General features: G+C 44.8%; 4 protein-coding genes across 9 annotated transcripts in view; 2 read left to right on the top strand and 2 right to left on the bottom strand.

Moving 5' to 3' along the window:
* Positions 1-182,181, top strand: part of VEPH1 (ventricular zone expressed PH domain containing 1) — a 202,212-nt gene extending 20,031 nt beyond the window's left edge. For 2 of the 6 annotated variants that reach the window (XM_061565944.1, XM_061565947.1), the window contains exons 2-14: positions 33,614-33,883; positions 43,791-44,003; positions 60,279-60,453; positions 100,345-100,508; positions 120,368-120,829; positions 135,279-135,496; positions 156,279-156,491; positions 160,748-161,268; positions 170,922-171,061; positions 173,029-173,163; positions 175,329-175,446; positions 178,100-178,236; positions 180,660-182,181. In XM_061565944.1, coding sequence (XP_061421928.1) covers positions 33,746-33,883; positions 43,791-44,003; positions 60,279-60,453; positions 100,345-100,508; positions 120,368-120,829; positions 135,279-135,496; positions 156,279-156,491; positions 160,748-161,268; positions 170,922-171,061; positions 173,029-173,163; positions 175,329-175,446; positions 178,100-178,236; positions 180,660-180,896 — 2,871 coding nt within the window. In that variant the 5' untranslated portion in view covers positions 33,614-33,745 and the 3' untranslated portion in view covers positions 180,897-182,181. Of the gene's footprint in view, positions 1-25,554; positions 25,610-29,273; positions 29,412-33,613; positions 33,884-43,790; positions 44,004-60,278; positions 60,454-100,344; positions 100,509-120,367; positions 120,830-135,278; positions 135,497-156,278; positions 156,492-160,747; positions 161,269-170,921; positions 171,062-173,028; positions 173,164-175,328; positions 175,447-178,099; positions 178,237-180,659 lie in introns of those variants that run through there. The other 4 variants (XM_061565945.1, XM_061565943.1, XM_061565948.1 and 1 more) reach the window with 4 other exon arrangements.
* On the bottom strand, positions 63,192-83,196 carry PTX3 (pentraxin 3). Its single transcript, XM_061565931.1, has 4 exons — positions 83,018-83,196; positions 70,871-71,115; positions 68,954-69,194; positions 63,192-68,564 (listed from the first exon to the last, which is right to left on the bottom strand). Exons 1-4 carry the CDS (start codon positions 83,106-83,108, stop codon positions 67,927-67,929), a joined length of 1,215 nt encoding a protein of 404 aa, XP_061421915.1. The 5' UTR covers positions 83,109-83,196; the 3' UTR covers positions 63,192-67,926.
* Positions 182,182-192,257: 10,076 nt separating the features above from the next.
* Positions 192,258-199,315, top strand: LOC133351218 (neutral phospholipase A2 3-like). The gene is made up of 4 exons (XM_061566294.1): positions 192,258-192,699; positions 197,028-197,196; positions 197,781-197,887; positions 199,046-199,315. The coding sequence occupies exons 1-4, from the start codon at positions 192,651-192,653 to the stop codon at positions 199,186-199,188; spliced, it is 468 nt and encodes a 155-aa protein (XP_061422278.1). The 5' UTR covers positions 192,258-192,650; the 3' UTR covers positions 199,189-199,315.
* A 6,857-nt stretch (positions 199,316-206,172) lies between these two features.
* On the bottom strand, positions 206,173-573,960 carry LOC133351052 (1-phosphatidylinositol 4,5-bisphosphate phosphodiesterase eta-2-like). The gene is given in 24 exon segments (XM_061565942.1): positions 206,173-211,282; positions 211,284-213,046; positions 218,678-219,104; positions 220,546-220,625; positions 221,627-221,773; positions 224,945-225,029; positions 227,313-227,437; positions 230,829-230,936; positions 231,780-231,965; positions 232,889-233,040; positions 243,674-243,741; positions 247,454-247,540; positions 250,865-251,029; positions 262,435-262,542; positions 268,316-268,487; positions 269,407-269,527; positions 285,978-286,181; positions 295,801-295,894; positions 299,938-300,108; positions 302,120-302,249; positions 308,010-308,253; positions 311,540-311,686; positions 560,857-561,702; positions 573,830-573,960. Coding segments are annotated over 23 exon segments (5,874 nt in total). The 5' UTR covers positions 561,149-561,702; positions 573,830-573,960; the 3' UTR covers positions 206,173-210,484.
* Between the last annotated feature and the right edge of the window lie 2,756 nt (positions 573,961-576,716).

Genomic DNA, 576,716 nt, shown 5'->3' with positions numbered 1-576,716 from the left:
TGTAGATGCCACTGGTTCTTCACGTTCTGCAGATGTAGATGTCACTGGTTCTTCACGTTCTACAGATGTAGATGCCACTGGTTCTTCACGTTCTGCAGATGTAGATGCCACTGGTTCTTCATGTTCTGCAGATGTAGATGCCACTGGTTCTTCATGTTCTGCAGATGTATATGCCACTGGTTCTTCATGTTCTGCAGATGTAGATGCCACTGGTTCTTCATGTTCTGCAGATGTAGATGCCACTGGTTCTTCATGTTCTGCAGATGTAGATGCCACTGGTTCTTCATGTTCTGCAGATGTAGATGCCACTGGTTCTTCACGTTCTACAGATGTAGATGCCACTGGTTCTTCATGTTCTGCAGATGTAGATGCCACTGGTGTCTTCACGTTCTGTAGATGTAGATGCCACCACCACCATCTATTGCGCGGCGGTTGAACTTACGACTCTCGGTCCGAACAGGCAACTCGACATACGGACAGGTTTGTTCGTATCTCTGCAAGTTCGTAAGTCGAATGTTCATAAGTAGCGGAGTCCCCGTACAATCGTTCTTCCGTGAGTATGTATACATTTTGAACTTCTTTTATACCGTACGTAGCCAACCGTGCTAATCTAAGGTGCGGGGTAAGGATAACAAACGAAACACACAAAAAGCAGTTATAAAGAAATGCGTTTTCATTCTAGATTGCGTGACTATGTGACACACGAAGGTTATGATGTGAATCACGTATTTAAACAAAAATAGAAACACAACGCAGTTTCATGAACAATCCAGTGGTAACCCCAGCCATGAATTACAATTGTAAGAACGAGCGCGCGCACGAGCCTAAGAACAAACCACTTGGAGCTCGTTTGACCCCCACACACCGCACATGCTAAGCAGCTGTTGAGCTTGGAAAGTCCTTGGATAGGCGACCGCCGCGCACAGAATGCCGGCGAGTTCGGCAAATCATCGCCAACCAGCACGGACCAGCGCGGTGAAATATGGTCAAGTAACAATCAGCGTATGAATGGCGCGAGGGAGGTCCTCATCCAGCAGTGGATTGACTAAATGGGCTGTGCATGTTCGTGCCGTGCTTTCACGAGAACGTGTACTAGAGCATGTACGCATGCGTGACCTCGACATGCACCTAGCCTGGCATAGGTGCTGTGGTGATTGTCACCACAACGTCACGGCTGTTCTCTCCAATGTCCACGTGCGCATGAGTACACGGCAGACACGTGCGTGTGTGTCTGTGCCTGCGTGAGCGGGGAGCGGTGACGTAGCGGTTAGCGCTACGCTGCGCTACGAACCCGGCGACCCCAAGTTCGATTCCCGGTCACGGCCACCAACACCGGTGACGATTATCTGAACTGGTCATGGGCCTCCCCTAGGTCGACTCAGCCTCAAATGAGTACCTGGTGTGGAAGTGTAAACATTGCCACTGGGGAGACCGTTCCGGCCTTCGTAGGTGCTCGCTAACAGCACTTGCCCCTGCATTATGTTAAGGCTACACGGGGGAGCTTTGTCTTTTGCCTAGTGGGGAGCAGTGGCGCGGCGGTTAACGCACAGTGCTACGAGTTCAATTCCCAGCCACGGCCAACATCAGCGAAAAATGTATCCACGTTTGAACCGGTCCTGGACTTCCTCTAGGTCGACTCAACCTCAAATGAGTAACACGTGCGGTGTGCAAGCGTCACACATGGCAAGACAAAGATGGTCGGACGTGGTACCGGTGACACAACCCCTCTCGTGCACCATCACAGCACTTGCCCGAGCAGCCGATGCAGGCTACAGATGAGGGACGGGGGCAGGAGGGATCTTTGTCTTTTGCTTCTGCGTATGTAGGCTGCCCTTGTTCTGCCCGTGCCTTTGCCGATGTCCGTGCGTGCGTGCATCCTCGGTCAGTCCTCCGCGGCGGCCGTAAGCTGAGCCGGGCTTGAATAATGGCAGCATTGTTCACTGTTCCAGCATCGTCGGCCCGGTAACCATCGCGATTGGGGGGGGGGGGAGAGAGAATGCAGCGCTCCGGCGCGTGAATTATACATTTAGCACACGTGGTGGGTCATGCGTCCCTCTTCCACCCCCCCCCCCCCCCCAGTCAGCTTGCCCCCCCCCCCCGGTGTGCCCACGGAGAGTGACAACCCGCTTGTCCAGAGGCCGGCGATGGGCAAGGCAACCTCCTCTCTCGATTGAACCACGGGTAGCCCGCGAACCATCAGACGCGCGCATAAGAGAGAGGTTTTTTTGGGGGGGATTAGGTCGCGTTACACCAGTTCAGCACTCCGTCGCGGTTCGAGGGTAAAGCAGTTCTCGAATCGTACATGTTGTGGGTTAACGCTCCAACACACCGGTGTGCTGTACTCGTGACGAATTGGCACGTTCTGCTTCAGCGGCAAACCTTACTAAATGGCTGTGTCGGGTGGTGGTGGGTTTAACGACACAGATTTGAAGCTTTCGTGACTGCAAGGATTCATACTCGTAGGTTTTTTCGGTAAAGTCACGTAGGTAAAAAAAATCATCACAATTGATGTCATTTAATTATTTTTCATTTATTATTATTTTATGATTTTTTTTTCCTACGTGACTTTACCGAAAAAACCTAAGAGTATTTAACGACACATTTATATTTACGTGCTCTAACCCCAAAAAACCTCTTCTATTGATAATATTGGTCGCGAAAGTCTCAGTCTCAGAAACGTTGATCTGCGTGTGTGCGTCCGTCAGGGATGGTATGATTTTTGGGGTCTAAAATGCTTGTTTTTCTCTAAATCTTCCTCACTTTGTAATGCTAAGTATCAACTTGTGATGTGTCGCCAAGATCATAGTGTGCCATGATCGATCCACTGCTGGATGAATGCTTCCCCGCGTCATCCCCATCCCTCATGGTCGTGTGATACTGCGATCTGTTTGCCAACAACGAGCGGAGCGCCGGGTGGCTAAAGCACAGCAAGTTGGCACAGTAGGGGGCACAGGTGGTGCATCAGCTAGTCGTCTCGATCATCTCAGTCAGTCGTCTCAGTCAGTCGACCCGTGGCACTTGCTGGGTCTGCCCTGTGACCTCCTGCCAGCGGGCGTTCGACACTTCACGTGGTCTCAACGTGCACATAGCCTGGCACAAGCGTTGTGGTGACGGCACCACCACTTAGTGAAGAATGGCGGTTGTTGTTGTTGGTCTTGCTCCTGGACATGAGCTGAACTCATCGCTTGCACACCGTGGCGATTGTCCTCTTGGGCACGCATTATTCTTGGCTGTTATTCCATTACCAGTCTCGTCCATCAGCCATCATTTTTCTTCATTTGATGTGCCCTTCCCAGGTTCTACTTGATTTTCTTCGCAGTCAATACGATGTGCCTAACTTGCGTAACTTCTTCAGTCAATGTGTTTTCCATTATGTACCTTAGTGTAGACATGTGTGTATGTATGTTGAACTTATTTCGCACTGTGCGTAGCCAACCGTGCCAATCAGAGGTACGGGGGAAGGACAACAAACTCAACACAAAAGTAGTTTGAAAGAAATTCGTTTTCAATCTAGATTTGTTTTTAAATGCCATGCATTCACCTTTTGCACGCTTCTTGGTGCACCTTTCAGCTCTTGCTCCGATCCACGGAACACTTGGCAGTGAGCTGATTTCATAGCTCCATCTCAGCGGTGGGGAAAAACCACTCCGGCTGTCACTCTGTCTTTGGTACGAATTGGAGGACCTCGCTAATACCCGTGCCTTGAGGACAAGGAGATGGCGTTCAGAGGCATGCACAGATGTTTTTTTAAAATCCTTTATATTAAGTTCGCTTGCTTGCTTGCTTGCGTGCTTGCTTGCTTGCTTACGACCGTGTAAATCTTTCGGTCGTTTTTTAACCCACTTCCCATGATCCAATCGAGTTGACATTTTCCACACAGACTCGTTGTGCGTGACAATTAATGTTCGTGAACATTTTTTTCCAAAATTTTACACTTTTTAGGACAAAAATATTATATTTAATTACCAATTGTTTAATACTGCAGACAATCATCTGACCCATAGGTGGCAGCCATCTCAAGCCAGAGGACGAGAGGACTCTAGCCGCCACGCATATAAAGGATTTAGAGTGAAAAACTTTGTTTTTACGGGTTATCTATATATATAAAATCGTAGATGTCTGTCTGTCCGTCTGTGTGTGTGTGTGTGGATTTCGGACCATACGCACTTTCATTGGACGGCGGTTGCCCCTGGCAACGGCTAGCGACGCCTTCGCCGCTTTCATTGGACCTGGCAACGGCTAGCGACGCCTTCGCCAAGGGCTGCAGTTTCATTGGACGGCGGTTGCCCCTGCCAACGGCTAGCCACGCCTTCGCCACTTTCATAGGCTCCGTAAATAATTAAATAATAGCCATTACACAGTATTGTTGGAGCGCTGAGGGGGGGGGGGGGGGGAAGGCACGCCACCCGTACCCTGCCTCTGCCGGCTGGACAATTTTGGCTAGGCCGCAGGCTCTGCACGCTACTAGGCCTCCACACCCACCACGCCACTCTGAGGTAAATTCATCAAAGTTTTTCCTACTCTTCACTCCACCCCCACCACAATGTGTGCAATTAATATTACTTTTAAACCCAACGCGCCAACAATCGATTACTTAAATGTTCACTGTACAAATAGTCATTAAGCTGGGTCAGCGTACTGCCAGTCTATCATGTAGACTGTAGCCTGCTTATTAATCTCGGTGAGCGTACTGCCACTCTATCATGTACACTCTAGTCTGCTTATGAAGCTGACTGCGTGTACTGCCAGTCTGTAATGTGGACTGTAGCCTGGTTATTAGAATCGATTCTTTATATGTTCTTTGTACAAATAGTCATTAAGCTGTTTGAGCGACCCCAGTTCGATTCCAACTCACGCCCACCACCACTCAGCCTCAAACGCGTAACTGCTGTCGTGTGTGAACATCGTCACTGGGGAGACAAAGGCGGCCGGGCATCGTGGATCCAAGTCCCGGGCGAAGCCGGGTCATGTGTATGTGTGTATGTGTTTATGTGTATGTCTGTGTGTCTGTATGTATGTGTGTATGTATGTGTGTGTATGTGTTTGTGTGTGTGTGCATATATGTGGGTTTTTTTCTATGTCTTTACGTGTATGTCTGCGTGTCTGTATGTATGTATGTACGTGTGTGCATGTGTTTGTGTGTATGTATGTGTGTGTCTATGTATGTGTGTGTATGTGTTTCTGTGTATGTATGTGTGTGTATGTATGTGTGTTATGTGTCTGTCTGTGTGTCTGCATGTATGTGTGTGTGTATTGTGTATGTGTTTGTATGTGTTTGTGTGTTTATGCTCGCATTACACAAATGTGTTGCAGGTCTAAGGAGTTCCTTGCGCAGCATTGCCGCTTTATTATTTCAGTCGTTTACTGCCGTACGCACCCTGAAAGTCGTGTGTGTCTGCAGCAAGCGCGTGTATGTGTACCTATGGACGCGCGCGCGTGTGTTGTGTAGGGGGAACGTTAGTGTAGTGCTTAGCGTGCTGCCTGTGTCTGTGTGTGTGTGTCTGTGTGTGTGTCTGTGTGTGTGTCTGTGTGTGTGCGTGTGTGGTGTGTGGGGAGCGGTAGTGTAGTGGTTAGCGTGCTGTCTGTGTGTGTGTGTCTCTGTCTGTGTGTGTCTGCGTGTGTGTGTGTCTGTGTGTCTGTCTGTGCGTGTGTGGTGTGTGAGGAGCGGTGGGTGTGGTGCTTAACGCTACGCTGCGCTACCAACCCGGCGAACCCAGTTCCATTCCCGCTCACGGCCACCACCGGTGACGATTATTTGAACCTCCCCTAGGTCGACTCTGCCTCAAACGAGTAACTGCTGTAGCGTATTAACATCGCCACTGGGGAGACAAAGGCGGCCGGCCGTGGTGGATACAAATCCCGGGCGAAGCCGGGTAGTACAGCTAGTGATTGTATAAATTACATAAGTGGCCAAGAATTTGAAAAAAGATAAATACATTTCTACCATCCCATATCTGGTATATGTAATATAATTTATTAGTGTTTTTATTTTTGCTGGAAGTTTAAGTTACATGGCAAGTAAAACTATTTCGAAAACAATGCCTGTGCAAGAGTTTATTTGCGGTGTTTTATGGTGATTTTAGAGAGACCCATAAAAGTTAAATAATATCAAACGGCCTCCACCCCTCCCTTTGGGTTGAGAGCAACATGCCGATGTAGTGAGGCAGATGAAGATAGCCCAGAATGCACTGCTTCTCCACTCACCCTTCACATCGTGCCACGCCATGTGTTCCCTGTTGTGAAACGTGGTGTATTATTCTTGTGAAACGTAGTGTATTATTGTTGTGAAACGTAGTGTATTATTGTTGTGAAACGTAGTGCATTATTGTTATGAAACGTGGTTTATTATTAACCAACATATCCATAGGTTACCAAAAGCATGTATAAAATACTAACATTAAGCCAGCTAAAGTTGACCAAGCCACATCCATGCAAATATGTATTCGAAACAACTTATCAACCCATCTTAAAATACATATTTAAAAGCAAATGAAATGGTGCAAAACGTTGTTTATTAAGGTGTAGTATGATGGAGAAATCCACCATATAAACACTTTTCAAAAACAGCAGCTGTTTTGTAAGCTTATTTTCTCCAAAACTACTATATTTCATTCTCAAAATATATCACAGTATTTCAGTGTACATAATATCTTCTTTGAAGACAATGGTGAATGAATTGTTCGTTAAACTGCGTACACTTTGGCCAAATTAATTTTCCAGCATTTTCATTTTAAAGAATACAATTTAATAATACTTATTACACATCGCGGCAGCACATCATTACATTGGAAAGTCATAAAGCCACACATTGAAGAAAACCTAATACAAAATGTAAGAACGGATTGTTTGTTTAACTAATCCAGGCTACAGTTTGCACAATTTAAACATTCACAGCTGAGACATCATTAAACACAACTACATTCATTTCAGCAAATAATTACTTCTTCTTGAAAAGAAAACAGCAGTAGTTCCCTACTCAAACGAACGTGATGCGTGCACTCCTTTCTGTTTACAGCTCGAAGCCAGTCATGCACATTCCACATTCATATGGCAGAGCAATTTATTCCATAACGCAACCACTGATGTCTTACCTCATAATAGTACCTTAATGTATTCACCCTGGAAAGATGGGAAAAAATTAACCTGTAAAAACAAAGTTTTTCACTATAAAGCCTTTATATGCGTGGCGGCTAGAGTCCTCTCGTCCTCTGGCTTGACATGGCTGCCACTTATGGGTCAGATGATTGCCTGCCACCATTAAGCAATTGGTAATAAAATATAAAAAAATTCCTAAAAAGTGTAAAATTTTGGGGAAAAAAATTCACGAAAATTAATTGTCACGCACAACGAGTCTGTGTGCAAAATGTCAGCTCGATTGGATCACGGGAAGTGGGTTAAAAAACGACCGAAAGATTTGCACGGTCGTAAGCACGCAAGCAAGCAAGTGAACTTAATATAAAGGATTTAAAAAGCCAGAGTGGATGCCTGGTCAGGTATGGGACGTGGCTATGTTTATTGCCTGAGTTGAAATTATAATTAGAAAATAAATTCTTGCGAGTTTTACAGCTGTTTTTGTTTAATATATAAGGCAGTTGTGCTTTTTTTAATCAACAACAGCACCGTCTACCAACTAACAAGCATGTGCAAAGGTACATTAAGCTATTTCACACATCAATAGATAACCTTTGGTTTGAATGCAAGCACAGACGATATGCTGATATGGAAAGCTGCATTGTTGGAACTTTAGTGGCAGTGTTGGTGAAAGCCACCCCCCCCTGCCCCCCATCAAAATAAACTTTGTAGCAAGCCGTTGTTACGTTAGCTAAATAAAAGGCAGTGTTTTGAAAAAGGGCCGAGCAACATTTTCCAATATGTATCTCTTGTACGTTCGTGTCGAACAGTCTATGAAGTGCATTGAGAGACATTTAAAATTTCAGAGAAAATTATTCAATTATTACGGAGAAATATTAACAGTGAAGTCCACAAATATGATGAAAGTCCTTCCGTAAAAACATGTTTTTATTAAAACTATGGTTCTGAGCTTGAATTCATATTGATAATGAGGTTTTCTGTTAATGTTATCAATGAAAATGTCTTTAAATAATAGTTTGATAGTATGTATATGTTTTATTACTCTAACTAATTTATATATGAAAAACATTACATATATTTGTCCAAATGTTATGCAGGTTTCTATGCATAGTCTTGCTAATTTTTAAATGTGTTTTTTTAATAGGAATATTGCAGTCAACCCGTTTTATTACTTGGAAAAAAGTGCGTAATTTATTCTTCAACATGTGTATTTAATCACATAGTACTGTAAATGTATGCTACTCTATGCGCAACCACAAATAGAGGTAGGGGTTTGTGAAATGTACCAAATATCGTAAATGATATTGTAAACTTTTATTTTGAGGGGTGACTTGGGGGTCAAAGCAGTCAGGTGGGAGCCCCTGAGATATTGGGTTCAAATCCAGGTGTTCAGACCAACATGATTAAAATGGGTTCTCCATTTGTGGTTCTCCATTTTAATCATGTTGAAGTTCTCAACCTGGTAACCGATGTTTACCAAAAATAATTCAATTATGTGTTTAACTTCGGATGGCTTTTTTATAATATGTTATTTTTCCCGAGTTGGTTGACATGCAATCAAAATCAAATATTTCAGAACATTAAAATATCTGCTGCTGGTGTAAATTAACAGATAAAAGGCCTGTTTTATGTATTTCAGTGACATCTTCTGGGACCACTTTCTGACACAGCATGATGCCCTGCTAGCTTCAAGCGTTATCTATATATATAAAATCGTAGATGTCTGTCTGTCCGTCTGTGTGTGTGTGTGTGGATTTCGGACCATACGCACTTTCATTGGACGGCGGTTGCCCCTGGCAACGGCTAGCGACGCCTTCGCCGCTTTCATTGGACCTGGCAACGGCTAGCGACGTCTTCGCCAAGGGCTGCAGTTTCATTGGACGGCGGTTGCCCCTGCCAACGGCTAGCCACGCCTTCGCCACTTTCATAGGCTCCGTAAATAATTAAATAATAGCCATTACACAGTATTGTTGGAGCGCTGAGGGGGGGGGGAAGGCACGCCACCCGTACCCTGCCTCTGCCGGCTGGACAATTTTGGCTAGGCCGCAGGCTCTGCACGCTACTAGGCCTCCACACCCACCACGCCACTCTGAGGTAAATTCATCAAAGTTTTTCCTACTCTTCACTCCACCCCCACCACAATGTGTGCAATTAATATTACTTTTAAACCCAACGCGCCAACAATCGATTACTTAAATGTTCACTGTACAAATAGTCATTAAGCTGGGTCAGCGTACTGCCAGTCTATCATGTAGACTGTAGCCTGCTTATTAATCTCGGTGAGCGTACTGCCACTCTATCATGTACACTCTAGTCTGCTTATGAAGCTGACTGCGTGTACTGCCAGTCTGTAATGTGGACTGTAGCCTGGTTATTAGAATCGATTCTTTATATGTTCTTTGTACAAATAGTCATTAAGCTGTTTGAGCGACCCCAGTTCGATTCCAACTCACGCCCACCACCACTCAGCCTCAAACGCGTAACTGCTGTCGTGTGTGAACATCGTCACTGGGGAGACAAAGGCGGCCGGGCATCGTGGATCCAAGTCCCGGGCGAAGCCGGGTCATGTGTATGTGTGTATGTGTTTATGTGTATGTCTGTGTGTCTGTATGTATGTGTGTATGTATGTGTGTGTATGTGTTTGTGTGTGTGTGCATATATGTGGGTTTTTTTCTATGTCTTTACGTGTATGTCTGCGTGTCTGTATGTATGTATGTACGTGTGTGCATGTGTTTGTGTGTATGTATGTGTGTGTCTATGTATGTGTGTGTATGTGTTTCTGTGTATGTATGTGTGTGTATGTATGTGTGTTATGTGTCTGTCTGTGTGTCTGCATGTATGTGTGTGTGTATTGTGTATGTGTTTGTATGTGTTTGTGTGTTTATGCTCGCATTACACAAATGTGTTGCAGGTCTAAGGAGTTCCTTGCGCAGCATTGCCGCTTTATTATTTCAGTCGTTTACTGCCGTACGCACCCTGAAAGTCGTGTGTGTCTGCAGCAAGCGCGTGTATGTGTACCTATGGACGCGCGCGCGTGTGTTGTGTAGGGGGAACGTTAGTGTAGTGCTTAGCGTGCTGCCTGTGTCTGTGTGTGTGTGTCTGTGTGTGTGTCTGTGTGTGTGTCTGTGTGTGTGCGTGTGTGGTGTGTGGGGAGCGGTAGTGTAGTGGTTAGCGTGCTGTCTGTGTGTGTGTGTCTCTGTCTGTGTGTGTCTGCGTGTGTGTGTGTCTGTGTGTCTGTCTGTGCGTGTGTGGTGTGTGAGGAGCGGTGGGTGTGGTGCTTAACGCTACGCTGCGCTACCAACCCGGCGAACCCAGTTCCATTCCCGCTCACGGCCACCACCGGTGACGATTATTTGAACCTCCCCTAGGTCGACTCTGCCTCAAACGAGTAACTGCTGTAGCGTATTAACATCGCCACTGGGGAGACAAAGGCGGCCGGCCGTGGTGGATACAAATCCCGGGCGAAGCCGGGTAGTACAGCTAGTGATTGTATAAATTACATAAGTGGCCAAGAATTTGAAAAAAGATAAATACATTTCTACCATCCCATATCTGGTATATGTAATATAATTTATTAGTGTTTTTATTTTTGCTGGAAGTTTAAGTTACATGGCAAGTAAAACTATTTCGAAAACAATGCCTGTGCAAGAGTTTATTTGCGGTGTTTTATGGTGATTTTAGAGAGACCCATAAAAGTTAAATAATATCAAACGGCCTCCACCCCTCCCTTTGGGTTGAGAGCAACATGCCGATGTAGTGAGGCAGATGAAGATAGCCCAGAATGCACTGCTTCTCCACTCACCCTTCACATCGTGCCACGCCATGTGTTCCCTGTTGTGAAACGTGGTGTATTATTCTTGTGAAACGTAGTGTATTATTGTTGTGAAACGTAGTGTATTATTGTTGTGAAACGTAGTGCATTATTGTTATGAAACGTGGTTTATTATTAACCAACATATCCATAGGTTACCAAAAGCATGTATAAAATACTAACATTAAGCCAGCTAAAGTTGACCAAGCCACATCCATGCAAATATGTATTCGAAACAACTTATCAACCCATCTTAAAATACATATTTAAAAGCAAATGAAATGGTGCAAAACGTTGTTTATTAAGGTGTAGTATGATGGAGAAATCCACCATATAAACACTTTTCAAAAACAGCAGCTGTTTTGTAAGCTTATTTTCTCCAAAACTACTATATTTCATTCTCAAAATATATCACAGTATTTCAGTGTACATAATATCTTCTTTGAAGACAATGGTGAATGAATTGTTCGTTAAACTGCGTACACTTTGGCCAAATTAATTTTCCAGCATTTTCATTTTAAAGAATACAATTTAATAATACTTATTACACATCGCGGCAGCACATCATTACATTGGAAAGTCATAAAGCCACACATTGAAGAAAACCTAATACAAAATGTAAGAACGGATTGTTTGTTTAACTAATCCAGGCTACAGTTTGCACAATTTAAACATTCACAGCTGAGACATCATTAAACACAACTACATTCATTTCAGCAAATAATTACTTCTTCTTGAAAAGAAAACAGCAGTAGTTCCCTACTCAAACGAACGTGATGCGTGCACTCCTTTCTGTTTACAGCTCGAAGCCAGTCATGCACATTCCACATTCATATGGCAGAGCAATTTATTCCATAACGCAACCACTGATGTCTTACCTCATAATAGTACCTTAATGTATTCACCCTGGAAAGATGGGAAAAAATTAACCTGTAAAAACAAAGTTTTTCACTATAAAGCCTTTATATGCGTGGCGGCTAGAGTCCTCTCGTCCTCTGGCTTGACATGGCTGCCACTTATGGGTCAGATGATTGCCTGCCACCATTAAGCAATTGGTAATAAAATATAAAAAAATTCCTAAAAAGTGTAAAATTTTGGGGAAAAAAATTCACGAAAATTAATTGTCACGCACAACGAGTCTGTGTGCAAAATGTCAGCTCGATTGGATCACGGGAAGTGGGTTAAAAAACGACCGAAAGATTTGCACGGTCGTAAGCACGCAAGCAAGCAAGTGAACTTAATATAAAGGATTTAAAAAGCCAGAGTGGATGCCTGGTCAGGTATGGGACGTGGCTATGTTTATTGCCTGAGTTGAAATTATAATTAGAAAATAAATTCTTGCGAGTTTTACAGCTGTTTTTGTTTAATATATAAGGCAGTTGTGCTTTTTTTAATCAACAACAGCACCGTCTACCAACTAACAAGCATGTGCAAAGGTACATTAAGCTATTTCACACATCAATAGATAACCTTTGGTTTGAATGCAAGCACAGACGATATGCTGATATGGAAAGCTGCATTGTTGGAACTTTAGTGGCAGTGTTGGTGAAAGCCACCCCCCCCTGCCCCCCATCAAAATAAACTTTGTAGCAAGCCGTTGTTACGTTAGCTAAATAAAAGGCAGTGTTTTGAAAAAGGGCCGAGCAACATTTTCCAATATGTATCTCTTGTACGTTCGTGTCGAACAGTCTATGAAGTGCATTGAGAGACATTTAAAATTTCAGAGAAAATTATTCAATTATTACGGAGAAATATTAACAGTGAAGTCCACAAATATGATGAAAGTCCTTCCGTAAAAACATGTTTTTATTAAAACTATGGTTCTGAGCTTGAATTCATATTGATAATGAGGTTTTCTGTTAATGTTATCAATGAAAATGTCTTTAAATAATAGTTTGATAGTATGTATATGTTTTATTACTCTAACTAATTTATATATGAAAAACATTACATATATTTGTCCAAATGTTATGCAGGTTTCTATGCATAGTCTTGCTAATTTTTAAATGTGTTTTTTTAATAGGAATATTGCAGTCAACCCGTTTTATTACTTGGAAAAAAGTGCGTAATTTATTCTTCAACATGTGTATTTAATCACATAGTACTGTAAATGTATGCTACTCTATGCGCAACCACAAATAGAGGTAGGGGTTTGTGAAATGTACCAAATATCGTAAATGATATTGTAAACTTTTATTTTGAGGGGTGACTTGGGGGTCAAAGCAGTCAGGTGGGAGCCCCTGAGATATTGGGTTCAAATCCAGGTGTTCAGACCAACATGATTAAAATGGGTTCTCCATTTGTGGTTCTCCATTTTAATCATGTTGAAGTTCTCAACCTGGTAACCGATGTTTACCAAAAATAATTCAATTATGTGTTTAACTTCGGATGGCTTTTTTATAATATGTTATTTTTCCCGAGTTGGTTGACATGCAATCAAAATCAAATATTTCAGAACATTAAAATATCTGCTGCTGGTGTAAATTAACAGATAAAAGGCCTGTTTTATGTATTTCAGTGACATCTTCTGGGACCACTTTCTGACACAGCATGATGCCCTGCTAGCTTCAAGCGTTATCTATATATATAAAATCGTAGATGTCTGTCTGTCCGTCTGTGTGTGTGTGTGTGGATTTCGGACCATACGCACTTTCATTGGACGGCGGTTGCCCCTGGCAACGGCTAGCGACGCCTTCGCCGCTTTCATTGGACCTGGCAACGGCTAGCGACGCCTTCGCCAAGGGCTGCAGTTTCATTGGACGGCGGTTGCCCCTGCCAACGGCTAGCCACGCCTTCGCCACTTTCATAGGCTCCGTAAATAATTAAATAATAGCCATTACACAGTATTGTTGGAGCGCTGAGGGGGGGGGGAAGGCACGCCACCCGTACCCTGCCTCTGCCGGCTGGACAATTTTGGCTAGGCCGCAGGCTCTGCACGCTACTAGGCCTCCACACCCACCACGCCACTCTGAGGTAAATTCATCAAAGTTTTTCCTACTCTTCACTCCACCCCCACCACAATGTGTGCAATTAATATTACTTTTAAACCCAACGCGCCAACAATCGATTACTTAAATGTTCACTGTACAAATAGTCATTAAGCTGGGTCAGCGTACTGCCAGTCTATCATGTAGACTGTAGCCTGCTTATTAATCTCGGTGAGCGTACTGCCACTCTATCATGTACACTCTAGTCTGCTTATGAAGCTGACTGCGTGTACTGCCAGTCTGTAATGTGGACTGTAGCCTGGTTATTAGAATCGATTCTTTATATGTTCTTTGTACAAATAGTCATTAAGCTGTTTGAGCGACCCCAGTTCGATTCCAACTCACGCCCACCACCGCTGACGATTATTTGAAACGGACCTGGCCCTCCCCTAGGTCCACTCAGCCTCAAACGCGTAACTGCTGTCGTGTGTGAACATCGTTACTGGGGAGACAAAGGCGGCTGGGCATCGTGGATCCAAGTCCCGGGCGAAGCCGGGTCATGTGTATGTGTGTATGTGTTTATGTGTATGTCTGTGTGTCTGTATGTATGTGTGTATGTATGTGTGTGTATGTGTTTGTGTGTGTGTGCATGTATGTGGGTTTTTTTCTATGTCTTTATGTGTATGTCTGCGTGTCTGTATGTATGTATGTACGTGTGTGCATGTGTTTGTGTGTATGTATGTGTGTGTCTATGTATGTGTGTGTATGTGTTTCTGTGTATGTATGTGTGTGTATGTATGTATGTGTGTTATGTGTCTGTGTGTCTGCATGTATGTGTGTATTGTGTATGTGTTTGTATGTGTTTGTGTGTTTACGCTCGCATTACACAAATGTGTTGCAGGTATAAGGAGTTCCTTGCGCAGCATTGCCGCTTTATTATTTCAGTCGTTTACTGCCGTACGCACCCTGAAAGTCGTGTGTGTCTGCAGCAAGCGCGTGTATGTGTACCTATGGACGCGCGCGCGTGTGTTGTGTAGGGGGAACGTTAGTGTAGTGCTTAGCGTGCTGCCTGTGTCTGTGTGTGTGTCTGTGTGTGTGTCTGTGTGTGTGGGGAGCGGTAGTGTAGTGGTTAGCGTGCTGTCTGTGTGTGTGTGTCTCTGTCTGTGTGTGTCTGCGTGTGTCTGTGTGTGTGTCTGTCTGTGCGTGTGTGGTGTGTGAGGAGCGGTGGGTGTGGTGCTTAACGCTACGCTGCGCTACCAACCCGGCGAACCCAGTTCCATTCCCGCTCACGGCCACCACCGGTGACGATTATTTGAACCTCCCCTAGGTCGACTCTGCCTCAAACGAGTAACTGCTGTAGCGTATTAACATCGCCACTGGGGAGACAAAGGCGGCCGGCCGTGGTGGATACAAATCCCGGGCGAAGCCGGGTAGTACAGCTAGTACTTGTTATAAACCCATTTGTTGCACCGCCACCTCCTGACCACTGAAGAGGCCGTCAGTGACTGGGAGTTTCACACATCTGTGTGATCCACCCAAGGTCGTAATTATCATATATATTGGATACACACCCCCCCCCCCCCCAATATGTAAATATGGTCAAAATGTCCCCCCCAATATATTGCTATAAAAAAAATTTGCTATGCTGTGTAAATAAAAACAACAATTTGCTAAACCTTGGCCACAATATCTGGACTTGTCTTCATATAAATCAATGCATAGATTTCTGTTCATATGATTGTGGCTATGGTTGTACTTTATTACTCCCTAATCTCTGCCATTACATACAATGAAACAAGAAATGGTAAAAAAGTAAAAACAGAGCAATGTAATACAATACACTATTAGACATTGTAAAACATAAATAAAAAGTCCATCCCATGCGTTAGTGAATTTTTTAATATTTTAGGCAGGAAATGAGTTTTCAAATTTCGATATTTTTCTGGGTTGCGACCCCCAGACACCCTGGAAGATTTGGTCCCCCCCAAAATTGACTCCATGGCTACGGCCTTGGATCCACCAATCCCTTGTGTACGAAGCTCTGACTCACAGGGGTGCACCACCATACCCCGCTCAACATAATGCTCAGATGCAATGAATATATGCAAAGAATGTTGCACTGACAGAGAGCTAGCCGAGGTCACCAGAATTTCCACAACGTAAGGGGAGGTACAGCTCTGCAATGCCTTCTGCTCACTGCTGGCACGAGGGCTTCCACCAGACGGAGCCCTAGAGAAGCCCTCTCCAAGGGATTTTGGCCTACTCTTCATTGGCAGCCAGACACCTTCGAAGAGTTTGGAGTGCCCACACTCTACCCCAACTATCACAACCAACTCACGGCAGGGTAGACATTTTGACTGCTGGGTGAACAGAGGCGGTGATAAAGTGTTAACTACCTCGCCTGGTATACAGAAGGTCGGGAATTCGATGCCTGGGAGTTTGGGATGAGCCAAAAGTGTATCCGACACCTCATTAATGCAATTGCTTTCCTTTAGAGCGCAGTCATCAGTGGCTGGGTTAAGACGATCCGACCAGCTATACAGCACGTCGTATATGAGATGCCATGGTGGCGAGATGTTATCTCCCTCGCCCGGTATACAGGAGGTCGTGGGTTCAATCCCGAGCCTGAAGCCTGTATATTTGGAACTTGCGCGTTCTCCACGTGGTCATGTGGATATTTCTCCAGGTCCTCCGGGTTTTCCCCTCCACATTTACAAACAACGCGTTTAGAGTATTTGTCTGCTATAAATGTCCACGTTATGATAAGCCGCTTCCTAGAGCTATCGTTTGTGGCCAGGTTGACTTACCTGGTAAAACAACTAAAATAGTTTTTAGTGTAACTGCCACACGGGAGATCGAATCGGAGCTCCTCTAGAGCAGTGCTCTTCACTAGGTTTCAAAGGGGGATGGGGGGGGGGCACTTTCGCCGATAAGACATCGTCAGTGTGAGGGCCGCCACACCATTTGAAACCATTGGGGGTTGCACAGCACGATGGGGTTGTAATAACTGACGAAACGTCGTACTCGAATTGTAAATATTGTGGGTTTAATCTCCAACACACAACCGGTGTGCTGAACTAGTAACGAATTGGCACGCTCTGTTTACGTGACAAACCTTACTAGTTGGCTGTGTCGGGTGGTGGCGGGTTTAACGACGCATTTATATTTACGCGATCTAACCCAAAAGCCTCAATTATGCAGTGCGCTAAGCATCTCATCACACAACGACGTTATCGAACCTAAATTTCACAACGCGTTAGCCCAGAGACACACAGAGAGGCAAAGAGACAACGAAACACAATCCTTACCCCACCTCTCCCTCCCGCGTTCCGTCTCAGTGTTTTTCGTGGCCGTGTTAATTTACACCTCCGGATGGAGACAGCGCAGAGAAGATTGCGGCGGTGTCACTCGGCAGCGATTGCTAATTATCGCCTTAGCACGGGTTCAAGGGAGTTTCTTGGCTCGCAAATTAACGCCGACAGCCACTTAGGACCGTGGCAGCAAAGTCGGAATGCCCACAAGCACTGAACTGTCCGTGCTGAACACAAGTGAATCACTTTCAATTAGTGTCCGAGCAAATTAGCGCCGTCCAGCCTTTCAAATGATTTCGGTGGTCGGTCTGTTACGGAGCTTAATAGAGGCTACGTTATGAATTAATAGGATTTAAAAGGTTTATCAAATAATTATCATTGTCACTTTAGAAGGCGTTTCCTTGTAATATTTCTGGCAGAGGCTCCCTATCAGCTCAGCGCAGATCTTTTAACCGTGGCATGGATTTCAGTGAGAGGTTTGGATGAGCCATTTCCACTGAATAAAATGCCTCTTTATAGTCTACACAAGCTCGCCAATATATTTTATTTCTTTCAATCATCGTATTGCTCGCATGAATAGTATCCTTCGTAGAGAACCCTGTTCTACCATATCTCTCTCTCTCTCTGTTTGCTTAATAAAAAGTATAAAATACGCGATCAAACTATTTTTAAAGATGGACCGTTAGATTGCGATTTCACGAATAAATATAAAATGCTTACGATATTTATTCCCACAATAACAATATTCAAAAAGAAGTTGCCTTAACATCCTTTGCAGTGCGTCCACGAATATCAGTTTTTGAACACTCTGTGAAAGGTATAATTGTTGTTGTTGCTGCTACTGTGCTTCAAAAACCCCTAAAAATGTAATTTTTGTCGGTATCTTTACCGAAAAATCAAAGTACCCTTGTCAAACAACAAACTTTCATGAAGCCCTTCCCATTCATAGAGAATTATTTGGGCCAATTAAGTATATTGCTGAAAAAAACACACCTACGCATTAGGACACAGTGGGAGGTAATTTAAACGAAACATAAAAAACCATTAAACTTAGTTTTTTATTTTACCAGGTAAGGCCCACTGAGCTATTTCTCAAGAAGCGACCTGGCCACGGATGAAGTGGCTTATCATGGGGATATTCATCGCAGCCAAATACTCGAAACCCATATTTTTTCTAATGTGGAGGGAATAACTGGAGGACTTGGAAAAAATCCACACGATCACGGGGAGAACATGCAAACTCCAAACATACAGCAGGCGTCAGGGTCGGGGTCGAACTCACGACCTCCTGTATACCAGGCGAGGTAGTTAACATCTCGCAACCGCGGCAGTGGACCAGTATTGTGACAATATGCATGGTAATTATAATGCCCATGGTAATTTTTCCTGTATTGGATCCAAATTCTTGCTTTTATGATGACCGTACGAGAGCCAGCCGAGTGCCTTCGCAGTAGTGAGCCGCTCGCCGTCCAAAGGTTGAGAGTTTAATTTTGGTTTGGGGTTAACTCAGCACATCATCCCCCCAGGCTCCATAAAATAGGTACGACTTTGTGTGGAGGTCAACAGTGGTTGTCCCATGGAGAGACCACTGGCACCAGGGCTGTAAACGAGATAATTTGAGCAAGAAATAATTTTGATGTCGGCTTTGTTCTACGTTGTAATGTCATGTTAATTTGGCGCTTATAATAATTCATGCAAATATGTTCAGTGATATTTAACTCTGCAGGCTGGTAGTTGATCTGTTTGCCTCGGGGGTGACAGATTTGCAATCGTTCAGCCGTTCAAATCTAACCTCCACCTTCCAAGGCATTCGCACAGCGTGCAATTGGTTGGTATGTGGATGCGAGAGACCATTTGAATCAGAGTTTTTAAAGAATGGGGTCTGAGAAGCTCTGTGTTCTATATTCCGATTAGTCCAATCACGTGGTGCTGTGGCTAGAGTTACTCAAATTACAATTTGAAGGTTGCAAGTGGGAACGTTATTTCTCCGATGTATTTTAAGGTTGTTCCGAATTATGTCCGAAGTTTTGCTCCGTGTGCTGGGAGATTGCTCAGGAACTGAATTCATTTAGAGTATTTGGCTGCTATACATTTCCACATGATAAGCCACTTTGTTGAGCTATCATTTGTGGCCAAGTCGCTTCTGAAAAAGAGCTACGTAGCTCAATGGGCCTCACCTGGTAAACTTATAAGTTCCGTGTAAGTTTCATTATTCATTTATTTTTAGTGATTTTCTTGCCTTTCCTATACTTTGCGCTACTAAAGCTTTTGCATTGTTTGTTGTAAATTTCTGGCCTGCCCCTGCTGGACATGCGTGAAAAGTGCTTCATAGCTCATCAGATTTCTCCAGGATAAGTAAAGATTCTGATTGAGTTTATATTTATTTTCTAGGTTTATGAGTATCACAAATCCATGTTGTACACCAACCGTTGCCTTCAAAGCAATGGATTACATGCATGTGTCATCAGACCCGGCGGAATGGTTGTGCGTGTGTGTTATTGTGTGTGTGTTATTGTGCGTGTTTATGCATGTGTATAATGGGGAGTGGTAGTGTACCGGTTAGTACGCTGCGCTACGAACCTGGTGCCCTAAGTTAGATTCCCACTCACGGTCCAACACCAATGACGATTATCTGAATCGGTATCTGGGCCTCCCCTAGGTCGACTCAGCCTCAAATGCGTACCTAGTGCGGCGTAAAAGTATTATCATGAGGGAGACTTCGGCGGCCGGGTGCGGTGTTGGCCACCCATCTTCTCGTGGGCCATAGGTGCTCGCGAACAGCACTTACACCAACAGTCTGTCGAGGCGATACGACGAGGGATCTTTGTTTTTGTGTGTCCGTGCATGTCTCTCATAGGCCTCCCAATGTCGCTGTGGCAGAGGCTCTCCTTGCACGGCAAGGACATGTAGGTCGTAGCAGTAAGCATTATGATAATGTAATAATCCTTCCCGCCATCAGCAATATTGAGCTCGTGCACGTGCGCACGTGTCTGGTGTAATTACGAGCTCCGGAATTTTATGCGCCTTGTACGAGTAATCAGAATCCTGGATGTTCAACCGCGTGGGCTAAAACTTTGTCCACGAGATAAGGAATGGCTGCCAAGTTTTGTTTAAGACTGTGTTAAGAGCCGGTGTTGACAGAGCACGATTTTTAAAGAAACATTACTTTCATTAATTTTTGTTTTCCATTTAGGGTTCTATAACCTCTATCATTTGCACAGCTTCGGTGCACTTCTCTGTCGCGATTTAAAAAAAAGATTGTCCTGGTATTTTCCTAAAGGTGAGCATCAATTCCAACTACGCATCATCTGCTGCACGTCCTTTAAAAGCGCGCACCGCTCAGAGAGAATGCTTTTCAAAACCATTGGTAGATCGCTGCGTTTGGTTTCAAATTCAGTCGATGGATTCAAAACCAACTCCCCACTTTTGCCAAGACCTCGTCTCAGCTCTGCACGTGGTCTTATATCGAACTTGTGTTGTGTATCTTTGCGCTCGTTCTGAGATGCGTGCAGATTTTGCTGTGCGGCTCTCCGACTCGTTTTAGGGTTTGCTCTGCGGGTGTTTTTTTGGCCTGGACATTTGTGAAAAATAGCTTTATAGCTCATCGGATTCCACCAGTACAAATGCATATTCTGAATTCTGGTGTTTGTCTCTTGTTGCTGAGCTACACATGATACAACCTGCAGCCACAACGGATATTTATTACCAGGTATTCATAATAGTAAGCTCAACGTTGAACTTACTTTTTATTATAGAAGCATTGTTTTGGGGGGTGGAGGAGTGGGGGGATGAGGTGCGGTGGGGAATGGGGGATGAGGGGGGTAGGGGGGGATGAGAGGGGTGCTCAATGTGAGTGCTGTTGGATCCTTGCGACGGGCCGGAGGTTAAATGCCTGGGCGTACGGAGAGGCGAACCTTTGAAAGGGGCCTCATTGTGCGAAGGCTTTCGTGCGTGATGTCATCCCCGGAGTATGACATCACAGATGAAAAGCTCACTGAGGTGGAGGACCTTCAGCGTGCACCGCAGATTGACGGACTGTAGCCCTCCTTTCATGATCCACGCGCAGGTGTCGCTCGATTTACGAAAGGGATGCGTTCTTAAACAAACACAAAAAAACATGGCGTGAAACGACAATTTGTAAACTCGGAATGGCTTTTCACATTAATTTAATACTGAGAAAATAGAGATGTGTTTCGGACAGGCATTCCACCCCTGCTCTTCATCTAGATATAAGAACGTGAATGGTAAAATGATTAAGTATTCATTTAAAACAAAAATAATTCACCTTTTCAGGGAACTCACCAACGGATCTGGATGTTGGAATAACAGAACAATGCAACGGTAACATCTCCACATCACCGTTCCAGATTTGAAGCTTTCGTGACTGCAAGGATTCATATTCTTGGGTTTTTTCGGTAAAGTCACGTAGGTAAAAAATTTAATAAAAATTAATAAAAGTAAAATAAAATAAAAATAACGACGTTTTTTTTTTTAACTTGATACAGCAAGCGTGCTGTGACGGTTCCACCTGAAGACGGAAGCTTGTGTTGCCTCCGAAACGTCGTGATTTTATTTAATTTTACTTTTATTAATTTTTATTAAATTTTTTACCTACGTGACTTTACCGAAAAAACCCAAGAATATGAATCCTTGCAGTCACGAAAGCTTCAAATCTGGAACGTTGATGTGGAGATGTTACCGTTGCACTGTTCTTGCTTGATGTTGTGGCACGTGTCGTAGTGAAATTTTCTGTACGCGGAAATTCCGTTTCGTTAATCAAAAAGTGCCCCGTAATTTGTCAAGTTCAAGTATTAGGTATATCCCTGTGAGCCATTCGGCTCTTGAATCGGGTTCAACCGCAACAAACAAAAAAACAAAAACATGAACAAGAAAACATCTTAAAGTGACTATGTAACTGAGTGCAAACAGAAAATCCAAGAAAAGACAGCAAAATATTGCAGAAAAAACACCGCACACCAACGCTGTGTGCAAAAATCCCAGTGGGATGCAAGTCAAACAACCAACAACCAACACTGGTGAGTGGCGGTGGTGGTGAGTGGTGGTGAGTGGTGAGTTGTGGTGAGTGGTGGTCACCAGGGCGGCAGGCTCCAGCTGGGACAGGACGTGGTGATGGTGAGTGGTGGTGAGTGGTGGTGATTGATGGTGAGTGGTGGTGGTGGTGGTGGTGGTGAGTGGTTAGTTGTGGTGAGTGGTGAGTTGTGGTGAGTGGTGCTCACTTTTGTCAATTGCGTTTACGCGCTGAACGTTTGTAAATCGAGGGATACCTGCATAGTACTGTGAGAACGTCTGCCTGGGAGATGGAGCGATGAAATCGGATCGTGTGCACATGCCGAGTGGAGTCCTGCATCGCGGAACCGTGAGAGATGGCGATGGTATCAGGGGGCTTTCATTCAGCAGTGGATTGATCATGGCGGATTGGGTGCCTATACCAGTGAACACAGCACCTTCAACCAAAATGTATCACCACTGTTTCAATACAATAAATGCAACAAATGGCGTGGTTAATTGTGGCTAACTGTAAACGATCAAGGGAAGGCCACTCAGCCCTTGGTAGGTACATTAAGTACCATTTTTGTGGATAGTCGCCACTAATTCTAATAGCATTTGTGTGGATAGTCACCGCTAATTAACACATTCCTGCGGAGGGAGCCGGTCAATGGCCAGGGTCACCGGCGGCGTGGTGTATTCCGCAAATATGCCCGACTGTGAGGGCGGGCACAAGCCGGCGTGAGTAGGTTAAACGTTGAGTTTTATAAAGGTACCACGGGGTGACCAGCCCCTCCCCACCCTCCCCGCCCCACCCAGCCCTTCCCTTCCCACCCAAGCCTCTCCCTGCACGACGGACGGACACAATAATCCCCTGTGGGCTGGTGTAACCAGGAAGTTCCTACCAGTATAATCTAATTTGTTTAAGAGCAGGTTAGAACCCATTTAGACCGAGTGACTCTTTTTCAAGGGGAGACATAGGGACACAATCGGTTCCTGCCGTAGAAACGTGGAATTCCCACATCTGCCTCAGGCCCACCAGTTGGGACGGGTTACCACCCAATGCTCACCACGTGTGCTTAGGGAGTACCCTATTCGAGACACGAAGTTTTCTGGCGGCAGCTGTAAAACTCCCCGTAAGTCAACGATGCCCCGAAAGGAAGATAACCGTGCCATGGTTCCAGCTTGTTTGACAAATTGATTTGCCCTTGGGGTGAAGGGTGCTCACATTGCTGCAGGTTGAAATCTCAGGAGATTTCAAACCATGGTGATTCACGAGCCTCATGTGTGCGCTCCCCCTCTCTCTCTCCACGCACCTGCCCCACATCCCATAAAAGAAAGCTTACGGATTTAGTGATTCGCCAGCCACGCGGAACATTTGGCACGGGTTTAACTCGAGACACTTGAGGGCCACGTTCATATCTTTGACAAGATGGATGAAGCACATCTGACCCCCCCCCCCCCCACTGTTGATTTGCCTCATTGTCTGTGACAGAGGCAGGCACTCGGTACATTTTCGCCAGAGACTCTGACACATTCACAGCTGTTATTTTTAACTTAAGGATAAAGGTGCAGCCTTGTAATTCCTCGCGCATATGCCACTGTTGGTGGAGAATCTTCACACAAGAATGGAGCGCCAATGGAATCCCTCCGTGGGGTATTTGGTCTACTCTTCCATGCTGGCCAAAAGTCGTGGAAGAGGTGGAGTACCCACACTTTTTCTCGGTTTTCCCCGAGGTGTCAATTTACTTCACGGAAAATACTACGCTGTAATATTGAAACATCGAACACAAGATATCAATAATAATACTGCACCAACTAAGTATTGTCCTGATAGCAATCACTGCAGTCTTGTGTCCTCTTCCTATTCTGTAGTGCCACTGACAAAGGTCAATATGCCGGGTGCACATCTCTATACAATGCATCATCATAGTTCTTGTCTTTCTTGCAAAGGCACGACAGATCCAATTCCACCTGTGTGCCCTTGTGCCACGGCACATTATAAAAAATAAATGGTACACATTAGATGTTTCCATAGCATTCAGATGCCCTATAGATTCCTATTATATAACCGTATTATAAAATGACGTTAAAGTGGATGTGACATTGCTTGTAAGAATGTCAAGGGTATGAACTGCATTAACAAAATTATTTGCTAAATGTCTCGTATAAAAACCCACAATAGACCTCACAATGATGGACCCCTTGAGAATCCTTACCGATGTACACGAGCGATCATCTAGCAGACGATTAATCGATTAGTAAATATTTTTTCGGGCCAGATCGCCGCATGAGTAAAATGCCAATGTGTGTTGCATACCCTCCTCCGCCAGATCAAAGCGTTTGTTAAGTGTACAGACGTGCCAATTTGGTATTGCTCCAGCACCGGTATGCTGGAGAGAAATTCACAAACCATTCAACAATTTGGTACAACATTTCGCTGGTAGTGACTGACAAGCATCTTGTACGTACTTCTCTCGCGCCGTACGTAGCCAACCATGCTCATCGGAGGTGCAATCGTCGGGTGATCGCCATGAAATCTATGCGGATTGCTCTCGCAACTTGTGCTGAAACGATAATAAATTCGCCACTTTTTTTCACGTATGCAACTTCATTTATTGGGCTCTGTCAGGTTGGAGGAGGGTAGTCGGCACGCATTGGCATTTTACTCACGTGGGAAAGTGACCCAAAAAAAATAAAATCAATGCCCAATCATAATGACGGTCACGAAAGCCTACGCGTTAAAGATGACGAATTGGTTCATGTTTGCGTTTGTAGGAGGGTAGCCCGTCTCGACAACTCGTGCGCGTAGAGAGGTACCATTCATCATTATCAATGGCAGTTTCTTTTACGAAGAGATTGCAAAGCGGTGAACGTATTATTTGCATGCGAGTGATTTAACAGACGCGAACAATCTATAGATGAGTATATATATGTGTGCGCGGCTACGAGATGTAGTTTCGACCGGTGTACGCCTCGTGACGGTTATTAAAATTGAAATTTCAGGTCAGAGCACAGGTGGTAAAGCACGCTCTTGGAAGCTGTGTTAAGCTTTAATAGCCCTGTCACGCGGATTTATGAGAGTGTGTGTATCTATGGGAAAATGTGTCCACGGAAATGAAATACTTTAGGAGAGATGCAACAGCCCTCCTTTGTGAGTGTACTGGAATGTGTTGAGAAATGTCGCTCCCTTTCTCGAGCAGGCCATCTATATATATAAAATCGCAAATCTGTCTGTCTGTTTGTCTATCTGTCTGTGTGTGTGTCTGTTTGTCTGTGTGTCGCCGGACCATACGCAGTTTCATTGGACGAAATGTGAGGGATTTGCGAGACGCGATTGGTCCATTTGGTTTTCCACGGCGGTTGCCCCTGGCAACGGTTAGCGACGCATTCGCTGCGGGGTGGACGCCATTTTTAATTCCCGTTAAAAATATGCGCACGCATTAACACGCGACTCTGAGGTAAATTCATCAAAGTTTCACGTCCTCTTCACTCACCCCCCACCCCAATGTGTGCAATTACTATTATAGGGTCGGTAGATAATACAATTATAGCGATTAGACAGTATTATTGTAGCGCGGGGGGGGGGGGGTAACGGCCCCATTACCCAGCCTCAGCCGGGTGGGTAATTTAGGCGAGGCCGGAGGCTCTGCACGGTACTAGGCCTCGACACCCCACCCGTGTCAAGCGACGACTTTGTGGTATAAACTCGATATACCCAGCGTTGCCCGGGGGGAAAATACATTTAAAATCTTCTGAAAACTTTCAAACATTACATACCAATGAAAAAACAACTGTGTAATTACTTTTAAACCCGACGCGCCAAGAATCGATTCTTTAAATGTTGACTGTACAAATAGTCATTAAGCTGGGTGAGCGTACTGGCAGTCTATAATGTAGACTGTTGCCTGGTTATTAAGCTGGGTTGGTGTACTGGCAGTCTATAATGTAGACTGTAGCCTGCTTATTAAGTAAAGTGAGTCAATTTGTAACACGGCCACCACCGGTGACGATTATTTGAACCGGTCCTGGGCCTCCCCTAGGTCGACTCAGCCTCAAAACGAGTAACTGGTGTGGCGTATGAACATCGCCAATGGGGAGACAAAGGCGGCCGGGCGTGGTGGATCCAAGTCCCGGGCGAAGCCGGGTAGTACAGCTAGTGGGGTGTATAAAGCACTGCGTAGGAAAGGCTCAAGGGTTGACATATAAAACCTCCATGTTCGGTATGTTTACATTTTAACTACGTGTACACCTTTCCATTTAAAGCTTTCGTGACTGCAGGGATTCATTTTCTTGGTTCTTTCGGTAAAGTCACGTAGAAGGGAAATAATAAAATTATAAATGGTTTATTTTTATTATTTTATTATTTCCCTTCTACGTGACTTTACCGAAAGAAGCAAGAATACGCGTACACCGGTCAGGGTCAATGATATGTGTAATGTGTTTCCGGGTTTAACACAAAATACATGTTGAAAAGCTAAATTTAAATGACTCAACTTTGTTTTTTCACTGAATGGACGATTAGCACGGTTGGCTACTTACGGTGCGAAATAAATTCAACTTACACACGTGCTTGTGCACTGTGTGTGTATGTAAGTTGAACTTTTTGTTCGACAGCCTACCTAATGTTTTACGTACTTGTTGTCATCAATCCACTGCTGGATGAAGGACGCCAGCCACTGGGCTTGTCTGACCAGTTCAGAGATCACTGCCGATAGCCTTGGGGCTGGAAATCGAACTCAGGTCTGCCGGGTTTATGGCGCAAGTGGGCGCACTGCTCCACAAGTTTGAAGCAAGCATATGGCTCCATAACAAAACAGCCAAAACGACTAAGAAAAAAAAACCTCAAATTTTTTGTTCGCACTGCTAAAGTAAGTTATTCTTAGCATGTCATCATGACACGAGAACAAAGCGACCTGCTCTGTGAACAAAGCCGTGGCATCTCCCGTTCATGTCCACACAAATTAGCGATAGAATTTGGTTAAAGGACCGGAAGTAAGAGGGTGGCTTTTGCACTCTTCTCTGAGCGCGCGTTGAATGAACGCGGCCCACAGATGCGCTGCGACAGTGGTGTGTGTGTGACTGTGTGTGTGACTGTGTGTGTGTGACAGTGTGTGTGTGACTGTGTGTGTGACTGTGTGTGTGTGACAGTGTGTGTGTGTGACTGTGTGTGTGTAACAGTGTGTGTAACTGTGTGTGTGTGACAGTGTGTGTGTGTGTGACAGTGTGTGACAGTGTGTGTGTGACTGTGTGTGTGTAACTGTGTGTGTGACTGTGTGTGTGGCAGTGTGTGTGTAACAGTGTGTGTAACTGTGTGTGTGTGACAGTGTGTGTGTGTGACAGTGTGTGTGTGTGACAGTGTGTGTGTGTGACTGTGTGTGTGTGACAGTGTGTGTGTAACTGTGTGTGTGACTGTGTGTGTGACTGTGTGTGTGTAACTGTGTGTGTGTGTAACTGTGTGTGTGACTGTGTGTGTGGCAGTGTGTGTGTAACAGTGTGTGTAACTGTGTGTGTGTGACAGTGTGTAACTGTGTGTGTAACTGTGTGTGTGATGGTGTGTGTGTGTGACGGTGTGTGTGTGTGTGACTGTGTGTGTAACTGTGTGTGTAACCGTGTGTGACAGGGGAGCGGTAGTGTAGTGGTTAGCGCGCTGCGCTGTGAACCCAGCGACCCGAGTTCGATTCCCGCTCACGGCCAACACCAGTGACGATTATCTGAAGTGGTACTGGGCCTCCCCTAGGTCGACTCAGCCTCAAATGACTACCTGGTGCGGTGTGTAAACATCACCACTAGGGAGACAAAGGCGGTCGGGCGTGGCTCTGGCCACCCACCCCCTCGTGTACCGTTGCGGCCTTCATAGGTGCTCGCTAACAGCACTTGCCCCTACAGTCTGTTAAGGCTAGATAGGGGATCCTTTGTGTGTGTGTGTGCATGTATGTTACGGCATTAGTGTGTGTGTGTGCATCCACCCTCTCTGGACAGCCAGCCCTCCTGAGCATTCGCATTCCTCACATTCGTGTTCACTGACCCTCGACAAGAGCTGATAAAATAATAAAAAAAACGGCCAAACAGGTTAAATGATTTACAAATCACTCGTGTGTGACCAGTACATTAGACTTGCTTGTGTAGACACTAAACCAACTTTTTTTTTTAAAATCGTAGTTTTCAACAGACGCTGGTATTTTCACTGGCTGCTTGACGAGCTATCAATCCAAGCGAATAACCAGCACGAAGAAGCCTAGACAATTTAATCGAACCGATTTGACCAACCCATTGGTATGAGGTTCAAACAAACTATTCCTCAACAAGCACACGGTGCATTATAACGCGTCTCACACGAGGCAGCTTCTAATGCGAGGTCGAAATAAGTATAACCAGTAAAAACAAAGTTTTTCACTATAAATCTTTTATATGCGTGACGGCTAGAGTCCTCTCGTCCTCTGGCTTGAGATGGCTGCCACCTATGGGTCAGATGATTGCATTGCACCATTAAGCAATTGGTAATTAAATATAATATTTTTGTCCTAAAAAGTGTAAAATTTTTGAATTTTTTTCACGAACATTAATTGTCACGCACAACGAGTCTGTGTGGAAAATGTCAGCTCGATTGGATCACGGGAAGTGGGTTAAAAAACGACCGAAAGATTTGCACGGTCCTAAGCAAGCAAGCGAACTTAATATAAAGGATTTTAAATAAGAATAACCAGTAAAAACAAAGTTTTTCACTATAAATCCTTTATATGCGTGGCGGCTAGAGTCCTCTCGTCCTCTGGCTTGAGATGGCTGCCACCTATGGGTCAGATGATTGTCTGCCAGTATTAAACAATTGGTAATTAAATATTTAATTTGTTTTCCCTAAAAAGTGTAAAATTTTGGAAAAAAAATTTCACGAACATTAATTGTCTCGCACAACGAGTCTGTGTGCAAAATATCAGCTCAATTGGATCACGGGAAGTGGGTTAAAAAACGACCGAAAGGTTTGCACGGTCGTAAGCAAGCAAGCACGCAAGCACGCAAGCAAGCGAACTTAATATAAAGGATTTAAAAAAAAAAGCGGTGAATGCGTCGAGCGCATTCGCTAGGGTGGGATTGCAACGCGAATCTCGTGCCATCTCCGCTTTGCAGCCTGAACTACGATGGTGCTGGTGACGTTAGGCCGCGCAGAGTCCAGTGCAGGGGTCCCCAACCCCCGGGTCACGGCGGACCGCTACCGGTCCGTGGCCTGTTAGGAACCGGGCCGCACAGCAGCAGGAGGTGAGAGCGGTGAGTCCGCGCGTGGAACCCGCCCCAAGTTGTTTTATTATAATTGACCACTTCCATCCGCGCCTCTTTCCCGTACTTCGCACTTGTCTCAGTCACAGTGTTGGTAAGCCCACAAGCTGAACCCTAGTCGCCAAAATGAGTCAAGAACAAACGTCGCTGGAGAGCTTCTTTGAAAAGGGGGAAAGACCCAATGATGAATTCCCCCCCCCCCCCACCCCGGTCCGTGAAAAAATTGTCTTCCACGAAATCGGTCCCTGGTGCCAAAAAGGTTGGGGACCGCTGATCCAGTGGACAGCGACGAGAGTGAGCTGCGAGGAACGTGTGTGTGTGTGCTGTGCCACGCAGGCCGCAGTCTGCTTACGACTCCGAGGCTGAAAACCTACTTGCCCTATCACTATGGACTTTAGGATCTTTCATCATCATCATCATCATCGTCGTCGTAATCGCGGTTTAATTTCAGCTTGGGGTATTTTTGAATGCTGTTTCAGGATTTAAGCGATGATCTAAAACTATTAAAGTGAACAAAAACAACGAAACTATAATTTTGTATTTTACCAGGTAAGGCTCACTGAGCAATACAGCTCTTTTTCTGAAGCGACCTGACCACAATTGATAGCTCAACGAAGTGAACCGTCATGTGGAAATGTACAGCAGCCAAATACTCTAAACGCACTTTTCTAAATGTAGAGGGAAAATCGGAGGACCCGGAGAAAAAAACACGCGACCACTGGGAGAGAGGCATGCAAACACCAAATATAACACATTCCTGCGTAGGGAGCTGGTAGGAACGTTGGGTTGCTCGGTCAATGGCCAGGGTCAACGGCGGCGTGGTGTATTCCGCAAATATGGCCGACTGTGAGGGTGGGCACAAGCCGGCGTGAGTAGGTTAAACGTTGCGTTTTATAAGGGCACCACGGGGTGACCATCCCCTCCCCACCCAGCCCCACCCCTCCTACCCCCCACCCAGCCCCACCCTCCAAACCCAGCCCCTCCCCACCCTCCCCACCCAGTCTCTCCCCACCCCCCCTTTCCACCCAGCCCCACCCTCCCATTTTTGGATGCACGATGGACGGACACAATAATCCCCTGTGGGCTGGTGTAACCAGGAGGTTCCTACCAGTACAAGCGTTAGGGTTGGGATAGAGCCCACGACCTCCTGCACACCAGGCGAGGGAGTTAACATATTCGTCACTGTGGAGCCCCAATTACATTGGCACAGCGAATTCATTTCGCGTCATTTTGCCCTCGTGATGTGCAAGCAACGCATGTTAATACTTCACAAGATTATGGGAATATAGGGCAGAATAATAGAGGATTATTACGGATGGGAGTACTTTGTAGTCTGCCGGGTAGTGCCTTAAGCCAGTAATCCCAACTCAAAGTCAAGCCCAGCAGCGTTCCAGAAAAATGTCGAGGAAAAAATGTATAAGCGTTGATCATTATCACCGTCGTCATTCATTATTCATGGCGCGCCTCGCCATGCAGTAATTCTCGAGCCGTCAGGAAAAAAAAAGGCTACTCGAGATAATTACTCGGTAACTGCAGATGAAATACAGTACAATGTTTCAAAATTATAGCGTAGACAACACCCATAACAAACGAGAATGAACAACATTGAAACGCTCCACTCTGCTTGATATTACTGCCCCTTTCTGTCACCTTCATTTGAAGTATTCACGTGCTCTCAAAAAAAACCACACACCTGCCTTCAATTTAATGTTCAATTTGACGACTTTGTGTGCGCATTCGTAATATTTAACAGCCAAGCTGTTCCATAACGTTGGTGCCAAAACACCCAATGCCCATATCAGTAATCCTTCGCAATAAACGAAGCTCCATTGTTGGAAAAGCTTGACCGCCCGCTTGTGTTGTACCTCCTCGTGTTATCGCTCCTATTCAGCGAGCCATTATGATATCCGTAGCAAGCAATTTAGCGCTTGCTTTGCTTGCTTTGCGAACAGCGCGTAATTAGGGGCAGCATTTCCGGCTGTATCGCCACTTTATGGTTTTATTTTGAAGGGGGTTTACTGGTATTCACTTACTAATTGCCAGGTGCTTAAAAGTTGATTGCTAGTGTTGCCTGCGAGAAACTTGGCATCCCCCCTTAGCACCTTGAAATGGTGATTCCAAGCACTTTTATTTTATCACCGCGCATATAGTAAGCGGTTTATTGTCAATATGGTTATTATTACTCCCCACAGGGATCCTGTTTCTCCAGTTGGCATTCTGCACAAGTTTAGGTGGACGTGGAGTGAGGAAATGTGTTTATTCAGCAGATACTATACTCTTTGGTTCTTTCGGTAAAGTCACGTAGATGAAAATAAAAATAATAAAAATAAAATAAAATAAAAAAGTGAAAATAACTAAATAAAATCACGACGTTTCGGAAGCAACACAAGCCTCCGTCATCAGGTAGGACAGCCACAGCAAATTATTTCTTCTCATCAGGTAGGACAGCCACAGCAAATGATTTCTTGCTGTGGCTGTCCTACCTGATGACAGAGGCTTGTGCTGCTTCCGAAACGTCGTGATTTAATTGAGTTATTTTCACTTTTTTATTTTTTTTATTTTTTTCATTTTTACCTACGTGACCTTACCGAAAGAACCAAAGAGTATGGATCCTTGCAGTCACGAAAACGTCAAATCTAGAATCTGCAGATACTACTTATAATAATTATTTAGATTTATAAGGCGCCCTTAAACAATAGATCTCAGAACGCCATGCATATAAATGAAGATAATAATTGGGAAGTAACTGTGGAGAGAGAGACTAAAGAGACAAGATAGAGAACCAGAGAGTGGAGATCTTCATGAACAAGTGGTGGGGTCTTCAGACGGGAATTAAAAGCCTCTATTGTCTGTGAGTTCCTGATCTCCAGGGGCAGATGGGTTGGCACATTACTCTGGGAGACCGTCGTTCAGCAGTGGATTAAGCCTGGCTGATGATGAATGACTGATAACATATAGGCTTACATTACAGCTTATTGGGTCACTAACATCCAGGACATCGGTGCTATGATTCAGGGCCGTATTATCCAATAGGGCCTACGAAAACAAAATATGACCATGTTTTTGTTGTTGTTTGTAGTCACCAAGAAGAAATATATTTTTATGGCTGCTCGTTGCAGTTTTTTTGCATCGGTAACTAGTCGTTGATTCGTTGTAAGTGAGACATTACCCCTAAAATAACAGTAAAACAAATCGTGAAGCTTAAACGAAAGTAAAGCAATAAGGTGATCGCCATGCGGGCGTCTTGTCAGAACGTTGAATTTGTTATCGATGAAAATGAACGGCATATTTTCAAAGCTGCATTGTACGATATGATAACACTGGTCAACACACTTTTTCTGGTATAAGGTATTCCAACGGTTTTAAGGTAATTTTGGGGTGCTGATTCCAAATCTGGCATCAGTTTTTGTCTATCACATCAGGTTTTTGAGATATCAAATATTGCATTTTCAATATTAACTGCAGAAGAAAAATATTAAATAAATGTGGATATCTACATAAAATTATATTATAAACACACTATCCTAAAAATACAGCACCATATTTTAACACTAAAGCAGTCACTGACTCGCAACAACTTGCAATCATAAGTGACAGAGTTAATATCGGGTAAAATCAATGAAAATGGGGTATGCTGATAGCATAAAAATGATGTGATAGAGCAAATCTGAGATCAGATTTGGAATCAGCACCCTGAAATTAGTCTAAAATAGCTGCAAAAGTCCAGGCCAGAAATAAAAGGTTTTTTTGTTGTTGACCAGTGTATTTAATGTAAACATTAGTTGTCATTTTCGCTTATAATATTTTAGGCTTACCTTGTTTTTCTCTCTCAATAATTTCAAATGAAATCTGCGTATCTGCGGCACACAGTGCACTCCCATCGAATTATGGCATAGACTAAATAATGAACGCATCAGTAACGACATCTGTCCAGCGGCTGGACAAAGTTCGCGTGAAACAAGCGGAGTGACAGCGGCAGTAATAACATGGGGCAGCAGCAGCAGCAGTTCCAACTGTCGAAAGTTGTCACTGAAGGCCTACGAAACAGAAGTGCATAGGGCCTACAAGAACCTTTAATCCGACCTTTTTACAATTAAATATTGCACGTCCGTATTGAATTCTAATACCGCTGCAATCGAGACCACTGCTGTTATGCTGACGTGGCAATCCTTCTGACTTTCACACCTGCACAGGCATGAAGTGGAACCTCGCTGACGAGGAGCCTCACTCCAACGTCGCTGGGGAGCGTCGCCCTCGTTGACCTCGTTGACCTCGTGAAAATGGCCCACCTGACGAGCAGATAACTTGTCTCCGAGGGCCCGATCATGCACAAGCTGTTTGCTCTGGTGCTGGGGAAGAGGGACCTCTCCCTGGCAGGTGACATCTTCTCCCTGGACGATGCCGAGATAGAGGATGGCCTCTCCGACGCTCTGGAGCAAATCAAGGTCATCGTCTCCTCACCGGTGAGTGAAACGCGGCTGCGTTTGAGTGGGAACCCCCGGTGCTCGACGCAACTCCAATTTAGCTACGGTTGGCCACATGCGGTGCGAAAGAAGTTAAACATACAAAACAAGACAAAGGACACCCTGTGTAGCCTGACCAGACTGTAGGGGCAAGTGCTGTTAGCGAGCACCTATGAAGGCTGGCACGGTACACGAGGGGGTGGGTGGCCAGCACCACGCCCGACCGCCTTTGTCTCCCTAGCGGCGATGTTTACACATTGCCCCAGGTACTAATTTGAGGCTGAGTCGACCAAGGGGAGACCCAGGACCAGTTCAGATAATCGCCAACGGTGTTGGTCATGAGCGGGAATCGAACTCGGGTCGCCGGGTTCATAGCTCGGTGCGCTAACCGCTACACTGCCAGTGCGAAATAAGTTCAACATCAATACTTACATCGATAAAGCCACGATGTTTCTACCTTTTTAAAAATCATCCCTCGACGAATGATTTGATGAGTCATCCCCTATAAGTATAGCTTAGTTCCATTATGTCATCGATGAGCCCTTAAGTGAGCAGCTTTAGAAGCTTTCAACCTCCGTGGAAAGGCTTCTTGATCATCCAAGTGTTTGTTTTGTTGATGGGATGGTGGATGTATGGACGAGGTAAATATTCTGGAATGTGGAGCCATTCTCAAGTATATTGACTGGTGGAGGCCACTAAAGCCTATTGACGATGTTGATGATGTCCTAATATATACTAGATACACTCAAAGTAATGCCTCCTATTATTCCTCTCAATTACTTGTTAATGCCACTGATACAAAATAGTAGATGTTGTTTCATTGGATAGTCATGAACTCTTCTTCATATTTTTTATTTCATCAGTCTTCACATGGCAGTTGAAGCAATTTCTTCTTGTTCACCTGTCTATCTCTGTGATATCCTGGTCCTCTGCGTCAATACATCTCAAACGTGGACTAGCCTCGATTTTAGATTTGAAGCTTTCGTTACTGCAAGGATTCATATTCTTAGGTTTTTCGGTAAAGTCACGTAGGTAAAAAAATTTAATTTAAATTAATAAAAGTAAAATAAAAATCAAATAAAAATCACGACGAGAAATTCCAAGAATTCGATGAGTCATCCCCTATAAGAATTTCTCTCACTTGATACAGCTATCGTGCTGTGACGGTTCCACCTGAAGACGGAAGCTTGTGTTGCCTTTCAAACGTCGTGATTTTAATTTTAATTTAATTTTACTTTTATTAATTTTAATTTTTTGCCTACGTGACTTTACCGAAAAAACCTAAGAATATGGACAGCCTCCACTACTTTGCCCCTTCCACTTGGCAGTGCAAGGCCCCATGATGGTCATTTGTTGGCCCACATCTTATTTCCCTGTCCAAACCGAATAGGTCTGTGTCACATCATACCCAAATGTCACGAACATTTGTCTATTTTTCAACATACTCTACATATTTTCTATGCACGGTGTGCTGACGTTAAAACCAGGGGCCAGAATTCCATCAACGTAAAAAGGATTCACCGGTGTCACGTGAATATTTGTGGATCGACATCCTGTCAGTCGGTGCCATTTTGACGAAATCTTGCCAGTGTAGGCCATTTCTCAGTGGGCAGAATGTATTAACTTCTGAAGGTGCCAGGTCTGGACTGGATGGTGGTGGGTTGGGCCCAACATAGCTCGATTGAACTGCGAGTAGCTTTAGAAGCGGGCCATGTCTTTCTAACGCATTTCATTTTCACTACACAGTGAGTGGTTCTGTGATCTTCTCGGGCTACCGTTGTGGTTCTGGAATTGTCAATTTGGAGCAAAATTTATGCCTGGGTGCATTCACCAGAAAGTGAACGTTCAGCATATTCGGTATTTCAAAACACGATTTGTATAGCATTTTATTATGGAGCAATAAAATTAAGTTATTGAGAAAATACTTTTAGAAAAGTTAATTTTGGGGAATTTCTCTTTTAATCTGTGATGCTCTTTTGTAAAATCTCTGTGGACACACAACAGGCATTCAACAATGACAATGATTTGACTTTGAATGCATCGCCGTCACACAGCGTTCGTTCACTCTTGACAAGAGAGATCAACTCAGAGGCGCCATGGAGGCACCGACAATTGGGAAAGCAAAATGTGGTGAACCGGTGCCAATAATTGCCAAGCTCTACAGCCATCGGCATATTAAGATGTTTCTAGCTAATTATTGACTGTCTATACGTGTAGCAGGAAACTGGAGCACCCCGAGAAAACCTGCGCGTGCAAGGGGGAAACACTCTATTCCATACAAAAGTAACACGATATCAGCCGACATGTTTCTATACAGTCTCCTCCTGGCAAGCCAGGGTATGGCACCTCGAAGCACACGGGAAGTGAGTTTCGCAAAACTTGTGTGGTCCACCAATCCTTCCCTCCACAGTGCTGGATTAGGAGCATGTGCTACTACCACCAATCCAGTGAATATATTCTCAAATAATAATTAAAACGGCTATGCTACTTTCTTCTATTGTTCAACGGATATATACACTTACTGCTATGGGTATAACAATGCATAATTTAGTGATTTATCTTCATTATTAAGCTCATTATAAATTCAGCGAATCGTTAAGGAGGGTGCATTGAGGCACCTGTTCTAAGTTGAGTATCGTGTAAATGTATCGTTTCAATGCTTTGCACTAAAGCGCTGTACTTGTGTGCGGAGTTTCAATTGTGGTAAATATTGCCATCTGCTGCTCAAAACGTGTTAGTTCTGCCCATTGCTCAACACAAAACGTGCACGGTGTTTGGTTACTTGTCAGTTTGCAGGGCATCATACACTGGTTTACGTGGTGTTGAAGGCATGGTGCCTGTTTTGTGGATATTTCTGATCATCCTTTTAATTCTATGGTTTACATTAATGCATCGTCTCTCTCTCACTGCTCATCTGTCCAAATCTGCCAAGTAAAAAAAATGCCCGCGATACGGTAACTACCTCGCCCAGTATAACGGAGGGCCTAAGTTCAATCCCAACCCTGACGCCGGTATATTTGGAGTTGGTATGTTCTCCCCGTGGTCGCGTGGATTTTTATCCGGGTCCTCCGGTTTTTCCCCTCCACATTTAGAATCAACATTCGTTTAGAGTATTAGGCTGCGAATACATTTCCGCACAAGTAGCCACTTCGTTGAGCCACCATTTGTTATAGCCAGGTCGCTTCTGGGGAGAAAAAAGCTACATAGCTCATCTTCTTGGTTCTTTCGGTAAAGTCACGTAGAAGGGAAGTAATAAAATAATAAAAATAAAACATAATAATAAAAATAAAACATAATAATGTTTTATTTTTATTATTTTATTACTTCCCTTCTACGTTACTTTACCGAAAGAACCAAGAAGATGAATCCCTGCAGTCACGAAAACTTTAAATCGAAATTTTACTACATAGCTCAGTGGGACTTACCTGGTAAAATAACAAATATAGTTTAATAATAGGGGTTTTCCCGTTTTTACTGGCAACAAAACTGAAACCTTTTTACAAGGACTCATGTGTGCATTAACCACAATACTTGTGGTCAAAATGCAAACAAAAAACACACTCTGATAATATATGCATTGTCCTTGAAACTGATTGGTCTACACCAGAGACGGCTTTCTTTTGAGCCTCGTCTCAATTGGTGCTCGACCAGAGGACGCCAAAAGGCGTACAGCTCAAAGACAACGCACCATCAAAGTAATGAGGGCTCGGGGTAAGCATCTACATCACATGATTCCTTGTAAAAAGGTTTCAGTTTTGTTGCCAGCAAAAAGGGGAAAAACCCTATTATTATATTTTGGTACTGGCAAAGGAGGTCTAATAATGTAAAATATAGTTTGTTGAATAATTGGGATTATTTACAGAAATTATTACCTCCTACTGGAAGCCACTCTTGCAAACGAGACTCATTCTGGTTCCTCGAATTCTCACCTGGTTAAAACAAAATAAACTCGAACACGTGGTGACATTACACACACATTCCTGCAGTACCAACATACTTCAATGTGTAACAATAGTAATAGTAGGCACGATTGGAACGCACAGTGGATATGGGACCGTGCTCAAGATAGACTGCGAGCACAACAATGAAAAAATACATCGTTAAAAAAAAGCAAAATCTATTCTTGGAAGGTCACAGCTCTGAATTTTCATATTCAGTTAGAGTTCATAACACCAGAGTACACACAGAACAATTCTCAAAAGATTTAAATTAGTTTACCACTTCAGATTTAAAGTTGTAAGTGATTAACCCATTCAACAGGAATCAGCTACTCAGAGTGCCTTTCGCCTTGGGATCTGTGACGGGAGCCACGGAATTTCCATTATTTAACATTTAAGCATCGTGTGAGCTCGTTACCATCATTAGTCCCAGAGCAGAACGGAGACCAGCAGCAGCGAATGCCTCCTGTGAAGCGAGGTTGTTAGCAGCAAAAGGGCATGGTGTCACCATTGGAACCTCATTTGCCAGTAAAAAATATGATAATTGTTTTTTTACCCTTCTATCTGGCAACAAAACTGACACCTTTTAATGTATGCACTGTCCTTGAAGTTGAGACAGCTGTCTCGGGTGTGGACCAATCAACTTCAAGGACAGTGCATACATTATCAGAGTTATGTTTTTTGTTTGCATTATGACTGCAGGTATTGTGGTCTATGCAAACATGACTCCTTGTAAAAAAGGTGTCAGTTTTGTTGCCAGATAGAAGGGTAAAAAAACAATTATCAGGGCATGGTGTGTTAAAGTCCGATCACAGGCCACGCAGCGCTCCCTCCGTGAGATATCGCCCCTCCGTGAGCCTTGTACGCGCAGTTCTAAACACGGAACCAGTCTACGCCACGTCGAGATAGTGAGAGATATTGTGCGCAGAATCATCTGCCGATCGACCGGTACCGGCGTTACACGTCCGCCACCACACACGGGAGGGCCCCTTGCGCTCAAGACTTGCGGCTACATTTTTACTCCCCCCCCCCCCCATACCATTGCGGACACAATTTACCACGGTTTAACTATTTTACCCCTTGGTCAAGAGGCAACTACATTAGATGAACCAAAATGTTTCAACGAACCTCCTTCAAATTATAATACATCGATCATCATTAAACATATTTTTTACTGAAGACTGTGTATACGGACGGCTCTGTGGGGTGGCGGTATTGCGACGAGCTATGAACTCGGCGACCTAAGTTGGATTCCCAACCAAAGCAAATGTTAGCGGTGAGTGATATACGAACTGAACCCGAGCTCCCTGTAAGTTGACTCAGCCTCCGTTTAGTGCCTGGTGTGGGGTGTGTAAATAGCAGCACTGCTAAAACTGGAAATTCATTTGCATCTCCATGTGGTCCAACAACCCCAATGACCTGACATGACACGGGAGTGGCTTTTATTCAGCAGTGAGTTAATGAATAAAAGGCCGTAAAAATACAAAGACAAGATTTACATCTTCTTGGTTCTTTCGGTAAAGTCACGTAGAATGGAAATAATAAAATAATAAAAATAAAATAATTCTCACGACGTTTCGGCTACAACGCAAGCAGCCGTCTTCAGGTGAAGAACAGGTATGTTGAGAAGACAGACTCTGTGAGAATGATTTTATTATGTTTATTTTTATTATTTTATTATTTCCATTCTACGTGACTTTACCGAAAGAACCAAGAAGATGAATCCCTGCAGTCACGAAAGCTTTAAATCGAAAAAGATTCACATCATAGTGCACATCCACACATATAGACTGTGATTGCGGGCAACTCAAAACCAGGTTTGAAACGTAACAATGATTTCGCATTCGGTATCGCGACATACATTAGTGTGTGGGAAGATCATTTCCTCTCCTAAACACACATGTGTACGCTGGGTGCCTGTGTTTTAAAATGAAACTTGAATGACCCAGCGCAAGGCAGACTCGTTACCATCTCTCTGTCGCGTATTTCTCCACAAATGACAAATTAATTAGGGGCCGTCCATAAATGACGTCACGCACCTAGGGGGGGGGGGGGTGAGAAATGTGACGTCACATCAAAATGCGCAACTTTTAATAAATATAGACAACACGTTCTACTTAATTAAATCGACTTTTTCATAAATGTTTTCTCCTACAACATCAGAGTGCAGCGGCACATTAAATACGCACTACAATGACAACAGTTTAAAGCGATTTGAAGCATGTTTTTTTTGGGGGGGGGGGGGCAGAGCATTGTGACGTCATATTTGAGGGGGGGGGGTCTGACTTTTTGTGACGCCGTGTGACGAGGGGGGGGGGGGTCAAAAAGTCGTTCAAAATCGCGTGACGTCATTTATGGAGGGCCCCTTAAGAGAATTAAGGTCTCCTTCTCATGAACCCCATTCTCAACTCTGGCACCATTTCCGGTATGATTTAGCCTGATATTAATTTTCAGTAGAAGTCTTCTTTACAGACTGAAAATAATGAGAGCATAACTTCTCACGCACACCGGGCGCCAAACGCACACGCGCGCACACACAGCGCTGTGTAAGCAATTAGATGCAGTTGAATTGTAACGCATAAGTCATGATAATTTGTTTACACAGAAAACGCCGCGGTAGGTTTCAGGCGGCTGGGCCAATTCATTTCTGAGTATTTGTGTGTGCAAGGGGAATTCACAGTGTCGATGGGAAATCCACACACCGTCGTCGTCATCATCATCATCATACTACCACTATTGAATTATTCAAAGATATTTGTATGTTTGTCTTTCCATTTAAAACTCAAAAACTAAAAGTAGTACCGGGATGAGTAAATACGCCCACGATCAGTAAATACTATTTCCTCTTATAAAAATGAGAAATTTCGATTTAAAGCTTTCGTGACTGCATGGATTCATATTCTTGGTTCTTTCGGTAAAGTCACGTAGAAGGGAAATAAAAAAATAATTATCTTAAAAATGAGAAAGTTTGTTTTTTGAGAGGGCATGACCCGACCCTGGACGGTGGGCATACATGTTTTAAGGCGAGAACCAACATCTTCTTGGTTCTTTCGGTAAAGTCACGTAGAATGGAAATAATAAAATAATAAAAATAAAATAATTCTCACGACGTTTCGGCTACAACGCAAGCAGCCGTCTTCAGGTGAAGAACAGGTATGTTGAGAAGACAGACTCTGTGAGAATGATTTTATTATGTTTATTTTTATTATTTTATTATTTCCATTCTACGTGACTTTACCGAAATAACCAAGAAGATGAATCCCTGCAGTCACGAAAGCTTTAAATCGAAACGAGAACCAACACTTTGGCGGCCAACTGCGAGTTTCAAAGCTCGATTAGACGTTGAGAGAATGTCAGCGAGCATGCCAAACAGTGCCTGTGTCGAGAAAGCGATGAGAGAGTGAGAGAGAGAGAGTAGGAATTGCGTGCCATTCGCAAGGCGAACATCGCGATGAAGAGATGACAACCATGGGCACGGCTGCGGTAACGAGAGGGCACTGGAGCCAGAACTAGAGACTCAAACTCACTGGTTCGGCATCGCCGGCACGGGCACTTGGTGCAGTTGCAGCGCCTGCACACTCGAAAGCTATGCCCCCGTACGTACAATGTTTGACAACTCACCTTCTTTTAAACGTCATTCAATGTTGTACTTCGCGTATATTTTTCTTTTCTTCTTCTTGGTTCTTTCGGTAAAGTCACGTAGAAGGGAGATAATAATGCGTTGTGGCCTAAAAGTCGTGAGAATTATATTTTTAAATTATGTTTTATTTTTGTTATTTTATTATGTTTTATTTTTATTATTTTATCATGTTTTATTTTTATTATTTTATTACGTTTTATTTTTATTATTTTATTATCTCCCTTCTACGTAACTTTACCGAAAGAACCAAGAAGATGAATCCCGGCAGTCACGAAAGCTTTAAATCGAAATTTACTTCGTGTATGTTAAGCATGCAACAGTCACGACATGCGAGTTATAAGCGTTAGTTTGTTATACACTTTATTGCGCGCAATGTTTATCGGTTCATTGGAGCTGAGTGTCTCCTCTGTGATGTGCTGTGCTCCTTAACTATGTGAGTGCTTCGGGACTTGTTTTTAAATCCTTTATATTAAGTTCACTTGCTTGCGCGCTTACGACCGTGCAAATCTTTCGGTCGTTTTTTAACTCACTTCCCGTGATCCAATCGAGCTGACATTTTGCACACAGACTCGTTGTGCGTGACAATTTATTTTCGTGAAAATTTTTTCCCCAAAATTTTCCACTTTTTAGGAAAAAAAATATTTCATATTTAATTTAAAATACCAATGTGATAAAAATGAAACTCTTACTCAAGAAAAACAGAAATGAATAATAAAATAAAACCGATGCCACGCATATAAAGGATTTATAGTGAAAAACTTTGTTTTTACGGGTTAATTTTTTTTTCTTGTGTGAGGCGCAGTCAGTGACAAGTGTCGGTATACGCGTTGGGTGCTCTGAGAAGTGACGGTGCCGTCACGCACAAAGTGCTTGTCACACAAGTGAACCACGATACCTCGCTGATCTCGTCACGGAGCATAAAACATCACGCGAACTCCGGTCATCCCCGCTGCAGCGTTGGCTTTTGGCTAGAACGTCGAACAAAGACGGTGGTCACCGCATCGCACGTCTGGAACGCTCTTCCTTCCGATGTTAGGAAGCCAATGGAGCTAAGCACTTTGAAATTATCCAGATTGACAACTCATCTCTTGAGAACTGCTTTTTTGTGTTTAGTCTGTCGTCCTTCCCGCTCCACTCTTAGGTTTTTTCGGTAAAGTCACGTAGGCAAAAAATATATATTTTTTAAATAAAAGTAATAATAGAAATAAAATAAAATAATAAATCACGACGTTTCCCGCGCACCTCCGATTAGCGCGGCTGGCTACGTACGGCGCGAAAGAAGTTCAGCACACATACACACCGGCACATTTCGGGTGTCTATGCCGAGTTGTGGCGGCTATGTACGTGGCCTGCAATCTCAGCGCTGTGGAGGCGGGGGTCGGTGGCTCACACAAATCTCGTGTGAAACTCCCTTCCCGTCGGCTTTGAGCAAGCGCCATACACTGGTTTACCCACAAAGTTCGGACTAATGTCATCTGTTCGTTCTGTACGGGATAGAGTGTTGCACCCTCGCACGTGTGAATTTTGTCCAATCTGTTCCGGTTTCCTCCCGCATGCATGGACACTCACTAATTGTTAAAAAAACATCTTAATATGTAGAGGACTGCAGAACTTTGGGCAATCGTTGAGAGCACCATCTCACGGCCTCGCCGCAGCCTTCCAATTTGTCTGCGGATCCTCGGCGATTGTGAGATGCAAATTGCGCGAACAACGACGCAACATATATGAAACTCAACATGATCATCACTATCATTAGCAGGTGATGATGATGGTCAACTCGTGCCACCTTCCGCTATAGCAGCCGTGACAGTGGTGATGTGTGAATGTCTTCTTCTGTTCCTTGCCCTGCGCTCGATTAAAAGAAAAACACATTTGTATTTGAGCAGGCAAGGCCCACCGAGCTGTGTAGCTCTTTATCGGAAGCGACCTCGCCACAAATGATAGCTCAACGGAGTGGCTTATCGAAGTGGACATGTAAAGCAGCCAAATATTCCAAAAAGCACGCAGCTGAACGTGGAGGGGAAAACCCGGAGAAAAATCCACGTGACCACGGAGATAGAGAGACGCAAACTCCAAATATACAATCTTGATTTGAAGCTTTCGTGACCGCAGGAATCCATACTCTTCGGTTCTTTCGGTAAAGTCACGTGGGTAGAAATAAAATAAAACAAATCACGACGTTTCGATCGGCGGAACAACCACGGCAAGAAAACGCATTGCGTCGTCAGGGTTCGGCATCGAAACCCACGACGGAGACCCCCTTACAAGTTGCCCCTCGGGGTCGAGGCAATTGACATGTCCCCACCGTGGCACCCCCTCCGCTCCGCAGCTCTACCTGCGGAGCGACAACGACCAGGCGGTGGTGGAGATCTGCATCACGCGCGTGACGGCCGCGCTGCGCGAGACGCGCTCCGTGGAGCGGCACGCGCCGTCGCTCGCGTCGCTGTGGGGCGCCTGCCTCGAGAGGGCGCTCACGCACGCGCCACGCGGGGACTCGCCGCACGCCAAGGTGGCCGCGGACATCACCAGCTGCGTACTGCAGGTGTGGGTCGTCGTCGTCGTCATCATCACCGTCGTCATCATCATCACCACAGTCATCATCATCACCAGCTGCGTACTGCAGGTGTGGGTCGTCGTCGTCGTCATCATCACCGTCACCGTTATCATCATCATCACCACCATCATCATCACCACCCTTTATCATCATCATCACCACCACCATTATCATCATCATCACCACCATTATCATCATCACCGTTATCACCAGCTGCGTACCTCAGGTGTGGGTCGTCGTCGTCATCATGATCATCATCACTACCGTCATCATCATCACCACCATTATCACCGTTATCATCATCATCATCATCACCACCGTCATCATAATTTTCACCGTTATCATCATCATCACCACCACCACCATCACCACCACCATTATCATCATCATTATCACCGTTATCACCAGCTGCATACTGCAGGTGTGGGTCGTCGTCGTCGTCGTCATCATCATCATCATCACCACCGTCATCATCATCTTCACTGTTATCATCATCACCACCACCATCATCATCACCATTATCATCATCACCACCACCATCACCACCATCATCACCGTTATCACCAGCAGGATCCTGCAGGTGTGGAGGCTGCAGATGTGGTGCAGAGACTTCATCATCATCACCACCACCACCATCATCATCACCACCACCATTATCATCATCATCACCACCACCAACATTATCATCACCGTCATCATCATCATCACCAGCTGCGTCCTACAGGTGCGGTGCAGAAATGTCATCATCGTCAACACCATCGTAATTATCATCGTCACCATCACCGTTATCATCACCAACTGTGTCCTGCAGGTGCGGTGCTGTGGTTGTGGTACAGAGACGTCATCATCCTCTACATCGTCATTGTTACCATCACTACTATTATCATCACCAACACTACCACCACCACCACCATACCATCATCGTCACCACAGTCATCACCAGTATCGCTGGTCTGTGTGTCCAGGTACTGCTGGGGTTGATTGGTAGACAACATATGTTTGTGTATATCATCATCATTATTATGATCATCATCATCACTGTCATCATCAGCATTGTCGGTCTCTTTGTGCAGACACTGCTTTTTGCACGCAGTAATATCTCGATGTGTATGCTTTAGAAGACCTTACTACCAAGATCCCTTATTAATTTCTCATAATTTGTGACCTCACACTTGAAGAAATTATAATTTAAAAATTAAATGTTATATAGCTGAATTCATGCTAATTGCATCCCGCAATGCTGTACACTAATTATATATACGAGGGCCACATCCTATTTAGAGCAACTTCCAAACAAATAAAAACACTCCGAAAAAGATAAAAATCATAAACAAATCAAGAAATGGCACAAAAACAAAATAAGTTAACACAACAGAGAAAATTAGTCCATTCAGTCTCAACATCCCAGATCACAATCCCAGCGTCTCACACGAGCCAGGAAACATTCCAGGGGGGGGGGGCGGTGTCATCGACCTTCTGCCCAAATCACCACGTCTCTCTTTATTCACGTTATGTTACCAGGTAAGGCCCACTGAGCATGTATAGCTCTTTTTGAGAAGTGGACCTGGCTACAAATGAAAGCTCAACGAAGTGGCTTATCATCATGTGGAAATGTATTGCAGCCAAATACTCTAAACGCGTGTTTCTAAATGTGGAGAGAAAAACCCGTAGGACCCGGAGAAAAGTTCACGCGACCACGGGGAGAGAGAACATGCAAACTACAAATATACAGGTGTCACGGTCGAGATCGAACCCACGACTCCCTGCATAGCAGGCGAGGTAGTTAACATCTTGCTACCGTGGTACCCTTATCTTCTATCTAAGCTTCCGCACCACAACGCAGTCATCGCCCTGCTGATGCATCATCCTTCCTGAACCTTTCCCAAGATTGCATTGATCACAATGATCGATAGAACTGGAGACTGAACACTCCCCTGTCACAGACCTCTTTTTATCGTAAGCCAGTCCGACACTGCCATGGGCATTTGAACACGGCTCTAGCCAATGACGGTAAATTCCTCTCAACACATACTCTCCAATTCCCCCGTGCTCTTAGATGTTTCCAAACTACGTGTCTTGACAATCTGTCATAAGCATTCTCTGTCAAAGAGTGCTGTGTTTAAAAACAATTCCCATTGCATTTTCATTATCTCTCCTAAATATATGGTTGGCCGGCCAGATTTGAAAATCAAACATCTCCTCACTTGCGCTTCCTGCTATAGCGTTCCTCAATCCGCTGTCTCCTATTCTCCGCCCAACTTTACCGAGTGGCTTTCAAAGGACATTCTGCAATATACCTTTTTGGTCAAATAATTTTTCTAGCTATCCTTAAAAAAAAAACTTGGTGAATTTTCTCGAGTGCTTCGAGCTATAATTTCCCTTCCAAGCCGCTCTTACGATGCCATGAAAAATCCGCAAATACTCCACACAACAACGTTCAAGTGAATCCGCAGTGAAGACATCACAATTTTCACACGCTCAAACGAGAAGAGTGTGCTTGTTTTTGCTCGTGATCCAATACCCACGGTGGAAGTTCCATATTTTCATGGCAGGGGACGATTCTTCCCATGACAAACACTGCTGCCTCTCCAAAAAGTCAAGTGACAGTCAAAGTGTCTCCATTCAGCTTACATGAGTGGAACAAATGCGTGGAAGAAGAAGATTCAGCCGCTAATCCGTGTTCATAGACCTGAGCCAGTGATGGAAATTGCACATTACTATGGCAGGAGCCAGTCTTTATATACAGTATAATAATCACAAAATGGTATGTATTTTACCGACACCTGTAAAGATGATGGGCTCGGTCACCGCCACGCCTTAACTTTAAAAGTAATATTCTAATGTAAATGTACAACATTTCGTTCACAAAATGATTTTGTGTGTTCATTTATCTTGAGCCAGCAGCCAAAAATTGCGATCATCAGCACTTCCAGAGTACACGCGCGCCCGCCATTTCTCATTCTCTAAGCCAGACGCACGTGCAGTGCAACGGAAGGAGAGCCCACGTAGTTCTCTCTACGTGGACACCGCGAGAATGAGGACCTATCGGCGTGTGGAATTACTTGCCAGCCCTCTTACCGTGATAAATCTCCAGCTGCTCGCTCTGCTTGTGTCAACGGGCGAATTTTTTTTTATTAAACCCACGCCGGCATGGCCCCAGCAGGAAAGGTAATGGGAATGATCATCTACGCAAGGCTCTGTGTGTGCTCGACAGGAAAGGTCTTTTTCGATTTAAAGCTTTCGTGACTGCAGGGATTCAACTTATTGGTTCTTTCGGTAAAGTCACGTAGAAGGAAAATATTAAAATAATAAAAATAAAACATAATAAAATAATTCTCACGACGTTTCGGCCACAATGCAAGCAGCCGTCCTCAGGTGAATACCAGGTCTGTCGAGAAGGCAGAGTCTGACAGACCTGTTCTCCACCTGAAGACGGCTGCTTGCGTTGTGGCCGAAACGTCGTGAGAATTATTTTATTATGTTTTATTTTTAGAATGTTATTATTTTCCTTCTACGTGACTTTACCGAAAGGACCAAGTAGAGGAAAGCTCTTGCCGCCGGATAACAGGGAAATGGGGCAGCCCTGCAATTGCTTGATCGCACCACTGCTGGAGGAAAGGGCCTCTCTTAAGGGGAGCTCGAGAAAGTGTTTGTCTACTCTTCACATGCTGGACAGACGTGTTGGAAGAAGTGGGGGTACGCACACTTTATCCCACCACACACGACCAGCTGATCGCTGGGTGTACAGAGGCGTGATAGGGGTGTGGGGGGGTAATTCAACCGCTGCGCCGGACGACTGAATCGAACCGGCGACCTCTGGATTGTAAGTGAAATGTGCTGACAATTTCACCATGGATTATAATCGGAGCTGAAACAGTGTTAATTGGAGCAGACAGCAATGAGTGACCTTGTTCTCAGAGCATTATGGGTAAACGCATTTTATAAGCAGAACTCCGTTCTGTCTCCGCATGTAAACGGGAACGAATTCTGCGTTGAATGCGGTCCCCATAGTTTCGATAGAGTGCTCTTGCCAATAACCCCTGGGAATCCAGCAGCATTTGCTGAACAAGCCTGACTACTGATGACACCCAGAAGGTCGAAACTGGTCCAGAGTTTGTGTGCTTTAATACATTCTGCTGGATTATATTGGTCTTGAAAGCCAACATATGTTATATATACACATATTTTAGTATATGGAGACACGCCAAGAATGTGTCTGAGAGGATGGCCTCTGAGGAAATGGAGCGATGCAACTGGCTCGTGTGCACGTGCTGGGTGTGTTGTTGTCTCGTGGAACTATGAGAGGTGGTGGTGACTTGAGGAGGCCTTCATCCAGCAGTGGATTGACCATGGCTGATGATCATGATCATGTTGATGATGTGGAGACACAGAATGGAGTTTTTATTTGATTTGACCATGTTCTTGGTTCATATTTTTGGATCTTTCGGTAAAATCACGTAGAAGGGAAATGATAAAATAATAAAAATAAAACAATAATAACATTCTCACGACGTTTCGGCCACAACACAAGCAGCCGTCCTCAGGTGAAGAACAGAGCTTTTGGAAAGACAGCGTCCTGTCGTGAGATTTTTCTTATGTTTTATTATTATTCTATTATTTCCCTTCTACGTGACTTTACCGAAAGATCCAAGAATATGAATCCCTGCAGTCACGAAAGCTTTAAGTCGAAATGTTTTTGGTTCTTTAATATATCTTGGAGCCACAGGCCCTATGGGTCTGCTGGACTCGGCAGCATGGAGTCTGTTATGTCTAGGAGATATCTATAACTGGATTGTCAGACACCGGAGATGTATTTTGTCTGAATGTAAATTCTGTTCAATTCCAATCTTTTTCTTTATGGTTACAAAGCCTTCGACTGAATTACTTTTGACCTACACTTCCTTAAAAGCACAAAGCCGAAAACTATTTAACAGTTTTTAAGCTTTAAATAATTGTACAGCAACATGCATTACGTCATTTATGTCAGCATCATATCTGATACAATAATAATAACAGAACGAAATGTTACTGGGCATGTTTCATCAAGATAGTTATATCAACACGTAACAAAACTCAAATATTTATTTCATAATACTATTTTAATATCAGTGATAATATTTATGACACAATTAATCCACTGCCTTTTTTTGTTTCGTAATTACTAATAGAGAGAGTCCTTTGTCATGGCGCTGCTGGATAAGGGCCTCCTCACCCCTCCTGGACAATGCGGATTTTTTGGTGAAGGTGGGGAGAGTTAATGTCAAAGCATAGAAGTACAGTCTAACAAGGCCCTCACCCAGCAGTGGAGTGGATGTAAATGCATGCACACAACATAGCACACGTGCACTCTAACGCAACGCAGTCTATCTCTGCTGCTTTATGGTTAGCAACGGACATTGAGCCAGGGGCATGGATCCCCACCAAAGCCATTGTCCCAACGTGCCCCCCCCTCCCCTCTTTCAGCAGCAAAGCAGGGGTGTGGAAATACACGATAAAACCCCCAGCGGGGCTCTGGAGTAATTTATTGTTGCGTCTCTCTGTGCTGGGGAAAAAAGGGTCCACGATCCCATTACAGTTTTTTTTTTGCCACGGGAAGGTCACGTGACCTTGGGTAAACTTGGCGTAAACAATAGTAGGGGGCTTTTTGAGGAGTTGAAATGGCCGGAAAATGTTTGGGGCTTGCATAGGGCAACAGCAAGGAGAGGAGTGAGTGGGGTAAGTGGGTGAGGTGATGGTTTTGAGTCAAGAAAATAAATGCATAGCGTGTGTAATGGGTCATGTTTTAATGTCCGTAATAAAGTTTTTGGGGGGGGGAGTTTAGATCGCGTAAATATAAATCTGTCGTAAACTCCACCACCACCTAGATTTGAAGCTTTCGTGACTGGGGAACATACTCTTAGTTCTTTCGGTAAAGTCATGTCGGTAAAGAATGAAATTAAATTAATAAAAATAAAATAAAAATCATGACGTTTCGGAGGCAACACAAGTCTCCGTCATCAGGTGGGACCGTCACAGCCAGATTTGCTGTATCAAGTGAGGCAGGGATTCCAAGATGCAAGTTTTGCCTCATTTGATACAGCAAATCTGGCTCTGACGGTCCCACCTGATGACGGAGACTTGTGTTGCCTCCGAAACGTCGTGATTTTTATTTTATTTTTATTAATTTTAATTTCATTTTTTACCTACGTGACTTTACCGAAAGAACTAAGAGTATCCACCATCACCACCACAGCCAATTAGTAGGGCTTGTCACGTGAACACAATATGCCAATTAGCGATTACTTCAACACATCGGCGCGATGGCGGGTAAGCGCACGCAACGCGTTTACAATTCGACCTCGACGTTTCGTTGGTGATTGCAACAGCCGGCTTCATCAGGCGGTTCGCCAGCATTGTGAAGAAGCCTTCCTAGCTTCGTTCCGGTCTCCCCCCCCCCCCCGCTCAACGTTATTGACAGCACGGTTACAGCTCGGCTCACCAAAGGTTGACCAAGAGGCTCTGAGAAATAAATATTGGTCTATCCCCCCCCTTCCTTTATAATGTCCACCTCGCGCAGGAGAGAAAAAAATGAACTCCAACACATTCGTCAACAACACTGCAACCTTTATATGAAAAAATAATACGTAATAATATCATATCAGGCAACGCTAGGGGTAATGATCGTTCTTCGTAGCAGAGAGATAACGAAGAAGAATCGTTGCCGAAAACATTGCATATCGTACGTTTTGATTTCCTACACAGGGCAGTGTTATTTTGCCTGTGCACCACTGCCTGTGCTGTATCACTAACATCTGTCTCTTGCATAAGCGTGCAGGGCAGAGCTTTTATAGCCATGCTGACAGGGCCATTGGGAGGTCAGCCCGTGCTGAAAGCAAAAGTAATGCATTGCAATGAGCGCTCGGCTGGTATTGTGAGGTTTTCACAAAGTAAACGGTGAAGATGATTAATTGGAATCGATGGTATTAGACAAACATCTGTCAGCCTTTCAACGTGAACATCACAAATACAACGTGCAAAACATACACGTTTTACTGCTGTAAAAATCAGTTAAGGCTGAACTAATGTATTGACTATAAAATGAATGGATATATTGCTCAAATGTCTACTTTATTGGGGCGTTAAAGTTGTGTAATCAATTAATTATCATAAAACTATCATAGCACCCGTGAAACTAATGGAACACCGATTAAACTGATGATGCCAATAGCCTCTATATGGCTCAGAGTTTGTAAGTGGATATTTTTAGATTAGCCACAAACTGTTTAAATCCAAGCTAGTGTGAAAACCAGGGTGGAGCGGTGACGCGGTGGTTAGAACACCACGTCATGGATCCAGCGAGCTGAGTTCGATCCTGGCCGGGGGATAACATCAGTAGCGAGTGATGTGTATATATATGCCACGGCGGCGAGATGTTAACTATCTCGCCTGGTATGCAGGAGGAAGTGGGTTCGATCCCGTCCTTGACGCCTGCTGTAAATTTGAAGTTTGCGTGTTCTTTCTGTGGTCGCGTGGATTTTTCTCGGAGACTTCCGGGTTTCCCCTCCATATTTAGAAACACGCGTTTCGAGTATTTGGCTGTAATACATTTCCACATGATAAGCCACTTCGTTAAGCTATCATTTGTGGCCAGCTTCCTTCTGAAAAAGAGCTGTATAGCTCTGTGAGCCTCACCTGGTAAAACCAAATTAAGAGCAACATGGTTATTCGAGCACAGCATATAAAGCGAGAGACCAGAGAGAATGAGGTACTAAGATTTGAAGTCTGCACTAAAAATCATGGGGCCTGATGAGAACTACGTAAAAAAATATTTCCAATGGGCAGTTTTTTTTTAAATAAGCACATGCTTAGTGATGTAATATTCCCTATTGAGTACCAATAAAGTACGAAATAAATAAATGTATATTCCCACTAATATAACAAAAATTGCTAGCACAGTGTATTGTGAGAACGTTTGTTATTGTAAGAACAAAAAAGCTGCAACCCCCTGACAGTGCATTCCTGGGCCCAATCACCAATTCAATAAAATACATTTTGTTAAATAATTAATTAGTGTCATGTTTACGTCACCCGGAATGTGCCCGATCTCATCAGAGCTCAGAGCCTCGGCAGCGTTGAGGCCTCACCAGAAGGATGTCGTCATTGCAACTCATGGGGACTGCCTGGAAACTCCACGTATTGTGGAGATCCAGTCCGGAAGTGGAGTCGTGAATTTAACTCCGCCGAAATTTGAGCATGACCAAGTTACAGAACTTGAGTCTTCCCAGATACTCCGTTTGTCCTCCCACATGCCAAACACAAAGTACATAGAACTGTCTTCTTGGTTCTTTCGGTAAAGTCACGTAGAATGGAAATAATAAAATAATAAAAATAAAACAATAAAATAATTCTCACGACGTTTCAGCCACAACGCAAGCAGCCGTCCTCAGGTGAAGACCAGGTCTGTCGGGGAGACATCGTCTGGACCTGGTCTTCACCTGAGGACGGCTGCTTGCGTTGTGGCCGAAACGTCGTGATAATTATTTAATTATGTTTTATTTGTATTATTTTATTATTTTCATTCTACGTGACTTTGCCGAAAGAACCAAGAAGATGAATCCCTGCAGTCACGAAAGCTTTAAATCGATACATAGAACTGGCGAAACATCCCAATTCAAGACCCACTGGAAAAGGGGACTTTGGACCCATGAAGGCTTTCCTGGGTAAATAAATGACATTATAATTATTTTATAATTGTTACATTGAGGCGTTACATGATTTGGCGAGGTTGTGGCTTGCCGCGGTTCAATTTCCTGGCAAGGCAGCTGCAATAATGGTGCAAGTTTATTTTTAAATCTCCCACGCCTCTGTCTATCCAGCAGATTAAACAGGTACACTAGAGTCAGTCGGTATGCAGGTCCTGTGTGGTGGGGTAAAGTGCGGATACTTCGATCTCTTCCAAGACATCTGGCTAGCGTGGAAGAGTAGGCCAAAATCTCCACCCTCTATAGGGGTTCTCAAAGAGCTTCGTCTTAAACCAAGCGCTACGGCCAGCAGTGATGCGAGCAAGCGCTGCACATTTTTTAAAATCCTTTATATTAAGTTCGCTTGCTTGCTTGCGTGCTTGCGTGCTTGCTTGCTTGCTTACGACCGTGCAAATCTTTCGGTCGTTTTTTAACCCACTTCCCATGATCCAATCGAGCTGACATTTTGCACACAGACTCGTTGTGCGAGACAATTCATGTTCGTGAAAAACATTTTCCCAAAATTTTACACTGTTTAGGGAAAACAAATTAAATATTTAATTACCAATTGCTTAATACTGGCAGACAATCATCTGACCCATAGGTGGCAGCCATCTCAAGCCAGAGGACGAGAGGACTCGAGCCGCCACGCATATAAAGGATTTATAGTGAAAAACTTTGTTTTTACGGGTTATACTTGTTAAAAGTTTTTTTCACGAGTTAATCTCCACGGAATGCATAACATTACTTGACATATGTTGGCTTGGCACATTATGAATTCGTCTAGGACTCTAGGAACTGATTAATCGGCTTCCTCGGCATGACCTATGCATGTACGGCAATTTGAGCCATTAATCAGTTACCGTGATGTATTTAATTGCCCACGCTGCGAGGGGCTGTACTCGTACGGTTTGCCCCGGTGTCTCCCTGTACTCGATGTGGATTGACGACCTTTCGGTTGGCCTCATTTTGGGAGACTCCAAGTGCCCTCCTCCTCATCCCCCCACCTTGCTCCTGTAATCATTTGCATCTGTTGCCAACTCCTTGAAAACAGATTGCTCAACTCTCAAGACGTCCCCCGTTTTACAGGAACCGGCCGTCAAGAATCAGCAAATATGGAAACGATTACACGAAGACATTATTTTACGTGTGTGTGTACTCCACAATTGTGTTTTTACGACAGGATATTCCATTTGAAACGATCATGCAATTTGCGATTTGTTGGAGGTTTTTGTTCGAATGTTGTTAGGCAATAATTTGAGTGCTACAACTGAGTGTAGTTTTGTTCAATTACAGCTTCAAATGATGGTCACAGTGATTTATCGAGACGCGTGCTGCTGGTGTGGAGTCATCCACGGAACTCTGTGAAACAAACCAAAACTGACACCAACAAAGACATAAAATTAAATGATTACATGTACAAGAACTTACGTACACACATGACCGCATTTTCTTTTGAAGTTAAAAAATCTTTCACCCGGACAAACCCTCGCGACGTGGAACATCTCATTTGCAAGCGTTTCCAGGATGTCGGCTGACAAGTATTCTTCACACTTCTAAATATGCATCTCTGTTGGATGAGAAGGCAAACAGATGTTGTCATCAAACTCTTCTGCCGAAACTCTATAGGCACGCACGGAGGCTGGGACATCACTCAGTTCGGTAGAGCTATAGGCTTCAAGTGGTTGTCCTATAGAGAGAAGCTGCAGTGCTTATCCTATAGAGTGGTTGTCCTATAGAGAGAAGCTGCAGTGCTTATCCTATATAGTGGTTGTCCTATAGAGTGGTTGTCCTATAGAGTGGTTATCCTATAGAGTGGTTGTCCTATAGAGTGATTATCCTATAGAGTGAAGCTGCAGTGCTTATCCTATAGAGTGGTTGTCCTATAGAGTGGTTATCCTATAGAGTGATTATCCTATAGAGTGGTTGTCCTATAGAAAGAAGCTGCAGTGGTTATCCTATAGAGTGGTTGTCCTATAGAGTGGTTATCCTATAGAGTGATTATCCTATAGAGTGGTTGTCCTATAGAGAGAAGCTGCAGTGGTTATCCTATAGAGTGGTTGTCCTATAGAGTGGTTATCCTATAGAGTGATTATCCTATAAAGTGGTTATCCTATAGAGTGATTATCCTATAGAGTGGTTGTCCTATAGAGAGAAGCTGCAGTGGTTGTCCTATAGAGTGGTTATCCTATAGAGTGGTTGTTCTGTGGAGAACTTTGTGTGGATGCCCGAACGTCATAGAGAGTGGGGAGTGGTGGTGCAGTCGTAAGAGCGCTGCGCTATGAACCTAATGAAACAAGTTCGATTCCTGCTCGTGACCAACACCAATTACGATTATCTGAACCGGTTCTAGGCCTCCCCTAGGTCGACTCAGCCTCAAACGAGTACCTGGAGCGATGTGTAAACATTGCCACTCGGGAGATAAAGGTGGCCGGGCGTGGTACTGGCCTCGTGTGCCGAGCCGGCCTTCATAGGTGTTTGCTCGTAGCACTTGCCCCAGAATCTGGTAAGGCTATATGGGTTGGGGGGGGGGGTCTTTGTCTTTATTCTACAGAGAGAGAGCTCTAGAGGGCCCCTCTAGAGGTTGTTTTGGGCCACTCTTATATGCCGACAAGATATCTTGGAAGATGTGGGAATACCCATACATTAGCCTACCATACGCGGCCTGTCGATCAGCTAATGTTGCTATCCATATATATATTGCTCGGTGAACAGAGGCGATGGGATTTAAGAAACGTTCCCATTGGTTCAACTGACGCGCCGAAAAATGGAACCGGATAACTGTGAATTGCCAAGTCTGGCGTGTAAACCATCGCACCACAGCCGCATAGCCGCTCTCCATCGTGGGACCGAGGACATATCCAGGACTTGCTAACGGTGACAAGGTGGGGGGGGGGGGGTAATTTTACTCTTCAGAACAAACATGGCATCCAGTGTGTCGTGGCACGGTCTGTGCTTTCTAACCATATTTCCGCATCGTGTAAAATAACAATAATTTTTTTTTAAATGCTGTGTAAATTGATTGCACTTGGCTCTCAAAGCCATTTTGGACCCATGCGCTTAACCTTCAATGATGCGAGTTGAATGAAGTTCAAAGAACCTTGTGAAAGATCCAACGCAGAAAATCCCTGGGGTTTATCTTCCACGAAGCTCAAGATCTACTCTAAAACCGTATCCACTACACAAACCATGGCAGCCGATGCGGATACCTGACGATGCACAAATGGAAATTTAAAAATACTCTCCAGTAGCGTGCGACTGTGGTCATTCAGAACAGACCGTGCAACGTATAACGACGCAATGCTCGATCCACAACTACGAAGGAGACATCATCACAGCAATACACTCTGACGCGGCTGTCTCTGGCACGACCACACGAATGCGACATCGTAGTCGTAGATGCTCGCCATCATCTACATCGCCAGGCCGTACGAACCAAGAAAAACTTGGCTCGCTTGCGAAAGAGCTCCTCCCGGCATCTCCGGATTTGACATCTGGCCCAGCGAAAGACGTTCGGGGCTCGCCGCAGGATGCTGGACCCCACGTGGTGCTTTGCTCCAGTTGCGTGGTGATGCAACGCAGCGCCCGAGAGAGGAGTTGCTGGATGGCGGCAGGCAGCTTCCTGTGACGCCTGCGAAACGAATTCCACGGATCCATGCCTCCCCCCGCGCAGACGTAGCGCTACGCACGTGCGTTGTGAGATATAGGCGAGCGTCATGGGATATATATTAATATATGTGTAAAAAATACTTACTGCTGTAACCGATATTAGGCATGTGTCGATTCACCATCCACCAAGCGTTTTCATTATTTAGATTAATTTGGCTGCTTCACATTCCCGCATGATAAGCCACTTCGTTTGAGCTAGCATTTGTGACCAGGTCGCTTCTGAATTGGAAGCTAATAGCTCAGTGGGCTTTACCTGGAAAAATAAAATTGTTTAGTTTACTTTGTATATATTTTTGGTTATTTGCTTACCTTCCATATACTTTGCACTCCTATCGTGTTTTTGTATTGGTTGTTGTCGTAAACATTCTGATCCGCCCCTACTCGACATCTGTGAAAGATAGTTTTATAGCTAATCGAATTCCTCCAGTATACATACATTTAAACAAAAATAATGATATTCTTGGTTCTTTCGGTAAAGTCACGTAGAAGGGAAATAATAAAATAATATAAATATTAAACCAAAAAAATTCTCACGACGTTTCGACTGCAACACAAGCAATCATCATCAGGTGTGAAATCCACAGCAAGAAAATTTGAAAAAAGTGGCGGTTTATATATATATATTTACATTATATTCTTTTTTATTTCCCTTCTACGTGACTTTACCGGAAGAACCAAGAATATGAATCCCTGCAGTCACGAAAGCTTTAAATACAAAAATTATGATTCTGAACTACTTGAGTTACCGCACGAAGTTGGGCAGGCTTTTGCCAGAAACTCGCATTTACACTCGATCCAAATTCTGACGTAGAAATCCGAGCAGGCCCCGGGTGGCGAGATGAGAACTCAGGCTCTGGCACGAGTTGGCAGCCCACTTGAGTTGTTTAAAAGAGTAGAAATGGGGTGAGTGGTGAGGGTGGGTGGCTGACAATTGGAGTATATGCTCGAATACTGTGGTTCATTGAAATGCGGTGTTATTGTTGGATAATCCACCACGATTTGTCAGTGTGTGTACATTATTCTTCTGGCGCCTCAATGTTGATAAAAAAATGAGATTATATTTTGCGACAGGAACACTGTTTCAGTGAGCCGTCAGTTGGCTTTATAAAGAAGAACAATTGCTTTTCAAATTCAATGTACAAAGCAAAGTAAATTCAGTTTAAGTGTGTGACTGAGTGGTCAATGCTGCCACACGTCTTCTGAGTAACACACACACCGAGCATGCTTTCAGTGCGTGTGTCATTTGTGTTTCCTGCGAATTGTAAAGTACTGAACGTTTGACCATAAACATCTCCAGCGAGTGTTTACAGCAGAAGCTTGTGGTTGGGATGGATTTGGGGGAACCAATTGAAGAGGCAAGCTACCCGTGCGGATGTCACCGCAGGTTCATATGGCCTCAACCAAAACTAAACAGCTCTCCAAGTCTACCGAACTAATTCTAGATTTGAAGTTTTCGTGACTGCAAGGATCCATACTCTTTGTTTTTTTTTTCGGTAAAGTCACGTAGGTGAAAACAAAATAAAGTAAAAATGAAACAACTAAATTAAATCACGACGTTTCGGGAGCAACACAAGCATCCGTCATCAGGTGTGACTGCTCCAGCAAAATTACTGTAGTGTATGAAGAGAGCTCTTTAGAGACACGTGTTTATATAGGGTACTAGGGGGGGGGAGGAGCCAAGGGGTCGGGGGAGGGGCATGCGGCAGGCCGTGTGGTATCGTGGGCGGTTGGGCAGGGGATTAGCATGAGTTAAGTCGATAGAAAACCATCTCGGGGAGGGGAGGGTGAGTGTGGGTACGGTGCTTGTGCGACAAATGTGGACGTGAGGGAAACGGGGGAGGAGGGGGAAGAGTAGGATGGGGGGGACAATTTTTTGCGCTATTGAAACACTGTTATACATCAACATTTCTTAGTGATGGTGGTGTATCAGGCTGGGAGTAAAAGACTGGAAATATGGATATGGCTGTAAAATTATACGGCAGCTAAAGTTTGACTTGGTTGATGACATACTTCCAATAATTGCTTAAATTGAAACCATCCTCTCGGTTGAAGTTGTGCCTATGTTTGTATATCTACCGAACTACACATGCTATACGTGTGCTATACACGTCTAATATAGTATATATTTAGAACCTCCGTCGCAGCCCCCGTCATTTGGAACACCATCCCTATTCAAATCCATAACGAACATTAATTGTCTTCGTTCAAATACCACCTCTTCAGCTCGACATTTCACCGCGAGTCTCCCTGGAACCGCGCGACGCGACCTGACACTGAGCTCGCCTCCGTGCCTCAGAATTGGCTCTTCGGTCCGCAATGTTGCGCGCGTTATAAATTGTATTATTATTATTACAATTTTATGCTATACACGTGCATACTGCAGTGCCGACTGCGGGTATAACAAAACTAGCTCACGTGTTGCATAACGGCACCGAGAGAGATTTTGGCGGCAGCTTGAGTATTTCTGCTTGCACTATCTGCAACCCCTCCCTGTGGTCACGTGCGTTGTTCGCTTCCTCTGCCTGGCCAAGTTCATGAGTTAAGACCTTCCTCTGTTTTTCTCCAGTTCTCCCCTTGAATATGAGACTTCTGATCTCAGTGGGCTCTGACCCGGTAATAAATAAAAGTCACCATGAGCGCCATTTTGTTTCCTTTGCACGCGACTAACATCTTTCTCCACTCTGAACCTGACCCATTTTTATAGCACTGCGGTATAAATCCTGACCTTACCCCTGAGTAATTACCCCATATGCAGGTCTCCACATCGCCCTTTCCTGCTTCATCATTAATGGCCATCATCTATCCACAGCTGGATGAAGGGCTCCCCAAGCCACCCCTATCTCTCGCGGTCTTGCAATGCGACGAGTCACCTAGATCTCGAACATGGGCGTATTTTATGACTCCATCTCCATAGCAGGCTTACTCTCGGTCATGTTCATTCCTGATTGCCCCCCCCCCATCCCACACTTAATGTCCAATCTCTGATGTGCAGCATTTTCAGATATGCTCATCAACTCATTTGGTGGCAGCAATTTGGAGTGGCCATCTGAAGCTGGGAGCTGAGGGATGGACTTAGTAAATGCACCACAGAATTTAAATGTCAGAATCTGACCTCGTGCTCAAACGAGCAATGTGTTGTGCTCATCTTGTACTGGTGGCCCTTCGCCAGCTGTGGAAATTCCACATTCCTGGGATCAGCCTGTCCCTAGGTCAACAGCCATTGCAAAGTGGTATGAATGTGAATTATATATGACTAAGAAGGATGATGGATTGAATTTGAGGTATTACCTATCCACAGTGAGTGACATGCTCTGCCACTCTCTCACCCACCCAGCCGTCTTACACAAAGCAGACTTTGTTGTGGAAGGAGTGAGGGGGGGGGGTGTGGATATGCCCAAGGACTTTATTTCTTATTCCGTGGCCACACGCGGCCTACCACTCCCATATGTACCTACCACTGCAACCATCTTGATGTTCATGAGGATGACATATATCCATCGCTGGACGCATCTTAAGCCACACTAATCGGGTACTTGAGGGGAACACTGTGGTTACAGTGTTAGCGCACTCAAGCCACGTCTGTCATTGCAAGGGCCCCTTTACGCTCAGAAACAACGTAGCTTCGCGTCGTTTTCGGACAACGAACGTGTGTCCTGAAAACCTAATTTCTTTGGAACTGCTCTATTAAGTTTAGTTTGTTGTCCTTCCCTCCAGCACCTTCGATTGGCACGGTTGGCTACATACGGTGCGAAAGGAGTTCAACATGCACGTATTTACACACATCGCCAAACTCACGTTTCACGGCAAACCCTCTCCCCCCTTTGCCGCCCGTTTACACGTTTGCCTTTTCTCCGTCCCGATATCTCGCGCGTAGAACTACGGGCGTCCGGCCATGATGCGCGTGGCCGTGCCGGTGGCGGTGAGGTTCCTGCGGAGGGGCGACGCGGAGGTGTCGAGGAGCATGTCCAGCGTGATCGCCCTGGCCGCCATGGGGCAGGCCCCCCTCCTGGGCCAGCACGTGGAGGCGGTGGCTGACAGCGTCATCGCAGGTACCGCGCCACGGTGGCCACGGGGACGTTGACCAACCCCCGGTGTGCAAGGAGGCCGTGGGTTCGATCTCGACCCTGATGCCTGCTGTTATTTCTAGATTTGAAGCTGTCGTGGCTGCAAGGATTCATACTCTTAGTTCTTTCGGTAAAGTCACGTAGGTAAAAAATGAAATTAAAATTAATAAAAAATAAAAACAATAAAATCACGACGTTTCGGAGGCAACACAAGCTTCCGTCTTCAGGTGAAACTGTCACAGCAAAAAATCTGTATCAAGTGTGACAGTTTCACTTGAAGACGGAAGCTTGTGTTGCCTCCGAAACGTCGTGATTTTATTGTTTTTATTTTTTATTAATTTTAGTTTCATTTTTTACCTACGTGACTTTACCGAAAGAACTAAGACAGGCGTCGGCAACCAAAATAACAAGAAGAGCCATTTCTTTCCAATTCGGTACAAAATTCAGTATTTCAAGAGCCGCAATGCATCTGAGTACATACTGTACTCACGTACATATCGTCAAGAAGCAGCCCGTAAAGAGCCGCATGCGGCTCCGGAGCCGTAGGTTGCCGACCCCTGAACTAAGAGTATGAAGCCTGCTGTTATATTTGGGAGTTTGCGTGTCTCTCTCTCTCACTCACCTCGTGGTCGTGCGGATTTTTTTTCTCCGGGTCCTCCAGTTTTTTTCCCTCCACATTTCTTATCAACGTGCGTTTAGAGTATTTGACTGCTATACATTTCCACGTGATAAGCCACTTCGTTGCGCTATCATTTGTGGCCAGGTCGCTTCTGAAAAAGAGCTATAGAGCTTATTTATAGTTTAAACAGTTTTTAGTTTCAAACGTCTCCAGGTCCCCCTGAGCTGAGACAGCAGCGAGGTAAAGCCACAGCCCCTGCAATTGCCCGCGTACGACACTGTTACCGGAAAAGTCTGTATTTTAGTGGGGCTCTCGAGATCACTTTGGCCTTACTCTGCCATGATGGCCAGATGTCTTGGCAAATGTGGGAGTACACACACTACACCCCACAACATTGGTCATGTTGATCGACTAAACGTGGTCGATCGTATTTATACCATCGGATGGACGGAGGAGGCTTGGGGTATTTTAGAAACTTGCACCATTGATTCAACTACCTTGCTGGGAGGGAGATCCACCGGGTTACTTGCAAGGCCAGTGTGCTGACCACTGCGGCATTACATCATCCATGAAACAGCAGTGGAATTCCCTATTCCCAAGTGTTCGGCTATTTTCTTGACATTAAACAATGAGCCATGACTTACAACCCTCTGTTAAGCCACTGTTGGATAAAGGCCTCCCCATGCTGTTTTTGCTTGTTTTGACCAAACCTCACCACGTTGGTCATGGGGGGGCAGGGGGAGGGAGCAAACATGTGGGACCAGGACCAGGATCAAAATCTAAATGATAGAATAAATTGGATAATTGCATTTAATAAACATACAAATGTGCCTAAATAGGGAACATCTTATAATCAGTGCACCTCACCAGCCATGAAATATGGATCAGGAGCATATCACTCGACACCAGCGTTAGGCGTGGCTGGGAAGTAAGGTGGGATTTTTGGACTCATTGTGCGAGCGTGCTAACCACTGCGCCACCGCTCCACTCCCATATCTGTATATCTGCCATCTATACGCATTTACTTATCTCTTTTTTTGGGTGTTAGACTTGTCTTCCGGGTGAATCAAGTATTAATTTACACACTTCTACAGCATTTTGCTCAAACCAATTGGAGTTGCACACGGAATTGAGCAGACACGGTCCTTCCGATCGTGAAAACATTCCTGCGGAGGGAGCTGGTAGGAACGTTGGGTTGTTCGGTCAATGGCCAGGGTCAACAGCGGCGTGGTGTATTCCGCACCCAGCCCCTCCCCACCCTCCCCACCCAGCCCCTCCCCACCCTCCAATCCCCACCCAGCCCCTCCCCACCCTCCAATCCCCACCCAGCCCCTCCCTCCCCACCCAGCCCCTCCCCACCCTCCCCTCTCCACCCAGCCCATCCCTCCCATTTTTGAATGCACGACGGACGGACGGACACAATAATCCCCTGTGGGCTAGTGGAACCAGGAGGTTCCTACCAATATAATTTTTTATGCCTGAGCCTCATACTAGCTGAGACACTTGGATTCGTACGGATGTTTTACTCTAGGCCTAATAAGCAAATTATGAGGATGATGATGATGATGCTGCTGAAGAAGAGAATATATATGACTATAAAGCAAAGACGGATAATTGGATTTTGTGTATATGTGTTGCACACTCGAGATGAAGGACGTGGGCAGGTGCTCCAAATCGAGGGCAAGCACATTTATTTATTGTGGTTCATATGAATCTTGGGAAGAACAGCACCGTCACTCTGTAAAATGCAACAGCGCGTGTTACACGCAGCAAATCTTCCGAGACGCCATTAACCACGTGGCTGGTTTACACGTGCGGTTATTCATTAACCCTGCCAGCCACCTACAGGCCCGACTCAGACATTACATGCTGCTGTACACACTTGCATTGATGCACTGCACAGCACATCAGGACCTTCACAGAACCACACTCTACTCCCTTGCTGCACAAGGACATACTTAAAAGAGTGATCCATTCCTAATGTGCCACATATGGCATCTATTCATGGCCATCCATTCACAAAGACGTGTTGCTTCAGCAATTTCATTTCCGTTGTTTGCGCGGTGCACATGAGCACACACAGATAACACACAAACACGGGTGATTCATTCTACTTAATTTAATAAAGCTATGGGACACAGAGTGTGCATTAGGTACGGACATTTCCTCAAACAATACATTCCAAAGAGGTCTATACCTCGGTGACTAAAACAAATCACCATGCAAGACTAACAATTGTAACTCGTATCCAACCCTACGATGAACAACAACAACAACCATAACATGTTAAGTTTAAAAACAGTAAATACTTGCAAAGCACGGAGTGGGCTTTTGCAATTGAATACCACTTAGAAAGATGTCTACATATTTTATAATTGTTAAAACGTAACGCACCTTAGCCTCTGTACTAAAGCAATGTATTCAGGCGAAGAAAGCAGCTGAGCAGAGGTATGATTGCAGGTGACACGTGTATTACTGACACCATACCGAACGATTTTCGCATTCACCCCCAACACAGCGTCACTTGTATGAACACGCCACATCGCGGAAGGGATCAACATCGAGTTGAAAAAAAATGTACGCGGAAAAGAAAAATATACAAGAATAACTTCTCTCTCAGGAATTATAACTCCCGAGTGTCGAAAATGTCCGCTTTAACACCTTCTGCTTTAAAATATAGTCTTTTTAAAAAACACAATTGTTTATATTGTCATACATTTTTGCATTTATATCGGGTTAAGTTAGACGAACAAAGACAGTTATGTTGTTGATACCGTAATGAGCGGCACTGTCACCAATGTGTGGGACTGTTGCTAATGTATGTTGTTCGTACGTTGAATTTCTTTTGCACCGTACGTAGCCACCCGTGCTAATCAGAGGTGCCAAGTAGAGTAGGGAGGACTGATAAGTGGGACTTGTTTCACACGTGAACCACGTACGTACTCATGCAGTTGAATGCTTTCGTGAGCATACACATTTGAGTGTGTGCGTGTGTGCCATTTATGCTCGTGTGCCTGCATTTAGGTGTCCACTTTATTATCGTGAGTACCTGGCAAAAAATAAACATCACTGGGGAGACAAAGGTGGCCCGGCTGTGGTTACTGGCCACATCACCCTCTTAATTACGTGCTCACCAACAGCAAGTGCTCACCAACAGCCAATGTAAGTTAGAAAGAGGCAGTTTTTGTCTTCGTAGCTCGTCTGGTGATACGTCGGCATTCAGGAGTGTACTTGGTATGTGATTGCTAAGTCAGCACCGTGTTTAATGTCACCCTGATGGAAATGTTTACTTGACGTTGAGTTCGATAAGCTGGCTGAACCTATGCAACACTCACCGCCGTCTTCGATAACTTGTTAGCTAGCAATCTGTAGGACATGATTAAAGCATTGGCATTCTCCTAAGAAGTGGTCTCAAAAAGTAGTATTTTTAAAGTAGACATTTATGTGCCTGTATGAAGGCCTAAATCATCTCTTCTTGCTAGAGTCACATAGGTATCGAAAGCAAAAATGATAATGTTTGCTCATGGTCTCTCTGGGTGTCTTGATTGTTTTACATATATAATTGGTGTTTGAATCGAACACACCGTGAGGTGCTCATTCTATTCTCAGAATTTCAATGTAAGTTTCGATTTAAAGCTTTCGTGACTGCAGGGATTCATCTTCTTGGTTCTTTCGGTAAAGTCACGTAGAATGGAAATAACAAAATAATAAAAATAAAACATAATTAAATAATTCTCACGACGTTTCGGCCACAACGCAAGCAGCCGTCCTCAGGTTGAGAACAGGTCTGTCGAGAAGACTGCTGCTTGCGTTGTGGCGGAAACGTCGTGAGAATTATTTAATTATGTTTTATTTTTATTATTTTATTATTTCCATTCTACGTGACTTTACCGAAAGAACCAAGAATTTCAATGTAAGTGTTAGTGAATTACGTAACTTCATGGGCTTAAATGAATGCTTGCGGTTCCCTTGAGAAATAATCAACGTGTGTGTTCAGCCGTAATTAATCAGGCGAGGCCTTCCCTCTAAAAATAACACCATGGCGATAGGAGGCAGCGTTTTTTAGTCTTACAATGTTTTTTTTAATTGAACAAAAATATATTTTCACGTCCCTTTCTTCTGTTAAAATTACATAAAGTCAGAAAGATAAAATAGAAGTTATAAGAATAGTAAATAAGTTTGCTTTCAGTGCATTAAATGCCGATGCCATGGCCGTTTGAATTTAGCTCGTTACGGCTATATATTACTTTGGAAGTGTTTCTGCTAATTGCTGTGTTTTTTCAGTTTACAAACATACTTTTGGCTGTTAAAGCATATATCAATGTAAATTATAAAAGAAACATTTTACAAATAAATTGCTTTAACGAACAGTCATATACTTTGTTCCAGACATTCATTATCTGTCAAATTGGGCTTCTGGATTTTCGTTAAAGATACAAAGTACAACTCCTTTAATAAAATAAATTTTTTTCAGCCATCTCTCATGTACACACCTGTGGCTTTAATCATATTATTTCGAAGTAAAATTCCTAGTTTATAGAAACAAGTCATGTAGTCATGCATATAGATGTATACTTTCCATTGCAGAACCTTATTTATGACATCATGGCCTCTACAATATGTTACCGTTGAAAATATACACTTACAATGTATAGACGTAAAATCCAAAGTCTCCTTTGCATCCACTTTTTTCTTTATTAATTACAGCGAAAGGGAGGTTGGTAAAAGTACCGTATTATATTTTGAAAGAAGTTGAGCAAATATTTCAATTTAAAACGAAAGAGATAAAAACAAATATTGGATACAAAATATTAAGACAGGAAATATGGACTTATTTTTTAATCCTTTATATTAAGTTCGCGTGCTTGCTTGCGTGCTTGCTTGCTTACGACCGTGCAAATCTTTTAGTCGTTTTTTAACCCACTTCCTGTGATCCAATCGAGCTGACATTTCCACACAGACTCGTTGTGTGTGACAATTAATGTTCGTGAAAATTTTTTTCCAAAATTTTACACTGTTTAGGGAAAACAAATTAAATATTTAATTACCAATTGCTTAATACTGGCAGACAATCATCTGACCCATAGATTGCAGCCATCTCAAGCCAGAGGACGAGAGGACTCTAGCCGCCACGCATATAAAGGATTTAGAGTGAAAAACTTAGTTTTTACGGGTTTACTTGTTAAAGGGTTTGTTTTAGGATGAGAAACATTTCCACAAAACCCCCACATAATAGTCAAGTGTGGTCTCATTTTTAGGTCTGCTTTATAATTCATAAACATCTGTACAATTAGATTCATAATTGATTATTTTTTGGGTCAGATTGCATGAGTTAAATGTGTGTTGTAAACCACCTCCATCCAAACCAAACAATTCAACCTTTCCCGTTCTGACGATGTACGTTTGCATAATAATTTTCTCTTCCGATTCCGTTCCAATGACGTACATGTGTACATCATCAAAACGAAACCGGAAGAAAAACTAAACAACTGTATTGGTACCGAGGCTCCCGTGAGGGTGTGTGGCACAGTTTGGCGCCAGCTATCGCAGAGTGCCGGCGTGTCTCTGCGGTTCTCTGCGGCGAATTCAGCGTCTTTAACAACAACGGCGCTACGCCTCTCGAAATAAAATCAACGCTGAGCCGCTTGCTGGCTCCGAGATTCAGAGGGGAATGGGCCAAACGTCCTGCAACTTGCAGACGTCTCGGAACGGAAAAGGGTAAACTAAAGTTGGCACGTGAACAAATGTGCCGATGTATTACTGCTTCAGCGGCACCAGTCATGCTGTCGGGTGGAGGAGGGTGTACGACACACATTGTACTCGCGCGGTGTTCTGACCCGAAACACAAATCTATTACGGACCCAAAAGCCTCCGTGTCGTTATTCGTTTTTGTTATTTTTTGCTGTTGAATATATATTTGCCATGTGCTTGAAGTAAAAGCAAGGTCAACATTAGTTATATATATAAATATTCCCTCGAAAATAATATTTAATTAATCCATTACATAAATCTGAAAAAAAGTGACACTATTAACTGCCAAAACCTGGAATTAACAGTATGAAAGGGATGCTTATTTATTCTTTTCCATTTGCTTCCATCCAAATATAATGATTACAACTCCCACATTGGCGTCATCATTATCATCACCAGACAAAGACACTTCCTTCTGGACTTCGTTTGCTCAAGAGAGCGTCACATTGTTCAGGGAACGGGCCCCCAGAAGTTGCCCTCGCAGAACTACTACTTCTGCAGCCACCTCGACAGGCCTCTCTCATCACACCGCCTGGCGCTGCTCCACGCCCTGTGAACATTGTTTCATATTTGACACTCAAACTAAGAAAGACATTACTCTGCGAGAGATATCATTTGTTAATTAAGTAAAACAAAAAACGAACTTTGAACAATTGCGTGTTTTTGTTTGTTTGCTTTAACAGTCCATTGCTTATTGGCTCGTTGCATATATGAATTTCATTTAATCACAGGCGGGTGGCCGGATTCAAACCCAGGTACTTAGCAGCGCTGGCTCTGTGTCTCCTAAACGGGCATTACGCACTCCGCCCCCTCCACCCTACACCCATCCCAGCCACTCGGCCTCATCATTTTGACAATATCCCTCTTTTTTTCAACAAGGCAATTGCTTCAACATCCGCAACTTCTCCGGCAGAGCAACCGGCGACATTGGGCAACATCTATTCATTTACTAACTTACAGGCGAATAAGGGGGGCGGGGACGACAATTCCTTGCCATCTCACAGACAGACAAACGAGAAAACGACAAAACGCGTCGCGGGCCCGCGGATCTCTCCGCCACGGCATCGCCCTCCGGCCTGCGCCCGCCCTCAGTAGAGGTTGAAGACTGCGCCCCCCACGGGGTGCAGCTCCGAGACGCCCCACGCCACCACGTTGCCCTGCGCCCGGCAGCCACCCCGACCTCCGGCGAGCTTGGCGATCTCCTCCGACGGGAGCACGTGGTCCCACACGTTGAAGCCGGCGAGGGCGCCGGCGAACGCCAGCTCGGGGTCGAAGCCGCCGCCCGCGCAGCAGCCGTTCTTCTCCTGGCCCAGCTGCAGGACGCCGCCCGGCGGCACGACGAAGCCCCGCGCGACGGGCGAGCCGTTGTGCGCCGTCAGCTGCCCGTTCACCCACAGCGTGAGGTCGCCCGACTCGGACTCCCAGGCGCCGCAGTAGTGCGCCCACGCGTCGCGGTTGACCGCGCCGGCCGCCTCGGCGCGGCCGCCCCCCTCCGCCGCGTCGTCGCCCGCCACGGAGAAGACGGCGCGGTCGCCGCTCAGGTAGAGCTGCAGGAGGCGCGGGGAGCTCTTGTCGCCGTAGCTCGCCAGCACCGTCTTGGAGAGGGGCTCCGAGGGGCGCGCCCACAGGCAGAGGGTGACGGCACGCAGCTCCGCGCGCACCCCGGGGTCCACGCCCACGGCGATGGTGCGCGAGCGCATGGGGAAGTGCAGCGTCATGAAGCAGCCTGCTCGCGCACGCACAACGTCGCGACGGGCGGTGGGGAGAAGCACCTCGCCGTTAGGGTGGCGCCGTCCGCGCGACGGAGCTGTGCGGCGGGGGGAAAGGTTCGTTGATTTCGTGTGACGGAGACGTGGGCGTCTACGGATACGAAGGGACGTGGCGATCAAATCGGTTCGAACCCAGCTTCGCGGCAGTGACACAGCCTCGCAGAGAGGTGCCACTGCGGCTATCGAACCGACAAACAATACACAATGCCCGCCGCGGTCCTGCCCGCTGGCCACTCTCGACAGAAGACCAACGCGGCTTTGGCAGATTTCCTCGCCTGGTCGCGAGCAAGACGGAGGCACCTGTCGCACGGATCACGGGAAGTGGGTTTGGGGCGGGCGCGCTCACCTGGAGGAGGAAAGAGCGCCAGGCTCCACATCACCCGCTCTTCGGACAGCGCGAGGTTGTTGACGCCGAGCGTCTGGGCGATGTGGCTGGGCGGAGGGATGCGCGGCGGGTCGTGGGCGGCGGGGCTCTCGGTGGAAGACTCCTGCGTGATGCGCAGCAGCTCCAGGGAGATTGCCTGCACGTCGGTCACCAGCTTGCCCAGCAGGCGCTCGATCTTGTCAAACTTGCCGTTCGTCTCGCTCTGTCCAGTTGGAGACAAACGTTAGGCCCCGGGGTGGTGGGGGAGGGGGGGGGCACGTCGGAACCATTCACGTCCACACCACCCCCACCCGTTCCTGGTGATCGTGTGCGGGCGTTACGTTTCGGTTTGCGGTTTCAACTCGGGAATAATTGACGTGGGATTTTGTGCGGTTGGCGCCGCGCGGCTCTCCGATGCGGCGCTCTCGGGTTGCACTGCGTGCTGTCGTTCGGGGGCGGCGGAGTCCGACGTTTTGCTCCCACACGCTGGGGAGCTTCGTCAGGAACGGAATGGGGCGGCTCACTCTTTCCCTCGATTACGTGACGTTTGTGGCTGCTCCACACCAACTAAACTCATTTCTTTAAAACTGCTTTTAGTGTTTAGTTTGTTGTCCTTCTCCCGCACCTCTGATTAGCACGATCGGCTGCGTACGGTGCGAAAGAAGTTCAACATGCATACAACAGCGGCTGCCAATGCAGGAGGCTGTCGTTGTAAGATGCAAGCAGGGCCCGGGGCATTGGATCATGGACCTGGCTGTCGTGGGCTCTCCCCACCGTGGAAAGACCTCTGGCTTCTCTTATGCTTAACGTGATTGAGAACAGAGCCCAGATCATTGCAGGTTCCAGCCACCAGAGGCTGATTAACGAAAGGCAACATATTTAGTTATCTGATGCTGTGGCAGAAATTCTATGGGTTCAAATTTTTTCCCCGAGGTTGAATCAGCCCATTGTCTCTCCAAAGTTGATAAAGTATGAGGCCTCGTTAGGCTGGTGCGTCTGTTGCATCTCACTAATTGGTTCTTATTTGAACAAGTCCTGAGCCAGTAGGAGTAGGAATTTAACATTTCCACGACTGGGTTCAATCCCTCTCTCAGAAGGAGATGCGTACCACCCCCGCTGCTCGGTTGTAAGGTGACACACATCGGCTTTGTTGACTTGAGTATTTTATAAAGTAAATTAATGAGTCAATGATCTGAGAGTGGAAAACCCAACGCACACGGCAAGCCTTTTTAAAATTCCTGTGGCCGACACGGTTACTCGAATGCAGGAGCTGGCTCAGAATTCCGTGGTGGAAATTACCCACCGCTTAACCACATAAGTACGCCTTGTGTTTAACTAACATTGACTGGAAATGCAATACACGCGGGGTAGCTGTGATGCTGTGGTTTCCTAGTGCCCGGGTCGTATTACAAAGCAAACCGGCACCAAATACCGAGGTCCAAGTCCCACGTAGCCGCCTGAGATTAGGTTCTTGTCGAGTCTCAGCCTGGTCACCGATTTAAATAATAACTATAATAGCATTCTATATTTACCTCGGAAAGCCTCATCGGAACTCTAAGACTTTTTCGGGAGGGTCCAGTTTTGTCATTTCCCGTCGGAGTATTTTTTTTTACAACAGGGAGGTAGACCCAGAGTAGCCAGGCTCACAACCTACTTGCTGTACTGCATTACAGGCAATCCTCTTTGGCCTGCAGGTGGCTGTCACGTGAACGTGATGTTTACTTTACGTGATGCCTAGGATGTGCTTGATTACAAAAACTATGGTCGAAGTATAGCCGAGCACGGAATGTTACCGTTATCACTGAACGGGGGCAGCCGGGTTTGTAGCGCGAGCGCGCTAACTGCTGCGCCACTGCTCCCCACGACAGCCCCCCCCCCCCCACACGCACATTGCAATACCTGCAACTTGATGTCGATGTGGCTCAGGAACTCGCGCGAGGCGTCTCTCAGGGTCCTGTCGAGACGCTGCGCCGTTTCGTGCTTGGACTCCTCCATCACCGCTTGCACGTTCTGCATCTCGCTGCGGATCATGTTCTCCATAGCCTCAAGCATCATGGCCTCCCTCTTCTGAGACTTCTCGAGCATGATGAAGAGCTTGTCCCAGCGCACGAGCGAGGGGGACGGCTTGGCGGCGCACTCGCAGCCTGAAGTTCGCACGCGAAGACAAAGGTTCCCCGTGTATTTATTCTAGATTTGAAGCTTTCGTGACTGCAAGGATCCATACTCTCAGTTCTTTTGGTAAAGTCACGTAGGTAAAAAATGAAATAAAAATTAATAAAAATAAAACAATAAAAATCACGACGTTTCGGAGGCAACACAAGTCTCCGTCATCAGCTGTGACGGTCCCACCTGATGACGGAGACTTGTGTTGCCTCCGAAACATCGTGATTTTTATTGTTTTATTTTTTATTAATTTTAATTTCATTTTTTACCTACGTGACGTTACCGAAAGAACTGAGAGTATGTTCCCCGTGTAGCCTCACTCGGACTGCCGGCAACGCAAGGGTTGTTACAGCAGCGCGCAGCGTCAAGGGGGGCGGTGCGGATGGTTCAGATGTTGGCCCTGAGTGGGAATCGAACTCAGGCGAGCGGGTTCGTAGTGCTAGATTATAAACACTACATTCCTGCTCCCCACACCGTCTTATCTTGTTTTATATTTATCCAGCGCCATTCACTCACGGCGCCTGACCTGATTAAAGTGAAACGTTGACAAAAGAGCGATTGCGATGACAGGAGCGTGCAAGGATTTAGCAATGAGTGACAGCATCGCGGGTACTCAGGGATCACGGAAGGGTCGGGGAGGGACAGGAAGTCGTGGAGGGACGAGGGGAGGGAAGAGGAAGAGAATGGGCGATAGAGAAGAGGTGAGTTTTAAGAGAGGAATGGAATGAGGTCAAGGACACAGACTGAAGTTCATAAACACATTTTGCCTGGACATGATGCACTTGCAACCCGGCCTGTACTGCTCTAAACAGTAGTGAAGTTATCATCGGGCAGCTCATTAACAAAAAATAAGGGAGACTTTTAAGGCTCGAGTTTAATCATTAGAAGAACGAGAGTGTATGTATGTATGTGCCAACGATAAGTGTATGTCAAGGTGGTCTCCTTTTTAAAAATGACTTTTGGGCGATACTCATCTTTGTTGATGGTCCTGAACCAGTGGTGGAATTCCACATTCCTATGGTGGGGAACAGTCTACTATTCATAGCACAACTGCCAGTGGCTTCGCCCAAAGTATTAAAAGGTACTCATCACAAAAGGGTTTTGAGCGGTGCCCATGTGCATTGATGGCATGGATCATTCTCAATAAAAAAACCAAACCGCTTTTGAAGTGTCAAAATGTGGTAACTTATTGAAGCAACTCTAATGCGACCACAATAATAATTGTAATCTACATTCTGCAGAGCCAAACGCGCCATGTCTGGAAAGCGGGAAATCAACAGAATCAGGGTAAACGGCTCGAACTAGATGGGAGTAAAGGCCAATTTAAAGAGGTGAGTTTTTTTCAAAGACAGACTTAAATATATCGAACAACTCTGTCTCATTAGCAAAGCCAGACTCGACCCCGAACGAGGATTTAAGATAACGCCATGATCCAATGATAGGCTCTTTGCCCACTGTACTACCCGCCTAGCTAACTCTAATAGGAGTATGTATGTAGAACTTCTTTCGCACCTTACGGAGCCAACCGTGCTAAGCAGAGCTGCGGAATAATACATATTGTAATTCAAGTATAAGTATGCATGCACTGTGTTTTTTTTTTATAACAGGTGTGTGTGCATGGCTTGCTTCACCTTGTGTGAACTCACCGTTGCTATTAAAGTCACCATACTCTTTGGTTCTTTCGGTAAAGTCACGTGGGTAGAAAAAGAAAACTAAATAAAAAATAATACATTACCACGTTTCGATCGCAACATAAGCGGTCGTCCTCGGGTGGAAAAAATAATCCAGAAGTGGACATGCTGAACCAGCTCTCTCTCGCGGGTTCAGCAGTTTCACTGCTGGATTATTTGGGGCGACAGTGCCGTCGAAATGTCGTGATATATTATTTTTATTTAGTTTTATTTTTCTACCTACGTGATTTTACCGAAAGAACCAAAGAGTATGGGGATTCCTGCAGTCACGAAAGCTTCAAATCAAGATTCAAGTCACCTTGCTATACTCGTATAAAACAGAGTTAAAGGCGCAGCCCTGTAATTCCCTGCTCTGCTATCATATGATAACGCAGATAAATACACTGAAACCACGCTACAGCACTCGCGATAACGTAGTGTGCAAAATGCACATTATAAAAATGACACTAACAGCACCAAGCACTGAGAACACGTCAGATCTGTTCACGAAGCACGTGATTACTTGTTCAGCATGGTGGTGGTGATGATGGTGATGATGATGAGGCTCTTTGGACAACCACCACTTTTCCATCCAATATTCAGCAACCCCAAACGATTAGACATTTCTTTTGTTTTTATTAAATTCAGCGAACAGCAATGTCGCCCCAAGTGGGGGTGGGGGGCTCACAAATAGCCCTTGTGGTTCATGTCTGGCACTCTGCGTGCTCTGGGAGTGGGGAGGGATAGTCCATCTATGAAGAACAAGGCACGGGATTGACTCTGTGTGGGGCCCTCCCAGTGAACTGAAGTGCATCGCGAATCATTCCCTCTGAGCCAAAAATGCAGCCACAAGGAACATTTAGATCTTTCCCAAACATTTGGCCTGCATGTGTTCGCGCGCAATAATTCGTGGTCGGAGCATTTTGGTTTCTGCTGACACCTCGGTAACACTGCCGTACCTCGACTTGGGGAAGTGTTGGGAGGGGGGTATATATGGTGAATGTGAAATGTATCTACATCATGGGACCTCCTTTGCCAGTACCAAAATATGAGAATAAGTTTTTTCCCTTTTATCCGGCAAGAAAACAGGTGTTAAGTTGTTAAAACACCAAACTGAAACCTTTTACAAGGAATCATTTCTGTCTTCTTGGTTCTTTCGGTAAAGTCACGTAGAATGGAAATAATAAAAGACTCTGTCTTGTCGACAGACCTGCTCTCCACCTGAGGACGGCTGCTTGTGTTGTGGCCGAAACGTCGTGAGAATTATTTTATTATGTTTATTTTATTTTATTATTTCCATTTTACGTGACTTTACGAAAAGAACCAAGAAGATGAATCCCTGCAGTAACGAAAGCTTTAAATCGAAATTGAATCATTTCTGCATTAACCACAATACTTGTGGCCAAAATTCAATCAGTTTCAAAGACAATGTATATATTATCAGAGTGTGTTTTTGTTTGCATTCTGACCACAAGTATTGTGGTTAATGCAGACATGATTCCTTGTAAAAGGTTTCAGGTTGGTGTTTTAACATCTTAACACACCTGTTTTGTTGCCAGGAACCAGAGAGAGAGAATTTGAAGGCTGGAAAACGGATGGCTTGCGGCTAGAGTCTATCAAATGGTTGCTGCGGTTTGAGATAATATAATAGGTACTCAATAGGTATTTTATTTAGTGACATCACTTACTTTGTGACAAGATTACACAGTATATTTCATAAAGGGTATGCATTTTGATACGTTTTACCGAATTAACATTTACATTTTCATTTAACCATTACTATTTTTTTGGGGTTATTTAAACGTATTCCAACGCGAGAGGAGCGGTGGTCACAGCGCTTAGCGCGTTGCATTACGAACCCGGCAGCCTGATGTTAACTTACCCCGTCATAGCAAACATTGGCCTCGAGTGATGTCAGTGCCAGTTTTGACTCCCCCCCGCCCCCCACATTGTCCGGCAAGGTGAAGCATGGTCAAACCACGACGCACGACCAACACAGCAGGACGAAGCCTTCTTCATTCAGCAGTAGATCGTCAAAGGGGACTTGTAAATCAATGGGTATTCATTTCAATGTGCTTGGTGGATATATAAATTCAGCAGCCTACCCCTTGCGATAAGGGCAGTGTTGGCTTAGAAGGAGAAAGCATTTCAATGTAAGCAGATGGTATTTGACATAGTAATGCTTGATAATTGGTTTTTTACCCTTCTATCTGGCAACAAAACTGACACCTTTTTTACAAGGAGTCATGTTTGCATAGACCACAATACCTGCAGTCATAATGCAAACAAAAAACATAACTCTGATAATGTATGCATTATGCATTATCAGAGTTACGTATGTACTGTCAAGGACAGTGCATAAATGATCAGAGTTATGTTTTTTGTTTGCATTATGACTGCGGGTATTGTGGTCTATGCAAAAATGACTCCTTGTAAAAAAGGTGTCAGTTTTGTTGCCAGATAGAAGGGTAAAAAACCAATTATCATATTTTTTACTGGCAAATGAGGTTCCAATAGTAATGCTTTTTTATATAATCGCACAAGTTACTGAAGTGGCTTCTGCACGGGATTACACTGGGAAAACAGGGTCCAGCGAACGGATGGTGTGAGCGAGTTGTATGCCGTGCTGCGGTGTGAGTGTTAGTGGGGAGCGGTAGCGTAGCGGACCCGGCGACCTGAGTTCGGTTCCCGCTCACGGCCAACACCGACGATAATCAGAACCGGTCATGGGCCTCCGCCAGGTCGACTCAGCCTCAATTGAGGACCCAGTGTGAAGTGTAGAAACATTGTCACGAGGGAGACAAAGGCGGCCGGGCGTGGTGCTGGCCACCCATCCCCTCGTGTGCTGTTCCGGCCTTCATAGGTGCTCACTGACGGCACTTGCTCCAACAGTCTGTTCAGGCTATACTGGGGGGAACTTTGTCTTATTTTTTTTGGTGTGTAAAGGTGCACTCATGCACTGGGGTTTCTGCACACAAGAAGCACTTTGCGTGTAACTCAGAGGGGATACATCATGGCTGTCAAAAGGTGCTGCCCCCCCCCCCCCCAAAACAAAAGAGAAAATATACATTTTTAGTTTTCACATGGAAGTGAGACTAAGACTGTGTGACTGCACAACTATGTGGGATGAATGATTGCTTGACAAAAGAAGGTCATTACAGGTGAGAAGAAAATTACGCATGAATGAATTATTAGCTACTTAATCAAAATTTGAACCTGATGGCTAGACCAGGGGTCCCATAAGCCCCCGGCTCTCGCACGAACTGCGTTGCGACGTCATTTTATGCCTGTTGAAGGCGAACGACACGGCATATTAATTCTTCTCGACGAGCTCTACACGATGTGCTCATCAAAGTTTCAAAGTTTTGTTTCTTCTGCGCATTCGTCCTCGCTGCTGCGCTTGGACACGACAACAGAACGATCCGCGTCACGTGGGTTGTGGCGTTTATGTGCGCGGTGGGACGGAGTCGCCAAAAATAAATAAACTCATTACGATTTTGGCTTCCGTTTATTCGGGACCCCGGGGTCCCGCCATAAGGTGCAAATATGGACCGGTAGCAATGTGGTTAGATCATGCGACCCACAGTCAAATGTTTAAAGTCCCAGCCCTGGAGGTCATGGAGGTTAACTCAGCCCATAATTATTCTGGGATTCGTGAAACGAGTACCACGTAAATGGAAAGGCAATAGCCGTTAGGTCGCCTGACGGCTATTGCCTTGCAGTGCAGCAGTGGATTCTTGTATCAATCTGTGCAGTTACACCATTGGAACCTCATTTGCCAGTAAAAAATTATGATAATTGTTTTTTTACCCTTCTATCTGGCAACAAAGCTGACGCCTTATTTTTTACAAGGAGTCATGTTTGCATAGACCACAATACCTGCAGTCATAATGCAAAAAAAAACATACCTGATAATGTATGCACTGTCCTTGAAGTTGATTGGTCCACACCCGAGACAGCTTTCCTTAGAGCCTAGTCTCACATGGTGTTGAACCAGATGACGCCAAAAGTTCCAACCCATGCGAGACTAGGCTCTAAGGAAAGCTGTCTTGGGTGTGGACCAATCAACTTCAAGAACAGCGCATACATTATCAGAGTTGTGTTTTTTGTTTGCATTATGACTGCATGTATTGTGGTCTATGCAAACATGACTCCTTGTAAAAAAAGGTGTCAGTTTTGTTGCCAGATAGAAGGGTAAAAAACCAATTATCAATCTGTGCAGTGTTTGGAGTGTTACTGGCTCGCATGTGCGGGGTTTTGCGGGCGACTCCAATTGTCGACCAAACATTAATGGATGTAATTACTCATGAAATGTTCTAGCGCAGGACTCTCCTCAAGAAGAAAAGTCTGGAGACTCAGTGAGACTTATAGTCTCTGACGTGCGTTATTCATAATAAGAGTTTTTTTTGGGGGTTAGATTGCGTAAACATATAAATGTGTCGTCAAACCCGCCACCACCCGACACAGCCAACTAGTAAGGTTTGTCACGTAAACAGAACACGCCAATTCGTCACTAGTACAGCACTAACCGGTGTGTTGGAGAGCCAAGCCACAACATTTACAATCTGAGTACGACGCTTCGCCAGTAATTACAACTAGCTTCATCAGGCGACAGCCATAATTGGCACGTTTTGCATCACGTGACAAACTTTACTAATTGGCTGTGTCGGGTGGTGGTGGGGTTAACGACACATTTATATATTTACGCGATCTAACCCATAAAAAAATCGACTTCTTATTAATAACATTGGTCCCGATGGCCTACGTGTTAAACGGAAGTGCGCTATCTAGCGGGATGGAGTGTCCCCCACGGGAGTGTTCCGTGGAGCAATGTGCGAGGAGGCAACAGTCTTGCTTCAGCGGCTGCCTGCGAGTATCTGGAGGGAATGACCAAAGCTTGCTCAAGAGCGTCTTGAGATGCCAACTGCATTTTGTACAACTCATATCCCATGCACCCAAGCTGCAAAATGTGGTGCGCAAGTGGATTTTAGAGACCACGTGATAATAGCGAACAAGAGCGAGTGCAGATACAGCTTTTGGCCAAAATTCCTGAATTAGAAAATTACTTTCAGACAAATTCTAAATTTAAAAACGTGAATAATAACCGTTCCAATGCATGACTGCACGTGCTATGATGCGTTTCTGTCTTCTAAATAGGATACATACAAATATATATAAATCCTCACTTGACTCTTACGTTGGTTAAGTAAAGGACATTTGCTTCAGCCGCACCGAACCTCACAAAAATAATATTCAGGGCGAGATTTGAAGCTTTCGTGACTGCAAGGATTCATATTCTTAGGTTTTTTCGGTAAAGTCACGTAGGTAAAAAAGTATCACTTGATACAGCTATCGTGCTGTGACAGTTACACCTGAAGACGGATGCTTGTGTTGCCTCCGAAACGTCGTGATTTTTATTTTTATTTTACTTTTATTATTAATTTGAATTTTTTACCTACGTGACTCTACCGAAAAAAACCTAAGAATATAAAGGACATTTATTTAAAAAGAGTGCTGACTAAATCGGTTACGTAAAAACCCCAGTATGAAATAAGAATGAGTATTAAGCAAGATAAATCTGTCAGTCCCCTGCAAGTTTGACTGCACCGGTAATGACGCTTCAGTGTGGAAAATGTACGCTGTTCGTTTTATGGCCTTAATTTCTACACGTCATGCATGTATCCGGTGAAAGCATGTAACACATGTGCAGCGTCGAGGAATAATCTTCTACAGGGCGAGCACTTGTCAGCAAGCGCTACCCTTGTGCATTTTTAAATGCGTCAGTTCATGCACAGCGCTGGCATTAACACGCCGATGTAAGCTCCCAGTGTAAACGGTCGTAGTTGTTAATCTTGCACTAACAAGCATCAAACATGCTATACAATTAAGGCGCATGTGGCCAGGCTGTAAATTACTACGCGGGCAAATTCATCTGAGGAAATGTTGTTCATTTATAATTCTCACTGGGTTGTTTTTGGGTGAATTCATATTTTGCGAATTTATTTTTACATACAATAATTTAAAAGCTGTTAAATTCAAGTAAGGCTTCTGAAAATGTCTGCTTCCCCCCCCGCCCCCCCCCCCAGGGCTTAGCAGGATGAATGAGTGCAGTCCGTGTTGGGGTGTTTTATGTAACTTGGCGTTGAGCCAACGTAAGAATATCCAGCATATGGGCATGAATGAAAACTAGATACACCCGTATTGTACGCAAGCAGCATGTTCCGGACAAATGTTGGTTCTAGTGCGTAGGTCCAGTAACAGGCGATGGGAGAAACAAAGCCCTCTTAGTGGTCGCATGCATGTAAATAATTTTTTTCTGGGCCGTTAATGTGCCATGATGGCTTGTTTCTAACATTCAATTTAGATCCAGCTCTGCTTTCTTAAGTGATTCGGTACAAAATTGGCAAAATGCGTCAAAGTTGATGTGACATGTCAAGATACACATTTGCGTCCGCTTATAAGCTCTGCTTAATTGATCACTGAAGAAGGAGAAATGATGGAGACGTTGTCCTCACCACTGAACGCTGCCCCATGAAGGGTTCCAACCACATGCCAACGTTGGCCCAAAGTTGCATGTTTACTGGGGTGATAACACACCTGTAGGCCACACGACTCTCCAGTCAATAGGCATGCAGATAATTTATGTTACACGCACAGCCCTTTGCTGATCCGTTGCTGGACAAGGACCTCCGCATGTTGCGTGGGCCAGTCGAGGTCAGTGTGAGTGAGAAAAGTCGGGGAGCATAGACACGGAAGCACAATACAGTACAACAATGGATTTTGCTGCCCTGCCATCTGCTGTACACCACGTAGCCTCGCAGCAGCCTACAACAAAAACAACAATAAGCTGTTGTGCCCAAAATGTTGTTGGTTAAGACCGAGTGCATTCCTCGTGATTTGATCCGAGGCGACAATTACTGGGGGACTGTTTCGTGGTTGATTGGCGTAAGCGTTGTATGGAACACTTTTAAAGTACAGAGGGCACCTGATTCAGTGGGAAATGGCCCAAGTTTGAAGTTGTATGGGGGCACCTGCCTGGGCTCAAGTATATGCTCTCCTGCCACAGTGGTGGATGACAACAATTATTAGACACAGACGATCTGTGTGAATGTGCTGGCACGGTTTACACAGACTATAAGCACTGAACCCTACAGAGACCTCTTTGTAGATGCACTGCTAAGTCATTGAGGGCTCCATTCCTTGACTGAGGCTAGACAACTTTAGTAACAAATGACTGGCTGGCTGACTGTATGAATACAAATAATTGTATGTGTATGCGTTTTTTTTTGGTCAGCCCCCCTATTGGATGAGTGCCTCCCCATACCACGTGCGTCATGGGGGTTAATTGACCATACTTCAACGCACTGGTCAGTGGGGTTTGGCGAAAGCGGCGAGTGGCGGCGTTCGAGTATAAGTTCAGCACAACGATGCAATGTTGCCGCACGAACTGCTGCAGACCATTACGTAACGTCGCTATGTGAACGCATGGCCAATTCTGGTCGGCAAATTTCCAGCACTTGCCAGGTTCAAGTCCGCTTAGCTTCCAATCTCTTGACGAGATCGGGTGCATTTTAGTCTTGCGTGTAACATAACTTTTGTTGTATAAATAATCGTAGGTATATCAGAGCGTGGAAGAAGCAGGCCCAGTAGCCTTCAGGAGGGGTCCATATTCTTTGGGTCTTTCGGTAAAGACTTTAACGTACAGACCCAAGAATATGAATTCCTGCAGTCACGAAAGCTTAAATTCACGATTCAAGAGGGGTTCTCTATAGCGCCCTCGAGTGGAGTGAACGTCCATCAGCAGCGGCACGAGCGAGAAATCGCAGGGTTACACCTCTACCACTTATATGGAAGACCTGTCATAAAGTCACATCCTTACACACACATTACAATATACACATATCTCACAACACAGGCCCTCTGTTCATACATGCTTCCGTGACACCGCGACACGCGTTTTTTGGACAAACTTCCAAAATCCGTTGGGGCTGTTCGTTGTTGACCCAATAGTAGGGGCGACCTCTCGCCCGATGTGCCTACGTGCATGCGCGCGCGCGTGCGTGTGGTGTGTGCGCGCGCGCGCGCGTGTGGTGTGTGCGCGCGCGCGCTCGCGCGCTCCCTGCTGTGTTTTCCTGGAATGCAAGAGCGCGGAGTGGCCACTCTTTCCAGGGCGTTGGGCCCTCTCTCTCCCCCCACCCCTCCTGGTTGCGTGGCTCGTCAAGCATGCCGAGAGGCTCACAACTCCCCTTGCACGCGGGCTTCGTGCGTGCACCACCGTCGCTGGCGGTCGCAAATTTGGGCACAAAGAGCTCTTGCGATTAAAGGGCGCGCTATTAGATTGTCAGTACGGTGATGTGTATCAACCGATGCAATCAAATCGAGCGGGGGATCGTTCGAAATTTAATAAAGTGTGCGTGAATAACCGGCCTGAGAAGAGGCTTTGAAAGTAGCTCGATCACTCCCAATTGTGCCACACTTTTGTTTGTAATTTTTCTTCAATAAAAAATATATAATTGACTCGTATATTTTCGCTGGAATACTCTGCGCCTGTTTGGTTTATGTAATTCAGTCAAGAAACAGCTGATGGATTGTAGGGAACTGAGAACAGCGGAGAATAATCAGCAGTGACACTTTTTGTTGAACTTCAGTAATTCGTGCTTTGTATTCAATAAAATAAACACGTGTCCAGCCAGTCAATCGCAGAGTGCAGGTTATGTTTTTATCTATTTCTTACGCTGTGTTTTTGGAATGTAGAATGTATTGTGCAAGTGCAGTCAGTAGGAACCTTCCAACATTCATTACGTGCCATTCACGACTAGACATTAACGTTTGTGTTGCTTTATGGGGAAAACTGACTTGTCTGCTATGGAGGGCATTCTTAATCCACTCCAATAATTGCTGCTTACCTATGTAACATTAAACCACAATGTCAAAGCTTCCCCTCTTCGCCTATACACAAAGTAGGAACATCTGGCTTGAAAAATAGATCAGCAAAAACCACTGGCTCCTTAACCCAACTTACGCAGCTCTGTTGATGCAAAAGTTAAGAACGCACTCGATGTGATACGTTGAAATACTAGATTTGAAGCTTTCGTGACTGCAATGATTCATATTCTTAGGTTTTTTTGGTAAAGTCACGTAGGTAAAGTCACGTACCTACGTGACTTTACCGAAAAAACCTAAGAATACGTTGAAATAGTTCATTGATTCACTTGAGAAATGTAATTGTCAGCTTTGTACCGAAAGTTAATATTTACCTACAGACTCAGATTTTAGCATAACGAATTTTACCAGTGTTCTCTAAGCTAAAACTGAATCAAATACTTCAATAAGTGTTATTGCCCAAAACAGTAGCTAATTTCACGCAAATTATAATCACCCTTTTCCGTTATAAATATTAATTACATTATTCATGATCACTGTGGTAGCTACAGAAGTTGAAGAGTTTAGCTCGTTTAAACAAATTCTTACTCGATAAACATCGGTCTGCAAAGCCAATTGGCCGAAGAACTAAACACATATTTGTTGATATGTGGAGATCTGCCGATATATGCCTCCCATTCAGTACAACAACAACAACCGGCGTTCACCACTGAGTGGCGGTGATGTCACCACGCGCTCGTGCCATGCTAGGTGCACTTTGAGGCCACGTGAAAGTGTCGAAGTCGGTCGGTCAAGGAACCCGACCCAGGCGCCACGGGTTGACCGACCCAGATTGACCACCATCAGTCTGCTTGCTCATGCGCCTTACTGAAACCGTTGCGTAACATTACACAGCAAACCCGGAGCGCCAGTCGTCGAACTAGCGTGGGGGGCGCCTTGCCCCCCCCCCTGTTGGCCAAAGCTACTAGTTGGGCCCCCCCCACCCCCCCCCTCTTGACGACCACCATGTTTTCAACAACAATGTCAGAGAACAAAAACGTATTTAAAAAAAGGCGGTTTGAATGAAACATTTTTTTTGAATGAAAATTGCTTTCATTTAGTAGTGGCTGAGTTTCGTGAAATACGGAGCGTCCCCCTAACAGCGTTAAATGTTCGAGACGGCGAGCGTAACGACGACGTGAATTTAGGCAAGAGGAGCCGCGGATATCGTAATGGTCTAGGTGCGAGCGTGCGAGACGAATCAAATATTAAAGGGGGGCTCCCCCACCCTCCCCACCCCCTGAGCCGACCGTGCTGTTACAACGCCGCTGACGGACACGCAGGAACGCACCTTCGTCGACGTAGTTGATGGCATTGCCCCAGACGGACGACAACAAGAGGCAGGCGCAGGTGAGCGCGGCGCCGAGTGCCGACGGTTTCATCCTGGCAACGAAGTGCGCACGTGTGCGTGCGTGAGACTCTGACCGAGACAGAGAGAGACAGAGAGTGAGAGAGAAGAGTGAGAGAGATAGTGAAGAGATAGATGAGTGAGAGAGACAGAGAGTGAGCGGGTCGCTTTGAACGCGACAGAAACACGAGTAGGAATGAGGAGGGACGAAGAGGAGGAGGAGGAAGCTTTGCTCAGCGTTTAGCCCCGATGCAGCCCGAGGTACCCCTTAAATAGAAACGAGACGGAAGCGCGGAGATTTTCAACCCCTGCGGACGAAGCGGGGTCGGCGGGAGGGAGGGAGAGAGAGAGAATACCACCGGGGAAGGGTGGATTGGGGGGGGGGCACGTGCCAGGAGCCTTTTAACAAAGGTGTCCTGGGAATTGCGTTACGGCTGATGCTCGTGTGTGGGTGGGGGAATGTGTTGGCTTGGAGCGGGGCGGGGAGCTGGTGAGTAAGAGGTGGGGTTTGGGTGGGGGGGGGCATGGGGAGCGGGGGTGTAGTGGTTAGCGCGCTGCACTATGAGCCAGGCCACCCCAGTTCGATTCCCGCTCACGGCCAACACCTAGTGACGATTGTCTGAACCGGTCCTGGGCCTGCTCCCCTAGATCGACTCAGCCTCAAATGAGTACCTGCTGCGGCGCGTATACATCACCACGAGGGAGACACAGGGCGGTCGGGCGTGGTGCTGGCCACCCACCTCCCTCGTGTGCCACAGTGCCGGTAGCCTTCATAGGTGCCACTCGCTAACAGCACTTGCCCCGACTAGTCCGGCACAGGCTACACGAAGGGGGGACCTCTGTCTTTGTGTGTTGGCTTGGAGAGGGGGCAGGTGAGTAAGAGGGGTGGGTGGAAGCAATGTCGTGGGGGGGGGGGGGTCGTAGGGCAGAACGTGTAGGGAATTGTGCCGTTGCATTGGTCGCTCCCCCCCCCCCTCCCGCTTTCTCTGCTCGTTCGTGTGGGACCACGGGGCCTTTCTGAGTTTCGCAGGAGATTTTGCGGGGGAGGGTTTAAAAGCAAAGTGGAAAGAGAGAGAGAAAAAAAAAACAATCTTGTGTAATCTACCTCCAGTTTCCTGAATATCTGCGCACCCGAGTGGCTAATTATGATGGCACAGCACGAGCAAGGAGCCTGGGGAATTCGGAGAGGGGTCATCAGGGGTTGCGCGAGTAATCAAGAACACACCGCCCCCTTAAACTTGACTCCCACATCGAGAACACCAAGTTAAGGGGATCCGTTCTGGATCCAATAAGAACGAAAAAAACACCCCTCCACCTTTTTGGTGCTGTTATTTTACCCGCGCGTGCCGCTTAATTTTTTTTTAGATATGAAACTAATCATTCAAATTCTATTGACGGCTACAGAACAATCAGTACACATCCTTCTGTATTGGACGTCGTAAAAAATTTAAGATGCCTCTGGAGGTTTGCCACGCGATTGTTTTGTCCTCAGAATATTGCTGAAATCTGGCTTCTGTTAGCTTCGTAGGAGCCACTGCTCCACATTCTGTAACTTCAATCTGGGTCCCTTGAGGTCACCCTTTGCAAAAGTGCACGTACGAACAACTTAAATTTTGTCCAGAAACAAGCCTCAGACAAACACAACATTTTACCATTTCGGACTGCAGATTGTCCCTTGGCTATGCCTGGGATGACATTCTGAATCAATTGGCGATCATCTTCTTCTTGGCATTTCCCCAAATCATGTGGGGCCTGCCTTCCTGCTCCTCTTTCTCTACTCATCACTTCTTTTTCTGTCGTATGGCTGATGTAAATGCAGAGGAGCAGCTACAATTTCACATTCAGGTGGTCAAGCCACAGCTAACTGCGTCAGGAGCAGCGGAGTGTATCGCTGTGATGATGTCTCCTTCGTATTTGTGGATCGGGCTTTGCGTCGTTATACGTTGCACGGTCTGTTCTGGATGACCTACAGTCGCACACTGCAGAGTTTTGAAGTTTCCATTTGTGCATCAGGTATCCACATTTACAGCCATGGTTTGTGCAGTGGATGCGCTTTAGGGTGGACCGTGAAGGTTCGTGGAAGATCAAACCCAGGGGTCTTCTGCGTTGGGTCTTTCACGAGGTGTTTGTGTGCGAGTTCTTTTGAACTCCATTCTGTTCTCCAGGCTTCATCGGGGTTGAATTCGCATCGTTTGCTCTTCACTGTCCTAGACCATCTCATCCACATCCACCCCACAGGTCTCCATATTCTGGGGCTCCACTTTCAACCACCTGTTTTTAGGTATGTCCCTTGGTCGCTGGCCTGGTGCTTTCATGCTCATAACTTTCATCTGTTCATAGCCTTACTGACATTTCTTGACCATCTGAGTTGACGTTCAGTTTCTCTGACATGGGTACCACCGCCTTTGCCTTCTTCCTCATCTCTCCGTTCCTGACCCCGTTCCAGCTTGAATTATGATCCCTAAGACCCAATCTTGCCATCCTCATATCTGTGATGTGCATCATCTGGCTCCACCTTGGTTTTAAAATTGTCCAACAGTCACACTTCTATGTCAACACTGGTCTTATTACTGCCGGTTAGTGGAGCGGTGGTGCAGCAGTTAGCACGCAAATCGAACTCGGCGTCCCGAGTTCGATTACCGCTCACAATCAACACCGGTGAAACATTATCTGAACTCATCCTGGGCCACCCCTTGGTCGACTCAGCCTAAAAAATAGTACCTGGTGCATTGTGTAAACATCACCACTGAGGAGGTAAAGGTGGTGGTCGGGCGTGGTGCTGGCCACCCACCGCCTTCTTGTGCCAATCTGACCTTCGTAGGTGCTCGCTAACAGCACTTGCCCCAAACGTATGTTAAGGCTATATGGGGGATATTTGTTTAGGTATTACTGTCCCAAGTGCAGAATGGTGTGAATCTCCATTTATGGCCCTGGGCCAGAGTTGAAATTCCACATTCATAAGCTGGGTTCATTCACTCGATAATACAACTGCTGTTCAGCTTCAGCGCTACGGTACTTATTCCATTAACCACAGAGGGATGAATAGCTGAGTTGACCCAGACAACCGGGATTTGAAATTACAGGCCTCAAATTGCAAGTAATTATCGTCATCTTCTCCTGTCCTGCCAATGTACAGAACCTGCTGGGTCCACAAACTTACGGCAATGCTCTTTGGTTCTTTCGGCAAAGTCACGTAGGTATAACATAAAATAAAATGTAATTTAAATCACGACGTTTCAGAAGCAATAGTGCTCCACTTTTTAACTATATCCCACCTTTTGCTGTTGTTTCCATGTCTTTAGTTTCCCTTCGAGTGCCTTTTCCACTCCATCAGTCCATCATTTTTCCCAGTCGTCTTGTTATCTTTTCACGAGCGTCGACCCACACTTTTTTTTCTCGATTCCTATGTGGTGCCATTCTTATGATATGACCATGCCATAGGAGTCCACTGTCACTGACACGAATTGCAAGTTACATGGTATAAACGATCTTGATTTGAAGCTTTCGTGACTGCAGGAATCCATACTCTTTGGTTCTTTCGGTAAAGTCACGTGGGCGCCTGAAACGTCGTGATTTATTTTATTTTATTTTTATACCTACGTGACTTTACCGAAAGAACCAAAGAGTATGATATAAACGGTACACTGCTCCGTTGGAGTACGGATCGTGTACAGCAAAGAGAATATTTCTTATCCTTTGGGAACATTAGGCCACAGTTTCAGGCTACGTGGTTTAAAGGTCAGTTTATTTGGCTGCTTTAAATTTCCACGTGATAAGCCACTTTGCTGAGTTATCATTTGCAGCCAGGTTCCTTCTGAAGAATAACACTGGTCAACAAACATTTTTTTTTCTGGCCTGGACTTTTGCAGCTGTTTAAGACTAATTTCAGGGTGCTGATTCCAAATCTGGTCTCAGATTTGCTCTATCACATCTCATTTTTTATGCTATCGGCATACCCCATTTTCATTGATTTTACCCGAAATTAACTCTGTCACTTATGATTGCAAGTTGTTGCGAGTCAGTGACTGCTTTAGTGTTAAAATATGGTGCTGTATTCTTAGGATAGTGTGTTTATAATATCATTTTATGTAGATATCCACATTTATTTAATATTTTTCTTCTGCAGTTTTTATTGAAAATGCAATATTTGATATCTCAAAAACCTGATGTGATAGACAAAAACTGATGCCAGATTTGGAATCAGCACCCCAAAATTACCTTAAAACCGTTGGAATAAGTTATGCCAGAACAAGTGTGTTGACCAGTGTAAGTTAATAGCTCAGTGAGATTTACCTGGCAAGATAAATAAATAGTTCAGGTTTAATTGTATATATATATTCAAAAGTGATTTGTTAACATGTTCCTATACTCTGCTCCACTGTCGTGTTTTGTTTGTTGTTGGTGTTACGTTCCGTTCCGCCCCTACTGGACATCCGTGAAAAATATCTTCATACCTGCATTTCCCATAAATATGCTAAATTACTCTTGATATGCAAATTATTTTGTCAAGGCGTTCTTCCTCCTCCATCCCAGCTTAAATAGACGCTCCAAGCCTGGGGTGTGTCATTCAGACTCTGTCTTCTCGACAGACCTGTTCTTCACCTGAGGACGGCTGCTTGCGTTGTGGCCGAAACGTCGTGAGAATTATTTTATAATGTTTTATTTTTTATTATTTTATTATTTCCATTCTACGTGACTTTACCGAAAGAACCAAGAAAAAGATCTTCATAGCTCCTTCGGATTCCTCCAGTATAAGTAAATATTCGAATTCTAAGGAGATGGAACGGATCAGATATTAGTATTTCAACCACAAGCTGCAGGGAGCCCCGCTGATTTCACACAGTTCCACATCCAACTGCTATAACCACTAGAAATTGATACATAGTAAACTAAGAAAAAAAACAAGGTCACAAGGTCCTCCTAATATTCACAGACAACATGTACGATTGAATTGTTTGGAACCAAGAGTGGCACAGCGGTTATGTTTAACACGTAGGCTTGCGCGACCAATGTTATTCATAATCAACGTTTTTGGGTTTAGATTTTGTAAATGTTGTGGCTTCAACACACCGGTGGGCTAAAGCAGTGAACTATTTGTCTTTTGTCAACGTGACACTTTTTTACTGATTGGCCGTGTCGGGTGGTGGAGGGTTACGACACATTTATAAATAACGCGATCTAAACCCAAAAACGTTGATTATGAACAGCAGTTATACTTCACGCTGTCGGCATGCAAATTAAACAGCGCCCAGGGACATCACCGCCGCTGTTCTTTCACATTTTCACTTTGCGTCTCATTTGCCCTTTTAGGGCAGAGCAGCCAGGTCCTAGAACCAATGCTGCTTGTCCTCCACAGCTAGAGTACACAGGGGCCGTCCATAAATGACGTCACGCAATTTTGGACGAGTTTTGACCCCCCCCCCCCTTCGTCACACGACGTCACAAAAAGTCAGACCCCCCCCCCTCAAAATATGACGTCACAAAGCTTTGCCCCCCCCACCCGAATTTTTTTTAAACATGCTTCAAATCGCTTTAAACTATTGTCATTGTAGTGCGTATTTAATGTGGCGCTGCACTCTGATGTTGTAGGAGAAAACATGTATTAAAAATTTCGATTTTAAGCTTTCGTGACTGCAGGGATTCATCTTCTTGGTTCTTTCGGTAAAGTCACGTAGAAGGGAAGTAATAAAATAATAAAAATAAAACATAATAAAATTAAATAATTCTCACGACGTTTCGGCTACAACGCAAGCAGCCGTCTTCAGGTGAAGAATGAGACAATGCCAAGCTAGGAGCTTATATATAAGCTGCGTTGGAGGTGGAAGAAGAGCGCCTTAACAAAAGAATGTGCATATGAAGAGGAATTTAGCATATTCATGGAAATGCGTAGGAGGTGGGCGGGGGGGTTTCAAAGTCATATTATGCCCATGCATTATGCAGGATCAGCAGCACCAAGGGGGGGTGCAGGGATTAGCAGTAACAAAGGAAAGGAATGTTAATGATATGTAGCTGCAGTTACTCAACAACACGTAGAAAACTAAAGTATAAACTACATAAAAAACTAAAGTATAAATTGCATAGCACCATCAGTATACTTACTATACTCTACAATAAGCTGAGTTACTAACAGCAAGTAATACATTACAATTCTACGTCGTAAAAATTATATGATATGCTTCCATCTAAACTTTATTCTATTGCATCACACGAGCATAAACCGTACTATATACTGTCAACATTAAATTATATACTGTATTGCTGTAAACCAACCTATACCTTATACATTTAATATAACACTATGTATTATTCTACCCACCCTAAACCATTTCGACACACATTAGGGTGGGTAGAATAATACATAGTGTTATATTAAATGTATAAGGTATAGGTTGGTTTACAGCAATACAGTATATAATTTAATGTTGACAGTATATAGTACGGTTTATGCTCGTGTGATGCAATAGAATAAAGTTTAGATGGAAGTATATTATATAATTTTTACGACGTAGAATTGTAATGTATTACTTGCTGTTAGTAACTCAGCTTAGTGTAGAGTATAGTAAGTATACTGATGGTGCTATGCAATTTATACTTTAGTTTTTTTTTAATGTAGTTTATACTTTAGTTTTCTACGTGGTTGTTGAGTAACTGCAGCTACATATCATTAACATTCCTTTCCTTTGTTACTGCTAATCCCTGCACCCCCCCTTGGTGCTGCTGATCCTGCATAATGCATGGGCATAATATGACTTTGAAACCCCCCCGCCCACCTCCTACGCATTTTCCATGAATATGCTAAATTCCTCTTCATATGCACATTCTTTTGTTAAGGCGCTCTTCTTCCACCTCCAACGCAGCTTATATATAAGCTCCTAGCTTGGCATTGTCTCATTCTTCACCTGAAGACGGCTGCTTGCGTTGTAGCCGAAACGTCGTGAGAATTATTTTATTTTATTATGTTTTATTTTTATTATTTTATTACTTCCCTTCTACGTGACTTTACCCAAAGAACCAAGAAGATGTATTAAAAAGTAAATTTAATTAAGTAGAACGTGTTGTCTACATTTATTTAAAGTTGCGCATTTCGATGTGACGTCACATTTCTCAAACCCCTCGTCACACATCGTCACAAATGTCTGACTCCCCCCCCCCCAGGTGCGTGACGTCATTTTTGGACGGCCCCATAATCATAATAAATAATAATGAGACCCCCCCCCCCACCTCCTACGCATTCCACAAGTAGTGACTAATCCCATATCTGAATTTTCCATAAATATGCTAAATTCCTCTGTTGATATGCAAATTCCTTTGTCAAGGCGCCCTTCCTCCTCTAATCCAGCTTAAATATACGCTGCCAAGCTTTGAGTTGTGTGCCTTTTGGCGTCATCTGGTTCAACCCATGTGAGACTAGGCTCTAAGGAAAGCTGTCTCGGGTGTGGACCAATCAACTTCAAGGACAGTGCACATTGTCAGAGTTATGTCTTTTGTTTGTATTATGACTGCAGGTATTGCGGTCAATGTAAACATGACTCCTTGTAAAAAGGTGTCAGTTTTGTTGCCAGATAGAAGGGTAAAAAAACAATTATCATATTTTTACTGGCAAATGAGGTTCCTATAGTGTAGATGCTTGCCCCGAGCTTTCATACTCTGATGATGCATTGTCTTTGAGTTGTGCGCCTTTTGGCGTCATCTGGTCCAACCCATGTGAGACTAGGCTCTAAGGAAAGCTGTCTCGGGTGTGGACCAATCAACTTCAAGGACAATGCACATTATCAGAGTTATGTCTTTTGTTTGTATTATGACTGCAGGTATTGCGGTCTATGCAAACATGACTCCTTGTAAAAAGGTGTCAGTTTTGTTGCCAGATAGAAGGGTAAAAAAACAATTATCAAGCTTGGTGGTGTTCATTCAGACGCTGTCTTTCCGACAGCCTTGTTCTTCACCTGAGGACGGCTGCTTGCGTTGTGGCCGAAACTTCGTGAGAATTGTATTTTATTATGTTTTATTTTTATTATTGTATTATTTCCCTTCTACGTGACTTTACCGAAAGAACCAAGAAGATGTATCCCTGCAGTCACGAAAGCTTTAAATCGAAATAATAGTGACTCATTATGCACAGCCCCATGTTAATTCCCTGTTCGACGAAGGCATCGCCAAATAATGTCGGTCCATTTTGGGGGGGGCGGCACTTTGATCACGTGTCACCACGCCCGGTCAGTGCAGATCGGTCGAGGGAGGAGTCCACGTCTGTTTATTCTCCTCGCCTTCACCAACCCAGAGACTGAACAGCGTGGCGAAGCACCGTGCAACACGTGCCACGACTCTCACGGCCTGGAGGAGGTCATCTTGCAGCACAGGATTGACAAGAGGCTAGAAACATGGCACTGTTGTGTGCATTGTACGTATGGCGAGTGGTAATGCAGTGATTGCGCGCGCATTGCGCTATGGACCCGGTCACGACCAATACGCGGCAAATATTTGAACCAGTCCTGGGCCTCCCCTACGCTGACTCAGCCACAAATGAGTGCCTGATGCGGCGTATACAAATATCTGCACTGGGCAGATAAAGGCGGCCGGGTGTGGTGTTGGCCACCCAACCCCTCGTGTGTCGTGTTGACTGTCATAGCACTTGCACCAAGTTTGTCAAAAGCTACACGGGGGATCTTTGCCTTTGTTCGATATATTTGTGGACTTGTTGATGCTAATGAATGCATTGCATCCAAAAATTGTGATGTTTGATGATTTGGTTGTTGATATTGATGAGAACTTCAAGTTATATCCAATTATGTAATATAGTCTGCAATGTCGTTTCGGGAGTAATACTGGCACGCCACATTAATCTCACCTTATTTTGTCCTCATGGCATAAACCTTTTCATAGGATTATAGGAGTATAAGGTACAATAATATAAGATTATTATAATTATGGATAGGTGTACCTTGCACTCTGCAGATAACATCCCCACCCTACTCAAAATATCGAGTGACATTAAGCCTGGATTATGCCCTTTCTGCAGTATATTTCGCTATTTAAACGGTCGATCGCCCTCGCGAATGAATCTCTGCAACGGCACAGACAAATCCACTCGTATAAATGCCTTATCACGTACAAAAAAAACCAACAGCTATTCGAAATCGTGATGTTACGCACGCGTAAAGCATGCAATGTTTTTACAGGAGGGCCCTTCCTGCCTCAACATAGCTGGGCGCCTTACGGTGGCATTTTTAGAAGTGGGATTTTTTCCCCCTTAGCCCCTTTTGTTTTTAATTATTATTTCCAGATGGCCTCTGCTGTGCTCAAAGATGAAAAGGAAAACAGACGAATGACTGCAACACACCCAATGGGCCACACCTAACTCTTAACTTATTTCCCGAGCTGCCCATGTCCGGTGTGTACTTTGTCGCATAGGCAATGAAAACAAACAGTAGTAACGGAGATAATGTCCTCCTCCTTTAATTTGCAATGAAAATGTTCTATTTGACGCGTATAATGAGATCTAAGTAAGATACGTTCACGAAATGTTTAGATGTTTGACACAGCTTCACTCAATAATCATCATAATCATTGGACATGCTCTATCCACTGTTGAATTAAGACCTCCCCAAGCCCATCGCTCTCTCTCATGGTCTATGATTTCAATGCTCCATCACCTCGGTGGACGTACTCCTAGACGTATTACATCCTTTACCATTTAATAAAATAGTACAGGAATAACAAATATAATTCAGCCCCTTTGTTAAGTGACTGCTGGATGAAGGCCTTGCCTTGTTGGGCGTGTGGGTTGTTTTAATATATTTCACCATGCTGGTCAGTGCGTGCTATTGAAGGGGGGCATCCAATACCAGGTCCACACAAACCGTGTTCTATTTCGGTGCCGCGGTGGCGAATGTGATTTGCCTCGTCCGGTATGCAGGAGAACGTGGGTTCGATCCCGACCCTTGATGCCTGTTGTATATTTGGAGTTTGTATGTTCTCCCCCACGGTCGCGTGGATTTTTCTCCGGGTCCTCCGGTTTTCCCTTTCACATTTAGAAGCAACACGCGTTTAGAGTATTTTGCTGCTATACATTTCCACATGATAAGCCACTTAGTTGAGCTATCATTTGTGGCCAGGTCGCTTCTGAGAAAGAGCGATACAGCCCAGTGGGCCTTAACTGGTAAAATAAAAATAGTTTTTTAGTTCATAGTTTTTATTTAAACGCTAGAAATGCAAGTCACGATTACAAATACCCCATCCAGTTTTCATTGCGATGTAGGTAAATACAAACACATTCAATATTTGACCAACTGCGAAAATGCTACGCTGATATTACATGAAAACTCTTCACTGTTGTTATCGTCAATTTAAACAGCAAAAAAAAAACACTAGTGGGAAAACGTCAAGTGTATTAGAATGCACAAGGGTAATATTTGTGTTCCACTTTGTGTCTAATGCTTGTTGTGTCATTTATAAACAATTGGAAACGGTTAGTTTACACCAAAGCCGTAGCCATGCAGTCAACATTGGGGGGACCAAATCTTCCAGGGGGTCTGGGGGTCCCCCCCAAGAAAAAAAATCTAAATTTGAAAACGAATTTCCTGCCTAAAATATTTAAAAATTCACGAACACATAGGATGGACCTTTTACTTATTTTTTTACAATAATGTCTAATAGTGTATTGTATTACATTGCTCTGTTTTTTTTACCTTTTCTTGTTTCATTGTATGTAATGGCAGAGATTAGGGATTAATAAAGTACAACCATAACCACAATCATATAAACATAAATCTATTTCATAGCAATATATTGGGGGGGACATTTTGAGCATATTTGATAATTACGGCCTTGGTTTACACTGTTGTATGGGCTGCACGTGAACCACATGATCAGTGCGGCTTATTCTTTGCAAAGTGTTACTATCTTTCTAAAAGCTGGTGAGATGAAAGCTGTGCGTGCGTGAATGGCATTACCGACACTAATTTACGAATCACAAAAAATGTTTTGTCAACTCGGGAAGCACCACAACTCAGCATTTTGACAATTTCATTCCGCTTGCTGTTATGCGCGCAGAAAAGTTTTATTTTCCTAAACGGCGGGCACGGTATTTTCATAGCCCTCCTAATTTATTACCAAACAACTAAAATATATCCGTGCGAAATTATGGCACAACTGTATTTAGTTTACCACTCTTAGCTGGCTGGCAACTTTTTAAGTGTGTCACACACTGCATCGTAGCGCTGATATTTTATCTCGTCGACCAGTTATTAATCATCGTTAAAAAATTCTACTGAAAACAATGTTTGTTATTCCACGTGAAGCCCTGAAAATAACTCTTACAATAACAGCAAGCCGCATGCTTGTTTAAAAGATAAAAGCGGAGTGGCTTTGCGAGGCATGCTTTTCAAGAATCTCAGAAAGATTTAAAATTTGTATCCAATACTTGGAAGAAATGTATTGGCGGAAAATAAGTAAGTAAATAAATGGATGCATTTAAATCAACACAAAGATTAAAGCAATGGAACGCTTACTTTGGCAACACTATTGATTGATGTGCTCGTTTACCAACAGACATGAATGCATAGGAATTATGAAAACAAATTTTATTTATTTTTAAAGAACACATCCTTAATGTGATGACCTCCAGTTGCGATATGCATCTAATAAGCACCCCATGTTATGGAGAGAGTTAAAATAAATATTGTCAATTCTATGGTTAGGGAATTTTTTATAACAACGCAAATGTCAGGAACGGTGGTAACATGGGCTATTTTATGTGAACACACCAACCACTGCTGTGTTTGAACATTAAACAAGTGACATGTATGTAATTGGACAAATAGTATTAACCGTCAGATTTGAGTTCATAGTCCAGTGATGTAACCATTGCTCCATCACTTCCCGGGAAAAAAAAAACTGAATGATTGTGTAAAATGTTGCCATCAATGTATCGTGTTCAGTATGCCATGCTGTAATTCATTCCTGTGGAACTCAACATATAGCTTTACAAAAGAAAACCACTGGTTTACTCAGAAAAGTCACACTGAGTCCAATGAATCTTTTCCACGAGGGTCATGCATTGGGAAGGGTTGGCCTACACGAATTACACTGTACGTTTTTTTTTTTTAGCTCTGTGAGGAAACCAGAGAACACGGAGGGTAACTCATGCAGAACAGAGGGATAATGTACAAACGCCACACAGATAAGTGCCCGAGTCAGGAATTGAACCTCGATACCTCTTGCTGCGAGAAGACACGTGCGATCCTACCAGTATCAGAGCCATGTGCACTCCCCACTTCAACGACCCCATCATGCTTGGGTAACGCTGCGGTGGCAAGATGTTAACGACCTCGCCGGGTATGGAGGACATTGTGGGTTCGATCCTGACCCTGATGCCTGTATATTTGGAGTTTGCGTGTCTCTCTCCCCGTGGTCGCATGGATTTTTTTCCGGGTCCTTCGGTTTTTCCCTCCACATTTATAAATATGCGTTTAGAGTATTTGGCTGCTATCAATGTCCACGTGACAAGCCACTTTGTTGAGCCTTCATTTGTGGTTGCTTCTGAAAAAGAGCTATTTGGCGCAGTGGGCCTTACTTGATAAATAAGAAGTTTAATTTCACAAGTGTCCTTTTACAGGAAGAAGGACCGTCTTCTTGGTTCTTTCAGGTAAAGTCACGTAGAAGGGAAGTAATACAATAATAAAAATAAAACATAATAAAATAATTCTCACGACGTTTCCGCCACAACGCAAGCAGCCGTCCTCATGTGAAACCAGGTCTGTCGAGGCGACGGCGTCTGAATGAAACAGCACACATGCTTGGAGCATATATATATAAGCTGGGTTGGAAGGGGGGGGGGGAAAGGGGGCGCCTTGACAAAATAATTTGCATATCAAGAGGAATTTAGCATATTTATGGCAAATGCAGGTATGTGATTAGTACTACTTGTGTCCGTGCATGATGCAGGATTAGCAGCATCACAGGGAAGAAGGACCGCTTGTGTTGCGCCCGAAACGTCGTGATTGAATTTATTAAAAAAATTTACCTACGTGACTTTACCGAAAAAAACAAAGAGTATGAATCCTTGCAGTCACGAAAACTCCAAATCTAGAATTAAGTTTAGTTTCGCCTGAATTTCTGGCTAAATGTAGGTAATGCACGTAAGTGGAAATGCATTGCACTTTAATCTGAGAAAGATAAGTACCATTCGTAGCCGAGCATACCTCTAGAAATGAGCAGAAGTTGTGCCTACACTATGATAAACCTTAATGCTGGTTCACCTTTACAAGTGAGCTACTTATGCTTTGGTGCCAGGTTCTTTGATGCAGTAAATGCAATATCAGATACCACGCTGGCCCAGCAATCTCACTGTGTGCGAAAGCAGTTGTAATAGGTTCTTGCTGACAGCACTTACTACCGTTGTGTAAGTAGGCTTTCAAAGAGGATCTTTGTATTGATTATTCCTGCACGTGCGTTACTCTTGCTGTGGGAACTAGACTATCCATGATGTTTGTATACCTGACACAAGAAGCCTAAGCAATGCTGCTTTTCATTTAATGCTACATATGGTGGCTTTGGAAGGAAGTGGTGGCGCGGTGGTTTGCACACTGCGGCATGTTAGCAGACTACACCATGAACCCACGGGCCTGCGTTTGATTGCCGGCCATGGCGAGTGGTGACATAATCCGCGATAGATATCGGAGCCTGTTCTGGCTCCCCCTTTCATCAACCCCCAATCGCCGGTGTGGTGAAGTATGGTCTAGGACAACCCCCATGTCCAATGCAGCATGGGGAAGCCATCATCGAGTGGCGAGTGATGTCTGGACTGACGCTTCGTCAAGCAGTTGAGTGACAAAGGGCTGATTATTATGATTGTTAATCTTAGGTTTTTTCGGTAAAGTCACGTAGGTAAAAATTAAAATTAATAAAAGTAAAATAACTCTCACTTGATACAGCTATCGTGCTGTGACGGTTCCACCTGAAGACGGAAGCTTGTGTTGCCTCCGAAACGTCGTGATTTTTATTTTATTTTACTTTTATTAATTTAAAATTTTTACCTACGTGACTTTACCGAAAAAACTTAAGAAAATGAATCCTTGCAGTCACGAAAGCTTCAAATCTAGAATTATGATTGTTGTTTATCTCACTATTATGACATGATAAAGATGGCTTCTTGTTAAGTATGCCCAGCAGAGTGAAGGCCCAACTCTCAAACGTGAGTGGAAATGCCACCGTACTCTGGGAGTACAACAAGATCCTGGCCAACCAACCGACAACTGCCGATGCACCGGGACGTCAAATCTGCACCGCCGAGCCAGCTAAAGCCTCGCAACCTTTTTTTAAATCCTTTATATTAAGTTCACTTGCTTGCTTGCTTAGGACCTTGCAAATCTTTCGGTCGTTTTTTAACTCACTTCCCGAGATCCAATCGAGCTGACATTTTGCACACATACTCGTTGTGCGTGACAATGCATTTTCGTGAAAATTTTTTTCCAAAATTTTACACTGTTTAGGGAAAAACATTTAAATATTTAATTACCAATTGTTTAATGCTGCCAGACAATCATCTGACCCATAGGCGGCAGCCATCTCAAGCCAGAGGACGAGAGGACTCTAGCCGCCCCGATGCCACGCATATAAAGGATTTATAGTGAAAAACTTTGTTTTTACGGGTTAATTTTCCTGGACTCGCTCAAAATCTCGATGGCCTGCGATCTTCCGCAACAAGCGGCTAATCGAAAGATCTGACGCAGGGAGTGAGCTGGCTTTCAGGCCTGCGGTGAGGGCAATTGGCTCACGCTCAAACGTGTACGAACAACGCAGGGCAGGTGCGGCTAATTCCTTCACAGAAGGGTTTATCATGAAAGAGTGGCCCCATTGTGAGTGCGGTGAAGTGCAAATCTGCTCATCGCGTAACCGACCGCTGCACATCACGCTGACGCAGGCGATACGGACGCTGCGCGTTTAAGTGACTCCCGGTGCCATGGAATTGGATTTCCCCGACTCAACGTACAGCTGGACATTTTCGCCAGTTGCTTTTCAGATGAAATATGAAATAAGGAGTAGGAGATTTTAGATTTGAAGCTTTCATGACTGCAAGGATTCATATTCTTAGGTTTTTTTTCGGTAAAGCCACGTAGGTAAAAAAATTAAATTAATTAAAGTAAAATAAAAATAAAATCACGACGTTTCGGAGGCAACACAAGCTTCCGTCTTCAGGTGGAACATCACAGCACGATAGCTGTTTCAAGTAAGAGCAACCTTTATTAATTTAAATTTAATGTTTTACCTACGTGACTTTACCGAAAAAACCCAAGAATAAGGAGTAGGAGAATGATAGGTTCTTCTTGTGTGATATTGTTTCAATATCTCTCAGGGACCCGTGGAGATGTTGTGACCGCTGACGTAAAGGCATGTTTTGATTCGGCACACGGCCGTTCTCTCCAGCAGAAGTGGCTAAATTGAAAACACGCCGTGAAATTTAAGATTACCCCCCTACGTAGTGCACGTTTCAAACATTATCCAGCGCGTGGCCCAAGCTGAAGGTTTATTGCTCAGGAATTCCTTTTAAATCTGCTTTATGGATGTCACAAAAATGTATGCATTATATCTTGCAGCACTAAAGAGCAGTTGTTTATCTAATTTAACGTTCTCTTTTTTAATTTTCTAAAAGAAGACTTAATTAGTTATTGAGATCTGAGTTTGTCACGGGTGACATGTTGTTAATGCCTAAGCTGTAGTTTATCAGTGTAGGTACGCTTATTGGCTCATGAAGGAAAATAATATCTCATGGAAAAGGGTGACATACACCTGCAATTAGCAAGACTTGAGATCACCACATCACGGGGGGGGGGGGGTCTTTATGCCTTTGGTTATTATGGCCGTAGGTATCAGTTTTCCCATTCCCTGCTAATGATGGATGGACGAATGCTGTTTTGCAACAAAAAATAAAGGATATACGGTTTCTCGATGTCAATTCACCCTCCCCCCCACACACTTTTAATAATAGAATTGATGGATAACTACGTGTTTCTCACGGAGAAGGCCATAGCGTGTGTCCAATAAGCTCTCACTCATGATTTAATAAAGGAACTGATGTATTTATCTAAACCTGGGGGTTTTATAGTAGTAGGTTTTTACCCTTTTAAACTGGTACAAAACTGACACCTTTATTCAAGGCATCATGTTTGCAATGACCACAACACAAGTAGTCAGAAAAGCAAACAAAAAGAAGCAACTCTGATAATGATAATAATATGCACTGTCCTTGAAGTTGATTGGTCCACACCCGAGACGGCTTTCTTTAGAGCCTAGTCCCCATTGGTGTTGGACCAGATGGACCAGATGACACCAGAAGGCGTACAACTCAAACACAGTGCAATATCAGAGTATTCTGATATCAGAGTATTCTGATATTGCACTGTGTTTGAGTTGTACGCCTTCTGGTGTCATCTGGTCCAACACCAATGGGGACTAGGCTCTAAAGAAAGCCGTCTCGGGTGTGGACCAATCAACTTCAAGGACAGTGCATATTATTATCATTATCAGAGTTGCTTCTTTTGCTTTTTTGACTACTTGTGTTGTGGTCATTGCAAACATGATGCCTTGAATAAAGGTGTCAGTTTTGTACCAGTTTAAAAGGGTAAAAACCTACTACTATATTTTGGCACTGGTAAAAGAGATCTCATAGTGTAAATGCTTACCCTGGGGGTTTTCTTTAAAAAAGAAAAACCTACCAACATATCAGCTGACTCTAACCTCGCTACAATTAGCTCTTTAATTCTCAAATATTTATCTTAAAAAGAGGAATAGTATAGCCGTTTCCCGCTCAGTTGTCAATTCACATCAATCACCTCGGGTAAATACAAAGAAAGCATGCTGGGTACCAGAAGTCTTTTCAAGGTGTGCGCTAACCATTGCACCACCACTCCTCTCCTTAGATCAATATTATTGTGCTATATCTGGATTTGTTTATGACCAGATGACTCAGCAGGGCAGCGAGTGGCTCGCAAATCAAAGCAATCCTGGTTGCAGGCTGACGCAGCCCATCATTCGTCTGGGGTCGATAAAACAAGTACAACTTTGTGGGGAAGTCATCATTTGCTGCCCTCTGGGTGAAATCGCCCCGACGATAAGAACGTGGGAATTTCCATCGCTCGCTTAGTGCCGTCAACAGGAGATGGGCACAGGAAGAGAGAGGCTTTTTCACTCCTTCAAAATTCTGAGTCGACGACTCCACGTGCAATCGCCCGCTCACCTGTTCGTTGCGTCCCCCTGTTCGCCGTTCCCTGCAGGCAACCTGGCGCTGCTGCGCGTGCTGCCCCAGGTGTACGAGGTGCGCCCCTCCCCTCTGGACGTGCGGATCCCGGCGCTGCTGGCGCTGCTGGGACGCCTCACCCCCTCGGACACGCAGCACCTGCACCGTCTGCTCTTGCTTGTCGTTCGACGGAGGCCGGAGGTAAAGGGACCCTCCTCCCCCCCTCCGCGTGAAAAAAACGGAACCCTTTTCGTTGCCGCAAGGACGCACAGGCGGACGCGCTGGCCATGGCTGTCCCGGCGACACGGATGTGTAAAACTCATTCTGCATTTCGATTTAAAGCTTTCGTGACTGCAGGGATTCGTCTTCTTGGTTCTTTCGGTAAAGTCACGTAGAATGGAAAAAAAAATCATAATTAAATAATAAAAATAAACATAATTAAATAACTTATTTGATTATGTTTTATTTTTATTATTTTAAATAAAACATAATAAAATCATTCTCACGACGTTTCGGCCACAACGCAAGCAGCCGTCCTCAGGTGGAGAACAGGTCTGTCTAGAGGACGGCTGCTTGCGTGGCCGAAACGTCGTGAGAATTATTTTATAATGTTTTATCATTTTATTATTTATTTTTTTCCATTCTACGTGACTTTACCGAAAGAACCAAGAAGATCATTCTGCGTTGTTGTGCAGCAGCAGCAGCAGCAGCATCATGGTCAGATAGGCCAGTCGGTGTCCACGGCACTTTTCGTCATTTGGTTCCACTTCCTCTGCCTCGTACCAATGTGCTCAAGTAGCGCCCCAACCTTCTGGCACCGATCTCACGGGTCGTCGTCGTCGTCAAGTCATTCTCTGTTCGCTTTTTAAATCCTTTATATTACGTTCACTTGCTTGCTTGCTTGCGCGCTTACGACCGTGCAAATCTTTCGGTCGTATTTTAACCCACTTCCCGTGATCCAATCGAGCTGACATTTTGCACACAGACTCGTTGTGCGTGACGATTTATTTTCGTGAATTTTTTTTCCAAAATTTTACACTTTTTAGGAATTTTTTTTAAATATTTAATTACCAATTGCTTAATGGTGGCAGGCTATCATCTGACCCATAGGTGGCAGCCATCTCAAGCCAGAGGACGAGAGGACTCTAGCCGTCACGCATATAAAGGATTTATAGTGAAAAACTTAGTTTTTACGGGTTTACTTTTTTTTCTCCTTCTGGTTCCTTCCATTTTTGCAAACAACACTTTACATTTTTACTGTTGTTGTCCATCCTACATGTGTGTCCAAATAGCATCACGGGCAGTCATAGATATGCATAGATACACACCTCCCTTCTGTGACTCCACATTTCAGATCAAATGTATTTTAAGTCATCGGCCTGTTGGCTGTTTAGACCAAAGTAGTCAAACAGCATTGGTGCAATAAGTAAGCAAACTCTGGACTGGTTTTGACCTCCTGGGTCTCATCTGCATCCTCGGCTTGTTAAATGGCGTCGACTTACCCGATGTAATTGGCAACAGTACTCTGTCTAAACGACGTGAGGTTGTGGGAGCAGTTCTAAAAGATAGTCCAGCAAGCTGTTTTTTTGGCAGGTTATGTGTGTGATGTTTTAGTGTTCTACCTTTGCAAGTGTGGGCTTTATTCAGGCACTCTGGTTTCCGCTAGATAAAGAGGAAACCAGTGTGGGATTGCTCCAGTCACGTAGATACAGTGAGGGAAAAAAGTATTTGATCCCCTGCTGATTTTGTACGTTTGCCCACTGACAAATAAATGATCAGTCTATAATTTTAATGGTAGGTTTATTTGAACAGTGAGAGACAGATTAACAACAACAAAATCCAGAAAAACGCATGTCAAAAATGTTATAAATTGATTTGCATTTTAATGAGGGAAATAAGTATTTGACCCCCTCTCAATCAGAAAGATTTCTGGCTCCCAGGTGTCTTTTATACAGGTAATGAGCTGAGATTAGGAGCACACTCTTAAATGGAGTGCTCCTAATCTCAGCTTGTTACCTGTATAAAAGACACCTGTTCACAGAAGCAATCAATCAATCAGATTCCAAACTCTCCACCATGGCCAAGACCAAAGAGCTCTCCAAGGATGTCAGGGACAAGATTGTAGACTTTCACAAGGCTGGAATAGGCTACAAGACCATCGCCAAGCAGCTTGGTGAGAAGGTGACAACAGTTGGTGCGATTATTCGCAAATGGAAGAAACACAAAAGAACTGTCGATCTCCATGCAAGATCTCACCTCGTGGAGTTGCATTGATCATGAGAACGGTGAGGAATCAACCCAGAACTACACGGGAGGATCTTGTCAATGATCTCAAGGCAGCTGGGACCATAGTCACCAAGAAAACAGTTGGTAACACACTATGCCGTGAAGGACTGAAATCCTGCAGCGCCCGCAAGGTCCCTCTGCTCAAGAAAGCACATATACATGCCTGTCTGAAGATTGCCAATGAACATCTGAATGATTCAGAGGACAACTGGGTGAAAGTGTTGTGGTCAGATGAGACCAAAATGGAGCTCTTTGGCATTAACTCAACTCGCCGTGTTTGGAGGATGAGGAATGCTGCCTATGACCCCAAGAACACCATCCCCACCGTCAAACATGGAGGTGGAAACATTATGCTTTGGGGATGTTTTTCTGCTAAGGGGACAGGACAACTTCACTGCATCAAAGGGACGATGGACGGGGCCATGTACCGTCAAATTTTGGGCGAGAACCTCCTTCCCTCAGCCAGGGCATTGAAAATGGGTCGTGGATGGGTATTCGAGCATGACAATGACCCAAAACACACGGCCTAGGCAACAAAGGAGTGGCTCAAGAAGAAGCACATTAAATGTCCTGGAGTGGCCTAGCCAGTTTCCAGACCTTAATCCCATAGAAAACTGTGGAGGGAGCTGAAGGTTCAAGTTGCCAAACGTCAGCCTCGAAACATTAATGACTTGGAGAAGATCTGCAAAGAGGAGTGGGACAAAATCCCTCCTGAGATGTGTGCAAACCTGGTGGCCAACTACAAGAAACGTCTGACCTCTGTGATTGCCAACAAGGGTTTTGCCACTAAGTACTAAGTCATGTTTTGCAGAGGGGTCAAATACTTATTTCCCTCATTAAAATGCAAATCAATTTATAACATTTTTGACATGCGTTTTTCTGAATTTTGGTGTTGTTATTCTGTCTCTCACTGTTCAAATAAACTTACCATCGAAATTATAGACTGATCATTTCTTTGTCAGTGGGCAAACCTACAAAATCAGCAGGGGATCAAATACTTTTTTCCCTCACTGTAGGTTACTTTGAACCTATTTACGTGACTTTACCGAAAGACCCAAGGATATGAATTCCTGCAGTCACGAAAGCTTGAAGTCAAGATTTATCATCATCTAATATCCACAAAGACAAAGATTCCCCGTATAGCCTGTAACAGACTGTTGGGGCAAGTGCTGTTAGGGAGCACCTTTGAAGGCCTGTACGGCACACGAGAGGGTGTGTGGCCATCACCACGCCCGGCCGCCTTTGTCTCCCTTGGTGGCGATGTTTACTACACACAACACCAGGCACTCATTTGAGGCTGCATCGACCTAGGGGAGGCCCAGTACCGGTTCAGATAATCGTCACTGGTGTTGGCCATGAGCAGAAATCGAACCTGGGTCGTCGTAGTGAAGCGTGCTAACCGCAGCACCACCGCTCTCCACACACCCACACACACATACACTTTGTTCTGAAGGCGAGAGTACAATTGTTATGGTTGCTGTTATTTTAAATGTTCAACTTTGGCTGCTGCCAAATCGAGTCCACGTATCAATTTACGGTGAATTTTGTGTGCAATCCCTTTACGCCTGTGCTGAGGTCATCCAAATCACGATACAATGGGAACCCTTTTTCACTCCGATGAATAACGCCGTACTGAATGCTGACATGCCAAAGTTGCTGGCTCAGAATCATGGCACTGTCACCCAGCTACAATATATACGCACATATTTGTTGGGTTATATTTTGCCTGCATGTACGTATGTTGAACTTACGCAGCCAACCGTGCTGATCGAAGGTGAAAATTCTATTGTAAATACCTGAGGTGTGGACTCGAGTCATGTGACTTGGACTCGAGTCAGACTCGAGTCATGAATTTGATGACTTCAGACTCGACTTGGACTTGCATAACAATGACTTTGTCCCACCTCTGAGGTGTGGACTCGAGTCATGTGACTTGGACTCGAGTCAGACTCGAGTCATGAATTTGATGACTTCAGACTCGACTTGGACTTGCATAACAATGACTTTGTCCCACCTCTGAGGTGTGGACTCGAGTCATGTGACTTGGACTCGAGTCAGACTCGAGTCATGAATTTGATGACTTCAGACTCGACTTGGACTTGCATAACAATGACTTTGTCCCACCTCTGGTAAATACTATAGTAATAATAATTTACACTTCTAAAGCACCTTTCAAGTCAAGTGAAGGCACACATTTACCACTCAAAGTGCCATCGCATTAAAAGTCTAACTCAACGTAACATTAGAAAATTCTAAAGAATGAGAAAAATATATATACGTATATTCATATATATATTTACAAACTATCTACCCGGAGATCACAAGGTGCTGTACAAACACACGCACACATGCAGGCTCACTCCAATTAGAAAAAACAACCCCAAAAACAAAACATTCAAGAAATATAAAAAGCCCTTCAAAACAAGTTTGCGTCTCGAGGTGCAATTTGTGTCTATGCATGTTGAACTTCTGTCGCACCGTACGTAGCCAACCGTGAGTGGGTCAGTGAGTGGGTCAGTGTATGTATGTTGGATTTCTTTTGTACCGTACGTAGCCAACCGTGAGTGGGTGAGTGTATGTATGTTGAACTTTTTTCGTACCGTACGCAGCCAACCGTGCTAATCAGAGAATAATACGAGGTGGGGGTGGGGGGCAGTTAGCAGAGCGAAGGCCCAGTAGAAGTGAATTCCACAGCCTAGGGGGGTGGGGGGGGGCACTAGAAGAGGCCCGGTCACCCATCGTCGCCGTACAGAGACTTGACCTCGGCAACACACAACGGGCCGGGCTGTGTTGACGTTTTCACCATGTATGGTGGCGCAATGGAAAAGCGGCCGAACACACTCATTTTGCAGGTTTCCCACTGCGCGCGGCTCCGCAGTGTGTATACAGATGTCACGGAAAGTTTCGGTTTGGTCCCCAAGACAGCTGGACCTCGCCGATGAAATTCAACAGCCAAAACACGTGCGCGTGGTGCACATATGCACGATGAGCAAATGCTACCTCGATTCGTGTGCCACGTGGAGATCGTATATTCTAATTTTGAAACCCCTTAAAATAATGTCAGTCTCAGTAAATTGGTCAAAGGTGTTTGTTTCCGTCTTCTATTGAAGGCATTAAAGCATTTACAGTCCTGCGGTGGGTATAACGAGTGTGAATTCTGTGCTCATCAAAGGTTTATTTCAAAACAACTCCTCCGCACGAGTTTGAGTGGCAGGATGGCAGTAATGGCAAATGAAAAAAATACAGAGCAGAAAAAGAAAATACTTTCAACATTTAGGTTTTCAAAGAAAGAAACTATTGATGCAGCTGTTTAAGGAGGGGGAAAAAAACTCGATGTCACGTCGCCAAAATAACCCCGTTTTGCGTGACCTTAGCAGCGTAGAGATTAGCAGCCAAGAGACTCGGAGGATTAGGCCATTGTATCAGATACGCTGCGCTGGTACTCTAGAGATCAAGATCAACTTACTGCCGAGGACGAAGCAATTAGAACGTTCATGACCCTGATCTCGAAAGACCGATCTTGAGACCCAAAGGGGTTCGTTGGCCCCTCTTTTTAAATCCTTTATATTAAGTTCACTTGCTTGCTTGCTTGTGCGCTTACGACCGTGCAAATCTTTCGGTCGTTTTTTAACCCACTTCCCGTGATCCAATCGAGCTGACATTTTGCACACAGACTCGTTGTGCGAGACAATTAATGTTCGTGAAATTTTTTTTCCAAAATTGTACACTTTTTAGGAAAAAATAAATTATATTTAATTACCAATTGCTTAATGGTGGCAGGCAATCATTTGACCCATAGGTGGCAGCCATCTCAAGCCAGAGGACGAGAGGACTCTAGCCGCCACGCATATAAAGGATTTATAGTTAAAAACTTTGTTTTTACGGGTTAATTTTTATTAATCTGGCTTGTACTGGTGATCACCAAGCCTTAACCAGCTTCACGACTGCTTAGCCTCCGAGATCGGACAAAATCAGGCCCTTTCAATACAATACAAAACACTTTGGTTTTCTATGGAATCTAATTGTAAATGCACACAGCATCTGCGCCTAAGGCCTGCGGTCAACTCAAGCTTTGTTTTCATAACTACGTGAGGGATAATAAGAACGGCTTGATTTGAAGCTTTCGTGACTGCAGGAATCCATACTCTTTGGTTCTTTCGGTAAATTCACGTAGTTAGAAATAAAATAAAATAGAACAAATCACGACGTTTTGATCGAAACACGAGCAGTCGTCATTAAGCAAAGAGGCCTCTTTAGAGGCCAAAGAGTAAGAACAGCTTGTTTCTTTGTAACACGGTATTTTGTAAACAGCTACATAATAGGGTCATTAGAATGTTTCATGAGACACTGAAAACCGACAGTGGATCACTGAGCAACACTGGACCTTCTCTTCGTGGGACGGGTTCAGTGTGTTGAAAAGTTGAAGTTCCTGAAAGCGCGACCAGGCCTGCGCAAAGTGACCTCAGGGTTGTATTATCTAAAACAGATGCCAATAAGCGAGTCAACGCACGCCTGGCATAACGGATAACAACACGGTAGTGTGATATTGCTGACATCGCATTCCCTATTGTTGTTGTTGTGAATATGTTTGGGTTTTGAGCATGACTACGATGAATCCACTGATTCAGAAGGCGTCACAGGCATGTGGGATGGCTGGAAGGCCCAGCCAAGGCTGGCTCTGGGGACTTGTAGCTGGGGGCTTTCGTGGACTCAGTGATGGTAGCGTCAGCCAACAATCTTGGGGGCCACAAGAGTCAGGGACACGTATCTCCCTCGTTCTTTTTTTATTCTCCAGGAGTGAACGTTGAACTATGGTCCTAGTTACTAGACATTGAAGAAATGTGCGGAAGTTAATTTAAATGTTCATGCCATCAGATGGCGACACTCATATATACAAGAATGAGGGCCAGTCAAAACATATGTGGTTTAGAGGTTATAAATAATATGAGTGAGCAGTCCGTTGAAATTCAAGGGAAATTTATTCATGGAGGGGGTTTATTCATTCCACGGTGAATTGGTGGATTTAATTTGATGAATTTAAAATGACACATTGAAACAATAACTATAAACGAATTTCTTTGTTTTACCAGGTGAAGCCCACTGAGCTATATAGATATTTTTCAGAAGCGACCTGGCCACAAATGAAAGCTCAAGGAGGTGGCTTATCATGTGGACATTTATCATAGCCAAATACTCTAAACGCGTGTTTATAAACGTGGAAGAGAAAACCGGAGGACCCAGAGAAAAATCCACGCGACTACAGGGCGAACGTGCAAATTCCAAGTATACAGGCGTCAGGATTGGGATCGAACCCACGACCTGCCGTATACCAGGCGAGGCAGATAACATCCCACCACCGGGGCACCCCATAACAATTACAATTGTTGTGTAATAATAAAAATAATATCACCTTGATAACACAATCTCTGGCACAATAATGTTTAAAGGTAGGTTCCGGAGACAATTGTAACAGTTGCAAAAGAGCTACAGGAAAATATTACAGCTTTACCCTTTCTGGTGTGATTTCAACAGTAATAAGAAAGTATCTCTGGGATACATTTGCCAGCAGCAATACACTGAATGCTTTGGCATTTACATTGTCTTTGTACTGTTTGACTTTGGAGGCCTTTGGTCTATCACTGGTGAGACAAAGGAAAGAGGCTGTATCTGGTGTAGGCCAATCACTGTCAAGGGCAGTGCAAACACTATCAACGCATATTTGTTTGGTTCATGCGGACTTGATGCACACTTGATGCCTTGTGGTAGGTGTCTATTTCGTGTTTGAACATCTTAACACCTCCTGTATTTATGCCAGAAAGGGTAAATCCTTTACATAAAAAAACAGTAATTACATTTGTGATGCACACAGTGTCTCACAGACATAAATGGCCACAACTCAGACAAAGGGCACCGGGTCAACAAGAGGAATTGTTTGGGATTATTTATTCTTTAAAATTAAAACATATACTAAGCTTTCAACGGATGCTTCATTTAATGGGATTGGCAGAGCGGTCTCGGAGTTCTCAGAACCAACAGACAAACAGCTGCTCATTATATAGATGTGAGATGACATGCAGCGATCTAATATTATACAATTAGTAAATAAAGGCATGACTTCCAACCAGGCCGAACACTGGGTCAGCGTGACTTTCTGAATTTTTGCGAAAACACTAATTTAAATGCCCCCTCTCACCCCTTATATTTAAGGACAAAGAGCTCTTTGTTAGGCAACTGGTACAATTGCTCTTAATTCTCACCTCTTACGGCTATTATGGGTTGGTGTGATCATTTCTATTCATATGCACCTCCTCAGTGCTGATGTTATTGCCCTGAACCAGGTACTTACAAATGACAAGATATTTTACTCAGGAACGTAGGATTATTCTTCTTCTTGGTTTTTTCGGTAAAGTCACGTAGAAGGGAAGTAATAAAATAATAAAAATAAAACATAATAAAATAATTCTTACGACGTTTCGGCGAAAACGCAAGCAGCCGGCTTGCCGGCTGCCGGCTGCCGGCTGCTTGCGTTGTAGCCGAAACGTCGTGATAATTATTTTTATTCTACGTGACTTTACCGAAAAAACCAAGAAGATGAATCCCTGCAGTCACGAAAGCTTTAAATCGAAACGTAGGATTAGTCTTGCTGATGGTGGAACAAACTCACGACTGTCGAATTCTGCTGTTGGGTGTCCCTGAGTAACGAACAAGGCCACACAAACCAATGGGCAGTTCCCAGTCCACGTGTAACGTGGGTTCAGTGCTTTGGCGGCGAATTTTGCTTAACACATGGACAGTGTTGGGGCATTCGGTGTTAAAGTTAATTGTTGGCTTAAAGGCCCCATTTGTGACTTCCTCTGAGGGGGGGGCGAAGGGCTCTGGAAATCCCTCAGGACACTCGTTGGTGAACAACTCTAAAATCAAGTATAAACCCTCATAGCAAAGGCCTGCGCGCGCACAGGCACACACACGTGCGCGCGTGCATCCACACACTCCTGCGCATGTGCATGAAGATGATTGGCTTTCTTGCGAAAGGCAGTTAGTTGGATTACGGGCTTTGTGGGTAACGACACTCGTGACAGAGAGATCCACTGAAATTCAAGCATCTCAATGACATGGATGTCGAGGTTCCGTATTATTTTGGATATCTGCCAAATCATTTGCACACCGACAGTGGCAAACGATAACAGATTATTGTGACTTCATTGGCACCGTGTTTAATAACTACTTTACACATGATGACAAGCTTAGGCAATGCCTCGAAGCAAAAGTGCAATAATAGACAAAAAAAACGTGATTTAGATGAACACTTGAAGTCTCGTACTTGAGCTGGCAAATTGCACGTAATAGGATACGCAGTGCAGATATGTGTCCATGTCTTGTATTTAACCAGAGATGGAGGGATACAATCAGCTTACGTGCAGGAGCTAGTGGGATTGGTGTGGTGTGAGACCGAGAGTGATAGGCTTTGGGAGGCCTACATTCAGCAGTGGATAGCTCATGGCTGTTGTTGACGATGTAAACAAGCGAGGACGCATTTGAGGTTCGAAATGTTATTTTGCGGTGGAAAACTGACTCATGATAATTACATAGCAACTGTTGTAATTTTGTTAAACTGGTTGAAAATATCATTTGGTTACAGACAGTTTCACTTTTGTATGTAAGCTCAATCATTAAAGGACCTGCTCTTGACAAATGATGTCACACTGGGTCATCGGCATCAACCTGATTGCGGACGTCATGCCTTTGGACATTCCCAGCAAAAGTTATGGGGAGGCTGCCAGGGCAAATTGAAACGTTCAATTCCACGCACAGCAGTGCAGTGGCATACGAACCCTTTCTCGTGTCTGCCAGTGATTTGCACGCATGAACGTTCTAGGATCAAAAGATTCGTGTACGTGGAGTGTCTGGGTACAAGAAGCCCCAGAGCAGGGCCTCACCATGCCCCATGTGTCAGCCCCTATATACAGGACCCATTCACGCCACAGGCTTGAAGCCCTTTGTATGGCCCCCACACCACAGCTCTGGGGTCCTCTTAATTCTCTTCGTGTGGTGGTGACTTCTCAATAAACCGAACCACACCCCCGGATTGTTTTAGCCTTTATGCATTTGGCGGCATAAACGTATTTTTGTTCATTGTTGATATTTGCTTACTCTCTCACTTTATTCCTTGGCGGTTGATAAAATGTGGTACCGCTTTGTGGGAAGTCATAATTTTTGGAGTATTTGGCTGCTATACATTTCCACATGACAAGCCACTTCGTTATCATTTTGTGGCCAGGTCGCTTATAAAAAAGAGCTGTATAGCTCAGTGGGCCTTACCTGTTAAAATAAAAATAGGTTAGTAAAAATATTGCTTAGTTCAAATGTACACCGCACACGTGAACAGCCGTGCATGTATGTATGTATTCACGTGGGGAGCGGTAGTGTAGCGGTTAGCGCGCTGCGCTCACTGGCCAACATCAGTGATGATTATCTGAACCGGCCCTGGGCCTCCCCTAGGTCGACTCAGCCTCAAATGAGTACCTGGTGCGATGTGTAATCATCGCCACTTGGGAGACAAAGGCGGCCGGGCGTGGTGTTGGCCACGCACCCCCTCGTGTGCCGTGCCGGCCTTTATAGGTGCTCGCTAACAGCACTTGCCCCTACAGTCTGTTAAGGCTATATGGGGGATCTTTGTCTTTATGTGCACATATACATGCAGCTTGATGGTCTTTCGGGCCGAGTGATGTTCGCTAAAGGGCTCAGGGCTCAGTAGCCCTTACCTGACAAAATAAAAACATAGTTTAGTTGATCCTGCTGATTGGGCCCCATTGTGGGGGTGTGGAATTTTCACGTTTGGCTCAGGACCATCAATAGAGATGAGCTCAGCCTCCAATCGTCTTTGGAGTACAAGGATATATGAGCACAAGACCATTCTGTATCTCCACATAGTCGTAACGATGTGTTTTGGTCCATACGTCTACTGACTTTCCAGGCAAATTTTATTAAGTAGCAATTGTCAACTCTGGACTGGGTTTGACATTCTGCGTTTCATCGGCGGAAAATAACATGAAAAATGTAATCTGATTCTCAATCCACCAATAGATGAAGGACTTCGCTGGTCATGTTGGTGATGGGCTTTGTTTGACGAAAGCTCACAACACTGGCCAAAGTGGGTTGGGGAAGGAGGGGAGGGAGTACGTGTAGAGAATCGGTTCTAATATCACTTGTCATTGACTGTTAGCCCTGACTGTGCATCGCTCGGGTCACCGGGTTCATGGCACAGTGGGATAACCAACGTACCAAGGCTCAACCTCGTTTGGAATATACACCACACCGAAATAAAACTTTACATTGGCACGTGAGATTTACAAATGCAGCAATCACATTTAATCAAATTGTAAAATCGTATCATTAAGTAGATGCGCATCACCGCTTGTGACAGATCCATCGATGATGCCGTAATTGCAGGCACTTTCCTGTTATTTACGCACTTTACTGAGGTTACGTGAGGCCACATTTTCCCATTTCCACATGGGCCAAATGCAGGTATTTCAAGTTCAATTTCACAGTCTCTGACTGAAAATACCACTGGGGGCCCTTTACCAACCACTTTTCAGGCCACGTAAACCACCTACGGATACTTACAGCCATCGACATCGTTCGCGAAATGTGCACTTTCCACAATATGAATGAATAGATGTAAGTAATGTCACGTGTTTTTTAAATCGTTCTATCAATCGTATTATATGGCTGTGTGAAATGAGAATGCCATTTTCTGTACTAACGCTCCATCGTATTTTGTTGGTAACCCTAACCACCCGTCGAGAAGCCATGTAATGCTTTCATTATAATCAGCTTCCATCATTAGGATCTCAGTGTGGCGCCTTTTTCCAGTCGACCAAGTGGCGTAGAATCCCTAATGCTTACGACCGCCGTGTCTCATCTCATGTCGCAAAAAGCGTGTTTCATAATTACCCCGGGGAACTGATGATCACTTGTGAGTAATTGGAATTCAGGAAAATGTACTGCAATTTGTTGCGTGTAGATTTTAGTTTAGCTGTAATGAAGGGGGACAAAAACCAAGAAAAGCCTTGGTAAAGCTTTCTAATATGATACAAAAAACCGATTTAAAATAATAAAAATTTTTAATCAAACGTAGCCCACTGAGCTATGAGGCTCTTTTTCAGAAGCGACCTGGCCACAAATGATAGGACACCAAAGTGGCTTATCACGTGGAAATTTATATCAGTCAAATACTCTAAATGCATGTTTCTCAATGTGGAGGGAAAAAATCGGAGAGCCCGGAGAAAAATCCACACAACCACGGGGAGAACATGCAAACTCCAAATATACAGGCGTCAGGGTCGGGATTGAACCGACGACCTCCTGCATACCGGGCGAGGTAGTTAACATCTCACTATTGTCCTCTAGTGCTGGGCTATTTATATATTTTAAGTAATTGATCACTTATTATTGGTTCGGATATTCGACGAATCATTCAGTCATTATTGAAAATAAGCCTCACCTCTGTTCCCACGTGACGTTAGATGGTCAGGTGATGGGCGGGGCCTTGGTGAGGTCATTGGCATCAGCAGGCGCGTCTCGCTGGGCGTGGCTTGTAGGGGTTTCCGGCTTTCGCCCAGACAGGTTATGGCGGCATCTGCAATGTTAAAGGAAACTCAAATACACTTTGGTTCTTATTTGATACCTACGTGACTTCACCGAAAGAAGCAAAGAGTATGGATTCCTGCAGTCACGACAGCTTCAAATCAAGATTGAAACTCAAATAATAGACCGTGAACAAGGAGGCAATTCTAATATTTCAATTGATCAGTTCAAGCTATACAAGGCTTCTTATCAATGCCGAAGCAGCAATCTCTGCTGACTCTTCCAAACACCCTTCTCCAATAACATTCTCTGATCTGCGAATGATACTAAAAAACATTTTTTATTGGCTTAAGAAACAAGTCAGCCAACAGCAGTTGATCCTCAAGTTATTGATTTCCATAAACAAATATTGTCACGATGCTACGGGCTTGAGCATGCAGGATTTATTTGGCGGTTGGAAAAAATAACAGCACTACGACGATTGTTTTATAACTGAAGGGTACCGCGCAACAAATGATTTCCCTGGTATTTAGCATAGTGATACTGACTGCATCCGGAAGAGGGAAATTTGCAGACCCCATAAGCAGATTACTCTGTCCTGATGCCAAAGCAGACACATGGGTGCTCCGGGCTATGCACATTCTACCACTGATCTTTTATTTCTTCCAGCGTGTTTCTTTTGGTCTTGTTACATATCCCGTCAATATAAAAACGTCTCTGTACATACTTCCAACGTAATTGGGTTATGGCTTATTGCAGAGGTCGCAAACAGGTTTTGATTCCTTACCCGTACCCGTACCCGGCCACACCAGGGTCGCAAACGGGTACCCGTACCCGGCCCGTTCCCTACCCGTACCCGTACCCTACCCGAAATGAGTGACAAACGGTTACTCAACCAGTGACTCACGGCCTACCCGTACCCGGCCACACCAGGGTCGCAAACGGGTACCCGTACCCGGCCCGTTCCCTACCCGTACCCGTACCCTACCCGAAATGAGTGACAAACGGTTACTCAACCAGTGACTCACGGCCTACCCGTACCCGGCCGCTCCAGGGTCGCAAACGGCTACCCGTACCCGTACTCGGCCGGGTACGGGTAGCCGGGTATCGGGTAGGGTACGGGTGTTGGGTACCCGGTTGCGACCTCTGGAGGTTATTGTGAGGCTGATGCTCAAACCAGACGTGGAACGCCATGAGCAAGACAAAAACAAATGCAGCTTCCCGCTGCCTTGCAAATCATCTGTGGGTTGCAGCAGTCATTTTGAACACCAGTCTCCCTTTATTTTTCCAGTTGAGTTTGAATTGCAATAATAGAATAGATAATACGGATTTTAAAAATATATATTATGTAATAGTTTTTACAGCACATTTCCATTTCCCATTTCTTTATTCACCCCCCCCTCCCCTCCACATTCTCACTATATTCTGTTCTACGGTGAATACATTTCAAATCGTAATTGTTAGATGGTGGCACCGATAAAATGACAGTCCCTTCACTCGGCCCTCTTAATCCACGCTCGTAGCAAATTTCCACGAGAATTTAGTTTCTCGTTTTCACATTTAAGCACAATGTCACGAGCACGGGCCCTAAACGTCCAGCAGTTGGCAACAAGCAGCACGATTGAGGTCGCAATAGACAAGAGTGAACACGTTTATTGTCGTCGAGCGAGGTTATAAGAGCCTGGGCAGAGAGGCGGTGGGAGAGAATTCCAGAGTGGAGAAGTGCGGGCGAAAAGAAGCTGAGAGAGAAGTGTGGTGGTTGAACACAGCGTGGGTGCATCGAAACAGTCTGGTAGGCTAAGTTCGATTAGCATGGTTGGCTACGTACGGTGCGAAAGACGTTCAACATACAGGCATACATATTATACATACGAGCTTTCAACATGGGTGGGGTTCACGTGAACAGTAACCATGGCAGTCGCGACAGAAGAGTGATACGGAGGTGACTGATTGCCGGTGAGCGAGCGACTGATGTGAATGAGTGGGTGAGTGACTGGGTGCGTGAGTGGGTGAATGAGTGAGGGAATGAGTGGGTGAATGAGTGGGTGATTGAGTGAGTAGTTCAGTTATCGAGTGACTGGAGTTAATCGTTGGGTGCTGGATCATCAATCACCCCCGACCGCTTCACTTTCAATTCAAACAAAGTGCAGCGAGGCAGGAACTGGGTGCTCCTCCTCGGATATGCTTCGCGTCGGCACGGTCGCAGCAATAATTGTTCGGAGTTAGAGAATGCTTCAACCCGTAGGGAGGCTACATCCTCTCAACCACCACACAAGCATGCCGAAAACAAGGGGCGGCCGTGTCGAATGCTTATTCGGTGGACCGTTCGTTGGTGGTGCTGTTCGTGCAAAGCGCGCGGCCACGTGGCGCGAATTCGATCTCCGTGGAGTCGGGTCGCTACGGGGCAGGGCTCGAAACAAGCGTCGGTCACAATTCCAGGTGAGTCGTAGCGGCGTGCTGTGACTGCCGCGTCAAGCCTTTCACCAGTTCCCCGCCTTCATGTGCCGCTCACAGCAGGCCGTGTGGGACTGTGGACAATATAAACCTCCGTGGGACGTAGAGCGTGTTCTAAGTGGTATTTTCTGGATGGGTTGCACTTAAAAATATATATATATCTGAATGCCAACACCCAGTGCAGAAACACCGGCGCAACCAAGTCTAATCGTTGGCGATCCCCAGCGGAAATCTACGGAGCGTGAGCGAGAGAGACACACGAGAGGCCACTTGTGCATTTAACAAACGGTGGCCAGAGATCGTGCATGAAAGTTCGGTACTTCAAAGTGACGCAGGCCCGGATTAAATATAGGTGTCTGGGACAACTGCGTCAAAATCATGCAAGAGTAAAAAAAAACGTATTTTCGCACTGATTTCACCCATGTTTGATTTCCAGCCACGGGTAACATCAGTGGCGATTGATATATTAAATGGTCATGGTGCCTTCCCCACCTCACCAACAGACCCTGACCAGCGCCGTGCTGTATGGTCAAACAACTGCCCATGAATGACGTGGCAGGGCCAGCCCTTGCATCCAGCATCGGATGAACACAGGGCTGTAAGTTATTATAATCAAACGTAATATTAGCGACCGATGTCGTTAATTACAGCGCAATTATTTAACGATTAACATCTCGTTTATGTGTAAACAATGGATAATTACGATGGAATTACTTTGTGATTGAAGTTGTGGCTCGTTGGTATTGCGTACATTAATTTTTATAATACTTAATATGCAGGAGCATGCGTGCAGCATTGGATAACCAAGAACATATGTTGCCTTAGCCCTACTGCAATCATAACAAGCCACGAATAAGTAGTATATTACTTACATACTGTTGCTAATGGCCAATTAATCAAATCTTGTCATATAAAAAAACAAGAAAGGCTAATTTAAGAAAACACTATTTAAACAAAAGTGATTTTTGCTTTATATTCAATTTTTCTTAACAACGTGATAGTATCCAGGCATTTAACTTTTTGAGGGTGTGTGATGCCTTGCAAAGTTAAATATCTTCAAACATTTCTCTAATAAGTATTTCATGAATAGAACATTAAAGACAAGCCACAGGTGCGATTGTGGCCATGCAGCCAACACTACGGGCCGTACATTGAACCCCTGTACTCTGCACTCCTTCAATTAAGGAGGAATAGCCAGACTACATGAACTCTATCTGTCCTGAAGCCCTCTCGTCGTGGCTAGCAGACCTCGACATTGACATTTAGCTCCCGAACATCTTGCCATTCGCAAGAACAGAATAAGAGGTGGCCGAGGTGGCTCAGAGCAGCCATCCACAATGCAACTGCTCAGGTGTCATTAGTTTGATGACCTAAGGCCATTAGATTAACTCCGTCCGATGTCCAACGTTTTGATCCACATGCTGAGAGCTTCATGCCAAACAGCAAGCGGTACAATGAAACACACACACACACACGCACGTCGAGTAGCAATAAGGCACTAACCACGAAGACCACGCGCAGGAGCATCCTATTGAACTTGGTTTTGCACTTCATAATATGTTGGAAAGTGTGATCCCTACTGTGTAAAGGATAAAAAAGGGCGCGTGAAGAATTTCTCAGAAGACCTGACTAAAAATTCTCGTCCGCAGGCGTTCTTTGACACTCAGGGTTGCACCGCACGGCTGTACAAGATTTCCAAATGGAATCTTATTTTCACGACACGTTGCCAATTGCGTAATTAGAGGTGGTCCAGGAGAAAACAAAAAAGACAAAAAAAGAATGGAGCGCTTGTTTTAATTAGGTCCATCTGCATTTCCTCCCCGCAACCCTAACAGTCAACAACAGTTTTTATGATCGGAATAAATCACAGCCTTTATGCGATGCTTTCATGTGCCCGCGCGAGATTTTATGCATTGAACATCAAATTCATAAACACGAGTGATCGTTCCTTCACATCAAACAACCGTGTCGCGTGCGCACATATCAAGCGAGGAACACGCAGTTGCTGTATTTCCAGGCGTGATTTAGTGGCCAATGTTTTGCATTGACAACTGCACTGAGTCACACACATTTTCTATTGCATGTTATTCTAGTTAGTCACCATGTTTTATGGAGCACTAGAGATTTTCATTTTATCGTAACGTATTATTTCCAGATTAAGTGCAGCAGGCAATAGAATACGCTTGTGACTCATTCTAGATAACGCGGCTACGAGAATTGGTTCCATGTATCCCAGTAATGTGTAACAACTACAAGTGGCATTACAACATGCGCAGATTAATACCCAATGACAATATGTCTGTGTGTGCGTGTGTCTCTCTCTCTATTTTGAGAGAGAGAGAAAAAAACCGAGTGTAACAAGTGACATTACAAAATGCGCAGATTAATACCCAATGACAATATGTCTGTGTGCGTGTGTCTCTCTCTCTCTATTTTGAGAGAGAGAGAAAAAAAACGAATGTAAATGAAATTGATATAACTTTGGCTGAAATAATACAATTGTGGGGTGGAACCAGAGGGACAGCGGTTCATGCAACAGGCCATGAAGTGGGAAAATCCAAGTTTGATTGCCAGCCATGGCTCAATATCAGTCGTGATTGTTAATGTGATGGCGCGTTGAGTGGCAGACTTGTGCCAAAAAAAACATTTACTTGACATTTGAACCACTCCCGAGCGCTCTCCCCCCTCTCCCCTTCGCCAACTTGTAACGACCATCATGGTGAAGTATGGTCAAACAAACCCCCCCCCTTCCCGTCACTGACGCAGGGTGCCATGGCATTCGTTCACCAGTAGATTGACAGGAGGCCGTACATGATATACTTATACTGATATAAAATTGTCCAATTTTCTGCCGTTTGTCAATCATTAGTGTGGCGGCCATAACGGGTGTGGGGGGCGGTGTTTATGTTATATTTCTTATTTTTATTAATATTTTAAAAATAATTAACTATTTGTACAGCAGAATAGTGTCATGGGATGAGAGGAGTCGATGAGAAGCATTGGTAGCGCATGCTGGACAATGACGACGCGTGAAATGAACGATGACGAAAGTGACAATGAGTGGGTGCATGATGGACGAGTGTGACGAAACGTTGCGGGGAAGTTGGGAAGAGGAGTGGTGGAGTTAGCGATGGGGAAGGGAGATTGAGTAAGCGAGTGATAGTGAGTGAGTTTTAAGGGACGAACGAAAAGTGGATAGTGAGGCCGATTGTTGGACGTGTAGGGGCAAGTGTGTTCCAGTGTGAGAGAAAGGAGGGATCGTGATTGGGCACAGGGAGGAGGTGGGACACAGAGACAGCTGGGATTGTGAACGGAGAGTGCGAGAAGGAGCGTGGAGTGAAGCGAGAGGATACTTTGGGGCAAGACCGTGGAGAGATTTATAAACTCGGGTGAGGAATTAGAAAAGGCAACGGTAGTAGATGTGTAGCCAACGTGGCTGGATTAGGAGAGTTTGATGTCTGGGAGTGGTTTAAATACGTAGGCGGGGATTCTTCTTCTTTCATTTGGCATTTTGAAAGGCAACAGTTTTTATTTTTTCTTAATGATCATCATAAATGAATGCAAAGGTTCCTTATCCAGTCCAATGGTGTGGTTGACGCAGTGTGGATTTCAGCGATACCGCCAGGATGTGCATGGATGGAGCATTCATCGGTGATGTTCTTGATGGTGTGGACTTCTCCACAGTTACAGTTGGACGATTCTTTGATATTCCATTTATTGAACGTGCACGCGCATCTGCCGTGTCGTGTTCGAGCGCGGTTCAGCGTGGTCCATAGTCGTCGTGGAAGAGAGAATCCCGGTACTTCCACCGTCGGATCGTGAATCATGTTTTTGTTTGCCCTGTCCAGAGCCCCCCGTGATTCAGACCACCGAGTGGCGGTGTCATTAAATTTGGCTGCTAGAGCGGAGGCGCTCATCCAGAACGGTTTCCTGGATTTTAGCCTTGGGCGGCGTGGGGGTTCCTTTAGATCTTGACGGAGCGGCAGAGTGAAGTTTTTCATGATCTTGTTGTTGTACTCCCGTGTCGTCGCATCATCGCGTCGGATGTTGGCCGGAGCGATATTCGCCAGCACAGGAAGCCACGGGAGTGGAGTAGACTTTACGGAACCGCTGCTGATACGAAGCGTGTTGCTAATTTCGGCGTCGACAAGGTTCGCGTGAGGGCTTGCACCCCACACCAGGGCACGGTACTCGACAGTGGAGTGAACAGGGGCCTGCGTCGATATCTTCAACGTGCTGGCATCGCTTCCCCAGGTTGTTCCTGCAAGTTTCTGAATAATATTCACTCGTGCTTTCGTTTTGCCTTTAGCTTGTTTGAGGTGGTGATGGTAGTTAAGCGTCCGATCCAGGATAACTCCTAGATACCGAGGGTGTTCATCATGCCTTAGCTTCCCTCCGAGTGAGTATGAGGGAGTTGCAGTAATCTAGTCGTGTGAGTAATAGGGAGTGAATTATACATTTTATGGCCGTAATTGAGCTGAGAGGACAGACTCTGCAAATTTTGTGTGAGGTTTAGCCATACTTCATCACTTTCACCGGACCCGCCACTGACCAGCGTGGTGAGGTTTGGTCAAACAACCCCCAAGACCTGCACGGCGTGGGGAGGCCCTCGTCCAGCAGACAGCGTATCGACAAACTCGTGCCGCACCACACCGCACGCGTGATCACGTGCGCGCGTGCCATCGCCCGCCCTGTGACGCGCTGCACCGCCGCCCCTGTCTCGCGCGCAGGTGCTCTCCGAATGCGTCCCCCAGCTGCTCCCTCTCCTGAGGATGGCCGAGCACAGCGACATCGCCTTCACTCTGCTGGGAGAGCTGGCCGAGAGGGCGCCCGCCCTGCTCGTCACATCACTCGCCGTCGCCGGAGCAGCTGCGTCGTCAGCAGCCGCCGCAGCAGCACCAGCAGAAGCACCAGCGGTGGCAGCAGCAGCAGCAGCGGCAGGAGCGGCAGCAGCAGCCGAGAGGGGCCCGGCACTCCCGGAGAATCCCTCGGCCGACCCGCCTCGCGGTGCTTCGGGGGACACCGTCAGGGCTGCCGGAGGCTGCGTAGGTGGCGATGGAGCCGAGGGAGCGGACGTGGAGGGACGGGGGCTCGACAGGGCCCTGCGCGAGGTGCTGCAGGCCTCCGCGTGGTTTCCCGCACGCACGGGGCAGGCGGCAAGGGTCCTTGGGGTCATCGGGCGAACGCACCAGGTACGGATTTTCTCACGAATGTTTCTTTTTTACTTAAATATTTTGGGGTATTTTTCCCCCCCCCCCACAAATGTTGTTCCGATTGTCACGAGACAATAATTTGGATCACTCCCGGAGCAGCGCAACCCTTACCTTCGTGTTAAAGAACGGCACATGAAAGTGGATTTTGCAGGGCTACCTCTGAATTTATTATGTTTTTTCATTTGCACAGCAGAGGGAAAGCACTTTCCCACCCACCCTGCATATGAGAGTAATGTTCATCACACGATGTGCGTTGGCAGACGTGTGTGAGCGTATGCATGCATGCGTGGCCTTATGCACATTTTGTGTATTAGGGAAGGTGTGGTTCATGTGCTACGCAATAATCCTCACAATCCAGATGCAATTATAACAATTGGTATCTGAACCCAACTGGGCATCCATTGCATCAACTCAGCCTAAAACAAGTACCCGCTGCAGATAACGGTGGCCATGATTGGTCCTAGCCACAACAGGGCCTCTTTATCCATGTCTTTTGTAAAATAGATACTCGCGAACATCACTCGGCCCGAAAATCCATAAAGCTGAATGTGCACATGAATACATACATACACGACCGGTTGTTCATGCGTCTATTTGTTCATTAGGAGCGTGCGGTGTGCATTTGAATGCTGTTGGCTCACAGAATGAAGCGAAACTAAACCAAGCAATATTTTTACGAAACTATTTTTATTTTAACAGGTAAGGCCCACTTGGGCTATGTAGCTATTTCACAGAAGCGACCTGGCCACAAATGATAGCTCAACGAAGTAGCTAATCGTGTGGACATTGCTTGCAGCCAAGTACTCATGTTTCTAAATGTGGAAGGAAAAACCGGGGACCCAGAGAAAAATGAACGTGACCACAGGGTGAACACGCAAACTCCAAATCAGAGGTCGCAAAAGGGTTTTGATTCCTTACCCGTACCCGTACCCGGCCGCACCAAGGTCGCAAACGGGTACCCGTACCCATACCTTGCCGGGTACGGGTAGCCGGGTATCGGGTAGGGTACGGGTATCGGGTACCCGGTTGCGACCTCTGCTCCAAATATACGAGATCAGACCCACGATCTCCTGTATACAAGGCGAGGTAGTTGAGATCTCGCCACCGTGGCGTTAACATAATGAGTGCCGGGAGCACCTCGGGTGCTCTCACCGTCTAAGGAAGGAAGCACGTGACATTCCATTCGTTATCATTCCTCTCGCCGGCTTGCTTTAGTGGAAACACCTATGGTGGCTACGTACGGTGCGATAGAAGTTCAACATTCATACATACATAATCCATTGTGCACAATACTCTATCGCACATGTGGCTGTTCGTGCATGTGTAAGTAATACATATGTGTAATTCACAGGAGCCTCTGTCCCTTGGGAAGCAGAAACTAGAGCACTGGTCCTGCAAACAAAGAATGCCCTTTAAAGTAGGTTCGGTCAGAGCCGGAACTGAGTGAAGTATTCCACACATCTCAGTGGGACCGAGTACATTACAGGGGGCGTCGTGATAATTTACCGCGGGGGGTGATCATAATTGCCGACGAATGGTGACGTGACCCAGGGCTGCCCGCGCTGTCAGGGCGCACGGCGCGATTGGACTCGGGACAAATACGGCGCAGTCACGGGGGCCTCACGTTTTCAATCAATTTTTTTTCGAAACACGATAAGTACTTTTTTTTGTTCACCCCCCGCGAGCGTGACTCAGGCACGGGGCAGCCTACGCGCTGCGCTCGGCGGGGATCGTTGTAATCTCTTGCGCGCGCGGGCCTCACACGCCCACACAGCGGCCGCCACCGCCGCTGTGTGGGCGTGTGAGGCAACGGATTCACTTAGCAGGGTTTGGGAAGCGGGGAGGCTTCGCAGGCAGTTCACAGGGCAACAATGCGAGTGACCCCCAATTCCATTGCTGGCCTTTTCGCACGAAGTCGATGGCGTAGCCGTCGGGTGTGTCGGCAACGGCGGCGGGTGGACCCACGGGCCAGATGGGGGCTCGCCTGCCGGTCTGCGGAGAAGGGGGCACATCGTTCACCGCGGGCATTCCCTCGTTTATTCACGAACTTGCTGTCCGCGATTTTGGCTATCCGCGAATCGCATCTGGAACTCTACGCGAATGCATCGAGAGAGAAAGAGAGATGGGATGAAGTGATAAAATAAAGTGATCAGATAAAGTGATGAGAGAGAAAGATTATTTATGGTTCTTCTTGGTTCTTTCGGTAAAGTCACGTAGAAGGGAAATAATAAAATAAAAAAATAAAAAATAATAAAATCGTTATTATTTTATTATTTCCCTTCTATGTGACTTTACCGAAAGAACCAAGAAGATGAATCCCTGGAGTCACAAAAGCTTTAAATCGAAACTTATTTATGTATTTATTTAATGTTATTCATTAAAAATACGTTTTTGTCGGCCAATGTCATTATCCATGAAATTTGCTATTCACAAGCATCTCTGGAATGTATCCGTCACGAATAACGAGGGGATACTGAACTATTATTTTTTATTTTAGCAGGTAAGGCCCACTTACCTATATAGCTTTTTTTTCAGAAGCAACCTGGCCACAAATGATAGGTCAGCAAAGTGGCTTATCATGCGGAAATGTATAGCAGTCAAATACTCGAAATGCATGTTTCTAAATGTGGAGGGAAAACCCGAAGGGCCCGGAGAAAAATCCACACAACCAAACTCCAATATACAGGTGTCAGGGTCAGGATCGAACCCACGACCTCCTGTATACCAAGCGAGGTAGTTAACATCTAACCACCGTGGCACCCAGCAGGATTGGACAAGGGGGGCCCCAATTTAATTTCGTGCACCAGTGCCCATGCCAACCATCCTACACCACTGGCACAGAAGTACCGTACAATAATGGAGTTTGCTTCAATGCCCTCTGTTATCCACCACTGACAACTGTTTTCGTGCATGGTGGTCACCCCCTTTTGCGATCTGATGAGATGTGGTAAATTCCGGGTGACATGGTCATAGGCTGTATTAACATATGTGTGGGTGAATTCTCGTGTTTGTATATACATGTCAAGCACATTATCCTGTAGTACCCATTTCTACGAAGCCTCATTAGACCAAATATTGACTCCTGAATTCCTTTCACCCGTGGTGTTGCTTTAAACTCCAGTTGTTCCACAAATCTGGCATTGTACCGAGTCGCAAAAAGCGTTGGACAATGTCAAGCCCAAGGGTTGTGGGGAGGGCTTCTCAGTTCGAGTTCACCGAAAACAATGGCGCTGAATGCGTGACTCAGAGTCTGGGAGAATAAGGCTTGGTCCTTGGAGGGAGGTGCACAGTTCAAAGATGACTGGTTCACGAAGAAAATTCTCTCCATTGCTGCCTCAGCTGGACGGTGGTGGTGGGGGGGAGGGAAGTGGAGAGGGCTACGTGGCCACAGTGTTGGTTACTGCCACGGTTTGAACTGTGGACACCTATGCGATCATATGTGTCCCCTTTTGGGTTGGCACCTGCGACGGTATGAATGCAATTCAATATCCGTCGCAGTATTTCGTTGCCTCTGTGGTCGCGTGGGCGAGAGCTGGCCTTCAAACAAAAGCAACCTGACATCTCGATTTAAAGCTTTCGTGACTGCAGGGATTCATCTTCTTGGTTCTTTCGGTAAAGTCACGTAGAATGGAAATAATAATGCTCTTGCTTGTCGTTCGACGGCGGCCGGAGGTAAAGGGACCCTCCTCACCTCCTCCCCCCCCTCCGCGTGAAAAAAGCGGAACCCTTTTCGTTGCCGCAAGGACGCACAGGCGAGCGCGCTGGCCATGGCTGTCCCGGTGACACGGATGTGTAAAACTCATTCTGCGTTTCGATTTAAAGCTTTCGTGACTGCAGGGATTCATCTTCTTGGTTCTTTCGGTAAAGTCACGTAGAATGGAAAAAAATAATAATAAAATAATAAAACATAATAAAATAATTCTCACGACGTTTCGGCCACAACGCAAGCAGCCGTCCTCAGGTGGAGAACAGGTCTGTCGAGAAGACTGCGGCTTGCGTTGTGGCCGAAACGTGGTGAGAATTATTTTTATTATGCTTTATTTTTTATTATTTTATTATTTCCATTCTACGTGACTTTACCGAAAGAACCAAGAAGATGAACCTGACATCTGTGAAAAATATGGTATGACTGTAAAATATAGCTTCACAGCTCATCGGATTCCTCGAGTATGAATACATATTCTGATTCTGAAACTGAAAAATAACACTCGTGGCGATTGAATTTGGATACTTGTGGACGATGCTAAGAATGCTGCGGCAGAAAACAGTAAGTGACTCGGCATACGTAGAGTGCGATAGAAAGTGTGGTGGATGCAATCGGGTTGAGGGGGTCGCGACGAGTGGGACACTGTGTCCGTGGTCGAGGGGGCCGGTTAGCGAAGGCGGGCGTCACAGCATCAACCCGCGATCGACGACCAAAAGGAAGGCCCAAAGCCGGACGATACCGTCACGTGAGACCAGACCCCGGAGGTTGGGCTGTCGACTTTGTTACCTGTGAGGGATTTAGATGAAGAAACAATTCAAAGATTAAGTGTGTTGGCATCCACAGCATTGGCTACGATGGCCTCTTGGCTTTATTGAACCGTTCAGATGAATTATTATCTCTTAGAAGTTCTGGTTGTGTTTTTGATTTTATGCCGAGAAAAAATCCTGGTGTGAATTAAATACAATTAAAGACACATTTTATAAGCGAAGGATGGACGGTACTTAGTTGGTGTTCAGAGGCCCAAACATTCAACACAATTATGCAGAATTGCTACATTGATAAGGTACATCAATACGCATGTTTTAAATGATAGCATTGGGTGCAGATATCCCACTGAGGAAAGCCAAATGTTTATGTTTTTAGGGCCAAGGTTAGGTCAAAAGTTTCAGGATATGTAGGTTTATTTTGACCAGACCAAGACCTCCTGAAAGAGTTATTATTGAAACTAGTTTTACAATTTTATGAGCACTCGGTCATAGCAGAAATATGAATTCAACAAGTATAAAGATTTTTACACATCAAGAATAATTACATTATATCATAATAAAAAAATATATTCAAATGAAACTCACTCATTGTCATTTATGAATCTCAGCGTAATACATAAACATATTTCCATGTACCCATTAAACAAAAGGTGATTTCTTCATCAATAATAAAAAAAAAATTGTAATGGTTTGCATTCATAAATCATGGCTCCACAAATCAACAACTTTCACGTATCAAAACCAAACAAAAGCTCTCTTAATCAACCAAAAAACTCCCCTTCATATTAAAACTCATTAGTTAGCATCACAGTTTCTCTGAAGTTCAGGAACGTCTTTTTGGAGGCTTCCATCTTTGTCTCCGTCGGCTCGGAGACCTTGGTTTCAATTACAGGAGTGAGTGAATCCATGTGGCGTGCCGTCGTTTGCAAGTAATTGGCAGCAGCACGTATTTACAGGGCGCACAAATGTGTCTCTGTAGTCGACGGCTACAACTCCAGATGTAACCAATGTCGCGTGGGTTGTACGTCACTGCAGTGTGAATTTTCTATGGAGAACACCCGAATGCAAGGCAGGCAGTAGCCTCTGTGGGTAACGTCTGGCATCTATTAGGGAGCTGTCAATTGCTGTATTGTTATTCACATTTTTTGTTCTTTATTGCAGGAGCATGATTAAATGTGTTCCTTACAATAACAGAGCACAATACGGAATCTTCCAGAAGCGACGTGGAATGTTCTTGAGAAAATAGAATAAGGTGTTTGCCACAGAATATTGTTCGATATTTTTTCAAGGATATATTACCATTTGTCTTTCAGTTGTCACAGATTTTGTTTATAATGTCTTGGGAATTTTCAGGGGAAGCTCATGACGAATTTGGATTTTCCCAAATTTTACTTATATTTAGGAATCACATTAGGCCATTACATTTGTTTTGTTAAAATGTCTATCATTACTACATCTGCTACAAGTTTGCTATTTTTTTATGTTTTTAGTTACAATCATGAGTCATTTATGATTGCATGAGGAAAGTCTCACTACCGTGTCAAGACTTATTCAACAGGGTTATAATACTGGTAGGAACCTCCTGGTTACACCAGCCCACAGGGAATTATTGTGTCCGTCCGTCGTGCATCCAAAAATGGGAGGGGTGGGGCTGGGTGGAGAGGGGAGGGTGGGGAGGGGCTGGGTGGGGAGAGTGGGGAGTTGCTGGGTGGGGAGGGGAGGGGCTGGGTGGGGAGGGTGGGGCTGGGTGGGGGGTGGGAGGTGTGGGGCTGGGTGGAGAGGGGAGGGTGGGGAGGGGCTGGGTGGGGAGGGTGGGGAAGGGCTGGGTGGGGAGGGGAGGGTGGGGAGGGGCTGGGTGGGGAGGGTGGGGCTGGGTGGGGGGTGGGAGGGGTGGGGCTGGGTGGGGAGGGGCTGGTCACCCCGTGGTGCCCTTATAAAACTCAACGTTTCACCTACTCACGCCGGCTTGTTCCCACCCTCACAGTTGGCCATATTTGCGGAATACACCACGCCGCCGTTGACCCTGGCCATTGACCGATCAATCCAACGTTCCTACCAGCTCCCTCTGCAGGAATGTGTTTTACAATCAGAATTAGAATATTTATTTATATTGGAGGAATCCGATGAGCTATAAAGCTCATTTTCACAGATGTCCAGTAGCAACGTTTGTCAAATTCCTGTTTACTAACACTCATTTTGACACGTGATAGATAACACATTATCATAAATATAGTAAGCACATGTATGTATGTACGTTAAACTTCTTTGGCGCCGTTCGCAGCCAACCGTGGTAATCGGAGGTAAGGGGGAAATAACAGCAAACTGAACACAAATAGCGGGTCACGTGAGTGAATAATGGTCATTGATCCTCAAAGATGGGTTCATGAACCCGCTTGCTGCTGTCCTGTCTTCTGGCCATCTCTCAGCAGATATGGGAGACTTCACAGAAATGCGATGTGATCCACTGCATGATAACAGCCGATCATAATTAGTAAATAATCATCATAACGACAAAAACAGCCACCGCCGTTCACCATTGAGTAGCGGTGATGTCACCACGGTGCTTGTGCCAGGCCAGGTGTACTTTGAGGCCACGTGAAGTGTCGAAGGCTCGCTGACAGGAGGTTGTGGAACAGAGCCAGAAGTCGTGGGTTGGCTGACTGAGATGACTGGCAGATGCACCAACTGTGCTCCCCACTATGCCAACTTACTACTGAACACTCACATTGTCATTTATATACAAATGAATAACGTTAAGTTATAGCTTTAATAAAACACAAATACATTATGGCCTAATCTATTTAAAACCTTTTTTATAACAAAATAATTAGCATTGAATTTCCCCAATTTAACAAACTACCCCAAAAACGAATTTCGTGGGCTAATACAAACCCTAAAATTAAACACATTTAAAAATAACATTTAACACATTTTTCAATACATTCCAGCAAGAATGATGAATTTCCAGATGCTCGAAGGAACGTTGTTATGCATAGCAGGCTTATACGTAATGCACTTGTTAACTTCCCAATGAAAAGTAAACGCTGAAAGAATGCAATAGACCCACTGAATATTTTATTTTAATTCTCTTTCTCCAATTTTTTTTTTACATTAATTGCTTGCTCATACAAACGAGGCTGAAACAAAAACAAGCCTCAGTCGAGCGATGTTACCGCACTGCGCTCTGGGGGGCCCTGCCACCTATGCGATAATACCCGTTTATTCTATAATTGAAGCTTTCGTGACTGCAAGGATACATCCTTTTTGGTTTTTTCGGTAAAGTCACGTAGGTAAAAAAAGAAAACAAATAAATTAAATCACGACGTTTCGGAGGCAACACAAGCTTCCGTCTTCAGGTGAAACCGTGTTGCCTCCGAAACGTCGTGATTTCATTTATTTGTTTTCTTTTTTAACCTACGTGACTTTACCGAAAAAACCAAAGAGTATAAATACCCGTTTAGTTTCTAATCGCAAAAGTAAACTCGGCGAAAATGCGGCAATTTATTTAACATGATTAATTTTAGTTTTACAATACATGGTTAAGAAGCATAATAACCCTGCTGAAGACATCGCTAAAAAACAGTTGAGAATGATGCTATTAAAGGCAGCGAGAGATTATTTTATTTAATTCACGTGGAATATGTTTTGAGTTCTATGAGGCATTTACACTTTGTCCCATGTGCTGTGCAACGGACCTTGAGTAGCCCGTGACTTCACAGACATAGTCCATTGTGCACCAGTACGGTGGGCCAAACCCGAAAATTATACAAAGTTAACATTCAGAAAAAAATTGGTTTATTCTCTAAATGCTTTACATAATTTTTCTCCTCTTGGTAAAACTGCCACTTTGCATTAACGGGGAGATGGATGATGATGGTCATAGCACCCTTGAGTATTCTGCGAAGAATCTTAAATAAAATTACATTTAGTTCTGATAAGATTCCAGGGTGTATTTCTTCACTATGCATTGCTCTGTAAATAGCAGTCTGCTAGCATTTACAGAGGCCTGCATTTGGGGACGGGGTGGGGGTGGGCATAACGGCCATCTGGTATACATGGAAATTTCCACTTTCTTCTGGAAATTCTCTTTCGTATTTGTAAATTCACCTTTTCACGTCAATCCATCATGGGGCCCCCGGTGGCGAAGCAGTGCGTACGGCTCACACTTGTTACACCCCCGGGTCACAGATTTGAGCTCTCGACTTAGCCAAGAGCGAAGAGAAGACATGGATCAAGCCTTCGTATGGCTTATATTTACCATCCGAGACTGGGATTGATCTCCGACATCTGAATAGCAGGATCGTCCTGACAAAAACGACTCAGTGAAGCTTTCCTGCGTATCCACAGAGCACTCCTTTTCGAATGTCTGCCACCACCCGATCCTATTCGACTTTGAAAGCCAAGCAGGTTTGAGCCTGCACGGCGAGTGGCTTGCACGGCTTGCCCACCGTGTGTTTAACAGGTCGCTTAAGAGCTGCGGTGTTATCTGGTGGGGAGAAGGGGCAGTGCAGCAAAATCCGCGGTTGTACTCTACTTATTCGTTCCCGTGTCTGTGTGTCCCTTTTTTTTTATTACACGCTTTTATTTAACTCACTCTGTCTGTTGTATCCTCAAATCTTGTAACTAAATTTTTACCCACTTCCCAATCTGGTATCGACTGCAAACTTGGTATACTTATGTCATACTGATGTCAATGCTATATTCTATCATAAAAATTAAAATAAACATTTTAAACATTATTTTTATATGGTATGTTCGGCTTGGGTCTAATTGTCCACGGTAAACTGATGTTGGCTGTAATTGGCCACGGCCACTTACGTGATGGCAAGCCTCGAGGCCACTTCCTGGAGTCGTGGTGTTCTGCCATTACTAGTACGGTACATTTTATGAAAGTTTGTTTAAAAAAAGTTTTTGTTAAATATTACTTATTTTTTTACCGACCGGCCTGGTCAAGTTTGGTCAAATGATCCCCACGTCACGACAACGTGGGAGGGGGTGAGGGGGGGGGGAGACCCACATCCATGAGCATCGACATTTGATTTAAAACTGGCTCTTATTTTTTGAACACGTGTTCAGCAGTGGATTGGCACAAACAGCTGTACTCGTACATACGTTGTTCACAGTACTTTATCTTTCCTTATAAAAAAAAATTTTGTCCGTCGTCGCACAACGCGTTGAGATAATGTAGCAGGTTGAGGTCACTTGTATCGAGGGAGTGTTGTCCATTACTTCAAATGAGTAACTGGGTTAATAGTGTATACTTATAACGATAAATAAGTGGCATGACCTGGGTCTTTATACCCACGACGCAAGAAATCCCTTGCAAATTGCAAATGTCAACGTTTTGTTTGCTGTCCCTTCGCTATGGAGTGTCAGCGTAAGAGATTGCGAATGGTGGCCCAGAAGCATGACTTGTATAGAAGTAGGTACAGTATCTTGATTTGAAGCTTTCGTGACTGCAGGAATCCATACTCTTTTGTTATTTCGGTAAAGTCACGTGGGTAGAAAAAAATAATGAAAAAAATAATGATTATAATTATTTTTATTTTATTTTATTATTATTATTTTTATTTGATTTTTCTACCTACGTGATTTTACCGAAAGAACCAAAGAGTATAGGTACAGTATCTTTTATCATTATGAAATAAGGTCGAAATGCCGTATCGTATTGGATAATTGCATCGGTAGAGGTAATACGTAAGAAGATGAAGGTACAGGACTGCAATGTTTTGCGTCAGCGACTGTTGGCAGAAGAGCCTTCACTAGAGGGAGCTCTAGAGAGCCCCTCTAGAGTGCATTTGGCCTACTCTTCCATACCGGCCAGACGTCTTGGAAGTGGTCGGAATACCCAGGGGCGCAAGTATTTATTTCACCGGGGATTTGCAAGATACGGACGTGGGCCCCCATCCTTTCCTCCTACTCACTTTACTGAAAGAGTTACGGATGTTTTTTTTTATCCCGTTTACAATAATATGTAGGCTGTAAGTATATATAATTATCATGTTATTTAAAATAAAATGTCTTAACATTTTGTTACTGATATTCTTGTTTCTCTCGGTAAAGTCACGTAGAAGGGAAATAATAAAATAATAAAAATAAAACAAAATTCTCACGACGTTTCGATTGCAACACAAGCAATCGTCATCAGGTGTGAATCATCAGGTGTGAAAACCTGATGATGATTGCTTGTGTTGCAATGGAAACGTCGTGAGAATTTTATTGTTTTATTTGTATTATTTTATTATATCCCTTCTACGTGACTTTACCGAAAGAACCAAGAATAAGAATCCCTGCAGTCACGAAAGCTTTAAATCGACATTTTGTTACTCCTGTTGATTCGGGGCCCCCTTGTGTCCGACTGGTCCCCTATGCGTCGCATTCGCTGAATGCCCCACTGTTGCGTCTCTTCGACTACTCACACTTCACCCTACCACACACAACCTGCCACTCGAATAGCCGAGCTGTTACACATCTCTACTGCTTGGGTGGACAGAGGTGGCGGAAGGGAATTAAGAGACTTGCGCGATCGTTTCAGCTGCCGCGCCTGGAGATCAATACTGTATGTCTGCCTCTGCATCGCAAGCCCGGTAGGCTAACCGCTACAAAACACGGCAGCAGCAATCATAGGGCATAGTTAGGTGGCCTTTAAGCCAATTGAGATATTCAGCTTAACACGTAGACTTTCGAAAACCAATATCATCCATAATACAGGTTATTTTTTTGGGTTAGATCGCGTAAATATAAATGTGTCGTTAAACCAGCCACAGCCAACTAGGAAGGTTTGTCATGTAGAGAGAACATGCCAATTCGTTACTAGTACAGCACACCGGTGTGTTGGAGAGCCAAGCTACAACATTTATAATCTGAGTACGACGTTTCGCCAGTAATTACAACCGGCATCATCAGGCGGCAGCCAGATTGTTGTGGATTTGCTCTCTAACGAATGGCATGTTCTCTCTACATGACAAACCTTACTAATTGGCTGAGTCAGGTGGTAGCGGGTTTAATGACACATTTATATTGACGCGATATAACCCAACAAGAAACCTGTATTATCAATTCAGATATTATCGTCACTTCGTTTCTCGTTATGTTGCAGGTGAATTCAGTAAATGAACACATTGCAATCGCGTGTGTTTAACTAAAGCGAAACACACAGACCCACGTGTTTATCTACAAAAGACACATACAGTGTAATCGGTACTGTGTTGGCCAAACAAACCCAATCCTGAAAAATTATCTGCAAATCAACTTAATTTGGATTTGTACACAGCAACACCATTGCCCCCCTGCTGCAAAAACTTGGCAGGACCCTCTTGAAAGAGTCCTGAGACTCAGCGAGGTTTTTCCTGGCTAAGCAAGCGTAGTAGTAGTAGTCGTGGTAATATTAATTGACATGTTATTTGTTGAATACCCTACATTGTCCACACTCTGCCGAAGACACTCCATCCCAGAGATTGTACGAAGTTTTACTTCCCTACAAAACATGTTTACGCACTCGGGAATATCCCGAGGATCATAAAATTAAAATTGATGACGGAAGATTGGAAAACACTCTTTTGTGATCTCAGCGCTGCGCATGTGCAAATGTTTAGGGGGTGTGACACATGCTGCGCTGTTATAGGCCGAATGAATAGTCCACGGGTATCCATGCTCAACATATGCCTACAGCAGGATCGATCACGAATGGGATTGTGGGTCATCCGGTGAAATGCATGTTGCTGTTGTGCCCAACCGATTGTTACGAGCTGCCCTTTTCTTTTCGTCCCTTGAGCTTTGTCTTGTTGATGTCCACAGCCCATTCGGGCGTGTGACAATCTTATTGTGAAAATTCGGTCTCAGTTCCTATGATCACTGTTTCATTGCTTTTATGGCTTTATTTTGGTGATTTTCGAAAAGTTTTTTGGTTTGGCCAAGTTTGTTTGTTGTAGTACAGAGTAAGACTGATGGCCTTAATCTAAGTTGTCTTGTGGTTGTTGTTGTTGTTGTTTGACTTGCATCCCACTGGGATATTTGCACAGGGTTGGTGTACGGTGATTTTTTCTGCAATATTTTGCTGTGTTTTCTTGTATTATCTGTTTGCACTTAGTTACTTTAAGATGTTTTCTTGTTCATGTTTTTGCTTTTTGTTTGTTGCGGTTGCACCCGATTCAAGAGCCGAATGACTCACAGGGCTATACCTAATAAATGAACTTTGAACTTTGAATCTGCAAGGCAATGTTTGAGTACATGTCTGACATGTCTGCGGTTGACTGAGGACAGAGTGATAATAATGTTCAGGATTCAGCTGAGGATATTCTCATGACATCCCATCAGCTGCTGAAAGGTGCATGAGTCTGGCAAGGTGTCGTTGTGAAATTGTGTGTGAGCGCTGTGTTGAATTCTAGTGTGATTTAAAAATTTCAGCTCGTTCTGGGACAGCGATGTTTGTGTTTCATCGAATGTGACTGGATTGACAGCTGTTGAGAAGACAAATTGGAGATGGTGTACTCTACAAATAATCCGAGCGTTTGGGATGTGTTTCTTCTCAGTTTGAATCCTTGTCAGTACAAAACTTTACCCATGACTCCCCATTGATATAAAAACATACAATCTACATCATTGGCTATTTATTTATTTCTTATTTTTGATGTCCACATTAATGCTGACGTAGAGCACGTGTAACACGGTAGAATTTAAACTCGCTGCAACATCAACATGAGACCTCAGGGTCACCAACAGCAGAACCACCAAGCGACCGACACGATAGATCAAGCGATGTCGTGTCAATTATTCAGACAATTCATGTCCAAAGACGAGCGAAGGCAAGGTTGCCACTTGAAGTGTACACGGCAAACCCGCGCCGTGGTGTGCGTCAGGCTACCATATCCTCTGCTCGTGGCGAGATTGCCCTCCCTCATTTTAGGACATTAAAACGTGAACGAAACTAAGAGATTATTCTTCTTGGTTCTTTTGGTAAAGTCACGTAGAAGGGAAATAATAAAATAATAAAAATAAAACATAGTAAAATAAATTATTTTATTATGTTTTATTTAAAATAATAAAAATAAAACATAATCAAATAAGTTATTTAATTATGTTTTATTTTTATTATTTTATTATGTTTTATTTTTATTATTTTATTATTTCCCTTCTACGTGACTTTACCGAAAGAACCAAGAAGATGAATCCCTGTAGTCACGAAAGCTTTAAATCGAAATTTAAGAGATTATTTTTTTCATTTAAAATTAAATCTATATATTTCAGCGGTCCAATCTTGATTTGAAGTTTTCGTGACTGCAGGAATCCATACTCTTTGGTGCTTTCGGTAAAGTCACGTAGGTAAAAAATAAAATAAATTAAATCACGACGTTTTCGGGCGCAACACAAGCATTTGTCATCAGGTGGGAAAGCATGGTTTGCTGCTGATGCAGATTGTTTTAAAAAGGTTTGAAATGGGTGTAGCCCATGGGTCATAAAGAAGTGGCTGGGTCTAGTGATGTTAATGTGAGAAATTAACATGTAACTGGGAACAGAAGTAGCTATGATAATGTGAGAGATTAGCATGATGTTAATGTGAGAAATTAGCATTTAACTGGGCACGGAAGTGGCCATGTTAATGTGAGAGATTAGCATGAAATAACAGCTGACATAGGCATGTTGGATGGAAACATCACAGTTAGTTAAGACTTTGCCTGGTTAATAACGGTCCGACAAAAAAAATATCTCGGCTCTCCGCATAGAAAATGTTTGTTGTTGTTTGACTTGCATCCCACTGGGATTTTTGCACACAGTGTCGGTGTACGGTAATTTTTTCTGCAATATTTTGCTGTCTTTTCTTGGATTTTCTGTTTGCACTTAGTCACTTGTTCATGTTTTTGTTTGTTTGTTTGTTGCGGTTGCACCCGATTCAAGAGCCGAATGGCTCACAGGTCCTACACCTAATAAATGAACTTTGAACTTCTGTGCCACGCAGGACAGGGCGCGCCAGTGCCTGAACCACATGGTGTCCCTGCTGTCCAGCACGGAGCACACGTCACACCACGCCCTCCTGCTGGAGATCAAGAGCATCACCGACAAGTTCGGCCTCCTGCGCATCCACGGCCGCGAGGTCTACCGCATGAGCAACGGCTACGCGGCCATCGCCTCGCTGCTCGCCGGACAACTCGAGAGGGGCGCCCCTGAGGCGGACAGGTGGGCAGGGCTTCATCTTCTTGGTTCGTTCGGTAAAGTCACGTAGAAGGGAAATGATAAAATAATAAAAACAGGGGCGGTTTCTTCATTAGGGCAATTGGGCGACGCACCACCAATGTCATTGAACCACAGAGTCACGCTAGCCGTCACTGCAGCCTCTGGATATAGTCCAATCAGCGTCATGTCACGTTCTGTGGAGTACCGCCTCTTTTTGGGCGATTTCACTCTGGCTGAGAATCGCCCCGAGTGGCCCCATAGACTTACATTGAAAGATGTTTTTTTTCGACCGGGGTGCGCTCCAATGCATTCTCTATGGCTTCCGGGAGGGCTCGCCCTAACGTGATTACGTCATCATACGTGCTAACGTCATCATACGTAAGCACGTTTCATCCAACAATATAATTTATCGCCACCGAGTGGAATCTTTAATAAAATAAACTTGAGTGGTTTGTTTTAATAGTGAGTATAGAAACAAACAAGATGTATTGTAAGAGTCACTTTATTTTTCATTAATATTAAAGAAGTGAAGTTGCCTTTACATGCTTAAGCTGTTAATTTATCCATTGCATGGGTGGACCTTATCCTTATCAATCATCCAGACATTTGCCCCCCTGAGAGATTTTGCAGGAGCCGCCACTGAATAAAAATAAAACATAATAAAATACATTTATTACGAAGGGAAATAATAAAATAATAAAAATAAAACATAATAAAATTAATTTATTGTGAAGGGAAATAATAAAATAATAAAAATAAAACAAGACATTTATTTTATCATGTTTTATTTTTTATTATTTTATTATTTCCCTTCATAATACAATAATAAAATAAAATAAAACATAATACATTTTTTATTATGTTTTATTTATTTTATTTTATTATTTACCTTCATAATACATTTATTTTATTATGTTGTATTTTTATTTTTTTATTATTTCCCTTCTACGTGACTTTACCGAAAGAACCAAGAAGATAATAAAAATAAAACAATACAATTAATTTATAATGTTTTATTTTTATTATTTTATTATTTCCATTCTACGTGACTTTACCGAAAGAGCCAAGAAGATGAATCCCTGCAGTCACGAAAGCTTTAAATCGAAATTTAAGGTGGGCTGGGGCTTCACGCGCCGGGGATGACGGGCAGGAAGGGTCTCCTTCAACGCTCGTGCGATGGCGGTGACCACGATTGTCGACGACGATTGTCCTTACCCCCCCCCCCCACGCGCACATCCAATCAGCGTGGTTGGCTACGTACGGTGCGTAAGAAGTTCAACGTGCATGCATACGTTCATCCTCGCTCCGAGCAGCATTGGATGCACAACTGCCCAATATCATCACCATCTGTCACAGTTCTGAGATGCCACAATGCAAATCATGCCCGCGCATGAATTGATTTCATCGCTACGGCTTTGGGTTTATTGCCCCAATGGGCACATTCTTCCCTTTCCCTCGGCTTTAATTCCGTGACCAACTTTGTCCATCAGCCTCAATCCCTTCTCGTAATGTGTTCTGACCAAGCCCACTTACTTTCCTAACAAGTCAATACGATTTTGCTGATTGGCATTTGTTTGCTGATGCTTGCGCATAATTTTTGCATCTCAATGTAATTCCAAGACCTTTGTAGGTTTTGTTTTTTCTTTGTCATTGCCTATGTTTACAATACACACATCACAGTGGACAATGTGCACTGATTGGTGGCGAGATGTTAACTACCTCGCTTGGTATACAGGAGGTCGTGGGTTCGATCCTGACCGACCCTAACACCTGTATATTTTAAGGGTACATGTTCTCCCCGTTAGTTAACTTTTCTTTAGTTCTTTGTCAAGTTCACTTTATTTCTGCATTTCATGTTTAAACTCAGTTTAAAAAAACACTATATGATGATCTTATTCAAGTAATTATTTCATAATTTTTTATTCCAAGCCACCCTCGATATTTTGCTAGGTATAGCTAATGATAACGGTCCTTTTTCCAATTGTGTCCCTCCAACAATACTTTTTTAAAATATATGAACATGAATATGAATACTGGAACAGTGGACCAGGGTATTGTCTGGCCAGAGCATGCTGCAGCTGAGCGTTTGACGCTCAATTGGAAAGCTGCAAAGTTGAAACCCGTAATAGGGTCAACTCCGCCGATTGTTCCTTCAGGGTCAATATAATGAGTGTAGTACAACTTTGTGGGAGGCCAATGGTGGTCATTCTATGAAGAAGATGGCCTCTGCCGTTGGAATTGTAAATTCTCGCCGTTGCTTTAGGGTGGACACGCAGATTTTTTGAGAAAAAAATGTCCAGAATGTTTAAATCATATCACAAATAAACAAACAAAAAACACCTTTCAAACAGAGTGAAAAAAAAAACTACGAATTTCCAAAAATGAATGCTGCACTTCAGATGAAATGCCTTCAACAACAAACGGGCTTTGGTTATTAATGTCCGAGGCAATTTGTTATATGCCTGGAATGACTAAGCCATTCTTGCAGGCTTGTAAACGTCTGCTTTACAATCCATATCGGATACACTTGAAATGTTGAAGGATTTGTTTAATGGAACATTCATGAGGGATTTTTTGTGTGTGATGGGATTAGGGTCCTTTCCCCGAAATGCAAAACACTTTTTTTTCGTTTTCAGCATCATTAGTTTAATCTCCCTCCGGAGAGAGTGACAAAATGCTTTCGTTATTATTATTATTATACCCTGTACGGTGCATATGTGCATGTATGTAAAAGTCTATACAAGCAAAGGTGATAAGCCCTGGATTAACCTCGTGATGGACTAGAAACTCAGAAATAGAACACGCTTTGAAGTGTAACTGAAAGGGAGACAGAGGGATGAAATCGATTTGTAAGATCGAGGGAGATTGGATTACAGCTGAGCTACTCCTTCATCCAGCAGTGGATTGCAAATTGACCGCGTACATGCGCAATTAGCCTAGAACTTATTGGTGTTTTACTCTCAGCGTCTGGCTGAAAGTATTCTCACCGAGTTACAAATGAAGGTAATTGATTAATTGAAATAATAATAAGCACTGGTAATGGTAAGTGTTTGATCTCATGTTATATAAATATAAATAATTCATTTGTCACGTTAATTGCATTTTGCAAGGTTATGTATTCGTTATTTATTTTCATAATGTGGAAAATAAAACATTAGCAATGGAGTACATGCTGTACACAGACGACTTTAGCATTGACAGATGGATGGGCGTTCGAGGCAGGAGGCGTGTGTGTATTGCTGCGGTGCTGAGTCACAGGTGCTCGCTAACGGCACTTGCCCCAACGGTCTGTTACATGATGATATACGGGGGATCTTTGTCTTTGGTGCTAAGATAGCTCCGTCTCGAGCGAGTAAACTAAAAAAACCCGAGCTTATCAATGCACGTGCATTTGCAGGATGTCAAACAAAAAAACCCATAGTAGGCACAGGCTTAAGTACCCTTTTAACGTGGCAAAAAATATTGCAGATGTAATCAGGAAGATTGAGGCTCGAAGGTGGGGAGGCTACTGAGACAGGCATTGGAGAGACACCCAGAGGTCACGAACCGATTTTGAAATCACATGTCGACTCTATAGCTGAACACGTAAAAGCGGCGCTTGCAAAGGGGCGGTGGCATCGTCAAAAGCGGCGCTGGTCGCGACGACCTTCTTGACCTTGTGTACGGAAGAAGAACAGAAAGTCACGTTACACTTCTCAGAATTGTGACGAGTGTGCGGTCAGTGCTCGGTGTCTTAAGTCATTGCTAGGATTGCGAGAGATGGCAGCAGATTTGGGGAGGCCTTCATGCAGCAGTGGACCAATCATGTCTCATCGTCGTGATGAAAACACGCGCGGGAGATACTATTCTTAGATGGGAATTGCAGCAAACATGTCATTTCCCTGTTTAAGGCTGCTTGATGTCCATTGAGGAAAATCATAGGCCGCATAAACTGAGCGACCTGACATGCGAATCGGATGAAGTCATGCCGCATTAGCAATGTGTGATGGGCGTTGCGGTACACACTTGCAGGTCCATTCCAATAATCCATCTTATGCACATGTTGCAAGCAGATGGCTCCCACGTGGCTTCTGAGGAATTATAATTACAATATGCACGGGGGTTTGGGGGGGGGGCAGGTTGCAAGTCCCGGCTTGCAGGTGCACTGGTCTTCCAGGGAACTTGAAAATTATCCCACTGTGCGCGCAAGTGTGTGTGTGTGGTCAACGAGCTAATTGTCGCCGCAATATTCGTGGTTTACAGCCGAGGCCTCAATTAAGACGCTTGTCGATGCTGTGATTCATTTGTTCCACATTCATCTTCGGGCTTCAAGTGTCTCTCAAGAGGTCTTGGGCCATGATGCAGAATTGCAGATTGAATTAAATACTACCGATTGATTGTTACTCCTACATATGCTCTCTCTGTCTCTCGTGGGATCATAACCAATGAGTGCCACGCGTGGAGGCAAGGGTTGGTGGATATTCCCAAAACCTGCTTTGCTCCGAGGTGACCAGCATATGGCAGTACAGCAAGCGGGTTAGTAATCCCATCGGTGTAAAGCTCAAAATACTATCCACTCTCATGCACGGGGTTTCTCTGTGTTAGCCTAGTTTCCTGACGAAATCGGAGAGTCTTGCATTGGGATGTTTGGCAAGTTCCAGTCATGAGTGTTTCCGCAAAGCTGTACACATTTTGTGTACCCTGTAGCAGTGGCAGACTGAGTCAATGGCTCCACTGAGTATTTAAACTTACACAATCTCCTGATTGCGCATAATCACCGTGTCCCCCGGCCAGATCAGAGAAAAAGCATTAATAAGCAGAACCGCGTTTGTTGTCTCCACGATATACATGTTGCATTGGCTGGGCCATGTAGCTCACATGCCCACCTCCATATGCCCGAGCAGCTTCTATTTGGCTGGCTAGAGGGGGCTCAACGGCCTAATGGATTACCAGACCAAATACTATTTAGCAGCATGTGTTTAAGCAAGCGAACTCTGGCAGGTTTTGAATTTCTGAGTCTACTCAGCTAGAGGGATATCTAGTCAGAATGGTCGCGCTATGTCTCCATACAATGTTCCACAGCAATTGTAAGATTTAAATTTAGCAAGACATTGAATAACCACGCATCCTCTGCTCACGTGGAGGAACTGGAGGGGGTTGGAATGCTGTGTTTGCCCAGAGCCTTTGACTATACTCGTAATACCACATTCAATGTGTGTGCTTCTTTGATAAGGATAACATTTGATCTTCAAGGAGTCAATTTTGATAATAAACATATTTCTTTTGGTAAACAATGTCAAAGGTTTGACTTGACTGCCACTTTTTTACGTATTTATTTTCTTAGATATTGTTTGTTTACGTTGTCGTATGTGGACATTTGACTTGACGAGATAAAGAGGGGCATTGTTTTGTTAGTGGGTGCCTAACAGTTGTATTCAAAGGGGTTGTAGATTTTGAGTGAAGGCCGTTGGAGATGTTGCAAGCATAAAACGTCACGTAACACTTAACGCTGTTATCAATTTCTCTAGTTTACATTTCATTTCATTTGGATCATATTCGTTTTCTAAACATCTCATTCCACGTGCCGCTAAGCTTCTCCAGCATCCACCCCGCCCCATCTTCTCCCGGCACGTGGACCGAAACGTCGGACGTCGTGCCTAAAACAACACGCGGTAGCAACCCGAAAACAACGTCGCAGATAAGGCGGTACAGATTCACGTGCAGTTTGGCGGTGAGTGGGCTTCTCCATCACGGCGTCACGTGTACGCACGTGACGTCGTTTAGCCGTGACGTTGGGTAAGAATGATGTTTTCCCTTCCCTCCCGCAAAGCTGAAGGAGGTCCTTCCCACTCGCTTCCTGTATGAATCATGTGTTTATTTACAATGTGTGCCAAGACGCGGTCTTGGCTTTCATGCTCCAGGGAGCTCATGCTTGAAGCGGCTCCCTCCCCACCACCACCCCCAGAGAGGCCAAACAGGGTGAAGAATCACCCCCGCTGCAAGCCAACGCCTTCCTGAGATTTCATGCTTGGGTCTTATTTAGGAAATGCGATGAGGAATAGGTGACCTTTTTGAGTTTTTGGCTGCTATACATTTCCACGTGTTAAGCCACTTCGTCGAGGTATCATTATTCGTGGCCAAGTCGCTTCTGAAAAAGAGCTGCGTAGCTCAGTGGGCCTCACCTGGTAAAATAAAAAAAAATTGTTTCGTTTTAGAGAATGATTTAGGGACGCTGAAAAATGGTGCGATGGTTCGCAAACTGGACTTGCAATCTCGAGGTGGTTCGTTTGATCTTCCAGCACGGCAGTTTAAACGGCATCTCTCTCCCACTTCAGCAAAAAAAAATTATTGCTGTGGTTTTCCCACCTGATGATGATTGCTTGTGTTGCAATCGAAACGTCGTGATTTTATTTATTTTATTTTATACCTACGTGACTTTACTCAAAGAACCAAAGAGTGTATGTTTAAATAATGGTCAAGTTCTCAAATCTCCCACACCTCTCGTCTGCCCAGCGGTGTAGTTGGGTACATCGCAGTTAGTCGATGGGCAGGCCACGTGCGGTGAGGTGAACTTGTTAGTTCTCCAGCCTCTTGTGGAAGAGTAGGCCAAAATCGCCTGCAGAGGGGGCTCTCTGCGGCCCTCCCTCTCGTCGTGGCACGAGCGTTCACCTTCGGACTGATGCGTGAATTAATTGGACGCCTTTCATGAAACGGTGCATGTCCTCAATGTTGTCCGCTTGCAGCGAGTTTTAATGATTTGCCCTGTTGTAACGTGCGCACGGCATCACTGCACTACCGGCATCACTGCACTACCGGCATCACTGCACTACCGGCATCACTGCACTACCGGTGCGCGCTCACCCCCACGTCTCTTTTGTGCGCTTTTTGTGTGCCGTCCAAACACGGCTGGATTTGTGACACTCGCCCTCTTTGTGTTGCCTGCATGCTAAATAACCTTCCAACGCCGCGGTGGGGAGGGGGGGGGGGCTATAAAAATGCAAATCACGTTGTTGTATACCGACGAACAATATATTCATGACACAAATAGAGATGCATGATGGTATCGAGGTGGAAATCCAGGTTGGGTTCCCAGACTCCTCGAGACATCGTGGTTTGGAATGATTAACTTTCAAACCACGATGTCTCGTCAAGTGAGAGGTTCTATAGCGAGAAAACATTTCCTATGTGCACATTCACCTCGAGTAGATTGCGCATACAATTCCCGTAATTTAGATTTCACATTCAGCGTAATGAATTGCGCAGTGGCATTCGCGTGATGAATATGGCCGTGCCTAACAAAAGCCAATTTTGGGTCTAAGATAGGATTCAGAGTGTGGCTCCTCACGCCTATTTGACTAAATGTCCATGGCCATGGGCGATGCTGTTGTGGTGGACTAGTTAGGCACACTGGCCTTGCAATCGAATGGTTGCAGGTTCGATCGCCGACCCACTTTTTGAGTTGCCATGGAAATGCTGAATGAGAAGGCTGCCCCCAGGTTCCTGCATTAATTAAGGTTCCAGGACCTTTGTTGACAACCCTTTCAATGTTCTCCCCGTGGTCACGCGGATTGTTTCTTACAGGCCCTCCGGTTTTTCCCTCCACATTTAAAATCAAGACCACGCGTTTAAGAGTTATTTGGCTGCTATACATTTCCACGTGATAAGCCACTTCGTTGAGCTATCGTTTGTGGCCAGGTCACTTCTGAAAAAGAGCTCAGTGGGCCTTACCTGGTAAAATAAAAATAATAGCCACCTATACATTTTTGGTGGTCTAAATATACCAATTTGCAGACATTTTATATAGATGTGTTGGTAAACACACACATTTAATTGATGAGTGCAAAATCTTAATTCCCGTAGCAGCGTTCAATACTGCACACGTCTTCTTGAAGTCAGAGCAAGTTTAGGCTGCCTTGTACACTTGCAACGTGCCTCCTCGTGTGCGGCTCATGTTTAACTACTTGTGCCCCACTGCAAAAATAACCCCAGTCACGCCACGCATGCTCTTCACCGTTGACTGAGCGAGCTGTTCAGAGTTTGCTTTTCAAACCTTCCTGGGCACGGAGCTAAAGTTGCCTCGAGATGTCGACAACGCCCTCGCACACCGCCCGTCTGAAGCGGCAATGATGACAACCAAGTCAATACGGCCAACAGAATTTGTAATGGCCCTGGCCACAACGCATGCCCCCATTGTGGATGTTAGCGGGTGGCTCAGCTGGTTGATTAACGCCTCTTGTCCGAGTATTGTCATCCTAGCTTACGAATATTGGGTGGGACTGGTATACATTTGTAAAACTTATTTATAGGCATCCACCCGTGATTAGAACATGTTCTCAAATGTAGTGAGTTGACGGTTTCAGCACAGTCGCCCAATGACTGCGCAAAAAAAAGAAAAGTCAAATTAAATGTGGTTCCGCACTCATTTGTTTCCGCACTCATGCGGGAAAGTGTTGTGGATCAGAGGTCACTTGAAGAAATCTCAATACTAGCCCTGTGAAATCTGCATACTCTTACTCTTAGGTCTTTTCGGTAAAGTCACGTAGGTAAAAAATAAATAATAAAAATAGCTAATAATACAAATAATATAAGAAATAATAGAAATAAAATCTAGAACTGTGAAAGAACTGTGAATTCTGATTCTGGGGGCCGTTGTCTAACATGAAGGATCATGCTGCTCTGGTAGAGATACCAATGGATTATTCATCTCGTGGCCTGACACTGATCATTAAACAAATGTTGTCATTAGAATGAAATCACTCAAATGGCACTCATGTAGTGCATCCATCTCACAATCAACCGCAGTAAACTCAACTAATCATCCCCCTGAAGGTCGTCATAATAGCACAACTTTGTAGGGAGACAGTGGTGGTCATCCTATGGATAAGACTGGTACCCACAAAGTAGAAAGGGCAATGTGGAATTTTCACCGCTCGCTCAAGGCCATGACCTGTACGTATGTACGTTGAACTTCTTTCGCGTGGCCGATCGTGCTCATCGGAGGTGCGGCATGAGCACCGCACCACCCTGAGTTGAGCAGCGCCCCACCCTTGTCTCTCGTTGTCACTGCAGGTTCACTCACCACGGAATCCACGCCATGAGCTCCACAGTGCACGTCAGAGATCCCCTGAAGTCACTGGAAGCGAGTGGGCCCATTGTTTGCACGCGGCATGGTCCAAATTTGCTAAATTCGGAAAAATTACCCGTAAGTTATTCAATTTCGTATTGCGCATGGCTCCAGCGTCTCCGACTGCGAAGATATTGCAGACTTCTTAATATTTATAATGATTGGGATACTTTGATTGACATCTACCTGGAAAACAGCACAATTCCATCCTCTTCAATGCATGCCCCATCTCTTGCTGTTAAACCATCAACGCAGAAGTTCCACGTGTCAGGATGGCACTTTAAAGGCTATGGCCGGAAGATTAAATCCGAACTCGAATATTACTGGAAACCTTTTCAATTATTTTCCCTTGGCCGCGTGTGGTCTCCTAATTCCAATAAAATGAATGCAGGTCGAAGTCCTAAAAAAGGTAATTGTAGCTCCCCACTCACACGGGCAATGGGGCGGCACTTATCACCACTGGTGGGCCCTGACCACAATAATTCTATTGAAGTCTGGGACTATTCCCAGCGAGACTTCGTTCTGGATCTCGCGACAGAAAGCAGAGGTGCGTTGCCCTCGTCTCTGGGCACGAAAACCCATTTGCTTGTGCGAATCCAGTCACCCATGCAAATATATACGAGGCTCCTTGACAATCTACATTCTCCCCCCCCTCCATATGACTTTCATCGGCCCTGAGTGGAGGTTTATGTGTTGCACCGTGAGATGGAAAACAAGTGTTCGCAGAAGTGCAATGGTGCGCGTGGTCTTTCTTTCCCTGGGCGTGCGGTGTTGGATTACTTATCTACAATTTATGAAGGAAGTCATTTGGCAGGATGTTGATAGGTGAAATAATGTGAGCGATCACATTTCTCCTTTCTAGGAAACCGTAGTGCGTTATTCAATGTAAGTGTTTTCAGAACTGGTAATAATGACATTAAGTCATTCTTCAAGTAGAACTGGAATGCGCACTGAAATATAATTATTTTAAACAAATCAGACGGTCTTGCCATAATAAATGCAAACGGCAATTATCATTAATATAACCGTTAACTTTTTTTTAATAACGTATGTGTTATCCTAACCAATAATTACAATTCATGTCAGCGTGAACACGTGCTTAAGATCGGTCAAGACATGGTATTGACATAATCCAGTTTCAGGGAATGTTAAGTACTTAATAAGATTCTAGTTATCAGCGGTAAATAAATCAATTAAATCAATTTTAACTGACCAGTATGGTTAAGTTGACAATTATTCTTTAACTGGTACTGATCATGGAAACAAAACATATATTCATAAAATAAAAGTTCACAATTTCCGATACGTATAGGTCTTGACAACACATTTATTCGTGGACAAGGGAATTACCATGTATACCCTCTCCTCGTCTTTTTTCCTACCTGCCTATTATGTTGTCGAAGTGACAGTTCTCAAATTGTGCAGGGAATATGGAAAGTAATTCCTTAATTAAAGATCATTAGGCAGTTCATTACAGAAAACTGTTTATTCATATTTATGCATGTCGGTTACATGGAAGTGAGTGGTAATGATTCATTTATGACAAGGTTAATAGATAATAATAATAATGCCATTTATTTACAAAAAGTACTTCACTGAGCCTCAAGCCTCTTTTTCAGAAGGCATTGGACTGAAATGTTTGCTAATTTATATTTGGGTGGTTATCAAAATACAATACTTCGGCATACCTATATATTTCCTAAAAATTATGAGAAGCAAACACAAAAAGCATCTGGCCCTCCCCTTCACCAACATGACGAAGTATGGTCAGACAATCCCCGTGACTCACGTGGCATTGGGAGACTTTCATCCAGCAGTGGATGAACGAATGCCCAACAACATGGTTGTTCCTAAAGTGTGTTTGTAAAACAAACTGGAAAGGAAAGAAAACAACCCTCAACGGGTTGCGTTAACTCAAGCGTGCGCTGCTATATGTGTAGTAAGTTCGAGGAGACGATGTCGAAGTTTGAGGCACACTCTGTTTATTAAGTCCGGGACAGGTACAATAGTTGAAGGGGTATCGGCCCCTTCACCCATACTATGGGAAACCCACCCTAGTCCTAAGCCCTCTGTCCTGTCCCCCAGTCCTCCTCTACTGGGCTACGGGAGGCTGACTGATCTGGCCCTGGCAAGCACAGATCTCGGCACCAGCTAACCAGCCTTGCCCTGATAAGGGCAGCGGTCTGGAAGCTCTTGGGCCGCGCCACTGGCTTACCCGGCTCGGCCCTTATAAGGACGGCGAGACCGGGGAGTCCCAGGGCCTAATCTCCGAGTCTTGGATCTTCACTGGTCAGCTTCGTGTCGAACTGCCTCGAGCTCTTTGGGTCTCCACCTTTTATAGGGATCGCCTCCGAGGGCTGGGGGCGTGGGCAATAACTGATGCGGACGTCGGTGTGACCACCCGTGTATGTGAGTGCCGACAGCCCTGTGTTTGTTGTCCGCCGTTTCTCCCGTAATAACCCCTACATATGCAAAGATTGACAATGCAATTCTTGAGACAAAAAAAAAACACAAAGCCCCCATTGATAACGGTGGGAAGCGTTTCACAAAATCGTCTGAGAGCCATTGCACACCCTGCAGTCATCGCCAAGTCCGGTTTTGCAATGTTGCGCTAAATGTCTCGGCGGAGACTCGTCTGCCCATGCCCACGCATGCGTGCCTGCATATCCCTGACCGATTACACCACAGGAGCAATCAGGTCACACGCAGCCTAGTTAGTTAATTAGCCGAGACATTGCCAGGATGCGTCCACGATGGGAAATGTTCTCGCAGAAAATTCTTAGGCAAATCCGTGAGCTCAACTGGTCTAGTGGGCACGCAATCGTCACTATTATAAATAATCTGTGATTTTATTAATGCACGTAAAAAAATAAAAATCTTCATTAACATGGTCAAATGTAAAGGTTAAGGTACAGCCACGCAATTGCTTGCTCACACCCCTGCTGGCGGAATGACCACCACAAGAGGACACTCTGGAGAGTTCCTTGTAAAGGGTAACTCTTCCATGCTGGTGATATGTCTTGGAGAGGTTTCATTTGTACTCTTAGGTTTTTTCAGTAAAGTCACGTCGGTAAAAAATAATAAAAGTAAAATAATAAGAAATGAAAATAATAATAATAAATGAAAATAATAAAATAAATGGAAATAAATCATTTATTATTTTTTTTTACCTATGTGACTTTACCGAAAAAAACCTAAGAGTATGAAAGCTTCAAATCTAGAATTAGGTTTCATTCGGTATACTGTAGTATACATAATATAATGATTAAGTTTAGGATTCCAATTGTTGAGAGTGGCTTAACTATTTAAGGCTGTACTGGCTTTTGACGGATTGCTTTTGCCTAAACAGACGTCGGGGGTTTTTACTGCTCACTCCAAACGAACATATGGAATTTGTCAACTATGTTTTTTTTCATCATTGTTAAATGTATGTATGTTGAACTTCTTTTGCACCATACATAGCCAACGTGCTAATCGGAGGTGCGGGGGGAAGGATAACAAATGCAATTTCAAACAATCCAACAACTAAGTCCACCAACAAAGACATGATCAATACAAAATAAAATTAACCAAATCGTAATCCAATCCAAACTAAATATTTTTTTTTATACATCATGGTTCCATGCGCACGAGGTATGTAACGGTGTATAAATTCATCAATCGCAGTCCATTGTTATGCTCACGATACATTTATAGACCAGCATGTGTGACGATTAATTATTTTCGGTGAATGTCTATTACGTGCAAATGTTTGCTCTTGTTTTACATTTAGGCCTATAGAGGAAATAAGGCCGTATGATTGAGACACACAAACAAGAAACAGTATTCATGTGACAAAACAAAGGATATAGTCTTGGATCAAACCTTAGCCCTTGAATTGAGACAATGCATTGAAAACACTGGTGTGGAGGGGTGAGATTGTACATTGTACAATTCACGTTTTGATTGTTTAACTCCTGCGTACAGGACATCATATCAAGCGTGCCCAGTCTAATTTAAAGACACGTATTCAAGACACCATCACTGGCACGGCTAAATTTGATTCTCTGCCCCGGGGTTGGTTTTCTTTGGACTTCTTCAGTCGCTTTTACGCAAATTTGTTTTTTCGCGTTAGAACAAAAGCTATCCTAGAGATGCCCTCCAGCCACCGTGTATGTGGCCGGGATTAAGGTCGTCCGTCGTACGGGCGAATTGGTACCCTTGCGGGGTGTTTATACATTACCGCTAGTTCTACGCTTGGTCTCTTTTGTTCTATGCATTTATCGAACTTTAAGTGACATGTCGGGTTAATGCATAATGACAGGGCTGTGGACCAGACAGTTCAAGTTCATTTATTAGGTATAGCCCTGTGAGCCATTCGGCTCTTGAATCGGGTGCAACCGCAACAAACAAAAAACATGAACAAAAAACATCTTAAAGTGAATATGTGACTAAGTGCAAACAAAAAATCCAAGAAAAGACAGCAAAATATTGCAGAAAAAAACACCGTACACCAACGCTTAACAATCCGCGCATGGGCTCCGTGTGGGAACGCACTCATGGCATTTCGTGACAGGTGAAGAAAGATTGGGGAAAGAGGGGCTGTGGTGCAGGGTTGGTGTGGTTTTTTCTTAAGAATGTCTTTTCACATTTTCGAAGTGATGGTACACGTCAACCACACGCCTGTGGTTCGATGTTACAGCTCTTTGTGGCGCAGGGTTTTAACGCAAACTATTAAATCGTGGCCCTTGCCATAGGACTGTGGATTCTTGTTGTTGTTGTTTACTATTGCTTTAGTGGGAATCAATACTGGTGACCACCACCAAATGTTTGTTTGAGTAGGGAGATTTCTTGAATTTCCTTAACGTTGACTTGACGTTGAATTGACGACGAAAGTGTATGGTATATTCATAATTTTTTTAGTCTTTCGGTAAAGCCACATAGATAGAAAAAAATAAAGTAATAAAAATAATAACAATATCACGTCATTTTTTCCTACCTCAGCAGCTCTCACCTGATGACGATTGCTTCTGTTGCGATCGAAACGTCGTGATATTGTTATTATTTTTATTTAATTTTTTCTATCTACGTGGCTTTACCGAAAGACCCAAAGAAGATGAATTCCTGCAGTCACGAAAGCTTTAAGTCAAGATTCAAGTGCATGTATGTTGAACTTCTTTTGCACCGTACGTAGCCAACCGTGCTCGTCATAGGCGTGGGGCAAGGACAACAAACGAAACAAAAAAAGCACTGCACTTGTTGGAGATTTAATGATACATCAGTCGATTCCATAATATCGTTTCGTTCAGCTCATGAAACATACAACGAATTGTGCGCGTGAGAAAAACTGTTCGACCCACGTACATCGTTCGACAAAAATCAATCCTCGCATTTGCTCGCAGCCCCCGGAATCTCGACAATTCATCGAATCGCCGTCGAATCGAACCGTTTACACCTCGAGCGCTTCATCCCGCACAGCGTAACGAGAGGGGGTCGTGAGTTCTTAGAACGCGCGCGATTTCGACTTGCACGGGCACCTGGCGCCGCTCGCAATGCGCTCCCCGCTCCACGTGTTTCTCATCCCCTCGCACGGCCGAGGGACCTCGCGTGATGAATGGCTCCTGGCTGCGCTGCGAGCAGCTTGGCGGTGCTCCACATCGCATCCTGCGGTGGGTGGGGGGGGCTACAGGGGGGGGGGGTACGGAGGGCTCGCATTCTACGGGGGGGGGGTTACGGGGGTGGGGGCGCGCATCTTATGGGGGGGCTACGGGGGGGGGGGGGTACGGAGGGCTCGCATTCTACGGGGGGTGGGGGCGCGCATCTTATGGGGGGGCTACGGGGGGGGGGGTACGGAGGGCTCGCATTCTACAGGGGGGGGTTACGGGGGTGGGGGCGCGCATCTTATGGGGGGGGCTACGGGGGGGGGGGTACGGAGGGCTCGCATTCTACAGGGGGGGGGGTTACGGGGGTGGGGGCGCGCATCTTATGGGGGGGGCTACGGGGGGGGGGGTACGGAGGGCTCGCATTCTACAGGGGGGGGTTACGGGGGTGGGGGCGCGCATCTTATGGGGGGGCTACAGGGGGGGGGGGTACGGAGGGCTCGCATTCTACAGGGGGGGGGGGGTTACGGGGGTGGGGGCGCGCATCTTATGGGGGGGCTACAGGGGGGGTATGGAGAGGGGGGGGCTTGCATCCTACAGGCGGGGAGCTTCCTTAAACGGGCCGCGGGTGGGCGGCGTGTGAATGCCTGAAAGTTGGCGCCAAACCCCGCGTGGGTTTTCGCGAAGCTGGTGACAGCTGAGCTGCTGACCCGCCGTCAGTTCCACTTGTGTGTGACGCCGACGACGGCGGCGGCGCTGAAGGGTGCCGAAGCCACCTTGAGCCGTGAGTGCCCAGTGGTGTAGGGCAAAGCTAAGCGGAGCCTTGCCCTCGCATGCGTTAAACGATACCCTTGCTTTCGATTTAAAGCTTTCGTGACTGCAGGGATTCATCTTCTTGGTTCTTTCGGTAAAGTCACGTAGAAGGGAAATAATAAAATAATAAAAATAAACCAATAAAATAATAAAAATAACACAATAAAATAATTCTCACGATGTTTTATTATTACTTTATTATTTCCCTTCTACGTGACTTTACCGAAAGAACCAAGAAGATGATACCCTTTCTGTTCGTATTGAATGAACCTAACGTGGTAAACCAAATACTCGCATTCATTTAAACTCTGCCAGTGATAGTTGGCTGAATAGGACCAGGTGAAGGTCAAGAGGTCATAGCAGCCGTTGCCGTTGATGCCACCGTATCTCAATATAGAATGCCACAGTTGTTTTCGCAATGTCCACACATGACCTGACATCCACGGCATTCAATTCCATAAGCGATGGATGAAAAGGATGATATTTTCTTCCACCGCGGTACTATGCTTAAATAAGCTAACATTACTTAAGAAGTAGTGCAGATAACTCAATAACTAGTTCTGTGGTGTGACAGTTGAAACATTTCGACCCCTAACTGATACTTGATGACACATGTTATAATTACACTGCACTTCATGCAATAATTTACAAGTGCTGTAAAGTTGCCTTGTACAATTTACATAATCAGTTAGCATGTTGTTAATACATATGGTTCAATTAAGTTACGGGATAGAATGAAGGTCAGAATATTTAAAGAGTCGCATGTAATAATGGTAATGCCCTTGCCTCTACCGAAGACAGCCTCATTGAGTCTCATGCCTCTTTTTTAGGAGGGTCCTTGCCATTGATAAATTTGACCAGTTCCACGAATAAATGTTTGTCTTCTGGGAGGAGATTGGAAAACCCAGAAAGACCTCCTGCACATAGATGGGAGCTGGTAATACTCAAAAGTGCCACAGAAAGATGAAATAATGAATTGCTAAACCTCATTCCCCATGCCTATGTAACCTGGTTTACGCAGGCAGTCTCAAATCCAAGCACCATCTAGTCTCAGCTTAGCTTCTGAAATCTGATGAGATCACATTCAGGCTGATTATTTAGTCATAGGTAGGTGCCAAAAAATACAACATAATTCAAGAATGCACCATCATGTTTCAAGGCAATGCAAAGTTTGCAGTCAAAGACATGTATACATAATACACATGTGTTGCGGACACATTGACTATAATTGTACAAATATACAGCCTAAGCGTGCACAGGAAGTCTCCTAGTAATGAACAGACATGCATAAGTGTGAGAAGCATTGGGGAAGACTAAACAGTGTCTGTTCTCAAAGATATACAACTTCAAGTACACTGATCAACTTAAATATAACGTAGGATCACTGTAGAGATCTGCAGCCAAGTATATTTCACCTCATGTTTAATTCTGGAAGAGATATCCTACTCATTGCTATATCTGTAATAAAGTACACAGTTAAATGTGGGATGTTCAGACATCACTCAGACACAAGAAACAACAAGTCACGAAACTTGTAATTTTTGTCTTGTTTATATTTTATATTTGCAGTTTCCTTTCCACCAGAATTTAGTCCAACAGCAATGTTTCACTCATTTATTTTTATTGCATTTTTTATAATGTTACTTTTGGTGCAGCCCGACGAAAGTCACACAGATTTCTCACGGTTATAGCAGCTGCACTGGGGTCAGTGCCAGTCCTATATTAAGAAAGGAATTATTTATTTATTACACAACAATATTCAGATTTAATACGTGGCCCAATGAAACATGTAATCTGATTAGGATTAAAAAAAAAGTTATATTGTGATTGTTATATTGTACAATATTGGTCAAGACTTGTTTTTTTTGTTTCTCTTAACTTAACTGTAAAGTACAGAATATTAAAACATAGATTTTATATTGAAATAAAATGTTTTAACTCATGCAAAATTTTTTTCCCAGAGTCTCAAGGCTCTTTTCACAAGGGTCCTGCATTGGGATGTTTAGTTTAATTGATTACATTGATGATCCAGCTGGCGAGGATTGGTAAAACTTAGTTAATAAATTTTTACCCAGGGAACTGGAGAGCAGTGCAGACTAAGTGTTTATAACCAATTCTGTTTTCCATACATCTTAGATTTGCACGGTATAGCCGAAATACATGGGGATGGATGAGATAGAGACGGGGTTTGTGACCACATTACTCTGCAGTCGATAGCCTGGTTGCTGAAGTTGTTATTTATTTAGCTTTTCCTCAAACTTTATTCCATGAATACCATTATACCATGGCACAAAGTTTCCATTTTCACCCGCGTCAACACGTGTTAGAAAATGTCCCACAGAAGCGGACTTCACAGAGCTTCTGCTGAAACCCTTTGAATCGATCTTACGTTTCATACACATGCACTATCCTACACTCCCTGATAGAGAGATGTGTGTGTTGTATGGTTGTCTCACTGGTATTTAAATATCACAGCTGGAATGTAATCAAGTTGAGTGGAAGACGTAATTTAACGACAGTTTTTTTTTCGAACGGCGACCATTAACTTAATACACCTAAGCACCCAGTGGAATTAAGGGTGGCTGCCCAGATTTGAACCCAATATCTAAAAGTTGCTGGTTCACTGCTCTGACCCCTGAGCTACCCAACCACCCAACGTAAATTTTAAAGTGATATATGCATGTAAAGTATTTACTTAGTGCTGGGGACGTTTTAATGGGTGACCAGATGACTCAGTGTCAAGAAACCATTTTAAAGAGGGCTCAGCAGAGAAATTGAAATAGCCTTTGTTCAAGTATATCCTCCACCACCATCGCAACTAGTGTCGGTGTGAAACACCGCTATGTTCACCATTGGTGCCTCATTTGCCAGTAAAAAATATGATAATTGGTTCTTTACCCTTTTATCTGGCAACAAAACTGACACCGCTATGTTCATACACATTTGCCTTGCCCAAGTGAAATACTCAATACCGTTACAGCAGCATCAGTTCAGACCGCTCGTCATTATAGCATCGCCATTATTTTGTTAACAAAAAATGTTTTTGTATTAATGACAGCAGTCCTACTCAAAGATACGTTCTTGTACAGATCTGTTATGCTTGGGTTTGTCCCAATCAGGTTTAATGAACACCATTACATTAAACGCTACCGAACTTGCGCAACACGTGGAACCCATTTGCGATGCATGTGGTTTCAATGGCTTTGTACTTGGCTCGCTGTCATTTTCCAAAGTGGACATCCTTGAAGAGATTATTGTAAGCACGTGCCATTCCATGCAGTGACCGACTGTAACATCCACACAGGAATGCCTGCGTGTTTACGTGGTTGCAGGAGGCTTGTGAGATTTGATTTGCTTGCAGTGGTAAACTATGTGGTTCAATTTGAAGAGAAAGCAAAGACAACGAAGACGTATTTTCGTGAGCGAAACTGCCCCCCCCCCTCCCCCACAAAAAAGAGTTTAATTAAGAAAGAAGTAACAACGTTTTGGGCAAAACATCCTTCACTTCGATTGCAGTGTAAATTATCTTCATCGTTACACTCTGCGTCACCTAGTTTGTATCTTACTCATACTTTAACCACTGCAAACAATTTAACTGATATCTGATTTATTTTTGGCATTTGCTATTTTTTGCAACTATTGTACTTTTTGCTGTCGCTGTGTTTTTTCAATCGCTTTTGTAACCAAACTCTCCCCTGAAAATACTATTTGAAGTGACAATAGGCTCTTACCCAGTTATATATATAACACTTTTTTTGTTTAAATCATTCTATGCTACTCACTGTGTGAAGACCGGTATTAACACACCAATACACTAATTGGCTCCATTTGTTATGGACAATAAATGAAATTAAATCTTGTCTCCCCTAAACGTGACTCAAAGTCTCACCACTGAGCATACTGTGACAAAGCCTTCCAACAGGCCTTGGTGTAAGACTGAGCTGTAAGTAAATTCAAAACAGTTTACAACAGCGTGGAAATGTTACCACTGGCAAAGAACATCCTTTTGGAAGCCAGCACAACTGGTAACTAAAGCAGATATTGCCTCTGTGCATCATCTTTCCAGCAACTGGACTGATCAGATAAAGTATTGTACATCTTGACGAAAACATTTGCCTCTGTTTTATGTTCGAGGGGGAATACGATATAAGTCCTCCGCCACCACTCGACCACCAGGCTTCGGCCTACAGCCATGCCATGCATGGACATGGCACAGATGCAGGAGGACACCGGGACACGGAGATACAGAGACACTGGGGCACGGGGGAGGACATTGGTAGATGGAGTCATGCATGAGCTTTTACTGGACCAATTTAGCACGGAAAAGTTTACTGGATGGCCAATGAGGCCCGATGGGGCATCCGGGAGAGCCGAGGCTATGTGGACAGGAGCAGAGTTCGGCACATATAAGGGGTGCCATGGTGGCAAGATGTTAATTACCTCGCCTGGTATGCAGGAAGTCGTCGATTCCATCCCGACTCTTCCAGTGGCTGCTTGGAATCTTCTCCTGGTCTTACCAGTTTTTCCCTCCACATTTAGAATCAATGTGCGTTTAAAGTAGTTGGTCGCAATATGTTTAACTCAGCTTCGTTGAGTTATCATTTGTGGCCAGGCCGCTTCTGAACTAAGAACTATATATCTCCGTGGGCCTCACCTGGTGAAATAAAAACAAAATAGTTTAGTTTGTTAGTTGTATAATGTGGAGGAGGATCGTTCTCTGAGAAATTGAACGGAGGACTGAGAGCACGAAGCACTGCACATGACACTGTAGCCTGACTCAGCCAAGTACGCATAGGTGGGCATGACTCGCTGTAGGTGTGTGCATTAAATTCTAGATTTGAAACTTTCGTGACTGCAAGGATTCATACTCTTAGTTTTTTTTTCGGTAAAGTCACATAGGTAAAAAATGAAATTTAAATTAATAAAAATAAAATAATAAATAATCACGACATTTCGGAGGCAACACAAGTCTCCGTCATCAGGTGGGACCGTCACAGCCAGATTTGCTGTATCAAGTCACATAGGTACAAAATGAAATAAAAAAAATTATAATCAAAAATCACGACGTTTCGGAGGCAACACAAGTCTCCGTCATCAGGTGGGACCGTCACAGCCAAATTTGCTGTATCACTTGATATTACTTTTTTATTAATTTTATAAAAATTTTTACCTACGTGACTTTACCGAAAAAACTAAGAGTGTGTGTGTGTGCATTTGTCTGTGCGTGCATTCGCTTGAACTGTTTGCAAGCAGTCTTATGTTTCTCTTCGCTGCGCCCTTCTGCAAGCAGACCGCCCGCGTTCCCAGGCAGCGAGCGTCCGTTACGCGTCGGCCAGCCGTCCACAGCTGGCGAGGGCTCGGCCCTGCCGAGGGATCACGGCGAGGGGAACCCATCGGCTCAGGAGAGGAGCGAGGGGGGTGGCGAGAGCCCCCAGGCACAGACTCGGAGATACAGCTGCGGGGAGGCACGCAGGGAGGAGCGCCGTGATCTTCGGTTTCATAGGTGCTCACCTCTGCTTGTGTCGCTCCGATCATCCGTCTGTTCATCAGTCCATCTTCCTGTCATTCCGTCAGTCCGTTGCCCGTCCGTTCGCCCATCCGTCTGTCCATCCATCAATCCACGTCTCTTGCTGCCACTCCAATAGTCTCTTCTGTCCACGGCAGCCGTTTTCTGTCACTTCATCAAAATGTCCATTTGTCTAACTTATTGGCTGTTCGGCCTGTCTATAAATACATCCATCTCTCACTGCATTTGTCCATCTGTGTTACTCTACGTATGTATGTACGTCTGTCTCCCTGTCTGTCTATCCACGGTGTCTATCTGTCTCTCACTCCTGTCATTGTGGGCTCGACGGCCTTTGTTGAGGTGTCTTTGGCAAGGGAATCCTCGATCTTGTTTACTGCACGTTCGGTTCATACGCAATGAGCAGCTGAGGGTCGTGCAGCAAAATGCACAAACTCACACTGACAAGCGTGGTGAAGTATGGTCAAATATCTCCCATGAGGCTACCATTCAGCAGTGGCTTGACGTAGAGCTACGCATGATTACGTACACATACACATCCGTTCATATGCTTACTCGTGAGATTTCCCTGTCGAGCTGGTTTTGAAAAAGATAGTGTAGAGGGCTTTTTGGCAGGATCACATTCGAACTGCAGTGACTTTACCACATTTATGTTTCCCCCTAAATGTATAATAAGTGAAAGCATAGCCCCTGGAAAAATAACATTAGAGCCTGATTAGCGTACTGGAAAGTGTTTAAAGTCAGTGGCAAAATATACATTTAATCACAACAGAGTGAGTAGCAAGGCTCGGTACGACGCAATCATTGCACTTTCATTAAACGCAGCGCACATTAAACAATGCATCATTACCCAACTATGACCACCATTATATATAATTAGTGACTAACGGTGGGCAAATCTGTGCACCCCAATTGAGAAAATTAGTGAGCAAGAAAAGCCCACAATTGCTATGAAACGAGCGTGACACAAAGTGCAACATGCACACTCACAATAATAACAAGGCCGTTAAGGTTATTGATATCCGGCCAAATTTGTCACATTTACACGTGGTTGTGGTGCGTGCCTGTGACGTACTCCGAATGAGGCCGGTAAACAGCGACGTCACCAAACCAAGGCAGCCAGTCACACATCATCATGGCAAGTGGCCGTCACGCCATCAATGCTGCACGCGCGCGTGCGTGCGCGTGCGTGTGTTCTGCTTGCTTCTAATAAGTATAACCCGTAAAAACAAAGTTTTTCACTATAAATCCTTTATATGCGTGGCGGCTAGAGTCGTCTCGTCCTCTGGCTTGAGATGGCTGCCACCTATGGGTCAGATGATTGTCTGCCAGTATTAAGCAATTGGTAATTAAATATTTAATTTGTTTTCCCTAAACAGTGTAAAATTTTTGAAATTTTTTTCACGAACATTAATTGTCTCGCACAACGAGTCTGTGTGCAAAATGTCAGCTCGATTGGATCACGGGAAGTGGGTTAAAAAACGACCGAAAGATTTGCATGGTCGTAAGCAAGCAAGCAAGCGAACTTAATATAAAGGATTTAAAAAGGCTCATGATCACCTCCCTCTTTCACTCTCGTACCATTTTTCCAAAGCCATCGTCGATGTGCCTGTTTAACACGTAGGCTTTCGCGACCAACATGATTCACGTAAATTATAATATAATTTGGGTTAGATCGTGCCTATATATAAATGTGTCAAATCACCTGATGACGCTGGTTGCAATCACCAGCGAGAAACATCGTTCTCGAATTGTAAAATGTTATGGGCTTACTCTCCAACACACCTGTGCTCTGAAGTAGTAACTTGGCACTTATTTTGTTTTCGTGACAAACAATACAAATTGGCTGTGTCGGGTGGTGTTGGGTTAGCGACACATTGATTTTCACCCTATCTAACCCGAAAAGCCATCGTTGATGTGTCTGTTTAGTCCGAAGCGGAGTTCTTGGCCACTTAGAGTACATCAAGATCACAAACATGCAACCACAATTATAGATTGTCCCATACGAAGTAAAGTATTGCGACAGCTGTCACGTGTGTTTGCTGGGATGTTTCGCATGTTGTTCTGAACCATGTGGGACTGGAGCAAAAAGTCGGACATTGTGGCAAGCAACACACATATTCTTAGTTTTTTTCGGTAAAGTCACGTAGGTAAAAACTTTAAATTAATAAAAGTAAAATAAAAATTCAATAAAAATCACGACGTTTCGGAGGCAACACAAGCTTCCGTCTTCAGGTGGAACCGTCACAGCACGATAGCTGTGCCTCCGAAACGTCGTGATTTTTATTTTATTTTTATTTTACTTTTATTAATTTAAATGTTTTACCTACGTGACTTTACCGAAAAAACCTAAGAATATGAATCCTTGCAGTCACGAAAGCTTCAAATCTAGAATTAAGCAAAACACAACCCAACATAACATGAAACGGCTAGATAGGATATCAGCGAATAATAGTAGGATAGATAAATTAAAATGCTATTTGTTTTCCCCAACTATAATTCATGGGCATTGTGTAATTGTGTAATACGGTATATGTGCAACGGGATGGGCGTGACAGTTTTTGCATTTGCCACTAGGCGAGGCTGTGTGGAATTCATGTGTACAGGGAATTATCAAGCCTGAGTGTTCTGCATCAGGTAAAGGGGCAATAACATTCCCGTTATACTACTGCTTTTGAAGGAGATGCCCAATTTGTGTGCCAGCGTCTTCCTCATACATTGCCTAAATGTAAAAAAAAATACACACATTAAGACTATAACATAAAACCTGTCAAGGTTAAGGTGCAGCCCTGCAATTATGTGCTCATGCCACTGCTGTCAGAATGGCCTCCACCAAAGGGTGAGGCCCTCTAGAGGGTATTTTGGCCTACTTTTCCAAGCTGATCAGATTAAAACAAACAGTAATGTATGCGTCATAGATTTTCAAACGGCTTTGAGATTAAGATGTTAAAATTACATCAACGGACATTTATTTTTGGAAGTGTACAGTAGTATCATCAACACACACTCATCAATATTTGATTGCGTTAACGTCAAAATTTTAATTATTAAAACGCTGTAAGGCTACGAATGACGCAGGAAGGCTTTTTAGTATCTCACCCTCAATGCTGTAGTGCTACCCAACATTTATTTACGTGGCTTATGGGAGCTAAATCACCTCTTCTGACTGGGTTTCCAAAAATTCTAACGGCTGCACCTATCCAAACCATCCATCTCATAAGCAAATCTTTCTGAAGATGACTCTGCGCCACTCGGGCGAATTCCAACCCACACGTTCGTGCCTTTGAATTTGTGTCAAAAGCCTCAAGGGACCCCCGGTTCAGCTTAACGTCTAAACGGCCCACTTCAATAACGGGCCGAGCGCTTCATGGAATAACGCTGGTAAAATAAACGAAACGCAACAATGTCCCGTAGTGATTACAGGTACCACCATTACCCGTTGCTTTGCCGCGAGGGGGCAATTCATGTGGTTTGGCTTACAATCAGATTTAGTACGGGCGCTGTGTCTCAACCGCCTTCTTCTGAGCGCCTTAATGAGCTGCGTAGGAGAGGGGTTATTAAGAACATAAATTGCATGTTATTCTGCCTTTCCAAAGTCAGGAAATGATTGCACGAGGGAGTGTTTTTTTCCCCCTCACACAATGGGACTCAGTGTTTCTGTGCTGCAACCCCCCCCCCCCCCCAGCCTTTTGTGAATTTGTGAATTATTTATTTTAGAAATCTCACGAAATTTTCTCTTGATATACAGTATTCCATGGCACGGGCTCCCAAAACCGCAGTTGATGTAAAACAACAAAGACGGCAACGTGTTGTGGCGTTTTAGACGTTGCTTCTTCATGGGACTTGCGCACACATTTCGATGAGTTTTTTTAAAGTTAAAAACAGATTCACTGAATGTTCTACTAAGGCCTCTTAATGATTCCTCATTTGTGGCTTTCTTAAGCTTTCATTTTCTTAATTCCAGTTAATTTTATTTTATAGTTTTGTGCTTTCATAATTTGTAAAGATCCTAACGACAACTTGCGAAAAGCGTTTTAAGAAATAGATATTAATGGCTTTTAAGACATTTTTCATTCATGAAAGTCAATGTGTGATTCACACTTTCATACTTATGTACACTTTAAATACGCTAACGTGCCGTTACCAGTCACTTGTTCGCTGGATTTTCCAGACACATGTCCCTTAAAAAATATTTTTAAAACATGAGTCTCACTGCATCGTGTGCTATTTGCCAGATCTAAAAGCCTGGGCCTCTACGCCTTGCGCTCCAAAACCATTAACTCGGACGACGAGAGGAACACAGAGGACGATGCAGAGAGTGGACCTCAAGCTGAAGCTCATGCTGATCAATCTGCGGACAAGGTAGACGCCAGTGGACCCTCGGAGGAGCCAGTGGAAAGGAGTGAGGCAGCGCCCGGTGCCTCCGTGGAGGAGCAGACGGACGTCGTCACTGCTCCGCCAGCGAACCAGAAGGCCGATGGCAGCCCGGCATTGGCGGAAGAGAAGGACACAAAGCATGTGGATGAATCACACGAGGGAAGCAATGGGTCTCTTCCCCACCACACTGCACGAGGGGATGAGGAGGTGGAAAATGCGACCGATGGAAGGGACACAATTGTGGAGGTTGAGACCGTCGTTGAGATCGAGCCCCAGGATGGTCTCTATCGCTACATGAAGGACAACCTGAAGCACATACGAGCCTATTGTGCTGATGTCACCAAGAAGATCCCAGTTCCTGAGCGCTGTGTTGTTGAAGGTAAGCTTTTGTCTAATTTTTGTCACGTGGGAACTTTTGCAATCTCTTTCTGCGTCGTCATTGCTGTCATTTTCATTGTAACCGCTGTCACCGCCATTTTCATCATTGGTTCAGGAAGCATCACCATCAATGTCCACATCATTATAGTATTTAAAATAGTAATTATTTTATTTATGTATGAAATCATCACTGAGTCCCAAGGTTCTTTGTCAAGAGGGTGCCACGTTCAGATGTTAGGCAAACGCCAGATTTTAAACTCAATGTTTATTATCATGGGACCTATTATAATTATCAGAGTTTATTTGTTTGCATGTTTACCGCAAGTACGTGTGGTTAATGCAGGCTTGATTCCTTGCAAAAGGTTTCTTTATGGTTTTATTGGCAGAAAGGGTAAAACCAATTCTTATTTTTCAACGTTTAATCTTTGTTCATCAGTACAATAACCATTGTCAAACACGTGGGGGATAATCGTAATTGTAAAAAAATTCGATTCATATTATTTCTCAGCTTCATAAAATAAACTGTAAAAATTAGTGGATACAAAAAAAACGTCGTACACTCGCGGTGAAACGTGCGATCATTGCGTTTATTTCGCCGTGCCCTCGATTCGCACGCGGCATTACACTCAACGTTACCGTGCCCTCACGATTGCAGGCGACGTTAAGCAGCTGCAATTACTCGCAAAGCAGTTAGTGCCAAATGAATACCAACAGTGGCGTGCGTATGCTGTGCCTAACTTCGCATTGCCCGTTAAGCCGTTACGTGAGATCATGCATTGCATCATTGGCGGGGGGGGGGGGGGATGCTGTGTTTGTGGATATGTAGTGACTGACTCAGAGCCACTAAGAGTAGGAGGCACTCTGTTTATTAACACGGCCTAACAGTTAACACTTTAGTAACTACGGTCCCCAGTCAGGACAGCTGGTAGACTGCCTGACTGGCGACGCCGAGATGGTGAAGACTCCAGCAGCACGACGGAGATCCACTCCAAACGACAGCCCCGAGGTCCCCTCCCGGGGCCCCTTTTATACTGTCAGCGTGGCCTGGCTCCGCCCCTAGACACGCCCCCTTCTGGAACCTACCTGCGGGTTCTCGATGTGCCCCTTCCGTAACCTTTCCCCTACATCCCTCTATCTGGTCTATCACGTGGCCTGCTGTCAGTCAGGGCTGCTGTAAGCTGCAGATCCCCTTCCCTGCCAGCAGCCAGCGCTATGCTGCTACGTACTGAACTGTTTAGTCACAGGGAAGGTCGGGGTAGGATTGTGATGTCGTCCATTCAAAGGAGAGAACAGCGACAGCTGTGACAAGGGCCCGCGCCTAAGTGGCACTCGCTGCAGAATAATCGGGCAGTGAGTTCACGAGCGAGGCGACTGAAACACAGCCACCATTGAGCACAGGGTGCTGGTGATGCGTGAGTCTCATCCGGCAGCGCCAGGGGTTGAAATAAAACAGCTCAAGGAAACCACCCCCCCCCCCCCCATTTTTACTACAACGGCGGGCGCAGTCAAGCAACAGACCTGTGAGCTTTGCAAATCGGGCAATGTTCCCTCGTGTTGTAGTGCACGTAATTCTTGGCTGTGGATGATACGTTACAACATTGAGGGAAGGAATAACATGGAGCCATTATCGTACCACGCAAAACAAGTGAGATTTGTGACATGACACGGGGCAATAGTCGCCGAGGGTATTACTGTTGGTGGTGCTTATATAATTTGCTTACCACCAGCTAAAATATATATATATATATAATTATTGGAAGAGCCATGTCATGTTTTACAAAAGAGCATGTTCAATGTTTCGGTCATGTTTTGCCGTGGTTAGGCTCTGCCTAAAGAAACAAGTGAGGAATATGGCCCTTTGCCTAACTAACATTTTGCCAACGTACCATACATTAATATAGATGTAATAATCAAACGCCGTTCACTTATATTTAGCCTCCTACAGGTTTTTACTGGCTTGACAGACAAGCACAGTCTGTGCCAAGCACGGGTACTCTGACCTGTTGGTTTTGCTGCACAATCGTGGTCATTATGTGCACAGAAAAAAACTTTCCATTGCTGGGAAATGATCAAAATTTCCATGCTGGTGGGGGGCAGGGGGGTAAAAGTGATTTTTTTTGCAAACATAACTGCGGAAACACAAACTTCCCATGGAACTTCACGCCAAAACAAACTGCCCGCGGAGCGTGACACGTGACGCATTTACCTTTGCTACGATAATTGAAACATTGATATATGGAACAGGTTCGTCTGGAAACTAATTTTGGTAGTAATCCTCGTTTGAGTGAAATTATGGGAGGCAGAAAATGTATCTTTGGCAAAACTAAACTCATCAAATTGCAGTGCACTTCCTGACTCGTTGATTTACAGATAGGGTGGTAATTCTACACACGAGGAGAGGCAGGTTATGCGTTTTAATGTTATGAAAACAAAAACGTATAGTTTAAATCGTATAAATATTTTTATTAAAATCTGGGCATTTTGCAAACTTTCATTTGGCCCCACGTATGCTTATAAATCATGTCATCTGCATCTCCTCAAAATGCTCTTAACAACTTTTACTCTATGACATTTTGATCAAGTGATTTCTCGTTTTTGATATCATTTGCAACGCTTGGTCGGTTTTTCTCAATTATTAACCTCACAATGCACAAGCGCTTTTCCTTGTTTTAATTAGTCGCCTGACCTACTGTGGTGCTATCTGATCTCGCCGTTCCATATGTTTGGCTCTTATTAAATGTCAATGAATCTGAACGTCATTAATCGCATACTTTTCAGATTATCCGATGCCCATGCTAACCGACCGGGTGGGCCCGTGTGGTTAGACATCGTGGCTAACACTCGGAAAGCGGCGCATTCTTAACGTTCGTCGCGGGTCGACTCAGCCCTTCGTCCCTCCAGGGTAGTAGTGCTTCACCTGGGTTGCACGCGCCCCTCCGGTGTGCGAGATGCCCTTTCTGGGGGTGCGACACACGCCAGATTTTATTTAGTAGGTAAATAATCGTCGGAAACACACATTAAGCACGGGCATATAAGTCCAACTGCTTTGTTTCATGAAACCCTATGTAGTTCTCACATTAACATCACTAGCCCTGGCCACTTCTCTATGATCCTTGGGCTACACCCATTTCAAACCTTTTAAAACAGTCTGCCTCAGTAGCAGACCAATGCTTTCCCACCTGATGACGGACGCTTGTGTTGTGCCCGAAACGTCGTGATTTATTTTCTACCTACGTGACTTTACCGGAAGAACCAAAGAGTATGGATTCCTGCAATCACGAAAGCTTCAAATCAAAATTGCGACTATGTAGTTATTAACATTATAAAAAAAAATTTACGATTGAGAACCAAAGGGGTGCAAGGCTGCAGCTGAGGGTAAGAACCACTGCTCTAGGGCCTCTAAATGAGTACAACTTTTGTGGGAAGTCAACATTGTTTGTTCTATGGCATAATTTGATCTTCCCCTCGATAGGAATGTCTAAATTCCACCTATGGCCTTGGACTGCAAATATAAAATGAACACCATCCCATACTCATTTCAGCAGGAAACCACTTTTAACTGTTAACGTAATGCCTATGTGGCACAGGGTGTCAGGCAGGGCTCTGAGATAAGCCCCCCCCCTCCTTCCTTCCCATTGATATCCACATCAGGGTGTAATTCATTACATCCCTTGCCAATATGGGCGGTCAGGACTCGGCACGGCATGTGTCCAAGCTGTGTAATGCCGAAGCTTCCACCCGCCTTTCAGGCATGCACATCCTTCAAGTTGTGCAGCCTCTGATCTGGCTGTCACCAGTTGGGGGGAGCCATTGGGGATACACGCAAACCTCTGTACATTGCAGACTTAGGGACCGAGTGTCACACTTCTTGTGTACAGGTTTTTGGTTGGGAAGTTTTGAGACAAGTTCAAGTTAATGTATTAGGTATAGCCCTGTGAGCCATTCGGCTCTTGAATCGAGTGCAACCGCAACAAACAAAAAACAAAAACATGAACAAAAAACATCTTAAAGTGAATATGTGACTAAGTGCAAACAGAAAATCTAAGAGAAAGACAGCAAAATATTGCAGAAAAAACACCGTACACCAACACTGTGTGCAAAAATCCCAGTGGGATGCAAGTCAAACAACAACAACAACCACAAGACAACTTAGATTAAGGCCATCAGTCGAACTCTGTACTACAACAAACAAACATGGCTAAACCAATACACTTTAGAAATCACCAAAATAAAGCTATGAAAGCAATGAAAAAGCAATCATAGGAACTGTGACATGGAACGTACCTGGAAGAAGCGTTTGCATCCACCGCTGTGCGCATGCCGACACCCGAGTCAACTGACAAATTTGATACGATTTTCAATGCGGAGTCACCGAACTGGGAAGTGATGCCTTGATAGTGGGATGAACAAATACGGGACTTCAACTCCAGACTGCAGTAGTTTTCTCTGGACTAAGTCACTCAAACTACAAGCTTCGTGAGGCAGTGCTGCTTTTCGTCTCCTCTCGCATGTAACGACCAAATGTGTCAATCCACTCTGCTGGATGAGGGAGTCCCCACACCGTCCCGAGTGTGGGGGTTGTTTGACCACACTTTACCACACTGGTCAGTGCAGATTAGTGAAGAACTAGGCTCCAAAGAAAGCTGTCTCTGGTGTGGACCAATCAGTTCAAATACAATGCATATATTATCAAAGTATGTTTTTTGTTTGCATTCTGACCACAAGCATTGTGGTTAATTCAGACATGATTCCTTGTATAAGGTTTCAGTTTGGTGTTTTAACATCTTAACACAGCTGTTTTGTTGCCAGAAAAAAGGGGAAAACCCATTCTCAACGGTACCATATTGACACGTAGGCGTTTCGCAACCAATATTATTCATAATAAAGTTTTTTTTTGGGTTAGATCGCGTAAATATAAATATATCGTTAACCCGCCACCACCCGACACAGCCAATTAGTAAGGCTTGTCACGTAAACAAAACGTGCCCATTAGTTACTACTTCAGCCACAACGTTTACATTTTGAGTCCCGTGACGTTTACAATTTGAGTACGGGCTGGATGTAATCATTCTGGCAAAAAATTGCCCGATGATGCTGGATGTAAATGACAGCATAGACTTTGTAGCGTAGGAGTAGAGCACAATAAAAAAATTTTCTCTGTGCTACGCCTTCCGCTGTCCACCACCTCGCCCCACGGTCTATAACACCTGTTATGCATGGTGGTCGACTATCCGAGCACTATCCCGACTTGACTCCCTCCACTTAGATGCTGAGATGTGACGAAACGGGGCGCATTTGCAGGTGATTTAGTCACATGTGGGTTGTCTTCTTGCGTGCCCGTAACAAGAACCACACCCGGCACCTGCCAGAGGTCGCAAATGGGTTTTGATTCCTTACCCGTACCCGGCCGCACCAGGGTCGCAAACGGGTACGGGTAGGGTACGGGTATCGGGTACCTGATTGCGACCTCTGGGATGAAGCCATGTTGCAGGCGCGGGTGGGTTGATTCTAGGAACTTGAATTGTGAGAAGAGACAAGACGTTGGGAAATGAGTGACAAACGGTTACTCACCAGTGACTCACGGCCTACCCGTATCCGTACCCGGCCGCACCAGGGTCGCAAATGGGTACCCATACCCGTACCCGGCCAGGTACGGGTACGGGTACCCGTTTGCGACCCTGGTAGCCGGGTATCGGATAGGGTACGGGTATCGGGTACCCGGTTGCGACCTCTGGCACCTGCTCCCTAAGCCACCCCATGTCTCACTCACGCTCGCACCGAGTAAATAAAACTTGCTCGGCTAATTCTTGATGAACCGTATTTCCGCAGGGCGGATTAATGCTGAGCAAGGTTTCGGAGGAACTACATAGTCGCAATCTTAAAAAAAAATTAACACGTGTTCCTCATTTTTCTTTCGTTTAGTTTATGGTAATCATTAAAAAAACATTCTCTAGAATATTGCTTCGGAATAGAAAACAGATTTTTGTGAAACGTAGTTTATGGCAGAATTTTGTGTATGTCTAATCACGGAAAGACACCCATATGTCGGACCGGTGGGATTTAAGACATTGTCTTTCATTCCAACGTAGACTTCACGACATAAAACATGATATTACTGCGATTGGACACTTTTTAAAACAATGCATTTTGCTGCACTGCCCCTGTGGTGTTCACCACAAATAAGTGGAACATGTTGATGGGCATCAATTTGGAACACAGTTCCACCAGGAATTTGGAAAATGTAGCAAGAGTATCGTACATTCTTGCAGTTTTTTGTAAATGTATTTAAAAAAATCAATTATCCTTATACAAAATATCATTGCGCATTGCAGAAATATGTTCAGGAGCTAAATTCCAATGTCTCTTGGTCACGACGAGAGGGCTTTCAGCAGAGTGAGTTTGTGCAGTTTTGCTTTGCCTCTTCCGTTGACGCAGCGCGGACCCCACAGCGGTTTACTATGTGATCCATCTTCTCGACAGACCTGTTCTGTTCTCCACCTGAGGACGGCTGCTTGCGTTGTGGCCGAAACGTCGTGAGAATTATTTTATTATGTTTTATTTTTATTATTTTATTATTTCCATTCTACGTGACTTTACCGAAAGAACCAAGAAGATGAATCCCTGCAGTCAAGAAAGCTTTACATCGAAATTTATGTGATCCATATTTTGGGTTGCGTGGTTACATTCGGACCATGGCTTATCTTTAGTGTAACTATGTGTATCTCTATGAGCCTCTGTGTGTCTGTATGAGTATCTCATCTTAAATGAATGTATATAGCACCTTAACCAAGGTGCTATGTACACATAATTAATAAGGGTACATATGAATGTAATGGTAGAGATGAGGTGAATGAAATAGATGAAAGGGAGCAATGGGGGGGGGGGGGGGGGGCGAATCTGTGACGCGTGAATTCGGTGAAAGTGAAATTGACGGCAGTAGATGATGGTGAATGGATTGAATGAATGAATGGGGAATGGGTGAGAGCCATATAATGGGAGTATGAAGAGGGAACAGTAGCGGTGGTGGTGGTTACGAGGGGGAGACTGAGGGGTCGTGGGGTGAGCGAGTGGTAACGATAAGTGAGTTTTGAGTGCGGAGTGGAAACTTAGTGAGCGAAGGTGACTGCTTCATGTGGAGGGGGGAAGTTTGTTCCAGTGAAGGGGGGCGAGAAGAGAAAGAGCGACGAGCGAGATTGAGCACAAGGAGATGAAGGAGCAGAGAGAGACAGCAACGATTGTGAAGGTAGAGGGCGAGAAGGCACGTAGAATGGTACAAGCGTGGCAAGAAATGGTGGGGTAAGTCCATGACGGGATTTGAAGACCAAGGCGAGGGAATTTGAAACGGGAGCCAGTGCAGTTGCGCGAGGAGGGTCGAGGTATGGGAATTATAGGGAAGGTTGAATATGATTGGAGCAGAGTTGTTTTGGAATTGTTGAAGAGGAGCCCGAGCATAAGAGAGTTGCGGTAGTCCAGACGGGTATGGATATGCATCTCCTATGAGCCTCTATGGGTTCACTGTACTGTCCGTAGTTTGAGTTGCATGGCCACAGTCGCACCAACGTGGCTGTATGTTTAATTTTCCTTTTGTGAAGGTGATGTGCGGGTCGGCCAGCTGTTGATGTAAAACAATTAAAACGTTATGTTATTTCATTTTAAAATATATTTTTTATCATGTACCCTGGCACAATCAACAAAAGTGTTCCTATTTAAAGCTTTCGTGACTGCAGGGATTAATCTTCTTGGTTCTTTCGGTAAAGTCACGTAGAAGGGAAATAATAACATAATAAAAATAAAACATAATAAAATACAATTCTCACGACGTTTCGGCCACAACGTAAGCAGCCGTCCCCAGGTGAAGAACAGGGCTGTCGGAAAGACAGCGTCTTCAGGGCCGAAACGTCGTGAGAATTGTATTTTATTATGTTTTATTTTATTTATATTATTATTTCCCTTCTACGTGACTTTACCGAAAGAACCAAGAAGATGAAAAAGTGTTCCTATCAATAAATAATATTGGAAGTAATAATAGTAATAAATATGGAGCTGCGACATGTCCTGGTGGTAGCTCGTTCACCACTTGTTGCAGAGGTTCACAGTTCGAATCCAGTGGGCCGCCCTGATGAATACTATGCGCGTATTAACCATGAGATGCGTGACATCTGCTTTACAGCGGACGTTTTATCGGATTCCCGTGACGTCATTCGCAATAATAAGCCACTGTGTGCCAGCGTCAGGGGTCCACATTTTGGGAATGATACGTAACGGAAATCATCGCCTCCCTGTTCCAAAATAACTTGGCAGGACCTTCTTGAAAAAGAGTCAAGCGACTCAGTGAGGCTTTCCTTGGTAAACAAGCACAATAATAATACTGTAGTAATAGGTTTTTACCCTTTCAACTGGTACAAAAACTGACACCTTTATACAAGGGATCATATTTGCAATAACTATAACACAAGCAGTCAAAATTAAAACAAAAAGAAACAACTGTGATGATGATAATGATATGCACTGTCCTTGAAGTCGATTGGTCCACACCTGAGACAGCTTTTCTTAGAGCCTAGTCTCCATTGGTGTTGGACCAGATGGCGCCAAAAGGCGTACAACTTAATAACAGCACACTATCAAAGTATTGAGAGCTCGGGGTAAGCATTTACACTATGAGACCTCCTTTACCAGTGGCAAAATATAGTGATAGGTTTTTACCCTTTCAACTGGTACAAAAACTGACACCTTTATACAAGGGATCATGTTTGAAATAACTACAACACAAGCAGTCAAAATGCAAACAAAAAGAAACAACTTTGATAATGATAATGCTATGCACTGTCCTTGAAGTTGATTGGTCCACACCCGAGGCAGCTTGTCTTAGAGCCTAGTCTGATTTAATTTGATTTAATTTATCAAATGCACAAACTGCAGGGGGAGGGGTGGCGTATGGGCCTAACACCTTGTCAAATTCAGGCAGCCACCCATGAACCTTGTTCTCAAGTGGAGCCTTCTTGCAGGCACGAAGCGTAACATTAATATTCGGTTGTCACTGAAATGGGCTCATTCCAGTTTCTAAAACATTGAGTTTCATTGAAATGCGGCAAACACGCCTAGCATGGTTTATGAATGTGTGCCACAAAGTGTTCATGAAGATGACTGTTGAGGGGGCTTGAGTGGGTTGTTCTCTGATGTTAGCTTTCAAAAGTTGTGACCGAGTGTGTGTTCTCAATGGAAAGCTTTGTTTGTTCCATGGTTAATACCACGGTTGAAGTGTGAAATTATTTAGAGAAACATGCACGCACGAATGTAAAAATATACAACTGAAAAAAAGAAATCCTCTCCTGTGGAAAATCTACTTGCTTTGACTTGCCTGAAATCCGGTGTATGTATGTATGTTAAACTCATTTTGCATTGATAATTGTTTTTTCTTTACCCTTTTATCTGGCAACAAAACCGACACCTTTTTTTTACGAGGAGTCATGTTTGCATAGACCACAATACCTGCAGTGCAAACATGACTCCTCGTAAAAAAAGGTGTCGGTTTTGTTGCCAGATAAAAGGGTAAAAAAAAAAACATTTATCGTATTTTTTACTGGCAAATGAGGTACCAATGGTCATTTTGCATTGTACGTAGCCAGGCGTGCTAATTGGAGGTGCGTTCCGCAGAGCTTGCATCCCGCTGCTTGTTCAAGCTGAGCTTCGGGTGTCCCAAGAAATCTGAGTACTGCCTCTACTCCAAGTCGCACTTCTCCCTCCCATCTCGGCAGCCACAAACCTGGCTCCACCTCATGACCCTCTTCTTACAGGTACCCACACTCAGAGCTGTGAGAAGAGCACTGCCACATTCCATCCAGTAACTATGAAACTATTGAAACTCATTTTATTTTACCAGGTAAGGCCCACTGAGCTATATGGCTCTTATTCAGAAGCGACCTGGCCACAAATGAAAGCTCAATGAAGTGGCTTATCACGTGGACATTTTCTTAGCCAAATATTCTAACCGCGTGTTTCTAAATGTGGAGGGAAAACTGGAGGACCCGGAGAAAAAGCCATGGTACCATGGGAAAAACATACAAACTCCAAATATACAGGCATCAGGGTCGGGATCTAACCCACGACTTCCTGTATACCAGGCGAGGTAGTTAACATCTCACCACCCTGGTGCCCCCACGGTGGCCACGTGTGCCTACACGCACGTGGCAACTTATGATATGATTCACTTTCTGGGCAGTTGTGGCCAACACTGTTGTACATGTCATAAAATAAATAAACTGTAGGTTATATATGCACATTCATTCATAAATGCATACATTTTATTTGAACGAGGCAAGGACCTGTTGGAGAGATTTCGTTTCCATTTTTCCAGTGTAATATATATTTTAGGTTCAGAATATAAATGCTATGAAATGACATTTGTTGGTATAGACGAGGTTATTGTGCACAATGAGTTGACGATCTCAGCCCAATCACCAACGATTTCACACATTATAGTAGCATTGCAAAAACAATTATTACGTTCAATTTGGTTTTCACTTTAACATATTTCGAGTTCTGAGGACTTAAAGATATTTATTTACCTGCCATGCAATTCGCAAATCTTTAGCGAAGTGTGTGAGAAGGCTCAGCACACCTCATGTGGGTGAGAGGCAATTGAAGAGTATTTGGCTACTATACATTTCCACACGATAAGCCACTCTGTTGAGCTATCATTTATGGCCAGGTCGCTTCTAAAAACGAGCTCTATCGCTTAGTGGGCCTTGCCTGGTAAGGCCGTTCCCCAACGCAGGGTGACAGACTGACCATGATGCACTGCAAGAGTTTCCGATGGGAGTTTTGTTGCATCTCACGGCATAACTACAGTCGAACAATTGGGACGTGACTGAGGGAAAAGATGAAACAAACCAAATATTGCGTACTATTGCAGCCATTTATCAGTCCACTGCTGGATGAGAACCTCCCCACACACCTCGTGGGTCCACGCTGGTCATTTCAGGTTTGCGAAGGTATAGAAAATAGCCGTGGGATCATAGAAGTACAGAACAATAATGGATTGTGTTACACTGCCCTTTGCTGCTCACAACCTAGGCCAGCAGCCTGTAACAACCTGCTTGATCCAGGCTCAACTCTGCTCAGCGTCCAAGAGCTGACGAGATCAGATGCTTTCCAAGTAATTTAGGTCAAATGTTATAATGATAGAAAATTACACGTGCCCCATTTTTACCACTCGCACCTCCCCTCACTTCCCTGCACGTACGTCCGTGGAACTTCTCTCGCAACGACCATGGCCAACCCGTGCGAATCATCCCGGCAACCGGGTAAAGGGGCCGTCCATAAATGATGTCACGTACCTGGGGGGGGGGGGGGGGGTCAGACATTTGTGACGATGTGTGACGAGGGGGGGGGGGGGGTGAGAAACGTGACGTCACATCAAAATGCGCAACTATAAATATAGACAACACGTTCTACTTAATTAAATAGACTTTTTTATAAATGTTTTCTCCTACAACATCAGACTGCAGCGCCACATTAAATACGCATTACAATGACAATAGTTTAAAGCGATTTGAAGCATGTTTTATTTTTGGGGGGGGGGGGGCAGAGCTTTGTGACGTCATATTTTAGGGGGGGGGTCTGACTTCTTGTGACGCCGTGTGATGATGGAACGGGGGGGTCCAAAAATCGTCCAAAATCGCGTGACGTCATTTATGGACGGCCCCAAAGCATGCGAATGCTGAGGTTTGTGCGACGTTTTGTTGTTGTTGCTGTGGGGCAGAGTCGGTCTCCGTCGCCGCTGTCTGTGCACGATGCGGTGGTGCGCACGCTGGCCCAGCTGTGGGACAGGGCCCGTCAGAAGGGTGGACTTGCCTTCGAGACGGCCGTCATCCACTTGCCGCTGCCCTCCGCAAAGGTCAGGCATTGTTGTGCTCGCCCAGGCCTTGCTGTGCTCGTTAGCCATAACGCAAGCGGTTCCACGAATTGCCACGAATCGCTCTCATATTTGCTATACTTCTTCTTCTTTAGTGCTGCCTAACGGCGTGTGCGACTTCACGATGATATTGGTCCCGGTCTAGCACGGCATGTAGAGTTTGTGCTGTTGTTAATTGTAGCCATGTTTTGATGTTACTGAGCCATGTCCTTTTTGGCCGTCCTGGTCGTTTTTTCCCTTCGATTTTTCCTTCCAGGATTTGCTTTAATAGCTGGTATTTGTGGTCGTTTCGGGCAATGTGGCCTAGGTAGTAACACTTCCTGCTAATGATGGTATTCGCTATACAAGATCCAATAATTTTTTTGTCGATATTAATATCCATGATAGAGAGTTTGTTTGGGTTAGAGCGCGTAAATATAAACGCATCGTTAAACCCTGCCACCGCCTGACACAGCCAATTAGCAAGGGTTGTCACGTAAACAAAACATGCCAATTCGTTACGAGTTCAGCACATCGGTGTGTTGGAGAGTAAAACCCACAATATTTACAAATCGAGTACAACGTTTCGCCGGGTAATTACAACGAGCATCATCAAGCGAACACACAAACATCTCTATTATGGATAATATGGGTCGTGACAGCCTACGTGTTAAACATTATTAGCATCCCCACTTGTATTGCTACGTCTTCTCTGTACAGCCTCATCTGTTCGATTAACATTTGCATATCCTTTGAATATATTTTCTTGAATTGCAAATATAATATTCTCACGTGCATTATTTAATGCATGTACAGTGTATCGTGCAGTAATGCATTGTGCCACGCATAGTGATGTCCATTTCATGTCACGGGATAAAATCTCACCTGGTGTCACTTAAAGTCTGGGCTTATCCACCCCTTTGCTTTCAATAGAGAGAGGGCACCTAAGTCGGCCCTCATTGCCCTGGACATATCAGAACCCTCCTTAAATGTAAGATTTGCATCGAATTTCATGTTAATACAGTCTGCTTTGCGAAAAGTGCGTTGAGGTAGACACGCCATTAATTGCCATTTTAGAGTTCATCAGATGTGCCTAATGCTCAGAGAGCCAGTCCAAGACACTCCTCCATAAGATATTAGACGATACTCATTGGAAAGGAACTAAAACTGTAGTATATTACAAAGAGAAACACAGGCTGCTGGGAAATCTAAATTTTCAAGGGCCGCTATGGGTATCAATTAATTGATTGATAATGTGAATGAGCTTTCAGCAGCATGGTATAGTGAATCTGTGGGGAAAAAAACAGACCACCTATTGCCACGATGGCTGTGAAACAGACCAGCCTATGAATCATACACCACCACCACCACCACGTGTTACTAGAGTGACACTTCTATTATAACATTGATAACACAAAATCCTATTTTGCGTGCATCAGTTCTTCCCATTATTCCCAAATGTCTATGGATAAGGGGATTGAACGGAAGTGGCATCATATTCACACAACCATCTGCGTTTCTCCAATGATCGGAAATAATTTCCATACATAAATGTGCACAGGATCTGCCATTAGTGCCCCCCCTCCCACCCACATCACCACAGATGAGATGAGGTTTAGAGTATTTCTCCGAGAGACAGGGTCATACTCGTATATTATTTAAACGAGACATCATCCTGTTCGCATTTTGTAATACATGGATTACAGTGCAGATGTCTTGTGACCCCCCCCCCCTATTTAATTCTCTAAAAGTTAACATTTTAACAGTAAGGTAAATTTAAAACAGAAATGAATGTGCAAAGGGAAAATAATGTTCGAGGTTGGAGGTCACAAGACATCTGGAGCACCTTGTAGAGTGTATCCATGGAGGAAAGCCATTTGGAGACAGCTGTCGGACAGTTTTCTAGAAGCTCGCGCGATTAAACGCCCGCTTAAAGGAATCAAATCAAATTGTAATTTTCTTCTTTTTTTCTCCAGGCATGGTGTGGCTTCGTATACACGTTCTAACCTGAATATGGCCATTAACAAAATAAAGTGTGTCCCGCCGTTTTCCTCAGTAGAAAGGCCCCGTCGAAAATGTCACGAAGCGCCTTAAGTTTGCGAAGTCTTGTGTCTGCTTCCAGTCTCTGATTGAAGCAATTCGCGCGGTCCCCCCTCTCTGCATTGCAGGACGTTGAGTTCCTGAGGCAGCAACTGGGAGAGGTGTGTTTTTTCGACGTTTTTGGATTCGATGAAGAGGCCGGCAGATGGGGTTGTTACATGTGTAACCACCCAGACAAAGCCCTTGGTAATACACGCCCCCCTCCATTTACCATACAGTACCCATTGCCGTGTGTTGTACTCACCTAACTACTGAACACACAGCATTCGACTGGCACAAATATTACGTCGAATCGAGTTGTGAAATGTTCTGTACTAAATCTGTTGCTGCTTAATACACAGCAGAGGTATTTCAATTCGCCCTCACCGAGTGTCTGGAAGGAGTGCTATTCGCGAGTGCCTATCAAAGATGGTGGGTCGAGCCAAATAACGCAGCCACCTTTGTCTCTCTGGGACTAATTTTCAGCTGAGTTGACCTAGGGGAGGCCCATGCCGTTCAAAAGCAGTTCTCCTCAAGTGCCCCCCCCACCACCAACCTCTTCTTGCCACATCCCTTCGGTGGGAGATCAAAACCGTTTCAGGGGGTGGGTGGTGGGTTGATGAGAAACTACCTGTATCCAAACACGCCCTAGCACACACTTGCGCACTGATCGACTGCACACACACATGCACACACCACTGATAGATTACTTTAAAGTCCGAGAGATAGCACCCCGCTCACAGCAAACCACACGCACCGACTTTAACGGTAGCCAAGAATCACGTCTGCGAGATCTGCAGGAGAGAAAGCACGCTGAGGTGCATTAATCAGTGCGTTGGGCCTTCATTGACCTCACAGTTCTACCACAGCTTGCTTGTATTGTAAATTCTATATATAAAGACAAAAATACAGATCCCCGGCATAGCCTTCACAGACTGTCGGGGCAAGTGTTCGTGAGCGCATATGCAAGGCCAGCAGGGCACACGTGGCCAGCACGACACCTGGCCGCCTTTGTCTTCTCCGGTACTCATTTGAGACTGAATCGACCTAGGGGAGGGCCTGGACCTGATTCGGATAATTGTCACTGTGTGTTAGTGGCCGTGAGCGGGAATCGAACTCAGGTTGGCAGGTTCGTAGAGCAGCACGCTAACCGCTACACTACCGCTCCCCACATTAATGTACTATATATATTCTATATATATACATTTACACACAAACACAATCTGTAGAAGCTTGGTCAGCATCAGTAAAATCCATCGTGACAATCGGAAATGTACTTCGAGCTGGGTGGTCTGGTTCCTTTTGAGCGTCATTAAAGTGCATCACTTCAGAGACTTACAAGGCCGTACATTGTTCCTCCTAACATCGTCACGGTTAAGAACGTGCACGAAAAATGTGCCCAACATAACATTGACCGTAAAGTAAGGGGCCATCCATTGAGTAGGTACGCAAAAATCTGTCAAAACCTGACCCCTTCCCCCTCCCTATACGCACGCAGACTTTTTACACCCCTTCCCCACCTACGTGCCTGACGCACCCCCCCCCCCGAATCCTATAGAACGGCCGATATTTAATCCATGCAGAAATGATCAAGGATTAATAATATTCACGTGTTTAAGCAAACAGATAGTCCACTCATTTGAAGGCCAATGTAGACAAATTATTATCGAGGCTTCACCCCCCCGCCCCCCGTTTCCTATCCGTACATTGTCAGTAGACCCCCCATACGCAAGCGTATGCATTTGGGTTAACCCCCCTCCCTCCATGCATACGTACTAAATGGATGGCCCCTAACAAAAAATGTTTGTGCACTAATCATCCACGGTGATTTTGCTTACGTTAAGCCCTCCACCGCGTGTTAGCTTTTAACAATCGCTAAAGTGTGTGTGTGTGCTTGGATGTCATTGACAAGAGCCAACGCAAACAGCAAAAACCGCACATTTTGATTGTGCTGATTTCACGAAGTAAAATATTGCTGTTTAGTATATGAACATTAGGTTTATCAATCGTGCGTGCAGTATTTAGCGAGGCCGTCCGTATTTAGAGGATACAAATCTATAGATCATTTAAAATACTCTATAGACAATACACTAGGTACTTAACACAGATTATTTGGCGATTTCTGCATTGGCAGTGGCGCACAAGCAATATGTAAAATAATAATGATAATAACAAAAAGCATTCGTCAATATAATATTCTTAACACATTCCTGCGGAGGGAGCTTGTAGGAACGTTGGGTTGCTCGGTCAATGGCCAGGGTCAACGGCGGCGTGGTGTATTCTGCTAATATGGCCGACTATGAGGGTGGGCACAAGCCGGCGTGAGTAGGTTAAACGTTGCGTTTTATAAGGGCATCACGGGGTGACCAGCCCCTCCCCACCCAGCCCCACCCCTCCCACCCCCCACCCAGCCCCACCCTCCCCACCCAGCCCCTCCCCTCCCCACCCAGCCCCTCCCCACCCTCCCCACTCAGCCCCTCCCCACCCTCCCCTCTCCACCCAGCCCCACCCCTCCCATTTTTGGATGCACGACGGACGGACACAATAATCCCCTGTGGGCTGGTGTAACCAGGAGGTTCCTACCAGTATAAAGGAATATATATTGGTGACGTTTCAGCCAATGGCCGCTGTCCAAAAATGTGCCTATTATATTTTGTTCAAGGCAGTGTTATTGCTCAGAATGTGTTGAGGATCATAAATACTTTGACTCGAGCAAATCCTAAAATTACTACCAAAAAATAGATATCCTCGACAGGACCTTGATAACCGATCAGCGACAGCTCACTCTGAGCAGTAAACTCTTCTAGCACTGACCATGCCCAACCCAGGCATCTCCTAACCTTGTCCCTTCGCTGCCAAGATGTGAACCAGGAGGGAAGGCCGCTCATGGAAGGGAAGCTCAAGGAGAAGCAGGTGCGGTGGAAGTTCATCAAGCGCTGGAGAACGCGATATTTTACTCTCGCGGGCAACCAGTTGCTCTTCCGCAAGGGGAAATCGGTGAGAAAACCTCCTTCGACGCCGAATAACAACACATACACACGTACAGCTCCAGCATCGGTGGTCGCCCGTTTGTGGGCAATTCTAATGGATCTGCCATTCCATCACACATCTCATCCACCAGTCATCTTGCCTGCTAGTCATGTCCTGCTCAAGCCCACTGACTTCCCCTCGTAAGATCGTGCTCGTTACACACAACGTGCTTGCCACAAATGAACCGCAATACCTTGCTGAGCATAAACCATCACGCGAACTCCGGTCATCCTCGCAGCAGGTTTTTGATAACCATCGATCAAAGACGGTCACTGCATCACGTGCTTTTTGATGTGCTTCTGCGGCCGTCTGGAACGCTCTTCCGATATTAGGAAGCCACTGGAGCTATACACTTTTAAACCTAAATTGCAAACTAATTTCTTTAGAACTGTTTTTTGTGTTTCGTTTGTTGTCCTTCCTCCGCACTTACGATTACCACGGTTGGCTGCGTACGGTGCGAAAGAAGCTCAACATACACACGTACAGCTCCACGCCGTCATTAAATCAACCAATGCTGTTGGCACAGTCAGCCTTTAACTTCCCACTCATGGGCAAAGACCTCCACCATTGTCTGTTCCATTCCATCCTTCCCTTAGTTTTCTTAATTAATACAACCCAATACTTGATAATTGGTTCTTTACCCTTCTATCTGGCAACAAAACTGACACCTTTTTGCAAGGAGTCATGTTTGCATAGACCGCAATACCTGCAGTCATAAATACAAACAAAAGACATAACTCTGATAATGTGCACTGTCCTTGAAGTTGATTGGTCCACACCCGAGACAGCTTTCCTTCGAGCCTAGTCTCATATGGGTTGGACCAGATGACGCCAAAAGGCGCACAACTCAAGGACAATGTACCATCAGAGTATGAGAGCTCGGGGCAAGCATCTACACTATGGGGACCTCATTTGCCAGTAAAAATATGATAATTGGTTCTTTACCCTTCTATCTGGCAACAAAACTGACACCTTTTTGCAAGGAGTCATGTTTGCATAGACCGCAATACCTGCAGTCATAAATACAAACAAAAGACATAACTCTGATAATGTGCACTGTCCTTGAGTTATGTCTTTTGTTTGTATTTATGACTGCAGGTATTGCGGTCTATGCAAACATGACTCCTTGCAAAAAGGTGTCAGTTTTGTTGCCAGATAGAAGGGTAAAGAACCAATTATCATATTTTTACTGGCAAATGAGGTCCCCATAGTGTAGAAACCCAATACTTGTTTTTATAAAATACAAAAAAAAGACTCCACTGAGATTGGTTATCACTTTTGAGGAATACGATTGGGTCAGGGTAATTGCATAGAAATATACGCTGCTAAATATGTTTTTATTTTAGTAATCCGTTGAGAACTCACATCAGATATGTTTTTTTGCGTATGTTTTTGTGGGCCATTCTTTTTTTTTTTTACATTAAACGTAAAATGTGTTTTGAGAAAATAAGTAAGACATTGCAGATGTGAAGTCAACAACATCCATCTTTTAAACTGACAATCAATTTAGAGATTGTTAATTAGTTGCAGGCCATTTTGAAATGCAGCACTTAACATGCCTCACACACGGAACAGCATCGGCGGCATACATTGTGAAAGAGAGCTTTATAGCTTCAGAGCTCTACTGGACATCTGTAAAACAAAGAACTGTATAGATCATAGGATTCCTCCAGTGTAAATAAATATTCTGATTGTGAATGACGGCCACATGGACTTTCCATGCCCATGGTCCAGCATGCATTTCACTTTCGCAACAAGGCCACACAAACTCACCAATTCTATCCCTGTGCCCAGGCCCATATTTTCTATATATTTTTATTCACAGTTTCTAAGCAGCCTAAATACCAAGCAGCTAGCAACAAGCAGCATTATTGAAGTCGTAATAGATTAGTGCTAATAAGTTCCTTGACTTGAATTAAAACTGAACTATTTTTATTTGACCAGGTAAGGCTCACTGAGCTATATAGCTCTTTTTCAGAAGCATTCTGGCCACAAATGAAAGCTGAACGAAGTGGCTTATCACGTGAAAATTTATATCAGCCAAATACTCGCATGTTGATTCTAAATGTGGAGGGAAAAACTGGAGGACCCGGAGAAAAATCCACGTGACCATGGGGAGAACATACAAACTCCAAATATACAGCAGGCATCAGGGTCGGGATCGAACCCACGAGTTCCTGTATACCAGACGAGGTAGTTAACATCTCCCCACCCTTGACCCCTCAAATGGCCACGTGTGCCTACACACACGTGGCAACTTGTGACAAGACACACTTACCGGGCAGTCGTGGCCAACACTGCTGTACACGTCTTAAAATAAATAAAATGTAGGTTAAGTACGCACATTCATTCGTACATGCATACGTTCTATTTAAACACGTGTCTCTCAGAAGGACGAGGGCGAGGAGTGCCCTCTGGAGCTGAGCAAGGTGCAGAGCGTGCGAATCGTGAGCCGCAAGCGCAAGGAGCGCGGGCTGCCCCGCGCCTTCGAGATCTTCACCGAGAGCCGCTCGTACGTGCTCAAGGCGTGCGACGAGCGCGACGCCGAGGAGTGGCTGCAGTGCCTCAACGTGGCGGTGGCGCGCGCGCACGAGCGCCAGAGCCAGGAGACCACCACCTACCTGTGACGAGGGGCACCGTCAGGCTCATAACGGTGGTGCGCACGTGGCAGAGGCACGTGGCCCGAGGGCTGCCACCTGTCGATGTAGAAGAAGAAGATGAAGACATATCATAGGAGGAAGAATATGACACTTTGTTGCAAGAGGGGAAATCAGGACAGATGGCAACCATACCTGGGATGTGCGGCAGGGCCAGAGTGATAGCTGCGCGGGTGGAGCAGGTGACAGAGCCCGTGCCCGGGAGGCAGTCTTCAAATTGTGCCGTTAGGTGCCGCAGCTGTGCGCCGACCGGCGAACCTTAAAGTTTGGTTGGAGGCCCTGTGTGTCCCCTGCATTGGTCCTTCGCGACGGCTAAGCAGCCCGGCTCCACAGCTGCTGATGTTTCTCTGAGAGGGGACTCACAAGTCTGTGTCATGTACCAGAGCTAACGAATGTGTGAGGCTCAGCCGGGTAGGGGGAAGGCGCAGCTATATGGCCAAGGGCATCGCAGAACTTGAGGTCACTTCATTGCCACCGTGTAGCTTCAAGTTCACTCACGGACTAGTTTTCAGGCCACATTGAAGACAATCACACGGTGTTGGCTTCATCAAAAGACTTGCCTGTCTCAGATTGACTATTGTGTCTTGTCCATCAGGTTTGTGGGAAATATATGGAATTGGAGGAATGATTTTGGGAACATAAATCTATCACAGATTTTATTAAATACGTATGTTAAGCTTAAATAATTTTCCGTTTAATGTTTTTGGTTTTTAAATTTTAACAATAATGGATTTGTTCTATCCATATGCTTGCCAGAGTCTGCTTCCTGTCCCACAATGATGGGACACAAACGCTCTGCAGTTTGTTTTATTGGTCGTTAGGGATTCGTGTGACTGTGAAACTTAAACAGCTGAGCTTTAAATCCATGTTTAAATACATAATGTCTCATTATATATATGTCGTGCAACTGCTAGTTATACCCGTTGTGACAAAGAGCACTTTATTCAAGGGAAGGAACAAGTATAAACCCCTTTAAATGAACAAGCGAGCTTTCTCCACTTACATTAGCTATGTTAATTTGTAATCCACGTAGATAGCTGTACATTACAAAATGGTTGTTGTATTTTATTTGCATATATGTCAATAACACAATAACTGACAATAATGACAGCGTCAAATGTGTTATTCTTGAGCAACACATTGGCTTATAGAATCGTGGATGTTAATAATCTTAACGGACTGATATCACCATTGGAACCTCCTTTGCCAGTATCAAAATATGATCATTGGTTTTTTACCCTTTTATCTGGCAACAAAATTGACACTTTTTTTTACAAGGAGTCATGTTTGCATTGACCACAATACCTGCGGTCGGAATGCAAACAAAAAACACAACTCTGATCATGTATACACTGTCCTTGAAATTGATTGGTCCACACCCGAGACAGCTTTTCTTAGAGCCTCGTCTGCGCCTTTTGGCGTCATCTGGTCCAACACCATGTGAGACTAGGCTCTAAGAAAAGCTGTCTCGGGTGTGGACCAATCTATTGCAAGGACAGTGCATACATTATCAGAGTTGTGTTTTTTGTTTGCATTCCGACCGCAGGTATTATGGTCAATGCAAACATGACTCCTTGTTAAAAAGGTGTCAGTTTTGTTGCCAGATAAACGGACTGATATCACATGTTTATCACAGCTCAGTCGGTAGAGCAGCAGAGCTCTCTATCACTAAAATATTCGCTGGAATCCAGTTCAGGTCATCTCGGCCCATCATCACTTTAGGGTTGATGAAATGAGCAATGCCTGGCGAGGCTGTGCATCTCTGGTAGGAAGTCAACAGTGGATGCAATATGCAGACATTAGGTCCAACCATCTACACGTGTAATTTCCATTTTGACATTGTCTTAATGCTAACCAGTGGAAAAAAGAACAATCCTGAACTAATTTTATACTTTCATAAAGTATTTATTACTTCCATACATAATGTATTAATAGGAAAACAGTTATTTTTCACGGATCCTATTGAACAGGGGCGGTTTCTTCATTAGGGCGATTGGGCGACGCACCGCCAATAGCAAGGTAATATCCAATTGTAGCGAGCGACTTCCGAGACACGACTTGTAGAGGGCTCCTTGTTTATTTCTTACACTTTACAGGCAGAGTCACTGAGCAACATTTACACTGGGCTACGTATAGCTGACACCAGGGGCGGTTTCTTCATTAGGGCGATTGGGCGACGCACCACCAATGCCATTGAACCACAGAGTTACGCGAGCCGTCACTGTGCCTCTGGATATAGTCCAATCAGCGTCATGTCACGTTCTGTGGAGTACTACCTCTCTTTGGGCGATTTCACTCTGGCTGAGAATCGCCCAGAGTGTTCCCATAGACTTACATTAAAAGATGTTTTTTTTCGAACGGCGGGCACTCCAATGCATTCTCTATGGCTTCCGGGAGGACTCGCACTAACGTGCTTACGTCATCATACGTAAGCACGTTTCATCCAACAATATAATTTGTCGCCACCTAGTGGAATCTTTAATAAAATAAACTTGAGTGGATTGTATTAATAGTGAGTATAGAAACAAACAAGATGTATTGTAAGAGTCACTTTATTTTTCATTAATATTAAAGAAGTGAAGTTGCCTTTACATGCTTAAGCTGTTAATTTATCCATTGCATGGGTGGACCTTATCCTTATCAATCATCCAGACATTTGCCCCCCCTGAGAGATTTTGCAGGAGCCGCCACTGCTATTGAACACAATCTTTATTGAAAGATGTGCGTAAATACTGCATTGCTGACAAATAGGTGTCTCTCATGTCTCTTAGTTCCTCCACTCAGAACTATTGTTTAAGGGTGTAGTGGGACGTATGTATGGTGAACTTCTTTTGCACCGTACGAGCCAACCGTGCTAATCGGAGGTGCGGGACGAAAGGTCCATGCACTCACTGTGCACTGCATGTCAATTATTATTTATTATTATTTAATTTGACGTGAGATGAAGCTCAAAACACCACTTTAAAGGTCAACCGTGTTCTTAAATACATTTGAGAGCACACATATACATTAACTGTAAATTACCTATCCTAATCATCTCTGTTTACTTACACGTGTTGTCTCAACACCGAAAACTGACAAAATCACCACAATATAGAATGATACTGGTAGGAACCTCCTCGTTACACCAGCCCACAGGGGATTATTGTGTTCGTCCGTCCGTCGTGCATCCAAAAATTGGAGGGGTGGAGCTGGGTGGAGAGGGGAGGGTGGGGAGGGGCTGGGTGGGGAGGGGCTGGGTGGAGAGGGTGGGGCTGGGTGGGGAGGGGCTGGTCACCCCGTGGTGCCCTTATAAAACTCTACGTTTAACCTACTCACGCCGGCTTGTGCCCACCCTCACAGTCGGCCATATTTGCGGAATACACCACGCCGCCGTTGACCCTGGCCATTGACTGAGCAACCCAACGTTCCTACCAGCTCCCTCCTCCGCAGGAGGAATGTGTTTGAATATTGGGGTGGAGCAGTGGCGCAACGGCGAGCACGCTGCGCTGTGATCCTCTCCGATTTGAGTTTGATGACTGGCCACAGCTCTGGCGTCAGTGTCGAGTGACATCTGAGCCAGTCGTGGGTACCCCCCTCTCACGAACTGACACTGACCAGCACGGCGGAGTATTGAACAACCAACCCCCGTGACTGACAGCATGGGGAAGGACTTGATCCAGCAAATAATTGACACATAGGACTGTACATGTACAAGCTATAACACAGCAATGTGATTTTTTTTACATCGTATATATGTTTTAAACTGTGTGTGAATGCTCACTAAACATTTTTTTAAGCATTCTGAAATATTTGTATACACTTTGAGCCACGGATATGCAAACCCATTTGAGAGCAAAATGATGACTTTAAGATGATCACGCTTGCTGGCCACAACACTCGTACAGCCGAATGGGCATTTTCAGTTGCGTTGCTGTCACAAACCCATCGCAGAGGCGTTAAGCCCAGCTCAATCGTCCATGAAGAAGCATGGCAATGATCGCTCCTCTCTGGGATGAGTTAAGGATTTCATGCCATTTCATATCTGCAGCAGGATCTCGCAAGCTGTCCAACCGTGCCAATATCGTTAAGCAACCTCAGAGATGGAGCTCTGCCTTGTGTCTGTGTTCATGAATTTCAACCAAGGTGTGTACAAGGACATTGAAATGAGCACATTTTATTACAATAGTACGATTTTGGGCCATTCAGACCAAAGTATATACAGTACTACAATTTCCCATTACTACTCAGACACAGAATTACCCAACTATCTAAAATCGCCCTTGCATCCCACAGCAAGACATTCATAAATATTAGTCTCGAGTCCACTAATAATCATATTAGTACTCCTATCTGCAAAGCCAATGCGGTGCAAGCAGCTCGTATTTTATGAAATGCACGATAACTCAGTTACTCGACAGACTGTGAATAATTCTCTCCTGGTTTGTTTTTACGGCAAATGCATGTATGTATTAAGATATAAAATGGGTGGAAAATAGTTGTTACACCCTTAAAATAAATGCTGTGTGCCAGGATAGAAAGAGGTCTTAATGTTACAGTTTGGTTTATGAACGGACATTTGTAAAACAGCAGCACATGGACTGTTAACATATTGATCTAAGTACTTATTGTAATGTTGGTTGAAATGTATTTTATTAATCTAACATTTTTATGTATAGGTAATTGGTGTCACGATTAAACGTCTTTGTACAAATAGTGAGATGTTTATATTCTTGAGGGTTTTCTTCGTAGATGAAGTGGAAATGTGTGTAAGTAGAAATTCGTGTTTTTAAGTTCATAATGACTCGTGTAGCAAGCTGTTAACATGCTTTTGTTGCTCATGAATACACGCCTTAGAAAATGTTCGTACTTTAATCCACAATTACTGTACTGTAATAATATGATATGGCATAGCACACTTGAATCTTACTTTGGATTAATGGACACTTATCGTAACGAAATGTATTTTTTAAGTATATTATTGTTAAAAGTAAATGGTTCCACTGTACTGTATATGTGTATATTTTTATATCTATGAGAACCTTAATCAAGATATATAGTCCTATGTTTGGTGTGTAATTAGACATTGGAGGAGACTTAAGAGGCCCCTATTAAATATAAAACTACATTTACGGTCCTGGAAATAGAAAAAACATACGCTCGTTATACGACCGTTACTTTCTTTACCACTTTGTTTCTACTATGATTAGGCTTACTGTGTTACTGTGAAATTGACTGTTATTTATGTGCGTAAATAGAAAAAATTCATGTTTTTACACCAGCTTATGCAGTGACCTCTTTAATTTGAAGGGTGAAACGCCTGTTTGATTTACATTATATTTGGAAATGATACTATTAAAAATAACATTTCAAGGGTTAAAGGTATAATATGGTTTAGAAAAAAATGTAATTGCATTAGGCGTGGGTTATGTGCCCAATGCAATCAAATCGTAAATTACGTTGTCAAGAGAGATGGAGCGATAAGCTGAGCTCGTGTGCGCGGGAAACAAAGAGCGTCATTCTAATGCCGTGAGGGATGGCAACGGTGTGGCCTTCGTCTAGCAGTGGATGTATCATGGCTGGTAATGATGATGTTGATGTTTTAGTAAGACGTTTTGAAGGACAAACGCCCTCTGATAGCTCCAAGTGGATGGAGTGGTGGCGCATTGGTTAGCGCACAGCTATGCAAACCCGCTGAGCACTGAGTTTGAACATCGGTTGTGAGCGATATTGGGAACGATGTTTGTCACGTGATGTAACAGTGGCATGTACCGAGACTTAGTTCGTAGCTTTTGGCATTGCCATTTTGTCGCCAATGTGTGATCAACTGCGTATTTGTAAAAGAAGCAGATATAACATTGTCTCGCTTTAAATATCTGCACCTCGTATTCGTTAAAAATGAGACTCACACCTCTCTGTGGCATCAGGCGCATAGAGTTACAAAAGCGTTTCGTTTTTTTTTTAACGAAGGCGAACATTCAAAATGAGTCGGTTTTCAAGACGTTTGAAGCGTGGAAAAGTACAAAATCTGTACGGAAAATTAATAATAACTACCCATGGGGTGTGTGAACAGTGACGCCCATGCAAAAAAAGCAAGGCTTAAAAAATGCAGTGACTGTAGTTATATTCACGATGATTGGGAGGTGTTTTGGGCCCATGCTTGCACATCACTGCCAGCGCAGTCCCTTGGGTTTTTACTTGCGTTTGAGCAAATAATCCCTACGAGCCACAGTTTTGTGAAAAACAACATAATAGTAATGGTTTCTTTGGTAAAAAAAAGGGAAAAAAAATATGTAGAATGTAACCTTTTTGTGAAAATGCTACATTGTGTGCTGGCCGCTATGAGTATGCATTTGGGAGCTGATATATTATTCCCAAAGCACAGAGACACACATACACACACACAACAGTGACTTTTTATACAGTCTTTTCTCACAAACCCACGGTTAATCTCACGGGAAGCTTTAACCCACGACTGGAGTCCTTGAGCCTCTTTAAATATACCACCAGCATGGCAAATCGACATCTGGTGTTGTTTCTTACAGGGAGGTAATCACAAACGATTGGAGACTGCCAATATCGGTGGGATAAGTGAAAATGTGTGTATGTTGAACTTCTTTCGCACCGTACGTAGCCAACCGTGCTAATCGGAAATGCTGGGGAAGGACAACAAACTAAACACATCAAGGAGTTCTGAAGAAATTAGTTTTCAATCTAGATTTAAAAGTGCATCGCTCCAGTGGCTTCCTAATATCAGAAGAGCGTTCCAGACGTCCTTCTAACCGCACCTCCGATTAGTAAGGTTGGCTAAATAAAGTGCGAAATAAGTTCACATGCATATATGTGTACAAAGCGAGTGATGCAGTGACCGGTTTTTTTCGATGGCTAGCAAAAAAACGCTGCGAGGATGACCGACTGGAGTTTGCGTGATGGTTTATGCTCAGATATTTGTCAGATATGTGAACATCCCTGGAAAATGACAGTTCCACCGCGATACACGAATAGGATTACTGAACAACACGTGAAGCGCAAACTGCTTTGAACGTGGGGGAAAAAAGTTTTGCTGTGCTTCAGAAGCAAGCAAATGCGACGTGAAAAACACATGGCCACATTTGAAAATGTGAAAAGTCATGTTTTGTAATTCTACTTTGGCAGCCGTGCACAAGCACATTTGTGAAAATCTATGGTTGGTTTTTGTGAAGTGGAAAGGTGCACCACACACCAATTCGGTACAGCAATGCGTGTGGGTAGTGAATCGGTCAGTGCGGATATGTGATGGATTTGCGATGTTGTAAAGTACCATACTTAGTGTAGTACTGCATCTGCCACAGTGTTGATGGTAAACACTATGGGGTTTTAATGATGTTAAAATTAGAGACGCTCATTACAGTGCCATTTATGGCATTTGTAAATAGAACTAGTGACGAGATGTTCATGAGAAAAACTAAAAGTGTATACACTTAGATTAATATATGATGGCTATTAGATGTAATTTTCCTTTTTTGGTAAACATTTTTTTGTAAATATTGTACCGTGAATAAAGACAAACAGTTGATAACGATTATACTTTTGTACGTTGCAAATATTATTTTGATGTCAATAAAATAATAATGAACAATGATATCACAATGCTCATGGCAGTCGATGCTAAACATGTTGTGTAATACAGGTAGGAACAACAGGTTCCACACTGCCCACCAGGGATTATTTGTCTGTCTGTCGTGCATAGCCACACCCTCGATTTGTATTTCGGGCGGGCTCAGCACCACGTGACGCGCCGCCCCACGCAGCTTGCGCCGCGTGACACGGATCGCACGAATGCGCTGTCCAACCAAGTGCCTACCTGCCCGCTCCGAAGGAACGTGTTGGCTGATAGCAATGGAGGAAGAAGTCACTATGCGCAGTCCGCGGGTTACGGAAGGGAGTTAGGTTCCCGAGAGCGACCCTTAACCCGATTTTTTCGTATGTCGGAAGCTGAACAATTTTCACCCCTCTCCCCTGAAAAATCTAAATAAATTCCATTTACCTTAATCCGAGTGAAACTCGAGCTCCACGGTATTCATCTGCAACCTCGCCGCGCTGCACTACTTGCGCTAATGTGACGCAAACATTTCCGCGTAATGAATTTTTGGAACATGATTTACGGCAGAATTTCCGTAAGGCGGATTTCCGTAAGTCCTGGTCTTCCACAACCCGGGGACTGTCTGTGCTTCGAGATATTTATATGAAAATGATTATCAATTTGTTTTAGGAGTGGAGCATGGCACAATGGTTAGGGCATTGCTCTATGATTGCAAACCCCTGAGTTGGACTCCCAATCACAGCTTAACATACATTTTAGGGCGCCACGGTGGCTAGGAGATGTTAACTACCTCGCCTGGTATGCAGGAGGTCGTGGGTTCGAACCCGACCCTAACGCCTGCTGTATATTTGGAGTTTGTAAGTTCTACCCGCGGTCGCGTGAATTGTTCTCCGGGCTCTCCAGGTTTTCCCCTCCACATTTAGAATCAACTTGGCTTTCGAGTATGTGTCTGCCATTTGTGGCCAGGTCGCTTCTGAAAAAAGTCTTCATAGCTCAGTGGGCCTTACCTGGTAATTTTGTTTTTTTAAGTTTCGTAATATATGAAACATTCAGGGGCGCACCTTCACTGACCCCCCCTACACTGGGCCAGTGTGTGGCGAGGTGCAGTCACACAACCGGCATGGCTAATGTGGTATTCTTCTCGCGGTGGATTGATAACGGGCCGTGAAATCATTGATTTGTTGGTAAACATTGTTGTTCTGAGACTCTGCCAGATGTGTCGCTGCAGTCCATGTGGGGAGGGCTTTACTGTACTGACGAGCCCTAAATATGATGAAACTGGTATGCAGTTGGTTTGTGCCCATTCTGCTGTCTAGATTTTTTTAAATACCACGTGTACACGAACAGGCCGCGTTCATGTAAATGTTTTCCATTGGCTGTACTATTGTGTTGTTATTAATGTATTTTTTAAAATTTCTTTTGAGTTGGTTGGCCATTACAAGGCTGTCTGCATAAAAGGGAAATAATGGTAATGTCATCGTGACATGCAGTTCACGCGGTGATTCCTGTTGTTTTTAAGTTCAAAGCTAATTTTGTAGGTATATATTATCGTTACAAATGCAAACATTGCATCCCACCTAATCTTAATTGAAGCCCTGTTCGTCCCTACGGTGGTTGTTGTTCCAGTGTGAGTCACCGTGGGAAGGGTTCCAAGTGAGGTACGTTTATTTGGCAAGAGTTGTAACACACAAGTTGTGGACCAGTTGCTCACCCATAATTGCATTTGCAACCTCAAGATTTATTTGCATCATTTTAACGTGACCAACACGTGGTCAGCGACTTTGCGCGTGAGTCTCCTTCCCACACAACCATTTCACGTGAACAAATGAGCACGGGCACTCGTTCAACAGAATATAATCGTATTCTTAGGTTTTTTCGGTAAAGTCACGTAGGTAAAACATCAAAATTAATAAAAATATAATAAAATATTTTATTTTATTTTTTTATTTTATTTTATTTTTATTAATTTTGATGTTTTACCTACGTGACTTTACCGAAAAAACCTAAGAATATGAATCCTTGCAGTCACAAAAGCTTCAAATCTAGAAGAATATAATCGTCTCTGGTCCCACAAGCAGTGAGTATACGATGCTGCAGGTGCATTCCCATTCAACACCGTGCTCGGTTATTACAGTTGTTGGAAACATGTCGTTAATTATAAAATTACAGATGAAACAATTACGGATGTTAAATGTCAACAGTTAATGCATGAACCATTATCTGGATAACAGAAGGTAATCTGGGGAGTTGTAATGTACCGCACGGTACCGCATTGTGAGTGGTCTGATGTGTTTCTTGTGGATTAGTTGAAGATATTAGATCAATGGGAGCTTACACTCAATAAAATAAATGATCATTTTAATCTAACCCAGGATGTTATCGCATGGCTCGGACATTACACACACGCTGAATGAATGCAATTCAAATACAAACGAATGGTTGGGGCGTATATGTAATTCCATCAATGTATACTCTTAGGTTTTTTCGGTAAAGTCACGTAGGTAAAATAAATAATAAATAATGAAAATAATAGAAATAACAATAGAAATAAAATAATAAATCACGACGTTTCGGAGGCAACACAAGTCTCCGTCATCAGGTGGGACCGTCACAGCTACATTTACTGTATCAAGTGAGGCAAAATTCCAAGAGACAAGCCCTTAAATACAAGTTAAAGCTTGTCTCTTGTAATGTTTCCTCACTTGATAGAGTAAATCTAGCTGTGACGGTCCCACCTGATGACGGAGACTTGTGTTGCCTCCGAAACGTCGTGATTTATTATTTTATTTCTATTATTATTTCTATTATTTTCATTTATTATTATGTATTTTTACCTACGTGACTTTACCGAAAAAACGTAAGAGTATGAATCCTTGGAGTCACGAAAGCTTCAAATCTAGAATCCATCAATGTGTATTATCTCAGCCATACAAACAGGCATATGAAGGAGGCAAATACGTCTCCTCCATAGTCTCTCCACATAAAACTAAGTAAAACAAAGTATATTTTTCACAGTGGATAATTTTAGCTGCATTGATTCAACACGAGCAATACTCTGGTCCGAGCTCACGTTTACATTTACACGGATGTACAAAGAGGTATTTTGTTTATAGTTCACGCCACTTAAATCCATCACAGCTACACGACTAATAATAAAATCATACCTTCCAGAAAAGTCTCAATTTAGCATTCATCAGTCGCCATCTACAGTTCAGTAGATGCAATACAATGCATTTGGGTTTCTGCTCATAGACTTACAGCGGCGATAATTCACTGTGTAACAAAAACATTTTTACCGAGGTAGTAAGTGTTATGTTTTAATTGCTTATGCGTCAAAAGTACAGAAAATGGCTATTATTTCCCACAAACTTTGCTTCTGTGACCAGGACACAAAAATAAAGTTAATAATCCACTCCATTAATAATAATAAAAAATTTAAGACCGCTTGTGTTGCGATCGAAACGTCGTGATATTTTTCTTAGATTTTTTCTATCTACGTGACTTTACCGAAAGACTCAAAGAATAGGTAATTATATATCAACGATCCCTGCCCTAGGAGGAGGTGGGAGGGCGGAAGAGGGTCATTTTCCGGAACTCTACCCCGGATAGATCCCACGGAGTACATCCCCGAGCAGAGTCTATTCATTGCCACGCGTGGCATTTCAAGATCGAACATTGCCCGTCTTCAATGACCAACGAGCCAAGCGAAGGTGCGCACCCAGGTGGCATGCGATGATCAACTCTTCCCACCAGGGGGCAACACCTCTGCGGACGAATCTCCGTTGCTGCCGATCCGGCCACCACGGAACGGACAACGAACACGTTTGAAGCGACCGTTTGCAAACCTTTGTTCGTGTAACCAGGCCACGATTCTGTATTTTTTTGTGCACAAACTGCAAAATAAAAATGTGTGCGGGGCAGCAAGCCAGGCAGGGTTGATACTGCCAGCAAGCATAACATCACACGTACACGACGCGTGCCGCACGCTTACGCTGCAATTTGTGATAATAGACCCGGGGAGCTGTTGCAATTGCAGATTGGGCAAACTGAGCAAAGCTAGCGAAGAGCTTATAACGAGCGGCGGCAGCGGCATCTCTCCATCAGGGTTATCTGGTTTAATCAGGGCTGTCTGCGCCAATATATCTCCCCAGGAATCAGCAAGCATGTCCGTGTGGCTCAACGTGCTCCTGCTTGCCTTCATATTCACCCAAGGTAGAGTATGCCGTCTCCGAGGGAGGATGCGATGGTGTTCGCCGTGGGGATGTTGGGTTTCATCCGGATTGGCAGTGGCAATGATGTCGCTTGTGAGAGTGATGGCGAGGCCTGTATGTTTTTATATATCAGTGTTATTGTTGCTTGTTGTTAATTTTGATGAATTTATTAATTTTGAATAACACTGCTGATGTATGTCTAAAAATATATGAATATTGTCGATGTGTTTTTGTTTATGTTCATTAAGGAATATTTTGTCATGTAATAAATTATATGGTGATATGATACAATTATACTCATTTCCTTATCTCAATGATTAGAAAGAAGCGATGTTTTTGTTTATTACAATACAAATAATGTGAATAATATAACTGTGTTAGAACATTCAGTACCGTATACGCATTGGCTTATGCACACAATGTTAATATTACACATGATACCACTTTAAATGTATTGGTAAAAAAAAGTGAGTGTTACTGGGTGGCCTCGTTCTCGATTGGCAGCCACGAAGACAGCGACGGAAATTCCACGTTCATATGCCAGGGGCCAGTATATAGAATCGACCGCGAACGTTCCAGAGAATGGTACTACTGATTCCAATCACCCCGAAGGGATGATGGTTTAGGCTGACTGGTGTCACACTGATATATGTTACTCCAGTATCATATATTTGTAACATACATTACATCAATGGGTATCGAGTGTAGAAAATCAGGTTGTTATTATCTATGTCCTCTCGACAGACCTGTTCTCCACCTGAAGACGGCTGCTAGCGTTGTGGCCGAAACGTCGTGAGAATTATTTTATTGTTTTATTTTTATTATTTTATTATTTTCCTTCTACGTGACTTTACCGAAAGAACCAAAAAGATGAATCCCTGCAGTCACGAAAGCTTTAAATCGAAATATGTTAGTGTAGTTACTTCTTATTAGTTATATTGTATATATCTCTTAACGCTTGTTAATTTATTTCTATATTTTTTCGTAGAATACTTTGATATTTTAGATGCATGCATGTTTATTTGCTAATTCTAAAGCATTGCCATCCGTATCTCTGACATTTCTCGATTTTATCACAACCGCATGACAAACACTGCCATTTCATTGCAGCCCTGAGCTTCTCCAGACACAGGTATCAGGTTTAAGATCCATCAACGTTACCAACTATCAACATTTCCAATGCTGAAATGTAAACTGTCACTTTTGTGATTGTATTCGTAATGCTGATTGGCCGGTGTGCAGGTTGCTTAACGACTTTCCCGTGGTAGGAACGTGAGAGATGGCAGTTGCTCAAGGAGCCCTTCGTTAAACTTCGGATTGATTGGTAACGACGATGATACAACGATGGGTTTTGGCATTTCAGCAATTCCAACGTCGTAGCCCACGGCTTGCTGACAATTGTTCGCTGCCAATTGCGGATTTCAGTTTTTCTTTTTTTTTTAAACCACGTACTGTACAATCATATCTGAAGTGGCTCGTTACATTGAATTGGTAAAAGTGGAATATTGGGTTGTTTATGGAGCAAGTGCGGAAACGATTGGGCGCATAATTCGACATTATTACCTCGATTAGAAGCGGTCAAGATCGGCTGTTCCAACTATACAATTAACAAAATTGCTTTCGAAGGGAGCATGTTTACACGTGCCATTTATGTCGGCGATTGCCTGGGCAGTGGGCAATTTGTACGGTGTCATTGAAGATTAGGATGGTTTCAATAAAAAAAACACAACCATTAAGTAATTATAAATTATCCTCACAATAACGCCGCTCTTTGACGTTGCCCGTCTAACGTGCCCACGTGAATTGTTATCCACACACCGATGCAAATGACCTGTCCGAAAACACCTTTTGGTGATTTGAAAAGTCTCACCAGAATAGAGCAGACGTCAAAGGACGTCAAAGTATCTTCTTGTCCAAACAATAACGAGACCGTGTGTGTCCCTTTTTGGTGGCCCTGAGCCTAAACTAAAACAAAAACGAAACTATTGTATTTACCAGGCAAAGCCCACTGAGATAATAGCTCTTCTTCAGAGGTGACCTGGCCACAACTGATCGAAGTGGCCTTTTTATAGGTGGGAATTTATGGTTGCCAAATAATCTAAACCACGTTCCAAAGCTGTAGGGATGATGGAAAAATAAACGCAGTCCACTTGTCGAGAACACTGCCTTAAAAAGAAACAAGTATACAATTGACGATATTTCAGCAAAATTGCCCTTCTTTACTATATATAGAGGCCAGACTCTACATGTGTGACATATGTGCTTTGAAGGGCCATTTCACGAAATGTCAACCTGTTTTTACTTTTCTTTTGAAGGCAGCGTTATTGACGAATGTGTGGTTTTTGTTTTTGTTATCTGTGCTTCTGGACCACTGCCAACGCAGTTTCACTACATCAGTTGTTTAAATTGGAGCGACGATGGGCTGTGTGCCAACCCCTGGCCAGAATTTGAACGGACAACATTAAGGCCATGATAAAGTAGTGCAATTTTATGGCCATTGTTGCTGGCAATTGGCAACTGCAATTGTTGCTGCATCATGTTCTATTGTGTCAAACAAAATAGCTGCCTGAATCTGGACAAGCATGCATGCTGTTCCCTCTAGGGGGCGGGGGGCACTCGGATGACAACTTCCCAAAGAAAATCACAAACGTCACATGATTTCCCAAGGTTGTGCGCTCTGTCGGACCAGTCATTGTTCATCACACTTTTCAACAAACTCCGCTTTCATTGGCTGCACTAAACTCGGTCATCTATTGCCATTGCCAGGTTGTCGTAGCTGTTCACAGTCAACGCGTTTCCAGTGTCAATTGGTGACGATTGCCCTAAAATTGCCTTTCACAAATATGCTTTATCTACCAACCGTTGCCTTCAATTTAACACTTAGGCTTTCGCGACCAATATCATCCACAATAAAGGTTTTTGGGTTAGATTGCGTAAAATTTACGTTGCCTTTACATTGTTTGAATCAAAGTCCTCGGGGTTATACATTGCAATTATTGCCTTTTCCTTCTACACTCATTGTCTATTTGCAGACCAGGTGCTGGGGTTAAAACGAAACTTTAAAAATATATATTTGTTTTCTTTTTACCAGGTAAGGCACATTGCGCTATAATCGCTATTTTTTGAGAAGCGACCTGGCCACAAATGATAGCTCAACAAAGTGGCCCCGATCGTGTGGAAATCTATAGTAGGCACAGGGACGGCTGCTACTGGGGGGTGGGTGGGTGAGTGGGTGCCTTTTCAAGTAAAGCGTGGCGAGACGCCACGGCATCGTCGTCGTCACATTTCGGGGGTCGTGTCCTTTCCGAGGGAGCAGCTACGGGGTTGAGACTGGGGCTGCCTACCCAGGAGCGTCCCAGAAGTTAACCGACCTGCATCCCACTGGGATTTGTGCACACAGCGTTGGTGTACGGTGCTTTTTAAATCCTTTATATTAAGTTATATTAAGTGCTTGCTTGCATGCTTGCGTGCTTGCTTGCTTGCTTACGACCGTGCAAATCTTTCGGTAGTTTTTTAACCCACTTCCCGTGATCCAATCGAGCTGACATTTTGCACACAGACTCGTTGTGCGAGACAATTAATGTTCGTTTTTTTTCCAAAATTTTACACTGTTTAGGGAAAACAAATTAAATATTTAATTACCAATTGCTTAATGGTGGCAGACAATCATCTGACCCATAGGTGGCAGCCATCTCAAGCCAGAGGACGAGAGGACTCTAGCCGCCACGCATATAAAGGATTTAGAGTGAAAAACTTTATTTTTACGGGTCATACTTATTTAATCCTTTATATTAAGTTCACTTGCTTGCGTGCTTGCTTGCTTGCTTACGACCGTGCAAATCTTTCGGTCGTTTTTTAACCCACTTACCGTGATCCAATCGAGCTGACATTTTGCACACAGACTCGTTGTGCGTGACAATTAATTTTCGTGAACATTTTTTTCCAAAATTTTACACTGTTTAGGGAATTTTTTAAAAATATTTATTTACCAATTGCTTAATGGTGGCAGACAATCATCTGACCCATAGGTGACAGCCATATCAAGCCAGAGGACGAGAGAACTCTAGCTGCCACGCATATAAAGGATTTATAGTGAAAAACTTTGTTTTTACGGGTTAATTTTTTCTGCAATACTTTGCTGTCTTTTCTTGGATTTTCTGTTTGCACAGAGTCACATAGTCACTTTAAGATGTTTTCTTGTCCATGTTTTTGTTTTTTTGTTTGTTGCGGTTGCACCCGATTCAAGAGCCGAATGGCTCACAGGGCTCCACCTAATAAATAAACTTGAACTTGAACCACGTGGTTGTTATCCGCTCTCACCCGTCTCAGCCGGCGGGCACTCGTCACACGCAGCGTCGCCGGTGAAGGAGCGGCGGAACATTCTGCAGTTCGGGCGTCTGATCGAGTGCGTCGTGGGCATTTACCCTCTGGAGTACAATGGCTACGGCTGCTATTGTGGAATGGGAGGCCACGGACGTCCGGTAGACAAGACAGACTGGTAGGTTGTGTGTGTGTGTAGGTCGACTCAGCCTGAAATGAGTACCTGGTGTGGTGTGTAAACATCGCTACTGGGGAGACAAAGGCGGTCGGGCGTGGTGCTGGCCACCCACCCCCTCGTGTACCGTTCCAGCCTTCTTAGGTGCTTGCTAACAGCACTTGCCCCTACAGTCTGTTAAGGCTATACGGGGGATCTTTGTTACACTCTATATTTTCCTTTCTGCAAGTTATTTCAAAGGCATGTTGGTGCCATACAATACTTTATTTTTTATTTTGCCAGGTAAGGCCCACTGAGCTATATCACTCTTTTTAAGAAGCAACCTGGCCACAAATGACAGCCCAACGGAGTGGCTCGTCACGTGGAAATTATAGAAGCCACGTAATCTGAACGTTTGTTTCTAAATGTGGAGGGAAAACCCGAAGGACCCGGAGAAAAATCCACGAGACCACGGGGAGAGAGGGACACGCAAACTCCAAATATACAACAAGGATCAGGGTCGGGATCGAATGTATACTGTCACGTAGGTTTTCGCGGTTGTGCTGTACAATTCCATGTCTTAAAATATCGTGTATTTTGATTACCAGGTGCTGTCATGCCCACGACTGCTGTTATGGGAAGGCGATCAAAGCCGGCTGCAATCCCTACATGAAATACTACAACTACGAGTGCAACAGCATGCAGGCCACGTGCAGTGAGTTGATATAACAACAATAAGTACATTTTTCGATTTAAAGCTTTCGTGACTGCAGGGATTCATCTTCTTGGTTCTTTCGGTAAAGTCACGTAGAATGGAAATAATAAAATAATAAAAACAAAACATTGTTTTATTATGTTTTCTTTTTCTTGGTTCTTTCGGTAAAGTCACGTAGAATGGAAATAATAAAATAATAAAAATAAAACATTTTTTTATTATGTTTTCTTTTTCTTGGTTCTTTCGGTAAAGTCACGTAGAATGGAAATAAAAAAATAAAACATTATTTTGTCATGTTTTATTATTTTATTATTTCCATTCTACGTGACTTTACCGAAAGAACCAAGAAGAAGAATAATAAGTACATTTTGTATTTGCCATTCTTGCAGTGCAAGGGCTATGGTGAAGGGTGCTATGTTTCACAGACGGACACGGGTTTTGCTAGCAAGGGGAAAATGCGTAGAAATGCGTGTGAATATTGCGTAAATACGGTGTAAATGTTGAAACCTGGCCGTGACGCCTTGCACACACATGCCCCCGACCCCCCATTTTCAAACGAAGTCGCGGGATATCCCGACGTCCGCCGTGCAGTCGGTGGCGTTGCAGTGTTGTTGGGGGTTCACACTCCCCCCGCCACCCCCACGGTGCCTCGTACCGCGACGGACACTCGCCTCGAACGGCGAAAGTTCTGAAACGAGAGGCACCCCCCCCCCACACCACCACACCACCATCGCCGCCAGCGTTCGGTGTGAAGTGCGCTTCACCGAAGGACAGCGAGCGGCAATCCGGTGATCACCTGGGTTTATTTGGTTTCTTTGAAAATCTAGATCGAAGACTCGTTCTTTTAGAACCTGCTTTTGGTGTTCAGTTTTTTGTCCTTCCCCGATTTAGCACGGTCGGCTACGTACGGCATGAAAGAAGTTCAACGTACATCCGCACACATACCATAAATCACACGGGGGGAAGGGGGGGGGGCTGGGCGAGGTGTATCGATCGAGTGCCAAGCCCAAATCGATCTGCGAACCGACGTGAGCAGAGTTGCATCGATACGCTTCGCACGGAGCCTTGGTGGGGAAAGGTGAGACTTCGTCTGAACCGGAGGTCGATGATGATGATGATGATGAATGTCAACCCACTCGCTTTCTCGCCCCCAAACAGGTCAGCAGAACGACGAGTGCGCCAAGCTGGTCTGCGAATGCGACCTGCAGGCGGCCCGGTGCTTCCGCTCGGCTCAGTTCGACAACAACTTCGTTGCTTGGCCCAACGAGAACTGCCACGGGGCCACACCGGCTTGCCCCTAAGCCGACTGCGACGCGTTAGCCTCGAGGTGGACTCAAATGAGACGTTTTACTACACACGGTTTGTATTGCTCTTCGTATGGTATTACTGTTCACTTAAGGGGCCGTACATGAATGAAGTCACGCACCTAAGGGGGGGGGGGGTGGGGGTCAGACATTTGTGACGATGTTTAACGAGGGGGGGGGGGTTTGAGAGATGTGACGTCACATAGAAATGCGCAACTTTCAATAAATATAGACAACACGTTCTACTTAATTAAATAGACTTTTTAATAAATGTTTTCTCCTACAACATCAGAGTGCAGCGCCACATTAAATACGCACTACAATGACAATAGTTTATTTTCAAAATGGAAATATGGATTTGGCGGGGGGGGGGGGGAGGCAGAGCTTTGTGACGTCATATTTGAGGGGGGGTCTGACTTTTCGTGACGCCGTGTGACGAGGGGGGGGGGGGGGGTCAAAAATCGTCCAAAATCGCGTGACGTCATTTATGGACGGCCCCTAAGCCGACTGCGACGCGTTAGCCTCGAGGTGAACTCAAATGAGACGTTTTACTACACACGGTTTGTACTGCTCTTCGTATGGTATTACTGTTCACTTAAGGGGCCGTACATGAATGAAGTCACGCACCTAAGGGGGGGGGGTGGGGGTCAGACATTTGTGACGATGTTTAACGAGGGGGGGGGGGGGGGTTTGAGAGATGTGACGTCACATAGAAATGCGCAACTTTCAATAAATATAGACAACACGTTCTACTTAATTAAATAGACTTTTTAATAAATGTTTTCTCCTACAACATCAGAGTGCAGCGCCACATTAAATACACACTACAATGACAATAGTTGAAAGCGATTCTAAGCGTGTTTTATTTTGGGGGGGGGGGATGGGCAGAGCTTTGTGACGTCATATTTGAGGGAGGGGGGGTCTGACTTGCTTGTGACGCCGTGTGACGGTGGGGGGGGGTCAAAAATTACGTGACGTCATTTATGGACGGCCCCCATAGGAACATTATAACTTTTTTTGTCGTGCGGTAACGATGTCGAACCACACACGCCAGTGAGCAGCGAGTGTTCGTCACCGCAGAATGTAAAATTCGTTCCCAACGGCCGACGTAGGTTTTATTTCTGTGTGCGGTTGTGCGGGTTGTGCTTCCTCGATGTGTGTTGCGGGTTGTACGGCGCGATGTTCGGCACCTGTTGACGATCCGCTTGCACGTGCTGCGAGCTCGTTCTTATTCAAGAATGGATTTGTTGTTGTTGTTGGAGCTAAAACGTCAGACGTCGTGCCGGACGACGCGCAAGTGCAACCCGAAAACGCATCGAAGAGCTGCGGGAGTTCTGAACTTTGCCTCCTGGAGCAAGTTTTGCACCCTCTGCGTTTACCTGGCAATGAACGAATCATTTTTCACAGTTGTGTAAACCCAGTTTTGGAATTCAGGGAATTATAACTACAGGGAAAAAAAAGAATTTGTCAGCATAGCCAGCCTGCATTATTATAGTTGGATGTGAATTAAACTTCATTCAGCTGAACGTTATTTACAAACCAAAATGTAATAGTCAACTTGTGTTTTCAGTACTGCCATCTTTTTGAAATTCAACACCCACAAGGCAAATCGTAACGCTCGTGTGAGCAGAGAAAGCCTCCTCGTGTGTGCTTCATGAAACCAAATTAACTACACTATGGGACCCTCATTTGCCAGTAAAAATATGATAATTGGTTTTTTACCCTTCTATCTGGCAACAAAACTGACACCTTTTTACAAGGAGTCATGTTTGCATAGACCGCAATACCTGCAGTCATAATACAAACAAAATACATAACTCTGATAATATGTGTGGACCAATCAACTTCAAGGACAGCGCATATTATCAGAATTATGTCTTTTGTTTGTATTATGACTGCAGGTATTGCGGTCTATGCAAACATGACTCCTTGTAAAAAGGTGTCAGTTTTGTTGCCAGATAGAAGGGTAAAAAACTAATTATCAAACCAAATTAAGTTGACACGCGAGTTTAAAATTGGCAGCAGCTGCCAACATGCACGATTTCGACTTTTCATTTGAATCTGCCTCCTGTTAAAAGTTGTTTATTTCCTCCTAAGTCTAATTTAAACCTATCCCATAATGCTTTTCACAAGCGTAAAATACAAAATGTTGCATGCTGCTCCACGTGTTCTTCATAAAAGTATCAATGAACAGTGTTGGCTTAAAGCTTTCGTGACTGCAGGAATTAATATTCTTTGGGTCTTCAGGTAAAGTGACGGAGATAGGTTCAAAGAAAACACGTGACTTTACCGAAAGACCCAAAGAATATCAATGAACAGTTTAATCTTTCTTGATTTGAAGCTTTCGTGACTGCAGGAATCCATACTCTTTGGTTCTTTCGGTAAAGTCACGTGGGTATAAAATAAAATAAATCACGACGTTTCGGTCGCAACACAAGCGTCCGTCATCAGGTGGGAAAGCATTTTAGTTTAATCTTTCTCTACTTTCTGATCAACAAGACTCCATTCCATGTTCATAGTGTACCCATTTCAGGCTTTAGCATATTCGCAGCATGATCACGTGTCACGTCAACTGGTGCTGTACACATACACTCAAATTTCGGTACACTTTTAAAACTCGAATTGATGACCATGTCACGTGCGTATGAACGGAGCATCGTGTCATCATCGCTGCAGTAGATAAGCAATGTTCCAAATGAAAGTGCTGACATTAAGACCGCGATCTCCACGATGTGTTTTAACGCAGTGAAAAGCAGAACGCAGGCGTGCGTCTGCATTGGTGTACGCTTTCTTGTTCAATAAAAACTGGGCTTTGATACATTTGCACTGAGTCTTCTTTCTCATGCGCACATGAGGATGAATGTCCCCTGTGTAGCCTCATAGACTAAGCCAGTGTTCCGAACGGGCACGTATCCAGGTCGGCACAGAGCACGTGGTTGCTCCCCTGAGCATCACCCAATGTTATATTCACACATGATAACACAGCACGAGGTGGGGAGCGGTGGTGCAGTGGTTAGCACACTGCGCTATGAACGCAAACCCCCGAGTTCGATTCCCGGGCCACGGCTAACACCAGTGGCGGCTGATATCTCAACTGGTCCCCGCGTTCCACCTGCCACCTTCACCAACCTGTACTGACCAGCATGGTGAAGTATGGTCAAACATCCACCATTACACGGGGGGTAACCTCAATCAGTGGATTTACAAATCAATTTACGTTCGATGAACCTACGGGAAGCCCAGGACCGGTTCAAAGAGCAACTCCCATTGATGCTCTACGTGGCCAGAACTGATTTCACGTGCCCAGGTTCACACGCATGTATTTGAGTCAATAATTATAATAATCATCATCATCTACAGCTTTGTCAACGCGCTGGCGGATGAAGTCCTCCACACGCTGTCTCTCTCACTATAAGTCATCTCGTTTGTCAGTGCGGGCTGCCGAAGGTGTGCTTAGGATCGGATCGGAAAGCTTGCCACTCGTGTTAGCTGTGGTGTGGAATCAAAGTGAGGCCACTCGGTTGATAGCGCAGCGCACAAATCACACTTTGTCAAAGCTCTACCCCGAATAATACATTCGGTGCTTATATACGCGTGTGTGTGTGTGTTCTGGGACATCACGTACAATGTGTTGTTTTAATTTATACTGCAATTCAACGCATTCCTTTCGTGGTCACACATGGGCGCTGTAGGCAAGGCGTAAACGGCTCACACGAGAGCATCCCGAGTTTGGCACTCGATTAGCACCTTTACCAAGATTGCGCATTGCTATTTACAGCTTGCCAATTCACCGATCTGCTCCGTTTAAACGGAGCACCTGCGAGGATTGGGAGTCCGAGTACAGGAACACTTCTTTCATCTTGCGACATTGGGGGGTGGGGGGCAATATTGCGGATCCGATTATCCGTGGCATTCATCCGCGATTGTACTCTCATCCACGGGCGTAGAATTTGGGGATAATCACGGATAATACATTTCATGGAGCCTCCTGCTGCCGTGGGTAATAGGGTCGTGGGTGAGAGGAGTTCTGGAACTCGACAGGGACTCCTCTACTTACGAACGAGCCAGGTTCCAGAGGTCTGTTCGTAAGTCCAACTTTACTCCTGTCGATTACAAACATTGTGTACGGCATGTACACTAAACACGGGGAATGACTTTAAAAGTTGTATAATTTCCTGTAGATGTAGATGCCATCACTGCCATCTATTGCGTGGTGGTTGAACTTCGGTCCGCACAGGCAACTGGACATTAGGACAGATTTGTTTGTATCTCTGAAAGTTCGTAAGTAGAATGTTCAGAGCGCCTGTATTGTGATCCAATGCTGGCGTCACAGTTGATGCTGTGACAAGCGGGAGGCCCCTTCAAACACATTCCTGCGGAGGGAGCTGGTAGGAACGTTGGGTTGCTCGGTCAATGGCCTGCAGAGTCAACGGCGGCGTGGTGTATTCCGCAAATATGCCCGACTGTGAGGGCGGGCACAAGCCGGCGTGAGTAGGTGAAACGTTCCTTCGGAGTGGGCAAGTTGGAACTTGGTTGGACAGCGCGGCGTTCAGGGGGGGCAGTTGGATGAGTGGGCGTGTTTACCCTTCCCCCCCACCCTCCCCGACATCGTCAACCAATCGCGGCGTCGCTCGGTGTTCAGTGGGGAGGAGCATGGGTGGGCGGAATTCCGGATATGCATGACAGACAAATAATCCCTGGTGGGCAGTGTGGAACCTGTTGTTTCTACCTGTATAACACTCTAGGTAACTAAGACTCACACACACACACTCACTCTCACACTCTCAGACTCACACACACACACTCACTCTCACACTCTCAGACTCACACACACACTCTCACACTCTCAGACACACACACACTCACTCTCAGACTCACACACACACACTCACTCTCACAGTATCAGACTCACACACTCTCAGACACAGACACTCACGCTCACACTCTCAGACTCACACACACACTCTCAGACTCACACACACATACACTCACTCTCACACTCTCAGACTCACACACACACACTCACTCTCACACTCTCAGACACACACACACTCACGCTCACACTCTCACTCACACACACACTCACTCTCACACTCTCAGACTCACACACACACTCACAGACACACTCACTCTCACACACTCTCAGACTCACACAGACATACACTCACTCTCCCACTCTCAGACTCACACACTCACACTTTCAGACTCGCACACACACACACTCTCAGACTCACACACACACATACACTCACTTTCACACTCTCAGACTCACACACACATGCACTCACACTCTCAGACTCACACACACACATTTTCACACTCTCAGACTCACACACACACACTCACTCTCACACTCTCAGACTCACACACACACTCGCACACTCTCAGACTCACACACACTCACACATACTCACACACACTCACACTCTCAGACTCACACAGACATACACTCACTCTCAGACTCACACACTCACACTTTCAGACTCACACACATACACTCACTTTCACACTCAGACTCACACACACACTCTCAGACTCACACACACTCACTCTCACACTCTCAGTCTCACGCACATACACGCTCACACTCTCAGACTCACACTCAGCACGGCGTTCAGGGGGGGGGGGGTCAGTTGGATGAGTGGGCATGTTTACCCTTCCCCCCCACCCTCCCCGACATCGTCAACCAATCGCGGCGTTGCCCGGTGTTCGGTGGGGAGGGGATTGCATGAGTGGGCGTGTTTACACCCCACCTCTACCAATGGCGGCCCCGCTCGGCGTTTGCGGGGGGGGGGGGGGAGTTGGATGATTGGGCGTGTTTACCTTCCCCCCCCACCCTCCCCGACATCCTCAACCAATCGTGGCCCTGCTCGGCGGTCTGTGGAGGGGGTGCACGGGTGAGCTGCATTCAGATGCACGACAGACAAATAATCCCTGGTGGGCAGTGTGGAACCTGTTGTTCCTACCTGTAAAACGTTGAGTTTTATAAGGGCACCACGGGGTGATCAGCCCCTCCTCAGCCAGCCCCACCCCTCCCACCCCCCACCCAGCCCCACCCTCCCCACCCAGCCCCCCCCACCCTCCCCACTACTGGCCCCTCCCCACCCTACCCTCCCAACCAAGCCCCTCCCTCCCCTCTCCACCCACCCCTCCCATATTTGGAATGCACGACCGACAGAATAATCCCCCGTGGGCTGGTGTAACCAGGAGGTTACTACCAGTATAATAAGAGACGTACATTGTGTACCTATGCACACGCCATGCGACAATATATTCCATTGGACTAACAAACGAGAAAATGCATATAAGTATTTATTTGTTTAACAGACAGTTGTGCATGGATAACATGGAAAAATTCTTGATTTTTTTCTATCATTATAAAATCGACCTTACTTTTTTATTGCAAAATGAGAGTTTTTGCTCTTAATATTAGCGTTACATAAAATGTATTCATCAAATGCAGGATACGTACAAGCAATATGATTTTAAGCTATGAAATGCATTAAAAATAACAACAATTTCTGCTTCAACTAAATGTACACACAAGGTTAAAATCTTATAATTGCAATGCCAAAGCTATAATTAGTGCAGATATATAGAAAACACACAATTGCATATTTAAAGTGGTCAAATCAGCTTAAGCGGGGCAGGAATAATAACCATTACACACTGATATGACCCTTTCAAAAACCAGCTACCTTTGTGTATGTTCATGCAACAAATGGAAAATGAGCACAGCCTATGGTACTTTTTTTAATAACAGTCATGTAAGTAGTTTTGTAAAATTTCTATTTGGCTGAGAAGGCATTTTATAAAGAAATCTTGACAGCAGATATGTTCACGAAAAGCTCGCTGTACTAAGGTTAAAAATGGTAATGTTACATTCATGAAACTGTACGCTTTGTATTCTCGTACAGCACAACACCGTGATATGAAAGTCCTTAATGAACAAGAGTAACTGTTAATTTGATAGTACTGTGGTTCTTTTTTGCCATATTTGTGTTAATATTCACAGAATACAGGTTGTATACAATGTGTATCGAATGCTGTAACTACTTTCAAAGGAAGGTGAAATTAATCAAGGAAAGCAATACTAATGGTTACATTCAAAGGATGTGTTAATGAATGTACATGTTTTGTTATACAAGGTGATCCCTTTACAGACATCTTCAGCTTTCTAACAACCATCTTACTAATTACATTGGCTATGGTGAACAAAGTATTTTGGGGAGTATTAAAATGTCTAAGAAGTGTATTGTCATTGGTGTGAGACTTGCCAAGGTTTTTAATTAAAATGTCTCTATCCCCGACCCCCTCTTCCCCCACACGTTATTTGAGTGAAGTGTCTACCAATGGATCAGCCTGTATTATTACAGCAGAGGTGGGTGCATCTATAGCTGCGTCGTGATTCATTCCACCTGTGCCAACTTGCTCAGGGTCGCAATTTCAATCGAAGGATCGATCCTCTTTATTAACATTGCAGTGACTATAGCGGCCTCTCGTGGCTGTAGGAGGTTGCTTGTATCATTACACCATCAGTAGGTTAGTGGAAGTGTCATGATTTGTTCAAATTAACATTATGGGGCCAATGTCAAAAAACGTCAACGGATTGACTTCTTAATATTCTTAGGTTTTTTCGGTAAAGTCACGTAGGTAAAAAATTAAAATTAATAAAAGTAAAATAAAAATAAAATAATCGTGCTGTGACGGTTCCACCTGAAGACGGAAGCTTGTGTTGCCTCCGAAACGTCGTGATTTTTATTTTACTGTATTTTTATTTTACTTTTATTAATTGTAATTTTTTTACCTACGTGACTTTACCGAAAAAACCTAAGAATATGAATCCTTGCAGTCACGAAAGCTTCAAATCTAGAATTGACTTCTTAATGTGGTGCTCACCAAATGCCAGGACCATCGCAATGTCTATGGGACGACGTTCCTGCTAGAATGTATAATGTTGCAATATTAGATTGGAGAAATGTCGAACACCGGTCCCAAAACCTCACACCCACTTGAACAACGTGCCTAGACAGCTCTTATGTACAAAGGTCTCTAATGCACGCTGCACATTGCTCAGTGTTACTCGATGAGCATCGTTGATGATTAGTTCACAGTACCGTTGAAGTATTCTATATCCAGATTTCTCTCATCACAAAAACACTGGATTGTAATGCATCATCATAATTCCGAGTGTTTAGATATGCTTAAGCGATACACTTTTAAATGTTTCTTCTTTCGCTCTGTGTTTTCGATGTACGTGACTCCGTTAAACCAATCACTGCCATCAGTCCTGTTGTTGGGGTACACGGGGAGGTAGGGGTAGCAGGGCAGACATCTAAGACACAAAGCTGAGGGACCCTGAAAGTGTCTTAAGTGGGCGGCAGGGGGGCGCAGTGGCAACACTTGCACATCGCAGCAACAAGGCCCTGGGTTTGATTCCCAACTCGGGTGCCTTTCTGTGTGGCAGAGGTCGCAATCGGTACCCGATACCCGTACCATACCCGATACCCGTACCCTACCCGACACCCGGCTACCTGCCCGGCCGGGTACGGGTACCCGTTTGCGACCCTGGTGCGGCCGGGTACGGATAAGGGTAGGCCGTGAGTCACTGGTGAGTCACCGTTTGTCACTCATTTCCCAACGTCTTGTCTCTTCTCACAATTCAAGTTCCTAGAATCAACCCACCCGCGCCTGCAACATGGCTTCATCCCAGAGGTCGCAATCGGGTACCCGTACCCGTACCCTACCCGATACCCGGCCGGGTACGGGTAGCCGGGTATCGGGTAGGGTACGGGTACCCGTTTGCGACCCTGGTGCGGCCGGGTACGGGTACGGGTAAGGAATCAAAACCCGTTTGCGACCTCTGCTGTGTGGCGTTTGTATGTCCTCCCCAATGTTCCTCCGGGTTCTCCAGTTTTCTCCAAAAGTAAAACAAACACAAAAGTACAACAAGGTAACTGGTAATGGCCAAAACATCCAAACGCATCAACAAATACCGGCAAATGACTCTTACTGGACTTACAGAGAGCAGCAACATCGCCCCACACTGTGAAAAACTTGGCAGGACCTTCCCGAAAAAAAGAAAAAGAGTCTTGAGATTGAGTGAGGGTTTCCTGGGTAAACAAGCGTAATAACAAGAATAAGCACAGGTAATCTCGTGGACTTTATCCAGTTCTACGTGTACACATCATGGGCAACACACACCGAGTTACAGGACGGATAACAAATGAGAACAAATGAGAAGGGTCATCCCCAGGAAATTGATTTAAATGATTACTAAAGGTCAGGCCTGATAAATAATAATGATGAAAAAAGCATGTGTGCCAATCGCCTCTACCTTTGTGTAAAAACGGGATGAAGTATAACACATATTAAGCATTTTTTTTAATTTCTACTCGTTACTGCCAGTGGCAATGATTGGAATGGTTTCTGGTGCAAGGAATTGAATGTCCCCCCTCTTCGTAGATCTGCCTCTGGGCCCCTCCAGCCGGTAGGAGCTGGAGCAGTTGCACCGCCTGCACACTCGATGGCTACGCCACTGATTACTGCACACGCAGTTACAGGCAGTCCTCGACTTACGGGCGAGTTACGTTCCCGAGATGCGTTCGTAAGTCCATTTGTTCGTATCTCGAAAACTCGATATTTACGGTCAGTGTCATAAAATGTGTTATGGTTCAACAATAAAGGGGAGCACTGTCATTGTACATCATGCAGGATGATGCTAGGACTCATCACATCTTGCGGAGGATTGCTTCGCCGAACAAAATAGTTCCGCAGTTCGGTTCGTAAGTACGAACGAACATTTGCTAGCCGGATGGCTAAAAATAATAACATCTTATGGCGGTTCGTTCGTAAGAGCTGATGTTCATAAGTCGTATTTCTGGGACTGCCCGTATAATAAATATTTAGGATCACATTTAACAGCAGCGAATGCAGTCACCGTTACTGTTACTATGATTAGCCATGTTCTGTCCACTACTGGATGAAGGTCTCTTCACACTGCCACCATCCACCACAATCCTGCGATGCTCCAATTGGTCTCACTCCTGCTCAAACTAATCTCATCGCTCCATCTCCAGAGTGGCCGTAAACCTACTCAGGTGCAGTAACTCCTCTGCCATGATATTCTGTTTGTGTGCAATGTCACAATGTTTTTTTATGTTTTAGTTTCATGGGATGTATTTTAAAATAAAGATTGTTAAAATGCTTTCAACATGCCTCAAGAATAATGAACGCAAATCTAATAAATTATCTGAGCTGTCTTATTGGCCTCATATTAATGTGTTTTTGTTCACAAGTAGATTTTGCTTTCTTATACATTTTATTACATTAATACTCGACGGAAATATTGGAATTTTTACGTATGCATGTACGTATTTTACACAAATGTATATACAATACAGCACAATATGCATATATAATCTACCATATGTACACACACATATACATACACGCATGCATGTATATGCAGATACACTTTTCGTATATGCACACACACTTGTGTGTATATTAAGATGAGGGATACAGCAACATGTGTTTGCATATAAAGAAATGAAAGCTATGCATTGGGGTGTAAGCGATTGATTGGTTGGCTGTATGAAGGCACTGTCGTGCAGTGAAAGGTGGTAGCGCTGGTCTGCGAACAATCGCCGTTGTCCGTAATAATATCGATTAAATGCCTTGGAAAACCAATCGGAAGTACCGCCGCACATGCTGGGGCACGTGTGTTCTCTGCTGTGTCGTACGCATCACACATTCCGCTACTCTGAAAACTACAGCACTTGGCAAAGACTACACTTACTTGGGGGACACTTAAAAACGGGATGGATAGCTCTACGAGTTAGTCTCAATGCCCATTTGGGTATCAGCATATATTACAATTTATATAAAGAGATGGTCCAGCCCTGAATGTACACATTTATAGGAAGTGAAGATAATGTAGCATCAGTCCCGAATTATACTAAAAATACTATGTTTTTAACTGTGTGGGATTAATTTAACTCTAAAGTTATATCTGCTTAAATAGCATGCTATTAAACAGGTTCCAGTAGATAACGATGATCAATGTCGGGATTTTGTATTTAAAACAAACTGCAAATACACTATACAAATGTACGATTTATATGCATACTCTACCAATGACTACTTTATATTAGTAAAAAAAAAAACATTACAATGCCACCCCTTTTTTTTGCAATTCATCTGCACTAAAAAAAAAATCCAATTCTAGTCTCAGCCTAAACTAGGACACCCGCGACTCGCCGCGAATTTTCATGCGCGTGATGCATTCATTTCACGTGCCGCCACAACCGCATGCACACTCCCGACCGCACGGCCGCGCTACAGGTTGAGCATGAAGAAGACCTCTGGTTCCTCGCTGAGGTTCGGCTCGGAGTAGGACGGCGCCTTCCCGACCACCGAGGGCTCCTCCATGAAGCGGGCCTTGGTGAGTGTCGAGCAGGCTCCGTCCGGTGCCTCCCGCCGCTCCGTCAGCAGCGGGTTGACATTGATGCCATCCAACGAGCCCACCGAGTGCCTGAACAAGCCGTAGCTCGACGCGGGATACCTCTGCGCAAACTGACTCCGCTTGAGCGCGCTGCTCGGCGGCTGTCCGCTCGGCAGCCTCCTCTGTGGGCCCGAAGCGCCCTGCTGCTCCGTGGAGACGCTTCTCAAGAGATTCACCGGCATGGTCGTTCTGCGGTGGAGGGAGCTGCCGTCGCTGATGCTCCTCGACCGGGAGCCAGAGAACGCGGGACCGTACGAGAAGGACCTCTCTCGCATGGCTGGTGGGGCTGAGGTTCTGCGTCCCGGGCGACCTCAACCTGGGAGAGGTCGAGCCTTCAGGCGCACGTTGGGGGGGCGACGACGTGTACTCGGGCACCTCGTCCTGAGTCAGCGTCGCGAGCTGAATAATCTGCTCGGTCAGCGGGTTCTGTGGTTGGTTCGGAAGGCGCCCGAGTGCCACCATCCTGCGCTGCTCGCGCATCGACTTTGTGATAAAGCTGCGGCAGATGCTCTTGTACTTGCTCTGGAAGTTGCTCACGATGTCGTCCGATGTCAGGTCCCCCAAGCTCTTGGACTTGGCTGCGGCGCTGTCGCCCCGTGGGGCAGTTCACCTCGGCCGCCGCCTTGCTCGACTGCACGAGCGTCTGCATGTACAGCCTGTTCCACGACGGGCGAGCGGCCGCCACCGTGTCGCAGCGCGCGCGGCGTTCGTGGGCGCCGGCGGCCGCCCTCTTGCCTGCGCTCATCGACGTGGCCGGGTCGAGCGACAGCGTCCTGAGCAGCACGCCGCTGTTGGGCGACGGCTCCTGATCCTCGCCGATCGTATCGCCGTCCGCGCTCATCTCCCGCACTCGCGTTCCGTCGCAGGGATCCGGCCCAGACGTCTCGCCATTGGTGGATGGTGGAATCTCTTCTGCTCCCCCGAAGACGGTTGTTGCGCTGAATGGTGGTCCGTTAAGTTTGTCTTTACGCATCACCGCAGCCGAGTCCGGGCTGAAGTATGCGACATCATAAGACATGGACCTTTTAAAAGGTTCATTTCCACTTGGCAATGCGGAGCAAGTTTCCATAGCAGGTGTAACTTGAGGATATTCATCATTCGTTCTATTTCCCGAATCTACTTCGTCGTTCCACTGGTGTCCCAAGATGCCCATGAACTCCCTTTTCAACATTGCTACCCTCTCAAAGCTTGAAAGCGATTGCCTGTTATCGTACGGCCTCTCCAAATCATTATTTGGCTTTTCTGATGGAAAACGAAAGTGTGGCACGTTGCTTTCTATTTGGCCTTGTGAATCAGGCATTGTGGACTTCTTCTCTCGAAGCTGGACAACACCGAAAGGCACCTTTCCTTCATTAGAGCCAAGAGCTGATGATGAATTGTCCTCATTTCTCACATTTATGTGGTTGTTATTTTGATTATTAGACATGCCATTTGCATCCGGAATTAGCTTTGCAGTGAAGTCCGATCGAGCAGCTTCCAGTTTTGTTTGATTTCCAATGGCTACGTCGTTTTTCCCACCCTCACCCACTCTACTGTCCACTGCCATTTGCTCGTTCAGGCGAGACGACGCTGGGGGAGACACCAACTCATTTGCTCCGGACAATTCACAGGGAACACAACGGGGATCTGGGCCCACCGTGTCCCCTCTGAGGAACACATTTTCCAGGTGCTTCTTCTTCAGCATTGCAATTGACGAGCGGCCTTCATACGAAAAGGCGTCAATGACCGTGTCGGCCGATGAGACGCTCGACGCGGATGCCACGCTGTCGCGCACGCTCTTGCCGTCCAGCGGTCTCCACAGCTTGTCATTGGCAGTGACGTTCACCGAAAACATTGGCGACGACTCAATGGAGCTTCTTTTCATGCTCTTGTCTAAGGGATCTGGACAGTGTCCCGCTCTCCGTGTCACCTCTCCGGTAACGAGACCGTGGTTTTGCGAGCCCGGGATTGGCTCGGCGCGATTCGCCAGTGTCTCGTCGGAAGACGACTCTGAACTCGTGTTGATGTCCCCGTCGAAGCCGTTGATGGAATCGGCGCTGTCCGAAGCCGCCGACAGATCTCTGTCCTGGGACTCGATGGAAGCGTGGTGGCTGAGCAGTGGGTGGCTCGCGTAATGTCGTGCGTCGGGCCGGGATGTGGGGCCGCCTGCCGCCGGGCTCGCATCGGGGTTGGCCCCGCAGGTCGGCGACGGAGGGTCACTGCTCTGAGATTTTTGAGAAGAAGCCCTCTTCAGAGACGCACGGTTGATCATGTGGAGAAGAAGAGGATGTGGGGGAGTGCTCGAGCGAAGGTCGCTGGAGTGTGCATGGTTGTCTGGAGCAGAGTGCGGGCATGCAGAACCAATTCCACCTGCTTTGAAAACAAAGGGAGATCTCGGTTAGAGCCCGCACCGATCAACTTCCACATTGACTGCTCAAGAATATTTATATAACCCGCAATGTTTACACCATGACATCAAGTGGAGTTTTACTAAATAGCGTACCCTGGATCTCGCCCGGTGGTGATGTGCCAGGATTTCTGAGAGAAATCCAGTGCGGTTGATGAAAAGGGGTAATAGATAACGTACGGTATATGTTTTGAACTTATAATGATACCGTCTGTTACAGAGATAGCTTTCGGCTACATTAAGGATTTCATGTCATCAAAGGAGCTTATTTTGTTATTTAATTAACGTGCCATGCCAGATGTGATGAACCAAACCAATGTAAATTTGCTTTGTAAGCCGAATCTTAATTGATCTATTTTCCTACACCTGGTGCTGCTAACAAAATGTAATGTTAATCACTTCGCAAATTTTAATGACTTTAGTTTTCCTGTGTTAATAAACCTTTGTAAATAATTAATTATACAAAGCAATCACGGTAACTTTGTCTCGTTGAATTATGAGACAGATTATAAGTACAGAAAAAAAAAGTATGATGAGTATCTATGCAAATATAAACGGAAACATCGGTGGCATCACACAATTGCTCACCCTGGCTGGAAATGTAGAGTGCAAGTACGTCTACTTTATTTGAAATTCTAATAATTAGCATTTTCTAAAGGAAGAGTGGGTATGTGTTTCATGTAAGCCCACCGAGAGCCAATTTGATTGGCCCAAATGTGCACACGTGATATTTTTTATTTAGGCATTTCAGCCAATTAAATTATTGGCTGCAAGCTACTCCATTTGTTTGGGTTAATGACTTTGAAGCTAGGATGAAACATCGTGTGAACGTATAACACCCATCTGAGTAATTATATTAGATTAATAATGTACGCTCAAAGGAAGGTCAGTGTTTTCCCGCAATATCTGTGTATTGTATTTGTAAATGTAATCACATTTTAAAATGTAAGTGATTTTTCAAACCTACATCAATAATGCTGAACCCCATAAGAATACATATAATAATAATAATTTTTTTTGATAATACATTATATCACACAGTCAGTGTTTCAGTAAATGAATGGGAATGCAACAGCAATGATACCATGCGCACAAACGAACGAGGAAAACCACGGAGAGAAATGCATGTACACATTCGTTACCTGTACGTTGAGTTCCTAGTCAATCCTGAGCTATTTTGCAAGCGTTGGAAGAGACATAACAAAGACAGCCTATTACAAGTAATGCTTAATCAGTGGAACACTCTGGCAGACACAAAGCTCGCTCTGGAATTATGATACTGGGAATAGTTTTAAAAGGTGCATTCGTTATTCGACCAAAAGTTTATCACTGTTTGCAAATTTGCCAATGAGGAAAAATTATTTCCCACCACATATTTTTTAATTTTTTTTATTTTACCAGGTAAGGCCCACTGAGCTATATAGATAATTTTCAGAAGTGACGTGGACACACATGATATCTCAACGAAGTGACTTACCACGTGGAAATTTATAGCAGCCAAATACTCAAAACTCATGTTTCTAAATGTGGAGGGAACAACCAGGACCCGGAGAAAAATCCACGAGACCACGAGGAGAGTGACATGCAAACTCCAAATATACAGCAGGCATCAGGGTCGGGATCGAACCCACGACCTCCTGCATACCAGGCGAGGTAGTCAACATCTCCTAGCCACCGTGGCGCCCCTTATTGAGGGAACTCCTTTGAGCTGGAGGCTCTACGAGGTGAGAGGAAAGGATCGCAGGCCTATCCTGGCCAATAATAAACATTATAACCGATCTCGGTTGTGATGATGACTTTAAGTGGAAAATAAATGAACACAATTGCTTTCCTGCAAATGTGTCAGTGTGGGGGAGTACTTCAAATAGATGTCCCTCCAGACGGGCTCTCTAGAGCTCCCTCTAGCGGAGGCCCTTCCACCAGCAGGAGAACAAGGCATTGCAGGGCTGCTCCTTTGCCTGAACGTGTCCAGTGCAATGCAACATTTTGATTAAAAACATACACATAAACGTTTTAAAACGTTCTATTCTACTGCCAGTATTCTAACGTTACATTCTACATTGCAGCATACGTGACTAAACTACTCCCGTGAAGTTATACCTAGTGGTGGCAGTCATCTGTTTACATTTCTATACTATGATTACATTCTATCTGTTCAACGTTTCTGGCACCTTCATCTTGTAATTGTACAATGAGTCTAAAAGCAATCTGCCCTGAACTAATTTGCACTTTTGGGAACGTAATATTTAATTTAGAATTTTATTTAAAGCTTTCGTGACTGCAGGGATTCATATTCTTGGTTCTTTCGGTAAAGTCACGTAGAAGGGAAATAATAAAATAATATAAATATGTGTGGATTTCACACCTGATGATGATTGCTTGTGTTGCAGTCGAATCGTCGTGAGAATGTTTATTGTTTTATATTAATATTATTTTATTATTTCCCTTCTACGTGACTTTACCGAAAGAACCAAGAATATTTAATTTTGAGTTAAGTTTGGGTAAAAAAAACTTCAATCATGCACGTGAAACGGTTGCTTTTTGTTCTGATTTCAATTTGTTTCACTGCTGCGCATTTATTTATTGAGCTTTGATGCTTTGCACCGGATTGGCTCACAAGTGACGACATCGCATTTATCCCTCTATCTAAGACCGAGACTGGAGGATTTGTCCACAACTCTGGCTGCCGCCTGATGAGGCTGGTTGTAATTACCGGCGAAACGTCACGCTACTCGAATTGTAAACGTTGTGGGTTTACTCACCAACACACAACCGGTGTACTGTACTAGTAACGAATTGGCGTGTTCTGTTTACGTGACAAACCTTACTAGTTGGCTGTGTCGGGTGGTGGCGGGTTTAACGACACATGTATGTTCACGTGATCTGACCCAAACAAAAACCACTGTTATAGGTAATATTGTTCGCGTTAAGATGCTCACGCTTGTAAATGAGACTCATTTCTGGTCTCTTGAGTTGTGCACCCGGTTAAAAAAACGTAAAAACTTGAGACCTGACACGTGACAAACAGCAATCACTCTAAAAGGGTTCCCACACAATGCGTGCTAGAGTCACCCGTTAACCAAAAGGACCGGCGCTAACAAAACGCATCACTAATTCAAGTGGCCGCGCGTTTATCGCTCCATAACTCTGAGTATGTTATTAACAGCAGCTAGCCTACAGACGAGAGAGTTGTGCATTCTGTATGACACCCACGGCCTCTCTCTGCTTGTGTGTCTGTCTTTGTGTCTCCTTGTCTGTGTTTTATCCCTCTCTCAAATTTAGCAATCTTTGGAAGAACGTCATCAAACAGGTGGGGTGTTGACTGTTGTGTTGGCCGACTCTGGTTGGATTGCATTGTATTTCTGAGTTTACTATGTTTTTTTCTCATTCATAACGTACCTGATGATGGTTGCTTGTGTTTCAATCGAAACGTCGTATTCTATTATTATTTAATTTATTTTCTTTCCACGTGCCTTCACCGTAAGAACCAAAGAACAATCTCATCGAGTTTATTTGTCCTTAAATTTGCCACCGCAACCACTACCACAAGTCAATGCCTCATTCCTTCACCACTGAGCATACCTCCATAGAAGTGCGATGTTCTTTCACAAGGACATAATTAAACCATCGTAGGCCTGCATCCAGTTGATAAGCAAAGTTCTCCCGACAACCTAGCAGACCGATCGGTAACGCCTCACTGAGGGACCAGAATTCAGTGAAAGACGACGGGACTGGAGAAATGTGTGCCAGGATGTGGGGCGAAGCTTGCATATCAAGTTGCAGTGAATCTGAGAACTTATAGGCATCATGATGATGCCGCACGAACGTTTATCATGACGCGCGTTTATTGGATGGGTCATTACACTTCGTTACTGAAGTGTTTAACTTATGAGTAGAAAATATGTATTTTTCCCCGTTGTGTGATGTAGGATGAGGTGGTCGGTATAACTTGTTTTAACGAGTTAATCATTCTCCGAAAAAAATGGATGGCTGTTTTTTTAAAAATATGGAAATGTTGCTCAGAGTTTTTGTGCAGAAAGATAAACAACAAAAATTGCGGCCAAAGGTTGAATATACAAAACAACAATAGTTTCCACATGAACTAATTTGCAATTTGTAAATTAGCATCGTGCATTTCTTACGGAAGCCAATTGCAACTGTGGCTTTAAACACGAAAAAAGAGAGAAGGAAACGTTTACAAACTCACTTGCCATAAGCGTTAGAAATGGTGAGGATTATATAATTAAAGCTGCTCTGGCATACAGTACGCCAAAGAGCTACACTTTGACATTTGACAACGATTTAAAGTTTAAACACGGTGCTTATACTCGCGTACACTGAGGTGTCATGTCGCTTTTCGAATTACATTTTTGTCATATACAATGCCAATTGAAATGCATCCTATGAGGTGGCTTTGTTAAATGAAGTCATACGTGAGGAAATATATTTTCTTTCTTTTTTCCTTACACAGCCATGGAGACCCAACCAATAAAGTGCTGTCATACTCACGGTGTGGCAGACGCATGGCAAAAGAAGGCGATTGTGCAGTTGCACGTACGGGCTCATTTTGGAGAGAAGCCGCTGGGACAAACTCGGCAACGTTCGACATTCCCATGATATTGAGCAAAGAAGCGACATTATTGCCCCATTTCCCACGGTCCCTTTTCAATAACCTGCAAAGAACTGCAGCGCACTTGCTGTGCTGGACACGTGCTTCGAATTTTACGTCTGGCTGATCCGCAAGGTCACGGACATTAAAAAAAGTACAATGACATCGATAAATCAATCTCCCGCTCTCCAAAAGGGACGTGCTTCTGCCACAATCCATTCCGGCCATGCCTAGAGCCACCACGACCTATAGAGTATCGCTGCCCAGTGCTAATTTTAGTCGGCATTTTAGTCTGAGGCAAATTATTGAGAGAAATCCGCAGACTAAGATTCGACTAAAACTTCATAGGTTGTCGTCGACCAGACTACGGCTAAAATGCCTACTACATTAACACTGCTGCTGCCCTTACCACGACGGAAGATGGGGGATTTGCTCCTGATCTCCTCTATCTTTTCAGTGAGCAGCTTATCCATTTCCCTCTGCAGAGTGCCCACGGGTCTCTGCGGTGCCTGCGGGGCCCAACACGCCGCTGGCTGCAAGCCGTCAGAAGCGGCTCCGTTGCTGACGACCGAGGCCCCCCGCCAGTGCACATCAACTCGGCCCTCCTCGCCGACGGGCCAGGCCTCGGCGCCGCCTACCGGGCCCCGTCTAGCCGAGTGCGACCTGCTCCTCGGCCCGAGCTTCCGGAACGACGCCGGCGGGGCCGCGTCGGACGGGGCGGCACGACCGCCGCCGCCGCTCGCGCCGCGGTCCCTGACGTCCGCGTACACGAAGCTCCTCGTGGACATCCCGGAGCCATGGTCGTCGAACGACACGTGCCTGCGCCTCGGCCTGCCGGCCCGCTGCCGCGGAACCTCCGTCTCCCGGCAGCCGAGCTCCAGCGCCAGGCTGCACCTGACGCAGTTCTCCCCGGCGCCGAGACAACCGCCGAAGCACGCGCCCACGGGGCCGCGTGCCAAGCGAGCGCGGCCGCGGGCGTTCTTACCTCCCTCGCGGCAGCCCTCGCCGTCCGCCCGCGCCCCGCGGGAGCTCGCGTCGCGGTCGCCGCCGCCGTCGTCTTCCTCCTCTTCTTCCGCGGCGACGTCACGCCGCGACGGAGCCGAGGTCACCGGCGCCGCGGTCGCCGTCATCCCGTCGGCCGCGAGAGCCTCGCCGGGGTTCCCGACGACGGCGCCGGCGGCGGCGGCCGAGCCGCACGCCGGCTGCTCCGCGACCTCGCCCTCCTTCTCCATGGTAACCAGCAGCGACATGGACTTGTTCTTCCTGCGGCCCTTGGCGGGGACGCTGGACGTGCGCCGGAGGAAGTCCTTGCCGAGCGAGCGCCGCCGAGAGAAGTAGGACGTGCGGCTGTCCAGCGAGCCGTGCTTGACGCTTCTCGAAAAGAGGCTCTTGAGACCGCCGACCTGTTTGATCTGGGAGAGAGGGTACAGGTATTCCGTGGCTCTCTTCTCCACCGCCCCACCACACCTCCCCACCACCACGAAGACCGCCACAGGCAATGGTGCACAAGCTCTGTTCTTTTAGTTGTTTCTCGTTACTAATGCATGAGCACTGCCAGAGGATAAACTGACAACAAAGGGTGGGCCATTATTGAAATATTAATTTGGTTTTGTGATGGCTTGTATGCTCGTGTTCTTTTAAGCAGTATATGAACCTTATGGCGGGACGCCTGCATCCCATAAGCTCCCGGCTCTCGCGTAAACATTATGTTATAATGTAAAGAAGAACTTTGCTCTTTTTCACCAATGGGTTTGAAGGATGGTGGCAAGTGTTGCCTTGTTAAACGATGCTTTTAAAACTGAAAACTACTTACCTGCAGTACTTCTATTTAAATACACTATCGAAAAAAATGTACACCCCTCTGTCAATCATCGTGTTTCTCAGTGTGGATTTGTGATCACGCTTTGCAAACAGTACATAAAATAGTACGCGTTTTCAATGCGCTGTCATGTTGTAACAAGCGTTTATACCAATGTTACTCTACAGAGTAGTGGGTCGCCGCTCCTCTTATCCGCATTGATACGAGCGGTATGTGGGGACAAAATAAAAAAACCTATCTGCACAGATACATACGCACAAGAGAAGTATGATCAAACAGGAGGCATTAACGGTGCAACACATCTCATCTGTTAAATATCTGCAGGTAATAGGATTGTCATCGATTGATCCTGGCTGCAGACATTGGTAGGTAACAAATAATAATGAAGGTAAGAGAGCAGTTTCACTGTATTATGCATACCGTGATGACAAATAAAGGACTTAAGTCGTGTCGGCAGTTTGAGCAGCTTTGGATAAGACTTACGATCCTGCCCATACCCGAGCATGGAGTGCATTCGCTTGTTCAGCTCTTCTGCGCATTTGTCCTCGCTGCTGCGCTTGGACACGACACGACAACAGAATGATCCGCGCCACGTGGGTCACGGCGTTTATGTGCGCGGTGGGACGGAGTCGCCAAAAATATTTAAAATCATTACGATTTTGACTTCCGTTTATTCGGGACCCCGGGGTTCCGCCATAAGGTTCATATGTAATATGCATGTACGGGTACGGGAACTTTGCCAGTCCGCTGCTATATGAGGGCCTTCTCACGCGATACGGGTCGAGGAGGTTATCTGACCATACTTCACCACTCTGGCCAGTGCGGGGTTAGTAAAGACGAGGAAGCATAGACGTCTCAATGCTGACTTCTAAGCCTTAATCAGCATTTTTTTAAGGAAGCCCCATAATTGCTAAGCTAAAAAAACGTATTAAATCATTACAACTTGTCTAGAGTATGTAGCCGAGCTGCCAAAACTTGACGCCGTGTTGTAGTCGATGGGGGATTGCTTTGTTTTGTTTTACAGTGAGACCAACCTTTCCAGAGAACTCCTTGATGACCACGTGCACAAAGACCGAAGCCTCCGCTACTCCCTCCAGGTACACGTGGCGATAACCTGCGGGCCTCGCACAGCGTTGCGACGTCACGGCGAGCGTTTGACCGCATTAAGAATTTTCATATTTGGAACACCGCCGGCGTCGTTTCAACCCACCGCCTCAAATTTGTATTCAGTGATTTACACAATTAGTCATCGTCAGACTCGGTATTCATTCGTAGATCTTTCATGCCAGCTGGCATCTCTCCCATCTGTTTTTGCACTTTGGACACTCAATGGAAGTCCATATCTAGGTATGAGTCTTTATGAGCAACCATATACAGAACCTTGTTGTTTGAGGCAATCCGTAACTCATTGTGGCTCACTGATAAGAGCTTATAAGGACCAATATAACACGATGGGTTTACATGGCCATCTACAGTGCCATTTCCCGCACCTCCAATTAGCATTGTTGGCTAAGGACGGTGCGAAATAAGTTCAACATACATATAGTGGAATGTTTCTCTGAGTGCAAAGAGCAAACATGTTTTTGATGCTGTGAAAAATTGGTAAAACGCTTATGTATAGGTATATATGTAAATGCTACTGACTATATTGTATGTCGGGTGTGTAGGTATATATGTAAATACTACTGACTCTATTGTATGTAGGGCGTGTAGGTATATATGCTTACAAAATACATTATTTTGCGGGAGTTGACAATTGTTGTTAACCTGTTGGATCAACTTTTCACCCCCACATCTGGGGGAGGGGGGGTCCACTTTATATAACGTTTTGATTCAGGCCTTCTGAAAGGCTCTTACAATTTAGTTGACGGACAAATGGAACGCCGGGCTTTTATAATAAGATATTTGATTAAGCACGCCGATGGGAATTCAGTTTCTGAATAAGCTACGGGCACGTGAAGCGAAACGTCGGACGTCGTGCCGAACAACACATGCTGCAACTCGAAAACACACAAGGAGCTGAACACAATGCATCATTATTCTCATGATGATGAACTGCAACAGAGCAAACACGGTTCACAGCACGGCTGCAGGAGAGGGTGCCTGCCAGCGTACCGGGCATCATGCCGTTGAAGGAGATGGTGCGCTGCCCGATGAAGTCTCGGCCGATGGGGTCGTGGTCCCACACGAGGAATCGGATCAGCGCCATCTCCGGCATGTGCAGCGTGAACACCAGAGTCTCGTCCCACACGGGGTTGAAGCCTGCTCAAGAGGCGCGCACAAAGCAGGCGGCATTACGGAGGGGCCGTCTTAACGATCCTACGTTGAATTTCGATTTAAAGCTTTCGTGACTGCAGGGATTCATCTTTTTGGTTCTTTCTGTAAAGTCACGTAGAATGGAAATAATAAAATAAAACATAATAAGATAATTCTCACGACGTTTCGGCCACAATGCAAGCAGCCGTCCTCAGGTGAAGACCAGGTCTTCACCGCGTCTCCTCGACAGACCTGGTCTTCACCTGAGGACGGCTGCTTGCGTTGTGGCCGAAACGTCGTGAGAATGATCTTATTATGTTTTATTTTTATTATTTTATTATTTCCATTCTACGTGACTTTACCGAAAGAACCAAGAAGATGGATCCTACGTTGCATCGTTAGTAAGTAATGTTAATACTCAAACGGCACCGACATGAGTGCACCATCCAAAACTTGCAGCGCGAGCACTGGTCACGGTGATAAGAGGGACATTGATGGGGAAGACCTTGCCAAAAGGATGGAAGACAGGAGTGGGCGACAGTGGTGTTTGACCAAAGAGGAACATCAGGATGGGCAGCAAGTCAGCAGCACAACGTATGGCAGAGAGAGTGGGAGAGCCATTGCCAACGAGCCACTGGCCTGTAGTCTGGGAAGGGGCGATAAGCAGCATTGTGTGAATTCACTTTGTGCTGCACAAATTCCCACATTCAAATGCAATTTGAATTTATTAGCATTCTACTGCAATGCAACCGCATTGCAAGGCGGCCTACAAAGAGAGCGTGACGTGTATCGTGGGGAGGGGGGGGGTGCGGTATATGTGCACGTGTATTTGTATGGTTCTTGTCAATCCACTGCTGAATGAAGGCCTACCGCATGAAGCGTCAGTCACAGGAGTTGTACTTCACCGTGATGGCCAGGATGGGTTTGTGAAGAGCCGGGTGAGAAGCGGTGCCATGGCAGGCACCACTCATTGTTGATGTTGGCGTGCTTGCTCCGATCCAGTTCATCATCATCATGTGTATTGTGGGCGCCGCTATGGCGAGATGATAACTACCTTGCCTGGTATGCAGGAGGACGGGTCCTCCGGTTTCTCCCCCCCCCCACAGCCCCACATTTTGAATCGACGTGCGTTTAGAATATTTGTCTGCTATAAAATTGCTCGTGATAAACCACTTCGTTGAGCGGTCAATCGTGGCCAAGTCACTTCTGAAAAAAGGGCTTCGTAACTCAGTGGGCCTCACCTGGTGAAATAAAAATAGTTTATAATTTTTTTACAGGTTTAGGCTTCTGGGTTCATCGTACATTGCGCTAACCATTGTAACACCGCTTCTGCTTATAAACCCCAGAGGAATGATGTGATTTTTTAAAATGATTTAATTAACTATGTATTTGTCCTACTTTGCTTACTTTTTCATATATAGAAATGTAACAGCATATTATATCTTGGTAGAAAGGGAAGTGGAAAATTAAACGATTTAAAAACCTTTATTCCTTCAAAATTTAAATAGCAGCATCCTCCTCGGTGTCAAGCTATTAAATATAATCCACTTCAAGCCCTTCTATGATGAACAGAACCCAATTCCCCCGTTTCCCTTCTTGTCTCTGAACTTTCCTCTGTATTCCACGCCCCCCGCCCTTAGGTTCTCCCTGGGCAGAATTTACGTGTCAACGTGTTTTCACCAGACTCCTTTCATGGAAGTCAACTCAGGAAGACACATGTGGGCCATGGTGGTAAGTGTCTGAAATTCCGGGGTATAAAACCTGACCGACCCTGGAATTATATTTTGCGAGGGTTACGTGTGAGTCCGAGCCGCAAAAGAAAGAGATTGCAACAAAAACGATGTCAAAATAATACAATAAAGCCGCATGTGTATTGAAGCAAAGCTCACAAATAAGAGGAGAATGAGGCATGCTGAGAATTAGACTGTGCAACAGACAGCTTTACACATGGATCAAGGAACACGTGTAAATCAGAGACATAATACTGACTGTTACTGTGTATGTTTGTTTAACTTGTTTCACGCCGTAAGTAGCCAACCGTACTGATCGGACGTGCGGGAATCGGAAAACAAACTAAACGCAAAAAGCAGTTCTAAGGAAATGAGTTTTCAATCTAGATTTGAAAGTGCTTAGCTCCATTGGATTCCTAATAAAAGACCGTTCCAGACGGCCACGGAAGTGCATCTGAAAAGCACGTGCAATGCAGTGACCGTCTTTGTTCGATGGTTATCCGAAACGCCACTTCTGCGAGGATGACCAGGACTTCGAGTGATGGTTTATGCTCCTTGCCGTGATCAGCAACGTATTGCGGTTCATTTGTGGCAATCACTTTGTGTGTAACGAGCCCGACCTTACGAGGGGAAGTCAGTGGGCTTGAGCAGGACATGGCTAGCGGGGAAGATGACTGATGGATGAGATGTGTGATGGAATGGCAGCCAAAATAGAATGCCCCCAAACGGGCGACCACCAATGAGATCAGTTCCTGTGGAAGGGTGGAATTAATTGTAGCATCCCAGCAGGACTGTGAGGGATGGCGGTGGCAGTGGATAGATGATAGCAAAATATAATGTAGTTACGACTCCCCGCGTACGCAGACTTTAAACAAGACGGTATATCTCAATGAGCCGCCACTCCATTCATGCATATTGAACTAGGATATGTCTTACACTGACAATGTGGATTACAACATTGCACTAAAAACACCCGATGACGACAATAAAAAGAAAACACGAATGCAGATGCGTGCACGTGAAAAATGACACACGCTTGATTTGAAGCTTTCGTGACTGCAGGAATCCATACTCTTTGGTTCTTTCGGTAAAGTCACGTAGGTAAAAAAAAAATAGCTCACGACGTTTCGATCGCCACACAAGCAATCGTCTTTACCACCTGAAGACGTTTGCTTGTGTGGCGATCGAAACGTCGTGAGCTATTTTTTTTTCTACCTACGTGACTTTACGGAAAGAACCAAAGATTTATTTACACACGCATCAATGAATAACATTCAAGACTCTTCAGAGGGGAGAAGGTGAAAACTCCCAACACACACTGATACAGCATCACCCTCAGCTGTGAGGCCTTTGTGGAAATGCTGATAATTGTCATGGACCCTTTGGGCTTCGTGCGTTGCCTGTGTGTTTGTCAGTGTGTGCGCAATGAGCGCGTGCGTTTGTTTACCGTTGTCGTCGATGACTCGAGTCTGTTCCTTGCAGCAGTCAACCGGCAGCCCAATGATCTCCACCTCCACAAAGGGGTCAATGATCTGAAAGAGACGAGTAGGCCGTCTGGAACGCTCTTCGACGTTGAAGCCAATGCCATTGAGAAATAAACCGATACAGAAAGCAGTCGTTTTGGTCGAAATTGGACTCGTGTTGTTATTCAAACAAAGACGGTCACCGCATCGCGTGGCGCTTTCAGATGAGCTTCTGCGGCCGTCTGGAACGCTCTTCCTTCCGATATTAGGAAGCCACTGGAGCTGCGCACTTTAAAATTTAGATTGAAAACTCATTTCTTTAGAACTGCTTTGTGTTTAGTTTGTTGTCCTTCCCCCGCATGTCATATTAGCACCTGGCTATGCACGGTTCAAAAGAAGTTCAACATAGAAGGGAAGAAATAAAATAATAAAAATAAAACATAAAATAATTATTTAAAACATATAATAATTATTTAATGTTTTATTTTTATTATTTTATTACTTCCCTTCTACGTGACTTTACCGAAAGAACCAAGAAGATGAATCCCTGCAGTCACGAAAGCTTTAAATCGAAATTTAAAAGTTCAACATACATTCATGCATAGGAGGCTTCGACTTACAAGTCAGGCGGCTGATTGAGAGGGGGGGGGGGAGGAGGGAGTGAGGGAGGCAGGAGTCTGGACTAAGGCTACCTAAAGTATGAGAACAGCAGCAGCTGCTGCATAGAGATGCTATAGCGGAGGGGATTGAACACAAGGAGGATTAGTTAAACACGCAGGTTTCAATCCTGTAATATATGTATCTTCCAAACCTCATATAATATGACAATTGAAAGAGCTTTTTGATATCTCTCCTATGCCTTCTTTATTTACCTTTGTATTACAGGCCTCACTGGCTGGCATTTGCTTAGCAACTGAGATAAATGCGGTGAAGTGCTGGCTGCTCTGGTTCTCTGTTCCTGGATGTGAGGGAATACGCTCAGGTATGTAGGTGTAGTGACGCCAGCACACGTTCTTGCTTTACTCACGAGCCTTTATTGTGGACACTAACACTAATTCTAGGCCCGGTGTAACAGGCCGTAGTATACCCGGGGTTAAAACGGCCTAGGCTAGATTATACCCGGGTATATTATGGGCTAGGCCAAATTATGCCCCTCTAGGCCAAATCATACCCCCATGATAGTAATCGTGTTGAGCGATATACACATTTATTCGCTGTGGCCATGATCTCGGCATCTGTTGCCCAGACTCTATCATGAGAGATGCCAGAGGTGTTTACATATTCATTGACATATTGGTCCAAGTAGTCCTCTAGTTCTTAGTTCCTAACCCAAACCCTATTCCGTGACTTCCGGCAACACTTCAATGGAACTGCGCTCGTATTCGACTTCACTGGCTTCGACTGCTTCTAAAAATGCTTCAATTGATCAAATTGAGATTCTCACTTCCATTTATACGCTTTTTAGATATCGATTGAAGCTCGTTGTCGGCTGTTCTCTGTATGGATAATTGCCTTTTAACTTTCACATGGGGCATGTTCTGGCCTGGATGGCTATGGTCTGGCCCAGTCTAGTTTAAACCCCCGGGGGGTGTAGTTTAGCCTAGGACACTTTATCCCCCTGGGTATACGCTGGCCTGGGCCAAACTATACCCGGGTTTAATTGGGGCCGGGGTTAGTTTAGCCTGTCACACCGGGCTTCGGTTCGTGATGCGTAAACTTTGTCTTCTCTCCAACTGTCCCTTGCCCTTGTGCGCTCCCCTTTGACATTCCTCGAGCCCCCTTTCTCGAAGGTTTGCTCACCCCATTTCCCTCGGGCGATCCTCCTCTTTCTTCTCAAGAGGTTGTCAGTCGTTACCCCGACAGTCCATCCTGGTTTCCCCGCCTTTTACGTTTGAATCTTTCCACCAATCAGTTCAACTCTCTGGTCCTAACCAATCCTCTTTGAGGCCTCCCTGCACCAAACAGAGGCCCGTAACACACTTCTTGACTATCCATTTGCACACGTACCGTGTCAGATAAGTGGTTTGTTGTTTTCTGTCTTTACATATGTATGCTGAACTTCTTTTGTACCATACATAGCCAACCGTGCTCATTGGAGGTGCGGGGGCAAGACAAGAAACCAAACACGAAAAGCAGTTCTAAAGAAATGAGTTTTCAATTGAGATTTAGAAGTGCATAGCTCTAGTGGCTTCCGAATATCAGAAGGAAGCGCGTTCCAGATGTCCGCAGAAGTGCATCTGAAAGCGCGCGATGCGGTGACCATCTTTGCTCGATGGTGATCCAAAAGCCGCTGCTGTGAGGATGACTGGAGCTTGCGTGATGGTTGACTAGATCAGCAAGGGAGACACTCACCTCTCCTCTGTCGCCGAGCATGGAGTCTGGGGGTTTTGGGAGTTGCTGCCCACTGATCACCTTCACGATGAGCTGGGTCTTGGGGTAGCCTGGCAAGGGGTCTTCTGAGAACGGGCGGAAGGTTCCTAAACACACCCCAAACACAGAGACACCGGCGCTGCTCTATATACCCAACGTAGCAACACTCGCCACACCGTTTGCAGAAAAAGTAATGCTCATATGTGACGTTATTGATGCTTAATGCTCTTTACTATGAAGAACAATTAAAACAGTATTACTATTCATCATCATGGTGCAGGGCCTAATAAAAAGTGAAGCTTAAAAAAATGATACACGTTTTTTTTGTTTTACAACAATCCAGAAACACATGCTAATTGTTCACCAATTTACCACGTAATATGTTTCTGAAGTCTTTCCTGAGGAGTCGGTGCCCGGTGTATTTTGTTTTCCTGTGTGCGGTGGATCCAATTCACGTGGTTACTACAACGGCTACGAATGAAGAACCGCAACAGTCTGGAGAGTTTTTCCTGGATGCCGTAACAAAACGCCGCAAGGCCACTTCAGGTTTGATGGAACTCCAAAAAAATCAGAGGTCGATGTAAATCAAATAAAGAAATAAAATCGCGTTTTGGAGAAGACGTCCTCTCAAGCTGTGAGCAGCTGGGGACGCCCAAAGGTCACGCTTGCGCGCGCGTGGATTTCGGTCGCGAGCCTTGTTGCGAATTCTGCGCAGAAGAAAATGACAACGCGTCCTCTGAAACGGTGCCCTTTTTCGCGCGGCGAACCACCCTTCAACACGCGCGCGCAAGTTGGCAACGGCGCGTTTGCACGTCTTCCGCCCCGTGCGACCTTTTTTTTTTACCGTCAACACGTCTGGCGCAACGAGTTAAAGCGGTCACCTGACGCAGCGGCTCCGCGTGTGGCTCAGTGTGGGCAACAGAGGTTGGCTGTAAGTGCCGCATGAAATCCACTGTGTGTGGGTGTCGAACACGGCCGTCTGCTGTAGGGGCACCTATCGCTGGCACAAGTTGGCTACCGTATTCCCCGGATTAGAAGATGCTCCTGAAAGTCAGGCACACCCCACCCCCCTCCTCCCTCCAAAAAAAACCTGTGTCCGGGCGTCAATAAAGCTGTACGAATCTGGTGCACACCTGCCCGGATGATATAATACCGTACCTCAACCTTTGTTTTAAAATAAGAGAGAGCACGATAGTGTGTCTCAAAATCAAGAGAATACGTGAAGTGAGGGCTTGGAACTGTATTTTTTTTTCATAAACTATACGTCCTTGTGTAGGCTTTGGAAATTCGTTATAATTAATGTTGAGTCACTCGGCAAGTACGCTGTGGGTTGTTTATTTTGTGACCAATCTGATGTGGGTTTCTTTGTGCATGGGGAACTCAAATTTGTATCGTTGATAAAAACAAGAATAGACGATCATTTCCATTTTGTTATCCTAACATTGCCCAACGACGTTATGCGTAGATCCACTTCGGCACGGTGACCAATGGAACTGGGGGAAACGTCCCGAACGTAGGACACTGAAAACGTCCTGAGACTGAGAGGAGCTTTCCAAAATAACATTCAAATTATTTAATTAAAAACTCTTTACCATTTCTTGTAGAGTAAATCGCATTGCCATTACCAGCAATTCTAAAGAATCATTTTTACTTTCAAGTCAGGCCAAGGTCAATGTGCCCACAGGCTCAAAGGAGCAATCGGCATTTTGCTCATCCCAGCTGGTGGCTGTAGCCCACAATATAAGTTCCCCAATCGTATGACAGGGATATTGACCCGTCCCAACTGGACATCTGTGAAAAAGATCTTTATAGCTCATCGGATTAATTATTCAAATAGGAATAAATAGTCTCATTATGAAAAATAGTCTTATCAGTTTCTCCCATAGGACAGCCACTGTTCACTGCCCAGATAGTGGTAGACGTTGGATCAAACCTCGGTTGAGCTGACTGCAGACTGGGATTTAGACTTGCGCCTCTGACCTAGGTAATCAGAAGTGTGTTGCATTGTGTGTATTTATGACGGTGATGTTAGAGGTGCAGCCCTGCAAAGGTTTTGCTTTCGTCACTCCTGGCGGAAGGGCACCCGCTTGAGGAAACTTGAAAAAAACCTTTACTCAATCCAGGCTGGCCAGACACCGTAGACAAATACAAAGATCCCCGTGTCGCCTTAACAGGCTGCTGGGGCTAGTGCTGTTAGCGAGCACCTATGAAGGCCAGAACGGCATACAAGGGGGTAGGTGGCAATGTTTACACACCGCACAAGGTAATATTAGAATAGGTGGCAGGACCAACACTTTACGTTATCACAGGCGACCTACCAATTGACTAACGATGATGTCCTCATTGATATTGCCGGATGTCGAGAGGTTTGAGGGTTTCAAGAAATTGCCCCAATGTTATTTTAACTGTCGTGCCAGAAAATTGTGGTGCAAAATAAGTTCAACGTGCATACGTACAGGAAATAAAACCGAAAACCTCTGCATTGAAACAGGAGTGTGCTGACCATGGTGATGATGATCATGATATATCCATAAAAAACATGTACCCATGGCCATACACCATGGGAAGGGGAGTAGAGTTAAGGATTGGATGTACGTGTGTATGTTGAACTTCTTTCGCAACATATACGCATCCAACCGTGCTAATCGGCGGTGTGGGGGAAGGACAACTAACTAAACACAAAAAGCAGTTCTAAAGAAATGAGTTTTGAATCTAGATTTGAAAGTGCATCGCTGTAGTTGCTTCCTAACATCTGAAACTGATTAAAGGATATAATAATGAAAGGACAAAGGAAACGGGAAGGGAAGAAAGAAAGGATGTGAAATGAGAGAAGTATGGTAAAGGAACAGATAAGCGACACCAAAGGGTCGGGAGAGACGGGGATAGGGAAGAAGAGGCGACATTCGTGCCTTGCGATAGACGCAGAGGATGGGGAGAGGGGGAGGGATGCAGGGCAGGCGTGGCCACGCAGAAGTCACGTGAATGACGGGAGGCTTGAGCTGATACATGTGTGTAGATATTCTTAGGTTTTTTCGGTAAAGTCACGTAGGTAAAACATTTTAATTAATAAAAGTAAAATAAAAATAAAATAAAAATCACGACGTTTTGGAGGCAACACAAGCCTCCGTCTTCAGGTGTAACCGTCACAGCACGATAGCTGTATCAAGAGAGATAAATTCCAAGAACACAGTATTTGTATACATACTGGTTGAGGGTGGGAGGAGCCAAGGTAGGCCCTGAATATTATTGTTGTGAGGTTCGGTGCGGCTGAAGCACGCTGTTAGGAATGAGCCTTTGTTGTGTAAACTATGTGCGGATGATGTAAAGGTGCGTGTTAAAGGGACTGAGCCTTTTTGTTACGTAGAGTTGATGCGGCTTTATTTTACTTTTATTCATTTTAATTGTTTACCTACGTGACTTTACCAAAAAAACCTAAGAATATGAATCCTTGCAGTCACGAAAGCTTCAAATCTAGAATGTGTGTAGATATTTATGCACCATCGAAAATGCAGTCGGGCTTGAGGACGTATCCGCAGTTGCCATTGTCCATGAAACGAGCCCTGTTCATCTCCATGACCCGTCCACTTGTCTGATAGTTCAGAGCCACTGGAAGGAAAAGCATTGAGACGCACACGCACGGGATTCAGATTCAAACCCATTCGTTTGGCAGCAACACGAGATGACAACCCTGCAGATCCGCAGGGCCTCGATACCCGGCCTTGCTGTCTCAGCATTGTACATTAAAGTGGAGACTAAAACCACCTCTGGTTACGATTCAGGGGGTCACAATTTGGTTCAAGAATCGGTTCTTTACTGTGTTATTTGCCAGTGTTTGTTTGTGTCGTGTCCTTCGTCCATTTCTTTGGTCCCATCAGCTAAAGGTAATACGGCAATAGCGTACAGTGTGAATATAATTTGCATGAATAGTATTCATATTTGCATGAAGATAATATCTGCTCCTATGACATGATGCATGCATCATGAGCCCAATATGTTATTTTAGACATTCATCATTTTCATCAGCCATTATCTATCCACTGCAATCCCACACAAGTCCTGAGATGGTAGAAACAATCCCACTCCTGCACATGAGCTAATCTCATCGCTCTGTCTCCAAGGTGGCCATCCTCCCAGGTGTGTTCTCTCCATTGGCTACAATTCTATCACCAATCTCATCCACCCTCGCCACAAACGATAGCTCAACGAAGTGGTTTATCATATGGACATTTTTATAACAGCCAAATACTCTAAACAGCACGTTGATTCTAAACGTGGAGGGAAAATACACACGACCACGGGGAGAACATGCAAACTCCAAATATACAGATGTCAAGATCAACCCAGCCAAGGCCAACATCACAGATGATTGCCTGTTACGTTTGCCTTGGCTGGGAATCAAACATTTGCACGCAAAAATTCTCCCCCTGGGTAAATGGGCGATGTTCACACCCATCTGGCAGCCCACGTTCCAGTAGGGCTGCGGGTTGAAGTTGCTGGAGTCGACGCGGTAGGAGGAAGGGTAGATGCGTGAGAGTTGCCGCTGGTTGAAGGCAAGGAACGCCTGCGATTTCTGCTGTAGCATTTGGCTCGCCTTGTTCTCACTGAAGGACGACACTTGCCAGCTGCTTGCCACCGCTGCAGACAGACACAGAGAGAGAGAGACAGTGAAATACCCCCTCGCGAGGTTCCGAGACATCAACACAGCCTGTACAGGAATATACCACAATGTGATCACTTTGAAAATAGGACAATAATTTTAAAAAATTGCAGCCTGAAAAACTTTACATTCGAACAAGCGTTGGATCGTGTTCATCTCCAATGGGGTTGTTATGTGCCAGCGGTGGAAGTTCATCATTGCCATCTCCGCAGAAACCGCTGTTGAATTCCCACGCAAAGCAGCACCCATTTAATTGACCCCGATGGGGATTTGAACTTATGGCCCTTCCTACTGAAAGTTAGGTGGTCTAACCACAGAACTGCCCAGCTGGAGTGGATTAACACTGCATTACCCCAGATACGAAAAAGAAACAGCGGTCTTTTAATAACACACATTTTTTAGGAATTCATCAGAATCAGAATATGTATTTATACTGGAGGAACCTGATGAGCTATAAAGCACTTTTTTTCACAGATGTCCATTTGGGATGGGTTAGAAAGTTCAAACTACACACAACACAAAAACATAACAGGAGTGCAATTTAAAGGAAAGGTAACCAAATCACTAAAAAATAACAAAAACATTTACGATTTTTATTTTACCCGGTAAGGCCCACTCAGCTATTATCTTTTTTCATAAGCGACCTGGCCACAATTGACAGGTCAACGAAGTGGCTTATCACGTGGATATTTATAGCAGCCAAATACTCCAAACGCAAATGTGGAGGGGAAAACCGGAGGATCCGGAGAAAAATCCAAACGACCACGGGGAGAGAGACAAAAACACTCCAAAAATACAACAGGCATCACGGTCGAGATCGAGCACACGACCTCCTGCAAACCAGGTGAGGGAGTTAACATCTATCCACAGCGGCGCCCAGGGGACTCTAGCATCCGCGTACCGTCGTGATCGACGTCGTGCACGGCGACAGAGCGCGTGTACTGCACCAGGTCGGACAGTGCTCGCGACAGCTTCATGGTTTTGCCCGGACCGCGGCGAGGGGAGGCGCGGTGCGAGCAGCTGCTCCGGCTCTCCTGCCCATTGAGTCGGGCGCTGCGCACGTGGTGGGGAGAAGCCCGGGGGCAGAGGGGCAGGAGGGTTAGAGAGACGAGCGGGGGCGTTACGCACGGGGACCGCCACAGAGGTTCATGCTGGAGGCCCTGGGGCAGACAACCCACGTGGGTCACCTCATTGCACCATCCACAGGCGCGCAGTGGGGCCCTCTTGCGTGAGCCCTGGTCATGAAGAAATTGAACATTTAAGCTGATGGCTGATCTATAATGTCAATGCCAGATGTATCACCTTGTAGACAGCATGTGGCTCTGCTGTCTACAGGGTGTCCTCATCGAGATTGAAAACTCTTTAGAAGTTATTTGAGAGTTTAATTTATTGTCCTTCCCGCACACCTCCGATTAGCACGGTTGGGTACAAAAGAAGTTCAACATATTTACATGATCTGTAAAAAAAATGCTTCCACTCTGTCCACTGATGATGGGAACACATCTTAAATGTGCACGGTGATCCATTGAGTGACAACCCACTGATTTTTAATGACCCTCGTTCTTCTCAAAAGGTGATTGAATGTTGCGGAAGCAATGGCTTTGTATCCTACAGAGGGGAGTGTTACTAGATAAGAGTGTATCGCGATTGATGGGAGACACGTGGAGGCTTTTGAAATGAATTTGTTGTTTTCTCTCGCATTTCTCCCTCGTCATTTTAGTGGCGCATCTGTGGATCGATCACCCGGTACGTGGTGAACAATAGCAAACAAGGGGATGGACATGTATGGCCTTCTTATCAACACCCATGCTGGGTGCATGTATGTTGAACTTCTTTCGCACCGTACGTAGCCACCCGTGCTAAGGGCCTCCCCATAGGTCGTGGGGTCATGGGAATTATTTGGCCATGGGGGCTGGTGAAAGTGGGCAGCATGTAAGTGGGAGCATACTACAGTACAGTACAACAATGGATTATTCTTGCACTGCCCTCTGCCGTCCACAACGATAAAGGGGAGAACACGTCAATAAAAATACAACGAATGTAATGGGCTGAAGTGGGTGGGTAAAGTTAGAGGTTTTTATTTGGACTGGAAGACCACTGCAGAAGAGCAGACTCATTGTATACTATTCTTATAAGCACATACAATATGGCACAAAGTCTATTATGTGCGAGTGTCACCAATTACAAGATTAGACCATTAGGTGTCAGTGTCATAATTTGACAAATTGTAACAAACATTTTTTGAAGAAAGCGAGAATGGAAATTACATTTGCTTCATTTGGCTAAACAAAGTATGTGTGACCTTTAAAATGGCATTAAGTGAACATATCCTGTACATATAACACAATAATCACATGTAATTAGATGATTGGCATTATGGTACTGTAGCAATGTAGTACTTTTATGACAGCTCATGACGGTAACAATACCAAAAAGTCTCAATTTGTAAACGCGTGGATGCAAAAATGTTCCGTCGCTTTCAAAGCGAGAGAACAACTCAGCGATGCAAGGAATCAGACGAGTAACGGGATGCACCAAATCCCGCCCCGTCCCCCCACCACATGTCTGCGGTCCTCTCTATATAAAGATGTTCTCTACTTTTGATTTAAAGCTTTCGTGACTGCAGGGATTCATCTTCTTGGTTCTTTCGGTAAAGTCACGTAGAAGGGAAATAATAAAATAATAAAAATAAAACATAATAAAATAATTCTAGATTTGAAGCTTTCGTGACTGCAATGATTCATATTCTTAGGTTTTTTCGGTAAAGTCACGTAGGTAAAAACATTAAAAAGTAAAATAAAATAAAAATCACGACGTTTCGGAGGCAACACAAGCTTCCATCTTCAAGTAAATGAGAGAGATTGAGAGAGATTGCAGGAGCTACCACTCCTGCAATCTCTCATTTACTTGATACAGCTGTCGTGGCTGTGACGGTACCACCTGAAGACGGAAGCTTGTGTTGCCTCCGAAACGTCGTGATTTTTATTTTATTTTACTTTTTTATGATTTTACCTACGTGACTTTACCGAAAAAAACCTAAGAATATAATAAAATAATTCTCACGATGTTTCGGCCACAACGCAAGCAGCCGTCCTCAGGTGAACAACAGGTCTGTCGGAAAGACGCTGTCTTTCATACAAGACGCTGTCTTTCCGACAGACCTGTTCTTCACCTGAGGACGGCTGCTTGCGTTGTGGCCGAAAACGTCGTGAGAATATTTTATGATGTTTTATTTTTATTATTTTATTATTTCCCTTCGACGTGACTTTACCGAAAGAACCAAGAAGATGCTCTCTACTATTAATGAATGTTAATGAATGTTGCCAGTGGGGCAACACTACATCCGATGCAGATGGAACAGGTGGCGTCCACACTTTGCTGGACCGTGTTCTCCTGGCAAGCCAGGGTGTGGCACCTCAATGTCAACGGGGAAGGCAGTTTCGCGACGTTCGTGTGATCCACTAACCCTTGCCTCCAAAGTGCTGACTTGCAGGCGAGCGTAACCACCGCCGCCCGACGGTGATTACGATCGTGCGCGTTAAGCTAATTGTGCAGAAGAGCCTCGTGCCGTTAAAAAAAGTTAGCAATTGCTCATCTCTGCAATGTGCCACATAGAAAGAAGAAGATCGTGATGATGATGTTGATAGGGACATTTGAGACAAATATTAAAGTGCAAAAGTCCAACATTTGTATCACTCGATCGCTCGCACGTTCGCTGCCGTGAGGATTTGCGACATGACAGTGCGATAATTGGCACCCTTTCAACAGGCGGGAGATTTACTTTCAGACTTTGGCATGCCCCAACTTTTATGTCAAAAAACCGAAATTAATAAAAGCAGATTACAAAGGAGGTCAATAGCAGGCACCCAATTAATTTTCTTTTAAGAATCTACCAGGTTACTAGTGAAGTACCCGTCGAGGACGCTTGACAACGGAGTTGAGGCACACGTATATTTATTTAACAAGTTGCCAGTACAGGACAGCCCTAGAGGGGGTAGCGGCCCCCTCACCCGTATAACTCAGGGAATACCCCTAGCTATCCATAGCCTATCCCCTGAGTCCTCCACTAAGAGCTAGGGGAGGCTGTCTGGCCCGACACTGGTAATCGGGCTCGGTACCCGGAGTCCCAGAGCACTGGCTCTGGTTCACGGGACCACGCCACTGGCTCGAGCCTGATCCCGTGGGGCCCTGATAAGGGCGGCGATCAGGGGGAGTCCAGGGCTCTAGCTACGACGTCTTCCGACTTCTTAGCTTAACTATAACATAACTGACTAAGCCCATATAACGACCCCTTTTTATACCCAACCCTCCTTGAGGGGTGGGGCCCCGGGGGATCGTAACGCCGAACCAGCCCCCCCCCAGGGTGTCTGGCTCGGACGTCGCAGAGGGCATCTCCCTGTGCACACACGTAGCCCCGCCCACTGTGTTTCTTTCCCATAGGCTGCCATGCATAACGGCCCTCTCTCCAACGTCCCTACATCACTCCCCCCCCGCATAGCTCGCAGCCGTCCCGGCTGCAACAATTTCAACAAATGAATCTTTACCCCTTGACTCCCCCCGTGTGTGCCCCATTTTTTTTCCATTTAACAGAACGAGAATTAAACAACAACACTAACAATGCCCCTAAAGGGAGAACAAACCGACGCGCCCCCCCCCCCCGAATAAATACGAAATCCGTAGAGGCAAGATATGTACATTTCCCGGAACCCTCAGCGCACGCACAACACGCACACAAGACGCACACACACACACAGCCATAATACAACAACGCGCCAAGAGCGCCACACGAACGCAGCGTCCAGCAACAATAGCACACGAAAGTGTACCAGAAAACGCAAAAAAAATAAAAAAAATTTTCTTCTTATTTTCGTTTCGTTTTCACTTCTTGTTCGCGTTCCAGTGTTTTTATAAGAGTCTGCGCATTTTAGCGCGCGTCCTTGCCGCAGGCCCGTCACAAGGGCCAACCTCAGATGGCGGACCATTCGGTGGCCGCTGTCCCATCCGAGGCGAGTCCGCAATTGGAGTGGCGGGACCCTCGGCATCCCCCGTGAGGGATGTGCGCGAGCCCGTCATTCCGGGAGAACCTGGGGGCGGGGCAACCGGCAAGACGTCAGGTGAGATCAACAGAGGCGGACCCTCCGGGTCGGTCGACCCCTCACATGCTTGGCCCTGCGCGTGTGGAGCAGAGTCCCGCACCGCAACGAAGGGTTTTAGTCTAGAGGGGTGAACGAACCACCGGCGCCTCCCCCACTTGATACGAACGCACTGCGGTCGCAAAACCTCGACCACCTCGACGGGGCCCCGCCATGGCCGTACCAGTTTCGAGGAGGTCGCAAGCGGTACCTGGGGACAGTGCAGCCATGCCCTGTCCCCTGGCTTCCACTGCAGCACGTGCGCGCGCGCAAGTCTGAGGCGCTCATTCGCCTTTTGGCGCATGCGGGAATTGAGCATGGCAGCATCCCGCGCCTCAGTTAGCTTTTGAAGGTTAAATTTAACGTGCTCGTCCAATTTAATTTTACCTAGAGGCGCGGGGATCTGCAGCTGTGCCCGAACAGGTGGGTCATGTTCGCGACCATACATGAGAAAGAAGGGTGAAAATCCCGTGGCAGCATGGGGGGCCAATCGATATGCTGCCAGGACCCCTTGAATTTGCAAGTCCCAATTGGTCTGTGACTCCGAAACCAGGTGCGACAACATAGACGTGATGGTACGATGCAGACGCTCGACCATCCCGTCAGTTTGTGGGTGATAGGGAGAGGTACGAATCTTCTTTGTACCTAGGAGATCACAGACTTGTTTGAGGAGGTTCCCGGAAAAATTTTTACCCTGGTCGGTCAGCAGCCGCTCCGGAGCACCTTTGTCCATGACGTAGCCTTGGACAAAGGCGTCCACGATGGCTGCTGCCGACTGATTTGCCAGGGGCCAGGCCATAGGCCAGCGTGTGAAGTATTCGACCCCTGTTAGCAAATATCTATTGCCCCTAGGGGTGGCGGGAAACGGCCCCAGGATATCCAACGCTACGAGTTCGTTCACCCTGGAGACTGTGATGGACTGCAACGGCGGGTTCGACTCCCGAGCTGGTGGTTTGCGTTGCGCACACCGGGGGCATGCTGCCAGGAGATCCGTGACATCCCGTGTCATGCCCGGCCAAAAAAAATCCAGCTGGAGCGAGGCGAGGGTCTTTTGGGTACCCAGGTGGAGGAGGCGCTCATGAGCAGCCCACACCACCTTACCCCGTAACCCCGCAGGAACTACCAGCCGGTGACGGTGGGATTTACCGTCCCAATGCATGAGCAAGCCCGCGTGTATTTCCCAATTGTCGGCATCACCCGTCCCACACCCCCTCTCCCTGGCGCGACGACGCAGCGCGAGGAGGGAGGCGTCCTCCATCTGGAGGCGTCCCCACTCAATCACAGGCAACCCAAGCAGGGAATCCCTTCCCTGTTTCCCGATCTCATCGGGGAGCGATGTGTCAACATCGGCGGCGGCCGCCAGGACTGGAACCGTCATGTCCCCAGCTGGCTTGCAACGCCCCGACCCCAGGAGGCATGCGCATTCGGAGGTGGTTGGCATGCGCGACAGAGCGTCCGCATTTGTGTGGCGAATGCCCTTACGATAGGTGGTGTCAAAATCGAAATCCTGGAGGACCTCCAGCCATCGGGACAATTGTCCCGATGGCTGTTGAACCTTCAGGGCGTACTGCAGTGCCGCATGATCCGTACGGACAGTGAAATGCTGACCGTACAGATATGGGCGGTACTGTTGGATGAAGAAAACAATTGCCAACAGTTCTCTACGGGTGACACAATATTTTTGCTCCGCTGGAGACAACACCCGACTGCCGTACGCAACCACCCGTTCCACGCCATCAACCACCTGGGAAAGCACGCCTCCGATACCTGTGTTGCTCGCGTCGGTGTCGAGCAAAAACGGCCTCGAAAAATCGGGGTAAGTCAAAGGAGGAGCCTTCACCAATGCATCCCGAAGGGAGCAGAAAGCTACTTCCTCCTCCCGACCCCAGTGGAACCGAACCCCTTTTGATGTCAAAGCATGTAGGGGTTTGGCAATTGTAGCAAAATTAGCGACGAACCGTCGGTAATATGAAGCGAAGCCAATAAAACTCCTCACCTCCCCCACCGAGGTCGGAATTGGCCAGGAGCTGACACACTGCGTTTTGGCGGGATCGGTAGCAATACCCGAGCGCCCCACGATGTGCCCCAAATAACGCACTGACTCGCGAAACAAATAGCATTTTTGGGGCTTAAATTTCAAATTAGCAGCCCGCATCCTTTGGAAAACCGCCCGCAGCCTCTGGAGATGTTCGTCAAAGGTTCTTCCAAAAACAATTACGTCATCCAAATAAATCAGGCACGATTCCCATTGCAATCCAGCCAAAACCAATTCCATCAACCGCTGGAAGGTTGCCGGCGCTGAGTGTAAGCCCATCGGCAACCGGTTGAATTGGAACAGGCCGTGCGGTGTACGGAAAGCGGTTTTAGGCTTCGAATCATCGTCCAGAGGAAGCTGCCAGAATCCCGAAAGTAAATCTAGTGTGGAGAAGAATCGCGCTCCCGCCAAGGCGTCCAGCGATTCGTCCATCCGTGGGAGCGGGTATGCGTCGGCAACCGAAACCTTATTAAGGCGACGGAAATCTACGCAAAACCGCAACGAGCCATCCTGTTTCTTAACCAGGACAATCGGTGCTCCCCAAGGGCTGGTAGAGGGAGAGATAATGTCGGCGGCTAACATGTCATCGACAGCCGATTTGACATGGTCCTTTTCGGCGGGACTCAACCGAAAAGGATTTTGGCGAATAGGCGCGCTGTCACCCGTGTCAATATGGTGACGCAGCAGGTGAGTACAACCCAAATCGTATTTATTCCGACTGAAAACGTCGGAAAATTCCTTTAGCAGCGATCTAAGCCGTTGGCGCTCTAAATTGGACAGGTTCGTCGATCCCGCACAAAGCGCGTCGAGCCACCCTTCATCGCCGTCCGAATGCGGGTGCGTCCGAGCAGCAGTGTCAATGTGGTTCACGGCAGGTTCCTCGCAGGGCACCGGCGTCGCGTGAGCGAGCACAGTCCCTTGGGGAACCACTACTGTCTGCGACCCGACATTGAGGACCGCGATGAAGGGATCCTCGTCCCCCCTTACGATGGTCTGGGCCGGAATTAAATGAGGCCCATTAACCCCGGCCCTAGACGGCCCCAGCACAACACCCTGATCCCCAACACCCTTAGCGAAGGGCCTACGAAGTTTAAGAGGTACCAGCATTTGTGCCCCCGGCGGCACACGCACTGTTTTTACGACGAACGCCGGTACCGTCGCGAACGCCGTCCGAGTCGCTACAGGGGAAGGCAGGAACGCCATACGTCGCCCCGACGGAAGCTCAATGCATCCTTGGTCGATCAAAATACGAATTGGCATCCTGCCCAAGAAGTCCGTCCCCAGCAGGCACGGAACTGCCAGTGAGGAGGAGACAAAAATCGGCCCCGACAATTTGATGTCCCCGATAGAAATTTGCGCTCGAATCTGTCCCACGATGCCGAGAGAGCCCCCGTTAGCGGCATAGAAAGGGACATTAACCGGTAGCAAAGGACGGCTCTGCACCGGTAGAATATTGTAAATTAGTTCCGAAATAATTGTCGCCGATGCCCCTGTATCGACTATGATGCGTACCTCCACCCCATCAATGTAACCGACCACGGCCGACGATCCCGACGCCGCGGCCACCACGCGATGGGCCAACACGGACCACCGCTCGGGCTCGATTTGAGTCCCCGCAGTGATCCGCGCCGGTCCATCGCAGCGCCCCACCGGCCCCCCGTTCGTTACGGTGCGAGAGTGTGCGACAGGTGGGTGCGTTGGCCAAACATGTGAGGTGCCGCGACTCGCCGGATCATGGTGCTGGAGCTTGGGAGGAGTAAGAGGAGGGCCGGCGTCCTGTCGAGGCGTCGTCCCCCGCTGTCGAGGAGAACGGCACCCCGAGGCGACATGGCCCCGGATGCCGCAGTTGAAGCACCGCGGGAGCGCCGATGGAGACGATGGACGGTCGAAACGCCTCGGCCCGTCCCGACCCGGCCGCGCCCCCGTCGTCTGTTGCCGTCGATGGTCGACGGCATAAAGTTCTTCTGACGGAAGGGTGGTTGCAGCCACCGCACGCCCAGCCGATGCCCTGTTTGCCTTTCGCCGCTGCTGCAGAAGGTTGGCGTGGAGGAGTCGCGCAGCCTGGAGGGAGGTCATTTCTGCATCCCCTTGTGCGATGACGACGATGTCGAGGTCGTCCGCCAAGAGGAGGATCTTCTCCGCGACCATTGCGTCCACGCCGTCGTCGTCCATGCGGGGAAAGGCTGTTTTTGCCAGCGCCAGAAGACTTGTCCGGAAAGCCAGAGGCGACTCTTTTTCACCCCGCCTGCGATCGTAGAACTGCTGACGGCATTCGGCTGAAGGTCCATAGACCCCGGCCAGCAGCTGTAGCGCCATTGGTAGTGTAGCCCGCTTCTCTTTTGGCGCCGACGTGAGTGCGGCGAGCGCGTCCCCATCGAGGAGCGCCGGCAGCGCGCAAAGGGCCTCCTCGTCGGACCACCGCGCCATCTCCTGATGGGCGAGGAAGCGTCGCCGGAAGCCGCCCCAGTCACCCTCCGCACCGATGAATTCCTTCAGCGGGGGCAGCCTTTGGTGAAGCGCAGCGGTCGATGTGGACTCCCGCAGGTTGCTTTCACCTCCCTTTGGCGGTGCCTCGGCGCGACTGGCCGATGGCATCGCCTGTCGCGGCAGCGATGACGCATCCTTCGGCTGCGATGACGCTGCAGCCCCGGCGACGGCGATGTCGGAGCCGATGTCTGAGCTGGCCACGCCCCGAACAGCCGCGGCGTCCATGGCGGGAAATTCAAATTGTGAAGTCGCTGAAATGGCGGGAAAGTGCTCCGGCCGCCGGTTCTCCTCGCCCTGCGGTGGACCACCAGCCCCCAACCGCGTAATGCCTTCCAGTGTGGCGGCAGCGGCATAAAGTAGCTCCGCCAGCCGTTCGTGAGCCAGTCGTAGTGCATCTGGCTGCGGCCCCTCTCCATGCTGACGTCCCGGTGAGAAGGCGCCAGGCTCCGGCTGCACCCCATCTTGTTGCTCTGTCTCGGGCTCGGCGATCTCCGCGGCGTTCTCCTCTTGTGGTACCCTGGTCCGAGCTGTATGGCGCGTTTCCATTTTTACCACTTCTGACGCCAGATGAAGTACCCGTCGAGGACGCTTGACAACGGAGTTGAGGCACACGTATATTTATTTAACAAGTTGCCAGTACAGGACAGCCCTAGAGGGGGTAGCGGCCCCCTCACCCGTATAACTCAGGGAATACCCCTAGCTATCCATAGCCTATCCCCTGAGTCCTCCACTAAGAGCTAGGGGAGGCTGTCTGGCCCGACACTGGTAATCGGGCTCGGTACCCGGAGTCCCAGAGCACTGGCTCTGGTTCACGGGACCACGCCACTGGCTCGAGCCTGATCCCGTGGGGCCCTGATAAGGGCGGCGATCAGGGGGAGTCCAGGGCTCTAGCTACGACGTCTTCCGACTTCTTAGCTTAACTATAACATAACTGACTAAGCCCATATAACGACCCCTTTTTATACCCAACCCTCCTTGAGGGGTGGGGCCCCGGGGGATCGTAACGCCGAACCAGCCCCCCCCCAGGGTGTCTGGCTCGGACGTCGCAGAGGGCATCTCCCTGTGCACACACGTAGCCCCGCCCACTGTGTTTCTTTCCCATAGGCTGCCATGCATAACGGCCCTCTCTCCAACGTCCCTACACTAGTGCCAAGAAATCAAACTTCGACGGTGACATGCACACCAATCTTTTCTAGATGTCACAAAGTGCACAATTAATCAGCACGTGTGAAACAGTGAATGCAAAAGTGTCAAAACGCGTTTTAGCACGCGATATGGCGTCTAATAAAACACGCACACGCTGCAGCGTTGTCTGCACTTAGCGGCCACTTAAATGCTGCCGCTGGCGTCACGGTTAGCACACACTGGGCTTGCAGTCCAGAGGGTTGCAAGTTTGATCTGTAAGCACGGCATATGAAACGATGGTGCACGTTTCTTAAATTCCCCCACTTCTGTCCACACCAAGCAATTAGTCAATTGGCAGGCCGCGTGCGGTGGGGTAAAGTGTTGGGTAAAAACAAAGATGCCGCCACCTGATGACTTCAAGTGAAACACATGCTAGCTCCACATCAGGTAGAAAAAAGGGATTCGAGCCAAATACCTGTCGTTGCGCAGACGACTCTATGCAAAATAATGTTAATCTTTGAGTCTTTCACAATTTTAAATACCATACATATCTCATCTTTCCATGGTGTCATCATATGAATACTAGCTATTGCACGTGACAGTTTGCCTCGTAGGGCTTCTAACAGGAAAGGACTTCGGCATTAAAAAAATAATTCAACTTATTTTTTCTATATAAGTATGTTAGCTATCATCTCAACACACAATGCCAAACGGACTCTAATAGAATGACAGACAAGGCGTGTTTACAATGCCACTCTGCGTTGTCGAGCGCGGACACGCTTTGAAGCGTTGTACTCTTGAGATCACCTCGGTAGCATACACTCTGTCCGCCAGATTAACCTAGCGCCCTGTATACGTTTTAAGTTACGTAAGTCGATAACGAGTGCTGTGGTGCAATGGCTCTCACCAGTCCGACTGAGTGCCATTCTCTTGCTCGGCCTCGTCTGCCGCAACCTTTGGCTTCACGTTCCGTTTCTAAATCAGAGGAGAGTGCAAAAGAAACTGACATTACCGCCCCACACGTTAACATTCACAACCAGATTCACGCGTAGGCTCTCGCGACCAATTCTATCCATAATCGAGGTTTTTTTGGGTTGGATCGCGTAAATATAAACGTGTTTGTTAAACCCGCCACCACCACCCGACACAGTCAATTAGTAAGGCTTGTCACGTAAACAGAACGTGCCAATTCGTTACTAGTACAGCACACCGGTGTGCTGAATTGACAATTCTGGCTATCGCCTGATGAGGCTGGTTGTAATTACTGGTGAAACGTCGTAATCAAATTGTAAAATGTTGTGGGTCTGCTCGCCAACACACCGGTGTGCTGACCTAGTCACTGATTGTCATGTTCTGTTTACGTGACAAACCTTACTAAGTGGCTGTGTCGGGTGGTGGTGGGTTCAACAACACATTTATATTTACGCAATCTAACAACAACAAAAACCTATGTTATGGATTAACAACCAGAGATGTATGACGATGCTATTTGGTGATCGAGTATTAACACATTCCTGCGGAGGGAGCTGGTAGGAACGTTGGGTTGCTCGGTCAATGGCCAGGGTCAACGGCAGCGTGGTGTATTCCGCAAATATGCCCGACTGTGAGGGTGGGCACAAGCCGGCGTGAGTAGGTTAAACGTTGAGTTTTATAAGGGCACCACGGGGTGACCAGCCCCTCCCCTCCCCACCCAGCCCCACCCCTCCCACCCCCCACCCAGCCCCACCCTCCCCACCCAGCCCCTCCCCACGCTCCCCTCCCCACCCAGCCCCTCTCTCCCCACCCAGCCCCTCCCTGCACGACGGACACAATAATCCCCTGTGGGCTGGTGTAACCAGGAGGTTCCTACCAGTATAACCCTTTCATGGAGATAACCTGCATCATCTGAAACAACTACCAACAGCATAACGCATATGTATATGCGACTGGCATTTGTTTTACTCTGAAACGACTCTTGGTCCACCGCAGAGGTTTGCTTTCAAAACGCGTCAGAGAGGACGTCCGGGGAGGAGGGGGAGACGTGTACACACGCTCACAGATCATCACATCGCACCACCGTAAGGGACAGCGACAGTTTATGGAGGCCCGCATCCAGCAGCGGATCAATTGTGGCTGAGGGTGGCGATATGATTAAGTTCTTGGTACGGGCTGTCTGTTGTCACCGCTCGCAAATCTCCCACTTTGGCACGGAACCGGCAGTGTTACTAATTTAGCACGTGCCAGTTTTGTTAAGGCCATTAATGCAGTCGGCGCAGGATCCAAATAGCTTGCGGCAGACGCAGCATCCACAGAGACAGCGATTTTGCAATAAAACACACGCGGCATTTGATGTGACTGCTAAGCCACCGTCTCAACGAGGGGGGGGGGGCATTGCAGTGCTTATATAACGGTTTTGATGAATGTTTTCACATTGACTGAGATTAGACGTTGTGAGATGTGGCTGGGAGCCTCGGGGGGGGGATGATTCTACCGTGTTGTGAGCCGGTCCGCCACCGTCACTGCGATGCTGAATGTGAATCTGGGCAGACATCCGTGATTAAACCAGATTCTCCAGTGTAATACGTTGAAGGTCTCTGCTCAGTCGCGAATGCCTGCGCACAAACCCCCCCCCACCCCATCCAAACTCTAATTAAGGAATGTATATATATGTAATAATCCTTCTGAGACGGCTTCGGAATCGGTCCTTTTTATTTCCACTTCCACAAATACACTTTATTCACACACTCTCCGTTGCTGGCTGACAACGGAGAGAGGGCAGACTTCACACCAAGTCCCCACCGCGCACGTGGCACCCAGAGCCCCCGTACACGCGTGACCCCTGCTCTTGTCGTTCCCCAGTCTGCTCTCGATCGCTCTCTCTCTCTCTCTTAATCCCTTCGTCACGTGGTACCCCCCAGCCAATCCTCCATAGACAGCATTGACCGTTCTCGATGGTTCCCTGTCAATCCCGGGACCACGCCTCTGATCCGGCTCCCCATTAGCTGGGGCCCCGAATGGCCAGGCCAATCACCCCTGCTAACATGCCGTGATCACGCAGAGGCCATGCTCCCTGTCCTCAACCCTTATTGGCTACAAAGCAGGACCGGCAAGCCAATCCCCACGTGAACCCTCTATGGCTGTTATTACATATACAAGGTGCTTTAAAAAAACGTGAACGATTATATGAGACTCTCGTTTTTAATGGGAAAAGAACGGAGAATACACTGTAACATGATTTAAGAAATGTATGTTTATAGTTTAAAATAGTCGAAGAGTCTCCACTTGTTCGCCATCATTGTCAACGCGTTGCCTGGAATCTTCTCCAGGTGGTCTCCAGAGCCCGGAGGCACATTTCTTCGTGGAATTGTTGCAAATTCTCAGAAGTGTTCACATCTTTTTTGAGCACCCTGTATGTAAAGTGTGTGTATGTTGAACTTCTTTTGCACCATACGTAGTCAACCGTGCTAATCGGCAGTGAGGGTGAAGGACAGCGATCTAAACACAAATAGCAGTTCTAAAGAAATTAGTTTTCAATCTAGATTTGAGAGCGCATCGCTTTAGTTGCTTCCTAATATCCGAAACTAATTAAATGATATAATAATGAAAGGACAAAGGAAACGGGAAGGGAAGAAAGAAAGAATGTAAAATGAGAGAAGTATTGAAAAATCTTAATTTTGGAGCTTTCGTAACTGCAGGAATTATTCTTTGGTTCTTTCGGTAAAGTCACGTATAAAGATAAAATAATAAACTAAATAATAGCATATGACGTTTCGATTGCAACACAAGCAATCATCATCAGGTATAAATGAAATACCAACAAAAATCTAACCGAAATCTAACAGATATATGTCTGTCTATAGTTTTCTGGTTAGATTTTTTGTTGCTATTTCATTTATACCTGATGATGATTGCTTGCGTTGCAATCGAAACGTCGTATGCTATTATTTAATTTATTATTTAATCTTTATACGTGACTTTACCGAAAGAACCAAAGAATAAGTATGGAAAAGGAACAGATAAACGGCACCAAAGGATCAGGAGAGATGCCGCCAGCAACAAACTAAATGGGAAACTATTAAATAAAGTGCACATTAACGACTGTGACACGTGCAAACATTGAACAAATAAGCAGAGATCTGTGCAAGATTAAAATTACATTGATGGACAAAAAAAAAGAACACGTGCGTGAGAGAAAACGTATGAGAGTTACACAAAATATATTCACTTGCTGAGAAGAGTAGTGGGGCAGAACACGCCAGCAGAAAAATACTTTACGTCGGATTGCCAGCCAAAGTAGGGGAACTCAACCGAGAAGAGATCCTCTGCCAAGACGGAGCGATGAGATTCGCCCGTGGATTACTAAGTCACAGTTCTCCGTGAGGCGGCAAAGGCTTGGGGAGGCTTTCATCCAGAATTGCAATGAGCATGGCTGATGACGACGGTGATGGTGATGATGATGGTGATGAAACCTTAACGACCAGAGTCGTTACGGTGCACGAAGCATTGCCAATCATGTGATTACTGGAATAGGCCAATTGCAGTGACTCCCGCGGCGTTCTATATTGCCATCATCCAGGGCGACTCACTGCCGAGCAATCCTGTTAGAGTTCCAGAAAGATGCATTCTCCATAAGGACGCGTGCGTCAGTGATTTGCGTTTGCGTAACATGCGGGCTAAAAATCCACTGTCTACTAAAGTCAAGGGTTACCTTTTCCTTTTGAAATGCTCGGATGATGGAGCGTCTCTTTCTCACGGCAAACTCCTCCGTTACCTCTGTTCCCTCCGACTTCGGCAGCTGCAGTGAAGCGAGAATGTTAATAATCAAACGAGCTTAAATAACGGTTAAAGCCAAGGTGTCTCCCTGCTCAAGCAAGCAAGAGGCAAACCTTTTGTTCAAATGATGCCCTTTGGTTAGTAAATATTCTACATTTCTATAATCAAGAGCAGTCACAAAACAAACATAACTGGTCAAATTTTATCACAAACCGGTGCCATTTTTATTTAGTTGATGATGGGCTGCATCAACCTCTAACTGGGATTTCGACTCGCACACAATTGTGAATCATCTGTACAAGCAGTGGCCAGAACAAAACCTGCGTAGCTTCTCCAGGAGCTGGCAATGTTTTAATCCTGAGTGTTATGGCTGGTGTGCCAGAATTAGAAAAAACTCTCCCAGGTCACCATTTCGTGTGGCACACGTTGTACCTAAAACCTGTTTCGATCTTTGACTCTTTAGCCCCAATTATGCCAATGGGTAAAGTTTAGCCTCGAAGTTCAGCTGTATCCCCACTGAGAGGCGAGCCAAAATTTGCATATAACACAAAGAAGCAGGCTCATTTTCATAAGCATAAACATGTCCAGCTGTACCCCCCTGCTGATCTTGAGAAAATTAGATTTCAGTGAATATTCCTGTGGGAAATTATACAAGGCCATGTGTCTCACTCTTCAATGCAGACGCAGGCACGCCAACTCAAGAAGGCAGCTTCTCACTGTTGCACAGTGTTTCAGTTGTTCTCAAACAGCACTTCCAGTTGAGTTTATGCCATCACGTTTCATGTTTAATGTTACAATATGTATCCCACGTTTGTAAGTGTACATGCAGTATCTAAGTCTTAGGTTAAAGCTATTGTCTTTATGCAGATACTAATAATAAAATGCATCATGTACTTGTTTTATTACATTATTTGAAAGATTAAAAGGCCTGTACCATGATATGGCTTTACTTGGATAGAATCTCATTTCATATGGGCACTTTTGAATCAGATCACAGTATTTCATATCTCAGGTTTAACAAAGTAAGAGTATCTTTACGATGCAGCTTTATAAAGTCAACGGACATATTCAGGCAATAAATATAGTACATTCGTTAGCTTGTTAATGTTGAAAAAATGCATCTATCGCCAGGAGATGTAATTATTTTTTGTAAAATAAACAAAGTAAACTAATAGATGAATAAGATTTAACTTTATCATATTTTCATGTCACGGAAAGGCTGCAAGTTTGATTGAAATATTCCAAACTTGCAGTAGTTAGGGGCTGGGTAGATTGCTGAATATAGACAAATGGTTGATACCTTCAGACGCTGTCACCTCGACAAACCTGGTTTTCACCTGAGGACGGCTGCTTGCGTTGTGGCCAAAACGTCGTGAGAATTGTTTTATTATGTTTTTGTATTTTTATTTTATTACTTCCCTTCTACGTGACTTTACCGAAAGAACCAAGAAGATGAATCCCTGCAGTCACGAAAGCTTTAAATCGGTTGATACCTTGTCACGAGTGTCGATTTTTACTCGCTCCTCTAGAGGCTGCATATCTAAAAAAATTATAGAGAGTGGATATGAAAACTTTTCTCGAATAAACCTTTTTTCCTCAATTTCCAGCAGCTTTTAGCCTAATTTATTTTTCCTTGGACAACTTTACCCATTTCAAATGTTGTTAAATATTTGTTAAGACCACCACTGTAAGCAAAATATAAATGTGCTTTACATTCACGGGGTTGTTACCTCCTTAAACATAAAATAGTAAGTGGATTTTCACATTTTCACTTAAAGCTTTCGTGACTGCAGGAATTCATATTCGTTGGGTCTTTCGGTAAAGCCGCGTAGATAGAAAAAAAAAATATCACGACGTTTCGATCGCAACACAAGCAATCGTCATCAGGTGCAAAAATAGCGAGAGAGCTGCTGAGGCAGGATGTTATAAAGGTTTGAGATGGGTGTAGCCCAAGGGTCATAAGCGAAGTGGGCGGGGCTAGTGATGAAATTTGCATGTCAATGTAAGATCGGGTAAATCGGAGAGCTACCTCCACGACGACGAAGCTGTGGAGGTGGCCATTGTATTGTGAGAGATTAGCATGTCAATGTAAGGGGTGGCCATTGTATTGTGAGAGATTAGCATGTCAATGTAAGATCGTAGAGCCACCGCCACATCGAGGAAAACGAGCAACGGTGGCTGTGTTGGTGAGACATTTAACCCGTTAATGTAAAGACATTTAATCTGTTAATGAAACACCAGAGAGTCGAAATTAGGAATTTTCACTCCTGGTTTAAGGTCACAGAGGTAGTCAAGCACTGCCTAAATGCGTATCTTAGCACGGACAAATACGGTCTTGTAGTAATCAGGTAAAAGGTAAATGTGCAGCCCTGCAATTCCTTGCTCGTGCCACCGCTGGCAGAGGTGCCTCCACAAGAGACAGCTCCTAAAGAGGCCCTCTAGGAGGTATTTGATGTATTATTTCTTCCCACTGGCCCAGCTATCTTTGAAGAGGTGGGATTACTCGGATGTCACCGTACTACATGTGTAGTGGGTTCGAATTAGGTGCACACACACACAGCTTGGAGGCAACACTATTTATTAAACGGTAAGTAATATAACACTGTACATGAGGTGGTGACCACCTTCCTCAACTCACTAACACTCTGGAACACGACACAGAGTGGACCAGGCAGGCGACGGGCTGCCTGGTCCAGGACGACGACCCGGGACTTAGGAGTTCAACAGCCCCGCTCTGCATCCACACCCCGCTTATATCTGCTCCGCTCAGGCCACGCCTCCCTTCCCAGGCCACGCCTCCCTTCCCCCACTTAACGGGAAGGTCTGGGTCCCTCCACCACATGACCCCCCCCAGGCACCCCCTTGGGGCCCCCAGCCCTCGTACGGGCCGACACAGTAGTGACGTCCTATGTCACTACACATGTGACCCGCTGATCGACCAAGTGTGGTGAGCCCATGCATACTGTTGGGGGACAGAGCTACGGCTGGGGGGAGCGGTAGTGTCGTGGTTAGCACGTTGCCCTACGGCCAACACCAGTGACGATTATCTGAACCGGTTCTGGACCTCCCCTAGGTCGACTCAGCCTCAAATTAGTACCTAGTGCAGTGAGTAAACATCGCCACTGGGGAGACAAAGGTGGTCGGGCGTGGCGCTGACCACCCAACCCCCTCGTGTGCCACAGTGCCCGGCCTTCATAGGTGCTCGCTAACAGCACTTGCCCCAACAGTCTGCAAAGGCTATACGGGGGATCAATGTCTTTATCTTTGGGGGGGGGGGGGTGGGGGCATTTAAAGAAACAAATACCATTGTTTCAACGCTGTGCTAACCGTCGCAAAAGTGAACCACCTGCTCTTGCTGGAGGCAGATGGCGGGCTTGGTGGCACGGGGCAGGGCTCCGATGGTGAATTCCTCAACCTCCTCCTCGTGGCTCCTCAGCTTGGACTCCTTCTTCATGAACTCGAGGCGCCTCTTGGCGAACGACTCCACCAGCTTGCGGTGGGGGCTGCTGTTCTGCACGGGGCAAGGGCGGCACAGAGATGGGTTCGCAGCCGCCGCTTGCCAGCGCACTCGGGCGGCACAGCTGCCACGGTCCACGAGTTAACAGTAAAAAAGGGGTTCATCTGCTCGGTTCTTTCGGTAAAGTCACGTAGAATGGAAATAATAAAATAATAAAAATAAAACAATAAAATAATAAAACATAATAAAATAATAAAAATAAAACATAATAAAATAATTCTCACGACTGTTTCGGCCACAATGCAAGCAACCGTCCTCAGGTGACCTGTTCTTCACCTGAGGACGGCTGCTTGCGTTGTGGCCGAAACGTCGTGAGAATTATTTTATTATGTTTTATTTTTATTATTTTATTATTTCCATTCTACGTGACTTTACCGAAAGAACCAAGAAGATGAATCCCTGCAGTCACGAAAGCTTTAAATCGAAAAATAAAAAGGGGGGTGAAGGCGCAGGCCCTGCAATTGCTTGCTCACGCCACTGCTGGCGGAAGGGCCTCCACTAGAAGGAGCTATGGAGAGCTCCTCGAGAGGGTATTGTGGCCAACTCTTCAAACGCCGGCCAAATGTCTTGGAAGAGGTGGGAGGACCCACACTTTACCCCCCCACACACACACGAGGCCTTTCATACTGTTGGGCTGAGTCAGGGTGGATGTAATAAACTTGGACATTTTTTTCAACAGCCCGTGTCGCAAGACCGAATCAGCGACCTCTCACCGTGTCTCATTGACCGTACATTTTTTTCTAAACCTGCCAATGATAGTACTTCGTCAATTCACCTGACAATCGTATCAGCGGAATAAGCTACTGGACATTTGTGACATAGAGTTTTACAGCTCGTGGGATTACTCCAGTATAAATAAAGATTCTGATTCTGACAGGTTAGTTGAATTTGTAGGCTTGCTAATAGGCTATCAGCAACCAGTGTTGAAATCTATCTGGCTGTGGCAGAAATTTAACGACAATGTCAAAAAGTATAAAGCTACTTTTTATTTTAGCAGGTAAGGCCCACTGAGCCACAACTTATAGCTCAACGGAGTGTCGTATCATGTGGAAATTTACAGCAGCCAAATATTCTAAACACGTCTCTAAATGCGGAGGGAAAAACCGGAAGACACGGAGAAAAATCCACGTGACCATTGGGAGAGAGAACATGCAAACTCCAAATATACAGCAGGCATCAGGGTCGGAATCGAACCCACGACCTCCTGTATACCAGGCGAGCTAGTTAACATCTCCTAGCCACCGTGGCACCCGATTGAAGGGGTAAGAATCCTTCTTAGTGCGTGCTGCTTTTTTTTCGCGGATGGGGTTGTTTTGTTCAGCCCTTGGTGGCTCTCACTTTGCTAAGCGACAGCCAAATACAGGAAGTCAATGGCAGGCAATCAAAAACACACATGTATTACGATTGTATGGCAGTACATCCATTGTTGGACTTTCAATGTAATCTGAAATTTAACCCGGTACATTTGTCCACGTGGTTATTTCATTACTGGCGTTTCTCTGCGCCCTTTCTCAAATCGCTGTGGTCACCACAATAGTGCAGTTCGAGAATATGAATGGATGGCCACGCGGACACAAGGAAACCGGATAACAGTAACCTCTCATACATTTTCATTGATGACAAAAATAACGTTATGTGCCTGCCGATTTAAGACTCGTATTTCAGGTCAAAATTTTGTAGCAATATTTCATTTGTAAAAAAAAAAACCCAAAGGGAATCGGTAAAAATCAAAGCGTAAATTTATTTACAATAAAAAATACAGAAATTTGGAATTCTAAAGATATATTTTTCATCACCAGTATAATTTATGTGTGTGTGTGTTATATTGTGTCTCTACTTCATGAAATCGTCTATTTAATTATAAATAGGTAGCAATGCGTTGAGATGTGTTGTATCTTGTACAACAGATCCAAAAAGAGTATAAAACAGATTCATACAAATGCCAATAGTTATTGTGCTATGTGAATGACCTCCTGCCATATGAATGTGGAATTTCTACCTCTCAGGACCTCCGCTCGTAACGAGCTCTATTGAGTGCACCGTCCGATATTTTTTGAAAGAAATTTAATAAACAAAATTACTTCCTTGTTCAGTTTAGTTATCTATAATATTCAAAGTTTGCAACATGGGGTATGAGCTGGACTCTAAATGTCACAGGGTGTGTGATGCTGTCCACTGTTAAGTGCACGGTGTTCCATGCTAGTGTCCTGCCGAATTAGTTGTAATGCAGACGAAATTGAACAATCGACCCCATGCAGTGACAAGCGCTAACCGCCAGGCTATCCATCTGCCAAATTACCTCAATGAAAGGCTTACTCCTTATGGTTATGAGAGTTGACGGAAGTGCAGCAACAAGAATTGCGCCATATGGTTCCATTAAGTAAAAATGTCACCAAATACAAAATAGTTTTGTTGTTTTTGTTTAAATTCCCCTTGGGTTTTTTTGGCCAGCTGCCATTTAAAACAAATCTGCAAAAACGGGATTTTTCAGCAAATTAAATGGTCATTCGACAATAATGGCAGTCCTCTCCATTCATCCAAACGTCTTGGGCAACAGTTGTGGAATTCATGATGTTAGACGGAGGCCAATACCATTACTGCAGGTCACATGCACACATTTATCATTCAATTAGCCGTATTGACAATGCCTGATGTGACCAGTCCATGAAACTCAGTTAGACCTGTAGATGGAGGGGACAGGCGAGTTCAAACTCTGGTTAACACGGCCCTGGTATGCGATTGTCATGAGTTCACAACTTAGATATGTCCTTCAGGATTAATTCTAACTGGGTTTTATCGATTTTGGCAACAACAAAAATAAGAACGATTTGTGGTCGCCAAACACAAGTTGTGCTGAATCGTACTTTTAATAATTTACTGTGTGGATGGTTATAGATTACAAATCCTGTGAATTCAAATGGGAGAATGGGTGGAAAGGACTTAATATTTGTTTTGTAAGTACATGTGATTTGCATCATATCAATATTACATTCCAAACAACATAATGTAAGGCAAACTAACTTTGCAACGTAAACTTATATTTGGATCAAACTCATATTCGGGAAACAAGCAAAACAAATGCAGGAACAAGATCAATATGTGTGTATTTGCATAAGAACTTAAAACCAACGAAACTATTGTTGAAAGGAAGTACAAAGAGAAAACAATACATTGTCCCACCATCACAGCCACCCAGCAGAAAAAAAAGTCAAATTCTCAAATGTTTAAAAAAACGTGAGCCATACTGTACCTTAACCTTCAAAGATGCGTACGTTTGGGCAAAAAGTTAAGAAAAAAAACTACGTTAGTAAAATTTAGCCAAATAGCAACCCGCAACTTTAGCTACGACGATAAAGCGAGGTCAGAACTACAGAGAAAGAATCTGAGCATGATTTCATCTCATGCAGCAGATGGTGTCGTGCGAAGATTTAAGGGGGAGTGAAATATGTATATATAAAATGTAAACGAGTGCAACAAATAAAACGTGGCAAACACCGTCAGGCGTTTTTAAAAATTTCAATGGGATTGATGGAATATTTTGAAACTGTTTGTCATTCAATTAAACGGGTCAACCGGTGGTGCATGCGGGGATTATGTACCAATGTCCAGCCTGAACATTCCACGTGGGGATAAAAAAAAAATATTTGACTTGTTTATGGTAATGCATGGCAAGTGCTCCGTTGTCAGAATGATGCATCTTACACATTGCAGGAATAAATCATTAGGCTGGAATGTGCCTCCGCACATTAGCTCTGCCTGGCGTGTGCAGCGGGCAGACGCAGCCTCGCCCTAACAAGTTGGGTAAGGAGGTGCCGTAGCTGTCCGTCACCGGTAGAGTGTGTAGAGAAAACGCACGCGAAATGGTGCTGCAATCTTGACGTGCAAAGCATGCCGGGACTTACTAAATTGTCTGTTTAAAGTCACTGCCTTGTTTTACACAGTGACCAGCCGTTGGGCGAGGTGGAAAGCGCGGCGATGCACCTCAACAGGATCTTAGGGCCTTCTTGAGTAAGTGTTCACGCTAATTGCTGCTCGCAGGCCCACCGCGAATAAGTTTAGTAAAACATGCACAATCTATATATTAAAATCTAGATACAATCTATATCGTTGCGTAGTTTTACGTTCTTTATGTGCATTAGTGGCAGATTTAAAAGGCAATGCACTCTACCTGTCTTTTTCCCGGTTGCATATAGCGCACACATGATATTACCTATTTAAGACCGAAAGAAGAGCATTTCTCCACAATTCTGGCTGTCGCCTGATGAAGCTAGTTGGAATCACCGGCAAACCATCATACTCGAATTGTAAATGTTGTGGGTTTACTCTCCAACACACCGGTGTGCTGAACTCGGAACTATATTTTGTTTTTGTGAAAAACCTCACTAATTGGCCGTGTTGGGTGGTGGATTTAACAACACATTTATATTTATGCGATCTAACTCATTACTTAAATACATTTTAGATTGTATCATTTTAAAATAATAATTATAATACTAATAATACCTTCCAGAGGGGCCCTCGAGGTCTGCTTCGAGTGGAGGCCCTTCCACCAGCAGCAGCATGAGCAAGCACTTGCAGGGCTGCACCTTTACCGTTTTAATAATTTAGTCCTTTGTCTGCGAGATGAAGGTCCCCCCAGGCTAGACTTCAGAATAACATTCATTCGTGTTATCTATATTTTGTTGAAGCCACCATAGCCTTTCATTTCATTCTGAAGGGGGTTGGGGCTATGGTAAAAATAAATGTGCACTGGGAATTTAAGTTTGTTCATTTTAAAAGCCCTACGAATGAGATATTGCCAAGGATCAGCTTTCACATCCAGGTACCGAGGATTTTAATAGTTTCCTAAGGGCAATCCATAGCCATAACCAACCACACAAGATGGCATCTGAGTGAGGCTATATCCCCAATTCAATAAGCAGTGCCAGTATTAAAGTCTACATTGCATTATCATGAGATGGCAATGCTCACAAACAATTATGACCAGTACCCAACAGGCATGTGTTGGGTATTGGTTATATGGCCGCTGCGGTGGCGAGATGTTAACTACCTCGCCTGGTATACAGGAGGTCGTGGGTTCCATCTCGAACCTGCAGATGTATCTTTGGAGTTTGCATGTTCTCACCGAGATCACGCGGATGTTTTGTCCGGGTCTCTCGGTGTTTCCCCCCCACGTTAAGAAACATGTGTTTAGAGTATTTGGCCGCTGTATATTTCCACGTGATAAGATACTTTGTTGAGCTATCATTTGTGGGCAGGTCGCTTCTGAAAAAGAATTCGATAGCTCAGTGGGCCTTAGCTGGTAAAATAAAAAGTTTTTAGTTCATACATATTTGACAAGTGCTTTTAAGGGTTGGGAGAATTGAGAAAATTGGTATCTGCCTCAAAGTGAATCTGCGTGTGTGCAAAATGCATCAATTGCTGTATCTGTATTTAATGGCTCGGGTGAGCATGTGAGACAGACGATCTCATAGGAAAATGACATTAATGCTTGTAAATGGCATTAATGCTTTGTATCAGCAGGCAAAGGAGAAGGCATAACCTACTCAGGGTGCAATGGCTAATTTTTATGGAAAACATAAATCGTCTTAAATCATTGGGAATGTTTTTTTAAGGGTTGGGTTGAACATGCAAAATAAAATGTGCGGGATATAACACGAAACCACACGTCAGATTCGTACAACACAATTTAAACGTATATATAGATATTCGCTATACAATTGCAATGTTAATATTGCTGTTGATAAAATACACGCTAAATTAAATACACAACACATCGTAACATTGCAGCAAAAATATTCCCATTTCCTATTCAAATACATAACAAGCAATACATATTAAACAACACCACAATAAGTGAATGCGATTGGAGAGAGCATTACAAAAAAAATGTTGCAATGTTCAACAAAAGCTACCCTGATTGTGCTCTTAGCATTATGGCATGAGACAAAGACTCCAATCTGATCTCTTACAAAGCAGTCCATTCATTCATCTTGTTGGAGAGTGGCGCACGGAAGTCAACATCACAGATCCACTTCTGAGATCGCTTCAAGGAACCCATTCTGCTTATGAGAGTAATCTTCATTTCATGACCATCAAGTCAATAAATTGAGCATAGAATCAAATTTAATGTGAATGTGTGTGCAAACATCGGTGACCAATTTTAGATCTCAAGCTTTCGTGACTGCAAGGATTCATACTCTTAGGTGTTTTCAGTAAAGTCACATAGTAAGATATAATAAAAAAATAAGAATAATAAATGAAAATAAATATATTTATTTAATTGATTTATTTTCATTTATTATTATTGATTTAATTGATTTATTTATTGATTTAATTGATTTATTTTCATTTATTATTATTATTATTTTATTTTTATTATTTTTTACATACGTGACTTTACCGAAAAAACCTAAGAGTTTCGGTGACCAAGCTGAAACCATGAACTCGCTAGAATTGAGAACCTCGTTGAATCACGGGTGATAGCCTGGATTTGAACCCAGGATTTCAGCGGTGCCAGGACCAGAGGCTCGAGTGGCTGAATGGGTTGCTGTAGATCGGTGCGATCTACAGAAAAATAGATCAGTCTGATCTACAGCAATAAGCAACAACATTAGCCGATGTATTGTTATGCAACGAGTAATTTGCACATAAGGAAGAACAGGACGGCTATTGAAAGAATGAGAAAAAAAAGCAATGAACGGAGATGTCAGTTGCATTTTCAACACCACGTTTTGCCATGTCGCTTATATATGTGTGTGTATGTAAAACCAACCGTGGTTTACCCAAGCATAAAGAGCAAATGCAAATCTTGTCAATTTGCAAGGAGATTCAATGTAATTTTAACAATTTACTTACCATGCCAATTCATGCCAAAAAGACCCTTCTAATTGACAGGATACCTCTCACAAACCATGGCTTGTAAGCGTGTCATTTTTAACGAGTGACCCACACAAATCAGATGCACATCCCCATTCATTCTGCGGCGGACTATCGCACAACCCACGTCAAATCATCGCAGGAGCTCTGAAAAAGAAAAGTGAAAGTTTCGGAAGATACGATTCATCCGGCACCGTCTAGGAAATGCAATCGTACACCATTGTCAGTGCGGACGGGACAACGGCACACTTCACAAGGCAGATCCAGATCTATTGCAGGCACTGTGAGCGGGGAAACAGAAAACAAATTACTGTAAGAAAAACAAAGGCATTATTCCACAGGCATTACCTGTACCTGAATGTTCATTGATTGCGAGGCAGGTGCAAAGTGGGGTCGCATTCGGATCCTTCAGCAAATAGCTCCACCCTGGCCGTTACAATATTGCAAGACTCCATCCCCCCAAAGTGAATTACAATGCAGTACTAATCAATCGATAAATGCATTAAGCTGTTACAAATAGTATGAAATACATTTACATTTCCCGTAATGAGAAACCACACACGCTTTTGTTCAGAAGTAGTTCATGTAACTCGTTCTATCGCAGTGCCTCTAATGATTCCCCCCCACAATCAATGTGACACATTTCCATGATTTGGGGTTCTGATTCGATTCGAGGATGATTTATTTTTGCTTATTTTTGGCCACACCGCTTGTATTGTTTCTAGTTTTCCATCTCGTTGCCACCTGTTCGTTAAACAGCATTAGCCTAAATATGACGATAGTATGTCACTTGACTAAATATTTTGCACAACTCGTAAATAATACGTTGCAATGCAATTGGGATTTATACAGCGTCTAAATGCATCCGCATCTCAAGGTGCTACTCTCACACTTAAGATTTGTACTATTAAGCTGGAATAGAATTCAATGAATCAATATATCGTTACATACCTTTCTTGTTACATTCCTATAACCTCTATTATTAGCGGACGATGTTAACATGTTTAGCGTGCTCTTCGGTGGAGAAACACTCTGGCCTAATTCGGAACACAACAGCGCTTTGTTTACTATTACCTCCAGCAGGAATCACGCTTTGAAGATGCGCTCCCACATCATTAGACAGTGGGGGGGGGGGGGGGGGGGGGAGATTTGGAATGATTGCAGTGGCATCGGCATGCGAGCTGGTCAATAGCTAATTGCTCATTAGAGCTAATAGGATTTAGAACATAACGCACGGGTTAATTTGAAAGCTTTGGTTTGAATGCAGTCAAACGTTGCCTGGACTCCACAGTGCCACGGTGATTTAGGGAGCGCTGTGTGTGCCGGTGAGTGGGAGATACCGCATGGACAGGTAGAAGGATAAAGGGACACAGTATAAGCAAAACAAAAACAAAAATCCCCCGTATAGCCTTAGCAGACTTTTGGGGCAAGTGCAGTTAGCGAGCACCTATGAAGGCCGGGATGATATATTTTGAGATGCTTTGTTTATAAAAGATGTTCCTATGCGGAACGTATGTTTTTTTTAGAATAATCATTTTATACGGCCCTTTTCCATTCACTGCCGGATGATGGACCCCCCCCCCCCAAGCCATGTTAGTTATGAGGGTTGTTTGACCATGCTCAACCACTCTGGTCATTGTAGGTTGGTCAGGGTCAGGTGGTGTGGGATGGGGGCTCGTTCAGACACCACTCACCACGGGATTCAAACACAGGTCACCGGGTTCATAGCGCAGTGCATTAATCAATGTGCCACCACAATCTGTTATTCGGCTGAAATAATATTCACAAATATGGTCATGGTAATATTCCAGACATTCAAAAACATTCCTGAGAATGTGCATATTAATTCCAACGATGGATTTAACCGAATGCGTACCATTGGTTTGAACGATTGCTTTTGTTTGTAAAAAAAAACGTTTATTTATTTATTTTAAAAACCCATAAAAATCCAAGCAGAAAGCCACAACTTAATTGTTTGTCGCACGCTAATCACGCTGAAATAACTGTAAAAGAATATAAATTATAAAATGTGAAAGTAAAAAAAGTTTAATTACATTACAATCACGAGCAACGGAATGTGCATCGCATGTGTCTGCTTCGGTTATTTTCTGACGGCGCATTTAATTAGACAACGATCCCTCCTAAATTTGGGTCGACATTCTAAAGTAGCAGCCCACTGCGCCCGCGCTTATTTTATTAAACAGAAGTGAAAGCTGCCAGACGGTTTAAATGACGTTGACTATTACCCAACAGTTAAAGGAAATTTACTTAAATCCAATTTGGCCGAGGCAATAGGAGGTAGAGAAAAATAAAAACACATTCCAATGTTTTGCCAGAATGTCACTGCTAACACTCAACATTCAATTTACTATTGTTTACCGACAAACTTTTTTGCCAGCACGAAGCAATGTTTCCTGCTTTCACAATGCCAGATCGGTAATGTGAGACCGGCGAATTTTATTCGATGTTTGTCGAAGCCACATTTAAACAACCGGCGATAAAGTGCCAAATTCCCCGTGTGAAATAATGCTCGCGGCGATCATTCGATGATGCGTTTTTGTTTGACGAAACTGCCGCACGCCGCCACCCACCCACCTGCCCACACGCCCACCCACCCACCTAACCACATGCCTACCCACCCACCTACCCACACACCCACCCACCCACCTATCCACACGCCCACCCACCTACCCACACGCCCACCCACCCACCTACCCACACACCCACCCACCCACCTACCCACACGCCCACCTACCCACCCACCCACACGCCCACCCACCTACCAAACACGCCCACCCACCTATCAACACGCCCACCCACCTACCCATACGCAAACCACTCACTTACCCACACGCCCACCCACCTACCCACACGCCCACCCACCTACCCACACGCCCACACACCTACCCACACGCCCACCCACCCACCTACCCACACGCCCACACACCCACCCACCCACGCGCCCACCCACCTACCCACACGCCCACCCACCTACCCACACGCCCACCCACCCACCCACACGCCCACCCACCACCCACACGCCCACCCACCCACCTACCCACACGCCCGCCGTGACTCGCCGTTATCCACCTAGGCATCGCCACGTGCGTTCCCAATTGCAAATCCGCGGTGTCAGCCGCGCGCATTAATTACACGGGGCAATGCCGGATGCGTTGGGTGAGAAGCAAATCGACGTTTTGTTGTTGTTGTTGTTGTTGGGTGATAGCGATGGGGGCCAGCCTCTGCACGATCTATGTAGTCCCATCCAAAAGCCTGAAGATGTTTATCTGTCACGACAGAATTTGCACGAGATACAGCCGACGTCCATTGGATTGTGATAAAAGCGTCCCGCTGTAAAATCCGAGAATTTCCTATGAGAGATGTTATCTCAACTTCTACTATATGAAACACATGCCGTATATTCGAAATGCACATTGCAAGAAGTGTGCAGTTGATAATGACATTGTACACTGGAAAAAGCTCCACGCTGCTTAATGGTGAAAGATAGCAATCATTTACATCCCTTTATCAGCTCACTGTTGGACGAAGCCCTCCGCGCAACTATTCAATCGTAAGGCTTATTTGACCATACTTCACCACGCTGGCCAGTGAGGCTCAGTTAAGGAGGAAGTGAAGATTGGCCAGGGCTGTTTGGGATAACTCGCCACCTCCTAGCGGTAGCCGTGGCTGGAAATCGGACTCGGGTCACCGAGTTCATAGGTCAGGGCCGGAACCACGTGCATCAATCCTCCCCTCCCACGAACTTTACACTGCAGTGTTACATAAGAGCATTCATATGCGTGCACACAAACGCATATGTTGTGTATGCATGTCTACAAGGAACGTGTACGAGTACACACGAACATGCTTGTGTACACACACACACACAGCACAGTGTAAAACGTTGAATATGAAGATTTGAATACCAACAATGTCCATCCATTTGATAAAACTAAAAATACATTGGAGCATTTATCTGTGTATATTCAGTACATAACAGCCAGATGTCAACATGTATGCCATACTGTGTGTGTGTATGTATTGTGGGAGCGGTAGTGTAGAGGTTATTACGCCGCGCTACGAATACGGCGAACCGAGTTCAATTCCCGCTCACGGCAAAAGCTGGCGACGATTATTTGAACCGGTCCTAGGTCGTCTCAGCCTCAAATGAGTATCCGGTGCGGTGTGTAAACATCGTTACTGGGGAGACAAAGGCAGTCGAGCGTGGCGCTGGTCACCCACCCCCTCGTGTGCTATGCCGGCCTTCATAGGTGCTCGTTAACAGCTCTTGCCCCAACAGTCTGTTAAGGCTATAACAGGGGGATCTTTGTCTTTATTGTGTTTATATATGAAAGAAAATGGTGTAGTGAACAATATTTAGCACCTTAATCAGGCGCAAGAGTCAGAAATGCCCAGGGCGGACGGAATGGCAAGTGATACGAGAAAAACGACACTTAGGAGAAGAAAATGAAACCAATTAGTGGGTCGCGACGTGTCCTTGCGATAGCGCCACAACATACGTCTCCGTTGATGAGCTTGCACGCCTCCTCGATCTCGTCAGCGCTGTCCTCGTCCGAGACGTCTCCCTCCTCCGCGTCGTCGCTGATGTTCGCCGGCAGCTTCTTGCCCTGCGAGCGCGCACGCACGGGGAGCCGCAGACACATTTATGCACGACGCTACCCCTGGATCGGAGGGCTCGGTTCCGAACTCACTGCGCTCGACAGAATTCGACGTGGAGCGTTTTCAAGTTTTTCATTTTCAAGTTTCATTTATTAGGTATAGCCCTGTGAGCCGTGCGGCTCTTGAGTCGGGTGCAACCGCAACAAACAAAATATGAACACAGAACATCCCAAAGCGATGACGCGTAACAGAAACATCCTAGAATAAAGCAGCAAATATCCCCCCCCCCCCACCCCCCAAAAAAAGTATTAAAACGCTGTGTGAAAAAATCACAATGTGGTGCAAGCCAACAACAACAACCATAAGACTATTTAGATTAACCGTATGTTTTCAAATCACTAAAATAAAGCTATAAAAACAATGTAACAACTAATCATAGGAACTGTGATTTAAATTGAACAATAAACGATATACATAACACGTACGACCAAACTTGCAGCCAAGTTTGGTCGTACGTGAGGTCGACCGACGATCCGATGCTTGCCGATGCGCTCCAGTCACTCGCTCACCGGGCGTAAGTCTATAAAGCGAAACTTTGTTTTTATGTTACCAGGTAAGGCCCACTGAGCTATGTAGCTCTTTTTCAGAAGCGACCTGGCTACAAATGATAGCTGAACGAAGTGGCTCATCACGTGGAAATTTATAGCAGCCAAATCCTCCAAACGCATGTTTCGAAATACGGAGAGAAAAACCGGAGGACCCGGAGAAAAATCTACACGACCATGGGCAGAACATGCAAACTCCAAATATACAGGCGTCAGGGTCGGGATTGAACCGACGACCTCCTGTATACAAGGTGAGGTAGTTAACATCTCTCCACCGTGGCACCCCACCCAGTCACCTCCTTGGTGAGGGTTGCCATCAAGTTCACTAGTTGATTCCCCCACCCATGTTGAGACACTGACCGTTTCGTCCCATCCACGTCGCACTCAACCACCACACTGCAGGCCACCGCACTCCTGCTTCCTGCCTCTTTCCACGCACTCCTCCACTTTGGAATTCCCTCCCATCATCATCTATTGCCAAGTTCCTCTAGCCTCGGTCAATTTAAGAACAATTAACCTGTGCATTACACCTTCAGCAGTGGTTATTCGTCGCTTGCCACGTGGAGTTTTGAGACTTTGGATCTGTACTCAGAAACAGTGATGACAAAAAAATAAATCCGTCCCACCATAGCAGTTGAAAACCCCTTCAGGCTCAGTGCAGGAATCATCGTTATTAAATGCTGGTGGTGGCCCATGCCGGCAACCCAGCACTGTGGAGGTGAGGGTTTTTGTGGATCGCAGAAAATGTTTCAAAACTCCTTTCCCATCGGCATCGAGGCGCCACACCCCGGGTTGTCAGGAGAATGCGGGGCAGCAAATTGCGGACTAATTTCCATCTGTTACATCTGTACGACAGAGTGTTTTTCCCTCACACACAAGTGATTTGTTTTTCAGGTGCTCCAGTCTCCTTCCACATCTATAAACACCCATTAATCGGATTGTGCAGGATTGCGAGCTGTAATTCACATGAATGATGCAACTAAAGAAGAAATAATGTCTTCTTGGTTCTTTTGGTAAAGTCACGTAGAAGGGAAATAATAAAATAATAAAAATAAAACATAATAAATAATAATACGTAATAAAATAATAACAATAAAACAATAAAATAATAAAACATAATAAAACAATAAAAATGAAACATAATAAAATAATTATCACGACTGTTTCGGCCACAACGCAAGCAACCGTCCTCAGGTGACCTGTTCTTCACCTGAGGACGGCTGCTTGCGTTGTGGCCAAAACGTCGTGAGAATTATTTTATTATGTTTTATTTTTATTATTTTATTATTTCCATTCTACGTGACTTTACCGAAAGAACCAAGGAGATGAATCCCTGCAGTCACGAAAGCTTTAAATCGAAAAAGAAATAATGATTATAATCATAATCAGTATTATAATCAGTCATTTTTTATATAGTCGCATTATTCGCACAATTTGGTGAGCGCAATTGCGGCCTGTTATTGCTCAGGTGTTGCTAAAATGAATATACGGTGCCACTCTGTGGGAAGCCATCAATGGTTGCCATGTGGTTTGACTCACCCACACCATGGACATGTGGAACTTTCACCGCTAAAAAGGTGCTCGGTGGATGATTATGACACTGCAACTGCAGGATCGTGAAAAATGGTGGAGGCTTGGGAAAGCCTTCATATAACAGCGGCAAATGATGATGGCCATCGAGAATATGAGTAATGAGTCATTCTTGTTTGCCGTGCAACATGGTAATTCCAGGGAACGATAATGGGAAATATCATGAAGTAATTATTGTTTTAACCAAGAGCTTTGTAAGTGGAGTTAGTGGATCAAGCAGAGATCATCAAGTGGTATGAGACTCCCAACTTTCGGGCCTGTAAGAAGATCAGCGTATGATCAGCGCAGCACGTTTTGGCAGTAGAGCAAATGAGTTGTGACCAGTCTGTGTGGAGTTTTAAGTGCTTTTCCTTTCATTCGTGACTTTTCTCCGAGTCCTACCTTCTACACTTTAATGGAACATGCAAAACACTCAGAGGAAACAAAGAGAAAAGAAATTGGCTAGGAATCCTGAGGCAGAACAACTCCTGAATGATGAAACTTGGCAACAGTTTCCTGGCTCAAGGATTGTTTTATATTATTATTTAAGTATTCCCTAGTTATTCACAAGGGATACGTTCTGGAGATGCTAGTGAATAGTAGATTTTGTGGATAATGATATTGGCCTCTGAAAATGATCTTAAATACATAAAAAAGCTATGAAATAGATAAAAAAATATATTTAATCACTTTACCTCATCACTTTCTCTCCCATCACTTTATCGCGTGCCTTTCCTTCTCTCCCTCTCGATGCGGTGGTCGTGTAGAGTTCCAGATGCGATTGGCGGATAGCCAAAATTGCGGATAGCAAGTTTGTGAATAACGAGGGAATACCGTACTCTGTGTTTTACTTTGACAAGTGAATACTAACAAAGCACTGGTGAACATTGGGACCGCCCAACCCTTTGCAAATCGTCCACATCATTGGCAAGCGCACTTTCAAGCAGGCAGGCAGGCAAACGTACGCAGCCCAGCGTCTAGACGAAGAGAGCCTCGCTTACCCCTTTACTTATTCTCTTCTTATTTATTTGGGCAGAGACGAGAGAGAGAAAGAAGCAATGAACTCAGCAGAGCGCTGCTTGTGTGCAACGGTGCAGTCAATCAAACGATGGCCAAATTGGAACATTATGGTCCATCTATAGACCTGAGCTTGCAGGTGAATAATGAAACAACAATAAAAAGTGGTGCTCGGAGTAAAAACACATTCCTGTGGAGGGAGCTGGTAGGAACGTTGGGTTGCTCGGTCAATGGCCTGCAGGGTCAACGGCGGCGTGGTGTATTCCGCAAATATGCCCGACTGTGAGGGCGGGCACAAGCCGGCGTGAGTAGGTTAAACGTTGAGTTTTATAAGGGCACCACGGGGTGACCAGCCCCTCCCCACCCAGCCCCACCCCCCACCCATCCCCACCCTCTCCACCCTCCCCATCCAGCCCCTCCCCACCCTCCCCACCCAGCCCCTCCTCACCCAGCCCCACCATCCCCACCCAGCCCCTGCCCAACCTCCCCTCCCCACCCAGCCCTCCCTCCCCCTCCCCACCCAGCCCCTCCCTGGACGACGGACGGACGGACACAATAATCCCCTGTGGGCTGGTGTAACCAGGAGGTTCCAACCAGTAAAAGAAAAACTAAGGGAATGTGGGTAAACAACAAAACGACGATTGTAGTGCTTAAAATGTCGCATTGCATTTCATGTATGTTTAGCACATGTCACATCTTCCTCTTGCCCAAAGCACTGTGGGTAGAGGTGAAATTTGAGGCCACCACAACCGGGAAGTCGACCATCTCCCGTGGCAAGCAAGTTAACCACATAGTTTTATTTCGATTTAAAGCTTTCGTGACTGCAGGGATTCATCTTCTTGGTTTTTTCGGTAAAGTCACGTAGAATGGAAATAATAAAATAATAAAAATAAAACATAATAAAATAATTCTCACGACGCTGTCTTATCGACAGACCTGTTCTCCACCTGAGGACGGCTGCTTGCGTTGTGGCCGAAACGTCGTGAGAATTATTTTATTATGTTTTATTTTTATTATTTTATTATTTCCATTCTACGTGACTTTACTGAAAAAAACCAAGAAGATTAACCACATAGCTCGCAAACTATATCATGGAAATAATATTACGAAAACAACAATGACAACAGCTTTAAAAACACACGCAAAAACCCCATCTTCTACAGATGAAAAGATGTTCCAAAATACAAGATGCACCCCAAACTTTTTCCGGGCGTCAATAAAGTTATACAAATCCTACACACACACACCTGGATTAGCAGCCGCGCCAACCTCACAATAATAATAATACAAAGCTCCGATCCAGGTGCCTGCCTTGGCTCCTCCCACCCTCAACCAGTATATATGCAGGGACGGGTCTCTTGGAGTTTATCTCGCTTGATACAGCAATCGTGCTGTGACGGTTCCACCTGAAGACGGAAGCTTGTGTTGCCTCCGAAACGTCGTGATTTTTATTTTACTTTTATTATTTTTAATTTTTACCTACGTGACTTTACCGAAAAAACCTAAGAATATGAATCCTTGCAGTCACGAAAGCTTCAAATCTAGAATGGATTAGCAGGCTTTATTTATATAACTTGCTAAATACAGAGAGGGATGAGCGAGCGAAAGTGCGTCATAATCAGGAGAATACAGTGTCGTCTGTTTCCTTACTCGGCACCGTACTAACTTGTGCAGTCAAAGATGATCGAACTGAGGATGGTCTGGTATCAATGGAACTTTTAAATAATACTGAAAACCGGGAACAACCAAAAAAAACACAGCTTACTGCAACTCACTAACATAGTTCCGCCCTAAATTTCGATTTAAAGCTTTCGTCACTGCAGGGATTCATCTTCTTGGTTCATTCGGTAAAGTCACGTAGAATGGAAATAATAAAATAATATATATATTTTTAATTTCCATTCTACATGACTTTACCGAAAGAACCAAGATGATAGTTCCGCCCTCACTAGCCCAAAATGGTGTGGCTGCGGCCCTTTGACCATGACGACAAAATGTAAATCGCCTACAACGGTAACAAGGACGATTAATAAACATTTGATAATTGTTTTTTTACCCTTCTGTCTGGCAACAAAACTGACACCTTTTTTACAAGGAGTCATGTTTGCATAAACCACAGTTATGCAAACAAAAAACACAACTCTGATAATGTATGCACTGTCCTTGAAGTTGATTGGTCCACACCCGAGACAGCTTTCCTTAGAGCCTAGTCTCACATGGGTTGGACCAGATGACGCCAAAAGGCGCACAACTCAGAGACAATGCACCATCAGAGTATGAGAGCTCGGGGTAAGCATTTACACCATTGGAACCTCATTTGCCAGTAAAAAATATTATTGTTTTTTACCCTTCTATCTGGCAACAAAACTGACACCTTTTTTACAAGGAGTCATGTTTGCATAGACCACAATATGATTCCTTGTAAAAAAGGTGTAAGTTTTGTTGCCAGATAGAAGGGTAAAAAACCAATTATCATATTTTTTACTGGCAAATGAGGTTCCAATGGTAAAAAAAACATTCGTTTAAAGACTTGCAACAAAAAAAGGTGTGCGTGCGTGTTGGGGGGGAGGGGGGGGGGGGGTGTGGGTACCTTGACGAGGATTTTCCCCATGAGGCTCTGTGGAGAAGGCAGCCGGCTGGGGTCACCGTCCGCCACGCGCGACAGGTCGAGCTTGTCGGCCAGGATCTCGCGCATGCACTCGGCCATCTTCTTCTGCTGCGGCACGCTGCAGTGGTTCTCTATGGACAGGATCACCGGGAACCTGCCACGTGCCAAGGTTGGGAGCGTCAACGTGCGGCGGTTTCAAGGGGCGCGTCGCGGTTTAAGCCCGCTCTCTCCGCTTTCCGAGAGACGTCCGGACGCGAGTTGCAGGGTGCGGGTGTCACGTTCACCGCTGCTGCATCTCGGAAACGCGCAAGCGGTTTGGCGTCAATTCAGTTTGGAGAGGCGATGCGCCGTTGTTTTTAAAGACATACTGCTCACCGCAGAGGACCGAGGTGACATTATACGAAGCTATTTGTATTTTACCAGGTCAAGCCCATTGAGCTGTAAAGCTCTTTTTTAGAAGTGACCTTGCCACAAAGTGGCTTTTCACGTGAAAATTTATAGCAGCCTATATAATGGGGAGGAAAAAAACCTGAGAACCCAGATTTAAATCCATCCGACCATGAGGATAACATGCAAACTCCAAATATACAGGCGTCAGCCTCGCCAAAAATCCACTCAACGGGGCGACTGTCCCGAGCCCCACGCTTTGGGGGGCCGCGCGTTTTGGGGGGCCGCGCACTTCACCATCACAGTGTCAGATATAATACCTCGGGTTTATCATGCGACCTGTTTGCCAGTCTCAAAGGTATCCAATGATACAGCTGCTCACCACAAGCGATAAATGCTCTGATGCGTGCATTGTTATTGTACTTTTTGCATTTTGCCATTCTCTGGTCTGACACTGGTGAGACAAGGCCATATAGACTTGATTCCTTGCAAAAAGGTTTCTATTTGGTGTTTGAACATCTTAACACCTGCTTTAATTTCCAGGAAGGGTAAAACCTATTCATTTTTTTTCCACTTCTGATTTAGTTTGAAGGTGTCGGGGAGTGGAGGGGGGGGGGGGCACATGGTGTGATTTGCCCCGGGCCGCACGCCCCCCCAACCCCATGGTCGACCCTGGCGGTACTCACTGTGACTTGACGAAGGCATACTTGTTGATGATCTCGATGACATCGCGGAAGAGGATCTTTGACGTGAGCGTGTGGCCATGGTAGACAATGGGTTCTCCATCCGGTCCGTCCCAACAGTCCACTGAGAATCAGAATCATCTCTATTTAGTCTGGAGGAGGAATCCGATGGGCTATGAAGCTCTTTTTTTATTTCATTGTTTTTTTTATTAATTTTAATTTCATTTTTTACCTATGTGACTTTACCGAAAGAACTAAGAGTATTTTTCACAGATGTCCTGTATGGGTGGGTCAGCAAGGCTTACAACAGCAAACGATACACAAAAAATAACGATAGGAGTGCAAAATATAGAAAATGGGAAAGCAAGTCACTAAATATTAATAAATAATGCATTCATGATATAAGTCCGATTTATCAAGAAACGATACAGAGGACGGTGGGAAGAGATTAAATGTGTAAGGTGGTGTTGCTTCATTCCTTGAATTATAGCATTAATGCGCTTGAACAATAAACCAAGCATAACTATGCACACAGTAATGGCATTACTAATATAAAGCAGTGATGATATCACAGACGCAGGATCTCTTATGCAACATTTAAATCTGCTGTACAAGCACATTTAAACTCTTCAATCGCAGCAGGTCTTCACTGCAATGTTGATATGGGGGGCCACAATGGCGAAAAGTTAACTACCGTCCCTGATATACCGGAGGTCGTGGGTTCAATTCCAACCCTGATGCCTGTATATTTAGAGTTTGCATGTTCTCTCCGTGGTCGCACGGATTTTTTCTCCGGTCCTGTGGTTTATCCCTCCACATTTAGAAACACGTATTTAGAGTATTTGATAAGCCACTTCATTGAGGTATCATTTTTTGCCAGGTCACTTCTGAAAAAGAGTGATATAGCTTCATGGTCCTTACCTGGTAAAAAAAGTTAAATAGTTTATAGGTATGGTATAATTGATCATATGCAGGTAAAGTCACAGCCCTGCAACAGCTTTTTGCACGCAACTGCTTGCAGAAGGGCCTCCACTAGAAGGAGCTCTTAAGAGCCCCTCTCCTCTCAAGGCTATGATGGCCCACACTTCCACACTGGATACATGTCTGAGATTAGCCGGCAGTACCCGCACTCTACCTCACTATATGTACTCTGATGTCGCATTCACAATTCAGTCATGTTTAAAAATACATAAAAACACAGGATATACATACGCATAATTTTTATGATGCGTACACAAAACTTCCAGATCTTCCAAAAAACGTAACGGTTTCCAAGTCCATGAAAAACTAAGAAATTATGCTTTCATTGACAAAATCGCAGAAAGTGGTTTATTAGGGCAATTACATTACCATGTTTGTCTCTCGATCCTGAACCCAGGGACATACTTATGTACAAATGCATAGAACTCGTTAACGGTGTTATTGCCGCTCAGCCACTGCACACCCACTAGGAGCCAGTGTAAATGATCAATGTAATGGCATCTTATTAGCCACTAATTCGTATTAAAGATATCTGCAGGGAATCGCATCTACAGCGGACCCCTGCCATCAATACAGCTGGCTCATTGGGCACTTAGTGCGAGAGAAAAGCTCTCATCCTCATGATCTCGGATCCCACCTTTGTGGGTCTTACACTGCTCTACATTTATTATGAATTCGTAACGATCACCTGTCACTCCCAAACACATTACAGCAGAAAGATGTGTGTGCGTGTGTATGTATTATATATATATACCGCGAATGCATTAGCATCAACTAAATGGACGGTTCTCTTGATCTTTAAACATGACTTACGTACATAATGGGTCCCATACATGTGCTCAGGCTAAATTGCCATTTCTTATATAAATACTAAGCGGCGTAAAAACCTGTCAAATGTGCGTGCGATTCCACGCGGAAATTCCCACCATGCCATAGTAGACATTGAGTTGTGTGAGTGTGCTTTAGCACATTTACCGTGTGTGTGTGCGCGCGCGCGGTAGTGCAGCGGTTAGGTACAAACCCGGCGACCCGAGTTCGATTCCCGCTTACGGTCAACATCAGTGGCGAATATCTGAATCGGCCCTGGGCTTCCTTTAGGTGTGTAAACATCAGCACTGCGGAGTTGGAACGCTGGCCACACAAGCCCCATCGCGTGCTATGCCGGCCTCAGAATGTGATTGTTCATGGCACTTGCCCCAACAGCCTGGTAGGTCTACACAGAGCGAGTCATTGTTATTTGTGTGCGTGCGTGTGTGTGCGTGCGTGTGTGCACGAGAACAACGGCAGGGCCCTTTGCGCGGTCACGAATTGGCAGGAACCTTACGTGCGTCAATGACGCGTCAAACGGAGAGAACAGACCCTGAAGTTGGAGTTCACGCACGGTGCAATGCCAATATCGTCATTGCGTGTCGATTGTTGCGACTGCGCCACGGGAACGGTGCAGCGATTGCTGGGGACGGATGCGACGACTCTTTTACGAGCTCTTCTGGCGGCGACGCAGCGATACAAAGAAACCGGCAGATGCACGGCACGGATATCGGCGCCCTCTTTTGTGATCGCTCGCCGTGCTTTCTCCGAGGACCATAAGAGGTCTGGCGTAGGTGGTATATTTTAGCGAGCGTCCGTGAATGCACCTTGCAACTCCGCGGCTGTGCGTCTATGATGATGAGTCACGGGCTTGGCCGATGGCAGCCAAACGTTTGTCACCGTGACATAATTCCCCGAGCAACTTTTAAACCGGTCTGATTTAAGCCGCACACATTGTCGGCAACTCCCGTGGCTTTTTTTCCCCTTTTATCCACATAACAAAGCCATGCCGTTGCTTTTTGGACAATGAATGTAATACTTATATGCTTGGTTCTTTCGGTAAAGTCACGTAGAAGGGAAATAATAATAAATATAAAACAATAAAAATTCTCACGACGTTTCGACTGCAACAGAAGCAATTGTCATCAGGTGTGAAATCCATCAGAAAGAAAATTTGAAGAAAATTTGAAAAAATATTTTCTTGCTATGGAATTCACACCTGATGATGATTGCTTGTGTTGCAGTCAAAACGTCGTGGGAATCGTATTGTTTAAGTTTTATTATTTTATTATTTCCCTTCTACGTGACTTTACCGAAAGAACCAAGAATATGAATCCCTGCAGTCACGAATGCTTTAAATCAAAAAGAATGTAATACTATTGCACAGGCCCTTATAATGACGACATATGCACACATATTGTATTTACTGTAATTACATACGAAATAAAAATAATAATAATAATGCTTGTAAAAATCATCTAAAAATAGGTGAAGCGTTTTTTATTTCAGTACCTAAAGAAATAATACTTAGATCAATCAATTGGCCTTGTATTGGTCTGCCAGGTCTTCCAAGGCTTACCTTGTTAACACAAATTCTACTGGGATACATTGATCACAAAGAGCGATTTGCTGATGGATTATACGTCACTGCATCTCGGCAATGAAACAAATACCTAAGATGTTTAAATATATATACCTACTATATAGAGGAGGTTAATGATTTGCATGCCTCATTGATTAAATTAATTTTCAGGGTCACAATTCAAATTCAAGAATCCAATATATATTTAATTATAGTGAGTATTGCTGCATCTCGGAGCTGACAGGGTCACTTAAACCCATTACATGCAACATGTGAATCAAAAGCATGGATTCTCACACATGCCATTCGATACATGTATTTTGAGATTGGCAATAAATATTAACGGGTAATTGTCACGTAAATGCATGAATGTAATATGCACGATATTACGTGTGTACATGGAATTACAGCGATGAAATGTGTTGAAAGGAATATCTGCAGAAGAATAATTTAGAGGGAAAATAATAACCTATATGTATATACATTACTTTACAGATAAATGTATACTTTTTCTTTATGATGTCCCTTTGCCTTATGACAAACTGGTAAAAATTTACACTATGAGACATCTCCTTTACCAGTGGCAAAAATATAGTAGTAGGTTTTTACCCTTTAAACTGGTACAAAACTGACACCTTTATACTATCTTCTTGTTTCTTTCGGTAAAGTCACGTAGAAGGGAAGTAATAAAATAATAAAAATAAAACATAATAAAACAATTCTCACGACGTTTCGGCTACAACGCAAGCAGCCGTCTTCAGGTGAAGAATGAGACACTACCAAACTAGGAGCTTATATATAAGCTGCATTGGGGGTTGAAGAGCGCCTTAACAAAAAGAATGTGCATGTGAAGAGGGATTTAGCATATTCATGGAAAATGCGTAGGCGTTGGGCGGGGGGGTGTCAAAGTCATATTATGCCCATGCATTATGCAGGATCAGCAGCAACCAAGGGGGGTGCAGGGATTAGCAGTAACAAAGGAAAGGAATGTTAATGATATGTAGCTGCAGTTACTCAACAACCACGTAGAAAACTAAAGTATAAACTACATGTAGTTTATACTTTAGTTTTCTACGTGGTTGTTGAGTAACTGCAGCTACATATCATATCATTAACATTCCTTTCCTTTGTTACTGCTAATCCCTGCACCCCCCTTGGTTGCTGCTGATCCTGCATAATGCATGGGCATAATATGACTTTGACACCCCCCCGCCCAACGCCTACGCATTTTCCATGAATATGCTAAATCCCTCTTCACATGCACATTCTTTTTGTTAAGGCGCTCTTCAACCCCCAATGCAGCTTATATATAAGCTCCTAGTTTGGTAGTGTCTCATTCTTCACCTGAAGACGGCTGCTTGCGTTGTAGCCGAAACGTCGTGAGAATTGTTTTATTATGTTTTATTTTTATTATTTTATTACTTCCCTTCTACGTGACTTTACCGAAAGAAACAAGAAGATGAATCCCTGCAGTCACGAAAGCTTTAAATCGACCTTTATACTAGGCATCATGTTTGCAATAACCGCAACACAAGCAGTCAAAATGCAAACAAAAAGAAACAACTCTGATAATGGTAATGATATGCACTGTCCTTGAAGTTGATTGGTGCACACCCGAGACAGCTTTCCTTAGAGCCTAGTCTCACATGGTGTTGGACCAGATGACGCCAAAAGGCGTACAACTCAAAGACAGAGTATTGAGAGCTCGGGGTAAGCATTTACACTATGAGACCTCCTTTACCAGTGGCAAAATATAGTAGTAGGGTTTTACCATTTAAACTGTTTAAAGAGTAAAAACCTACTACTAAACTGGTAAAGAATAGTGTCATATACTCCTTAATTTCCACGACGTAACACTCTGGCTGGTTAGCGATGTGCTTCGAGTGCTTGGCTCACAATGGGAAAGTTGAAAGTTGAATTCCTTGTCAAGGGCCATCCTTCCCCCTGGGTTAATGAAGTACTACTTTCATATTATTAATTCATGCGAAATGTGAGTTGTTTACGACAACCAAAAAGGTGCAATTGTGAACACGGCATTGATTCTCCCATCATGCCTTGATTTTTTTACAGAAAATCACGATACTGCCTGCATAATGCACAAATCTACGGCCATGACATTACAATAAACTCAGTTTACTCTATTTTGAGATGTTTTTTTACAAGCATTATTATTATTTTTATTTCGTATGTAATTACAGTAAATACAATATGTGTACATATGTCGTCATTATAATGGCCTGTGCAATAGTATTACATTCATTGTCCAAAAAGGAACAGCATGGCAGTATTTTAAGCGCTCTGAGGCCTTCTGAAAATTGCGCTAAAGAAAACTGAATTTATTATCAATGTTAACAATCCTCAGCAGAGTATAGCCATCACCGCCTACTGCCTCTGCCGTTAGCTGCAGGGTCTGCATGTGGACAAGCCCCAGAGGTCGCAAACGGGTTTTGATTCGTTACCCGTACCCGGCCGCACCAGGGTCGCAAATGGGTACCCGTACCCGTACCCAGCCGGGTACGGGTACCCGTTCCCTTCCCGTACCCTACTCGAAATGAGTGACAAACGGCTACTCACCAGTGACTCACGGCCTACACGTACCCGTACCAGGGTCGCAAACGGCTACCCGTACCCGTACCCGGCCGGGTACAGGTAGCCGGGTATCGGGTAGGGTACGGGTATCGGGTACCCGGTTGCGACCTCTGACAAGCCCTCACCTCTGTCACTGTGTGGACAGTTTGGCACTGCCTAAGAGTGACAATGAACCAATTCTAACACCATGGCATTACACATTCTGTTTTTTGATGATTTTTTTCTGATGATGATGCAATGTAGAATGTTAACTGCAGGCTCAGGGCTGCCAGTGAGGGATGAGCATCATCCCAATGCTCATTTGATCAGAGAGAGGCAAACTCTTTGACGCGTTGGCTTCATGGCACGCAGCACACATGCGTAACCAACTCTGCTGCAGAATTCACGAAGCAGCGGCGAGAATCAAAATCATGGCAGTAATTTTCGTGAAAGTACACCCAGACAATGTTGGCAGCCTTTTTGTAAGAGTTAATGGAAGCTTTTTGAAAGAAAAAAAAACCCCGTCATGCACGTGTCCTGCTGCTCAGCTGTGTCAAGTCAAGGGCAACATCACTGGGGGGGGGGGGGGGGGGAAGGATGTGGAGGTGCTGGCAGGACACACGGCCGCCCATTAGATTGTATAAGTGGCACCCGCACACAATGCCTTGCGCTCCCCCATGCATACTCCAGGCGGTGTAATTAATCTGAAAGAGACATTCCTACAGGAAGCAGCCCCCCCCCATATGCAGCCAAATTAACGGATCACCTGCGTTGCGTATAAACACTGGATGAGTGGCGCTTAAACACACCTGTGCATAGGGCACGTGCTGATTTAATGCACCTCTTTGTGGGGGACGGGAAGGGGGGAGGGTTACAAATAGTTGTAGGCAGTACTTGTATATTCTCTCTACAGCGTGGTCCAGATGTCTGGTGACCCCCCCCCCCCCCCATTCTGTAAAAGTATTATTTTTGTATACCAATGTGTGTGAAAACAAATGAATATGCAAAGTAAAATGTTTGGGGTCAATTAATTGCGGGTCGCAAGACATCTGAACCACCCAGTATGATGAGCATGGGCACAATATGGAGTCATTATTGATATAGTTGGGATTAATTAACATGTGTTTTTTAATGAAACAAAACATGCACAACGTGGGTCAAATTATGAGGGCGAATTTGAAGAAGTCATTACGACCAATGTCACTGATGCCACCATCGGTCCTTCCGTATGCTCGCTATTGTAGCTGTCGCAGTCAACAACGAACCCCCGAGGTCTCTTCTTGCCGTGTCCCATCACGTGACTCTAGAGTGATACAATTTTTTTTTACTTCAAATGAAATCCACACGGAATGCTGAGATCCTGGGTTTAAATCTGGGCAGGCACATGTGGTTAAAATTGGGTAATTGTAAAAATTTCATTGTCTTCAACCTAGTCGATAATTATTGCACACGAAATCCATAACATTAATGTTGAAAAGTAATGATAATTCAGAATGTTCCGGTTTCGAGGACTGAACATTCTTTGGTTTTATTGGAATCTGATGAATGTCTCTACGGTAGTGAAATGGTGCCCCACCTCATGTGGATCAGAGGCAATTGAAGGAATCTCAGAAGAAGTTCTCTGATATCACATTCCAGAGATAGTCGCCTTACCACGTGGTGACAGCACTGCTCAATGTGAGCATTCTTAAATGAATTGCATTCATCTCCAGGGAGGATGCCAAGAGAAAGATTTTGTTATACAAGACTGCAATATGGAAAAAATAATCACGATAACTTTCATACGATTTCGATTTAAAGCTTTCGTGACTGAATGGATTCATATTCTTGGTTCTTTCGGTAAAGTCACGTAGAAGGGAAATAATAAAAAATAAAACATAATAAGATAAAATTCTCACGACGTTTCGGCCACAACGCAAGCAGCCATCCTCAGGTGAAGAACAGGGCTGTCGGAAAGACAGCGTCCTAATGAACACTGCTAAGCTTGGCAGCGTATTTTTAAGCTGGGTCGGAGGAGGAGAGAGCCTTGACAAAGGAGTTTACATATCAACAGAGGAATTTAGCATATTGATGACAAATGCAGATATGGGATTAGTCACTATTTGTGGAATCTGTAGGTGGTGGGGTGTCTCAAAGTCATATTATGCTAGTGTAGCAGCAATAAAGGGAGGGAAATTTTAATAGTAAAGAGCTGCAGCAGCCAAACCACAGCATCTTAAAATTATATTCAACTACTCCTTATGTATATGCAGAATCACCGAATGTAGATGTTGACATGATAGTTCATTGACAAATTCACCAGCGTACAATTACCAGCGGGGTGAAGTTGGTCAAATCACTTCCACAACGGCACGGTGTAGGGATGCCCTCACTCAGCAGTGGATTAAAAAGAAAAGTACTCTTTGGTTCTTTCGGTAAAGTCACGTAGGTATAAAATAAAATAAATGACGACGTTTCGGGCACAACACAAGTATGCACTTATGAATTATAATACTTTTAAAGAAATAAAAGTATTATAATTCATAACTATGCACTGAACTTTGCCAAATAACTTTTCGAAATTATCACATTCGCTTCCTGTGATACTAAATAGGGCAAAAAAGGGTGTATAAAATTACTCTTCTGGTGGCAAGATTGGCATCAATTAGTATATTCTGGAAATACTTCAGGAATTCATTCATTGAGTGTGCGACGATTGCAGCTGCGCTCGAAGTCAAACATTAATTAGGATCATCATATACATTATTAAGCAGCCACTACGGCTGTATAAATTAGACACCCTTCCCCTTTGCACTGTACAAGTACTGCCAGCTCATTAATTTTGACTAATTGACAAATCTGCGGAAAATAATGCACTACAATTATGCGTTAATTTGCTTAATTAAAGCTGATTTTGCGGATGTGATCAAACAATTGTACATAACCAAGCCAAACAGATTATTACGTAGTTTGGGGATTTTAGAAACGTGATTCAAAATAGTCAGCCGTATATATATACGGCAGAATATTTTAAAAGCGGCGGGTGAACAACCCAATCGCTTGCACTTTTGAGAACGAAAATCGTTGACCCCCCATTTATGGTAAATGCTGGTGCAGGATTTTGTGTTTAGTTTGTTGTCCTTCCCCCACACCTCCGATTAGCAGGGATGGCTACGTACGGTGCGAAAGAAGTTCAACATGCAATCATTCATTGTCGTGAGACTATCTGCAGCAAGCCTACATTTCCTGCTTTCAATGACAATGCCTGACACCCCTGCGATGGCTCTGTCTGCCCCATTAAGACACGTGCATTTTCAAATACACCTTCGCCACGCACAAACACAGGCCTGAACCTGACCCCAGAGGGGGAAATAGTCAAAGGACAGGGCCGTCACCTTTAATCGCTTCCCGCTGAGAAATGCCCCCATTGTCCCGGAGAAAATTACAAGTTTCACGGAGCGAAAATCAATGGCAGGACTGTGTCTATTGCCCCGAATGTCGAGGCTTCCTGTGCTGTAATGAACATGCCCCACCGTTAACCTTTCTCAGCAGAAGGCCGAGTAACCTGTAGGGCACCTTTAGGAGGAACATTTGTGGCACACATCCCAGAGGATGTGAGTGAATGCTCTGGTCAGATTCCCCAGAGTGATTTCAGCATTGCCGAATTATTTTTTTACTTACATCACCTAGCCTTGTAGACCTTGCTTCTGCCCCGTGTGACAGGATTACAGGTCAAGTGATGTACATCACTGCTGGGTCATCCTGTAAGGCCAGGGAGGGGCCCTACCAATACTTGCCACTGGAAGTTAACTTCGTGCTCATTCAACTATATTTGACCATACTATTGTTATGAATGTACAGCGCAAGCTTTGAAAGTATAGGCACAAATACGTACATTCAGTGCAGTTGTAAAGAATACTGAAAAACACGTAGGTATGACTGGATGTTCATATTTTACAATGGATGTGTGAAGAACTCCAACATATATTCGTCTCAAATGAGATTTTCACAATTGATACTGAAACTGTATTCCAAGTATAAATATATATATTATTAAAATCCATACCAGACTGGAAAATAAGTGGATGAAAAAGTAAGAATGGAGGGAAGGCTAAGAGGGACTGTAGGACATGAAATAATAAGCACTGATTAAAATATAAATTTAATTCAGTGACATAAAACAGGGCTTCCTCCATCATGAAGTTACCAGTGCTAGTCAAATTACGTAACGGTTGCTAGTAAATTTCGATTTAAAGCTTTCGTGACTGCAGGGATTCATCTTCTTGGTTCTTTAGGTAAAGTCACGTAGAAGGGAAGTAATAAAAAAAATATTATATTATAATAGTATATTATATTATCATATTATTTAATTATATTATATTATTATATTATTTTATTATGTTTTATTTTTTATTATTTTATTACTTCTTTTCTACGTGACTTTACTGAAAGAACCAAGAAGGTTGCTAGTAAGTTAATCATGTAACCTTACAATCGGTCCAAACACATACTGACAAAAACAATGCCCCATAGACTCAATAACGTGTGTAGTATGTATGAATATGACCAAGTTAAATTTAATACCGCGCTTGCAACAATCGCATGGTATGGCCTGATACGATTCAGACAAACATGCTGTCCCCTGAGGGGCTGGCTGTGGATAGCAAAATGAGGCGAAAGCCACTTACAGATGTTTGGGCTAAGGCCCCACAGTGCAGAGGCATCTTCTCAACGATTAGCACAGTAATTGGTAACACCATTCACTCATCCCCAGAGTCCATCCTGCTGTGGGAATTATCTGCCCATTGCTCTATATTTGTTGCAATATTGAAGAAATACAACAACAAAAGTCCGTACAGTTGCTTTTTACATTCGAATCGTTTAAAAAAAAATGTGTCCAGCAACAAGAAAGCCATATTTTGAAATGTCATAAGCTAAAATATCTAGTTAGTATTTTAGCCTCCCACTGCATGCATGTTTAGGTCTGTACACAGGTGGTGTAATAGCAACTGCTCACCCTGGGACAAAGCAGCAAGTTAATGACACCACACATATGTCCCAATGTACACACACAGGTGTGTAGCAATATGCGTTGGAAAGTAAGAGCATCCGCAGCATCATGCCGTTAAAAGCGGTGATAAAGAATAGTTGTGCCACACCAATGAATCTTAGGAATTATGGTAAGATCATTTGCCCAATGTAATATGCTGCCTTAACAGCAAGGCAATTAACATGGGATTGTACAAACAGCAGATGATATTAAGAATAGTTGTGCCACAAAAATGAATCTTAGGAATTATGGTAAGATCATTTGCCAAATGTAATATGCTGTTGTCTCACATCCGACCGCATAGCCGCGTGTAAGTGAATTCAAACAACACGGAGTGAATTTTGGGTGGAAATAGGTTCAACCACATATATTGTGAGAGCGCACAAACCGAACCTGCATTTAAGCGAGGGAAACCTGGAGAAGCATCTTATGAATTACAGAAAGATAATTATATAATTAGCCTCATATAATATTTCTGCAGATGGGTAGACTGCCCAAACAGCAAGGAATTTAACATGTGATTTTACAAATAGCAGATAATTTTATATACTGCCCAACAAATATAAAACGCTTCTAACCCTGTTAAATGCTTAGGCAAAGATCTAGATTTGAAGTTTTCGTGACTGCAGGGATCCATCACTCTTTGGTTCTTTCGTTAAAGTCACGTAGGTACAAATCATCAGGTTTTCCCACCTGGTGATGATTGCTTGTGTTGCAATCGAAACGTCGCAATTTAATTTATTTTATTTTATACCTACGTGACTTTACCGACAGAAACAATGAGTATGCTTAGGCAAGACTTCACCTATTACCAGTGATAACCTCGAGGTAGCTGTGATGATTGTTAATTGACAGTCATTTTCAGAGCTGAGATGGAGTCGAAGGAACGGGACACATACAATGCTCTACGCACTTGTGAATGAAGTAGATACACTTTAAAATTGGCGGCACAGATGTGGTAATGCCGCAAGAAAATTACCAGGTCAACGAGAAGTTGTATTTTAATGCCATGAATATTCTGAAAATGTAAATGCACTATTCACTATGCCTCTAGAGATACCTTACCACAGAAGCCTCAATGACAAATCTAGAGAGAATGACATTTATTGCCAGGCACACGTTTTGAGCAAAATACATTTCTTCTATACTGTTTGGTTTTTTCGGTAAAGTCACGTAGGTGAAAACAAAATAAAAAATAAAAAAGAGAAAACCACTAAATTAAATCACGACGTTTAGTTGTTTGCTCTTTATTTATTTATTTTTCACCTACGTGACTTTAACGAAAAAACCAAAGAGTATGGATACTTGCAGTCACGAAAACTTCAAATCTAGAATTACATTTCTTCTCTTTGTGTTTCATTTTCTGCGTAAAGTTCACAGTGTTCTCTGTTTATATGACCGAGAATGGCAATGTCTTTTTTCTTTATTTCCATTTCCACCTTCATCAGATCTATGAAATGGCTTTTCCAGTTGGCACAATGTAAAAGGGCGCAGCGATGGTGACATGTTAACTCCCTCGCCTGGTATACAGGAGGTCGTGGGATTGATCCCTATCCTGACGCCTGCATATTTGGAGTTTGTATGTTCTCCCTGTGGTCGCATAGATTTTTGTCCAGGTCCTCTGGTTTTTCCCTCCAAATTGAGAAATATGCGGCGTTCAGAGTATTTGGCTGCTATAAATTTCCACGCGATAAGCCACTTCATTGGGCTATCATTTGTGGCTAGGTCACTTCAGAAAAATAACTATATAGCTCAGTGGGCCTTACCTGGTAAAATAAAAAGAGATTCGTTTATACGCACACGTGACAAGTGGTTATTCAATGAAGAATGTGTATATTGTTCTCATAATGTCTTTTCCTATATTCCCCAATTTATTTCACACAATGAACGTTGTCACGCTATTGTTTGTACACCAGCAAATTGTGTGTACTGCACGTTTATATCCCAGCGTCCATAAATTATGTCTTGCAGCTCATTTATTATGCATTAATTTTCTTTCAATGGCCTGTGTCTCCAATAGGCAACATTCATTAATGTTCAATGAAACGGACGAATTGCACATGGCACTTAGTCCTGTTGTGATTTCGTTAAACATCAAGGCATTATTTTAATTAAAGGTTTTCACGGGACATTAACAAATGAATTTAAGCTTCATTTTTTTTCCAACTGTAAGGTTGTTGAAAATTACGTGAAAAAAAACGTGTGTTGTATCATGACGCATTACAGCGTCTAATGAGATCACAATGGTTGCCTACAATGACACATTTAAATTCAACATTTAATGTCCACCAGTGAATATCACATTGAAGTGTTATCCAAGACAACGCAAAAAAACACGTAATCATCTTTTAATTACAGTTGGTATATTTAACAAAAGGTGTCGTTTTATTTCATTATATTTGTGGACTCTTCAAAACCCAATTAACTTGCTTTGTGCCATAGTTAAAAAAATATATCTATTTTACTTTGCTTGGGAAATATCAGGCGCAATTCATACGATAATGGCCTCAATTTAATGCGAAATCAGCTTTTACACGATTCCCACTCCACAAATTATGGTGCAAAATTGGCGCTCGGGCCGTGATCATAATGTGCTCTCCGCACTGTTGGATCAACCTCATTAAGTTAGCAACACACCTATTACGACCACTAGGGGAGATTATGTAAATGTCTTGGCCAGTATGCTGTCCAAGCAACCGTGTTTACACATTGCACCAGGTTACTAATCTGACATCACCTGAAGAATGTGCCCGCTCTCGTCAAATCTCGCAAAACTTAAGCAGTTAATTTAGCTGTGACGGTCCCACCTGAAGACGGAGACTTGTGTTGCCTCTGAAACGTCGTGATTTATTAATATTTTATTATTTATTTTTACCTACGTGACTTTACCGAAAAAACCTAAGAGTATGAATCCTTGCAGTCACAAAAGCTTCAAATCTAGAATTAGGCAGGGCTTAAAGACTTGGACAGCGCCTGCATTTGGTTGGACACAATTTGACGGGGTGCAGAAGTAGGCATTGCGGGCAGCAGAGAGCATTGTTGTTCTGCTCTCACTCCTACCTTCACCAACCCGCACTGACCAGTGTGGTGAAGTATGGTCAAAGTATCCCCGTGTCCCCGTCCTCCCTGCCAATGGAGAATTTCCAGCCACTTGATGCCACCGTGCAGCGCTACGCAGGCTCCACGTTTCGGCAGCCCTCGGGGAGGGCCGATTGCAACGCGGCATGGCACGCGGCGGTTCTCATAATGAGGGAGTTAGAGGGGGCCCTGTGTGTGGTAATGATGCACCCCACACTCAAGCTGTGGTGCAGCCTCAATATCGCAACCAGCACGACGACGGTGGCTGCGGTTCTCGCGAAAATAATTCAAAGAGCATAATTACTGGTGCATTGTCCAAATTGCCAGGTTTTCATTATTTGTGAAGTATTACACAATTACCTCATGACAAGTCTCCCCCCCCCCCCGACCCCCTTAGTAGGAAATGAGTGCCACTGTACGAGGGGGTGAAATTTTCAGACGACGGCGCAAAGTAAAAAAAGAAAGGGCAAGTGCTGAAGTGAAAAACAAAAATGATGAACAACGTAAGATGCACATATGAAGATAACACGGGTACTGTACACCTATAAAACGGCAAATAAATAACGGTATTACAGAAAATCCCAGTTAAGTGCATATCAGTATCATATAACTACTGCATGTATATTTGCTACATCTAAATATGCATTTTGTTGATCATCTTTTCATACAATTGGATTTTAATTTTAGTAAATCTAATAGAAGAATCAATATACACTCCGATCATTTACTGTAACTCAAATATCAAACTTCCAGTAGTTTTGCCAAACATATACGTGTATTAAACACATCATCAGGCTCTGCACACTTTATATGGGCTTCACCATCACACTCCCCTGGAGAGGAATTAATTGGTGTAATTAAATATTACTCGACCATTGATATGACCGTTGATATGGGTTCAATAAAAACAACATTGCCCATCAAACTATTTGTTATTTTACCAGTTAATACCCACTGAGCTACATAGCTATTTTTCAGAAGCAACCTGGGCACAATTGATAGCTCAACAAGGCGGCTTATCACGTGGGAATTTATAGCAGCCAAAATACTCTAAACGCGTGTTGATTCTAAACATGAAGGGAAAACCTGGAGGACCCGGAGAAAAATCCACCCGATCCTGGGGAGAAGATGCAAACTCCAAATATACAGCAGGTGTCAGGGTCAGGATCGAACCCATAATCTCCTGCATAACATGTGATGTCGTTAACATCTCGCCAACTTAATGATAATGACCATCACATATGATTACATTTTAGTACGGTAATATAGAACCTTAGGCTTAGCCCAACCAATTGATCTCCAGGCCATACATTTTAGGTGGCGATTTTTTTAAATATTTAGTAATACTGTAAGCATTAATTATACTATATCTCTGTCAAATTTAAACTTTCTAGCTCTTACAGATGTTACATCATCAGCCATGGGAGTCTATACCAATTAGGCTCTCCATAACAAGCTGCTAATCTGTACATTGCAATTCTTGTCCTGAGAAATGATCCGAGGGCACTCCACAAATTTCAATGAACGAGGTGTCATTTTAAATCTCATGACACACAATGTATGCGAATGAGGTTAAAATTACAGTCGACTAACTCGGCGTAATTACCCGGTGCTCCTTATCCGTTCAACCATTTACAACAGCACGGCATTTGACATGAGCTCCATTTCAAAAAGGTGGCCAGCACCCACGCCCGGTCACCTTTGTCTCCCCTGTGGCGATGTTTACACACCGCACCAGGCACTCGTTTGAGACTGAGTCGACCTAACGGAGGTCCAGGACCACTTCCGATATTCGTCACTGGTGATGGCCGTGAGAAGGAATCGAACTCGGGTCACCGGGTTTGTAGTGCAGTTGGCTAATCACTACACTGCCGCTCTCCTCAAGACACATATATATACACAGTCTGTAGTTGCCTTCTTGAAGAACATCGCGGTATGAAAACATTGCGCTGTAATAAATAATATATAACATAGGGTATAAAGCCCAGTTCGCGATAACACGTGAGATGCGTAACGCAGGCTGAACAAAGACTAACGCGCATGGGTAGCATCTAGAAGCATCCAGCAGCATCCCGCCTCGTGTGCTACTACACCGCGTGACGTAGTTCCGTTCATTCGATTGCGTTATATCCAATTGGCATCCGCGCGTAAATTAAAAAAAAATGCGTTTCCTGATACATTCATCGCGTTACACACAAAATTCGCGTCGTGAGAAAACACGCGGCGGTATAGGAGAACGTAGCGTGGACACAGAGAACACGGGCAGCGCGTACCTTCCACACAGCGGCAGCTGGCCTGTAGCACCCAGGCGTACATGTATATACAAAATTCGCGTCGTGAGAAAACACGCGGTGGTATAGAAGAACAGAGCGTAGACACAGAGAGCAGGGGCAGCGCGTACCTTCCACACAGCGGCAGCCGGCTTGTAGCTCCCAGGCGTACATGTACATACAAAATTCGCGTCGTGAAATAACACGCGGCGTTATAGGAGAACGGAGCGTGGACACCGAGACAAGGGGCAGCGCGTACCTTCCACACAGCGGCAGCCGGCCTGCAGCACCCAGGCGTACATGTCGGCCCGGGAGTGCGACATGAGCTGGTCGCCGGTCAGGTACGTGTTGTGGGACGAAGCGATGAAGTAGTGAGACAGCGGCTGCTTCATGTCCTGGTTCAGCTTGTAGTGCTCCATGTTGAAAATGTCACCCTCCGGACTGCGCATGTAGTTTGTGAAACCTGGAAAAGCGAATCGGATCAACAGTACGCATGGGTTTCGATTTTAAGCTTTCGTGACTGCAGGGATTCATCTTCTTCAACCAAGAAGAAGTACGCATGGGTGTTCAGAATCAGGGTATGTATTTATACTGGTGGAATACGATGGGCTTTAAAGCTATTTTTGTCACGGATGTCCAGTAGGCATGGGTCAGATAGGAGTGCAGAGTATAGGAACGGTAGGCAAATTACAAAAAAAAAATTAAACTAATCTTGATTTGAAGCTTTCGTGACTGTAGGAATCCATACTCTTAAGGGTTTGTTTCAGCAGCCTGTTTCTCTATCCCACCTGAGGACGATTGCTTGTGTGGCGATCGAAATGTCGTGATCTATTGTGACTTTACCGAAAGAAGCAAAGAGTATAAACATTTTACTATTTTAATTTTTATATTCTTGGTTCTTTCGGTAAAGTCACATATGAAGTACCGGTGAAGACGCTTGACGCCGAGGTTGAGGCACACGTATATTTATTTCACAATACGACAGTGGGCATATACACACTCGAGGGGGTATCGGCCCCCTCACCCGTATAACTCGGGATACACCCCTAGCTAACTCTGTCCTAGCCCCGAATCCTCCACTAATGGGCTAGGGGAGGCTAACTGGCCCGACACTGGTAAGTCGGGCCCGGTACCCGGAGTTCCAGACCAGCTCTTACAAGAGCACCGGCTCTGGCTTTCGGGACCACGCCGCTGGCTCAGTCCTGTCCGGCCCTGAAAAGGACATCGAACTAGGGGAGTCCAGGGCTCTATCTAAGACGTCTTCAGTCTTCTTCCCTTAGCTTAAACATAACTGACTCGAGCCCTTTGAACATCCCCTTTTATACCCAACCCCTCCCTGAGGGGTGGGGCCCCGGGGGATCATAACGTTCGAACCAGCCCCCCCCCAGGGTGTCTGGCTCGGACGTCGTAGAGGGCACCTCCTCGTGCACTTACGTAGCCCCGCCCACTGTGTTTGTTTTCCATAGGCTGCCATGCATAACGGGCCCTCTCTTTAACACCCCTACACATAGAAGGGAAATAATAAAATAATATAAATATAAAACAATAAAAATTCTCACGACGTTTCGACTGCAACACAAGCAATCATCATCAGGTGTGAAATCCACAGCAAGAAAATTAGAAACGTCGTGAGAACTTGTATTGTTTTATATTATTTTATTATTTCCCTTCTACGTGTCTTTACCGAAAGAACCAAGAATATGAATCCCTGCAGTCACGAAAGCTTTAAATCGAAAAATGTATTTTATTGTTAACAGGTAAAGGGCCCACGGCGCTATTAACTTCTTTTTTCAGAAGCGACCTGGCCACAAATGATAGCTCAACGAAGTGGCTTATCACGTGGACATTAATAGCAGCCAGATAATAAAAGTAATCTCAACGCATGTTTCTATTGAATATGTTTACTCAAGCGCAGTATCAGCCCTCTACAGCCACCCCCTTGATCCCCCCCCCCCCCCCGCCATGCTGCGGGGATGGTTTATCGATGACTTAAAGCTTTCGTGACTGCAGGAATTCATATTATTTGGGTCTTTTAGTAAAGGATGGCAAGTTACCATTCTTGAATGTTTTAATCGTTCATGAAGCCATCCAGATATACAAATACGAACACTATTTCAACCGAGAAGATGGGTACAAACTGAGCAATCATTGGTAGGACGTTATTAACCAGGTTAAGTCATAACTGGCTGTGATGTTTAGCAGTTATTTTCTACTCTCTGGTGTTACATTAACATATTAAATGTCTTTACATTAACAGGTTAAATGTCTCACCAACACAGCCACCGTTGCTCGTTTTCTTCGATGTGGCAGTGGCTCTACGATCTTACATTGACATGCCAATCTCTCACAATACAATGGCCACCTCCGCAGCTTAGTCGTCGTGGAGGTAGCTCTCTGATTTACCCGATCTTACATTGACATGCAGATTTCATCACTAGCCCCGCCCACTTTGCTTATGACCCTTGGACTACACCCATCTCAAACCTTTATAACATCCTGCCTCAGCAGCTCTCTCGCTATTTTTTTCACCTGATGACGATTGCTTGTGTTGCGATCGAAACGTCGTGATATCTTTTAAATTATTTTTTCTATCTACGTGGCTTTACTGAAAGACCCAAAGAATATGGTTTATAGATGTTCATATATATGTAGGACCTGAAATACACGCGCCACGCGTTCGGTTGTTCTGTTGCTATGCAAGCGAGCAGAGTACAGTAGGGGTATCCGGGGACGGGGTTGTTGTTGTCGGGCGCGGGGAGGAGACGTCGTTAAGATGGGTGACAGGTGTTAGGGCTAACCGAGGACACAGGCTGGTGATTGGTTAAGAGGGTGATTGCTTAATGACTGGCGTCGCTCAGGCGGGAATAACAAGGCCACGCGAGGCTGGGGGCCTGGGGGGCGAGGGGTAAAGCGTGGGGTGAGATAATTAATAGGGACTAATTGATACGGGGATAAAAGGGACAGCGCGACAGAGAGACGGGAGTCTTGGTAGAAGCTGGAGTCTGGATAGGAGTTGGAGTGATGGTGCCCAGAATAGCGAAGAGCAGGAGTAAGAAGATACGATAATGGTAGCAGTGGATAGAGGAGACAGAGTGAGGGGTAGCAGTGGTAGCAGTGCATCGGAGAGATACAGAGTAAGGTAGCAGCGGAGAGAACGGAGAGTCATAGAGCGCCGTTGATGGCGGATAGCATGACGGAGCGAACGGGTAACCACGGAGCGGTGAGGAGGAGAAAGTGAGGACTTTAAAGAGCAAATAAACGGAACGAGAAGACAACCCGAGTACGAGTCCTACATATATATATAACCCAGATAATGATCCCACCTTAATAAACACGCATTGCTGGGGAAAAGAGTGATTTGGAGAGCACCTATCAGCACGGTTGGCTCCGTACGGTGCGAAAGAAGTTCAACATACATATATGAGGATCTGGTGGGGGGGGTGGGGGGCGCTTACCAGCCTATTCACAATGAGTATCTGAATGTGGCAAGGGCCTCTACTGAGTGATGTCATCCTGAAATTACGACCAAGGGACAATAGTGCGCCAACATCAACGCAGTGGAGACAATTGCGTGCGGCCCTCGCTTGAGGCCGAGGTGATGTACAGGGGAAGCGGTGATCCGGAGAAATAAAATGCCGATTTTTAACAAGAGCATCAACCATCGTCGTGTCTGTAAACATTCTTGACCAGTGAAGGGCTCTCACCATCATCATCATCGTGAGTTGAGAGTTTTCGTGAATTAAAAGAATGTCGTAAAATTGAGCTTCAAAATACATCTGACTTGGATGACAAGTTGGTCTATCAGCACCGTTATAAAGTAAACCTTTATTCCATCGCTATAAACCTATTGGCGGTCCGGCAACACATCCTGGCAGAAAACCATTCTTCTAAATAATTTCTGTAGTATATACTATATGTGTAATGATTCATACCCACCAGCAAGCTGATGAATATTCACAATGCGGGGATATCATTTTAATGAAGTCATGTATTGTTAATTTATAGGAATTCTCTACTTGCATTCTGTTTCAATGATTTCTGTGTCATGTGTACAATTTTGATCGTAACATTACCATAAATGTATCATTAGCATACCATTTCCATACACTTTACATTAATGGCATATAATTTCTTGTCACACACACAATTTGTAACATGTAATTTGAGTGTAAAATATCATTATTAATCAAAATATACATAAATATTGCCCTGCAAGCAATATACACCACCTCCAATCAACCCTTTAAAAGTAACTATATATTAGGAATGTAATTATGCATCCATTCATTGATTAAAATCTATTCTTACCCTCATGATTTACGAATTCAATGATCTGTATAAAAATCAACTATTTTTCAATCCCTAAATGTGCAATTGGTTCATGTAATTGCTGCAGCCACCGGAGGCGCTAAATGCACTACCACATCAAATTCAGAATTAAATTGTGACCCTACATCATGAGAATTCAACAACTGGTTGGGGCAATTAAGGCAAAAGCATTACACAATAGAATTAATATGATTCTCATTTAAATTTGATAAAGTTATACCAATCAACCATTTTCAAAACCCATTTTAAAGAGTACTGTAGTTGTAATCTTGAGACTGCCGATATGTTTGGGAGATTTAAAAAAATGCCAGTGTCGAGGTCTTGCGGGACATGAGAGAGTTCGTGAGTTTTGTTAATCCTCCATTGAATGAGTGCATACGATAATGGTTTAATGCATGGCTCATGGTTCGAATCGCATGGCCACAGTCACACTGTGGCTCGTGTCTTTAATGTGTCTCTATGTATCTCTACGAGTCTCTGTGTCCTTATGGGTTCACTATAAGGTCACCCATAGTGTGATTTGCATGGCCACAGTCACACTGTGGCTCGTGTCTTGAATGTGTCTCTATGTATCTCTACGAGTCTCTGTGTCCTTATGGGTTCACTATAAGGTCACCCATAGTGTGCTTTGCATGGCCACAGTCACACTGTGGCTCGTGTCTTTAATGTGTCTCTATGTTTCTCTACGAGTCTCTGTGTCCCTATGGGTTCACTATAAGGTCACCCAGTGTGCTTTGCATGGCCACAGTCGCACCGTGGCTTATGTCCTCAACGTATCTCTACGCATCTCTATGAGTCTCCACGCCTCTATGGGTCTCCTATAAGGTGACCAACAGTCGAACCGTGGCACCTGTCTTCATGCAAGGTGGAACGCAACTTCGTGGACATCGAGGGTCACTAAACAATCCCGGGTGGTGGTGGTGTGTCGCGTGTTCTGGGGTTGCGCCCTCGAACCCCGCTCCCCCAGCCCAAAGCCACGTGACAGAATCGGCAAGGTCAATGTCTTCGGCAGATTGCCATTTGTAGCAATGGAATTCCACGTCTCACTGAACGGACACGGTTTCAATTTTTTGAAGGGCCCGTCATATATTCCCGCTCAGTGATGTGTGTGTTTCCCACCTGTTACTGCTATGAAAAAGTCTGAAGCAATTTGTTTTTTACCACCAAACTACAAATGGTATCACTTTTAAACCTCGTGTAAAAAAATGAACAGTATAGCCCTGTGGCAATATATTGCTGGGTGAAGGCCTCGCCATGCCGTTTCAGTCGCGGGAATTGTTTTGACCATACCTCACCACAGCTGTCAGTGCAGGTTGGTGCAGTGCAGCGCGGCTCAGGGCAAGTTAAAATACCACTCGCCAGTGAAGTTAACCATGGCCAGGAATAAAACTCAGGTCGCCGGATTCCTAGGACGGTGAGTGACCCACTGCGCGATCGTTCCATCTTTTTTTTTAATGAAAGATGTGATGCGTTAAACAGCACAGCATGTGCACTGTAGTGTAGGAGAGATTACCCTGTGATGTTAATACGTGGCGTGATGTGATAAACAACAGCTTAAGAGTAGTTCTGCATGGTTAACACACCCCTGGGCGGGAGAAAATCCTGCTTAATGAGAATATAATGGTGTGCAGTCGAATGTGAACCGCTGTATAAAGTATAACGCCCAGGCACAGCAAGCAGCGGCATGACCTTATGAAATTCAAGCAGGCCATTTAAATATTGCATGCCCTGTACAAAGTGCTTCGGGACAGCACGTGACGAACACTTTTGCCGTACTCGAGGTTGGAGGCAATTCATTCGGCGAACACGGGGAATTCAATTACTCTTGAATAATGTTAATGAATTATTTTACTAAGAGTATGATACGGGAATAAAACATGGCCAATTATTTACCAAGGAAAAGCCTCACTGAGTCACGAGACTATTTTTCGGGAGGGTCCTGCATTGGGGATGTTTAGCCAATTCCCTTCATGAGAATGACAAAATAAGAATAGGTTTTACCCTTTCTAGCAATAAAACAGCTGTGTTAAGATCTTGATTTGAAGCTTTCGTGACTGCAGGAATCCATACTCTTTGGTTCTTTCGGTAAAGTCACGTAGGTATAAAAATAAAATAAATCACGACGTTTCGGGCGCAACACAAGCGTCCATCATCAGGTGGGAAAGCATGGTCTGCTGCCCTCATCTATGAGACCTCTCTCCTATCTTACAGTTACATGCTAATTTCTCACATTAACATCATGCTAATTTCTCACATTAACATCAATGCTAATTTTTTTTCTCGATTTAAAGCTTTCGTGACTGCAGGAATTCATCTTCTTGGTTCTTTCGGTAAAGTGACGTAGAAGGGAAGTAATAAAATAATAAAAATAAAACATAATAAAACAATTCTCACGACGTTTCGGCCACAACGCAAGCAGCCATCCTCAGGTGAAAATTGTCGCCTCGACAGACCTGGTTTTCACCTGAGGACGGCTGCTTGCGTTGTGGCCGAAACGTCGTGAGAATTGTTTTATTATGTTTTATTTTTATTATTTTATTACTTCCCTTCTATGTGACTTTACCGAAAGAATCAAGAAGATCAATGCTAATCTCTCACATTAACATAGCCACTTCCATGCCCTCGTCAAGCAAGCCTCTCCCTTATCTTACAGTTAACATGATAATATCTCACATTAACATCACTAGCCCCGGCCACTTCTTTATAACCCTTGAGCTACACCCATTTCAAACCTTGTAAAACAGTCTGCCTCAGCAGCAGACCATGCTTTCCCACCTGATGACGGACGCTTGTGTTGCGCTCGAAACGTCGTGATTTATTTTATTTCATACCTACGTGACTTCACCGAAATAAGCAAAGAGTACGGGTGTTAAGATGTTCAAACACCAACTAGATGCCTTTTGCAAGGGATCGAGTCTGCATTCACCACATACAGTACTTGTGGTGAACATGCAAACCCGTCCAGTGGTCTGACACTGGTGCGACTAAGCCCTAAAGAAGGCTGTCTCTGGTGTAGGCCAAAGACAATTAATATATTATCAGAGCATGTTTGTTTGCATGTTCACAAGTACTGTGTGTGGTTAATGCAGACATGATTCCTTGCAAAAAAAGGTTTCTATTTGGTGCTTGATCATCTTCACACCTGTTTTATTGCCAGAAAGGGTAAAACCTATTCTTATTTTTTCATACTGTGATACTGACAAAAAAGGTCCCATTTTGTAGATCACTTAATGCGTATTTGGAGTGTTCGTGGAAACCAGAGTTCCAAGGCAAAACCCTTGGATACGATGGGATAACGATGCAAGCTCCCCACGGATGCATCCAAGCTCCCCCACACACAGAGCCCACATGCATTCGATGCATCAGTGGACTGAGCCCATTTCTGTGCTGTCATCTCCTGGTCACCTCACAGCCTCCAGCTTTATACCTACAAAGCACGGTAAGCAGTGATGGTCACCCATCCAAACACGACCGAGGCTTAATTCTCCTTAGCATCTGGAATCTCATGAAATTGGCCACATTCTGGGTCACGTGATTTTTTATAAATTCCCGCCTCGGGGTACTCTACACAATCCAGCTGTAAATGTTTACGTTACTTAAACTACCAGGTGATAATTTGTGTATATGAGCGCGAATGACCGATGTGCTTATATAGTTTCTCATAATGACAATATGGTTAGCATACTGCTGTTACAGCAATGTGGATAAATTCAAGTTATTAATATCTCGATATGCTCCTTTGTGTGTGTATATGTATGTTGCATTGTACATGAATGTGTAAAGATAAAAAGTGTGTGTGTGTGTGTATACAGTATACATATGCACAATATATGTACATAGCCTGCATGAACATATATACACACTATACAATGTAGAGTATATGTGTGTGTGCACATGTGTGTTTTGACAACTTCTTCTCTCACCCTCTCTAAAATAGAAGCCCACAGCGATGTACGAGGGACAGGCACCATCAATCATGTCGGCATGATATATCACTCTGCGCGGCTAAATTAATCAAATGAATAGTGGCAGCACATGAATGGTGGGGAAGCAGCAATGATAGCGGTGCGTTGTCATTCTTTACGTTATGGATTGTAAGAATCCATTTCAAAGGTACATTTTGATCATCGGCAGTCGAAGGTGATTAACTTGTGTGTGTTACAGAAGCCTGTGGAGTCAGACGCCGTCTTTCCACAGCCAATGGGAAGTGGGCTCAACCTGGATTCCCGGTGTTGGCCATGTCAGGCCAACGAGACTCTGGTAGCAGGGCCACCTTTGAATAGTGGCCAGCAGCTGAGAAACAGACCAGAACAACATGGGTGGCAAAGACGGATCAAATAGCCGCGGGTCAACTTCTGAGCTTCGTGAGTGTGTTAAAAAAATAGTATAGCTCGGTTAGCATAACCTAACCCAAGTACGTATTAAGCCGTGTTTTAGAAATGTCAAAAGACAAGTGACAAATAAACAGCTCGAAAACATCAAATTCGTTGTGATTGGGTATCGCACGATTTGAAGAAGCTATGGTCAGAGGCAGGCGCGGGTTGATGTTGGACATGAGTGGGCTGCAGCCCACCTGTAAGTCAATATCACCGAGTGAAACATCCAAAAGTACAACATTTTATTTCCCTCTGGCTACGGACAGGCAGGAGGAGGGAGGGCCCAAACGCACAGTGCCTAGCAGCTGTGGAAGCACTGGGACGAGACACGAGGGGAGCTGGACCATCCCTGTCAAGAGTTTGATTTCTCATGGCTTCTGGAAAGCAGGGGCAAACATAGACACCTCCCAAGAGGGTGAGGCGGTCCTGAAATGTCAGGCTTTTCAAATAGGGCCCTACATTAATAATAATAATACAACATTCCATGTATTCTCTTTTGTAAATAACAATATAGAAATGTTCATTGCACCCCCCCCCATCTACCCCACCATGAAGGAAACAGAAGGCAGCGATTATCTCCACAGGTGACCCTGATCGAGCGGTGGAAATTCTAGCAGTCCCTTCACATGAGAAGTTATTGTTTGTTTTGTTGCACAGAGTGGAACACACAACTCTATCGGACACAGGGTGATGGGGCTGAGTCGACGGCAGTGAGACAATATTGCTAGCAAGGCCAATGCACTTTCTACATTCACGTAAAAAAACGTACCCATTACCAAACCACAGGCTGCTGTATATATATAGATGTGTACATTTGTCATGTTTTAGTTTTGTTGCGGGGTAAAAGTGGTGACACATTAGCATATTAAACATTTGCTATAGTGGCAAAAGCCTGCCTTGCTTTTAATATGTTCGATGCATTCACTTTTATTACTTTATGGCCTTAGATTATTGCCTATGCTTTTATTGTTCCTCGCGCTACATTCCTCCAAGCTTGCTTCGGCCATGCATTAATTTTCAGCATAAATCCCGGCACTTTGCATGCGACTTTGAAAAACGACCCTGTGCAATTTCGCAGTGTACGAAAGAGGAATACGGCTGGAACAACAACACTGCAGTTAGTTATATAATGGACATGACACTGAGGATTTAACACACTTTTAAAATTCAGAATGCACTAAGAAATACGCATGAAAACAAACCAATGGATGGCTTGAATACAGTAATTCAGAAATAACAATAAGCATGTGATATTCTACTGCTGCCTGCATGCCAGTGTGGCATCCGCAGCAATCGTGCGGGGACTATCCCTGCGTTAATATAAAATGGTACCGACGTCCGCCCAGATGTTGAGAGATTGTTTTTTTTTGCTGTTACCGTCAATTCCCAGAAGGCCTTGCTGCTTGTTCTCCTCGCATGGCTCGAACATGTTGACGACGTCCACGCAGTGCTCCCTGCTCACGTCCGTCATCTGCAGCACGTGGGAGACAGCGTTCACATCGTTCGCTGCTTACCCCCCCACCCCTTCTTCCTTATAGACCTAAATTATACTCTTCTCTAACAGGGCAGCATTACCTTGATGTTGCAAAAAGCTGTAGTGCCTTGTACATCAGAGGAGCTACACTGAGATAGTTAACTCTTTCCCGTTCCGATGACGTATGTGTACGTTATCACAACGGAACCGGAAAAAATTAAATAAAATAAACTTTATTAGCACTGAGGCTCCCAGAAGGCCATGCGGGAGGGCGCGTGGCACAGTTTGGCGCCAGCTATCATAGAGTGCGGTGATGTTGCTACACTTCTCTGCGGCGAGCACAATGTCTTTAAAACAACGGCGCGATGCTTCTCAAAATAAAATGAACGCTGAAATGCTCGAGATTCAGCGGTAAGCGGGACACCCGTCCTGCAACTTGCAGACATCTTGGAACGGCAAAGGGTTAAATGAGCATTGAGTTTAAAACTCGTCTGTCCTTGACAGCCCGGAAGCCAGTGGTGGAAAATATGTTTGCTTCCCCATAAAGCAGTACTTGTTGTATAGACCCCCACAGAAATGATGGGATAAGTCCACCCCTCAACCAGGAATATTAAACCTTGCAATTGCAAGCCACTCGCTCCACTGCCGAGCCAACCTCACTGGCTTGACTGGATCGGGTCACACAATTTATTGTCCCCAATAGGATGATGGGCCGAGTCAATCCCTGACCAGGACTTGAACTTGCGTCCTTCTAATTGACAGTCGAATGCTCTATCCATAGGGCAAACCCAGATGGATTTGAATTCCATATTTATCTTTAAAGACGGTCGGGGCAGGTGCTGTTTGCGAGCACCCGTCAGGCGTGGTGTGACCAGCACTGATCTGACATATCTACGTTTCACAAAGCAGTCTCAAGGAAATGACTCTGCTGCAATATCACCGCCAGTGGGCATTGGATGCCAATGTAAATAAGATGTGTCTAACTTATTGAGGATATTTCCAATCGAAATGAGTTTCACACATCTTTGGTACAACATGTTTTTGAATGCTCCGCATTGAATAGGCGCACGCAGAGACACGGGGTACAGTGCAATAAAGCATCATGTAAATCTGTAGATCAAGCAATGGATTAAGAGACCCAGGTTGTTAATCCATCCGTCTGTTGCCACATCGTGGTTTGTGACTAGTAATCAAATGGGTTTTACCCTCCCCCCGCCCCGTTATTGCTGTTATTATTTTTTTTCTTCAACTCACTCAACGAGTGGAAAATAACGTTCGCAAAGATTACGCGGTAAATGTCACGTGCAGCTGAACATGCAACGTGTGGCTCAAATTTAGGCCTAGAGTTTTTCAGGACACTCATGGCGAGGTACGTCCCGTGCAGTCACATATGCGGCACGGTCAACGGAACTTGCGCTCCGTACTTTCCGCCAGAGCTGGAGCGATGCATTGATTGATCAATTCAACTTGGCTCGAACACTCCTGATGATACATGCATTGAATTGAATGTGTAAGAAATTCAAGATTTGATCTTTTTATGAATATATCCAGGATATGGAAAAATAGGAATAGGGTTTACCCTTTCTGGCAATAAAACTGGTGTTAAGATGCTCAAACACCTAATATAAACCCTTTGCAAGGAATCAAGTCTGCATTAACCACACGTACTTGGTGGTCTGACACTGGTGAGACCAGGCCCTAAAGAAGGCTGTCTCTGGTGTAGGCCATCAGTTTCAAAGACAATGCATCATATTTTATCAGAGGATGTTTGTTTGCATGTTCACCAGAAGTAATGTGTGTGGTTAATGCGAGCTTGATTCCTTGCCAAAGGTTTCTATTTGGTGTTTGATCATCGTAACATCAGTTTTATTGCCAGAAAGGGTAAAACCTATTCTTATTTGTTCATAATTTGATACTGACAAAAAGGTCCCTTCTTATGTCCAGCATATGTTTGTCAATCCACTGCTGACTGGGTGAGGGCCTCTCCGCACCACGTGGGTCATGGAGGTTATTTAGCCATACTTCTCCACGCTGGTCAGTGCATTTTTGGTGCAGGCTAGTAGCATAAATCTCGAAGCAAGTACAGTTCAACAATGCTCTTTGCTGACAGCAGCAGCAGCAGCCTGTACAGCACCTTTGTTAGGCATGGTAGTCACCCATACACGCACTATCCATGCTCAACCTTATCCTCCTGGATCTAATGAGATCAGGGCTGATTCAGGATAAAATGTTGCCAAATATTTCATTGATCTTGCATATATTTCATGAGTTTTCAGTCCAATTATTGGATCCACGAGAGGGAATCGCCATTTAGAGAAAAGCGAAAACAAAAATTCCTACCTATCGTTTCTTGGCTGCACCGTAACAATTCACCGAAACACAGTGGAGGGTCAATTGCTTCCCCGCTCAGGCAAATGAAACGTCTCAAGGTGCATTCCACTCTCCCCTTGCCGCAAGTCACCTCTGGTCGGAGCGTCTGTCCCCATCATATAGCGGGCATTAAAAGCTCTCAGAAACAGCTGCCTCATCTATTATTCACACCTTAAAGCCAGGTGAATGAAGAGATAAGGGAGAGCCTGAACGCAGGTGACGACGCACGCACACGCCCGACTCTCTCGCCCGTTACGTAGTGTGTGGTGCCAGCGTCTCTGCGATGGCCGTCATTAAATGGGATGACTCTTCCCCACCCCCTATCGAAAAGCATTTCGCGAAGTGTCCCGAAATGCGGCAGCGTTTAGACGCTACGCAAGTTGAAATTGTATTGCATTTTATTTTTACAGCATCTAGAGCTGCGGTCACACTGAAGACACGTTGTACATTCAACGTATGTATGTATATGTATATAGGTAGGTTTTACGTTGAATGGGCCTTGTTGAACAGGTTCCGGACAGGGCAAGGTCTCTCTGCGCAGCCAACCTCTACCCTAAGGGGTCTTCACGACAACCCAAGCTGCAGCCGTGGCACCGTACAAACGATGTTGTCTACTGGCGGTGACCGTCCAAAGGTCAAGTTCAGCTGAGGTCCACGTGAACCGCACATGGCCAACGAGGACGCTACTGGCGCGGCTCGGCGATTACGCACTCGCTGAGTGAATGCTGGCGACACACGAATGGGGATTACCCCTCTGAGTGAGTGAGCCCTCATTTTCCTTCTATCAGAGAAATAATTGTATTTTAAATGTAAATTATGTACAGCCAATATCACTAACACAGGTGCAATGGCAAACACGAAAATATGGACTCTGAGCAAGGGCAACATGTTAATCACCACCCTCTGTGGTTGACATTCACTGTCAAAATATTTCCATTGGAGGCGCTCACGTGAGCTTATTGTTTTCACGACTGATGTTGTCGTTTAGGAGATCCCCTGTGAGACTCTGCGGCATACACAGCGAGCACTCTCCACTTCGTCAAGTATTGTGCCGTTTCGACTGCTGCTGCATTCATTCCTGCCTTCTCATTCACGCTCTCTCCCCCGTCGTGTCGGCAAACTTGCACTACACTTCTTCCCATCGTACTTTTCATTGCATGGTTATCTTTTCCAGGCCTACTTAGCCCTCTTCTTCGAATATAATTTGCCCAAAGTAGCTCAGCTTTCTACGATGTTCATCCTTCAGTGTTCTCTGTTCTATTTGCGATTCGTCGAATAAGTGGCCCGCTTGTCATTCTTTCCACCCAGGGATTTACGAACTTTATTTCTTGTTGTATTGAATCTCAAAAAATTGTACCCTTTATCCGATGCCCAAGATTCAATTTACATACAACGCAATTGGGAAGAGCATTGCAATTAGAACTCTCAAGTCTTAATTAGTTTAATTAATGCTTAGTTCTTGCGGATGTTTAACATCCCGCACATCCGATGAGCATGACTGGCTACGTACAGTGCAAAATAAGTGTAACATACATTCACACGTGTGTGCAGTTACTCCTCACCACAAGCCAATTTCCTTAATTAACTATTCTGGCCAGCCTCCTGTTGGTGTTCGTGTTCAATGCCAAAGTGTGTCTGTATCCAGTATTGACGCAAGGCGAGCGCGGCACCTGTTGCTCTATCTGCAGGAACCGCTGAAGCTCATCGACCGTCAGGTGGTCCTTGCGGTTGCTGTAGCGCAGCAGGATCAGGTAGAGGTCACGGCGGGTGGACATCTTCTGGTAAAGGGCGCAGAACTCCTCAAAGGTCAGCGTTCCCTTGTCGGTGTCTGTGTCGGCCTCCTGTGGAGCAGAGGGTTCCGTACGTCGATAAAAGACATGCGGGGGGGGGGAGGGGGGGGAGAGGCGCGCGTGCATCGTGCAAGTCCGAGGGCAGTATTCTCGAATTGACAAATGTTCACTCTGGTCAGGTTTTTGTTGGTGTTTATTGGTAACGCGGTGACGTCTGCACAGCAAACGGTATCGGTGAGATTTCCAAGGCAATGTGTTTCTCAGCTGTGTTGTTCACATTGTAATCTCGGCCAATGTATAAGGTGTCAGTGAAGGCACCATCCATGATTAAATAATTCTCATTAGGCAGCAGTTTGAGTTGGGTTGATAAAACTTAACAAAGATGAAGACACATATCTCCCATATAGCCTTAACAGATTGTTGGGGCAAGTGCTGTTAGCGACCACCTATGAAGGCCGAAACGGCACACGAGGGGGTGGGTGGCCAGCACCACGCCCGGCCGCTTTTGTCTCCCCAGTGGAAATGTTTATACACATCACACTAGGTTCTCAATTGAGGCTAAGTAGACCTAGGGGAAGAGGCCCAGGACCGGATGAGATAATCGTCACTGGTGTTAGCTGTGAGCGGGAATCAAACTCGGGTGGCCAGGTTCGTAGTGCAGTGCGCTAACCGCTACACTACCGCTGATAAAACTCAATACGCATACGCACATACACTTTATAGGATGAAGATTTTATCATATGGGTTTCTATAATTCTATAATAAGGGTTATGACACCTCTTTAAGCACCCTATATATTATTGCTTATTAATTGAGCATGGGACAACCAAGATCATCTCGGAATATCCCAAGCCAGTGGCATAAGTCCATATTGCAATAGTGAGGGAGCAGTATTTCTTTCAGGACCATCAACACCCCCACTAATAAATGCTAAAGTAAAGAAAAAAATAACCCAAATAAATAATGCACGGCAAAACAATCAAATAACCAAACTTTGCAACAAAATGTGTCATTTCTGGAAGGCAATAATGTGTGGGAATAGAAATGCAGGTCTGCAGCAAAGTTGCCCCCGAAATTTATGTTTCAACAAACAATTGGATATCCTTCCAGTTTGACAGACACTAGGGGCACGGTTGTTGAGAAATCTCCCACGTGCAGTGGACCCAAACCACACGGAGGGAGCAGCCATCATAATTTGGCCATCTGACTGCAATTTTCATATTACTGGTGTGATCACGACAGCTATTAGCAGAGTGCCATTACTAGTCCACCACCGCTCGCCGAATGATAGTTGTTTTCATTTACGTGAAAAGATGACGCTGTTGACAGTAACAATGAAAATAATAGATGCAATTATAGGGCACTTAAATGCCTCAGCATCTCAAAGTGCCTGAAATCATATCTCATCTAAACTAAACTATTTTTTATTTTACCAGGTAAAGCCCACTGAGCTATACAGCTCTTTTGCACAATTGACCTGGCCACAAATGATAGCTCAACTAAGTGGCTTATGTGGAAATGCATGATCAGCCAAATACTCTCAACATGTGTTTCTAAATGTGGAGGGAAAAACCGGAGGACCCGGAGAAAAATCCACGTGACCACGGGGAGAGAGACACGCGAACTGCAAATATACAGGCGACAGGGTCGGGATCGAACCCACAATCTCCTGTATACCAGGTAAAGTAGTTAACATCTCGGCAACCGTGGATTCAAAGGGACCCCCCCCCCCCCAGAGGCAGCAGTTCATGTGCAGCACAAGCAGACAAGAGTCTGCTAGTAGGGGGCGATGATTGTTTTGTTTATTCACAATTGAGTAATTTGTGGGTAATTTTTTTTACATTTGGAAATGTGTACCGTTACGCTGGCACACAACGGTCTACTCTTTTCCAATGACATTACTGTGAAGCAGATAGGCGCATGTTTTACGGTTAACGCACAAGCAGTATTAACCAGGGCAGCCTGCCGGGTTTCAATTCGACATACGAGTGGCAATTTTTCCCGCAGCGGTTGTAGCGCCGTGCAACAGAAAGGGCATGTGTGTTGAAACGCCACCTCTCACCTGGAACATTTGCTTAACCTTCCTGCGGGGAAGGTTAACGTTGAGCTTGTGCATGAGAAGCAGGACTTCGTCGATGCTCAGAGATCCATCGCCATTCTTGTCGGCCTCCATGAAGGTCTGCTTCAGCCACCTGAACGGTCCGTTATGGATAACGAGTTTTCCCATTGCGGCCGCAACGTGTCAGCAAATGTAGGACTGCGTTCTTGCTTTATTGTTGCTTGCTTGCCTGCCACGTCAACACTCCATAACAACTAAACACATACCGCTTTGTGGGAAGACAACAGCAGTTACTGTATAAAAATACTGCACGCGCTATAGGAATGTGGATGTTCTGTCTCGCTCTGTAGGAACGTTGACATTATTCGTATTATCAAACACCACGGGTATAAATGAATATTTTAGCACGTACATGCAGGGTAATTCATTGGTGGTTGGCTATATTTGCGGGGGGCATGCACGTTGTGGATTAGGTGAATGGTGGTAAGAGAATAAACATATCTAGTGTGTCTCAACAGGCCACTTTGGAACACCTGAACAATTGAAAGCTGCGAAAGCAGTTGTTGGAACGTAATCGTGAGGCAACCATGGAATAACATCAAGGCCCAATTCACAATGGGCAAATGTTATTTTTGCTGGCAGAAATAATTATTTTCTATTGTATTCTGTAATGCATCGGCGGTGGCGAGATGTTAACTCATATACAGGAGGTCGTGGGTTTGATCCCAACCCTGACCCCCTGTGCTTGGAGTTTACATTTTCTCTCCGTGGTCGTGTGGATTTTTTCCTTGGTCCTTTAGTTTTTAGAAACATGCGGAAAGAGTATTTGGCTGCTTGAAATTCCACATTAAAAGCCACTTCATTGGGCTATCATTTGTGGCCAGATCGCTTCTAAAAAAGAGCTATACAGCTCAGTGGGATGTATCTGGTAAAAATAAAATGTTTGTTTATCCTAGGCAGATATCAAAATGTAAATTTAGCTAGAACCTCTGATTTCTAAATAGGATCATAATGTGTGATCTTACTTGTTTTATCAGTATTCACTTTCACCTACCAGCTAAATCAACCATACCCACACCTCCATGAACAGTGATATTTCTTTTATCCACGTTAATGGTGGGGAAATGATTGCCAAATCATATTTAATCCGTGCTTTTCTGCGAACATTATTCCTCTTATTTGACAAATTAAATAACAGATACACTTGAATAACAGATATCAGCAAAATAATTGTGGATAACGGGACTAACTCAGCAATTCCATGTGACGCCAGTCCATGGATAGAGAGGGATAATGTGCTTATTTGTCCACATTACTCGTGGATAATAACTTGCTATCCATATACACCACCTCGAGGGTGGACCTCCGTGCTCAAATTTGTCGTGCAATTCCTTGTATCTGTACAAGTAAAAATGTGGCCAATGGGAAGATTTGAGGACGAGTTAGAGGCCCCAGATGGTGGAATTTCTGACACGAACCTAGGACCACTTGATGGAGACAATCGGCCCCAACGCACACGTGACCAGTGAGATACTGCAGTGTACCTCGGTTTAAAATGTACTGCCGATTCACCTTGTGTTTGTTCGTGGTATAATATTACTTAAGGGCCCTGCCATGCTCGTTCCCTGCAATGTAGATGTTATTGGCTTGTTGTTGCTGCTGTGCTCACGCACCACCGTCTGTGTAATAAACACAAATAAACTCACAGTTGTGATCATTTATAATGCACTCCTGAGAATGTTTTTTTAATCTCACTCATAATATACAGCCGTGCCTAAATGTGTGCCATGTTAATTAAAGGAGACATTCCCAAATGAGCCAAATTGTATGATTTCAGAGGGCCTATCATTTAGTTTTCACTTTTAGTAATTGCAATTAACATAAACTCAACATATCTGGTACCCGAATCCAATTTCCGTATTGTAACCTTTTCACCTGGAATAATCACAGCCGACATAGTGCAAGAAAAATGGATACTTAATGGTCGTAATGTTCACGATCATTACACTTGTGCAAAGTACCATTTGCAAGATTACAATTACAGAATGGAATATTACTGAAATACTGAAGAGAAAATCAGTGGCCAACCTCGAGCCTGTATTAGAATGTGCGATGATTTGCTCAAATTCAAATGCAACCATGCATCTTCTGTGGGGCGTTTCAGTTGCCGAGCATGCATTCATATAGACGTCGTAGTGACCATCTAAATAACTCGCGAAAGAGGATTTCATGGATGCAAATTACACGAAATAATTTACCAATAAATTATAATTCCGCACTGCTTAAGGGAAATAAAATATTAAATCGTGTCTTATTATTAAAACGATAAAATTGCAGGCACATGGACAGCCATTAAGAGTTTAATGTCTAAAACTGATTAAAAATAAATGATAGATTTGAAGTTTTCGTGACTGCAAGGATCCATACTCTTTGGTTCTTTCGGTAAAGTCACATAGGTGAAAATAGAATAAAATACAAATATTTTATTTTTATTTTATAGAATAAAATACAAATATTTTATTTTTTATTTTATTTTATTTTCACCTACATGACTTTACCGAAAGAACCAAAGAGTATAAAAATATATGATTTGTGAAAGTCAAGTTTTGTACATATGGTAATAACATATTTCAAATACACTGCTTTTATGTGAATGTGTGTTTTTTAATATGATCTGAGGGTGAAAACTAGTTACTGTTTTTTTTACAATCCATGCCTTTACGACACTCGTGATTTGATCACTGTCACACATTGCTTATGGGAAATAGCGATTTTAAACTTGTAAGTGAAGTAAATATGGTCCTGTTGCTAGTACTTGGATGTATAACTACCAGGGCTTGCGAGGTGTTGGAGGCTTAGGGCTGTGAGGTGGCCAGAAGATGAGTAGTGCGGAGTGTCACCCTCCTCGTATGTGCGGGGTTTCCTCCAGGTACACTGGCTTCTCCTATCACATGCCAAGCAATCCTTAAAGGAATTTGCCAAACATCCCACTGCAGGTTCTTCTGGAAAAATACTCTTTGCGACTTCGTCAAGATTTTTTGGGTAAAAAAAAAACGTAGTTTCTCAACAGCCATATGCATGATCACGTTTGTCCTCAATTTCCTACACTGGCAAAGATGTCTCAATCTCTCACATCCATCTCACAAACTCTCTGGCTCATTGTAGACACGACGCATCGTCCATAACGGTGGATCATATTGGTCGCGAAAGCCTACGTGTGAAAATGAAGCATCGTGTCTCTCTCTATTGGTGGTCTTGAGGAAGATGTGGAAATCATGCTTCTTTGAGTCGAGTCCTGGAACTCTATTCTAATTCGGATTTATATAGTGCCCTTTCTAGAGCGCTTTACAATGCAATAGGACGAGCTTGACTTTCCTCAAAGTGGAACATCTTTTGAACAACCCTAGATTGATGATGGGCTGAGTTGACACCAGACTAGAAAGGTTGTCAACTCAGAACCTTTATCGTGAACTCATGACCTTCCGATAATGTAAGATGTAGAGATATCACTCGATAGATAACGTTACACTAAACTTACACCACACAGCAACTGAACGCGCTTCCTGGCTGACTGAGCCCTCGCTCCGCACCTCTGAGTTCTCAATTGAACAATTCTGTCCATGCGCGCGTTATAAATGTTTTATTCTTATTTTAACTAAATCGGACACTGACTTATGAGTTGCTTTTCATTTGGACAAACGCGATAGGGAGTTGGGTGGGGAAACTTTTACACTTAACAAAATCTGTTGACATTCTGTCTTTAAAAAAATATATATATCCCTGTCATGTTGGAACAGAGTGTGAGGCTGTGCTCAGATTTGTAAAAGCCTTCTCTGGGTCTGAGTTAAATGGGATCAGGACTGTGCAGTAATGACAACACACTGTGCTTGCCGGTGCTAGGTGACATCTGCTGAAGTTATCAGAGCTGCACTGTAATTATTTTAATATGCAACCTAATCATCCTGGGCGCCTCTGCAATTCAGCAAAAATGTCATGCCCAGCAGCTCTGATCTGACTCAGCAAGGGACGTGTGCATCTTGATTTGGACAAAGGTTAAAATTAATATTATTATTTTTAACGCGTGTTATACGATAGGAATGACATTTCAAATGGAACGCACAGTTTATGAGGGTGTTTTAAAACAGCATACATCATTATAACAGGCACATTTAAAATTAATAAGGGCAAATATTCAGTCCATATTCCTATGGCTGGGGCAGTCTCTCTGTAGGACAACCACTTGTGACTTCCCACAATATGGAACTATTTTTCTGTGCTCCGGAGAAATAATGATGATGATGTAATATGTGAAAAGAGAATAATATTCATGGGCAGTAGTGACTTGACGAGGGTGTGTTGATGCAATTAGACTTGCTGCCATAATAGGCCATCGTGTGGTTAATATTCACAAAAAGTTTTATGCTCGAGCCTTATATTTAAACCTACAGCAGCGAGGAATCGTAGCCATTAACCAGCTTGAAATTCACCCGCTGTTTGCTGTAGATTTAAGTCGGGCCACAGACACGGTGAGGGAACAAATAGGTAAATGGGAAATGAGGCAGGGGGGGCTGTTATGTTCAGGGTGTCTGCAAATGTCCCATTACCCCGAAGCTACCCAAGTTTGCGTTTGGCAAAATGGGCTTAACAGGGCATTGTGGACAGGCTTTTATAAAATCTCATTAAACAAAAGGCTGCTGTGCCCACGCTCGTTCGCTCAACATTCACATTTCCATCCACATTTCGGTGCGCCTCATTGATGTTCAATGCCAAATATACGAATTTCCAAGTTGATCTATTCGTAAATTCTGCATTGGCCGTGGTGTAAAATCATAATAAAAAAACAACAACAACAACAACAATAAAAACCTCACAATTATCGATAATACTTCCTTTAAAAGAAAAACACATTTCAGGGGCAATGTTTTTCGGGCAATGGCTTTTCTTCCTAGCACGTGAAGGGATTTATTTCATATAAACGGGTTTATTATTTATGTGCTATATTTCCTGAAAGGTTGCCGATTACATGAAAATATGTATGTTAAGGCCACATTGTTATTGATGAAAGTTTGAGTGGAAAAAAAAATCTGAAGTGCTATAATTAATTAATACTTGCAAAGTACTGAGCCTCAACCCAATGCACTGCACAGGCAACAACAAGAGCCACCATCCGCCACAAAGTGGCAGTGACATCACCACAGTGCTTGTGCACTTTGAGGTCACGTGACGTGTCAAAACGGCTCACTGGCAGGAGGTCACAGGCCAGACATAATTACGGTGGCGAGATGTTTACTACTTCGCCTGGTATACAGGAAGCCACGGGTTCGATCCTGACCCTGACGCCTGTATATTTGGAGTTTGCCGTGTTCTCCCCGTCGTCGCGTGGATTTTCTCCGGGTTCTCCGGTTTTCCCCTCTGCATTTAGAAACACACGTTTACAGTATTTGCCTGCTATAAGTTTCCATGTGATAAGCCACTGCATTGAGCTATAATTTGTGGCCAGGTTCCTTCTGAAAGAGAGCTATATAGCTCAGTGGGCCTTACCTAGTAATATAAAAGTTAGTTTAATAGTTAGTTACGGTTTTGATTTAAAGCTTTCGTGACTGCAGGGATTCATCTTCTTGGTTCTTTCGGTAAAGTCACGCTTGCGTTGTGGCCGAAACGTCGTGAGAATTATTTTATTATGTTTTATTTTTATTATTTTATTACTTCCCTTCTACGTGACTTTACCGAAAGAACCAAGAAGAGTTAGCTATGGGTTAACCGATCGAGATGACCGCTGGCAGATTCTATTTTTCGCGGGGTTCTTGAGCCTCGGCTCACACCTTAGGCATTCACGCACGCGCGCAAACGCGCTCCGACGCACGCTTCCCACGCAACGCATGCGCAAGGATACTGGTCGCGCGTTCGCTGCCGCTTGGCCAGGCAGTCCTCGTCGTTGATGCCGGCCATGAGGTAGCGCAGGCCCGTGAGCCAGCTGCGAGCCTCGTCAGGGCTGCCCGTCACCACGGCCAGCCACTCGGTGTGCGAGCCGTGGTAGATGCAGAGGCAGCACGCCGGGTCGAAGGAGCCCTCCGGGTAGCGCTGGAAGATCTCCGAGTTGCGGCCCTCGCACACCTCCCGCACGGAGTCGATGGCGACTGCGACACGGGCAACGCGCGGCCGTTCAAGCGATAGGCAACGAGCGGCAGTAGCGACGTTCAACAAACGACAAGGCATTCTCAAGCCAGCGATTGCACGCACGGCCGTCCACAAATCCACGTGTTCATATGACAGGATTATGCAATGTGGCTGAAATTGTCTGTTGGCCAGAGACGCATACTGTTTTTCAGTGAATGTTTTAAGTGAAGCCGATATTATGCCTGCTTACAATTACAGCCCTTTGTCAATTAAGTGACAGCATGAAGGCTTCCCGATGTGATCACAGTCATAGGGGATTTGTTTTACCATACTTCCCTGCACTGCTCAGCAGGTTAGTGATGGATCTGTGGAGGGCAGAGGTGGTTTTAATGACTTGCCACTGACCTGAGGCATTGAAAGGAATCGAACTTGTGGACAAATTTTAAACACCGCTAACTCAACTTTAAACGTGTTGTGTAATTATTAAAACTGCAACTCACACCACAGGAATTACCCACAATGCCTCGGATTGCAATTAAAATGCTTCGTGCGAACGAGCTTTCAGAGCTCGATAAAGCCACTTCGTGTAAAGAACCATCTTGTTTAGAATATCCAACAAAATTAAAAAGTAATAAACAATAAATGTAATTAGATTTGGTCTCTTCACTAATTAGTGCAGAGGGACATTATCTGATTAATTCCAAACAATTCATGGTTGTTGATTATTGATTGCAAACTATCTTCGACCGTAGTTGTTTATTTCTCATTAATGGTTAATGAGGAACACTCTACGCTCTTGTTCACACTCATCAATCATGCCATATAAAACACACTTTTAATAAATTCCATTCATATTGAGTATGATTAACAGCTCCACCGCATGTAATATGACAATATTTTGCATTCTCTACAAACAAACGTGGTGTTGCTCTAACGTTTTTAAACTTGCAATGCCTCTATATCCGTTATCCGTGTGACTGAACGCTCGAGGGGAGAAAAAATCAGCCTCCTGCATTGCCCAAATCAGATGCAGATAAAATGAAAATTCGATAGCTCCCGAGGTATTGACCGTACATCCGCCATTCCTATGGTGCGGATAAGAAAGTGAGGAGTTGTGGGTAACGGACGGATTAAGTCTACTCTGTGCACGTTCCGTGACCGTGCAGAAATACTAAATTCTAAATGACCGAAAAAGAAGAGCTCATGTGGACGGTGGCAACGATGGAGGGATACCTTTCATCCGTCATATTTTGTCTCAACAGATGTGTGAAAAAAACAAATTTCTTCGGGAACTGCTTTTCGTGTTTCGTTCTTTTTCCTTCCTCCACACCTCCTATTAGCGTGGTTGTCTACGTACGGTGCGAAGAAAGTTCAACGTATATACTGTAGATACTAAGAGACTAGTTTGCCAGCTCACTGTATTGTTCCCAATTTGCCTGTGACTTAAAATTATTCGTCCAATCCGTGTGTCAGTGGTCACGAGGTCATGGTCACGTGGTCTGGTGACGTGGGCTTATAACCCAATGCTGTGGAGGTAACGAGTGTGGAGCAGTTGGGCTGCAAGGTGATCAGAAGATGGCAGTATTGCAAATGGATTGCTAAACCTATCTGTGCAGATTTTAAATGTTACCCTTTCACGTGGTATAGTAATTCCAGATTACAAGAGTTGGCAGCGCATTCGTTTAACAGGTCTCATTCTGCTGATGAGACATGGAAATTCAAAACCAGTTCAAAATTTGCCCGCTAAAACAAATGCTGGTTTAAAAAATGGTTCAGAAGGCCCATAGGCTGATTTACTAAAATGTCGTTTTTCGCACTTGGCAAGGTAGATCCATGTCTGTTTATTTATGAATGAATTGCCCACAATCCACCACAATAGTGTACAGCGAGTTTCATTCAAACATTCTCTCGAATATATGTTCTCAGGTTGGACCACACATTGTTCAGCACGATGTCCGGCGTAGCTTCTCCGTGAAATGAACGAAATTAGCTCTTGAAGAAGCTCCCAGCAAATAGTACGAGACGACAGACATTGCTCCAAATGCACGTGGTACAACCAGAATACCGCAACGGAGAAACACACAACATGACCACGAAAAAAACCTGTGCAGTAGCCGTTTATTCATACAATATTAGTTCCATGAATTTGCTTTGTATGGCACTAACATACTAACATCGTCAAGGCAAAGTGTGTCACTGCTCAAGCACGTAGTGGCGTGGAACATAATTTATTTGGCAGCCCCGAGGCCACTTGCCACTCATTTCAACTTCACATATCACTCCGAATTTCTCACCCGTGCATGTTCACGAGGTGGCACTCATTTACAGGCCCTGCTGGGATGAAAGCGCAGCATTAATAATAATAACCCCTCTACCCTGATGGCGTTACGTAGCTGGGTGGAACTGTGATTACAGCATTCTGTTCATTATCAAGATGCAACAACTTCGCGTTGGGTGAACAACTCGGCACATTATACCTCAAGCGTAAGTTACAGCAAGTACCATGTTGCCGTGAAAATGTGTCCATTTCCACAATTGGCGCTGAGCTGCTGAAGGGGGATAAGTGCCACCGCACTGCACATTTGATCAAGGAGACAATTTACCGTGGGCCTCGTCTCGCTGGACATTGTTGCGGGAAAATTAAGAAGCGAGTTGTTGCAGGTGGCTGGGGAGCTCGTGGGATTGGAGCGCTGAGCCAGTACCGTTGGGATGCTGGGTTTTGCATCATGCGTAGTGAGTTGATGGACTCAGCCCCAGTCAAGGACAGAACGGATTAAGAGATTAAACTTATTTTTGGGTTATTTCGGTGAAGTCACGTATAAAGATAAAATAATAAATTAAATTATATTTATACGTGACTTTACCGAAAGAACCAAATAATAATTCCTGCAGTCATGAAAGCTCCAAATTGAGATTAAACTTGTGTGTTTTTTTACTCAATTTGGCTGAAGTCCAGGTCTGAAAACAATGATTTACACTTTGCACTCCTGTGTTTTTTGTATTGTTTGTCGTTGTAACGTTCTGACCTGCCCATACTGGACATCTGTGCAAGAAGAGCTTCATAGCACATCGAATTCTTCCAGTCTGAATCAAGATTTAGGGCAGTTCTGCCATTTCATCTCCCAGGTGATTTTTCTGGCACAGGGTGATGCACTGCTGGCTGCAGAGTTATCATCAGAAACGTCTTCGGCTCGTAACATGGGGCCAGTTGCACAATTGTCACCACAACCGTGGCACAATTGGAACATGATCGGGGAAATAAGGAGGCTCGCATGAAGGCAATGTCCGTGGTGGAGCAGAACTTACTTTTTGCTTTCTCCTGTTTCCTCGAGGGCCTCCAGCGGATGCAGCTGCGCTGCTCGTCCAGGTAATAGAGGCGGGGAAGGCCCTTCGGGCCCCCTTTGAGCTTGATCATCTGCGTCCCCGACTGCATCGCCGTCAGAGACTTCTCCACTGCAAGCGAAGGGGATAGCGGGAATTAAGTTGTTGTTGTTGTTGATCAAATCAACAAGTGGAATATAACGACTGATACTTGATGTCACATTAAATCATAACGTCCGTGTTATATACGGGTTTACCCGCTTGTTTGCTACATAAAGTAAATACAGTAATGGCTGAAAGTTTATAATGGCGTTGCGTCGACCTGGTCAAAATAACTTGACATAAAAACAGCGGTCCCAATGTAATATCGTCCAACCTATAATTCAACAAAACTATTCAAAATGTTCTTTATATTATCCAAGTAGGAGGCCACTTGTATTATCTTTTGGAAGGGACCTACACAACAGTTGCAAATGTCATGTAATGTTTGTTTTCAATTATGGGTTAAGCCACCCCTTTCTTGTTTCGTATGAGGGTCAAGAGGCACATGTTGCTGATTGTGTAAGGTTTTAAAAAGGGACAATATCTTGCCTGCTTAAAATGTGAATTAATCGACAGCACGGTACACATCATTGGGGACATTGGTAACTTCGTGTGCTTAATTAAGACCAGATTAAACGTCTAATGAGACCAGAAATAGCTTATTTCAAGGTAGACCTGGGTAAATATAATCGTACATTGCAACAACAAAAGTTAGAGTGCGACAAACACAGCACGAAGCGCCACATGTAGTGTACAGCACCAGCAATCAGCTTCGAGAAGAAAATGACTAAAAGTGACTTTTCTGCAGATATGTTTCCACTGTGCTTAATTATAATGTGCACGCGCGTGTGTGTGTGTGCATGAGGCCAACCGCATTATAATATTTCCACATTAAACCTATTTACGTAAACGTGCGGTGCAGCATTAGTGATGTATGATGGCCAACAGCAGGTCGTTGTGAAAAGTCTCTTTATTTTTGCTGTAAATGATAACAAGGTGCATTTTCCCCAGGGTCTTTTATGTTATAAATTAGCCACGATTCACCACCAAGGTACATTTAGTGAACCATGAGGGCCAGGCAGTGTTTAAAGATTTCATATCGCGGTTTCCTCTGGATGACAGAGCGCTTCCAAAGTCCCGTCAGCCTTAATATCTACATGTTGATGCGGATTCGATATAACTTTGATAAATGTCCACTATTGCACCAAGCTGTAGTGCATCTGGAAGTGTGTAACGCCCTATTTCCTACCCCGAAACGCACACTTGACCCAGTAATTCCAGCGAGGGCAGACTGTAAATAAGATTTAGCGAATTTAGTTTTTATACTTTGGGGAGTAGAATAGTTCACCCAGCCAATTTAAGCTGACAGAGACAGGCACAGATAGAATGACATCGCTCCTCTTTCAGAGACATTCATGCGCACATTTAAACGTGAGCTCTTATTTCTATGCCACGGTGGCTGAATAGAGGGCCCGAAAGCTGAAAAAGCCAAGCAGCTTGAAACAAACAGCGCAACTGAAGTTGCCATTGATGAATTAATACATTTCTTGAATTGAGCACAGCTGCAGACAGCGGTCACGTGAAAAGGCCCAGTAAAATGTATTCAGAAGTTAAATAGCCATTGAATGTTGGTTTATTCAAACAAAAGTTTGCAACACAAATGCTCAGACAGATTAAACAGGCATTGCAGTCAAGTAAAAAACTGGTTCAGTACATTCACAGGTAAACTGAACTCTTTTATTTACCAGGTAAAGCCTACTGAGTTAAGTGCCTTTTTCAGAGGCGACCTGGTTACACATAATAGCTCACCCAAGTGGCTGACACTGCGTCATATATGGTCATTTATAGGAAGCAACCAAATAATCGAAATGATATTTACCAAAATTGCACAAAGTCTACTTGAAAACACTGAATGTTTTGTTTTGGACAGGGGAGAAAAAAATATATATATCTACAATTTCTGCTTCGCTAAACAAAAAGCCACGTGCTCTCCAAACATTAGACGAACGTCCACCAGTGTGTTGTTGTTGTTGATTAAGGTGTTAATGCATTGGCAACAACGGCAATGGGCATGTTCTGCTCACGGAAATAGTTCAATGGGGCGTGTAATGGAAAACACGCAGACGGAAGACTATCATTTACAATCCCATTTCGTATCACCCCCCCCCCCCCGACTTCCCACTCCATTAAAATTCCGCATTATTATTTCGCCAGTGCAACGATATTCTACGGCGACGTGGGTTTTGGCGTTTTCCATGCCGAGTGGAGAGTTTCAAGTGGAGGAAGGGTCACGGTCGCGTTCACGGATTGATGCCGCTGTTCGTCTTTACCCGACTCGTGTGGTAATGACTGGGATCAAACGGATTGCTTGCGATACCACCACTTCGCCTGTCCGTCACGCGGTGGCTAAAAAAAAAATGTCATTCAAATATCTTACGGTGTATGGATCGGGATGCTGGTGCAGGACAAAGGAGCAAATATATTTCCATCAGCTCGCATAGGGGCCGTCCATAAATGACGTCACGCGATTTTGGACGATTTTTGACACCCCCCCCCCCTCGTCATACGGCGTCACAAAAAGTCAGACCCCCCTCAAATATGACGTCACAAAGCTCTGCCCCCCCCCCCCCCAAATAAAACATTCTTCAAATCGCTTTAAATTATTGTTATTGTAGTGCGTATTTAATGTGGCGCTGCACTCTTGATGTTGTAGGAGAAAACATTCATTAAAAAGTCTATTTAATTAAGTAGAACGTGTTGTCTATATTTATTTAAAGTTGCGCATTTTGATGTGACGTCACATTTCTCAACCCCCCCCCCCTCGTCACACATCGTCACAAATGTCTGACCCCCCAGGTGCGTGACGTCATTTATGGACGACCCCTTACGTGTAACATTCAACGCTCGTCGATTTTTCTTTCCCCCCCTCTCTCTCTTCCCTGATTCGTCAACCTCAACTTCCCATCAACCTCTGCACGGCAGGAGGTCACCCCTTCGCCTTTGCTGCTCCCAATGTCTGAAATTCGTTTTCTCTTCTTGTACAAATATGACTCTCCCGTCTCTGTTGAGACATTAATTACAGTAAGTTACACGTATAATAAAGACTCCCCTCTATAGCAATGCTGGTGCATGTGTTTCTATCAGGCAAGAGTTTCCAGTCTAGCCAGGAAAACACCCAGCCACCTTTGTCTCCCTATCACTGATCTAAACATTACATCAGGTAAATTTCGATGTAAAGCTTTCGTGACTGCAGGGATTCATCTTCTTGGTTCTTTCGGTAAAGTCACGTAGAAGGGAAGTAATAAAATAATAAAAATAAAACATAATAAAATTATTCTCACGACGTTTCGGCCACAACGCAAGCAGCCGTCCTCAGGTGAAGAACAGGTCTGTCGGGAAGACAAGAGTCTGAATGAATCATTCAAGACAGCGTCTGAATGATTCACAGCGTCTGAATGATTCATTCAGACGCTGTCTTCCCGACAGAAAGAACCAAGAAGACTACATCAGGTACTCATTGAGTCGACCTGAACATATGTCGGCATCTTGTACATAAGCACACACACATTAATACATTATACAATTTGTTCCTAGACAAAAGTAAGCTTTACATTTGTTAACATCAGCACGCAATTTGCTCGCAAGTATTTACCCATAATCACTGCCTAAACCAATGAAAACATCCGAATTGGACTCCGCTTGTGTTTGCTAAATCCACTCCTCGAGTAAGGTTCATATTTTGCGCCCCACATGAATGACTGTTTAAGTGATCCCCAGGGGAGTCAGTTTCACATCGGTGTGCGGGCAATGCAATGGATCACAACACAAGACGACAAAGAGACCCCCCTCAGACTTTTACTGAGAGTCACACGGTGTTTTTTTTTTCCCGAGGCTGCACGTATTTTCCTTTTCAAGGAATGAATAGGAAATAATAGTTTACGCGATCTAACGCCCCCAAAAAAACTCTATTATGGATATTGGTCGCGAAAGCCTACGTGTTCATTCTAGATTTGAAGCTTTCGTGACTGCAAGGATTCATATTCTTAGGTTTTTCGGTAAAGTCACGATTGCTGTGACGGTTCCACCTGAAGACGGAAGCTTGTGTTGCCTCCGAAACGTCGTGATTTTTATTTTATTTTTATTTTACTTTTATTAATTTACATTTTTTACCTACGTGTTCAACTAAATAATAGCAAGTTTGCCCTTCGCATGCTCGCTTTTTACCTCTCACTTCATTACCGTATTTATTTCCTTGCTTTACCCCATTCGCTAACATGAGGGTGGTTAATTCATCACGTTAACGACGCGAAACAAATCTTCACACAACAAGTGTGCGCGTCCACCCGAATCCGTGACTGCCCCCCCCCCACCTGTCCCCCACCTGCCCCTCACCTGCCCCCCCACCTGCCCCCCCCCCACCTGCCCCCCACCTGCCCCCCCCACCAGCCCCCTCCCACCTGCCCCCCACCTGCCCCCCCCATCAGCCCCCTCCCACCTGCCCCCCACCTGCCCCTCCACCTGCCCCCCCACCTGCCCCCCACACCTACCCCCCCACCTGCCTCCCACCTCCCCCCCACCAGCTCCCCCCACCTGCCCCCCACCTGCCCCCCCCCCACTTGCCAGAGACTTACCTGCACGCTGAACACGCACGCGCACGCGCTGAACACGCTGAACACGCGCGCATGTACTTCTGATGAAACTATCTGCATTACAACCGAGACGGTGCCGAGTTCTTGAAATTAAGTGTGTTAGCGGGGGGGGGGGGGGGGGGTGCCTTGTACCGCACTCATCCCGTGTACAATCCGTTTCACAGAAGTGGCAGCCTAATTACATTCCGTGTAATTGCTTCGCTCGTTTGTTTCTGTTATTTTGTCTCCCTTCCCGGAAAGCCGTGCCTATACTGCGTAAAAGTTTTTTTTTTCTCTCTATCTCGGACAGGTATTCATTACAGCAGCACTCTACGAATGCTTCTCCCCACCCCCCCACCACCAAAAAAAATCCAATAATTAAAAGCGTCACTCAGAAATTGGGGACACACGTTCAGGAAAAGTGAAGGAACGCAACAGAAACGGCCGAGCAAACTTCACGACCGAGTTCGTTTTCGTGGAGGTGTTTTGGATCCCGTCGCAACGATCGTCGTCGGAGGTGGCGGCAATTTGGGCCTTCATTCGGTCGTGGATTGACCACGGCGGACGCCGACGATGATGATGATGTTGGGGTTCGTTTATTGTGTATCCGTATTGTGGCGGCGTGCGTACATCTGTCACCCAGCCACTTTGGCACAAGATTGGTGGATGCTGTGGAGAATCACGCGTGGACGAGACGTCCATGTCCAGGGTACCGATGTATGAGGCAAGTACAGCCAGTGTCGGATTATACTCGGAGCAAAAGTAGCTACAAATGCTACAGGCCCCGCACTTTCAAGGGCCCCGCGCTAAATGCTTTCAAGCTATCAATTTTGGTTCAGTGATTCTGCACTTGCTCTATTACTATAGTACTATACCGCCTTCAACTTTTATGGACGACTGGGTGTTTGAGGTTAGCGATTTGTCGTATTATCTAGCTGTATAGCAAATGAAAAAATACAATTACTTTAATATGGAAGAAAAAAAAAGTGTGTTTTAAGATGTATGTGAATATCTATTTATTTAGGCCCCCTTTATAACATATGCTGCAGGTCGCGCACTAGCTTAATCCAGCACTGAGTAGAGCAAGTAGGTCGCTATTCGACATGTGGAGTTTGAACATCGTCCCGAATACGTGTGACATTCCGCTGGCTATTATGTTTTTTTACTTCGGGCAAAATGTAGTCAATAAGGAACGGGGCGAACATCTCAATCAGGAGCATCCTTAGGTCTTGAGGCACAGCTGGACTTATTCGTAGGTTTGCTCGTAAACCTAGCTAACTTATGGACACACGTTTGCTCAGGATTTTTGCCTCATTTGTAATTACGGTTTCCTTTATATTACTGCTAATTTCAGTGCAAAGAGTTTGAAGAGCAAGTGCCTTTCAAAAGCTGAACAGCTAGGAAGATGATCATAACGCTTTTGAGAACGTTATTGAAAACTGAGAAAATATTAAAATATACATAATAAAAAAGAATACTTGGGAAACACTGCAAACAAAAGGAAATAACGATAGGATTCCGACGCTGTGTACTCAACAGTTGATCAGAGTGACAATGATTGTGTCAGTGGCCTCCGACTGCAGTGGAATCGTCGTGAATGCTGGGCTTAGGACGTGAAAATTCCCCAAACCAGAAAGAGAATTCAGCTGATGGGCTGTGAGGCAGATAACAAAGGACACTGCCCCAGTAAAACAAAAAATATTCACACAAATACTTGGCATAGATTTGGTTAAAAAAACCCACAACGTTCTATTGCTTTTCAAGACCTAAAATAGTTGTACAAATGTAAGCCAATCTTGCGTTACTATATAATTGTCATTGTGTAACGCCGTCGTGGTTCGGGAGTAATTAACAGCGTTAAATGATCCCTTGTGCAGTCACTAATCCTGACGTAAATGGTTTATGTATTCGGAGCTCAACGTGGAATGTTTATAATTTTAGCGAATATAATGCAGCACCTCCAGTCGAATTAAAGCCATATTTATTATACATTTACGCGCGTTTATCTTATACCGCATTAATATGGAAATATTAGTATAGATTCCGCAACAAATGATGTATGAAATGGGACTTTTATATTCAAGTCTATATATTAATGTTTTATTTGCCTGTGTTCATGAGGCAATAAGCCCTCAGTGCTATATAATTAAATACTGAATATGTTTTTTTTTTGTCTCTGGTGAATAACAATGTTGAAATAAACCAAACACTGTATCATTATTAATACAACAGGAAGCCAAAAATACCACTTCGTGTAATTCGTATTTGAGCCACAACAGAATTAAAGCTAAGTTGTTTGCCGTTGACATGATATTACTATATTTGTTTACAGAACATTGCATTTATTACATACACTCACCGCTATATGAACATTACAAATTCCCAATCCTCAAACCTGATTTGATCAGACCGGAGTTACTAGATCGGTAGCACGGTGCATTAACCACCACAGCATTGCACAAAGGCAAAGATAAAGATCTCCTGTATAGCCTGCACAGGCTGTTGGGGTAAGTGTTGTTCGCGAGATTCTATGAAGGCCTGCACCATTCCCGACTTACTTTGTCTACACAGTGATGATGTTTACACATCATACCAAGTGTGCATTTAAGTTTGAATGAACCTAGTAGAGGTCCAGAATTGGCACAGATATCACTCATCACTTGTGTTAACTGTCGCCAAGGATCGAACTCAGGTAGCCGGCTCGTGCACTTACCACTGCATGATTGCTCCCCATCCTCACAATTGCACAAATGCACGTACACATGCCAAGATCCCCCCATATAGTCTTATAGAAGTTAGGAGGCAAGTGCTGTTAGCACGCAATAATGAAATATAACAACAGGCATGATTTGCCACGAAGTGCTGTGGCCCTCGTACCAGGCTAAGTGCACTTTAAGGAAATTATGAGGCGAAGGCTTACTTACAGAAGGTCCATGGGTAGACCTCGGCATTGTGTGTTAACTGATATGACTGGCAGATGCTCCACCCTACCTCCTTTTGCAAATAGGCTGATCTTGACATCACTTACACCCGTCAATGGCAAGTCCACTCTTCCATAGGTCCTTCTGTTCCAAGTCATCTACTCTCTACTCGAGCTCATGCTATGCACATTTAGCCCTCTCGATGTTGCCAAAGAGGAGTTGCTGGGGCATGTGGCGACTAAGCCGTGCGAGCTATGCGACGCAGCTAATACACCATTGCCTGCCAGTGGAGCCCAACGATAGGGGTTGTGTCCAAGTATCTGTAAGCGCCTCGCAATGCAGCCTGGACAGACTCGGGATGGACTCTAGGCATGCTGGCGTGAATGCTCTAAAATCAGCACATACGTTCCTACAAGTGGCTCCATGTTACACAAGCAGAGCACAGAAAGGCAGAGGTCGCAACTGGGTACCCAATACCCGTACCTTACCCGATGCCCGGCTACCCGGCCGGGTACGGGTACCGGTACCCGTTTGCGACCCTGGTGCGGCCGGGTATGGGTACGGGTAGGCCATGAGTCACTGGTGAGTAACTGTTTGTCACTCATTTCCCAACGTCTTGTCTCTTCTCACAATTCAAGTTCCTAGAATCAACCCATCCACGCCTGCAACATTGCTTCATCCCAGCGGTCGCAATCGGGTACGGCCGGATACGGGTACGGGTAACCGTTTGCGACCCTGGTGCGGCCGGGTACGGGTACGGGTAAGGAATCAAAACCCGTTTGCGACCTCTGCAGAAAGGGCGCGACCACGAGTTAGACTAGCTGAAGCTTTGTATGGAGTGGCAGGTCGGGCAACTTACACATAGTATTACACAGCACGTGCAACCATAAAAAGACAAAGACCCCCCATATACCCTCAACCGGCTATTGGGGCAAGTGTTGTTAACAAATTTCTTTGAGGTCCGGCATGGCACACAAAGGGGGTGGGTGGCCAGCCCCACGCCCTACCGCTGTTGTTTCTCCAGTGGCGACGTTGACACATTGCAATAGTTACTAATTTTAGGCTGAGTCGACCTAAGGGTGGCCCAGGACCGATTCGGATAATCGTCACGAGCGGAAATCGAACTCAGGGCGCCAGGTTTGTAGCGGAGCGTGCTGACCACTACACAATCGCTCCCCAACCCATTCACACAGAGATACACACACATACACACCCAAAGCACACACATTCACATGGATGCAATAAGCTGGGTTCCCTTTAAAACGCACCACCACCATGCAGAGCGAAAAGCATAAATATGAAAGCAAAGGCCCATCGTGCAGATGATGAAAAGCAGCCCCCTAGGATGCAGCCTGGCGAGCCGATCACAAGGTGCACAGGTACTTTGGCAAATTAGCTCAAGCCATGATATCAGAGGTAAAAAAAAACAATAAGATACCTCCACGATTTACACTTCACCTCCAGCCATGCACTTAATGAAAACTATATTTCATCGCGGTGACGTTCTCCGCATGTTTCATGTCCCCCCCCCCTCCCCCGTGCAGTGGAGTAATGCAAATATTGCATTAGGCGTTTGGAATAAGAAGAAAAAAAGTATTTTTTATTCATCGCACAGTGTGCGCAATTAGATTGCCTTATTTAATATTGGTCTGTGGAAAGGGAGGTCTGCTGTGGTGCTATCACTGTGCATGTAAAACACGGGCATTTTACTTTCACGGCTAATACTGCCTGCAATCAACTCGTTGAACCACTCGCACACACACACACACACGACAGACACGAAGGGAAACAAATGTGTACACGTTAGAGCTAGGGCATTAAAAAATTAAACCATAAAAAAAAAGTTTTTCTCTATAAATCCTTTATATGTGTGGCGGCTAAAGTCCTCTAGTCCTCTGGCTTGAGATGGCTGCCACCTATGGGTCAGATGATTGCCTGCCACCATTAAGCAATTGGTAATTAAATATAATTTATTTCTTCCTAAAAAGTGTCAAATTTTGGAGAAAAAAAATTCACGAAAATTAATTGTCACGCACAACGAGTCTGTGTGCAAAATGTCAGCTCGATTGGATCACGGGAAGTGGGTAAAAAAACGACCGAAAGATTTGCACGGTCGTAAGCGCGCAAGCAAGCAAGCAAGTAAACTTAATATAAAGTATTTTTCAAAAATCCCCACCTGGAATTGCAATTCCATTCTTCGAGCATGATTCTGAGCGGGATCACCACGGTAGTGAGATGTTATCTCCCTCGCCTGGTTTACAGGAAGTCGTGGGGTTGGTCCCGACCCTGACATCTGGAGTTTGAATGTTCTCCCCGTGGTCGTGTGGATTTTTTCTCCGGCTTCTCTGGGTGTTCCCTCCACATTTAGAATCAACACGCGTTCAGAGTATTTGGCCGCTATAAATGTCCACGTGATAAGCCACTTCGTTGAGCTATCGTTTGTGGCCAGGTCGCTTCTGAAAAATGCATGATAGCTCAGTGGTCTTTATCTGCTAAATAAAAGTTTAGTTAATAATTATCAGCAGGGTCGTGCGTTGACCTGCGATTGGCACCGTTTGCTATGTACGGTCCGAAACAAGTTCAACATATGTACGTGTGCAGTGGCATCGCTGTAATGTCACTGTACGTCACTGTGTGAAGCCGGCTTGGGAGAAGCCGGTTGTGCAATGTTCACATTGCAAACATCTCTTCGAGTGGCAGTGTTGGCCGAGCGGGGCACGGCCAACACTGCGGGACAGTGATGGGTGGCAACGCGCTCTGTGTGTAGTGTCAGCCCCTGCAGGATAGGGGGCGAGAGTGCCCGGGGTTCAGCGGGGGCCATGGCACTCTGGTTGAACCCGGAGGTCTGGTGACCGGACGTACCGACCCGGGGACCCCCAAAGAGGAGGCTGGGGGGACCACGTGTCCAGGGACAGGTCCTTCTCGAAGCTTCGAGAAGGTGGGCATGGCTAGGGGCAGAGCGAGCCCCGGGATTGGAGATATAAGCCGGAGCCCTGAGCGGCGCCGGCTGCTGTTGTCCGAATGAAGATCTCCATGTCGTCGCCTGCGAGAGGAGCTCCAACTACGGGATCCGGACCCGAGCTGGGGTTCGATCCGCGATAGCCACCCCGTGTGTTCAGAGTAGCTGGCCCGGAGGATATACCTCCTCAGGTTATCTGGTGGAAGGGGCAGTTACCCCTTTGTGTTAGGGCTATTGTTAAATAAACGTGTTGCCTCCAAGAAGAAGTCTCTGTCTCCATCTGTACCCACTACACATGCATTTGGCAGGGTGGCCTGGCTGCGCAGAGCCCGACATCCCATTCAGGCAAGAACGGAAGGCCCATGAGGCCTGCCTACCCTATTAGCATCTTCTTGGTCTATTGAAACGTATAGTGCACAGTAGGACCGATTCCACCCAGATCCCAACACGGCATTCAGGCAAGATGGGAGAACCCATGTGGCTTCGTCAGCCTATGCTATACATGGATTAACTAAGCGTATAGCTTAGCATGTTCACGGGGCAGCTGGGTGTGTATGTTGCATCACAATAACGACGCTGACACCATTGGGCTGGCAATGCCCTCCCCCCAAAGTGTTCCTCGCAATAAAGACACTGAAGACCTTGGGCTAGCAATGAGGTGTCCAACTGGACCACAATACATGTGCTTGTACCAAACGGAGTGGGTATTAGGAGGGGTTCTAGATTTGAAGCTTTCGTGACTGCAATGATTCATACTATTAGTTTTTTCGGTAAAGTCACGTAGGTAAAAAATGAAATAAACATTTATAAAAATAAAATAATAATTATTATTTTATTATAACTAATTTTAATTTCATTTTTTACCTACGTGACTTTACCGAAAAAACTAAGAGTATTAGGAGGGGTGTTCCGTGGGCATTAAAACAAATCTTGCGGTGGCAGCTTCAATAAGTACTCATATGTCCAAATCACATTCATGACACCTGTGCACAGCCTGGAAGGTGGAGACTTGCAGGGGAAGGGGGATACTGGACGCGTCAGCTGATACGCGGTGTACCAGCGTGTTCAATAATTATCCACGTGTCAAGTCATCGTACGAGACGAGATGCAGAGTTTGCAGTGGGGTTTTTGGTTCTGGTTCTTTGATTTATGGCTCCTTCCTAATGAACAATATTTGAATAAAATTTCGATTTAAAGCTTTCGTGACTGCAGGGATTCATCTTCTTGGTTTTTTCGGTAAAGTCACGTAGAAGGGAAGTAATAAAATAAAAAAAATAAAACATAATAAAATAATTCTCATGACGTTTCGGCTACAACGCAAGCAGCCGTCTTCAGGTGAAGAATGAGACACTACCAAGCTAGGAGCTTATATATAAGCTGAGTTGGAGGTGGAAGAAGAGCGCCTTAACAAAAGAATGTGCATATCAAGAGGAGTTTAGCATATTCATGGGAAATGCGTAGGAGGTGGGCGGGGGGTGTTTCAAAGTCATATTATGCCCATGCATTATGCAGGATCAGCAGCACCAAAGGGAGGGGGCAGGGGGTAGCATTAACAAAGGGAGGGCATGTTAATAGTATGTAGAATAAATACGGACGCATTACATTCTTAGCACTTGTTTTATTATTATTTGTGTAATTCTGCGTGTGTGTGTATATACATATTAAATGTGGGGGGGGGGGGGGGGGGGGCTGTGGCAATGAACAACTTTACCTAATTTAGGACTTTGCTTTGACCACCTCGTCCTAAATGTACCAGTCAACATCAGCAGTGCACACTGGGGAAATACACGTACATTTATGGCCAATTTCATATCCAGAAAGGCCAAAGTGCATTCCTCGGGCGATCTGCCTCGCTGTTGGAAATGAAGACATTGCGACATTTTGCTGAGAAATCTGAACCAAAGGGGACAGTTGCCAACATGTAAATCGGAAGGTCACTCGAATTATTTGTTTGTTGTTCTTATCAACTGAAATGAGATTACAGACCCTATATTTGAAGCTTTCGTGACTGCAAGGATTCATATTTAGTTTTTTTCGGTAAAGTCACGTAGGTAAAAAATTTTCATCAATAAAAGTTAAATAAAAAAAATCACGACGTTTCGGAGGCAACACAAGCTTCCGTCTTCAGGTGGAACCGTCACAGCACGACAGCTGTATCAAGTATTGTGATAGCTGTATCAACTTTACTTGATACAGCTATCGTGCTGTGACGGTTCCACCTGAAGACGGAAGCTTGTGTTGCCTCCGAAACGTCGTGATTTTTATTTTATTTTTATTTTACTTCAATTAATTTTACATTTTTACCTACGTGACTTTACCGAAAAAACCCAAGAATATGAGATTACAGACGTTCAGGATGAGCAGAGCCAGGAAGAGCAGGTGACCTACGACCATAAGAAACATTTAAAGGAGATTGAGAAAATATCTATTGGTGGATATTATATAGAGCTAAGCTGGAGAAAGCTTAATGAATGTGAAGATGATGCATGTTGGTGCAGTTGGTTGGTAGGGTGGTGGTGGGTAAACGACACATTTATATTTACTCCATCTAACACAAAAAAAACCTTTATTGTTGATAATATTGGTCGCGAAACTCTACGTGTTCATATTCTTGGTTCTTTTGGTAAAGCCACGTAGAAGGGAAATAAGTAATACAAATCATATGTAATAAAATAAAATTCTCACGACGTTTCGGCCACAACGCAAGCAGCCGTCCTCAGGTGAAGAAACAGAGCTGTCGGAAAGACAGCGTCCCAATGAACGCTGTCTTTAATTTAGAACGCTGTCTTTCCGACAACCCTGTTTCTTCACCTGAGGACGGCTACTTGCGTTGTGGCCGAAACGTCGTGAGAATTTTATTTTATTATGTTTTATTTTAATACTTATTTCCCTTCTACGTGACTTTACCGAAAAAACCAAGAATATGAATCCCTGCAGTCACGAAAGCTTTAAATCGTAAATTCTACGCGTTAAAGAGAATTCAAAACAAATGGTGGGACCTGGGGAAGTGAGACATGTTATGTGGTCTCTCTCTTACAGATGTAAGTGAGAACTCTAAGTGAGGCGATAACAATCGCCTAATGTTTGAAAGTTATAGGCATCATCAATAGATGAATCTACGTCTATCTTATAATCGGTGCTCACACCATTGTTCCCTGTGCGCAGGCTGCCGGAGTTAGATAAACCCCGAAGTGAGATAACCCCTCGCTTGTAGGAGATGGCACCAAGTGCTCTTTCACTCAGTCAATGTTTGTCATCTAACCGTGTCCCTGCGTTGTAAAGTCACGATGCGTGCACGCGGTTCCCCGTATCGACGACCATTCAACTGTCCAAAAATACAACCGACGTATAATAGATGTTTAATACAGTGATCCCTCGTTTATCGCGGTTAATGGGGACCGAAACCCCTCGCGATAGGTGAAAATCCGCGAAGTAGGATTGGCCCCCTAGGAATTTCCGTATATGTGTGTGTGGGTACCAGAATGTTTAAACTATGTATATTTATACTTTATATATATTTTACTTAAATCTATTTAATTATAAAACCTTAATATTATACATTCACTCTCTCTCTCATACGATACGTATTATGGTGTTCTACACTCACCAATGACAGTAGTATCTAGAGACTTGACTCCAGTAATGACGACGACGACGATGACAATGACGACGATGACAGACCTGTGCAGTTCGATGAATGTGATGATGAATGATGATGATGATGGTGTTACTGCACAGGTATAATGAGGCCTTTAAATCAATTTGAAAAATCCGTGATGCACTGAGGCCGCGAAACTTTAACCGCGAAGTGGCGAGGGATTACTGTAACGCTATTTCATCCGATATTCTGCCCGACTGACAGAAATTATTCTTTCATAGATGACAGATGTATGTTTGGGCATTTGTAGACTTTGCAAAGGAGAATGATTGAGGCGGTGAGGCACAATTGAGGTATTCCACGTCTGTGTAAACATTTCGGAAATAGATCCACTAATTTTGTTTGCAAGAATCGGCTTCACTTCTTAGATGGGGTACACAGCTATACCAAGAAGATGAATCCCTGCAGTCACGAAAGCTTTACATTGAAATTTATACCATCTGGTCAAGGAGTTGTGTCTCTCTGCGGAATGTTAAGAGGAGTGTTTACGTCTTCAAGTGTGACATCTGCAATTCCCGGGTTAGATGTCACCCGCGTTGGGTATTGGCCATGGCTGGGAATCGTCAAACACATGTTGTTGAAACAAGAGCATGAGTAGCACCCCATGCAGAGTTCTCGAGATTGGAGAGGTAAGTATGGTACAGTAAAATCCACTAACATTTTACAGTGGGCTATTTATTTTTGTCTATTTGTATGTTCATTTACGTCAATTTCATCCAGCAAACACATTTAGAACACTAAACAAACATATGCACAACACCTGAAACATGATCTTATGCAAGAATGTGCAAAAAGAAGTTATGTTAAATAATAAGGATGTAGTGATTATCCGGCGTTTTTTTAAAATGCGGAGCTCCATTTCCCCCAAAAGCTGCCGGACAATCGATGATCTACTTACAGTGCAGCTGAATGCATCATGCATGTAGAAATCACGACGAAGTTTAATGTAGCGGAAGTTCAACTCACTGCACATCATCCAATTACAGAAAATAATGCCCTCATCAATGCTTCACCCTGCCTGAAGACCCCCACAAGACCCACTTCCTTGCTGCAGTAATGAAAACGCAGACAAAACACCGAGACACCACAAGCCCTCCCAACACTCTCTCCAATGTCTCTCAATATTTCATTTTGCTTCGCGAGCTCTCCACGGGCATCCACAAAACCTCTCCCAGTGCTGGTGATCTTTTTGGACTGCCAAGAGCCCCTTTCCGGCATTCCCTTGCGGTATCATTACTGCTTTCGGCCAAGGCTATATTGACATACATACTGTATATATTAATTAACTTGCCTATTCCCCCAGAGTGGCATTGTCATTCCACGGGAAAATTATATTCCTGCGAGCCGAGATAAAATTGTGGGCATTTCCAATGCTTTCACACATGTTAGTTCTACCACCCCGATTTTTTTGTTTAATAGGTCTCGTAGAAGTGTGTCAAATGTGGCATCGTGTTTGCCTAATCCTGTCACTAGCACAGCTGGCCTTGCTGAAACACCTCGATGGAATGGCTCAAGGCTCATTGAATTTGTGTGTGCATCATTACTGCAGTACTAAGTGAGTGTGCAATTGTGTGTGTGTGTGACTCCATGCATAACTTGCATGTGAGCAAGCACAAATCCATTTCATCTTTTAGCATCCGGATTGTTCATGGCGATAACTAAATGAACTGGCCTGAATCCTTTCAGCTTCTGGGATTGCACGCGATTGAGCAGAAGGGATTTCAGGTGACCCTTGATTGACGTACCGGGATTTGAGCATTCAAGTTAATTCTGTTAAACCCAGGTGATAACCCAACAGGTCAGGAGGAGTCTCACTTGCAAGAGTGACTTAGGCTGAGTGCCGTGGCACAGGGTTTTCAATGTACGCGCATGTGTGTATACAAGTGTAATGTGAGGATATATCCGGGTTGCTGATAGATCACACCTCGTTACGATGATTGGCTCTACCGGTCCTGGCCCATAGCCAATGGGGGGAAGTCTAGGGGCGTGGCCCTGACATAATGGGAAGGTGACATCTGTAAGTAGAGGATTGGTTCTGCTGGCTTTAGCCACAGCCAATGGGGGGACGAGTCAGGGGCGCGGTCCTGGGAACGTACGATGGAGTCTCGAAGATTCCATAGAGATTAACCAGGATTGGTGGAAAGGTACCACGTGACCCGGGTATTAAAAGGGGTGGAGACGGACAACACGTGGTCAGATCTGGAACGAACGGAGGGTGAGGCCACGCTGGAGCGGGGTCCAGGCTGCCACGTGGCCGCGCGCGTCTCTCTCTCTCCCTCTCACGCTGTCTGTCAGCAGCGTGAAGGAGTAAGATAGGAGTGTTGTGAACGAAAGACAAATAAAGACCGGATTCCAGAAGTCGCTTCCACGACCTTTATTACACAAGTATTATGTATAATGTGTTGCATGCGGTGTGGTGCTTAGAATATGTCAAAGCGGTTAGCTGCTCGAGTGAGCGAGGCATGGTGCTAAGTTCCCATTAACTACTTGGAACTCAAAAACAATGACATTTCCTCGCCCAAATAAGCATTGAGGCAGTACTTACTTTCGGTTTAAATCCGCAAGCCAGTGTTTAAAATTCCACATTCTTATGGTGGGGCAGAGTCCGTGTACAGGACAACCACCAACAAAGTGGTACCTATTTTATCGAACCCAGAGAGATGATTGGTCGCACCCAGAGAGATGATTGGCCGAGCCAATCCACCCAACAAGGAAATTCACAATGAGCCTTCCAATCTCTAGCCGCTCACTCTCGCCGAGCCACCTGGTTGGATGCAGCCTCGAGCCGATGGTGGGAACTCCACAGTCGCATGGAAGCTGCGAGTCTATTCATAGGCAAAAGTGGCATTCATAGAAAAAAGCGTAGCGAACAGCGCTGGTGATGTGCACTCGACTAAGTGACGGCGCATTATCCTGCGCTATAAATCAAACGCGAGAAGCGCATCTGCATGTATATTGCATTGCTGAGTTATGTTTGGTGGCAAAGAAAAATATGGTGCTTAATATCGATATCAATTAGAAACTGCACATTGATTAATTGCACGTGCACAGCCATGCTTCATCCGAATAAGATGGAGTGAGAAGCTACGGATGAGGTTGTCGGTATTACAGCTATTAATGAAGCGTTGTGGTTAGGGTTTTTGTTAATTTATTACATTGTAATTACACGATGCTAAGACATTGCATTTCCCATTTCACAGGATCGCATGAACTTATCATTTAGCCGTAGGTTTATAACCCCATTCGTTGCGAGTGTAATTCCAATAATGTATTTTATTTATCCACGAAAGACCGACTGAGCCTCAAGACTGTTTTTTCAGGAGTCTTGCATTGAGATGTTTTACAAATTATTTGATGATTGTTTACCATGTGGGTTTAAACTAAAACGTAACTATTTTTTTTATTTTACCAGGTAAGGTCCACTTAACTATATCACACTTTTTCAGCACCTACCTGGCCACAAATGATAGTTCAACGAAGTGGCTTATCGCGTGGAAATGTATAGCAGCTAAATACTCGAAAGGCACGTTGATTCTAAATGTAGAGAAGAAAACCGGAGGACCTGGAGAAAAAGCCACACAACCACGGGGAGAGAGACATGCAAACTCCAAATATCCAGGCACCAGGGTCGGGATCGAACCCACAACCTCCTGTATACCAGGCGAGGTAATCAACATCTCGCCATCATGTAGCAGTTTCTGGAATAATTTTCCCTTATGGAATAGGAATCTGAAATTGCCACCAATTGCTCGGGGATGCTAATTGAGATGGGCAGCAATCTCCAAATATACAGGCACCTGGGTTGGAGTTGAACCCATGCCCTCCTGCATACCATGTGAGATAGTTAACATCTCACCACCGCGGTGAGTAAAGCAGAGCACATTGATAAATCCCATATAGACTTACGTTATAACACTCGGAACTCTGCACGGATTCATGAACCCGCTGCTTTACCACCGTCTCCTGGCTTTCCAGCATCCGATGCCTCCACAATCGAGCGTCGCTCATTATGCTTCCATGCAATTGTAATAACACGCTGGAGACGCCTTGTAGAATCGCTCCTTTTATTTCACTTCTTGCAGTTCACAAACACTCCCCGTTGCTGGCATGCAACGGGGAGCGGGCAGACAGCCACCAGAGACACACCACCACGTGGCACCCGGAGCCCCACTCACGCGTGGCCTCTCCCTCTCTTAGTTCTGTCTGACCCCGTGTCTCTCCTCTCTCCCCTTATTTAATGCCTGGGTCACGTGGTACACTCCAGCCAATCCTCAATAGCCTGCGCCGAATGTTCCAGATCCCCCATCAACTCCCGGGACCACGCCCCTGACTTGTCTTCCCATTGGCTGAGGCCAAGACCAACGAAACCAATCACCGAGCTGACATCCCGTGATCACGCCGGGGCCATGCTCGCAGTCTCTCCCCCCATTGGCTGTAAAGCGGGACCGGCAAAGCCGATCACCACGTGAATCTGACATAGGCTCTTATTACACAATTACTTGCCATGCTCACTCCTGCTTTGCTTGTGAGTACTGATGAGATGAGGCACACGTGTTGTGATCTTGTAACGTGTACTTCGTTTGTGTGAACCTATTTGCAAGCCAACGTTTCTGCCAGATAAAACGAGCAAAGGGGCGTGTGCATATCTGCAATGACATCCATTAAGTGGAGGAAATTCCACATTCCTTTGACGGGAGCCAATATTTACAAAGCATGATCACTGTGTACATGTATTTTAAGTAAATTACTAATGAGTACAACTATTTACCGTTTTACGTTTGTGTGTTTACTGTGTGTAATTGACTACCAAAGATGCACTGAAATCAATTGTATAAATTGCATGATTAGCAAAATATGGCAATAATAAACGCAACACTGTGCATGCTTAGCCAATTAACAGCCCGCAAGGGGGATCGAATGTACTTGGGTCCCAAGGGCTGGCGCTGGTGTGAAGTTAAGCTCACGGTTGCGTTAAACTCCAGTTATTTTAGATTCAACAGGCACAGCACACCGTGTCCTGCCACCACGAATCAAACGGTGGCTGCAATAATAATCGCACCACGAAGCGGCACACCCCCGTACTGACACTGCAGGTAAAGCGTCGGACGATGCTGGACACAAGGACGTTGGGTACGGTTTCATTGAGGAGTTGGCTAAATTGGCGCTGCCCTGCAAGTTACTTAGAAAAATGCCTTTAGAGTATTTAGACGATTTGGCTGCTATACATTTACACGTGATAAGCCACTTCGTTGAGCTTTCACTTATGACCAGGTCGCTTCTGAAAAAGAAGCCAATAGCTCAGTGCGCTTTATCGGGTAAAATAAAAAATAGTTTAGTTTTGTAATTTTAAATTGATTCGCTCACCTTTCTTATACTGTGCACTCCTGTCATGTTGCATCGCTTGTTGTTCTAACGTTCTTACCTGCCCCTACTGGACATCTGTGATAAAATAGCTTTATAGCTCATCGGATTCCTCCAGTATGAATAAAATATTCCGACTCCGATACTTGCTGACGTCACTGCTGCCCAAAGTGCCTCCCCTCGAGGGGAGCTCAAAAGAGCCGTCCTCTTCACGACATTTGCCATGTCCCCTTCCACGCTCGTCAGTTGTTTTGAAAGAATCAGGAGCACCCGCACTTTACCCCACCAACATGCCGCTCGGCGAATTGTGATGAACCCATCGCCGCCGCTGGGTGGATGGACAGAGGCGGGGTGGATATTGAGAAACTCGCCCCGTTGTTTCGTCCGCCGTGCCGTGAGACGGATTCGAACCAGCGACCCTCTGGATCGTAAGTCCAGCGCTCTGACCGTCACACCACGGCAATTTTAGAAGCACGCGTTGTCGCAAAACGCCCGATTAAGTGCTCGCGTAAGTTATTCATGTCCCTACCGGTGGGGGAAGGGCGGTGAGGGGGAAAAGGATTGGGATGTTAAATATGAAGTGTGACCAATTCCAGGTTCGGGTCATCAAGTGCATCTTAATCATGGCTCATCAGCACAGGATGTGACACTTAATATTAGAAAGTAGATTGCAAAGTGCGCACATACTGGGCAGAATGAGAGACTCTGTGAGAAAGATGTTTCATAGGTGTGCATATTCGCATGGGGTCAACGAGGCAATTCATGAACATCACCACTTAATATTGTGAGGTTATATGTCACTGCTACGTAATCTTCTACATTGTAATGCTTTTAATCGGTAAAAGTATACATTTTATAATAGAGTCTAATTTCAAGTCGGTATTGTTTAAAAAGGTAATCACACACAGGTTTATCATTGTGTGCTATCTATTACCCCCTATCTACTTAGACACTGCAATGTCAATTGGAATGTTAAACCTTTTGCACACACACCGAATGAAAAAAAATACTCCCTTCAACACAACGATCATAACAGCTGTGACGTGACCTCTTGCGATTATCGGTCCCAGTTAAAAAGTGAAGCTAAAAACAAAGGTTCATTTTGGCAGATCGGCCAAACACACAAACACTGTTTACGCCGACTAAAAACGCTCCAAACGTTATTCTACTAAAAATTGCAGGAAGTCACATGGCTGGGCGACAGAGCTAGTGGCTCGCAATAGGGAGCTTCCGAGTTCAAATCCTGGTTGCGGGTTTGACTCAGACCCTCATGCCGCTTGGGTCGAGAATACGAGCACCGGCTTGAGAGGATGTCACGCCCCCCCCCCCCCCGACCATAGGAATGTGGAATTTCCACCACTGGCTCCAGGCTTGAGCACCGGTGCCTCGACGCTCACATGAGCAAGCAATCACGTCGACATTTCGACTCAACGGCTTGCCACGAGGTGCTTTGTGTTGAGGCCGCGAAGCGACACAAATAAAATCAGTGGCAGAAATCCCCTTAAGCCACAAGCTAATAATAACCGGCGCGACCCAGAGACGCGTTTTAAATGCGCCGTGCACTGTGAGGAAAGATTAAAGCAGTGTTGATGTTGTAATTGCCTGTGTTGCACGATTACTTACATGATTGTTGGAAGACTGATAAACAACCCGGCCTGGAAAACCTATTTTTTTTTGTTGCTGCTAATTTTGTAATATTGGTTTTTAAATATATATAGTGAAATACATATTATTACTCCTACTTAAAAGTGAATAGACCAAGCTATTCATTCAAGTTCAATTGTCTCCACTACGAAACAAGTGCAGAGGGTGCTGCCCAACTCAATTCGCATCCCCAAGCAATTGGCGGCAATTTAATATTCCTATTCCATAAGGGGAAATTATTCCAGAAACTGCTACATGATGGCGAGATGTTGACTACCTCGCCTGGTATACAGGAGGTTGTGGGTTCGATTTCGACCCTGGTGCCTGGATATTTTGAGTTTGCATGTCTCTCTCCCCGTGGTTTCGTGGCTTTTTCTCCAGGTCCTCCGGTTTTTCCCTCCACATTTAGAATCAACGTGCCTTTCGAGTATTTGGCTGCAATAAATGTACACGTGATGAGCCACTTCGTTGAGCTATCATTTATGTCCAGGTCGCTTCTGAAAAATATCTGTATAGCTCAGTGGGCTTTACTTGGTAAAAAAAAAGCAGTTTGTTTGATTGCTGACTCATGCTAGAATTTTGCAAAAAATGCGAACACAAACGCGATGTGAATTGGGCCCTCGTGTGACTAGCAGAGGTGGGACAAAGTCATTGTTATGCAAGTCCAAGTCGAGTCTGAAGTCATCAAATTCATGACTCGAGTCTGACTCGAGTCCAAGTCACATGACTCGAGTCCACACCTCAGAGGTGGGACAAAGTCATTGTTATGCAAGTCCAAGTCGAGTCTGAAGTCATCAAATTCATGACTCGAGTCTGACTCGAGTCCAAGTCACATGACTCGAGTCCACACCTCTGGTGACTAGAGAGCACGCAAACGCATCTCTGGTCGCCTCTCCTCGGGAATGGGCAACAGCAGACAAAGCAGGAACACAGCAGCGCCATGGGAGCCCAAATGGTGGCCGCATTACGAGCCAAAAGGTTTTCCTTGATGGGCCACTGATGGGAGGTAAGTCTGGGCCAGCAACCAATGCCAGTGGGAAACGGATAATTTCTCCTTCTCACCGTGGTCATTGCCTGGATTACAAGCGAGACATTTGGACCCACTTATTCAATTCCCGCATGGCATGTAATCAATGCCGCTGTCCATGCTGAAAACTGACACCTTCCAAGACCATTAGTATGCCTATATTGTGTTTGGAAATATGTGTTTTGAATCGCTTTATAATCATGCCAAGCTGACACGGCACGAAAGCACCTAAATGTCTGTTTTCACGAATCAATAGATTGTCTGGTAAATACTCCACAGGGAATACATGTCAATGAATCGAGGCAGCTCTTGTGATGGCCTAGAGGTTAAGGAATTTTGACGTCTGACTGAGACAACATGCAAGGGCTGGACAATTCAAATCCTCTTGCCACCGAGTTAATTCTGTGGGACATTTAGTAAAGTGTCGTATTCTTTGAAGTAACCATTCCAAGCAGATATTGCATCAACACAGACCACGGTGAGCCATCTCACTGTTGATATACAAAAACACATTCTACAAACCGTCAATGAAATTGCGCATGTAATCGTAACATGAGATGTATCCTTGGAATTGCATTGAAAGACAGAAAGAGGACCACGTGGATCAGAAAACGTCCCCAGACAAGTGACAGAATTCAATCTGCTCACAACAGTAAGTGGGCTTGTGCAGGACACGTCACTAGAATGGATGATGGCCTATGGTCAAGAATAATTACGCAGTGGCAGCCAAGGAATGGAACGCATCGGAGAAGATGCTCACCGAGAGAGACGTAGCAATGCAATCTGCTCGTATGCAGTGGTCTCGGTGGATTATACCATCGCAGGATTGTGGGAGATGGCGAGATGGTCTTTCGCGACCTTCGTCCAGTCATTGATGGGTTACGGGCAATATTAGCGGTGGCCAGTGATTGTTTGTAAATGTAGAAACGCGCATTCCTTTCGAATGTGGTTCAATGACGTTTGCTATAAGTACATCGATTTAACTGTTGTAAAGAAACATATTAAAGGTCCATCTTCTTGGTTCTTTCGGTAAAGTCACGTAGACGGGAAAGAATAAAATAATAAAAGTTTAACATAATAAATTACAATTCTCACGACGTTTCGGCCACAACGCAAGCAGCCGTCCTCAGGTGAAGAACAGGTCTGTCGGAAAGACAGACGCCGTCTTTGTATTTTATTATGTTTTATATTGATTATTTTATTATTTCCCTTCTACGTGACTTTACCGAAAGAACCACAAAGGTGAATCCCTGTAGTCACGAAAGCTTTAAATCGAAACATATAAAAGGTGTCACGTGACCTGAGCTGCCCTGACTGTGCATCAGCCAGTCATCTCGGTCATCTCAGTCAGTCGACCCGTGACAACTGGGTCTGCCCCGTGACCTTCTGCCAGCGGGTGTTCGACACTTCACGTGGCCTCAAGGTGCACATGGCCTGGCACAAGCGTCGTGGTGACGTCACCGCCACTTAGTGGCGAATGGCGGTTGTTGTTGTTGACTGAGCGTATGCATATGTGCCTCCCAGGGCGCCCGGTGAATGAACGCAGAATAACAAATGCAAAGACAAAGATCCCCCATACAGCCTTAACATACTCTTGTGGCAAGTGTTTTTAACGAGGGAGAATAAAACCTTACAGAGGTATAAAACTAAAATGATAGCACCTCGTAAAGCTCAGTAGGTTTGAGATATTGAACAAAGATATTTTATTCACAATGAATCACAGGGTCCGAATTATGTTCAGTTCTAGGGATGCTGCCGTGGTACAAAGGTCAGCACACTGACCTTTGCAACCGTCGCCAGTTCGGTTCAACCCCACACCTCCAACTGTATCCACGCAGCAGCATAAATTCGTACACCGCAGTGAGTGGATCGACATAGTCGCATAGTAGGGGTACAAGTGTGGCTACTCCCATCTCTTCCAAAAGTCTGGCCCGCGTGAAAGAGGAGACCACATACCCTCAAGAGGGGGCTCGCAAGGCCTTCCCCTGGTGGAGGCATTTCTGCCAGTAGTTGCACGAGCAAGTAATTGGAGGGCTCCAACCTTGACCTTCACCATACCTTGACCTTGATATTGGAACTGGGTGTTCCATCAAAAACGCATCCGAGAGCATACGTTCCTGCAGCTCACGCAACTAAAAATGCTGAAAACGCTTCATGTATGCAGGTTAAAATAATGTTGCAACATATGTAGCCAGCCATTCTAATCAGAGGTGTAAAGTCTAATCCATTCAGGGCTCTTCGAGAATCAAAACTAATTTCCGAAGGTTTACAAATATTTTGATCGCACGTGGGAGGAAACGAGAGCACGCAGAGAAACACTTATTGCATTTTACAGGATAACAAAAATGTAATTGCACGCAGACAGGTTAGAAACACTGGCTGCCTTCTAGCAAGGCATCTCATTTCCCCATCCGTGTGCGGATTGATCGACCCAGAACAGCCGCTTTCGAAGAGCGCGACAACAAGTCGACAGGACGCGGAATGTCTCCGCGCGTCGCCGTGTGTGCGACAAGGCGACATTCGGCAACCGCGTTCTTTGCAAGGAATCTCTTATTTCGTCCGCCGCACAAATCGTTGCACGTTGCGGGAATTATCAGACGCGCGATCCTTCCCGTACAGAGGCCTTTTTTTGTGGACGCGGGGCCCACAGGACCCCATTCTGTCGCCACAGTCGTAAAACAGCACCTCGGGGATCAATAAGAAACGGCTTCACCGGGACACGGGATCCACTCGTTGAGACGCCATCCTACACATTTTGACACGCTATCGGTCAATCCGTAATAAAAACAAATACGCATTTACAGATACATCCCACACATGGATGCAATCTTAAGCCCCGTCAAGCACATTTCAGGCGAGGGAATGATGGGGGCACAAGCAACACCGAGATGCTGAACCCAATGTGATACAGCCCCGTGTGGTAGGGGGGCTGGGGAGTGGGGGATGTGGGGGGGATGGGGCATGGGGGGGGGGGGTGTAGGTGGGGGGGGTGGGGGGGATGGGGCATGGGGGGGGGGTTGTAGGTGGGGGAGGGGGTAGGTGAGGGGGGTTGGTGGAGGGATGGAGGGTAGGTGGGGGTGGAGGGTAGGTGGGGGGGGGGGTAGGTGGGGGGTGGAGGGTAGGTGGGGGGTGGAGGGTAGGTGAGGGGGGTAGGTGGGGGGTGGAGGGTAGGTGGGGGTGGAGGGTAGGTGGGGGGTGGAGGGTAGGTGGGGGGGGGGGGTAGGTGGGGGGTGGAGGGTAGGTGGGGGGGGTGTAGGTGGGGGGTAGGTGGGGGGTGGAGGGTAGGTGGGGGTGGAGGGTAGGTGGGGGGGAAGGTGGGGGGGTGGAGGGTAGGTGGGGGTTTGGTAGGGCAAGTGGGGGGGTAGGTGGGGGGGTGGAGGGTAGGTGGGGGGGTAGGTGAGGGGGTAGGTGGAGGGCGGGGGGTGGAGGGTAGGTGGGGGGGGTGTAGGTGGGGGGGTAGGTGGGGGTTTGGTAGGGCAGGTGGGGGGATAGGTGGGGAGGTGGAGGGTAAGTGGGGGGGTGTAGGTGGGGGGGTAGGTGGGGGGGGTGGAGGGTTGGTGGGGGGTGGAGGGTAGGTGGGGGGTTGGTAGGGCTAGTGGGGGGGTAGGTGGGGGGGGGGGTAGGTGGGGGTGGTGGGGTTGTAGATGGGGGTAGGTGGCAGGCTAGGTGGGGGGGGGGGGGTTGGTGCCAGTCAGCTCAGTGCCTGTGCTATGTAGCTCGAAGCGACATCGAGAAGATGAAGAGCCGTAAGCCATGCTCCATTGAGTGAGGAAACGGCAATAACACGCGACAGCGTCTTTGGGGCCGTCCATAAATGACGTCACGAGATTTTGGACGATTTTTGCCCCCCCCCCCCCTTCGTCACACGACGTCACAAGAAGTCAGACCCCCCCCCTCAAATATGACGTCACAAAGCTCCCCAAAAAAAACATGCTTCAAATCGCTTTCAACTATTGTCATTGTAGTGCGTATTTAATGTGGCGCTGCACTCTGATGTTGTAGGAGAAAACATTTATTAAAAAGTCTATTTAATTAAGTAGAACGTGTTGTCTATATTTATTTAAAGTTGCGCATTTTGATGTGATGTCACATTTCTCAACCCCCCCCCCCCTCGTCACACATCGTCACAAATGTCCGACCCCCCCCCCTAGGTGCGTGACTTCATTTATGAACGGCCCCTTTTCCTGTTCTGCATTTTCACCGACACATCCCCGTGGTGCATTACTCCCAGCATGTGCGCGTTATTACCACTCCTGCGAGCCGTGTACACATTTACCAAACAATATTAATAATCAGTGCAAAAGTAACCTTCAAAAATTGCAACGCGCCACTACAGAATATAAATATCTTCGGTCATACACTGTATTGTAAGCAATTCATGCTGTATAGGGAATACAATTTACAATATATTAATTGCGTCTAATTGGCTCGTATTTTTATTTAAACAAAGAAATTCCGTTGATACGTATTTAAAAAACAAAACACGTGCACCACGCGCACGCATACTGCAGCTCATTGGTCAGCAGGAGCTGAGAGTGTACCGCGAGTAAGCGCCTACTCAGACCATCATGGAACACGGGGGAGTGGTGATGGGTTATTTCAAGGTGCTCATATTCAGGCTGAGTTAACCTAGAGGAGACCCTACGCATGTGTGAACTTATTTTGCACCGTACGTAGCCAACTGCGTTAATCGAAGGTGCGGGGTAAGGACAAGCAACTAAACACAAAAAATCGGTTCTAAAGAAATTAGTTTTCAATCTAGATTTGAAAGTGCAGAGCTCCAGTGGCTCCCTAACATCGGAAGGAAGAGCGTTCCAGACGGCCGCAGAAGTGCGATGGCTAGCAGCCAAAAGCCGCTGCTACCCCCAAGTAGGAGCGCGATTATCACCAATGCACATTGCGAGACAGCGGACAGAAGCCCGCATGCGCGCGCGGGGATTTTAATACCCAAACAGTAGCCGGGTTGAGGGGCCTTCAAAAAGCCTGTAGACCCCGCGTGAGAATAATGTGCATAAAGATCAAGCAAGAGGTACGGTTTTACAAAGTTTTGCCACGTACAGATTCATGAAGGGAGGTAATCCAATTGCAGAGATACATTTGCAGTAGCGCAATGTTCAGACCCGTCCCACGCCATCAAGTCAATCATGAGCGCCTCATTTTAACAATGCACTAATGAAACATTTTCTTACGCACTGCAGCGTGGCAACATAACCCAAGAGGTGATACTGATCATTAGGCATCGGTAGGTGACTTTACATTGTCCAACCGAAGCACTGTTTTCTAATTCAACAAAACGATAATATTTCCACACCGCTCATCTTGTCAAGAAGCAGTTGTAAATATGCCCTGCGCAGATCATGCTTTATTAGCCTGACACTAATGCCCATCTTATCCTGTGCAAGTGTTCGGTGTAATTTAAAGATTCATCATGAAAATAGTATTCATGCCCTATGTACACGGATAATGATCAACCCTCAAAGAGACTGCTCGTACATAGCCAGACCTAAACCCATTTCCAGCAAGTGAAAAGACATTGGTCGCACTTTGATAGGAAACGTAGCGGCACACCTTAGCTTGCGTGGCAGCCCAAGATAGAGACAAAAAAGCCCTACATTTAGTAGTAGGTTTTTACCCTTTAAACTGGTACAACACTGACACCTTTATACAAGGCATCATGTTTGCAATAACCACGACACAAGCAGTCAAAATGCAAACAAAAAGAAACAACTCTGATAATGATAATGATTTGCACTGTCCTTGAAGTTGATTGGTCCACACCCGAGACAGCTTTCCTTAGAGCCTAGTCTCCATTGGTGTTGGACCAAATGACGCCAAAAAGGCATACAACTCAAAAACAGTGCACTATCAGAGTATTGAGAGCTCGGGGTAAGCATTAACACTATGAGACCTTCCTACATTGCTAACCAAAGCTTTTAGCAGCATCTCCAGCTGCAACACGAGCGCAATATGAGCGGGGTGTGAGGTGTGCGACGTTCGTGCATTGCTCTTGTGTCTTCCTTACGGCGAGGGTGGATGGTCAGCGATCATTTTACGACGTTCGTGTGCCCAAGTCGGTGAGTGAACCAGTGGACGGGCACCGGGGTGGCCTCGCGGTGGATATCCTGAGCCGCTCTCGGCAAAACGATTGAAGTTGGCAGCGGCAGTCGCTGCGCGACTCTCCGGTTGGAGATCAGTGGCCGCGCTCGCGCCGTGGGGCTACCCTCGATACGCCCAGCTGCCGCACGGTGTTACGGTGCGGTTCAACGCGGGCCATCTATTTGCGAGCTAAATCGAAACCAGGGGATTCTTCGGCGCGGTTGGTAATTAAGCGCTTGCTCAGGGAGGTTGGGGCATCGTCACTAAAGTACTGTGGGAGGGCGGTGTGTTGTATCTATGCCCTGTTTTCCAAAAAATATTATTAATTTTTATTATTTTTATCAAAATTTCATAATCCGGCATATACGACAGGTGTGTGGAAAGAATCGTCAGGGATTCATCCGACGAGCAACTGGACGCTTCTGTGCGATGTTAAGCCTGAGCTGGGTGAAGCGCCCACACGTGGAATGGGGCCACACAGACAGGTGTGTACGACGCAAATACATAAAGAGAATTGGGCCTCAGGGAGGAGAGGGCATATCGCAAGGCGGATGAATGGAATGAGTTCTTGCTTAATACTCTTGGCAATAACACGGGTCTATTCAGTTGCACAGCCAACTAAAAAAAAATTGCTTCAATTATACCATTGTAATCACGGCACACACACAGCAATCTTTTTTTTAAATGCAGATTTCGGTTTGGAAATTGCAATATATTACATGTGCTATTTGAAAAAGCATGCGATTGGGATTTTACTATATTTTTTGTAGATGACCCCCTTTCAATGGTTATGGAAAATTCTACTCGAGCAAACATGTGTGGTGCAATGCAAATGATGCAGGGAAGCCATGTAGCGAGCAAAAAAAAAAACTCATTCGTAGTGCTTGCACAGAGGTAAATCATGTTTACAAACCACTACATTCATCAACAATGGCTTATAAAAGAAAAATATATGACTGTGGTGATATTGTGGCAAAGGCACTCTTTCAGCAGAGAGAAAGGGCACGGGGAATGTAGTCGGAGATCACTCCGTACACTCTTGAGCCCTGAGAATAAGGCGACAAATTCAACAATTTGTTACGAAGCTCAGGCTCAGGCTGACACGTCTGATCAGAATCAGAATCGGGATTATTTATTTACACTGGAGAAATCCGATGAGCTATGAAGCAATTTTTCATGTACGTCCAGCAAGGGCAGGTCAGAACGTTACAACAACAACAATAATAAACGATGCCAAAACACGATCGCAGTGCAAAGTATAGCAAAGGTAAACAAAGTATGGGAAAGGTATTGATGGTTCAGTCGTAAAATATCCACGCATCAGAAGATCTTGTCCCAACCCTGCTGCCTTTACAAATTTTTTTTAATGTTAAGAACTAACACAACAGCAGCAAAGGGTGCACTGTGTGTTGTCGGGAGGTGGCACACGGGTCAGATGTTTTCCGGTTTTGGAGCTCAATTATGGCCCAGGAGACATGTGGCAGAGAGGGGAAAAAACCCGATCTCAATGTATTCCATCCTTCGTAGGGAACATTAATCCTGCTGCTTTATCAGATTCCAGAGACAAATCAGTGTCATGGCCAGGAAATTCCATTTAAGGCCAAATGTGGGGGGCAGACTTAATGTTGAGGGGGGCATATCCCCTATTTGTAATGCTCAAAACACAGACTTACAAAAATAGCCATATCCGGTCAACTGTGGCCTCAAATGCCCTCATACTAGGAATAATAATAATAAAAGAGAAATTAAACGTGTCACTTTACGTGATCGTACCAATGTGTGCCTGGTGCCATGGGATATGATCGCACCCATGTGTTTCCTGTGCCATGGAAACATTAAATCGGAGGAGGCCGGGTGGCTCCAGGGAGACAATTCCCACATTGGAGCACTGACTCAGCACCCGCGCTCAGGCCTCGGCTGAGCCGTTCCACATTCAACGGGTTTTCATTGTACGGAACAATGTCGCATACCTGGCCACCGCGTACCCATCATGACCATTTCGCCACTCAAACCCGATGTGGTTATATGTGCGCGGTGTAGGTGTCATTTCTAGATTTGTTTGCAAATCCGATCTTTTCATATATTCAGTGTCATTTGCATTCGCTCGCTTCTAACGCTCAGTAAAGCATTCGCCAGAATTTAAAGTAGTTTGCGATTTACTTGTGTCCAATAACCTGTTCATGTGTGACGTAACTACCATTTCAATATATGTTCACATATCTGACTTTTTTCGATTTAAAGCTTTCGTAACTGCAGGGATTCATCTTCTTGGTTCTTTCGGCAAAGTCACGTAGGACGGCTGCTTGCGCTGTGTCAGAAACGTCGTGAGAATTATTTTAGAATGTTTTATTTCTTCTTATTTAATTATTTCCCTTCTACGTGACTTTACCGAAAAAACCAAGAAGACATATCTGACTTGTTCTAAAAGAAAAAAATATACTTTTTTTTTAAACACGCTTTAATGAAATGTACTGTCCGAGCTGCCCCTCCCCCTGACCCCTTCCCCCATCGCCCCTCCCCTCCTTCCACATCCCCCGCCCCTCGGCGTGGCTCCCCGAGGCTTGCCGTGACGTAAGGGACCACGTGGTGATTTACAGGCAACGTGAGTTGAGCGTGGACAATTAATGAAATATAAATAAAAAATTTTTACGATGGAATATAGTATTGTCATCAGTATGACATACCTATACCAGGTTTGCAGTCGATACGACATTGGGAAGACGGTTTAAATTGAGTTACAAGATTTGAGGATACGACAACAGACGGAGTGAGTTAAATAAAAGCGTGTAATAAACCAACATTTTTTTACTATTTTTATTTTACTAAGTAAGGCCGACTGAGCTACACAGCTCTTTTTTCAGAAGCGACCTGGCCACAAATGATAGCCCAACGAAGTGGCTTATCGCGTGGACATTTATAGCAGCCAAATACTCTAAACACATAGGGAAAAACCAGAGGACCCGGAGAAAAATCCACGCGACCACGGGGAGAAGATAAACACCCCAAATATACAGCAGGCGTCAGGATCGGGATTGAACCCACGACCTCCTGTATACCGGGCGAGGGAGATAACATCTCGCCACCATGGCATCTCATATACGACGTGCTGTAAAGCTGGTCGGATCGTCTGAACCAAGCCACTGATGACTGCACTCTAAAGGAAAAGCCATTGCATAAATGAGGTGTCGCATACACTTTTGGTTCATGATGTAAATATTGGCAAAAAAAACCCATAGAGTACACTGGTCACACTGTGTGTTGTTGCCAGTAGGACAAATTGGAATATAATTAGTCACCCTGACTCATTTAACAGTTCTGTGCATCCCTTGCCACGTAAAAAAAAAAAGTGTCACGTTCACAATTCTTGCAAACTGCATTCGCACCTATGAGGCGTGGTGGCAACTGTTGTGGGGGGGGGGGGCGGTGGCGCAGTGGTTCATACGCCGCTTCATGAACCCAGTGAGCAAGAGGTCAATTGGCGTCTGAACCAGTGCTGGGCGACGCTTCACCAGCGCACAGTGAGCAGTGTGGTGAAGTACGGTCAATCAATTCTAGATTTGAAGCTTTCGTGACTGCAAGGATTCATATTCTTAGGTTTTTTCGGTAAAGTCACGTAGGTATAAAATTTAAATTAATAAAAGTAAAATAAAATAAAAATAAAAAAATCACGACGTTTCGGAAGCAACACAAGCCTCCGTCTTCAGGTGGAACCGTCACAGCCACGACAGCTGTATCAAGTAAATGAGAGATCGCAAGAAATACCACCCCGTATATATAATGGTTGAGGGGGGAAGGGCCAGGAACGGCACACTTTTTTATTAATATGGTAAGGTGAGGCTTAAGACTAAGAATAGACTGCATAACAAAGGACTGAGCCTTTGTTATGGAGAGGTGCGGTTTGTAACTAACACCTAGCATACATAACAAAAGTGTGAGAAAAGAAAGCAAGTAAAAACTAAAACTGGTAAAACAACAAACTGGTCAATCAACCGCCATAACCGGCCCACCACGGGGAGGACTTCATCCATCAGTGGATTGACAAAGGGCTCTAACAAATGGAAATCGTTCTTTTTTTTTTATAACGATTACACAGCTGAGAGATGCACTGCAAGTCCACGATACATATCCAACGGAGGCAAATGATAAATAAACTACGACGAGTGTAAATGAGCGTAGCAATTCAATAATAAAGAGTGTTAAGAATTATTTTTTTAATATAAGAATATCACTTTGGTCTGGTTTTTTTTCTGAGATTTTGGAAATTTTCATTAAGTTATAAATGCGGTCATATCCTTTATTGACAATCCCATTTTTGTATGATTGTTGTAAAGTACATTTTAAAGGTAAGTGATCGTTTCGCACTGCTCTCATATCTGATGAACTGGATGTGCTTGCTAATTCATTTACAAGCACAAAGCTAAAAGGCATTCACGAAAGCCATTGACAATTTCACACTGGAAGTACTATTAGTATTATTCATATTAGATCGTAAGGAAGAAAATAATGCACACGTACACGATGTGAAATTTCCAAAAACACGCACACACGGATGCATCCCAAATAATGCCACAGACTAATTTCACACCCTTTTAGTCGCTTAGCAGTTGCGGAGTACGCAGCGGCAATGCTACTTATCCAACTAAAATCAGTCACTTTCAATTTAACGTTGAGGGTTATTTCCTGCATGCCATAACGGCAGCTGCGATCAACCCAGTGTACAATCAGCGCACCACAGCTCCCTGTGAAGCGTGCGCTGTTTATACATGGGTATCGTGAGCTGTGTTGCAGGCGCATCGATCGCAAGCAAGCCCTCGTGTTTAGCTTCAGGAGTGCTTTCGATTGCTTCTTTCACACGGTGCACCGCCAATTAGCCCGCTGGCACGCAGCAACTGTTTTTCTTTGACACCTGCTTTTGTTGTTGCTGCAAATTCTAAAAAACCGAAAGTGTCGCCTCTAACGTGCAACAAGACTCGTAACGGCAGCAGCACGGCGGGGCAGGTGTTATACATCCTCCGTGCGCTTTACGTTCAACAGAGGGACGTCAACGCTGCTAAAGGATGATACCGGGAGATGGGAATGTGTTGAGAATACCCTTGACGCTCGTTGACAGCTCAGTTCCCTACCCCTCACTCCCCCTCTCTATCTCCTGTTTAGGCTAAAACACAACAACAACAACCGCCATTCACCACGAAGTGGCGGTGACGTCTCCACGGCGGTTGTGCCAGGCTATGTGCACTTGAAGGCCACGTCAAGTGGCTAAAACACGGAGCTTACTTGCACCTGTACGTACATTTATTCCTGGTGATTCCATAGTGCAATTTTTCGATTCGATTGTGTTTAGGTTACTGTTAAACGAACATATGGAGTTTACCTTTACCGAACTTTTTCTGGCACCTCTTGCTCTACTCTTAAATATTTGCACTGTTTTTTGTTATTTGCGTGAAAATTGTTTGCGACCGTTAAACACCTCGTTTGTTAGTTGTGTAATATTCCTTAAGGATCCTGTCCTTGTTCTCAGCAATATTCACGATGTTTTTGTCTCTGTTTTCTTGTCGTTGCTGTGCTCACGGCACCACGGATCTCCCGTGGAACATAGCCGGGCAACTGGGTCAAACTGGACCGTTGTCCGTGTCACAAACACAAATACACTCGAACACCACGAGATGTGGGCTTATGTGGCGTCCAAATGAGACACTCAGTTGGTTGGATGGAAGAAAGCGTAACGAGTTAGTGCTAGGGCAGGTTCAGTGGATGAAACGTCCAACTGTAACAATTCAGAGAACGCGTAAGATCTGGATTGTACACACGGCATGTCAGAAGGTGAAGGCTTGCTGGAGGAAGGTCGAGGAGGTTGGATGTTGTGGAAACGGCCGAGGGGTTAAAGAGGGAAAGGCACCGCTTGATGACTTAAAGAAAGGCCGGCTGTTTGCCGTTATGCAGAGCAAAGCACAAGGTCGTGTGGTACAGAGATCCTTCAACTGAGAACCCTTAGGTAGAGAACTCGAGGGAGGGATTTGAAGTTTTCGTGACTGCAAGGATTCATACTCTTTGGTTTTTTCGGTAAAGTCACGTAGGTAAAAAAAGAAAAATATATTTTTTTAAATAAATGAAATTAAATTATTTATTTACATTTTTTACCTACGTGACTTTACCGAAAAAACCAAAGAGGTCGAGGGAGGGACTGTGCCTGCAAACCGATCGCCCTTTGTCGCACCATTGCCGGATGAAGCCCCCACTGACGCATTGCCAGATACGGGGGTTGTTTGACCATGCCTCACCACGCTGGTCGGTGTGGGAGCGGTGACGGGAGGTCCGCTTGAGAAATGACTCAACACTGATGTTAGCCATGGCCAGGAATCACACTCGGGTAGCCGGACTCATAAATCACAACAACAAACACTGCGCCACCAATCCCCCCAACGTGCCCACACTGCAAATTATATTAACGCAGTATTTAATTGTGCTTTTTTTTGCAAACTGCTGTGTTTTCACATTTTCTGCCCGTGGCCAAATAATGCTTATGAAACCTTCATGAGAGGAAAATTTTAAACACTGCCCTTGTGCAGTTTGTGTCTTTTTGTTTCACATCAATATAATGTTGTATATATTGACTTAACATGCCTCCAGCAGTCAATGTCCTCGGTACCAATGACCCATTATTACGATGTATATTTGTACACTTAAGTTAACGGCAGTTGTATGTTTTTACATACACCTCACCGTACACCGTGCATACATAGAGAAAGATAAAAAAAAAATAGTTTAATTTCCAATTTATTGTCATAGCCTGACAATTGTCGTGAGTGAACAACTATCAGAGTACATAGCCAAACCGCACCTTCGATAAGCGCGGTTGGCTGTGTACGGCGCGAAAGAAACTCAACATACGTGCATACATACGATGAGTGGGCATCCACAGAACAAGTCACCATTGTGGTAGTGGTAGTCGAGCGATAAGGGGCCGACTGGCTGACCGGCATGCGAGTGGCTGGAGAGAATCGGCGAGGGCTCGGTCATCAGTCGACCTGACCGCTGTACGGCCGTTTGTCAATCCACTGCTGGATGATGGCCTTCCAATGGCACGTGAGTCAATGGGCGTTGTTGGAGTGTACTTCCCCATGCTCGCTACTGACGCGAGGCTCAGCAGGGGCACGAACTCAGGCGACGCGGCTCACAGCACAGAGCAATAAACAGCAACGTTCTCCTGCGGTGTATACACTGAAACATTTATATTTATTCACACTATTTTCGACCACTTGCTTCGAGCGTATACAACGTACAATATATACGCGTTAAACTTGTTATGTATAAAAGGTAATTCGTTTCGGTCAAAGAAAATGCATCCGTGTAAAGTATATATTGCACGGTAGTTTCTACCGTGTGTATGCAATGTGCATAATAGCATACTGCACAGCATTATTTTGGCAAGAAAGAAAAGCGATTTGTATATGAAAGGTATGTCAAAATGTGCCGGCTGGTAACGTAGAAATGCAAATGCGATGCAGTGAGTCCTCAGGGGTGTTTGTGAGACAACGTGTAGAATGCAAGTCCCACACAGGCGACAAATAAACTGTCAGCCTGGCGATTTGGCGTCAACAAACGCCGCCTTGTCGGGGTGCATAACAAAGCACGGAAATATTGTGTCCCTTGCCTGCGCAGTGCTAGAGCAAAGCTTGCGTCGGTCTCTTGTATTGCAATAGAGGCCACTTTAATTCCCTAATCCACTCAATCATATGATTGTGCCATTGTTGACCTTTGATTTCGAAAATAAGATTCACGATGCTAGCTTTTTGAATATGAAATATCATCATCATTGTGCATTTAGGCACCCATTTATTTCCGCCCAACGTTATTTTTTTCCCATGACGCTTTGGGGGTAATCCATAAAGTGTTTGCCTGGGCAAAGGATTCGGGTGGAAATTGCGGTCAGGACCTTATGATGCCGTTAATCTTATAATCGGCAACGTCAAACTGAGGTCCTGGAGATCGGATCAGACTACTGAGCCGAAACTAAATTTTACGTCGGCATTATTTTTTGTTTACTAGAATTGTAACGATATTTATTGATTTTTCTGTATCAGTGACTAGTGTTTGATTACGGGTAAGCAGGGCCTTTGTGTGCTAATAATATTGTTTCATTCTGTGTTGTGCCCTCCGTCATTGTCTTAACCCCATGGGCCACAGAGGGAAGCAGTTTGCTCAGGCTGATTGGTAAGTGCATCCGAGTGAGTGGGCTTTAATGTGGTCTTCGGCCCTGGCATCAGTACGGTGAATAGAGAAAAAATTAACCCGTAAAAACAAAGTTTTTCACTCTAAATCCTTTATATGCGTGGCGGCTAGAGTCCTCTCGTCCTCTGGCTTGAGATGGCTGCCACCTATGGGTCAGATGATTGTCTGCCAGCATTAAGCAATTGGTAATTAAATATTTTTAAAAATTTCCCTAAACAGTGTAAAACTTTGGAAAAAAAATTTCAGGAAAATTAATTGTCACGCACAACGAGTCTGTGTGGAAAATGTCAGCTCGATTGGATCACGGGAAGTGGGTTAAAAAACGATCGAAAGATTTGCATGGTCGTAAGCAAGCAAGCAAGCACGCAAGCACGCAAGTGTTGTATACTAACCCTTCTTCCATAATTGAGATTAATAATATTTGATGATTTTTATATATTATCTTTTTACTTGTTTTTTTTAATGAGTGAAACACACCAAGCGCAGCAAACTGCAAAACACCAGGTGTTGTTAAGTAATGAACTGGAGGAGGGCTAGGATGGCAGAATTTGCAACCTTGCTTCAAGGAAAGATAAGGCCTGATGAACGGGCACATGTCACCCGTGCAGGCGGCAGAGACAGTGGGAGTGTCAGCCAGACATAGTTAAGGCAAAAGCCCAATCATCCTGCATGGTTTTAAAGTAACGTCAAAATTCGAAATTCAACAACAGAGTAGGCTAAATTATCGATCCTCGCGCTCGCTCAAATTGGAGACCAGGCTGCGAGCTACATCAATGAACCATTGCCCATTTGCTAATCCAATACTGAATGTTAATATTACTGAAGTCAAAACGAATTCTATGACCTCAGCACATAGGCAAATAATAGGGCAGTGTCGACTCAAAGGCAATGGAAGAAACAGAGGCGCCTTTGTCTAAATCACAACCACAGAAAGCCAGGAATCATCACTGATTGTGTGTTCAGGAATTCCGAGCTAGTTAGAACACGTGCACAGGGGGGGAGCTGATGTAAACAACCTGCGCGTCTGGATGTGAGGGGGCCTTGGACCTGGAATCAAGAATAAACACTCCCAGAGCAGAAGGTGGACAGGGGGAGAGGTGATTTAAAAGAGGGTTGTATATCTCTCAAGGCACAAGACCCAGCTGAACAACACGGCTGCGGGGGTCACCAGAAGTTCGCATTCGCCTAGTTAAGACAAAAAGCTCAATTATTCTGTATTGCTATTAAAGTAACGTTAAAGTCGGAATTTAACAACAGGGTAGGCTAAAGTTATCGATATTCACACCCACTCCAATTAAACCAGGCCACAAGTTACGCCTACTGAACCATCACCATTATTAAGTCAATATGAAATGTTATTTCCATACTTCAATACTTTCTATACAATTCGACCCGAAGCATATGACAATCAGAACCTTCCTAAGTCAAAATTGAATCGCACCCAGACAGGAGCGAATAGTCAATATAAGGTTGAAGAGGGAAGGAAATCAAGAGCACGGCGAACTGCAAACGTAAGCAAAAAGCCGGGAACAACACCAGCCCAGCAACAGCGAGTGGGGCTTCGACAGGCCATAAAGTAGAATAATAACTCCCGGGGTCAGGGGACACAAGAAGAAGCAGGCAGACAAAAACCAGAACTGACTCCAAGGTTCAACCGCCCTCACCTACTCAGGGGTGACGGAAATTAATGAGGCCTTGAATTAACGGCAGGCAACAACAACGGCGAGCAGAGATAGGGTGGGGCAAAGACTGCGGGCTAGGAATGCAACTTCGTGTCAGTAAAGCCCTGACAAACAAGTTAAGTTAAAGACATCACAATACATAATATCGCACATAACATCAATGTTAACGCTATTCACCGTAAACTATATTCCGCTTATATAACCATCCAGGCACCAAGGAATACGAATTCCTAGGATCAAGAAACTTACCCCTTAACCTAAGATATCGGAAATAAATTAATAGTAATAAGTATATGCATGAAAGACAAAGTAAAACTTATGGAAAAGCCAGGATAACGGGATGAATCACCACCAGGTCGAATATAAATACATAATAAAAAAAAACGATGTTAAACCCAGGGTCGGAGAGAAAGGGAGATCCCGGCCGTCTTTGTATCCCCGCAGCGCGGGATAGGAGTGTGTATACGCTCGGGGAAACACCTACACTTGGGTCGGGAACCACGATGGGAAACGACAGACCTTAGGTTACATACAGAATCATAACTGTGAAATAGTAAGGGACAAATGTTAACTTAAAACTTTTAACCATTTCTTTGTGCGCCGGGTCGGAGAGAGTGTTGCCCCCCTCCAGGTTGTGCAACACGAACAAAGACGCCTATGAGACGATTTGTAACGTCTGTGTTTTGGGTTCATGAAGAAGGCCAGACAAGAGATAAATTGCACCCAGACAGAGAGACGACTTCGAGACAATTTGTAACATCTGGTTGTTTGCTCGTGGGTTTTATGGAGGGAGTTGACAACGGAATATACCGTCAGTGATGCACACAAGGACATACGGACACACACATGGACACACCTGCCTACGGACAGATCCTGACACAGCAAAAATCGGAAGCCCCGCCTTGTGGGCGGGATCCAGGGGGATTTTTCAGCATAAAGGAACGGATCCTGAACATTGGAAACCAGTGCGACGGGAGGGTCCACTCAGAAGCTCGACCGGGAGGGTCGACTCAGGAACGAGTGCGACGAGAGGGTCCACTCAGGAGAGCGACCGGGAGAGTCGGCTCAGCAGGAGTGCGACCAGCGGGTCCACTCAGGAGTGCGACCAGAGAGTCGACTCAGGAGCGAGGGCGACCAGCGGGTCGACCCAGGAGCGAGCTCGACCGGGAGGGTCGACTCAGGAGCGAGCTGCGACCAGCGGGTCGGCTCGACTCATCTTCAGCTCGTCAATCTCTGCTGCCGCCGGAGATCTCCGCTGCCGCCGGTGGTGAGCGTCGCGACTTGGCGACGATCCAACGCTGCACGCTACGAGCGAGTTGTGGGCGCCACCTACCGACCGGGTTCCGAACTGCGACAGCGTATCAACAGCCATCCGAGCCAATTCACCACGGTGACAGGAGAGCGCCTGATACGTATGACGCGCACCGCCCCCTCACCACACGACCACCAGGCGTCTGTTTGACATAAAGAATCGACTCCGAACACTGACTATTCAAGACAACTCTTACCACTCAAACACACTCGAACCCATAAGTCATCCGTGGCTGGGAAGGCATCACAACGAGACCGAGTGGTGGCCTCCGTCGTATAAGAGTATTCTTAATTTGTATCTTTAATATTTAGTGGGCTGTACTCTTAATCGCATAAATTCCCAACAGATCCATCAATACGAACTGATTCTTGGCACCTCCTTCCGCCGAGCCACGCTCACGTGGGGAGTGGTGGCCCACCGGATCCTTATCAGGTGATCTGGTCCCCAATTAGTAAACTTGGTATAAGATAACGATCTTCGGAAAAGGAGCACCGTCGCAGGCCCTTACTCCGAGCCGTTCTGCTGTCAGATAACCTGCCGATGTATCTGTTGAGATTGGTGCCTTTAAGAATAGTAACTGTTTTGATTGTGTTTTTTTTTATCGCCGTATAATCTTTCAAGTATCTTTCAGTCATAATCGCCGCACGTACTCGCATCCTCTACAGAATATTCAACTGTTCCGTGACCCAAGGTGTTAACAACGTGATAAGGGTTGCGTATGATCAATAAGGAGTGCGGTACTGCGTGAACAATATTGAGTATAATCATTTATTAACGTTAAGGTTTTCTTAGCATAGTATTTGCACGTTTTAACGACTCTCTCTCTCACTAACAACCATCGCGTTAGGCGGGATCCATGTGCAGTTGTCGAAGTGAAATCCGACAATCGTTGATGATACTGTATTGATGCCGTATTGACGTTCCGGGATTGAGAGTTCGCATACTATATCATAGTTAAGGTTGAATTAGTAATAAATTGATCAATACAGAAGTGGTTGTGTGATTCTTTCCTGAAATCTATGCATAAGATCTGCTTCTGCGTTGAGATTTGAACTTGGTGACCTTAATAAACACACTAATACATACTCAGTAAATGTTAAAGCGATAACGGGGTGAACCGGGGTCTGGTTATCATAACGACTTGCGTTATCATAATTACACCCACTCGCATAATTAATACGATTACCTCTCGAATTGGCATAATTAAAATGTGCGTAATTACATAATTAACATATTTCCGGATAATTACACATTTGGCCAAATTTCATTAATTATTATTATTTCCACTGAATATTCATAACCCACACATACAACATAATAATTCACCCACGCACGCATACAACATAACAAATTTTCATAACCAACATATACAACATAATGGGGGCTCGTCTTCCGGGATCTCTCGCAGACAGTTATGCATGAATTCAGGAACGAATCACTGATGTGTTAATCAAAGTGTTGTGAACTAACGTTGCCTTGTGATTGTAAACGGGGGTATACAAACAAAACGCGCTCTGAAGGGAGGTACCAGAGTAGCAGAGTATAAAAAAGACAGCTGGGCTGAGATTATTTGCTCGAGTTAAACTGACGCATCCTGTGATACAATTGTTTATATGTGCTCTGAAAGGGAATTCTAGAGTAACTCACGACGCACATGAGATGTTAGAATTAAGATACACTCTTAAGTCTATTAACCACACTACATAATAGAGATGGCACAGGATCCACAACATTCTGAGTTTGACACACCAACGCATAACACTGATACAGAGTGGACCTCTGAGGAGGAGATGGAATCTATGGAAAAACAATATCGGGAATTTGTGTTAAAACGTACTGGACGGACTGCTAGCCAGCAGACGGAGCAGAGAGATATATGGGAGGGGAGCCATACAGAAGATGTTAAGGCCCATAGAAGGAAACTACTTAAGGACGTGATGAAATGTGGCAAAGCCAAACGTGACGTAAAAATTGCAGAAATAGCGAGGGTAGACTCGTATCTCCTCGCACAGACAGACAGAGAAAGATTATGGAATGAGGAAAAATTTGAAAGGGAGAGACAAGAGAAACTGTCCTTAATGGTGCAGGTAGAGCGTCTGCACGCCCTCGTGAGAGAGAAAGAATCCGCACTAAATGCACCAGTGAAACACCCAGACGTTGATACACAGAACACATACGGGAGTAACAATTTACCACACTCCGAGCCACGGGGACGTAGCCCAGGGCCAGATCCCACAATGAGTGTGGCTACTATGCAAAGCAATTTTGATAAAGTAACACCCTCGCAAATCGAGGAGAGAGAAGAGGAAATAATAATACAAACGGGAAAACATGAGGCCGACCACCCCAACGTTAGAGAGAGACAAATAATTAACCCTAAGTCATCAGGATACACTGTAATGATAGAGCGGGAAAGGGCGGAGCTGGTGCAAGACGGGAAACATGACATAAACAGAACACCAGGCAGACGCACGCTACGCAAGTATGACCGACATGATGCAGATGACAGAGACAGCTCACCAGAGAAACGCACCTCGCACAAACACGACCAACACGACACACGTAACAGGAGCTCACCAGAGAGACGCACATCACACAAGCATGAGCCATGGGATAAGCAGAAATCACCGAGCCAAGTTGACCCACGTAACAGGTGCAAAAGGCACTACAAAAGTTATGTTAAGCAGAGCCATCGTGATGGTGACGGCTCATCTGACACTGACTTCTCTGACAATGACCAACACGACACGGATAACAGGAGCTCACCAGAGAGACGCACATCACACAAGCATGAGCCATGGGATAAGCAGAAATCACCGAGCCAAGTTGACCCACGTAACAGGTGCAAAAGGCACTACAAAAGTTATGTTAAGCAGAGCCACCGTGATGGTGACGGCTCATCTAACACTGACTCCTCTGACAATGACCAACACAACATGGGTACCAGAGAGAGCTCACCAGAGGGACGCATGACATGTAAAAATCACCCACGCAAAACCACCCGCACAAAAAATCCCAGAGACAGGAATCCCGATAACCATGAAGCACGAGACAAACATAAATTCAACACCTCACCTAGCAGGCACCACACACGTAGTAGGCAGCATGAAGGTCGAGGACAAAAACACTCACCACATAGACACCGCTCAAGGAGATCACGCACACCAACCCACAAGCACGAATCACAAGACCCACATAAGGAAAACAAGAGACACAAGCAACGGGACAGATACGAATCCTCGGACAGAGGGAGATCACGACACAGACACGGGACACATGACAACAGTGATAGTGGAGACAAGGGTAGCTCAAGGGAGCACTCCTCAGGAACCGACACCACTGATGACGAACAACACACTTTTAACAGTAAGACACTAAAACTAATGGACAAAGCACTCGTGAGAATTCCCTATTTCGATCCACATAACAAAAACAGGGATATCCACACTCACATAACTACAGTAGAACAGGAGGCTAAGATCCGGGGTCTGGGTAAATCAGCAGAAAAGGCATGTTTATTATCAAGGAGCCTACATGAACCCGCCAGACCATGGGTAGCCTCCCTGCCAAATAGGGTGAAGAGTGACTTTAAACAATTGAGCCGAGCAGTAGTTAAGAGATTTGGGGAATACTCCACACTATCCGAGGGATTGAACGCGGCAAAGTTGATGACCCAGCGTGTAGACGAAGACCCACGAGATTATCTCCTGCGCCTTAAGAAAGCATATTACGCAGGGGACGTGGACAATGCCCAGGGAGATAAGACAGTCTTAAAAGTGATGTTCTTCCAATCATTGAGACCTGAAATAGTGAGAATAGTAGGAATGATGTTGGACCCCGAGACTGCCTCCCTACGCCAGATTGAAAGCAAGGCCCACACGGCCTGGGTGAACGGACGGAAAACCACTGGCATAGCCAAAACCCACATCGTCACCAGAGATAAAGAATGCCTCGATCTGGAGGGAAGCGAATCTCCAAGGAATAATATTAGCGCCACACGGGGTGAACATGAATTCCCCCAGGAGAGGGCGCCTAACCCAATAGAATCAACACCCGTCCACAACACGCTGAATAACGTTCCACGTGAGAGGAGGAACGAGGCCAGAGGAACATGGCACCCACAGCCGCCCCCACCATGGAATGCAGAAGAGGGCGGAGGCTGGAATTATGGAGGAGGAGGAGAGAGTGACGGGCCATACCTACACCGCGGAGGCCGACACCCACCAAACCAGTCACCATATCGTCCCCTACTGCCGCCTCCACCAGCAATAGAGCATAGACCACCGTTAGCTAACAGGAATCGATATGCTCACCACATTAGGATGGAAAAAGAGCTCCTAGGGAGTATGAAGACTTCCATGCAAGTAGCGAAGGGAAGAATACCAACTATACCCACACAGGAGGAGGACACACCCAGAGCAAAGGTAGCCCAAGTGAACGTAGAGAAGACAAGAAGCCTCGAAGCAATCACCGAAGTGGTACCAGAGGGAAAAGGGTACCATCTGGGGGAATTGATTCCCGTAGGACCAGTCGGACGAGTCCACGTGGAAGTAATACTGCAAGACACCCTGACCAGCCAGGGCCTTTGTGATACTGGAGCAGAAATATCCATGATATCCAGAGAATTATTTGACGAACTCCAGACTGCCCTCCAGAGGAAGAATGAAACACTACAAATGATGCCAAGTAAACTTACCTACTCAGGATGTGAAGGGACCCACATGCGACCTTTGGGCAAAGTTATGACGAAGTTGACGTTCAACAAAATCAACATGAACCATCCCCTATATGTCGTACAATACCCAGGTAAAGAACTGATTTTTGGGATCGAACTACTGAATCGCCTGAAACCCATTGTGAACCTTGAATCCCGACAAATTTGGGCACAGTCAATGCCGGAGAAACAAAGGGACTCAGAAGATGAAGACGTTATGAGAGACTCCACGGGAATCCAAGTGATAACACAAGAGCTCGACGACCTATCAACGACAATCAGGAACGAAGACAAGCTCCCCGCAGGAATTCGAATCACTCAGCTAATGACTAACAGACTGAGAGAAGTCCGAAAGGAAGCCGACTTAGAGTCAGTATCACCGAAAGACCGTCCCCTCATGGAGTATATACCGCCCCCTGGAGGCCAAACCGACGAACTGCAAACTGATGAAGGAGAACCCAAGGGCAAGAGCGTATTACCCTCGGATGAAGCCAAGGCAACTCAACCGATAGTAACGCAAAAGGAACTTTCAATTGAGCCGCCCGAAACCACGAAGGCCCTAGATCCAAACCAAGAGGGAAGAGTCCTTACAATAGAAGAACAAATAGAACAACAAATTGAAGCAGCAGACGCCCTCGAGAGGGAGGAGAAGTCAAAGCTCGCGACACCAGCGAAACTCACAGACGTTGAGCCACAAAATAAATATGGAAGTAACATCAAATCACTCTCTTGGGTACGTGGACAGAGTCCAGGGATTGATCGCACAAAAGTTAAAGTAAAATCGCCAGGACATGGTACACTAAGGGCAGAGGCAAAAACTGAAGGGAAATGGCAACACGAGCGACACGGCCCTGGGCGCGCACACAGAAAATGCACACCACTTAAACACAAGAGACACAGCACAGACCAAAGTGACAGATTGCCTGATGATAACTTGTTTGATGATGACGCTGTCAGCAATCAACTTTCGGAATACCTGTTCACCAGTAAAACCCTTAAGTTGATGGACAAGGCTCTAGTCAGAATTCCCGATTTTGACCCCCACAATAAGACTATGGATATCCACACACATATCGCGACAGTGGAAGAGGAGGCAATGATTAGAGGGCTGAGGAGACGGGATGAAAAAGCGAGTTTGTTGAAACGGACCTTACATAAAGAATCTATTCCATGGGTAAAGTCACTACCACACAAGGTTAGAAATGATTTTAAACAATTGAGCCTGGCAGTGATTCGGAAGTTTGGAGAATATTCGACACTCACTGAGGGGTTTTATGCTGTAAAATCGATGACCCAGGGCATGGACCAAGATCCACGTGACTACCTCGTCCAATTTAAAAGAGCGTATTACGCAGGCGATGTGAATCAATACCACGAAGGGGATAAAATGTTCAAAATAATGTTTTTTGAATCCTTGAGCCCAGAGATTACAGAAAGGGTGAGAATGGTTTTGAATCCAGAAACCGCATCCTTACGCCGCATAGAGAGCAAGGCGTACATGGCATGGTTATACAGAGCTAAGAATCATAATTCGGATCCAGAACACAGGGAGAGGGATGAGGAACCCAGCCTCTCAGAGAGGAATAAAAATCACCGAGCAGTCCCACCATGCAGAGAGCAGCAGAAACGCACGCACACATGGCAAAATAACCCAGAGAGAGGTTGGCACGAGAATGAGAGCGGCACAAAGCCGAACATTCAGGAGAATCGCAGGAGGGGGAGGTTCAGAATAGAACCATACCAACACCCCATGCCCCGACATGCGCAAGGTCAAGATTACCCACAGGGATGGCGAAGTAACAATCCAGGAAAAATTTGGCACCCAAATGGGAAAAACACTGGGCCAAGGGTGCAGGAGAATCGTAGGAGGGGGAGGTTCAGAACAGAACCATATCAACACCCCATCCCACGACACACGCAAGGTTCAAATTACGCACAGAGATGGGAAGATAACCACCTAGCGGGAAGGTGTTACACATACCGCGGAGGTATGGATGCGAACATTCACGAGAATCGCAGGATGGGAGGTCAAACACAATCGATACAATTCCGACCAATTCCTCCACCGGCTATACCAGGAGGGAATAGAGGAATAACACAGAATACGGTCCAAATACGTGATGAACCATCCACAGTGATTGAGAGCGGGCAGCCCATACGCGCCACACCCGCCGAGGTGTTAAACCCGGCGCTCAATGTGAAATACAGGCAGGCTGCAAGTGACAGGGCGGGCAAAAACGTGGACAGTGCTCCCGTAAATGACGCGCGGATCGAATACAAGGACAGGGTTGCATTGAAGCGTGATCGGACAGTACAAAAACAGACAGCAGGGACACGCCCTGAGGAGCGCAGGCATGAGCCTTTGAATGGAAAATATCCAAGGGAAACCAAAAATTATGTGGATCGGAGTGCTAAAATGGAGACGAATGTCCATGACGTATCGGGAATGGTGTTGAAATCCAACACACTAGTAAAAACAAAGAGGGCAACATTACGAGGGACAGAATTAAATCGACACACGGACTCGGCAAATGTGCATGTAATCGCAGAGAGAGCGAATGCCTCGAACCAAGGGTCAAAGTGGGTCGGGTGCGCGAATTCTGGTTATGTGCAGCACAATTTTTCACCACACACTCCCACGACACAGAGAGTGAGAGAAGAAACTACAAAAACGAACCCCGAAAACCGTGATCGAATTATCGAAGTGATAAGTGGTGAACGAGGCAACATGAGGAAAGTAACGCATAAATGCGTTCGAAACCGCTACCTAGCGTTTCCCAGGATTTAACAAAAACAAAAATGAATATTCGTCGGAGTCATGATGTGTCAGAACCGATGTAACGCAATATCGATGTTTAACGCTTGTTTAATTTTCTTTGCTCAATTCAAAATAACCATGTTAAGTTGTGACACGTACGCGCGCGTTGTAAGGAATAGCAGCAAAACTTGAGGACAATCGATGGTTCATGATGGAAGAAGGGTATACATTTTTTTAAAAATAACCCGTGGCCATTTGACCACTGGTCATTTTTAAAAGGGCGGAATGTTGTATACTAACCCTTCTTCCATAATTGAGATTAATAATATTTGATGATTTTTATATATTATCTTTTTACTTGTTTTTTTTAATGAGTGAAACACACCAAGCGCAGCAAACTGCAAAACACCAGGTGTTGTTAAGTAATGAACTGGAGGAGGGCTAGGATGGCAGAATTTGCAACCTTGCTTCAAGGAAAGATAAGGCCTGATGAACGGGCACATGTCACCCGTGCAGGCGGCAGAGACAGTGGGAGTGTCAGCCAGACATAGTTAAGGCAAAAGCCCAATCATCCTGCATGGTTTTAAAGTAACGTCAAAATTCGAAATTCAACAACAGAGTAGGCTAAATTATCGATCCTCGCGCTCGCTCAAATTGGAGACCAGGCTGCGAGCTACATCAATGAACCATTGCCCATTTGCTAATCCAATACTGAATGTTAATATTACTGAAGTCAAAACGAATTCTATGACCTCAGCACATAGGCAAATAATAGGGCAGTGTCGACTCAAAGGCAATGGAAGAAACAGAGGCGCCTTTGTCTAAATCACAACCACAGAAAGCCAGGAATCATCACTGATTGTGTGTTCAGGAATTCCGAGCTAGTTAGAACACGTGCACAGGGGGGGAGCTGATGTAAACAACCCTGCGCGTCTGGATGTGAGGGGGCCTTGGACCTGGAATCAAGAATAAACACTCCCAGAGCAGAAGGTGGACAGGGGGAGAGGTGATTTAAAAGAGGGTTGTATATCTCTCAAGGCACAAGACCCAGCTGAACAACACGGCTGCGGGGGTCACCAGAAGTTCGCATTCGCCTAGTTAAGACAAAAAGCTCAATTATTCTGTATTGCTATTAAAGTAACGTTAAAGTCGGAATTTAACAACAGGGTAGGCTAAAGTTATCGATATTCACACCCACTCCAATTAAACCAGGCCACAAGTTACGCCTACTGAACCATCACCATTATTAAGTCAATATGAAATGTTATTTCCATACTTCAATACTTTCTATACAATTCGACCCGAAGCATATGACAATCAGAACCTTCCTAAGTCAAAATTGAATCGCACCCAGACAGGAGCGAATAGTCAATATAAGGTTGAAGAGGGAAGGAAATCAAGAGCACGGCGAACTGCAAACGTAAGCAAAAAGCCGGGAACAACACCAGCCCAGCAACAGCGAGTGGGGCTTCGACAGGCCATAAAGTAGAATAATAACTCCCGGGGTCAGGGGACACAAGAAGAAGCAGGCAGACAAAAACCAGAACTGACTCCAAGGTTCAACCGCCCTCACCTACTCAGGGGTGACGGAAATTAATGAGGCCTTGAATTAACGGCAGGCAACAACAACGGCGAGCAGAGATAGGGTGGGGCAAAGACTGCGGGCTAGGAATGCAACTTCGTGTCAGTAAAGCCCTGACAAACAAGTTAAGTTAAAGACATCACAATACATAATATCGCACATAACATCAATGTTAACGCTATTCACCGTAAACTATATTCCGCTTATATAACCATCCAGGCACCAAGGAATACGAATTCCTAGGATCAAGAAACTTACCCCTTAACCTAAGATATCGGAAATAAATTAATAGTAATAAGTATATGCATGAAAGACAAAGTAAAACTTATGGAAAAGCCAGGATAACGGGATGAATCACCACCAGGTCGAATATAAATACATAATAAAAAAAAACGATGTTAAACCCAGGGTCGGAGAGAAAGGGAGATCCCGGCCGTCTTTGTATCCCCGCAGCGCGGGATAGGAGTGTGTATACGCTCGGGGAAACACCTACACTTGGGTCGGGAACCACGATGGGAAACGACAGACCTTAGGTTACATACAGAATCATAACTGTGAAATAGTAAGGGACAAATGTTAACTTAAAACTTTTAACCATTTCTTTGTGCGCCGGGTCGGAGAGAGTGTTGCCCCCCTCCAGGTTGTGCAACACGAACAAAGACGCCTATGAGACGATTTGTAACGTCTGTGTTTTGGGTTCATGAAGAAGGCCAGACAAGAGATAAATTGCACCCAGACAGAGAGACGACTTCGAGACAATTTGTAACATCTGGTTGTTTGCTCGTGGGTTTTATGGAGGGAGTTGACAACGGAATATACCGTCAGTGATGCACACAAGGACATACGGACACACACATGGACACACCTGCCTACGGACAGATCCTGACACAGCAAAAATCGGAAGCCCCGCCTTGTGGGCGGGATCCAGGGGGATTTTTCAGCATAAAGGAACGGATCCTGAACATTGGAAACCAGTGCGACGGGAGGGTCCACTCAGAAGCTCGACCGGGAGGGTCGACTCAGGAACGAGTGCGACGAGAGGGTCCACTCAGGAGAGCGACCGGGAGAGTCGGCTCAGCAGGAGTGCGACCAGCGGGTCCACTCAGGAGTGCGACCAGAGAGTCGACTCAGGAGCGAGGGCGACCAGCGGGTCGACCCAGGAGCGAGCTCGACCGGGAGGGTCGACTCAGGAGCGAGCTGCGACCAGCGGGTCGGCTCGACTCATCTTCAGCTCGTCAATCTCTGCTGCCGCCGGAGATCTCCGCTGCCGCCGGTGGTGAGCGTCGCGACTTGGCGACGATCCAACGCTGCACGCTACGAGCGAGTTGTGGGCGCCACCTACCGACCGGGTTCCGAACTGCGACAGCGTATCAACAGCCATCCGAGCCAATTCACCACGGTGACAGGAGAGCGCCTGATACGTATGACGCGCACCGCCCCCTCACCACACGACCACCAGGCGTCTGTTTGACATAAAGAATCGACTCCGAACACTGACTATTCAAGACAACTCTTACCACTCAAACACACTCGAACCCATAAGTCATCCGTGGCTGGGAAGGCATCACAACGAGACCGAGTGGTGGCCTCCGTCGTATAAGAGTATTCTTAATTTTTATCTTTAATATTTAGTGGGCTGTACTCTTAATCGCATAAATTCCCAACAGATCCATCAATACGAACTGATTCTTGGCACCTCCTTCCGCCGAGCCACGCTCACGTGGGGAGTGGTGGCCCACCGGATCCTTATCAGGTGATCTGGTCCCCAATTAGTAAACTTGGTATAAGATAACGATCTTCGGAAAAGGAGCACCGTCGCAGGCCCTTACTCCGAGCCGTTCTGCTGTCAGATAACCTGCCGATGTATCTGTTGAGATTGGTGCCTTTAAGAATAGTAACTGTTTTGATTGTGTTTTTTTTTATCGCCGTATAATCTTTCAAGTATCTTTCAGTCATAATCGCCGCACGTACTCGCATCCTCTACAGAATATTCAACTGTTCCGTGACCCAAGGTGTTAACAACGTGATAAGGGTTGCGTATGATCAATAAGGAGTGCGGTACTGCGTGAACAATATTGAGTATAATCATTTATTAACGTTAAGGTTTTCTTAGCATAGTATTTGCACGTTTTAACGACTCTCTCTCTCACTAACAACCATCGCGTTAGGCGGGATCCATGTGCAGTTGTCGAAGTGAAATCCGACAATCGTTGATGATACTGTATTGATGCCGTATTGACGTTCCGGGATTGAGAGTTCGCATACTATATCATAGTTAAGGTTGAATTAGTAATAAATTGATCAATACAGAAGTGGTTGTGTGATTCTTTCCTGAAATCTATGCATAAGATCTGCTTCTGCGTTGAGATTTGAACTTGGTGACCTTAATAAACACACTAATACATACTCAGTAAATGTTAAAGCGATAACGGGGTGAACCGGGGTCTGGTTATCATAACGACTTGCGTTATCATAATTACACCCACTCGCATAATTAATACGATTACCTCTCGAATTGGCATAATTAAAATGTGCGTAATTACATAATTAACATATTTCCGGATAATTACACATTTGGCCAAATTTCATTAATTATTATTATTTCCACTGAATATTCATAACCCACACATACAACATAATAATTCACCCACGCACGCATACAACATAACAAATTTTCATAACCAACATATACAACACAAGCAAGCAAGCGAACTTAATATAAAGGATTTAAAAAGTCATCAAGTTGTGCTGAACCAAACAAATTTTATTTACCAGGTAAGGCCCACTGAGCTACGTAGCTCTTTTTTTCAGAAATGACAGCTCAACAAAGTGGCTTATGTGGACATTTATAGCAGCCAAATACTCTAAACGCGCGACGTTGATTCTAAATGTGGAGGGTGAAAAAAAACGGAGGACCCAGAGAAAAATCCACGCGACTACGGAGAGAACATGCAGACTCCAAATATACATGCGTCAGGGTCGGGATTGAACCGACGAACCTGCTGAGTGCCAGGCGAGGTAGTTAACATCTCACCACCGAGCTCTAGAGGTGAGCCCTATACTACCTGGGTGCAGTGGCCAAAGGTGAGTTTGCACAAGATCACATAACCCACGAAACAAAACACGATGACCACGCAAGTCTAACCTAAGTGACATCACGGGGTTACAGATGAGCCTGATGACGTCAAATAATGTTGGACCTTTCACTCCACCAGCTGAAGTTGGTCCCAGTACGTGGAGCGAAACGTCAGACACCATGCCCCACAGAACGCAGTGCAACCGGGAAGCTCATTGTCGAGCTAAAAATCCGTGCATTTCCTCGTGTCCCCCATGATCCCTGCGGATTGAGCAGACGAGAGGAAGGTGGCTATGACAAATGGCTCCCGTTGCTGTTGTCATGCTTCTCTTTCAAGGGAATGATTGCCTAGTGGCAAGACGCTGGATAGATGCCGCCTGCCAGCAGAATACAGAGAGCTGGGTTTATGGCTATTGCAGTAAGGTGAGGGAAGCAGGCTTAGCTTAATCTCAAACTTTTCTACCCCCTTTTTTTTTCTGAAAGCCAACATCAAGAATTTTTCTTTTTAACAATGGGAGCCAATGGAACCAGATATTAAACGGTTGCACAACATATCGTTAAGAAAGCCTATGTGTTAAACTAACATATCGTTTGTTATTTTAAATAACTAAATATTAAATAAAACATAACCGCGAACTGCGCAGCACAACGCGAAAATCTACGCAGTTGCACGATAGCTTTGGCTGGCAGCATGTCCTATTTGTATCTATGTCATATTATATCTCACCATACCCCAAATGCACCACTGGCAATGCGCACAGGCCAGCTGATAATTGTACAACGCAAATATCCATTTGTAGGTTCCACGGACTATCATATGCCGACCATCTCCAAAATGACAACGGATGAAAAGTTACAACAAATTCCGTCTGTGGCAGTGAAGCCTACAAAGGGAATTGGGAGGGGGGCAGTGGGTTGTGAGGGTGTCGTGGTGGTGTGGGGGGGGGGTCAGCAGGGGGGGGGGGGGGGATGGCAGCTTGTGCTTCATTCCACACACGTGCCTGGCTTTTTAACAACACCGCTGCAGCGTGAACAGGTGCAACCACGATAGCTCTTGAACCCGGCGTCTGGGTTCTCGTGATTTCATCGTTGATGCATACGAAGGGGCAGAGGGTCTCCGGAAAAGGTTTGCATTATGTGTCTGTGGACCGAAGATTTATAAACAAATCAAGACAGATAAGGACGGCCTTCAAACAATTTATTTTCCAAAGTGCTATTGTTGTGTGGGAAAATAACTCCAAGAACATTTTATTTTTTAGGTATGAATTTTTTTTTTGCTTAATATTCGTTTCCTTCATCTCCCACTGCCACCCCACCAAAGAAAAAAAAATTGCAATCGATCGATATCCTTTTTTTGGGACCGAAAATACGTTTTCATGATACAACCGCTACGGGGCTTGTTGCCTGTCAAGTGGATTTTTTTGCTAGCGACGCTGCAAGGTTTTCACCCTTCCCTTCCTTCCATCGGAGGCGATCGCGGTGGCGAACGTCGACTTGCTCCCACAGCTGAATAAATAATTGTAATATATTGCACGCGTCAACTGCATTTCATATAACAATATATATATTTTTAATTGCTCTCTTAGACACTCGCCATTTATTCTAATTAACTACGTATAGAGCGGGCAGTTTAAATTATGATTATATTTTTGTACGGGGAGTGTTTTTTTTTTGAGGATGGAATTAATGGCAGCTTCAACACACACTCGGGACACGCGATTTGCTGGGCTGTTGGTAATTTTACGATGGGCGGGGGTGGGCCACGCTTTCATCGCACAATACTCAGATATTCTAACAACTTTGGAGCGTATTGGCTCATAATTCAGCATTAATGCTCTTGGCGAAGGTCAAAATCAGCATCTTCTCTCTCGCACTCCCCGTGGTTCAATCCCGAAAAAGTCTTGCACATTCAAAAGAAAAAGCATGACCCATAACTCTATACACGGCAATTTTCCACAGATGAATACAAACGGAAAAAGTTTCTCTGTAGCACCTTGATATATCCAGCATCCTCCAAAATTAGCATAAACTAAGTCCTTATGGACATGAAGTTGTAAAGAAGTGCAATCGTAAGCATTCTAAAGCAAAACTTTTTACTATCACTGCATGGCCGGCTGTATGCTGGCACGTTGCAGTGAAAGTACTGGTATTAATACCTAGGCTTTCGCTACAAAATATTATCCATAACAGAGAGGGGGGGTTGGGTCAGATTACGTAAATTTAAAGACTTAAACAGGAGGATTTATCCACAGCTCTGGCTGTCGCCTGATGCTGGTTGTAATTACCGGCGAAACGTCGTACTCGAATTGTAAATGTTGTGCGTTTACCCTCCAACACACCGGTGTGCTGAACTAGGAACTGATTGGCATGTTCTGTTTACGTGACAAACCTTTGCTAATTGTCCGTGTCATTTATATTTCGATTTAAAGCTTTCGCGACTGCAGGGATTCATCTTCTTGGTTCTTTCGGTAAAGTCACGTAGAAGGGAAATAATAAAATAATAAAAAATAAAACATAACAAAATAATTCTCATGACGTTTCGGCCACAACGCAAGCAGCCGTCCTCAGGTGAAGAACAGGTCTGTCGAGACGACAGAGTCTGAATGACATTGCGTTGTGGCCGAAACGTCGTGAGAATTATTATATTATGTTTTATTTTTATCATTTTATTATTTCCATTCTACGTGACTTTACCGAAAGAACCAAGAAGATGAACACATTTATATTTACGCGATCTAACCCCAGAATAAACTCTATTATGAAAGTACTGGTACTACACAAACTATGTACAACAACAAACTGCATGGAACTTCTTGGAAATATTGTAGCTTCTGGCACAACTTGCTCTTAATAATTGATCATATAGTTTCTAAGACTCCCTCGAACATGATGGCTCTAGGCTGTGGCAATGCACGACAAACCACAGTGCCAGCACATTTGTTCAAATGTATATAAGAAAACCAAGCCGATTAAAAGTGCTCGTTGCAGAGATGGGTATTTCATTTTAATTTCATGCCAGCTCCAGGACTTACTTGTAAGATGGCAATAGTTGCTAACATTTAATGAAATGCATAGATTTTCCTCGAACGTTTCGTACATTTTTGCTCAAATTTGAAATTCCCTTTGTTTCTTTAACCATAACCCATTTTTAAAAATACGAAATGTAATATATAAAAAATTACGTATTATTATTTTTTATCAGATATACCAACATCTTTTTTGGAAGATAGAACACAATACAACAAATGATGGCCCATTATACAGTATTGTAATTGGTTTACGTCCATGTTTTATAACAATAATATAATACTAATTTAAATGTATAAAGTGTCCTTAAACAATCGTTCTCAGGGCACCTTTGCATGGAAAGAAGGGAATAGTTTAACATCAACCAAGGAAAGAAGAAAAAGAAGTGAGAAAGACGTCTGAAAAGTAAATAAAGAGAGAAAGCCACTAAAAAAGCCGTTTACGAACGATTTAAAACATTCAGACAGAAGAGCAATAAAAAGCCGGACATGAGAACAAAAGGAAATAAAACAAAGCGCTGAACAAGAGGAGAGGGAAGGCAGGAGAAGGTGGGAGGCAGGACAAGACGACGCAGTTCCCTGCCAACCCAGAAGTGATATATATACACCTTGGCTTGAACCATCAAGGTTAATGACAATGCGCTAAGGAGTGCTACCGCGTGGATTTTCACCGTTGTGCTCTACAGCTCTCCGATAAATTCTCAGAACTCGAAATCAGTTCGCGAAGAAGCTCCCGGCATATGGAGCAAAATGGCAAAAACATCAATACAACCCCAACGAGTGGAGCGAAACGTTGGACATCAATCCAAAATTGCAAGTAGTACAAGGCCAACAACAACAACAACAGAGAGTAATACAGTAAAAATGTCCAACTCAATCATAAACGTGTGGAATAGAATCTCATCGCAGGGGTTGATTCAGTCCATCAACCGTTATTCTATCAGAGAATAGCCCTTGCCATAGGAAAGTTACATTTCCATTACTGGCTCACGAATGACAGTGGAGTTGAGTGCCAGCCCAATTCTCATTTGGGCATTGCCACACTCTGACCTTGACTCTTTTTTGCGCGAGCATTTTTGCACCATACTGAGATTGTAAACCACAAAAGGCAAGGCAGAGGCAACACAAGAATTCCATCATTCTGCCAGGTAGCCCCCGTGGCCTATGCCCCACATCATTCCAAAAGTTGGAAATGTTGTCAGTCATCAACAAAGACAAAGATCCCCTGTATAGCCTCAGCAGACTTTTTTGGGCAAGTGCTGCTAGCGAGCACCTATGAAGGCCGGCATGGCGCACGAGGGTGTGGGTGGCCAGCACCACGCCTGGCCGGCTTTGTCTCCCCAAGTGGCCATGCTTACACACCGTATCAGGTACTCATTTGATGCCGAGTCGACCTAGGGGAGGCCCAGTACCGGTTCGGAGAATCGTCATTGGTGTTGGCCGTGAGCAGGAATCGAACGCGAATAACCGGGTTCGTAGCGCAGCGCGCTAACCGCTACACTACCGCTCATGGACACCCACATCTCACATTAGCACGATTACATCGCAACTGACTTGAACCCACGCGTACAGGACAGTATCTTAATATTCAAGCAGGAGCCATTCTATTTTTTTTTCTCCAAAGCCCTCTAGGAGCGATTTGCAGCTAAATTTGTTTCCTTTTATTGGCCAAATAAGTAATTAAAGGTTGGCTGCATATGTAATGCTTCGTTAGTCTGTCTCGTGGTCACACCTGGCAAGGGAGTTCTAGGCGCCTGCAGGAACCCCCCTCCCCCCACTCACTCTTCTGAGCCCATGGTTGGTCTCAGAGGAGCCTTTTCTTCAGTGATGATGGGAGGATCAACTGGTGGAGAAACGCTTAATGGAAGGGATACACTTGGCACTTCTACAGGCTGCAGGCGCCAGACATCAAGATTCACGTTTCAGAAGCTGCCAGAAGTGAGCAGGTGGTTGTGAGACAGTGGCAGATTCAACGGGAGGGTCGAAAGTGTTGCCCCCATTGACACCACAAAATGTTTGTAATGAATATTTGCCAGATAAAATGTATGTTTTTAAGTATGTATGTTGAACTTATTTTACACGGTTAACAATCAAAGCAAGCAGCCTTTTCCATATGCTCCGTAGTTTGAGATTGGTGACCTTTTTGGTGGCTTTTACTTGAACAAAGTTCTCCTGTCACATAAAATAGACTTTTACAATTGTTAGAACTAATTTATTCCATGCACAAGATAAGTTACAAGAACACTAACCACCAATGTAGCCTTTCACCATGCAGCATACATATATACATAGTTTACTTTCATTATACAGTTTATTTTCTGCCTTGTTTCGCTGTCACGTACTAATTTAAAAGCATGGACATTTAATTACATATATTTTCACGAACCATTAACATGTAAAAAAGCACTCTGTCACTGACCCAAGCAATGTGGACATGACCCTTGTTTTACAGTTAAAACGTCGCTGCCATTACAACGCTGTTTTTTGACCCAGTGTATTTTTTCACATTATGTATTTGTCTGCTTTTGTGTGGGTGTGATGAAACAAAGAACCGAGGCTATCGCTCCGCACACCATTAGAAGCGAAAACGCTCAGCCGTGCTGGTGACTTAGTTAATGCGCTCGGCAGCTAAATCTTCCAATGCAGAGGTCACCGGTTCGATCTCCTGCCGCTGCGATTGAAACAAGTTTCTCAAATCCGCCCGCCTCTGTCAACCCATCAGTTATTAAACTGAAACTAAGCTATTTCATTTATTTTACCAGGCCAAGTCCACTGAGCTATATCTCTCTTTGTTCAGAAGTGACCCAGCCACAAATGACAGCTCAACGAAGTGGCTTATCACGTGGAAATGTACAGCAGCCAAATGCTCGAAACGAAAATTGATACTAAAAGTGGAGGGGAAAAACTGGAGGAAAGTCCACGTGACCACCAGGAGAACATGCAAACTCGCTTATATCTCGCCTGCATACCAGGCGAGGGAGCTTATATCTCGCCACCGTGGGGCCTCATGAGTGCACCACATTTAGTCGATTGGAAGGTCCTGTGTGGTGGGGTAAAACGTGGGTAATGCCACTTCGTCCAAGGCGTCTGACCAGCAGAGAAAAGTGGCTAAGAATTACCAACCCGTGGGGTTCTCTCAACAGATTCCTCTCTCTCGTGGAGGCCCTTATGCCAACGATGCTGTGAGAAATCCATTGTTGGGATGCACCTTTACCTATAAATAAATCAATACAACCGTGAAATCACCATTCCGGTAAAGCTAACACAGAAATTGCCTAAGAAAGAATCTGCCTCGTTTTTTTTTTCAATCGTCGAGGTGGCCAGATGGCTCAGACGGTAAAACCCTGTGCCAGAACACCGAGTCAGCACTGCTGAGATCCTGGGGTTTAGCATCCCACTCTTCCAACTGGGATAAAAACAAGTACTCCCGTGTAGCACAAACAATGGTCTCATTCCAGCCACTCGTGGCCATACGTAACTATGAGTTCTTATGTTTCTCTTTGAAATGAAATAAATTATTCTAAATGGACTCCCAGTGACACTGGTATGGTAGCAAGAGCAGTTTATGTGAATGCTGTCGCAAGAGGTCACACGTTGGGTGAACATCCTTCGCTGACTATGCGCGACGGATGAATGCCTCTCAATGAGTACGCACATTCTCTTCAATGGCCTCTACTCTATGCACATAGTACGTGTGTGAGAGCTTTGAGGAGGTCTTCATCCGACAATGGATTGATCATGGCTGATGATGACAGAGGATATGTAAAAAACAAAGGAAAAGTCATGGTAATAAAAACCCGATAAAATTCTACAATAAATGCTCCTATCGTACTGCTAGGCTTAGACCCCAGTAAAAAATACCGCTGGATGAAGGCTTCTTCACGCTGCGTCGGTCATGGGGGCTGTTTGACCATACTTCACCACGCTGGTAAGTTCTGGTTGGTGAAGGGTGGGTGTAGGGAGGGGGGGGGAGCAGTACAAGTTCAGGTATCGCTCGCAACTGATGTTAGCCGTGGCCAGGAATCAAACTTGGGTCATCAGACTCATCGTGTCAAAGCACTGTCCACTGCAACACTGCTCTACCCCCCAATAAAAAAATATATAAACCTATGCATTATTTATTTTCTAATTAGGTGCACCTTCATTAGTCGCATTAGAAAACACTGCACGGGCTTTCTTGGGAACGACTGACGCACCGTGGGTTAGCAATATTTTCCCATTACACACCCGAGTTCATGTTAGGTCATTAAGAGGACAACGCGGTTCCAGCAAAAAGCTCTGGCTACGAATGATTCCAAACCGAAAGCTCAGGTGTGCATCATCACCACGTACGTCAGGATACCTTGAATGCGTGTCGCACATCTTCGTATGGATGACGTGGACGTAGGGAAACAGCTGTAAATTGTACACTGGAGTGGCGATGCCTCCTTTGGATTTGTGAATCGGACCCCGGGTCACCAGGCGTTCCGCGGTCTGCTCATCTGTGCACTGAGCAACCGCATCCGCTATGGTTTGTTGAATTCAGATGGCAGGAGGCACAGTTGGTGTGCGGTCACCTAGTGCAAGCGCTACGACATACACGTCTTCTCAGCTACAAGCTTTCACTTATAATTGTTGTAGAAGTGGACTGGGTTTGATGCGTGTGGCGTATTCATGAGAGTAGGCTGTTGCGTACCAGCGTGATGCGGTCAAAATTGTCCGCATTTTTAAATTGCCTCCAATTTGAAGACGCGTTTTTTTTTTGCCGGCCAACTCTACGAACGAGATGCATGAATTTTAATTGGAATCTCCGGCGTAAATGTGGCTTTCATTTTTAAAGCAACGGAATCGTGAATAACTAGAGTAAATGTGAATTGACCAAAAGAAAAAAAAATACCCTGCCCATAATCATAAATAAGGGAGCGAGCATCTGAGTCACTGGGGGGGGGGGGGGGGGTGGGGGGCTTGAGGAGGCTGGGTGGCCCCCCTGAGTTCCAATAAGGTCGGAGCATTCCGACTGAGAAATAAAAAAAAACTGTGGTTTGTGCATGGGAAAAAAAGGTCACGCAGTTCCCCGTGCCTTTCCACAAAGGTGAGTCTCACCTGCTCCTCCTGCCTTCCCGTCAAGACCAATTATTATTATTCATTGACCTCACTGCGTACTTGTGTGTATATTCCTTGTTCGCCTCGATGGCAACATTGCAGAGCCACCGTTATGCGTACAACGACTCTTCCCCCCCCCCCCCCCCCCCGCTAAAGATCCAATCGAACACACCTTATTTGCACACATCAAAAATGCTGCTCACCTGTGATTCAACGAACGTGTTTTTATTGGTCAGGTTTTCCACGTCGAAGTTAGCGTTCCCGCGTTACCGCGGTACACGGCAGTCGTGTGACCGAGTGCCTGTAACCCGATCAACCAGCATGGGGCCGTTCCCATCAAAGCGCACGAGGAGCTGAGCAGCCTTTATCCTGCATCGTTCTTGGATGGTTAACCACCGAGCACAAAAACACACACGAGCGCTATAGGCATCGCGAGCAGCAGAGTGCAGTGCAGCAAAAAAAAATGCAAACCCCCGTTGCTGTGTTTGCACTTCCACCAACCCGCCCTGACCAGTGTGGTGAAGTATGGTCAAACAACCCTCAAGACCCGCACGGCATGGGCAGGATACTCGTCTGCACAGAGGATTGATAAACGGGCTGCGTATTTGTTGTGATTTATATGAAAACACCGACTCGCTGATGAGACACTGGTCATCAAATACAATTGATACCTATGGAGGGGGGATGACTGAAGTGCATTTAAACACGAGCTTGTATAGGCCCAGAACTAGATTTTTTTCGAAATGTTGGTTCACAATTGAATAGTATGCCCAAGATTTACACAGCTGGCAATTACCAATACACCCTCTTGAGCAGTCCATGCTGTTCATCCTAAAATATGAAATAGTTATGGAAAGATAGATGATGAATATAATATAAATAAACAGGGATGAAACCTACACAAGTCAATGATCATCCGTGGTTGTTTAGTTCGCACAAACTGTGTTTGTTGCATTTCTTTGCCACAGAGCTCCATATATGAGACAGATAATACACGCTTAGAAAATACTTGGGTCAAGTGCTGTTTATGGGCACCTATTGAAGAAGGCCCGCAGAGCACAGGAAGAGGATAGCGTGGTCTGAACCACAACCAAGGACCTTTGACACACACTGCATTCAATTCATATCTACGGCAGAAACCAAATCAAGGGGGAGGCCACGGCCAGCTTCAGAGAGAAATTGTCAACGATGCTCACCAGGAATGGGACCAGCAGTGGAGCATGCTGACCACCACTACGCAAAAGACTCTTCCCGACACACACGCGCACACACAGATCAGCTTTCAAAGGCAGAGCGGGCCTACAATATTGGCGGTGTCTCTACTGTCACATCCTATTGCAATGATGCACGGTCGCCCGACCCGTAATGCAGACCGCAGAAAGGATGTGGGAAAATGATGGCATGTGTTTCCACCACCACACACACCATTAGGCTCAAAGCGGCGGCAGCGCACGCAATTGGCATGCCCCGGAGTCTCTCCGGTTATAAAATGCCAACCCGCCCTGACCAGTGTGGTGAAGTATGGTCAAACAACCCTCAAGACCCGCACGGCATGGGCAGGATACTCGTCTGCACAGAGGATTGATAAACGGGCTGCGTATTTGTTGTGATTTATATGAAAACACCGACTCGCTGATGAGACACTGGTCATCAAATACAATTGATACCTATGGAGGGGGGATGACTGAAGTGCATTTAAACACGAGCTTGTATAGGCCCAGAACTAGATTTTTTTCGAAATGTTGGTTCACAATTGAATAGTATGCCCAAGATTTACACAGCTGGCAATTACCAATACACCCTCTTGAGCAGTCCATGCTGTTCATCCTAAAATATGAAATAGTTATGGAAAGATAGATGATGAATATAATATAAATAAACAGGGATGAAACCTACACAAGTCAATGATCATCCGTGGTTGTTTAGTTCGCACAAACTGTGTTTGTTGCATTTCTTTGCCACAGAGCTCCATATATGAGACAGATAATACACGCTTAGAAAATACTTGGGTCAAGTGCTGTTTATGGGCACCGATTGAAGAAGGCCCGCAGAGCACAGGAAGAGGATAGCGTGGTCTGAACCACAACCAAGGACCTTTGACACACACTGCATTCAATTCATATCTACGGCAGAAACCAAATCAAGGGGGAGGCCACGGCCAGCTTCAGAGAGAAATTGTCAACGATGCTCACCAGGAATGGGACCAGCAGTGGAGCATGCTGACCACCACTACGCAAAAGACTCTTCCCGACACACACACGCACACACAGATCAGCTTTCAAAGGCAGAGCGGGCCTACAATATTGGCGGTGTCTCTACTGTCACATCCTATTGCAATGATGCACGGTCGCCCGACCCGTAATGCAGACCGCAGAAAGGATGTGGGAAAATGATGGCATGTGTTTCCACCACCACACACACCATTAGGCTCAAAGCGGCGGCAGCGCACGCAATTGGCATGCCCCGGAGTCTGTCCGGTTATAAAATGCCAATACTTTCGTTGTTGCAACACGCAAACACAGATCACTCCAGAATTCCCCATTAAGGAAAGGCGACGCACGGAAACAAATGGAGAGCAGCCCATTAATACACGCGTGAATGGCGCTGACTGCTTTACTCATTCATTTGGAATATGACAATTACAGGGAGTACAAGCTCCATTGCAGACGGAAACAAAGTTTCGTGATTTTCAATGGGGTTCAATATTCACAAGCAATACGAGTTTGATTATTAATATATTTATCGTGGTGACATTGTCGAGTCCACGTTCTCCCAAGTGTATGTGTGCGTGCACTGCTCCATTACAATGGCGTTGTGCGCGACATTAGGCAGTTCTGTTGTGGGTGACGGCGGTGAGATGCGTGCAGCCTAATTGAGTAGCCAATGAGATGTTCAGAGTTGTATTCTTTACTGGTAGGAACCTCCTGGTTACACCAGCCCACAGGGGATTATTGTGTCCGTCCGTCGTGCATCAAAAAATGGGAGGGGTGAGGCTGAGTGGAGAGGGGAGGGTGGGGAGGGGCTGGGTGGGGAGGGTGGGGCTGGGTGGGGAGGGGCTGGGTGGGGAGGGTGGGGCTGGGTGGGGAGGGGCTGGGTGGGGAGGGTGGGGCTAGGTGGGGAGGGGCTGGTCACCCCGTGGTGCCCTTATAAAACTCAACGTTTAACCTACTCACGCCGGCTTGTGCCCGCCCTCACAGTCGGCCATATTTGCGGAATACACCACGCCGCCGTTGACCCTGGCCATTGACCGAGCAACCCAACGTTCCTACCAGCTCCCTCCGCAGGAATGTGTTGTTTACACGGGAGACGAGGATTGACAGTGCATGAAGGATACAATTCTGAACAACGGGAACAGTGCAACGAGTGCAACATCAACATAAAATAAACAATAACAAAACACGACATATACAGTGTATATTAGTTCACTTGAGTGGAGAAATCGGACGGTGGTGTGCTGCACTTTGACCTCAGCTATCTGAGTTCGAATCCTGGCCAAGGCTAACATCAGTGGTGAGGGATTACTGAACCAACCCACACTGACCAGCGTGGTGAAGTATGGTCAAACAAGCGGCCATCAGGCAGTAAAATGACAAAGAACTTTCATTGTATTTTTCATAATTTAAGTTAACTTTCTCCAAAGACATAACAATAAATTATTGCTATACACATTTAAACGTTTTATGACAAGTTATATAACTTTAAACATGTGCAGAGAAGTACAATATATATCGTTGAGTGTGTATTTGTACCTGTGTGTCATACTATATGTGTATTAAAAAAACACTCAATAGTTGTAATTCTGAATGGTTATGCATGGCAGAATACGGGGATGTGTATTAGAATCACTACAGAGTCTGGCTTGGAAAACCACAAACCAACTCATCTGTTGTATGGGGTACTGTGCAGTGACCACTAATCGACAAATAACTTTGTATCTTGACTTAAAGCTTTTAGCAACTGCTTTATGTGGCGCTGTTTTTTTAACAGGACATTTGAGAAGTAAAGGCAACATCCATTGCTGCAATGCAAATATTTACAATTACCATCAAGGGATAATTAACACATTGAGCATCTGCGTTGGGATGCATGGCCAATGTCAGGTATACAAGGGAACAAGATTTGAAGCTTTCGTGACTGCAAGATTCATATTCTTAGGTTTTTTCGGTAAAGTCACGTAGGTAAAAAATTCAAATTAATAAAAGTAAAATAAAAATAAAATAAAAATCACGACGTTTCGGAGGCAACACAAGCTTCCGTCTTCAGGTGGAACCGTCACAGCACGATAGCTGTATCAAGTGAGAGCTACTCACTTGATAGCTCTCACTTGATACAGTGATCGTGCTGTGACGGTTCCACCGAAACGTCGTGATTTTTATTTATTTTTATTTTACTTTTATTAATTTTAAATTTTTACCGACGTGACTTTACCGAAAAAAACCTAAGAATAAGGGAACAAGACTCAAAGCTGTGCAGATATGGATTCAATAATCGACCTACTCTACGACCATCTCCAGGCCACCACATAGGCCAATATATTTTTTAGAGTTTTACAAATGTCTCGATCCTCCAAGCTTTGCCTACGCAGCTGGATTAAAGGCATGCGGCATAACAGATATGTAACAAATTAGAGACAATTACTGCATATTAAGCAAACAAACATTTATGCTAACAAGTCTTAGTATAATTGGCCATTAGGAGCCTGTTAACTAATACACTCTGAATAGTCAATCGGCAATATTAAGTGGGAGGCAATGCAGCTGTTGATGTATTTATTGCATTAATGAGGATCACATGCCAGTTACAGCGAGGTAAAATATTAGCATAATTCTACGGCTAATAAGGCCGCTTAAGCAGCTACAATTAAATTACCAAGCAGTGTCCGTTATTGTTCAGCTATTGCCGAAGCATTTGCCGCGTGTTAGCGAACAACCACTTGCAATGGCTGAAAATATATTGGGACGTAAAATGTGTTTACCCTTGGGACTACATTCAAAGCACAAAGTTGGGTTTGTTGACATTGTCTCTGAGGTTCGCTCTCAATATGCACAGTGGGCTGTTTTGGAAATGCCAAACTTGTGCATTCATCAAAGACCTTTGGCCATCTGTCTGTTTCCTAATACGTGTTCTATTTCCATGTACACTTTTGCAGTCAGAAGCTTCAAAGATACACTGTTTAGAGTCATTTGTATAATTATGGGTTAAATAACCCACCAAAATATGTATTCCAATAAGTTATGTGCATCATGCCCTGTATTAATTAAATGCATCAGTGGCTCATTTGGTAGTTTAAAGTAATTAAATTGTGCATTTGGCACTGCGTCATGTGACTCGTGGCTTAAATTCGTGACTCTCACACAGCAGTGGACACGCCCCGTTGTAGAAAACAGCCCACTGAAGGAGACGTAGCAGAACTAATTCTGAGATCCCCTCGAGTGACCATTCATCCACAATCAGTGTGCTGCTCCGTCCCACATGCCCTGCCACGGAGAGGTCTGTCGTATGGCAGTTAAACCGATACATTATGTTTGTTTTCTCAAGAGGTGGATTTTATTTTGAGTCAGAATTTAGTGAAATATCAATCATCATTTTTGAAAAGATGATTCTGAACACTCACCATGATGTAAAACAACAAATCAGTCGATACTTTTCTTCATAGGCAGACACATTAATATCTGAAGTAAATCTCAACAGCATCAACATGAACCTCATAAATGCATACTACTCCTACGTATCGATGTGGTCAATGTAATAATAATGATAACTTATTTATTCAGGAGAGCCAAACTGAGTCATTGGACTCTGTTTCAGGAGGGCACTGCATTGGATTTTTATTTTAACATGTTTTCAGCCAATGAACAACGAGTGTTTATTACACTGGTCAACACACTTTTTCTGGCATAAGGTATTCCAACAGTTTCAAGGTAATTTTGGGGTGCTGATTCCAAATCTGGCATCAGTTTTTGTCTATCACATCAGGTTTTTGAGATATCAAATATTGCATTTTCAATAAAAACGGCAGAAGAAAAATATTAAATAAATGTGGATATTTACATAAAATTATATTATAAACACACTATCCTAAAAATACAGCACCATATTTTAACACTAAAGCAGTCACTGACTCGCAACAACTTGCAATCACAATTGACAGAGTTAATTTCGGGTAAAATCAATGAAAATGGGGTAAGCCGATAGCATAAATGAAATGTGAAAGAGCAAATCTGAGATCAGATTTGGAATCAGCACCCTGAAATTAGTCTAAAACAGCTGCAAAGTCCAGGCCAGAAATTTTTGTTGTTGTTGACCAGTGTTATACAAGAGGGAGCAAACCGAAGCACCTGGAATACAACCCATGGGCGCGAGGGGGCAATGCTCTATTCCCGAACAAATGGAAACAGGTGGCGATCAGTCCACTTGCTCTACTGCCTTCTCCTCGCGAGCCAGGTAATGGCACCTTCTCGACACCCACAGGAAGGGAGTTACACAACAACTGTGTGTGATCCACCAAGCCTCGTGTTGCCTCCACAGCGCTGGATTACAGGCAGCCGTGTGCGTTGCCACCACAGCCCAAGAAGACAACAATATCTGTAGGCTTGTTTGGCTAAATCGGTATCACTCAATGCTCTGGTCCTTAAGGTGTTAAAAGTAATCATTTTGAAAACTGCCTTTACTTATTTTTCTGCCCAGATGATTGATAATTCAGTAGTGTCGCCTCTAGGGTAGAAACAATAAAGGCTTAGTTGTCATATTTCCTCTGAAAGATACAAGACGGGTGTGTTTTTATGGTTAAAAAAAAAATCCGATCTATATTAAGAAAAGAGGAAGTGTGTTCAGCACAAAATGAACCGGAGTACATTCGCAGGCTGCCGCTGCCGAGTTAAATGCGGCGGAAATGCGACGATGTAGAAAATGCCTTTTAACGCAGCGAACAGAAAATGCACGGAGGATTATTCCGGCAACTCTTTGGCCTTCTCTGCCAAGTGATCGGTATATATTTGTTTAATTTGCCGCACAAATTATTAAAATAAATGAGCGAATCTCAGGGCGTTGAAATCAAGCCATGCATGTTTCTGGGCTCGGCTTTGTAAAAGGCTGAGCTCAGGCGGATTGATGTGAAATTGGTTTTAAATGCGGCAGTGACCGGAAAACTCATGGACACAGCGTCAAAAGGGAAAAAAATGATTTTGGCAAACAAACTTCTCGTATTTTTCGATTTAAAGCTTTCGTGACTGCAGGGATTCATCTTTTTGGTTCTTTCGGTAAAGTCACGTAGAAGGAAAATAATAAAATAATAAAAATAAAACATTATAAAATAATCCATCCCAGCATAAATAGTCGCTCCAAGCCTGGGGCGTGCCATTCAGACTCTGCCTTCTCGACAGACCTGTTCTCCACCTGAAGATGGCTGCTTGCGTTGTGGCCGAAACGTCGTGAAAATTATTTTATGATGTTTTATTTTTATTATATTATTATTTTCCTTCTACGTGACTTTACCGAAAGAACCAAGAAGATGAAACTTCTCGTAGCGTGTGACTGAATCCCCACTCAAACACAGAGGCCTCGTGGGCCTGCTTGAACTGCTTGAGCGAGTGCAGTTTGCGAGCACCTATTTTCGAATGAAGGGCACCACCGGGGGAGATGGTGTAGGGACGCACTCAGACTCGCCAACATGGTGAAGGATGGACAAGCAAGTCCCATCACTGACACTGGATGGAGAGGCCTTCATCCAGTAGTGGATTGACCAAGGGCTGTATATTTTTAACAATTGTATTGGTACAGCATTGTCATGCACTCTCTGCCCTTGGAGATCCAACCGAATGTTTTGTTAATCTCAGAAACTAAACTAAACCATTGGAACCTCCTTTGCCAGTAGCAAAATATGAGAATTGGTTATTTATCCTTTTATCTGGCAACAAAACTGACACCTTTTTTACAAGGAGTCATGTTTGCATTGACCACAATACCTGCGGTCAGAATGCAAACAAAAAACACAACTCTGATAATGTATGCACTGTCCTTGAAATTGATTGGTCCACACCTTTTGGCGTTATCTGGTCCAACACCATGTGAGACTTGGCTCTAAGAAAAGCTGTCTCGGGTGTGGACCAATCAATTTCAAGGACAGTGCATACATTATCAGAGTTGTGTTTTTTGTTTGCATTCTGACCGCAGGTATTGTGGTCAATGCAAACATGACTCCTTGTAAAAAAATGTGTCAGTTTTGTTGCCAGATAAAAGGGTAAAAAAACAATTATCTTAAACTAAACTACGTTTTTTTTCTCCCAGATAAGGGCCACTGAGCTTTATAGCTCTTTTTCACAAGCAGCCTGGCCACAAATGATAGTTCTACGAAGTGGCTGATCTTATAAGCATTTAAATGTGCAACTAGTGCCACCAAAGTGCAGCGATGAACCCTCGTGAACTTTGCATTAATCATCCCACACTTCAGCCTCCTCTCGTCCTGAAAGAATTTGCTATTTAAAGTCTTAATGTCTGTTTTATTTACGCTACACATCAAACAGCATCCCGCAATCTAATTCAATAAACTGTAAAGACCACGTGGTCTTAAATTCAGAAATGATTGCTTGTAATAAAATAGAAACGAGTACTTATCCCAACGATGGTTCTATTTATAATCAGTTTACGGCCCTGATTTTTCATGAAAAGATAAATCTTTGAATGTAGAAAGAGTTATGTGCAGAGGTTGATTAAAACGCAGCCTGGAAAATTGAAAGCTTTAGCAAAACCATCTTAAAAATGTGTCAAAACCAGCTTGAGCAGAGCGCTTTAGCCGGTCAATAATTATAAAATAAGAATGCTGGAAGATACAAAAGTGCTATTACCTTCTTTTATTAAATTTTGATTGATTTTGCTAGAACGTCCACAGCACACAAACCTGCCTCAAGGCTCGTCTTAATGAGCAGCGTGTTATGCCTTAGGAATTTTAACCTTTTTACTGCTCGACTCCCAGTAAACTCACTGCCTCGTTTAACATCGGCTTCCTCGTTATAACGGTTCCAAAGAGTTACTCCAAACTCGAGTCCTATCTTTAGTTTTTTTCCCCTCTTAATCGTCTGAAAAAGCACCCAGCACGTGCAGCGAAACGTCGGACATCGTGCCAAACAACAAATGGCACGAACTGAAAACACATCGCAGATCAGCAACCGAGTGCAACAATATTCAAATTATCTTACGAATTCATCATTTGGCAAATTCACAATTACGTGCTAATTGAAGAGATGGGTGATTAAATGCTGTGCGTCTCTGCGTGAGTCTTGCTTTAACAATAAGCAGCTGTGCTGATTTTAACATCATCTACGTTTCATTTCACTAACAGCAGGTAAAACAAATATCTGTTTACAAATAAAGGCAAAGTCTCCCTCTGTGCTCAAGCACGGGGACGTATTAATCTCTGTTGTTGGGTTTTGATCCAGTGGAGCAGATTCCATATACCTCTGGTGAACATTTGTTTCTCAACTGGAAACCACTGTTGACCTTCCCCTGCGAATGTCACTAATTTTATCCACTACAGAGAAATTATTGCGCTGAATTTCGCCCGACTGGAATTTTGTCTCGCGTAGTTTACACACACACACACAGAGATCTGGCAGCTTTCTCACTCTCTCGATTGGGTGGTCTCGAGCCACAGCTACACGTGCAATAATCTCGTGCGCACATTAAATAAAAACATTTTTTAAACAACAACCAGTGCCCTTTTTTAGGCCGACAGGTATTCAAAGCCAATATTCTCAATTGACCATTGAGCATTGCATCAGAATTAGGAGGGTGTTTTGTTGTTAGGGTTCACGGGTAAGCCACGACAGTAACCACTGCGATGCCGTGCATTTATCTTCCAAAATAATTATTTTAATGGCGTTACAGAGGGGATGGAAAGCTGAAATGCAGCACAATTATAGCAGCATGTTCATATTTGAGTTATTAACAATGATGCCTGTATATTCCTATTGTTTACCACCTATTTGTTATAATTTACCATTCTCATTTCATGTTTAAGCTCGCTTATACACTGTTATGAACTCGATTAGCGTTAAAGTAACAATGAGCATGTAATTTACATATAATTAGCATAAGCTACACATATTAGATTCGCACACAAACGTATTGATGCTTCGTTACATATCTAATTCGTACATTAATTGTGAATATTAGTATTCATATTCTTGGTTCTTTCGGTAAAGTCACGTAGAAGGGAAATAATAAAATAATATAAATATAAAACAGTAAAAATTCTCACGACGTTTCGACTGTGCTCCCTTCTACGTGACTTTACCGAAAGAACCAAGAATATGAATCCCTGCAGTCACGAAAGCTTTAAATAAAAATGTAATATTAGTATTGTTTACGCTATGTATGTGCGACTTTATCATAAACACCGAGGCTCATGTCTACCAGAAATAGCATCTTCAATGTGTGCATTCTGGCTTGTTACTCCGCAGTATTCTTCTGAGTTGCCAAAATTCCTGTGCCAAAGTAATAAACCCCTTTGGGCTTTGTCGCAAATGGGTACCCGTACCCGTACCCGGCCGTACCCGTACCCTACCAGAAACCCGGCCGAGTACGGGTAGGGTACGGGTATCGGGTACCTGATTGCGACCTCTGGGATGAAGCCATGTTGCAGGCGCGGGTGGGTTGATTCTAGTAACTTGAATTGTGAGAAGAGAAAAGACGTTGGGAAATGAGTGACAAACGGTGACTCACCAGTGACTCACGGCCTACCCGTACCCGTACCCGGCCGCACCAGGGTCGCAAACGGGCACCCGTACCCGTACCTGGCCGGGTACAGGTAGCCGGGTATCGGGTAGGGTACGGGTATCGGGTACCCGGTTGCGACCTCTGGTGTGGGATGAAGCAGTCCCCTCCACCGAAGCTCTGAGTCACAGAGCAGCCATGGTGTCGTAGTGGTGTACAATCACTTGCTAGGGTCCTCGTTAGACTTTGGCAGAGTCTTCTTCTTGGTTCTTTCGGTAAGGTCACGTAGAAGGGAAGTAATTAAATAATAAAAATAAAACATAACAAAATAATTCTCACGACGTTTCGGCCACAAGGTGAAGACCAGGTCTGTTGGGGAGACAGCGTCTGAATGACGCTGTCTCCCCGACAGACCTGGTCTTCACCTGAGGACGGCTGCTTGCGTTGTGGCCGAAACGTCGTGAGAATTATTTTGTTATGTTTCATTTTTATTATTTTATTATTTCCCTTCTACGTGACTTTACCGAAAGAACCAAGAAGATGAATCCCTGCAGTCACGAAAGCTTTAAATCGAAATTTGGCAGAGTCTGTTTATTAAAGAACATCACTTTGGCACATTCTGGGAAGCACTTCAGCTGTGTGCCTCGAACATTATTATATCGCTCTGTCGCGTGCTGAAACCGTGTTGCCTAGATCAGGGAAATGTCATGTCCTGCGCTCAAACCCTCTTAACCTCTTTAAAGGTGCATTTTAAACTGCGATAAGCCTGCTTGAGGTGGGTCTCAATATTACCCCATCACATGCAATCGGCAAAACTGCAGTGCACAGATTCTCAATCTGGGTGAACCGATGTGAAAATAGATAACACAATCTCAAAGTGGGTTGTAACCCCTTTGGAATACAATTAATGCGTTTTTTTTTTACCTAAAAACAAGAACCGCAGCATAGTAAGGTGGCCAAATGGTTGAGAGGTCTGAGATATGTTTTTAAAAGTATTGCGCTGGCACTGCTCAAGTCCTGGATTTAAATGTAGGTACCCAATGCGATGATTAAAAACTGGCTTCCAAACGGTGAACAAGTTGAAAGTCTCAGCTCCACTGATCAGTGGGGGGGGGGGGGGGGGGCGGAAATACCCCCACCAGGTTTTCACATAACTTGAGCACATTACAACTTTGGCAATGGCAATAATAATTTACCGTTATTCAGCCCCTTTCATCGAGACATCACTATGCGCTGTAGATATGAACATTTCTAGACTCTATTACAAAAAAAGTGCGATACAAGAAAATCGAATTATGGTAAATGGACTGCACCAAACCATTGGCCTAGTGGTCCGCAAGCGATGGGAGAGAAGTTTGTTTATAAGTCGCGACTTAAAAGGCATCGACGGTGTTTGGTAATATTCTTTGTTTGGTGCATTCTCTGCCCTCCCCCCTTTCCTTTGCGTTCCCTTCCCCTAAAAACACCACGCTCTCGATTCGTTGTAGGGCAGAGAGCCCAACCTTTTCCTTTTTCTCCTGCCCTGTGAGCACGTGCCCTCGGGCTTTCATCCGCGAAATATCTGTGCTCCCCCCCCCCACCCCATTTCATCGATTGTACCAGGCTCCTTTTCAATGAAAATATAATCATAAAAAAATTAACCCGTAAAAACAAAGTTATTCACTATAAATCCTTTATATGCGTGGCATCGGTTTAATTTTATTATTCATTTCTGTTTTTCTTGAGTAAGAGTTTCATTTTTATCACATTGGTATTTTAAATTAAATATGAAAAAAAATTCCCTAAAAAGTGGAAAATTTTGGAAAAAAAATTTCACGATCATCAATTGTCACGCACAGCGAGTCTGTGTGGAAAATGTCAGCTCGATTGGATCACGGGAAGTGGGTTAAAAAAACGACCGAAATATTTACACGGTCGTAAGCGCGCAAGCAAGCAAGCAAGTGAACTTAACATAAAGGATTCATAAAACATCGACAGCGACTGAGTCACGGATGCTGCTGGTGAGCAGGGCGACCCCCAGGTGGGGGGTAGGGGAGGAGCCACATGCAGAAGGCCCCGGCGCTTGGAACAACGACTCGTTCATGGGATGCAGAGAGGAAAAGAGATTGTGATCCGGAATTCAGGGATGCAATAGGTTCCATATTCTTAGGTTTTTTCGGTAAAGTCACGTAGGTAAAAAATTAAAATTAAAATTAATAAAAGTAAAATAAAATAAAAATCACGGCGTTTCGGAGGCAACACAAGCTTCCGTCTTCAGGTGGAACCGTCACAGCCACGACAGCTGCATCAAGTAAATGAGAGATTACAAGAGCTACCACTCCGTATAGCTTGTGTTGCCTCCGAAACATCGTGATTTTATTTTACTTTACTTTATAATTTTAATTTTTTACCTACGTGACTTTACCGAAAAACCTAAAAATATGAATCCTTGCAGTCACGAAAGCTTCAAATCTAGAATTATGCAATAGGTTCTGAAGGTCAGGTGGGTGGTGGGCACAAGGCCCCTCAGAGCGCTTTGCAGGTTCGACGATGACCTCTTTGTTGAGATCGCCATCTCGTGAACACGGTTGGGCAATTTTAATAAGTATAATCAGTAAAAACAAAGTTTTTCACTATAAATCCTTTATATGCGTGGCGGCTAGAGTCCTCTCGTCCTCTGGCTTGAGATGGCTGCCACCTATGGGTCAGATGATTGTCTGCCAGTATTAAGCAATTGGTAATTAAATATTTAATTTGTTTTCCCTAAACAGTGTAACATTTTGGAAACATTTTTTCACGAACATTAATTGTCTCGCACAACGAGTCTGTTTTCAAAATGTCAGCTCGATTGGATCACGGGAAGTGGGTTAAAAAATGACCGAAAGATTTGCACGGTCGTAAGCAAGCAAGCAAGCACGCAAGCAAGCAAGCGAACTTAATATAAAGGATTTAAAAAGCGTCCAACTAGTGCGGGGAAAAAGAGGCCCCCTTTGTGAAGACTTCAGGAACAGCTCTCTGATGTTATCCTCCAGCGGCCACTCTCTGCCACAAGGTGATACACTGCTCACGGTGAGGGTTCTGAATGGATAATGTACACATTGGATCACAACACAATTGGAATATAATTGGGAAGCAAAATAATACAATTATATATCTCGCATGGTACTTTTCAGCAAACACTAGTTTATTGTTTTATCAATTAGCTTTTTCAAAGTGTAATAATTTTCCTCACGTCTAAATGCATCGCGTATACATTTGCTGTCGATGTTGAGGTCAATACGCTATCATGACACTTCGTGAAGGACTATTTAGCAATATATTGATTCCTCTTCAGTATTGTTAATTACTCGCCATGTGCATTACCGTCAATGATAATCATTCTTTCGCCGTCACAGCGGGATCATTTTTAAAGGGGAAAAAAACGCGTAAAAACACATTCCTGCGGAGGGAGCTGGTAGGAACGTTGGGTTGCTCGGTCAATGGCCAGGGTCAACGGTGGCGTGGTGTATTCCGCAAATATGCCCGACTGTGAGGGCGGGCACAAGCCGGCGTGAGTAGGTTAAACGTTGAGTTTTATAAGGGCACGACGGGGTGACCAACCCCTCCCCACCCAGCCCCACCCCCTCCCACCCCCCACCCAGCCCGAGGTGAGTATTTGGCTGCTATAAATTTCCACACGATAAGCCACTTTATTGGGCTATCATTTGTGGCCAGGTCGCTTCTGAAAAATAGCTATATAGTTCAGTGAGCTTTATCTGGTAAAATAAAATTGTTTAGTTTCGTTGTATGGTATCGTAGCGTGGAGGGTACCTCTCACTGTATTTTGCTCCCAACAGGCCTTCCTTCACCGACCGGCCCTGACCAGCATGGTGAAGTATGTTGAAGTAACCCCCACTCGACATGCACAGTGTAGGGATTCGATTTAAAGCTTCCATGACTGCCGGCATTCATATCCTTGGTTCTTTCGGTAAAGTCACGTAGAAGGGAAATTATAAAATAATAAAAATAAAACATAATAATACGTGACTTTACCGAAAGAACCAAGAATAAGTGTAGGGGATTCCCTCATTCAGTAGTAGATTGTACGAAGACTGCTCTCTGCTTTGGATAACACAGCCCAGACTCTGTTGTTTTGGTGTAGGGCAAATTCTCCGATACTTGATCAACATTGGAGGAGAAGTTTGTAAAAAAAAATTACGTGTTCCTTTAAAACTCACATTATGTAATGCAATAACAATCAAATCCAGGGTATTAACAGATGTTTACTGATTTACCAAACTATTATACATGATTTATTCGTAGACGTACCATCTAACAATATGCAATACCACCGACTGCTAAGTTAATTAGTTTGTTCGTATTAAAAACTATCTTCTAATGAACGGATGCTGCTTCTGTTGTTCCACAGTGTGCGACAGTTGTGCAGGAGGCAATTACTTTTCTGTAAAATATTTGTGACAATGGAGCATATTTTAGCAATATACAGCAAAAGGTTATTGAATGTGTTGCTTATTTTGTGCGGCTCATGCAAATGTTTTAATCGCACCGCTCAACACGCCGCTGCTGAGACCCTAACCAGGACAAGCGGACTGAGAAACGAACGAACAATTGTCCGTTACGATTGTGCAACTGTGTCCACACTTGTGTATATTATATACACTGACTAGATTTTCTTCTAAATTGCGTGCCAATTTGCATCCCAACTGCACTCAAGGCAAACGGGTCACAGAGCTGAGTATTCCACGCACGAAATGACCTTCAACAGAAGATCTGCCCAACACCACCACCACCACGAGACTGCCCTGTTTGTGATAATGAGTGGTCCCTTATGTTCATATCCGCTGATTATGGCCGTAGCTGGCCCCTGTCATAGAAACGTAGAATTGCCACCTCTGACTCCGAGCCACTAATAGATGGTGATATGTCCGAGCGGTAGCGTATTTGACTCCTGTTGTTGAGGGTTATAGCTGCCCTGTGCTGTCCGCTGCAAAGTAGATTTTAAAGGTCCCGTGACGTTATGTGAAATAGAGTTGGCCACATGTGCTGGATTAACAGTCCACATTTGCCATGTTAAAAATTGACTCGATACTTACTAAATTGGGTAGAACCAAATAGCAACTTCACCCCCTATTGGAACACTATACTCATTTGGAAACATTGTCCCTTCGCGATAGTCTTGCGCGATAATAATGGCATGAATATTAAATCAATTATTATAAAGTATTAATGGAGTTGTGCGCCATGCTATTGAACTTTTGAGCCAGTCTGACACTTTGGCCTTTATTTGCTTTTTTGATGATTGCTCAGAAAGCCGAGACCATTCATTTGCGATGCAGGACAACCCGATTGACTCCTACGGAGGAGAAACCCAGGATCTCAGTGGCACTACTTCGGCACTCATGAGTGCAGGTTGCACATTGCGCGATCAGCCGCGGCCACCTCGCTGCCTCAGCCTATTGGTGGGAAAATTCTGCAAAACTTACCCCACCGTGTCAAAATGCCAGAGGTGGGACAAAGTCATTGTTATGCAAGTCCAAGTCGAGTCTGAAGTCATCAAATTCATGACTCGAGTCTGACTCGAGTCCAAGTCACATGACTCGAGTCCACACCTCAGAGGTGGGACAAAGTCATTGTTATGCAAGTCCAAGTCGAGTCTGAAGTCATCAAATTCATGACTCGAGTCTGACTCGAGTCCAAGTCACATGACTCGAGTCCACACCTCAGAGGTGGGACAAAGTCATTGTTATGCAAGTCCAAGTCGAGTCTGAAGTCATCAAATTCATGACTCGAGTCTGACTCGAGTCCAAGTCACATGACTCGAGTCCACACCTCAGAGGTGGGACAAAGTCATTGTTATGCAAGTCCAAGTCGAGTCTGAAGTCATCAAATTCATGACTCGAGTCTGACTCGAGTCCAAGTCACATGACTCGAGTCCACACCTCAGAGGTGGGACAAAGTCATTGTTATGCAAGTCCAAGTCGAGTCTGAAGTCATCAAATTCATGACTCGAGTCTGACTCGAGTCGAAGTCACATGACTCGAGTCCACACCTCAGAGGTGGGACAAAGTCATTGTTATGCAAGTCCAAGTCGAGTCTGAAGTCATCAAATTCATGACTCGAGTCTGACTCGAGTCCAAGTCACATGACTCGAGTCCACACCTCAGAGGTGGGACAAAGTCATTGTTATGCAAGTCCAAGTCGAGTCTGAAGTCATCAAATTCATGACTCGAGTCCAAGTCACATGACTCGAGTCCACACCTCAGAGGTGGGACAAAGTCATTGTTATGCAAGTCCAAGTCGAGTCTGAAGTCATCAAATTCATGACTCGAGTCTGACTCGAGTCCAAGTCACATGACTCGAGTCCACACCTCAGAGGTGGGACAAAGTCATTGTTATGCAAGTCCAAGTCGAGTCTGAAGTCATCAAATTCATGACTCGAGTCTGACTCGAGTCCAAGTCACATGACTCGAGTCCACACCTCAGAGGTGGGACAAAGTCATTGTTATGCAAGTCCAAGTCGAGTCTGAAGTCATCAAATTCATGACTCGAGTCTGACTCGAGTCCAAGTCACATGACTCGAGTCCACACCTCAGAGGTGGGACAAAGTCATTGTTATGCAAGTCCAAGTCGAGTCTGAAGTCATCAAATTCATGACTCGAGTCCAAGTCACATGACTCGAGTCCACACCTCAGAGGTGGGACAAAGTCATTGTTATGCAAGTCCAAGTCGAGTCTGAAGTCATCAAATTCATGACTCGAGTCTGACTCGAGTCCAAGTCACATGACTCGAGTCCACACCTCAGAGGTGGGACAAAGTCATTGTTATGCAAGTCCAAGTCGAGTCTGAAGTCATCAAATTCATGACTCGAGTCCAAGTCACATGACTCGAGTCCACACCTCAGAGGTGGGACAAAGTCATTGTTATGCAAGTCCAAGTCGAGTCTGAAGTCATCAAATTCATGACTCGAGTCCAAGTCACATGACTCGAGTCCACACCTCAGAGGTGGGACAAAGTCATTGTTATGCAAGTCCAAATCGAGTCTGAAGTCATCAAATTCATGACTCGAGTCTGACTCGAGTCCAAGTCACATGACTCGAGTCCACACCTCAGAGGTGGGACAAAGTCATTGTTATGCAAGTCCAAGTCGAGTCTGAAGTCATCAAATTCATGACTCGAGTCCAAGTCACATGACTCGAGTCCACACCTCAGAGGTGGGACAAAGTCATTGTTATGCAAGTCCAAGTCGAGTCTGAAGTCATCAAATTCATGACTCGAGTCTGACTCGAGTCCAAGTCACATGACTCGAGTCCACACCTCAGAGGTGGGACAAAGTCATTGTTATGCAAGTCCAAGTCGAGTCTGAAGTCATCAAATTCATGACTCGAGTCTGACTCGAGTCCAAGTCACATGACTCGAGTCCACACCTCAGAGGTGGGACAAAGTCATTGTTATGCAAGTCCAAGTCGAGTCTGAAGTCATCAAATTCATGACTCGAGTCTGACTCGAGTCCAAGTCACATGACTCGAGTCCACACCTCAGAGGTGGGACAAAGTCATTGTTATGCAAGTCCAAGTCGAGTCTGAAGTCATCAAATTCATGACTCGAGTCTGACTCGAGTCCAAGTCACATGACTCGAGTCCACACCTCAGAGGTGGGACAAAGTCATTGTTATGCAAGTCCAAGTCGAGTCTGAAGTCATCAAATTCATGACTCGAGTCTGACTCGAGTCCAAGTCACATGACTCGAGTCCACACCTCAGAGGTGGGACAAAGTCATTGTTATGCAAGTCCAAGTCGAGTCTGAAGTCATCAAATTCATGACTCGAGTCTGACTCGAGTCCAAGTCACATGACTCGAGTCCACACCTCAGAGGTGGGACAAAGTCATTGTTATGCAAGTCCAAGTCGAGTCTGAAGTCATCAAATTCATGACTCGAGTCCAAGTCACATGACTCGAGTCCACACCTCAGAGGTGGGACAAAGTCATTGTTATGCAAGTCCAAGTCGAGTCTGAAGTCATCAAATTCATGACTCGAGTCTGACTCGAGTCCAAGTCACATGACTCGAGTCCACACCTCAGAGGTGGGACAAAGTCATTGTTATGCAAGTCCAAGTCGAGTCTGAAGTCATCAAATTCATGACTCGAGTCTGACTCGAGTCCAAGTCACATGACTCGAGTCCACACCTCAGAGGTGGGACAAAGTCATTGTTATGCAAGTCCAAGTCGAGTCTGAAGTCATCAAATTCATGACTCGAGTCTGACTCGAGTCCAAGTCACATGACTCGAGTCCACACCTCAGAGGTGGGACAAAGTCATTGTTATGCAAGTCCAAGTCGAGTCTGAAGTCATCAAATTCATGACTCGAGTCTGACTCGAGTCCAAGTCACATGACTCGAGTCCACACCTCAGAGGTGGGACAAAGTCATTGTTATGCAAGTCCAAGTCGAGTCTGAAGTCATCAAATTCATGACTCGAGTCTGACTCGAGTCCAAGTCACATGACTCGAGTCCACACCTCAGAGGTGGGACAAAGTCATTGTTATGCAAGTCCAAGTCGAGTCTGAAGTCATCAAATTCATGACTCGAGTCTGACTCGAGTCCAAGTCACATGACTCGAGTCCACACCTCAGAGGTGGGACAAAGTCATTGTTATGCAAGTCCAAGTCGAGTCTGAAGTCATCAAATTCATGACTCGAGTCCAAGTCACATGACTCGAGTCCACACCTCAGAGGTGGGACAAAGTCATTGTTATGCAAGTCCAAGTCGAGTCTGAAGTCATCAAATTCATGACTCGAGTCTGACTCGAGTCCAAGTCACATGACTCGAGTCCACACCTCAGAGGTGGGACAAAGTCATTGTTATGCAAGTCCAAGTCGAGTCTGAAGTCATCAAATTCATGACTCGAGTCCAAGTCACATGACTCGAGTCCACACCTCAGAGGTGGGACAAAGTCATTGTTATGCAAGTCCAAGTCGAGTCTGAAGTCATCAAATTCATGACTCGAGTCTGACTCGAGTCCAAGTCACATGACTCGAGTCCACACCTCAGAGGTGGGACAAAGTCATTGTTATGCAAGTCCAAGTCGAGTCTGAAGTCATCAAATTCATGACTCGAGTCCAAGTCACATGACTCGAGTCCACACCTCAGAGGTGGGACAAAGTCATTGTTATGCAAGTCCAAGTCGAGTCTGAAGTCATCAAATTCATGACTCGAGTCTGACTCGAGTCCAAGTCACATGACTCGAGTCCACACCTCAGAGGTGGGACAAAGTCATTGTTATGCAAGTCCAAGTCGAGTCTGAAGTCATCAAATTCATGACTCGAGTCTGACTCGAGTCCAAGTCACATGACTCGAGTCCACACCTCAGAGGTGGGACAAAGTCATTGTTATGCAAGTCCAAGTCGAGTCTGAAGTCATCAAATTCATGACTCGAGTCCAAGTCACATGACTCGAGTCCACACCTCAGAGGTGGGACAAAGTCATTGTTATGCAAGTCCAAGTCGAGTCTGAAGTCATCAAATTCATGACTCGAGTCTGACTCGAGTCCAAGTCACATGACTCGAGTCCACACCTCAGAGGTGGGACAAAGTCATTGTTATGCAAGTCCAAGTCGAGTCTGAAGTCATCAAATTCATGACTCGAGTCTGACTCGAGTCCAAGTCACATGACTCGAGTCCACACCTCAGAGGTGGGACAAAGTCATTGTTATGCAAGTCCAAGTCGAGTCTGAAGTCATCAAATTCATGACTCGAGTCTGACTCGAGTCCAAGTCACATGACTCGAGTCCACACCTCAGAGGTGGGACAAAGTCATTGTTATGCAAGTCCAAGTCGAGTCTGAAGTCATCAAATTCATGACTCGAGTCTGACTCGAGTCCAAGTCACATGACTCGAGTCCACACCTCAGAGGTGGGACAAAGTCATTGTTATGCAAGTCCAAGTCGAGTCTGAAGTCATCAAATTCATGACTCGAGTCTGACTCGAGTCCAAGTCACATGACTCGAGTCCACACCTCAGAGGTGGGACAAAGTCATTGTTATGCAAGTCCAAGTCGAGTCTGAAGTCATCAAATTCATGACTCGAGTCTGACTCGAGTCCAAGTCACATGACTCGAGTCCATCCCTCTGCAAAATGCAACGCCATTACGAGCGTGGGATATTTGCAGAGACCCAATTAAATGACGGTGTGGTTTGAATTTAACATTAAAGGAATACGCAGGTGACAAAGGTAAATCCTTTGTTGTAAAAGCCATTTAAAAGTCAGAGGATTGAGAAATAAAAGCAGCAAGTGCTTGCCCGGTGTATTTGCATATGAACTATGGAAAGTGAGGTGACAGACATGAAGTTGGGCAGCAACATTTTAGATTTTGCCAGTGTTTCAATTTAAGTTATGTATACAGAATGTCAATGCCCCTTCATCTCGATCGGGGCCACTGAAAAAAGATTTTTGAAGGCCAGGGATAAAATGCCAGGTGAGGTCCCCTCTGAGAGCTCTTGACAAAGTGTAATCGGCGTGCCCCTGTTTTGATGCTGTTTTTTAAATTAGGCGCCAAATGTTTCGATGAAAGGGTAAATATAAAAGTAATGCATTCATAAATGGATTGAGTCACCTTGTGCGAGGTTACTTTGAGTACCACCTGCTCGTTTTAAATGAGTTATTTTTTTGTCAGCATCTATCACTTTTATTTCATCATGTGCTATACACACTCGCACGCTTCTTAACATTGAATGTGAGTCAAAAGTCACGGTCTCCATGCTCAATGATGGCAGTTCTCAATTCCACGAGAGGTCCTGAACCAGTGGTGGTCTCCAAGGTACTCATGTTATTACCGAATACCACTGTGAATATATATCCGTGTGCCGCTGTAATAGTACCGCTGCGGGTGCCTAGCAGTACCATTGTGGTGTGAGTGCCATTATGAGTACTGCTATTGGTAGCCACTGTGAGACCTGTTTCTCCGTGAGATACCCACTCGCGACTTTGATGCAGCCTCACCCGCTGCTGCTCACTTGCCTGACCTATGAGAGATGATCACGATGACGAACTGTGATAATAGCATTGCATTAATGTGCTCTGGAATTTGAACTACAGCATCACATCATTGGGACCCCTGCTGCTCCACCAGTTGCTTTATATTCATAGGGCACCTCCGATTAGCACGGTCGGCTACGTAAGGTGTGAAAAAAGTTCAACAACACGTATATATATATCCAGGCCTTATGGAGTATTTTAAGCCAGAGTCAAACTGCCTCCCTGCTCAAACAGGTTGTGTCGCGCGCTCATATCCATCGGTCGCTCCATGTGCTGGCAGCATCTTTAATCCCAGGCAGGGTTTTTTCATCTTCTTGGTTCTTTCGGTAAAGTCACGTAGAATGGAAATAATAAAATAATAAAATAAACATAATAAAATAATTCTCACGAGTCTGTCTTATCGACAGACCTGTTCTTCACCTGAAGACGGCTGCTTGCGTTGTGGCCGAAACGTCGTGAGAATTATTTTATTATGTTTTATTTTTATTATTTTATTATTTCCATTCTACGTGACTTTACCGAAAGAACCAAGAAGATGAATCCCTGCAGTCACGAAAGCTTTGAATCGAGGGTTTTTTCAGTTCCTGAAACCCACCGTTGTCAGCTCTGAGTCTACAGCGGTAATTCCACATTCTCACGGCAGGCAGGCAGGCAGGAAGGTCGTCTTCGTGGTGACAACCATTAACACCTCTCAAAGGAGTTGAGCAGTTGGGGGACGGAATCCCTGGACGGGATTTTAACTAAAAAAACCTTCCGATCGTGAGTCAAGCGCCAGAACCGCAGTGCCAACCAGCTGGATGAAGCTGAAGGAGGGTGAGATGTATTACGAATATATTGGTATTCATTCACGCAAACTTTTTATGACCAAAAATCTACTATTATGGGCCAAATTATATTACAAATGGAAATTACCTACATATGCTAAATTATGGATAATGAATGCCAATGGTCTGCATATGAGAGCCTGATGCACATTTCTGGAATAAGAAGCCATCTGCACGGCAGCTACAAAAAAGTTCCCCATTGCAATGCTTACTTAAGTTAATCACAGGCACCATCTGACCACAAATGATGAATATCCATGCAACTATATGAACACACATTGAAAGAAACATCTCATAACATGCATTAAGCGTAATGTGCTCTAAAACACCCCTGACAGACGTAATTACGCGAGCATTACTTATCTATTTACGGAATTTCCATATCACGTATCTGTCCGTATCGCATTTTTTTCTGGGTGGAGTGTTTTGTTGATTTGATGTTTTTATTTGGCTGCCTGTCACAGTGTGAAAGAAGAATGAAACATGTTGAAGCATGCAAATTCTTATTCGGTAATGAGATTTCAATTGTCAGGAACATATTGATGTGTGAAAGATGGCAATGGGTCATTATCTATAAAAAATATTTTTACAAACAGAACATTACGTGTGAGAATATTAAAAGCTTTAATGATGACATACTGTACAACCGTGTGGGAAGGTTAAAGTTACGAAGATGTTACATTTACAATTATACACGTTTCGTAAATCCTTGTGGCATGGCACACACGGCATTGATGTGGCCAGCAGCAAGCGCTGCTGATCGAAGAATCGAATCGAACCAAAAACCGGAGCGAAAAAGCGGTTTTAACCATTTTTTTCCGGAGCGAAATCCAAACCACAAAATATTGGAACCGGAATGGAAACCCAGTTTAAAACCGGTTCAGAAAGATAAGGAGTGTTGCAGCTTGGATGGTAAAATCGTTCACGAAAGGGTGCAATTCCTAAGGCAATAACCACCACGGGACACATTGACCGTGGCCCCTCGGCACAACGCGTGGCCATATACGCAGAGCCGCACGAGGCTGCACACAGCCAACACGGACGCTGAGGGTGAGCGGCTCACGCTGCATGCCAGAGCCGCACTCGCACGCAGATAAACATAGGGCTCGATGCACACATTTGCCAACGGTAAATTTAATGTCACGGGGGATTCACTGTCTCTGCATCTCCCTGTGCCATTGCATCTCCCGGTATATTTTAAGCTCCCTTTGCATTTGCATCTCCGCTTGCATTGACAGCTCTCTTTTGTGTTTGCATCTCCCTGTGTTTTTGCATTTGTACCGCCCCTTGCATTTGCATCTCCCTTTGTCATTTTCTCTCCTTTTGCATTCTCATCTGCCCTTGCATCTGCATCTCCCTTTCTTATTGCATCTCCCTTTGCATTTGCATCGCCCTGCGTCTTTGCATCTCCGTCTCACCATTTCTTGCAAGTTGCAGCAGAGAGGGACGCGGCGTGTTTGAAGCGATTCAAGCATGCATCGTGTCTCTCTGTGTTGCAATACACGTTGGTATATTTGCTAAGCAACGGAACAAAAACACAATAGCAAAGCAAGAACCTCTCCCGTGTAGCACTACGTTGTAGCCTGCAAAGTAGGCTACACGGGAGGTCTTTAATTTGCTAACTTAGAGTAAAAGTGCAAATCTTAACCGGTTCAAAACGGTTTTCGCAAACGGTTCACAGGTGCACCCAAACTGCACCCAAAAGCCGAACGGTTGATTCCCTGCACCTGACCACCTTTGTATCCCCAATAACTGGTGTTAGCACATCACTCCAGGTGCTCATTCAAGGCTGAGCTCACCTAGGAGAGTCCCAAGCAAGGTTCAGATACTGATTTACACTTGTGTTCTGCTTGCCCTGGAATTCTTACTTCAACACAAAGACGGATCCATTATATTGCCTTAAAGAGTGGGTAAGTGTAGTTAGCGAGCACCTATTAAGGCCAAATGGCCTACAAGAGGGTAGTTTAGCCAGCACCACAGAGGCCACCTTTATCTCCCTAATGATAACGAATGATACTGATAGGGTTTTTACCCTTTTTTCTGGCAACAAAACTGACACCTTTTGCAAGGAATCATGCTTACATTAACCACAATACTTGCAGTCAAATGCAAACAAAAAACAATACTCTGGTAATGTATGCATTGTCTTTGAAACTGATTGGTCCACACCAGAGACAGCTTTCTTTAGAGCCTAGTCTCATATAGTGTTCGACCAGATGACGCCAAACGACGCAGAAAAAAGGGGAAAAACCCCCTATCAGTATATTTTGGTACTGGCAAAGGAGGTCCCATGATGATAACGAATGAACCTAGGGGGTGCCGAGCACTTGTCTCAGATATCACTCACCACCAGTGGACATTAGCCGTGGGCCAGAGATTGAACTCGGCTCTGCAAGGTTCGTAGGAAAATGCCCACTTGTGTTGAGACTCTGCGGTTGCTGGGAGGTGGGTTGGTGATGGCAGCGCCGCGTGTCACCCCCTCGTTTGTGTGGCGCCTCAGCTGGTCGCCTGCCTCGAAGCCAAACCGCACTTTGAAGGAATTGGCCAGACGTCCCAATTGACAGGAACTTCCCGTAAATGAGCATTGAGACTCCAATCGCAACAGAATAACATCATTCACCGCGAAGCGGCGGTGATTTCACCACAGCGCTTGGAACAGGCTAGTTGCACTTAGCGCCTGGTGCACCGACATGCTTGTGCACAGCCGAACAAATAGGGCAGGATAAATGAAGAAACCAAATGGTATAAAAAAAAACATTTGAAAGCACTTCAAATTGAATTTCGATTTAAAGCTTTCGTGACTGCAGGGATTCATCTTCTTGGTTCTTTCGGTAAAGTCACGTAGAAGGGAAGTAATAAAATAATAAAAATAAAACATAATAAAACAATTCTCACGACGTTTCGGCCACAACGCAAGCAGCCGTCCTCAGGTGAAAACCAGGTCCGTCGAGGCGACAGAGTCTGAATGAAACAGCACACGGGCTTGGAGCATATATATAAGCTGGGCGCATTGACAAAGGAATTTGCATATCAACAGGAATTTAGCATATTTATGGGAAATGCAGGAATGTAATTAGTACTGCATATGCATGTGCATTATGCAGGATTAACAGCATCAAAGGGAGCTGCAGTTACTGCTGCTGCAGCAGTTGCTGCTGCTGCTGCAGTTTCTGCTGCTGCTGCAGTTGCTGCTGCTGCTGCAGTTGCTGCTGCTGCTGCACTTGCTGCTGCTGCTGCTGCACTTGCTGCTGCTGCTGCAGTTGCTGCCTTATCCATTTTAATATAACACTATGTATTATTCTACCCACCCTAATGTGTATCATACTGCTATATGTTTACTGTACAATTACGACACCATACATTACTCTGCACACTGCACCATGCCAGTGAGTGGAACGCGGTCTGAAAGTCACCGTTGACGTGAACACAATCAGTTAAGATCCGAAATGGTTTATTACGTCCTTCCAATGATTGCTAAGCCAGAATCCATCTTCTCGGTTGAAATTGTCATCTGGCCACATGGCCGGCCTGCTCTAGACCAATTTCTCGACCACATCAATTCCATACACCCAGCCATCAGATTCACCATGGAAGTCGAACATGATGGCAAGCTACCCTTTTTGGATGTCCTAATCAAAAGGAGACCTGATGGTTCAATGAGCCACTCTGTCTACAGGAAAGCCACCCACACGGATGCTTATCTAAAACCGGATTCCCACCACCATCCATCCCAGAAGAATTCCCTCATCAAGACTCTATATCATAGAGCCCAATGCATCTCCGACCATGAACACATTTCCAGTGAACTCAAACACGTACGCCAAGCTCTTAAGGCTAATGGTTACTCCGACTACACAATCCGCAAAGCCATCACTCCAACCATCAAGAAGGATCCTGTTGAGGAGCCTTTCAAGACCATCACCTTACCCTACATTGCTGGGGTCACAAAAAAGATCTCCAAAATCCTGATTAAACACAAGATCCAGGTCCGATTCAACACAGTACATAAAATCCGTGATCTGGTCCCGTCTGTAAAAGATGTGGTTCCAGACATACAGTACCCTGGCGTCTACAAACTAAGCTGCCTCTGTGGTAGCAGTTACATTGGAGAAACCAAACGACATGTCTCGGACCGCATCCGTGAACATAAGGCAGACCTGAAACACGGTAGGACAAACACCTCAGCCGTGGCAGATCACTGTTACAATTCAGTGGGCTCACATGACATTGACTTCTCCAAGACAGAGGTTCTCTGCAAGCCATCTGGCTATCATGAGAGATTCGTTCATGAGGCGATCCACATATACAAACACAGAGACAATTTCAACCGAGAAGATGGATTCTGGCTTAGCAATCATTGGAAGGACGTAATAAACCATTTCGGATCTTAACTGACTGTGTTCACGTCAACGGTGACTTTCAGACCGCGTTCCACTCACTGGCATGGTGCAGTGTGCAGAGTAATGTATGGTGTCGTAATTGTACAGTAAACATATAGCAGTATGATACACATTAGGGTGGGTAGAATAATACATAGTGTTATATTAAAATGGATAAGGCAGCAACTGCAGCAGCAGCAGCAAGTGCAGCAGCAGCAGCAGCAAGTGCAGCAGCAGCAGCAACTGCAGCAGCAGCAGCAACTGCAGCAGCAGCAGAAACTGCAGCAGCAGCAGCAACTGCTGCAGCAGCAGTAACTGCAGCTCCCTTTGATGCTGTTAATCCTGCATAATGCACATGCATATGCAGTACTAATTACATTCCTGCATTTCCCATAAATATGCTAAATTCCTGTTGATATGCAAATTCCTTTGTCAATGCGCCCAGCTTATATATATGCTCCAAGCCCGTGTGCTGTTTCATTCAGACTCTGTCGCCTCGACGGACCTGGTTTTCACCTGAGGACGGCTGCTTGCGTTGTGGCCGAAACGTCGTGAGAATTGTTTTATTATGTTTTATTTTTATTATTTTATTACTTCCCTTCTACGTGACTTTACCGAAAGAACCAAGAAGACACTTCAAATTGCTTCGAGTGGTTTATCCTCGACCATTATAGCCGTTCAGCCAATGACAATTTGATGCACGCCACTACTACATCTTTTGTGAACCTGGCATTTAATGCTGCGCTTTTGTTCCTGCGCTATTTATTACATTTCAAAGTCCGACTGCGCATGGAGAATTCGGGGAAGTTTCGCTGTGGTCAACAGCGAGATGCGTCTTTCGATGCAACACGCAAGTTTGTGGGTGACTTTTGGATAAACACACGAGGCCAAAGCAAAAATAAACCACTTAAAATGCCTTAAATAGCATCAGAGCACTCAGTCCCCATTCATGCCTCTCTTCAAACATTAAAAAATATGTATTTTTTCTATTTCATTTCATCACCCGTTGTGAAATTCCAAGCGGTTTACCAACAACAACAAAAATGATTTGTCAACAAAGGTCCACCCACAAAAGAAAGGTCAGGACATTAAGCTGACAACTGGAATACATTGCCCTTGAGAATAGAATATTTTGACCACTTGACGGTTCTGCCTACATTACTTTTATATATGTATAGATAAACACTGCCATGGGTACCTGGGAGAAAAAGCGGTCGAGCTGAGTGGCGAGCGCACACTGCTCGTGAACCCGGTGAGCCGAGTTCGAATCCTGGCCACGGCTAACATCGGTGGTGAATGACTTCTGAAACCGTCCTGGGCACCCACTTCACCCACCTGTACTGATAAAATATGGTGACATTTGGTCGTACAACGCTCACGACCAGATGGCACGGGAAGCCCTTCATCCAGCAGTGGATAGAAAATTGTCTCTGCAGTATTACTATTATTACATTCAAGGGGAATATCTGAGCTGGCTTCCATGAAACCTCAACATTTGTCAAATATATTTGGTCACTGTTGAGCTGCGGTGATAACAAAACACGCACGTAAATACGTCGAAGATGTAGCCGATGCAATACATGTGAATTCCACTGGGCCACCATCTCCCTTTCAATCATTTCGTGGTAACCAAAGGTGGTAAGGGATTTTGGTAAGGGGGGTGGTAAGGGAGGGCGGTAAGGGAGAGTGGTAAGGGAGAGCGGTAAGGGAGAGTGGTAAGGGAGGGCGGTAAGGGAGAGTGGTAAGGGAGAGTGGTAAGGGAGAGTGGTAAGGGAGAGTGGTAAGGGAGAGTGGTAAGGGAGAGTGGTAAGGGAGGGTGATAACGGATTGTGGTAAGGGGGGTGGTCAGGGAGAGTGGTACGGGAGAGCGGTAAGGGAGGGTGTTAAGGGTGGGTGGTAACCTGCATGGTTTTGGAACCAGAATAATTGTCCAGGTTGACGGTGCACACTGGGAGGAAGACCTAACTTCAAAACACAAATAAACTCTGACCTAATTCAAAAAAGTACCGAAGCATACTTCATATAGAGAAAGACAATCTTTTAACGGAGAGTAAAATATTATCAATGGAATTGTAATTGAATTTCGTTGATTGACTTACAAACAGAAGACAATACATAAGCTTAAAAATATGTCACGTGGTATATATATCGTTGCCAAGTTGTTTGGAAATGTTTTTCTCTCCAATGATGTGAAAGCCTCCTATGTCATTAACATGACGACCTAATTAATGTTGAATGCATTAAGATCATTAAGCCGTGCTATTAGAGAGTTTAAAATAGAATATTAATGTGTGCTATGACACGGCAGTACATTATCTAGAATTTTGCTGCTGTATAGATGAGATGGATCAAGCTTAAGTTAAGAGTTTTATCAAATTATAGGCTTCACATGGTCCCATTTTGAACAAACCAGCACCATTTTATGATAATTGTTTTTTACCCTTCTATCTGGCAACAAAACTGACACCTTTTTTTACAAGGAGTCATGTTTGCATAGACCACAATACCTGCAGTCATAATGCAAAAAAAAACATAACTCTGATCATGTATGCACTGTCCTTGAAGTTGATTGGTCCACACCCGAGACAGCTTTCCGTAGAGCCTAGTCTCACATGGTGTTGGACTAGATGACGCCAAAAGGCGCACAAAAAAAGGTGTCAGTTTTGTTGCCAGATAGAAGGGTAAAAAAACACTTATATTTTTTACTGGCAAATGAGGTTCCAATGGAGCACCATTTTAATTGAGGGAATTTTTGTTACCACCAATATAGTATCTAGTGTTCATAAAGTACGTTTATCAAGTCGATCACGGGAGTGCTCTAAACAATTAAATAGTTCGTGAATTACGTTTGTATTTTAACTGAGCAAGACAAGAGAATGCAGAGCTCATGGCAAGAAGATAATAAAAAATGAAATGCCGGAAAGTAATCTTGTTTGGCACTGAATAAGTGTCATGATCAATGCCAGAATACAAACTATGACGTACATCTTTCACAGACATAAAATGACCGTATTTCTGGAGCCAAGCTCAGAGTCGCTCTAACGCCAGGTGAGAGAGGGCGGGGCCTCTAAATGTCTCGTTGTCTTTCCCTCGCACCTCCGATTAGCACGGTTGGCTACGTACGGTGCGAAAGAAGTTCAACATACATGCACACGTCTTTTACTGGTAGGAACCTCCTGGTTACACCAGCCCACCAGGGGATTATTGTGTCCGTCGTGCAGGGAGGGGCTGGGTGGGGAGGGAGGGACTGGGTTGAGAGGGGAGGGTGGGGAGGGGAGGGTGGGGAGGGGCTGGGTGGGGAGGGGAGGGTGGGGTGGGGCTGGGTGGGGAGGGGCTGGTCACCCCGTGGTGCCCTTATAAAACTCAACGTTTAACCTACTCACGCCGGCTTGTGCCCGCCCTCACAGTCGGGCATATTTGCGGAATACACCACGCCGCCGATGACCCTGGCCATTGACCGAGCAACCAAAACGTTCCTACCAGCTCCCTCCGCAGGAATGTGTTAAAAGTCGGAATTGGACTGAACGCTGTGGATTTTCAGTGGGATAATGAAGTTCCGTGGATCCTTGTCCTTGCAACAGACGAGGTTGTGATTCGTGCTGCAGAGAGCTCTACCATGTCCACTGCACTTACCGAGCAATCACTTTTAGTAAACGATGAACATGCCACGGTTATAACCATTGCGTATAAAATGTAATTTAAACACGACAAAGTTGGCAGCTGTGCCGATTCAACTAAATGTGAAACAATCGTATTAACTGTGTAAATTAATTTTACAGAGCCTCAAGTCAAGTTCCTTATTTAACGACAGTGCTGCAATAATACCAAAAGCGATCGCCGTCTTATTAATGCATTGCTTTAGCATGCTACATTCATCTTCATGTAGTTACTTCGCTGATAATGCAAGCACGCCCTTCCAGTCGGGACGTGCGTTTGTGTCATTGAATGTCAATGCGCTGGAAAAGATTTGATATTTGTATTCATTACAATGTGATAGGTAATTTCTGTGGTGGTGGCGGGGGGGGACAAAACTATCGGACAGAATGGTGGATGAGTGAGAAAAATATTCATATGGGGTGAGAAAAAAGGAGATGCTGTTCTGAACGTGAGACGCATGTGCAAGTGAGATGCACGTTCAAGTAAGACTCACACGCAAGTGAGATTAATGACACGAACGCAGGACAATTAGTCCATTGGCCAGAGCAGACATGGGTACCACTTAAGGGTGCACAACTTTAGCCACACCAATGGATTTATATAACCGATACCAGTGAATTATTTGACGACTATACTCTTAGGTTTTTTCGGTAAAGTCACGTAGGTAAAAAATAAAATAAAAAATTTATAAAAGTAAAATAAAAATCACGACGTTTCGGAGGCAACACAAGCTTCCGTCTTCAGGTGGAACCGTCACAGCACGCTTGCTGTATCAGCATATAGCATAAATTAAAATTAATAAAAGTTAAATAAAAATAAAATAATCGTGCTGTGACGGTTCCACCTGAAGACGGAAGCTTATGTTGCCTCCGAAACGTCGTAATTTTTATTTTACTTTTATTAATTTAATTTTATATTTTTTAGCTACGTGACTTTACCGAAAAAACCTAAGAGTATGAATCCTTGCAGTCACGAAAGCTTCAAATATAGAAATATTTTACGACTCACGAATTCCAGAATGGTTAGCACGTAATTCACTCTTATTTTCCGCGTGAATAAATTGGAACTGCTACAGTTATGCCACCTCAGGTGGTCCTCGCAAGTAAAATATCTGTCCTGGGCCCATCGACGACAGAAGACTTAACGTCAACATTGATGGGAAAAAACTCCTTTAAAAAAGTTTTTTTTAAACAACGGTTTACTTAACAACTTCGTTTAACTCACGGTCGAGAAGTACGTCAATGATGCGGTGCCTGCTCCCACATCAACGCTTATAAGAAATTAATTCGTTATTTTATCAATTATTCTTCAATGCACAACTTTTCGATTTAAAGCTTTCGTGACTGCAGGGATTCATCTTCTTGGTTCTTTCGGTAAAGTCACGTAGAAGGGAAATAATAATAATAAAAATATATAACATAATAAAATAAAAATTGTCTTTTATTATGTTTTATTTTTATTATTTAAATTCTATTATATTATTATAAATTGTATTTTATTATGTTTTATTTTTATTACTTTATTCATTTCCCTTCTACGCGACTTTACCGAAAGAACCAAGAAGATAAATCCCTGCAGTCACGAAAGCTTTAAATCGAAACATAATAAAATAAAATACAATTGATGTTTTTTTGTTATGTTTTATTTTTATTATTTTATTATTTCACTTCTACGTGACTTTACCGAAAGAACCAAGAAGATGTACAACTTTTGCTTGTGTGGAGTGAGGGTGGCCGTAACTCGTTGACACGGAGCAGGCGCGCCTGGGACACGTGGCAGCCTGGGTCACGTGGTGCCTGCTTCTTGAGTACGTGTGCACAATTTGGAATTGATTGGACAACAGGAAGTAGACTAACTTTCGATGACAAGATTTGACCTCGACAAACGTAGGAGTCAAGTTAAGTAAAACCGTTGAAAAAACTCACATAATATGCCGTGCCAGACTAAAGCAGTGCCACGCCTGGTGCGCGTAAAGGCAAATCATTCCTTTAGTAACCTAAGAGAGCCTCTCTCAGTCTTAAAACATTGATAGCAATGTCCTGACTGCGATGTTTTGCTACTTTTGTATCTGGCGGGAAACAAGAGTGCACAGAAAAAAACCCCATGGGAATGAGAAAACACTCAAAGTCCACGCACACAGCCTGTGGAGAAAGCAAAACAAACCCCAACTCCGATTTAAAGCTTTCGTGACTGCAGGGATTCATCGACTTGGTTCTTTTGGTAAAGTCACTACTTGATAGACCTGTTCTCCACCTGAAGACGGCTGCTTGCGTTGTGGACGAAACGTCGTGAGAATTATTTTATTATGTTTTATTTTTATTATTTTATTATTTTTTTTCTACGTGACTTTACCGAAAGAACCAAGACGATAAACCTCGACTCGCTGAACTGCTTCCACAAGGCACTTCGCTTACTATCGCACACAATACGGCTCCATTCCTGTGCGATCCACCAAGGCCCCGACTTCGATGTCCTGCATTAGAGGCACATGCCAGGGCACACGTGTCGATCATTCATTTTCAGAGCGCTACTGCTCCGTGCTCTTTTGCCAAACCAAGTTGCTCTGCGGTCCAAAAAACCAGCACCTCTACATATCACAATTACGGGAAACGATGATCTCCCTAATGGCTGTTGACTGCAGTTCAGCGTGCATGCTGGGACGTCGAACAGAGCAGTGCCAAGGGGTTAATCCTACATGCCCTGTCCGTATGGGCAGGGCCACGCGTCGTTTCTCGTGGGGGGAAATGTGGAAATGATCTCATAATTCTCAATCAGAAAGGCATTTAGCCTGCATAATGATCTTTTCACGGGAGCGTAATGAGAATGCCGCACTAAGATGATAATCTTTGGTGGAGGATGACGTTCCAAATGCGACGCGTCAAATCTGGTCGACGAGAATGCTAATTCCCAGCGCTTAGTGTACACATGCGGATGAGGGCTGTGAACGTGTCGCGGAGATGGTGTTCACGTGAATATGTTGGGGAACCCTCTAAAGGAACAAAGAGAGTACTGTTCAATGTTTCTAGAAATTCGCTTAGCAAGGAAGGCCTGCAGTGGAGTGGTCAATATATGCATCCACAGCCTCTATTATCAACATCATCATCCATAATTTCCATCACTTGCTGAATGACAATGGGGTTCAATTAATTTCCACCATGGTTTCTCTCTTGAGCCACGATTTGCTCTATACTGCTCTCTGATGCGTTTTCGGGTTGTTCCAAGTGTTGCGTAGGATGACATTTGTCCTTTCACTCCACGTACGGGAAGCTTATTTAGGAACTTTCTACGCACGTACGTATGTTGAACCTCTTTCGCGCCCTACGTAGCCAACCGTGCTATAATCGGAGGTGCGGGTGAAGGACAACAAACTAAACACAAAAATAAGTTCTAATGAAATGAGTTTTCAATCTGGGCTTAGTGAAACCTCGGACACCGTGCCGAACAACCCGCGATACAGCCAGAAACACATTGGAAAGCTGTATAGCACAACCTCAAAAACCTACGCAGTAGCTTTATATTATACTAGCTGTACTACCCGGCTTCGCCCGGGACTTGTATCCACCACGGCCGGCCGCCTTTGTCTCCCCAGTGGCGATGTTAATACGCCACACCAGTTACTCGTTTTGAGGCTGAGTCCCTCCCTCGCCACTCTGCCTCCCTAGCCACTCTGTAGAGGACGTGAAATTTGTATGAATTTACCTCAGAGTGGCGTGTTGGGTGTCGAGGCCTAGCACCGTGCAGAGCCTCCCGCCTTGCCTGATTTTCCCACCCGGCGAACGCTGGGTACGGGTGCCGGTCCCCCCCCCCCCCCCCCCCGCGCTATTAAAAATGGCGTCCACCCCGCGGCGAAAAGTTGCTACTCGTTGCCAGGGGCAACCGCCGTCCAATGAAAGCGGCGAAGGCGTCGTTAGCTGTTGCCAGGGGCAACCGCCGTCCAATGAAAGTGCGTATGGTCCGAAATCCACACACACATACACAGACAGACAGACAGACATGCACGATTTTATATATATAGATTCTTGGTTCTTTCGGTAAAGTCACGTAGAAGTGAAACAATAAAATAATAATATTGTTTTATATTTTTATTATTTTATTGTTTCCCTTCTACGTGACTTTACCGAAAGAACCAAGAGTATGAATCCCTGCAGTCACGAAAGCTTTAAATCAACATTTTTGCTTTATATTGTTTTTTTGCGCTGACGGCTTAAATAGGATGTGTTCTATTTATAGCATTGCCGGTGAGACTCCGAATGTAAAAACCGGTCCATAATTGGAAAACCCATTCGTTGTTGGCTGAAAATTATACATTTTTCCCTCTGCAAAGTATTTATGTATTCGCTAGTTTAGGAATCCAGCCAAAGAGCAGGCGAATGTTACTTCATCTACTAAATCCTGAAGTGTTGTAATGTGTGAATGCGAACAAAAACATTGTAGAAAACACTCGCACATGGTGCGCGATGCACCATCTGTTGTGTCATCTGCATTGAAAAAAAAGAGAAATAAACTAATAGCTAATGAAGTTACTACCGATTTCCAACGCCTAGTTTTTAGCTCAATTAACGTTGCTTAGAATTAACGTTGAATTTTTATGACAAAGACTAAGTACAGATTAAAAAAAGTAAAAAAAATATTTGTTAGACAAATAAGTTTGCAAAATTGCCTAAATAGAATTTGCAGCAAATGTAATCGTGGTTTTTTGTAACTCCGAATAGAAATGAAAATGACAAAAATGACAAATAGTTGGCTATAAATGTATCGGACTTATGAAACTTGGCCAAAATCCCTTTTGCACTCCAGGCATTCCGTTAGAATTATTCAATATCAGGCAACTCTACGCAACGGACATCGATGGAAATGGTGCAGAGAAAATAAAGTCAATCAATATTCGCTAAATAACAAGTAATCATTGACAACTTTAATGAAGATTTACTTCATTACCGTGTGAACTCCTTGAATGTTGCTTCCACTGGTGGCCTATTTGTTAAATGGCACATTTATATATATTAGGAGTATATTTATTTTAATATTGCTTAATGCAATTCATTACACAAACATATTGCACGCACTTATTCCAGCAACTAATTTTCACAAGGTCACGTAATCGTTAATTTGAATCGTTCTTCAAATACATTTCATGCGCCCACTGCAACTTTTAATAATTGTGAGTAATTGTGCTTTTGCTGGCTGTGACAATTAAATAATCCTCACACATTACTGGATCTTCTCCTTCCCAGGTGCCGTGCGTGATGCTCCTGTGCAGACTTCAGATTCCAGAAAAGGTCAAAGAATGACTTTTCGCGCTGAGCTCTATTTCCAGATACTTGTAATGACGGGGGGCGGGGGGGACATTGCAATTTATCATTGTCATTCCTGAACCTGAGATCCATACTGAATAAAACCCCTCTTATTACGAGATCTATATGACATAACATTTATTTTTAAAATGAAGTGTCTTATAATAGAATGGCATGGGGTGGGGGAGTGTCTCCAACAATCATTTTCAAAATAAACTAAAGTTCACTTGTTAAAAAAAAACCAGCAAAATGCAAACATATGCACGCCGTACATGACAAGACCGATCTCGCCCCCATTATCCTCACAGTGCCAAGAAAGGTTGCTCTTAGTAAGCATCTATTGAAAGGCTGGCACAGCAATACAGAAGTGGGTGCTATGGCCAGCAGATTTTGTATTTCTCATCACTGAGTCTGCACACTCCAGGGGACACTAAGTTAAATATGAGTCTACCTCGGGAAAGTCCAGAACAAAGTCACTTACAAAATTCCATCGATATGCCCAGGACCACCAGGATTGTAGCTTAAGATCACCCCAAGGTTGTAATTTTACGCGTTTTTTGTTTGTTTAATTTCCCATCATGTAAAACGCCTTATTAAAGAGCCCTCGATGTGCTTCGATCCCGACACGTCTATGCCGTTAATTTTAAAGTAATAAGTGGCCGCGGCTGAAGAAATAACACGTCCCAATTATTGCCGTTGTTATTTACTGCTCATGGCAATACGAGGCATGCGCCGGCGCAAATGAGCACTCGTTTTAGAGACACCAACACTTTTTTTTATTGAGGCATCAATTCCTCCTTGACGTAGAGATTACCCAGCACTTGAATGCTGTGCCATCTTTCATTGTAAAAAAGAAATTAATAACGCCTCCGTCTTTTATTACAGCGTCATTCCCAGCAGCAATATTAATAGGAACTTTTAATAACTACTTAATGGGAAACTGGCGAATCATTTAATCAGACTAAAGGGTTCCCCATCAGAAGGCCCATTATTAATTTTCATTCGCAGTACCCTAATGTTCACACCATGTTATAATCTTCATTATATATAGGTATGCAGAGTTAAGCAGGAGTGCAAATGTATTCAATGTGTTGTAATGGCAAGTGTTACTGTTTTTTTTTATTATCATAATAATTCAGAAAATCATAAATGATTTTCAAAACTCCAATCTAAGAGGGTTTCGCATTGGGATATTTGACCAATCCCATTCAGTTTAATACGTAGGCTTTCGCAACCAATATCATCCATAAGGCAGGTTTATTTGGGTTAGATCGCGTAAATATATAAACGTGTCGTTAGACCCGCCACCACCCGACACAACTAACTAGTAAGGTTTGTCACGTAAACAGACCGTGCCAAGTCGTTACGAGTACAGCAACACCGGTGTGTTGGAGAGCCAAGCCACAACATTTACAATCGGAGTACGACGTTTCGTCGTGTGTTTTACTGGAGGACGCACACATATGATGGAAGAACACCTAGAGATCCACACAAACGGGCCAACACACCTACTTGCTGTGCTTACACTTATCTGGTCCGCCTCGCAGCCCCACAGATTCAAGAGCTTCACAAACCTGCGTGATCCACTAACCACGGAATACACGAAATGTGCCGCGTAGTCTGGTTATTCTGCAGGCGCTCGCGAACAGCACTTGCCCCAACAGTCTGTTCAGGCTACACGGGGCAGCTGTGTCTTTGGTTATTTTGTCCAGGCTGGAATTGCTGTTGTGCCACTATTGTATATTTTGTTCGCGAAACAATCTTGTGCTGCAACGATTTATCCAAAGTCTGCACGTGGAATAATTGACTTTGCTCCGTCTCATCTACTCTCAGAAGCATTCCATTCCTCGAATCCATGCGTTCTCCTTTCTACAATTAAATGCAATCCATGCGCCCTACCTGCTATGACAACGGGTTCCAAAACGTGGTCATTCGTGAACAAATGTGGAGCGAAAAACTGAAAAGTGCGCAAAGAAGCTTGGCTCTGGAATTTCAATGAGACATCCACACTCATAACAAATGGCCATGAATAGAAATACGCTAAACCTTGCTCCTCTTGGCGGTTTATAGCAATTTTGCTTTTGTAAACAAAAGGAACCGCTGCCTGCTGTGTGATAAAACATCGCAGACAGGCAGGCATGGAGTGGATGTAACCTATGAATAAAAGCAAGTTATGGTGAATTTTACATGATGCGTACAGATGGTAAACTGATTAAAGTCCAAAGAAAAAATACATTGCTAACAAATTAACATTTTTTTATGTGTACGTGTAAATTAAACGTAGAAGCAATGATCTGAGTTATAACTAAGGTCATTAATGTTGCTTTGTGCAGAGCAGTGCACGACCAATTGCATTACTACGGCTGCCTTGTAACGTTTAGAACATGTTGGCCTTCACTAATTTTAAACAGACAAACAAACTTAACTTTACCTTCCCGCACCGACAAATATGGTGAAGTGTGGTCAAAATCCACCTTTACCAACATGGGGTGCAAAAACTTTCATCCAACGGTGGATTGAGAATGGATGATTTCTTGTTTGTTTTTAATTGGCATTGCACATCATCCAGTATTGCAATGTGGCAAGTCGTTAACGCGGCCGTAAAGCCTAACAACGAGCCGATCATCCTGGAATGGAACTAGCTTCAGTGGGTGGTGCAGGTGAAAAACCATTGTCTGAACATCATCGCGGGCTTCCTTGCCCTTAACCTTCCCGAGAATTGAGTCTGCGTCAAAACCGCTTGCAACCGTATGCCATGGGGAAATGTCATCTACGGGGACGCAAAGGTGACCGAGTGTGATACTGGCTGCACCACCGGGCCCTCATCACTGCAGTGGCCTAAGCATGCGTTCGATAACGGGATATTGGGCTCCAACGGAAGACCTTTTTGCGTGTATGTAGAGTATATACATTCACGTCCATTTCGACCGCGCGATCCACATTAAAAACACCAGGTTTAGCTTTCTACCATAATAGAGGCTCAGTCTTTTGTTGTGCAGTCTATTCATGGTCTCAAACCGCACCTTACCATAGTAATAAAGAGTGGGCCATTCCTGCCCCTTCCCCCCTCCCCCCCTCAAGCATTATATATACGGAGTGGTATCTCCTGTAATCTCTCATTTACTTGATACAGCTGTCGGGCTGTGACGGTTCCACCTGAAGACGGAGGCTTGTGTTGCCTCCGAAACGTCGTGATTTTTATTTTATTTTACTTTTATTAATTTTAATGTTTTACCTACGTGACTTTACCGAAAAAACCTAAGAATATGAATCCTTGCAGTCACGAAAGCTTCAAATCTAGAATTAAAAACAAGCTCGAGGATTTCATTTCGACGGCAATTTGCATCAGGTTTTCCAAGAGTCAGCGTCATTTATTGCCCCGTTAAATAATTAACAAGTGAACTCAACTTAATGGAGGGGGGTGTGGGGGGTTGGAGAGAAAAAAAACAGCCGAGTGTTAGGAGCACACTCAGAAATTAGTCGCAACGCTTGTACCTGCTGTCGAATGGACACGCAATGAAAATTAGACTCGTGTTTATGTCAACGGGTACACTTATCAGCCAATTTAACGCACAATCCCTAAAACATGTGGCGGACGGCCAGTTGTGTTCTCTCCTCTAAACCGAACCATTAATCACCAGCCACGGTGAAGAAGGGCCACGGCCGAAAGTGATGTGAATTTTCTCAGGAGAGTGGCTCTGTAACTGCCTTTTGGCAAGAATATGGCAACAAAAAATTTAAAAATTCCTTTCCAGATGTTTCTGCACCTCAATGCCTCTCCAATTACTACGCGACACACCACCGACTGGCAAAATCTGGCACGCGTAATTATGTTTAAATTGAACGACGGGATATGTAAGTGCCCGATGTAATGTACTTCGCCTGTCTCTTTTTAGCGATGTTTTGCCCCAGGTCACAGCTTGTCGGCTCGTGGTGGCAGCTTTTAGAAAAAGGCAGAACAAGCTGTAAACAAGTCACGAAAATAAACTATAGAGAGCATTTCTAAATGTGGCACATTTTTTGTTATGAATATGTTTAAGTAATGTAAAAATAAACATTGAATGATTTAGAAATTAAGGCTTTTATTATTTTTTCTCATACTGTTATGAAGCAAATGTTGTAAGCTTTAAAAGGCAACTTTTTTGGCAATGGTCCTTCTTCAAGGCATCTCTCTGCTACGATGAAAGGATATTGTCCAAAAACATCACCTATTTTATATTTTAGGGAAATGTTATTGGTTTTATTTTTGTTATTTATGCTGAAACACCACCGCAAAAAAATCATCATTTATCAAAAAAAAGGCTGCCTCATTTGAAGCGGGCTATTATTCTTAAAACAAGGGTGACTTCTGAGATGCATTGTCCCCATTTGCAAGGGTGATGTTTGCTGTTACCACATACGTTGACATTTTTGCGAGCAAGCCCTACACGGTGGGATTGTTTTTGCTGACACAGGCTCGCGCACCGACTCACTCTCGCTGCAGAGTCGCTCTTAATGACCACTGCACGGCGGGCGGGCGGGCGGGCAGCACGGCTCTCCAGCTCATTCCCAGCAGAAATGATCGTGAGGAGCAGCAGTGGAGAGACGAACTGGTCAACCCTGTGTGACCTGGCCCAGCGGAGGTGCTAAGCTGACCACTATACTTCACAATCGTAAGAAAAGAATCTACACTTTTTTCGATTTAAAGCTTTCATGACTGCAGGGATTCATCTTCTTGGTTCTAATATTTTATAATATTTTATTATGTTTTATTTTTATTATTTTATTATTTCCCTTCTACGTGACTTTACCGAAAGAACCAAGAAGATGAATCCCTGCAGTCATGAAATAATAAAAATAAAACATAATAAAATATTATAAAATATTATGTTTTATTTTTATTATTTTATTATTTCCCTTCTACGTGACTTTACCGAAAGAACCAAGAAGATGAATCTACACTTGATAAAGCAAAGACAAAGATACCCCGTATAGCCTTAAAAAGACTGTTGGGGCAAGTGCTGTTAGCGAGCACCTATGAAGGCTGGCACGGCACACAAGGGGGTGGGTGGCCAGCACCACGCCAGGCGGCCTTTGTCTCCCCAGTTGCGATGTTTACACACAACATCAGGTACTCATTTGAGGCTGAGTCGACCTAGGGGAGGCTCAGGACCGATTCAGATAATCGTCACTGGTGTTGGCCGTGAGTGGGAATCGAACTCGGGTCGCCGGGGTCGTAGTGCAACGCGCTGACTGTCACGCTGCCACTCTCCACGATATAGCAACACCAACGCTTCTCATACAGTATATGTATAATATATTTCAGTGCCTTCATGGGTCAAATATATTGTGTGGTACTCATCCCTGTTGGCAGGCCAGAGCCAGTGGTGGAACTGTCATATTCACATGGCACAGACCATGTTATCCAAACACAGCCATTGTTGACTCTCCACAAACTGGTATCTATTTTATTAACCCAAGACGGATCCATGAGCTGAGTCTACCCCCAATCTTTCAATTGCAAGTAGAAAACTGCAATATATGAATCTTAGGGATTTACAATTGTCCTTATTATTTTTTAAACATTCATTGTGCATGATATTACACGACCTCAGGTAAGCTATCATTGTCCAGTGGCTAGGTAAAGTGCACGGGGCGGCAAACTCATTCACTGTTGCCATCAGTGGCAATCACAACCCTTCCAACAATACTGGAGATGCAGTTATACGATATTACAAGCTCGAATGTTGACCTATGCTTTGGTAGATTATAGATTTTGAAGCTTTCGTGACTGCAATGATTCAATATACAAACACAGACATAATTTCAACCGTGATGACGGTTACAAACTGAGTAATCATTGGAAAGATGTGATTAACCATGCAAAAAAGATTTAACTACACTTATTCGCCAATCTTATTTGACAGACAACCACTACAGTTTTACCATGTTTAGTGGTGGTCTCCCTGTCACAGGTTGAGTCACAAACCGCACCTCTCCATAACAAAGGCTCAGCCTTTGTTATGCAGTCTATTCTTAGTCTTAAGCCTCACCTTACCATATTAATAAAAAGTATGCGGCCCTTGCCCCACCACCTTCTCCAACCATTATATAAACGGAGTGGTAGCTTCTGCAATCTCTCATTTACTTGATACAGCTGTCGTGGCTGTGACGGTACCACCTGAAGACGGAAGCTTGTGTTGCCTCCGAAACGTCGTGATTTTTTATTTTATTTTACTTTTTAATGTTTTTACCTACGTGACTTTACCGAAAAAACCTAAGAATATGCTTTAGTAGGTTTAGCTCAAGTTCATACTTTAAGGGCCACGCTTCTGGTGGTAGGCAAGACACTTCACTAGAAGGGATGATGGCCAATGGTCAGGAGTGGCAGGCGAGGAATTGAGACGATTTTGAGAGGACGTCCACTGAGGATGAGGAACAATGAAATCGGCTCGTGTGCTAGGTGGATCGTGACGTCGCAGGGTCGTTAGAGATGACGGCGGCTCAGGGAGGCCTTCATCCAGCAGTGGATTGACCGTCGCTGATCACAATGATGATGACTGAAAAAAAAGAGTTAAGAGTCGAAAGAATATTCTTGGTTCTTTCGGTAAAGTCACGTAGAAGGGGAATAATAAAATACTAAAAATAAAACATAATAAAATTCTCACGACGTTTTGGCCACAACGCAAGCATCCGTCCTCAGGTGAAGAACAGAACACATGAGGACGGCTGATTGTGTTGCAATCGAAACGTCGTGAGAATTTAATAAGTTGTATTTGTATTATTTTATTATTTCCCTTCTAACTGACATTACCGAAAGAACCAAGAATATGAATCCTTGCAGTCACGAAAGCTTTAAATCGAAATTTAGTCGCAAGATTGTTTGCATGTGAAGCCACTGCCAGTGCAGTCGAGTGAAATCGCTGCCAGACCATGGTAATGTCACCTCCATTCACGATCAAGGAAGCCCCGTTACTTGAGCCACTCGGCATGTAGTGTAGCACCCATCAAATATTCTGCAAATTAATCATGCTGCAAAGAAATCCCAATTGCTGACAATTCTATATAAAGTATGCATGGAGCATGGGTGATTTTGTCAAATGCATTGTTTTTAAAAGTCAATAAAAATGTGACTCCCATTCTTCTCAAAGCAAACAGAGCTTGCAAAAGCATCTAATGATTGTTTGCTTTTTTAGTACTCGAGACGACACTCAAATGATTTACTTTCGAAACAATCTGTCAATTAAAGCACCTGAAAAACAAAACAAACGCCGCGCAACTGCTCTTCGAATAATTAAAATCTCTGCTCGTTGCTCCGTGAAGAATGGCAAGCATCATTCATTTCTGTAAATCAGTCCCGAAATGAAGTGCTTCCATACGGCAATCCACACTACTCCCTGGAGGGACTTTGTGTACCACGTGGTGCTGACAATGGCTCTGGGTACACAAGACAAAGGCGGCAAGCTTCACCCAATAGTTTCACTCAGGTGTCTGACTGCTCTCAACAACAATAGCCCAAACATGCCGATTCTATCGAGCAAATGAATCCCAAAGAGACTATTAAACGGCGCGTCAGCGAAAGACGTTGTAATTCATCGTCTTCAACGGTTCTGCAGTTCCTATCAACAATTTAACGATGTGTTCCAAATCAACTAATGAATGGGCCAAACGGATTGTATTTGCAGTTCGTCAGCTCCAAGACCCTGTAAGCAATCTACAAACTGTGACGATATTGTTGGGGGTGAGTTTAGATTCATTGTAAAATGTAGATTTCATTGTTGAATTCGGATTTTGTACGCATGTATGTGGAATTTCGATTTAAAGCTTTCGTGACTGCAGGGATTCATCTTCTTGGTTCTTTCGGTAAAGTCACGTACAAGGGAAGTAATAAAATAATACAAATAAAACATAATAAAATAATTCTCACGACGTTGGCCAAGAAGATGTATGTGGAATTTCTTTCACACCGTACGTGGCTAATCGTGCTAATCTGAGGTGCGAGATTAATTGAACGGCATGTGTGCTAAAATTCCTGATGCAAATTTGTGATCTCACTTTGATTTCATTCAATGCACAGTCATCAAAGTACTGCGAACTACGAACTCTGCAACCTGCTTTAATCTTCAATCCAGTTCTGCGCCCCCTCCCCACCACCCAAATGTGCACTGACCAGCGGCGTGAAGCAGAGTAACAAAAAAAACTTCCACAACCGACATGGGGTGGGGAGGCCTTCAAAGGGATGTAACAACTTGAATGTGTTTTATTGTTGTTTTATGATGTGCGTACATCTTGTCATGAGTGGCGAGCATGTCCAATAGATTCACACCTGTTTTTTCCAAGCCAGTACATGAGAATAATCATAATCACCGTCATCATCGTCATCGCAAAAAAAATGCTCTTGTACAAAAAAAGGCAATGTTGAAGTTTACAATGTCTTTCATAGATTTTTTGTTAAGCATTCAATTATGCAGTGGATTCATACCCCGCGTTGTCGAGGAAGATGTCCGCATATGCAATGAGCTGGTAATTATTAATTTTTATGGTTGTAGATGTTAATGTAGTTCACGTGACATTATGCCAAATGAATAATAACAGCAAGTTGGCTAAGCAGAGCTCTTAAATACTTTGATGAGTCATCGCCTGAGGAAAACAACTCTGTTAATAACATCCCAACAAGTATGCAAGTGGAGAAACAGTTTTGTAATTTTCATATTTATGTAAATGTGAAAAATAATCTCGTTAATTGAGACATTGTTGGAAGGCGCCATACAAATAAATGTAAATTATTATTAATTGAGAGGAAAGTAAATAAACAAAAAGCCACTAAAATATGTCTGTCGCCTGATGAAGCTAGTTGTAATTACTGGCGATACGTCGTACTCAGATTGTAAATGGTGTGGCTTGGCTCTCCAACACACCGGTGTGCTGTACTAGTGACGAATTGGCCACGTTCTGTTTACGTGACAACCCTTACTAGTTGGCTGTGTCGGGTGGTGGCGGATTTAACGACACATTTATATATTTACGCGATCTAACCCGGAAAAAAAACTATCATGAAAAAAGCCACAGACCCTGGGGAATAATTTCATCACGTTTTGTTTAAGAACGCATCTTCTGAAGCCGTACCAACTAGCCCGCTACTCGTTTTAATCTAGAGCCATTTGAATGTTTTAATATTGTACAAAAAAATGGTGATGACAGTTAATATACTGTGCTCTCCAGATCACAAGATACTGCTTCATTTTCCTGAATTTTATCGCTAAAGTTTTGGAGTATCATATCAGCTGAAGAATATGGTTGGTACCTTGCTGATCATTGAAACAAATTTCCGTCCCCTTTTCTTGCAAAACAATTATTCAAGTACTCTCATACATTTTTTACAGTATATTTAAAACCAGTTTGGAACACACATTATATATTATGAAAGCTATTTACATAGGTGTACAAAAACATAATAATTGCATAAAAAGCGTGCAGTCCGGAAGCCGTGATGGAATTTACACTTTCGTATCGAACAAACAAGCCCAATCACAAGATGACCACTCTTTTCTTCGTACAAATTGATCATCCTTTATAAAAAAAACACACAATTTTTTCGCAATTATATTTCTATTGTTGCGTGACGTCACCAGAAGAATTGACTGGAACTCTCGAATGGACAATGTTAGAGAATGGCCTGCGGAGGGAGATTTCGCAGAGGCCCATAAGTTACTTTTTTAACCACACACTCGGGGTGTACCTTGTCACATGCCCTGCTTGACGGAGAAAAATGTTCATCGCAACAGTCAAATTCTTATTTTAAATCCTTTATTAAATCCTTTATATTAAGTTCACTTGCTTGCTTGCTTGCGCGCTTGCTTGCTTGCGCGCTTACGACCGTGCAAATCTTTCGGTCGTTTTTTAACCCACTTCCCGTGATCCAATCGAGCTGACATTTTCCACACAGACTCGTTGTGCGTGAGAATAAATGTTCGTGAAATTTTTTTTCCAAAATTTTCCACTTTTTAGGAGAAAAAAAAATGATATTTAATTACCAATTGCTTAATGGTGGCAGGCAATCATCTGACCCATAGGTGGCAGCCATCTCAAGCCAGAGGACGAGAGGACTCTAGCCGCCACGCATATAAAGGATTTATAGTGAAAAACTTTGTTTTTACGGGTTAATTTTTCATTCTCGTCATTAGAATGTAGCAAAAAGTATCTGAAAACATCATTAAATAAGATGCGATTTTCTCGTGCAGTCTTCAGTTACTGGACTGAGAACATCACCTCTCTACACTTCAAAACCTTTTTTAATCACGAGTGACAATCCTGGTTTGAACCAATGATCTTAGCAGTCGCTGGCTCAGTGCTCTGACCCCTGACCTACCAGGCCACCTCCATCTCTTGGTGATCGCAAAGTAAACCAACCTCTGACTGCGATTGATTGCTGCCATATAGCTAATGAACAAAATAACAAGTAGCCCGTACAAAAGAGCAAAAAAACCAATGTATCCATTAATTCAGAATCAACTTCTGGAATCGCTGAAAACTTTTTTTTTTCGAATATTTTTTTAATGGACCAATATGAAAGTGAAAATGACAATACAGATTATTCTTGAATACAACCATACCCGATTGTGTCGTCACCACCGCAGCCGTCCATGCAGTTAAGCATTCATGGCTGGTAACCCATTGCCTTTAACGTACGTGCGGCATTGTCTTGGGAGAAAATTCCCTCCGGTGAAGCTGCATCACGATGGGATAAGATGCATCCCACCTTTTGACCCCGAAGTTACAAATTGATCCAAATATATCAACACCATCATGTTTTTGTAATCATAGCCAAGTCCTTGAATGCACTAATGGATTTAAAACAAAAAGGATACGAAGCTCATGCAAAGTCCCCCTAATAGTTACGAATGCCGAATATCAGAGGTGGTAATCCGATTTAGAGGAAACGTATTTGCATTGTATGAACGTGTATATAATTATGCATCTTGGTGTACAGGTTTGCAAATCTATTTGCCCAGAAATATAATCAATGCACAAGAATATAGGAATGAAATTTGATTTCATGCATAGAGATATACAGGGTAAACGATAAAGGTGCAGCCCTGGAAGTGCTTGCTTGTGCCACAGCTGCCAGAAGGGCCTCCACTAGAGGAAGCCCCTCGAGTGGCCGACTCTTCCACGCTGGAAGAGGTGGGAGTAGCCAGACTTTACCCCACCACACCACGCGGCCTGCCGATCAACTCACGATGTAATGCTGGGTGACAGAGGTGGACAGAATTAAGAACATTTTCCCCATTGTTTTAAATGCCGTGATGGGAGACCGGAAACAACAACCTCTGGATTTAACAACAGCAAAGACAAGGACAAATATCCCCCATATAGCCTTAACAGACTGTAGGGGACAGTGCTGTTAGTGAGCACCTATAAGGCCGGTATGGCACCCGAAGTGGGTGGATCGCCAACACCATGCCCAGCCGCCTTTGTCTCCCCAGTGGCGATGTTTACACATCGCACCAGGTACTCATTTTGAGGCTGAGTCGACCTAGGGGAGGCCTAGGACCGTTTCAGACAATCGTCACTGGTGTTGGCCGTGAGCGGGAATGAAACCCGGGTCACCAGGTTCGTAGCGCAGCACTCTAACCGTTACACTACCGCTCCCCACAGCAGCATACACACACACAATATAAGATTACCTATTTTCAGATGTAGTCGAATAGGCTGCAGGATAAATAAACTAAACGATTGATTTTACCAGGTAAGGTCCACTGAGCTATGTAGCTCTTTTTCAGAAGCGACCTGGCTACAAATGATAGCTCAAAGAAGTGGCTTATCAAGTGAAAATTTATAGCAGCCAAATACTCTAAACGCATGTTCATTATAAATGTGGAGGGGAAAACGGGAGGACCGGGAGAAAAATCCACGCGACCACGGGGAGAGAGACACGCAAACTCCAAATATTCAGGCATCAGGGTCAGGATAGAACCAACGACCTTGCTGCATACCAGGCGAGGGAGATAACATCTCGCCACCTGGGCGCCCGTTTGTAGGTGACGACCGACTAAGGCTGGAATGACATGTGGGGGTGGTGTGGCCACTGTCGATAATGATCCCAGTTGACCTACATGGGACCTGTGGCAGGTTCAGATACCACGTGACACTAATATAACCGAGGTTGCCAGCATTGTAGCACAATGTGCGAATGATTACACCACCACTCCCTTCAGAGCAGAGGTCGCAAACGGGTTTTGATTCCTTACCCGTACCCGTACCCGGCCGCACCAGGGTCGCAAACGGGTACCCGTACCCGTACCCGGCCGGGTATGGGTACCCGTACGCTACCCATACCTGTACCCTACCCGAAATGAGTGACAAACAGTTACTCACCAGTGACTCACGGCCTACCCGTACCCGTACCCGGCCACACCAGGGTCGCAAATGGGTACCTGTACCCGTACCCAGCCGGGTACGGGTAGCCGGGTATCGGGTAGGGTACGGGTATCGGGTACCTGGTTGCGACCTCTGCTTCAGAGAAGCCCACACCTGCAAGGATTATGGATTTGAAAAAAAAAACACATAATAATTATGATATGATTAAGTTAATGACCTGGTAAAATATTTTCACAATGGTAAGATTATGTTTGTGAGTGGTGAACAAATAAATATATAAAAAATTATAATAATAATTTTAAAAAATTAACCGATTCTCATTCCATGACCGGTTGAAGGCCTTCCCACAGAATGTCAGTCATGGATTTTTGTTTGTTTGTTTAACCATACTTCCCCATGCTGGTCAGTGCAGATGCAAGAGGGGAGGCAAGACCAGTTCCGACATTACTCAGCACTGGCAATCGAACTTGGAACGCCGAGTTCCTCGTGCAGTGAGCTCAACAATCGCCACAATATTCCACCCAACAAAAATATAAAACGGTGTAAAAAAAACCAGGTATCGATTTCAAGCTTTCGTGACTGCAGGGATTCATATTTTTGGTTTTTTCGGTACAGTCACGTAGAAGGGAAATAATAAAATAATATTTGTTTATATAATATAATAACAAGGTACTGCAGGAAACGACTGAATACATGAACCAATTTAAGGAATACATAAATGAGGAAAATAAGACGACTCAATGGTTAAATTTCGATTTAAAGCTTTCGTGACTGCAGGGATTCATCTTCTTGGTTCTTTCGGTAAAGTCACGTAGAAGGGAAATAATAAAATAATTGCATTATGTTTTATTTATTTTATTTTATTACTTCCCTTCTACGTGACTTTACCGAAAGAACCAAGAAGACTCAATGGTTACAGAGGGCAGAATTCAATTAGCATCCGATAGACACGATACCCGCATCACACCCAAGCAGGTTAGTATTGACTCTCGTGTTGCAAGTCTCTCTCTCTCTCGTGATAGCAAACCCCGGAGGCATCAATTAACTGCTCACCTCCTGCATAAGTGACTGCCCAGGGATGGCAGAGCATCCTCTCAAGGTCGGCTTTGTGCAGCAGAACATACTAACCTTCAGCACTTGGTGCCATCTGATCGAGTTCCATTTTCAATGTCGTTCGAGTCTAATTCATCCTCCTCCTTCGTGAACAAGGGCAATTGCTTAAAAATGTCACCAATTATATACGTATTGTTATTTTGAGGCAGTGTTGACGAGTTTGTTGAATTGTTTTGTTAATTGTGTTTGGGCCCCACTGCCAATGCAGCATCGCCAAAGAATGTATTTACACGAGTTGCCTTTTTTTCGCAATTTATTCCAATTTGCGCGATCTGCGTCGTGTCATCAGAAGAGGAATACATCTTGATGTGAAGAGGAATCCGTTCAGGAATCTCACAGAGCAGCACACGGCATATGTCTCAAGAGACTGGCCAGTGGAGGAGATGTTTTCGCACTGCTTCTAAAAACATCCTTCAGGTCAACTCTTTATCCCCAGAATAGTGAGAGATCATTTGTCACGTGTCGTTTTAAAATCTCACAGTTCACTCCCAGAATAAAACCAAATTTTATTTTGTGGGTTGTTATTTTTAAATCCTTTATATTAAGTTCACTTGCTTGCTTGCTTGCGCGCTTACGACCGTGCAAATCGTTCGGTCGTTTTTTAACCCACTTCCCGTGATCCAATCGAGCTGACATTTTGCAAACAGACTCGTTGTGCGTGACAATTAATTTTCGTGAAATTTTTTTTCCAAAATTTTACACTTTTTAGACAAAAAATGTATATTTAATTACCAATTGCTTAATGGTGCCAGGCAATCATGTGACCCATAGGTGGCAGCCATCTCAAGCCAGAGGACGAGAGGACTCTAGCCGCCACGCATATAAAGGATTTATAGTGAAAAACTTAGTTTTTACGGGTTAATTTTTCTCCATTTATTGGTGACCAGGCTGAGAACAAAAATCTCGACACTTGACAATCTAATTTGTTCACGGGCGGCTGCCAGGATTCAAACTCAGGATTCAGCGATGCTGACTCGAGCACCTCTGCCATGGTGGCGAGATGTTAATTACCTCGCATAGTATACAGGATGTCGTGGGTTAGATCCCAACCATGACACCCATATATTTGGAGATTGCATGTACTCCCCGTGTCCTCCGGGTTTTCACTGCACATTTAGAAACATGCGTTTAGAGTATTTGCCTGCTAAAATTTCCACGCGATAAGCCACTCCGTTGAGCTATCGTTTGTGGCGAGGTCGCTTATGAAAAAGAGCTACGTAGCTCAGTGGGCCTTACCTGGTCAAATACATTTTTAAAATTTAGTTTGGTTATCTGGAAGTTTATTTTTTTAACAAGATGCTACTATACTATCAACATTCAATCTAGTCTTGGTAGCCACATTGAGCCGTGGTTAAAACTTGTAATTTTAAATTGGAAGACGCCAAGTTCAAACCTTGGTCAGTGGTAGACTCAGCCCTCCATCCATTTGTAGAAAGTCAACAGTGGTTTTCCAATGGCGAGACGCACCTCAGCCAAAGGAACAGTGGATTTCCGTCTCTGGCTTGAGGGCTACAAAACAGGAGATGATTACGACCCCATGCTCGTTTTGAGCAGGAAATTACTTTAATGATGCTTTATTTGTACTCAGAAATTAACACTACAGATAGCGGTGGGGGGGCGGGGGGGTTAACCCACAAATGCAAAACTACAAACAATAATAACATCACTAACAACAAAGCGCAAATGGCTGCACTGACAGAATCCACAGGAGCCTCCCACCACAACATCCCTGGTCCCAATCAAGAGGAACACGCCGCTACAAAAGTCATATTCAATAATTCATGGCACGGCCAGAGGAGAGGACAGCAAATTGTATTTATTGCAGCGCAAGTGCACGGAGCGACTGGATTGCGATCCAACCGTAACCGCGAGCCAGAGGTCGCAAACGGGTTTTGATTCCTTACCCGTACCCGGCCGCACCAGGGTCGCAAATGGGTGGCCGAGTACAGGTACCCGGCCGGGTACGGGTACCCGTTCCGTACCCGTACCCTACCCGAAATGAGTGACAAACGGCTACTCACCAGTGACTCATGGCCTACCCGTACCCGGCCGCATCAGGGTTGCAAACGGCTACCTGTACCCGTACCCGGCCAGGTACGGGTAGCCGGGTATCGGGTAGGGTACGGGTATCGGATACTCACCAGTGACTCACGGCCTACCCGTACCCGGCCGCATCAGGGTTGCAAACGGCTACCTGTACCCGTACCCGGCCAGGTACGGGTAGCCGGGTATCGGGTAGGGTACGGGTATCGGACACCCGGTTGCGACCTCTGCCACGAGCACACAAAGCGGTCGCGCCGAGTGTTCGCCGAGAATCGTATCCCATCGCGAGCGTCGCTCTCGCTGTTGTCGTCCCACATTATGCGGCAGCGTACTCCGCGGGCTGCCGCTGAGTAATTGCAATGTGCGCGGAGATGCTCTTTTGCTCAACCATACGCAAAGCTAGCAGGGGGCCCTGGAGATGAGCTCGAAGACCTGAAGCACGCAAACACTGCATTGTTGAGAGGAACGTTCGTCTGTGTGTCTGTGTGTGTGCGTGCGCGGTTTAACGTGCACATAGCCTGGCACAAGCGCCGTGGTGACGTCATCGCCACTTCGTGGAGAATGGCGGTTTGTTGTTGTGTGTGTGTGTGTTTCTGCAAATATGTAAAGCGAAGAAAGAAAAGTTTTGTCACGTCATATTGTGAGTATTATATTCAACCCAACAGCATATATGGGGCACGTGACAGTTATTTGATGAGCAGGTTGGATGTGGTAGGTTAAAGTATGGGTGCGCCCACTTCTTCTAGGATGGCCTGGTAAGCATCGAAGAGGAGGCCAAAGTTACCCATCAAAAAGGGGCTCTCTAGGAACTTTCGGGGGCTGCACATTTACCTGTGATATTCACGTGTAGACTCCCTAGATTTTCAACTTTTACGATGCTAAACATGCACACTAACATAATTATTAGGGCATTTGACTCGGTGTTTTTCCAGTTGCCCCTGTGAATTACCATCGGTGCTGATTGGCATGGATATGTATTTAAAACCTGCCCAACCAGGCGATGGAGCAATACTTAACTGAATCAGCAGTCCTGAGTTAGTGCTGGGAAATTCTACATTCCCACGTGGCTGAAACGTCGTGAGAATTATTTTATTATGTTTTATTTTTATTACTTTATTACTTCCCTTCTACGTGACTTTACCGAAAGAACCAAGAAGATGATTCCCACGTGACTTTTCAGAATGTAGCCTTGGTTTTATCGACCTCAGATGGATGATGGGCAAATAGGTTTGTTCCCGCAACGTATGCATTCGATAACCGCAGTTCCACCCGGAATGAATTAAATTAAATGTGCATTTTATATATGATGTGCTAACACTTTAACTATTGACCTCTTCACGTGACTGACGAAGGGTGCATTGCCAATGGGGAGACTGAACCATCTTATCATTTACAGGTGACATGGTTACGAAATCAAGCAAAACGCCGAAGCCATAAAGGCCACGCTGACCTTAGCGGATCGAGAGAGTGCCGGCCGGTTTGGACTTGAGACAAAAAAAACAACAACCACGATCAGCCAAATATATCACAGGGCAAGAAACTAAAAATAGGTAGCCACATGAGCAGTGTGACGGGTGACAGCGTCCACTCCGGCCAACTAGTGGAACGGCAACATGGACCACCTTGAAGAAGCGATGAGAGCGACGAGAGCTGGACGTAGCACCTTTGAGAAGCCTGCAGGGCGTCATGAAATCTTAATTGGAAACTTATTTCTTAAGAACTGCTTTTGTGTGTTTAGTTCGCTGTCCCCCCCCCTCACACCTCCGCCGAAAGGCGTCATCTGGTCGAACACCGGAAAACCTTACCTTCTTGGTACATCTTCTTGGTTCTTTCGGTAAAGTCACGTAGAAGGGAGATAATAAAATAATAAAAAATATAACATAATAAAATTATACAATTCTCACTACATTTCGGCCACAACGCAAGCAGCCGTCCTCAGGTGAAGAACAGGTCTGTCGGAAAGACAGCGTCTGAATGAACACCACCATGCTCGTCAGTCACCATGCCAAGCATGTATTTAAGCTGGGTTAGGGGAGGAAGGGCACATTGACAAAGGAATTTGCATATCAACATGACGGCTGCTTGCGTTGTGGCCGAAACGTCGTGAGAATTGTATTATTTTATTATGTTTTATTTTTATTATTTTATTATGTTTATTATTTTATTATATTTTATTTTTATTATTTTATCATGTTTTATTATTATTTTATTATCTCCCTTCTACGTGACTTTACCGAAAGAACCAAGAAGATGAATCTCTGCAGTCACGACAGCTTTAAATCGAAACTTTTTGGTACAGGCAAAGGAGGCCTCATGATATACACACAAGAGATTGGGAAATTGTTGGCACTGCCTCATCACGCGTCTGCCTTCCTGCTTGTCTGCGGTTCTTCCTCGTGCCTCTGATTTGTACCAAGAATCAGCGTCACAAGTTGAAATTATTATTATTATATGCTGGCCAGCCATGTGCGGGTGTAACGGGGAAGTCGATTTGAAAATGTTCCAATGAGTTTGTATCTCTAAGTGTATTAACATCTTAGTCAATACATTTTCTCATACTTAGCCTCTATTAAAAAGATTGCTCCTGTGAAGGATAGTGGGTCCATTTACCAGTGATACAGTTACACAATGGAAAACCTCACAGGACACGTGATATTTGAATATCCGCTCTCAAGGTATTCTGCATTTGATGACCCATTTTAGTGTTGAAACATCTGGCTCGTGCGCTGAAGCTCGCATGGCACAATACAATAAGTCTTCGCACTCTGATAGCATACCCCCCACCACCAGCACCCTCCATTAATGTCTTAATCATAGCAGGCAACATCTGTAGACTTACAGCCCCATATGCCTCCTTCAGTAATGAGCCACGCTTGCTGCGTCGCGTTGGGAGCGGTAAAAGGGACATCTCGCATCTTGTGTTTCCTCCATGATAGTTCCAGAAATCCCAAACGACCGAGCAAGTACAGTAATGCAGTAGCACACTTTATACCGTATATACATATTTTAAAGTTTTGCTGGCTGGCTGGCTGGCGCACGGTCGGGCAAGTGAGGGTTGGTGGCTTTACCGTGCACATCTGCATGGTGACGTAACCCCCACACCCTCCGTCCCACGCAAATGCGCGGGCAGTGCAAGTTCAATTCATGGTTAAATATCACCCCTTTAATGAATATAATGCTGGATGAAAGCCTCCCAACGACATGCCCAGTCACGGAGGTTGTTTGACCATACTTAATTCCACTGGCCAGGAGAGGATGATTAAGGGTGGGATGGGGTAGGGGAGGGGGCCGCCCCCCCCAGACATCACTCGCTCCTCGTGTTAGCTGTGGCCGGGATTGACGCTCAACGTAGCCCTGGTGCATATTGTGCAGAGCACCAACCCACTGCGCCACAATATCGAGGTGTTTTACAAATGTGCACGCGCACACGCAGCGTGCATGTATACAGTGTCTGCGTCGCACACAAACATCGTATCCTTGCTGCATAATTCATGGCTGTAAATCTCATAAGTGTCGGCCAACATACATGCGATGCAGCTCGGCTCCCTCTCTCCACCCCTTGACCCCTTTGTATCCCAAAGCTTATTATGCTGCCAGACCCACAGCATGAAGTCAACATTATAAATAGTTTCCGCATTCACTCCCATTTCCTTTAACAATGACGGTGGCTCCACGCGTGGGGTTCCGGATTGGGTGGCAAGTTGCGGCAGATTCCAAAGTGTCACAATGCGGTGCGGCGTTTCGTAGCAAGGAGGGAAACAGCTCGGCTGCATGTGCTCTTTCGTTCGATTAATCCGTTCGTGTTGCGTGACCCGTGGCAGGACATGTGTATAATATCGAACCCAGAAACGAGATGAAAAAGATGAAATATTCAGGGTGTCAGCACAGACCGGATGATCATGAAGCCTCGAAATACGCGAAGCCAACTGCAGCTGACTGCACTTCCATGACAGAGCAGCCGTCAATACATTCAAGTGGCTCTCCTACTAAACCCAATGTTAGAAAAGATTAAACTTGTATGAACAGTTATTTATATTTAAACAGTGCTACCGCTTCTTATGAATACATGTCACAAATTGCATCCAATAGCTCACACGACATACGAGGTGTACGATTAAAGGTTTTCTCGAGGAAGTGAGGCCCTGGCATTGTGGCTCATGAACAAAGGTTTTTGTCTTTGTGATTTCAAATTCTATTTTTGTTGTGTGCTGCTGACAACACAGTCTCCCATCAATTTAGCAAGCCGGACTCTGCTGATGAGACACTGTAATAGCGAAACTGGTCTGAAACCAATGCTCCAAATTTCACACTCCCAGAAGGCTGTGCTGCTGATGGCTTGTGTTAAGACATACTTTTAGATTTAGATGTGAAGAGACAGATACATGTAGGGGATGCATTGTCTGCTTATTTATTATATTAATATGTTATAGGTTCGTTACTGCGTATAATATTGCAAAGAACAATTTGGTTATTCCTTGAAGACATCATCAGTCAATCCTGCACCTACAACTGGCTCAGAGGCAAGCAATTTCATCGCTAGGCTACCAAGCTGCACTCTTTTTTATGTACATATAAACAATGCATTGGCATGGGTTATGCATCAAAGGATTTGCATCAGGATGTGCTCCAAAAAAGCCACTCCTCAGGTATTGCTCATCTCAAAAGAACCCACCTGCTTGTCTTATGTAATTAAGTATAATTGAAAATCAATGTGAATACATAATCAAATGAGTTAAATGGGGCATGGCGCATCTCAGCTCCGTTGGTGGCCCTGGGTTGGTGGTGGAAATTCCACATTACCATGGTGGGGGAACAAACGATAACATTTGTAGACATCCCACAACGCGGTACTAATTTTATGAAGCCCAGAGGGACGATAGGCTGAATTAACCCCTGACTCACATGATCATTTGGATCTTTCAAATTGTCATAATGCCCGTTAACCAGGAAAGCCTCACCAAGTCACGGTGGTGATATGTTAACTATCTCGCCTGGTATACAGGAGGTCGTGGGTTAGATCCCGACCCTGACGCCTGTATATATGGAGTTTGTGTGTTCTCCCCGTGGTCACGTGGATATTTCTCCAGGTCCTCCGGTATTTCCCTCCACATTTAGAAACATTCGTTAATAGTATTTGGCTGCTACAGCTTTCCACATGATGATAAGCCACTTCGTTGAGCTGTAGTTTGTGATTGCCAGGTCACTTCTGAAAGATAGCTATGTAGCTCAGTGGGCCTTCCCTGGTAAAATAAAATAAAGATAGTTTAGTTTTTTATTTAAATTCTCAATATGTATTTTTTCTCAGGAGGATCCTAATATCGGGACGTTTGGCAGATCCTATTAACGAACCATGGGTATGCAGAGAAAAAAAACACCCATTCAAAGGGAAAAAATTCACAGCTCTGCACAGATTAGATTCAAGAATTGCGTACACTGTTGCTCTGCCATATCCTGTCCAATAGAGCAATATTTTGCTGTCTTTTCTTGGATTTTCTGTTTGCACTTAGTCATATATTCACTTTAAGATGTTTTTTTGTTCATGTTTTTGTTTTTTGTTTGTTGCGGTTGCACCCGATTCAAGAGCCGAATGGCTCACAGGGCTGTACCAGATAAATGAACTTGAACATGAACTTGAACCTGGTATTCCCAGACAGCCTGCAATCCGAACACTAACCAGGCTCACACCCGATTAGCTTCCAAGATATTCGCGAGGTTGGTTTGCCGTCCATTCAGGGTGAAATTAAGTCAAGTCCATTCACTGCATCATTAGGCCGGATGACAACACTTTTAATCATCTTAATTGTTTTGCAGCACTGAAACCGTGGGCATTTTTTAAATCTTGTAAAACACCTCGACGTTAAAACGTGTGATGTCACCTTATAAAAAGCAAAGTGAAGCAAATCGAGGATTCTTGTTATGAACTGCCAAAGCCAATTATTTCAATTTACTATTGTTTCATCATTCATAATAAATTAAATATTTTTTGTTGAGCAAAAATCAAGCTCAAGATGTGTCACGGCATCCTCTCAGGAAGCTGGGTGTGAGTGACGAAAGCAAGGTATTATTTTGGAGTAGTTTTCATTTCAACATTCAGTTACTCGCCTTATGAGTTTCGACACGTTACTGCGACTAGAATCATCTCGTATTTATTTGATTGATGGGTACGCAACGTTTAAATGTGTGCCCAATGTGCAAACCAGCCCCATCAAATAAGTGCTCTATATATTTCTAGATTTGAAGCTTTCGTGACTGCAAGGATTCATATTCTTAGGTTTTTTCGGTAAAGTCACGTAGGTAAAACATTAAAATTAATAAAAGTTAAATAAAATAAAAAAATAAATAAAATAAAAATAAAAATCACGACGTTTCGGAGGCAACACAAGCTTCCGTCTTCAGGTGGTACCGTCACAGCCACGATAGCTGTATAAAGTAAATGAGAGATTGCAGGAGCTACCACTCCGTTTATATAATGGTTGGAGAGGGGGGGGGGGGCAAGTAAAGCACACTTTTTATTCATATGGTAAAGTGAGGCTTAAGACTAAGAATAGACTCCATAACAAAGGCTGAGCCTTTGTTATGGAGAGGTACGGTTTGTGACTCTATATATATACACACACACACAAAAAAACAGGTGGCATCATAAACCACAAACAAAACGCAATGAAGACTGAGGTGATAAGAGTTCATACTATAATAATAACAACATAACTTACGAACACAAACTTATGAGATGCGTTGGCGGTGTTGCACATGTGCACATAACAAACACTCCACACATTATTCAATACCCCCTGCCCCAAAAAAGGAAATTGTATATTTAATAAGCTACATTGCAGGCAATTGTCATTCATAGCGAAGATATATAGTGACAGCAGATGTAATGTTTAGTCCTTTGTCCATCCACTGCTGGATTAAGGCCTCCCCATGTCGTGTGGGTCACGGGGGGTTGTTTGACCATACTTCACCTCGTTGGTCAGTGTGGGTTGGTGTATTTTGATTCCCACAGCTGGGAAACAAACACCCAGGCTGCCAGGTGTACAGCAGAGTGCCGTATGCACTGCACCACCACTCCCTATTGAGGCATTAGCCCATTAAGTTAGGGGTTTTCTTTCCACATGCACTTGAAACAACTGAAATGGAAAGTTGATTCATATAATGGGGATAAATCGTATGCTCAGATTATAAAATCACACAAAAATGTGATAGGTTGATAATAGTGCCATTCTGTCAAGTTTTGACCTTTCCTGACACCACAATTGTATTCCAATAAAATCTAAACACTTATTTTAGACATACTGTATATCTATTGTGTGTGTGCACGTTCATGTATGGCACATGGGACAGCTGCCCTGATGGCCGTGAGTGACACAATGATTGGAAAGGCGTCGAAAGTTGTTAAGGAAAATAACACGGATTTTGAAATGTGAGATGAGGTTGAGATCGCAGATGACATCATGAATGTACATTACCTTCAACTCTAATTCAGTAATAAATATTTTGAAGATGACTAATAAATAAATGTATACGTTATTGAGACATCTGAGCGTGGTTGTATCGAGTTAGTTAGTTAAGGAGCACTGATGTTTGGCAACAATATACAGTTGGCTTTCTCATTAGGAGCTTATACATGTGTGATTTATAACTGGAAATGTTCAATGTGATACTTGAGTTAATTTGAATAATATTACAGCCACAATTCAATTAACTTTTTGACCGTCTGAAAAACATTAATTTCAGAGGCTGAATCTATAATGAACAATCGGGGATGTATTTTGTTTCAGAGCTTCTAATGCAGATGAATTTGCCACATTTAACATTTATTTACACACGTGGTCATTACAATTTGCGGCTGCTATTTTTCTTCTGCGCACATTATAATTCCTGCAATTAATTGTTTTCCCCTTCTTATAGATATCGCAGTCTTGCTTTAAAAAGAAACGTGTTGCCTCAAAGGGCTTTCGCTGCGATATAAATAGCATGGGGACGCATAGCTACCTGTTTTTTCTTGCTACAAAGTGATGACATCCAGTGAAGAGAGAGAGTGAAAAGGCTTTTCCTGAGCATATGCCTAGCATCAATCTGAGCATGAGTATCTACCTGCAATGACCGAACACGCATTATCGCACACAATGCGGTCTTGTATTAAAAGGTAAGTGGTGAAAGGTGCAGCCCTGCAATGTTTAATTTATGCCACTGCTGGTGGAAAGACCTCCACACTTGGGCTAGTCCATCGAGAGGGAATTTTGGCCTACTCTTCCGCACTTGTCAGAAGCCTTGGAAGAAGTGGGAGTACTTAGACGCGGTCAATATTACGAGTCATACATCTCCGATTAGCACGGTTGGATATGTATGGTGCCAAAGAAGTTCAACGTACACACATACAAAGCGCACGAACATATGCAGATAATTGCATCAGTAAATATAATTTTTGGTCATCGCTGTAAAAATAAATTTTTTGTCATTCAATCATTAAATCCTCCACAATCTCGGCAAACGCTCCGTTCGATGAGATTAGACGAGGGAGCTGAGGAGCCTTTCGATGAGATTATAGAGTTCAGGCAAGGAGGGAAGCTTACCCTTTGGAATTATTAACCGCAACGCCCGAGAGCTAATACGCACGGAATTGAACGGAGATTAAACAACCTTGCTTATGCCACCGTCTCAGCAAACGACCTCCAACCCACAAGAACATTGATTCCACTGCAGAGACATCAAATGGCCGTGTCACAGCTCCCGCTCAGCATTAGTGGAGAAGGATGTCACATCTGGATCCTTGTGCAAAAGCCCCCACAGGAGCGAGCGGCAGAGCAAAGCGAAAGCACAGAAGCGGCTGGCTGCCTGCTGCAAGCCGGCTCGGCTCCCCCGAGGAAATGATGCTGCACGAGTGGAGATAGATGCCCCGCCACCAATATTCGGCCGCCAGTGAAAGCCACAGGAGCACCGCCACACAGATGGAAGATGGGGATAATGTGGGCAATTCAGGCACTGCGAACACATTAAATACAACAAAGGCAAAGAACCCCCGTATAGCCTCAACAGACTGTTGGGGCAAGTGCTGTTAGCGAGGACCTATGAAGGCCGGCACGGCACACGAGGGGGTGGGTGGCCAGCACCACGCCCGGCCGCCTTTGTCTCCCCGGTGGCGATGTTTACACACTGCACCAGGTACTCAATTGAGGCTGAGTCGACCTAGGAGAGGCTCAGGACCGGTTAGAGATAATCGTCTGTGGTGTTAGCCGTGAGCGGGAATCGAACCCGGGTGGTTGAGTTTGTAACGCAACGTGCTCACCGCTGCACTACCGCTCTCCCCCCACACACACGCATACACACACGTATACACACACACGCATACACACATACACACACACGCACGCATATACACGCACGCATACACACACACGCATACACACACACGCATACACACACACACGCATACGAACACACGTATACACACACGCATACACACACACGCATACACACGCACGCACCATGCGTGCTCTATTTGTGCGCACTGCTTCAGCGATTTACGATTGCATTATAATTGCCTCAAGAATTATAAAGCATTTATCATGGGCTAAAAATGAGGCTTCATTGTTGAGTATCAAGGGAGACATCGGCTCTTCCGCTAACTGACTCTTATCCCAGACAGACTGCTGCTGCTACTGCTGCTACTACTGCTGCTACTACTGCTGCTGCTGCTACTGCTGCTGCTGCTACTGCTGCTGCTACTACTGCTGCTGCTACTGCTGCTACTGCTGCTACTACTGCTGCTGCTACTGCTGCTACTACTGCTGCTGCTACTACTACTGCTGCTACTACTGCTGCTACTGCTGCTGCTACTACTGCTGCTACTGCTACTACTGCTGCTACTACTGCTGCTACTGCTGCTACTGCTGCTGCTACTACTACTGCTACTACTGCTGCTACTGCTGCTGCTACTGCTGCTGCTGCTACTGCTGCTGCTGCCGGGACAAGCGATGTCCGTCAGCGGCCTATTAGGGTCAGCACGGCATCGTGAAGAGACGGTGGAGCCTGAGATCTGCATTCGTTCTCCATCCCCAGTCAAGAAAGTGCGCGTGGTACTGGAGGGCAAGGCTTCATCATAGCTGGAGCTGCCTCTGCGGGCTGAGCTCCAGAAAATATGTATTTGCCCTCCACTATCATTGTTAGGGGGGATCCCAGAAAAGATTCCATGAGAAGTTAAACCCTCGTAGTGGGTAATTGCCGTGGGCTGAGCTAAGGGGCCGTCCATAAATGACGTCACGCGATTTTGGACTATTTTTGACCCCCCCCCCCCTCGTCGCAAGGCGTCACAAAGTCAGACCCCCCCTCAAATATGACGTCACAAAGCTCTGCCCCCCCCCCTCCAAAAATAAAACATGCTTCAAATCGCTTTAAACTATTGTCATTGTAGTGCGTATTTAATGTGGCGCTGCACTCTGATGTTGTAGGAGAAAACATTTATTAGAAAGTCTATTTAATTAAGTAGAACGTGTTTTCTATTTTTATTAAAAGTTGCGCATTATGATGTGACGTCACTCAACCCCCCCTCCCTCGTCACACATCGTCACAAATGTCTGACCCCCCCCTAGTTGCGTGACGTCATTTATGGACGTCCCCTGACCTAGGAGAAACTCGGACCAGGTTCAGGAACCAACCGTCACTGGCGTTGCACGGGCAGGAATTGAATCCAAAGCGCGATTAGGAATCACCGCTCGCTCCGTCCATCATAACGCCGTCGCTTCTCGCCGCCGTTGCCTGCGATTCCTTCTTTTACACGCGCCTATGAGGAGGACGCTCATAACGCCCCTCGGGTCTTACCACGTGAAGGCTGCACTGTGGCATTCTTAGGTTTTATTCGGTAAAGTCACGTAGGTTAAAAAATTAAAATTAATAAAAATAAAATAAAAATCACGACGTTTCGGAGGCAACACAAGCTTCCGTCTTCAGGTGGAACCGTCACAGCCACGATAGCTGTATCTCACTTGATACAGCTGTCGTGCTGTGTATCTCACTTGATACAGCTATCGTGCTGTGTATCTCACTTGATACAGCTATCGTGCTGTGACGGTTCCACCTGAAGACGGAAGCTTGTGTTGCCTCCGAAACGTCGTGATTTTTTATCTATTTTACTTTTATTAATTAAAATTTTTTAACCTACGTGACCTTACCGAAAAAACCTAAGAATATGAATCCTTGCAGTCACGAAAGCTTCAAATCTAGAATGCACTGTGGCATTTGCGTTGAATCTGGTTTGCATAGGAGGTGACCGACGCGCTCCGCACGTGCCCCTTACCCGGAGGCCCGTAGCGTGGCAGTGGCCGCCGTATCAATGACAGGCCCATTGAATTTCGATTTAAAGCTTTCGTGACTGCAGGGATTCATCTTCTTGGTTTTTTCGGTAAAGTCACGTAGAAGGGAAGTAATAAAATAATAAAAATAAAACATAATAAAATAATTCTCACGACGTTTCGGCCATTGAAGCCGACTGCGAGCCACGCACAACGCTCCCTCGCGTGCCAAGGCACGTGCGCGCATGATGACACGGGGAACCCGGCGAATAATCGCGACACGGCAGTCGCAGACCGAGCGATTTCCGATGCATTGCGACTGATGGGCACAGCGTACCGTCACACTGCAACCCGCCTACTGGCGAACCATCGCAACGAAGACGGCCACTGCGTTTCGCGCTTTCGGATGCACTTTTGCAGCCACCTGGAACGCTCTTTCTTCCGATATCAGCTATGCACCTTTGAATTTCAATTGAAAACACATTTCTTTAGAACTGCTCTGTCTGTTTCGATTTAAAGCTTTCGTGACTGCAGGGATTCATCTTCTTGGTTCTTTCGGTAAAGTCACGTAGAATGGAAATAATAAAATAATACAAATTAAACATAATAAAATAATTCTCACGACGTTTCGGCCACAACGCAAGCAGCCGTCCTCAGGTGAAGAACAGGTCTGTCGAGGAGACAGTCTTATTTTATTATTTCCATTCTACGTGACTTTACCGAAAGAACCAAGAAGATGCTCTGTCTGTGTTTAGTTTGTAGTTCTTCCCCCCGCGCCTCCAATTAGCACGGTTGGCTACGTACGGTGTGAAATAAGTTTAACATACATACATCACAAGCGCGTTATTTCACGAGTGATGAACACTCAGACGAACAGTCCTCAGCTCCCTGAACTTTCTTTGACCTGAGCGAGGCTCTGGAACATACGTGCAGGGTACTTAGTTAAAAGATAAAGGCGCGGCCCTGCAATTGCTTGCTCACGCCACTGATAGTTGAAGGGCCTCCACTGAAGGGAGCTCCTTGGAGAACCCCTCAAGAGAGAATTGGTCTACTTTTCCACACTGTAAGGTACTGTGCATTATATTATTAGGCACAACAATGCACAAACTATAAAAACAATGGAATCACACGTGTAGACTTAGGACAGCTACCATACTATCTGTTAGGAGCCTGGAGTTTATTTTTGCGATACGGAGATCAGCCAATCGTATGTCTGCCACTGCACGACTGTTAATGATTTTGCTGATGACTCGTTTGTTGTAATTAAACAGTTTATGATTATTCAGATCTGAAGGTTAATAGACATAGGTTAGTATTAAGAAATTAAATATTTACTGGACATATTAGTTTTAAACTGTTAATATATATAACAATAACGAGCACATCTTGACTGTGGAAATTACTTGGAAACATCAACGATGTCAGATCTGCAATGCTGGAAGCAACCTCGAAGATTACTTTCCAGTTGTTCAACAGCTGAACTCAATCGGTCAAAACTGACGTCTCAATGCGCTGTGCACACACACACACTACTCGCTACCGACCCACCCGCTCAGTAAACTATACAGACTTTAACCTGGTCAGAGCCCCTATCGTGCCGGTTATCGGGTTAACACCACATTAGTTCGCCAATTGATAATGGATTATAATCGGTCCGATACAAACATTGAATCGCGAGTGTGAGGATCGATCTATTATTTTAAATATATATACGTTCTATCAGTTTGGCATGTGACCTTGCAGCCAGGAGAGGCGCCGCATTGCATCGCTGTTTAAACAATTTTTAAGCCGAATTTCAGCCGCGGATCGCGACATTCCATTGACTTCGCGAAATGAACGGTGGATCAATACATGCCTGATGATCAATATTGGTGAACCGGGTGACTCAAGTGTCACGTGGGTGTGTGTAACGTTATTAAAAAACGGTGTGTGCAGTTGGAACACAGAAGATTTGTAAAACCTTAATTCACTCCCACGTGCATTAAGCAACACTGGACAGAAAACAGAAAGGAATTTCAAACAATGCAACAACCGCGGAGGGTTCAAATGTTCGTATCGGCATTCACCTACTGCACGGAGAAAACTGTGCCCTTACTCGCGACGTGAGTGTGCCAGGCTTAATAATGATATAAAAAATATTTGGTTATTCCAGCCTCGGCAGTGGTGCACAAGCAATGACCCTTCAATGAGAAAAGAGGGCTATTACCCGAAACGTCGTCGATTACATATGTATTTCCCTTAGAGGCCACAGTGTTGTTGACGAGCATATTTGAAGTTTTTTTGTTTCTTTGTTAACAATTAAAGTACTTTAACATCCCACTTCCCCACGTCAAAGTGTAAAAAAAAAGTTGTTCCGCCAGAGTCCACGAATCGTGCGTCGTATTTCAAAGGGAATTAATATTCCGCGGATAATTCACCGTCAGGCCCGTCACATAAACGTCGTGGGCACGCGTTTTAAAGTGAGGCCAAGGAAGCCGCGTAATTCACTCGGCGCATAAATACTCCGCGTGGCGTCTAAGTGGCGTGCGCGGCGTTGATGCAAGCGTGGAGCTGATGCACGCTGATGCACGCTGATGCACGTTGATGCACGTTGATGCACATTGATGCACGTTGATGCACGTTGATGCACATTCATGCAGATTGATGCACATTGATGCACGTTGATGCACATTGATGCACGTTGATGCACACTGATGCACACTGATGCACGTTAATGCACGCTGCTGCACTATGATGCACGCTGCTGCACATTGATGCACGTTGATGCACGTTGATGCACACTGATGCACATTTAATGCACATTTGATGCACGCTGCTGCACACTGATACACATTAATGCACGCTGATGCACGCTGATGCACATTGATGCAGATTGATGCACGTTGATGCACACTGATGCACACTAATGCATACTGCTGCACGCTGATGCACCTTCATGCACGCCGATGCACGCTGATGCACACTAATGCATACTGCTGCACGCTGATGCACGCTGATGCACGCTGATGCACACTAATGCATACTGCTGCACGCTGATGCACGCTAATGCACGCTGATGCACACTAATGCATACTGCTGCACGCTGATGCACGCTGCTTCTCCCTGATGCACGCTGATGCACGCTGATGCACACTGCTGCACACTGCTGCACACTGATGCACACTAATGCACACTGCTGCACGCTGATGCACACTGATGCACACTGATGCACACTAATGCATACTGCTGCACGCTGATGCACGCTGCTTCACACTGATGCACGCTGATGCACGCTGATGCACACTAATGCATACTGCTGCACGCTGATGCACCTTCATGCACGCTGGTGCACGCGCACTGTCTGCAGAGCCGGCGGGAGTGGGGGGGGGGGGGTTGGACTTCAGCGAGCGATTCAGCCCGCACCTGCGATGATCACGGGTGGCTCCGTACGGTGCGAAGGAAGTTCAATCTTCATACATACAGCCGGCGCATCCCTCGCATCTCGGGCTCTCACGCTCACCCCCTAACGCGAGTCCGCACTCGTGCTGTATCCACATCTGCCTTCACGTGTGACATCGGTCACGCATGGGCAAAGACAAAGATCCCTCGCATAGCCTGTAACAGGCTCTGCCGCACCTCCGGTTAGCACGGTTGGCTACATACGGTGCGAAAGGAGTTCCACATACTCGCATACAACAGACTTTCGGGGCAAGTGCTGTTAGCGAGCACCTGTGAAGGTTTTGAATGGCACGTGAAGGGGTGGGTGGCCAGCGCCATACCTGGCCGCCTTTGTCTCCCCAGTGCTGATGTTCACTCACCGAAAATCAGGTACTAATTTATGGCTGAGTCGACCTAGGGGGAGGCCCAGACGCAGTCCGAATGTTCACCGCTGTTATTGGTCGTGAGTCGGTATGGAACTCGGGTCGCCGTGTTCGTACCGCAGTGCGCCGACCACTTTGCCACCAATCCCCACCACTCATGTGCACACACGTGTGCGGCATACGCATGCAGTGCGTGCCTCGCCGGCCAGCACTGCAGTGGGAGTCCGCGGATCACGACTGAGGTTGCGACTTGAACTCTCATCCAGCAGTACATTGGGTCTGAGCCGAGGGATGACTCAGAGCGATTGACTGCTGGATGAGTGTCTCTCTCCGCATCACGGTTAGTGGGGTCTATGTAACCGTACACCTCACCATGCTGGTCAATGTGTATCGATGAAGACATGGAGCGAAGGGGTGGTAGCATAGAAGCGCCTTTGCTGTGCTGCGTCTCCAAGGAGTTGAAAGAAGAAGTTTCGCTTTGTGGGAAAGTCGACGGGCAGTTGTCTTGTGCAGAGGCCGGCCCCTGCCAGACGATGTGTGGCATTGCAAATTCTCTGGCTCTGCACAGGAGGGCATCAATTTCCTTGAACTCGCAGCAACAACAAAAAGGTCCTGGGGTTCAATTCGTGACTCGGGGCGCCTTCTGTGCGGGGTACGTACGTGCTCCTGCTGGTCTACGCGAGTTTGCACCAGGTTCTCCACTTCCTTCCCGTAGCGAAAAGCGTGCAACGTAATTGGTCAGTTTCACACGCAGTTGGCTTTCGCATAAAAAATAAATGTGCTGTTAAACCTGCCACCGCCCGACACAGCCAATTAGAAAGGTTTGTCATGTAAATATAACATGACAATTTAGTTACTAGTTCAGCACACCGGTGTGTTGGAGAGTAAACCCACAACATTTACAATTCGAGTGCCGCGACGTTTCGCTGGTGATTACAACCAGCTTCATCAGGCTGTCACTTGATGTTGCGGGTTTACTCTCCAACACACCGGTGTGCTGAACTAGTAACTAATTGTCATGTCCTATTTACGTGACAAACCTTACTAATTGGCTGTGTCGAGTCGTTCCAGGTTTAACGACACATTTATAATTACGAGATCTAACCTAAAAAGAAACCTCTATTATGGAATGTAATTGGTGTTGGCAAAACATCGAAATGCAGCATCCACTTGAAATAAAGTCTTTCAGACTCAGCGTCTCGCTTTCCCGGGCAATTCAATAAGCAATGATTAAGTAACTGCGGTCTATCGGAAACGTGTGGCATTGCTTTTCGCTGTGACGATCCAACAGCAGCGGGCGCAGCGTTGCAAGCAGGTGGCTGGCAGAGCCGCCTCGAGTGAGGACATTTATTCCTGAAAGCTACACCCTCAGTCAGGAGGAGACAGGGACATTCTCGATTAACGGCTGATTACTGGCAACTTCAATTCGAGATGCCCAAAATCCCATTTCAAGAGGGACTTTATCTAAAAATACGCTTACAGGAGTCCATCACAGGCGTGGCGGACAGGCACGGGCTGTGATTGCCACTCCTGAAGAGAGGCGTTTCAAAGAGAATTTGCTTGTGCTTGAGACCAACTGGGGCCAGTGACTGACACAACAGAGGTCACGCACGAGCTCTATTAGCCAGCACACGGCGCTGCGATCCATTGTGCCAAAGACACCGTACACGAGCTCCCCTGGGTGGTCTACATGTTTTAGAATGGACATGCGGAGTGGAATATACCGGCCTCGCACGTATGCCTGCATGAGTCCCATGTCAATTTCACTCAATGGAGATGATATCACGTTATTTATACGATGCTGCAATAAAACCCAATGCCCCATGCAAATGATGACTTGCTATTGTACGTCCTTATAGTATGTCCTCATGGCAACTGATTCCATGAAAACAATGCTCATTATCATGGGGCTTGTCTATGTGTGCGGTTGCGTGCATTGTGAGTGGTGGTTCAGCGGTTAGGACACTGCTCGACTGTCAGTGACCTGGGTTAATTTCCCAGGCTATCGCATCAGTGGCAAGTGGCATATTAGCTTCTCCTGATGCTGCTCTGGGTAGGACCACCTGATGGCATTGTATAAACATTTGGACTGGGGAAACGGAGATGGTGTGGCATGGTGTCAGCCACACCGCTACCTCATGCTCTGTGCCGAACTTAATAGGGGCTTCCTAACAGCACTTGATCCAGCAGTATATAAAGAGTCATCTTTCTCTTTGTGTACGTGGGGAGCGGTAGTGCAGCGGTTAGCGCGCTGCGCGATGAACCCAGCGACCCGGGTTCGACTGCCGCTCACGGCAAACACCAGTGACGATTGTCTGAACCGGTTCTGGACTTCCCCTAGGTCGACTCAGCCTCAAACGAGTGCCTGGTGCGGTGTGTAGACATCGTCACTGGGGAGACGAAGGCGGCCGGGCGTGGTGCTGGCCACCCACCCCCTCGTGTGCCTTGCCGGCCTTCTGAGCCGCTCGCTGACAGCACTTGCCACAACATTATGTTAAGGCTATATTGGGGATCTTTGTCTTTTTCTTGTGTACGTGGGCATAGAAACGGCTGGAGGAGACGTTGAGTGAACTTTGACAGCTGCTACGAGGAAACTCAAACTACAGATCGGCCTCTGTAAAGTAGCAAGAATGTTGCTGCTACTCGGCAGCTGGCAGCAGCTACCCTCCAGCAACGGGATTGTGGAGCGATGCTCGCAACAAGTTTTGGCAGAAAGGGTCTTGGTGATGTCACACCCCATCCCCCCTCACCCCCCCTAATTAAGTGATAAATGCTGTTCTCTTGTACGTATGTGTAAGTGTGCCACTTTTTTATTTTTTACAAAATCAAGTACCATCTGCTCATCTTGCTCGAGCATACTATAAGCACCTGGATCCCTCCAAGTTGTAACAAGCACAGGAGGATGCGTTCCTATCATTCCCAACTCTGTTCTTGTCATCTGTCCACATTCCCTTTGCATGTAGAATGGTTACTCTGTCCGACGATCAATTTGCATATCATCGCCTTTAAGAAGAACACACCATGAACAACCGTTTTTGTGTTACGTAAACTTGAGACCAGGCGTGTACACTTACGTAAGATGATGTGGTCTTTCAAAATATCCACAGACGCCTTTTGTTGTTGTTGTTGTTGTTGCAAACTAGCAATGCAAGGGTATACCGGTAAATAAATACACGGATCAAGGTTTGAAAAACACAAGAAACATGTAGAGAAGCGATGCAATGCAGAAATATAAGACAATCAATGATGAATACAGTCAAATAAAGATTTTTAACTTTCGTTTTTTTTGTTGGGGAGGGGGGGACTATGCATATTTTCTTCCTCAACCCTAGATTACGATTAAACATCTGCTCGCTCTTATTTTAATACCCTCAAGAAGGGAGCTATCTTGAACTTTCAATCATGAATGGCCTTCGACCAGCAGTAGCATTAACAAGAAATTGCAGGCTTGCACATTTACCCTCACCATATTTTAACAAACGACTCAATGTGTTTTTTTACAGACCCAGTATTTTTTTTTCCACGGCAGGGTATTGAAAAAAAAGGCAAAAACCAGCAGGCATAACATTCCCTGTAAAACATATTAACTCTACATTGTAAAAGTGTTTTAGGAAAACGTAAAAATCACGAGTTATTCGATTGTACAAGATCATTATCACATCGGTGCATTCCCGATGCAAACAGTCATCAACGCGTGGTGGCAGACGCATGCGATGTGAGATTCCACGAATAGCTGCATGATAAAAGCCATCTCACACCTTTTGCCGACACTGGCAATGGCTTGGTTTTGTTAGCCCAGGGTTGATATGGCTCTAAGGCAGTTCTCCTTTGGAGTAGGGCAGAGGATGAAGCCTTATCAGAACCACGGACAGCTCCGCAAGCGTCTGACATTCCTACTTAGCCTCCTTCTGAGCTCGATGTTACAAGCGGCCACATGTATGTATTCTGAACTTCGTTTGCACCGTACGTAGCCAACTGTGCTAATAGGAGGTGCGGATCGGAGGTTGCACATAGCGCGATAGCTGAGTTCAATTAATGAGGTGGCTTTAATAATAAAATAAGAACGGCCTTTCTTTTTTTTCCCAGGAAAGCCTCAATATGCAAAGACTTCTTCAGGAGGGTCCTGTGCTAAGATGCTTGGGCAATTACGTTACTGAGTGCATTTAACACGTAGGCTTTCGCACACCAAACATTACTATTCATAATTAAATGTGCGCCTTACGTGACAATTTATTACTGCCTAGGCGCACTGCCGGTATCCTGGAGATCGATCCGCAACATTCACACTCCACCTTTACGAATTGGCCGCGTCGAGTGGAGGAGGGCGTTCAAAGCGCATTTTACTTCCGCGATCCATCCCATAAATAAATTGTGAATCGATTGGCGAGGATTTGTTTGGCTTGTGGGAGGAAGCCGGAGCACCTGGAGAAACCCCAGGCAAAGGAGAGGGGAGCACTCACATTTCCATCGAGACAAATTCAATCTACAGCTATGCTGCCATCCCCTGGCCACCTCACAGCCTCAAGCCTACGATGTATGACATTTCCCCATCCAAGTAATAGTCAGGCTCAAGTCCTGCTCATCTTCTGGAATCCAATGAGATGGGATGCACATTTCTGGGTGATTTCTTTGCCAGCACAACAGCCTCATCTTTTTCTGGATGTGCTTGTGTATTCTTTTGAGCACATGTGCATGTGTCTCAAGATTCTCTTGATCTGTTTTTTTCACATGTTGTTTGGAGGACTATACCTTTTGATATTCATATGCTCTGTGGTTTGGGGAAAAAATGAAACGCATCACAGAAGTCCACGTGACATGCACAGAAAGTAATAAAATCATTTTTAGATCACAACTCGAGCTCTAACTACACATACAACTGACTGCAGTGCAAAGTACGGGATATAACATGACCTACTGGTTGGCAAAGTGTTGAAAAGTTCATGACATTTGATGAAAGGACTGTGAGAAGATTGCTTGCTATTACTGAGTCGTGCAAGCCATGTGCCTGTTCAGAAGTACTATAAAATGCACATAGCTTCATGCCGGATAAACACGTACAAAAATAACAGAATGGTTATAACACGAGATCGCAAAGAAAAAAACTAAAATAAAAGACTATTGTTGGAAAGCAACTGGAAAACATGGCAAGATATGTACACCGAGAGCTATCTGAAATCCCGCAAACCAGATTTGCATGTATTCTTTGGTTCTTTCGGTTAAGTCACGTCTAAAGATAAAATAATAAATTAAAATAATAGCAATCGAAACGTCGTAATATGCTACTATTTTTATTTATTATTTTATCTTTAGACGTGACTTAACCGAAAGAACCAAAGAATAATTCCTGCAGTCACGAAAGCTCCAAAATTAAGACTGATTTGCATGGTTGGCTACGTACGGTGGCGTAAGAAGCTCAACATTTTAATTATGAATCGTAATCTTGGTGTGCGAAGGCCTGCGTGTTAATTTACTCACAAACAGAATTGTCAAGCATCCTAACGCAGCACCCTGCTGAAGAAGTCTTTACTCGTTGAGGCTTTCCTGGGGGAAACTGAAGGCCGTTCTTATTGTATTGTTTAATCCACCTCTTTAATTTGACTCATGCGTATCGCACTATCTGAACCTCGGATCCGCACCTCCAATTAGCACGGTTGGCTACGTACGGTGCGAAAGAAGTTCAACATACAAATCCGAACTCGACAATCAACATTCACATAGCAGGGCACAACGAATGCCAGCATTCTGCTTTGTGGTACCCCTTTAATTGAGCGCAGAGTGATGATCGGCTGAGTCGATCCCTTGCCGGAATGTGAATGCACAACCTTCCAATTGTGATTAATTACTCTGACATCACGGGCACTGTCTGGCTGGATTAACTATTGCGCAGTTGAATCGTAACACCGTTATCAAATCAGTGTGATGGCTCAAACTCCTGCGTGTCTATAATGATATCGGTGAAGGAGATTGTATTACGAGAGTGGAGATATTTAAGAAGAAATCAACTTTTACGTCTAAAAAGGCAATTTGCACTCGGGCAACTTATTGCAACTGATTGAACGGTCCGATCGCGAGCTATTTAGAATGTGCACGAGATGTGTGCTATAAATGTTACGCGATGGAGATTGTGTGCTTGGTAGTACGACATTAGCACTTTCCTTTCGTGATGCACGGTATTTCATTATCTGTAGCAATGAAATACGCACGGACAGATTGTTAATTGCAGTCCTGAACTGAAATGCATCAACACTTTTGTTTTCACAATACAGTCATACAATTGTTTGACGTTGCCAAGATAATGCAATGGTTGGATTCCATGAAGCTATATCTTTACAGTGCTGCATATGGAATGTCACCTCTTTCACATCAGCATCATCACTATCATCAACCGTGAATCGCCATCAGACGTGGTCTTTGTGCTGCTGGATGAAAGCCTCACGACGTGGTTACGTGCCTCACGTCTTGGCAATGCCACAGTCCGTCTTTCCGCACGCAAGTTGATCCCGGCGCTCCATCTCCGCAACGGTCGTCCTCTCCCGCAGGCCCTATCCTTTCAACTCTCGTTCAGTCCATCAAAGATCGATTACCCTCAAGAGATGTGTCCTGCCCAAGCACACTCTATTTAACGCATTGTTTTTATTGAATATAGATTGAAAACTCATTTCTTAAGAACTGTTTTTTTGTGTTTATAGGTTGCTGTCCTTCCCCCGCACCGCCCGATTAGCACGGCTGGCTAAGTACGGTGCGAAAGAAGTTCAACATACATACGTGCATTTTCATTTATTTTAAAACCATTGGTACATCTGATCTATATGCTTATCCCACTGCCGCTCATTGTGATTCCATGAATTTGTCCATGTTCCTTCGCGGCCTGTGTTCAGTTTAGTTTGTCGGTGTCCATGTCACTGGTTCATGTCATGACTGGCAGGACGCACTTTTCAAAAACCTTGCTATGCTGCTTTTTGCGCCAATGGCTCCGAGCCACCGATAGATGCAATCGTTAGCGCAGAGAGACGCTGACTATTTGATGTACAAGATTTACCAACGGAGAAGGGATGATGGCTGGTGGTCGAGACTCCTGATGGAGTGGCAGGCCAAAGGAAAGAACGCACCGAAGGTTACGTTAAATGCAGAGGCGGGGCAAGGAAATCATCCCGTGTGCAGGTGTTAGATCCGTTACATCACAGGACCGCGGGAGATGGAGATGGCTTGGGGAGGCCTTCACACAACAGCAAATTCGCTGATGATTCGCTCACGCATTGTAGATGATCAGACAAAATGAAATATTGCGACTTATATTTCTTCACTAATGAAGCGACATATATAGATACAATTTTCCGCGTGTTTTTTTTTCCATGGCACATATTCATAGAAGCGGATGTGGCAGCCTATGAAGATCATAGACTCTGCAACGTCATTGCAAAAATGACGGGCGGTAGAGCGTTGAACTTGAAGCGGGGCGGCAAGCAGTTTTTTTTTTATTTCATAACAGAGGGAAGAAGTGCGCCCACGGCGTGTGCACAGGCCCAGGCGACTTCAGAGCAATTGCCAAAGCACCTCCTGAAGTGAAAAAAGCAAACATTGCCAATCATCATGGAGTCACTCCGTATTGATGGCTCTGGTTTCCCATCGCCTTGGATTGGATTAAGAGAGTGAGAAAAAATGCGCACTGTGTGAGCATTCACATTGACCCTTTGTTTTAAACTAACGGGGGGCAAAAAATACTAAACCCAACTAAATATCGTAAGAAACAGATGTTGTCTTTGTCCAATAAGAGCGCAGCTTGTGAATTTATTCGGAACGTGAGTCAGATTGTGGACCATCAGAAGGATACATCATTACAACTTTTGCCATTTCAACTTCCTACATCCCGTACTACTATACCAGTGTGCCAGTACCGGGATTGGTACCAATAAATACAACTACGGTATTCAAGTAATGTCAAAGTGACCCCATGCCCATATGAGTAATGGCGCAGTGATCTGCTAGTGGCCCTGATAGAGATACACATTAACTGCATGTTCCCATGCCAGGAGCCAGTCTATCTAGAGAACAACCGTCTCTATTGCTTCAACACAGCCACCATCATCACCCGCTTCACCTATACCATCATCGCCATCACCACATTCACCTTCACAATAAGCAACTTTTTCCTATAATTAATTTTCCTATCATTAATATTATCGTAATCATCGCTGGTTCTCAACCTACACGAGCCTGCTAGTGATTTAAATATTTTGCCATGCTGCCTTAACAATGCAGCATTCATACAAGTGATGCATTGCTACCGCTAATATCTACAGCCAGAATATCGTCATAGGCTTCAGGTGTATTTTCGAATGGTGAGTGAGAGTGGCACATCCGCTGAGCTATGCCAAACCATCAGACAGAAACCTTTGATTTGAAACTATACACAGTATTCCAGAATGCATTCAAAACATGACTGCGAAAGATAACTGACAGGCATTAACTGCTTTTCCTGCCTGAGCTCCACATTTTTGCATTAATGTCGCTGCCCAGTTACAACTTGGAGCGATCTGATGTCACGTTTATGTGAAATGGTAGAGGGTGCAAGTCCAGCCACGACCTCATTTTGCAATCTAAATCTATACCTTTTATAAACCGAATGTATGCTATACATTTCCAATCATTATTCTTACTTCAGAGTTCAATGATACATGACAGAAGTCAGTGTGCAGCTCTCCAAGATGTACGTTTTTTAACAGCATGACGTAAAATGTGATCCGTCAAGAAGTGTGTTGAACTTGCCACACTAACAGTTTATGTGGTAGATGCACCTCCGATTAGCACAGTTTGACATGTACGGTGCGAAAGAGGTTCAACACAGATGCATGCATGCGTTCCAAAAAAAAAAGGGCGCAGAAAGTGAAAAGCGCCCGAGGCAGCTGCCTGCCGAGTAGCACACACACAGCTCACAGCCAGGACACGCAGGGCAATGTTGTCCCACATCCGACCGCATCACCGAATGTAGAATGAATTCAACCCAGTGCATTTTGGGTAAAAAGAGGTGAACTGCAGATACGCTAAATTGAATTGCACAAATCCCTACCCGCATAAATCGTGGGAAATCTGTATAATGAAGTTATATTTATTTATTGCTTTCTTAAAAAAATAAAGCTCTCTTTCTGGAATTCAAGGTGTTAATAGCCGTAAGATTATACAGTTAAGAATACAAAAGCGTCGGTAGTGTTTTATTGAAGGTAAATTAATGATGTAATGGATTTATGTTCACAATGTTATTACCCTCCACCTAAAACACAGGTTGGCAACACAATGGTATATTCTGGTTCGCTAATGTATGATAGGAGCTTGAAAACAAAAAAAATCCATAACCAGATAGAGGGATGATATGAGTGAGTTAATGAAAGGAATGTGACATCACGATTCCCACGGTACTGAATTGAGTTGTTTTAACAAAGCAACCATGAGAGTTCTAAAGGCGAAAGATAATTCCGATGTGTGTGTGTGTGTGTTTTGGAGCCTCTCAATCAACGTAAAATGCTCCTCCGACAATAACGGAGACAGTAATATAAGCAAGCAAACACAGTCGTGCTAAAATGTTGCGCACTTTGAGAGTTCCGTAATTGAACACAAACATGCCCGTGTTATTCTAGATTTGAAGCTTTCGTGACTGCAAGGATTCATATTCTTAGTTCTTTCGGTTAAGTCACGTAGGTAAAAAATGAAATTTAAATTAATAAAAATTAAATAAAAATCACGACGTTTCGGAGGCAACCTGATGACGGAGACTTGTGTTGCCTCCGAAACGTCGTGATTTTAATGTTTTGCTCAAAAGATGAATTACAACTCCCCATTCGTTTGAAATGGAACTCGCAATGTTAAAAAAAACAACACACACAATTTCAGTTTCTCGTGGAACATGCCATTATTTGTGCGAGATTCCCATCCTCTCTGGCTAAGAATAGACACGATGCATATGTAATGACCGAGAAATGACCCAAAACCAATACGCAGCTGAACGGCTATTTGAAAATAAACAAACGGTCTCCGATTGGTGGAAAGAGGTCTCCATGGCTATTGGTCAGGAGGCAGACATGGGATTGGAGGAATAAGGTTTGAACGGAATCAATCGTAAAACATAGAGTATCCGTTAGAGAGGAAGGACAGGGATTGGCTCATGGGAAAAAACAGGAACAAGAAGATATTTTGATTTAAAGCTTTCGTGACTGCAGGGATTCGTATTCTTGGTTCTTTCGGTAAAGTCACGTAGAAGGGAAATAATCAAATTTAAAAAATATTGTTTTATATTTTTATTATTTTATTAAGAATAGGAACAAGAAGGTTCTAGAAAGGAGGCTGAGGACTATAAAAGGGGGGGAAGCATGAGGAGTGGGGACATTGGGAGGAATTTACAAGCTGGAAGGCAAGGCGCAAAGCCTAGGGTCCTTTGTTGCGGCTGTGTCCAAATAAAAAGTGGCTCTTGCTACTTTGTCGTTACACATACAGCAGTGTTGTCTCTCCACGCATTCTATGCACACCACTCACTTATGCCAGGCAGCTGGCATTGCTGGCGCCCTCCTGGAAGATTATAGCGCAGCTGCGCCACAGTGGCCAGCGCACTCGGCTTTGAACGCGGTGGGCCGAGTTCAATTCACAGCCACGGCTAACATCAGTGGCGAGTGGATATCTGGAAGTGATCCTGCCCCCCCCCCCCCACCAACTTAACGAACCCACACTGTGTGGTGAAGTATGATCAAACACCCTTACCCTCCACGACCGAGAAACGGGTGAGGCCTTCATCCAGTCGGGGAGCGACGGAAGGGCTATGAATTATTTATCGTGCGTACACTTTGCCTCGCCGAAGGGGATGCAGCGGCAGGGCTGATGGCGTTGTGCCCGTCGCCCACCGGCACGTGCGGCTTGGCCAACGGTGGCCGGTCACGGAGGGAAACCTCGCACCGCTGTGTTTGGGGGTGATCGTCCACCATTATACCGACGCTGGATTCATAACGCGATTTTTTTTAAATATATACGGTGAAGATATAACATTGTTTGTTTTCATCTTCTTGGTTCTTTCGGTAAAGTCACGTAGGAGGGAAGTAATGAAATAATACAAATAAAATATAATAAAATAATTCTCACGACGTTTCGGCCACAACGCAAGCAGCCAACCTGAGGACGGCTGCTTGCGTTGTGGCCGAAACGTCGTGAGAATTATTTTATTATGTTTTATTTTTATTATTTTATTACTTCCCTTCTACATGACTTTACCAAAAGAACCAAGAAGATGAATCCCTGCAGTCACGAAAGCTTTAAATCGAAATTTGTTTGTTTTCCTCAAGCTCGAGCACAGTTACATTTTTTTGAATAGCCGAAAGCCTTTGCTGTAAATAAACATGGATTTTTTTTTATGTTACAGTTGCGCAACAGGGGCGTTTCGTTGAAAGTGTACACGTTTACCCAGGTGAGCCCTCGTGTGAAGAAGCCTCGTTTGAAGGACACAAAGAAGCGTGGAGAGATGGATGCTGCCGGTTGCACTGAAGAGACAGAGAAGAGAGGAAACGCCGTGGATAGGGAACGAGCGTCAAGTGGACGGCATCACATTGACTGTAGAGTGAGCGGGTTTGGGCAGGCAACGTTGCTATAGAGGGGTAGTTCCCAACAACGTGGTCCGTGGACAACCCATGATCCTCGTGGAAAAAATTGCACGTGGCTACGATTTCTTCGCAAAGCACTGGATTTTATTTTTTGAACTGCACGGAGGTCTGGGACATTTTTTGTTTTCCGAGGGTTCACAGTGGCCCAAGGGTTCGGGAACAGATTTTCTCCAGAGGATGACTGCCTATGGATGAATCCGTGACAGATTGGCAGCCAAATGTGGGAGCATGGGCGCGAGGAAAAGTTACAACGACGGAACGTGGCCGTAGGGTGCGCAACACCGTGAGAAGCATGACATCGGTGTGGGAGAGGCATTTATCCAGCAGTGGATAGATCAGGGCAAAACAATGATTATGAGTATTACAATATAAAAAAACTGTTCCCTATATTATGAGCAAAGTCCCCATGCGCAAATGAGCATTGGAAGATATATTCTTGGTTCTTTCGGTAAAGTCACGTAGAAGGGAAATTATTTTATTATGTTTTATTTTTATTATTTTATTATTTCCCTTCTACCTGACTTTACCCTGCAGTCACGAAAGCTTTAAATCGAAATATTTAAAGATACTCATCCCCATGGGTGCTCTTGAGCTAAGAGTGAGAAATTCCGAATTCCCATGGGTACAACAGGATTTCCCACTGACAGCCACGGCCGACTTTCTAAAGCTGCATTGGCTTTTTTTTGCAAGTTGTCAAACGTGAGAGAAGGAAGAGTGAAGGTATGAGGGCCATTGATGATGATTATTATTATTGTAAGATAGCTGCAGTCCAAAAATAATTTGGCTGAGACGCTGGAGCTAAATATGATGCAGAGTGAATGACCGGCATAAAAATAACTCCACCGCATGAACACGCACACACACGGCTCTGCCATCAAAGAAAACAACAACTGCTTGAGATGGGATGATATATTACTGCCTGATCATTCAAAGTCAATGTGTCTCCCTCTGTAAACAAGCACTGGGCGATGAACACCACCACCATCATCATCATCATTGCCAGCCCTGAACGAGTGGCGGTAATTCTGTGTGGTCATCTCCATATGAGAGACCCCGGGCATCCTGTGGATGTCCCACAAAAGTGGAACCCAAATTTACTGGCCTCGAAGAGGATGATTGGCCGAATTAACCACTCAAATGGAATTTGAATTCCCCACATTTTGATCTAAGCACCAGTGCAACCAAAGGTCTAATCCAACTGAACCCGGTTCTAATTTGAAATGGCTCTAGTCAAACATAAGAGTGGCCCGTACTTGTCTGGAGACCTTTGACCTACCATTGACCTCATTCAATCACAACGGTCATTTTAGTGCGGACAAAAATACAGCCAATTTCAATTGGCAAGCAGTGTCAAACTTGACGAGAAAGTGATGCTGGTCATACCACCCCTCTCATTCGCTGCGCCGGTCTTAATAGGTGCTCGCCAATAATAATAAAAAAGCATTTTCCCCAACAGTCTATGTAGGCCTATGCAGGAGATCTCTACCTTTGTTTCGTGGGAATGAGCGAGTGTGTACGTGCGCAGTAGGAGCATACAGATTCAGGCACAGTGTTACTATGATCCCGGTGGTACAGGTTTCACTCCCGACCACGATGAGCATCAATTAATGCGGGTTTTCACCACGGAGTACCCAATGCAGTGCGTGCATATTCATCACCTCTGGTAAGACAGAAGTGGCTGTGTGTGTTTACTGACCATACTGCTCTCTTGTGTGCCGTGTCAGCTTTAATAGGTCCTCACCAATAGCCATTTCTGTTTATAAGGCTATGCATTTCAAGTCTTTGCTGTGTACTCTGTGTGCATTGTGCAACATACCTCCCAATGCATTAAAATGGAAGCGTGTAGGGGAAAGTCATTCCCAAAAAGATCTGGCACATGTTGATCTTTGCTGTCTTTTTATCTTTATTGAGGCCACGTTGTGGAATGCCAGTCGTGGGAGACCCTTGCATGTCAACATCCAGTACCGATGGGAAAACGTGCACATCCTGAGAATGACCTATTTTTCCCAGTCTCTCTCTTCCCAGATAACGATGTGTATCACAAATGCCAACATTGCGTTATTCCCACTTAATTAAACATCAGAAACTGTGGGGCAGCTGGCTTATTGTGTAATTGGTAATGATCGGTTTAAGCGCAGTGCACAATCTGCACTCACGTGGGCATGGTACGTTTATAAAGGCATTTAAGCCAAAACGTCTGAATGCCAAATTGAAAAGGAAAACAATGCTTCTCTGTCCATAAATAAGCTGCACTGCACCCATATTGAGCTGGCTGGATGTCACTGTAGTTTGGTGTTCGACTTTGCAATCATAAGAATGAGAGTTCAAATCGTGGTTTGTGGTCGATTCATTCCATCATTCCTCCAGGGCGAATAAAGGAACGTGGAATTGCCAGCAGTGGTTCAGGGCATCAAACACTGGTGAGCAATACGCAAGGACACACTTTGACATGTGGCTTATAATTTCATATTACCATTGTCAAGAGAGAGCTGTTTCTTGTGCTCTTATCAAAGCTGAAATCTATATTTTTTAAAATTACCCGTGCGAAAATTGTCATCGTTATGTAGCACCCAGTTTCTTCTCGGATAATGAATATAGATGTAGCTCGAACTGGTTACATAATGGTCACTGCAATCACTTGCACAAAGAAGAGCAGGTTGAGTATGGCCACATGCCCAGGTATTATTTGTGAGTGTGAGGCCACTATTATTTATCATTACTTGAAATATGAATTGTATACTTTATATTGCATGCGTGCTTTCACCATCGAAAACAAGGAAACTTTGATTCTAGATTTGAAGCTTTCGTGACTGCAAGGATTCATACTCTTAGGTTTTTTTCGGTAAAGTCACGTAGGTAATTTTTTTTAAATAAATGAAAGTAATAATAGAAATTATTTTATTTTATTTCTATTATTACTTTTATTAATTCTAGATTTGAAGCTTTCATGACTGCAAGGATTCATATTCTTAGGTTTTCTCGGTAAAGTCACGTAGGTAAAAAATTTTTGTTAATAAAAGTAAAATAAAAATAAAATAAAAATCACGACGTTTCGGAGGCAACACAAGCTTCCGTCTTCAGGTGGAACCGTCACAGCCCGACAGCTGTATCAAGTAAATGAGAGATTACAGGAGATACCACTCCGTATATATATAATGGTTGATTACTTTTATTAATTTATTTTTTATTTTTTACCTACGTGACTTTACCGACAAAACCTAAGAGTAAGGAAACTTGTGAACGGACAGCCACGGGCACACACCTCGTTGGGCTGAATGAGCACTGGCCAGCGACAATGCAAATCCAGTCCCATCTTTCCACGTCGGTGAAACTCCTCCGAAAGTCAACACGTCTACTCTGAGCCATTGCGAACCGTCAGTCGTGTCAATTTTCGGCCTCGGGAAACACACGGCCTTTGAGCCCGCCCTGCAGTCGTTTTATTCGCTTCCATTATTAATGCAGCAAATCGATGAGTTAATTCTTTTTTTTTAAGCGATGAAACGCGCGTACCAGCCGACTTCAGTGAAGAGTGGCAAACGCTTTGTTGTCGGGAGACATCAGCGCCGCCAATCAGGGCTTAACAATGCATAAATACGATTGTTTGCCACGCAGAGATTGGTATTTTTTAATCCTTTATATTAAGTTCACTTGCTTGCGCGTTTACAACCGTGCAAATATTTCGGTCGCTTTTTGACCCACTTCCCGTGATCCAATCGAGCTGACATTTTGCACACAGACTTGTTGTGCGTGACAATTTATTTTCGTGAAAAAAATTCCTACATTTTCCACTTTTTATGAAGAAAAAAAATTCATATTTAATTTAAAATACCAATGTGATAAAAATGAAACTCTTACTCAAGAAAAACAGAAATGAATAATAAAATAAAACCGATGCCACGCATATAAAGGATTTATAGAGAAAAACTTTGTTTTTACGGGTTAATTTTTTATATATACAACTGTAGCACATTTACCGACACCGAGGGCATAATTTACAAAAGTGCCTACATTAATTTCTAATCGAACAATTGTTGCCTTTTGTAAGAGGTTAATCTAACGTAGCAGCAGCAGCCGCCGCAGCAGCTTTCTCGTCTATTTATACCCAGCAGAGCAATCACGGACCGTTTTTTTTTATTCTCCAACAATAAAAGGTGGCATACGAAGGTAATCTAAACAAATGACTATGAACTAGTTTTATTTTACCAGAAAAGGCCCCCTGAGCTATGTAGCTCTTTTAAGACGCGACCTGGCCACAACTGATAACTCAACGAAGTGGCTTGTCACGTGCAAATTTATAGCAGCCAAATACTCTAAACGCGTGATGACGTTGATTCTAAATGTGGAGGGAAAACCCGGAGGACCCGGAGAAAAATCCACGCGACCACGGAGAGAGAGAGAGACACGCAAACTCCAAATATACAGCAGCAGGCAGCAGGGTCGGGATCGAACCCACGAACTCCTGCATACCAGGCGAGGTAGGTAACATCTCGCCACTTAACCAAACCCATGGCCAAATTCCATGGATATATTTCTCACAACAGCGCATCCTTTGTCGTGCGCTTTATCGCTGGTGTCAGTTGGGTGAATAATGACCCGAGCAACGTGCACGAGCACGAGAAAATGCCCGTCCGAATATGTTTTCGTGATGCCGATATAATGACCCGAAATGCTGCGGTGTCAAATATCATTGGCCCCAAATATTGTTGTGTGAATAGTGACAAAGTGGGATTTTTCACCGAAATAATCAAGACATAAATGCGGGGTTGTGTTCAGCTCCTGTTTGCAGGGTCCAGATTCAGAAGCGACAATCAAATGCAGCATTTCTGGTGTTTTTAGTTGTATTTTTTTGGTCGTTGCAATTAAGATACGCACACAACGAGTCCGGTACAAAGCGCCCAGGGTTTTTATTCTGGCGAGGGAAAGGAGGGAGCGCTTCCCAGTGCTTACACGAGTCTAGGTGTGCGGGAGGAGAGTGGGAGTTTGTGCTTGTGGGCGGGGGGTGGGGGGGTAAAAGGGCAGGTGGGAACATCAACCGACATTCTAGGGGTAGATCAGTTGTGGCGATGGAGTGACAAATGGACGCACACCTGCAAATCATGTAACATACATGCGGATATCATGCGATGGGGGTTACAACCTCGCCTCCGTGCCGTGGCCCATCTACCCTCAACTGACGAAAGTTAAAATAGGAGAAAAGGGCGTGGGTTTTTTTTGTTCATTTCCATGTTTGTTTTCAAAGTTGCAGAGCACAGGGCCCAAAAGGCCCAAGATGCCGAGCGGCCGGCAATAAACGACGCCACTGAAGGGTGTTCCTATGTTTCTTACGATGAGCAAAGGTTCACAGAACTTGGAGAAAGTGTGCTCGATGAAAGGGAATTGCACGGTACAGCAGCGTGATGAAAGAAGCAAAGGGGAGAGGAGTTTGGACCTGCGGTGTGGTTGATTGAACGCGGTACAGTAACGGACGGGTCGTTCGTGAAACAATCGCTGACGAATACTCGCAAAGTAGGTGGACGAACTCACTTAACTGAACCCGACCGATATGTTAACTCACTATTTTAGGATTTTACACACTGCTTCCGCAAACAACTGGCCTTCGGTTGCCACAATGTGTTGTGTGCCGTACACGCGATGCAAAGAGGAATGGCAATTATACACCAACCGGAAGGACAATGTGGTGCACACAAATATCTGAGCTGTACTGCCTATCTTCTTGGTTCTTTCGGTAAAGTCATCACGTAGAAGGGAAATAATAAAATAATAAAAATAAAACGTAATAAAATAATTCTCACGACGTTTCGGCCACAACGCAAGCAGCCGTCCTCAGGTGAAGAACAGGTCTGTCGGAAAGACGCTGAAACGTCGTGAGAATTGTATTTTATTATGTTTTATTTTTATTATTTTATCATTTCCCTTCTACGTGACTTTACCGAAATAACCAAGAAGATGAATCCCTGCAGTCACGAAAGCTTTAAATCGAAGCCTAGATATGATCATTTACAAATGACCATTATCGCCGTCATATTTGTAAGTCGAGTGCTCTGCGATGTGAATGAATGGTTTTCTTGGCCGGGTTTAACAACGGGTTCTCTCCTGTCGACAGCATACATGCTGTTCATCAGATTCTGTAAGATACTAATAAGTGTCACACACCACCCCGCGTTGGCTGTGTAGACTATGCAAATGCATGAAACACAGGGGAAATGTATACAGTCGTCCAAGCTCTCACAGGGTCTACGGTATGTATGCATACATAGCACAGTTATTGAACGTAAGCAACGTAGCAATGTGCCTTGATACGAAACGTGTTGAAAGGGGTGTACGTACACTGGCATGATTTATGGAACAGAGACGTACGCAATGGCTAAGCAAATTATTCAAGAGCTGAACACTACGCAAAGAAGCATGCAGATACACAGGCTTGGAATTTTAGTGAGAGACACAGAAAGAGGAACACGTGCATCGGAGAACACAACACAAGTTAGAGACGTAATTGATGACTGTTTAAGGCACAGTAAGTGGGACTTGGGCAGGACATCACCGGGGGCGATGACGGCCGGTGGTCGAGCCTAACGACAGAGTGGCAGCCAAAGCAGGGAGCGACCCTCGAGGGCAAATCCACCGTGGACGATGGAGCAATAAGATCGGCTCGTGTGCGGACACTTGCATCGTAACACCACGAGGGAAGAAGATGGCTTGGGCAAGCATTCATACAGCAGTGGGTGTACGCAATAAAGGGTTGTCTTGGGTTAGACCACGTGAATGTAAATGTGTCGTTCACCCACCACCATCCGACACAGCCAATTAGTAAGGTTTGTTACGTAAACAAAACGTGCTAATTAGTTACTGCTTCAGCACACCGGTGTGTTGGAGAGTAAACCCACAACAATTACAATTTGAGTAGTGCGACCTTTCGCCAGTGAATACAACCAGCAGCTTCATCAGGCCATTGGCCAGAATTGTGAAGAATTCTTCCTGTTAACGATCTCAAAGTGGATGGCTGATTATAACAATTCGTCCAATTCTGCAGCTTGGCGCTCAGGCCTTCTAACTCTCACCGCTTTAAGATGTTAATTGAATGAATCCTCTTCTTGGTTCTTTCGGTAAAGTCACGTACAAGGGAAGTAATAAAATAATAAAAATAAAACATAATAAAATAATTCTCACGACGTTTCGGCCACAACGCATCATTCAGACGCTGTCTCCCCGACAGACATGTTCTTCACCTGAGGACGGCTGCTTGCGTTGTGGCTGAAACGTCGTGAGAATTATTGAATTATGTTTTATTTTTATTATTTTATTACTTCCCTTCTACGTGATGACTTTACCGAAAGAACCAAGCAGATGAATCCCTGCAGTCACGAAAGCTTTAAATCGAAATTTAAATGAATGCTAATAATGGCTGCGAGAAAGCCAGTCAGTGATCGTGATGCGTCGGAGATCGTGGTTATAAGTCTGAACATGTGAACGTGATACGAGCACACAAAAGGATTGCCACTCTGATGAGAGCGATGTCACGAAGTGATTTCTAGGGCCCCTAGCGGTCAGGAGACAATGAGCTTATTTTAATTAATTTCCTGCAGCGCTCTATCAAAACCGGGGGGGTGGGGTTGTTGGATTCGAGCCCTGGAGTGCAACCACCGCGTCACCCATGGTGGACAGAGAAGCATTTCAAAATAATGAGATTAAGATCATTTTCTACGGTGCCGCAAGAAATGTCAACCACGAAAGAAAGAAGTGTGTCACGGCGGGACGGGAGCCTAAGAGGTGACACAAGTGGCATCGAAAAATGAATAGCCGGTTGACATTCCGCAAAAAAAAAAGATAATTACGCGAGAGAACTTTGCATTGTACGTGTCCATTGCACGTGACGTTATTCAAAGCGCTTAGTTCGTTCTGCCCTTTCCGCCTTGCGTTTGTAAGTGTCGAAGCCGTCTCCTGCTTAGTCAAACGGGCACATCCTCCCGGCAACTTAAGAGCGCAGCGCTGCCGATGTAAATTGCACACGCGGGGAAAAAAGAATGGCACCCTCCGAAGCTTACCCCACCCCACCTCTCACTCACCCACACACACACAACTAACGCACGCGCCTCTTCGTGAGGTCTGTTCAAGCTGCACGTCTGTGCGAGCAATAACTCGGAGCAAATCCACACTGCGTGTGATTTTGCTCCGTATCGAGTCCCTACCCTCGCATCCACCCGTGCCGACAAACACGTGGAAAAACCCGGCTGGATTACGAGTTCACTACTACTATGGGATTGGTTTCCGCGTGCGCGGATTAGCGGACCGGGGGAATCTCGATTTAGTGCCGAGTAAACTGATGAGAAAGCCAAAAGCAATCACAATGCATGTGCAACATTCAGTTTAATTTCCTCATCAGGACGTAGACCGAACATCCCAGGCAGAATGCATCGAACAATATTTAACCGCGTAAGATGTTATTCAGGATTCATCATCCCTTTCGCAGGGAAATAAATTCTACTTTGGATATGAAGAGATGCCTACAATTTGGTTATGGATAATTGTCAAAATTGTGCATTGCTCGATAACGCCAGAACACATTGGCCCATATTTTGCATAATATATATTAAATTAGGACTTTGAATGCATGAAAACCATGAATAAAATACATAAAAATTGAAGAAAATCCAAAATAACCCTATTTAGTTAATGTTGTCCCAATAGGAACAAGATGAATGAAATGCAATGGTAATGCTTGCAGTGGTAGAGAAAGAATAGCGCGTGTGTCTGTGTTTCTGTAGCTACGACGATGAACCATTATCCAGTGAAATGATCGCCCAAGCGAACGCCCGCACACTTTGAAATCAACTTCACAAGCACGCTTTTGATAATGAACATCAGATAACCGCTTTGCAAGAGAGGAGCCAAGCAAGTAAGCAGAGCTTAGTGGAGCACCAATGCATTCCCCGTGCATGCAACAAGCTTGCTCCGCTGCAGACATGAAGCTGCACTTTGCAGACATTGCGGGTGTGTGCAGGACCATATCAAGCATGTTCCACAAGCATTCATTGAACACTTGCAATGCTGCTCAATTTTCGGTACTGAGGCCTGCATTGCAAGCTAAGCTCAAGGGTGAATTAATTTACGACACCATTTAAATCGTAGGTCGTTTTTGTTTTACATCATTAATTTCCCCGTGTTTCATGGATGCTTGTGATTTTCCTCCACATCTTATTGCATGTGTTATGGTGGTGCAGTGGTTTAGCCTGCTGAGCTATGAACCCAGCGACATTGAGTTCGATTCCTGGCCAGGGCTAACACGAGATGGCACGCGATCTCACACACGGTATTGCCCTCTTCCCTTTCACCAATCCGCACTGATCAGCGTGGTAAAGCATGTTTAAACAAACCACCATGACTGACATGCCAGTGGGAGGCCTTCATCCATTGATTTAAAATTATTATTTATGACTCAATGGGGTTCAGCGCAGTGTCATTTGCAGAACGAAACACGTGGTTATTTATTTCACGTTACATCTATGGGCTGTAATGATCCTTGCAATAAAATGTTATTCAAAAACATGCATGGTATAATGTGATTTAGATGCGAGATTGCCCGCTTGAGTGAGCTTCATCATCAGCAGCAGCAGCTCTGAAAATGTGTCAATTACAGGTGGCAGAGAGAATCAGGCTCATTTAATTTCCAATGACTGATTGTGCAACAATCCTTATCTGCAATGATAAACCACAGTAGGCATTTACGTCTTACGCATGTGAAAACAATCATATTTTGGCGCACTGCATATAGCACGCAAAATGTAGCAAATACACACCATCTTGTCATTCATCCTCAAACTGTTGGAGCAAGTGCTGTTAGTAAGCGCCTCTTAAGGTGCAAACAGAGGCTGTGTTATCACCAACCCGTCCAAACCGCCTATGCCTCCGTATATCTGGGTCTGACACACTTCATCGGGCACCGATTTCAGGCCGAGCCGACGTGCAGGAGGCCAGCGCAGGTTCAGATACCAGTGGGCAATGGAGAATAATTATCATTGATCATGATACATTGTTGGAGACTTCTACACAGCCATTTACGGTATCTTACACATCAATATATGCACGTACATTACAGATGACAATGTACGGGCAACTGCCTGGAAATGTATAGAATCGCTCAAAATATTGCAACGTTGCATTCGAACTTCAAAGGGGGGGGGGGGAAGACAATTATTATTTAATAATTGCAAACTTAGCAGCAACAAGCACAAAGACGATTACCACCCACTTCCACTCAACCGTCGCAACTGCCCTGAATACTGCTAAAGCACTTCCACAATTGCACTCAAAAAACAGAGACAGATCTGTGCTCAGACACGAGATCCTCTCAAGAGCTGGGGGAGGGTGTCTGAAGCCTTGATGACGCACACCCAACGAATTCTCATTCCAAGTGAAAGCGACCACAGGCCGATCAGCGCAGTGGCCGTTGCGCAAGGTCGTTCAGTGCGACCTGTCAACTCCGACAGCCCCTTCAGCGACAGCCGCCGTGGGAGACCATCGAGTTTGCCGAGTCGTGGCTGGATCGAGCGATCTCCTCCTATCCTCTGACCTCACTCGACGATACCTCCTCCAGTCGCTCAATGCTCCAGTCACGCTTCGCTCAGCGGGGGGGGGGGTCTTTAATTTTCCTCTGCTGCCCCCCCCCCCGTAGTTTGGAACTCCGTAGTAGTCCCCCTCCATCACCTCCCCTGTCATCTGTGCTGTTGACTCCTTTCCGACGGTTCAAGTCCAGGCTTGAGCATCTTCCCTAAGTCCTCTTTGCCTGTGACTGACTGCCCCTTTATATTTGTGTACAAATATTCTAAATAACTATGCCCACTCTTTTTTAACGGCGACTTGAAACGCGGTTGCGTTTAAGATGCTGTATGCAGTCCGCGTCGCATTATTTATATACGGTGGAGAAGGGAGTGATGGCGCATTTGTTAGCATTCTGCAATATAAACCCAGTTGCCCTGAATGTTATTCCCAATAACAGATAACATCAAGTGGCAAGCGATGTCTGACTTGGTTGTGACCCCCCACACTCCCTTCACAAACTCAGCACTGAGTAGTCAAACAAGCACACCTGAGCATCACGGTATCAGGAAGCCTTTCATATTCAGCAGCCGGACTGAAAAGGAGCTGTACATTCATACTCCCGCGATAGTCACACGTTTGCCAACAAACAGAATCTAGGAGCTCTTCGCGTTTCAGTGTCTGACAACTTAATTCATCTGCAGGAGGGCAAGCGCACGTAATTTTCACGTTGAATAATATACGCGATAAAATGTGGACGCAATTGCTTGTAAGATTTGGTTTCCATTTTACAACTCGTGCATGCCCATTCGCTGGGGACGTTACCAATAATAATGACCGTCATTCTGGCACGGCAGGGAGAATAAGAAGTTGATGGACCGCTTTTCGACTCTCGTCATTCAGCAACGGAACGTGACTTACTTTCACGGCAATCATTACGTAAGGGCCGCGGATGGACGTTCGCTTCATTCACACACGCGCACATATTTACGCACACACGCGCGGCACACACACACAAACACAGCCGCCCCACAGATGAAGTGCTCGACGCAAGACAGAGAGTTGCTGCCGTTACCTTCAGCACTTTGGAAGGAAGATTCTTCAGTGGACTCTGCCATCATGGAGCTCACGTCTTGTTTTGAAATAAAATAAATAAAACTCCTGCAATAAGACACCACCAGCTTCCTTTCGGGTGATCGAGCACCTCTCAAGCAGAGTTCGTGGAAACTTTGTGACTTATACACACAAGTCGTTGCTGTCCAAACGGCGCCACGCAATGTCTCGCTTTTGGCTCATGAGAAAAAACGAAAGAGATATTTTAAAAAAACGCAAAACGCTAGGCGCAAACTTGTTCCGATGGGTGCGTGCGAGCTGGTCCCGTAGGCATCGCCGCCGACGACGGTGGATTTATTTTTTCTAGCGACGACGCAGCACTTCTCAGATATTCAAGCCCGAGTGTCTGGCGACGCAACACTTGCGGGCAAGAGGAATTGGATACGAGAGGCCAGGGTGGCTTGGCGATGAGCAGCCAAACCGAAGCGAGTGAGCGAGTGTCGGGCTTGGCGGGCGGGGGACGGACGGCGTGACACGGGGAGGCGCACACACGCACGCGGCTCCTCGCTCGCACAACACGCGCGCGCCCGCGCGCGCACGCCGCTTGCAGGGAATATAGCGGAGCCGGCTTTATCGCATCAGCGGTGCCTTAACCCCTTTCTTGCTGTAATCCAGAATCCTAGCAAACGGAGACGAGCATCTGGGCGCTCGTGATTGGACGACGGCCGTTTGTGATGAGCTGCTGTGTGTGGGGGAGGTGAGGATGAGTTTGGGGGCTGGGTGTGTGTGTTGGTGTGTTGGTGGGGGGTGGGGGTCGACTCAGCCCCAAATGAGTATCGGGTGCGATGTGCGACCATCGGGCATGGTGTCGTAGGCGGCCTACATAGGTGCTCGCTAACAACCGCTTGCCCCAAAAGTCTGTTCAGGTTATACGGGGGATCTTTGTCTTTATCTTGGGGGTGTGACTGGTATTGGAAGCGAGTGAGGCACATGGGTGGTGGCTAAACAGCAGCAGTGCACATTGAGAGATGGGGGGGGGCAGTGTTTGATTGCGCTCTTCATTATCTCAAGTGGGAAAACAATTGGAGAAATCTATTGCAGCTTCCAGCAGCAACTGCTCGGAAGGGCACGAAGCATGTTTTTTTTTGCTTCATGAATTTGTCCAATTAGCCTGGTGTGCAATTTAAATATTAAAAATATATATCAAATTCATACATTTTAAAGGCATATCGTGCATTGCATTGTGGCTGCCCAAGTGCACATTGCACGTGTACATATGTATTGCGCGAAAACCTACACGCAAAAAAATATACACGTGCATACAAAAAATAAAGGAGGACTGGCATGCAAGCGCGGTGTGAGGCATTATGAAACGGTGTTAAAAATAATTTTAGTTGCAACAAACACGCAACGGGTATTAAACGCTCGCCCTCTGATGTGTCACTATTGATGCGCCTGCGGTGACAATCATTACAGGTTGACCACACCAAATAAATAAATAAATAACCTGAAATAAAACAAGCCGACAGGAACAAGAATAGGAGGGGAAGAAATTCCATTTTTTTTTATCACGAGTTAACGCTTTTACCCACCTACCGATGCATCTTTCCCAACTGAATTTTGGCCGTAACTAGAGAATGCGGTGTGGGGAGGGGGTCACGGAAAGGCCATTAGGAGGTAATAACAAGGCAGTAAGTAACAAGGAGATTTATGTGTCACTCGCCAAGATAGTGGCCGACCATCCCGCAGGCAGGAGCAGCCGCGCTGCTGGCGCGCACGCGAGGGCCCAGCCGGAGGAGGAGCGGCATTAACCGTTTGTTATCCGGCGTCCGCGTCCGATGCAGAGGCCCCCCCCGCCCCCCCGCCTGTTCCGGCCGAGCGGCGCACAGACGCGCACGCACGCTGCAGCCACGGACGCTCGATGCAGTGGCGGCGGTTTCACGTATGGTACAGAACAACCCGCGTCGATTAATATCGAGCACTGAGCTCGCTATACATGCCGTGTGCGAATCGACGCTTTATATATCAAAAAGAAATATTACCCCTTATCGGGTCATAACGTCCCTGCGGCGGCCACTATAAGCCGCTACCATTGGCAGAAATGCTCAAAATAATCGATTCTTGGATTGACTGGCGAACGTAAAGCAATTCCGTGCTCTTGTCAGCGCTGGTGGAAGGGCCTCCACTAGGGTATTTTGGCCTACTCTTTCACGCTGGCTTGAAAGTAATGGTAATTCATGAAAATGGGCGTGGGGGGTGAGGGAGCGTGAGGAAATCATTCCATCCCCGGTGCTTAGGGCGCTCCGCTCACATTCAAAATGTTGTAAATTCAATTTCAGGTCGAGAGTCAACTCAGTCCACGTCACCTCTGCCGGTGGATAAAATAAGTTCCACTTCATGGAAAAATCGACAGCGTTCGTCTTAGAAAATAGAGATGTGTCCCCCGCCATGAGAATGTAGAATTTGGCTCGGGGCTGCCAGTGGAGACGAGGATATCCCAACGCTGACTTGATCACGAAAACACCGAGCTGGAAGTAAACGACATCCATCCAACGGAGAGAACAAAGAACGTATGAGATCTGTCAAACTCCTGGACATTTGTGAAACTCCTGGACATCTGTGAAACTCCTGGACACCTGTGAAACTACTGGACACCTGTGAAACTCCTGGACACCTGTGAAACTCCTGGACACCTGTGAAACTCCTGGACACCTGTGAAACTACTGGACACCTGTGAAACTCCTGGACACCTGTGAAACTCCTGGACACCTGTGAAACTCCTGGACATCTGTGAAACTCCTGGACACCTGTGAAACTACTGGACACCTGTGAAACCACTGGACACCAGTGAAAAAGAGCTTCATAGCTCATCGGATTCCTCCAGTATAAATATTCTGATGGTAAATGTTATGATTCTGACGAAGTTACGTCTTCAACTCTTATCTGCACTTTTATTTCTGGCCTCTCTATTTATTTGCTGTGCAGAAGAGGAGCCATTGCCCAAAACGTCACCTTTTGTTTTGCCCTTGAAGGCCACAGTGTTATTGACGAATGCGTGGAGGGAATAGGGTTGTCTGTATGTACGATGAACTTCTTTCGCACCGTACGTAGCCAACCGTGCTGATCGGAGGTGCGGGAACAGTGGGTTGCCACCACTGATGTACCAAAAAAATCAGATGTGTTATGGGAAGAATGAAAATTTCTCGCGGTGCTGGAAGAAAGACACGTACAATAATTGGCTTGGAGTGCTGTGCAATTACGCAATTCACAAAACCCAGGACTTGTAATGTCTGACAGATTTCCCCGGGACAGCTACCACCAACACGAGAAGGATCCTGGGAAAACCAGTACAGGTGGCAAACCCAATGGAGGAGAGTGGCCTCTACAAGTTGAATGCGAATTTCCGACCGATAGCAAAATGTTGCCCATGGACACGATGACCGCCCCAACGCAATTTCGGCAGGCAATCACTCTGACTTTGACGTTATTGATACACGCAAACACCAATAATTAACACCCTTTACTTAACCAAGTGGAAGCTAATTGAGACCGACTCAAGTAGAGATGCAGACCAATAGTTGTTGCATCGGAGCGTGTTCATTCGCATGCTTTGCCGCAAGTACAGCATGTGTGGTTAATGCAGACTTGATGCCTTGCAATCGGTGTATCTATTTGGTGTTTAAACTTCTTAACACCTCCTGTAGTTGTATTGCCAGAGCCTATTCTTATTTATTTTTGTGTTAGCAGTTCTAATGTTGCTCCTTTGCCTATTTATCCAGCAAAAAGACACGCTGAGTCGAAATACTTATTTTCAGCCGGGTCTGCGGTTTTAATCGAGCTCCAGGTAATAGCTTTGCATTTGGTATATTCAGCACACAATCGCCTAAAAATATGAACAGTTTTTTAATATTATATCTTGTTTGTATTCTAACCCTATTTGTGCATTTTGTTCAGAGATGATAAGGGACGAGCACAGTGATAACAAAGCTAGAAGGCCACCCACTGATAACCCATGAACAATCATGCTCATTTAATGTGTTATTATAGTTAACATAGAGTCCTGTTATCTGTGCACGATTCCGATCTAACGGGGCACAATTCAGCAGGGACACAACACGAGCCGAATCTACATGCTCTACAAATGGTAAAATATAAAATATCGATTTACACATTGCACCGCGACTCCTGCAACCATTTCAGATTTCTACACGCTGGACATTGCGAATTGTGGGGGGGGGGGGGAGGAAATATAATCTCATCTGATCATGACATGACCCGGATGTTGATTGTGTCACATTCCGATCCATGCTTGATAGATCCGATTATCTGATTCTGTTCTTTTTTAAAAAGGAAAAAATATATCTTTTAATAACAGATCGAAAACAATTCAAAATAAAACTCGTAGAGCACCCTGACATATATATATATATATCAACACTGGGATGTGTGTGCAGGCATGGCTCTCTGGCACGTATTTTTACTAAACATAATTAAAATAAATAAGTAACCCGCATAAACAAACTGGCCGTGCGCTCGGCTGAATGAATCAAATCAGCCGCTATTTCTTTTGTAACCATTGCTATGAATGAAATCCACATATTTGTAATTAGGGGCCGTCCATAAATGATGTCACGCACCTAGGGGGGGGGGGGGTGGTGGTCAGATATTTGTCCTACAACATCAGAGTGCAGCGGCACATTAAATACGCACTACAATGACAATAAATTTCAATTTAAAGCTTTCGTGACTGCAGGGATTCATCTTCTTGGTTCTTTCGGTAAAGTCACGTAGAAGGGAAATAATAAAATAATACAAATTTTACATAATAAAATAATTCTCACGACGTTTCGGCCACGACGCAAGCAGCCGTCCTCTGTCGGGGAGACAGACGCTGTCTCCCCGACAGACCTGTTCTTCACCTGAGGACAGCTGCTTGCGTTGTGGCCGAAACGTCGTGATAATGATTTTATTATGTTTTATTTTTATTATTTTATTATTTCCCTTCTACGTGACTTTACCGAAAGAACCAAGAAGACAATGACAATAGTTTAAAGCGATTTGAAGCATGTTTTATTTTGGGGGGGGGGGGGGCAGAGCTTTGTGACGTCATATTTGAGGGGGGGGGTCTGACTTTTTGTGACGCCATGTGGCGAAGGGGGGGGGGGTCAAAAATCGCGTGACGTCATTTATGGACGGCCCCTTATTCATTCATCCCGCGTTTTGCCATTCAACTCGATCGCCAAACAAGCACACGGGGGCATGCGAAGTGGCCAAATTCAAGTTCAAGTTAATTGATTAGGTAGAGCCCTGTGAGCCATTCGGCTCTTGAATCGGGTGCAACCGCAACAAACACATCTGTACGAGTTGACCACCCGCACACTTCCATTCGACATGGTGCAATCCACACTGAAAGCATTAAACCCATGTCAACTACAACCAGCACATCTCACAGATTATGGCACATACCATGGTACGAAATGGGGAGGTGGGGGTAAGTCCTTTTCTCATCATTATCTGTACTCACGTGTTACCTAAATGAAGACAGCACCATATATTAAAGAGGGAGGATATCAAGTTCCCGGTTTAAATTCCATTCCAACGTGTGCAGCATACACATGCCCGTGTGCCTTCAAGCAGCGGGGGGGGGGGGGGGCATCCCAACACCAGCGTTTCCAATATGGTTAATGTGAGTTGTGGAGAAAAATCAATGAATTATTCAATTGAACTCTACCTGGCATGACCGCTCATGGAGGGAAATAATCGGCCGACTGAAAACCAAAACCCTCCACGCATCGACCATCCCAAACCTCCGGCACACGCACACTTGTGCCGTCATGCTGTGACTTAATCAAATGCAATGGTTACCTAAGCCCCTTCCACTCGAAAACCCAAACAGCTCGATGCAGGCCGTTCACAAGGGTGACACGCACACACACACGCAGGCCGTTCACAAGGGTGACACACACACAGGCCGTTCACAAGGGTGACACACACACACAGGCCGTTCACAAGGGCGACACACACACACGCAGGCCGTTCACAAGGGTGACACACACACACGCAGGCTGTTCACAAGGGTGACACACACACACAGGCCGTTCACAAGGGTGACACACACACACAGGCCGTTCACAAGGGCGACACACACACACGCAGGCCGTTCACAAGGGTGACACACACACACGCAGGCTGTTCACAAGGGTGACACACACACACAGGCCGTTCACAAGGGTGACACACACACACAAGGGTGACACACACACACGCAGGCCGTTCACAAGGGTGACACACACACACACGCAGGCCGTTCACAAGGGTGACACACACACACATGCAGGCCGTTCACAAGGGTGACACACACACACGCAGGCCGTTCACAAGGGTGACACACACACACATGCAGGCCGTTCACAAGGGTGACACACACACATGCAGGCCGTTCACAAGGGTGACACACACACACACGCACACACACGCAGACCATTCTCCTGGCCCAGAATTTCACCACACGCTGCGCGCAGAGTTCTGCTTGTGGCCAAATCGTAAATCCAAGCTAAGCATGAGTTGAACCTGGATAGTGCTTAGATGGGTGGCCAACATGCACAAAACACTGTTGTACTGTACTTCGATGCTCCCACATCTATGTTTCCTTGCCTATAACCCACAGTGACCAGTGCGGTGAAATATGGTCAAAGTATGCATGACACAACGAGGCCCTCGCCCAGCAGTGGATACACAAAAGGCCTTCACAAGTACACATACCAGGTTTACACATTACGTACGGTTTGTACATCCAAACAAATTAATCACCAAACTGACGACGCAATGCTGCTCATTGCCTCGGAACTATTAAGGCATCTTTGGACAGGTGGCTGGAAAGCGAGGGACCTCGATAGAACCTGGCTCGAAAAGCGTTAACGGGGACCTTCCATCGGAAGGCAAGGTGCATGTGGAAAAACCACGGGCTCATCGTCCATGGGGGAAAAGGTTTATATTTGTCTGTTCGCTGGCACTGTTCGCTTGCCTGAGAAATATTCCCCGCGCTACAATTACCCCACACGGCTCACGCCCTGCGTCACGGCAAAAGCGTTCGTCGTCAGTCAGAGGGCCTTCCAGCGTCCACAAGCACCGTGCCACATTTTTCATTGTTTGCGTCCAAAAAAAAAATGTGCCGGAGCCCCATTTCCCACCCCTTCTCTCGCCCGACACGCCTGTGAAAGTATTCCAATCAATCACCCTGCCACGCGCGGCACGCCACACGGCCACGCAACCCTGCTACCCCTCGGACGCGTATTTTGTATTTTTTTTGTTATGATTTTTTTTATTCGCGGCTCAGTTTATATCGGCAGGTGCCGCACGGGCAGAAGAAGCTCCCTGTCACGGCGGCGAGAGCGACGCGAAGCACTCGGAAAGCGAACGCGCGTTCAGGTTTTTTTCTTGAAGGAGGCTGTTAGCAAGAAGGAGTGGTTCTCTCGCCAGCCGACTGCAAACACACACACACACGCGTCGCATTCGCGGTGCGTTATGTGCAGGGTGACCCATTCCTGGAAAACTCGTGCAAAATAATAGGGATAAATCACTGCGGAGAGAAAACAGCATTTTATTTCAGAGCCTCTCACAATCATGACTCCCACCTAATAGCAACACGCCGTTAAAGCTCTCCTCTGAAACATGCGGAGCCGTCACTTTCACAACGGCGGTCAACCGTTCGTCTGAAAGGAAAGTAGAGAGGGTCGTGATCAATCAGTGGGGTATCGATACGTGGATCACCCCGTCGTTGCGAGTGAGAAAGCGGGCATGGAGACACGTTGTGTAGGAGTGTTTGCTCATTTAAAAATAACCACAATGAGCAAAATTAATGAATGAGCCGATGGCGTACGCTTTAACTGTCTTGGGAGATCCGCTGAGGCTTTTCTGAATAAATACATTATTTTACGGGCACAGTGCGAACACTGTGTGCATATTATTGGGTTTTTTCGGTATAGTCACGTAGGTAAAAAAATAAAAATTAATAAAAGTAAAATATAATAAAAATAATATATATATATTTTTTTTACTTTTATTAGTTTAAATTTTTTACCTACGTGACTTTACCGAAAAAACCCAAGAATATGAATCCTTGCAGTCACGAAAGCTTCAAATCTAGAACTGTGTGCATATTCGATGCATTATTCCATATCTTTCAATATTTTGCATCTTCATTAAACGCCTCGTTAAACTTCTCAGCAACGCGAAATTTAGTTCGTGGCTGCTGTGAGCCAAGTGCTAGAAATTCCACATCCCCGTGGCAGGGATCAACCTCGCTGCAGGAAAATCACTTTAGATTTTCTATGAAATGTCCCTCGCTTTATGAACCCCAGAGGGATGATGGGCTAAGTCAGTCTCCGACTGATGACAGGTATTTGTCAGCTAGTGTGTGTTGGCACCACCTGGCCAATGACATAAATGTACATAAAATAGAAACATGCCAACGGATACTCAAGCTCCCCTCCCTCCCCACCCTGCACCGCCTGCATTCCCTGTTTCCTGGAAATTGTTACGAATTTACCAGATTTTCTACGCTCATCTCAATAAGTTTAGAAATGTGCGATACTTAGCAAGATCATCCACGGCGCGCGTGCTCAGTCACAGTTATTCTGAGCTAGCACCAATGCCAATATGTCATTAACAGCTCACGATCAAGGCAATAGGTCCTTGGCTCCCTTCCCGGTCAAAATCAGTCCTAACTCAAATCTGTATGATCAACGATATATTTAAGTAGCAGCTGTATTTTTCGATTTAAAGCTTTCGTGACTGCAGGGATTCATCTTCTTGGTTCTTTCGGTAAAGTCACGTAGAATGGAAATAATAAAATAATAAAAATAAAACATGATAAAAAGCTGTATGCCTGACTTTTCGACTGACTCGCAGACAGAAAGATGCAATCCAGTAGAATGTAGATGACGGGTGAAGGTGGTTCCTTGCAATTACTCGTGCCACGATGAGCGGAAGGGTCTCCTCTGGAGGGAGCTATATGCAGCTCCTCTGCAATGTGTTTGTAGATGATAATGTAGATGTGAATATAGTCATTTACGCAAAGTATGCACGGTTAAAAAAGACAATGCTTGATTGAGTGAAAATACAATCTCATCCACGGATTCTCGTGTTTTTGTCACGTGTCCAGTCCACACAACCAACACTGATGCATCTGCAATTTTGCCAACGAATACATATTTAATAATGGTAAACTAAAAGCGCAAAATAAAAGCATCGCATTGATATAATTATATGTTGGAAATTAAATTCACTTCAATTGCTAAATATATATACGGAAAAACCCCCATCGGATACATAATAATAAAAACATTGTAATTACATTGAACTGCTAATGCGAGTTTGCAAACAGAACTTTAAGTAAAGATTTTAAATGATCACACTCCATTACATGATATTGTAAATGTGTTGATGCGGAGAGCAATTTTAATCTCTTAACTGCTTCCTAGGTGTTGAAGAATATCTGTAAAATTATGGGAAATACATTTTCACTGCAGCGCAATTGTGCTGCTGTTGCAGGCTGCCACAAGAGTTGCATTGAGCGTCACGCATACGACTTGGAGTGGTTCATTAGCAAGGGTGCAGCCCTGCAACTACTTGCGCTCGCGTACTGCTGGCAGATGTGCGTTCCACCTGAAGAGGCTCCGGAGAGACACTCCGAGAGATGATTATCGAGGCCTGCTCTTACACGCTGGCCACAAACGTTTGAAGAAGTGTAATCACCCACATTTTACCCCCGCCACATTTGACTTACCGGTCGACTAACCACGGTGTACTCATGGGCGGAGTTTGGGGTGGGGGGGGGGGGCACGGGCGGGGGGGGGGGCAACGCCCCTCCCAAATTGGACACATTTATTTATTTTCAGTAGTTTACAATTAAGATACAAAAATAAATACATTCACGATATCCACCCGCGATTCCTAATGTGAGGTACAAAGCGAACCCCTGCCACCCCCACCCCCACACACAGAAGCCAAACTCTGCCCGTACCGCCGGGTGCACAGAGGTAGTGGAGAGGTTTGTGGAGTAGGGGGGGGGGGTTAGAGAAGTATCTCAGAAACTTGCGTCATTGTTTCAACTGCCACGTTGGGACCCTGTCCTGCGTATTTCAAGTCCAGTGCTCGCCTGAGCTGCATTGGCTTCTGGTTGCCAATCAAATACATTACGAGGTCGCGCTCATTACACGCAGAGTGCTCGCCACAAATGAACCAAGATACTTTGCTGATCTCGTCAAAGAGCATAAACCATCGTACGAACTCTGGTCATCCTCGCAGCGGCTTTTGGCAGCCATCGAACAGAGACGGTCGACGCATCGCACGCTTTCAGATGCTCTTCTTTGGCCGTCTGGAATGCTCTTCCCCACTGGAGCTATGCACTTTTAAATCTAGATTGAAAATTCACTACTCGAGAACTATTTTTCATGTTTAGTTTATTGTCCTTCCCCCTGCAACTCCGATTAGGACAGTTGGTTATGTACAGTGCGAAAGAAATTCAACATACATATATGGGTTAAAGTTAACGGAGCAATGCAAATCCAAACAACCAACTCGCTTTGTGGTTGGGTTGATAAACGCGTAGCACACATGCCTTTATCTAATGTTGCTTTGGGTACATTCATGACGCATTTTGTCGTCATCGTCAGCCATGGTCTATCCACTGCTGAATGAAGGCTTCCCCAAGGCAACACCATCGCACGTGATCTCGTGATGCCACCATCCCCTCCTCACCCCCGCACACGGTTGGCTACGAACGGCGCGAAAGAAGTTCAACGTACATACAAACATGAAGGGAAGCGATGGGCAAGTGAAACACTGAACAGCATAGCTGCTGGTGGGGTAAGTAATGTCGGGGGATGTCAAAGGGCGATGCCACACATCTACCAATGAGCTCGATAATAGGCGCGAGCAGACACCACTTAGTGTAATAATTCAGGGAGTGAGACAGCCACTGGCTCGGTGATGTCTCCAGGAATCAAGATAAGAGGAATCCCTAAGGTGACATTGGTGAGGAAGCCAGGGAGTACAAAGCACAGCGGAAGTGAGAGTACGATTTATATGAAGATTGATGATGGAATGAAATAAATAAAATGTTTAGGATTTGTCATTGAGAGACACAGTCATTAAAAATGAACAAATAATAATAGTGTGCCTGCTTCAAGTGACTTACGATAATTTAATGAGCCAAGAGATAATTCTAAAGTTCACGATGGTGGAGTATTTTAAAGCATTATTTTGATTATAAAGATAGCAGTGATAGCCGAGACGGTAGCGATGGGTTCAGGGTGAGATTCAACAGATGAAGGACATGATTAAAAGCAAAATATAAAGTTCCATGCGATCACTTAATTCTAACCCAATCACAAGAACAAATTGAGGTAGACGTGAGGATTCATGAGCAGAACGCATAACACCATTAGCCAAATAACTTTTCAAGAATCTAGCCAGCATGCTCATTAAACGAACGAACCCATTTACAACCCGTTTTTTTTCATTTATCCTGCCATGTCATTCATCATTTAATTCAATTAATTTAACAATGCTTCCCCGTGACCCAAAAAAAAAACGCAAACACGAGAATTAAAATAACCCCCACCACCACATACTTCATTGACACCGCGAGATGTTGTAACGAGCAGCCACGCCTCGATCGCTCGCTCATATCTCTCTCTCCACTGAATATATCATCATCATCACGGGCAGAATGACCGATGTCCTCTCGCAACAAGAAAGGGGGGGGGGGGGGACTTGTGACTACGAATCGGACGGCGGCTAATGTGCGCGCTCCCTCGCGCGAGACAAAGACAAAGCAAGGCCCCAGCCGCGTCGGAATGCGGCAACTAATTTGTTAGATGCGGAACTAGCAGCAGGGCTAAAACGCAACTCACTCAGAGTTGACGAAGTATCGGACGCTCCTGAATTTGTCTCCACCGTGAGCACATTTCGTGACAGGCGTCGCAAGATTAACGCGCTGCTTTGTCGCGCCGCGCTCTGGTTGAGATATGACACGCAACTCGCGATCCCCAGGTCTGACACTATCATTGTCTATTTACCCGACATCCTGCAGCTCCCTCCACGTCGTGCAAAATGTCACGATGTGGAAGGAATAATCCTTTGTCGGAGTTGCACATTCGAGCGCTGTCATAACAACCCAGTAAACAGTGGTGGGCAGCATGGACGTATACAAATTAAGTGCCACTTTCTCAGGACTCAACAGTTGTCATCCAACGAACAGACTGCCAACTTTGCTCACAATTGGACTGACACACTCATTCCTTAATGCTGCATTCATATATCATCGCATTGGATGATGAGTACGGTAAATCATGTTTGTACGGAACAAAGACCGTGTCGCAATGTGGTTAGAGGCTCACGATTAGACGACTGCACAGTTGAATCCCAGCCCATCATTCGTCCTGGGCCAGTAAAATTTGTGTCATCTCTGCGGGACGTCAAAAACGGTTCTGCCCATATATCGACTGGCCCCTGCTATGGCAAATGTGGAAGTTCTACCACTGGATCAAATCAACCAGAGGCGGATACGAGGAGAGCCCCTTTGTTTCAGCAGAAATCAACTCTAAAGACCCTTTGACTTTGGTAATCTCCCACTGTTAATAATGGACATTTGCTAGATTATAACGCTGCGTTTTCAGAACCATTGAAAGCAGACCCAGAGCAGTTCCGGCCCATTACAAGAACAATGCAGCACAGTATACTCTTAGTTCTTTCGGTAAAGTCACGTAGGTAAAAAAAAATTAATTAAAATTTATAAAAATAAAACAATGAAAATCACGACGTTTCGGAGGCAACACAAGCTTCCGTCTTCAGGTGAAACTGTCACAGCACGATATCTGTGTACCTTATATAGTGGTTATGGGCGGAGGAGCCAGCATCACAGCTCATTGATTACCCCAGCACTTCAAGGGCCACGGGACTCTTCTTCTCCCACCAAATCCACACCCCCTGCCAACTCCCTTCCCACCTGCAACTCGAGCTATTTACAACAATGTCTAACGCACGCTTTGCGTCAGCTCATGGTATTCAAATCTCAGATGCATTCCTTAGCGTAGCTTTGCCGCTGAAGGGGACCGGCCAGCCGCTCTCAGAACGTTTCTCTTGTCTTGACGACCCCGTTGCGTCGCCACCGTTTGCACGAGACGTGCCCGGGTACAAGTGCGAGTGGCTCCCTTGAGAAAGAGAGCCACGTGGCGCATTTGAGGGTTTGGCCCCCGGTAAGGTGACCGTAGATGAAACTCACTCGCTCGGTTTTGTGGACCGAATTGGCCTACTTCCCAGTTGCCATGGGGACGCGGCAATCAATGTGGACTCCAGAAACTGGTCCAGCGGCAAGCACTCCAGCACAATTGCTGTCTAGATCGCAAACTCGCACTTCAAAAGGGACACGTTGGCTGGTCACTTAAAAATTGCGTAAAATTATCCTGCACATGCCAGGGCCTCGCAAAAACACCCACGGGACAATTATAATCCAAAATGCATTAGTTTAACACGTAGGCTTTCGCGACCAATATCATCCATGGGTTAGATCACGTAAATATATAATTGCGAAATGTTGTACTCAGATTGTAAATGTTTCTTCAGCCCTGCAGTGCATGCATACATGTATCTTTACATCGGTGGAAAAGGTGCACACGTGTTTATTAAATCACACCTGCGCTTGCCATACTTGAAAGCAAATTCTCACTGATGGTGCTGGCAAATACGGGAGGAGCTGTTCTAGGCAAAGTGCCTCCATGTACCAAACGGTGGGGTGATCCTCGCCTTTGCTGGTGACCCGAAACTATAAAATGAACACCACTTTGGAGCATTTGGCTGCTATACATTTCCACATAAGTGCGTGTATTGGGCTACCATTTGTGATAGCCCGGTCACTTTTGAAAGAGAGCTGTATTGACTCAGTGGGCTTTACCTAGAAATAACAAAAAACACAGCGAAGTTGAAGTGCTATTAATTTTACGCTCCCGATTAACTTTCTACAAAGTAGAATAATTGTATTCACCCCAGGGAGATGTGGACTAAGTTGACCCTGAGACAGGATTTGAACACACAACCTTGCGATTGCGAGTCAAGCGAGTCGAAGCCTCTCTCCACCTTAGCCGGGCGGTGGTGCCACACGTCTGTAATCCAGCACTGTGAACGCAGCGAGGGCTGGCGGATCACACGCAGATGTTGCAAAACTCCCTTTCCGTGGGTGTTGAGGAGCCATACACTGGCTTGGCAGGAGAAGGCAGTGCATCTGTCCCTTGTGTGAGGGATCGAGGATTGCCCCCTTGCATGTGTGGGTTTTCTCCAGATGCGCCAGTCTCCTCCCACATGTATAAACGCGTTTCATTGGCTGAAAACATCTTAATATGTAGAGGACTGCAGATCTTGGGCATTTGTTAGCTGTGGCTCACCGCCTTGGTGACTGGAAGCATATCTGTGGTTCCTCAGAAATTGTGAAATGCAAATTTTCATGAACGACGCATAATAAAACTAAACATTATCATGTATTACTGCACCAACTAATGTACCATACTTAACACCGTGGATTAAGACGTTGTTCCTTGGGTTCCAGATTCTAACCAGCTCTTCTCAATGAGTACAAAATGATCTCGAAGCCTTGAAATCAGGATGTGAAATGTTGTGTTACTACTTAATTAGGAGCTTTCGTGACTGCAGGAATTACTCTTTGGTTATTTCTGTAAAGTCACGTATAAAGAGAAAAAAATTAATGAAATACTAGCATACGACGTTTCGATTGCAACACAAGCAATCGTCATCAGGTATAAATGAAATAGAAATTTCTAAGTATACTAGATTTCTGTTTATATTTCATTTATACCTGATGATGATTGCTTGTGTTGCAATCGAAACGTCGTATGCTAGTATTTAATTTGTTATTTTCTCTTTATACGTGACTTTACCGAAAAAACCAAAGAGTTGTGTGTTTCAGTTGAAGTGGAAAAGGTGCAGCCTGCAAGGGCTTGCTGTCGCCACTGTTGGCAGGGAATTTAACCGAAGCAAAAAAAAAGGATTAAACAAAAAACACAAAAAAGTAATCTCTGACAAGCAATAAAATTCAAGATAAACGTGAGATGAGGTTGGCTCCTTTTAAGTCCTGTGTGATATATTTTAACGCCAATAAAACATGATTCGTGGGATGGCTTTAACCTTAAACTTTTTTCGCGTGTGTTGGAGGATGAATGTTCGTTTTATGTGTGCTCAATTGCAACTACATTTAAGTTTTTACATCAAATAGCGGAAAAACTTGCTGTGATGGCTCTGCGATTCTATGACGATATATATTTAGACCATTAAGCGCACGTTCACAAAGATGTGCTTACAACAAAGTTGGCAAGGGTTTGCTTTGGCCAAACAATTATAATTATTGGAGGGGGGGTGGTGGTAATGTGAAAACAGATCTGAGAATGTAATACAATGGAATTTATTTTTTTGAGAAATCATATAAGGACCAAAATTATTTTTAGCCAGTTTAATCACAGGTGGCTTGTACCCAGAATCCGAAATGAGTATTTCAGTGGCTCCGGCTCAATTCTCTGACCCTTGGACAACCCCAGCCACCTCCACCATCAGCTCCATTTTATTTCTCAGTGTTTCTAAAGTAGCTCTGTCCAAATTTATACTTTTACAAATTCCATCCACTTCACCTGAAATTACATAACGCACAAGCAACACAGTTGCCTTTGCATTCTAAAAACAACGAGATTGAGGTTTAAATAACAGCCTATTTTCCCTGAACAAACGCCATTTGACATTTAATTTAACCCCAATTCCATTCCATCCCCGTCTATTAATGATTTAAATGGAGTGCATTTATTTGCTTATTTATTTACTTATTTTGAGGACCCATGACTATACGTACAATGAATCGGCACTCTAATACCTGTCACCTCCATTGGACGGAGGACATCAAAGCACGGAACAGCTTGGGATGTTCTATAATCCTTAAAGCTATACCAGTACTGCATGTATGCGGAAGAGAGCCACTGATGTTCCATTGAGCCATTGCATAGTGTTGTCAAGCTTGCATAAAGCGACCAAAACAAAAACCTTGAACATTTTTTTTCGTCTCTTTGGAAGAGGTGCCAAGAGAAAATATAAATATAACTCCGGACGCAGGTTTTGGCTGCTCGTCAAGAGGCAGGTCACGTGTGGTGGGGTAAAGTGTGGGAAATCCCACCTCTTCCCAGATGTCTGACCAGAAAACAAAAGGAATAGGCCAACATGCCCAAGTGTAGTGGTTCTCATCCTTACGGCCGTGGAATTGTTACAGACGCAATCATTTAGAGTGGTTTTTTATTTTCATATGTTATTGGTGTATTGTGGCCCACAAAAAAATAGGGTGGACAGTGGTCCTTTTGAGGTCCTCCGAGTAGAGGTTCTTCCACCAACAGTGGTGGGGGTAAGTAACTCGATGGTTTTGCACCTTTGCCTTCACAGATTGTAATCGGCATACCTGAATCAGCACCACCGCTATTATAGAATCTTGCCGAGGCAATGTAAGTATCCGCAAAGCAGGAACCTCGTTCTAATTCTTCTCCCCCGAAAGAAGATTCCTCTTTTAAAAAATAGAAACACATTTAAGCCACTGCTAGTGCAACACCAATCCCATGGTTGCATGGAGAGATGTGCAATCAACGGGAACCAAGGCGCTGCTGGCAGTGGCGCAGCTAGGATATTTTGCGCCCGGGGACGAACTATAAAATTGGCGCCTCCCCCCCCCCCCCCCCCCCCCGTTTAATCACATACCAAAATGTAATTACATTTGTGTGGTGGGATATATCAACTTTTAGGTTGAGGTGTAGATTTGTGCAGTAGTTTCAGGCTGCCGCGCCCGCCGCAATAAGTTATAATGTAACGTTGTAATACTCATTTTGGCGCCCCTTTACCTTGGCGCCCGGGAACATATGTACCACCCTGCCCCCCCTAGCTACGCCTCTGCCTGCTGGCTCAGGAATGGCCCAGGATGCAACGCCACATCCAGGCCATCGGTCGCCTCATGTAAAACTGAAGCCCCGTGCTATCGGCCTAGTTCCACGCCACGCTGCCTCCTACTCTGTCAACTCATCCCTTCCCCTCAGCCACTGTGATCCGGTTACCAAGCCGAGCATGGTGCTCCTTTCACGAGACGAGGTTATTTGTGGGGTTGAATGGTGCTGATGTAGCTTTGCAATCTTTTTGACAAAAAACAAACCCATTCCCCGGTCAGCCTAAGGATATCACAAGTGTGCAGTTGACTGTAATCAAGTTCAACATTGCACCGGTACCAGATCTTGCTACGAAACCAATTCCTACCTTCCCAACAAAGATGCAACGTCCCAGACTGTATAGGTCAAACCTGGACAGGTGGCAATACTCGTGTGATGGTCATCAATCGATGTTTAGAAGATGTAGTTTTAGATAACATTCAGTATTAGCATCGGTTAGACGAGGGTACAGTAAAATGTACGTTTGTTATAATATTTGACAGTGTGTGGCACTGTGGTTTTAAATATCGACGCGGCTGCGTAGTTCCGTGAGGCGACTGGTGTCACAGTACCCGCCACACCTGTGTGCCATCGTCATGCCAGGTTCAGAGGTCGGCCTCGTTATAAGAGGGAGTAGAACTCTTGAGTAGCCGAACACAACGATACACACCAATCGTGAAAACATATCGGCAAACTGAGTGGCCTTGGGTACACACAGCTTTCCAGCCCGGCCAGGTGTCAGCTGAGTTCGTAAGTACGGTGCAAGAGTTGCCCTACCGCCCATATTTTAATTTGTGCTCTACCCACAGCAGTTACATAATAAATTTCAACTCGGGTTGGTGGTAGCATCTTCTTGCGGATTTAAATGCGGTATTCATCACATTTTTCTACGTCAGAAATGTATCAAGTAACTTACATTCTAACATTACCAAAATAAATGTTGCATATAAAACAGTTTTTTTTATTATTGTTTAGCTTTATGGGCATGCTCCAAAATGAGATGAATAATTTGGTTTGGGGGTCCATGATTTGACATGCTTTATATATAAAATTAAAACAGCTCATCACCGTATATGTTTCATTATTTTTTAGTCATTACTGCAAAATTTATGGAAGATATCCATGACCGCGCATGTATATGTGCTGTACTAACACATTGCGCAGCCATTAATTCACATAAAAATTTAATTTAAGGAGTCGCTCTGTCAGCGGTTGTTCTCTCCACGGCGCTCTTAACTAAACACGAAGCTGATCTCCTAATTCTGCTACTTCACAGGAAACGGAATCTCGACAGACCTGTCAGATGAGATTTAAGTCAACATGGGCCGTGCTGAATTTGAAAACTTTGAAATGTGGTGAAACAGGGCCCAAAAAGAAAATGTAATGCCAGATGTGCATGAATTTATAATTGGTCCAGCGTTTGTTTCTGTAAAAAAAAATTCTAACTCACCGACATTATATAATTTTTTATCTCGATTTTAATTAAAATTTGCGTGATGACTTAAGCAAAAAAGCACATTCGTAATGTGTTTGTCCCACAAATAAGCTTGTTTTGTGGCGAATGGAACATTTGTTCTCAAAAATATTGTCACTATCACCGCCACAGTGGCTCGTTCGTGCTTTCTCACATCGCAAGGTTGATGATTGGGACTGAATCCACATCCTTTGTTTCACGAGGCTGCCAAACAGCCTGCTTTGAGGCCATCACAGCCAACAAAATGTCAAATCACTGTTGTCTGTGCAGAGATTATTTGTTAATCATTGTTTCACGAGATATCTTATTCCCATTGTTCAAAGTGTTCTTCATTTTGTCAAGTGGTGCCACGAGTTGGCGCTGTTGAAAGTTGAAAGCCACGTCAATGGTCTGCCCAACGTTACGTGGGGCGAATAAAATAGGCACCACTTTGTGTGAAATCAACGGTTGTTTGTCCTATATAAAGACCGGTCCCTGCCTTAATAATGTGGACTTCATATCTCAGGCTCAGAGCCACCAACAAAGATGGGCAAACATCTCAATGTACATTTTGGGAGCACGACATTTTTTGGACAACATTTGACCATTGTGGAGAGTGTTGCAAGGCAGAGCAAACCCCAGTGAACACGTTTACTTCTGAGTGAAGCCTTACGCCAGCTGTTTCATTCACATACACACACACGCCACACGAACACATTTCATTACGAGGTGGCCGGACAGCTCAGGGAGCTAATGCCCCATGTCTGGCCACTGAGGCAAGGCCCTCTGAGATTCTCGGTCAAAGCGCTGGGTTCCCGTGTGCAGACAGTTTGATGGTCTCAGGCTCAGTCACCAGTGAATGCACAAATACCGCCTTAGATGCATTTGGTTTTGCGCTCGATGCGGCCCTGCTCTTGTTTTCCTTGGGAGGTCGGACCAAGCTCGGCAAACGCATTTCACTAGATGTCAAAGAGAAGTGCTAAAAATATATATATATAAACACGTTCGTCAATAACACTGCCTAAAAAGAAATACTAACATTTATATACGTAAAATTGGTGACGTTTCAGCAATGACCAGGTGTTATTGACAAATATGTAAAGTTTTTTTTTTAATTAATTGCACTTGTGAACCAATGCCAACGCAGCATCGCCAAATGATTTCTTCAGTTCCGAAAAACAGAGGAGAAATGCTCACCGCGTAAGACACTGGAAGACAAAAAGTCCAGCAGCGTATTTACGACCGGTCTTTTCCGTGTCTCTGTGCTGATGTTTTGCAGTAGGGTTGGAGGTCTGATAATAAAAGAGCTCCCATGTTTATATCAAAAGAACGTTTGCAACAACAAACAAATATCTATATATGAAAGACGAAAATTTTAAATGCATCTTCGTCACATGCTCTGGGGTGCATAAATTCTAATCTCACGCAATAGCACTCTCTCATCACTAAGTGTGCTCGCTCTACAAAGTCCATTGTAATGAAGAGCTTCCAGTTACAATGGGGCTTACACAAAGGCAAGGAAATTTCTTTTTGAAAATAAACTGTGTTAAAATGTGGCTAGGTGGCAATGCCACGAGGCAATAACCCCTTCCCGGAAACTGTTACTTGGACAAAAAAATAAGCGCGCGCACATTATTCAACACCCTGATTGTGAGGCCGCCAATGTTGTCAGAGTTAATGAGAAGAGACTGATTATTATTTGAGGGTCAGACATTGCCGCGATTAAATGTAAGTGTTAAAAAATATATACAAATCGGCCACAGTTTAATCAATGCGGACAGTTTATATTAATTTTAAAAAATTTCAGATTATCCCACGGAAGTTTGAAATATAGTTAACTGTTGTACATGAAAGAAGCAAACACAGCAGTTGGAGTTGATTTTTTTTTTCAGAATTCAGCCATTGCTAAAGAATGTTGGTATTGTCACGACGAAAGAACGTTTTTTTATTGTACCCATTATTTTGAAGAGGTAATGAGAGAAAAGGCTGGCGACATTTTCATTCCAGAAATTGTATTCCATTGTGAATTGATAATATTAATATGAATCTGTTTTTATATTGCACCGGTTACTCTGGTAGTATACACAGAACCAGCTTTAGGGGTGGACATTCCGGTTGGTCTCCTAGGGCACAAAGCTGTTAAGGGGAACATCAAATGCTGAATGTGGGCAAAGACAGAGACACGGAGAAACACAGAGAAACGGTGCGATAGAGACAAAGGTCCCTCATATAACCTAACCAGACTGTTGGGACAAGTGCTGTTAGCGAGCAGCTATGAAGGTCGACACGGTACATGAGGGGCGGGTTGTCAGGACCACACGCGGCCGCCTTTGTCTCCCCAGTGGTGATGTTTACGCACCACCGCACCAGGTACTCATTAGAGGCTGAGTCGACCTAAGGGAGGCCCGGGACCGGATCAGATAATCGTCACCGGTGTTGACCATGAGCGGGGAATCGAACTCTGGGCTCCAGGTTTGTATCACGGCGCACTAACCGCTACACCATTGCTCACGTGAACATGGACATACATGGATACACACACAGGGACACATTTTGACCAACGAGCCTTGCCTGCTTCTTCCTTCTCTGCCTGACCCCTAGGGGTGCAACATATTTTCTTTGACCATGGTGAACAAAACGTTTGTATTAAAGCCAGCCCTGTATAAACAGGAGATGCACTGCGGCGGTGGTGAACGTCATCCACGTTGATGTGGGACAGAGGAAATATATTTAAACAACACAAGTCCTGTTCTGGATGTGTATTCGTAAAGGCTTTAGCTGCGTATCAAATATGACAGTACTTACATTAAATTTCGATTTAAAGCTTTTGTGACTGCAGGGATTCATCTTCTTGGTTCTTTCTGTAAAGTCACGTAGAAGGGAAGTAATAAAATAATACAAATAAAACATAATAAAATAATTCTCACGACGTTTCGGCCACAACGCAAGCAGCCGTCCTCAGGTGAAGACCAGGTCTGTCATTCAGACGCTGTCTCCCCGACAGACCTGGTCTTCACCTGAGGACGGCTGCTTGCGTTGTGGCCGAAACGTCGTGAGAATTATTTTATTATGTTTTATTTTTATTATTTTATTACTTCCCTTCTACGTGACTTTACCGAAAGAACCAAGAAGAGTACTTAAATTATTAGAGTGTACAATGAATTTTCATCAGTGTAATATGCATGCCCCCTCCCAACAAAAACGGTGTGGCTGATGAGGTGTGTAAACCACAGGTTGATATTTAGAATCAGAAAATGCATTCATACTGGAGAAATAGATAAGCTACGACGCTCATTTCCCACAGATGTCCAGGAGTGGAGGGACAGATGTGCCTTATCGATTGTGTTCCTCACATTCTCCGCCACGGCGCTAATGATTCATTTGTCGCATTCCTAGGAGGTCGACAATCACAACAGCCTTGCGTTGTATCAGCTCGGGTGCCGGAAACACACTGACACGTCTGGGGAGCAGGTTGAATTGAATGTGACGGCGGTCTCTCCACAACACTGTATTAGGGAGGGTCTCAAAACGCAGCCCGAGGCACTGACATTGTGGAATAAAATGACATTATAATGATAATGGAGTGTGGAGGGGAGGGAAGATTGATTCCCAGGTGGACAAACTTAAGACCCTGGGATGGCCCTGTCGAGTGCCTCTCATGATAAACCCACCTCTGCCTCAGCCCTGCCTCTGTTTCCTTATCCCCATATCCGTGCTCAAGAATACATGACTGAGCAGCACATCATAATGTCAGCGGAGATCAAGAATTCACCCCCCCACCCCCCCCCCCCCCCCCCCGTTTACCAGTTGCTACGGCTGCATTATCGGGGTTTTTAGCACGCAGATGTCACGATGTACACACACACACCAATACCAATACCCCACCATTCGCCACTATATTACAGTGATTTCACCACGGCGCCTGTGCCAGGCCAGGTGCACTTTGAGGCCACGTGAAGTCTTGACTTAAAGCTTTCGTGACTGCAGGAATTCATATTCTTTGAGTCTTTCGGTAAAGTCACGTAGATAGGTTCAAAGAGAATAACAAAAAACTACGACGTTCCTCCTGATGACGATCGCTTGTGCTGTGATCGAAATGTCGTAGTTTTTTGTTATTTTCTTTGAACCTATCTACGTGACTTGACCGAAAGACCCAAAGAATATGCCACGTGAAGTGTCGACTGTTCGCTGACGGGTGCCATGGGTTCACTTACTGAGGTGACTGGCAGATGCCACCCGCTGTGCCCCCTACTGTGCCAACTCGCTGCATTTTAGCCGCACACACACACACTCGCACACGCAAATACGTTGAAGAGTAACAGCTCGCAGTCAGGAACATGCTAATTATAGTGATTGTTAAATTATGAGGTGCTCATGTTTAATATATTTTTACACAGGCATGTGACTTTTGTGGGGGGGGGGGGGGGTGCAGAGTGGTGGCGTTAGTAGTCATGGGGTACTAACGCCATGAACCTGGCCCCAATCTGGGCTCAATTCAGTGGCAATTTATATCTGGAACCCTCCCCCACCCCTTCAACATCCTGCACTGGACCAGTGTGGTGAAGGATGGTTAAATAGCACACAGTGCGGTCAGACCCTCATCAACTAAAGTTTGAACTGGTTTCAACTTTAAACATTAAAATCACAAGCAATATTTGTTTTATTTTATCAGGTAAGGTGCCACTGAGCTACATGGCTCTTTTTCAGAAGCGACCTGGCCACAAATAATAGTTCAACAAAGTGGCTTATCATAATGTGGAAATGTATAACAGTCAAATACTCTCAACGCATACTTCTAAATGTATTGGGAAAAACCCGGTAGGACCGGGAGAAAAAAACCACGCGAACACGGGGAGGACATGCAAACTCCAAATACACGTTCCTTCGGAGTGGGTAGGTAGGAACTTGGTTGGACAGCGCTGCGTTCGGGGGGGGGGGGGCAGTTGGATGAGTGGGCGTGTTGACCCTTCCCCCCCACCCTCCCCGACATCGTCAACCAATCGCGGTGTAGCTCGGTGGTCGGTGGGGAGGTGGATGGGTGGGCGGAATTCCGGATATGCACGACAGACAGACAAATAATCCCTGGTGGGCAGTGTGGAACCCGTTGTTCCTACCTGTAATACAGCAGACGTCAGGGTTGGGATCTAACCCACAACCTCATGTATACCAGGAGAGGTAGTTATTTTGGTGATTTTTTAAAGTGTTTTGGTTTAGCTATGTTTGTTTGTTGTAGTACAGAGTTAGACTGATGGCCTTAATCTAAGTTGTCTTGTGGTTGTTGTTGGTTGTTTGACTTGCATCCCACTGGGATTTTTGCACACAGCGTTGGTGTACGGTGATTTTTCTGCAATATTTTGCTGTCTTTTTTTGGATTTTCTGTTTGCACTTAGTCACATATTCACTTTAAGATGTTTTTTGTTCATGTTTTTGTTTGTTGCGGTTGCACCCGATTCAAGAGCCGAATGGCTCACAGGGCTATACCTAATAAATGAACTTGAACTTGAACCAGGCGAGGTAGTTAACATCTCGCCACTGTGACTATAAGTCTCATCAGCAGGGCGGGGTCTAACCCACCACCTCATGTACACCAGGCGAGGTAGTTAACATCTCGCCACTGTGACCTAATGTCTCATCAGCAGGGTGGGGTCTGTTAAATGAATGCTGCTGATTTGAATGAGGTTGTAGGCAAGAGCCCTCTCCAAAACATTGCCGGGCTGAATTTCGATTTAAAGTTTTCGTGACTGCAGTGATTCATCTTCTTGGTTATTTACCGAAAGAACCAAGAAGACTGCCAGGCTGATGAGTGCCGCACAGTAACATTGCAAAAGAAGCCTGAGACCCAATTATCAAACTGATTTATCCTACGTTCCAACCAAATACACAAAACTGAACGTACTTCAGTATTGCACATCGCTGATTTGTATTTGTTGATACATCAAAAGCAATTAAAGAGCTGGGGATGGGCAGAAACGAGAACATGTTTGGACAAATTAATGGCATACAATTGCAATTTCTATACGGCACGTATTGTAATGATACACGTTATTTAATTCATAAAGCATTAGAACCTCAATATACGTCTTAAAATATGTATAATTGTAATGAGCAAATGTAATTAGCAATGCCACAATTCCTGAATTCGGCACAAAAAAAGCGAGTGAAACAGAACTGATTACCTAGATAAAATGTATCGGCATGCAGAGTAAAGATTCTAAATTAAAGACAAAACCAAAGCAGCATTATCATCAATTAAGTAGATTCGTGATAATACGTTTCATCCAATTAGGCTTCTGCAAAATTTGGAGAACATATGAGGAAGCTGGTTCAAATAAAGTAAAGTTATAACAAAAAAACATGTAAGCGTAGCCCTTTAATCAACGTAATTTGCGTATTGCTTTTCAAACGAATAAATGACAATGCAATTATGTGCTCGGTCTTGTGTGTAATGCATGTCCAATTAAATTATTTTTTATCTACATTGTCCGATTTCTGCTTCATTTATTATCCACCTCGCATATCACTCAATACATTTGGGGGAATAAAAGGTAGCGTTTTAGGAATAGCTTCGAGATGAAGAGTCCATCATAACCAGTGTCATTGATGCCACTAAACCTGCCAATTGCACCCATTGGGATGTAGGTTTCCCCACTGTCACTCTCCTCTAGGTGTCATTACATTGTCAGTCTTGGTATCACAGCCGCCTCCATGCGTCACAAGCGGTCCAACTATCACAACCGCCTCCTTCCTGATTACATTCATACATACAGCAAGCCATTGAGTCTTAATGACAGAGCTTTCAACAGATTTAACATAACTGCTATACTCATCAAGCAAACTACGGCCATCCTTGCAGCGGCTTTTGTCTAACTGTCGAACAAAGGATGGTCACTGTATCGCACTCTTTCTGATGCGCTTCTGCGGCTATCTGAAACGCTCTTTCTTCTGATGTTAGTAAGCCAATAAAGCTATGAACTTTTCAATCAAGATTGAAAACTCATTTCTTTCTAACTGCTTGTTGTTGTGTTTAGTTTCTTGTTCTCCCCCCCCCGCCCCCCCCCCCCCCCCCCCGCATGTACGATTAGCGCGGTGGGCTACGTACGGCGCGAAATAAGTTCAACGTACATGCGTACATTCTACCGGCCGTCTTCAGCGGCCGTTCTACAGATAGACCGGCTCCCACCATGGAGATGTACAAATCGATCATCATTGACTCAGGGCCGACCAAAAGAGGCAAGGGCCTTGCCCTCACGTTTCACTTGACCCGTTTGGCCCGACTTCATCTGTTGCCCGAACAAAGAAATCGTGAAGTTGCAGTCCTGCAATTTATTGCTCATGCCACTGTTCGCGAAAGGACCCTCGACTAGGAGCCCAAGAGAACGTCAGTGTTTGGTTTGACTCCGGCGTACTTGTCCTGATGGCCTATAAGAGGAGGGAATACTGCTCGATGGGCAGAGGCGGTGAGACTTTTAAATAAAACAGTCCCGTCATTTCAGCTGTCGCACCAAAGGTTCAAAATCGTGCGTCTGCATCGCAAGTCCAGTGTGCTAACCATTGTAACGTTCTTACCCGCCCCTACTGGACATCTGTGGGGGTAAAAAGAGCTTCATAGCTCATCGGATTCCTCCAAGATAAATAAAGCATCTGATTCTGATAATACACCACGGCAGAATCTCATGACTTCGAATCACTGGCTTGAATGCAACAATGTGTTCTCCTATGCCGAAAAGGGGACGCTACAAAGGCTGGCTCTCCATATCTGAAATGTCAAGATGCAATGCCGTTGCCGTACACCTACACTGCGCAAGCGGGACAGGCAATATGCCAGCCCGTAAGTTATCGCCTGCGAGCCCGACGCTACATCGTCGCGGCGTTGCAAGTCGGCCGCCATCAATCCCAACTTGGCGTTCCCGAGTGTCCACTTCAACTCAAAGTCGGGCACACATTTTAAATCCACAAACAATTGTGCGAGCACGTCCCTAACTCGGCGGTAAACAACCTCTTGTGGATCGAACTGCTCTGAGTCGTAAATAATGGAGCCGCGTTGCACCCACGACGCGGTTTGCTCGAGAAGGACACATGGGGGTATATCGAGAAGGACACGTGGGGTGTCTGTGCAGGCCATGAATTCCAGACCACCTCATTGTGACGGTGCTATGGATATTTACGCTTGCCAGAGCTGTCATTCGAAATGTAATCTACACCGAGGGTGACTTGTTGTGTTGACAAGTAAATGCTCAAATACGGGAAGATAACGCCTTCGAAAAAAATGAACGACTTGTCACATGTTGTGTCTATACGCTGGTGGACACAGGCCTCCTCACAGCATCGCCATCCCTCGCCCCTGCACATGAACTAATCGCATCGCTCCTCCTCTATGGTGGTCATCCTTTTAGGTGTGGTTTTCTTTTTATTTTAAACGAGAAGCCAGATGTGGCTGCCACGAGAAAGTGATCCTTGGCCATAGGAATGTGGAATTTACACCACTGGTTTAGGGCCACCAACAAAGTTGAGTGCACACCTAAAACTCATTTGGGCAGACGTCCACGCTGACTGAATGGAAGGGTTATAAGGGAAAGAGTTACCCGCATTTTACCCCACAATATAGCAGCATATTAATCGTCAGACATTCTGCATGCAAAATTATTAATGACAGAACTATAATTAAGAATAATTGGTCATGATGAAAAAAAATGTGAAGCACTGAAACAAAAATCACATTAACATCTTCGTTCACATTATAACAGTACAAGGAAAAGTGAAAATTGGTTCGAACATGAAAAATTATTCACACACACTTACAGGCACAATAGAGTCATGATAATTTGAACTTTGATAAGTTAGAATGTCTCATTAAATTAAGTTTTACATGACCCATTACATTTACGTGCTTACATTGCTTCGTAAAACTATTTTCTGTAATTAAAACATAGCCGCGCTATTAATTGGAATCTGTGGTTGATAATCTCATGGGCACACAGGCATGGCACAAACCTAATGGTACAATTACACTATGGAACACAATTTTTGTTCCTGAGTAGTGTTATTTAGTAATTGCTTATGCCTAAAAAGTATAGAAAATGGCTATTATTATCCTTTGGTTCTTTCGGTAAAGTCACGTAGATAGAAAATAATAAAATTAAAATAATAAAAACCAAAAACTCACAACGTTTCGATCGCAGTCACGAAAGTTTTAAATAAAAAAAATGGCTATTATTCCCCACAAACTTTGCTTTTGTGACCAGGCCAGTGATATTTTGAAATGTACCTATTTTCAATGAGAAAACGAATTTGTGTATTTTCGTTCATACAAAGTCAGAAAAACAACATATGAATAAAAATTAACATGTATTTATACTAAAGTAATACAAAAAATTACTACAAAAGATTTCTAAGTGAGTAGTTTTTCGAGATTTACGATTATACTGTAAATCACTTTCACGAATCAGCCCCCAAAGGTAGTCTCCCACCATGTTCTCGTTCTACTATCCTTGGTAGCGGTGTTCAAAGTCCAGTATATCCCGGTGGAAGCGCTCGCCTTGCTCCTCCGAGTATGTTCCTACGTTCTCCTTGAATTTATCAAGATGAGCATCAAGGATATGGACTTTGAGGGACATCCTACAGCCCATTGTGCCGTAGTTCTTTACCAGAGTCTCAACCAGCTCCACATAGTTTTCGACCTTGTGATTGCCCAGGAAACCACGAACCACTAAAGAAAAGTTGTCCAAAGCTGTCCCAAGCTGCTTTCTCCTTACTAGTGAGCTTCTTATGGAATTGATTGCACTCCAGGATCTTCTTTATCTGTGGTCCGACGAAGACACCGGCTTTGACCTTTGCCTCAGACAGCTTATGGAAGAAGTCTTCAAGGTACTTGAAGGTTGCATACTCCTTATCTACAGCTCTGACAAATTAAATTTCGATTTAAAGCTTTCGTGACTGCAGGGATTCATCTTCTTGGTTATTTCGGTAAAGTCACGTAGAAGAGAAATAATAAAATAATAAAAATAAAACATAATAAAATACAATTCTCACGACGTTTCGGCCACAACGCAAGCAGCCGTCCTCAGGTGAAGAACAGGGCTGTCGGAAAGACAGCGTCCGAATCTGATTTCGGAAAGACAGCAAAAGACTCAAACGCAGGGCCCTCCTAATACAGGTGTAGTGTAATAGCGCCGGCTGGTAGACAGCAGCGGCAACTGTGGTGGACAGACGGTCTACACGCCTGTGAGGCTGTGCACGGTGTGTGTTGGCAGAGCCTCAAGGTGCACATAGCCTGGCACAAGCGTCGTGGTGTCGTCACTGCCACTTAGTGGCGAATGGCGGTTGTTGTTGTTGGCAGGGCGGAGGAACGAGGGCAAGGGTCACGGAGGACCCCATCTGGAGGCCCCTGGAACCTGCTGGTGGGTTCGAGAAGGAGCCAGGCCGCGCTGGGAGCATAAAAGGAACCGAGAGTTGGGGGCTCGAGGCTGCCGGTTCTGGGAGTGGACTCGTCTCGTCGTCGCTGTCATCTCGTCGCTCAACGTCTCCGCTAGACGCTGCGCTACAAGATAGTAGTTGGCTATCTCGGTCAGCGCCGTCAGTGTTGGACGGCGAATGTTGTGTACAGGCTGGGCTGAGCTACTGTGGAGAGAGTGTGCGGACGAGACCGTGAAAGTGGTTAATAAAGAAAGTGCCTCCGAGAAACTCGGCCTCTGAATCGTTGACACTACATTAGTACTGAGGCCCAGTGAGGCTTCCCTTGGAAATTATTTGGATTTTTTTTTATGTTTGGTATTGTTGTTTGTGCCTTTTGTTTGAGTACCGTTTCTTGATTTGTCTATTTATTTATTTTCATTTTCTAAAGGGGCTTTCATTTGCTTGGTAGTTGCTATAAATAGGATGTGTCCTTTATATATAATTAGTGTACATCGTTGTGGGATGCAATTAGCGTGAATGACACTATCTAATTGTATTTATTATTATTATTACATTTGAGAATATTAGAAATAGATCAATCTTTATTCAGCTGAAACATTCAGGAATGCAATCATTTTCCTTACATTTAAATAGCCAACATCTCTGAATGGTTTTAAGAGGTGATCGATTTTGTCTTTTCATTTTATTTATATTTTTAGCAACAGAGATAGAAAAACAGAACCAGGATACTTCAGATCGATGCACCTGGAATAATCGGTTGGATCTACAGGAGCCCCAAATCATCTAAGACAGTGAAGGAAATCAGGAGGAAAGTTAATATCTTTTCATTATAAAGATTTTTTGGGTTAGATCACGTAAAATATAAATGTGGTGTTAACCCACCGCCACCCGACACAGACAATTAGTAAGGTTTGTCACGTGAACAAAACGTGCCAATTAGTTACTACTTCAGAGTACAGGTATGTTGGAGATTAAACCAACACCATTTAAATTGTAAATGTTGTTGGGTCACGTGACAAACCTTACTAATTGGCTGCATCGGGTGGAGGTGAGTTAATGGCACATTTACGTGACCTCACCCAAAAAGCTTTCTTGTGAACAATATCCGTCGTGAAAGCCTGCGTGGTAAATTCAAGATCTTTGCATTGTGGTGTAAAACATTAACTGATAGACATGTTTTACATGAGATTAGTATGATTTCTAGCATCCATTTCTCAAAATAAAGAATTAATGGAATCCTTTCATGATATACGAATCCTGTCTGCAATCCAAGACCCTTTTGATGAGACTCTTTCTTTGGATTTTGGGCCAATTCCTCATCGAGTAATTTTCCCCGCGCGGGAGGGAATTGGGTGAGTGTGACAGGACTCATGTGTCAGGGAAGAACACTCACGATGTGGGCAGAGATCTTATCCGCAGTTAATCCACGTATCTACTTGGCATGCCCGTTTCATCTAACTTGTGATGGAATGGCTGCATTACAAATCTGGCTCAGGATGCATCAGATAAATATATTTTTTCCTTTTTTTTTCCCCAAGCCAAAGCCTTCTTTATATCTTAATATTCACCACTGATGTCTAAAGCACTTGTTGGTTGCTGTGTGGTGACATCTGTGGTGGAGCTGCTCAGGCGTAACTCACCGAAATAATCCACCGCAAACTTACGCCGCGAAAGAAGTCCAACACACATGCGCAAAGTAGTTCGGTCGATCGAGGCTCCCACACTTAACTGATTCACCCCAATCACTCTCTCGTCATTGTACAGTCACTCACGAGTCACAGCATTTACCACTGCCGCTTCCACAGTCACCCCCTGGTGACTTTTACATTGTCCGAGACTCGCGTTGTTTTGACTGCTTCCTCTCGTCCGTGCAGTGTTCAACAATCTCACGAGAGGCTGCCACATTTCTACTTCTCTTTCTGCCCTTGTTACCGCTCAAGTTTGAGACTCGCGCCCATCATCTCTGACTTTTCCAGGTGTCGAAACTTGTATGCGATCTTTATTTGTACTTGAAGTCCATCAGAGCGCCAAAAAATCCAAGACAAATAAACACGTGAAACACAATAAAAAAAAACAGTGACTCCTTGACAATCCTGCTGTCAAATTTCGATTTAAAGCTTTCGTGACTGCAGGGATTCATCTTCTTGGTTCTTTCCGTAAAGTCACGTAGAATGGAAATAAGACAGAGTCTGAATCTCGACAGACCTGTTCTCCACCTGAGGACGGCTGCTTGCGTTGTGGCCGAAACGTCGTGAGAATTATTTTATTATGTTTTATTTCATTATTTTATTATTTCCATTCTACGTGACTTTACCGAAAGAACCAAGAAGATTAATCCTGCTGTCACGAACTGTGATGCGCTGTCGCGTCGTGAAAAAACGATGTGGCATCTCGGTGACCCCCGTCTACTCTGGATTCAATTTCTTCAAGAACCCATCCACCTGGCAAAGGGCAAAGGTTGAAGGAGTGTTCCTTGGACATTGAAGTTGTACGTAATTTCCATTAAGTGAGGCGGTGCTATTGAATGCCGCCGATATTGCATAATTCATGGGTCATTGTTGAGAACTTGCGTTGCAACATTAGCACTAAAACCAAGAGAGTGCATTCATTATGGATGACCATATAACTCATGAAAGTTTGATGCCAACATGAAAAAAACTTCCATTGGATATGTTGCCCTTCTCTTAACTTAAAGGACATTCAAGATAGAAGAAAAAAAGGATAAGCCCGAGAAAATAAACTGTGGTAAATTGAATATTGCAATGCACATTCATTGAATGCAGTATTTAGTAGAACAATTACAATTATACATTTAAATGAGATATAACATTCTATTATATCCCATTGCAGAGTCAATTATGTAACACATCTGCAAGCATATTGATTTCAGGACTCACATTGTTACATTAACAGCGTCTCTGCCAACCAAAAATAAAAGTTTAAAAAGGTTAAAAATGTTCCGAGACTTTATATTGAACTCTTAGGTTTTTCGGTAAAGTCACATAGGTATAAAATAAAAAATATAATTGAAATAATAATAGAAATAAAATAATAAATCACGACATTTCGGAGGCAACACAAGTCTCCGTCATCAGGTGGGACCGTCACAGCTAAATTTACTGTCTCAAGTGAGGCAAAATTCCAAGAGCCAAGCTCTTAAATACAAGTTTAAGGGGGGAGGGGGTTATCTGAATGTGGAAGCCAATGAGTGGAGCGTGTTGGGGGGGGGGGCTAAAAGAGAACAGTTCGTGCATCTTGTTGATGTTTTCCCCGATGACTTTATATTGTGCACGATGCCAAATATCAAATATTTCATACCGAGTCATTACCCATCAAAACGAGGGTTTGTGACCGATTGGGCAATGCCTCATGACCAATGCCATGGTTTTGTTATAAGTTGAAAAATAAATATATATTTTTTAAAAACACAACAGGTGGTCAAGGTGGCTTCCAAGGTCAGTGCACCGAGCCGGCACCACTGAGACGTTTCGTAAGCATCAGGGCAGCACCCGTCCCGTGACTTCTACGCTTCCCGAAGTCCGTTACGTAGCTGATGCTCTCAGCGCGGTCACCGATTTGTTTGAACTATCACGTGAAAAATCACCGTGTCGAATTTGTTTTATGCGCTTAGCAATCACTTACAGGCTTTTTCCCCGTAACTCAAGATTTGAAAACCAATGTTGCTGTTTGATTAGATTACTCTGTAATTATATTATTATTAGACTAATGATTACACTGGTCAACAACAAAAAATGTTTCTGGCCTGGACTTTTGCAGCTGTTTTAGACTAATTTCAGGATACTAATTCCAAATCTGATCACAGATTTGCTCTATCACATCTCATTTTTATGCTATCGGCATACCCCATTTTCATTGATTTTACCCAAAATTAACTCTGTCACTTATGATTGCAAGTTGTTGCGAGTCAGTGACTGCTTTAGTGTTAAAATATGGTGCTGTATTTTTAGGATAGTGCGTTTATAATATAATTTTATGTAGATATCCACATTTATTTAATATTTTTCTTATGCAGTTTTTATTGAAAATGCAATATTTAATATCTCAAAAACCTGATGTGATAGACAAAAACTGATGCCAGATTTGGAATCAGCACCCCAAAATTACCTTAAAACCGTTTGAATACCTTGTGCCAGAAAAAGTGTGTTGACCAGTGTTATTATTAGTCGCTTTTATCACAGTTCTTCATTCTATTCGAATTTCGAGTGTAGTCATTGACATTGTTATTATCGGCTTTCGATTTCGCTGAGATTTTATCCGCACTTGCGAGTGTAGTTGTATTGTTACGTACAGCGCTTTGAGATTCTTCAATATGAAATGCGCTTTATAAAACATAGCTAATTATTTATACATTCTTTACAGAATTCCTGCTCCGGATAAATGGAAACAAAATCAAATTGCATTGTTACGCAAGAGGCAATGTGAAGCACAGCGTACAGCAAGTGGCCCTGATTGCAAACGATACAAAAGGGGGCACTTTAGGGATATTCTAAGACACGTCCCGTGGAAAAAAAAAAGAAATATCCTCTGCAGCCAATCTCTTGACACACGAGGCCGGCCGAAATGCAAAATTCCCAAACGGTTTCCTCATTTCTCGGCACCACGCCAACATCACAATGCTATGCTAACCTCAAATCCACAATCTTAGCCACTCTAGCTCAGTGCTCTAACACCTGCCAGGTGGCTCAGCGCTAAGGCGCGCGGCTCGCGATGTTGAGGGTTTGCAAATGAAAAATCTTTGGTGAGGTGTCGATGAAATGTTTACCGCCTTACGGTAAGGTCGACAGTGGTTGTCCCGTGGACAAACCCTCCCCTGCCGCAGGGATGTGGAATTTGTATCACTGGCTTATGGATATAAATAGAAGATAATGACATCAATGGTCATATGAAAAGCAAATCACTTTTACTTTCTGTGACACATGCACCATAATGCATAACTACTTCCGCCTTTAAATTTTTTATTAAAGCCCCATTTTAAATCACGTAAAAAAAAACGCCGTAGGACCTCACTACTATGAGAGAAAACGTTTGCACGGAATAGAGAGAGAGAGAGAGGAATTGATTTCCTGTCTGTTAAAGTCTGTTTTGTTTTAAGGCAAGCTGTCTAATTTCACTGGAGCCACCGCGGGAAAGCGTGCATCAAGCGCAGGCATCTTATCAACCGCCCGCTATTCACACTTTTAATTGAACACAATGTGAGACCTTTCTGCAGCCTCGCGAACCATCTCCAGCCATCCGTCTCGGGTGCGCGAAGGCAAAGTACGATTAGGAAGCTACTGGGAGCTATGCACTTTTAAATCTAGATTGAAAACTCATTAATGTATAACTGCTTTTTGCGTGTGTTTAGTTTGTTGTCCTTGCCCCACACCTCTGATGAGCTCGGTTGGATACGTACGGTGCGAAAGAAGTTCAACATACATGCATACATAAAGAGATATAAATCCAAAGGTCTAAAAATGCCACGGCGGCAGAGGTCGCAAACGGGTTTTGATTCATCTTCTTGGTTCTTTCGGTAAACAGGTTTTGATTCCTTACCCGTACCCGGCCGGGTACGGGTACCCGTTCCCTACCCGTACTCGTACCCTACCCGAAATGAGTGACAAACAGGTACTCACCAGTGAATCACGGCCTACCCGTACCCGTACCCGGCCACACCAGGGTCGCAAACGGCTACCCGTACCCGTACCCGGCCGGGTAAATGTTGTGGCTTCACTCTTCAACACACCGGTGGGCTAAAGTAGTGAACTATTTGTCTTTTGCCAACGTGACACTTTTGTGCTGATTGGCCGTGTCGGGTGGTGGAGGGTTACGACACATTTATAAATACGCGATCTAAACCCAAAAAAGTTTATTATGAGTGTCAAACAACGCCGAGCCGTGTTGAACTGCAATGCATCAGAATCAGAATATTTTATTTAGACCGCCGGAGGGATCTGATGAGCTGCGGGGCTCTTTTTCACAAATGTATGGTGCAAGAGAAATTCTACATACATCCACACTGGCTGCAGTGTATAGGATTATTAGTTGATGTTGTGCAGCACTGAATCCAATCTTGAGACCGTTTTTTCCCCCACATCTTAGCGTAGTTGCGGCGTACCGATTTATACTGCTGGGGAGACAGAGGAGGCGGTAAGGGGAATTTATGAAACTGGACACGATGCACATGTTATTAAATCCTGAGCGAGTTGCTGCTTGGGACAAAGCAAGCCTCCTGATAATAGCACTAAAATTCAAACTTCCATCGATTTGTAAAACAATAAAGTGACTCGAATGCCAGCCTCTCGGAGCCCGAGGTCCGAGGCAATGATTCCTGGGGCATGAGACCAAGCGCTGATCGCTGACCTACGGGAGCTGCGCGACAGAGATAGATACAAATTGCCTCTAATTACAATGGCCATGCATCGACCCAGGCTGCTGAGATTGCAGCCCCTTGCATTTTATGTACAACTTGTCTGCGTACCAAGACAAAGGCCCCCCCCATTTAGCTTCATAGACTGTCAGAGCCGAGAAGTGTCCGTAAGCGTATGTTAAGGCTGGCAGGGCACACCGATCAACGGATGTGGCCAGTACCATAGCTGGCTGCATTTGTCTCCATTGGTGATGTTGGCACCAAACTAGGTACTACATTTAGGCCAAGTTGATCTAGAGAAGGCTCAGTTCAGGTTCCGATTACCACCTACCAATGAAGTGCTTGGTGAGAAATCAAACCCGGCCTATGCTGCCATCGTAACGCAGCACTGTACACAGCTGGCGTTCGGCAGGTCACGTGTGGCGGGGTCAAGTGCGAGCACTGTGGCCAGTGTGGAAGAGTAGGCCAAATGCTCCCTTGAGCTCCCTCGAATGGAGGCCCTTCTGCGAGCACCTCCGATGAGAGAGGTTGGCTACGTACGGTGCGAAAGAAGTTCAACGTGCATCCATACAAGCAGTGGCGCGAGGAAGTAATTGCAGGGTTGTAGCTTTGCCTTCACTTTTAAAGGCCGATATTGCAGACGGCCGAGGAGGCATGTGGACATAACTTAGGTTGCTGCTCCCAATCGTGGACATAGCGTGCCGTCACGGATGGCCTTTACCAGGCAGATAGATCAAGCTATGTCTGTTTTGCTAACAGGGGCTGGGGTTCCGATGCAGCTGACACTTGTGCGGTCGCCTCGGATGAGATTTGTTTTTTTTTTTTGAGCGGCAGTCGTTTCAGAGTGAAGGTCACTCTTCGGCAGAAACAAGTGTTTTACCGCCTCCGCTTGAGAGCGAGGCGTACCTCTGCATTAAGTGCTGGCGAGCTGTCGTGGCAAAGACCTTCGGCATCAGACGGCAGGGAGCACAACCGTTACGAGGGGTTCATCAACAAACAAAATAACCGCTGCGGGGATGACGCATTGAAAATAAGGACACTAACTCACACTTTATTTTCCATAAAAGCTACCTGTGACGTGAAGACACCTATTCCAACATATTGGTCCACTTTGTCGGATGATCTAGAACTTGGATGCTGCTAAGTTTGTGGGGATTTACAACACACATAAAGGGTATGAAGTCAAGCTCTCAGAAAAGCACACCTCTAAAATGTGGGTTGCTTGCTCGTGTGTGTGCGGGGAGCGGTAGTGCAGCGCTTAGCGCGCTGCGCTACGAACCCGGCGACCCGAGTTCGTTTTGCCACTTACGGCCAACACCAGTGACGATTATCTGAACCAGTTTTGGGCCTCCCCTAGGTCAACTCAGCCTCTAATAAGTACCTGGTACAGTGTGTAATCAACACCACTGGGGAGACAAAGGTGCCCGGACGCAGAGCTGGCCACCCCCCCCCCCCTCGTGTGCCGTGTTGGCCTTCATAGGTGCTCACTCACAGCACTTGCCCCCAAACCTTTTTTAGTTCTTCTATTAACTCATGGAATGTGCTACCTGGGTTCGATTCAGGCTGTGTGAAACATCAGTGGCAAATTATATCTGAATCTTCTCTGGACCCTCTCCTAGGCTGTTCACGGGTGGAAACATCAGAGGTGGAAGCATTAGAGGTGGAATAATGCATCGAGTCATCGATGACTATCGATCCTTTAGCTTCACGACAGAAGCATTGAATTCGGCTGCGTGAAAATCAATGTTTTCAGATTTCTACGTGTTGAATGCAAAAAAGGAGTTCGTGAGACCTCCCCCAGCCCCTAGAGGCCGCTAAATTCACCAGGAGGGTGGCCCGGAATCGGAACAATTCTTCGGATCACGTGGGGGGAGAGTCAAAAGTGTTAAACCCATAACTAAACAGCAGCACTTGGGAGTCAAGGGGGGTCAGTGTCTGCCGCTGGCCACACCATCAACCACTTCACGTTGCCGTGCCGGCCTTAACAGGTGCTCGCTGCCAGCCAGGGTTGCGATTTCCGCATGGAAAATGCGGAAGGAGGGTTCAAATTTTCCCGCATTTTTGCTAAAGTCAACCGCAAACGGTGGAAAGACTACTCCTATGACCGCGCGCTTTTAACAACACGTTAATGCGTTCTATTGGAAAGGATACATGCAAGGCCCAGCATCACGTAGGGCTTTGAGTTACTGATTGGAATGAATATATGATTTCCGCATTTCCGCACAAGAACCACATACTTTATTCAAATGCGGAGCCGTGATTACGAGCACATGTACTTTCACTTCTTCGCATTCTTCCAGCACTTCATGTCGTCTTCGGCGTGAAAGATGCTGAGTTTTGGCTTGTCGCGGGCGCAAACTATAAGCGCGTTCAACTGCTTGCACGAGAGGAGCAACCACTCCTCGGGCTTGATGTTGTTTTGCAGAGAGAAAGCCCTCTCACAGCCGACCGACCTGTGCGCCAAAGTTTTAATCGTTAGCAGTAAAGTGTATATATTCGCAGGAGGTATAAAGTAGCTACGACAGAGGCAAATGAGCGTACGCTGGACGAGGATATTACCTGAGCGGAAACGCGTGTGTATCTGAGCGTATCGAAAACAGCGTGGGTATCTGAGCGCTTGGCCAAAATTACCAGTGGATTTCCCAACGCGCTGCAATCTGAGCGACGATTAATAGTTTTGCATATCGACAGAATATGAATAAAGAAAATGCTACAGTTTATTGTTTTTCCTTTGTCGCTACGAGTACTGCGAGGGCTCCGAATGGCAGACGCTAGGAGACATCATGGGGCTGGGCAAAAGGGCCTGAGCACAGCGCCGGGGGTTGCGTCGATCCGGAAAGATGCAACCGTAGGGATTCCTATCGGCGACAAACATGTCAACGGTGGCGTCGTGTACTTGTGGCAAGTGTGCTTCATCGACGGCATCGACAAGTACTTCGACGCACAAGAGCTCGCGGCTCTCATTGATTTTTTCACAGTTCGTGCGCACCAACAACGCTGTCTGAATGCAGGAATCCATAGTTCATATATACATATCGTTTTTTCCAGAAGTCAGCAGAGCCAAATGGGCATACGCAAGATATGTGCGCCAACCGCGCGAGTACGGCACCGAGAAAGGCGGGAATCGAAGTCACGATTTGCGGAAGTCTTCACAGGAATCACCGCAAATTGCGGAAATTTGGGCGGAAGAGGGTCACAGAAACTACCGCAAAATGCGGTCGAAAACAGCATGTTTGCGGAAATTGGTGCGGAAATCGCAACCCTGCTGCCAGCGCCTGCTTGAACAGTTCTGCTAAACGGGAGAAGTATTCGTGGTGGCGAGCCAACCATCATCGCCCACCACATCCTGCCGGTGATGGATTCCGTTTCGGGAATTTGATCCCAATCAAGCCACCGACATCCCCCCAGTCAGTCCATATTCTATTATTCATGCATCCTGGTATTTACAGGTGTGCAAGGGCTGACGACCCCATCAGCAACTGCCACCGGGGGGCCCAGGCATAGAAGGAGACCCCTGGTATGAAATTGCTTGAACCAGACATCTCTGCTCAATGGAGCTGCAGTCAGAGATTACAACTCAGAGGAGGTGGGACCCATTGTTCGGGAGTGAAGTGTTACAGGTAACCTGTTACTGTCATCAGATTAAAATCACAGGTTCCAACGACTCTGTGGTTGTTTACTCCCGTATTCAGTGTGCAAACCGATCACTGTTCCGTACTGTTGGATGACTTTTTGCAATTAGTTTCATGTTTCGATTTAAAGCTTTCGTGACTGCAGGGATTCATCTTCTTGGTTCTTTCGATAAAGTCACGTAGAAGGGAAATGATAAAATAATCAATATTAATAATATTATGTGTTATTTTTTTTATTTTATTATTTCCATTCTACGTGATTTTACCGAAAGAACCAAGAAGATACTTTCATGTTATATTATAAAACGTATAAAGTATTTTTACTCAGCATTGACGGTAATTCTCCAATACGCAAAAATAATGGCACGTTGTGACTTGTTGGATGTCTGTGCCTTTCATGCCCGAGCGAAAAAAAAAAGATTAATATTCAGTCAGACTCTTTGACGGATTTGGAAGTTCAAATGAAATCCGTTGCATCCCTTGCCTGCGGTTCAGCGTCAGCTGTCCACAATAACGTAGCGAATTCAATTCCCCTGGCGCACTTTGGCTGGCAGCCAAAGTGCTTGCCACAAATGAAACACAATACCTCGCTGATTTCGTCAAGGAGCATACACCACCACGACGCTAACTCCGGTCATCCTCGCAGCGGCTTTTGTCTCGCCATGCACTTCTGTGGCCGTCTGGAACGTTCTTCCTTCCGATATCAGGAAGCCACTGGAGCTATGCACTTTTAAATCTAGATTGAAAACTCGTTTCTTTTGGAACTGCGTTATGTGTTTAGTCTGTTGCCTTTCCCCAACAACTCTGATTTGCACGGTTGGTTACGTACGATGCGAACGAAGTTCAACATAAAAAAAGGTAAACTATTTAAAATTTACCACGTAAGTCTCACTGAGCTATATAGCTCTTTTTCAGAAGTGACCTGGTCACGAATGAAAGCTCTAAACGCACGTTTCTAAATGTGGAGGGAAAAAACCCCGGAGAAAAATCCCCGCGATCACGGGGAGAACACGCAAACTCCAAATAAACAGCAGGCGTCGTCAGGGTCGGGATCGAACCCACGACATCCTGCATACCAGGCGAGGGAGTTAACATCTCCTAGCCACCCAGAGTGCTCAGGAGAGGAGCTTGGTGCCGGCGTAACTCATCTCCATCGTCCACGAGACCTCGCGCTATCCGGGTCCCACCGATCTCTCACCTTGATGGAAACCGGCGCGTCCCGTTAATGTCGGAGCCAAAGGCACCGGACGGGCAGCAAGCGTGGAGTCGGCATCAATGAAGTGCGCGGCTCGCCCCGAGCGGAGAGCCGGTGAGAGTGAGGCTTTGCACGCTCTCTCCCCAATCTTTCCCCGTTCGCTGAACTTCAAACAGAGCGAGACTGAACGCCTCGATGGGTGCGCTGTCGTCACGACGAGCCCGTGGCAGTATCACGATGCGCAGGATTGAATATGGTTTCAAAGTTTTTGCAGGATTATTATCTTACTAATTACGAATGAGATGTTCTCACGGTGTTAATAAATGACACATAATGATGCACAAACCTGCGTAAAATAGAAGGTTTGCCTGATGGGGACACGCTGTTTTAGATGGGATCTGCATAATGCATTTGTTCGAGCATCTGCATGTCACGAGTGTGCGTGCTGGAATCGGAAAGCTTGCCCATGTGTGTGTGTCTGCGGGGAGTGGTGGCCCAGTGGTTAGCGAGCTGCGCTACGAACCCAGTGACTAGTTGGATTCCTGCTAACGGCCAACACTGGCGACGATTATCTGAACGAGTCCCGGGCTACCCCTAGGTCAAATCTGCTTCAAATGAATAACTGGTGTGGTGTGTAAACATCGCCACTGGGGAGACAAAGGCGGCCGGGCGTGGTGTTGGCCTTCATAGGTGCTCGCTAACAGCACTTGCCCCAACAGTATGTTCAGGCTATAGGGGGGATCTTTGTCTTTGTAACTGGTTGCGTGTACTCACATCGCGTAACATATCCACAAGACACCACCGTGGGCGACTAGGTAACCTAACGTCGAATAAATCTGAGAGCCAACAGGAGGTCCCCTTTTTACTGTGGTATCACATTTACATCTGGAGCACGGCATAAATCACGGCAGGCCGGCACTACTCTCACTCACCTGCATACTTTACATTACTCCATACCAGTGCTGGATTAAGCTAGTGCGGGGCCTGTAGCGTATGTTATAAAGGGCTCCTAAAAAAGAAACATAAATATGAAAACACCAATTTTTTACTTGCACAGTAAAGTAATTGTAGTCTTTTATTTGCTATACAGCCAGATAATACGACAAATCGCTCACCTTAAACACCCAGTCGTTCGTAAAAGTTGAAGGCAGTATAGTACTAGAGTAATAGAGCAAGTGCAGAATCACTGAAACAGAATTGATAGCTTGAAAGCATTTAGCGTGGAGCCCTTGAAAGTGCGGGGCCCGTAGCTACTACATATGTAGTAGCTACTACATGTGTAGTAGCTACTACTGCTACCGGGATAATCTGGCACTGCTCCGTGCACCCCACACTCGCTGTGGTGCGCGATCAAATGTCCCACTGCCGTAATGAGGGCAATCTCCCGGCCAAGCTCAGTATATCGCTTCGTCTGAAAACTACGGAGTTAATGTCTGCTGACGACGAGGTTTAATAAGGCAATGTCTTCTGCTGGGCGTGAAAAAAATAACATCGCAGTGATCATTGCCGGTGAGCGAACGCAGGGGCTTGCACTCTCCGTCGAGAGAATCGTACAAAGCAATCGGTGAGGTTGTAACAGCTCTAGATTTGAAGCTTTCGTGACTGCAAGGATTCATACTCTTAGTTTTTTCGGTAAAGTCACGTAGGTAAAAAAATAAAATTAGAATTAATAAAAATAAAATAATAAAAATCACGACGTTTCGGAGGCAACACAAGTCTCCGTCATCAGGTGGGACCGTCACAGCCAGATTTGCTGTATCAAGTGAGGCAGAACTTGCATCTTGGAATCCCTGCCTCACTTGATACAGCAAATCTGTCTGTGACGGTCCCACCTGATGACGGAGACTTGTGTTGCCTCCGAAACGTCGTGATTTTTATTATTTTATTTTAATAATTTCATTTTTTTACCTACGTGACTTTACCGAAAAAACTAAGAGGTTGTAACAACTCATTAGAGGCCCAAAAGCTTATGGATATCAGGATCATCTGTAAAGCAATTTCTGAGACTCACGGTGGCTAAACCGCAGAGTGTCTGTCGCGATTGAATGGCCATTGAGCGGCGCTCAGATGCATTGGATGCCTCGTGCGAGTCATTGAACTTCCACGTTCCCATGGCACGAGGCCCAGACGGAGTGTGATGGGCTAATTCTATCACCGTAAGCATACAACCGTCAAACGTAATGCAAAAACTAAACTAACTGCCAATTGACATCTCAAATTGTTTGTGGCACGTGTGATTTTTAAATCCTTTATATTAAGTTCGCTTGCTTGCTTGCTTGCGTGCTTGCGTGCTTGCTTGCTTGCTTAGGACCGTGCAAATCTTTCGGTCGTTTTTTAACCCCTTTACCCGTGATCCAATCGAGCTGACATTTTGCACACAGACTCGTTGTGCGAGACAATTAATGTTCGTGAAAATTTTTTTCCAAAATTTTACACTGTTTAGGGAAAACAAATTAAATATTTAATTACCAATTGCTTAATACTGGCAGACAATCCTCTGACCCATAGGTGGCAGCCATCTCAAGCCAGAGGACGAGAGGACTCTAGCCGCCACGCATATAAAGGATTTATAGTGAAAAACTTTGTTTTTACGGGTTATACTTATTAGCATTCAGTTTTTACAAGTGCGACGTGACCTTTGACACGGTTTACACGAGAAATTCGTTTTGCGAGGTTCTCATGCAACAAACGAAGGTCAGGATTCAAATCCAAACCCTTCGTGGTGCTCGCTCTGGTCATCCCGATATGGTCCACAGCATTAGCTGCTTGAGCCACCCTGACCACCCACTACATTTTATTCGTATGATGTTTAATTGTGGCATTTTATATGCAATTGAAAATAAAATATCGCTCATCCGCAAAATATATGGCTGCATTTAAAGTTGGTACATTTGCTGCAAATAGGGCATTTTTCTCACTTTTACACCCATCTGTCTATATTATAATAATTAACGGTATGTAACACTCTCCGATAAAGCGGTGCATGGAGAGGCTAATGTCTTGGTTCTGCTGCTGCGGTTTGTTACTGAATTGCCAATTTAGTGGGTCCACATGTCCACTTGAAGGAAAATTATTGCTCATTATTGTGGGTTTTTTCACCCTTCCGTGAAAATAAACGAATTAAAGATACAACGCAGTGAAATAACTACGGCGGCAAAAACACAACTGGAGTATTATATACAGTATTGCTGAATTTAATGTAATTCTTAGAGAAATGCGTATGTGCTTTCTATAATGTAGGTGGAGAAAAAGAGAGATAAACATTTTCTTAAGTTAAAAATAATTTGATTCATCAGACAGCATCCGCGTGTTGTATGAACAGGATGTCGTGAAGACATCCTGTTCATACCTGGCCACAACCAACATAGAAACTCTTAACTCTGCTCTGACAAGATCAATCAATGAAATCAATGACAAAACAGATAACACATAGACAGAAACTACCCATATTTGGTTACGAATATTGGGTATGAAAACCTACGCTTTAAGTACACACCATTTAGTTCTAAAGGGTGTCAGGGAAAGCGCTTTTGGTGAGCACCTATTAAGGCCTGCAAGGTTCACACTTGTTATGTAAGACCACAATCACTTATGGCCACTTTAGTCTACCAAATTTCAATGTGTAATCAGATACCGTATGTACATTGCAGATTATCATTTAAAACCGAGCAACCCTCGATGAAGGCTTGGTCAGGATCAGTTGCCAATGTGCATGACCTGGATTAAAATCTAGGTTTGTGGGATTGTTGTAGTGCAGAATACAAACTGACAAGCCATTCTTAAATTTCGATTTAAAGCTTTCGTGACTGCAGGGATTCATCTTCTTGGTTCTTTCGGTAAAGTCACGTAGAAGGGAAATAATAAAATAATAAAAATAAAACATAATAAAATACAATTCTCACGAGGTTTTGGCCACAACGCAAGCAGCCGTCCTCATGTGACCTGCTTTTCACCTGAGGACGGCTGCTTGCGTTGTGGCCGAAGCGTCGTGAGAATTATTTTATTATGTTTTATTTTTATTATTTTATTATTCCTTCTACGTGACTTTACCGAAAGAACCAAGAAGATGAAGCCATTCTTAATCTTGATTTGCAGCTTACATGACTGCAGGAATCCATGCTCTTTTGATATTTAGGTAAAGTCACGTAGTTAGAAATACCTACATGACTTTACCGAAAGAACCAAAGAGTAAGCCATTCTCAGCATAGCAAAGACAAATACCTCCTGTATAGGCTGCGTAGTACACAAGGGGGGTGGATGGTCAGCATTATGACCAGAACTATGCCCATCCGCCATTGTCTGCCCAGTGCCATGAGCGGCAATCGAATTCGGGTGGCCAGGATCTTAGCACAGTGTTTCTTCCCGCTACACTACCGCTCCCTCCAAAGACACACACGTAGCAAACACAAACACACAAAGATAAAGATCCCCTGTATAGCGTTAACAGCCTGTCGAGGCAAGTGCTGTTAGCGAGTACCTTTGCAAGCCGGCACAGCACACGAGGGGGTGGGTGGCCAACACCACGCCCGGCTGCCTTTGTCTCGTCAGTGGTGATGTTAACACACCGCACAGATATTCATTTGAGGCTGAATCGATCTAGGCGAGGCCCGGAAACGATTCAGATAATCGTCACTGGTGCTGGCCGTGAGCGGGAATCTTACTCGGGTCACCGGGTTTATACGCGAACCGCTACACTACCACCTCCCTCCAAAGACACACGTGTAACACACGGATACGCACACGCACACACTTGCAGTGTAGATGTAAGAGTTTCCCAGCAGAGAGACGGCAGCCACGTGTTTTGTGCTGGAGCCGGGTTGTCCTCCGCTCTCGTGGCCTCCAAGCTACTCCTTTTTGTAGAAGCTCCAATCCACGCGCGCTCACGATCCAAGATTCCTGGGGGGCAGTCTTTCCCACAAACGAACAGCAGGGGACCTCTGACCCTCAGGGGACATCTGCACGGTCCCAGCCAAAAGGTTGCCACTTACAGAACTGCTGGAGGCTGAAGGAGCCAGATACCTTTCCATTATGTCGTTTGCCCAGGTCAAGGGCTTGTAGATTGGAAGGGATAAGTGTGTGAAAACTGCTCCTGTGATTGGTTTGGAAAGTGGGCTTTGCAAAAACCTTGTGCGGGTCGCACTTGTCCAACAATCTAAAAGTGGGATTGTAGTCTGCTCTAAATCCATTAGGGATTCATTGCGTGCATCAAGAAGTTTTATTTTTATTTTTCGGTTGACACATTAGCAGTCATTGGGGTCACGCTGTTTTCGCCATTTGTGCAGCGCTCCATTAGAAGCCAACCAATTAAGATGCGATTGCTTCATTGCGCCGGATTTTCAGTGGACGAGCGCAGGATCGCTTTGTGTTGCTTCACGAGTTGGTGTCTTGGGAGAATTTGGGTTACAGGATTGAATGCCATGCCTGGCGCCTTGGACTGTAAAGCAGGAGGCAAATTGTGGAATGATTCTTCAAAATGGGTTTGATTTTTTAATTCCTCCACAGGTCAAAAGGTCAAAGCAAATTCTCTCCCAGCTTAAAGAGAGATTTGTGCATGCCGATCACCTTCATCGTCATTGCTCTGAGCCAGCGGTGGAAATTCCACATTCCACTGGCAGGAGTAATGTCTCTCCCATCGGGTTGACCACTGTTGACTTCCCACAAAGGTGTAATAATTGTATTGATCATTGAGTAATGATCAGTCAAGTCAGGCAAATGTCTTGCACACCTCTTACGCTTAAAAATAAGCTCGCAATACATTCTAGGATGGGGAAAGCTTGAGGCCCGAATTCTATTTCAATAGTAAATGTATATTCAATTTTAAATGCAATTACTTAAATATTATATTTGTTTTCATGACAATCTTTCACATTGCAAGCGGCTCGCTCTACCTTTGAGCCACCTGGCAGGTGTCGGAGCACTGAGCTAAAATCGCTCGGATCATAGCTTTGGGGTTATAGAATTGTGCTTTAGGCATCGTGTCATCAAATGTAAAATCCATTCGGCAATCTTGCATATCAGTGGGCCATACCGCTGAGCCGCCAGACTGCACTGCATGAGCAGTGCATCTGCAGCAATGCTGGCATTTGAAATAATCTCGACGGCTGCATCCTGCGGCACAGATTCATCCACTCGAACGCATAATGACGAGAAATATTATCGCCGCCAATCACCGAGTCGCGTGTTTACAAGGTGACACCTGCGGGGTGGCAGTCAAGCGCGGATGGGAGAGGTGAAAGGATGACAGATGGGTGAACGGATACACAGCGAGGTGGCTTTTGTCTAAGCTCAAGGTTCGCTGGGTCTGAACACCGGTCTCATCTCAATGAAACTAAAACTGAAACTATTGTATTTACCAAGTAAGGCCCACTGAGCTGCAGAGCTCTTTTTCAGAAGCGACCTGGCCACAAATGGAAGCTCATCAAAGTGGGCTCATATGATGGTCACATGTGGGAATTTATGTGGGCGATAGCCACATAATCTAAACGCACGTTTCTAAATTTGGTGGGAAAACCCAGAGGAACCGTAGAAAAATCTATGCCACCACGGGGAGAACACACCAACTCCAAATAAACAAGAGGCAGCGTCGGTGTCAGGATCGAACCCACGACTTCTTGCGTACCAGGCGAGGGAAATAACATCTCCTTCCCAACGCTGCGTCCGCCTGGTCGTTGTGCGAAATGTCCATACTAAATCTGGATGGGGTCTTAGGCCGACTCTACGATATACTCGCATAAAAGTCACCGTACACGTGATTGTGCACTGGATATTATCGTTAGAAAAATGTACAGGACTGCATTGGCCGTGGTGCACATGATGAAAAATCCCCAAAAACGACCCATCGCCTTCACGATCAACAACAACAACAACCCTTTAACAGTAAAAATATAGAGGCGGGTAACATTTCAGAGATCAGCTCCCTTCTTCGCAGCAGGGAGGGCGCCAAAGCGACTAAATTATGGTTGGAGGCAGAAAAAGCATCACGCAAAAACGACGGGCTTTAAAATACCGACACGATTAGCTTTACGCGAGCAGTTATCGGATAACAGGAAATGCTCTAAACTGTAAAAAAAAGTGCCTTAAATGTTCGAGCATATCAAAGCGCCTTACATTACACATCATCTCAATAATCCCAAATGCACAGGCCCCATTTCATCTTCTTCCCAGTCAATATGATGTCTCTAATTCGGATTGTTACTTTTCTCTGAACACCACGTGTTCCGCTCTCTGTCCCTAATTGCAAGGAAATGCTTGTCATGCACAGTTCACACTTTTGGTCCAATTTATTTGTCAAATGTCCATGTTTCTAATCCGTACAGCTTACAGCAACATATGTGCAGCTGTATATAGACAGACTGTTTAGGCTGGCACGAAGCATGAGGGGGTGGGTGGCCAACACCATGCCTGGCCACCTTTGACTCTGCAGTACTGATGTTTATACACGGCACCAGGTACTCATTTAAGGCTGAGTCAAACTAGGGGGTGTCCAAAACCAGTTCAAATATTTGCCACTGTTATTGGTCGTGAGTGGGTTTGTAGTACAATACGTTAACCACTACACCACCGCTGCCGTGTATATGCACACGTAAACACGTACACATGTGGGGCCGTATATAGACACAACTGTCCTCTTTACATCACTCCATGAGATTACTGAAAGCATCCTCGATCCATAGCATTGGTGAACAACAACAACAACAAAGCCATCGATTATCATATTAAACAAACAAACACATCTTCAGGATTTGGTTAATCCAAGAGCTAACATCGCGTGAGATTAGCAAAACGCAAAGAAGCTTCAACGGCACAAACACAATTTTGCAAAAGATGCATCCAAAACCGTGGCGGCCCTATGTGGTCAACGAGAGCAGGCGACTGAGAGCAGTGAGCCCTGCTTTCCGCTGTAATCGACCGGGCTTGTGCCACTGCTGGACGCAAGCCAAAAAAACATTTTTTTTTGGCACGGAACAAAAAAAATAACAACAGAGCCATTGATCCACATTCCAATTTTTGGCCGTATTTTTCAAGGTAACGGCTCGCTTGCTTGAGCAGGTTTCCGTATCGCTTGTAAAATTCTCATAACGTGTTTTATTTATATCCATCGCATGACTCCACCCCATGTCATGGCAATGTCCTGTGGAACGACTCGCCCATGCTGTCGTAGCCACGTGTAACTCTCTTCCCTGCCGTCGAGTTGCAAACTAGAGATGAGCGCCACGCGTGCGGAGCTCATCTAAGAAAAAGAACGAGGTGATTGGAGAAAACATACACATTTGATACTGAAAACCAGTTGGCCAATCCAATTCGATTTTCACAAATGCTTAATATTATTATCATTCAGCTTGTTTGCCCAGGAAAGCCTCACTGAGCGGCATGATTTTTTCAGGCGGCTCCTGCGAAGCTTTTCGCAGAGGGGACAACGGTTGTTGCTTCGTACATTGCAATGAAACGAAAGTGATTTTAATTTACCAGGTAAGCCCCACTGAGCTCTAAATCTCTTTTGCACAAGTGACACGGCCACAAATGACAGCTGAACGAGGTGGCTTATGACGTGGAAATGTATCGCAGGTGAATCATATAAACGCATTAATCAAACAAGAATGGAGAATCGTAACTCATTTTAATCTGGAGGGGGGTGAATTATGCTTATCACAAGAGACCAGAGTTGTTCCCTTAATGCACCGTGATAGACCACGGGGAGAACACGCAAAACTCCAAATATATATGACCGTCAGGATCGGAATAGAACCCACAACCTCCTGCATATCAGGCAAGGTAGTTAACATCTCGCCACTCTGGTGCGCTGAGAAATATATGAGGATTTCGTCGGGATGGATTTCATGAAGCCAAAACGGAAGTTTCCGATACCGTTCGATGTTTGGAGCCATTTCACATTTATGACAAACAACTGTGCATAAGAACGACGAAGGCATATTGGAGGTGATGGACCAATGGACGATGTTGAGCAATGATGAGCATTCGATGATAGACGATGGGCAACGGCAGGCACTTGATAATGATGAACGGTGAGGGCCAACACGGACAATATGGGCTGCGGGTAAATTATAAATGATCAGCAGTGAATGGGAAAATATAGGTAATGGAGTGATGAATGATGGGCAGGGATGGGCAGATGAAAATAATGAATAATGACAAAAAGTGATGAATGAGCACTGGTTGATGGTGCAGGATATGTGATATTGTCCAATAGTTTAACTGAAACGAAAAATATTCACGTCTTATGCGTACAATTACCGCCACGGTACCGTGTCCCATTAGCAGCGATATTTGCTCACAATTTGGCACGTATTTCGTTTTTTATTTGTTGGGCCACACGATGTAAACCTCCGCGCGTCTTGAGAATAATTTCCACGTGCACACCGTGTGCAAATATCCATGCGCGCGTGTAGATAAACGGGACACGTAATTTTTGATTTAAAACTTTCGTGACTGCGCGAATCAATATTGCTGGTTCTTTCTGTAAAGTCACGTAAATAAAAATTAAATGTAAAAAAAATTAAGAAAATAGAATAATAAAATAAAAGACAAATTGGGGGAAATAAAATTAAATAAATAAATATTGAGAGCTGGAAAACCACGACGTTTCGATCGCAACACAAGCCGTCTTCTCCGCCTGATGTTGTGTTGCGATCGAAACGTCGTGGGTTTTTTGCTTTTATTATTTTCTATTTATTATAAGTATTTTATTTTTATAATTTTTATTTTATTTATTTTCTTCTATTTGCGCGACTTTACCGAAAGAACCAAGTATAGGGACACACAATACCAAAAGCACACGCAACATTAGATCACCGCGTGGTTGAAGTCGTGATGATACACAGTGATGTTTTATTCATCACGGCATTAATCATTCATTGGCAAAAAAAATATGTTTTTCGCCTCTGTATAAATTATTTAATATCGCTGCTTATTTTAAGGAATATTTCACATTGAGCCCTTTAACATGAAGCCACGTTGTTTAAAATGATCTCTATTCAGTATGCTGTGTGAGACAATTGCATATTACGTACATTATATATGATTGCGGCTGCATGGCCGATGTAAATTCTCGTGGTGTTCTAGACGAGATAGAAAGCTGACATTTGACAAATACAGACGAGTTCTACGATTATCACTATAAACATGCGTGTCATATAATGTTCAGGCTTGGCTCCCCAACATTGTAACCTGGACGCTGAATGATTTCACTCATGGAACAGGGTCACAGCCCAAGGTTCTAACAATGCTTTACGTCTCATGCTAAACACTCGATAAAATATGATCCCCTTGTCACCAGTGAACCGGGCAATCCACCTCCCCAGAGCGTGACACCTGAAACGTTTCGTATTGTGGAGCGGTTGGCGCTACGCTGCTCTATGAAGCCGGCAACCCGAGTTCGATTCCCGCTCGCGGCCGACACCAGCGACGGTTATTTGGACCTCCCCTCGGTCGACTCAGCCTCAAATGAGTACCTGGTGCGGTGTGTAAACATCGCCACTGGGGAGGCAACGGCGGTAGGGCGTGGTGATGGCCACCCACCCCTTTGTGTACCGTTCTGGTCTTCATAGGTGCTCGCTAACAGCACTTGCCCCAAAAGTCTGTCAAGGCTATACGGGTATCTTTGTCTTTGCGTTTTTGTATACAGGATGATTCGTTTATAGATTACTCACCGATTTCTAATGACCCTCTTGTTTTGAATGACCTCTAGCTTGCACATCATTAAAGGTTGTAAACAAATCACAACAGCTATTTTAGACAAAGCCTTATCAGGAGAATGTTAAAAGGTGTCATGGCAGATTGGAATTGGGAGCAGATATTTCGAGGCTTTGAGATAAAAATCTTAGTTTTGTCTCCAATTCCTTCCTGTTATTTTCGTGGGGTAAATTTAGGCGCATTTCCATGGGGAATACATGTCACATGAATATGTAGTCATTGTATTTAGGACCGACGATATGTGTTTGAACACGTGCAGCGTTAATATGTCGGAGTGGAATCAATTCAGATTCAATCCTAATCAGTTGTATATTGAAGAAATGTACATGTTTCGTCACTCATTATAATGCATCAAGTTCAATTAATCACCAGATTAATATTTCACTATCTCTAGTAAGCCACTAAATATCTTCCCTGCTTATCCTCGGCTGTTATAATTTGACATTTGAATGACATTTATTACTGGTTAATTGCTCCGATCTTAGCAGGCTGTGGCGCAAGGTGGATGAAAAAGGTTCCAATTAACATTTTATTTGTGTTCAAGTCGCAACAAGGAGACGATGAAAAATCATTAAAACTATAAAGACTTTATGTTAATGGTTTGTGACCAGCATGAACACAGAGACTTGACGTATTCATACAAGGAAGTGCATTTATAAACTCTTATACGCTGGGCAATGTTCACGTTTCGCAAGTTCAGGCTTGCATTTTCTACAGTACTGGTTATAGGTCTGCGAAAAATCATTGTGTACAAACATGGTACACGTGTGGATGTGCGTGTATATATACCACACAATGATTCTTACACACACACACAATATGATTCTTCGCAGAGGTAGTCAAGTATGGTGCTGGCCACGCACCCCCTCGTGTGCCGTGCCGGCCTTCATAGGTGCTCGCGAACAGCACTTGCCCCAACAGTCTGTTAAGCCTATACAGGGGACCTCTGTCTGTGGTCCTGGGCCTCCCCTAGGTCGACTCAGCTTCAAATGAGTACCTGGTGCGGTGTGTAAAAACATCGCCACTGGGGGAGACAAAGGCGGTCGGGCGTGGTGCTGGCCACCCACCCCCTCGTGTGCCGTGCCGGCCTTCATAGGTGCTCGCGAACAGCACTTGCCCCAACAGTCTGTTAAGGCTACACGGGGGATCTTTGTCTTTGTATATATATGGTGGAGAGCGGCAGTGCAGTGGTTAGCGCGCTGCGCTACGAACCCGGCGACCCGGCTTCGATTTCCGCTCACGGTCAACACCATTGACAATTATCTGAACCGATCCTGGGTCTCCGCTAGGGCGACTCAGCCTCAAATGAGTACCTGGTGTGGTGTGTAAACATCGCCACTATGGGCGTGGTGCTGGCCACCCACCCGCTCGTGTGCCGTGCCGGCCTTCATAGGTGCTACTCGCTCACGGCCCTTGCCCCAACAGTCTGTTATAAGACGAGACTTTACGAGGGATCTTTGTCTCTGTATATTAATCTAAACGCCGATGTCTTCGCGTGTTCACGTAAACACCAAGAAATATTCAAGCAAGCAACGCCGCACGTAAAAATATGCATATTTAAGCTTGCTTATGTACAATAGCCCACGTGAAAACTCATCAAACAATCATTTATACAGCCCCATTGTGAATGAACTGTTGGATGACGACCTCCCATGCTGAGACGGTCATGGAGGTTTGACGACCTCTCACATCACCCACGCGACGGAAGAGGCGTGTGGTGGCACCAGTTGCGCTATGACTCGCCACCGATGTTAGCCGTGTCAGCTGGGAATCGAACTCAGGTGGCCAGGTTCATAGCACCACAGTTGTACGATGTACCGCACCACTGCTCTGCACCCCCCCACCCATCCCCAATTCCAGGGCTGAAAACTCAACCCAAAATGTAATCGTAATGAACTGGCTACATAATCCCACTGGGCCTTGTTATATAGGGAGAAAATATCACCGCTACGCAGGCAGCGAACTCTAATCAGCGTGTAATTTATAGAAAGCTTAATCGATGACCCTGCCATACGTTAGGCGCGCAACTCCTGAGTGAGCCTCAAATTAACAAGCGCCTGTCAGGGCATATTAATTGCAGGGGAGGGTGAATTCCTCGCAGTGGAACTGTTAATTAAATCTCCACTTCAAGTTCTGCCGTTTTGAGGACCGTTGTTCCACCTCGCCCATCGACAGACTACGCCATGAGCAGGAGAGGCCAGACATGCAGCCAGAGACCATTTCCATTCCGTCAGTCCCGCATGAAATTAAGCCGTTGAAATGCACGGGGCCATGAAATAATGAGCATCTGTGTTGCTTTCAATAGTACAGGACTGCTGCTCCATTTGTTTTCGGCCGAAAACGATTTTACCGAAACCCACTTTGCCATGCAGCGCTTATTCAAATGACGCACCCTCTTAAGACGCCTTTGTGCACCGGCATAAATTAACTTGGGCTTTCATGCTCAAATCAATGCAGAGAGCTTTGTGATAATGCACATACAGTAAATTTAAAAAAAGTATAACAATTTTAAGGCTGTGAGTGCTGGACTAAACGAAACAAAAAAACGTCAATAAATTAATCTTATCTAACAGCTTTGCTTGCGTAATTTCTTGCCAATGTGCACAGCCCAATAACGTCAGCACATGAAAAAAACGCACGCGTTTAAAGGCAACAATGTCGTTCTCGAGTTTTTAGGCTGTCTTGCGGTAAATTTGATTGCTCGTAGGCGTCTCCTCGGCAGTGTTAACATCGTGTAGCGCCATTCTGTCGCTGAAACGATGATTGAGCCCCGCGGCTTTGACGTGCTCTTCTCATTTATAACACTCCGTTGCCAACAGTCCGTAGAGCTGGCTATGGCTTGCTGATCACTATCATTATTATTACTCCGCTTGTTTACCCAGGAAAGTCTCACAAATCTCTTTCAGAAGGATCCTGCAAAATGTTCTCTTTTGGGGTTGGGCGAGGTGATTGTGATGTATGTTCCAATTGAGTAATTTGCGGGTATTTTTTTCAGATTTGGCAAATTTGGACCACGACACCAGCACACCAAAGGCTCGCTTTTGCGAATTACATTTTTGACATGCACTGTGAAGCAGGTGGCACGGAGTATAAAGACGGCAGAGGTCGCAACCGGGTACCCGATACCCGTACCCTACCCGATACCCGGCTACCCGTACCCGGCCAGGTACGGGTACGGGTACCCGTTTGCGACCCTGGTGCGGCCGGGTACGGGTACGGGTAGGCCGTGAGTCACTGGTGAGTAACCGTTTGTCACTCATTTCGGGTAGGGTACGGGTAGGGAACGGGTACCCGTACCCGGCTGGGTACGGGTACCCGTTTGCGACCCTGGTGCGGCCGGGTACGGGTACGGGTAGGCCGTGAGTCACTGGTGAGTAACCGTTTGTCACTCATTTCGGGTACGGTACGGGTAGGGGGTACCCGTTTGCGACCCTGGTGCGGCCGGGTACGGGTATGGGTAAGGAATCAAAACCCGTTTGCGACCTCTGAAAGACGGTGAACGCAGCCCGCAGTAATAATCAGGACGGCCGCTGCTTGCTAACCTTGAACCTTTGCAAGCAAGCGACGGACGCGCTACCTGCTAGGCAACATCATCCGCCACCAAGAGCCATTGTAGGGGGAACAATCAAAATCAACGTCTCTCATGCTGTGGGGCTGTTCGATGCCCGAGACACTCCGATGGGATTCGCCTCTGCGAGGGCTCGTCAGCAAGCCGTACCCAAGCGCATTGTGTGACGGGGGGGGGGGGGGGGGGGGGGGATAGGTGCAGCCCTGAAATGATTTGCTAACTTCACTGCTGGCAGAAGAGTCTCCCTATCGAGGCAAGGTTGTTTGGGCCTACTCGTCCACGCTGAAGAGACGCCATCTTGGAAAAGGTGAGAGGACCCACATTTGTTTTGCTGAGGGACAGACTTATTACTCCTTTTTTTACAACAACAACAAAATAATCTAATTCCCAGGGCTGGCGATTTGGGAATGTATATTTATTCAGTGCTGAGATTAGATGCGAGAAAACATTATGTTTGGCTCCCGTGTGTATCGTTTCTCAATGAATTCTGTCTCGTTTGTACAGTTTTTGTTCGACCCGTTAGCCAACGCGTCACATTAGCTTATTATTTGCATGAATTGCAAAACATTGATTCTTACACAGTTCGACGGACGTATCGTGAGCCTTAAAAATCTATACGAATAATTTGAATCGATGCATCATTACACCCCTGACAGTCCACCGTAACAAATCAATGAGAGAGGAAAATAACCAAAGGAGCAAAACATTCCTTCCCAAAAAGCTCCCATATTTCAGTGGCAGCACATTCCTCAAATTAGGCGTAAAGCACATGGTATAGTTTACATGGAAATGGAGATGCCTTTTCACTAACCGATGGCTTTACGCGCGCCGCCAGTAATGCGTGGCGTATGCCGCACGAGCCGGCAATCATCGCCTTGCTTCCCCGGTTGCCACTCGGCAATCCCTCGGAGCGCTAAGGACACCAAATTAAGTGTCAGCGCAGAGAATGCTCGGGGACAGCTTTGTGCTGCCAAGTGTGCGGTCCGCGTACGCTCGTGGCTGCGCCTGTGACCGTCAAACTCTCCCAACCCCCTCACGGGATCCCTTCAACGGCCGTCGGAGTGGAATCAATTCAAATCGGGTTTATTTCACCCCCCCCCCAAACCCAACCCAGGCAACCACCACCGCCACCACCCACCTCTGCGTCGGAATTAAATTCGGCGTCCGTAAGACGATGGCTCACCTATCAAAATGGCTTCATCCCTTACAATATAACCGAACGCTGATGTGGTTAGAGCACCTCGATCCCAATTGGGTTCACGCGAGTTCAAATCCAGGTCTGGGATCGATTCGGCTCATCATCCCGCACGAGTCTGTAAAGCGAGTGCAACATTTGTTGGACGTTGAACAGCAGTCGTCATATGGACCTACCGATCCCTGCCACAGTAACGTGGATTTTTTTTTTGTTGTACAAATAATTAAGGGCCACCACAGAACACAAGTGTCACCTTACTACTCGCTGGAACAAAACGACACTTCAAACTTTGCATCTATTCCGCACAATAATCCATCGTTAAACATTGCTCTGCTGAATAAATGCCTCTGCAAGTTGTCACCTGCTTTATATACTACCTTTATATACTAATCATAGACTCGAGCATGCGTGTTGATGTTACGCTTCACCAAACTGATGATTCAGACAGCTGTAATTGTGATGAACACTAATAATGAATAATAGATGCGCCCATCACGTCACAATGTCATTCACTATAGTGGCTGGCCACCCTCCGTTCACACGCCATGCGTAAGGTTGACTTCAAATGTTCACTCCATAAAGTGTGGGTGGGTGGAACGGTGGATGGGTGGGGTGTGCAATAGTTGAGGCTCACTAAAATAAAAAGCCACACGTGCATCGCACGTGACAAAATAATATAAAGGTCTCCCGAATGGAGAATACGATCATTCATCGAACGAAATGCACTGGAAAAACCCGACAATAAATTTCAACAAAAATGTAACCCCACTCATTTTAAAATTGAGCTTCTGTAAAAAGAGGGGAAGCCGCGACGTCGTTGCCGACCCAACTCGGTTCGCGTGTCGCACAGACGTCGGAACGTTTTGTGGAGATTGTCCAGAGTTAAAACGTACACTCGCCAGCATGCGAGGACTGAAATAGGTCAACCAAGGTATATTGCGAACTAGAGCTTACTTTAGCCTACTCTGTCCTTACCAGGCATGATGATTCAGCGCGTCTCCTCCGTCTCACTCAAACCCGTGCTTTGATCAATTAATTGTCAATTGTAATGATTCAGCGTTGTGAGTATAAGACAACAAAAATATATAAAAGTTTTTTTTTCTTTTTTTCGTCTTTTTTGTGTTCTCTCTACTTTGTTCTAGTGTTCTTTGTACGGTTTCATTCACTTCATTGCATTTAATAGAAGCGTAAAATCTGCCTGAACACCTTCATAATCAATTATCACGTGCACAATTCATTACATGAATATAAGAATTGGGTTATAATTGATTAACAATGCACCCATGCATCGTCACACACTTAGCTAGTCTTTTACACTTAAAAGAAAAAAAAATTGCTACTTTATGCTGATCTGCCAGCCTTGGTAAGCTCTGTAGACCGTCCAGCGATTGCTGCCCGATCAATAAACTTAAATTGGATGATTAATAGGTCTGTTGCCAACTGCCTTTAATTATATTGGCTGCATCTGACCTTGCGCGATTTGTAAAACATGTCCGTGCCGGTGTGCAGAGTAAGCTAGGTGTCCGTCTCTTATTCCCGAATCTCCGACTTGAGCAGGAGAAGCCACGGTTAACGAGAAGACAGAGTCAATTCTAGATTTGAAGCTTTCGTGACTGCAAGGATTCATACTCTTAGGGTGTTTCGGTAAAGTCACGTAGGTAAAAATAATAATTAAATTAATAAAAGTAATAATAAAAAATACAATAATAAATCACGACGTTTCGGAGGCAGCACAAGTCTCCGTCATCAGGTGGGACCGTCACATCGAGATTTAGTGAGCCTCACTTGATACAGTAAATCTGGCTGTGACAGTCCCACCTGATGACAGAGACTTTTGTTGCCTCCGAAACGTCGTGATTTATTATTTTATTTTTATTATTACTTTTATTAATTTTAATTTTATTATTGTTTTTTACCTACGTGACTTTACCGAAAAAACCTAAGAGTAAGACAGAGTCAGTTACAGAGCAAGACACAGATGTGTTGAGGGTAAATCCGCTACATAGCATCGGCTGACAATAGCTTTGTTAATTATTGTATTTTTTTATCACAGTTGAGTACTACAGGGCCCAAAGTCCAAGCAAACCAGCAACAAACATCACTACCATAGGTAAAATAGAAATAAGCACGTTTTTGAAAAACTTGGGAAAGGAGATGAAGGGAAGGACGGGATTCCAAAGTCGAGCATTGTGAGGAAAGATGCAGAAAGGGAGCTCTGCATGCTGATATGAGCTACCCGTTGGAGGCCGTCGGACTGCGAGAAGGGCTGCGTGCAGAACGAGAGAGAGCGAGAGAGTGAGCGAGAGAGAGAGTGAGAGAGTGAGCGAGAGAGTGAGCGAGAGGTGGGGGTTTACATAAAGCAAAGTAAAAAAAAAAAATTACGAAATGATGAACGAAGCAAAGTGCCGACTACACCGAGCATCTTCTTGTTTCCACTGATCGTAAAATAAAAGAGTGAAGTGTTGTAACCTGCCGTTACGGTGTATGAACACAGCACGGTTGAAACGAAACCGTCGGGTAGACCGACTCCTCAAAATTGAGTGGAGGCAAAAACGAGTGAAGCTTACGAATGGTAGCGAGTTCGTGGGCATGACTCTAATGTTGGAGTGGGGCCATTCAAGCCTCGTGGTTTCATTGTGTCAGTGCTTTTTTTTAATCCTTTATATTAAGTTCACTTGCTTGCTTGCGCGTTTACGACCGTGCAAATCATTCGGTCGTTTTTAACCCACTTCCCGTGATCCAATCGAGCTGACATTTTGCACACAGACTCGTTGTGCGTGACAATTTATTTTCGTGAAAAAAAAATCCTAAATTTTCCACTTTTTAGGAAAAAATGTTTTTCCTATTTAATTTAAAATACCAATGTGATAAAAATGAAACTCTTACTCAAGAAAAACAGAAATGAATAATAAAATAAAACCGATGCCACGCATATAAAGGATTTATAGTGAAAAACTTAGTTTTTACGGGTTAATTTTTTTGTCATTGGCCTAGCCAGGCCATCACACTGTTCGACTTAAATGGTCTTCTGCCACCATATCAGTTGCACCCACTCGGCTCAGATGCAGGCCACCAACCTCCCATTGAAGACGCATCGATATATAGAGGACAGCAGATTATCCTGCAGAGAGGTTCACCTGCATTACAAATAATAATAATTTACATCCCTGTCCATCCACTGATGAAGGCCTCCACACAGGATAGTATAGCGCCCCCAGCGTGAATAAGAGGTCAGAATCAGAACACGCGTTCGTACTGGAAGAATCCGATGAGCTATAAAGCTCTTTTTCAGAGTGAGTTTTGTGTTCATCACCTTCCCTGAAGTGTCCTCTGACACAGACGATGCCCTGCTTTGTGACGGCATGGCACTGACAAAACAATCGCAATACACCTGGCGGGAAATGAACAGAAACAATGAAAAAAGGCATTTGCTTCAATTCAGCAGTGGAGCAAGGATGGTTGATTGTGATGGCTGTCGATGCGGTAATACGGGGTAATAAAATAATACAAATAAAACATAATAAAATAATTCTCACGACGTTACGGCCACAACGCAAGCAGCCGTCTTCAGGTGGAGAACAGGTCTGTCGGGGAGACAGAGTCTGAATGGCACGCTCCAGGCTTGCAGCGACTATTTATGCTGGGATGGAGGGGCGAAGAGCGTCTTGACAAAATAATTTACATATCAAGAGTAATTTAGCATATTTATGGGAAATGCAGGTCATGGAATATTGTAACGGTGATGACTCCGTATCTTCCCGAGGACATTTCTAACGGCTGCAATGAGTGTATAGGGATTGATGGGAGAACGTGTGGAGGCTTTGAATGTGAAATGTTGATTTCTATAATTTCTCCCAACTATTGAAGTGGGACACATAAACACATCCACTCAAGTGTCATGGGCAAAATCCGAATGGGACTTTGCTCTCAGATTCTCAATCACAACCTCCAAGGTTGCAAACGTGAGGTTGTGGACACAAATTTGCCTCTACCAACCAGGCAATGGTGGTGAGCCACTAGAGGGTCTGTTTGAAGCCCTCTCAAAAGTATCGATCATTGACGTTCATTACTCATAATTGCCCCTTTTCATTGCTAACGCAAACAACTGCTTTATGGGTCATGGCACGTCTACCTTTATTCAACACACAGTATATCTTAATTTGTAAACTAAACGATAAATATTCAGTACTGCGATGAGGTACCAAGCCACGCATCATCTCATTTGTGAAAATAAATGTTGCAAAAGCACTAAAGGCGCTAGCAAACGTTGCAGAATGAAGTGTATTTTTTTATGGCCGTGTACATGAAAACAGCCGCCGCTCTCGGTAAAGCGTGCGGTGTGTGCGCATGAGCAGTGCTTGTGAATTTTTTGCTTTGTTTTTAGTCAAAGTATGTAGGCGAGCTGTGACACGAGAGATAAAGCGGCACAAAGACGTGTAGATGGTGCGTTTTCTACTCGCCCTAAACAAGTTTCATTTATTAGGTATAGCCCTGTGAGCCATGCGGCTCTTGAGTCGGGTGCAACCGCAACAAACAAAATATGAACAGAGAACATCTTAAAGCGACGACGCGCAACAGAAACATCCTGGATAAACCAGCAAATCTTCCAGGCAAAAAACACCGTATTACAACGTTGTGTGCAAAAATCCCAGTGTGATGCAAGTCAAACAATAACAAGCATAAGACAATTTAGATTAAAGTTATCAGGCCAACTCCGCACTTCCGCAAGAGACATGGCTTAACCATGTGTTTTCGACAGCTAACCGTTACCAGCTGGGTCTTTCCCGTGACCTCCTCTGCCAGTGATCTTTCTCAACCTGAATGTGGTATCAGAGTACACCTAGGGTTGGCACAAACTGGTCAAAAAAAACCAACAACACCACGATGGCATCGCAGGAGAAGAAGTGGCCAGAATGGCAGCTCTTAAAGTGACAGGAGAGGGCTTGTGAGACTGAATGGGCGAGCGAGCAAGTGAGATAAAGAGAGAGAGATCGATCCCCTGTTCAGTCAGCAGCAAAACCCTCACACTCGTACAGCGCCAAAAGCGGCGGCGGAGGAGGAGGAAGGCAGAGGTGGCAGCGAGACAAAATCACAGAGCTCGGAGGCCGTTACGAGGCTGGACAACCGAGGAAAGGAAGGAACTGGGGAAAACAGTGGTGAAGTCATCTTCTTGGTTCTTTCGGTAAAGTCACGTAGAATTGAAATAATAAAATGCTAAAAATAAAACATAATAAAATAATTCTCACGACGTTATATTATGTTTTATTTGTATTATTTTATTATTTCCATTCTACGTGACTTTACCGAAAGAACCAAGAAGATGAATCCCTGCAGTCACGAAAGCTTTAAATCGAAATTTAGTGGTGGAGTCCTTTCCCCGGCAATGCGAATTTACAGGCCTGACAACGGCAATAACTGCAACAGCAGCTGGCCCCCGGGTGAAAAACACCGCGAATGATAATCAACGGTAGCAGTCAGTGTGGTTGCAAGCACAGCTCCATCGCGGACTTGTTCAAGACCGACTGCGGAAATGGGCCAGAGGTTGTTTTTTTTTTGCTCGTGTGATAACGAAGCATGAAACGACGCACGGACGTTACCAAGCGCAAACAGCGGCACAAATCTGCTCGCACGATAGCCCCGGGGCAATTCACGTTCGGATAAGCGTCGTCAATTGTATGGATTTATAATAAATACTTAGGCTACTAAAGTCAATGGCTGCAACGCACAAAGCAATGTTTGAAGGGCATTAGGCCGCCGTGCTTAACGTTTTACGTGCAGTGTGCTGCACTTTGTTTCGGTATCGAGACTCAGACTGTGTCAGTGGTGTAAAAAACAACGAGGTGGCGGCGGGGCAGAGTGGCGGTGCGGTGTTCGGTAAGACGCAATTGGATTGTTCAATTGTTATTTTACAGCGCGGCTAATTAGCAGCCGTGGTCAAGTGCTCGTGATTTCCTCTTGTCTATAAGCAATTCAGGCACGATGGGCTAATCACGTGGATCGGTTCTCAGTGGAAATTCGAGCCAACGCTCGTGTCGTGCTTCTCGATGTCGTCTGCTTCAGTTGTGTTACTCTCAGCCATTACGTTAAGCGTCTGCAAACATTCTAACCATCAGTTAGCAAGGAGAAAATGTCAGTTTCCTTCAAATGGATCCTCGGCTCCCCCCACTCGCACCCCCACCATGGCACTGCCGATACTGCACAACAACAACAATAATAACAATGATAATCTTCTTGGTTCTTTCGGTAAAATCACGTAGAAGGGAAATAATAAAATAATAATAAAATAATAAACATAAAACATAATAATGTTTTATTTTTATTATTTCCCTTTTACGTGACTTTACCGAAAGAACCAAGAAGATGAATCCCTGCAGTCACGAAAGCATTAAATCGAAATTTAACAATGATAATAATTATTTCATCTTTAGTTTCAGTTTATTTTGAAGTACCCCGCGAGTTACGAAGCTCCTTGAGTCGGGTTTCATCGATAAATGCACACCGTTGCCGTGACGGACATTACACGTCAGAGAAAACTAAATGAGTAATACAAAAAAGGTAAAAAAATCATACAATTTAAAATATACAAATGTTTTTTTTTACTCCAATTAAGCAATCAAAAAAGTGCAAGATTAGGCATAAAAAGTGCCAGTGGTAAAACACAAAGGTTCCCAAGAAATATTACATTTAAAGCTCGAATAAAATTGTAAAAAAAAGTATGAATGTGCTATCAATCAAGGACGACATTGCACCCAGCAAAACGAAGCATCGTACAAAGGCACAAGAAGGCAAAATATGTCACTTACAGGCAAACGATGTCCACGCGGTATCCGCTTACTCTCGAAGAGAGAAAACGACTCAGAGATGTGAGGAACCGCAGGCAAGTGGGAAAGGCAACCAGGCGGTGAACCGGTTCCCAAATTCCCCCCAGAACGCTCTGCGGTCCTCTATGTATTAAGGCATAATCACACGATTCATGAGTGTTTATACATGCGGTAGGAAACCCGGAGCAGCCGGAGAAAACCCACCCAGGTGAGGGGGCAACGCTTTATCTCACAACTGATGGAACAGATGGAGTGCACATTTGCTGTACTGCCTTCTCATGCCATGCCCTTGTATGGCCTTGACTGGCACTCGAAAGATAGAATCTCAGGAAACCTAAATTGAGTGTACGTAACCCTCGTGCGACAAAGTGACTACGCAACCGAAAATGCACGTGACATGTCCTGTGGTTGAACACATTCGCACGCCAGTTGTGTGGCATCTCCGGCACATAACTGCGTACAATAGCGGGGCACTGCGCTACTCGCAGAAGTTATGACGATCAAGGTTGGACGGTGGAGCACGAAAATATACGTAAGCACCTCCAATTCGCATGGTTGGCTACATGCTGCGTCGTGCGCTTTCAGATGCGCTTCTGCGGCCGTCTGGAACGTTCTTTTTTCTGATATTACAACGCCACTGGAGCTGGGCACTTTGAAATCTAGATTGAAAAGTTTTTCTTTAGAACAGTTTTTTGTGTTTAGTTTGTTGTCCTTCCCCCGTACCTCAAATTAGCACAGTTGGCTACGTACGGTGCGAAAGAAGTTGAACATACAAAACTTCCGATGGGAAAGAAGGTCAATATAAAAACATATTTGAACAAGTACCTGTATTTGTAATTTTATCAGAAGTGTGCTATCACGTAATTGTCTTCTGTATTTTCTTCTTCTTCTTGAAAGTCAATATAATATATATAGAACTGTAAAATCTTGACTTAAAGCTTTCGTGACTGCAGGAATTCATATTCTTGGGTCTTTCGGTAAAGTCACGTAGATAGGTTCAAAGAAAATAACAAAAAATGGCAAAAAACTACTTTTTAATTTTCTGTTATTTCCTTTGAACATATCTACCATTGGTAGCATGCTGTACATCCACACACTGCACATTACTGTGCACACACTGCACAGTCATATACAGCATGCCACCCTTGATAGCAATGGTTAGGATCGCCACTGAAGAGCCATTGAAAAAAGAGCTTCTTGGGCTCAATGGGCCTTACCCACAATAAACTGACTGAGCTCATTAACTGTTAGCATCTCAGGTTGTGATCCAGAGAAGTTACCGGTTCGATCTCCCGGCACGGCAGTTGCAAGTTACCTAAATTATCCCAGCCTCCTGCTGAGGCTTGAAAGAGGGTGGGCTTGCAAGCCGATGGCAAGATGTTAACTTCCTCGCCTGGTATACAGGAGGCCACTTCGTGAAGCTATCATCTATAGCTCAGTGGGCCTTACCTGGTAAAATAAGAAATTGTTGATGGTAGTTAGTTAAAAGACAAAATTTGGAAGTTGGAGAGTAAATACTAGAGCCTCCAGACAAACTTGGGTCAGAAAACGTGCACCAATGTTATGAATGCTACACAACTGGTATCTGAAAGGTTTACATTCAAATGGAACTTTAAATTCACCGTGTACGTCTCTTGCCCAAGTATGCCACTGCGTTATGGGATTTTTGTGGTTTAATAACATGCCCTTGGCTTTACAGAGCCAAGCTAATCCCATTTCACAGAAGGTGGTGGGAGAGGCTTTTGGGATGCATTATCAATGGGAATTTAAACACGTGGTATACACATAATGTCAGGGAACCATACGTCGCAATGCACACGAGATCAGACGCAATGCAACACAGTCGGTGCGCTGAATTTAAAGTCACGATGAAATACAGAATAACTTCCGCACGTTCACACCGTTGTAGAATGTCGATTTCATTAACTGTAAAGCTGTAAAAAAAACTTCCAACAAAGGCACAAATGCCCCCACAGCTTGAAATAAAAACCCATTCACCACGGTCGCAATACAGCGCAGAGGCCGTTATACCACTGCGCGTACACACAAGCAAATATCCCCGTTTATCCTGTATAAGCAATTGGAGCTTTGGCTATTAACTGTGAACACAAATGATAAATAAAAAATAATCCACGGTACTTTGAGCATGCTTCACCACGCTAATCAGTGCAGGGTGGCCAGCGGAGAGCCCATGACCAGTTCAGCTATGATTCACAGCTGATGTGACCTGTGGCCGGGGAGATCACACTATGATGGGTTCATATATTAAGTGCACTAACCACTGCACCACCATTCCTCCAGTGCTATTAGTAAGCGCCTATTAAGCTGCCACGACACACATCCGGTTTGTGTGGTCAGCACCATCCCTAGTGTGGTTAACACCATCCCTGTGGTTGGTGTGGTTAACACCATCCCTGCTGTGGTTGGTGTGGTTAACACCATCCATCGTTAGCGCCATACCTGGCCATCTTTGTCTTGACAGTGTGTACCATATGACACAAAGTACTCATTTAAGGCTTAAGTTAACAAAAAGAAGGGCCACAAAACACAGATTTGTACTTGCCACAAGTGCGCATGGCACTGGAATCAAAGTTAGGTTGCCAGAACATATAATTATACCACCGAATACAAAAACAAAGATCCCCCGTATAGCCTTAACAGATTGTTGGGGCAAGTGCTGTTAGCGAACACCTATGAAGGCCGGCACGTCACACGAGGGTGTGGGTGGCCAAAATCACGCCCAACCGCCTTTGTCTCCCCAGTGACGATGTTTACACACAACAGGTACTGAGTCGACGTAGGAGAGGAGGCCCAGAACCGGCTCAGATAATTGTCACTGGTGTCGGTGGAGTGAGTGGGAATCGAACTCGGGTCACCGGGGTTCGTAGCCAAGCGTGCTGGCCGCTACACTACCGCTCCCCATTATACCACCACGTGCACACACCCGCACACACCCGTACACACGCATTAGAGCAGTCACGTTCCCTTATGGCAATAGGTAAAAGCGAAGCCCTGCAATTACTTACACCCCTGTTGGTGGAAGGGCCTCCTCTGGAGGAAGCTCGGGACATGTTGGCCTACTCCTCCAGCTCTTATGGGGTCTCGAAAGAGCTGGGAGTACCCACATTTTACCCCACCACACACGTGACCTGCCATGGACTCACTCTGGTGAACCAATTTCTACTGCTGGGTGGACAGAGGCGGAGAAGGGGGGGAGATGAGAAACTTGCACCATCGTTTCAATTGCTGCACGAGGAGATCGAACTGACAGACCTCTGGATTGCAAGTCCAGGGGTGAAAACCATTTTGCCCTGGCAGCATGCCTGCCCATTTCCTTGTGGTACAACATATGAATCCAGATTGTCGCCAAAGTCTAGGCTGACGATAAAGGAAACAAAAAAAAACTTCTCATTTCAAAATCAATCAGTGGACATTTCCGATCAACGGGAAAATAGGACAATGCACTAATGGGAATTCCTTTCCTTCGTTCTGCGAGCGCCAATATCTTAGCTCAGCAATTTCTAACTCAGGGCAAAGATCACAGAGAGAGAGAAAGCATTCTCATCATCATCGGTCATGCGGTGAAATCTGAGCAAACAAAAGTAGAATTGCATACATTTAACTTGGCTTACAAAATGGCCCAATATAACCTTCTGACAACTACCAAATGTTGCGAGAAACATCAACGCCACGATTAGAATGCATTACATTCAATTTAAACCGTGGCTCGGTGAGGAAATGTGAAATGTATTCAACTGAGCACGAGTAAAAAATATATATATAACGGACAAAAAAACGGGATGCCGAATGCGTGCATCGATTTGACAAGCACTAAGGAACATGCATAGGGCCCTCTGAGTGCACTGCCTCTGGCTACGAGAGGGTTTAGAGGCGAAATTTGCTCCGAGATGATTTATCTGTTTCATATTTTCTGCGGCAAGGAGTACAGTCTTGAGTGCAATGGATGGAGCCAATTCGAGGCAGACCAATGGTAGAACCACTTGGCGGAGACCATTACCATGATTAGCATACACACACACATCACACGCGTGTTTGGTAGTTAGCAAATAAATAAATAAGTGCCCGTTCGCCGACCGCGCTCCTCCAATGACATGTTCAGCAACGGCGTCTTTGCACGTGTCGGATACAATGGCTCCAAAACAAGCATGCCTACAGTAAGTGGGCAGTTATTTTGTTGAGAATGGGCAGCGAAAATACCCAGAGATCCACTCGCTCGGCGGATGAATGCATCTGTACGCTGCACAAGCGTCACGGTGTCGGGTCAAGGGCACGACGCTGCTCTGCAGTGGAGCAGCCGCCAATATTGAAATCTTGAAAATGCAAGCTTCTGTCTGGGATCGACCCTGCCCATCATATCTGCAGGGCTACGAGTAAAACAATGGATATATATTTCGATTTAAAGATTTCGTGACTGCAGGGATTCATCTTCTTGATGAATCAGCGTCATTCAGACGCTGTCTTTCCGACAGACCTGTTCTTCACCTGAGGACGGCTGCTTGCGTTGTGGCCGAAACGTCGTGAGAATTGTATTTTATTAAGTTAAATTTTTATTATTTTATTACTTCCCTTCTACATGACTTTACCGAAAGAACCAAGAAGAAGGATATATATTTTGGGGGGAAGTTAAAGGTTAGCTGCAAATGAAACGATATGCAAGTTTTGACATTAACACGATCTTGAAATGGAAAATAAAATAATTCGGATACATTGTTTTTGTCAATGGCCCTTCTTCAAATCAGCCATTGCCGAATTGTATCAGCCTATGACTGCACCGCACTGCTGTACATTTATTGTTAATGTTACAAGTCAATCCTGGCGATGTATTATTTCTGTCTGTGTACCAACACCAATGGGTTGCCTTACTCTCTGTCCTCTTGACGGGTTCCCGCTATGAGAATGTGGAGTTTTCCACCACTGGCTCAATGTAGACGAATGCTCCTCAATTACTTTCATGAGACACTTCAGTTAAAGTGTTTGACTTGCGTGAAAACCCCTCGACTGCTTAAACTGCTATCGGGAATCGTGTCTGCTTTCACATGCCATTCACATCGCAAGTTACTTTTGCCAGGACTTCGTGGTCATCGTATTAAGTGGAATGAGTGACGAGTGGCATGGTTATCGTCAATGCCACCAAGCCATCATCCATCACGACCACTATCAGCACCCCCCCCCCCTCCATCATAACCACCATATGAACATATATTGATCAACCGATCAGTAATCATCAGCTTTAAAAATCAATCAGGTTATTTGGAGAGAAAAAAACCACAGGGTTTTAATCTCCATCACCCTGAAGCAGCCCTACACATTAAAACCCAGCGCGCCATCAACGCAAAACTCGAATTCTGCTCCCAGCCGAGCGGGAGGCGGCACGCGCACTCCGATCAGACGCGCGCTCCGATCAGACGCGCGCTCCGATCAGACGCGCGCTCGCGTCTTCTGCAAGCCTATAAGCGAGCGGAAAATAAGGGGAGTTGCCCCAGTCGTCCCAGCGCAATCACTGCTCTCTTCATATCTCACGCTTATTCCACAGCATCCATCTCCCTTAAGTCCGCATTAACCTGTTGACCCGACACATTTCAACGCGGGTATTAAGCCGTTGAATGGGGGGCGCCTTCAGAAGTGCTCGTTAAGCCATCCGTGCAGCGGCGTACGTTTCAACGTGAAGACAAATTGTTTCCAATTCAGTTCCCTTTGTGCAATTGGCAGAATTCGCATGAACGCACGCTCACAGAATTGTTCGTTCCACCACCCTCACGTCGCTTTATAAATACCATTATGACTACTTTTTTTATTTTACCAGGTAAGCCCCGCTGAGCTATATAGCTCTATTTCAGAATGGGCCTGGCCACAAATGATAGCTCAATGAGGTGGCTTATCACGTGGAAATGTATTGCAGCCAAATAATCTAAACACGTGAATCGAACAAGAATGGAGAATCGTAACAATTAAAATCTGGGGGTGAATTATGCCTACGATAAAGAGACCAGAGTTGTTCCCTTATGTGACCGTGACAACAGTGGTGTCTCATGTCCTGCAGGTTAGTTGTGAGACCAGTGGTGGATAGAGTTGGAGATGATGGGGGTACAGGCATCAACTGATTGCTCAACGAAGCGACTTATCCTGTGGAAATGTACAGCAGCCAAATGCTCTAAACGCAAGCAGTCGACAAACCGCCATACATAATGTACGCAGCCAAAAGATATGGCAATATGTGAATGACCCAGTGTGGCTTATTCCATAGTTCTGGAGATGCCATTCGCTTTCCTTGTTAGAGGGTAACGTTGACCGTTTAGGAGCTGCCAGGAAGGTCACTGGAATGGAGCTGGGGGACGTTTCGAACAACAAAGCACTCGAGTCAGCACTTTGAAGACATATGTCAACACACCTTTTTGTTAGAAAAACAAGGGTAACATGTCAACTCTGCCTTGTTCGATTTCCTTTTGTTCAAACACAGCAACTGGCTGAGAGCTCTGGTCTCTTGTTGAAAGTGGATAGTTGTATTTGCAATCATTTGAGCGTTTGGGAGGTGCAGTGGTGCATCCAGAACTCGGGACACAAAGGTCTGTGAATGAATCGCACGGAAGTTTGTGAGACTCCAGATGACGATGGTACGGCCAGTGAACCAACTCGGTCTGCGTGTAGCTGAGTTTTGTCAAGTACTCCGATTTCCTCCCTCTCAGCAGTTGTGCCACCCTAATCTTCCAAATTTAAAAAAAATTGCCCTGTTACGATTAATAACTGCATATTGCTCTCAGCTGCGTCAATTCAGCTCAGAGTTAATATAGACATCTAGAGATATTACAAATTGTATGTTGTAAAAAGTCACTTTTCTCTAACATCACACCATCAAGCATAGTATACCCCCCGTATGCACAATAGCTCCTTATACATTATTGAAAGCCGTGGTAATTAAAATTAATGCACCGTCCATATTTATATCGTGCAAAAAAATATCTCTCCATACACACACACTCTCACAACTACCATCACCAATAACTTATCGTCGACCATGAAATAAGTTGACTACGTCCTAGTGTGGACAGAGGTGAGTTTTACACATTGCCACGATCATGTGAACACGGGCTACTTATTGAATGCCTCTCTGACCCAACAGTATGATTCGCAAATGGGCATTTTTTAAAATTCCCAGTGGCTGTACATGCCCGGTTGCCTTTAATTTAACTCTATTGACTGCGCCTGATGCAAGGAATAAAACAAAACACGAAATCTGCTGCAGATAATTCCTTTGCTTCTAAATGCTAATGGATTCCATGTAAGGTGCCGGTGTAATTATTATTTAAGGATGTCCTGACAGATTGCCTACGGTTAAATTCCACAAAGAGATTAACAGCCGGCAAGAATTACACGCTTTGCAGGCCACCGTTAACATGAGCTGGTCTTAATAAGTAAAGCTAATTTGCTTAATCCAACTCCAAGCATCACTCAATATTGCATGACCTCCTTCCAATCCAATACTGCTGTATTTGTTTCACCTGAAGACGATTGCTTGTGTTGCGAATGAAACGTCGTGGTTTTTAAAATTATTTTTCTATCTATGTGACTTTTACCCAAAGACCCAAAGAGTAACAATACCAGATCCTTCTGTGAGTCTCTTCTCAATCTGATCTAACTATTTAAGTAAGATAAACGATTTTAAAACAAATGGATAAAGTATATTCTTTACGTTGAATCATCGCCCTCACCAGCGCACATTGACCAACGTGGTTGTTAAGTTAGGTCAATTTAACTACATGACCCCAACAGCATAGGAGGACTTCATCCAGCAGTTGATTGACAAAAGGGCTGTACAGTTAATGCTAAAACGTGTTATAAAATTCCATGAAAGAAGACAAATGGAGAAAACGTAATTGTTCAAATGAACACACACACACTCCTGTCAATTTCTATGCAGAGAAACTACAATGAGTCCTATACATCGCAGGGGGAGAGTGCTGTTAGTGAGCACCTATTAAGGCGGTCACAGCACACAAGCGGTCAGTAATACATGTGGCCGTCTTTATCTCCCCATCACTAAAGTTCACAAACCACAACATAGAATAATTCAAGGCTGAGTTGACCTAGGGGAAGCCCAGTGAAATTCACACTTTCCACTTGTGTTGTACACAGCCAGAATTCGAACTCAGATATTTGAGGATTATAGTGCAGAGTGCGAAACACAACCATTGCCAATCGTCGTGTACATATCTGTACATATACATGTTACTGCATGCACATACACAAAGACAAAGATCCCCCTTATTGCCTTCACATACTGTGGGGGCAAGTGCTTTTCGAAAGCGCCTATGAAGGCAGGCACGGCACACGAGGGGGTCGGTTGCCAGCACCACGCTGACCGCTGTGAGCCAGGAGTCGAACTCGGGTCTTCCAGGTTTGTAGCGCAGTGCGATGACTGCTACACTCACCACAAAAACTAGACACACATGAGCATAGTGATCAATCGGGACTTAATTCTACATTTTACCTAACCACGTGCATAATTATTCAAGGTGTATAATTAGTGAAGCAATTACATGACGTGGAAATGGTTAATGGATAGCCAAATTAATTTTCGTGAAAACAGACGTTGCAAGTTGCCATTAAAATTAATTAAAAACAATTTTACAAACAATTATACGAATTTAATGAACACCTCAGGTCTCAGACAGTTTGCATTAAATTACTTATTAAGGCTCAGCGTTATCAGTGATCCTCCTCAAAATTAAAAAAGCGTATACTTTGTTGTTACGGGTGTGTGCATTCCACACCTGCTGGCAAGTGCTGATGTTGTCGAATGAGCGCAGAGGCTCGCAGCGACACAGCGCGTGCAGGGGACATCATCGTCACAACGCAGCTGCAGTACGAGGACCGCGTCCATCGAAGGGGACAGAGCGGGGTTATCGCGGTGCATGACCATGACAGGGCAGCGGCAACTTGGGGAGGGTGGTTACCATTGAGCAGTGGATCGAACATGTTGGTAAGGACTCTCCCATAGTTCTGTTAGCCCTTTCCCATTCCCATGTTTTCCTTCCGATTCCGTTCCGATAATGAGTCTCATCCATCGTGTACGTCATTGAAACGGAATCTGAAGAAGAACTCTAATAAATGAATTACATTTTAATTTTATTTTATTTTTATTTTCTATCTACGTGACTTTACCGAAAGAACCAAGAATATGAATTCCTGCAGTCACGAAAGTTTTAAGTCAAAATTTAAATGAAGAAGCTGTGCAAGATATAGGCCACGGTGGTCATGATCAGCAGCCATTCCCTATCCACTGCTGTATAATGGCCTCCCCGCACTCAGTCGTGCGATGCTGCAGCGCATCTCCGCGCGCCCGCGCGCGAGCCAATCCCATTGGCCAGTCCCCTCGGCGGTCACCTGGCCCTTTCTTTGCGGGGGGGGGCAATTCCCTCACGAGTCTCATCGATCACCCCTTCCAGCCACACGTCCCTGACGCAGGCCCACTTACTCGGTTTTTCTTAACGGTCAATAACGACGCCGCTTTACTCGCGTTGCGTTCCCCGACCCATGTCCCCCCCCCCCCCCGCTGCCTACCCCCTCGCTGTCTTTGCCGGCAGGCACCTCTCCACGCGTCTTCACCGAACTACTCCTCGGCTCTTGTTCCATGTTCTTTCTCGGAGCCCACGTTTGCAACACACTTATCGTGGCGGGCATATGTGTGCACCACGTAGGGGGGTTGCATCCTAAGTGTTTGATCGGCAATGTATTTGTTTTGTTATTCATTAAACAAAGGTGGCAATTATTGTTTTTATATTATTTCGCTTGTTTGCCCAAGGAGGACCGCACCTAGTCTCATGGCTCCTTGTTCAGGAGGGTCCTGCCGAGTTTTTCTCCGCAGCGGGCGATTGCTACGTCGATTCGATTTTCGGCACGTTTTCGAGAATGCAGTGCTAAGTAAGGCGAGTCGTCAAAAGCCCGTGTATCTGGGTAAGAGCGAGACCAAGGATATTTTCGCTTTAAATGAACATTGAACGATGATTGTCTATCGTTCGTATGGTGGCGTTCAGCCAGCCAGTATCAAATTGTTCTCAATTCAATGGCAGTGGCCCTCATCTCCCGATAGCACCCACCACAAATGACTTTCCTCCAAAGTAGTACTTGTTTTTTTTTATCAAACCAATAGTGTTCTGACCCCAAGCCCACTTACTCACCTTCAAACTATGAATCTATGAATACAAGCAAAGGGACTTGGGCAGTATGCATAGCTATGGACCATGGTCAAGAACGAATATGAATAATAATGTGGCAGCGAGAAAAAATAACGTGTCCTAGAGGAGTGCACGTCTGCAGAGGAGATGGAGCAATGAACCAAGTCTCCGGTCCAGGTGCTACGTGAATTATTACACCTTAGGGATTGGGAGAGCCGTGCTACAGCTTGGGGGAATCCTTCATCCAGCAGTAGATTGGGCATGGCTGATGATGATGGTGATGACGACACAATGATCTGGTTTCACAAAGCCTCTGCACTGCTGGATGAGCGATCCGATCAAAGTACTACCCCCAGCTGAATCTGTAGAGACAGGTCCCACCACACACACTCCGCTGAGTATGACACGTTTTGTAAAGGATCGTGATTATTGCATTACGACAATTTTAAGCATCGATGCTCATTGGTTAATAATTGCATAAAAGCTTACCCGATGGCGCATGTCTTATGCCACTTAACGCGTTGTAAAATTAATAATTGAGTTGCAGTATTGATTTTGTGCATTTTTAAAATAGCCGAAACCCAATTCATTATGACTGTGTATTCCTTTGTTAGATTTTATGGTATTATTTTAATGCACATGAAAATTTCACTTTGTTATATTCAGTAAATAACACATGCTGTGTTTTAATAACGCATATGTGTGTATGGTGAACTTATGTCGCACTGCATGTAGCCAACCATGCTAATGGGAGGTGTGGGGGGTGCATATTGGACATGCGGGCAAGGAGAGTTTGTTCAACAGAAAACAGTTGTTGGAAAGGCAGAACTGAAGTATTTTTTTCATCCATATATTTCGATGGAAATTATAAAAATAAAGAGGCAACTGACAGCAAGACGAAGCGCTTTAAAAAAGAAAACTGAATTGATTGTCCGGTAATTGAATGACATTTTCTTAACTCCACAAAACCAAAAATATATTTTCACGGGGGGCAATTCTCAGCAAAAAGTTAACGGGGCGAATTGTCTAAAATCATTGAAACCCACATCACATCTGCAATCTAAACACACATTACGTGCGGCGGCGATATTCAACGTTAAAGCGGCGCGAAAAGAGGCCCATTATGGTCAGCCCATTCCATTCCGCCCCCCCCCACTTAAGAGACTCATTGATGCCTATCCCTTGGCTACAAATCAATACTGTGAGTGTAAGAGATGGATGAACACCCAATTTCCCATCGCCGCTGAAACCACCTTACGAATAATCCCTCTTGAAAATGTGCGTGGTGCGTTAATGCCATCTCACATGTGAGGTTCTTGGCAGAAATGTTGTTTTTAGTTGTTGCTCATTCTGTGCTTCCCTATTTTAATTGCCGCTGGTCGCCTAAACGTGAGCGGCACCGCGCTCTCGCTCTCAAGAAAACACTCAGGCGCTTAAATAAAACCCGAGAAGAAATGTTGCTGTTTGGTTTTTTCGGTAAAGTCACGTATAAAAATAAAATAATAAATTAAATAATAGCATACGACGTTTCGATTGCAACACAAGCAATCATCATCAGGTATAATGAAATAGCGACATAGAATATAACCAGAAAACTATAGACAGACATATAAGCAGACAGATATCACCAAGATACATAGAAAGAGCAACCCAGGTACAGAGAGTTGTTGCTGTTGAGCTTTGTAAATCCAAACTGTGATCAATTAACGCAAAGATGTTTCACGCTCGAGAAATAATTTTGAAGCAACGGCGATAAGACACTTATAATCACCGGATGGAAATTCCAGCAGAAGACACGTTGAAGTAAAATAAGAATCCGTCCCAAATTACCCTATAACTAGCGCTCACATTTTGCATTCATGTTATCAGTTTATATTTTAATATGCACACCTCCAATAGGTGGCCGGAAAGATTGTATAATAATATGTATAACAATTTAGGTCTTCACACATTTTAAACGCAGTAATTTCGTATCATCAATGTGCCATACCAAGTTCACGAGTAATACATCCACTGTGACATTATTCCATGGTCAGTCATAAGGATGGGAATTTAAAACAACCCCAATTCCATACTACTCAAAACATTTTGCAAGCCCCATGTGCGTGTGTACACGTTTTTGTTTTGTTTGCATTTTGACTGCTTGTGCTGTGGTTATTGCAAACATGATGCCTTGTATAAAGGTGTCAGTTTTTGTACCAGTTGAAAGGGTAAAAACCTCTTACTATACTGTGTACACGTTGTTAGGGGTGCCGCGGTGGTGAGATGTTATCTCCCTCACCTGGTGTGCAGGAGGTCGTGGGTTCGATCCTGATCCCGACCTTGACGCCCGTATATTTCGAGTTTGCATTTTCTCCCCCGTAGTCTGGATTTTTGTCCAGGTCCTTCGATTTTTCCCTCAACATTTAGAAACACGCCTTTAGCGTATTAAGCCAATTAGTTTAGCGATCATTTGTGGCCAGCTCGCTTCTGAAAAGGAGCAATGTAGCTCAGTGGACCTTACCTGGCAAAATGAAAACGTAGTTTAGTTTGGATTTATATATTTACATGTGTACACTAGATGGCCGATGTTGCACCAGCTGCACATGTTTATAAAGTCACGTGTCTCGCCGCTACTCTGGAATTGTGTTGCAGTGGTACAAGCAAAGCACGTGACATATTGAACAATACGATAACCGAAGAAAAAAAAAGATCCAACGGCCGGCTTTTATTTTTAGCCACCACAATATCCGTAATGAGTAATGGAAGAAAACGCATTGCTTTCATCTCATCCCATTTCCCAAAGTGTTTGCCCTGGTGCCTCAAATTCTTTCAGCAGTTTTAATGAGGAAAAATGCTCCGACTTCACAAGCTGCTTTTACCAAACAATAATACATCTGGGGGTTGTCCCTTGTCACTCCATTGTGGTCGACAAATAAATAATAATATATTGAAAATAACAATAACACAGTTCATATTCTTGGTTCTTTCGGTAAAGTCATGTAGAAGGGAAATAATTGCTATTATTTTTTATCTATTTATTTTTTTCCTTTCTACGTGACTTTACCGAAAGAACCAAGAATATGAATCCCTGCCGTCACGAAAGCTTTAAATCGAAAAATACCACAGTTGTTTTTTTTGTCTCCCCCCCCCCACCCCCTCACCAATTCTGCCCAGGGACTCTCCTAGAATGTCCCCAGTCGCTGTTGCACGCCACGTGCATTGGGGAAACTTTGCGGAGCGTCTGCATGGAAATCCATCATCGGCAAAGCTTCAGAGACAACTGCATATTCTTGGTCGGTAAAGTCGGTAAAGTCACGTAGATAGAAAACAATAAAAATAATAAAATTTAATTAAAATTGAAAAATTCAAATAATGAAAAAGAATAATACGTTTAAAATGATAAAAGCAAGAAACCCACAATAAAAATAAAATTAAACAACTGCAGTTTTATGAATTTGCACGAAACCTCACGGACTCGCAACGCTGATCCTCCCTCCGCCTGCTGTTTGGCCCAGGGCTCTCTTACAGGGCATGGTTTTTCCTCAATCTCCAAATGTCTTTCAGGCCACTTTGGGAGCAGTCTGCAAGTTTAGAAGGCGGCTGTGGTCTTCCTGCCGCCACAAACGCCTTGTAAAGGTTTCACTGGATGGGGTTCGTTCAAGCTCTTGGCAGCTTTTTCATGTCAATTGCTTTGTCATACGCATTAGACATCCCTCGGCTCTTTTATTTAATAAAAAGTCGCGTTGCAGGAAGTCGCATGCGTCAGATGCGTAAATAATGCATGCGCGGTGAATAATAAATTAGAAACAGAACAAGAGTGTGTTTTCAGTTGACATGGTAGCAGAGGTCCACGTTTAATTCATATTCAAATTATGCACAAAGCGCATGATGGGGTTGGGCTATTAATCTAGTACATTTTGTGCGAAACGTTTCCTTATTGTATTCAAAGCCTCGACTGCCATGCCCAGCGCACACAAAGACAAAGATCCCCATGTAGCCTTTAGCAAGCTGTTGGGACAAGTGCTGATAGCGAGCGCTGGCAGGGCCCAACGCCACACCAGGTCTCGCCAGCGCTGTTTACACACCGCACCAAGTGCTCATTTAAGGCCGAGTCAACATAGGGGGATGCTCAGGACCGGTTCGAATATTCGCCGCTGCTATTGATCGCAAGCAGGAATCGAACTCCGGTCGCACGCAATTTGCGCACGCGTTCAAACGTGCGCATGGATACAGCTTGCATCTACTTCCCAACAATGAATTAACATATGGATCTTTCACACTTGAAAACGAAACATTCAAAGCAATTAAACAATATATTTCCATTGCAAAACCTACTAAAATCATCAATACTGCGCTGTACTAAATGCACAGTACTACTGACTCATCATCTGAGACTCACACGAGCTTCTGTTGATTTACCAGTTCATGCCGATTCTTCAGCTCGCGACATATTCATATAATCGGGTGTGTATGAATCACGTGCAGTTGGCTGCAGCTACTGGGGGTGCTGCCTTAACCACAATGTTAAACAAAGAGTCACTCAATTTTCTTGGTTCTTTCGGTAAAGTCACGTAGAATGTAAATAATAAAAGAATAAAAATAATTAATAATAAAATACAATTCTCACGACATTTCGGCCACAACGCAAGCAGACGTTGTGGCCGAAACGTCGTGAGAATTGTATTGTATTATGTTTTATTTTTATTATTTTATTATTTCCCTTCTACGTGACTTTACCGAAAGAACCAAGAAGATGAATCCCTGCAGTCACGAAAGCTTTAAATCGAAAAGTCACTCAATTCTTCAATCGAATCGCGACTGACAATGAAAAAATCATACAAATACTAACACAACATGGGAGTCTTTTCAGAAGCCTAGTTGCTGTACTGCCTCCTACAAGGACGTCCCTGCCACACAGGATGGCGTCTCGCAAGGCTGCATTCAATTAACAAGTAGGAGACTTTCGCGACCAATAGTATGCTAGGTAGAGGTTTTTGGGTTAGATTGCGTAAATATAAATGTGTCATTAAACCCGGCCATCCCCAGACACAGCCAATTAGTAAGGTTTGTCACGTTAATAAAAATACCAATTTGTTACTAGTTCAGCATACCGGTGTGTTGGAGAGTAAAACCCACAATTTGGTTGACAAAAATTGGGTTGAGAGTAATCTTACAATTGGGTTTACTCTCCAACACACCAGTTTGGTTCAAGAACCAGTAATGAATTGTCATCTTTTAATTGACAAACCTTACTAATTGGCTGTGTCAGGTGGTGGCGGGTTTGAACGACACATTTATATTTGCGCGATCTAACCCAAAAACCTCTATTATGGAAGGCTGCATTACTCTGAGGTCCATCAAGCTTGTTTCTAGATCTCAGTCATGGAAAATAGGCAGTCTGGTGTCTATTATTAGTAGGCTCAGCCATGTGTTTCAAGGTTCAATGATAATCCTTCCCACTATTGCAGAATTCCCAATGATGGAGAGGCATTTTGGGCGATGTCATGGGAAAATTAATAGCCTGCTATGAAGAGGCAGATCATCGACAACATGCCACAAGGCCACCGTGGTCATATGCATTTAAAGCAACCAGGATGTATTGAGATATTCAAATAGATTTTGCTGTATAACTACACAGCGTAACGACCATCAGCCTCCTGAATTCTGAAAAATTGAACTTGACTCAGAAGCGAGGGTCTAGCTGTTCACGGTCTTAACAATGCTTGAAATTGGCGCCCCATGAGACCCAGGTTTCTACATAATTCAGTGCTTTATTAGGCTTCAGGTGCACGGGTTGGTCGATTGCTTTGTGTGCCACAGATCTGTTAAACCAGCACTCTGCCAAATCCACAACAAAAAGACAAAGTTCCTCCGGCATTGCCTTTAGCAGGCTGTTTGGGGCAAGTGCTGTCGGTGCACGAGGGGTGGGTGATCAGCAGCACGCCCGGCCGCCTTTGTCTCCCCAGTGGCGATGTTTACACATCGCACTGGGTATGCATTTAGGCTGAGTCGACCAAGGGGAGGCCCATGCCCGGTTCAGATAATCGTCACTGGTGTTGGCCGTGAGCGGGAATAAAACTCGGGTCGCCGGGTTCGCAGTAGCGCTAACCGCTGCACTACCGCTCCCTGCGCACACGCACACACGCGTGCACACACACACACGCGTGCACACACACACACCCGTGCACACACACACACGCGTGTGCACACACACACGCGTGTGCACACACACACATTCCTTGGAGCGGTGGCTCTTGCGGGACGGCGAGGGGCTCGCAATCGTAAGTTTACGAGTTCAAATCCTGGGTTTGGGTGGTGACCCGAACCATCATCCTCTCATTAAGCCTATGCATAGCCTTGACTCCCACATAGGGATGTTTGACTTCCACCATTATCTCGGCGCTGTGAATAGGAGGTGAGCACTACCTCGATGCTCCTTGGAGCAACAGCAACAAAAAGCCATCACTTTAACAGTGGTACAAAATTGGTGAAACCTCACAAAGAGATCATCGAGATAACAAATGGACAGGTGGTAATGATAAGCAATGATAATCTACAGCTCTGTCAAATCTGCTGATGGGCTAAAGCCTCCTCACACCATATGGATTGTCGGGGATGTTTTTCACCGTACTTCACCAAATGCTCACGGTGGTGAGATGTTAGCTCCGTCGCCTGGTATGTAAGAGGTCGTGGGGTCGATCCCGACCCTGACGCCTGCTGTATATTTGAGGTTTGCGTGTCTCTCTCTCCCCTTGGTCGCGTTGATGTTTCTCTGGGTCCTCCCGTTGTGTTCCCTCCACATTTAGAATCAACATCACGCGTCTCGAGTATTTGGCTGCTATACGTTTCTACACGACGATAACCCACTTTGTTGAGCATTCGTTAATGACCAGGTCGCTTCTGAAAAAGATCTGAATAGCTCGGTGGACCTTACTTTTTGGTTATTTCGGTAAAGTCACGTGGGTATAAAATAAAATTAATTTAATTTATTGATTTTATATAAACAAACAAATAAAAAATGAAAAGTATGGATCTCTGCAGCCACGAAAACTTCAGATCTTGATTCAGTGGACCTTACCTGGAAAAATAAAATAGTTTAGTTTTTTAGTTTTTGTGTTGGGTTTGGTGAAAAGGGAATGTTCAGGACCGAATTAGATATAACTCTGCGCTGATGTTCATGGCAGCAGTGTCCTTACCACCACGCCACTGCTCAACTTCAGTGATGATAGACTGTGAATCATAACAACAATCATCTCCGTACATCGGGAGACGCACAGCTGCAAGCACTCGTACGTTTTGTTCACGAGGAGGACATGAAAGAAACGTAAGGGATGGTGATTTTGACTTTCACGAACACTGACATGCAACGTGCCGCACACGATCGCTTCGGTGTACACTCACGGATGCACAGTGCATGCGGTGTTTTGTTTAAGTGCCATCATCATTGAGACTCGCGGTATCTCTGTGAAGGAGAAAACGGCGGGGGTCTGCAGGAACAAGACGAGCATTGACAATGCCACGTGTTCTCGCACGCAAGGCACACGCCACTCTGCCTTTGAGGCGGTTTTTTTTTCATGAAAGGCGTCGTAAAAATAAAATGTGCTATGCTGATGATCGCCTCCTGGAAACGGGAATGTCACATCGGAAACGGCAAAACGAGCGCTGCGATCGGCGACACAGATAACGCGCGCGATGCCAGGGTATAAGGGCCTCCGTTTTGAGGGTCAGAATACAAATTTGCAGGTGATGGATCACGGCCACAGGGAGGTTATGGGAGGGGGGTGAGAGGGGGAGCTGCAGGGGGGGGGGGGGTATGAGCATTGCATCAGACAACACTGATGAAATTCAAATTCATTTTCTACCTTCAGCGCGGTGGGAATGGAGCCGTTCGTTTCTGCCATCCGCTCAGCCTGTGACCAAATCGCCCCAGAATGTGGCAGCACCCCCCCACCCCCCTGCACTTCCATGAATCTCAGAAGCCAAGACACAAGTTTAGCCTCTGGGTTGGACGCGGTGCCCACCGTGTGCCGCAGACAGTTGCAGTCGGCATCGCGGGCAGCGCAGCGCAGCACAATGCGGAGCGTGTCATTTTTTTTCTCATTGTTTAGATTTTTTTACATTTGACTTTTGAGTATTCGTGTGATGCATGTGTGTACGTGTGACGAACTTCTTTCGCAGCCTACGTCGCCAACCGTGCTAATCGGAGGTGCGGGGAAGGACTAAACACCAAAAAGCCGTTGTAAATAAATGATTAAAAAATCTAGATTTAAAAGGGCATAGCTCCAGTGGCTTCCTAATATCGGAAGGAAGAGGCGTTCCAGACGGCCGCAGTTGCACATCTGAAAGCGCGCGATGCGGTGTCCATCTTTGTTCGATGGCCAGCCAGAAGACGCTACTGCCAGGATGATGGCCCTTTGCGAGGCAGATGTGTGTCGGAAAGGCACCACGTGTGTCAACAATAGTAAACTTGACTTCACGACTCTCCCACACCTTCACTAACCCATCGGTGTGGGGAAGTATGGTCAAATATATCTACGGGTCCGCAAGGGGCTGGGGAGACCAACATCAAGCAGTAGATTTATTGCGTACATATTCAGTGTTTAAACTCTACCTGCAAGCATGTCACAAGCACTCGACTAGGAAGCATATAATATGAAGACTTTAGAAAGCGTCTAATATGTAGACCCAAAGCTGTGGTGGAGACACCGACTCGATAGAGGAGGCATTTTGACCAATTCTGCTGTCGCTTCAACCTACGTTTGGGACTACAAAATGCAGTCAAACTGAAAATATATTTGGATGTATAAATATAATATCTGAACAACACGTACAAGCCCTGTTGTCACGAGGGCGGACAAATACTCCACTGGGAGGACAGTAACCACATTTCTGCCGTGGATAATTTTTCGCAGATGAGACCGTCAATTAATCAGCCCTGCCGAGACACAGAAGGTACCTCAACTCCAACAAAGATTTCAAATACTACATGAAAAATGTAATAACATTTTTAAGGTGCTACCGCCCCGACTAGTTAAAGTGCAAGGCTCTTTTTTTCTGGCAGTGGCATACATTCTATGAACCTTATTAACATTTTACATTGCCATCGATAGCCAATGCAGGTCATTCTGGAGTGAGTAGTCTCAAACATCATAATACAGGTTTTTTGGCTTTAACGACACATTTATATTTACCCGATCTAACCCAAGAAACCTGTAATATGGACCACATAGGTCGCGAAAGCCTCCGTGTTAAACAGTCTCACAAACGTCAGATTCTTCCTGTACTCAAACAAGCGCTGGTCTGTGCACACCTTCATCGGTCACCCCCTGATGCAGTGGTGGAAATTCCACATTCCTGTGGCAGGGGTTGCCCCGCTCCATTTAGGGCATCTACTGTTGATGTCTGTAAAAAGATTGGGTACATAATTGCATCGATGCCACGGGGGATGACTGGCTGGGTCAGCGCCCAACATTGTGATCTCCCGGGTAGAAGGCGCTTCAGAAGTGTAAATTATTATTATTATATGAACACGCGTCCTTCAGGATCTCCAACACACATCTCTAACCTTGGGGACCACCTGGCTGTCATGGCTATACTTTTCGCAAGCAAGCCACACACTTTTGTCCGCACACGACTGCACAGAAACCTGAACCAGTTCAACTTAGAACACGTTCACACGTCCAGACAAGAGACCACAAATCCCCATTCCGATTGTTCCCCAATTATTCTGAAACATTGGATGGAACAGGATAGGAGAGCCTCCTTGGCATTGTCGGGGGGGGGGGTGATGGGGGCGGTGGGGAAGAAATGCAATGGGAATTTAATTTATAAATATCTGGCAGCAAAAAATAAACAAACTTTGACAACAAAACCGGTCAGTCGCCGTGTGCACGCGGAGGCTTAATGAAAGCACTGCATTATGTAGAACCCTGGGTCTCGTGAGAAGCCGAATTCAACAATTTATCGCGCCGTGAACAGCCCTTTTGAGTGGAGTTGCATTTTGCACAATTGAAAAATGTGACAATGATGCGCCTAACGAATTATTGCGCGCGTGCGTTGGTTTATCGGGATGCGTACGTGTAAGTGCGTGGGTGCGTGCGTCTGAAGCTTAATACCGTTCCACCTAGCGTAATTATTTTAATTCATTTTTTAAACCAATGTGCGAAGTTTAGACAAATGTATACTCGCCTTCGATGCCCTTCACAAAAATAGCAATCTACAATTAATTTCATTCTATATTTGAAGCTTTCGTGACTGCAAAGATTCATACTCTTAGGTTTTTTCGGTAAAGTCACGTAGGTAAAAATAAAAATAAATAATAAAAATAATAGAAATAATCATATTTTATTTCTACTATTATTATTTCTATTATGTTTATTTTATATTTTAATTTTTACCTAAAAGTAATTAATTTCATGTTTACGTGCATAATGTTTATTTCTATGTGAAAACACATGCTCTGTATGTACATGCACGCACGCAAAAATGTATATATATTTTTCTGCAGTTATACTCGTTGAACATCATTTTTTTTATTTTTGTCGTGCAGTTTCGCTGCTAACACACACTCAGGAAAATCGCCTGAGAATACCAGCACAGAGGATAATAATACGAATTTTACACTTCAAATGTGTACGCCGGACTCTGGCAATTGCCAAGATATCATTATATTGGGCGACTAGAGAACTTAAAATTGTCAACAGTATCAACATCTGACTCAGTGGCAAGCGTTCCAACCACAAGACCACACACAACCACCCCCAGTATAGCTCACAAATGTTGTATGGGCAAGTGAGTACCTATGAACGCCGGCACGGTGCATGATACGAAATTGTAGCTGGCACCACAACCAGCAACCTTTGCCTCCTCGATCAGAAGGACCGGTCGGGATATTTGCCACCGATGCTTTGTTGGTCGTGAAGCAGGAATCAAACCCGGGTTGCCGGGTCTGGTGCAGCGCGCTAACCACCGCCAGTACCGCGCCACCCAGCGAGCGAGCACGCACCAGCACCCGCCCGGGACCGTTTGGTTTCTTCGCCAATTAACTTCACCCGTGACACGCGCATATTGCTCTCCGCGACAACACGGGCCCATTAAAAAACAAAGCTTCGTTATTCGTGGGTCTGGGCACAGCCACCGCGGGCAAGAGGGGCTCACAGAGGGGCGTCGAACTTGTGAACTTTGGGACTAAACTGTCGAGAGTGATGCACGCAAGCCTTACCGTAAGCACCCCCCGGTAACAATACCCTGTTTACCCAATTAAGGTACATTTCCAGCCCGGTGGCGCAAAAGCCTTTTCCTTGCTTTGACCTGGCCGCTTGGGGATTCGACCATGACGGGGAGTAAGAAGATGCTTGCCAATTACGGAATCCTTCAACCGCTGTCATTAGCTTACATCACGGTGGCGTGTAAATGCAGTCAATACTCCGCTGAGCAAAAGGGGGTCAGAGTTCAGGCGAGCAAGCGAGGACCTGGCTTTTTGCCGCAACTGGAAATGTTGTGCCTCCGAAAATTAATTGTTATATGAATTGAATGCTCGAGTGCAAAAGAAGTCTTGCCGTTTCATGGAAACGAGCACAATTATATCACCGTGCATTGTACAGGGGTGAATTTGAGCCGTGTGAAAAATGACTTATTACCCCGAGACCTTAGCTCGTAATTTGTGAGTCACGCATTGTACATGGCATGTTGCGTTCTCCGCGTCGCTGTGGGGGGCATTATGCCGTGGCTTTAATGCGCGGCATATTTTTTTTATATTGTATGCTTTGCAAATAAAAATGGCTGTAAGCGTAAACTCCTTGGCAAATGAAGGCATTTTTCACACACACCCGGCCGAGCCCACTATTGTGTGTGGGTTTATAGAGCCGTGCGATACGATCCGGTCCTTATTCTTTGGGTCTTTTGGTAAAGCCACGTAGATAGAAAAATAATAAAATCATCCAGTCCTTCACAATGACAGAACGGTCAACTGCTCCTGCATACAGCAGCACGAGTTTATGCACGACGGAACGCACAATGAAAATAAATTACGGTGCGGGTTGGTTCTTTGCATTTTTTTATTGGATTTTTCTACAGGCAATGGAGTGGGTGCTCGGGGGACTGCGAACGCAACAACCGGTACAGCATTGGGCAACGTAAACAAACCACGTGCATTGCACGTTCAGGAAAAGCAGGTGGGGGACACATTAAGAGAACCTCACTCACTCAAAAAAGTCCACACGCCGGCATTGTGAACAAAGCTACGGTCAGGCTACAGGAGTTTAAACATCCATTAGTCTGGGGCTATAAGCAATAACCAGGAAGCCGTGTATGGGTTCTCTCTCTCTCGTGAAAAGGTCAAACTCGGAGATAAAGTGTCTCATCTCTGGACAAACTAGCAATGGGTGGTGGTGCTCATGTCATCTGGACGCCCGTGAGCCAGGGGTAGAGATTCCACATTACCGTGGCAAGGTCAATCATTTCCCTGGCTTGGGATTTAAACTTAGAACCTGCGGATTGCGAGTCAAGTGCTTCAACATCAGCATCAACTGGTGCACGTACTATTTTTATTTTTACCAGGTAAGGCCCACTGAGCTATGTAGCTCTTTTGCAGATGCGACCTGGCCACAGATGACAGCTCAACGAAGTGGCTTATCACGTGGAAATGTATTGGCGGCCAAAATACTACCGCAGACAATATTCAAACTGGCTCTTTTATTAACGTTGCTTCCATCGACATAGTCAGCCACGATCAATCTGCTGCTGGATTATCCTGCAGTGCAATATACATTAGCTTTGTTTTTCTTGGTTCTTTCGGTAAAGTCACGTAGAAGGGAAATAATAAAATAATAAAAATTAAACATAATAAAATACAATTCTCACGACGTTTCGGCCACAATGCAAGCAGCCGTCCTCAGGTGAAGAACAGGTCTGTCGGAAAGACAGCGTCTGAATGAGCACCACCAAGCTTGGCAGCGTATATTTCTTTCCGACAGACCTGTTCTTCACCTGAGGACGGCTGCTTGCGTTGTGGCCGAAACGTCGTGAGAATTGTATTTTATTATGTTTCATTTTTATTATTTTATTATTTCCCTTCTACGTGACTTTACCAAAAGAACCAAGAAGATGAATCCCTGCAGTCACGAAAGCTTTAAATCGAAAATTAGCTTTGTTGTTGGCCAAACATCGATCGACTGGGACGATTTTGACCACCTCATTCTCACTGCTCCACTCACGTGGGCTCTTTCGAACGAACGCTTGACAACAACACAGCTGCGGCTACCCATGTAAAGCAAAGAGTCTGACATTAAACATCTTAGAATCCACGCTGTATGGATGTACATCTCAATAAGCACTGCCTGCACAAAAGTGACATTTGGGGCAAATTTTTAAATGATAAGGCAGATAGATGATGATACAGAACACTGCAACCAAGTGAAACGACAACAGTTTTCAAACAATATATACATACACACAAAGACAAAGCCCTTATGAAGGCCGCAACGGCACACGAGGGGGTGGGTGGCCAGCACCCACGCCCAGCCAGCTTTGTCTCCCTAGTGCTGATGTGTACACACTGCCCCAGACACTCATTTGAGGCTGAGTCGACCTAGAGGAGGCCCAGGACCGATTCAGATCATCCTTGCTGGTGTTGTCCGTGAGCGTAAAATGGAACTGGGGTCATTGAGCTTGTAGCACATCGCGCTAACCACTGCGCCACCGCTCCCCATACAAAACACAAACATGGTTCTTCCATACGCACGCATACAGACACACTAAAAACATCGCCTTTCTGGTGAGGGAAGCCAAACTGTAAAAGGCTTGCTGATTTGCAATGTTGGCTGTGTTCCTCCACAAACGAGGCCACCACGTTAATGTAAGTGCACCCCTTCGCCGTTGCCGAGGGGACGAGGACGTCTGTGATTTCGTGCGACGCTACGCCACCTCTCGTCCGTCATTACACGTAGTACGTACGTATGCATGTTCAACTTCTTTCGCACCGTACGTAGCCAACCGTGCTAATCGGAGGTGCGGGGGAACGACAACGAACCAAACACAAAAATCGGTGCACGCGGCACGCGGGTGAGGAGCGTTTCATTCCTCGCTGTGAAGGGAAGTTGTTGCCCGTACCCTGGCTCGCCAGGCAGATGTGGCCTTCACCTGCCCCATCTGTACGGGATCGAGTGTTGCCCCCTCGCACACGGGTGAGCTTTCCCAGGCTGCTCCGGTTTCCGCCCGCATGTGAACGCCCGTTCGTTGGGTCGATAACGACTCAACATACAGAGAATCGCAGAGCTTTGTGAAGGTGGGGGGGGGGGGTTGCCCAAAACGTCACCGATTATATATATTTATTTAGTTCCTCTTCCGTGTAGCGTTGTTTAGCGAATGCGCGAAGGAGCCTCTTGCTGTTTGTGCTGGTGCACCGCTGACTGCAGCGGTGCCGCACAAATAAATTGTCGTGTTTCACTGTGCTTCGTTCGGACGGTGCTAGACTACAGGGACGCAGATCTGGCAGCTGAATGCGCATCCCCCATGTGTCCGAGTACAAGACGGCGGCCCCCTTGCCGAGCTAGGCATCACTGAGCAGCCATAACATTTACACGGAAAGTTCAAGCAGGAACGATTACTTAGAACGGTGGAAATATAGATGTATACCGAAAAAAACAATATCAGAGGTTTTCAGCTGCGGCGGCAATTCGGTGAGAGATTTTAGTCTCAGCAGCGGTAAGCTTGCGAGTCAACCGACCAATCCTGGTGAGAGTCGACTCAACACAATCGTTCCTTTGGCTGTCAATAAAGTGGCAAACACTCGCCGGGAAGTCAAGCAGTCGATGGTTTCCACGAAGGCGATTTGCCCCGTCACAGGAACGTGCAAGATCACACCGCCGCTCCTGAGACTCGCGACGAGGAAGACGAGTGCGATGCAAGGCGCGTTGCGAGTCGCATGGCGCGAAGTCACTCCGCCCCGACTTGAGCGCAGCAGTAATTCCTGACGAGGAGCCTCGGGCTACCGCGGGGGGAGAAGGGGGGGAAGCCGGCATGCGCAACAGCGACATCTCTCCGTGTGCGTGATGATGCAAACTGTTTGGTGATGCTGCATCAGCTTTCGTGGTGCACAAGCGCTTCTCAATTTGTTTGTGGTATGAATAAGGAAGAAGGGCCTTTGCCCCGAAATGTTGCAGAATTATTTTTTTACAATTTAAAAAAATTGGTATTTTTTTATTTTACAAGGTAAGGCCCAAGCTGCATAGCTCTCTTTCAGAAGCGACCTGGCCACTGATGACAGCTCAACGAAGCGGCTTATCACGTGGACATTTATAAACAGCCAAACACTCTAAACGCACGTCGATTCTAACTGTGGAGGCAAAACGCGGAGAACACGCAAACTCCAAATATACAGCACGTGTCAGGGTCGGGATGAAACCCACGACCTCCTGCATAACAGGCGAGGTAGTTAACATCTTTGCCACAGTGGCACAACAGTAAAATGCTTCTTTCAATGAGGCGTTATTGACAAATGTGTCAAGTTTCGATTTGTGTCAAGCTTTTGTTTTTAAGTGATACTACATTATACTCGTTCACGCACATACATGCTCTGGAGAAGGATTGCCTCTGGCTTCAATGTCTCAGACATTAGACTGCACGCGTGCATCCTCCCCCAGTATGTCGGAGCCTGGAAACACACGATTACCCTAATCTGATCCTATAATGTACCAATATACCTCTCCGTAGATTGCACATCCCCCTATCCTCACACTGCGTAGAAGAATACTGCTGGTGCACGTACGTAAGGCTTGGTCGCGCGACGATCAAAATTGTGATTTTTAATTCTCAGAGCCGTAGATCCAAATTATACACTGGTCAACAAAAACATTTTTTTTTTCTGGCCTGGACTTTTGCAGCTGTTTTAGACTAATTTCAGGGTGCTGATTCCAAATCTGATCTCAGATTTGCTCTATCGCATCTCATTTTTATGCTATCGGCTTACCCCATTTTCATTGATTTTACCCGAAATTAACTCTGTCACTTATGATTGCAAGTTGTTGCGAGTCAGTGACTGCTTTAGTGTTAAAACATGATGCTGTATTTTTAGGATAGTGTGTTTATAATATCATTTTATGTAGATATCCACATTTGTTTAATATTTTTCTTCTGCACTTTTTATTGAAAATGCAATATTTGATATCTCAAAAACCTGATGTGATAGACAAAAACTGACACCAGATTTGGAATCAGCACCCCAAAATTACCTTACAAACCGTTAGAATACCTTATGCCAGAAAAAGTGTGTTGACCAGTATTATCAATCATCGGGGGAATTTTTGGCGCAAGTCATTGGTGACCGGGCTGGAGACCATCATTCGACGGCCGCCTGGAGCCCAACCCAGAATCTCAGCTCGGCAATTCGACCTCTGAGCCACCCAGCCCGCCCGTTAGGAGGGAAGGGGTTGCGTTTATGAAGATTGCATTGTTAATGACGTGACAAGTTGCATTTGCCAGTGTACAAAAAAATATGCACTGCGCCGACTAAAGAAAACGTTCTGTTAGAGAAGACTCACGAATTGCATATTTCACCTGATTGCATAACGCTACGACAAGCAAAATACAACGCAGCATAACGGGAATTGCAACGTTGCTTGAGGCTTGTAATTGACGCTGCTTAATTGATTGTAAACATCATCGTGTTTCCTTGCGAAATATGCTGTAGAGAGTAAACTGTAATGGCATTCTGCCACTCGTATACTGCCCACACACACATACATGGGCTGTTGAGATTAAGCAGTGCACAATGAGAATTGTCACGATTATTGGGAACTTCAAACCACCAGAGTAATGCCAATAAGTTGAGTTATGCAGGGATCGCATTTCAACGCGCTAATGTCTTTCCATCAGAATCCATTGCACATTTCATATGTTGCCGTTAATGTCACGGCAACGTACCACTGCCATCACAAGAGGATGTACAGGATTTAGTCACGTGTGTTCGTCAGCAATTGGCATTGTAGAGAGACAGCGCAGCATTACAGGAAATTCAAGTCAATGATGAACAGCGATATGTCAACAATCCAACCGCAAGGGCTTTGGGCTGCAAGGCGTCACGTCTTCGCGAGGCACTTCTATTTCTTTCCCGATGGACACGTGCAAAATACCCAATCGGAAATTGACCATGAATCCAGGCACAGAGCAGTGTAAAGAGGCCGTCCATAAATGACGTCACTCAATTTTGGACGATTTTGACCCCCCCCCCCCCCCCCCCCGGCTCGTCACACGGCTTCACAAAAGTCAGACCCCCCCACTCAAATATGACGTCACAAAGCTCTGCCCCTCCCTCAAAATGAAACATGCTTCAAATCGCTTTAAACTATTGTCATTGTAGTGCGTATTAATGTGGCGCTGCACTCCGATGTTGTAGGAGAAAACATTTATTAAAAAGTATATTTAATGAAGTAGAACGTGTTGTCTATATTTATTTAAAGTTGCGCATTTTGATGTGACGTCACATTTCTCAAACCCCCTCCCCCCCTTCGTCACACATCGTCACAAATGTCTGACCCCCCCCCCCCCCCTAGGTGCATGACATCATTTATGGACGGCCCCTAATGGGTACACCTCAGGTCAGTTGGTCGGCACGTTGGGGTGCGGTGGGGCTAAAAAGTGGGTACTCCTTCGAGACGTCTGGCCGGCATGGAAAAGTAGGCCAAATACATACTCCCTCTCGTGGAGATCCCCTTCCGGAAGTAGTGGCGTGAGCCATGGATTGCACCGCTGCACCGTTACCCTCTTTCAAAATGTCTTAAGACTCAGGTAGAAGTTTTCCTGCAGAAACAACTACAGCATTATTATTATTAGTGAGCTGTCACACATGTAGATCAAACGTGAAATCACTGCCAACAGAAAGTGGAACGAAAAGTGAAAAGGCGCAATGATGCATAGGGGTCCATTTGGTTATTTGAACATCTTAACACCTGAATTCTGATGCCTCTCTTTAAAATCGAATTGAAGATGGAAGAAGTGGAATACCAACTACTTCTGGATAGATAACTCTCATGAATCTACGGTAGTAGTGCTGAGCTACGATTAGAAAATGCGGACTTGCGAGATGCAGCTAGTGAGGAACGCGAAGCGACCGTTGGAATGAAGAGACAGCCACCGTGAAACCGCAGCGAGCGAGAGCACGAGAGTGCTTTTACAGCGAACAGCAATGAGCTGGAGGAAACGTGGGAGCAGGACGTGCAGAATTAGGATAGATTACCGCGACCCAGAATGCAAGCCACGGCGGCAACGGAGGCTTTAACTTCACCAGTGGATATGACAAATAGTTTGCGAACATTGCACGGTAGAAAAATAAAACGAAAAATAATATATCACGACGTTTCGATCGCAACACGAGCGGTCGTCCTCAGGCGGACAAAATATTCCAGCAGTGAAACTGCTGAACCAAATCAAGATTAATTGCACGGTGACATTCCATACAAGATGTAGGCGCTAGCGCACGTGTGCATGCATATGGGAAGCGCGGCCCGTAAACTGAAAATATTAAATTCCGAATGTTGAAATCGAATCAATATCCAGCCTTGAGAGTTATACATCCCAGTGCCTTTGGCCCCTCACTTTGTTTTGGCCAAGTTAAGCCACCGAAATTAAATGAACGTGAAATGGAATAACCGTTCGGGACGTAATGAAATGATTCTAATGTCAGCGTCGAGCTAAATCTCCTTGGGCTGATGCACTGCACACGTGGGTAGGCCGCGGGATGATGATAGCTCGAGGGATTCAGGACAAACATGTTGTTAAGCGGTCTTAGGCTAATCCTATTATAGTATTACAGTTGTTTCTAAGCAAAGCTCAAAAAGGGATGCAAAATAATAACATTAATATCGCGTGACACTAGTGACCAATTTTTATAATACTGTAACGAGGCAGATGCTCGTTGCTTTTGTTGAATAACAAAATTAGCAGCGAATTTACTCGAAGCTCAAAATGCCATTGAAGGTGAAGATCATATTGTGTTATGGAAATTAACATATTTTTGTCAACTATCATTGGCAATAACTATTTTAAATAAATGCATGTGTTGTTATGTAATGTGTTTGCAAACTATATATTTACATGGAGGAAATGTGCATGTAGTTCACACACATTACATGTTTTTCAACTCACACGTGAGTGCATACATACCAGCACAATTCCCATCTTTATTTTACAGTTTTAACAACGTCCAAAACATATCTGCATTTCATTCAGCGCAACACATTTCATCCTATGAATGTCATTAAACTCTAAATAGCACAAGCATGAGAAGGCAGGCATTCTAAATTCTGAGTGCTACAACCGTGCATTCGTGGAAGCTCTTGCAAAATACATAAGGCAATGCCATCTTCTGGACAAAGTCAAGAGATTGATCTTCAACAACAAAGCAATAAATAAGGGGTTACACGTGTAGGTTTTATGAATTCGATTTTTTGTTTCTAATGCCAAAAAACTGTAGGTCTACTTGGTACTTTAAAATCAACATGTCGGTAAACTAAGCTGAGATGATAACAGCGATAAAAGTTAAGCATAATTGGATGCAACGAAAAAACTCGAATAAAAAAAATGATATCCTGCAGCAAAAGAATGTGATGGATATTTTCATCTCTGCTTCTGATTTGTCCATAGTCTGTGCTTTTTTTGTGGGGCATAGGTGAATGAATCTAGTGTTACGCTCAGAGTGATGTGTTTTCAACAACTCTTTGTCGAACAAATGAATAACTGTAAAAACAAAATCATTTCAAATGACCAGACCCCCCAAAATGAAATGTTACTTTACACAGCGGGCATCGAAAGCCAACTATTATGCACGAGACAACGTATAAGGAGCCATGACAGTGACAAGAAAAGTCCAGATCTTGCGAATGGCATTACAAGGGGATTCAACTTCTTCTCTGCAGATGGAGGACGTTGATCACGCCGCACCTCGTCAAACGGGCAAAGCCCTCGCAGTCTGCCATCAAATATGTATGCCGATGTAGCCGGTGTGAGCTTACCTGTGATGAACCGCACCTATGGTTGTGCACTCTGCTGCGTGTAGCTCCGGTTGTTATGGAGAGCGAGGTGAGGTTTTTTTAATTCTAAGTGGAGGCAATGATGATTCTAAATAGGGACCCCTCCCCCAAGAATCACGTGCACAGCAAGTCACGTCCAGCAGTGTGTAGACTATTCAGAATAGGGGGCACACCCCCCCCCCCCAATTCATATTTGTGGTGGATTTCGTGATGAGGGACCGAGCTGAGCTGCGTGACGTGGAGGGCGATGCGGGTGTGGGTCTGGTCATGATTGCGGGCGTGCAAATTGCTCCTCGTAAGAACACTTTTAAATAAAGTGCCTACATCTTGGCTTAAAGCTTTCGTGACTGCAGGAATTCATAATATTTGGGTCTTTCGGTAAAGTCACGTAGATAGGTTCAAAGAAAATAACAAAACATATTTTTTTTAAATAATACAAACTACGACGTTGCGATCACAACACAAGCGTTCGTCATCTTATTTTTTTCCTGATGGCGATCGAAACGTCGTAGTTTTTTTTTGTTATTTTCTTTGAACCTATCTACGTGACTTTACCGAAAGACCCAAAGAATAACAAAGTGCCTGCTGCCGTTTTCGCAAACCTCTTGTGCTCAGCTGTCGAGGAGTCGATCCACTTCTCGGGAGGACGGAACACAACGCAGAGGATTCATATCAAAATTAATAAAAATAAAATAAAGATCACGACGTTTCGGAGGCAACACAAGTCTCCGTCATCAGGTGGGACCGTCACAGCCGGATTAGCTGCATCAAGTGAGGCAATGATTCAAGATGTAATCCCTTAAAAGCGAGTTGAGGGGGGAGGAGAGGGGGGGGGGGCCTGATACACATGATAGAAAAGAAAAGAAATCATGTGTATCAGGCCTCCCCCTCCCCCCTCTCTGTCCAATGCGTTGGCGTGGGCAGCAGTTTGTCTCTTGCGCACAATCGCTTCCACGCCGTCGCCCACCCTTTTGGCCCCGCCCCCCTCCCTCCCGATACGTTCCATTCATTGGCTACCACATTCTGATGAGCTCCCCCCCCCCCTCTCCTCCCCCCTCAACTCGCTTTTAAGGGATTACATCTTGAATCATTGCCTCACTTGATGCAGCTAATCTGGCTGTGACGGTCCCACCTGATGACGGAGACTTGTGTTGCCTCCGAAACGTCGTGATCTTTATTTTATTTTTTATTAATTTTGATGTTTTACCTACGTGACTTTACCGAAAAAAAACCTAAGAATATGAATCCTTGCAGTCACGAAAGCTTCAAATCTAGAAACAACGCAGAGGAGTCTGATCGTCGTCTCCGACCTTGCTTATATATTTTTGTATCGTCGATTTCGTCGATTTCGCCGACCTGCCCTCTCGTTACAATCACAGGAGGAGAGGGACAGGGAGGGCCCAACTATACCAGCCTCAAGCAGCCCTCAACCACCAAACGAGTACATCTATTAGACTTTGCACTGCACATCATCTTATCTTATCTTAAAATAATTTATTTAGGCGCTTTACACATAATTAACAAGGGTACATATGATTGTAATGGTAGAGATGAGGTGAATGAAATAGATAAGAGGAAGCAATGGGGGCGGGGGGAGGGGCGAATCTGTGGCGCGTGAATTCGGTGAAAGCGAAATTGACGGCAGTAAAATGATGGTGAATGGATTGAATGAATGAATGGGGATTGGGTGAGAGCCATATAATGGGAGTATGAAGAGGGAACAGTTATGGTGGTGGTTGATCGTGGGGTGATCTCGGGAAGAATAAGCGAGTGTTTTTTAGCGCGGAGCGGAAACTTGTGAGCAAAGGTGGCATGCCTCCTCCACACGATGCCCGTACAACATTCTCCCTGCAAGCGCGAGTTGAAATTTAGTGCAATAACACGAAAGCCTCCATCAATAAACGCCACCCGTCTCCACACGATGCCACGTGCCTTCTTTTATAAGGGATGCCGAGGAAGGCGATAAAAGAATCAGCACACGATGCTTGTTCTATCTTTTTTTCCACGGCCTGTTCATTCATCTGGAGAGGATATTTTTCATGCTGCTATGAATAAAAATAAAACATAATGAAAATCTGCACCTTCCAGTAATGAAGTTCAACTTCATAAACTAAGCGGGGGGGTTTTTTGGGTTAGATCGCGTAAATATAAATGTGCCGTGAAATCAAAAAAATGTTACGACCAAAACAGGAGGATTTCTCCACAGCTCCGGCTGTCGCCTGATGCTGCTGCCTGTAATTACCCACGAAACGTCGTACTCGGATGGTAAATGTTGTGGGTTTACTCTCTAACACACCGGTGTGCTGAACTAGTAACGAATTGGCATGTTCTGTTTACGTGACAAACCTTACTAATTCGCTGCGTTGGGCGGTGGCGGGTTTAACGACACATTAATGTTTATGTGATCTAACCCAAAAAAAAAACTATTATGGATAACACTAGGCGCGAAAGCCTACGTGTTTACCAAAGTTAAACTTGTTTGCTTCAGACTTTTCAAATTGTGTCAGCACAAAATTGCACCGTGTGTGCAAAAAAACCAACTTCCAACTTTCCACACATCGGCAGGTTAATGGCGGAGCATTCGTTAATCAGTGCTGGATGCCATCCGCTGAGTACGCGCAACGCTCCAGATTCCGTGTTTCCAGCGCGTGTTGTCGCTTTAAGAGTTATTTTAAGAGGTGTAGGCCAGATGGCTCCGCAAGCCAGGGCACCCGGCCTAACGTGCAAAGTGATGAATGTTATTTGGCCGTCATTCTATCCAGGTGAAAGCCCTTTGAGAGTAATATCCTGTTACACAGGATGTATGACCTATGGTACAAATATACGACTCTCTTTAGATTGTTTGATATTCAGCCGGCATGAACTTTTACCAATGTGGAGTTTTTGTCTAAAAGCAATATCAAGCACGCGCTAATGCCACAGGGTCATAAGCGCGTGTTTGTTAATAAGCGGAACAGTTCGGCGATTACACAGATAAACTCCTGTGCGTCTTTGAGAATTGAAGCATCAATTTTGTGATAACTGGCTCAGTAGAAAGCACAGTGCCCTCTCTATCATCCAGATGTCAAATAAAAAATATAGCGACGTGAGGTCCTGTGGAATTTATAGAGGGGCCCGTGACCACCTTGATGATGAGATTGTTGGAATAAAAATTTAGCCAAGGTTTGGCCTTTTTGAGAACCATTAGTCAGGAGATGTGTGTGTATTTTATATCACTGATAACTGGAGGGCAATTAATGTTTTTAAAACGATATGCCTATAGCCGGATATGGGCCCTCAACATTTAATCACGGTAAAATGAGTGGGTAAAATAACAACAGTGGGAAGGAATAAGATCTGCAACGACCCACTGAGTTGCAAGACTCAGCTATAATATGAATTCCATGACAGTCCCTGCGCACTTTGCTGCTACTGCTTTTTATACTTCAAGTTAACTATAAATTAAGCAGCAACGGAGTATAAATGCTATACGATTCCCCTTGACTATGAAGCTCTGTAAACTGTCTGTGAGCCTCGGGCATGAGCAATGAGAGATACAGCATCTTGAGGTACCTTCTCCTGATTCGAGGGGACCTCAAGCACGAATACAGAATCCCAATGATTGTAAGAGGGTCTTAATACGAAACTAAACATTTTATTTTACCAGGTAAGGTCCATTGAGCTGAATAGCTCTTTTTCAAAAGTGAGCTTAGCACAAATGATAGCTCAACGAAGTTGCTTACCATGTGCACATTTATAGCAGCTGAATTTTATAAACACATGTTTCTAAATTTGGAGGGAAACACCAGAGAACCCGGAGAAAAATTCACGCAACCGCGGGGAGAACATGCAAACTCCAAATATAAAGCTGCAGGCGTCAAGGTTGGGTTCGAACTCACGACCTCCTGCATACCAGGCAAGGTAGTTAACATCTCACCACTTGCCAAGCCAAATATTATTAATATCTGCTGTGCGTTCTCACCTCAAAATGCACCTCGCTTGCCGTGCACTTTCTGGTGACGAATGCAACTTTTAATGTCAATAAATATTGTACTATTAAATGTACGAGTTTATGTTTCGCTGCCCTTTCTTGCGGATAGCAATATGGGAATGGCATTTGAAATTAATGGCCAAAACAGACCAATACCGTTTGAAGCAATGTTTTTTTTCATTTATTAATAAAGTAATTCGTGCAGGTGTACATTCATGATCTCATATCTAACTGAACCAGTGAATTTGAAATGCATTCTGTTATGGTTGCTAATGCTGCCATTATGTATTAAGTGCTTATTTACTGACCTCAAGAGGAAGCTGTGGTCAGGCACTTGTTCATTAAAATTATTATCTCGCATTGACGTCACCAGAGGTTAATGGACTGCGATTATAAATCAAAGTGCTTTGTCGGGCCATGCATCGTGAAACTATGCCCAGTTCTTTGGTGGCACAGTCCGAAGGCGCAGATATGCATTCAAAACAGCAGGGATCTCTTACATCATAAATATGACATGAAGTTCCATTCGAACGCCTCACGATATTGTCAGGCACGAACGTGGTTCGGTACTTGGGAGCGATACTGCCCGGGTATCCCACGGCGTTGTCGTAGATCAGGAGTGGGGAACCTTTTTTCTGCCGAGGGCCATTTGGATATTTATAACATCATTCGGGGGCCATACAAAATTATCAACTTAAAAATTGGCCTGTTATATTTGGTCAAACATTTAATTAACTCACCCCTAATGTGATGGCTGGAACTGCTTCTCTTTGGCGAGGCGTGTGATGTTAGCTGGTATTGATGATGTTGCTACTCGCAACTGCTTTTCCAGGTTTGTTCCTAGATTTATTGAATTTCGAGTCCCGCCTGCGGTTGCCTTGGCAGGGCCAGACCAAATGATTTCGCGGGCCTTATACGGCCCGTGGGCCCGACGTTCCCCACCCCTGAGTCGTGGGTTAAGGCTACAGTGGTGTGCAGGAGATGGGAGTTGAGTTGTGGATTCATGCAACGGTCTGTGCTGCAGATACGTGCGTGCTGTTCCCACTGTGTGCGAAATATTTTTCTGGCAATTTGCTTTCATTCCAAGCGCCGAAACACTCTCGAGAAAAAATGGCCAGGCATGTCGAGGCAAACACGTTCTTCAGACTCAAGGCTCTACAAAATAATGCTACGTATTGTTACATTCTTCAACATGGGCGAGATGTGATTTGTGCAGTGAACGTGACATGAAATTAGGGCAGCAAAATTGTTATGGGCATCGTAATTCACAACAGCGTGATTGTGCCACCTTTGTCTTCAATGCAAATTTCGTTGTTTTGTTTACATTCAAATGCAACCGCATCTCAAGCAGGCAACCGTGAGACCACGTTTTACATACAACCGCCAACTTTACAATGGAACATTAGATTTCAACGAGTAACTCAATAACTACACTAATTGTATATATTTATTGTGAAGTGTGAAATGCATATATTGACACAAGCCTTTGCTTTGTGTGCATATAAAATACAGGATAATGAATGCTAATTACAGTAGTCCAAAGTCCCATCGTTCTTTATAAATCGTGCATTCATTCAAAACCACTAAACAGGCCTTCGAGCTTGTATACTACTATACTAACAGGTTTCCTTCTATGTCCATGCAGCAAGAGGTTTTTGCCGGAGGAACGTATTCACAGTCTATCATTAAGTGAGTGAACATCGAAACAAAGCATTGCATCGAAATGCCTCCAGAGCCATAATTATTTTGTTCCGCGTGAGAAATTGCGAGTGAAAGACACGGGGGGGGGCTCAACAACAGCCGAGTAAATTTTGTCAGCGGGGGGGCGGGGGATGTTGGTGGTCAGCAGCGATCCCAATGCCCGCATCAGCGATTGTTACACAAGTTATTTTTTGTTTGTTCCTGTGCATCCGGCCGCATGGGACAAATGTCTTATATGCAAATCTCCGATCGCCTGCGAGGGGAAGATGAAACCCGCGAGAAAGCGAAATGACAAACGGCTGTAACTTCCAACCGCTCTGTGTAGAGATTGTTAAAACAACTGACTTGGCACCCACTTGTTTACGCCATAGAGATTGTCACCGCGGTAGAGCGTCCGTGCCATCGGTTTGTCTTACTTTGCAAAGGCGGGCACAAACACCAGTTTCAACTTTCAGTGCAGTTCCGCCAACGTTGGTACAACGGCTCTAGAGGTCTTGCGTCAAGTGTTCCCGTTGTTCAGCAGTGGCGTCAATAGAGAAAGTCCAACGTGTTCTCTCGTGCCACGTGCACTATAGGAATTATGTCTATAGCGCAATCCAGTTTAACACGTAGGCAATCCAGACGGTCTACACATCCGGTTCAACAACCATTTCTTAATCGACGGAGAAGCCGTTGAGAATGCAAATAACTTTTGCAAGCGTGGCCCTGGGGTCAACTTCTCAAGGAATTTGCTCCCAAATCCGGAGCAATTCTTGACTGACCAAGGGCAAAAAAAATGTCTTGCGCGATATTGTAAACATTGTATATCTGACCGTGACATCCACCCTCACCAATTACGAGGTCGCACTCATTACACACATAGTGCTGGCCACAAATGAACCACAATACCTTGTTGATCTCGTCAAGAAGCTAAAACCATAATCACGCCAACTCCGGTCATCCTCTCAACAGCTTTTGGCGAACCACCGAACAAAGATGGTCGCTGCATCGCGCGCTTTCCGATGCCCTTCTGTGGCCGTCTTGAACGCTCTTCCTTCTGATATTAGGAAGCCACTGGACCAATGCAATTTTACCATCTATATTGAAAACCCATTTCTTTTTAACAGTTTTTTGTGTTAAGTCTGTTGTCCCCTCACACCTCCAATTTGCACGGTTGACTACATACGGTGCGAAACATACGATATATACAACTGCCCACACCCAGGGCCAAACATCTGTACATGAAGGAAACTGTCATTTTCAACAGACGTTCGCAAATCCGACCGTTTCATGCACCACACATTCTCAATCTCGCGTACGTAGCGCTTACTTCCAAAGTGCAGCAATTCATTTCCCCACGTTTATAGCAGTTTGCACTTAATTTTTTGTTCAGAAGTCTACTTGTGCAGTGTAGCTGTCGCTTTCAACAAATATTCACGCGTCCAACCTTCCCTTCACGTATCCGCCTAACACCACAGTCCCCAACGACACGCAACTTTGTACCTTGTGATAAAAAATATATACATACACACACACATAAAATAACAACGACAAGAAGCACGTAACGAATCGTCGCCGTCTCACCGTGAAAAATGCTGTTGTCGGACAGGAAGTGCCTGGAGTACCGCAGAGGGGACGGCGCTCCGAGCGTCTTCCCCGAGGCCCTCTCGTCGAAGCCGCTGGCGGACGCGCCCTCCCGGACGGGGTCGTCGTCCTCCACGTCCGTGGGTGAGGTGAGCCGCTCCGACGGCATGGTGGCCCTGCGCGCAGAGGGCTGCTTTGGGGCCAGGGCTTCCTCGAGAAAACCCGTGAAGAGATTTTCATCCGAGACCATCTTCGCGTAGCTCGTCCCCGCATCCTCGCTCTTGAGGGCCATTTCTCCACCTCCTCCGCGGAGGGTGTTAATTTTGTTTCGTACGTACGAAGGGATTCGAATTTCCACAAAAAAAATTTTATTATAATAATAATATCGACATTAACCGAAAAGCTGGAATGGAAAAGTAAAAAAAATGTTGACTTTGCATCCGCAGGGCTCCAGGAAAAAACACCGAAGGGCCGGCTCGTCGTCGTGTGGAAGATTGGCGAAGGCTGCTTGCGATGGCAACCTGGAAGATTAGATTTGTATAATCCTCTTCTTGTTGCTCAGTGGGCGCCAAGTCGTTAAACCGGGAAAAGGAGCGTAGAGTGGCACTTTGGTTAACTGGAGCGGGCAGTAAGCACCACGGACGATGACAAATGCGGACGTAATCCAAGCAGGTTGTCTTGAGCCGGCGAAGAAGCTATCACCGTCGGTCGGCAGATTCACGACGCTTCGCCTGGTGGTGCCGTGGCAGCCGCTGGAGCTGGCCTCGTTTTTGTCTCGCTCAGCAAACGAGCGACAGGTCACACGAGGGGCCAAGCAGCTCCTCCGACTGATGGTGACGTGACCGTCTGTCAAACACACACACACACATAGGTAACACAATTAAGTCGTGGTGCTACGTACGTAGTCTTTTTTTTCAATCCTAATGTGATGCAGGACTCGACTTGCACATATATAAAAACTATTGTGCATTAAAATGCCAGTTTGGTGAGTGGATTTATTGCATAATTCCTTTGAAGTTAATACAAATTTATATTATTATTTTTTTAAACCACAAATTAAATGGAGATAAATGAATGGACGAGGAAGACAACGAGTTGTACGCATTTCAGACGAGCCAAAATGAATATCAATCCAATGGCTAGAACGTGCCAGAAGAAGAGACGAAAGCCACGTTGGAAGGAAGGTGATGAGCATGGAAGCACCATTGCGGAGACAGAGAGGCAGGCCTGGATAAAGAGCTGGTTCGGAGTGGTGAGTCAGGATACAAAGGCCTGTGGAGTCATTGCAGAGATGGCCCCAAACTGGAATGAGTGGAGAACAATCCTGAGTGAGAAAAAAAAGCCCTGGACAAAGAAGTGTGTGGGATATCCGCAGTAGTTATCCTGGTAGGAACCTCCTGGTTACACCAGCCCATGGGGATTATTGTGTCCGTCCGTCCTGCATCCAAAAATTGGAGGGGTGGGGCTGGGTGGAGAGGGGAGGGTGGGGAGGGGCTGGGTGGGGAGGGGCTGGGTGGGGAGGAGCTGGGTGGGGAGGGGCTGGGTGGGGCTGGGTGGGGGGTGGGTGGGTGGGGTGGGGCTGGGTGGGGAGGGGCTGGTCACCCCGTGGTGCCCTTATAAAACTCAACGTTTAACCTACTCACGCCGGCTTGTGCCCGCCCTCACAGTCGGCCATATTTGCGGAATACACCACGCCGCCGTTGACCCTGGCCATTGACCGTGCAACCCAACGTTCCTACCAGCTCCCTCCGCAGGAATGTGTTCCTACAGAGTAACCGTAGGAATGTGCACATGCCAGCACTGGCCCAGTGTCCCAAACAAGTGAGCACCGTCCCATACTTGAACAAGCAAACACTTTTGCTTTTGGCTGCGACTCCCATGCAAATTGTGTTTGCTCGTAAACCAGCGATGGGCTTGGCTCACGTCCCCATCAACTTCAGCGTCACTGTTCATGGTCAGTGAATATTTATGTTCACTGATAATGGGGACCATGTAGTCGTAAGTGTTTAGCAAGAAACTTGAAGCAATCTAGAAATGTAGGCTGGCTCTGTGCTATGAGTAAAAGCAATCGACCTCCAGGATAATTATTATTTGTGGTGGGGGGGGGGGTCTAACTTAACAAAATTAAAATTTACTTCAAAGATACTTCTGCTTATAAGCACAGACTCGGTTATGTTTGTGGTGAATTTCACATTTAGAGCCCTTCTAAAACAACACTGGAATTAACATCAGTCTGTCACGCACTCAACAATGATCATCTTTATGCATTGCATGTGATTAGAGTTCTTGCTCGACTTACATAAAGGGTAGGAATTTATTTAATGCCAATCATTTATCTTTTCTTATTAAGCCGGCACGGCACACGATGGGGTCTGAGGCTAGCACCACCCAGGGCCGCCTTCGTCTCCCAGTGATGACATTTATACACTGCAGCGTAAACGTATTTGAGGCTGAGTCTGCCTAGGGGAGGGCCAGGACCGGCTCAGATATTTGTTGCCGATTTTGCCCATAAGTGCGAATTGAACCCGCGTTCATAGTGCAGTGCGCTCACCACTGCACCGCACACACAGCACTTAGGAGGAAAGTGTTGGCCTGCGGGATGTTTGTGTGATTCCTCTGCAACAGTTTGGTACTTTGAGGTGTGTGCACAATTAAACACATTTCCTGTTTACCAGACGGACACCACCTACTCACCAGCTGGCCCCAGACAATTAATTGTTCACGTTAACGGTGGCAGTAAATATTCTCAGTAGATGTTATGCATCTGTAATCTTAGGCGATATGAGTTCGAGTTGTATATGTTATGTTTGTGTATGTATATATGTATGTATGTTGAACTTCTTTCGCACCGTACATACCCAACCTGATTAATCGGAGGTGAGGGAGGACAACAAACTAAACACAACAAACCAAACACAATAAGCAATTCTCAAGAAATGAGTTTGCAATCTAGATTATTTAAAAGTGCATGGCTCCAGTGGCTTCCTAACATCAGACGGAAGAGCGTTCCAGACGGCCGTCGAAGCGCATCTGAATGCGCTCGATGCGGTGACCGTCTTTGTTCGACGGCGAGCCAAATCGAGCTGCTGCGAGGATGACCGATGTTCACGTGATGTTTGATGCTCCTTAATGAGATTAGCGAGGTATTTGGTGGTTCGTTTGAGGCAAGCACTTTGTGTGGTCATGAGTGTGACCTTAAAATATCGGTAGCACTTGAAATCCAGATGAAGCTGAAACAATAGGGCAAGTCTCCCAAATCCCACTGCCAGTGGGCTTCTGTCCACTCAGCAGCATAAATGGGTTAACCGCAGCTGGTCAATCAGCAAAAGTGGCGTTTGGTGGGGTAAAGTGTGGGGATTTCCACGTCATTCCAAGACATAACCTCATGGTTTCCTCGCATCTCCGAGTAGCACGGTTGGCTACGTACGGTGCAAAAGAAGTTCAACATACACACATCTATGGTTACAGTTCGTTCCAATAGTAAATTACCATTCCGTTTGCATTGTCTAGTTACTTTATTTTCGTTTGTACATTTATTTTCCTTCTTGGCCTAAATGTTCTAAAGAGCACATCATTTGCATAAGAAATGCGTAGACGATTTGTTGAATTATAATCGTAAGAATTGATTTTAAATTGATAAATCCACGCCTCAATATGGTGTACACATAATACAACGTACAGTATAAGCTTGACTCACTACATGACAGACACTGCTTTAATGACCGATGCAAGAATCAATAAATCTAACACTTCTGTGTGCAATGCAGTCCTCAACCGAATGTTTAACGGATCATAATGGTCTCACTTCATAATGGCAGTAAGTAATTTAATTAAAAACAAGTGATCATAAACCTTAACTGTATTTTCAATGTGGTCCTGTTTGGGATGTCTGGCCAATTTTAATTCTTCCCTCGCCAGTATCGAAATATAAGAATAGGCAATACAACAGTTGTGTTAAGATGTTAAAACACTAAACAATAACCTTTTGCAAGCAATCATGTCTGCATTAACCACATTTACTTGTGGTGAACATGCAAACAAAATGCATTGTCTTTGTGCTGTGTACGCCTTTAGGCGTCCTCTGATCTAACAACGTTTGAGACTAGGCTCTAAAGAAGGTTGTCTCTGGTGTGGACAAATCAGTTTCAAAGACAATGCATATACTACCAGAGCATGTTTCGATTTAAAGCAGGGGTCCTCAAACTACGGCCCGCGGGCCACATGCGGCCCGCCGAGGACATTTATCCGGCCCGCCGGGTGTTTTTGCCGCCGCTGCCTGTCTGTTACTTTTTTTCTACATGAGAAGGACGGTCATTGGTGGAAGAGGGAGAGGGGGCGGAGTTCCCCCCAATCAGACTGCATTGATGGGCAGTGCAGTCTGTATGTCTCTGTGTGGGCAAAGTTATTGCTGGTATATTGTTTTTGTAGCGCTGTATATATATTGGTATTTTACTAATAGCAATTTTGACTCCCTAGGAAATAATGATGTCAAGAAAGAGAAAAATTGACTCGGAGTGTAGGATATTCAAAGAACAGTGGACTTATGATTACTTTTTCATGCAGTACAAGGAAAGAGCTGTGTGTCTGATATGCCAGAATATAGTGTCTGTGTTCAAAGAATACAATTTACGTCGACACTATGAAACTCAACATAAAGATAAATATGATTGTTTGGTCGGAGAAGTGAGAAAAGATAAAATATTAAAACTGAAAAATACATTAACAACTCAGCAAAATACTTTTGTGAAGCAGAAGCAGCTAAATATTTCATCACTGCGAGCAAGTTTTCAAGTTGCCAAGCTAATAGCGTGCACTGGCAGACCATTCGTGGAGGGAGAATTTGTTAAAGAATGCCTTCTTTCTGTTGCCAAAGAGATGTGTCCAGAGAAGGCCGATTTATTTAGTACAGTGAGTCTTTCAGGACCTACAATTACACGGAGGATTGAAGAAATGGGAGACAATTTGTATCAGCATTTGAAAAACTCCACAAAAAAACTTTCCTATTTTTCCTTGGCACTCGACGAAAGCAATGATGTTCGTGATTCTGCACAACTTCTAATTTTTATTCGTGGGACGAATGACTATTTCGAAGTCACAGAAGAGCTTGCTGCACTGCAAAGCATCAAAGGAACAACTACAGGAGAGGATATCTTTCGATTTAAAGCTTTCGTGACTGCAGGGATTCATCTTCTTGGTTCTTTCGGTAAAGTCATCACGTAGAAGGGAAGTAATAAAATAATAAAAGTAAAACATAATAAAATAATTCTCACGACGTTGAGGCCACAACGCAAGCAGCCGTCCTCAGGTGAAAACCAGGTCTGTTGGGGAGACAGCATCTGAATGAAACAGCACACGAGCTTGGAGCATATATAAGCTGGGTTGGAAGCGGGGGAAAGAGCGCCTTGACAAAAAAATTTGCATATCAAGAGGAATTTAGCATATTTATGGGAAATGCAGGAATGTTATTAGTACTACATATGCAGTAGTACTAATACATGCTCCAAGCTCGTGTGCTGTTTCATTCAGACGCTGTCTCCCCGACAGACCTGGTTTTCACCTGAGGACGGCTGCTTGCGTTGTGGCCGAAACGTCGTGAGAATTATTTTATTATGTTTTATTTTTATTATTTTATTACTTCCCTTCTACGTGACTTTACCGAAAGAACCAAGAAGAGAGGATATCTATGAAAAGGTTTGCCAAACTGTGAATGGTTTGGAGCTGAACTTGGCTAAACTAGCCAGTGTGACAACTGATGGTGCTCCTAGCATGGTGGGGTCTAAGAAAGGAGTAATTGCTCGCATTAACCAAGAGATGGACAAACATAACCATTCTCATCCAATAGCCATACACTGCCTCATCCACCAACAAGCGCTGTGTAGTAAATCACTGAAGTGGGACTCTGTTATGAAATTTGTGGTATCTTGTGTTAACTTCATTAGAGCTCATGCACTAAACCACAGACAATTTCAGGAATTTCTGTCTGAGCTAAATGTTGACTATGAAGATGTTCTGTATCACACAGAAATCCGTTGGCTGAGTCGAGGGAGAGTTTTGAAACGTTTCTATGACTTACTTCCACAGATTACAGCTTTTCTGCTTTAAAAAAAACAAAGAAGTACCAGGGCTCAATGATGCAGAATGGAAATGGCACCTTGCCTTTCTGACAGATGTAACAGAGCTACTCAACAGTTTCAATGTGCAACGTCAAGGAAAGGGGAAGCTCATCTGTGATATGCAATCACATGTCAAAGCATTTGAAGTAAAATTAGGCCTCCTCATCAAACAAGTGAAGGAGGAAAACTTCTGCCATCTCCCCACAACTCAAAATCTGTTAGCGGAAAAAACATTGGTTGCATTCCCAAACAAAACATGTGTGGATTCACTGGAAAAATTGCAAAAGGAGTTCCAATTTGGATTTAAAGAGCTTCATCTCCATGAACAGGACATACAGCTTTTCCGTAACCCATTTTCTATTGACATTGAAAATGTGGATACAATTTACCAAATGGAACTGGCTGAACTGCAGAATTGTGACTCTGAAAGACGCATTCAAGTCAAGCAGCCTTCATAATTTCTATGCATCTCTCCCCTCTGAGACATATCCTCATCTCAGGAACCATGCATTCAAAATGGCAACCATCTTTGGCAGCACTTATGTCTGTGAACAGACGTTTTCCAGAATGAAACATTTGATATCTCCAACCAGATCTAGACTAACGGATGCACACTTGCATCACTTGTTACGACTAGCAGTGACAAATATGGAACCGGACATTGACCATCTCATTAGCCAAAAGCAGGCCCATAGTTTCATTGAAATACTGGCAAGTTTGTTGATTTAACTTTACTTGTTCTTCATTTTAAATATTGTATTTGTTCCCATTTTGTTTCTTCACTTCAAAATAAGATATATGCAGTGTGCATAGGAATTTGTTCATAGTTTTTTTTAACTATAGTCCGGCCCTCCAACAGTCTGAGGGACAGTGAACTGGCCCCCTGTTAAAAAAGTTTGAGGACCCCTGATTTAAAGCTTTCGTGACTGCAGGGATTCGTCTTCTTGGTTCTTTCGGTAAAGTCACGTAGAATGGAAATAATAAAATATTTATGTTTTATTTTTATTATTTTATTATTTCCATTCTACGTGACTTTATCGAAAGAACCAAGAAGATGAATACCAGAACATGTGTTTCTTGGTTGCATCTTAACACCTACTCTTTGGGCCTTTCGGTAAAGTCACGTAGATAGGAAAATAATACAAAATCACGACGTTTCGATCGCAACAATAGCAATCGTCTTCAGGTGAAAAAGTACAGCAGGCGGACTGCTGAGGCGGGAACAAAAATAGCGAGAGAGCTACTGCAACCAAAGGTTACACAGGTTTGAGATGGGTACAACCCAAGGGTAAGTGGGCGGGGCAAGAGATGGAATTTTCAAGTAAATGTAAGATCGCAAGCTAGGTATACCTCGGCCATTGTATATATTTTTTCTATCAACGTGACTTTACCAAAAGACTCAAAGAGTATGAATCCCTGCAGTCACGAAAGCTTTAAGTCAATATCTTAACACGGCTGTTGTATTGCCAGAAAGAGTGAAACCTATTCTTATCATTTTAATTCCGTTGCTATTTTAATTTTGGAGCTTTCGTGACTGCAGGAATTATTCTTTGGTTTTTTCGGTAAAGTCACGTATAAAAATAAAATAATAAATTAAATAATAGCATACGACGTTTCGATTGCAACACAAGCAATCGAAACGTCGTATGCTATTATTTAATTTATTATTTTATTTTTATACGTGACTTTACCGAAAAAACCAAAGAATCCGTTGCTATTATTTCACCCCCCACCACCACCACCACCATCCATCTTATTCCAATGTGCCATCAGCGTTGTCCTGAGACGAAGCATCCATTCAGATATCGCACCCAAGGTGTCCGATAGCGGTTGCGAAATAACATTTTAAAAGGATTTCGCCAAACGAATCTTTCGAGCTGTCTTTTAATCCGGGGCAAACTTTCCCATGCACACTCTGCTAGGAGATTGTCACGTGGCAATCAAACAGATACAGTTATTTCTACGCAATACTAACATGTCAGATGGGCGGGTGTGGGGGGGTGAGCGGTTGTGTAGTTAACGGTGACCCAGCTGAGACCAGTCATTCGCCAGAGTCTGATAACCCGCTTTAATCCCAACCCTGGCGCCTGTGTATTTGGAGTTTGCATGTCCGTCTCCCCGTGGTCGCGTGGATTTTTCTCCGGGTCCTCCGGTTTTTACCTCCGCATTTAGAATTAACATCACGCGTTTCGATTATTTGGCTGCTGTAAATGTACCACGTGATGATAATCCACCTCGTTGAGCTATCGTTTGTGGCCAGGGGCTGTCCATAAATGACGTCACGCGATTATGGCCGATTTTTGACCTCCCCCCCCTCGTCACACGGCGTCACAAAACGTCACACCCCCCTCATATATGACGTCACAAAGCTCTGCCCCCCCCCCCCCCCAAAACCATATTTCCATTTTGAAAATAAAACATGCTTCAAATCGCTTTAAACTATTGTCATTGTAGTGTGTATTTAATGTCGCACTGCAATATTCAACGGCTAACTAAAACTGCAGAATATTATATTGAAAATCTCTTATAATTAGAAAATATTAAAAGTAATTAAGACTATAAAAAAATACTTGAAACTTTGTAGTAGAACGAAGCAAAATGGATACTACAATTATAACAATCGCATATTCATGCCACAGAATGAAAAGCCCTGGTAGAACCATTAGAATGAAAATGTTTAATAACAATCATTCAAAAAAGATTTCAAAATTTATGCTTCTCCATTCTCCCATGGAGAAGCAAAATGCTCCTTCATGGCATAAATAAAGTAAATTTAAATAATCAAATAGTTATTAATGAAAATTAATAAAAAAATTAGTGTTGTTATAACAATTCTATTTAATTAACATTTATTTAAAGTTGCGCGTTTTGATGTGACGTCACATTTCTCAAACACCCCCCCTCCCCCCCTCGTCACACATCGTCACAAATATCTGAACCCCCCCCCCCCCACACTAGGTGCGTGACGTCATTTATGGACGGCCCCCAGGTCGCTTCTCAAAAGGAGCTACATAGCTCAGTGGGTTTCTACCCGGTGAAAATAAATTGTTGAGAAATAATATTGATCACAAGCGGCTGCCTGGATTCAAACCCAGCCACCAGGCTCTCATGCGGTGCTTGCGCGCTCTGTCCTCTGGACTACCCAACCCACCCAGCCCCCTCGATCATTTCCTATTGCCACGATTATAAGCGACATTCGTAATTTTTCACCTCCAAAAATCGTTTACATTTTTTGACACCAGAAAAAAAACCCCAACCCCCCCCACCCCGCCATCAGCAGGAGTCCTGACAATTACAACACTGAAACAAACCGCCCAAGTGCAAAACCGCACGACCTTGTGCGTGATGACAGGTGGCTCGACTCCCCCCCATTCGTCGTACGAACGTGAAACCATCCGCAGACACACCCAGTGCCGGATGACCCCAGTAGCAAAAGTAGCTACACATGTGTAGTAGTAGTAGTAGCTACGGGCCCCGCACTTTCAAGGGCCCCGCGCTAAATGCTTTCAAGCTATCAATTCCGGTTTAGTGATTCTACACTTGCTCTATTACTATAGTACTATACCGCCTTCAACTTTTATAAACGACTGGGTGTTTAAGGTTAGCGATTTGTCGTATTATCTGGCTGTATAGAAAATGATAAAATACAATTACTTTATCTTCTTGGTTCTTTCGGTAAAGTCACGTAGAGGGGAAATAATAAAATGAAATAAAATTAACATAAAAAATGAAAATAAAAAATAAAATACAATTACTTTACTGTGCAAGTTCAAATTTCGTGTTTTTATATTTGTTTTAGGGCCCCTTTATAACATATGCTACAGGCCCCGCACTGGACACACTGCGTACATTACTTACACAACACATAATGAAAAGCTTGCGCGCTCTGTGGCAAGTGCGCACATGTTGCGAGTCGCTCCTTCCCTGGGGGCTTTGCTCTTCTCGAGAGGGAGGGAGAGGGGTGGTGGTGGTGAGGGGTGGAGGTTTATCTGCATTTGCGTTTGAAATGTGCTTCTCAGGGAAGGCGACTGTTAGAGCTAATCTCTCATGCCCCATCTAAACCCATAGATTCTTGACAGCCGACCCTGTACAAAATGCGAATTGAGATTTTAAAAAAATTTGCCACCACACACAGAGGCCCACACAGAGCTGGCCGTCAAAGCTCTCGAGTGTCAAAGCACGCTCATCAACACGTTCGTATAACATGATCTATCCACTGCTGGATGAAGTCACTCCCCAAAAAGCCATCTTCTCTCACGGGTTTCATACGCAGTGACTGTACAACGATGCCAAACAACAACACCTGCAGAAAACCATCTCATTTAACCGCTGCGTCTCCTGCTTTCAGTGCATGTTTGCTGCAAGTCTTCGCAGTTGAGAGGGGTCGGCTCGTAATGGAAAATTAGTTTCGTCGAGTTATCTCAACGGGTTTAAATTTTTAAAAAGATATCAAATATCTTCATCGCAAAATTCACATCGTGTATGTACATAACACATTCCTGTGGAGGGAGCTGGTAGGAACGTTGGGTTGCTCGGTCAATGGCCAGGGTCAACGGCGGCGTGGTGTATTCCGCAAATATGCCCGACTGTGAGGACTGGCACAAGCCGGCGTGAGTAGGTTAAACGTTGAGTTTTATAAGGGCACCACGGGGTGACCAACCCCTCCCCACCCCTCCCACCCCCCACCCAGCCCCACCCTCCCCACCCAGCCCCTCCCCACCCTCCCCACCCTCCCCACCCAGTCCCTCCACACCCTCCCCACCCAGCCCCTCCCCACCCTCCCCACCCAGCCCCTCCCCACCCTCCCCACCCAGCCCCTCACCACCCTCCCCACCCTCCCCACCCAGCCCCTCACCACCCTCCCCACCCAGCCCCTCCTCAGCCTCCCCTCCCCACCCAGCCCGACCCTCCCCACCCAGCCGCTCCCAACTCTCCCCTCCCCACCCAGCCCCTCCCTCCCCACCTAGCCCCTCCCTGCACGACGGACGGACGGATACAATAATCCCCTGTGGGCTGGTGTAACCATAGATGCTGTTTACACACATGCCCGCTGCATGCCATAACACAGTATCGTCTACGACGATGCATCCATTGCCTTGCAGCATTTTTAAGACACCACAATGCCCCTCGGATTAGCAGGGAGGTCACGATGGCTGGGAGATGCTAGCGACCTCGCCAGATAAGCAGGAGGGCCGTGGTTTCGATCTCGACCCTGACACCTGCTGTATATTTGGAGTTCGCGTGTTCTCCCCGTGGTCGCGTGGATTATTTCTCCACATTTGGAATCAACGTGCGTTTAGAGTATTTGGCTGCTATAATTGTCCACATTATGAGCCACTTTCGTTGGGCTATAATTTGTGGCTTCTGAAAAAGAGCTTTAGAGCTCAGTGGGCTTTACCTGCTAAAATAAAAAGTTTAGTTTTGTTTTTGTAAAGTGTAGCAATTGCTGAATAGTGGTGACACACCACGCAAACAGTGATGTGTCACAAAGACACTGGTAAAATAAGAAAAATAGTTTACTTAACCCAAGGAAGTGTTCTGGGAAGGGAAATATTGATGTGAAAATATTAATGTCATGAATGTTGATAGTTGTCTCGTTATAATAAAAACTTCTGACGGACGATTGTCTAGGTAACTAAGTTAACGATTCAATCTATGCATGTATGTTGGACTTCTTTCGCACCGTACGTAGCCAACCATGCTCATCGGAAGTGCGGGGGAAGGACAACAAACTAAACACACAAAAACAACTAATTTATAGATATTCTTGGTTCTTTCGGTAAAGTCACGTAGAAGGGAAATAATAAAATAATAAAAATATAAAACAATACAAATTCTCACGACGTTTCGACTGCAACACAAGCAATCATCACCAGGTGTGAAATCCACAGCAAGAAAATTTTCTTGCTGTGGATTTCACACCTGGTGATGATGATTGCTTGTGTTGCAGTCGAAACGTCGTGAGAATTTTATTGTTTTATATTTATATAATTTTATTATTTCCCTTCTACGTGACTTTACCGAAAGAACCAAGAATATGAATCCCTGCAGTCACGAAAGCTTTAAATCAAAATACTCTATAGATGATAGTACCCAATTGTATTCCTCTTCATAATACTGCATCTAAGCCCAGTATCTCTACCCAGCTATGGATGTGCCACTAGATGGCGTAAACTCATACACAACACTTGACACAACCGCACCACGACATGCCGCAAACGCACTTTAAAAACAAAAAGTTGTTTCGTTTCATGTTGAGCATGAATGCCGTGTGCTATTTCTCTTTCCACGGTGTGACACACACACACACACCCTGTGCGCGTATATGGCCTGAAACCGCAATCACAAACTCCACGCGGCACAGCAATCATCATCATCATGAAAGAGAATCCAAACCTCACTCAATCCACCAATAATGAAGACCTCCTCCATGCCATAATCGACTTTGTTTTGACCATACTTCACCATGCATCGGCGAAGGTGAAAGGGAGGACATGGCAGCACAGGTGCTGTTCACATCACTTGCCAACGAGTAGCAACGGTTGGCTACGGTACGGTGCAAAAGAAGTCCATCGTACGCAGACTTACGTAGCCATTGGAGGATGGAGAGTGATGTGTAGAACGATCGTCCAAAGCGCCGCGCGAACCAAATGTAAAAGACAACAGCAGCTCGTGGCAAAGTGCCTCGTGTCCTGACAAGCACAGAACCTCAAGACAAAAAATACCGGTTTCATTTTACCTCGACCTTGGCAAGCGTGGTGTCTGTTCGAGCGGAACCTGCCGACGTGCACGGCGGAAATATCCACGCGCCTTTCAAAATACTCTCTCCCCGAACTCGAAGAAGACACATCGACACGTACCTCGGATCAGCCGTCCGGTCGGACAGGGCCGGTCTGGGCTCTCTGTGAGTGAGCGCACAGAGAGACAGACAGACAACCCTCACACAGCTGCGCTCTTACAAACTCCCCTCTCTCTCTCTAAAACTCTCGCCACGGCGATGCAAATACTAAAAAAAAGACTCGAGAATGAAGGCGTGGCTCTCACCTGCACAAGCCTGCCCCAACATCACCACCATCATCATCAACCTCCTCCTCCTTGTTACGCCCAAAGGGGCAACCTTGTACTAACACACACGCGCACTGGTTTTACATTTTGATTCATGGCCAAACGGGAAGGATTAATTGTACCCATAGCCGACCGAGACTTTTTTTGTGTGACGAAGCAGCAACGTCTGTTGGTTGGTTGGTGGCAAGGCGAACGAACGCTTGTTGTTGCGAGCTAGGAAAAGAGGTCCAGGGAAGGTGCTGGCACATCCCAGCCATACCGTGCCTCCTACGGTCACATTCCATGCGGGAGGTGCCTCCATTGCATCCTTCACCAGAAGTCGAGCGCGCCGTTCGTGCGTGCAGGTATGCACAGGTGGGGCGCCTGCCCCCAGCCTAACCCGCGAGAAACTCGACAACAGCGAGCGAGCCGCGATATGTTGCAGAACGAATGCAAACGACAGTTTCGGTGGAACGCAAAACAGCTTCACGAGGGCTCCACGCGTCTCGCACGGTGAAACGAACCGAGCTGGGCGAAGCAATGGGTTCACGTGAATGTTTACAGGGCTCCTAAGCCAGAATCACATTTTCAGGCCCATCCCCAATTGCCCTCCAGCTTGCGTGTGTCACGCACACCCACTGCTTGTCTGAAAGCAAGTGGCAGAGTTCGTGGATCAAAGCCCGCCGCCACTGTAGACCAATCGGAGCCCCGATTCGCACGGTTTGTGCGGTCGTGGTGAGCAATGGGGGATCATCGAAGCTGTTGGGTCACCCGGTATCAAGACATGCCCGTAAAATGTCTTCTAAACGTGCTCCTTTTCATCAGTTCCCACATTGATTGTCTGAAAAATGCCGTGTACGTTTATCCTAGATGATGTGTCGCACGCAAGGGTGAAAGCGCTCGTCCACAATTGCACAAGTGAAATGAGACCGCTATTGGGATTTGGAGCGGACGCATTTTTTCTTGAACGGAGAGAACGGGCGAGTGACTCAGTCCTGTCCAGGTGGTCAGTGACTCACTGACGCCGACTTCGCTGAGCCGTTATCCCGCTACCGCTAATAGTGGTTACATTATGGTGACATTATTGGCGTGGGTCAGAGCAAAAATAAAAGCGCTTTTTCCGCAACTTAAGCCGCGAAAAAAACAAAAAACAAATGTTTCGATCTAAAGCTTTCGTGACTGCAGGGATTCATATTCTTGGTTTTATCGGTAAAGTCACGTAGAAGGGAAATAATAAAATAATAACAATAAAACATAATAAAATACAAAAATTCTCACGACGTTTCGGCCACAACACACCTGAGGACGGCTGCTTGTGTTGTGGCCGGAACGTCGTGAGATTTGTTTTATTTAATTCTGTTTTATTTTTATTATTTTATTATTTCCCTTCTACGCGACTTTACCGAAAAAACCAAGAAAACAAAAAACACCCCGCAACTCAGAGAATCCTACAGTATTCAGAAAAGCCTGCTTATTACGAGTAACATCAACAAGGCCAGAGCGTCAAAGCCTCTCGATGCTCAGACGAACCATCTGGAAACAACGTCTCCCGACAGCCCTAAGCAAGTGATAACAATTCGCAAATGCCTTCTACGGCAGCCCGTGTTGGCGCACCGGTAACCGCTAAGGGATTCGACTCGGCGTGCTTATTGCTACCCAGGTGTAACATTTACAGCAGCGAAGGCAAAAAATCGGGGTGCGGGGGGGGATGGCACTCGCAGCATTTATAGATAACGCAAACACACTCAGAGTTATCGGTTACATCGCTTCTAAGCTCGGGCAACAGCAGCGGTCAAGAATGACAACACCGTAATGCAATGTACACTTAAGGTATGAAGGGTCGTTGATTAATTTTTTAGAAGCTCTGCTCTTTACCCTGCAGTACCGCAATGAAGTTAAACGTTTGCACGTGTGGTAAACAGCGGTTTAGAAATTATACATGATGCATACACGGTCATGTAATGTACTGTCCAACATTATGCATTAATATAGGAATAGGTATTTACCCTTTCTGTCAATAAAACAGTTGTGTTAAGATGTTAAAACACCAAACAGGAACCTTTTGCAAGGAATCATGTCTGCGTTAACCACACATACTTGTGGCGAACATGCAAACAAAAAATCATGAATCTGGTAGTATACGATGCATTGTCTTTGGAACTGATTGTTCCACACCAGAGACAGCTTTCTTTAGAGCCTAGTCTCAGTGTTAGACCAGAGGACGCCAAAAATGCGAACAGCACAAAGACAATGCCACTAATAGGACATTGCGAGCTCCTGTTGAGCATTGATATCAATAAATGCACACCACACACACACAATGTAAGCACACACGGTGCGTTGTTTACTTTGCGTCCACAATAATACATAAACACAAGTCCTTCATCACTCTGGGGTCGATAAATTGAATATCATTGCATGTCCAAGTCAACAGTGGTTACCCTATGGATGCACTCGCCCCCCGTCATAGAAATGTGGAATTTCCACCACTGTTTCAGGACTATCACTTTGACGTTGACTCAATCTCAATCAAACGCGTGGATTTTTTTTATCCGGGTTCTCCGGTTTTCCCCTCCACATTTCGAATCGATATCACGCGATTCGAGTATTTGGCTGCTATACATTTACACACGACGATAAAGTCACCTTCGTCAAGCTTTCATTGCTGATAGCCACGTCGCGTCTGACAAAGAGCCACATAGC

The sequence above is a fragment of the Lethenteron reissneri genome, chromosome 36 (genome assembly GCF_015708825.2).
Source record: "Lethenteron reissneri isolate LAM-NWPU_2019-01 chromosome 36, ASM1570882v1, whole genome shotgun sequence".
Taxonomy (NCBI): Eukaryota; Metazoa; Chordata; class Hyperoartia; order Petromyzontiformes; family Petromyzontidae; genus Lethenteron; species Lethenteron reissneri.
Note: the sequence above shows the minus strand (reverse complement) of the source record. Positions and strands in the feature narration are given on the sequence as shown.

Excerpts from the sequence above, each read along its gene's own strand:
- PTX3 (XM_061565931.1), bottom strand. The coding sequence starts at position 83,108 with ATGAAACCGTCGGCACTCGGCGCCGCGCTCACCTGCGCCTGCCTCTTG. Across the intron at positions 71,116-83,017 it reads CATCAACTACGTCGACGAAG|GCTGCGAGTGCGCCGCCAAG; the intron begins GTGCGTTCCTGC and ends TGCGAACTTCAG. Across the intron at positions 69,195-70,870 it reads ACATCGACATCAAGTTGCAG|AGCGAGACGAACGGCAAGTT; the intron begins GTATTGCAATGT and ends CCAACTGGACAG.
- LOC133351218 (XM_061566294.1), top strand. The coding sequence starts at position 192,651 with ATGTCCGTGTGGCTCAACGTGCTCCTGCTTGCCTTCATATTCACCCAA. Across the intron at positions 192,700-197,027 it reads TGCCTTCATATTCACCCAAG|CCGGCGGGCACTCGTCACAC; the intron begins GTAGAGTATGCC and ends CACCCGTCTCAG. Across the intron at positions 197,197-197,780 it reads CCGGTAGACAAGACAGACTG|GTGCTGTCATGCCCACGACT; the intron begins GTAGGTTGTGTG and ends TTTGATTACCAG.